Source organism: Pezoporus flaviventris, unplaced genomic scaffold (assembly GCF_033815535.1).
Source record: "Pezoporus flaviventris isolate CSIRO_AGI_PZ_B2104156 unplaced genomic scaffold, CSIRO_AGI_Pfla_v1 ptg000002l, whole genome shotgun sequence".
NCBI classification, from domain to species: Eukaryota; Metazoa; Chordata; class Aves; order Psittaciformes; family Psittacidae; genus Pezoporus; species Pezoporus flaviventris.
This window is the reverse complement of record NW_026892550.1, coordinates 24250592-24827307: the sequence shown is the minus strand read 5'-3', so window position 1 is coordinate 24827307 and position 576716 is coordinate 24250592. Positions and strand designations below refer to the sequence as shown.

General features: G+C 40.0%; 10 protein-coding genes and 2 long non-coding RNA genes across 20 annotated transcripts; 7 read left to right on the top strand and 5 right to left on the bottom strand.

Moving 5' to 3' along the window:
* Window positions 1-5519: 5519 nt before the first annotated feature.
* On the bottom strand, window positions 5520-41198 carry SLAIN2 (SLAIN motif family member 2). 3 transcript variants are annotated; one of them, XM_061472083.1, is made up of 9 exons: window positions 40758-41198; window positions 31134-31282; window positions 26101-26265; window positions 24295-24456; window positions 22883-23242; window positions 20281-20418; window positions 15426-15503; window positions 10014-10332; window positions 5520-8185 (listed from the first exon to the last, which is right to left on the bottom strand). In XM_061472083.1, exons 1-9 carry the CDS (start codon window positions 41114-41116, stop codon window positions 8119-8121), a joined length of 1797 nt encoding a protein of 598 aa, XP_061328067.1. In that variant the 5' UTR covers window positions 41117-41198; the 3' UTR covers window positions 5520-8118. The 3 variants fall into 3 exon arrangements, with proteins under 3 accessions (XP_061328067.1, XP_061328078.1, XP_061328085.1); XM_061472094.1 differs by lacking the exon at window positions 15426-15503 and having other exon boundaries at window positions 40758-41189; XM_061472101.1 differs by lacking the exons at window positions 5520-8185; window positions 10014-10332; window positions 15426-15503 and adding an exon at window positions 18710-19752 and having other exon boundaries at window positions 40758-41189.
* Window positions 41199-76714: 35516 nt separating this feature from the next.
* Window positions 76715-108683, top strand: TEC (tec protein tyrosine kinase). Its single transcript, XM_061472071.1, has 17 exons — window positions 76715-76971; window positions 91240-91341; window positions 92310-92391; window positions 93962-94090; window positions 95562-95602; window positions 95991-96169; window positions 97044-97109; window positions 98868-98922; window positions 99083-99162; window positions 99699-99832; window positions 101083-101157; window positions 101922-102093; window positions 102252-102468; window positions 102982-103046; window positions 104087-104205; window positions 104557-104714; window positions 107595-108683. The coding sequence occupies exons 1-17, from the start codon at window positions 76834-76836 to the stop codon at window positions 107670-107672; spliced, it is 1890 nt and encodes a 629-aa protein (XP_061328055.1). The 5' UTR covers window positions 76715-76833; the 3' UTR covers window positions 107673-108683.
* A 6061-nt stretch (window positions 108684-114744) lies between these two features.
* LOC133278868 (tyrosine-protein kinase TXK-like) lies at window positions 114745-131674 on the top strand. Of its 2 annotated transcripts, XM_061472058.1 has the most exons (14): window positions 114745-114809; window positions 115032-115134; window positions 116519-116724; window positions 117489-117554; window positions 118243-118297; window positions 119127-119206; window positions 120123-120250; window positions 121453-121527; window positions 122343-122514; window positions 123788-124004; window positions 125499-125563; window positions 127799-127917; window positions 128367-128524; window positions 130546-131674. In XM_061472058.1, the coding sequence occupies exons 1-14, from the start codon at window positions 114745-114747 to the stop codon at window positions 130612-130614; spliced, it is 1578 nt and encodes a 525-aa protein (XP_061328042.1). In that variant the 3' UTR covers window positions 130615-131674. The 2 variants fall into 2 exon arrangements, with proteins under 2 accessions (XP_061328042.1, XP_061328034.1); XM_061472050.1 differs by lacking the exon at window positions 114745-114809 and having other exon boundaries at window positions 114883-115134.
* Window positions 131675-141694: 10020 nt separating this feature from the next.
* On the bottom strand, window positions 141695-150673 carry NIPAL1 (NIPA like domain containing 1). 2 transcript variants are annotated; one of them, XM_061472027.1, is made up of 6 exons: window positions 150554-150673; window positions 146570-146836; window positions 145490-145546; window positions 144945-145035; window positions 142995-143155; window positions 141695-142860 (listed from the first exon to the last, which is right to left on the bottom strand). In XM_061472027.1, the coding sequence occupies exons 1-6, from the start codon at window positions 150618-150620 to the stop codon at window positions 142256-142258; spliced, it is 1248 nt and encodes a 415-aa protein (XP_061328011.1). In that variant the 5' UTR covers window positions 150621-150673; the 3' UTR covers window positions 141695-142255. The 2 variants fall into 2 exon arrangements, with proteins under 2 accessions (XP_061328011.1, XP_061328019.1); XM_061472035.1 differs by lacking the exon at window positions 150554-150673 and adding an exon at window positions 150112-150440.
* Window positions 150674-150752: 79 nt separating this feature from the next.
* Window positions 150753-165812, top strand: CNGA1 (cyclic nucleotide gated channel subunit alpha 1). Its single transcript, XM_061445190.1, has 7 exons — window positions 150753-150996; window positions 161008-161131; window positions 161437-161499; window positions 162007-162108; window positions 163014-163121; window positions 163269-163375; window positions 164176-165812. The coding sequence occupies exons 1-7, from the start codon at window positions 150753-150755 to the stop codon at window positions 165597-165599; spliced, it is 2172 nt and encodes a 723-aa protein (XP_061301174.1). The 3' UTR covers window positions 165600-165812.
* Window positions 165813-168619: 2807 nt separating this feature from the next.
* Window positions 168620-215994, top strand: NFXL1 (nuclear transcription factor, X-box binding like 1). Its single transcript, XM_061472019.1, has 22 exons — window positions 168620-168911; window positions 170271-170441; window positions 170797-170906; window positions 173153-173283; window positions 174860-175038; window positions 175207-175368; window positions 175474-175574; window positions 176760-176874; window positions 177301-177425; window positions 178406-178528; window positions 180456-180546; window positions 183272-183392; window positions 184018-184174; window positions 184884-184975; window positions 186092-186113; window positions 192211-192351; window positions 194761-194927; window positions 195673-195742; window positions 203482-203586; window positions 204864-204950; window positions 207453-207506; window positions 212974-215994. Exons 1-22 carry the CDS (start codon window positions 168752-168754, stop codon window positions 213145-213147), a joined length of 2658 nt encoding a protein of 885 aa, XP_061328003.1. The 5' UTR covers window positions 168620-168751; the 3' UTR covers window positions 213148-215994.
* Window positions 215995-218666: 2672 nt separating this feature from the next.
* Window positions 218667-362964, top strand: CORIN (corin, serine peptidase). Of its 2 annotated transcripts, none has more exons than XM_061472008.1 (22): window positions 218667-219094; window positions 237279-237423; window positions 247044-247496; window positions 266141-266351; window positions 283940-284121; window positions 293957-294070; window positions 303224-303331; window positions 305517-305627; window positions 306446-306562; window positions 308672-308770; window positions 314534-314765; window positions 321723-321868; window positions 324987-325094; window positions 330412-330525; window positions 332686-332796; window positions 334649-334697; window positions 351580-351702; window positions 355160-355209; window positions 356978-357152; window positions 360109-360380; window positions 361533-361666; window positions 362229-362964. In XM_061472008.1, exons 1-22 carry the CDS (start codon window positions 218735-218737, stop codon window positions 362409-362411), a joined length of 3597 nt encoding a protein of 1198 aa, XP_061327992.1. In that variant the 5' UTR covers window positions 218667-218734; the 3' UTR covers window positions 362412-362964. The 2 variants fall into 2 exon arrangements, with proteins under 2 accessions (XP_061327992.1, XP_061327983.1); XM_061471999.1 differs by having other exon boundaries at window positions 334649-334778.
* A 3414-nt stretch (window positions 362965-366378) lies between these two features.
* LOC133278828 (uncharacterized) lies at window positions 366379-439441 on the bottom strand. The gene is made up of 2 exons (XR_009746703.1): window positions 439393-439441; window positions 366379-366962 (listed from the first exon to the last, which is right to left on the bottom strand). It is a non-coding gene; the product is annotated as an uncharacterized LOC133278828 (long non-coding RNA).
* ATP10D (ATPase phospholipid transporting 10D (putative)) lies at window positions 369197-422476 on the bottom strand. 2 transcript variants are annotated; one of them, XM_061471950.1, is made up of 23 exons: window positions 422384-422476; window positions 408453-408761; window positions 407496-407690; window positions 402884-403088; window positions 396928-397013; window positions 395760-395866; window positions 395341-395472; window positions 394372-394499; window positions 393978-394230; window positions 390154-390383; window positions 389400-389585; window positions 386746-387361; window positions 384183-384289; window positions 383222-383348; window positions 380856-381040; window positions 378616-378922; window positions 377897-377972; window positions 377205-377337; window positions 376535-376735; window positions 373658-373738; window positions 373177-373281; window positions 371624-371811; window positions 369197-370080 (listed from the first exon to the last, which is right to left on the bottom strand). In XM_061471950.1, exons 2-23 carry the CDS (start codon window positions 408719-408721, stop codon window positions 369840-369842), a joined length of 4158 nt encoding a protein of 1385 aa, XP_061327934.1. In that variant the 5' UTR covers window positions 408722-408761; window positions 422384-422476; the 3' UTR covers window positions 369197-369839. The 2 variants fall into 2 exon arrangements, with proteins under 2 accessions (XP_061327934.1, XP_061327942.1); XM_061471958.1 differs by lacking the exon at window positions 422384-422476 and having other exon boundaries at window positions 377205-377330; window positions 377896-377972.
* On the top strand, window positions 432730-438664 carry COMMD8 (COMM domain containing 8). Its single transcript, XM_061471982.1, has 5 exons — window positions 432730-432813; window positions 433642-433797; window positions 434726-434878; window positions 436548-436703; window positions 438583-438664. Exons 1-5 carry the CDS (start codon window positions 432769-432771, stop codon window positions 438601-438603), a joined length of 531 nt encoding a protein of 176 aa, XP_061327966.1. The 5' UTR covers window positions 432730-432768; the 3' UTR covers window positions 438604-438664.
* Window positions 439442-446320: 6879 nt separating the features above from the next.
* Window positions 446321-571684, bottom strand: GABRB1 (gamma-aminobutyric acid type A receptor subunit beta1). 3 transcript variants are annotated; one of them, XM_061471930.1, is made up of 10 exons: window positions 571438-571684; window positions 571264-571355; window positions 571111-571178; window positions 505255-505475; window positions 475170-475252; window positions 455900-456037; window positions 455643-455795; window positions 454103-454353; window positions 451367-451371; window positions 446321-447035 (listed from the first exon to the last, which is right to left on the bottom strand). In XM_061471930.1, exons 1-10 carry the CDS (start codon window positions 571521-571523, stop codon window positions 446654-446656), a joined length of 1479 nt encoding a protein of 492 aa, XP_061327914.1. In that variant the 5' UTR covers window positions 571524-571684; the 3' UTR covers window positions 446321-446653. The 3 variants fall into 3 exon arrangements, with proteins under 3 accessions (XP_061327914.1, XP_061327899.1, XP_061327907.1); XM_061471915.1 differs by lacking the exon at window positions 451367-451371 and having other exon boundaries at window positions 446321-447001; XM_061471923.1 differs by lacking the exons at window positions 446321-447035; window positions 451367-451371 and adding an exon at window positions 452247-453080.
* LOC133278797 (uncharacterized) lies at window positions 558587-570460 on the top strand. The gene is made up of 3 exons (XR_009746695.1): window positions 558587-559822; window positions 563788-563907; window positions 569847-570460. It is a non-coding gene; the product is annotated as an uncharacterized LOC133278797 (long non-coding RNA).
* Window positions 571685-576716: the final 5032 nt, after the last annotated feature.

Here is a 576716-nt window from a genome sequence, read left to right as displayed (position 1 = left end):
TTAACGTTAGTTAATTCTTTTCATAATGAGGAGGATGCAGGAAGTGGGAACACACTGACAGAAAGGATCCTCTATTGAAGAGACTTTGGAGAGGAGGGCAGCACAGAAGCATGGCCTGGGCAAGGAGCAGGGGAGATGGGCTGAGCCAAGGCCCTGCAGAGGGTATGTGGTTTGAGCCCTGTAATGCGAACCACTTCTTTTTCATCCTTCAGTTCTACCAATGAGTCCTCAGCCCAGGGAAGGAACCCTAGCTGGTGTGCCACATCAGTCAGGGTGGGAAGATAAGGGTTAGAAACCAGTAGAGCCTACTGCACAGTAGCAAGCCTCGGAGTGGTTTTGGAAAAGGACTTTTCCATTTCTTCAATGACAGACAGGTCAGGAAGGCTGCGCTGGTGGCTGGAGGGGTGCATGTGCCCACAGGGTGCTGTATTTCACTGCTCTGGGCTTATTTCCCTGTGGAGATAAAGGTGAGAAGCTCACCAGCTATTGATTAAATCCCTGTGTTGTGCTCAGGAGGAAGGCTTGGCAGAGCCTGGTGTTAGCGAAAGCTGCTTTGCTGCTGAAGGCGAGGGCTGCACTGGTCTCCCCCATGCTTTACCGGAGCCATGCCTTTAAGAAGTCCCTTTCAGTATTCCCAGACACAGTGTGTCTGTGTACCTAGGCAATACCATTTGCACTCAGTGGAGCTGAGCCCCTGTGAATGGCTGCATAACCACAGTCACTAAATCCCTCGGTTTTTCCTTTTTTTTTTTTTTTAAAGGAAAAGAAAAATCCCTGTGACATTTACAATAGACATTATGTGCTCTCTGACATTTGGGCTGATAAACCAAGGTCGACCCAATTCCTGTTCTTAACTTACCCCACTGTATCAGACAAAATATGAACTGACTGGCCAACCCTTTAAGTAGTCATACATCTGCCCCTGGCTCCCAGCACATGAGTTATGAAGACTGGTGGTTATTTCAGTGATGATGAAGAGAGCCTCAATAAAATAAATGAGTCCTCCTTGGAATGTGTGTGGCAGAGCAGAACTGACTGTGTGGGTCTCCTGTAGTCCAGTCTGGTGCCATGATGACATTTTTTTTGTTTCCACAGGTATTCAGGAGGGCCCCATGCACCAAATCAACAGCATGAGCTCTGCACCAGCGACCTGGGAGGAGAGGTACATGCTGTGATAGGACAAGGGGCAATGGGTTCAAAGTTAAATAGGGAAGACTCAGGTCAGATGTAAGGAAGAAGTTCTTTACTGCGAGGGTGGTGAGGCACTGGAATGGGTTGCCCAAGGAGGTCGTGAATGCTCCATTCCTGGCAGTGTTCAAGGCCAGGTTGGACAGAGCCTTGGGTGGCATGGTTTAGCGTGAGGTGTCCCTGCCTATGGCAGGGGGGTTGGAACTAGATGATCTTAAGGTCCTTTCCAACCCTAACTATTCTATGATTCATTCTATGATTCAGTTCTCTGATTCAGTTAGCAATGGCTGCTGTTGGCTATGCATCTGCACCCTCAGCTTCAGGGCAGTGGCCATGCCCATGCTGCCTGTGCAGTGTGTGCAGGCAGGGGTGTTGTGTAGCTCAGGACCTGCCAGTACCTACCAGTAAGGCTGGGCATAGATGGAGGGGCCTGCTCGGGGCTGTGCTCCAGGGGCTGAGTGACAGCTTGGGGCTGACATCAGACAGGGCTGGCTTTAAAAGGACAAGAATTAGGCCAAGGCTTTCATAAGTCCTTTGAAGTCAGGTCAGTTGAAGCAGCATTAACGTGGTTTTATGTGTTCCATTAGGCCAGTGGGGAATGGATGAACAGAAACAATGTAACACTGCTCTGGGCTCAGGATTGGGTGAGTAACTATGGGAATAAATGGACGACCTTAGAGCTGAGAGATGCAAGTTTTAGACAAGGTCTGAGGCAGAGCATGAAAAGCAGAGGTTTTGCCTGATCTCCTTCCCCTCACTCCTCTTTTCTTTGAGAGGGGACTCCAAATGGCAGCATGTGCTTCAATAAAATATCATTTCTAAAGGAGGAGAGAGGTGAAGATATATTTAAGGTGGCATAAGATACTCTTGTCCTGCTGACCTTCATTAAGACAAATAGGTCTGCTTGGAGAAGAAGGATTATGTAGTGGTCCTTTAACTCAGTATGTACCAGGGTCACTCAGCAAGCAGTGCAGCTGGCCTTTCCCTCAGCCCCAGACAGGATGCAAACCACATTCCTTGTAATCCAGAACTTGGTTCAGCATCATTTTCTCACATCGGCATTTCGGATGTGAGAGAGCAGGAGCACTGTGAAATGATTGATACAGCAATATGCACCTGCTGAGTGAAAGGGAGGTAAAGATCAGTCAGGTAACGAAGCCTTTGTAATGGGTTGCACAGATTTGTTTGCTGATAATGGCTCTAGGAAAACAAAAATCATAGGCAGCTGGCTTGAGACAAAGATAGGGGAGTGCTAGGAGTTAGAGTGCAGTGGTGAGCAGGAGGCTGAGGAAAGTCCTATGTGTCCATCCATGCTTCCACCACTAGCTTCCAACACCATCCAGGTGTTTTTGTTCACCTACTTGGCTTTAAGCAGTAAGGCCATGCAGAGTCCCAAGCCGTGTCATTGATACCTACTTCCATGTTAGTAAGCATCTTTTTCTCTTGGACAGGATGCAGGCGGGGAACAATGTAGAACACAAGTGTCTCTATTCACCTTCCTGTTACTATATAGAGCCCTAACATGGACCATTTTGGAAGACATTAACTGCCCTTCTTACAGACAGAAACTAGTTTAATTGCTGTATGTATGCTTTCTTTGAATGCAAAATCTCCCAAGCTTATGTAGAATACAACAGAGAAATATACTACTTGACTAATTTCACCAAATACCAGACCAAGAAATGCCGGTGTTCTCAGAAATGAGTTACTATTCACATGTGAATGGATTCCATTCATTTCAGTTTTATGGGCAGACATAAGCTGTAAGAAAGCATGAAAAATGTATTAGGCCAAGTGTCTCCTAAACTGCAGCTGCGCAGGCCTTGTTGCTGCAGGAACGTGGAGGAAGCTGTTGTCAGGCTTGAGCCCGGGTGCTGGGTGCAGAGAGTAAGTTCCTCTGACATCAGGTCAGGTTGTTGGTACTAGCAGGGTTGTTAAATAGCCTCTCATGGCAGGGCTGTGAAAAGTTGCCATTTTGGCTACAGTCCCAAGAAAACCATGGAAAAGAGAATGGAAAAGGACAGAATAGAACAATTCATAGTTTATGTTGTGCATGATAATCAAAAGCTGCGTGATGCTGGGGATGGACAACAGCATCACCTGCTCAGTATGGCACACACCACTCATCCCGATGCGCTCATTTTTTGAATCACACTTGCTGGAGCTGCCAACAGCTTCTAGGGGTAATTTAAAAGCAGCAGGGAGGGCTGAGCACTCTGGAAAAGAGGGCAGCACATGCCAGTGTCTTTTAAACTTTATCTCATTTTCCAACAGAGAATGCATTTACAGGATTACCCGTGTTTATGCTGATAGGAGCTCAGCTTACAACAGAAGTATCTTCTTTTGTTTGAGACAGGTAGAGTCCACTTTTCTCTCGTGTGAGTGCCACACAGCATAGAGACCCTCAGGCTTTCCAGGTTTTAAAGCTAAGAGTTTAAATTGTTTTTTTTTTATTGTGGTTTCTTTTGGTTGTTTTTAATTTACTGTTTGCAACAGGCATGGGTGATGCACCGAGCTGAAACATCACTTTGCTGGTAAGGAATCGTTTTAGCTACCTGTTCCTTTAAATCCTGCTGAAGATCTGCAGGTTAGTTTCAGTTATTTTATTACAGTTATGCCTACGGCAGATGGGTTGGAACTAGATGATCTTAAGGTCCTTTCCAACCCTAAGTAGTCTATGATTCTATGTTTTGTGTGCTGCAAGATGTTTATGTAGTCACCACAGAGTATATCATTTGGTGTAAAGAGGGCAGTGATGCACAGTACAACTGTGTGAGACACGGTATCTGCTCCCTTCAGGTCTCCAGTTCTTGGAGCAGAGAGCAGCTTCTTTATTGGGACGTTCTGGGTACACCATGGATGGATAGATGCTTCAGAGTGCGCCCAAATCCCAGCCACATCTTCCTGAGCCAAGAGACACAGAGGGACTGCCTGCAGGTGTCAGCCCTGCACTACAGAAAGCACACGAACCAAGTCAAGAGCAGGTGGGCGTTTGGCTTTGTTTTTTGAATCAAAGCAACCTCACATCACAAATGTTTTACTGAGAAAGTAAAGATTGGAAAATCTCATTTACTGCTGTTCTCAAAGATTAGAAGAGGGAGAACTAAAGACGCATCCCAGTCATATTCTTGTCCCACAGGTGTTTTTCTTTCTCAGAAAGAAAACTTACTACAAGTAAGTTTTAAACAACCAAATCTGTGTACAGTAAAAGCAGTTTCAACCTTCTGCTTCCTTACACGCTCATCACTTATTTTTCTTTGCTATTGCCATCAGACTCTTAGAGGGTAACGCCCTATGGCATAAAACATGACCTAGTGCTTCTACAACAAACCCGGAGGAGCTGTCAGACCTTCACTCAGAGTAAGAGACTGCAAAACCAGTATTTTCTATCTTGAGTCTTGCAATACCATGATGCTAATTACAAGGAATAGTTGAATATGGAAGAGTTTGTTACAGCAACCTACTGCAAGGGAAGCGCAGAAGGCTGTTGATTGCCTGAGATTTTGACACTGCCGTTTTCCTGAAGGGATGTGAGGCAATCAGTACTTGACTGCAGAACTAAAAAGCAATGAGGGGAAGGGTAGTGGATCACAGGTTAGAAGCAGCAGGTGCTGCTGTAAACTGCAGCTCTACGTAAGTAGGTCAGCTAATTAGGGGGAAGCATTTTTATCTACTGACTGAACTACAACACAGGGACAGTGCTGAGATAATTAATAGCAAGCCTCCCACCTTAAATTTTGTTAAATAGATTTAATATTAAGTGGCCACCAAACAGAAATCAGCCCATTTTATTAGTACCAAGATAAGAAAAAGATGGCATTCGCATTACTACTGGATACGTTGCTTTGCAGCAAAACGAAGATTCTAGGAAGTTACCAAGTTCAAGACAAACTTCCTGCTTCTATACAAGCCAAAAGGTATGAACTAGATGAAACATGTACTTGAAAGTATTTGTTTCTTGGGGTGGTTCAAAGTGAGCTTGAATCCTGTAAAACTGAAGGCAAATTGTACACTTAGAATTGCACAAAGCACTCTAGGTGAACACTCAGAATTCAGTTCTTCACGTAACTCTGAATTACACTTCATCCTTCCAGAGCAGAGGCACAGCACAGGCCCACCTCAGGCTGTCAGTGGACACACATCACCCCTGTACAGCACTGGACTCGGATCATGAATTACAGGGGGCAGGAGCTGATGTTGGTACTCCTAGAAAAGTAAAGATGGTTTTTGAAAACCAACCCAGCCAACCCAAAATGCCCTAAACCATTAACCTCTAAAGCTCTAAAAGCTTTTAAAACCACTTTGTTATAAAAATAATGATCCAGGAAATATTTTGTGGTAAGAATATTTTATATTTATATTTTTTTACACTTTTAACACTTACAAAAACATTCAAACACAAAAAATTAAATAACTTTGGAAGCAGAACAAGTCCTTCTGCCTACACACATACAATAATTCCAAGCTGTTGGCACAAAAAGTAATCCACATTCATAAACCCCTTACTACTATATCAAACATAAGTTAAGTAAATCATAGGCACTAGTTTATCAAATCCGTATTTCCACACGTCTGCAGTAAATCTCTAAACACAGAGCCCCGTGATTTCCTGATACAAATAAACTGGTAATGCACAAAGGCTTTCTAGTAAACAAGCAGTCTGTCTTTTCAGGAAGTCATTTGCTGTATTTCAGGGGAGAACAGCAGAGAAAAGAACCCTTAGAAAACTTAAGCTGAACTTACCCAAGTGATGAATTACTTAACTTAAGGAAACGTACACAACAGTTTGATGCAGCCATGGTAACCCCCCCAATATCATCATCTAAACTAACCTTCCAAATTTAAGTCAATCAAATGTTTGATAAAATCCTCCCATTAAAATTCACCTTTTTCAATGAAGACTGCAGCATTGCTTTCTAAAAATGCTGAAATATTAAAATTCAGGCTCAAGTGAGAACATGTGCATTTGATCTAGTCCTCTCCTCTGCTTAACAGTGACATGAGATACTGACATCCATCACCTGTGCCAGCGGATGCCACAAGGCTAGATCAGTGGTATGTACTGATCTACTGGTGCAAGGTAGTTTCTGTACCCCTGCTGAAAGCTTACTGAATTACAGTATATTTGATACCCCGACTTCAGTCTCAGCACAGATCTTGGTCTGAAGTGTGAAGTCATTCATCAACCCAAAGTTTGCTTGAGTAATCAGAGCTGCAAATTAGTCTCCACTCCTTCCTATTTGGCTTCTTCCAAATCAAGTAGAATCTCATGGCTTTTTATCCAGGAATATGTTAATGCTGGCCTAAAATTCAAGTGCTAGAACTTCAGGGTTAGTTTTCCTCTGAGTGGCTGCAGTCAAAACGCACCAGCAGTTCCAAACTCAGATACTAATGGGGCTGAAGGCTACCTACCATCCAATCCAACTTGTAGTGTTCATCAGTCATTGCACAAAGGATATACCATTCACATTCTCTTACTTCATTGACTGTACATCCAAAATACTGAAAAAGCTTCAAACAAAATCCCTTGCATTTAACTAGTCCCACCCAATACAACTTTAGTTACAAATGTTTGTATGATGTCTTCCAAAACAGAAAACAATGGTTCAAACGCTAAATATATGAATGAGTTGTCCAGAGCAAAATGTGTTAGAATAAGTCAGAGCCACCAGAGGAATTTAATAGCTTGTAAACAGACACAGCAGTTTTCATACTCTTTTACCGGTAATGTAAGATACACGTAAGGCAAAGTACATATTTAAACACACTTACATGGGCAATATCTTCTGTAAAAATATTTACAATTTCAAATAAACCAATTTAAGAAATGGATGAAAGTAAAAAAATAGGATACAGAAAACTCCCTCATACCATGGAACATCACCTAAATGAATATCATTTGGCATCAAAAGTCAACTCATTACCTTAAAATTTGTATGTTACAAGTGCATAGTTGTGTTTCCTTCTCCTTAACTATCAGCATTTACAGTTGCTCCAGGCTGCAAGCATAGTGGTATGGTATTAGAACAAATTAACATTGTGACTTGCTCTTTCCTTTGTATGGAAACCTGTCATAAAAAAAAGTTTTCCCCAAATAGTGAGCCATATGTTAAAAATGTGTCTACAATAGCAAAGGCCATCTTTCCTGAGCCAGGAACTTTAAGGTTAGAAAGATTGTACAACTGGTACTAAGCCCTTTTGGCAATCGAATGTATAAGAGCATTTAAAGCTGATAAATCAACATAGGAAAGATGCAATCTATACTATTGCATTTGTATGCGTCTGCTACATTCAAATGTTTAATGTTAATAAAAGCCATGGCTACTGCTTAACTGTTCTGCTTAATCCTCCAGACTAACTTCCAATTCTTTCTAGAGGACGTACGTACCACTTTCCCCAAAGAGAATCTCATACAATTGTTAAAAGCAATGTTTCACTAGCACTGTAGCAGTCTGCAATCAGAATACTAGCTCTGATTAACATAGTCTTGTTTCAACAGTACATATTCACGAATCTTTCTGCTGAATTCAAACAGGCTGAAAATGAAGCTTTAGACAATGTAAGTTGACTGTTATCATTGCTGTTTTTCAAGATGGGCATTTCTTTGGCATTCATTAGGTTTTTGCCCAGACATTGGCCACTGTCATAAATGCTCATATTGATACATTTTTAGCAAGCAAGAAAAAAAACCCCAAGAACTGATAGCAATGTAATGTAGACGTGATTGTATGACCACCAAACATCTGATGTTAGATGTCATTAAAGTGCTGCTTTATAATCTCTGCCAGATTGTGCTAATTAGAGACAGAGAGGTCTGGAATTTTTACAAATCCCAAAAGTCACATCTGAACAGTTTGTATAATCAAGCTGTCTTTTAGCCTGGTGAGGAGGCATATATGAGCACTGGAACTTTGCATTAAGCTTTGCAGTTCAGTAGCAGCCATCTTTCCAACTCTCGTCTTTCACGTTGCCGTAAGTTTTCGGAGCGGGCAACGACCTAAAATAAAATGAGATATTTTTCAGTTTCATACATAACTGCCAAAGTCACAATACATAAGAATTTAAATATTTCCTAAGTAATTGAAATAGTCACACTTCATTTGTTTGCTTTTCTACAATACAGATTAAGATAAACCCCAAAGTATTTTCAGTTTCAGGTTCTGTGTGTTGTATTTTGGCAACTGCCATGTCAGCTAAACATCTGCATATATAGTCAGAAAACATTTTGCTATTACAAGTTTGTATTCTCACAGAGCAATCTCCCACCACTTAAAAATAGGCTTTTTCCTCTCTCTCCCCCAACCCCTGCCATGATGTATAAACAGGGAAATCCTTGTTTAGTTTTATATTTTGCTTATATCAAAACCTTGACATGCACAGATAATTCATTATTGCAGTGTGTACAGATATTGCATTACACATTCATAGAAACATTTAGGTTGGAAAAGATCACCTTTAAGATCACCAAGTTCAACTGTTAACCCAGCACTGCCAAGTCCACCACTAAACCATGTCCCTGAGTGCCACATCTACCTGTCCTTTAAATACCTCCAGGGATGGTGACTCAACCACTCCCCTGGGCAGCCTGTTCCAATGTTTGATGCCCCCCCCCCCCCCCCCTTTTGGTGAAGAAATTTTTCTCAATAACCACTCTAAACCTCCCCTGGTGCAGCTTGAGGCCATTTCCTCTTGTCCTACGTATGTAAACCTTAAAGAAAAAAACAGCTGTGTAAGTGAAGCACTTGTCTATGGACAAGTTGTGATTTGGCCAACCACACTTCGCTACTATTAAGAATTTCCTGTCAGAAACAACTGCTTTTTGTTGCACAAAGTTTCACACTGCTGACAGTGCAGACGCAGGCTGCAAAACAGTCATTACTGTGACAGTCACTTGTCATTCCCCTGCCCAGCATTCACTGCAGAACAGAACTCTTTCACTTTGCTACTGGCAGCTGTTCTATCCTTTTTACAATACTGGAGACAAACAGTTAATCCTTTCTGTTTATGGAGATTCTTAATATTTCTCAGGGGTGACTGCTTCTTTCTGTCAGCTGGCTTCCACTTGACACCTCCAGTGAAAATCCACATTAGTATGGCATTAAGAGCACATACTCTAAATGATGCATCACTTCTTCTGATTCTTGTGAAGACGTATCCTGGGAAAGGGGACATATCCATGTAGCATTTTCAGTTAATACTTGGTCTGTTTTGTGGTTGTTCTCCAAAACACTCTGACATTAAGCAACTTTACAGCTGGGTGCTAGCACAGAGATTATGTTTAAGCTGAAAATTCTGCTTTGTCCTGTGGGTTAATTGCACTGATTTTTAAGCTTAGCAAATGCTAAGGATGCCACCTCTGTCCTCATGTGTCTTCCTTCATAATGTTTCTACCTATACAAGAACTCACTATGGTCCACTTCCTGACTTACGGATTACAATAGGAAAATAGTTCTGACTTTAGAATGTGTCACTCAGTGGTACAAATGAATTTTCACTTGCCAGCTAGATTTTGTAACGTTTTACCACATGCAAATTCTTACTGCCTTCTCAGACGACATTAAACCACTTTATTTACTTAGTTCAGTATCTTTTATTATTCATTTTACTTTCACACTCTAATTCAAGAATCTCTGTCTCTCAGTTTTGAGAACTAATTTTTCAAAAATAGTTTTGAAGCTCAGGAAAATACTTCATGCAGAGGTATCCATTTCCATTCTGAAGACCATGAGATCAAAGTAAGAACTGCAGGAAGGAGTAGCACAAATACACAACGTACAAAATTTATTATGAAAATGTCAAGCTAAGACTGCCTGTCACATACTCACCTGCGAATAGGCTGTGCAAGTTTGCTGCGAGGCACTGGGATGCCCCCTGCAGAAGGGGCACTGGGTCTGGGCAAGCCACTCCTCATCCCTGCTGTCCCTGCCGGTCTGGTAAGAGTAGTACTGTTAATACTGCTGGCAGGGCTTGGCAAGCCTGAACTCTGCGCTGCAAGAGGCCCTGGTGAAGAACTACTGTGTGTCAGCTGCGTGGCTTCTGGAGAAGCACCTGAACCAGGTCCATGGTTACTAAATGCTTTCACTGGTTGTCGGAGAGCTAGGGGAGATGGTGCTGCAGGTGAGCGGAATTTACTTGAAGGTGGTACTGGAAAATAAAATACATTGGTTACTTTCACGCTTCAGTTACACTGTAACTGAAATTAAACCTAGGAAATTACTTTGTGAATATTCAAACAATATGGAATGTATAATGGAATACAGCCAATCAAGCAGCAATGAGAAACAGGAATTCAGATGTCCTCTTTGTCATGTGTTTTTGATATCATAACTCTAATGCCTCACATGCTTACTACAAATATTTATCTGGATTTATAAGTAATACTAGTAAGCCTCTTAACGTTCCATCAGTCAAGTCAAAACAAACAGAGGAGAAAGTATTTGTTAACTACTTCTGAAACATGGGAACCTAATTCCCATTCCTGAAAGAACATGTTGAAGAATACAGTATTCTAGTGTGATACAGTCTTTAAATAGATTCAAAGCGCGTATTAGTCTTCAATGACAAAATTCTGAGTGCAGAGCACCTTGTTTTTTCTTTTACGCTGTTCTTTTAACCTAATCCATTGAATTGGCATTCACCTAAAGATATGGTCAAGGTCCAGATTTATTGGCTGATGGGAAAAAAGAAAAAAGATAGGGTCAGCCAAACCCCAGCACCAGGAAGATTAAGATGCTGCTACGAAACTTAAATCAGACAACTAAAACAGTTTATAGCCTTCCTCTTCTTACAGACATTATCCAAATTATCTGTATAACTAACATCTGTATGCAAATATTTTCTATCTGAGTTAGTATTTAAGGTCTTCATCAAGTCCTTTCTGGGAAAGGTTAGCAAGCTGGAATATTCAACAGTTCTTTGATAATGCCAAACCTTAAGCAAAATTCTTCACAAGTATGAGAAATCTGTTCAAATTATGCATAAAGTAACACTAAACAGAATGCTTAAACTAATCCCTCATCTTAATACAAATGGAATTTCATCAGCTTTTCCAACTGACTAGCATCAGTCAGTAACAGTCAACATAGGACAATCACGAAAGTAAAACAAAATCATATTTACATTTAGTGAATTTGCATGAATTACTGTTTCCTCCACTAAATAAACTTTTTCTATACAGAGACCAAAGTTGTGTCCTCTTTGACAGATGCCGTACATAAGGTGGTCCTTCACATAGCTTTTATTATCATTTTACAAGGTAGATCTAAGAACATAAGGAGAGGAGTAATGACAGGAACATGGCATCCTAAATGGTGTACAAAGGAAGTGGTAGTTTTTAGGTTGTATTTTGAAGCCATTTCTCTCCCTATATGTGCCTCATTACAGATGTGAACTGGATTTGATTCCTTTCTTGATTATCCAAGAGAGCCTTTCCACTGACAGCAATATCAAACAGAGCATGAAGCTGCTCATGGGAAAAGCTGACAAAAAAGGTGGCAGACATGTCAACAACACATGGCAGTTGGTAAGCAATGAGGAGAATAAATAAAAACCTTGGTGTCAAGCCAAAGGATGGATTAAGGAAAGCATTAACAACAGAATGACTGGACAAGAGCAGCAGCAAAGACCTCCTAGGACTAAAATAGATTACATACTAGAAGTTTTTAAAACGTGATCTTGCCTGTAAAATTTGTGCAATTGAATCTGCACAGTTTCCAAGTGATTTTACAGTGTAAACATAGGGAGCTTTTATCACTAAACTTCTCATTAGAACACTTGCCTGGAACATAAACACAGCATCATGTTAGCAACTGTCTAACAGAGCAATTCCAGTGTATAAAAAGTGAATACAGCTTTGGGCCTCTTACAGGCACAAGAAGGAAAAGAGTTTTAGGTACAGAAAATAAGCAATGGAAAGTTGTAGCTGAAGAAAGCATGTCACATTTCCAGTGAAAATAAGCAGTCACTAAATAAATCCTCTCCATTCTCTCCAGTCTTCTGTTGACCATATTTTACCATACTTCCAGCTTGCACTGTCAATTCATAAAATGCTTCCTGTCAGCACAGCACTGCAGACATTGCCAAGAGCTGTATTCATTCTTGTACATAAATGAATGAATTGTCTTCCAATGCACTGTGATCGCCAAAGCAGTCCACATGATGCAATCTCTGGCAAACTGCCTAATAATTAAGCTGTACATATAAAGGATTTTGTCTTAGAGCAGTTTTGGATATTTAATAAAACTGGTCTATTTGTAAGACAGGATCACAAAGAGTGAGGTACTACGACAGTCAAAGGCTATCTGATAACTATACCATGTGAAGTATTGAGCTGATCCACATTTAATAAAAAACCACAAACATGCAAGGGTTAACAACTTTACACAACTCCCATCTCCTTAGAAACTAAACAACTGAACCAAATACAATTAAGACATCTCACAACAGTTAAAATAAATGGCATTGTGTAGTCATGACATTTAGATCTCCCACCCTGCCTGGATTCTGCACTGGAATGTGTGCAGGGAGCAAGAGGTCCCTCTCTGGCAAAGTAGGATGCTGTGAAGCTACAGTCTTATCTGGCTTGCACCCCAAGGCCAGCTGGTGCATACCAACTTGAAACCAAAATCTATTCTAATGCAGTTGTTAAATCATAACCAGTGTGATGATTCAGACCGACACAAAAGAACAGATGAGGTAAAATGATGGGAATCAATAAACTGTTCTGTCATCACAGTACAGGAAAGACATGGACCTGTTGGAACAGGGCCACAGAAACTATCAGATGGATGGAATACCTCTCCTGTGAAAGCAAACTGAGAGGGTGAGGCTGTTCAGTCTGGAGAAGAGAAGGCTCCAGTGAAAGCTTACTGATGTCTTTCAGCACCTAAAGTTGCTTGGAAGAAAGACAGGGACAGACTTTTTGGTAGGGCATATAGTGTTAGGACAAGGGGCAATGGTTTTAAACTAAAAGAGTGCAGATTCAGACTAAATACAAGGAAGAAATTCTTTACAATGAGGGTGGTGAAACACCGAAACAGGTTGACCTGAGAGGTGGTGGATGCCCCATCCTTGGAAATATTCAAGGCTAGGTCAGATGGGGCTTTGAGCAACCTCATCTAGCTGGAGATGTCCTTGCCCATTGCAGGGGGGGTGGATTAGCTGACCCAAAGCATTCCATGATTTTGTGATCTGACTGATACTGGATTGCTGTATAAGCCTTAACAAATCTGTTACAGTGAGGTAAATAGTTATCTAAATGTATTCTGAACTGTTTTACACAAAATGATAACAAAATAAAAGCCACAGTGTGTGTGAAAGGGGTCAGGCTCTGTATTTTAAAAAGCTAACACCAACTGCTGCTCATAGTTGTTTATTATTCTGAAACAAAAGTCTTGTTTCATTACTGCATAATGCTCCTATACTCATGAGACCCAGATCAGAAGCAAGAAAATGAACACAGTCAAGGACTATAAAATAGCAACTGAAAAGAACATGCTGAACCTTCATTTACAGTGACGAATGATAGCAACTGGATGTAAACTGGAATATGTAACTGGAAGTGCAACATGATCTGTTCCTCATTCTCTAAGGTTAAATAAAATTTTAGAAGTAACAGAGACTTCCTATTAAGCTGTGTGAATATGTGTCAAAGTCATTATAATTTGCTCAGACTTTCTGCATGGAATGAACTTGACTCAAAAAGGTAAGTGTTATTAAACTATGGAGAAACATAGGCATTGCGTTGGCTGTCCTCAGTATCTGCACAAAGGACTTAACAATCCTTAAAAGATTATAGCATATAGAGGGCTTATGAAGTGGTCTCAGGCGAAACATTATCTTTAAAATGAGACCTTCTAGATTATAATAAACAGGACCAATTATCCTTGAAACCAAAATAATGAGCTATTTCATCTTAGTAGTGAAATCAAGGCAGTGTTGCATACAAGACTGCCAGAACTTCTTAAAAATCAGTTAAAATTTGTCTAACAGGATTAGAGGCTCAATATTTATAGTCTTCTTCTCAAAAAAAGCCAACTTCAGCTGTTTGCAAACTGAAATATTCCCTGCATTAGTTCCTAATTGCTTGAGACAAAACCCAAACATCTAAATCACCGTATCCTGGGGTTAATCTTCCTGTTTTGAGAGGCAAAGAGAAAGCACATGTGTGTGCAAACCAAGTTGACATTCCATGCTCATCTTCTCAAGGATAAACACATTAGCTTTTGTTTCCAGCACAAAGGATGGATGATATTCTCACTTGCCTGCATGTTTTTGCACAATCAAAAAATTAACAATTTTTACAACTTGTTTTAAAAAATGTATTTTAGCATAAAAAAAAAAATCCAAACACCACCAACTATCAAAACTATCAAAAGGAGTGTGACCCAGCAGGTTGAAGGAGGTGATCCTGCCCCTCTACTCTGCTCCTCTCATGAGGCCTCACTTGGGAGTATTGTGTACAGTTCTGGTGTCCTCAACATAAAAAGGACATGGAACTGTTGGAACAAGTCCAGAGGAGGGCCATGAGGATGATCAGGGGAATGGAGCAGCTGTCGTATGAAGACAGGCTGAGAAAGTTGGGGCTGTTCAGCCTGGAGAAGAGAAGGCTGCGTGGAGACCTCAAGGCAGCCTTCCAGTATCTGAAGGGGGACTATAGGGATGCTGGGGAGAGACAACTCATTAGGGACTGTAGTGGTAGGACAAGGGGTAATGGGTTAAAACTTAAACAGGGGAAGTTTAGATTGGATATAAGGAAGAAATTCTTTCCTGTGAGGGTGGTGAGGCACTGGAATGGGTTATCCAAGGAAGTTGTGAATGCTCCATCCCTGGCGGTGTTCAAGGCCAGGTTGCACAGAGCCTTGGGTGGCATGTTTTAAGTGTGAGGTGTCCCTGCCCATAGCATGAGGGGGGTGGAACTAGATGATCTTAAGGTCCTTTCCAACCATAACTATTCTATGATTCTAACTATCCAAACGTCCAATGTTCACATCCAAATGGATATGGATTTGGGAGTCCAATTTTCTAATCCAGATTTCCTGATTCGCACTTGAAGTCACCAGTGCAGGGTTGCATTTTTAATGTTTAGACCAATAAAATTAACTTTCATACAGCAAGGATCACTTCGTTAATCCCAACATACAATAGCAATTTTATTAATCTAGATTATGTGAAGTTTAATGCAGGTGAATCATTATCTGAGATTGCTGGAGCTTGATAAGAGGTTGTAAGTTAATTACCTCCTTTTGTAGATGGCGTTTGAAGAAACTGTTTGGTTTTGAAGGCAGCACGAGGCAAACTTTTCTGCCTTTGCAGAGCTGTTGAAAGACAAGAAGTGTTATATTTGTCTAAGGAGAAGAAAACTAAATTTACTGGGAATTTCAGAATTGCATCCACTCGTGAGGCATCAAGGAACAGAGTGAGTGAAACACTCAAAAAGCTGCTGGGGTTTAAGTGGTGCTTGCTCTTAATGGCAAAGAGTTATAGAGGAGCATATCAGAAACTTTGCAGTGCAAAATGAGCAGATTCCATAAGAGTAAAGCTTCTTGCAGGGCAAAAAGCCCAGAAAGGCAAAAAAATTAATACACTGAAGGGAGAACAAGCCACCTAGCAAACATGCTACAGCAATGAGTGCAAGATTAGATACTAACTTGAAAATTAAACTGTCATATCTGACCTAGCAAAACTAGTGTTTTTTTTTAAAGATTAAAAAAATATGCAAAACCACAAATCTTTGTCTAGATGTGATCATCATAGAAAGAAATGGTTATTTTTTCAGTTATGAAAATGTAAGACATTTTGAGGTCTGTTCTTTTCCTCTTCAAAAGCATATGCAAAAGGACTCTGACATAATGCTAAAATTTGTCATCTGCCGGCATGCAGACAGCATGACAGAAATTGTTTTTATTGCTTCTTTGCTCTTTTATCCTGCCTTTTTTCTAGTAATGTTCAACGACTGATACTGCCTTGAAATGATCTCATTATCAAATCAGTTATCAAGAGAGAAGCCAATGATCCAAGAGCTGTAGAATCTTGGTAAAGAGAGAACTGCCTATTGCCAGAAGGAACGCATCAACACAGCGTATTTTCACCGCAGCGTATTTAAGCGGTGGGAAGGAGGAAAGTAGTCAATGAAAATACAGCTTTGCCTACACAAAAGCTTTTTACAATGATAATGTATGAATAAACATCTTTGTTCACCCCAGTGAATAGTTTTATACCAGCATAAAGCTTTTTACACTAGCAAGTCTTATTTCCACAGTGAGAAGGAAGAAAGATGGGGAAACAGCTGTGCATAAAGATCCTGAGTAAGGAAGATCAATAATCCTATCACCAACTGCTGAATATCACTATAAAGAAGGTAGGGGAAGAACAACTGGTGTCCTATGAATATTAGTTAATCCTTTTCTAAACTTGACAGCATGTAATAATTGCCATCACCTTTCCTGTCCTTCAGGCAGTGCAAAATTCACAATATTTTCTGGAATATAAAAGAAGTTCATCATATGTTTTACCTTCATTCTGAAAACATGACTAGTGGTCATATTTTTAGTCTTAACCAACATGATAAAATGCTGCCTGTGGCTATTAAGAAAAAAAACCTATAAATTTCTTCTAAGGCATACCCATGAACAGCCAATTAAGCACAGTAAGATGTTTAAAAGTGAGCACAATTCCTAGGAATTTAGTGAGGCAGACCAGTGGCCAGAGTGTTTCTGTTCACAAGTATTCCATTATACCTTTTTTTACTGAATCAGTGTTTTGTTATACCACACAAAATGAAGAACAGCTTCTTTCTTCATATTTATGATCTTGAATTTAGTTTGCCCTAATTCATCCGGTTATGTTTAAATACTCTGCTGTACATGACACTAAGTTTTTTTCCCCCATCATTATTTACACTACTTGGAAGTCAGAGATGTGGAATGATATAGAAAGGATTTTAAATATCAAATTCCTTCCTTCTAAATGGAGACTCCAGGAAATAGAGACTTGATAGCTAAACAATTCTGTGCACTGAATCACTGAGAACTCCAGGCTGCATAACTTGAGCAATGCTGAGGAAACATGCAGTTTGAGACAAGCGTGGAGTGCATGCTTATCCACGCTACTGCTGCTCTTTAAGTGCTCTGTATGCTAGTACATTACCTGTCACAAATGCTCAATACATGTAGTTACATTTACTTCTGATCAACTGAAACAGAATCCTCAGTTTCCTCAAAACATACATTTTCTTCTTTTACACGCGAAGCAGCTGGATCTTGGCAAGCAGACTAGTTACTGAGCAGTCTGAACAGTCTACAGCTTAGCTCTTTGAAAAAGTATTATATTTAGCTCTGCTTAAAGATTTAACATCCATGCGCTAACAGTGCCAAGTAAGCACAAAAGCATCACACGCACTATTTGCTGTAAAGCACGTAGATCCTATGTGGAAGGCACCCTAGAAGTTTTACAGTTTTCCACAATCTATGTGGTATAGGACCCAAATACAGAGACTTCCTGTCACTCTAACACTTTTAAAAGATAATAGTTGTTTTCCAAGGAATAAGTATTTTATCTTCCAGTGTTTTAAGGTGAAATATTTACTAGCTTTTGTGTTAAAAAAGTACCTTCTACATAATGGCATGGAGAACTGGATGTAAGGGAAGGTTCTAATAGTTACAACTGCTATTTAATTCACTCTCTTAAAAAAGAATTTTAATTTTTCACCATATTACAGCTAAAACTTAAAATAACAAATGTTTTCATGTTTTACAGTTGTACCTCTGAATGTATTTATAAGTCTTCCCTCTACTCTTTAAGCGTGTACGATTTGCCCATGTAACCATAACAGGAATTGGCTTTTCAGAAACTTACTGGATTCCTAACTCATTTTTGAATGCCAGCAACCATAGCAAGTTCAGTATTGCAGCCACAGCAAATGTGCAAATAAATTATGAACAGCAGATCTTTGGCAAGGAGAAAGTAGTGACGTCGAATGGCAAGCCAGCATCCTTGCAAATGTAAGCTCATGCAAAACTAGCAGGTGTATGAGGAAGCTTCAAATCCCAAGACCCAGAAGTCATTGCCAAGGGAAAACAAAGATTTGCTGCAATTTAACAACGCTTTGTGCAAGATGACAAAATATAAAACCAATGAAACAAAAAATAACCAACAAGGAGGACACAATTCTGGATATTTTTATACAATGTACAGTTGTGCAGAATTCTTTTTAATCCAGACTAAGCAAAGATACTTACTCATTGACTTCATACACAAACCGTTTTACGATTGTCAATAGCAAGACTCTGACAAACATCTGTAAGAGCAGGGAAACTGTAAAAGCTAGAAATCTGGGCTTTATTAGTGATACTTAACTTACACTTAAATGTAAGTTGGTCTACAATGGTTCACATCTGGTGAAAGATTTCATGAAAGGCAAGCAAATTTACCTAATAATTTCTGAGATTCTCAGTGCATCCACAAATTGAAAAGAATTATATATGTATAAACATAAATCACACTACTTTGGCTCCTGCAATTAACTCACTAAATAACAAATACTGAGATTTCTGTCTGACCTGCCATAAAGTTTCACTGTGAATATACGTTTTAATACCAGAAATAGCCTTCCAGCAAGCTAAGCTGCCCTCTGTTCTCTTCTTCCATTCCCAGTTCACTCGATTTTACAATTCGCAAAGATTTTAACTAAAAATATTTTTTCCTTCATTTTCTTTCAAGCGATTTTGACTAATCTTCCTATCACAAAAATTACACAGTTGGAAGAGCTGCTGTTCAACTGGTCTGAGTGCTTTATAGTTTGATAAGCCTGCCTAACAGATAACAGTCCTGCATTGGAACTATACATGTGCTCTTTCTGTTGTAAATCCCACATAATGAGTGTTTGTGAATAGTGGCAGAAGAGGGCAAGAGGAAAGGATAACCTATATGAGCAGTCACTAGGTCACACTAACTTCTTTGGCTACACACTTGTGACTGATACCTCATCTAAGCCACTAGAAAGGTAGAAATTTTGTATTCTTTGGCATGGTCTGTATTCCTTATTCTGTATTTAACTGTATGTGGTTGCATTAACATGCTGTTATGAAAGGACCAGTTAATAAAGCCAACTAGGTATGCCAGTATGCCCTTACTACTGAATGGGTAAAAACCCTATTTCGTTTCATTCACAAATATTATCTTACATTTCCAGTCAAATATTTATATTACTGATGAGCTTTTATCACAGATCTTTCATAGTTCAAAGCTCTACGCATAATAATATTCATAATGTTTTCTTCCTTTGAAAATGTCACATAAGGTTATTAAATTCTGAAACTTGTTTTAAAATAAAAGTCAGGAAACATTTAAACAACAGGAACTGGCAATATTGACATATAAAGAAGCACTGAAGATGTTTCTTTGCTTTGGCTTCTTTAAGGTCACCATTTTCAAGAGACTTGTGAGATCAGCAGCATTCTCCTGTCAACAGTTCCCTTTCGGGCAAGCAGCCAGTAGCCCAGGAATGGGCTGATTTGTTTCATGGGACACACATTCATCCAAGCATTTTCTAAGGAGCAATCGTCTCTTTAAAAAAAAATAAAAAAACCTGCAACTGAATATAATTTCCAGGTGACAAAAGAAAAGAAGAAACTGAAGAACAAAGGTTAAACTGGCATCTTTTTTTTCAGATCAGGTTTCACTAGTTAAAAAAAAAAGCAATAAATATCATCTAGGTACTATTTTAATGGCCTAGTAAGTTTCTGTAGTCTGAAAACAAAATTCAACACAACAGAGCATTATACCTTCAGTAAATCACATAAAACAAATGGTTTCTGACATGTCTAACTACTGTATTTATACTCTATAGTACTTCTACATATATTTTTAGGAAACGATGAATGATATCATAGTAAGAGATCAGACATTCTTTGAATATAATCAGTACCAGATTTTGTGTACCAAAAAAAGCACATTCACACAGCTACAATTCAAAATCAGTATTAACAACTCCAGTGTGGCATGAAATGTTTCTCTTTGCCATGAAACTAGGAGACAACTGAGGACCACGATTCGATTCTAAAATATACTCGAAGTGTCACTAAAGGTACTTACTGGCTGAGGCTTGAGGCTGAATGCGAGGTATTCCTCCATTTGGCACTTGGAAATTTGAGTCGCTTCTGCTGTTTTTCACAGACTCAGCTTGGATACTAGGTGTCCTGGACAGGTTTGGAAGACTACGCCTTAGTTTTTCTGTATAAAATAATACAGAAAGATACCACAACATGTAATCTGATGCTGGACAAAGTTCATGTTACAAACCCATAGTCAAACACCAAATCTAAGCAACACAATGTTAGTCATATAAAACTACACTGCAAATAAAAACCTTGTTTTGTTACATTGCAGTTCTTCCATTACCTTGAATTCAACTTCTGTGTCATTCTCAGATCTACCACATACAAAATACTTCCAAAAACCCCCAAGAATACATATTTCACTGTGGTGAAAAAACAAGTCAGACAGTGTATTTTGAAATTGAAACTCATCTGGATGAGTCTCTGGGTTTTGTTTTGTTCTACTCTTATGGAAACTGAATGGCAAACCCGATTTGCAGTTCTGCACAGTTTTCAGAGTCTTTACCTAGAAAGTTATTTATAATGCTAACCCGAAGATTAGAAACACATCTGTTACTATCCAAAGTCAACTTTTGGGACTACCCAGTCACATATCGGCACATTATACAACAAGTAACAGCCACCCACTTGGAACGAAACTTCATACACAGCATTCAAAATTATTGAAGTGTCTAGTTATGCCTTATCTTTCACATAAGACTTGACCATCTATTCAACTAAAACTGGTTCTCCAAGGGTCTTCAAAATTTGAACTATCACTCACAGCACACAAAAAGATGCCATCAAGTATTTCTCAAATCTAACAACGTTCTGTGTATCACCAACCCATGCAAGGCTGGACTGATGACTATGCTGGATAGAAGACTGCAGATACTGTGTCAGGATGAGAAGTCAGCCTGATTGCATAGAGGGATGCAGGAAAGAAGTACGCTAGGGCATAAGCACTAAAGATGAAAACGAAAGTCTACACAGGCTGAATATTCCAACAAGCTTACATTCTGCACTTACTAGCTTGCATTGCATTGCTTTGCCCTGAAGTTTTATCACTGTTGAACCCTGTCAACCAAATATCCCTCTAATCATTCTAAAAATAAAATAAAATATTAAGAAAAACAAAAAAATAAATCCCAAACAACTTTTTTGTTGCTGCTGCTGCATCGACTCTGCATATCCAAGTGACGCTCAACTACACAAAAAACACCACAAGAGAATTCCTTGGAAGTGTTTCAGAAACACATGATCCCATGCTCTATTTTGATCCCTCTGGTATGTGGGATACCAGCTTTTGGTACATTACCTCCACAGGATATTTTGTATAGCTCATCTAGCACACATTAAGACTTTCATGAAACCCCAGAAAAGAATGGAAAGGAGATACTCAAGTCACATATAATTGATTAGCTTTTGCATTGTATGTTTTCCTATATATCTAAAATTTCCTCAAACCACTATTGCTAGATAAGACTTGAGCTAACCCTTCCAAAGATATTCTTGAGCAGCTAATTAAGTGTGCAGGATCATCTTCCCAAGCAGCTCTGGTTTAGCACACTTATTTTCCTGATTAAAAACCTAACATTTCTTGGTTGATAATATTCTGTAAGTGACAACAGACCTCTCTGCTGTATTAGTGGGGAAAAAAAAGCCAACAGAATAAACACCACCCACGCTCCTTCCCCACCCTCTGCCCCCAAAAATAAACTGTTTAAAACTATATTTCTAGATTAACACCACTACAGACATTTTGCATCCAACTTACCAGAAAGTGAAAAAAATACAGTGAATTAATAATATCTAAATGTATATCCTTCCGAAATTTAAGATTTTATTTTCTATTTTTATTTAACAACTACATTTGTTAAAAAGGGAATATGCTTGGGAGATTTCAGCCCAGTTAAAGGAGCTTCTGCCAGATTGCTACCAAGAAAAAGTACATTCAAGAAGCAAAGCCGTATCAATATCACATTATTTTGTTCTATGCCCATATAGTGTAATTGTGTCAACTTTACCGAAACCTTTATTTTCTGTTATGCCACAGTTTGTCCAGCTTTGAGATATATAAAATATCCAATAAATCCATGACTTAAGTACTAATATTTTTTAGGCTATGTTCATGCTCAAAGAGTTCAGAGTCCTGCACTGCTAAAATAAAGCATTGAGCTATCTCACAGGCTACAAGCATGCATAAATTGCCATATTACTCTCATCTGACCACAGCCACTTTTCCCTGCATTTTATTCCACCATCTGGAAGGCCTAACCCTACTGGTGAGTGATAGTTTCCTTGGCGCTGCTTTGTTTTAGTGCATATGCCTGCCAAAGATAGAACTCTGTCACCATGAAACTCAATTACACCAACAGACTGGATAATGTCAAAAAACAAAAAACAAAAAACAAGCCTATCAACTCCATCTGACTGTAAGGGTTCCCCAGCAGAATTTAAGCTTTCCTTGCTCTGCTTTTTCTTCAACAACTTCAAGATTAAAGCATGATGTTTACACTGGCATATAGTTTTAAGCACCAAAAGTCTTTACAGGAACTACACAACTACTTGTGCAATTATTTTGAAACAGAACTTTTTACCTTCATTTTTTACATTACTAGTCTGCAAATCTGTAGGGTGGCCTTGAAGTGAAAGACGAGGTTGCTGTAAACGGCTAATCATAGGCTGGGGTGAAACTCTGCTGTATTCTATGCTTCGAGCAGGTGATCGGGAGCGAGGTGAATTCCTTGGAGACTGTTTTGGTGAAGGCCAGGGAGAACTGCGAGGTGATGGCGAGAACCTATTAACAGCAGGGTGCACTGCATGATGTGTGCCATCTTCTTCATCTTCTAAACTCTGTGCATCAAGCTCCTGATCGCTGAATGTGCCTCGCCTTGTAGAATTGCAAGAAGAGCCAGAACTACGCCGAGAAGCACTTGCTGCATACTCTTGCCGGAGGCCTGGCAACCATGAGAACATTGTTTTACCTGCTTTCAGCCCACAAATGGTTCAAAGTAGAGACAAAAACATACAAATTATCTACCCAGTGCTGAAACTCAAATGTGGCTCACCTTAACTCCTTTTATTTAAGGCATTAAATTAATTCCAGATTGCTACCAACAAAAGTTACCTACCAGCTGATAATATCTTGAAGTAAGTAGGTGAGCTCATTCCTTTTCTTACTACAGCAATCATCAGTACAGGTGTGTTGTGTACTTGCTCATCTCCTCTCCCAGGCTGGATAGGAGCAGCACAAACTATATCTTAATTTTGATATCATGTAACATAATAATAGCAGCCATGATGACATGTCTCTTCCAGTGTATTAGTAAATGTAACAAAACAGCTGTATGATAAACTACCCCTAGAGAAACTAGAGTTTTTAAACCAGTGGTCTCCAAAGCGGAATGCATGCACCTCAGGGGTATGTAAAACAAGTCACTCATAGGGGTAAACAATAAAAAAAATTCTGGAGACCACCTACTTAGACAAGTGAAATTACTGCCACTTTTTGCAGTCTCAATTTACAAAAAGGACTAAGTCTCAGCTAAACCTGTAACGAGATAAATCTACATAGGTGTTTTTCTTAACTATTCTTTGCCCTATTGACTTTACATTTTGGTGATTTAAATCATGGTTTAAGCACTGATGTCAACAACACAGGATTAGATCAAGAAGGCACATATCTTCTGAGAAGACCGGTGGCAAGCAGTAGCCCAGTCCAACGACCATCCTTTTAGCATGTATTAAGTACATGCTAAAAGTTCACACTCTCTCTAGCGTTTCTTTTGTCCACTGTTCCTAAAGAACACTTCTGCAGAGCAACTTCCTTTCCTTATCCTGAAGGCAGAAGTCTTTCACCAACCTCCTCAGGAGAACTGTATTTGTACATCCATAATAGACTCTACACCCTTTTCCATTCCTGCTAAGCAAGTGCTAATGAAATTATTCAATTTAAAAAGAAAAAAAAAATCAACTGCTCCACTTTGTTTTCAAAATGGAAAATACCTACTTTCTTCCTGCATTCGCGCTAGAATTTGCACATCTGTAACATCATTTAGCTTGTAATTAGACCCAATAGAGTCTTCATCCATCTCTGATGCACTTAATTCACTGTCCAGAGAGGACTGTGGACTTAGCGGAGGATTTCTATCTGCTGCACTTTTAAGATGACCTACAGAAAGAAAATAAATAGGAAATGTTTAAAAATAATAAAAAGGCAAGCTGTATCATTTCCTAGTGAAAGAACCACCAATCTAAGAACAGATTAAGAAAAGATTCTGACTGAGCCTGATAGACAATTCTGTTTAACAAACAGCTCCACATGACCTGGTAGTAGATGCCTGCATCCCACAAAGCTGACTGTACGCTGGGCTGCATCAAAAGGAATGCAGCCAGCAGGTTGAAAAAAGGCGATTCTCCGCTTATACTCCGCTCTCATGAGTACCAATTTGGAGTACATTCAGCTCTGGGGTCCCCCAATATAAGAAGGACATGGAGCTTTTAGAGTAAGACCAGGGGAGGGCCATGAAGATTATCAGAGGCTGGAGCACCTCTCCTATAAGGACAGGCTGAGAGAGTTGGGCTTGTTCAACCTGGAGAAGATTCCAGGGGCACTTTAGAGCAGCCTTCAAGTACCTAAAGGGTGCTTATGAGAAAGCTGGAAAGAGACTTTGTACAAGGGCATGTAGTGATAGCACAAAGGGGAATGGCTTTAAATTGTTCATACTGATCATAGAACCATAGAATAGTTAGGGTTGGAAAGGACCTCAAGATCATCAAGTTCCAACCCCCCTGCCATGGGCAGGGACACCTCACACTAAACCATGTCACCCAAGGCCTCGTCCAACCTGGTCCTGAACACTGCCAGGGATGGAGCATTCACAAGCTCCCTGGGCAACCTATTCCAGTGCCTCACTACCATAACAGGAAAAAATTTCCTCCTTATATCCAATCTAAACTTCCCCTGTTTAAGTTTTAACCCGTTACCCAGGATACGGTTGGCTTTCTCAGCTGCAAGCGCACACTGCCGGCTAGTGTTCATTTTCTCATCAACCAACACCCCCAAGTCCTTCTCCACAGGGCTGCTCTGAATCTCTTCTCTGCCCAACCTGTAGCTGTGCCTGGGATTGCTCCGAACCAGGTGTAGGACCTTGCACTTGGCATGGTTAAACTTCATAAAGTTGGCATCAGCCCACCTCACAAGCATGTCCAGGTCCCTCTGGAGGGCATTCCTTCCCTCCAGCGTATCAACCGAACCACACAGCTTGGTGTCATCGGCAAACTTGCTGATGACTGTAAACCCTAATGGAATGCCTTTAATTAAAATACATGATTCTTCCTTAGATTATATTGTTCACATATCCGAGGTACAGATGGATACACGCTGCATACCACATGTTGCAGTCAATAAGTAATAGGGTTCTTGACAAGACTTCACAACTACCAGCACCGAACCTTTAAAACCCTACTATCCCGGTCAATTACAGGGCCAATTCTAGAAGCCATTTATGTATGTGGAGTTGGGACTTCATGGAACTAAAGCTACATGTTTTGGTCTAACTGCTAAAATGCATCAGTGATTTCAGGGACATGGACATCCAGAGAAAATACTTTAAATTTATCTTATGCCAGAAAGTCTGTAAAAAAAAGCCTTTCCTAAAAAGCTTACCTACTGCATGATGCAAACAAAATACAAAAGACTGACAAGGTTTCGGTATCTTTCTTACTTTAATTCAATGCAGATATCCATTTGAGCGCATGTTTTTGAAAGGAAGAGGAGGAAGAAGTAAGGGAGAGACAAAACACACATACTTACCTGAGGTACCAGGAGGTATGAGCTGTTTCACTAAAGCAGATTTCATTGGTGTTGAAGAGGGAGAATTGAAACCACTGCTGTAGGGGCTACTGGTATTTGGACTATAGGAACTCGCATAAGTGACCGCACTGAAAGGGCTGCTGTACAAACTCTGTCTCTTGAGAGCTGTATGAAAGAGGAGGAAAGCAACAATTTATACTGAAGGAACCAATGAGAAATGAATACAACCCTATATGATATCTTCAGTGTGATTTAGTTACTAATAGAATCATAGAATAGTTAGGGTTGGAAAGGACCTTAAGATCATCTAGTTCCAATCCCCCTGCCATGGGCAAGGATACCTCACACTAAACCATGTCTCCCAAGGCTCTTGTCCAACCTGGCCTTGAACACCACCAGGGATGGAGCATTCACAACTTCCCTGGGCAACCCATTCCAGTGCCTCACCACCCTAACAGAAAAGAACTCCCTCCTTATACCCAATCTAAACTTCCCCTGTTTAAGCTTTAACTTGTTACCCCCTATCCTATCACTACAGTCCCTAATGAAGAATCCCTCCCCAGCATCCTTATAGCCCCGCTTCAGATACTAGAAAGCTGCTATGAGGTCTCCACGCAGCCTTCTCTTCTCCAGGCTGAACAGCCCCAACTTCCTCAGCCTATCTTCATACGACAGCTGCTCCATTCCCCGATCACCCTCCTCATGGCCCTTCTCTGGACTTGTTCCAAGAGTTCTATATCTTTTTTATGTTGAGGACACCAGAACTGCACACAATACTCCAGGTGAGGTCTCAGGAGAGGAGCAGAGTAGAGGGGCAGGATCACCTCCTTCGACCTGCTGGTCGACCTCCTTTTAATGCAGCCCAGGATACGGTTGGCTTTCTGGGCTGCGAGCTCACACTGAAGCCGGCTCACATTCATTTTCTCATCGACCAATACCCCCAAGTCCTTCTCTGCCCAACCTGTAGCTGTGCCTGGGATTGCTCCGACCCAGGTGTAGGACCTTGCACTTGTCATGGTTGAACTTCATGAGGTTGGCATCAGCCCACCTTACAAGTGTGTCAAGGTCTCTCTGGATGGCATCGTATCAACAGAACCACACAGCTTGGTGTCATCAGCAAACTTGCTGAGGGCGCACTCAATCCCACTGTCCATGTCAGCAATGAAGATGCCAAACAAGACCGGTCCCAACACCAATCCCTGAGGGACACCACTCGTTACTGGTCTCCAGTTGGACATTGAACCATTTACTACAACTCTTTGTGTGCTGCCATCCAGCCAGCTCTTTATCCACCGAGTGGTCCATCCGTCAAATTGATGTCTCTCCAATTTAGAGACAAGGACGTCATGTAGGACAGAGTCGAACGCTTTGCACAAGTCCAGGTAGATGACATCAGCTGCTCTACCCCTGTCCATCAGTTCTGTAGCTCCATCACAGAAGGCCACCAAATTGGTCAGGCAGGATTTCCCCTTAGTGAAGCCATGCTGGCTGTCACCAAGCACCTTGTTGATTTTCATGTGCCTTAACATGCCTTCCAGGAGAATCTGCTCCAAGATTTTGCCAGGCACAAAGGTGAGACTGACTGGTCTGTAGTTCCCTCGGTCATCCATTTTCCCCTTCTTGAAAACATACAACTCAAGCAGAACATTTCAGTTACCAGGAAGTTTTTCAACTGATTTCATCTCCTACATACAACCATACTGTGGAAGGAGTGGCAAGACAAGACAGCAGCAAATATTTTCTTTATAAAAAATAAGATTTAAGATCACTACAACTTCCCTCTTCAAAATGTTCCACGTAGGAGTTGGGAAGAAGGAAGGAAGCAACTCAGAAGACAGCAGTAGCTAAGCTATGCTAACATACATTGTATGCACAATTACATACAGACTAGAGCACACCATGAAGTTTAATTCTCCAGAATTCACAGACCTGTCTAGATCACACAGTATTTCCAGAGTAATGCCAAGACTGGCACCACAGAACTAAGCAATACCACCTATAAAATTCCACAAAGCATATGCTAGAATGAAAAAACATTAAACAGGGCGAATGCTTCTGTTTCTATTTCTGGGTACCACAAACATACTGAGCACAAAAAAGTGAAATGACTGTAGGATATTTCCCTTCTCTGTATCTCCTGTTCTAATGCTTTGGGATTTTTATGTCCATGGGCTTCAATCCCATATCATCAAATCACAGAATGAGTTGGAAGGGACATTAAAGATCACCTAGTTCCACCCCTCCTGCCACGGGCACGGACACCTTTCACTAGACCAGGTTGCTCAAAACCCCATCCAGCCTGGCCTTGACCACTGCCAGGCACAGGACATCCACAACTTCTCTGGGCAACCTGTTCCAGTGTCTCGCCACCCTCATAGTAAAGAATTTCTTCCTAGTATCTAATCTAAATCTGCTCTCTTTCAGTTTAAAGCCAAACAGAATTGTATTCTAACAAAGAACAAATTAAATTGCTAAACATAAAATTGAAAGCTAGAGAGGTGAACTTTTATATACAAATCTAGATTAGATTAAACTGCAGCTCACCTAGCTGCTAGAAACCAAACTCTCTAAGGCATGACAGTATTGAAACTACACACACATATTAACAAACTGACTAGAATATTCCTAGCAAACATATGGCAATACATTAAAGCAGTTCTAAAAAAAGGCAGAAATTAAGCTATTCAAAGAATATTGTGTGACATTTCTGTTACTGAAAAGGAGCTTCAATTAGTACACTAATAATTAGGCTACTGATAGTAGTGGCCTGTCCTGATTTCAGCACAGAAAAGTAATTTAACTGTAATTTGTTTACTAAAAATCCCTTTATTCAGTATTAAGATTTTTTTGTTGGTTCTGACATTCAGAAAATATTTCAGAATTTGCAGGGTAGGAAACACACAAGATTACAAGCAGCACTGTAGAGCTTTCTGCTAACCTGTACCTGTAAGTAGGCTGGTTGCTGTAAATGACAACTTTTTTTTGCTACACATGAATGTTTCCATACAACCTGCTCCAACCAGCAGCACTGGTACCCATCTCTTCTACTGCCAATATTTTCGTCTATTAACACTATAGATTAATTGTGATATTCTTGCAAGTACCACTGTCAGAAACACATTCTCAGGTCTAGGAAAAAACAAACAAAAGAAAGTCAAGTTGCCTAGCCACATCATATAAACGATCAAACTTTCAAGTTTGTTTATTTCATGGTGAAGCTTCCTGTCACTCTGCTTCAACGAAGGCTAAATTGTTGGCGTTACCCTAAAGGTAAAGAATTTGTGGTACTTACAGAAAACTTCTAATTGGTTCTGAAAAGAAGCTAAACCATGAACAGGATAGTTCATACTTAGCCTAACTGCTATCCACTCCTAAATACTCAGTAGTATTCAAATTCCCAAACTTTTATCATAATTCATACATCCCTGTGATTTGAGTACTTTTCTTTGTTTAGAACTTCAGCCTTTGCCTGTAGCAAGCTATCTATCATTAACAGACATTCTTCAGGGAAGCATACATAAACCCCAAGAAGTAGGAAAAGATCAAAAGGAAAAGGTGACTCACACTGAAGGAACTTTCGCCATTATATCCACGATTTTCAGAATAAGAAATGGACTCTTCATGTGCTCTACCAGTAATGTTTTCAAATTTTATTAAGAACCATTTTAGTACAAACCCGAATAAAGACTGAATTGTTCCAGAGAAGAATCCAAGCAGGGGGGGAAAAAGTTACAATCAAATAAACTCAGCATAAAGTTTACGTATAATCACACAAAGGAGCTGGCAGTTGGGAACACTCCTGGAACTGTGTGTTCACGTATTCTTAGCTGAAGTCCAGCCATTCTAATACCTTAAGATAACAGTTAAAAAAAGACAGATTACACGCACTGCAAGACTGCAAAAGGACAGAAATATAGGGGGAGAACAGATATTAATAGCAAGAAAGTCATATCTCAGCACAACTCTTTTTTTTTTTCCAAAATAAGCTCTAACAAAGAAATTAAAGCAAGAAACAGGTGGACAGAGAACTCTAATCAGACCTTCAGTGTTCTGCTGCTGGTTTGACATCAAAAAGGCTCAGAATAAAAGGGCAAGGATTCTAAGTTTTCAGCCTCACAGGGTGAAACTCACAAACCTTCTCCAGTTTTGAATATAACCAACTAATTCATATCAAGGGAGACTCACAGACCCTGGATTTTTTTAATCTGACTGTGACAAGATCTTAAGTTATTTGGGATAGGAGGAAAAGAAATCAGTATTGCCTCCCAAAGTATTGAAGAATTTCAGCCTCCATTTCCTTAGATGAAATAAAATAGTTCATCTAGCAGAACAACAAGTTTTGGGTTAAAATATTAGCAAGCACTTAATTATGATAGTTTAATACAGGTTTTTATTTCAAAATAAGAAAACCTCCAAGATCATGCGCCTACTGAAAACCTCTGACCTCATAGCAGCATTCCAGGATCTGAAGAGGGCCCATAGGGATGCTGGGGAGGGACTCTTCATTAGGGACTGTAGTGATAGGACAAGGGGTAACAGGTTAAAACTTAAACAGGGGAAGTTTAGATTGGATATAAGGAGGAAATTCTTTCCCGTTAGGGTGGTGAGGCACTGGAATAGGTTGCCCAGGGAGGTTGTGAACTGCTTGAACACTGCTCCATCCCTGGCAGTGTTCAAGACCAGGTTGGACAAAGCCTTGGGTGATATGGTTTAGTGGGAGGTGTCCTTGCCCATGGCAGGGGGGTTGGAACTTGATGATCTTAAGGTCCTTTCCAACCCTAACTGTTCTATGATTCTATGACCAAACTGTCACTATGCAGCTAGGAAAGAACTCTGATATCATGACTCATGGTCTAATGCTTCCTTTCATTTTATTCCTAGAGTCCAGAAAATCAACAGAATTACTGTTTGCAAGGCATAATGAAAACTCTAGACAGAAATCAACAGCTGGATCTCACAACTACATATTAGCTAATTCTGACTCTGTTTCAGAATAAACAAGTACAACCCAGTGTCAGTATGCAGGAACTCACCCGACATTGTCTGTTCCAGCCTGTGGATCAGTGACTTTTTAGCACATTCAACGTCAGGACTTGGGTAATCCAGTACCTGCCTGCACCAAACTAAGGGACTGACACATTTTTGCACTGGAGTCAGTTTCTTCTTTGGGGACGTATATAACCTGAAAAGGAGAAGAAGAACAATAATTATGAAGATAGGCAAAGCGAGCACAAGATCAGGCATGTAACAAAATACCACATACTATGCTATTTCTATTTTTATACTGTATGTACAGTACAATCCAAAATTATAGAGAAAGCACAACTTTTACCTTTAAATTAACTGTTCTGGATACAGTATAATACTGATAACATATGGCTACCCATGGACTTCTGGCAAGAAGTGATGCCTGTATTGCTACACTGGAATACACTGACTGATACATCAGGAAAAAAAAAGCTCCAACCATTTTCAGTTTTCAGACACCTTGGGTATATGGACGATTACCCTACGTCACCTAAATGTACAAACCGGGATTAATCTCTTCAGATTTAAGCAACATTCACCTGAAAGAAGGAAATAAAGCACTATGCAATAAGCAATGCTTGTTTTCCTAAACACAAAGATGTAGTAAATGATAAGCATCTTACTAGCCAAGGAACAGTGCAAAACTCCACAGAACACTTCTACTATTTCAGTAACCCTGAACAATAAATATTTTACTTTTACTTATAATTTGCATCCGAGCACCTGATCCTTTAGTTTTCCTTTGAACACAGAACAAAGGGACTATCTCTGTCCTAAGGGGTACACAGTCAAGCATTAAAAACAAAGAACAAGAGATAAGGCACACAGAGTGAAGAGAAACAACGAGATCATATTGTTCTGCAAGACATGCTGAGGCCTTTGCCCATCAGCATCTCCATTCATTTATTTCTAACATCAGCATTTTGTGACTGAAAAAAGTATTCTACTCTAAAGGCTCTAGAAATATAGTTGAAAATTTCTCCCCCCTCAAAAAACAGATTTAAGGGAAAGTCATAAGCAATCACACTCTCAAAGTATGGGTATTTAAGCCTTATATTTTGACTAGAACCAAACCTGGAAATGTACTTCAGCAACAGACAAGAGTGAACTGCAAGATCTACAGCTCTAACTAGAGCTCATACAGAAATGGTTAAATGAGTTTTTCTTGTAGGAGTAATAACAGACTTCATAGTCAAAGTGGTTGTATGCTACACACTAACTTAGGAATATCTGACAGCTTAATCAGCCAGGAAAAATTCTTGTTTCCTTTATGCCAATGACACCAGCAACACAGAAGTTACTTTCCATAGAAACTGTCTTGTCTTGATTATTAGCTGATCCTTCCTCTGTAATTCTAGAGCTTGAACTCAGTTTATTTTATAAACAGCTTTAAAAGATTTTTTTAATTACTACCCTTAAGGTCTCTTCTTAGAAAAGCTTCCCAAGAAGCATGCTTATAAAACCACAACATCTCGCCCAAAACACTGACCACTATTTAGAGCACGCTCTGAAACACTCTTCCTTTATAAGCACTGAAATCAGAAAGCTATGTCTATAAATGCAGAAGAGAGTATTTTTACTAGCTGCCATGTTTCCAAACAAAAATGAAGCTGTTTGTAACAATGCAAATAGCTACTGCTGCACTCTATAGTCCATGTGGCCTTCGCTCTGGCCAGCATCATGCTGGTCATTAAAATTGATTTTTTAGAAATCCTAACAGCTTTCACAGGCATCCTGTCCACAAGAAAAGCTGAGTCTATCATGTATTTATAGCCCTCAAGATCCTTGGAAAGCACAAGAATCACTCAGTTTTCACAGTTCTATGCAAACAATTGCACAAATTGCTATACTTGCTCCAATTATCTCCACAGAGTTAAAACTAACATTTAACATTTACTAGCTCTTTAATACTTCAAATTTACTGTCTTTTTAGCATTTATTTGCCTGTACTCTTTTCTGTCCTGAGGTATGTTTATGCAATACTAAGAAGTGTTAAAAGCAACAAAGCCAACTTTTGTGCTGTACAAAGTGTGCTTGTAGCTCTCTTGTACAGCTGATGTGCCTTGCTGCATTTGAGAAGTTCCATGCACATTTGAAGTGTTTACAGTAATACCCAGTATAACAGGCAAGAAAATAAAGTGTGTGTCCTCTCTGAAAGACACACAAAAGGGGCATCTTCAACAAACCTACCTGACTAATCAAAATGGCACCTGGTATTTTAAGCACTTAAAACATTATTTTCTGCAATTTCCAATTGTTGCATTTGTTTCACACATAGTTTATTTACTGAAGCAACCCAGGCTCACGCAGCTCCCATTTTCCACCTCCCTTTCTAACCATATATTGCAAATTCTCCCACCTCTTTCCAGTCAACTGTTTTTTCTTTAACAGCTTTGTTTCACACCTTACATAAAAAAACAAAACAAAACAGAACTTTAGAATATACATACTTCATGCAACTCCACTACCTCATGACAAACATGTGCATTGATGCAATAACACAATGGCTTTTTCGGGACAGTTTCTTGTTCATTTTGCAACTGCAATGTCTCATTATTATAAAGCAGCGTTCTTAATTTCCCACCTGACAAAGAACAGCCAATCTCAAGTTTTGAAGCTGACATAACCCCACCTGCATTGCTTCATTTGGATTTATAAAACAGAAGACCAAGGGAAAGGCTAAAAATCAGAGCGATGCTTTACTACTTCTTCCTCTCTTCCGAACAGCAGGAAGAGAAAAAGAGCAGAAAGTAGACCATGAAACATGCATAGATAACTAAGTGATCTCTGTCAGACTACAGTTTGAACCAAAAATACAGGTTCTCCTTAGCTGAAGAGCTTTCCAGAAGAGATTAATTCCCATTTGTATCTGTTAATACATTCTTACAGCAATGCAATGGCAGTGACTGGCAACTTTAAGAGTGAGGATTACCAGTATGACTTCATATATCTTAAAACACTACTAAATTGCTTTCTCAAAACAGGAAGTTGAAAATCATTGAGGAAGCTGACACCTTACAGTTGCCACCCCCACTACAAATGGTAACACATCAGAAACCTACACTTCAACTTCTCCACAAGGGAGTAGTAAAGAGTCTACAGTTCAGTGACACACAGTCAAAGAAAAAAAAACTGTATAAAAAGAAGCCCAGGAGCTTCCTTCTATTTTGAAACAGCTTTAAGAAGCCCAGACACCATGATTCTGCACCCACAGTAATATTCCCTTCCTTCAGCTGTCACTAGTCAACTATGCCAATCTAAAGTTTAAAGCAGCCAGGGGCTCTCCTGAGTAGTTCCAGAAGACTCAGCACAAAAACAGCAGAGCTTTTGGAGAAGGATTACTGTCACTACACGCTCATATGATAATGTCAGCCAAATAGGGCAAGCTGTGGCATGTTGCACCAGGACACAGCCGAGTCTGAAAAAGCTTTGAAGAAAGAGGACACAACACTGAGGCAGGAACTGAATATCTTCCTAGGGATTACCTCACCTGAGGAACATCTCCCAGTGCATTAAAATACAAGAGGTTAGGTGCCACAGGCATGAAACCAGAAGGCAAGCTTCTAATCAGGTGGAAAGGAGGTGTCTTTTTTGTATCAAAATCCTTCTATTGCTCAGTGCAAAAGTGAAAAACATGCAGATGAGTATGAAGTCACAGATCTGAATTAGAAAGAAGATGGCAAGTGGAAGGAACTTGTATTAGAGCTTGTTTATTTTATCTACATTAACCTTAAGCAAAAAGTGACAGTTACAATACAGGCAATGAAACAAGAGTGGACAAAACATATTGCAGGCAAAAGCAGGATCAAGAAAGCTACCTGAAGAGAAGATATGAGGAAAACAATTGAAATCTAAGGACAGATTGGCAACAAATTCCCCTGAAATACAGGAGGGAAATTCCACAATGAAGTGCTACTTAAGTCAGGAGACAATAATATTGGACAGCCTTGGAAATAGACAGCCTAGAATGCAACAGTGCCAATCTAAATTTTAGATCAATCTAAAACTGTTAGGCAATCCTAGCTGAAGTAATTTAAATGAGTTAAAATTTAAGATGGATTTTTTAACGAACAGCTACAGGTAAAGAGCTGAAGAGAATCTCTGTCTGTAAAGAAAAAAAATCAAACTAAGCAACATCGCAGCACGTATCTGGCCCACACATTTCCTCTTTCCTCCTCCCCCACTCCTGCAAAGTTCCTATCCTGCAGTTGTTAACTGACTGATTTGGTCAGCCTGTAATTACTAATTTGTAGGTGTACTTAACTGAATGCTTCTAGTTCTGAGAAGCACCAGCTACAGCAAAATTCGGTTATATCAATACTACAAAAAAGCTTTGACCATCTTATTAAACCTTCATATTAAAGCAGCTTGTTTCAATTACATGCGACTTTGAAGCAGAACTGAGAGTATTCAGAGAGGGTGCAAAGAGCAATTGGGAACACAATTACCTTCCTGTCACCAACAATTAAAGATAGTTAGCTTTGCCCTGACTAGTTACTGGAAATTACAGCCATTATTCATTTCCTGGTCTCCAAAGAACATGTAGCTGTCTGAAAGGGATGCTGCAGAATGGGAAATACGGCCTTCAAAAGCTTGGAAGACTCCTCTACACTACCACTCAGCTTCCCTCGAACTGCCAGGCTAAGTCTGTATGTACAAGTTTCCACTGTTTGAGAAACTTTTCAGAAGAAATTTGTGAAAGCATATATGCTCTAATATGGTATTGCTGATACTTACATGGAATAGAAAAAAGCTGAGAATTTCTGTGTCCTATGAAAAGTGTTCCAAAATAAAATTCTGCTTAATGACTAGGCCTGAGAGCTCTACCAACACTTACAAGAAGTAGAACGGGGAATCATGCCTAAACAAGACATGGTTATGAAATAAACTTCAGGAATACCATTAAGACAATAAACAAAATCGGCATCAAGCTTTCATGATATACAAACATGAAGCATGTTTAGAAGTCAAGAATATCACAGAATAAAATAGAAACAGAAGAAAGTTCTCAGGATTCTTCCTCCAGTCCTAAAACACCTGTTTCACAACAAACATGGACATCCCAAAGACATTAGTCAAACTGAATATTATTTGATGTTACTAGTTGCTTCACTTGATAACCAGATAAATTCTGCAACCTTCCGTTCTCTTACATGCTTGTTTTCACATTATCTTCCTAGTCTGAGAAGACATTACCCAAATTTTGTTTAAAATCAACTTTAAATCAGACTGACATTTAATCTGCCACAAAATGAAAAGCATCAATTTCCCTTTTACTTAGGTCACAAGGCAGGAATTGATCAGAACCTGTCCAATTTCCAAGAAGCCTACCACATTAATACAATGAAATTTTAGCAGTTGAATAAGAAATGCTGCAATGTAATTTCGGCAATGGGTTTTCATTCAGATGCAATTTTATCCCAAAAGACTCACCCTGTATTTTACTAGCTCGCTATGGCAAACTGTGGGGCTCCAAACTAACCTTAGTGTTCAAGGAACATCAGGTAATACAACATGAAAGACAATCATCCTTTTATCCTGTACCTCAAAATAGCCACTTGGCCAACTAATTAGAATGGATGGCTCAAATGGAAATGTAAACAACTACACATAAGCACCAACTTAATAGAAGTAGCTGCTGAATGACAGCGTGCACAATAGTAAAAGTACGCGCCTTCCATTTTAACTAAAAAGGATACACAATCAATCTGAGTTCTTTAAAACCACTGAAAATATTACTTTGAACTATTAATATAAACAACCCACCAATAATTTCACTTCAAACACAGTAACTGCCTTTTGTTTGTAAATGAAATCAGTCACCTGAAAGCTATTTCAGCCCTACCAAGCAGACTTCAGATTGCACCGACATGAAAACATTGAAAGTGCGAGGCTAGGTTTTGTAGCACCATCATTTAAAGAGGACACAACTGTTCTAAGTTTGCTAAGCAATTAGACATACAAAATAGATACACAGCAAGCCCTATTCTCTCTTATACACACACTGCATATAAATTTTAAAGAAAAAAAGCACTGTATGTTTTGCTCATATTTAAAAGAAAGCGTCCCAGAGAGCATACATAACAGCATGACAAGTTACAGTGGACTCACAGCACATTAACTAATCTACAATAATTGCCCACATGTGCATATTTATCCTGCAATAAACTTAAGACAGGTCACTTTTAAGAAGCATAGCAAGCCACCCTGCACATTGTTACCAAGTTGTCTCCCATGTGCTTGCTGTACATCCACACCCAACCTTACCCAGCAAGTCAGGCAAGGAGTTGTACACCACGTCCTACCTCTCTGAAGATTTCTCCACTCTAGTCCCCCTTCCTGCCCTTTTGTCTTTTTAATTAACTAATAAAAACCTGTTGAGATTCAAATTTTAAAAACTTTAGATTTGATGCAACCTGGTTCACGAACAGCTAAACTGGAACACGCACAGAACAGATTACCAAAGTCACTGTAACTGCATGAAGAAGTAATTAGCAGGCCTAAAGCAAAGTCTCCGTGGCACTAGGTACAGCACAGTACTGCGCGCATGTGCATATGTGCCTATTTGCAACCTTCAGTACCCTACTAGGAAGAAAGTTTCAGCACACTAAACGGGATTCAAAAACATACAGCCAAGAAACTCAATCTCAGTTAACTGACTTTTTATTAACATATGATTTGAAGATCGTCTCGTGTGCAGAGCTATTTAAAACTTAAAACGGAATTGGATTTAAATAACCGCAGTGAAAAAAAAACACTCCAAAACCAAAAAAATATCCCAAACAACACAAAAATAAACCATCAAAAAACAAAGCAAGCAAAAATATAAATGGTGCCAAAGTTCACTAATATTGTATTAGCTATTTAATAGCCAATACTGCTACTAAAGCAGCAATATCAAAGTTCTTTTCATTTGTTATTCACTTGTTATTAATTCCAGCTAGTGCTACCTTCCCCTTTCATTTTTCATTTTACAATTCTGTCTTGTATAGACTTCTCTAAAAGTATTTAAAGAATCACAAGCTAAAAATGAGCTGATCAACTCCAAAACGTAGACTAAAACACCAACACATCACATTCCAGTACTGATTTTGGTCAGACCATCAACTATTCCACTTTAAACTCATAGTCAAAATTCACAGGCACTAATCTCATGTAAGCATTAAATGTAAAACAATGTAATTTTATCAGTGTCATTACAAGGCTGCAGACAATTCCATAATTGAGTATATGAACACATGGACTGAAGAATGCCAGCACTACAGAAAGCAGAAATAAGAATAGAGGTGATCAGCACCCTTCATCACCCATTTTCTCCCACAGCAAAACCCTTGTGAAATCAAAAGACAAACCTAAGCTCCTCTCTATAGACAAACAAAACAGACAAGATTAATCCATTTTTGTGTACAAGACATGATTTACATTTAGTTTGTTTCCATGTGAGGTTTCCTCAGCTGGTAAGTGGTCTTTCACTTCTACACTGGTATAAAAGAAATCCACTTAGTCATATCATCCTTCCTACTTTCACAGGCTTGCTTCTTTTTGATTGCTTCACTCTGCAAGTTTTCACCTTCATTTAGAGCAATAACCTCCATCCATCAAGTGCACAAAGTCATCCAACCCTCATAAGAACAAAAACAAACATCCCCCACCCCCCACCCCACAAAAAAAAGTATTTACTCCCTTAACAGTAAAATTAAATGGTGATCAGAAATTCCAGGAGTTTGATTTCCATTTTTATAGAGCAATTTGGAAAAATAAATCAATCATCAGTCAATCTAGCCAAACCACACTTATCATTAAGTGCATAGTAAACTATAGCATGAAAAGACAGGTTTTTTTAATTACATAGCCATAGTTATTCATATGTACAACAGTGAGTAAATTTTGACAAGTGCTCTTTTCAAGGGGTCGTTTCTTAGTCATTATCCCACATCTGAGATTCAAAATTAGCATTATAATCACTAAAATATTAGGGAAGGAATGAAGGCATGTAATATTCTGCATTGAATTTTTATTGTCTTTTGACAACTAGAACTTGTATAGAAACATGACTGAAGCCACAGTAACAGGCAGCGTAAGTAACGTGACAAACACCTGACACCAGCAAGAGCTCAGTGAACTATACTGCCTGCCCCATGTGTGTCCAGAATGGCACACAAAACCATACAGCATTTATGCCACCACTGTCACCATATGCTCTGTTGTGACATTAGCTTCCACTGAAGAGCTGCATTATGTTGCCCATGACTTAGGATTAATATATAAAATAACATTTCTTGTCACTGGAATTCATGCCATTCACAAATGCCTCCATCCTGCTCCAAACTCACTGTGAAAATTTAGCATATTCTGTTTCCCTCAACTGCTATAGGCCAGTCGTTTATAAGCCATGAGCTGAGAAGCAAGAGTAGCTGCCTTGCAGATTCACCACCTGAAGATGATGCCTTCTGTTAATTTAGTAAACTCATATTGGATGACAATAAACTTATGCTCTCATACTTCTCCAGTGGATCAGGCTGGACATCAGGAAAATGACTTCTCTGAGGAAGCACACACACCGTCTCCTCCCTAAGCAACTACAACATTGCTCATGCATGGGAACCATTCCAGCATTTTTAAATGTGTTTCTAACTCTGAAAGGCATTTTTGCTTGGTTGGTTTTTAAAATGCATGTTCACTCACAAAGACTTTTGCAGATGAACCTACAACCAGTTCTGACCCAAGTCAGACTGCTTTTGTTACACTTTTCCTGCCACCGCACACTCCCCTTGTGTTTCTCTGTTGACACCATACTCCTCCCCACCATTTAACACTGCTCCTCAACTGGTGTCATAGGAAGCTTTAAAAAGACAGCTGGAGAACAGCATGCTGTTTAAAAAGAGCAAACCTTGATTCTCCGTAGAAGTTCTTCCAAGTGTAATAAAGAGAAGGTGAACGGCCACCTGCAGATACTTCTGCTAGAGCAGCAGGGTTGGCAGTCCAATTAGAAGAGAGAAGCCACCTAAGGTAAACCGTGGTCCTACACCGTTAACAATAAACGAAAACACCTAAGGACTACACATCTATGAGATGAAAGAGTATGTTACGTTTGCTGCCTTCAGAGCTGAAAGAAATCAAAACTCAAAACAGGCTTGCTGCACATCTGAAGAAGTGCAACAGTACCTGTGGGCTAATCTTCCACTATCTTAGGAATTTTCCACAAGTTTCTCAACGCCTCCACACCTTCTGAACTTGCAAAAACACTGGCAACTGATTTTGCGCCAGAACTGAAGCCTGCTCCGGTCTCCAAGTGACCCGATATAGTACTCTCGCTGCGCCCAAACAAAAGCACAGAGCTGCAGGCCGCCAGGGAGGTACAGTGTTATAAGCAGAAACTAAAATACCCTTCCCCTGAAGGCTTCGGTACCTCTTGGAGAGCCAATTCCTCCATCTAGCCCCAGAGGGCGAGGCTGCCTCCCTACACAAAGCCCCAAGACCACCTCCGACAGCAAGCACACGCCTGAAAACGGCCTCTTCCTCCCGGGGACGCGGAGGTAAAGGGAGGACAGTACCCCTAAACCTCCTGGAGACGGGGGGCGCAGAAAAGGTAGTCCCCCACCCCATCCCCACCCCGGCCGCCTCCTCACCAGCCGGTCTCGTCCTCCTCGCAGCCGGCCAACCTCTCCAGCTCCTCCGGCCTGAGCAGAGCCGCGTCGTCCAGGAGGCCGTTGCCGTCCTCGCCGGCCGCTCCGCCGCCGAGCTCTTCGAGGGGCGGCCGCCGGGCGGCGGCCCTGGGGCTAAGGCAGCGGCCGTCGGGCGGGGAGGCGGCGGCGGGGGGCGACGGGGAGGGCCCGCTGCTCAGGAGTCGCTTGGGGCTGGCGGGGCCCGCCGGTAGGGCGCCGTGGCGGCTGCGGAGCTGCTCGTTCTGCTTCTCTAGCTTCTTCACCAGCTCCTGCAGCTTCCGCACCTCCGCGTCCGCATTCACGCCCGAGCCGACGTCCTCCATGGCGCCCGCCGGCAGAGGGGCGGCTGCGCGGGGAAAGGCAGCCGCGCCGCCCCGTCTACATGGCCAGGCGTCCCGCGGGGGGGGCGGGCCGCGGGCACTACCGCTACTGCCACTGCCTCCTTCTCCTCCTCAGCGGGGCGGGGCAAGGGACATGCATCCGGCCGCCGCCATCTTACCATCTCCGCCCTCCGCCTTGACGTCATGTGGGTAACCCGGAACCGTCGCTGCTCACGGCTGTTCCTGGTGGGTGGGAGCCGCCGTGGCGGTTGCTGTCCCGTGCGCGGATTCCTTGCCTCAGTGCAGCCGGGCGAGGGGCCGCGCTCCTCACGGAGCGACGCAGCCCTGCGCCGCCCCGCCCGCAGTCTCCTCCCTTAGGGGCCGCAGATCCCAATCAGCGGTTACACGGCGGGGGCCGGGATTCTCTCCCAAAGTGCTCTAATCCTCTAAAGGATACGAGGTGTGCCCTTGGTCCGGGGCCCTGGTGGTGGTCATGGGCCCTCGTGTGAGACGGGCATGTGAGCTGTTTCCTTTTTGTGCTGTATAAATATATATATTCATATAAAGTGTGCCACTGAGAGTCTTGGGCCTTTATGTGTGAGGAATTAGTGGATCGTGGAGTTTTGAAGATGAAGTCTCCAAACTTCATCTGCTGGCATAATGGGGATGCTCAGCCTTCCCCCATGCCACTGTGGGGCATTGTCCTTAGAGGCAGTCCTCCACACCCTTTTCCTCCTTTTCGAGCTCCGTCTGCTCAACAGGTTCATTGTGGAGCCTGTATTTGCTGGGGAGAGGAAGGTAACCAGCAAGCAGGCTGGAGGAGAGCTGGAGCCTGCAGGAGATGACCCTGCAGATGACTCTCATTCTCCAGGCTCAGGGAGCGAAGAGGGGAAATGAGACTGTGATGCTCAGACCTGTGAGCTATGCTGAGAAGGTGCAAGGCTTGGGGGCAGCATGTGCCACATGATTCTGTTTGGGTTGTGCAAGGTATGGGGCATGGACTGTTGGGGCGTTGGGGCTGCCAGACATGAGTATACAGCATTATTATATATGGGGACAAGGCTAGGGTCACTTCCTCACCTTATGCAATACTCTCCCCTTCTCCTTATGCAATGTTCTCCCCTTATACATTGAAAATTACATTATATCTTTATGTACAGCATTGTTGAAGAGTTTATGCTGCAGTCATTATCCACTGGTACTTAGGTCCTCACCAGAATCCGGGCCTTTGATTCATAAATACAATTTATGTCATTTTTTCCTCCAAGTCAATATCACCTTAAGTATGTAACTGTATTAAAATACTTCCAGGCTGGTATCTTTCAATAAAGCACTCAATAAATTACTCTTATGGTAACGCCTTCATTGTCTGCTGGCAAAACAAACTGTTTATCAACAGCAAACTTTACCACAAATTTAGTATAATTGTCTCAACTATAAAACTATTAAATAGTTTTGGCTCATGAGCTGAGACCTTTGGAACTCTGCTTATTGATACCACATTAATCTTTCAACCCTTGGAGACTGGTCAGTAAACCAATTTGCAAATTCAGCTCATTCTCTCTTAAGTCTGTATCATTTGGTATAAAGTGCCTTAAGGGAATCCAGATATATTCTGTTAGCACAGTTACTTTATTAACAGAACTTAGAGTCCTCCAAAAGGCAAGCAAAACAAAATGTTTTTTACAATAAGGATCTTGTGTGGCACTTGCAGTTCAGTGACACCGCAGGCAACTCAGTGGTTAGCAGTCCTAACCTATGTAGGGAACTTTATTCCAACTATGAATATTTATTAGTAGGACTACACAATACAGATTCTTTGTTCTTCTTTAGCTATCTTCAGTCCACACGTTGGTGGCATGATAAACCTTCAGTTACTTGCATTAATTGTGATTTTATAATAGCAACGAAAGATCAGCCCTTTCTACCCTGCAGCTACTGGGATCAGGATGGGGCTTGTGAGGGGGAAGCACCAGAGTGTGAAGTGGGGCTGTGAGGAGGGGCTCTGCCAGGAGACACAGAGTGGGGAGAACGACCAAGACCAGAAAGAACCTCTGGTTCCTGGGAGCTGCTGAGTCAAACCACAGCTGTTTGTGGCAGTTATGTCTTATTTAGGGTCTTCCTCTGTGATGACCTGTGAGAGCCCTGATGTGCACAGCCTGTATCCTGCCTTGCCTGCCTGCCCTCCCATTCCATTCCCTTCCCTCCACTCTCCTTCCTTCCCCTCTTTTCTCCTCTTTCCCCAGCCCCTTTTATGGTCTGCCTGTCCCCTGGATTCTCTACCCCAACTTTCTGTCCCCTGCTGACACCATTACTTTGCTGCCAGCAGCTCTAGTAATCATTTCTCATTACAAGCTACTCTCCCAGCAGGTGTGTGGATCCGGGGGGGTGAGAGATGAGGGGTGGGGGGGGTGTGTGTGAGAAAAAAGATTGAGAACTGCTGAATCATCTGCTGGTTTTTGCAAAGAGTAAAGGTGACTGGGATGAACAAAGGGAGTCATTGATTAATAGGCACCATAACCTATGGTTGAATATCAAGGGCCATAATCCTGCCTTCTCATTCATGCTTGTGCTGCAAGTGCGCTTCTCATATTTTGGGAACTGTGGAGCAGCAAGGCTTGGGCCAGAAGCTTCCCATTAAATATCAGGTCAATAATGGGCTTTCATGAGCTCCTCAGTCATCAGATTCCGAGCTTGCACTGGCCAGATGTTAGAGTCCACACCCGAGCATAGGCCCCTGGGTGATTATACACAAATAGCCTTAATTGATTGTAATGCCACAAAAATGAGACCTTTCCACTGTGTCATAAGAGCAAGTCCTCTGAATGTGAAATTAGATCAGTTGCAGATTTTTTCCTGAGCGGCTGCAGTTGGTTCCTGTGCTGTCTTTTCCACACACACAGAGAAGGAAGGGAAAAGCACCATTTCCACAGCAGTATTTTCAAGATCTCAGTACCTGCATGGATGCTTTGCTTCTCTGACATGGGGCAGGTTCTTACCTCACGTGATGAGAGGAAATGAGCAATCCCTCCTGTCGTGGTTTAAACCCAGTCAGGTAACTCGTTCACTCACCTCCCCCCCCTTTCTTGCCCTCCCCCTGCTCCCGGAGGGACGGAGAGGAGAATTGAAAAGAATGCAACTCCCACGGGTTGAGATAAGAACTGTTTAGTAACTAAGGTATAACACAAATCACTACTGCTACCACCAATTATAATAATGATAAAGGAAATAACAAGGGAACAGAATACAACACCTCACCACCAGCCGACCGATAACTCGCCCCCCCCCAGCCCGACCAAGCTCCGACCGATACCTCCTCCAACCCTGCAGTCTCCCAGCCCTTCCGGCTAACTCCCAGTTACATCCTGGGCATGACGTGCTGTGGTATGGAATACCTCTTTGGTCAGTTTGGGTCAGGTGTCCTGTCTCTGCTTCCTCCCAGCTTCCCCTCCTCCCTGGCAGAGCATGAGGCTCACAAAGTCCTTGGCCAAACCAAAACATCTCTATCAGCTCTGTTCCCGAGCCGAAAGTCAAAACACTGCACTACACCAGCTACCAAGGAGGAGAAACATGACTGCTACTGCTGAACCCAGGACACCTCCAAAGGAAAAGAAGCCTTAGCAAGGCTCCCATGTCACCCAGGTGATTTTGCACACCCCTCTAACAAGGGGGTCCTGAGAAAAAGGCCACCAGGACCCTTGTTTTGATGCCTCTTTGAGCTCTTTAGCAAGAACAACCCTGTAGTTCGTTTCTCATGGCTGTAATTGCTTCATTGTTGGTTTTACATCTGGCAGAACTGCTGGAATCTTGACTTTGAAACCTTTCAGTTGTTTCAAACTGAAACAACTGGGAGAACAAAAGATCCTTCAGGGGAAAGAATACATGAAGATGGGCAGATGCATCTGGTGGGAAGTTAACATTTGTAGTAAATATTTAACTTCACGCCTGGAAAACTAGACTGTTTTATAAGCAGCTTTGTTTAGTTCTTGCAGAAAGTTGTTGCCTGTCAGACTTCTCAAAGGAGGTGTTCAACAGGACCACACATGTTCGTGTTAGGCAGTGTTTATCTAAACCTTTGACAAAATAGAAAGTATAATTTGTCATTACAATGCATTGTATGTGCACACATTGCATGCACAGTGGAATAAGTGTGCCTCTTTCATAATATGTCCCTTTCAGAATTAATTTCAAAACTGTTCAGCTGGTTCTACTGAAAGAACCAATGTTGCAACTTCAGTTATTTAGAAAAGATGTCTCTGAGTATATCTGGCCTTGTCAGTGGTGAGACAACAAATTTAGCCCTTTAGATTAGACTTATGTTATTTGCAAACTCAAAAATACAGCCAGTGTCTCTGCACACACCTTCAGTAACTGTCCTCTGGAAACTGTGAGCAGCAGTGATTGGCAGTAAATCCAATCACTACAGTAAAGACAGTACAGATTGGCAGTAAAGCCAATCACTACAGTAAAGCAGTAAAGGCATTGATGCATAAATACATTAAAAGTCTTTATAAATATTTTTTAAGGGTGTTCACAACTGACACTATCATGGGCGAGAGACCGACATCCGGTACACTGGTCTTGCCAAGTTACAAGCCTGCCTGAAGGGCAGGCAAGATTCCAGCTAAGTTTTGCCACTGAAAGGACATCTTTGGTGTCATGAAGTATAAAATGTAGTTCTTTGGCATGAATTTATATGCTGCTTCTTTTCTGCACAGAAAAAATGTTAACATTTTGACCACAGCCATTTTAAACATGTATTTTATGCTTCAAAGCTGGAGCAAGAACAATTCTAGGATATTATGTGCAGTATCTCCTGATGAGGCTGGTATTCATGGCATACCATGTGGCTAGAAAATGTATGAATAAATATGTACTTCAATCTTTAATGTTTGTATAATTAATTTATTGATTACTTTTTTCAAAGATTATCATCACAATTGAGCATTGTAGTAAGTCTTCTTATCACAGAATCCCAGAATATCTGAGGTTGGAAGGGCCTCTTCAACTGGTCTAACCCCTCTGCTCAAGCAGGGCCACATAGAGACAATTGCCCAGGACTGCACAGGGCTTTTGAGTATCTCTAAGGATGGAGACTCCTCCACCTTTCTGAGCAACCTGTGCCAGTGCATCATTACCCTCATAGTAAAAAAAAACAAACCTGTCTCCTGATGTTTAGGCAGAGCCTCCTGTGTTTCAATTTGTGTCCATTGCCTCTGGTTCTGTCACCAGGCACCACTGAAGAGAGCCTGGCTCCGTCCTCTTTGCATCCTCACTTCAGGCTTTTATACACATTAATAAGACCCTCCCTGAGCTTTCTCTCCTGTACGCTGAATAGTTCCAGCTCTCTCAGCCTCTCCTCACAGGAGAGATGCTCCTGTCCATTTATCCCCTTTGTGGCCCTTCGCTGAACTCTCTCCGGTTTCTCCATGGATGCCTTGTTCTGAGGAGCCCAAACCTGGACACAAGACTCCAGGTGTGACCTCACCAGTACTGAGTAGAGGGGAATGATCACCTTCATTGACCTGCTGGCAATACTTTGTCTAATGCAGACCAGGATACCATTTACCTTCGCTAGGACATGTAGCTGACTCATGTTCAACTTGTGTCCACCAGGAGCCCCAGTTCCTTTTCTGCCAAGCTGCTTTCCAGCGGGGTGACTCCCAGCATACACTGGTGCATGGGGTTGATCCTCCCCAAGTGCAGAACTTTGCATTTGTCTTTGCTGAAGTTAATGAGGTTCCTGTCAGTCCCTTTCTCCAGCCTGTTGAGGTCTCTCTGGATGGCAGCACGACCCTCTGGTGTATCAACCACTCCTCCCAGTTTGGTGCCATCATCAAATGTGCTGAGGATACCCTCTGCCCCATCATCCAGCTCATCAATGAAGTTGAACAGGAGTGGACCCACCATCGACCCCTGGAATACAGTGTTAGTTACTGGCCTTCAGCTAGGCTTTGTGCTACTGACCATCACTCTCTGGGTCCAGATCACTGCAAGGCACCCCACATAATGTTTGAATATTCACACTGGGTTCATCATCATGGTATCTGAATACTTTCAACAGCTTTAGGATCTTTTGCTTCTTCATTGTTTTTATATCTGCATGTGCAGTTCATTAGCAAATGCAAATTCAGTTCTGTCATGGAGTTAGCTACCAGTATTTCATGTTTATCAATCACTTGGAAAGAGCTTAATTGCTCTTTAGAAAAGAGCTGAGCTCAACATACTTAAAATGCTGTGGTGAGACCAAAGTGACTCAGAACACTGGGAAAGGATTTTCTGTTGCCAAAAAGATTCATGATTTATTTTCATTTCCAGACTGCAGTGATTTCATTCACTTGGGTAACACTAAGTGAAACCTTGTATGTATGTCTCCACCCTTATGAAGCAATCTTCTGCTCTAACATTCAAAAAAAAGTTTCTGAATTTACTGAGATCTCTCCTGGCAATGCTGGAAGGAAAAAGATTTCATTGTGCTGAAGAAATGTTTTAAAAAAGATTTCCCTGTGCACTTTTTTAACAGGAAAAAGCACCAAATATATGTTTCAGAGTGCAAAATAATTGAAAAGTGAGCACCTTCCAAACATGTTGGAAATTTGGAATTCTGTATTTACATGCAGACTGGAAAAGCTAGTATGTTTAAAGCATCTTTTTGGTGAGATTTTCATGAAAATTTGTAACTGAAGGGGGGAGACAATGTATACAGAGAGCATAGACCAAATGTGGCTATTTTGCACTATACAGAAGGTATCCGTCGCCATCTAGTGACACCACGTTGTGGCTGAGGCGAAATCAGGCCCTTCATGCGAGCGTTCCTAGGGAGAAGGCTATGTACCAGGGCTCTGGCCAGGCTTTTCCAGAGGTCTTGAGGTTGACAGGCCCCGGTTACGGCTCTGGGGACTGAGGGCTCACTCCTGAGGAGGTGGCCCAGACATGGTACAAAGGTGTGTGCAGAGTTTGTGGTGGCACAGCTCTTGCCAGACCTGTGCTGTGGGGAGGTAGCACAGGTATGTGCATGCTCTAGCCTCTGTGCTGACAATTCCCTGACCAGATTTTGAGAGCACTTGGAGAGGAGCCCCTGCTTATTCCACGGCAGAAAAAATTCTTTGTATCTGGAGGGTGCCATGCAGTAAATCTTACAGTGTAACAGGTCCCAGCACTTACTGATCTTCTCTTCAACAACAGTACTGCGATTTATCACGCTGTCATGATTTTTTGCATTCTGATTTTTGTATTGTAATTTAAAAAAATATCTCAAGTGGGGCCTGATTTTACTCAGCGGTGGTAAAACAACAAAGAATGTATAGTATTGACCAAAACATTCCTGATTATATTTTTGCTTTTTCTAGTGCCATTCACTCTGTGGTCTCCGGCTGCTTAACTAAACTAGCTAACTCCACAGGGGAGCTGAGTTAGCCCCTGTGGCCTGTCAGCAAGGATGAGCAAAAGGAAAGGCCCTGCAGGGAAATAAAGGAAAATTCAAATTCATTTGTTTCCCAGAGCATGTTTCTCAGTGCCTAATTAAGTGCATACCTTCTTACTGAAGTCCACAAGAAGAGCCATCATGCAATTTCCCACTTTGAGAATATTATAGGGTTTGTGAATGAGAGGCAAATTGGGAAAATATTGTTTAGAAACCACAGTGGATTACAAGAGCAGGCTGTGCAGGGAGGGTGGGCAAGAGGTCCCCTGGAAGGGGTTGCAGGAAAATGGCCCTCTCAAGGTGGCTCTCAGTGAAGTCAGAGAAAAATATCCTGATCTCGAAATGGCAGGTCGTGTACTGTAAGTCAGTGTGAGCACATATTGAGCCAAAATAGTTCAGTCAGATAACTGTGGAAGGCAACTAGACTTCTTTAAGGCAGTCCTCCAGAACTTAAGTATGTATCCTAAAGGGGAAAAATTACAGCAAATAACTCCATTCACAATTAACTAAGAAACCCTTGATACTATGTGTAAAGAGAGACCCTACAAGGAACACATAGAATTCTATACAGGCATATTTTTACATGCCAAAAGGCATATAGAAAGGTGAAAATGTCAAAAGTCAAACTTTGGTAGAGAGTCAAACTTTGATTTGAGCAAATAGTAAAAGCTACCTTAGCCATATAAACAATGGAAGTGGATACCTTATAGAACATAGATGTGGTTGCACTTAAACATAATGTAGGTCCTGCCCCAAACTCCCTGCGTATTTGGCTCAGCATCAGTAATGGTAATGCCACAGTACACAGGGGCAAAACCAAGGATGTTCATGAGAATGGGTGTGGAAAATAAAATTGTCATCTGCAAGGTGAAGCCAAAGGGCAAAGAGCTCAGCTGTCAAGGAGGCACAGTAACTGAGGTAATAAAGCCAGTGGTAAAAGTTTTAAGGCATTTACTGAAACGGATGGCAATACCATATAATTTAAAAAATGAAAAATTAAGTAGTGATCTTTAATGAGAAAATTGATCCACTTCTGTGGATCAATTTTCAATATGATTCCAAGTGTATTGGCATGATCTCAACTGCCTACAAGGACTCAACAGTTTGTAAAAGAAATACCTGAAAATGGGAGAAATAGTTACCAAAGATAGATTGTGCCAAATTAACTTGGTATTTTTCTTTGCCAAGATACACAATGATTTTAGAGAATGGAATTACAGTAAAGCAAATCCACATAGATTTCAGTAAAGTCACTGACATGGTTTTACGTGGAAGTCAGTGTGATGATGTGGGGAAATCAGAGGGAAGAAACCAGCTGAAGAGCAACAGCAATGGCTGTACTTACAGGAAACTGCTCAGGGAATAGGGAGATGAGTTGCGTAACTGTGGATTATGGATTGACTGCATTTATCATTTGCTAATGCTTACATCCAAAGAATAAAAACAATTAATGAAATACACCGGTGACAGAAAGAAGATATCTGGTCTGCACAGTAGGACTGAACTGCCATAAAGCAAGGGCTCATTTAACAGAAGTCTGGTGCAACAAAGGCAAGAGACTAGGAAGAATTTCTTCAGGTCCATCAATTGCTGACGAAAGATGAAGAGAAAGGCCTGGCTGGTTTAGTCAATTGTCCATCACAGGATGTCTAAAGACCACTACTGTGACACCATCATGAAAACTCAAAACATATCTAAAGATCTGTATAGAGGTGCTGCATTTCGAGTAGGTTAACCCTTTAACCCTATGTATGCAACCATAGAAGCTGATACCTTATGCAGAGTCTTTAGAACAACTCTGTCACAGTGAAACAAGATTAATACATGCTGGGTGAACTTCAGGAAAGCAGACCTTAAAATGGCCAATAACAATACTTTCAGTATAGGCCATAAAGTGTTTTGTTTAGCTCAACCAGATGTGGTTTCAGAGAGTAACAAGGGGGAGGGAGTAACTGGGGAGGGAGAGCTATGCAAGTCGAAGGATACTACCTTGAGAACAAATGAATATAAACTAGCTTCCACTGAATCTAAACTGATAATAGACTCCTCACCATAAGTTCATTATTAATAATTACTATATAATTAATAAAATTATTATTAATAATTGTTAATTATTGAGGAGGGTGGAGACAAGCAGCTGTCTTCCATCTAGAGTTTGCTACCCTTGCTTGTGCCCCATGCTTGTGAAGTTGCTGTGGTAACAGAGGTGGGAAGGATTTGAGTTCTGAGTCCCATGTTTTCCAGCTTCCTCCACATTCAAGTTGCAGTTCTGCACAGTCTGAACATTCCCGATGAAAGCCATACATTAACATGCAGTACGTTGGTGCACATGCTTAACTTTAAGCACAGATTGGTCCCACCTGATCTTCAGATTTCAGGGGAAAACCTGAACCATGTGTAAAGAGTGATGTGTAATGCAACCTCTCATTTAAATTCAGGCAAGGCAACCCAGACAAGCTTAACAAAAGGAAAGATACTGCTGTATTGTATTAACCAAATTTAACTCACTATAGTGTAAATACTTCAGTGCATAAAGATAAAATATACATATACTATAACCAAAACCTGACCTCAGTGTACTTCCTACTAAACCAGTGGGAATTAAAAGCTTGTAAGCATCAGGATCCCTCAGGACTGTTTGTAATTCAGGTAAATTGCAAACTTACAGATTCAGTGTTGGCTTTTGTTAATCCATGTTATAAATTATGAGTGTGCCAGTATATGTAACATGTTGCAGGTGTCCACTGACATATATATTTAATATACATATTTTTGTATATATATACTTGACTTCACTAAAAATGCTAAACTGAGGTATTACAACATGGTAAGTAATGTAGCGATAGAAATATTCTACCTCATTGCCATGTAGACTCTCAAATTTATAATCCTTTCAAACAGTGATATTTCTCTACCAAAATTGTAATAAAGAAATAGTATCTGAAGATGTAGACACCATCATGGAAAATCCCTTTATTGAGAGCTTGACAATAACAAACTCAACACAACATGTACATTTTATTAGAAGCTACCTTCTGTGTGAATCTTTTTCTGTAAATATTGTTGCCCCCTTGTAGTATCGTACTTTGTACACAAATGATTTAACTGATTTTATCATTTGCAACTTGAAACAAACTTTGGAGTGTGCTAGTGAGCTGTGACCTTCTAAATGTCTTTGTTGCTTGGTGGGAAGGCTGAGTCATTCATTGTGAGGGATTGTGGAGGATGGAAACTCAAAAGAATAGATGGGACAGATTCAGCCCAGGTGTGGCTGCAGTCAGTGGTACTCTAGAGCTAAATCTGAGCCAAGATTAGGCTTCCTCCAGGAGTAGGAAGCTGCCTTGGACTAAGGCACCTGCGGTAACACTGGCCCCCATCACATCCAAGCTCCCATGTTAGGGTGCGGTAGGATGCTGGCATCTAGTGCAGCTAAGATAGATTTTGCACTGCCTTTATTAACAGGTCTGAGCCTGTTCCAGTGCTGCACAATTCTTTAAGTACAGAAAGCCCTACATAAAAGCTAAACTATATTCAGACTTCAAAAGATGTGCCAAAATGACAAAAGTCAACCCTTAGTGGAAAGTTCAGAGTAGAGAGAAAATTCAAAGGCCTCTTATTTTTAACCAGTTTGTCTTGATTCCCCAACTCAAACAATGTGGCAGGCTGGCGAGAGTGAGATATTTTCTATGGGCTCAGTTCCTACTATTGTTTACAAGCCAAATGTGTAGCTAGATAGTAATGGGTCAGCCCACTCATAGTCATGGCATAGGCATCTCTTACTAGTGACATGCCTGCGTATTAGAACAAAGAAACACGTGAAGGCAAGGGACTTACAGTCTTCTTCCTTTCTCATAAGCATTTTGGCAAGAATATTTTGAGAAAAACAAAGGGTTTCTCCAGAGAATTTTATAATAATTTTTAAAAAATGCTTTTAGTGCTCATCATGATTTTTTTTTTTTGCCAAGAGTTAAGCATCTAAGCAGTGACAGCTAAATAATTCTCTGAAAATACTGGATTTATGACAGAAGCCAATGAAGCATAAGGGCGGTACTAGTTTGGCAAGAATAGGACTATTGTCTGGATTTTATATTGTCTTTTTTCTGCAGTTCAAAGTGACAAACCAAACTGTTTTAACTTGTCTTTCAATATTCAGTTGTGTGTGTGTACATGCACAGATGTGCCTACATCTCTGTGGCTATACATGTGCATACATGCACACATAAATCTGTTAAGCACCATATTTGCAGACCCATGTTGGATCTGAAAAACTATTAAAAAGCTGGTCTGCAAACAGAACAAGATCAAGCTTACTCTTGAATTAAAGGAGATTGCAAGAAAGCGGGAATAAAGGATAAAATAGAAATGCTCTCTTTATATCACTTGAGGCTCCCTAACTACTGCTATGCCTCAATTTTAAGAGTGTTTAGGAACAGTGAAGACATAGAATTGTTTTCAGGAAGACCACAGCTGTGGACATGACATTGCAAAGGATGCAACATTCATTTCCACTCAGCTTTACTCACAGCAATGGAACTCATGGGGGTTGAATTAGAAAAGAAAGTTGTATTTTATATCCCTACTTTTTTTTTACTGGTAAATATTACTTGAATAGTGAACATCAGTTAAATAAAACCTTCTAACATGAAGTTACTAGTTCTTTAAATAACAACACAAATACTATTTGCTGCAACCCTTTTGAAAGTATATAACATTAATGGCTGCCAATGAAGATGGGAAAAGTTGTTTTTAGGGTGGGTGCAGGATGTCAAGTTCATTGTAGAATTGTCAAGTTCATTGTAGGTAATTATCACAGTGGATTTACCCTGAATTGTCATTAATGAGGTGCCAGCTTGATAAATTAAGGTCATGAAGCAAAATGCTTGAACTAACAACTGCTGTCATACTACCGATTGCATTGGTTGAAGTAGTTTTAGGAAGTCAACCAGATGCATGATGTATTTTATTCTCTGGTTTGCAATTGCGTTAGGTAAATCCCAAATATACTAAAGCTCCGTATACAAAGCCACAGTCTTTCCTATGTGTAAATTCAGAACAATTTTACTGGGCATGTATACACAGTAGTGTCGAATTACGTTTTTGGCGTGATAGCCTTCGAATGAAAGTTGTTCAGCATCTTCTTCTAATGAAATCAGCGTAACATGGTTAAGTAACAGAGTCATACAAACCTCTTATAAATGGACAGGTAGTCTTGTCTCCCGAGAAAGGAAAGTGTCGTGGTTTAAACTCAGTGAGCCACGCAGTCTCACTTGCTCACTCCTCTCCTTCCTCCCCCTCCAGCTCCTGGAGGGATGGGGAGGAGAATCAAAAGAATGTAACTCCCATGGGTTGAGGTAAGAACAGCCCAGTAACTAAGGTATAACACAAACCACTGCTGCTACCACCAATAATAATAATGATAAGGGAAATAACAAGGGAAGAGAATACAACCGCTCACCACCCACCGATGGATACCCAGCCTGACTAAGCAGTGCTCTAGCCCTTCTGGGTAACTGCCCCCAGTTCTACATCCTGGGCATGACGTGCTGTGGTATGGAATACCTCTGGTCAGTTTGGGTCAGGTGTCTTGTCTCTGCTTCCTCCCGGTTTCCCCTCCTCCCTGGCAGATCATGAGACTCAGAAAGTCCTTGGTCAGAGTAAACATGACTTAGCAACAACTAAAACCATTGATGTTATCAGCGTTGTTCCCAGGCCGAAAGTCAAAACCACAGCACTGCACCAGCTACTAAGAAGGAGAAAAATGACTGCTACTGCTGAATCCAGGACAGAAAAGTATGTTTACATTTTTGCTTTGTGTTGCATAAGACTTTTTGTACAAGCTAAAATTATCCATTGACCACCTACTTTTCAGTAGCCTATTCTAGCTAAACAGACCACATCCTGACACAAAATCTCCTTTCAGCGCTTTTTCTTTCAATTTGGTGTAACTTCATGCTGAAGTCAGCTGTGAAATTCCAGTTTTGCTGAACTCAGAATCTGTTCACTGTAGCACCCATGCCCATTGATTAAATTTTGCCCTGACACCTGTATCTGAAGGCTAAACTTGCTTTTGGATCCCAAGAATTGCCTGTTGAAGCAGGATTACTCTCTTTCCTCAGCATCTGCGCATGTGGCTTCTAAACCAGACATGGTGCTACCACTGTGTTGGAGGCTGCCCTGTAGTGTCACCTAGCCACCATTTTTGTTTGGAGCTACTGTGGGCTGCTGCAGGGTGCAGACAACCCACACTGCCTTCACACCACTCTTAAGCTGGCAGGGCAGTAGTTTTCAGGTCTAAGGCTCCTTAGAGATAAGATATTACTGAATGAAATGTGGCCCTTCTTGGTAACCTCCTGTGGGTCCTCTGAGAAGTATCTAGAGGCCCAGGGATCACGAGCTGAAAAGAGATCAGAGCTAAGCAACCCAGCACCCTAGTCCAGCCTTTTTAGATATCTATTGTTTGTATCAGTACTAGCAAGTAGCTTCAGTGTGCTCCCCAGTGCTACTGTGCTGACACTGTATGTGAGGTACAATCTGTGAATAAATCTTTATGTAATGTATAAATGTATGTATGAATGTATGTAATAAGTCTTTATATTCTCTTCAAGTTTATATACACATGTTACTTCCTGCCATCTCATTACAGGAGCACATCAAGCCATGACTCAAACCAGGCTGCACTGTGCTGAAGATAGGGACCTGTTTTTAATAACTAATTCCCTGGGTTATAGCAGGTTACACTGCAGTGTTATACAGTAACAGAGAGAGAACAGAAAGAATGAGTTGGCAAATGTTTGTGGTCATACGATCTTACCAAACATTGTAGTCAAGAAGGCCCATCACTTATTAGTGAAGTATTTTATTTAGCCTGATATACATCTTTTACCTTTTAATTCTTAAATCAATAACTGTATTAATGTTCCTTCCAGTGTCTTGTGAACTTTATTTGTAATATATAAATCATCTGAGTGTTTGATAATGTATCTTCCCAGTTTCCTTTTCCTACATGGAATTAGCATTCATTGGCTTTACAGTCTTGCCTAGACTGTGGATATGAAGATCCCAAATCTTGGGTGGCATAACTGTGCATTCCAAAGGAAAATCTGGCGTCAACTGACAATAGTTAGCACTGAAAGGATAAAAAGTCATCATGATGAAAATCATCTAGAATCCATAGGAAGGTTAATCCCAGCTGGATCAGTGGGGATTATCATCATGGTAGGTCATGGCCCTTCCCCTTCCCTGAGTCCCAGCAGAGGCAACTGAGACCTCCCACTTAGAGAAACTGGCTGCCTAGTCCAGAAGACCTGCCCACAGCAAGTGTGGGAAGAGAAATGAAGAGAGGAAATGCTCAGTGACTGAACTCCCACAAGCCTCCAAGCAATGAAAAGGGCTGAATACGGGAAGAGTGTTTGACAGGCACAAAAAGGAAACAGCGGAAGAGCCTCTCTGTGACCAGAAAGATTGCAGAGAAGGGGCTTTTTGGACTTAGAAAAAACAACAGTGTCTCCAAAGACAGAACCGACATGGACCATGACATGATGACGCAGAAATAGGTGAATAACTGCTGGAAAAGATGGTCTATCAAAGTTGCTGTCCAACTTGTGTATGTTTCTTTCTCTCATTGGTACTTTAGACCACATGTGGGCTTGAAATTTCATAAGCTCCAGTCTTTCCTGAAATGGAGACTTCCTCCTAGAGGGAGGCAGTTTGCCACAAGAACTCTTCACCACTGTTCCTTCCTTTGCAGTAGAGCAAAAATCAACCACTCTGGGATCTGGGTGCCTTTAGTCCAAATGGAACAAGCCCACATTTCAGTTCACTGAGTCCCCGGGGCTTACCAAAGAAAAGGTTCAGTCAACAAGCACTCCGATCCCTGCAGCCTAGGAGTGGGATTGATGCTACCCCACCCCACTCAACAGAGGTCCTGAGCATCTAAGAGGAAGCAGAGAAAAGTTGGAAACAGCAAGTAACACTAAGCGCTGCTAAGAATAGAACCAAAGCCCTGAAACATCGCCTCCTTTTTGCATTCTCCACGTTTGCATTATGTGAAATTTTAGGGCAATGAAATAATTTCTGGTTCCAACTGCTGCTTTTTCTGCAAAGTGTTTGTTTGGTTTTTTTTTAATCCTGAAGCCAAAACTTTCCCCCGAATGGAAAGCTCAGTCCCCTCCTGGCTGTAAAATTTATACTGACGTATGAAAGAAGTGTAGTATTTAAAAAGCAGTTTTGCTCTTTAAATACATTAGATTAGGACATACTAGTAGCCCTGGTGATGGGCACTTTTAGATATTTATGAAGTACAGAAGGAAAACAAACCTGTCCTTACAAAATGAATACTCCTTCCCCCACTAATTCTGCAAACCCTGGCACTGTGCAGTGATTGCCATGTCTCTCAGATTGAAATCACACAACTTGCTCTGTTTTAACAAGAGTGAAAGCATACAGGCCATGAGAAGCCAAAACTGTGCAGCAGAAATCCAAATGTACGGTGCCGACCTTCTCACCAAGCCATGAGAAGCTCCGTGGAGTGATGGGTAATGCTTTTTTCCTGGCCTTTTGGAAAACTTCCCCAACGTTTTTCCCAAAGCTTTTGAGAGCATTTGAGCCTTTCCTCAATGCATATGCCCAGTGTCTATATTTAAGTGAGAGTTTTTCAAAGACTGCTAAGCACATCCTTGTCTTTCACCACCAGCCTTTGCAGAGCTCTTTTCCTTGCTGTCACTGCTGCCATCCATCCTAGTGCAGGTACAATTCTAAGCAAGCAGAGCTAGTCAGAGCCCAGCCTTCAGGCAGTGACCAACCCTCTTCAGTCCCTCAGAGGCATATGATATGTCCATATGGCATATGGTGTCCTCAGAAACAGTGCCATCTTGCAATTGCTTTGATACCACTGTCTTGCTGATGTCTTTATCTGCTATTGAGGCAGAAGAAGGTGGGAAGGGAAGAGAGAGCATTCACAGGACTGAGAACTGGTAAGCTTAATAAAGTTTACAAAAAATCTTGTGATCCACGCCTCCACCAAAAATGCTTTGTTGGTTGACCAATAAGCATCAAGTGGTGAACTCCTGGTCAGTAGTTGTAGGAGTGGGACACCTTCAGCGCAGCAATAGCCACATGCTTTGGACCGTGGAGGTGTACTCTGCTGTCCCTTTGCTGCTGCTGCTGCTGCAGTAATGTAGCTGCAATAGCCACATGCTTTGGACCATGAAGGTGTGCTCTGCTGCCCCTTTGCTGCTGCAGCTGCAGCTCTGAGATAGTCTCAGGAGTAATATAGCTGCTGATGGTCAAGTCACATTGCAGCATAACTGCTCTCTGTGAGATGGCATTTCTTTCTGGAGCTCAGAAATGGCACCGTATGGGGTAAAGCTATTCCAAGTCCCTCCTCAAGCAACTGGTCAGTTTTATTGTCTTTTCCTCCTGCCACAGCAGCAGCAGACAGGGTGAAGAAAGCTGTAGCTGCTGTTGCTTGAAAAATGAAGCAGAAGTCGCCTGCTTTGCAAAACTGATCTAATCATGGGTAAGGACGGCTCTGTGGACACCTAAGTGTGTGCTACTACAAAGGTGGGGATGAAGTGGAGGGAGGGCTGTGAGGTCATCATGAAGTGACAGCCAGTGTGTTCATAGTGGAGATGCCCTATGTAGTAGGGATGCAGCCCTGTGGCTCCCTGGGCTCAGCAGCAGTGTGGCAGGCATGGGAGACATGGCCACAGTGCCAAAAGTGTAAGCTGGAGGAAATCCCCCAAGTGAAAACAAAGACTTTGTAACTCATTTCCTCCAAGCTGAACAGAAAGACATCTGTGTTGATCCAGCTATTACGCACTAGTCACAACAAAACCATTGGCTTGCAAGCAGCACAGACCCTGCTTGCTTTCTCTAGACTGACATTTAGAAACATGAGAGATGCATTTCCACTGAAATTTACAAGCAATTTTTCTATCAATGAGGTTTTGCAGGTTGACAGTTTCTATAGGTAAGGTTTTGCTAAGAGAAGGAGATAAAGAACAGAGCCAGCATGACATCTTGCTACAGACCCTGAAGTTCAACACGGACTCCTGATGGGTGCAAAAAGACACCTTCATTTATTCTGGATATAGATGAGTGAGCTCTGGAGTGACTGGATGTGACCATTACATACAGTTAAGTATGAGGAAGACACTGCAGCCCTGGAGGCCATCTGGGCATGACCAGATCTGAATGGACGTTACACAAGAGCAGCCTCAGGTCGCCCAGCCTGCTCAGGACAAAGAGCTCTGTACCCACCCATTCCCCATAGCCCTGTGAGTGCTCAATCTTCACCGCGGTGTGGAACGAGAAACACCTGAGCCAAAGCACTGGTTACACCCAGTTTAAAGCCAGCTGGTGCCAAGCCCTGGGGTGCAGCTAGATTTTGGAAAAGAGTTGACATCCTGTTCCGACTTATATAATATGCCTTTTCTTTTGCTTTACCGAAGCGCTTTCAGGCAGCTCTTGTCAGGTCTGTTGGATGCGGGCCACCGTCTTCCTTCAGCTCCTCACCTGCCCCGAGCACAGAGGGCGCTCAGGGCCCCGCCACCGCCCCGCGGCAGGACGGGGCGGGGACGGGACGGGGAGGGAAGCGGAGAGGGTTGTGCGCTGCGGCCGGCCCACTGCTTTTTCCATCGCTGTCCCGCGGGGAGCCGTGCGCGGCGGCCGGTGGGCGGAGGAAGTGGAGGTGCCGCTGTCCGCCGCCTCCCCGGGCGGGAGAGGGGCAGTGCGCCGCTTCCCTGCGCGGCGGTGGCGGCGGCCGGGACGCTCAGGTAAGGCAGAGCCGGGGCTGGCGAGCAGCGGGGATGTCCCCGCTAACGGAGCGGGACGAGTTCATGTGCCCGCGCGGGCAGCCGGGGCTACCCTGAGCTCCCGGTGTGTGGCTCCCGGGCCGAGAGGGCTGGCGGAGCGCACCCTGTAGCAGCCGCTTTCTGCAACTTCAGAGGTGCGCTGCCCCCCAAGAGTCGAGGCATTCCTCTCCCGGCGTGTGGCAGGCGGGTCTGTAAGCGGGAGCTATGACAAAAGGTGCATTTTAAACCTTTGCTTAAAACTGCCGTAACTTGTGTAATACAAGGGGTTGTAGCCGGGGCTGACAAACACATTTTAAAGCAAACAGTTGCTGAATATTTCCATGTTGATGTGACTTTCTTCTTGAGTCCTTCCCTATATCCCTGTAACTACTGTGGTTTACTAAGACTGTTCCACCTTGTCTCAAGGCACAATTTGCCTTGTGTATGAGTTTAGTCCTGGTAATAATACCTCTGCTATCTGTTCCACAGCGTGTTTATCCTTTCTTGTCGGTGATTGCTTTTGTGTAGCTTGGTGCTGGGATGTAGTGTACCTGAAGCTCATGTAGTGGGTGAGTTGCATGGATTTTTCCACAGGCTTCTCTTCTGCGTCCCTATAAGTTGGAGCTGATAATTATTTGAACTGTAAATTGAGCTTTTAGTGTAGGCATGGCCATGAGCTCTCTGCTTGGGATGACAGATGAGTGCCTTACTGTGACACATGCTAATCTGAAATACCTAGTGTTGTTTTATGAGTCAAGTAAGTGAGTTTGTAGTTTTCATAGATGGAAAAGCTGACCATAGTAGAAATGCAGATAAAAAGATGTCTTGCAAGTACTTGCTTCTGGAGCGTTTGTTTTCATTTTAGAGTAAATGTTGCTGGTACTTCAGCTGACTATCATCTTTAATATAGCATGGCTGCAGTGTGAAGCCTTGCTGGTTAATTTGTTGGAACTCTCCAGTGGCTGAAAGATGAGTTGTTACTTACACCTGCTATATAAATGTTGGGCGTATTTTGGGCCATCGGAAAGCAGCTCTCAGTTACACTGAGGGAGTACTCAGAGGGATTTTGCACATGCTCCTCTTTCCTTTCAGTGCACCAGCTGTGCTGCTTGGCTCACATCACCTGCAGAAGAGCCCCTTCAGGCATCCTCGTCTTGTTTCTTGGGTACTGCTCTTGTAGGGGATGAGGGAGCTCCCAGGCAGGGTGCTCCTGGTGGTCTTTTGATGGTTATGGTTTGTGAAGCAGGAGAGAGCCTATTTGCTCTTGGAAGCTCCTCTTGATGTGTCTCTAGCTTTTATTTTAAGTTTTATTTATTAAGAAATAATAAATTTTTATTCTGCATTTAGTCATCAGTGAAAGGGTTCAGCTGAACTTCTAAATGAATAGTACAAGTATTTTGAGCCAAACGATTTCTGCATGAGCTTGTCTGCTGAAACCACTGAAAACGGAGTGGTGGGATTATATTTGGCATCACCAAATAAGGTTACTCTGCCATGTTTATTTAATAAGCATATCTCATAGGTGTGAAAACCAAACCTGAAGATTTGGAGTTCACATAGTTAAAACATACTGCCAGTTAGACCTCCATCCTGAAGTAACTCTAGTTCTTAGCTGACTTTGTTAACACTTCAAAACTCATGGAAGTACCACTGAGAGGTTTGGGGATGTTAATGTAGAGTTTTTACAACCTTAAATCTCTTTAAAACCACTGAGAGGCAGCTAGAATTACATCCTAAGTAAAGTTGCATTTCAGTTCTTAGCTGTGGGCTCAGTATTGTGGATGTGGCATTGCAATGTATCCAGTAACCTGGCTGCCTGCCTACAATGGCTAAAAAGAGAGAAAAATAAAATCAAGCTGATAACAATATCAGCTCTGTATTATTTCATCTTGCCCTGAAACAACATTGTATTCAGAAATGCTGTGATAGTATGGTATCCTGTAATTAAAGTTAAAATAACTGGGAAGTGGTTACTTTCACAGAATTGCTTGGCAGCGTTAAGAAAAGTTTTCCCCTCCACCAAGTGTAAGTGCAACCTGTTGTAGGTTTAATTGCCTCTGTGTTGTGTCAGCTTATAAACTGGATACACAAGATAAGGTGCATAATGGTGTAAGTTTCATACAATTATTTGTATCTCAAATATGCAAAATATTTTCTGTTTCTTAGACAATGGAAGTCTGTGCTTCCTGCTGTTGATGCAAAGATCATGGAAAAACTGTCTTTAGCCCCTCTTAACCATTGACCTCTAAGATGTTTTTCTACTTGTTTTGACTTTTTTTCAGTAACCTATTAGCTTTTTGCTGCTGAACTTGGAACTGTGCCTTATAAAAGGGCAAGTTAGTGTACACCAGAGAATCAGTTGTAGCAGTCTGCAGCACTCTTCTGCAGAAATACGGTAAGAAAAATATCACTATAAAAATCAAAAGGTAGGGAAAGCAGTACTCGGATAGAGTGGGGTAAAGGTTGGCATGGAGAAGGAGGCTTGAGGTGGTGGGTCTTATAGTTCAAAGAACACATGTACTTCTGAAGGACATCTATCATATTTTTGGATTTGTGGTACAGATATTTTTATCATTATGTAAATGCATCTATTTGTACAGAATTACCAATACCTTGGCTAAAAAGTGATAGCAATGGTCAGTCAGTGGTTGTACTGTGGAAGTTAGAGTGATGATGTTCATTACATGACCTGCTGGTACCCATAGCTTCCTCTTTTACACAAAATGCGAGGGAAGGACTCACACTGTCTACAGCCCAACAGATCTCCTCACTGCTGTGAGATCAGCCCAATATACCCATCTTCCTGGCCAGGGCCTCATGCTAGCACTAGGCATTAGAGATATCACTGGTACAATGGGGCACAACTCTCTAGAAACCAGTGAAATTGCACTTGTATTTTAACAAATGATCAGGTCTCAAGAAACATATTTTTGTTAAGGGAGGGTGTTCCTTCTAAAGGCAACTCCCTGGTTTCCTCTGCTGGCATAGGAGCGTTCTGCTGTCCTGCTTCTGATCTGGTTTTCTCAGTGTATGTTCTGAAGGAAAAATCATTAGGAAAGAAAGCAGTGTGTAGTTGAGGGAGGCCAGTGTTCCCTCATAGGACTCACAATGCCCTTTGTCTGGTGTGGCAGAAGGGGAAATGGGGAGCAGAGGCTTGTGATTGACCAGTGCCCCATGACCATTACAGCTCTGGCAGTTCTCAGTCACCTCCTGACCCAGCTCAGACACACAGGCAATGATTCAGAGTTAGGGAAAATACCATGTGAGATAAACCCCTTAAAACAGAGTGACTTCTTTTTACATGGGGTGAGACGAGTCTCACTTTAGGAGGTGCTTTGCAAGGCAGGGAGCATGTTTTTGCATTTCTCCTGGGAACAGGTCTGTCTATCAGAGGCAGTGTTTACCTTTCTTAGGTAAAGACCTAGGAGAAGTCTTTGGTTTTGACAATACCCAAACCTTTAGGAGGAAAATGACATTGCTGAAAAGATGCATCTTGGTTGGGTGACGCTGTCCTGTATTCTGTGTGGTTCAATGAAGCTTGTACGTAGTTTGGTGTTGTCCAGTCTTGCTACTGTGGGCAGGAGAGATGGTTTTGGGGGAGCTTGCCAGAGAGAGAAGAATTGCTGTGGGAGAGCCTGAGCCTAGCCAATGGCTGAGGTATGAGAGCTGTTACCCATCTGCCAAGGGTGGCATTTGTAGTTACAGCCCCTTTTCTGAGGCAAAATAACAGGCTACTGGGCTGCACTGTTTCAGTTGTTAAGGTAAAAATCCTATATGATGTTGAACAAATGCAGGAAAAAGGAAAAAAACCTAAATTGCACCATGCTGAGGTATGTGGTACCTGGGCAAACTTTCTTGGCACTCCTTTTTCTTATTCATGTTTCTCTTATCAGCAGATGTATGAATAGGTACCACTTTGTCACATGTAGGGTATAACTTCATGTATGCTCAAGTAGGTCACAGCTGGGCTTCCTGTTAGGAGGGTTTTGTTCAGCCCTGTACTTATTACCAGCTGGCATCTGATTAAATCATAGGAACACTTGTTCTTTTTTCCACTTGAACGTGGGCCAGAAAAACCTGGCTTTGAGTGGTACAGGGGTGGGGTTCTTCCTTCTGAGCCAGAGTCTGGGCAAGACACTGGGCCGTGCCCTGCAGGAGAAAGCACTGTCCCCTTTATGTTAGACTGGGACCAGTTCCTGACCATTTATGCTTATTAAATAAAAATAAGCCTTCTCCTCTTTTCTGTATCCATTTTCAGGATGTCATTACTTTTCTGCATCTCTTGAACTGAAGGTTAACTCAAAGTCGGTATGAAGCAGGCACTCTACATGGAAACCTGACACCTAGCCGTAAAGGACTATCTTACCTTTGCAGTCTCTTAACTTTAATCCTTGTATTTTTGACCTCAATGGGACTGATTGGTGTCAGCCCAGCTTCTGGTGATGGTCTTTCTGTAATATACATCACCATAAATACTCAGAGTGGAGCACGATAGTATAAAGCATTAATGACTATCGCATGATGTCTCAAAGGAAGTTTAAGCTGAATGCTGTTTCTTAAGATGATAAATGCCTTGTGGCACCTGGCAGGTGCTGTCGTTCCCTGTGTAGCTTACAGCAGTTGAAGCACCTCAGCATTTGAGAGCTGACATCAAGGAGAGCAGAGATAACAAGCTGCTTCTCTAGAGATTCTCACTACCTTGCAGGTGTGATAGGAAAGGAAAAGCACAGGACCACAGCACTGCCTCAGTTGTGTTTATTTTCAGATTCAGTGAGAAATTTTTTCCCTGAATTAATACTCCTATTTTGACATTTGACAAAGCCCCTTGTTGCTTAGGCAGCACTGTAAGTGAAGAAGAAATTCTTCAAGGTCACAGCTTGGAGTTTTAGTCCTCTATGTGGAGACTCTATCAGTAAGTGGCTGAAATGCAAGTAAAAGCTTACCAATTTGACAGCTCTACAAATAATTTTAGGAAAGAACTCTGTGTGCTCTGCTTCAGTAACTTCAGGAAGATAGGTATTACTCTTCCAAGTATCTCTCCAGACAGTATTCAGCGGTGTAGATACTACTCGAGTCTTTGTTTTTTAATTTTTAATCCCTATCATACCATACATGTGGTTGAAGCACAGGGCAAAACAGAAACTGAAGGCCTTTGTTAGCTGATTATTTACAGCAGCTTTTGCTTTCTTTACAGTCCTTCAAGTGGTATGTCAGCTAAACCTACACAAAGTGTGAGAACATGAAATTGGGTCCGGCAGCATTACTTCTACAATTTTGAGTGCAGCCAAGTGGCAATTCTCTCACCAAGAGTCATGTTGTGCCACCTCGGTGAGGCAAGGGTGTAGTACGATGAGGGGGGAATTTTGATTTTCTTTTGTGAAGTTTTCCTTGTAACCTATCCAGCATAACGGGGTAAGAGAGTCTGGGATCAGAAGATAAGAGCGCTGACCTTGCTAATGCCATCGCTTTGGTATGCGTTGCTCTGAATTGCCAGATGTAGGAACCAGTAGTATGGTATCTCGGATGAAATGTAAATGGTCATTCATTTTGAGTTCAGTCTCTTGTGCTTGCTTTGTAGCAGAGGGGATGTATCCTGGTGAAAATGATGCGGGGGAAACTTGACAAACAGGAACTTGCAGTATTTCCTGTCCCCCACTTGCTGCCTTGGGTTTTTCCTCATGCACAGAAGGCAGTTCTGACTTGGAACATTAAATGTATTGCACTCTCTGTATGAGAGAGATCTGGGGCTAGTCAGTCACTCAGTAGGAGGAAAAAGGAACAAAATGGCATTCTAATACACCTTGAAAATAAAGACTTTGAGAGGCAATATATTAGTCAATACATGAATTGCGATCAGTAGTTAATCATCTGAGTCAGCTTCACAGCTTTGTCTCAAGCTGAAACTTTTCTGTTTTACTAAAGTATTTCCTTGTGCAGCTTCCAGGCAGTCTACCAGGTGTTTGTTTCTGTCACTATTTAAAACAAGTTATTAATATAAGTGTATATTTTTCTTATTAATGTACCTATTAATGAATGTGTTTAAACATGGTGTAGTTTCTGGGATATTTGGTTTGAATTAACCAGTTATTATAATGGGGGTAGAAGGCATGTTTTGTAAATTTTTTGTATATATTGCTAGCATCTTACCACGTAGCATATGGTTACCTGGGCAATGTCTTTTGCATACCCGATTTTGCTAAAAGCTTAATACTGGTGTACAGATGTCAGAATTGCTCCTGGTGGAGAGTACAGGGCATGCAGGAGCCATGCTTAATCTCTTTGCTCAAACCTGTTTAAAAGTTGCCTCAGATAACCTAACTAGTCGGTGAAACTTCAGTATTACAGCTTGTTGCTAAGGTCTTCTTCATAGGCCATCTGAAGAGTAACTGAAAGGCTAACTAAAGAGAGATTATGATTTTATTAAGCTTACTCCCTTTGAAAGGGAGAACAGTGGGGCTGTTAGCTGTTTCTATGGAGCAGACGTGAACTTGGTTCATGCCTGCTCTACGTGAATGACCTAGAAGGATGGATGCTTGATAAAAGATATAAAGAAGGTAATGATTTTAGCAGTACGGTGAGTAGACTGTGGTCTTCAACAACCCAGGAAAATAGTAGCAGCACATCCCTGGAGCTGGCTCAGGGCCATCTCGTCTAGCTCTGTTAAATTGGTATTAATATCAAGGCAGAACAATTCAGCGCCCATCACTTCTCTCTAACCTGCTTATCCAGGTGTAGGTTTCTCTCCTGCAAGCCACATGCCTGAGAGTCTCCCAAATTCCCTGAAAGCCAACTACTTTTTTTCAAGTTTTCCTTGACTTCAGGATTCCTTACAGCTTCTCCCAGCCATATGCTTGTCTTATGACCATGTGATCTTTAGCTGGCATGTAGCCAGTTTATTACAAATGGGTCTGGACTGGTTTTTCCACAAGCCATCCCTTTGCAGTGAGGCTTAAGCATGCGTGTATAGCTGTCATTCTGTGGATACTAAATCATTCAGCTGGCTTTTATGCTGCAGGTGCTACAAGTTTTATCCATTTTTTTGGGAAGCAGTATAGTTTCTGTATGGCTGCAAAAGGGAAGAAAGAATATCTTGAGGAGCACTGCAGAAGTGATAAAAGGATACCTGGGTTCTGATGAGACTGTTTCATCCAACTAAAAGCTACTTGATTGAAATGATAGAAATAATCTTAGAAGACAGATAAAGAGCTACAACCTGCTATCAATTTGGGAGATGGCTGTTTCTTCGAAAAAGTAAGAAGTTCCTTTACATTATTTGTGAATAAAATACAAGCGCAAAAAGCAGGTGACAGGCTGCTCAGTAAATAGGTTGCTTCCCTAGCAATAAACAGCAGATACATAGCTGGTATTTGCAGGGTGTCTTAAAATCAAAACCTCTTTTGATTCAGGTCAATTTTGAGACACTTCTCTGAATCGCAGAATTGTTTGGGTTGGAAGGGACCAAGATCATCCACTTCCAACCCCCACTAGCCATGGGCAGGGACACCTTATATTAGACGAGGCTGCTCAAATAAACTCATCTGACTAATAGTACTATAAGCTGCACATTGCAAGGGTGAATTGCTACATTTTTAAGTAGCTGTGAGATTGTTACGTGTGCTCTAGCAGGGTTTCTAGGGACAGCATAGGCTGAGCTTTTGTACCTAAAGGCTAGTTTTTGAAGATATATTTCAAACCCTGTGTATCTGTATCGCTGGATTTCCTTCAGGCACTGAAGAAATTTACAGGTTCTTTGTGACCAACTGTATTTCTACATATGCAAGGCATATCAGGTCATTTAAGGGTAGCCTGAGACAGAGTGGTTGAAGTGAAGTCATAGTTGATGCCTGCTTCTCCTTCATGTAAGATGTACCTACATACCACTTCTACATAACTCTCAAGAGACATGGAAAATACATTTTTAATTCATAAAGCCGTTATGAAATTTAAAGCCAATCCAGTTCATGGCATTCTTTGAAAATTGTGTTTAAAACCCAGGAGTGAGTGACTCAAGATGCTCATCCTTGGGCTCGTCTGTTGGTTTTTTTTCCTGTGGAGTTTGGGTGAGAGAAGCTACCAACAAGCTGGCTAGGATCATAAGCAGATGCAGCAGAATCTGCACCAGAATGAGCAATTCCAGAATAGTGTTTAGTAGTGCAAGTGCCAGGTAGTGCTGGTACTGCTTTTCTGCCATCAGGAGCCAAGCTAGGGTTTCTGTGGCTTCAGCTGTGCTGTAGAGATGTACATGGCAGTTCTTCGGTGTGGAGAACAGGCAGGCTCCTTAGGGGTTATTTCAGGTTTGCTCATTGCTGGCAAAATACGTTTAAGCCAGAAAAACTTTCCTTTGGCTTTTAAGATGATCGCAGGTAATGATCTAGGAGGCTGGGTGTTGCTTTTAGGTGTTGAAATATTATTGTTGGTTCTAGCTCCAGAATGAATGGGCTTGGGACCAGAGGAGAGGTGCTCCCAGGTGGTCAATAGGTGACTTATTTCTACCATTCTCCACTTTAAAAGTTATGTCAGCCCAGTGGTACAAACAAAACCATGATTGTGTTCAAGTTGGTGCAAAGTTAGGTTCATTGTATTGGTATCGGTTACTTGGCGTGTATGCTGGTAGAACAGAAAGAGTTTTAGTTAACTTTTAGAGGTCAGAGAAGAAGTAGTTGTTTAGGGGAAAATGTTTATCTAAGTGTTTGGAAAGAGAAGTATCTGAGGAAGTATTAGTCATTCCCTGTGCATAAAGCAAGTCATAATTTGTATGTATTACAGTATTTTAGTTGCAGTTTGTCAAAAGTGTGTATCAAATACTGAAATAGATTGATTTTATTTTTGTGTAATATGTCATGTACTCACCTGAGATTGTATAACATTTAGAAAACTTCAGATCATGAAGAAAGGGAATTAAACTGTCTCCTTTACTGGAATTAAGAAGAAAGATTGCTTCAGGCACTGTTGACCTCTCTTCCTTTTTTCAGACTTTCTTCCCCATAGATTTGATTTGCTTTTCTGAGGTTTGTGTACAACAGCAGTTGACAGCCTACTTAATGGTGAGCTTTAGATTTCATAAACAGAATTAGGTTCAACCAATCTCATCTTTGTCTCTCTCTTTAGGAAGTGGTTGTTACTGGTTTTGTCTGTTCTTATCGCAGGGGACTTTTAGGAACAAGTCTGAGGCAGCAGCTCTGCTTTACCAAATGTCCACCCAGCACTGCAGGGCCAGGAAGGGACTGGTGGAGTAGCCTCGGTCTATGTAGAAGTGAAATAGATAGACTCTGCTCTCTCTGTGCTTCTGCTCCTCCAAACCAATGCCATGCTGGTTTGGAGGTTGTTCTTACATGTTCTTCTCTTAACATTACTTTGAAAATACTTGCCAGAACTAAGAGGACCGTGTTTTTTCAAAAGTACATACACAGGTAAAAAGGACCAGCATACCACCTCCCTTCTCCCAGTTCCAACCCTAATCTTTCCTTTTTTGTTTGTGCTGATTGTTTTTCCTCTTTTCTGTCATCTGAGGACCAGTTATATCTGTGCAATTAAACCAAACTAATATTCTTCACCAGACCTTTATACTGCATAAATGAAGAAACAAATCTCTTTATGCCCTGCCTTATTTGGCCTGCTGCAGTCAGCGCTCCTTGCAGCATCTTGAAGTCCTGGTGATGGCACCACAGCAGGTAAGAGATGGTGTATGTCAGCAGGAAAAAATAACTTACCATTTTCACCCCACTTTGTGTGGTATTTACAATGAAAATAAACCTGAGCAACAAAGTTCAGAGCTAGGAAAACTTGCTATCTCCCTTCTATGGGTTAATATCAAGTATCAGTACATAAAAATGTTAGTCAGGCTTGGATTTGGTCCTTGCATGAGCAATGTGGGTTAGGCATCATGGAAATGGCAGTAAGGCAATGTATATGGATAGCAACAGCATCCTCAGTCAGCTGTTTAAATTGATACGATAGTGCTGCTTCCCTTGTTCAGAAATTGGAAATCTGCCCTCAGAAAGAAGTCTCTAAAAAGAAGGGGGGTGTGGGGCGTGTGTGTGTGTGTTTGTTTGTTTTTTTTTGTTGTTTTTTTTAATTCTCTAATTTTAATTTTCCTTTATTTGACTCAAATGTGTGATAATGAAAATATACCTGATTCTCTTGCATGTGATTTTGGTGGCTGTTGCAGGAGGTTTTGTCAGAAGGCCCAGCTGCGGATAAGTTTATCTTGTAAAAGTTTGGTCTGCCTGTGTGCTAAGGTCATCAAATATGTTAAGGTCTCACCTGGAAGCTGTGTGAATGGACTAAACCTTGCTGCTAAGCAGGATTTTTTTAGTTTGTGTCAGAAGGCATATGGCTTCTGGTGAGCCCAGACCCACAGATTCTCAGTGGAAGAGGTCAGTTCTGTCTGCAGAATACTTGAAATTGGCTTCCTGCTGTGGGAAGCGCTGTTCAGTTGTGTCAGGCCACCTTGAAAGCTTTTCCAAAAATAAGGAGGTAACTTTGGGTGATGGAGTGGAATTTAACAATAGTAGCTAATGCTAATAGAATTCTTATGGAAATAATAGCAACAATTAACTGCTGTATGTGGGTTGAAGAGAGGGTAATGCCACATTATGTATGTGGTTACACAAGTATCTAAAATCCTCAAGCCTAAAAAGACTAGACTGGCAGAGTATTTGAAATTCTCTTGCTGTTGAAGGGTTTCTGCATGTGGTTTTGCATACACTTTTGATTACCTTTCCCAATAGGATGAATTACAGCTACTCTCTATATGTGCATACACATATAAAGACCTTTCCCCCCCCTCCCCAACAACATAAACCATCATTTTTTCACGTTATTTTCTTAATCTGTGTGAGAAAAACGGGGTGCATGAAGGTAGGGCTTAAACTTTGTATCGATGATGGTGAAGAACAGCAAAGACTTTTCACAAGTGTTGAAAGAGTGGCAGAAACACAGTCTTGGAGGTGATAAAGCCATACCAACATCGCTTTGCAGACACTAAATACAGGAGGGGGGAGCAAGTTCATGTTCAGGAAGATTTGCAACTCTTTAGCAGTGGGTTTTGCTTATCTTTAATAGCGAAATGAAGATGACTTTCTAGTCCTTGATGAAATCGCAAGATAAACTCATAACACTTTGTGACTAACAAAACAAATACAAGAAGTTGGGGACAGCATACAATGGAAGAGCTGACCATCTGCTCTATCACCAATACTATTTCTTGAGGCAGTGACACATTCAAAAGCTTTTTTTATCTGTAGAAAGTTCAGGTGGCTGAGTGTGCAGGAGGTCAGTAAGCTGAGAAAATGTTTGGATTGTGTTCCTTTAACTGATGTTTCAAAGTCTTTTTTTTTGCACCTTGCTTTCCTGTGTCCCAAACTAAGTTTCAGCTGTATTCTCTTCCAGCAGAGAACATTACAAATGCTAGAGGCTTTTGATCTGAATAAACTGAAGGCAAGATAGTCGGTGCAAGTTTATAGGTATTGCACAGCTTTTATGTGGAATAAATAAGAAACACTACAAATAGTCAGCTGTAGAGGAATGAATAAAACCACAAGAAGTTGTTAAGGGCAGTGCAAGTCGATCAGTCTGTCCTTTGTGTGGTATCCCGTAGTGTTGCTAACTCAAAGTTAGCAGTAAATCATTGAAATTAAAAAATGCCCGTGTCAACATATATTCTACATCATGGATGGTAATAGTGTAATTCTTGTTTCATAAAGCAGAGGTTCCTCTCCTAAAAAAAATAAAATGTATTAATGAGGAAGAAGGGGCACTATAAAGCTGTGAAAGGGATAACTTAGTCATTGAGTTGTATTGCTTCCAGGGTGTCACAATAGCAGGCAATAGGTGAGTTTACAAATGATTTGCAGACATGTACATATCATTCTCCTAAATCTCAACTCATCATGTAAGGAGAAAGAAACCCTTCTGCTGCTTTTGCCATTTTTTACCAGCTATTTTGTGCACTTTGTCTCTATTTCTGTTTTGTGATGGTTGATGGTCCAGTTTGGTGTGATGAACCACCTTGATGCCAGCTGATGTTATCAAAGAGGGACCATCATTTTTTCAGCATTATTTACTTCAGTTACCCCCCCCTACTGAAGTTGTTGCACCACAAGGAAACAGATGCTTGTGTGTTGTCAAATGCAGGGAGCCTGTTTCTGAGGAATTTTGGAAAACCTGTGCTGCTTGTGATGAAATTCTCCTCCTGTGCGTGTACGTGAGTAGCCTTCAGTTGAACAAAGGATATTTTGCAACAGCACATGCTTATCTCGGAATCTTCAGTCAAAGCTGTCACCAAGTCACTCCTTAGTCTGTTTACTTTTTAACCTAAACTTCATACAGGCAAATATGAATTTTATTTTCAAAGGGCCTGATTATATATAAAATTAGCCAGTTATTCTTTGGCTTACTTTCAGACAGAGACTAAGGTGTTGCAAGCCTTTGGGTATAATTTTGAAATCTATTCAAAAGTTGCATTTTCAGTTAAAAACAATGCAATTTGCATATGATAGGAGTGGTTTCTGAGACTGCTGGGGGAAAAAAAAAGGCAGGAAAAAAAGCAAATCCAAGTATTTCTCACTTTCCCTTTTTTCTGACATGATACTTTTCAGATGTCATTATAGTATTTTCCCCCTCAGTTTCAATTTTAAAATGATGATGAGTTATGTGAAAGCATATTAATTTGTATTTCTGTGGAATTTACCATTTGAACAGGGATTAATAACAGTTGTCTTTTATTCAGTTGAATTTTATTTTTTTGAGTTTGGATCTGCAGCCTTAGAAGTGGAGCAAAAAGACTTTTCTAATATATGAAGCATGAGCAGATTTTGCAATCCTTGCTTGCACTGGGTAGTAATTATTCAAATAAGCTTGTGCTGGATACTCATGTAAGTAACTATTCACATGTAACTCAGTTTGTTGTTCCATGGTAAAGCAACAGCAGCTTCAGCAGAAAAAACAGGGTAAGGAGTTCTCCTTTTCTTCTTCCTCCTGCACTGTTTCTGCATTCTGCCCAGAGCGGCAGTGTGCTGCCCGTTCACTTACCCCACTGCAGCTGTTTTCAGGGATACATTATAAACTTGATCAGCAAATTGAGATGAATTAATCCAAAAAAGGAGGAAAAAATATTCTGGAAGAGTTACAGGTTTGAGTCAAAATTCAAGGTACCATCTGTGTACTTAAAATTGACATTTTGGTTTCCTTTTTAAATTGAGTTAGTGAATATTACATAATTTTAATGTACTGCAGTAGGTGATATATTTTCAATATTAAATATGAAGACTTGGACTTGCTACAAATTTGGATTGATGGGCCCAAACTCTGAAACAGAGCGGCTGTGCAGGGTTCATGGTGAAACCCAAGTCAGAAACCTGAGGATGCCGATTTCTTAGAGGGACTCTGGCCTACATGGCAGCCCATCACCTTAGCTTTAAAATTTTGCACTGAAAAACCCAAATTCTTAGGTAAATGTTACCATCACTAAGGAGGTGTCAGGACTCGGAAAAGAGTTCGAGCTTGAGTTGTTCTTTTCAGGCACAGACAAATGTTTTCTGTTGGTGTTCGTTGTATGACTGTTGCATGTAAGTGTGTTTTTCAGAATGCCTTTTTTCTTCTGAAACGCTTCATGACTATGTGTGATACAAAGCTATGTGTTGTGCGTGAAAATGCATTTGGATCAGAGAAACCCTGGTCAGAGTGGGATGCACTTTCTCTTCTCTGCTTGCTAGAACTCCCGTTGGGACTTTCGTACATTTAATGTTTGAATGTTACATGTGCTTAATGACCAGTTTCTGGTGACTAATTATTTCAATAAACAAATACAGTCCAGGAGCCGGGAGTGAGAACCAGGAGATAAGTGGGTAGTGTTGCAACTGCTGAGCTTACCTCCTCCCTTAGTGTCACAGTTTTACCCAGTGAAAACTGGGAAAGGTGGCTTGCATAAGAAGCTCTGTTTACAAGTGCAAACTTACTTTGTACATCTTGACCAATATTGATGTAGTAGATTTATCATAACGGTTGTTTTCTTTTGTTTTGTGGAAGGTGTGTGGTGACTTCATGCCGTACAGGGGGATTATTTGTATGATGTGAAGATGGATAGTGCGAGCTCGTGCAGACTTTTTGATACTTAAAGTTGAGGATGTTTTCCCACTCAAAAAAAAGGTGAGATTGTGTAACTCTTACTTTGGGATACATCATAATTCTGTCATCACTCTGAGTCCTCAGCATCTCTGCAAATTAGATCGTATTTGTTACTGTGTAACAGGTTGGCAGGGAACAGGGCAAGCCCTTGGCTGGAGTGATGATCTGAAAGGTTTGGATGGGTGGCAGCACGAACCTCCCAGTGCTGTTTATAACAAGATAACAATGTGTCATGCAAACAGCTTCATGTTCTGAGGGATGGTCTGGGAACGGTGAAATGTTTGGGGGGAAGGGCAGGGAAAAGTGCAGAAAATCTCTAAAACTGCACTGAAGAAAAAGTAGTGATGTACGGGTTTGGTAAGAGGTGAGGGTGGCCGTTACAGGTGCTTCTCAGTGAAGTATTGCAATTTAGGAAAGGAACTTTAAGAATACTAGGTGAAGGTTCAGTTATCTTGGACCTTATTTATGGAAATAGGAATGTGGTTAGAGCCACTGGCTTGGAAAAAAGAAACAAATATAACAGGTTTCTGTGACCCGATGCAAATTCAAAAGCTGATCTTCTAACCTGGGAAACTGGTTCTCATCTGCAGAGATCTCCGTAACAGAGATAATTCAGTGTAGCAACAAGGTGAAGACATGGACCAATTACATTATTGATGGCTTTATTTTTTAATGCTAATTTTTGTCAAAAGGATTTTTGTTTTGTTTCTTGTATAATGTTAATGTGACAAAAGAGGGCTGGTAGGGAAATGAAATATTTTAGCATTGAGATTTGAAATCACAGTTAATTTTGAATCCTTCCCCAGTGTAGCACCCTGGGGATTTCTGAGATTGCCATTTTTAAGATGGGTAATAATTATGCTTTTCTGAAGTGTCATAAGAGACTTCATAGTATAGAGAACAGAAAGATTGTTTTGCGAGGGAGAGCCTGTGATGGCAAGTTAATACTGACTTTTAATTCAATTAAATACTGACTCAAAATTCACTTTAATACAATGTTCGTGTTTTCAGTTCATGGTAGTACCCTTTTCTCTGGAATTACCTTTAAGAGTGCCAAATTGTTTTTAGAAGGGCAATAAAACAGAAGCAGACAGCTTTAGTAATTAAAAAATGTGCTCAAGACATTTACCAGTTAAAAATATCTGTCCTCTTCCCAGAAAGAGTGTGACAGGTAAAGAACAAAATGTATAGGAAGACAAAAACCAAAAAGAGATTATTCACAATAATCGCCATTTTCAATCCTATTAGAGTCTTTTAATTATGCATCCTAACCTGGTCTTATTTTGTAGTTCTTTGTAGACCAGAGACTAATTATTTAGCATATTCAGAGATATACCTTGAGAAGAAAGTAATATTTTAAAGTGGTGAAGAACCACATCCAGCTGTGCGAAGTGGCAGGAGTGTGGGATATGAAAGCTCATTTAGCCAAAACAGGGAGGTAAACGCGTATCAGGACTAGACTGGAAGGCTGAGAGTGTCACTTCATGTTCTGCCACAGCCAATAATGACATGTTTAGGCACAAAGCAGGAGAGGCACTAAAGTGAATTTACTTACGTGTAATTTTCTTTAAACTTTACTTTTGTAAGGTAGTATTGCAAGGAGGCTTGTGGTTTTTCAAACTTCTCTGCACAGTACTGTGTCATGCAGTTGTTTTGTCCATGCTGAAGCTGTGTTGCCTCAGAAAAAAAATGTATGTACGTTTCCCCAGTAAATTTTGAAATAATTTAAGTACTAATTAGGTGCCTAAATTGATCCCTGTGAGAAATGGAAAAAGTGTTTGGATTTTTGTTCTGGTTGTGGTGGCTTTTGTTTTGCTTTGTTTTTTCTTAATAGGTTGGAGGGAAATTTCCTGCTGGTACAGAGATCACAGAGTAGTTTGAGTTGGAAGGGACCCTCAAAGGTCATCTAGTCCAACCCCCCTGCAATGAGCAGGGACATCTTTAAGTGTAATAGGTTGCCTAGAACCACATCCAACCTGGCCTGGAATGTCTTCGGGAGGGTGCATCCACCACCTTTCTCAGCAACCTGTTCCAGGTCTGCAGTGATTATCTAGGGTTCTGGCTGGGATTATGCCCCCATCCCCTTCACAAATACACACAAGTGAGATCATCGTTGTAGTCACTGGTGCTTCAGCAGATGATGTTGTTCCTTCTTTGGCCTATGGCTTCAGTCTGCAGCCATGCTGCTCTAGCCTGAGCTGCGGTACAGGTCTGTGCCAGCAACATGTCCCAGCTTTGGAGCACTGCTTGAGGTGGGGGCTGGCAGGTCTGCCAGAAAGATAGCAAAGGGGAAGGTGATGGGGGGAAAGGTTTCTAGAAGAGATTCCACATCACTTCTCCCACATCTTTGATTCCTGTCTCTGTGCCACCTCATGTGTTAAGTCTCTGCAGGCAGCCATCTGTGCTGCATGATGAAATGCCTGGTTGGATCCCTTCCCTATGTCCCGCTTTCCAGCCCAGCAGGAGGAACGCTTGCACCCACATAAGGCAGAGTAGCAGAGAGGCAGTGAACATATGAGTAGGAGGTCAGCTGTGTTTAAGCTGGCAGCATTGCAAAGAACAGCGATCGCCTGACAATGTGTTTGGCAGAACGCTGAAGCCAGATTTGCAAACAAAGTAACTGTGGGTGCATTTGTTTTATGTACTCCTAAGTCTGTCCTACAGGTATGAATCATGGTGTAAAACTTTAAAGCAGCTTGATGTTACTCAGCAATCAGCTGTCAGAAGTAAATTACTTCTTGTTGATGGTCAGCATGAAGCCTTTCTAAATAGAAGGTGGACGGCATATACTAGCACTTTCTGAAAAATAAGCTTTAATTTTCTGTTCGCAAATTGCCATCTTCTTAACAACTATGTCTGAACATTTTTGTTAATATATTTGGGGTGAATTTTCAAAATTACTTTTACTGATTTGTGTTCCATTTTGTATAATGAACTGTGTTGCAAATGGCATTTGTATATGCACAGACCTTAGCAGTTAGAACTTTGAGACACGTTAGGACTTAGTGGTGAGGATTTGTACGCTGCTGTTTGCCTAGAGCACATGTCGGACTTCTCACCCCTGTTTTCTGTGATGTAGGCTGCAGTGTCCCTTACTTCACGCTGGTCATGTGCAGCTTTTGGCTTCCTGGGAATGTGCCAGTGCAGCCCTCAGCTGAGCAAAGCCTGAATTTTCTTGTCTAATAATTAATTTCTGTAAACTTCCAGCTGCTTAGGGTCAGCTCCAGCTTTCTGTACATTCAGGTAGCAAAAAGAAGCTCTTTTTGCTACAGAAATCTCCAGTTCTGTGATGCTTCAAAGATATTGTAATGATGTATTCCTCTTGTCTTCACAGGAACTGATATTCAATGGCTAGAAACAGTTGACAAGTGGCTGAAATGAATACGACTACTATCCTACAAGAGATTTTGATTAAAAGATCGCAGCAGAAGAAGAGGACTTCTCCCTTAAACTACAAAGAGAGGCTTTTTGTACTTACAAAGTCTATGCTAACATACTATGAAGGTCGAGCTGAGGTAGGACACACAGGTTTATACTGTAGAGTGACTTTTGTTCCTTTTTGGTTTTGTATGCTATTGGCTTTTTTCCTATTGTTTATCATGCTGTCAGGAGCAGATGGGGGCAATGGCCATGGGTTGCAATGAACGTGAGCTGCAGTTTCTTCCCTCTTATTTATAATGCAGATTGACAGATGTGTATATAACTTATCTGATAGTCAACTGGCTCTTAATCAGAGTAGTAGTATATGGCCAGATGCGAGAAATAAGATTAAACAGCTTTTATAGCTGGTCATCAAAACTGATTTCTTACTCTCTCTAGAGACATAAAAGATCACAAAGTGGGGAAAATGGAAGAAAAACTTAAAATTGTAGTTGCTTGTAGCCATGTTTACTGTGAAAGCCATTACTTTCACATATAGGAATTGACTGAATTCAAAGAGGACAGCATTTGACAGGAGCTGTGCATTGCAGAACAAGTCATTAGAGATGAGATCCATTAGAGTGGATCATGCAACCTAGTGACTGAAATGAAGCTGGAAGCAGTTTATCTTTGATGGCACAAACAACCTGTCCCTGTTACCACTTCCTGTGTAAGTTCAGTTACACCAGAAGTCAGTAGTGTAAACTGGGCAAATCCTCAGACCAGCATGTTTTTCAAATGAGCTCCAGACTCAGTTTCATCAAAATCGCCTGTCCCCAGACTGCCCTGTCAGGTCTTTAGTGATGGGGGTGGTAGTTACAGGCCTATGGCTAGACTGTGTGCCACTGACTGTCAGCCTCTGAGTCCAGCTGTTATGCCAGTTTCCAGTCTGCCTTAGAATAGGTGTTTGTGTATTTTTGCTGACTGTGGAGTTAAAATATGGATTTGTTTTAGAATTCTGGTGGGGATTTATTCTTTGTGGGTTTTTGGTGGTTTGTTTTTTTGTTTTTTATTTTTTTTTCCCCTTCCTTTAATGCTTTCACCCCCAGAAAATAAATGGGGAGAGGGGGGTGGAGGGGGAGGGACACACATGACACTAAGAAGGCATCTGAAACATGTCTGGCATGCTTATTCTGTGTCACCTGACATTCAGGTCAAATAGAACTGTCACTAACAGGTTTTGCAGGTCTAGTTGTTGGCATTTAAGAAGTTACGGCTTCCAGCTTTCCCTTTCCCCTGCAGGTAATGTTCTCTGGCTAAAATACTCTTCAAGGAGGTTTATCTGAGAGGGGGCTAAAATTCAGTTTTATTGGCACTGAGATGGAGCAGGGCTGCCCGTAGTACATTTACTTCATAAAATGCTCCAGCCTAAGGTAAGGACAGTTGGGTTGAAAATACACATTACACCTATGCTACCCCACCAGTTTGCTGCTGAAACTGACACATCTGTCTCTTCCATGTCCTAGCCTTGCAGGCCTTCCACATCCACTTACATTGGTTCTGATACTTGGAGTCCGTACTGCTCTGAGAAAAACTTGCTAATCAGCGGAAAGATTGGGTTTATTTTGGCTGGATTAGTGTTCTGCTGGGATAGCAAGCTGTGTAGCTTGGTGCAGGATCTGACAAGCACTGGGGCCGGTGCCAGGTAGTGGAGGACAGGATGCTCTGACTGCTGACAGCAGAAGGTTGTTAAACTGGCTCCAACCTCAAACTCTTCTCATGTTCACTGTTCCTCCCACTTCAGATTGTTATAAACATTAATCAGCATTCTAATATTCTGTGATTCTAGTTTATTAGCAGTATTGTCTGAAAATAATGAGCTTTGATCTTAGAGGGGCACACTGGGGATTTTTGTCAGCAGTACTTGGTCTCTATTTGGGGAAAAAAAATACTGTGTGACTAAGATCTCTGTGACACAGAAATACTTATTCCTTTGTGTCACTGGGCAACTGAAATGGAAAAAGTTTGCGGGTTTTATCAGTTGTTTGGTTATTATTTGGTTGGATGGGTTCTTTTTTAAGCCAGTGATGGTGGTTGTAAATTTGTATTTGCAGTAAGACAGTTGTCGATTGTAGATTTATATAAAAATAAAAATGATTAGGGATAGAAATGATTCTGGCCCCTCTGGATAGTTGGAGGCTTATTGCTGAAATAACTATAACTACTGTGTATGTTGATAGAATTTAAAGATGTGACAGATGAAAGGGTAGGCATGGACTGATCTTATTTCAGGTTTGGCAATACTCAAAGTCTAGATTGGTAAGATAAACATGGAAATCCCAAGCCAAGAGGATCCCACACCCTCACATTAATCATATAACTGCCATGGTAGCAGTCTGCCAAGGATGGCTGAGTTCTGCTCCTCTAGGCAAGTGTATAATTCCCAGTGTGGTTGTTGGCCAAACTGAAGTCTTGTAGGTTTTTTTTTTCCATTTTAACTTCTATGGGAATGCCATAGAGTGGGTTCACGAAGAGCCTTGTTTGTGGTCACGTGAACAATCCTACCTCTTCTTTTTAAAAACAAGGTTAAAATAGATCTCGTAAACCAGATTAGTCAATTCTCAAAGCGTGGGCAAGTTGGGATTGTAAATAAGGTGACAGAATTAGGTACTTGGTGTGTCTGGTGACAGAAGTGGAACATTTATAACAACAGAAAGCAGTCAACCATAGAAAACGTTGTTCTTGTAAATTCTACTGAGAGATGTAATTGACCCTGCACTGTGCAGTCAGTGGTGGTGGTGGGGGGGATTGCTTGCTCTTTGACCAGAAACTGCACATTATAGAAGTGCTTTTCTCTATTTTTTTTCTTATGTCCTGTCTTGACAAAGTGCCATATACCTACCTGCAGCATTACACAATCATCTAATAAACATGACTGCCAGCAACAGAGTAAAATCTTGTTTAAACTTGCTTATAACCTATTTAAATCTTTTTATATGTGTTTCCAAGCAGCTCAGGCACCCTGTCATGGTACAGAGTGCCTACAGTGAAGCTGGAGCTGCACTGCTGCCATGAGAAGTGTAGCTTCTGCACGTAGAAATATTGCTGAACTGTAGGTCATGGAGGAAGTGTGTGATCTACAGAATCAGTGATGAGGCTCAATTTTAAGACTGGTTTCAAAGCATAGAAACCTCAGGAAGGAAAGTCCTGGTTTAAGTCACCTGCGCAAAGTTCTACAATTATAAGTAATGTCATGAAAAACTTATTTTTTGTAGGAAGCCAATAGAACCTTGGATTTTATGGCTTAGCTTCTTCTGGGCATCATGCTGTTTGGTAAAAAAATCCAGAAGGTGTATTGATGCTGGTTAAGAAGATGGGCATTAAAAAGTTTGCAAATAAAGATACATCAGGAACTGACTTGGTTTAAGCAGCCTGGAGATGAATTTTTAATGTTGTCAGAAAAGACAAATATCCGGTTTAAAGTGAGTTGGCTTCTGGATTTGGCTTTTTGAAGCATAAATTCTGTTACTTAGTAAGTGTTAGGGAAATGCCATTATTGTATTATTGTGCAATATTGGGCTAACAATAATTATAACAATAGAAAAGGCTGAGTTAATGCTTTATGTTTCATGAAGCCTTTAACAGTTTATCAGCTTAATTGTTGGGAAGAATATGTTCTGTGTTTTTTCCTTGATGTTGCAGTAGTGGCTAACAAGATCTTAATGTATTGTTTGTAGTGAAGACAAAAATTCATTGTAGTAAGACATAACTGAATCACTATCCAAGCAGAGAGTACTGATCAGGAGTGTATAAAAATCAGGAAGAAGTAAAATATCTTCCTGTTCTGAATATGGAGATGTACTATAAAACTGAATATGCTACAGTCAGATTCGAGCTATGTACAGGGTTCTCAAATAGGTACTGTAGGCTTACTGAGCTAGCTTTACACAGATTTACATGGACAGTAGTAACTACGGCAACTTGGAAGTGGGAGGTAGTAGGCCTGTTTGCTGAAATTGGCCCTTTCTCTTGAGGACTCCTGCACTATGCTTACTGGTGTCATCTGGAGTCATTGATTGCAGTGTAACTTCTCCAGGTAGTCTGGTTGTATAGCAAAAGCATGTAGAGGTCTAGTGAGGAAACTCTAGGGTGAAATATTTTATTAGGAAGCCTCTTTCCAATTTTGTGTGGTTTGAAAGCTCAGCATACCCAGGTACGTGTCTGTTTGTTTTTCTGAATTAATTTATTCTAGGAAATCGGAAAATGTTAATCTGTAGGAAATTAATAAGCAAAGTTAAGCAATTTTGAAGTAAATCTGCTTGTCTGAAAATTAAATGTTTAATGCAGTAACAACACTAAAAATATCAAACTCATTTAGAATGGTTTTTTGTACTTTTTACCTGCAAAAATTTAGCATGACTTTTTCCAAATTACTGTTTTTTTTCTTTCTTTTTTTTTTTTTTAATCCTGAAAGGAGCACAGTTTGAAATCCAAGGAGGCATTTGTGGAAATACTTAGGGCCATGCATATGTTAAGTTACAATTGGCCGTTTTCTGTCAAAAATGGGCTTGTATCTTGCATATTCAACTTAAAATGCTCTGGAGTTTGTTTCCAAACATGTGGTGCATTCAGGCTTTTAGCTGACTTGTTTGGAAAATCAAACCTTAGAGTTTATCTGCGAGTCCACCTTATCACTGAAATTGGAAATCTCAGGTGAGCAGTTGTAATGGAAAGGAGTATTCACTTTACAGCTCTAACAGTATGCCTGGTGTCCTACACACTCCTTGTGCAGAGTGGCTTAGCACTTTTATTCAGTATCTCTTGAGTTAGCCAACATGACAAACCACGCAGAAATAGCATTCAAGCTACTGCGACCACCAGAGTGGTCCACCAAGTACTCTTGGTTTATCTTCTTTCTCCTTGTGTGCCTCTAACCTTTGCGCTCATGAATTCTTTCTCAATGCATAGTCAGATGTCTCTGAACTGGGAGGAGATATTAGGGCAGACTGGCACTGACTGGAGCAGGCTTACTGCTGTGTTAGAGAATGACTGATAGCAGGTAAGGTACTTCAGGCAGGTTTCAGTCAGCTCATGCTGACAGAGTATTTCACCTGAACTGAAGATGTCATCAGACTAGAGTTTTTTTTCCTCTGGATGGCATTTTAGGCAAGGGAAATTCGTTGAGATGAAGGCAAGATAATGAATGTAGGTGTTAAAGTGCTTCTCGTCACTGGAGTAGTTGAAAGGACCTAGTTTGTGCAAGTGAGATGTCCTGTTAGTTTGTTGGTTTGAAAATTTCCACATCGATGTTTCTCCTGAGTACACAGCTCCCACAAAGCTGGCACAGATTTGGTCATAATGGTATGAATTGTTATCAGTGTGCGGACTGTTAGCATCCTCATATCTGCTGGAGCTGTGGAATGTTCCCTTTCACATTTCTCTCTTTTTGTCTGTTTTAGCAGCGACACTCTTTAGTTTGAAAGTTTGCTGGTGTCTGTGGTTTGGTTAGTGTCCTCCCACGTGTGGCACAGCATGCTCACATTAAACTTTCCAGCCCACAGCAGCTTGAAGTGACCTAAAGTATGAAGCCGACTGTCAGCTTATGAATGTGAAATCTTTTTAAGCTTTAGCGTCTTTATTGCTTGCTCATGTTCACTGTATTGATCATCGTTTACAGCAATAAATAGTTTATATTGGGTGTTGCATTTTCAAAATGTATAGGCTAAGTCCCGATCCTTGTGGTTACCTCTGTGTGTGCGTGGGTGAATGGGGGTCTGTGGTGTTAGAGGAAGGATAAAATGGGAGGGAGAGTCTGTGCTGCAATACCCATTAGCTCTGGAGGGGCCTCACAGAGGATACTGGGGGTAGGCACAGCACTTGCCTGTTTATTAATATGCCATTTGCTTCTACAAAGACGGCAAGAAATAGATGCAGAGGGAAAACGTTTAAGAGTTTTATTTATAAGTATGCTTTTGTGGAGTCAAATAGAAGGCACTTTCCCATGAGCTGATCTTGGGAGGTGCAGAGTGCTCTTGTCTTCACTGGCAGTAGTGGTATTTGCCATCAGGATCAGACTTGTGTAAAAACTGTCTTGCATAAACAGGAGAACTCTTAGAACTAACAAAACTCAACCAGGATATAGATGAGAAAAACAGAATAAAAACTTGAGTTTTCTTGGGGTCACAAATTTTGAAAGTCTCTTCCTAAGAAAAAAAGAGTTCTTCTGCAAGAGTTGCGTTTGATTCTTATAATTTGAATAGAGGGGAGACAGAAGCTACTGAAATTACCGTGGTGATATTTTAAGGAAGGGAAAATAACTCTAAAAGCTCTGGGGCCCACTCTGAAGCTGCAAGTTTCAGGGTAAGATTGTGTAGCTTTATTGCAACACTAATGTTGTGCAAATGCTTCCTTTGGAGCATAGTGACATTATAGAGTTCCAAAAAGCTATGCTACTTACTTGTCTGAAGATTAATGTGTATCGATTCTACTGTTGTTCATTCATATGGCTTATTCTTTATTATTTTTAAGTTGGTTTCTTCCTTAGTCGTTCCATAGGTGATTTAATTCTTTATATAAATGAATGAACAATTTAGTATTATAATGCTTCTGATCACTGATTAGTCTTTTTTTTAATGCAAGATAAATAGCTTCTGAAATGAGTAGATCAGCAGAGCCTTCTTTGTTCCAGGTCATAGGGAACAATGCTGGGGCTTTAATATAATACTTGCACATTTGCATAATAACTTTATTCTGGCTAGACCTGGAAGAGGACAGTGAGCTGGCTGCTGTTTCTCCTCTAGGAAATCAAAGTGGATATATGGAACTGTTGGAACAAGTCCAGAGAAGGGCCATGAGGTCGGTCAGGGAACTGGAGCACCTCCTGTATTAAGACAGGCTGAGAAAGTTGGGGCTGTTCAGCCTGGAGAAGAGAAGGCTGTGTGGAGACCTCACAGCAGCCTTCCAGTATCTGAAGGGGGCCTATAAGGATGCTGGAGAGGGACTTTTCATTAGGGACTGTAGTGACAGGACAAGGGGTAACAGGTTAAAACTTAAACAGGTGATGTTTAGATTAGATAGAAGGAAGAAGTTCTTTACTGTAAGGGTGGTGAGGCACTGGAATGGGTTGCCCAAGGAAGCTGTGAATGCTCCATCCCTGGCAGTGTTCAAGGCCAGTTTGGACAGAGACTTTAGGAGACATGGTTTTAGTGTGAGGTGTCCTTGCCTATGGCAGGGGGGTTGGAACTAGATGATTTTAAGGTCCTTTCCAACCCTAACTATTCTATGATTCAATGATTCTATATACTTTCACATGAACCATGCAGAAGTCCCTAGCTGTAGTGACTGGGGATGTACCATCACAGCTCTGTCTATAAGAGAGGTGGTGGCTTTAGGTAGATAGATACTTTTTTCTTTTTTTTTTTAACTTCTTTTTTCCAGCTCTTACTGTTTAAGAATTTTTAATGGAATTAAACACACTTTCCCTCTCCCCCAGCTCTGTCATAAAAAGAATGAATAAATTTTTTGAAGTGCAGTCAGGTTAGATGGGTTATTTAAAACACAGATACTCTTGTGTTTATTTTCATATATATGAAATTAAAGATGTAGTAATTAACTTGAAACAGTGATTTTTGGTATAAGTTATATCGCTGAGCAAGTACAATGATATATTTACAAGTTACCCCACCTAGACTGATGCCTGTCACATTAATCTGGATAGAAAATACTGTTTGTACCTCTTCTGAGAAACTAAAGAGTAAAAATACATGATGGACTAAGAGGGGTTTCCAAGCTCCAAGAGCTATATTTAAATGCTAACTCAGAATATGAATATTGACCTTTTTGAATTGTATAATACTTCTGTAATGGCCACAACCATTGCTTCTATAGGTTAGCTCCATTAATAGTTAATTTTAACTTCTTTGCATTTGATTACATAGAATGCAAGAAAGAATTAGCAAGTGACTTGGTAATCTGTAGATGATTGACCAATGGATTCTCTTCAGGTTATAGTTTGTCGAACAAACTTCAACATCTTTGTTGATATAACACCAGCGTTGTTATTCCTATATACAGATCTCTCAGCTCAACTAGAGTAATGGAACTGTGAGAAAACCCTGCTGAATTCAGGACACCATCTCTGATGAGAAAGAGCACTGTAGGAAGCTGAGTCTTGCTTGAAGTAAATAAAAGATGTAAAAATTATATAAGCTGTGTTTATATTTATATTGATTTAATTACTTTGTGATAGCTGCTAGCCCCCCACAATGGCAGAGAATGCTTGCAGCAAAACCCCAACCTTTCTGAGGAGCTGCTTATGAAAGCACAAGATGTGCCAACAAGTGAGTAGAGGCATGGTGCAAAGTATTGATGAGACATTACAATAACCAGAAAAAGTTTTACAGTGGATTAGTTGCTTACACCTCTTCTGTATGGTAGTCTGGGAAGAGGAGGGTTGACTTAAGTCTGTAGGTAGCCACTGCTCAGAGCTGGTACAGTAAGGAATCAGTTTTGGTTTAGGTAGTTCAAACAGTAGGAATTAATTGTCCAAAATACAACTGCACTTAAAGCTCATTGAAGTGGTTGAGCGAGCCTGTTCTGCAGCAAAGCCCCAGAAAAACTGTGGGAGAAGTAAAAATCAGTCAAGAGTCAAGCAGCTGGGAGACTTAATGAGGAAAACCCTCATGGAGAGGGTCTGGTTAGAAAATCTACTAAAAAGCAGTAGATGTTGTCACTGGGGACCACTAAGCTCCATTCTTCCTGCTTAGTTTGTTCCTGTTCCACACCTCCTCCCAGCTTCAGGAAAATTATTTTTTAAAATACTTTTTTTTTTAGATGGCAGGAACCACCGCTGGGGAAATTTTGAGCAGGTGCAAGTGAGAGCTGTTCAAATTACAGAAATAACTTAAAGTTGCGCATGTGAATGGAGGCAGCTTAATAGATGCTCACTTGAAAAGAGCAGTCATAAATAAACTTGAATTATAAATGAAGTTGGTTATGTTGCAGTAAGAATAGTTAGGGTTGGAAAGGGCCTTAAGACCATCCAGTTCCAACTCCCCTGCCATGGGAAGGGACACCTCACACTAAACCATGTCTCCCAAGGATCTGTCCAAACTGGCCTTGAACACTGCCAGGGATGGAGCATTCACAACTTCCCTGGGCAGCCCATTCCAGTGCCTCACCACCCTTACAGTAAAGAACAACTTCCTTCTATCTAACCTGAACTTCCCCTGTTTAAGTTTTAACCCGTTACCCCTTGTCCTGTCACTACAATCTCTAATGAAGAGTCCCTCTCCAGCATCCCTATAGGCCCCCTTCAGATACTGGAAGGCTGCTATGAGGTCTCCATGCAACCTTCTCTTCCCCAGGCTGAGCAACCCCAGCTTTCTCAGCCTGTCTTCATATGGTGCTCCAGTCCCCTGATCACCCTCGTGGCCCTCTGCTGGACTTGCTCCAACAGCTCCATGTCTTTTGCTGCCATATGTGTTTGCATCAATGTATCATAACTGTAAGTGTGTACGTATGACTGACTGCCTCTCAATTGCAGACAAAAAGTAAATTATAGATAATGTAATGTAGTCATGGTTAGGAAGTTGCATGAGTGGTGCTATGTAAAGTTTCTTTTTATGCTCTTTGGTCTCTCCAGTGCTGGTGGTTGACATCTGTGGAGCAGCCAGACCATGCTAAAATATCCTTGGTTTCCTATTTTGCAGGATGGAGTTGAATACAAACAAGGGAGAAGGAGAGCCAGATCTTGGATCAGATCAGACTAGATCAGAATAGTGATCACCCCTTGCTTTTTATCTTGATTCTAGCCATTTTGGAAAGATGAAAGGAATGCTTGATACTTGCTTTCCTTATAATAATAATTGAAAAACATAACTGAAAGGAGGCAGGGCATTTTCCAATACTGGAAAATAAGGGTATGGAAAATGTGGTTATCTAATGCCTAGCTACAGTAATTATATTTGCATAATCAGTAATTGCTTGGTTGAAAATGCTTCAAGAGGGAGCTATAGCAGTATCAGTGCTTCTTATTTCTAAATGGCAATGCTATTTAGAAACCAAAACAAAACCAAAAGTAAAAACACCCTTACATTTGGCTCTGGAGCATATTCTACCAAAGTTCTCTATGAGGGGTATTGCATCAGCCAGGCCTTTCTGAGGCTTTAAGTTGCAGAGCAGCTCCATAAAAGGAGACATCAGTAATTCTGAGACCTTCTATACTTTTGAGAATGCAAGTTCCATTGGTCACGTGCTGATGACTTCAGGATTTCATATGTGGGGATAAGCATAGGAGAAAGAAACAGCATGAACAGTAAAGAGAGACAGCATGGAAAGACAAGCTCTAGCTATTTCTTGATGGCCAGGCTGTCTTCTGCATGCTTTTATTGAGGCAGTTTTTCTGAATGGAAAAAGAAAGTGTTGTTTAATCCCCCAACCCATGCTTTTCTGAGGGTAAGCAGAACAGTATTTTCATCAGCAAAGAGGAAAAACACTGAAGAAACAATTTATCTGATACTTAGAATACGGCTTTCTTAAGCTGTAAAGCAACTGTATTTAGTAGAAGAGTAATTCCAAGTGGTGAGAGGATGAGCTGTTAGATTGTATACTTATCTAAACTTGCGTATTTCTTGTCTTCCTGTATTCCAAGATATTTTTTTAAAGAAATTTTGTAATTGTATATTTGTTCTGCATCTGACAACGTAGGTCTAGTACTATAACTTCTTCATGTTGCTGCCTTATATGTGAAGTAAGAGGCATAGCTTGTTATTTTTGCATTGGGTGGAAACAACTTGCTGCCTGGACTGGCCATCCTCATTGTGAACAAGGAGCAAGGTTTCATAAAGCAGTAAATCAAGTTTTTGAAGCATAGGGAAGTATGAAATACAGGTGGCATTTTGCATTATGAGAAGCTTTGTATAGTAGTTTCTGTGTAGTCATTTTCAGAATGACTTTACTATGACTTTGTTATTTTCAGCAAGCAGATACATTAAAAAAAGAAAAACAGCAACAACGAAACCCAACCTTTAGCATGACTTTGAAGCACATGTTTTTATCTATTTGTTGTCCTTATTGGCATATAGTATTTTTATACATTTATTGTTGCTTGAACCATGTTTCCTTCTCCAGGCCTCCCTCTACAGACATTATATCTTCAGAAAAAGGTGGACCAGTTTTAACAGGTGCCCTGGGTTCACTGGCCTGTAGTTTTTTCCAAATCGTCTGTGAATACTTGTGCTCAGTTCAGAAAGCATCAGTGAATGTGCTGATGAAATACTACCAGTTCTGCAGTAAATCTAACCTTTTTCTATTACATTAGGAACCTTCCATCTCCAAAAACAACTGTGAAAAATGTTGCTCTGCGTCCTATGGTTTGACCGCATAATTAGTCATTGTACTGATTTTGTCTCTTTGTAGCAAAGGTCGCTTGTTGGAAAGAGTGGTTATGGGTGGTTATTCCCATGGCTGGCTCATGCCTGCACCTCTTTTTCCCAACTACTTCAGGGCTTGAGCTCTTTCTTGATTCTGTATTTCATATATGTTGTATGCCTGGGTCTAGAGCAAGCCATTTGGCTTGTAGAATAAATGCAACACAGCGATGGTGTGCAAGAGGTCCTATTATAAAGGAAAATAATCTAAGTAGGCAGGAGAGAGGAATTGCAGTGGTCCTTTTAGTATTTTTCTTGAGTTGCTCCTGCACCGCATGGTTTAGTAGTGAGAAATGCTGAGCTAAACCCCAGCTGCACACATGACAGTTTGAAGGCTGCTGGGTGTCAATAACTGTTGCTTCTGATTAAATCTGAAATATGTCTGGAGCAGTACATCCATAATTAATTTCTTAATCTGTAAAATGTGCAAAAATAGAAGAATCTTCTCTGACATCAGTGTGAATTTGCTGGATTGAGTTGTAAAGAGGGTCAAATTTGAGTTGACTTAATTTAGCATCTCATGGTGAAGCAAACTAAGCCACTTTTAACCACAGAAGTGTACAAAGGGATGACTAAGAAAATGTGATTGCTAGGATGATATGCTGTATATCAGAAGTTTGCTTTATTTTCTCCCCCCCCCCCCCCCCCCCCCATGTTAGTTGTTTATCCTGCTGGACTGCTGTCCTTTGCCCTCTTGGCTGATATATCCTTCTTCTCAGTAAGCACTGACTGGATGCCAGAATTCCAGAATTAGCTTGAAACTCCTTGAAAATGAGTTTTAGAGAAGAGATTCAGAGGAAGTAATAAAGCATATTCCTCTAAGGAATTTCTGTCATTCTGGATAAAAACCCCAATGTATATAATCTGTCTGTTCCACAACATCAGTTAACCAGCAGATGGGATCCAAGCAATATATGAGTACCCCACTGGACCCAGAAATCTGGGTATATAAGTTACAGCAGTGGCAAGTGTTTCTTCTTCTGTGTATGTTGTGCAGGGAAAAAAAAAGATCTGGAGAGGTTTCTTCAACACAGTTATATAGAGGGTTGAATTCTGTGCTTCATAAAAAAGCCCATCTTGTTTGTAGCCTCCTCTTCTGCCTTGGCTCATCGGGCAGTCCTGAAGCTGCCAGGCCTGCCATGCAGTGGCAGGGGGAGAGAGAAGCAAACTCTGCTACTGCACCAAGTGTTGCGGGCTTCAGTAACTCAGTTTTAGGCATTTGCTTGAAGGTATATTTTACTTTAGGCAGTCAGTGTTCAAGTAAGTGGATGCCATAACATAAACTGAAGACTTAAAATTATCATTTTTTAAAATCAAAAAATCCAAGGTTGCCTACTTGGTGCAGATTATTTTTAAGCATGATACAGCTTTGTAGTGCAGTCCATTAAAATGCCTAACTTTTTTCTTGCCACTCTTCCTCCCCCCCCTTTAAAAAAGAAAAAACCCTTTTTTGTGCTTGTTTTTTTTTTTTTGTGGAAGATTGTCTTTTTCTGTTGTTAAATGACAGTTATAGCTTTATCTGAACTTGGTTCCTGACACTCTTCCGCATGCTGACCACGACATGCATGAATTCTTTGTTTTCTCTGCCTGTTTTCGTAACAATATACGTAAGAAACAGAGTGCTAAATGTACTTTAAATGCTGATGAAACTTCCATATTTTCCATGAGTAGTATAGTAACTATTGTGTTTCTGGGTTGGTGGAAGCGTGACAGCTATATTTGTTCTTTGCTTCTGTTTGTAAGACTGCTTTCAGTTGCTTGTGATTGTGCCAGACTTCTGCTACTTGGGCTGAAATTTCCATCCTCAGAGAGAAGAGCCAAGTAAGGATTGGAGTATCTTGAATTATTCACTAATTACTACTTATTTCCACACTGTATGAAAAGTGACCATCTTTCATGACCTCTAGTCTGGACTAGATTTGTTCTATGTGCTTGGCAAGTTTGAATTTTGGATGTGGGTTAGTTCAGGTTTAGCCATGAGCTGCTGCCTATTTTGTTTTGTTCTGGATTCCAGTAGGAACTCCCTCTCCTATTAGGGAGTTGACTCTCCCAAAAGTGAGAGGGTTGCCCTACAGAGTCTCTATAGGTGCATCATAATTTTGCTTTGAGAATTGTATCTTTCAGGTGTTTCAATTTGCCATGTAGTACAGAACGTTATACATTTCTGTGCTGGGCTCTTGTTTTTAGCCTCTTTGGCTTCAGGTAAAGGAAAATGGTTTTGATCAATTCCTTCAGAACAGAAATTTCCTTAAAAAGGTCTTCTTGTGTGTAGGCTTCACTATCGTTACCTCTTGCTTTTACATCTAGAGTAAAGCCCAGTACGCTCTACCTCCAGTTACTGGCTGTTCTTCCAAGGAGCTTCCTCTCTAGAGTGTTGATCTACACAGTGTTTCCATGCAATGTTTGTTTTGTTGGGCAGCACCTGCTGATCATCATGGGGACTCCTTGACTTCTTTAAAATCTGCATTGTTATTAATTTAGGCGAGCCAAATCTTCTCTGTGCTTTTGACCTTGCTTCATCTGGGTTTCTGTTAGCCTTGGTCAAAGAAGTTCCCTCAGCGCAGATGCCAGTTTGGCCCAAGGATGGGTTTCACCCCACCTTCTGCTTCCTGCCTCTGCAGGAACTTGTGTTGCCTGTGCAGCATCCCAGTTTCTCTGGAAAATTGGTTAAACACTGCAGTAGCTGCAAAATGGTGGAAGCACTTCGGCAACAGAGTGAAGGGAGCATGTGAGGTGATGCAGTAGCACCTATTTTCTTCACTAGTTTTAATTATAATTTAAAATTGGCAAAAGGGAAGCCTTCCTTCATCTGTACTCAAGTTACTTTTTGTAAAGAGAAGAGGAAACCTGTGATCACAACTGATTGGGAACTTTCTATAGAAAGATCTGGTATTTCTTACTAAGCAATTTTACTGTCCTCTGTGCACTTTCACCAGTGTAGATCTTTAGATAAATGCATTATATTTTACATAATATTTTGCTTTTCTTTCACAGAAAAAGTACAGGAAAGGATCTGTGGATATTTCAAGGATTAAATGTGTAGAAGTTGTAAAAAGTGATGGTATTATTCCCTGTCAAAATAAATATCCATTTCAGGTATGTTCCTTTAATATAGAATATATAAATTACAGTGCTCTTGTCAACAGCACAAAGCCATTTGGATGTAACCTGCTTGAAATTATTGTCACCTTGGAATACTGAGCCCATTCTCTGGTGTGGTGGTTCAGGCTCGGTGATTAAAACTCATTCCCAGCAAGCTCTGCTCCCTCTGCAGTACTTCTCCTTGGGAGGTGTGCCTCCTACGCTAGGTCCTTTTCTTTTCCACACCCTCTCTGCTTGAGTTTTGACTGGAAAGTGCCTTTTTCTGGTCTTGCTCCAAAACGGGTTAGCTGGCATCCCATTTTCCCTGTCACCATTCTTCCACATTAAATTACCATTAACTTCTATAGGAATAAGAAAATAAAGATAAAACCTGTGACATTTTCTTCCATTGTGAACTAAATAGATATAAACACAGAAAACAAAGTACTTAAAGGGGAGAAAAACTATATTGGGAGTCTGCTGTGCCTACTTACAGTAGACTGAACAGTCAGAGTGAGGGTGAATTCTGCTGCCAGAGAGGGGACTCTGGCTCCTTTCTACCAGGGCAATACTTGCTTCCCACCAACACAAGAAATGAAGAAGCAGAAGGCAAAAATCACCTTACAGTATAACAAGGAGTTACAAAATGGCCAGACAAAGGATGTCTGATTATGAAATACCTGTAGCAATAAAATTGAACTTTTTCTAGAAAACACTTGGTGAAGAATGAACAAAGGAAAGTGTGAAGCAAACATTTTGAGGAGTTCTCTCAAAATAATATACCATTAGAAAATACTTCCTTATTCTACTAAAGCATCATATAAGAATAATAAACCCTAATAACCTTTTTCCAGTTTCTTCATTTTGTGAGCAAGGACACTAACTTTGCCAAATGTAAGGGTCGTTTGTCTTGTTCTGTTTCCTGCAGAATAAATAAATAAATAGTACTGGGTGAATGTATTTTGATTATTGTTTTCCTACAGGTTGTATATGATGCTAACACGCTTTATATTTTTGCACCAAGTGCACAAAGCCGGGATCAGTGGGTGAAGAATCTGAAAGAAGGTAATGAAAATTGCTCACACTTAACATCTGACATATATAGATACCTTACTTGAGCAGTCTGGCTGGGTTGGAGTTAACTTGGTGCTGTGTTTTGGATTTGTAGCCAAAACAGTGCTGAAAACACACCAGTGTTTTAGCTGCTGCTGAGCAGTGCTTGCACAGTGTGGAGGCTTTGCTCTTTTGCTCCTCTGCCCAAGCAATGAGTAGGCTGGGAGGGGACACAGCCGGGGCAGAGGACCTGGACTGACCAAAGGGATGTTCCAGATGATGTAACTTTGTGCTTGCCAATAAAAACTGGGGTAGAGGAAGATGGGGGGGTTGGGATTTTTGGTATCTGTGTGGGCTATGATTGTTCAGGGACTGATTGGGCGTTGGCCTGCTTGTGGGAGATGCTCAGTGCTTGCCTTTATATCACTTTGGGGTTGTTTTTTTCCCTTTCTTTTGGTTATTAAACTGTCTTTATCTCAAGCCACAAGTTTTTTCTTCTTGGTCTTAATATTGTTCCCCCTTTCCTGCGGGATGGAGGAAGTGGGTGAGAGGCTGTGTGGGTGCTTAGGTGCTGCCCAGTGTGAACACACAAAAAGCTGGAAAAATAAAATGGTAGGGTTTCTGTTGCATACATCTACTGGCTTTTATTTATTTATTGGGCCAGCTAATTGTCTGTATACACAGTGTATGATAACAGGTACCTGGAGTATCACACACTGACTGATTTGATTAGTTTTTGACGTCCAGAATTTGACATTCTGCCTTTGCACAGTGTGTAAATCATCAAAAAGCCTATACAAGCTAGTTAATGGCATCACTCAGAAGTTTTATTTAAATGTAGATAGACAACATTGAGGGCCTTAAACTGGTGTAAAATGTCAGGTGGCATCTCCACTGAGATGTAGTTTGATTAGTGCTATCACAGTGAGTAAAGATCTGTATTTTTTTTTCCAAGAGCCTCTTAAGGCTTTCTGCAACCATCAAATGCTCACATTAATTGAAGGTGCTCTGTAAAGTAATAAAAATAATTTCTGGGCTAGGGACCACAGGGCAAGAAATAACCTCTGAAACTCATCAAGGGTGGGGGAAATGAGCCTTGTGGACCAAGCTTGGACATCGTGTCATGAAACAGCGATAAATGTCAGCTATCTTTCCCCTCAGAATGCTATTTGTAAAGGAACTTGAGCCATTTGAAGCAGTAATAAAAAGAAAAGGAGTGGGCAGAGCCCTTAGGACCTTCACAGCTGCCGGGCTGGTTTGCACAGTGCAAGTGACTGCTTGGGTCTCCTTTTGTGGCTGTATCAAACCCCTGCTGGGTTGGCTGGTTTAAGCAGGGAGTATAGCACGCTCTTCTGTGTTATCCTAAAAATGTGTTATCCTAAAAATGTCATCCGCTGTCATTGTATCACCTCCACGTAAACTTGCAAGAAGGTCCTGGAAAGAAGCAATGCTAAAGTAAGGACAAGTGAAGATTATGCCTCATGCCAAAGATATTGTAATATTTATTAAAAATGGCTCTCTTGCCAATTGATTATGTTTTTTTTTTTTAGTCTTTCAATATATGCTCTTTTTATTCTTGCAGAAATAAAGAACAATAGCAATATAATGATAAAATATCATCCCAAATTCTGGACAGAGGGAATTTATCAGTGCTGCAGGCAGACAGAAAAATTAGCACCTGGCTGTGAAAAATACAATCTTTTTGAAAACAGTAAGTACATACGTTTTCATAGGAAGTTGTTTTGGCATATTTTTCTGCTTTTTTTTTATATGATTCCATCACCACACCTGAATGCCCTAGATAATTAGGCAAATTTACAGAGCAGAGTGAATCACTAATACTGTGCCTAAAGTAAATCAAAATGTTTGTTTCATTCCCAAGCATTTTGTAAAAACAAAAATACAAAATTCAGTAAGTTATCCTTGTGAAAACGTTCATACAAAGCTGAAAGGATTAACTGAGGTTGCTGAATTTCACTTGGTTTGTTTTTCTAATGTGACACTTATTTGACCAAGTGTTTACCATGGACCGAGGATAAAACCTAATGGTGAAAAAGAGTCAGCTAGAAATCCTTGCCAGCTCCTCAGCTGTAATAAATAATTTATACATACTCATGAAAAAGAGTAACAATTGTGTTACCACAGGCTGTTACTATTCAGTGTTCTTACATTAGTGTAAAAATGGTACAAGAATGCTAGATATATTTACAGACACAGGACTGAATTTTCTTAGAGGTTTGTAAACGTCCATATGCTGAAACTTGATGTTCCTAAGGAAGTCATGGTTCATGTATCTTTCAGCATTCAGATCACAAGCTCTGCTTGTTCAGCAGCAGATGCTGTAGCATGCAGCGTGACCCTCACTTGCAGTATTGTCCTACATAAGGATAAAGTAATTATTCAGTCCTAATTTAAGGAAAATTCCATAATAGGAAAAGAAATTGAGCCATTGCTTACCTTCCAGTGAAAATGGCGATGCCCAGATGATTTCCTGTCCCTGCAGTTTAAACGGCAATGGTGGGGACCTGTGGATTTAGTTGCATTAAAAGACTTGAAAAATAAGCAGTGGCTCATTGCTGGCCTTATTTAGCAGACACAAAACATGACATACAGCTTGACCTTTTAAGTGTGGGGTAAAAAAGCAGTGCAGGACTAAAAAATACTTCTGAGTCTGAGAGAGGTAATAAAAAATATGCATACAACTTTTATGGCTTATTTAGCAAAGCAAGGATCAGGAGAGTATTAGTTTTTTAGAAGAGCAGATGTTAATGGGAACAGAACTTTAGATTGTCATGGTGACAAGAGTGCTGCTTCCTTTTTATATGCCTTTTTTTTTTTGTCTCTCTTCCTTTTTTATTTCTCATGTATTTCTGTGTCTGATGGTTGGTTCAGGGATCTCTGTGGAACATTCTCATGTGTCACAGACTTTGCAAAATCCATGGTAAATGTAGCCTGCTGGCTGATTTAAGATGTTTTCTCAAGAATATTTAATCAGTGTTTTCCCAGTGCTTAATCGGAGGTTTCTTTGCTTTCTGACTTACTAAGTTATTGTGAAGGCTAGTTAAAGACCCTGAAGGCTAGTTAAGTTATTAAAACCTTATCTGAAATGTACACCTTTTACTTATTTTTAAATTTCTAGCTGAATAGATAGGCACAAATCCTTTACTGTGCTTTGTTTCTAGGTGTGATGAGATTGCCCTCTCCAAAGCCAGAAAAAAATGTGGTAAGTAGAATCTTTAAAATGTTGAATATATAATTGCTGCTTTTTCAGATTGAGTTTAAATTTCCTGAGATTCTCTCGGTACTCTGGAGCAGAAGTCTACTTCTGTATATGTCAATTGACATCATGTTCCATCTCAGGAGTGAAAAGATCCCATTAAAACTTAGCTGTGCACCTATCAGCTGTATCTGTACTGCTGGTGGAAGAAGTGGTCAGAAAGCAAATGCCAGTTGGTGTTGCCCTTTACTGGCAGCTGTGGGGCTGCAGTGTGAGCCAGCCCCAGGGATGGCACCCGAGTAATTGTCTGCTGGTTTGCACTGGTGTGATGGTAGGGGTGGTGGGGGTGGAATAATGGAGACAAGTGGAATCATAACTGTTGGATTGTTTCCAGCGACGGCCTCCACCACCTGCTCCTCCAGAAGAAAATGAGAATGAAGAGGAGGAGATAGTGGTAGCAATGTATGACTTTGAGCCTACAGAACACCATGATTTAAGGTTAGAGAAAGGTGAAGAATACACAGTGATTGAGAAGAATGACCTTCACTGGTGGAAGGCAAGAGACAAATACGGGTAAACATAAAGTTTATAAGGCTGTCTCCACTTTGTAGTTTTTGTTGGCATATAGTCAATATAGAACAGTATTAGACCCTGTTTTAGATCCTAGCCCTGAAATCTCATCCGTATCTTTTTTCCCACATAGAAACCAATTTAAAAGTGTGGTTCTTGATAGATTATGGGGCCTGTGTGCAAAGACTGTTGCAGACCTGAAAGCTTTTTTCATTATATTTCCTGTCAGGCTTTATGGTTTCCCAATTAAAGCATTAGCCAGCCTGCAAAACCTTGCTAGACTAGTACAGTACTCCCACTTCCCTGGGGAACGGCTCATTAGGGAGCAGTATGGTTAACATTCAGCTTAGCAGGCTCCAATTTCCAGACTTGAATAATCATCATTTAATAGCTGGATCATTAGGGACAATCTTTAAATGAGTTGAGAGGGAGTTGTAGTGAGATGCCTTAATGACTACAACTTTACATTCCCTAGATTAAGATGATTTTTTTTTTTTTCTGTGGTTCTAAAGTTGGAAGCTTCAATATTTCTCAGGTCCCTGTTGTAAAATGTTGGGGGTAATTGCAGGTTACCAGGCTGTGGCAGGCTCCAGACATACTCCTAGTGACTGACTGGGACCTGTAAGAGCAGAAGTGGCAGAGCAGCAGAGGGTTATTCTTTTTCACCCTTCTGTTTGGTTTTCTTGGGCACTTCTGCTGCCTCTAAGCCCACTGAAAGTTAATGTGGACATGCTAATGCGGAGAATTAGTTTCTGTATATTCAGTAGTAGAGTGGGTGGGTCAGTAATGAATTACAGCAGGAGACCTCTGCATGCCGTGCAATTTTATATGTTTTCAATCATTACATATATATAAATAAATATTTATTTATTTTTAGGAAACAAGGATATATTCCAAGCAACTATGTAACAGGAAAGAAGTCCAACAATCTTGATCAATATGAGTAAGTGAATACTTGAATTAAAATCTGGAAGGCCATAAAATGGAACCTGTGCTTTAAGAATTGACTGTATTTTTGAAGTTTTGAAAGCAATTGCTTACATATGACAGCAATTGCTTACATATGACAGCAATTTTCTCAGATACAAAACTCTTTGAAATGGGCATACGGTTGTTCTAATTCTCCTCACTGATTTTGCTGTGATTTATAATGTAAAGACAAGTCAATGAGATGGCCATCAGGCATGTATTTTTTGGGCTATTGTTATTAAAGTGAAAAACCTCTCCTAATGCTCTGAGAGACAAAGGGAAACTTTAAAGGAAATGAAACCATTAAGTGTGTTGAACGTTGGGTTTCTTTGTATTAAAGTGACATGTTAACCCAAAGTGTATGGCAGTAAGATAGCAGAATAGAAAACAATGGAAATCATTCAAAATAAACATAACAGATCAGAGACTTTGGAAGGCAGTTCCAGTTTTCAAGGAAGGGTATCCTTCGGTGCAGTTTAAGTCTCAGTGTATGTATGCATATAACTTATCGGTTATTAAAAATGAGCTTTTTTTTTTAAAAAAAAAAAGTAGTTATTTTAAAGCATCAGGCTAAAATTTAACAATGTAGACTCCAAGTCAGTAGTTCTTAATATTCAGATTTCAGTACAGCATAGATTGTTGTGCCTCAGAGCTTAAAACATATTTCATGACTTAGATAAAAGGAAAATGGAGCTGTAAGGAAATAATAATTAAAACCAGTTTACAAACCCACATTAATAACTTCAAAACTCTACTCTCATCCATGTATGGCTCCTACTGTTGTGTTTTGATAGAAGGTAGAATTTCATGTGGGATTTTGCTCTCAGCTTTACTAGAGGGAATTCCTTGTTCTTCGTTATTTTCTCATCTTAAAGGCTCTGTCTAAGAGTCCTGCCCTGCTCTGGGCTGGGCTGCAGGGCTGGCAGAAAGGGAAGGAAGGAAGGAACTGAGCTGCCTTATCTGGTCCAGCCACTTTGTGCTTACCACCTTGAGGCTGTAATTCTGAGTCACTGCACAGCCCAGTGAGCATTACTGCAGGTTATCTACTAACTGCAAGAAACCACTAGCTCTGGAACAGCAGAACTTGATTAGAGGTAGCTGTGCCAGTTCCCTGCTTGGTTACCACCGTGACAGCATAGCCCCAAACCATTGCATCACTGCATTTGCAAGCAGTGTTGTTTTTCCTTTTTATATTATTTGCTGCAGCTGGCTGAAATGTCAGTGCTTCTGTGGCTGCTTTAACCTGCCCATGCAGCCCAGAGCTCAGGGATGTCCAGCTGTGGCATTTTATTCACTTTTCACCTCCTCTTCGGTGGGTGGGTACTCTCTGGAGAACCAGAACCATAAAGTTATTGAATGAAGTAAGAGTCTAGCAGGCAGCTCTGCAAGTGGCTCAACTGGTGCGCAGGCAGCTGCTTACCTGCCCTTGGGCTGCTGTTCAGAGCAAATACTGCCATCAGCCTGCATGGGTTTGAGAGGTTTTTGCCAGTTACCTGAGCTTTATTGCCTTCTGTGGGCTCTCACTGGATTTGTTTCAGGGCATTTTTATGGGATAACTGCATAATGTAAGAGAGACTGATCCTTTTTGCACAGGAACAAAGGAACAAAGTTCAGTTCTAGACCTTCAGTTGTCACAAAACTATTGACTCTTTTGCTTTGTAATATTTTGCTTCAAGCATTTTAGGTGAATCATGCACCTTAAGAAGTTTTGTTTACTGATGCTGTGTTTCAGGTGGTACAGCAGAAACTTGAACAGAAGCAAAGCAGAGCAGCTCCTCAGAAACGAGGTGAGCTCAGCAGCCTTGCAGTATGAACCATGAAATTCACGTGAAGTGGCTTCTTTTGTTAAAGTAGAAGCTTATTTTGGCATGCGCAAATCACAAAACGAGTAGAAGAGACATGCAACTGAAAACCACTTGTACAAAACTGCCTGTGCTTGCATTTTAGGATAAAGAAGGTGGTTTTGTGGTGAGAGACTCAAGTCAGCCTGGCCTGTATACGGTTTCCCTTTATACAAAATTTGGAGGGTGAGTTTCTGTGGCTGCTCCGTGCACCTTACTTTGTCCGAATCCATTTGCATCTGTATCCAAATCCATGAGCTGGGGGTGAAGCCCTGGAGAGAGCTCAATAAGGAAACAGAGGCTGCTGTCATAGAAGTGATGGGTAACTACACTGAGCTTCTTGATTCCATGGTTAGATCACGTTGGGTTTAACCCAGGGTAGACTGGAACCTTCACCCCAAGAAGGTCCTGCTCTCCTACCCTGTGTGGTTTCTTCCCTTCTGCCAGCCCATGTATTTGCATTGGTATGTGGTGAGCTGGATCAGGGAATGTGCCAGGCTGAAAATGAACCTTTTATGGGTTAATTTTCAACTTTGAGCACTGAGATGAAGGTGAATCACCAGTGCTTGAGATCTCTGATATTCAAGCTGAAGTATGAGGCATTGGGCACCCACGCTGGCCATTGTCATTTTGTGTTCCTAGTCAGTGCACCTCTCTTAAATTCTCAACAAATAGCATTGTGCTATTTCTGATTGTTGTTCTTGTTGTTACTGTTTTTCCAGAGAAGGTTCATCAGGAATAAGACACTACCACATAAAAGAAACAGTGACGTCACCAAAGCAATACTACCTCGCAGAAAAACATCTCTTCAATTCCATTCCAGAAATAATTGATTATCACAGACATAACGCAGCAGGTAGGCGACTTGGATTTTTTCTGTTACTTACTGTCAATTTGGAAAGGAGTGTGACGTGTTTTAGGGTTTTCTCAGGAAAGTCACGAGACGCTGCATTTTCACACTTTTTTCAATATAGGCAGGTTTGTTGTTTTTTTTAAACAGAAAGGCTTTTTGTGTGTGTGTATATATGTATATATGTAAAAATAAATGTATGTTACAGTTATTAATCTGATACTCTGGGGACAGTATAAAGTGAGGGAAAAAGCGTTCATTTAGCTCCACAGTGTCCCTATCAGCTGCCAGTAACCCACAGCAGATGTAGAGGGATGGTACTTCCCCAGAATAGTCTGCAGGCACTAGCTTTTTACCTACTGGTCACCACTGCTTAAAATGATCTAACCTTCCCAGTGAGCAAACAGATGAGGAGAACGGTAATGTAGTGTTCAGTAAATCCCTAGAGATGGGTCTTTGTAAAGGTTAGACACTTTGGATCTGTGGCTGATAGCTGATGCTGGTGTCTGCCCACTGTACAATGGGGAGAATTTAGGAATTGGGTTCAAGGCACAGATACTAATATAGTTTGTTGTTTTGTTTGTTTTTTTTTTTCAAGTCCGGTCTGTACATAAATTTTCTTTATGAGCTGTAGTTTCCAGATCTTTATATCAAATTCTTATGACCTAGCATTTCCTGTTGATATTATGGCAAACGCCTTTATAGAAAATATGCTCCAAAACCGTAACCTGCTTTTCATTTATTTTAGCTGATTTGACTACTTCTTTTTAACTGCTTCATTCCTTTTGTCATATCAAGTTCTGACAAGTACTTAGGAGAATATTCAGCTAGCATGCAGCGTTTATTTATATATATAAAATCCCTGTGTGAAGCTGGTGGGATTTATATGTGTGAAACAGAAATGACCAAAAGTAACATTGTGACTTCTAGATAATCTTTCTGATCTGATTTATGAAGAGGGTCCTTAGCCTTTATTGGGCTGAGCATAACTAAGTGTAACTGTAAAGCACAAATATGTATGCGTATATCTGTATTCCTCTCACCAGTAAGGAAGATGTAACAAGTTAGATGCAGTGAGTGTTCCTATGTACCTCTCATAGCAACTTTGAATAGTCAAAATAATAGCAGAAAATATGGCCAAAGCTATATATAATAAGCTTATTGTTAATCAGTGTTGAACTTTGCAGTGAGAAGTGGCTGACTTGCTGCCTGGTGCTATTTCAGAAGTTAATTCTTGAATTATCATTGAATCTCAGGTCTTGTTACCAGGCTGCGTTACCCAGTGACCCCAAAGAAGATGACAGCACCAACAACAGCAGGATTCAGCTACGGTAATGGCATGTTATATTCATGTATACGTATATTTTCTAATGATTTTCTGTATGTTAAGATGCTACAATATTTTCTAAAAACTTTTGAAGACTTACTTTTGTACTGTGATTTGCTATGCTAACTCACATGGGTCCAAGTTGTACCTTTGAGACCCTTGAAAAAAGGATCGGCATGCCAAGGCATCATGGCTGGTGGTATGCATGTGGTGCCAAGGGCAGAAGTGAGGAGAGGCATAACATGTCATTGGTGCTTCAGGGGAATTTGGCATCTTCTTCCATGCTTTTGTGGGCACCTTGAACTCTGCCTTTGGCTCCTTCACAGGCCTCCAGACTTCTGACTCAGTCTTGGCCCTTTGATCTTAGTGGAGAGGTTACTTTTTTCTATACATAAATTTGGAATAACCTGTTTTAAGCATTGCGCATCAGGTGATGTGAGCAGCTTCTACGCATTGGCACAACTTTCTATGATGGCAGCTTGTTGAAGTCAAGTCTGATAATACCGGTATGTAGTTACTGGCCTCAGGAAAGCTTGAGTTTTGCCTTCTGTGTTGTTCAGAAGCTGCTTGAAGATCATGTCTGCTTAAAGGTTTTTTGATTCTTGAGGTATAGCAGGGTTTAGTTTTGAAGTTAATTCTAAGACATTTTCTCCCTAAATTCCTTAGGTCGCTAGTAATCCAGTTTCCCTTCCCTCTTTCTGATTACCTACCAGTTCAGTTGGTTCCTTAATACAGGAGTCATGGACTCCCATTTGGTTTGTTTTACAGAAAAATGGGAAATTAACCCCTCGGAACTGACATTCATGAGAGAACTGGGGAGTGGTCTGTTTGGTGTAGTGCGCCTGGGGAAATGGAGGGCGCAGTATAAAGTGGCCATCAAGGCAATTCGGGAAGGTGCGATGTATGAAGAGGATTTCATTGAAGAAGCCAAAGTAATGATGTGAGTTGTGTGCTTGGCACTTCGATTTCCAGTTCTAGGCCTCTGATGCCATATACCGATTATAAATTAAACACTTAGGGCAGGTGGTGTTCTTGCAGTTTTGTGGTGTGGAGAACTGGGTGGAGGAAACAATGTCAACATGATCTCAATCTTTTCAGGAAGCTAACGCATCCTAAATTAGTTCAGCTGTATGGTGTGTGCACGCAACAGAGACCTATTTACATCGTGACAGAGTTTATGGAGCATGGCTGCCTCCTCAATTACTTGAGGAAAAAACGGGGAGTTTTGAGTAAAGATGTCCTGCTCACTATGTGCCAAGATGTATGCGAGGGAATGGAGTACCTGGAGAGAAACAGCTTTATCCACAGAGATCTGGTAACATCCCATTAAGCAATACAATCCTTTGAAATTCTGATTTTTGAACTTAGCCATTCCTTCTTTGAACAGCCTATTTGTAAATAACTGCTTTTGTTCTTGCAGGAAACTATATGTAACTGAAGTGGGCTCTTCGGGGTCTAATCAAGTCTCTAAAACTGCTGTGTACAGAAAATGAGAAGAGGTTTCTCTCTCCCAAGAAAATGGAATAAAACCTCTCTGAAATTTTTATAAAGAGATAATGGCTATTTGCACTGATACAATAGCATATCTCTGTTATGTATTGGTGCCATTTTCACCACTCATGAATCCCTTGATAAGTTTTTTGGGTGATATTTTAAAAATGGTTTAATTCTCAAAACAGTATCACTTTTTATAATGAGAATACAGAATTGAACTTTGTAAAATAATGAACTTGCTAAGCAATGAGGACAAAGCACTTATTGGACTGTTGTAATTTGTCTGCAAGCGACTGCACATTTTTCATCCAACTCTAAAACATTCTGCTTGCAGGCTGCCAGGAACTGCTTGGTGAGCGACTCAGGAGTGGTCAAAGTATCAGATTTTGGAATGACAAGGTATGGCTGGATGTGCAAACACACTTGTGGGGATTTAGGAAATGTACTTAACCATAAGGCAATATGTGCCTAGCAAAATTACATGGAAAAATTACCTTTTTTGAGCTCTCTAGGGAACATCCTTTGGTCACATTTTCCAGTGCCTTTAAAGCCTGTTTGTTCTGTTGTTATGTGTCAATTTTCTTAATAATTTTAATTCTTGAAAATCAAGACTGTGTCAGTTTGTTCTCTAGAGAATAAGTGTGTCTAGTGGTTACTGTGAAGAGGCCTGTCTTTGAACTTACTCTATGGTCTGATTGATCTTCTATTACGAACTTTCTATTCGCATCTGTGGAAATCTTACAAATATTAATCTTGCAGTGATGCAGAAAGCATGTTAGAGTTTGTTTCTTGGACAGCAGAGCTCATGCTGTAGTGATAACAGTTAATCTGTATTTTGGTAAATAAATGATAAAAAGAGGCTGTTTGGAAAGCCACTTGGGGTAGATGGTTCAGAGTTGCATCTTGCTAGCCAAAGTGCTGGGAGATGCCAAGACCTGGTGAGGGGTTAATTTACTGCCCTTAGTAGCACCAAAGGGTGCTGCATCAGGTGGGTGATGTGTGGATGAGGCAGGGAGTGAGAAGCAGGGATTACGAAGATGTTAGGCACCATGGTCTCAGCATGTTCTTCTGGGCTTTTGCCACCTTTCTGTGCTGCTGAGTTTGTATGACCCCTGACATCTGAATTCAGACTGGCCAGTGAAAAGCAGAGCAAGAAATTAATGCTTTTGTGTTATTTTCTCGTGTAATAGAGACATGTAACTTGCAGGCAGTCTGTGTTGTATAGCTAATAATCACAAGAGAAGACTCTGAGGTCTGAGAAAAATGAACTGGGTCTTGACTGAAACCTTAGTACTGCCCCAGAGAAGTTATTTTTGTTGTGGGATGGAAACAGTCATGGCCAGTAGGTGGCAATAGGAGCTTCTAATATCCAAATCTAAACTACATTTTGCAGGCTTGGAGACCGACTGAAGGTTTGTTTTTGGTTTTTTTTTTTCCAGGTATGTCCTTGATGATCAATACACAAGTTCCTCGGGGGCTAAATTTCCTGTGAAATGGTGCCCCCCAGAAGTTTTTAATTACAGCAGATTCAGCAGCAAATCAGATGTCTGGTCATTCGGTACGACATTCATCATTGAAAGAAAGCACTATTTTTATGTTTTATCAGTAGCAGCTAAGCTCCAGTTATTGGGAAGGATTCATTCAGCTGAAAAGCAGCTCAGAGAAACCATTTGCCATGGTTTCATGCTTGCATAAAGTTCTGCAGGGACCTTTTCTAACTGTCATTTACTAAAATCCATGCTACTAGAATAAAGTTGTTTTTTTCAGCAGTGATATATGTGAACACTTTATAAAATAATGATCTCAAGCTGTTTACCTATTAGAAACCCTGAGCCCAGAGCTCAAAATAAACATATTTTTAAGAAGGTATTTACTTGTTGCTTTAATTTTTTTATCTTCCTGTTTTTAGGTGTTTTAATGTGGGAAGTATTTACAGAAGGAAAAATGCCCTTTGAAAAAAGCTCCAACTATGAAGTAGTAACAATGGTTAGCCAAGGACATCGTTTGTATCGTCCTAAACTAGCCTGTAAGCAGGTGTATGAAATGATGATGATGTGCTGGCAGGAGGTATGTACTTTCTTATTTATTTGTCTTTGAATTGAAAAAAGGCTAATCTAACGAGAGAAACTAGTCTCTATTGCAGCATTCTGACTGTATCCATGCTCTCTTAGCTGTTCATGTGTTTATTGCTAAAACAGAAATCTCCTCCTGGTTTGCAACTGAACTAGAGGTGCAATAACAAAAACAACCAAGGAAATCTATATGAAATAAATGGACTGTCAGATTAAGTGTGCAAAAGCATTTAGTAACAAAATGAAGTAATTGCTAAATCCGTGCTAGTCATGTTTATATTTGCATATGAATTGTGCTAGTAAAAAATTCAGTCAACAGTCCAGAGGTGAAGAATCTGATTTTTGCATTGCTTTAGTTTGTTGATCATTATAGAAACGTGCCAGAATGACTGAAAATATTTCCAAAGGAATACTTCATTACCTGATCATAAATTGTATAGGAAATAAAGACTGACTTGCAGTTGACTCTAAATACAAATCCCAAAATCTATAAAGAAAGATAAAAATATACTGTACTTTTAATCCTGTTAATGGTCCTAACTTGGAATGATACTCACTGTACAGTTCTCAGAGGTCAGACCTCTCAGACTTTTTGCTTTTAATACTATAAAAATTTTATGCTGATTTAGTTGATCAAGTATTAAATTCGGGTTTGCAAGTCTAAGAGCATAGGTGCGTTTAATGAGGTGCCTCTGCTTTTGAGAGAGCAGTCGAGGAAACCAAGAATAGAAAGAGCTACATGACTTATTTCTAGTTAGTCTTTGTCAGAGGGGTGCTGGGGAAAAACTGCTCTTTTCCCGTCATAAAGCTGATGTACCGTCTGACCTTTGTCTTCTCCTCAAAGGTGCTGAAACAGAGAACAATTAGTCATCAAGCCACCTGGTGGAGATCTCAAAGTTACAAACCAGTTGGTTTATGCAGACAAAAATGTGATAAAAAACCAACAGTGCCCTGAAGGGCCATGGAATGACAGTATCTGTAGTTCAAAAAAGCTGTTCACAGGAGACAGGAAACTACAGATACTTAATTTTTTTTTTTTGTACTTGGTAACCAGCTTGAAATACTCATTAAAATGGAATAATGAATTACCTGAAAGAACATGATATTTATTAATGTTTTTGAATATTAATATGTATTTACAGGAATTATATAACACCAATGACTTGATTAAACAATACTGATTTCATCAAGGGTTATTAACAATAAAATCATAGAATCATAGAATGGTTTGGGTTATAAGGGACCTTAAAGCTTGCCTAGTTCCAAGCCTGCTCCCATGGGCAGGAGCACCTCACACTAGACCATGTTGGCCAAGGCTCTGTGCAACCCAGCCTTGAACACTGCCAGGGATGGAGTATTTACTGCTTCTTTGGGCAACCAATTGCAGTGCCTCACCACCCTCACAGTAACAATCTTCTTCCTTATATCTATCATGAACTTCCCCTGTTTAATTTTTAACCCATCACCTCTTGTCCTATCACTACAGTCCCTAATGAAGAGTCCCTCCCTAGCATCCCTATAGCCCCCCTTCAGATACTGGAAGGCTGCCATGAGGTCTCCATGCAGCCTTCTCTTCTCCAGGCTGAACAGCCCCAACTTTCTCAGCCTATCTTCATACGGGAGATGCTCCAGTCCCCTGATCATCCTCCTGGCCCTCCTCTGGATTTGTTCCAACAGTTCCATGTCCTTTTTATGTTGAGGACACCAGAACTGCACACAATACTCCAGGTGAGGTCTCACAAGAGTAGAGTAGAGGGGCAGGATCACCTCCTTCAACCTGCTGGTCACGCTCCTTTTGATGCAGCCCAGGATACGGTTGGCTTTCTGGGCTGCAAGCGCACACTGAAGCCAGCTCATGTTCATTTTCTCATCGACCAACACCCCCAAGTCCTTCTCTGCAGGGCTGCTCTGAATCTCTTCTCTGCCCAACCTGTAGCTGTGCCTGGGATTGCTCCGACTCAGGTGCACTTGTCATGGTTAAACTCCGTAAGGTTGGCATCAGCCCACCTCACAAGCGTGTCGAGGTCCCTCTGGATGGCATTCCTTCCCTGCAGCGTATCAACCGAACCACACAGCTTGGTGTCATCGGCAGTCTAAATCTAAATCTAAAGCAGTCATCACATGGGAGAGGAAGAATCTTTGTGAATCACAAACAGGATACAAGTAATGACAACATAATATCAATCTTTGTCATAAAATATTATTAACTGTAGATACATCAGTCCTCATTTAACAAATTTATTAATGTAGAGGGAAGTGAATACTGAAGTTTCAAAATTCAGCAGGTGATACAAACGTAAAGAGGTTGGTAAATGGAGGAAAAGTGCAAGTTACCTGGATATTCAGAGAATAACTGTTTCAGCAAGGTCAATGAAGAGACTAAGTTGAGAGACAAAACAAACAGGATGTTATAACAAATAAGGAACTCTGTGGAAAATGAAGTAGATGAAGGATGCTGTTGCACAAGTTTATTACACAGTTTCAGAGCCAAAAAAATAATGTTGAAGAGGCCTCAGAGAGTGACACTCAGAATCCTTAGGAGCATGAACCACTTGCATAATGAAAGATTGGAGCAGTTCACTGGGGGAAGGTGAGGATAGAGAAGAAAAATGCAAAAGCATTTCCCTGTGCAAAATGATGAATTATGTGAAGGGTGCAGTCCAGCAATGCTTATTTATGCTTTTTCAGAGCATAAAAAAAGTGGCGCTTACTGAGATAGAGACACATCCATAATCCACACGAGATATTTTTGCTTGTCACATTTAATGAACAGTAAATTAATTGCCACAGGAATGATATCAAGACCAATAATTTAGCAAAATCCACACAACTTTACTGCTTTGTGATCACAGCTGTGCATGCTTTTTATTTTTAGAAACCAGAGGGACGTCCAACGTTTGAAGAGTTGCTTCACACAATCATTGACATTGCAGAGGGCGAAGATGCTTTCTGAAAAAACACAGCAGCAGCACAAGTACAGGAAAGAAGCCACTTTCCAGAGATGTGGCTTCACCATTTCTTTTTGAAGGCTTGATCCTGTGAGCTGCTGAACGCTGCTAAATAGTGCGGAGAATCTCCAGCATCTGATCCACTCCAGTACAATGAGAGTTTTACATGATGTTGGGAAATGAGCAAAGTCTCTTCAGCAATAGTAGCAGTTTCCATTTTCTCTGGGAAACCACACAGCTGGAAAGTTGAGCTCTTCATGGAGGAAGAGAGAATGTGGCCAAAGCCCAGGAGCCTAATTTACATTTAGTTGGGTTTGTGTACATACAGTCCACATTTCTGAGTTTCTCTTTACGCAGGCAGTAGTATTAATAGTGATTTGCATGCTTAAAAACTGAAGGTATCTATAAATGGCTATTCACTGACATTGAAATATTTCCAGAGATTCTCCAGAAGCATTATTTTTCTTGGCCGATAGGTGGTTTGTGTCACGTCAAGAACACAAAATGTGCCTCTTTCATTTGCACAGTAGGTTGTTAAAAGCATAGTATTCAGTTTAGTCTAGCACTCAAAAAAACTTTGCTTCAGGATGGAGCTGTGTGTGCCCCATGCCATTCTAGGCTGTTTGGTCAACCAGAGGCCTCCTGTGGTTAGTCTTGATGTTACTTATGAGAAGTAAGTCCAAGATTCAGCAAAAACTGACTGTCAGTGTACCAAAGTACCTTCTTTTACATTAATTATGAAGTAATTTATATGCTGTATGTATGTAAATATATAAACTCCATGCCTTTATTTATGTAAAGTGTGTTTTTTCTCTTGAAATTTTCAAGCACAAGTTTGTCTTACATTCACTAACATGCCCAACTAAATATGTGAGGTTGCAAATGAAAGTAAACTTTCAGCTGTATTTAAGAAGGTCTCTTCTTTCTGTCCGTCATGTACATACAGTGATCTAGCATTTTTGTTCTTAACAGAAAATGTCATACTATGTGTGTGTATATAAATAAAATGAATGTCTGGAACCAACTAATGAGCTGCCAATCATTTGCTGTTAGTGCATCGTAAGTCACACTCATTGTTTATGTGAATATGGTGTTTTGATAGTCCATTTACATATGTGTGTATGTACACTCTATATTAAATATATATGTAGAAGTATGAATGTATATTTAAGTTGGCCATGATGAAGTGTTCAGTGGAGAAATGCCTGAACTCTCTCTAGAAGTTACGTATCCTGTATGTACATAACCCTGTATGTAACATACCCTGTTCGCTCTGCTACAGGCTTATGCCTCCACAGTCTTGCTGAAGCCTGCTTCAATTAATCTAACTTTGTACCAGGGGATATGAGGAGTATTAGCACTTCAGTTTTGCTGCAGCCACCTCCTAAGTAAGTCTATTACATATTTTCTTTTTCTTTTGTTACTTATGCTGTTGTGCCATGTATAATAGAAAATACACTGTGCAAAACTGAGGCTTTGGGGTGTTTTTTTTTTGTTTTCCTTTGCAACTAGGCAAAGAGAAGTATGGTGAAGTATGCTTCTAATCAAACTGTTAAAGGCAACTACAGTTAGCTTAATACCTTCCAACAAAATTGCATTTGAGCGTTTCTGTGGTCAGTTTTGGAAATTTGGAGAACCAAATGCTGTGATTTACATCTGCTATATTTCCCCCCCCTTTTTTTAGTGTAATACTTAGCCCTACTGATTGCAGTTTAAGAACTTGGCTGTGTAAAATGTGCTGAACACCAGGAAGCAGGCACCTTTTCACATCCTAGTCTGCAGCTTTTTTTTTTTTTTAAATTTAATAAAAGTAAGTAGGCGGGGTCAAGCAGTATTTGTGGTTCACCATGTTTTATATCAGAGCGAGGAGCTCAGGGCTGTTTTACTGGCACAGCTGATGAAGAGAGGTTTGCATTTTGATTTGAATATAAGTGGACAACCAAACATGATTCTTTCTACCTGTAAGTAAACTGGGCTGTGTATTTTGATTTTTTTGCAGTTTTGTTTTGTGCAACAGCGATGTACTTATCAAGTGAGCTATTTAAATATTGCCATAAAAGTACCAACCAGCTTTCTCTTTGCTGCTCAGGTGATCTCTGTTCAGAGTTCTCATCTCGTCTTTCAAAACTGTTGCAGAAATATGAATCCATTGTATGATGGATTTGGCAATGCATTTACTTTTACATACAGATAAGGAGAGAGTCCTATGTACTGTCTTAAAAACCTATATGTCATAGACATAAAATAAAAAGTTAAGCAGAGCTAGAGCTGTCTTTTCTCCAGAGCAGAGTAAGCTCACAGGAAAGACAATAAGCCTTAGCTCTAGACAAAAAGCTGAAAGCTTGTTTTTTCAAGTGTTTTTAGAAGCAAATTATGTATGGCTTTCTACTATATTATCATTTTTCTTAGTGCTGTTGAAAACTGACAGACATACCAGATTAGGAAGCGTACCATGTATTACAGTAAAGATCTGTGTTTCATTGGTGAGGCTGAGTTTGCAGTGTTGAACACACTAAACCTGCCCCACTGCAAGAGCAAGAGCTGCTTGCAAAATGTGCTAGAAGACTGAATCTCAGACATGGACTACAGTGCTTTCAAAATTAGTAGTGCTTTGAGAAAAGGTGCATTCGAAAACAAAACCAAGCCAAGAAATATATGAAATAATAAAATGAGAAAATGCAAATTATAAAAATTAATTTTGAACTTGTTGCTTTTAACTTTGGTATTACTTCTCCAAGGCTGCAAATTAGAGTGTTATAACTGAAGATAGGAGGAAGATTGCACATGTAAAGGTGGGTTAATTGGCCACCTATACAGACATTTATCAAACCAAAGCTTGTTGCTGGGTGTTGTGGAACTTTATCAGGCCACTTATTGTCAGTAGTAGACCATCTCAAAGGACGCGAGTGTTTTCACTATGTTGTCTTTGTTTTTGTGGGACTATCTTTCAGCTTCTCAAGCAAATGGCTGTTCTTGATAGCTGAACAATCTTATTCTTCTTCCTCTAACATTCCATCTGCTCTATTGTGCACAGATAAATTTGTTTTCAGGCTTCAAGTTGGTTATCAAAATGTCAGTTGCAAATTTTAGGCTGAGTATTCATCAGGCTAGCTTCAACACCAGTTTCCTAGTACTTCCACTTCATCCACACGTTTCTCTTCCCCTGATCTCTTGTTTCAAATCTGTGCATGATAAAAGGTCTGATTTTTGGACATCATACTTAACAAGGGCCTTGTGGTAGTGTTGGGATTCATATTTGTTAACCTCTCACCAGGGAGATAACATGACACAGTTTTAAAAACAAGTGTCTTCCTCCTAATATAATCACTTCCAGAAAGACAGACATGAGCAGTGACGTGGGCTCTGTTTTTCATTTGTGTAAATTATTTGTAGAATTGGCTGAACTTTGCCTGAAGTTGTGAGCTTTCATCCAAAATGGGAGAAATTGCATTCTCCATGCAGCTGAAGAAGGTATCTGTCAAATTCTAGATTCAGCAGCTCAAATACTCATCTTGTTTGATTGAAACCAGGGTTATAAGCTACTAATTTTAATTGCACCACCATTACCTACCCTGAGGATCAAAGTAAAATGTGTAGCTTATGTTTTGATAGAACTCAAAGAAATGTGGCCTGAAAGGTTTAGTGGGGCTGTGGATGCTGGAGAAACCTTCCTTCTTGTGAATTTAAAAGAATCAAGATGTGAATTTTTGGTAAAATCTTTTGTTAGGTAGGAAACAGAAAAGTGGGACTTGGAAATAATCACAGGTCCACAAGTACTTTATTTTAACAGACTTCAAAATGATTTTACTGTTAAAAATTATGGAACAGATCTTTCTGTTGGCTTATATTTCTTTTCTGTGTCCTGTCAAAATGGTCTGTTATTCATAACATGGTAAATCTTATTGGTGTCTCTGTTCTCTTCAAAATACAGAATCCAAAATGTGATTTCCTTGCTGAAGCACAACTCTCACTGATAAATCTTTAATTTATGAACTCTTTAATGTGGTTACTTGAGATAGGGTCAAGGCTTTATAATACTATGTGTGATTATAACACCTTTTGACAAATCCAGTGTTTTGCTTAAGAAAAAATATTCTTGGTCCAAAATTGAAGGAAATCAGATAGAATAGTTCCATTGATATCAGTCACTTGAGGTAGAGTGAAGTAGAAAGGAAAACCAAGAAGAAATATTTAAAACAACAAGTAAATTCTAAGAGTCTATTTTCATTTTTTTAACTTTAAAATATAGTGCTTCTTTGTATTAAAATACAAGTTATTATTATTATTTCTTAGCTCATCTGATGGCTGTTGAATAGAAGAAAAAGGAAGGAAAAGCCCAGGTCACAGGAAGGGTGTGTGTAGCTGTGAGAAGCTTCAGGCAGGAAATGCAGGTTTCCTGTAGCTCTGCAGTGAGCATTACTGTGGCACCTGGAGGCAGCCCTCAGTGTAGGCATCTTCCTTGGCTGCTAGGAGAAGGTCAAGATATGAACCAGTCTAATCAAGTTATTCATCTAGTGTATCGAAGCTTTCACCATTTGTAGTGTTGGCCAAGTCCTTCTGAAACAGCATCACAGAGCAGCTTTGGGTCTTTCTGTAATGACTAAATATTTAATATTTGGGATATTTTAAAAACCATCTCACATTCATTTATTTTTAGCCCAGTAAAGTGGGTGTCAAACACTAGAAGTGTCCATTAATGGAGCAAGTCTCAAATTCACTGAAGGCAGAAAGGATCCCTGAGTTTATGCTATACATTGATTCAAATTGCTGGGCTCATAAAGAAAACCAAGACAATCACATGTCCGTAACACCAGTCTGAACCTCTGACTTTCATGGTAACAGTCACACCTTTAAAATCTTATTGAAGATCATTCTAGCATTACATTGAATCTCTGCAGTGCTGCTTTGAAATATTTCTGCTAAGTGCTCTACAAGGACTGCAAGTTATCTAATGAGTTAATTAATGAATCTAATGAGTTAGTTAATGAATTAAATAGACTAGATGGTTTAATCAGAAGAAAAAGATGAGCTTTCAAATGTCATGTTCTTTCCACTGTTAGTCATATTCCAAATCACTATAAACACCAGTTGAACTTCCTGGCACTGGCTCAAGTAAAAGAAACTCAAGAATTTTTTTCACCATGGTGCTCACTGTTTATGAAACAGTTTTAGACAGGTGAGGAACAGTTCAGTGTACCCTGAGAAATTATGCAGCAAATAAATTGCATTGCCCATACCTTTTTACCTTGCTTCTTAAAAAAAAAGTCAGTGTCAGCTGGCTTAGGTGTTTGTAATTGCTATACTTTGCATAGCCATCAGTGGAAACTTTTATCAGTTGATAGTGTCTTCTGATTACTATAGGTTCACCCGCTTCCCACACAACAGATTCTTCACAGGATGTAACAGTCTAAGGGAGATTGCCCCACGACTTTCAAGATAAATAGTCTAACCAAAGCCCTTATGAGACAGGTCTCTTCGTCTTCCAGCTAAGAACTAGTTTTGGTCTTATCATTCTGGTATCTGACATTCTCCTTTCTTTTATTAGCACAAGATTTGCTAAATTATGTACTTTGATAGAGAAAATAATTACATTTTCATCGTGTAGTAAGGTTGCTTAATGCTTTGAGGATATTGAGTACTTTCAGCACTCTTGGCTGAAAGGTCAGTAACATGCATTGGCAAAAATGCTCACTGGACACCACAAAGGGCATCCTGTTTGTTCTAGGCTGGTCTAAGTCATTGGGATCAAAACAGCAAAAACACCAAGAGGGAAAAACAAATAAAGCGGAAGGGACTGGTGGGATCCTACGAAGAAACATCATGTGAAATATAAAGCAGCAAAATCCTGAGATGTTGGGATATTTCATATAAATTCTGAGGGCTCTTTGCATACTCTGATCTCTGTGCCAGAGAACAATAGGACATACTGGAGTGGGTTATAAAGTTGATTTTCTGTTGTGCAGCTGCATATGAGGGGAGCTTTGCCTATACATAGCTGGTTCTCATGCTTCCTACGAGACTGTACATAGCACATGAGAACCCAAGCCCACCCCTTCCTGCTGCTGCCCTCCTACCCACCCACCACAGATGCAGGACAGGGACGATGGTTCAGGGAGCTGACCCAACAGGGAGGGATTCTCTGCCATTTTAGCATCCAGTCTTGCCCAGCTGGAGGTAGGATGAACAGCAGTGCAGTGGGAAAGGGCACAGGACCATCGCTGCCACAGCTGGGCTCAAACTGCTGAGGGAACACAAACTGGGGAAAGTAGGTTCCAGCCTGAGTAGAAGTGTACTAGAGTGGATGTCAGCCATTTAATTGCCTCCTTTGAATCTTCTTAATGCCTTCTGACCTATTTAATGCCATACCCACTCTGCTCCTCATATAAGATACATTGGATTGATTTCTCTCTAAATGTATGATGTGATGATGTGTCCAATGGATTTTTCTCAGGATTATCAACCACTTGGCCCATAAATGCACAGCACATCTTTTGCTAGTACTTTAAGCCTGGGCTAAAGCATATATTATACCAATGGCTGAAACAGAAATGGGAAAAAACATTAATTCAAAGAATTGAATGTAATGTGTCTCCTGTAATAAACCTCACTGTAAGCAAAAGCTTGTCAGGCACATTTGGTTTTGGATTTAGCTACTATGATCTAAGAATTATTCCAGTACAGAAAGGGGTATTTATCCATCTCCTGCCCCTGATGATGTTCTCATGTCCTTCACTGCACTGGTTAGAGCTTATATGGGCTAGTATATCAGTCAGATCAGTACTGATCTGGCTAACTAGGTCTCCTGCCTTTTCTGATTTAGTGAGCTGATATAACTCATCACATGGCCTTGTAATTGTGAAGGCATTGTAAGGGAGACAATGGGAACAGATAAGTAGGGTGGGTAGGAAGGCTTTGCTGTCTTTGGTGGATGCAAATTCTGCCTGAATGATTTGCTAGATATTTCACAGAAAGACAGAGCTAACAGTGGGGCTAACCACATACCACAGTCCTTAAGTCTCTAAGTTTTGTGGAAAAAAACCCAAAACCAAAATCCCAGGAAAACTTCAAATGTGGAAAATGTTCTTATTCACAGATCACACCATCCAGTCTGTTTTCTGCTGCTGCTGCACGGTACAAAAAAGGTATGTGAAATACTTTAGCTTTTCAGCAACTAGGATAAAAATATCTACACATAAAGGACTTCTTAAAATCCCTCTATTTTCAGTAGAACTGCTAATTATACTGAAGTTTAAAGACATGCTACCCTGCCTATCCCTAATGAAGGCATCTATATCCATGAATATTTTAATGTTAATATTTATAGATACATGTTCACACAAATACTTCATGTTTTTCAAAATCAGAGCAATGAGAACAGAAATGAACCTGGACCCTGATCCTGGGCTGGTGACCCAGTATTCAGCCTCACAACCAGATGTTTCCTATGCACACACTTGGAAGTGCAGGGTAAGTATCGTTTTCATAGGTGAGAACAGAGAATTGAGGTGATGTGCCATATGGTGGCTTAGTACCTGAACAAGCGGAACAGTAGCTAACTCTTGAGCATGTAAGGTTCTTTGTTGCCTAGAAAATTATAGAGTAAAGGTGTCTGATGATTCATGCTGATGTAAACACACGGTCACAGTGATGTTTCCTATGCAAGCTGTCACAGACAAGGTGGTTCCTTCTCCCGCTTTTGGGTTTGGGTGATGGAGATGGGAAGAGTGGGATGTCCCTGTTGGGCAGATATAAGATCACCTTGCTCAGCTGGCATGTGAAACATTCACATCAGTTTTGCTAAATCTAGGTTGAATCAATCGGAATTTTCTAAGGAAAACTAAGTGCAAAGCTAGAACCTAACCTGATGCAAAAGCAAATTATGATGTTCGTGCTGATTTGATAAGAAAGTCTACAGTGCTGTCTGTATTAATTCTCCAGATAAATGGCCCGATTTCCAGACATTGTAACTCCACTAATTTCAATGCTGTTCTGCTTTTACACCAGCTGAGGAGCTGTCCCAGCATTCAGACTATGTAGAAGTCACCCAATTAGGTAGATGGTTTGTTTAGTTTATTACTAATTGTAGTTTTCATTGTCATTTTGTCTTCTACACTGAACTACTCAAGTGTAAGTCTTGCTGTTTTATGACTGACAATGTAATAGGGGAAGTAATGACCATGTGTTGTGGTTTAAACCCAGTCAGGTAACTCTTTCACTCACTCCCCCCCCTTCTTTCCCTCCCCCTACTCCCGGAGGGACAGAGAGGAGAATCGAAAAGAATGCAACTCCCACGGGTTGAGATAAGAACAGTTTAGTAACTAAGGTATAACACAGATCACTACTGCTACCACCAATAATAACAATGATAAAGGAAATAACAAGGAAGAGAATACATCACCTCACCACCAGCCAACCGATAACTCGCCCCCCCCAGCCCGACCAAGCACCAACCCATACCTCCTCCAACCTCGCAGTGAGCCAGCCCTTCTGGCTAACTCCCAGTTACATCCTGGGCATGATGTGCTGTGGTATGGAATACCTCTTTGGTCAGTTTGGGTCAGGTGTCCTGTCTCTGCTTCCTCCCAGCTTCCCCTCCTCCCTGGCAGAGCGTGAGGCTCACAAAGTCTTTGGCCAAACCAAAACATCATTGTTATCAGCTCTGTTCCCGAGCTGAAAGTCAAAACACAGCACTGCACCAGCTACAAAGAAGGAGAAAAATGACTGCTTCTGCTGAACCCAGGACACCATGATGAGTTCCTTTTAGTTACTGAAACAGTATAGTAGCAGGGAAATTAAGCAAGCAATAGTTGGGAGAAAAGAATAATTAAGAAAGACACTTCTCTTTTACTAGTGTAAGAGGCAGTTGAAGTTAAAGAACAAGCCCTTACCTCCTCTACCTGCTGAGGCCTTGGAAGACTACACAGAAAAACCCAGGGTTACTGCACTCTATGACTTTTTTGCTAGAGGACCCTCAGATTTGCCGCTCAAGAAGTCAGAAGAATACATTATCCTCCAACAGGATGACCCCCACTGGTGGAAAGCAAGGGACAAACATGGGTAAGAGAGTGAGCATCTGTTTCAATCTCCCTATCTCCCAGTCTGTGGAAGCAGACAGATAGAGTGAGACGTGACAATTTAGAGGCAGGTTTGAACATGTTTGGCTATGTCTGAGGCACATGGATTGACCAGACAGACTTTCAGCTATGTCTGGTGCCCCAGAAATGGCCAGGGAATCTAGAATCTGTTGGGAATTCAGAGTTAAGTCCTAGGCTCAGTAATTTCCTGAGCAACATAGGGGCATTTGAAGACCATGTGAATCACTGGGCTCTGGGCCACATGCAAATCCAGCTTTTCGTACTTCAAGTGCTTTACAGTGCAATGTATGTAAACACTTCTTAAAGACCACAGAGATTACTAAAATATGTGCCTGAAACAAAATCCCTGATCTGAAATTCCTGGATGCTTTAGAGAGCTAGATAAACATGGAAAGGATCTTAACTGAAGTTATGTTTGTTTTGTCATTCCCCTTTCTCTTTTGCGTTTTCTTCAGTGTATCCTGAACTATGATGTTGGGAATACTACTCTCAGAACCCATCCCAGGTGATCTTTTTCCTTTCAGTAGCCTTCCACAGTTGCAGGGCAGAAAGTTTGTGCCTAGGATGAAAAGACTCTGACTTCAATTTCCATGTTGGGATTCTGTATCTGGCAGCATAGCCAGTATCATAAGGAACTTTTGTAATTTAACAAAAGGAAAATGCATATCTTAATCCTATTAATGTTTTACACCATACTGTAACATTATGCCCAATATCTTGTTTCAGGAATGAAGGTCTAGTTCCCAGCAACTATGTTACTGAGAACAAGAAAAGTAATTTAGAAACATATGAGTGAGTATCCTTGAAAGTTATGTTTGTGCTTTCTTTTCTAAAAATGGATTGCATCAATACATTTTAGTGCTTGATCCTGCAATCTTTATTAGACATGATCGGGTGTGTATCAACAGCTTTTTTTGTTACAAAACATTACTTTTGGAATGAAGTAACAATTTTGATTTGGAACTATTTCCTCGGAGAATGAAATCTGAAGTTACAAACACGGAGCACTTCAGCAGCATTCCTTTTCATAAATCATGTCAGAATACAGATGTTTCCTATTCCTGTAGGCTTGCTATGTAATGTTTCTATATTCTGATCTCTTTCTGTTGTGAACATGTAATCAATTGACTAGAAGATAATTCCAGTTACTTCTACCTAATTTACTAGAGAGAAAAATAAAATTCTGCAAAATTCTAAAGAAGAGAGGCTTGATGCAGCGTCCAGGACTGCAAATTTCATCACAGATTGGCGTAACTCTTTCCTGGGCTTTCTTTTGTTTGAGCTCATATTTAACCACAGTGAATGGAGGAAAAAAGTTGTCACACTTACAGTGGTCTAATAAAGTCATTCCCAATTAAGAGATGTTTATATACAAGAGTGGTTCTGTTCAGGTTTCTGGACTGGGCTATTAAGATGGATTACTTTTGTGAAACAGAGCAAACATTAATTTCTACTGGCTGAGATTATCTTCTTGTTGCAGGTGGTACTGCAAAAACATAAATAGAAGCCAGGCAGAACTTCTTTTGCGCCAGAAGGTAACTCAGCTTAACCATAGGACTAATGATATCTAGAAAGATCTATCAGTGGAAGCATCAAGAGTGTTACCACAGTCAGATCCAAATCTGCTTGGGGTGCAGTAAGACAGAAAGTACTTTAAAATAAAAAGGCTTTCTGGGTTAAGCATATGGTGCAGATTACCCAGACTTCACAGAGCTTTAAGTTGTAGCCCCAGCAAATTCTGTGTAGATTGTCCATACTACATAAATTGAATTACATACAGTTTACTGTGCTTGTCTTTTGTATGAAAGATTGAAGACTGAAATCCATGTAGGAAGTAAATTACTGAGGTTAGCAGAGCTTAAAAAAAAAACCCTTGTGTTTTTCTTACGTATAGAGCAAACAATCCATATTGCCTTCTACCACCTATCAGTTACCAAAGTGCCTAACTAGTTAAACTTTGCTCAAGGACTAACACAGGGCTTGGACAAGGCAGACAAGAGAAGAACATCTCAGATAGAATTGTTTTTTACAATATTTTTTATAGTGATTTGTACAATTTGATTTATTTAATAAATCAAAATATTTTCACTGCTTCACACTGAAAAGTATAATTCACCTAAATTATTTAATCATTCACCTAAATTCAATAAGTATTTAATTGCCTGGCACTCACTATTTTCCTTTGGATAATTTTGTTCTGCTATGTACCTGCTGTGTACAATTCCCATTGTCCACTGCTTTATTCCCCTCCCAAACAGTCATAGGTATTCCACAGAATTTGGTAATGAACTGCAAGTCCTATCTGAAGGGAGGATTGTTCAAGCTCAAAAGTAGAAAAATAACTCTACTTGGATTTCTTTTCAGTCCAAAGAAGGTGCGTTTGTTGTCAGAGATTCAAGCCAACAGGGGCTTCTTACACTGTCCATGTATTCACGGCCTAAAGGGTGAGTTTCTCTGAACAGTTAGAATTTGAATCAAGAGGTGATGGAAGAGCTTCCCCCAAACTTGTCAGGATAAGTGAACAGGTTAGACATGCAGTGCACAGCAGCAGGGAACCACTGGGGTGCTGTTCAAGCAGAGCTAATTACCTTGTGTGCAGAAGAGATGACAGTGGGCAGTGGGTCTGGGAGTCAGGGTGCAAACGTCTTGCTAAGACAAGATTAACTGCACTCATGAAATCTTCAAATAATCTGCTATGAAAGTTGTGCACCCCAACCACATAATACAGGCAGTAAGACCTTACGTTTGCATCTTCCTGCCTTTCTTTCTACACGAAGCACCATGAATGCCACACCTCACTGCCACAGCCTTCAGCCACTGCACTGAAATGCTTCTGTTCTCTGCAGGCTCTGTGCGCTGTAAATTCATCTCGGATTCTGGTGTCCCCAAACTTTGGTGTTTTTTTTCCTAAAATCATCTCACCTCCTCACTGTGCAGTCTTGCTTCTTTTGCCAGAGGACTGCCAAAAGACTGGAGAAAAAATAGTAATTTAGATGTATATATGAATATGTTTTTAACTTCTGGGGGAAAACTTGGGTAGTGAGCCTATTAATTTGAAAAACTTAGATTCAAATAAGTGCTGAATCAGGAGGAACACTATGGCTATTTCTTGTGGATGCAACGATACAAGGATAAATCATTGTGCAATATCTCACAAGGGTGGGAGAGAGATCATTCAAGGACGCTTTGGTTTGTTTTTTTTTTCCTGAAGCAGTGTCCCAGCAGCCCACAGCCATTTTTAAGTCAGGAATTCTGCTCCAAGTTTTCAGATTTTTCTGTGCTTTCTTTCAAAGTGAAATTTAATCAGATTTATAGTATAAACTGTTTTTACTGAAAAATACGATCCTTTGTTGATTTCAGAAGTCATAGCGAAGATATTCGACATTATCAAATTAAGAAAAACCACTTGGGACAATATTATGTAGCTGAAAAATATCTCTTTTCATCTGTTCCTGAACTCATCGAGTATCATCAACACAATGCTGCAGGTAATGCATGCGAGATGATAAGGTTTTACAACTGACTATTTGAAGCTCCTCGGGACTTTGGGAGATTGGCAATCACTCTTCTATGACACTTTCCTTATAAAAAGATACACAAGTTTTTCTGTTGCTAACAAATTTTAATATGCCATGATCCTTTCTGCCAAAGTCATAGCTGTGGTGTGCATATACCATGGGGAAAGTGACGTTAACAAACTCATCTATGTGTATTAAATGAATGTTACAAAGCTAGAAGCCTAATCCATTTACCTGCTCTGTATTCTCTTGGTTCATATTTGACTGAGTGGGGCTTGTCTGAAATTCCATCATAATTCTTTCTTTGTCACAAGAACTTGCATGTATGCAAGCAGGAGTTACGCTGTGCATTAGCAGTCAGCATTCTACTGATTTAGGCAAAAAAGCCGACCCCACCCCACATAATCCAAAGCAGAATTAGGGAACACAAGGACTCTAATACTGCTTTGCAGCCTACCACAGTTACCATCTCTGATTTTTGACTGATGGCAGCCTTTGAACATTTTTAGCATTAAAAAATATGCTTCATCTTGGTTCTGCCCATTTTTTTAATACAATATAAAATGTTTTTACCCTAAATGAGTGGAGATGGCAAAATACACAGAGATTCCTTGCACTAGCACAGAAGGAAGATATTTGAATAGACACTGTTTTGCTGGATGGAGGAGGATTGTAGGAAACACATGAAGCAGAAAAGGACCTGAAAGTAGCACTGGAAAGAATGAATGAATGAATGAATGTAGGGAGTCCCTGGTGAGGGATGCAGTAACTGGTACTGTTGGTTCATTAATTCAAAGAAAATGAATGACAGACATGAAAATATGTCTGGCAATGGGAAACAATCCTGAGAAATTTTGCTAGAAGAGACCACTTAGGCGGCTGATATAGTATTTCCGTACTTATTTATCTAAGATCACTAGTATCGTGCAAAGAAGCAAGAGTATTGGTTTTTGTTGTATGAAGGGATAGATACTTTTGTAGTCAGGATCCTATTGATTAGTCTTCCTTTATTTCTTCTCGCTGTGGTTTTTATCCAAACAAGCTGTAAGCAAAAGTAACCTCAAGAAATGTACCTCAGATTCCAAATATTTTTGTTTGGGAAGAGATACAATATAGTGTACCTTAAAATGGAGTAGTTGTTCAACAGAATATTGTTGCTTTGTCCCCTACAGGTCTTATCACTCGTCTCCGACATCCAGTAGGATCAGCTGGATACTCTTCACCAGCAGCAGCAGGGTGGAATTATGGTAAATATTTTATCTTCTTTTGGTGGAGATTTAGGTATTTGCCTAGGCAAGAATTTAGATTGCTTTAGAGTCACCTAGCTAATAATTAAGTCATATCTGTGAAATTTCCTGGTAACAAGAAACACACAAAGAGCTGCGTATTCACCAGAAACAGACACTCATTTCCTCTTAAAGTGTCAGTACCAAATGAGACGCCTGAAATGAGTAGTCCTGTTTGGCAGCTGTTGTGCTTCTGTTACAACCACCAGTGAATTTCAGAGCCATCTGGACTTTTCTAAGCAGACATAAAACTCAAATATACATTTAGTAGCTTTTCAAAGGCTATTTGATTTATTTAAATGCTTAGGAAATTTAAATCCATATTACTTATGGGAAGATTTTTCTGTGTAAGCTCTGCAAGTTTTAGAAATAAGAATGAATTCTTATATAAAGTTATAAAAACCAAGCAATGAATGCCAGTTTTGTGTATATAGATCAGGAATTTCATACCATCTGACTGATAATAGGAACCTCCAAAACTGAGTACCTTTCATGTTCCCATAAATCTCAAGGCTTAATATTTCTGAAGGGTGAAACTATTGTGGTTATTACAATACAGGCAGTCAATAACCGCTTCTGTGGCTGTAAAGTAATGTTCATATATAAACATATATGAGCATGTGGAAGTTTTCAGATATTTAAAACTCACGCTATAGCTGAGGAACAATTGTGATTTTTATTTTTTTTTTTTGTGTGTGTGCACTAACTGTAAATAGCAAGGGCATGGTTCAGGAAAGATGGCCTGATTATTGTAACATATTGCGTTGCTTTTATAGATGAGTGGGAATTAAACCCATCTGAACTGAAGTTCATGAAAGAACTTGGGCGTGGGCAGTTTGGAGTTGTTCAGCTTGGTAAATGGAAAGCAACCATCAAGGTTGCCATCAAGACAATCAATGAAGGAGCAATGTCTGAAGACGATTTTATCGAGGAGGCCAAAGTGATGATGTGAGTAGAAAAGCTATTATATCTGGTAGTTGGCATCAAGATGACCAATAATGGTGGATGTGCAGGTGTTGTGATTTATGCCCACCTGGCAACCAAGCCCCATACAGCTGTTTGCTCACTTCCCCACCCTAGTGGGATGGGGGGGAGAACCAGAAGAGTAAAAGAGAAAACCCATGTGTTGAGGTAAAGACAGTTAAGTAGGGAAAGCAAAAGCCACACATACAAGCAAAGCAGAACAAGGAATTAATTCACCACTTCCCATTAGCAGGCAGGTGCTCAGCCATGTCAAGGACAGCAGAGCTCCATCAAATGTAGTGGTTACTTGGGAAGACAAACACCATCACTCTGAATGTGTCCCCCTACTTCCTTCTTATTCCCCCAGCTTTATATGCTGAGCATGATGCCATATGATATGGAATATCCCTTTGATCAGTTGGGGTCAACTGTCCTGGCTGTGTCCCCTTCCAACTCCTCGTGCACCCCCATCCAACTCTCTGTATGGTGGTATGAGGAGCATAAAAGGCCTTGACTCTGTGTAAGCACTGCTTAGCAGTAACTGAAACATCCCTGTGTTATCAACAGTTTCCAGCACAAATTAAAAACATAGCCCCATACCAGCTACTATGAAGAAAATTAACTCCATCTCAGCCAAAACCAGCACAGCAGGACAGAAAGGCTGATATAAAGGTCTGAATCATACTGATGCAGATGTTTACTGTGCCCATTGCCAAACTCTTTCATTAGAGCGTGCACTGCGTTGTGCTGTGGAGCTCAATGGGGAGCGAACGTAATGGCAAATAAATGTGATTCTAAAACTATTCTTTCATCCATAATTCAGTGCTTCTAGGACCACTGGCAGAGCTCAAACCTAACTAGAGCTTTTGAGAAACTACATTACCATTTCTCCTAATTTTGCGAATTAGGGAAGTATTCAGATCAGGTCTTGGCCCAGCCTGGAAGGGAGCCACCATTGCAGTGTCATGTCCCCTGCCTGGAAGCCAGGCGTAACTAGACCTTTCTATTTCATACAGTGCAAATCGAGCTTTGCATTCACTGCATTTATGAGCTAATGAACCATTATGAACTAAAAGAATTAACTTTTTGTAGGAAATTGTAGGCAGGCTTGTTAGATAGTGGGACAACTCTGAGGGCAGTTGAACTGAATACTGTTTATCAAGCACTGCAAGTAGTTTTCAGAACCATCATGAAAATCAAAGGTCTAGTTACCTGCCAAGGACAAATGCTAGCCTGTCTAAAATTCAATCTTAAACAGGAAACTCTCCCACCCAAAGCTGGTCCCGCTTTACGGAGTGTGCACACATCGCAAGCCTCTCTATGTTGTGACTGAATTCCTGGAAAACGGCTGCCTGCTCAATTACCTTCGGCAAAGACAAGGGAAACTCGGCAGAGACATGCTGCTGAACATGTGCTGGGATGTGTGCGAAGGGATGGAATACCTGGAAAGAAACAGTTTTATTCACCGTGATTTAGTAAGCACAAAAGGCTTTCTGAGGTTCTTGACAAATACTGGCAGTACAGAATGTGGCACTGCATTTTATGGGACTGTCCTGGGTTCAGCAGTAGCAGTCATGTTTCTCCTCCTTGGTAGCTGGTGCAGTGCAGTGTTTTGACTTTCAGCTCGGGAAGAGAGCTGATAGAGATGTTTTGGTTTGGCCAAGGACTTTGTGAGCCTCATGCTCTGACAGGGAGGAGGGGAAGCCAGGAGGAAGCAGAGACAGGACACCTGACCCAAACTGACCAAAGAGCTATTCCATACCACAGCACGTCATGCCCAGGATGTAACTGGGAGTTAGCCGGAAGGGCTGGGAGACTGCGGGGTTGGAGGAGGTATCGGTCGGAGCTTGGTCGGGCTTGGGGGGGCGAGTTATCGGTCAGCTGGTGCTGAGGTGTTGTATTCTCTTCCCTTGTTATTTCCTTTATCATTATTATCATTGGTGGTAGCAGTAGTGATTTGTGTTATACCTTAGTTACTAAACTGTTCTTATCTCAACCCGTGGGAGTTGCATTCTTTTGATTCTCCTCTCCGTCCCTCCGAGAGCGGGGGGAGGGCAAGAAAGGGGGGGAAGTGAGCGAACGAATTACCTGACTGGGTTTAAACCACGACAGGGACACTGATGTGTCCTCTAAGACTTCAGCCCTGCAAGATCTAACAATCTAGTGGTGTTTTCCTGGCTAACCAAAGCCTTTCAGCTGTTCTTTTGATCATGGACAGCTGGAAGAAAAACTACTTGAGAGGTCAGAGAAAGTTGGGATAATAGCATGGAGCAGGCTGGTGTTAAGACATCCCAGTACAAGGGTATTATGCAGTGATCACAACACAACCAAAATCTCAGCAGTACAAAGGGTCAGCAACAAGGAGGATTTTTCTCTTTTAACAAAATCTTTTTCTATCTACGTTTTTTTTTTTTTTTCCCTGCTCCCTCACTGGAATATATAGGTGGCTTTTCTATCTTACCACTCATAGAGAGGGAATCATAAGATAGGAGCCTGTTTCTTTACTCTGCTTTCTTTTCAATGCTCTCATTTGGATGCAGAGTGGAAATCTTCCTGTGCTCCTCTCTAGCTGCTTAAAGAAATACAAAATCTTGAATATTTCCAAGGAGTTCCTAATTTCTGTATTGAAAAAGTCACAAAGCAGGTTTTTAAACGTTCACATTGAGTGTCCTAATGCTTAGGAAAATACCACCTTGGATAACTAGGCTCTGCACTCTAAAATTTCTTTTATTTTGCAGAAACATTGCAACTCGTACTGCAAGTGCTTAAGCAGATTATATGCTATTGTACGTGTAACTACATGGTAGTGAAATATGTTCATTGGCTCAGATAGACATTCACTTGTATTTTGGAGCAAGACACTCTTCAGAATATAAACAGCATAATCTGAAACAAAATTAGTCAGCTGATGCGTTTCTCTTAAAATGCTTTAGCACAGATTTCAGATATATTTCTCTCATTTTCCCTAGGCTGCAAGAAACTGTTTAGTCAGCGCGGAGCACATCGTTAAAGTATCTGACTTCGGCATGGCGAGGTATGAGGTCATTAATGCAGGTTTCGTGCGTACCTATTCTCAGTCAGCTGCTTGCTTTGCTGATTTGGGGAATCCCACTGTGGTCAATTTTTGAATTCTGATGAAAATTATAATGCTGTTAAGCTGTTGTACTGTGAACCCAATGTAGTGTCTTCCTCTTGCTACTGCTGAGTTTAAGACTAGTAAACAAAGTGCCAGGTAAACTTCAGAAGCATTTATGGACAGAGAAATGCCCATGGTGCACAGGGCTGTCAGAAACAGGTTTTCCAACTCTTCTTAGCACTGGGGAAGACAAAAGGTCCCTAGGGACAGATCTGAGCGCTGGTGCTGACCTTTAGATGCTGCCATGTTGAGTAGGTCAGGCAGGAGCAGCAGGGCAGGCAGGAAGTGTGATATGTGCTGCTCTAGCAGGGAAGTGGTTTTTCTGCTTCATGAGAGGACCAGCCAAAATGGGGAAAGAAAGCACGATGAACTCTTACAAGCACAGGATAGAGTAACTCAGCTCTGCCCTCACAGGCTTCCCTTACAGCATGTGCTATATTTTATAGCTGAGCTGATGAGTGAATGACTGCTACCCAAAGAGGTTGTCCCATTCCTTCCTTCTTTCCCTTTGCAAGCCCGGCACAAAGCTCTCCACTTCTGTGTTTTACTGGTTGTTTTTTTTGTTCCGGATTAGTAGACTGAACTGGCTCACTTTGGAGGCAGATGAGCTTGAAAGGCAGTGGGTGGGTCTGAGCAGGATGGGACATTCACTTTGTGCTGCTTACCTGCCTCTTTGCTTGGTTTTGCCTCCTATTTCTAACCTCAGGTTACAACACCCTAGCAGTTCATAACTAAATACCTGTTTTTCAAAAGGCTGTTCTATGTATGAAGACAGGCTGAGGAAGTTGGGGCAGTTCAGCCTGGAGAAGAGAAGGCTGCGTGAAGACCTCATAGCAGCCTTCCAGTATCTGAAGGGGGCCTATAGGGATGCTGGAAAGGGACTATTCATTAGAGACTGTAGTGATAGTACAAGGGGTAACAGGTTAAAACTTAAACAGGGGAAGTTTAGGTTGGATATAAGAAGGAAATTCTTTCCTGTTAGGGTGGTGAGGCACTGGAATAGGTTGCCCAGGGAGGTTGTGAATGCTCCATCCCTGGCAGTGTTCAAGACCAGGCTGGACGAAGCCTTGGGTGATATGATTTAGCGTAAGATGTCCCTGCCCACGGCAGGGGGGTTGGAACTAGATGATCTTAAGTTCCTTTCCAACCCTAACTATTCTATGATTCTATACTGTGGCAGTGCCCACTGGTTGCACTGCCCCTCAAAAGAGTAAGGTCAGAATCAAGGGTCTGGGCTCATCCAAATGCATCAGAAAATGCAGCAAGAGACCAAGGGGTCTGTCAAGGTCCAGTCTGAGAATAATGGACTGCAATGGCTCACTGCTGCCAAAAAGTGGAAACCAGTGGTGTGTGTGGCTCTAGGACAGGCACTCACTCTCCTTGGAAGACCATTGAGAGGTGACAGGAATACAAATTATTCAGAGCTCACACAGCTGCCACTATTGGTTATTTTGTAGCGTTATTTCATATGTTTATTATCCAATAACCTCTCATCTTTCTCCGCCTGCACCAAAATAAAAACAGGGAAATAAAGATATGATTTCTGTCAGTGTGACCTCCTTTAAAAAGGGCTTTAAAAGACAGCATGCATTCTGTCTTCCATGAGAACAAATATGTAGTGCACATCTGCTCTCTGCTCAGGAACATTAATAGTGGAAAGCTATGCATAATAGCCTTTTAAAATGCTGCCCTATAAATGCGTGCATTAGGCACATCTGATCTGGGAGGTCAGTTCCTATAAGCCTGTGCGAACAGTCTTAGAACCCTAAAAGTATCCAATGTTGGGGAGTCCACTACTTCCTTGGGGAGGTTATTCCAATGGCTGATTGTTCTCATTTTGGGCACCAGGAACAAAAGGGGTCCAGGGCAAAGGAAAATACTTTTACAATGCACCAGAGCTGTTGGCTTGTGTGTCATGAGTGTTTCTTTCTGTGATGCTTCTGTAACAATATGCCAGGTATTGTATCTGTGAAGTTTGTCAGTCATGAAGCGTGGTCCTCTATCAGTGCTGTTTGGGTGCAACAAGTAGTGTTACAGTGATACCATTTACTTGATTCTAAATTGACACTGTCACTGGAACTGCTTGCACTTTAACTATCATTCAACTATATGCTGTCTCCTGTTATTCTTTAGGTATGTCATCGATGATGAATACATCAGCTCTTCGGGGGCCAAGTTTCCAGTCAAATGGTCATCTCCTGAAGTTTTTCATTTCAAAAAATATAGCAGCAAATCAGATGTCTGGTCATTTGGTAAGTTGATTAGGTGAACATACCATGCTTCCCTAAAACTACTGATGTGATTTATGAAAGTGTAACTTCTTACTCATGCTTCCTACCTTAAGCTTTAGTTATTCCTATTTTTCAAGTCTTGTCTATATTGTACAAGTATCTTTCTCAATAGAAAAATTCTATGTCTAAAAGTTAGATTTTGACTGAAATGTGCATTCTTGGTAAGTCTCCATTAGGGAAATATGTATTCATCTGTTTCATGGGCCACCCTCATCTGACTTAAAAGAGAGCAGAATTATATTAGTTGAAAATGGTTTTGATTGCTCTTGCAATTTAGTTCAGGTTGGTGATATTTTCATGCATTTTCAATACACAAAAAATCACGAGTGGTTTTTGTTCTTCTAGTGGTGTTAAATAGCTTGTGGGTTTGGGGTTTCTGTTTTGTCTTAAATACTTTGGTTCACTTACAGGTGTACTGATGTGGGAAGTTTTCACAGAAGGCAAAATGCCTTTTGAAAGTAAGTCAAATTCTGAAGTTGTTCGTGAGATTTCTCAGGGTCACCGACTTTATCGACCACATTTGGCATCACTTGCTGTGTACAGAGTCATGTACAGCTGCTGGCATGAGGTTTGTTGCCCTTTTTTCCTGTGGTATTACTTTATTATTAATTTGTGATGTGGATCTAAAAGCAATCTTAAAAAAAATGGGGCATTAAATCCTTATTTCACATCTGTGGCATCCTCAGTATCTCTTACTATGTTTTCACAAATCACACCTAGGCTTACAAGCCTCTGTTTCTTTGACTGTTGCACCTAAGAGACATAAAGCATGTCATCAGTACAATTGGTCTAGACCATCCCTCGTTTTGAATATGCCACTATCGTCTTGCTTCTCTGCTGCATCAAAGTTAATACCTTTTCCACATCTCTATCATACTTTGCTTTTTCTAGCTCTGCTATGAACGATAACTTTAATACATTAATATACAAAGTAAGCATGCCCACTAAATGTGGATTTTAAACCCCATTTTTCACGTGTACGTAAGTACCTCTGTACATCACTACAGCTCCCAGGCTGTGTCTCCTTCACCCTCTCCACTCTGAGTTAGTATTTGATGCTCTTTCCCCATTTCAGAGCATTTCAGAGATTCAGAGCAGCCCTGCAGAGAAGGACTTGGGAGTGTTGGTTGATGAGAAAATGAACATGAGCTGGCTTCTGTGGGCGCTTGCAGCCCAGAAAGCCAACCGTATCCTGGGCTGCATTAAAAGGACTGTGACCAGCAGGTTGAAGGAGGTGATCCTGCCCCTCTACTCTGCTCTTGTGAGACCTCACCTGAAGTATTGTGTGCAGTTCTGGTGTCCTCAACATAAAAAGGTCATGAAACTGTTGGAACAAGTCCAGAGGAGGGCCACGAGGATGATCAGGGGACTGGAGCACCTCCCGTATGAAGATAGGCTGAGAAAGTTTGGGTTGTTCAGCCTGGAGAAGAGAAGGCTGCGTGGAGACCTCATAGCAGCCTTCCAGTATCTGAAGGGGGGCTATAGGGATGCTGGAGAGGGACTCTTCATTAGGGACTGTAGTGATAGGACAAGGGGTGATGGGTTAAAACTTAAACAGGGGAAGTTTAGATTGGATATAAGGAAGAAGTTCTTTACTGTAAGGGTGATGAGGCACTGGAATGGGTTGCCCAGGGAGGTTGTGAATGCTCCATCCCTGGTGGTGTTCAAGGCCAGGTTGGACAAAGCCTTGGGTGGCATGGTTTAGTGTGAGGTGTCCTTGCCCATGGCAGGGGGGTTGGAACTAGATGATCTTAAGGTCCTTTCCAACCCTAACTATTCTGTGATTCTATGATTCTTCAGCACCTATTTCTTTCTATATTGGTATCAAAACACTGATCTCATCAACTCCACCACCAGAGTAATCCCCTAAGGTCCCTCCTTCTGTAGTGTCTACAGGAAATATATCTTCAATTTTAAATTGCTTTGTGTGCAATGCTTTCATGTAAACAGGCAGGCATACACTTAGAGTAGCCAAGGAACCTTGTTGCTGCCGTTGTCTCCTTTGTCCTATCTCTCCTTACTTGCCCATCTTTTAACTCTATATAAAATCTGTGGATCCTGACTAAAAAAAGCTTAAGAGGCTGAAATCTAAACTGCATCTAGCTTGCTTGCATACTGTAAACATCTGCCAGGATGCCAGCCAGCAGAGGATTGGGAAGAAGTTCTCTCTTCTCTCTGTCATTAGCCAGTTCTTTGTTCCATATCGAGCTTCAGTACATCAAATGAGAAAGCAGGGAAGTTCCTTTTGCAACAACCCAGAGAACATTCCTGAGTATCATGGTTTCCTGAGAGGTAGGGCTTTCCAGTGATCTGTTGCAGGAGAGAAATCCTATAGGAATTCTGGTCCAGAATTGGAATAAATAAATTTTAGGAATACTTGGAAAATTGACGGCGCTCATGGCACTGGTGTCATGAAGGACAGATGATTTTTTTTTTTTCCCCTCAAATCATAAACTTGATCTTCTTTATTAATAAATTTAATGTAATTTTAAAGTGGTAGCTCATATGCACTTGTAACCATTTTCTAAAGTCTGATACTTTAATTAACTAATCTCCTAATACAAGTTTATCCTCTGCTTTTCTTTTCAGAAACCTGAAGGACGTCCTCCTTTTGCAGAGTTAAAAGAGACCCTCACAGATATAAGACAGATGAGATAATCAGATTTTCACCCATATATTTCTGAAAGGTTAGCATCAAGCATGTCAGTAATGTATCTGGTACAGAAAACATCAGCCTTTTACAGCAATCTCTACTTAAGTCATCAGCATCCTATATACTGAAGTAGCTGTTTGGGCTTGGCCTTAATTTTTACTCATTTGAGAGATACCTCAGGAGACTGGTTCAGGACTCTCAAGGCTTTGTTTTCATGATCAGGGAGAAAAACTTCATGTCTGAAAGAAGTAACCAAGCTTACTCACCTTATAGGCCTTTTTATTTATTCCTTTGGTCAGAGCTACACTAATTCCTATAACAACATTATTAAATTGATACTTAATATGACTCCTGTACTAGGGAATACTGATTGGCAGCAGAAAAAGGGATGGAAGAAACTTTGATAAAGCTCTAGCTAGGTCATGGTTAAAGGCAAGCCCTTTTATGCTGCCAAGCATCCAGCACTGAAGAAATGGAGCAGTGTTTCAGAAGGGGCAGCAAGCTAACTGACCAAATGCCAGAGCAGCATCCATTTGTGTGCCCACAACCACTGCTGCACATAAAGGCAGACAAAGGGAAAAAAGGAAGCAGTCATCATTTAGCAGCTCCCACATCACATCTGAGCAGCTGGAAAGACAGAGCATCAAGGAAGCATTTCAAGGTGTCTTCTCTACCAATCTGTGTAAAAGGAGGAGAGTAAGGATTATTTTATCCAAATCTTTCCCACAGTTTTCCAGTATTGTCTCCCATTCCTTTCCTGCTGCTGCCTACTCGCATGCCCGTACTTGCCTTAGTCCTTCCCTTGTAAGTGCCCAGAATGGTTAATGGGCAATTTAAAGCTGGAATCTGATCGTAAAATGCTTTGAATTAGCCTAGACCAGATGGGTTCTGTGATACTGGACATGGACAGTGTCTGTAACCCTATTTCTTATGTTATTAAGAAATTCACTTTTAATTTTAAATCTTAATTGTGGTCAATAGAAATATAGAGAAGAAAAGGCAGATGAAGTCCATAATTGTTTACAATAAAATAGATCATTACAAATAAATAGGTTCTTCAAAATATGTGCTTGAATTTTGAATTATTTATAGATAAATACATCATATTTAGTTTTATAGAACTCTGTAGGCAAAATATGTAAAACACTAGCTAAAAAATGACTGAGTTCTGCACCTTTCATTTTTCATGTTCAAATTTTTAAAAATAACTGTAGCAAAATTAAATATATCAAACATCCAATGTTTTGAATTTCCAGAAGATGATGGAAGCATTTCTTGGTCAAACTCACTCCTGCCATTAATCATTCATCTTTACTGCAATAATATTTTGACAGTTATCATCCCTTGGGAAAGGAAGTTGTTAATCCTATTGTTTGAACAGTTGGGAGAACCTTCAAACACACTTCCAAAGCATTTCTAGTTTGAGTGAAGCATGATATCCCTATTGTTTCATATAAACTGATACAAGAATTGCCACCAACTGATGTCACTGTTTACTCTTATAATAGACTTATTTATGACCATTCAATTCCTTATCAGACCTATGACTAAATACAGATCTATACAACACAGTACAAACAACAGGCTCACCACAATTTATGCCCAGGCCGCAGAAGTACAAGGCTTTTCAGCAGGTGATACACTACAACTGCGAAATTCAAACTGTCTCTGCAATATAAAAGTACATGGGGAATTTGAATAACGTATGAGGCATCTTTTTTAATAGCTCTTGTATAACTGGTTTTGCCACATTTTTTGCTACAAGTTAATATGTAATACACTACAATACTTTGCAGTAAAAAGCAGCTCCATTAGGTTTATGTACTCAAAGCACCCCTCTCATGCTCATTTTGTTGAGTTGCCCCATGGTGAATATGCATCCATCCTTGAAATGTTTTGGTCTAATACACAGAGCCAATGATGCTTGCCTGTCAGACTTCAGCTTCTCAATATAACCTTTCTATAGGCTGCTTTGGGAAAATTATAAGTAGTCTGTTATTAACACTGTGACGCAGATAAATTTAACAGATGCTATCATCAGGCTGATCATAAATAAGTGAAAAAATCACTGGAAAACGCTTGAGTCAGTGAAACCAGTGCTTAACCTGCTTAATCAGCAACAAGAAAGGTCTACAGAGCAAAGGTCAGGTATCTACACAGTATTTACTTACCAGAACAGCTACACCCATAGCTAAAGACTAAGTAGGCCACCTTAGCCCTCACAGTGTCTCTGCTCTTAACTCAAACACTAACCGTACTCAAACAGACAAAACCGCAAGTGCTTATAGAAGTGAAGAGTGAATGCCACCCCTGTTGCTGACCATAAAGAAGTACCGTATGGGCAAACGGATGTTCATTACCTGTTTAAAAAAACCCTTTTGTATAATAAAAGAGTGACCTGGAAGAGCAGTAAAGGGTTGAAGGAGACACTGTGCAACACCTCCACATGGGGAATGTCTGGCCAAAGGTTGCATGCATGCTCAACATTTGTAAAACACAGGTGATGGTTCCTGATCAAACATCACAACACTTGCAGCAAGTCCGTATTGTGGATGGGTGGAAAAAAGGCTGAATTCCCTGTTTCTGTGTGCCAGCCACTTAGGATGTATCTTTTTTCTATGAAAAAAAAAACAACAAAAAACCCAAAACCACACTGTTGGCAACCTGGAATATATTTTCAGAAAGTGACAGGACTTTTCTGGTCAAAAGCACACAGGATGGGCAATTCAAGTCAGTTACTTGTGTGGACAGGTCTGGTGACATTTGTCTCCAGTGCCATTTGGTTTTCAGACCAACTTTCACTCTCCCCAGATTTCACAACTAGGGAGGCCCTGCAGACACACTAACACACATCATCACCCCTCCCTCATGTGCCACCAGCCTGACTCTCACTGCCAGAAAGGACTCAGCTACCAAAAACCTGCTCTACTGAAACAGTATAATCTAACATGCTTGCCAGTTTTATTTTGTTGGAATTTAACAGCAAGAGAATGGTGTTTGCTGGAAGTATATAATTCCCCATATGGCTCCAGGATGCAACCATGATTAGTAAAGAAGGTTGAATGAGTAAAGAAGTTGAAGTTTTGAATCAGTACTCTTTGGGATGAAGATTTTTTACAGCATGGATGTTTTAGGTGTGGCTGGGAAGGCAGGTTTCTACAGAAAAGAATAACACATGTACTTCCTTCCAAGCTCCCTGCAGATTATTTAACCTATCCAAGTCTTTTTGACCTGCCTACATTTAGTCAGTGCAGCTATGTAACGAATTTAGTTGCCCATTAATTTGTCCTGCGGTAGGTTGAAATGAATAGCTGCCAAGATTTGCTTTCTATCAGCATTTAAAGCCATAATTTGGTTAGCAATATATTGCCTCCAAGGTTTTCTTTTGTTCTAGTTCTTAACTATTTGCCCTACTTCCCAAACCACTTCAGATTACTTTAGATAATATCCTTCATTTAACTGCCTGGAAAACCTGACAGAAAGTGGAAGCAAGGACAAGTAGTTTGGAAGGATTACAGAGAAATTGTCTGAACAACCAGGGATCAGGTTAGGAAAGCTAAAGTCCTTGGATGGATGTTCACACTCAAAGAATTGTGGTCAAGGGCTTGATGTCCAAGTGGAGACCAGTCACAAATAGTGTTCCTCAGGGGGCTGTATTGTGACCAGTGCTGTTTAACATCTCTATCAATGACATGGACAGTGGGATTGAGTGCGCCCTCAGCAAGTTTGCCAAGGACACCAACCTGTGCGGTGCAGTTGACACGCTGGAGGGAAGGGATGCCATCCGGAGGGACCTTGACACGCTTGTGAGGTGAGCTTGTGCCTAACCTTCTGAAGTTCAACAAGGCCAATTACAAGGTCCTACACCTGGATTGGAGCAATCCCAGGCACAGCTACAGGTTGGGCAGAGAACAGATTGAGAGCAGCCCTGAGGAGAAACACCTGGAGATGCTGGTGGACAAAGAAGCTCAATATGACCTGGCAATGTGCGCTTGCAGTCCAAAAAGCCAACTGTATCGTGGGCTGCATCAAAAGATCGATTTTGAGATCGACTGGTGGAGTAACTCCCTGGTGTGCCAGTCGGAACGGTTCCAGGGAGATACCCCCCAAAAGGGGAAGGACCCCCTGCCTTCTCACGCAGAGGGGGATGGCCGGAGACACCCCCTGCCCTGTAGATGTTACGCAGAGGTAGGGGACCAAAAAGACGACGAGGGTTGGAAGCGAGTTCCAGTTTGGCATCGTGGGAAACCCTCCCCCCTTCCTGCCCTGCTTCCCCAGGTGTCCCTCCGTAATAGGTTCGAGGCCCTGGATCTTGAAGGAGAGGTAGGTGAGAATGTGGGGCAAGGCCAGCCCACAAGGCCACACAGGAAAAGGGGGTCGACTTCGCACCTCAAGACTGCCTCTGATAAGAAAGAAAGAAGGGTCATTGTAGTAGGGGATTCCCTTCTGAGAGGAACAGAGGGCCCGATATGCAGAGTTGATCCTCATCATAGGGAAGTGTGTAGTCTGCCTGGAGCCCGGATCAGGGATATCACCAGGGTGCTCCCCAGCCTGGTGTACCCGACAGACTACTGCCCGCTGCTGGTCTTCCAGACAGGTGGGGGGAAGCTGCTTCCTGCAGTAGGAGGGGGATGAAGAAAGACTACAGGGCCTTGGGGCAGATGGTGAAAGAGTCTGGGGCTCAAGTGATCTTCTCCTCACTCCTTCCATCTTCCACTGATGATGTGGGAAGGAATGGGAAGATTCAGTCCATAAACGATTGGCTTCGAGACTGGTGCTACAGGCAGGGCTTTGGATTCTTTGATAAGAGCTGGTTTTATAGGGCACCGGTCTGGACAATGACAAGTGGGAAAGGTTTGTCTCACAGAGGCAAAAGGATGCTGGGGCACGAATTAGCAGGGCTCATTTGGAGAGCTTTAAACTAGATTCGAAGGGGGATGGGGTTGTAGCTGGGCTTGCCCCAGTGGGGCAGCACTCCAGAATTAATGAAGACTGGGAGGCCTCCTATAATCCTCGGGTGAAATCGGTGTGCTCAGCTCGCTCCCTGGAATGTCTGTACACCAATGCGCGCAGCATGGGAAATAAGCAGGAGGAGTTGGAAACCTGTGTTAAGTCAGGAGATTATGATCTGGTGGCAATTACAGAGACGTGGTGGGACAGCTCACATGACTGGAATATAGTCATGTCCTCTTCAGGAAAGACAGGCCAGCCAGGAAGGGTGGTGGGGTTGCTCTTTATGTGCGAGAGCAACTACAATGCACTGAGTCCTGTCCAGGGACAGATGACGAGCAAGTTGAGAGTCTGTGGGTGAGAATTAAGGGGCAGGCTGGCAGGGGCGATACTGTTGTGGGTGTCTGTTACAGACCCAGACCACCAGATCAGGGTGAGGAAGTTGACGAGGCCTTCTACAAGCAGCTGAGAGCGGCCTCACAGTCACAGGCCGTGGTCGTCGTGGGGGATTTTAACTTCCCTGATGTTTGCTGGAAGGACCACTCAGCAACCCAGCCGCAGTCCAGGAGGTTCCTCCAGTGTATGGATGATAACTTCCTCCTGCAAATGGTGGATGAGCCAACCAGGAGAGGAGTGCTGCTGGATGTCATCCTCACTAACAAGGAGGATCTGGTTGAAGCAGTAAGGGTTGAGGGCTACCTTGGTTGCAGCGACCACGAGATGGTGGAATTCAGGATCTTGTGTGGTAGGACCAGTAGAATAGCAAGTAGAATTGCAACCCTGGACTTTAGCAGGGCAAACTTTGGCCTTTTCAAGCAATTGCTAGGGGTAATCCCATGGGCAAGGCTGCTTGAAGGTAAAGGGGCCCAAGATAGTTGGTTGCCATTCAAGGACTGCTTTTTCCGAGCTCAAGATCGGAGCATCCCGACACGTAGGAAGTCAAGGAAGAGGGCCAGGAGACCTGCGTGGCTAAATAGGGAATTGCTGGGTATGCTCAAGTGGAAGAGGAGAGTTTACAGGTCATGGAAGGAGGGGCTGGCCACCTGGGAGGAATATAAGGCTGCTGCTAGAGGATGTAGGAAGGCAGCTAGGAGGACTAAGGCCTCCTTAGAATTAAACCTGGCGAGAAGGGTCAAGGACAGCAAAAAGAGCTTTTTCAAATACATGGCAGATAAAACTAACACCAGAGGCAATGTAGGCCCACTGATGAACGGGATGGGTGCCCTGGTGACAGAAGATACAGAGATGGCAGAGTTGCTGAATGCCTTCTTTGTCTCTGTCTACTCTGCTGCAGGCAGTCCTGAAGAGCCCTGTACCCCTGAGACCTTAGATGAAGTCAGGTCGACGGAGCGGTTTGCCTTAGTCGATGAGGAATGGGTTAGAGACCAGTTGAGCAATCTGGACATCCATAAATCCCTGGGTCCAGATGGGATGCACCCGCGGGTGCTGAGGGAACTGGCGGAAGTCATTGCTAGACCACTCTCCATTATCTTTACCAAGTCTTGGGAAACGGGAGAGGTGCCTGAGGACTGGAGGAAAGCAAATGTCACTCCAGTCTTCAAAAAGGGCAGGAAGGAGGGCCTGGGTAACTATAGACCGGTCAGCCTCACCTCCATCCCTGGGAAAGTGATGGAACACCTTATCCTTGGTGCCATCTTAAGGCGTATCAAGGATAAGAGGATTATGAGGGGCAGTCAACATGGCTTCACCAAGGGGAAATCATGTTTGACCAATCTCTTAGCCTTTTATGAGGAAATAACACGGTGGATGGATGATGGCAGAGCAGTGGATGTGGTCTACCTTGACTTCAGCAAAGCATTTGACACAGTCTCCCACAGCATCCTCACAGCTAAATTGAGGAAGTGTGGTCTGGATGATCAGGTAGTGAGGTGGACTGCGAACTGGCTGAAGGAGAGAAGCCAGAGAGTTGTAGTCTATGGGGCTGAGTCTAGTTGGAGGCCTGTAACTAGTGGAGTGCCTCAAGGGTCAGTACTGGGACCGGTATTATTTAATATATTCATCAACGATTTAGATGAGGGAATTGAGTGTACTATCAGCAAGTTTGCTGATGACACTAAGCTGGGAGGAGTGGCTGACACGCCAGAAGGCTGTGCTGCCATCCAGCGAGACCTGGACAGGCTGGAGAGTTGGGCAGGGAATAACTTGATGAAATATAACAAGGGAAAGTGTAGAGTCCTGCATCTGGGCAGGAACAACCCCAGGTTCCAGTATAGGTTGGGGAACGACCTGTTAAAGAGCAGTGTAGGGGAGAGGGACCTGGGGGTCCTAGTGGACGACAGGATGACCATGAGCCAACACTGTGCCCTTGTGGCTAAGAAGGCCAATGGCATCCTGGGGTGTATTAGAAGGGCGGTGGTTAGTAGGTCTAGAGAGGTCCTCCTTCCCCTCTACTCTGCCCTGGTGAGACCCCATCTGGAATATTGTGTCCAGTTCTGGGCCCCTCAGTTCAAGAAGGACAGGGACCTGCTGGAGAGAGTCCAGCACAGGGCAATGAAGATGATTAAGGGAGTGGAGCATCTCCCTTATGAGGAAAGACTGAGGGAGCTGGGTCTCTATAGTTTAGAGAAGAGGAGACTGAGGGGTGACCTTATTAGTGTATATAAATATATAAAGGGGGAGTGTCACGAGGATGGAGCCAGGCTCTACTCAGTGGCAAACAATGATAGGACAAGGGGTAATGGGTACAAATTGGAACACAAGAGGTTCCACTTAAACTTGAGAAGAAACTTCTTCTCAGTGAGGGTGACGAACACTGGAACAGGCTGTCCAGGGAGGTTGTGGAGTCTCCTTCCCTGGAGGCATTCAAAACTCGCCTGGACACATTCCTGTGTAACATTATCTAGGTGTTCCTGCTCCGGCAGGGGGATTGGACTAGATGATCTTTCGAGGTCCCTTCCAATCTCTAGCATACTGTGATAGTGTGATACTGTAAAAGGAGCATGACCAGCAGGTTGAAGGAGGAGATCCTGCCCCTCTACTCTGCCCTTGTGAGACTCCATCTGGAGCGCTGCATTCAGCTCTGGGGCCCCCAACTTAAGAGGGATGAAGATTTGTTGGAGAGAGTTCAGAGGAGGCCATGAAGATGATTAGAGGCTTGAGCTTGGTTTCTTCAGCCTGGAGAAGAGAAGGCTCTGGGGAGGCCTTAGAGCAGCTTCCAATACCTAAAGGGGACCTCTGGTACTGGAAATCGAACAAGAAATCTGAAGAGGGACTTTTTATAAGGGCAGGTAAGGACAGGACAAGGGGGAAGGGCTTTAAACTGAAAGGGGTAGGTTCAAGTTAGATATAAGGAAGAACTTTACTGTGAGGGTGGTGAGACACTGGCACAGGCTACCCAGAGAAGCTGCGGTTGCCCCATGCCTGGCAGTGCCCAAGGCCAGGTTGGACAGGCCTTTGAGCAAACTGGTTTAGTGTGAGGTGTTCCTGCCGATGGCAGGGGGTTGGAACTAGATGATCTTAAAGTCCTTTCCAACCGTAACCATGCAGTGATTCTATGACATTAGCCAGACCTTCCTCTAGAATCCACTTACATGTGCATAGGACCAGTTGCTAAAATCAAGACTATTCTCTCTGGATCTGTCAGATACATAGTGTTTAAATGTTTACCAGAAATATAAACTACATCCCTTTTTATTGCTTGTTTTAAAAACACAAGTCATTTTAGTACATAATCCATGAGTAATTTATTACAGTAGCATAATTTCACTAAAAATTAAAGTTATTCCAAATTAATAACTAAATGTAAACATTTTCAAAAGTAACATCTCTTCTAGGAAATGGCTTTTTATACAAAACAATAATTTACTTTTTAACATGATAGACTTCCTGTACACCATGGACAATAAGCTTTAGCTTGGTTTTCTGACATTGCAAGAAAAGAACTATTTTTCTAGTAAATTTTATTTACGTATAAAAGCAGATACACAGGACCAGTAGAAAATACAGAAATTCTGCTTGGTACAAGTTAATTGACAAGGAACTGTTATAAAAGGAGCCCAGACCTGGCATAAAAAAGGACAGACTCTTCTCAAAGATTTACTACATACCTTAAAAAAATGCCAACACACAGCTATTCAAGAATTGGACTGGTTGCTTTTTCATACAAATAACCCATTCAGCTACACCACAGTGATGACTGTATAAGCAAATAAAGGCACCATGAGCTATGCCAAACGATTTCTTTTTCACTTTTCAGGGTCAATCAGTATTTTCTTCAGTTATTCTTTAAATGATATGAGAACTTCACAGTGAAAAGTAATGCAAGTTTTTGTTAAAAGGCAAATTGAAAGGAAAACTTTGTCTTTACTCTTTTTATTATTTGTATTACCTGTTTTTAAATATAATGATTCTGTAGCTTGAATCTGGCCAATAAAGCCAAAGTATCCTCTACATTAACGAAGAAGTAACAAAACCCCATTTATAAATATTTTTCTTTGAAGCATTTTTTAACACATGCATTTTATCAGCAAAGAATTGTTGCAAATCTTGTCACGTGGGAAGCTGAAATGAAGCTGTATACATTGCCATTATGTTTGCAAGGTAAGTACATTTGTTGGGAAAACGTCTCTATTGCTGGGGTAACACTGTTGCTACCTCCTGCACCGCTGAATGCACTTCTCAAATTAGGTAATCACAGCTGATAACCTGAATACCCATTGCCTAATGACATATTCTGGTCTCCTCTCTACATCAGCAAGATTACCTCCAATATTTTATAAGGTTCTGTGAGCAGAAGAACCAGACACACTTTTCAGTCTCTCATTTTTTAGATATGCTCTTCATTGTAAAAATGAGGGTTCAGAAATAGGTGCAGGTGATTGATACAGTTTCTACCTCTTCCTATAGGTACATCAACTACAAACCATGACAAGCGAGAAAACAAAAAAGCAACTTGGAGTTTAACTTTAAGCTAGTATCCATAGTGTTATTTTCCAATTTTTTGTAGCTTGTAAAGTAGCATTTAAAATAGTTAACAAATGAGATGTTTCATGAATGTCTTTCAGAAAGGAAGGACTGAAACTCTGCACGACACATGGATGAGATTATCAGCAGCAACCCTTTTGTACTTACAGCTAGGTATGAGGTGTTTTTTTTGCAGAACAATTTGCTATTAATCCAAAGTGTTCTGGATTAATTTGGGTTCTAAATCTGTTTTTACTATACTCTTCGACCATTAGAGAATACACAGGCTGCTTCATGAGGAGGTTCTGGTTGGCAAAGAGATGTCAGCTGATTAAAATCAGTTTTTAACTGCTGAAATGCTAGCATCCTCTGGCAAACATTCTGGACTCACACTTAAAAACCCAGGAATTAGAAATACTACCTTTCTGATGAGCTCGGCATGACCCCACATCTGATTGGTGAAGCTACTTTCTTGCTCAAAAAGTGGCAACAAAGGGTACTGTAATGAGTAAACCATGGACTGTGTAAATTGGTTTTCGTGAGGTAAAGATCAGAGACCACAACTGAGGATCATGCTGTGGTAAAGATAAGAATCTTCAAGGCCTACAGTGAATTAATAGCTAAAATATCTAACAGAAGTGAATACTCATTTTTAAAAAAGATGAAAAGGCCAAACTAAAACAAAAGATGTTTTGATGTTTCTCAACCCTTGTTTACAGCCCTTCCTTTACCCAGTATTTTTAGAAATAGGGCATGGATTGGAAAATGGATTTTGCTTTTACAACAGAATATAGAAGAACAGGACTGTTTTGCTATTAAGAATGAGAAAAAACTTTGAAAAGCTTAAATGGGTTTTGATGAATAGATGGCTGTATTACGAAGAAGTATGTAAATAAGGGAAGTCCCTTCTTAAGCCTCAATAGTGTAAAACAAAGTGGAAATATTTAATTGCACATTATGGTTTTCTTCTGCTTATTCTTTAATCTAATGTTTGGTTTTTTTTTTAAGCCAACAGAAACTGTTTTCAGGTCTCTTAATGAATTTGCTTTTTCTTAAAATGAAACTTGGTTACAGTTTTGAAACAGAAAGGTATTGAGGGATTTGCAAACCATTCAGGATTCCTGAGGTAGAAGAGCTAAAACTTTGCCAGTAAAAAAAGGAGTTAAGGAGACTGGTTACCAAGAGCTGTATTACATAAATTTTTTTAGTGCCATCTATTCAAGGTTCATTGGTAAGTGATCAAAAGTGAAAAAATATTGCATAATTGTATAATCAAAGCTGAAATGGTTAAACACTGTTTTCTTCGTATTGTATCTCCAATGAATATTCTTCGTGTAGAACATTTACAAATTTGCTTGCCAATAACGCACAAAAATATGAATAAAGCCTGAAATATTAAGGCTATAACAAACTGCTTGTCACTTCAGCACAGATTTATCTCTTATCATGATGGGAAAATTGCACTTTGTAAACATAGCTTACAAGGACCATCCTTTTCTGCTAAAATTCTCCAATAGGAGATGCTGCACAAAAAAATAAGGACAAGGTTTTTTGTTGCCTAATATACAATCACCATCAGGTCTCTGTCACGTTAATTACTGAACATTTGCATTCATCTCTACCAACAGTGGGCACAGAGAGGAGCAGCCCACACTTAACTGGCTTTACAGATGGTCTTCCAGAGGACTGCAGAAAAGAGCAGTATTCTGGTAGACACAGTTGAGCTGAGTCTGCAATTCATGATACTTCAATGATGAACACCGCTTCAGAGTTTCATTGACTGAATAAAACATTGTCCTCCTCATATGCCAAAGCAGGGTCTTCCATGCTCTCCAGTAAGGTGTGACAGGTTTCATATTCTTGGTGTGCTAATGATGGTTCTTTGGCAACAGTGGACATCAACTGACTCCAGGTGATATTAGTATTTTTGAAAGCATGCAGTAAAAAAATGCCAATGAGGATAGTGCAGAAACCACTCAGGGTTCCAATGATATCACCCAGGTCCATACTACTCCACTCCTTGAACAGGATGATGGAACATGTCACAACCGTTGTGGTGAAACACACATAATAAATAGGTGTCACTACAGATGTATTGAACACATCTAATGCTTTGTTGAGATAGTTGATCTGGGTGCTGACTGAGAGCACTAAGATGCCCACCAAAATATAAACCAATGGATGTCGATACACTGGCTTCTGCTCCAGCATTTGCTTAATGGCAATGCCCAGGCCTTTCACAGATGAGACAGAGAAGGCACCAATGAATGAACAAATTAAAATGTAGATCAGAATATTTGTCTGGCCTCTCTTTGGAGCCACGATAAAAATCAGCACAAGGGCAACAACTGTTAGTAGAACAGCAAATGTAACAAATGCTGTAAGAAAGAGGAAAGAGTAATGCGCATGAGATAAAATACCAGACTACGTCCCAGTACACACTAAATTTTTTTAGTGTCCTGATCACTTCTCTATGAACTGCAGCACGCGTTCATTGCAATTGCGTACAGACCTGGATCCTGCAGCTTTCTTTCCATCTCATCTAGTGAGGTGACCTCCTCCTCCTCAGGGGCATGGATAACCATGACCGTTGACCCCAAAATGCTCAGTACACAGCCCAGCTTTCCATGAATATTCAGCTTCTCATTTAAAAGATAGGATGACAATATAGCACTGTTCAGTAAAATACAAAGAAAAGGTTCAGATCCAGCAGCCGCGTGAGACATTCAAGATCTGTCTGTGTAATGTAAGAGTATAGTTCAAAACCTCTTTTGAATTTGGATATATGGGAAACCAGCCTGAAGAAAATTTTAAGGAGTTTTGCAAGAAGGTTGATCAGGACCCAGAAGGTCAGGTTTTAGGAGGGTTAGCCAGCCTCCCTTCCAGGTTGTAAAGGGTCCTAATTGCTTAAGGAACTTCTCATTACTGATTGCCTGAGTGAGGGGTATGTACTCTTACCCACCTGTTAATAACAGGAACTGCTATTTTCTTCCAAACATGGTTTAAAGCACTTGACTTGCCATTAGAACCAGTGCACTCACGTTTTGGAAACTGTTCCTTATCCGTCCCCAGGCTCCCCCACCCAGGCACCATTTCTGCCTGGCTTTCCAGGACTCCCCTAAAACCACAGAGAAGGCACATCTTCCCCTTTGAAGAGGACTGACCTCAGGCTCTCCAAAAGCCCCCTGCTTAAGATTTAACCTAAGGACAGTAATATGGCCCAGATGAGGCCACCTCACAGGGCACACAATTAGCCAGCTAGAGCACCACCTTAGGCACAGACACAGGCTTAATGGTGTCTGGCTGTGCTCACAAACTGTTTCTCAACCCACTGACCAAATTAAAGCCATTTTTTCACACAAGGGTAGCAAGCTCACTGACACGAAGTTCTCATGACCTCTGTTTAGTGGAAACTGGAAAGATTGCTATCCACATGAAAGAAAACGGGTGCCAAACTCAGGCTGTTTCACAGAGCAGAAGCCAGGCAGCCAGTTAGTCTGCATCTACCTACACACTCATCTCAGCACATCTATAGGTGACTGAGTTACACAGGTTTTGCTACGACAGAATGGCTGCATTTTTAGCAGTTAAATTGCTGCAAGCATCTTTAAAAAACAAACCCAAACCAAATCAAAACAATAAAACCTGGCCCAGGTTGGTTTTAAACGCAATGTTTCATATAGTATAGTCATGTCCTAAAAAATAGAGTTTTACATTTAAAATTCAATAATTCTATTTTGCTAATAACTTATTTCCCAGAAAATCTGTTGTGAGCATAATCCATGTCTTTTCTGCTTCTATGCTAGCCATATTAATGTATGTGCTTAAGTACTTGGGACTCATTTGTTTCTTCATACACACAAACTAATGATTGTTTGAACAGCACTCATTTCAAAAGAACCACAAATTTTAACAATTGATATTAAAAGAGCTAAAATTTTCTTTGCCTTCTTTCCAGAAGGGCTTGGAAAAGACCAAACAAACCCAAAATGCTTAGTAAGTGTACCTTAATATGAAATTATGCTCCTATAAAAGAGAAATGGTTTTGAAAATATTTTAGTGGGGAAATACTGTATTTTCTTTTAAAATTCCATTGCAACATGATATGACTTTTTGAGAAAGCTTTCAGTTCTCTAGGAAGAGATAAATTGCAGCTTTCTACCACTGCACATCAGCAGTATAACTGGTACATGCTGATAAGAAATAGTTTATAATATAGGTGGAAGGCTACTGGGAAAGCATACAGTGGTCTTTGGAACAAGACTTCTCACTCCCTCTACCCAGAAAATTCAGTTCTAAATAAGGAAGGGATCTTTCCACCAAAGAACAAAAAGCATTTTTTTGTCCATATATTACTTTTCAGTTTTCCTATTAAAATTCTCTACTTTCAGCCAAAGACAGTATTTTCCCCTGATGCAGTGAATGTTTCATTTGTCAAGGTTTGCTTCCAGTTCGTACTAACCTTATGAGAACACTCAGTGCACCCAAGGGAGTAACTAAAGTTGCAGGTGCAAAGGCATAGGCAGCAAAGTTTGCAGCTTCTCCTAATCCCACTGCAGAAGAAAGAACATTTGGATTAGGTTGAAGAGTGGGGATAAAAAGCATAATATTATAAATATTTTGTATGATAGCAAAAACAAACCAAAATCTTTTTTCTACACTATATATGCAAGTTTTCCTTTCCAAATTATTTGCACAACCTCCTCTGGACATAATACAGGCTGAAGAAAGTTAAATACTTCTCCCTTGAGTACTCTTAGGAGCTGGACAGATTCAATCCCATCTCTTTCAATGTGGTATTAAAGAGAAGGTTGTTATTCTGCAAATTGCTCCAAAGAGCAAACACAGATTTGAGAGATGGGATATCAGAACAGCTTCTGTCACAAAGACCATTTCAACGACATTTCTTTTAAGTGAAGGGAGTGAAAAATCAGGAAACAAATTAATTTAAAGCAGTCTGCTTAATGTAGCATTTACATATAGATTGAGAGGAAGAAGGTGACTTACTTGATAGCAGTCCTGCCCACCAAAGCCATTCCTTCAAATAAGAATATCCACCTTGGCCTGAAAGTGAAAAAAATAATCTCATTTTCGAAGAAAGAGAACACCTTGTTATAATAAACAAAACTACAGCTTCACGTTTCCGTCTAGTCCTAGAAAGCACTGAAAGAGCATGTTATCTGGATGTGACACGAAGAATATTTTGATTTTAACTGATTTTTTCATTAATTGCTTTACTGCTTTGTGAATCGGACTTCTGAAAAATTATATTTAACTAAATATACATGGATGGAAAATTCCAAGTAAAAGTAAAATGTCCATGAAGATTGTTGGTGAGCTTAAGAAATGCTTCAAAGTGCTTTCCCATACACAGTCAGCTGCAGTTTGACTCTGTTTATACTTTAAATTGAGAGAAATTAGAAAGAAAAAATTACACTGCACACATTGACTTCTTTGATATAAAATATAAGTATGTTGAATATTCAGTAACAATGTTTTCAAATAACCAAATCCTCTGGAACTACATTTCAATAAACACAATAAACAAAAGAAAAACTGCTAATGCTATACATTTAAATCCATACAAAGGGAATTTTGAGATTAGTTCAATAGGTCTTTTTCTATCTCTTCATCTGTTGACTTTTATAAAAGAATAGTTGTACTAACTGCAGAAACTTTTCTAATGAGTATCCTCCCCACAGCTTTCCACAAAACCTAAACCTAGTTACCATCTTAAGTCTTTCAAATGTCTCAAATGAGGAGTAAAAATAAGATGGGAAAAAGACAAAGGCTTTTTGAAACATAAGATGAGTGGAGACTCCTATTTGGTATCTAACTCCAGTCAGGGAGGAAATAACACTGGATTTAATACCACCACTGCTCTCATAGCTATAGGAATTCTGAAATCCCAGTCCCTGTAATCATACACAGAAAAATAATACTGCATCTTCATCAGGACTTCTGATCACTCTATGTACGACAGCTTTCAACTATGACAGATTTAAACATGTGACCTGTGACTCAAACCTTGCTTTTGCCAGGAGACATTTGTGTCCCCAGCAGGAGCAAGGCAACACCATTGTTTACCAGCTCGGGGGACTCCTCTGTCTGCCAGTTTCAAAAGTCCTTTCTTCTTCAGTATGAAACTAGAACCATTAAAAGCACTGGAGCCTAGAGCCAGAGCCAAGCCAACGTAGAGATGATATCTGCTTCCAGCAAGCATGGAAATGCTCCGGTTTGTTTCATTGACAGTCCCGTCCATAGAGGCGAGGAGAGAAGAACACGATTCAGACACATTTATGATCTGGCACCATGCTAGGCAGGAGTTACGGCAAGCAAGAGAGAGCACAGCACCTGGAAGGAGAAAAAAGAAGGACAAGTGAACCATGAGACAGGTACAGCTCTGGAGGAGTCCCATCCTTGCTTTGCCTCACTCCTTTCCATGTCTTCCCTGAGCGTTGTCATTTCTGACCATTCAAATAACTCAGAAAACATAGATAACATAAACAGTGCTGCCCCAGGCCATTACCCACTTCTGTAATTCACAGGTGCCTACATTACTTTTTATATATATTTCCACTAAATTGGCTCAGTCAACCAATTAGAGCAATACGAAGGAATGCAACAATAAAACATCTCTGATGTAAAATTCAACTTAAAATCTTAAAAGCTAACCTGAAACCTCAAGATGAAAGGGTTCTTTTGTGTTGTGCAGAGACCACATCCCCAAAATATAAACCTACAGCCAACCCATTATTTCAGAGTTTGCCTGCTGTTATTCCAGGCTTCTGCAGCTTTTACATTTGTAGCTGAGATTTGGAAAAGAGAAGGAAAAATTATATAGGGAGAAAACTCTTGCTGCACATGGACACTAATGTGCTTCATTATAATTCATTGTCTACAGGTGAGCCAGATCTTCTTTAACAACTCATAAAATTTTGAGGTGGAGGCTTCATTACACCTCACAATCATTTTCATCTAACCTCAAGAGCTCCTAGATGGGGGAAGACCAAAGCCTGCAAGGGACAGTCCTCCTGGCTATCCCTGCTGCACAGCTGCAGATCTGGTTGATCTTTAACTAAGGTTGAAGCTACTCTCAAACAGCAAAGCCTGACCAGCATCAATACAATGACAGCCTGTGGGAATGACATCACTGCCATCAGCCTAGACATGTTTTTTAAAGGAAGAAGAGGTATTGCATTTCTAAGAACAAAAGGAGTCGTTGTCTTGCATGAGGAAGCAGGGGACAGGCAGCAGTGCTGCAACAGGGCTTACTATCCTAGGCTTGTGCTTCACAGTTCCTCACAGTAAACTGCATCAAGAAAACAGCATGGATCAGACAACCTAGTGTAGAACAACATTTTTGGACTGAAAGGTTTTATTGTGAAGACCTGTTAACATATGAAACAGCTGATGCAGAAGTACAAAAGCTCAGTTCATTGTGATTAATATAAGGCGTTGGATGCAACAATTAATTTTGCTTTCCACGTTTCCCCTGTAATTAAAATGACACACAAAAGAATCGTCCTGCTGAGTGACACCATCAGTAATACACTCACTTCTTTCTTCCAACTGAAAAAAAACACGGAGACTTGGTAGAAAAGAATGTGCCTCTGTGTCTGTTCATACCTAAACTCTGGAAATTTTAATATTTTGACTTCATTGAACTGACTTCACTGAATTATAAGCAGCCTTGGATAATTCACCAAATGCAGTTTAGGAAGGAATGCTAAAAATATCAAGAGTATTAAAACAAGTATGAAATTTGACAGCATATCGTTATCTGCAGCTGACAATGCTGATATTAGCAATGGGAGATAACACCCTTTACAAGTAAAGAATTAGAACAAGTATCTGCTCCCAGTCTTCCTGTGCCATACTGTACAACAAACATACTGAAGGAAGTTACCATTTGATTTTCAGGCTGTGCAGTCACATTTCCTCATTTGCTAAGAGGGTTTCTATATAAAATGAGTTGTTTTGTGTTGCCAGACTTTGCAAAAATGGTATCACAAGATGGGTACATCCATACCCTGCAGCTGAAGATCTTAAAGAACTTAATAGTTACATGAAATTACTTTTGCATTGTATGTAGGATAGAAGTATTCTGCCATCTTGTTATTACTAGAAGCTGCAGTTGGCTAATATAAAAGAAATGGAATTTGCATCTGTATCTGAAAGTATTTTCAAATCCTAAAGTATCAGCAATGTCTTAGAAGAAGATAATTTTGAATATACTTAAGTTTTGACATAATTATTAAAGATAGAAAATTACAGAGAAGTACTTTAAGCATAGATGTTTCTCTTAGCTAATACATATCAGGGCAAGGCAAAAAAGCAGAGAGGTTACCAGTGAATTAAATCCCTTAGCTCTCAATACCTTATAATGATGCTAAACTGGACTGGTGACAGTTGTACCATCACTACTCAGCTACTACAGGCTTTATGTGAGAAGCAGCGCAATTATTTCTTTTAATTAAAAGAAAGCATGAAGACAAAAAACTCCTAATAAGTATGTTTTTTTAGCTACCTGTAGTGGTAGGTGGTTAGGCAGCTTTCAATCAGCACGTTGGGTTTTTACATTGAAGAAAATAACATTCTTCTCCCTTTTCTTGTGAATGGTGTACTTCCATTGAGCTGGAGGTGAATGGCAGGCTTATTCCCTTCCATATGACACTACTACTACTTATTTTGCTGACTGTTAAGTTTTTCATTCCCCAGCAGACATTATGCCACCAAATAATGAAAATTTAATCATGCCATCTGCAGTATGTCACTCAGTGACTGCCACTGGATATTTCTGTCCTTCCTGAAATAGTCTTTGCTCACGTTTACGAGGAGCCATTGGCTCGGCCGTCTGTTCCATCTGCCCGCTGAGAAGAGTCATACTGAATGGTTGTGATCTCTGTTTATTGTGCTGAGCAGCATTCTCTAGTTCTAAAAAGCGTGTCTTTTGTTCCACTCTCATGGTAAGTGGTATGTCACCTCACTGGTCAAAGAAACAACTGAGAGCTGGTAAGAGAAGGCTGATCCAGGAATTACTATTACCTTATTGCTCACGGTGAACAATGCGAAGACACCTGGCAACACTGAGGAAGGTGACAAATCTCTGAGACTGCCTGGCTTGCTCAGCACCCAGTTTCTGTAGCTACACTAGTTTCACTTCCCACTTCCAACGTCAACAAACATGAACCTGTCAGCAAAACTCCTCCTTGCAGAAATAAACTCTCTCAGCTCTGACTCAAGGCTGAGAGCAACAGGAAATCAGACTGAGTTCAGTTGGCCACTGTTGTAACTTCCGAAATGTTTTCATGGTTCTGAAAATGATTCCTCATTTTCAGAATCAAACACCTTATTTTCTCAAACACCTAAATATTCTCTGAGTCAGACAGCTTGGCCAGCCTGATACCACATGTTTTTTGTAGCAAGTTTAACCTGCTGTTGTTCTGCAGTCCTGCAAAAGCCTAGGACTAATGTACCCTGTGGTTTGCTAGTGGGAGCCAGCTTGGCTTTTATCTTGCTACTAAAGATATTGGTCCTAAGTCATCTGTAAAACTATTTGCTTTGATTACGCATGTAATTTGACCATTTTTATTGCACTCAGGAGTCAGCTCACACCTGGTAGAAACACGAAAAGCCTTTCTCGGTCACTCAGGAAATACCATGGTCAGTTTCACCAAGGCCTGGGGCTGAAAGTGGGTGCATGGAGAAGCAGCAAGGATTTGTTCCCTGGCAAGCCCCCATTCACAAAAATGCACAAAAGCTGCTGAGAAGAGGGTCTAGACACGAGCCAGCCTTGAGAGAAGCAGTGCAGGAGCATCCCCAGCACCAGCAGTGCCACGCTCATAGAATCATAGAATCCTAGGATGGTTTGGGTTGGAAAGGACCTGAAGATAACCCAGTTCCAGCCCCCTGCCATGGGCAGGGGCACCTCCCATAGACCCAGTCCCATCACAGCCTAGCCTTTAACACTGCTAGGGATGAGGCAGCCACAGCTTCTCTGGGCAACCTGTGCCTCACCACCCTTACAGTAAAGACAACAACAGTGACGTCATGACGGAGCTGTCTTACGTATGCATGACGTATGAAGCCGCTCCCGTGGTGCATCGAGGAGCTCCGCCGGGTGCCGCGTCCCCATCTCCACCCGCAGCACTCAGCGTCCCCAGCGCGCCCCCCGCAGCTCCGCGCACCCCCCGCACCCTTAGCGCGCCCCATCAGACACTGACCCGTGCGGCAGGCCGGCCGGGCGGGCAGCACCTCTCCCTGCCCCATGGCTGCGGGGTGCCCCGTCTGCGGGTTCCGCAGCGGCGCAGGCGGTAGCGGCAGCGGCTCCGCCCGCCCGCCCGAGCGCGGGCCGCACCTGGGCGCGCCCCGCTCCCCGCCCCGCGGCCCCCGGCGCGGCGGCCGAAGGTGGGGGTGGCATCCCCAGCACGTCTGCGGGCGCGTCCAGACGGAACACGGGCACGCAGGTCTCCGGAGTGACTCCGAACAGGCTTTGCTTTGTATAAAGCCTTGTAAGGTCCCAGCTCTCACCTGGGGAGTTATGTAATGCCAATCCCACCTGAATGCTGAATCCAAAGGAACGCGCTGTCTGCTGCGGTATTGAGTCAGTATTTGAGACTGTTGTAAGTTTCTATGGATTTAATTTTCCTCCCCTTCACACCTGGGAGAAGAGGTGAGCACGATGGGCTGCCTGCACTAGCCTTGACAGCTGCCTCTGCAGGCAGGCAAGGGGACCCTTGGCCAGGGTGGCCCAGCTTCGTAGAACCTGGGTTAACTCCCTGATGTTGAACAGGCTCTAGGGTGTCGAAAGAAACAATTATCTTTATTACCCAATCCATACTTTCGAGGTAGAAGTCTAAGCCCTTGTTTTAGCATGGTTAAGTGAAATACATATACAAAATATATGGCTTAATAAACCATTACATGCTAACCTGGGGTTGCCCAGCAAACTTCCTGGGATAGTAGACTTTCGGCATGCACAAGAGCTTCCCAAACTGAAGCCAAACCAAGCTGCAGATTTGAAACATCTCCACAGTGCACCGCAAGGCCAAGCCATCTTGAGACCAGCAGGGCTGTAACCATGCTTTGCAGTGCAGCACCTAAATTAATCACCTTTGCTTCAGAAAAGTGTTAGCTCTGGTGCAGACTGGTGAAATACGCTGACAGTGTCAGCAAAATAACTTGGGTTTCCCTGCCTTAGGCATCCTTGACTTTGCAGTCCTGGGGTTAAACCAAGAGCTCTTGCTGACCTTCTGGTCAGGGCTTCACTGCCGTGTGGTACCCAGAACAACAGTACAGAGAGACACCACAGCTAACGCTTCTTCAGGTCTGCCTCTGTAAGGCTAACTCCTTTAGCAGACCATGGACATCAAAGTATTTTTTTATTAATGAATAAAATATTTAACGAAAGATACAGGTTGATAGACATACTTCATATGTATACTTTATTGATGATTAGTACTTTTCATACTCAACTTGTTTTAAAGAACTTTGAGACAATGTCAGGAAGGATAGAACTACATAAAAGTAATTTATCAACATTGGTATATTTTCTTTAATTTGGATGATATGTAAAGGACAAATGGGAAAGAAAATAAAGTCTTGATATACAATCTTATCATCTGACATAAAAAAGATGATAGTTTACCATTCAAAGTAGCAGCTCTGACTGATTTCGTATAATGCCTGAATCATCAGTTAATGCAAATCAGCACAGCTCCATTTATTTCAGGAGAGCCATGCCAGCTACGGCTCTTGTGTATGAAGCCTTTTGTGTATGAAGTAACAATATGCAAGTACTAACAGTCAGAGTTATTTTTTTGTGGCACTTCCCATTTCTCCAAAAGAGAAATAAGGATGTTATGAAACCCTGCTATGCCTTTTTTGTTATTACAGTATTTTTGTTTTCCATCACATGTATGGAAAATGCAGGAGACGTTATCATTCTGTTACTTATGCAATGAATGAAAGATTTGCTGAAACTGTTAAGCAAGCCCTGAATTTAATCATTGGTTTTCAACAACAACAGAAGCACTGCTTATCTAGTCAACTTTATACTTTTACATTGATACATAGAATAGTAATTGGAAACCACATTTTTATACCTTAATAAAACCCATCTTCTCTCTGCATTAGCCGTGAATGACTTACTTAAAGTTTGTGTGACTTCCTGGCTTTGTGATAAATTCTTTAATTTGGGGGAGGGGGATTTTTTTTCTCATACATGTATACATTGAGTTCCTTATATCTTATTATGCAGTATTTAATAATATAATTTTAAACACTGAAGATGATAACAGGTTTCACCACAGTGAGAAAAACTGTTCACCATGCAGCTAGTCCACGTGTAGACATGAAAAAAGATCTATTTATTAGTTACAAAAGCTGCTTACAACATTCTGAAGTCCTGCGACCATTGTTCAGCTTCCCTGTTCTGCATTACTCTTCTCTGCCTGCAGTCGCTGCTACCCGACAGGGTCCAAACATGAGCTCCGTTCAATAGCACAGCTACAGATGGGTTTATTACCTGTGCTGGCACACGGCCACATGAAAATTACTGAGCTAGATTTGAGAGTGCAGCTCTGTCCATGGGAACACCACCTGCCCCCAACGCTGGTGATTTAGTGTAGACATGCAGGAGCAACTGAGGCAAAAAGGGGTGCCTCTGCATTGCAGTTCGTTACGATTAGATTGCTGTGCTCTCTGTGAAGAGATTAATCCTATACTTTTTGCCTTAAAAATGCCCAGATAGTGCCACCTTAACTCCTAATTTACTTCAATGAATGAAAGACAATCAAGGCTAGATATATCAAACCTATTTTAACTACAGAGCATTTTCTACCACTGTTATCAGTGACAATATCATATATTGACGATTTTCTTTTTAGTAGAACTAATCTCAGTTGAATCACCTTTTGTAAGTGTAAACATTTCAGCACCATTGTTGTGTGCAACCAAGTCACATTTCTTATGTTATTAGCTTGAAATAAAATTCTGCTAAACAGAAATCCTAACTAGCTCAGAACTACTGGCACTCCAGCAGGAACACCACAATTATTCTTTATCCCAATCATATTATTGAATGAAGTTCTATTTTTTTTTCCATGGAGTTTTCTGATGGGCCAGTCCCCCTGTTTCTTGCAGATTCCAGATTAGGAGGAGAAGAGACATCTGAAGCTACCCCAGTCTGGGTAGCACAAGGCCAGCCTCATTGCATGTTCAGCTCAGGGCACACAAGTAACTGTTGGGCATGGCCAGACATAGCACTTGTCCTGTCCACAGACATTTCAGGAGTGCTAATCATAGAATCATAGAATTGTTAGGGTTGGAAAGGACCTTAAGATCATCTAGTTCCAATCCCCCTGCCGTGGGCAGGGGCACCTTACACTAAATCATATCACCCAAGGCCTCGTCCAACCTGGCCTTGAACACTGCCAGGGATGGAGCATTCACAACCTCCCTGGGCAACCTATTCCAGTGCCTCACCACCCTAACAGGAAAGAATTTCCTCCTTATATCCAACCTAAACTTCCCCTGTTTAAATTTTAACCTGTTACCCCTTGTCCTGTCACTACAGTCTCTAATGAAGAGTCCCTCTCCAGCATCCCTATAGGCCCCCTTCAGATACTGGAAGGCTGCTATGAGGTCTCCACGCAGCCTTCTCTTCTCCAGGCTGAACAGCCCCAACTTCCTCATCCCTTTTCAGAGTAGTCATGCAAAAACTGGAAGATGCTGTTAAAAGGCTTTGACATAGTCTTTTAGCATGTTGTGTGGTGCTGTACTGCGTGCCAGATAGCACTCACGACCAGAGAAGGCTTGAAGTCTATCCAGTACTTTCCAATTCCAGTCTTGTCTGCATATGGAATCTAACACACCAGCACACATCTTGAGTTGCTTCTACTTCTTCCCTTTCCATCAAGAACCCATTTTGAGATAAAGACATGGTGTTCTCCCTAGTTGAGTACTTATTTGAATCTAAGCTTTTAAAATTAATATGCTCATTACCTAAGTTTGTCCCCAAAAGTTAAATACATATTCATGTATAGTGTGATATTATTTTTTTTTGACAGCTTCATACTTCCATCTAGTCCTAGAAAGTACTGAAAGAGCATGTTATCCAGATGTGACATGAAGAATATTTTGATTTTGACTGACATTTTCAGCAATCTCTTTACTACTTTCTGAATTGGACTTTTGAAAAATTATGTTTGACTAAATATACATGGAGTGAAAGTTCCAGATTAAAGTAAAATGTCCATGAGGATTGTTGGTGAGCTAAGAAATGCTTCAATGTGCTTTCCCAGGGCAGATCCATTTTACAATAAAGTGAAAATACAGTACCACCTACTGGCGGAGATACTGTTCGCACTGAAGGGTTTCCAGCCACCAGGCAATTGTGCTTCCATGACACTAAATTCCTATAAACACCAGTCTACCCAGAAGAGTATTAAATAAGCCAGAAGCCCTGGAGCCTTCTCAACTACAGCACTTCCGACATGACATTCACTTCAGAAATCACATCAGCACTAGAAAAGATAGAATACTATTTGCAGAAAATAAGCATGCCAAAACTGTGGTCCCAATTTAAACACTCATCTGTGTACGCAGCTACAACACAGTAAGCTGAAAGGCAATGTTGTACATTAAAACCTGATTATTTATAAATAAATACATATGTATAATGTATCCAGTGGTTTTGTTATTGGTGTCTGAAACTAAAGGTAGCTTTGATAGGATTGAGAAGAATTACAGATGATGACAAAGCAAGAGACAGAAATAAGATTAAAGCTGGCCTAGTAAACAATAATCCACTAGGGCGGTCATTCTCCCATCAGTCAAGGTTACTTCACTGGAATATGGAATGACAGGAAAAATATCTGTGAAAAAGACATTGATGCTAAACTAATGTAATTATAAGGGAAGTCAATGACAACTATGTAATTGCCTTTTAAAGGGAGGCAGAATTAAGACCACTGCGTTGAGCTCACCCAGAATTTGTCCTGCAAACTTCTTGCAAGTAAGTGATATCCTGGCCCCTGTCAGACAAGGAACTGGTTCTGGCCCAGTAGGAGTCATCCTCCTCCGTTTGAGAACTTCTTTGAAAAATTCCCCAGTAAATCAAATAATAAAAAATAAGTTAGAGTTGCTTTACAGGTTGGCTTATTTCAAAAGAAAACTAACTGTTCTCCACCAGAGTCAAGAGGTGTATCACCTCTCTTGTAGTTTGCACCAGGTTGAGAGACACAACATAGACTTGCCTGGCTTGGCTGGTTATCTAAAGCTTTCAGACAAAGGTATCCACCAAATTCAGGAGTTTAAGACTGCAAACCAGGCAAAAATCTGTGAGAGTGACAGAAGTAAAACTGATTCTGATTCAATACAAGTTGGATGCAGTGGTCTTCCAAGCTTCCTTCTGTATCTATGATTCTAGGATGGAAGCTGTATTTCAGCCCTTCAAAGACAACTGTGAAACCATATGCCAGGATTTAGGTTGTTCACTTCGTTGTCTATTTGTTATGTTGGATACCTTTTTGGTACATTTGTATACCTGGCTTCCACTGGGCACAATGTAATGCATTTCCTCATTGCCCATTACTGGCATTTTTTAAATATTTTTTATTCTTTATGTTTCAAATGTGTATTCAAATGTGTAGAAAACGAACTATCTTCATGATTGGAAAGTCATAGCAGCAGATATGTCTACTTTGTTTCTATGGTTAGAAGGCTGACCTGTGATACTGAACATCACTTTGGGTTTGTGATTAAATCCATGTGTCAATCCACTTATGAATAACCACCAGGCACCTGGACTGCAAGACTGAAGTTGGTTCATATGAATGCTAATGGCATTGCTTTTGGTTACTGAAACAAACATGTCTTGATCCTTGGATTCCAAGGACTGGACTGCTTTCCTGGATTCTGCCTGTTGTGAAGCAAAGTTAAAAAAACACTTCAGTAATTTTAGCTGTGCCTCAGTTGTGACAAAAATACAATTTCAAATTTGAACATTCACTCCTTTTGATGCTTAAAATTCTTGGTTACTGGATTTCACCCTCAGCAATTTTTTGTTGTTTGTTTGGGTTTTTTTCCCCAATTTCCCCAAATGGGCCATGTAAAACATGCCAGATTAAAAAATCAGTCACTCAAGCTCCTGAGAGATCAATTTTCTTTATTCTTACGTATCCAGAAGTGAATGCTGAGGTATGCAAATTCCTTTCTCAATACGCTGGGATCCTCTTGGTGGCTTTTTTGACAGTGTGGCCAGACAGATGAACCCTTGCACATTTCTAATGCAGGAGGACTGCAGCTACTTTGCAAACCATTTTGCAAAGTCGTAATCCATACCAAGATTAGTTCAGTGTCTTAAAACTTCATCATCATGGCATTTTCCACTAAATACATATTCACAATTCATGGGCTTTTTAAAACAGCAAAAATGGTAATGTAAAAGTTATGTTAAATTACTTAAGAACTTCCAGTAGTTTAAAATGGTATTTCCTATTATTCATCAATATGATAAATAAATTAAAATAAACAGAAAATTCCCATTTATGTTGTTTTATCAATTCTAGTAAAGACCTGTTACTACTGTAAAAAAGCATCTGCAATATTAAGAAAATGGTCCAGCAGACAATACTTAATATACAGTAATTTACAACAATATTTATTTTTTTATTATTTTTTAATACTGTTAATACAGTATAGCAGTATTTTTTAATACCGTTTAAGATAGTCTAGCACAGAGTATGTTTCATTATTTGTCACTTTTTGTGCCTGCTGATAGGGCTAGTAAGCTTCTGCTCCAGTGAGGGATAATACTGTCTGCCACTGTCACTTTCATCTCTCTCTAAATCTCAAAATCCATCACTAGGTTGAGGAAATCTTCCTCTAACAGCCATGTCCTTCCTTGGAATAATTGAGAGAACTGCACATGGGACTGGCTGCTTGAGAAATCCATCAATAAGGGATTTATTTATGAAATGTTGATTATATTTAGCTTTTCGTGGTGGCTCTGCTTATGTAGTAAGGAAACCTGGCTGATTTAAAGGACTGAAATTGCTGTTAGAAGCAACAGATTACATTCCCAAGGTAAGCATGCACACTGATGGAACTGCTTATTGTAGAACTGCTAAGGACTCTTTGCATGTTAGGAAGAGAGATTTTGCTGTAGCACACTGCAGATTTTAATGTTAATTAAGATTTTTTGCTGCTTTTTGTGAAGAAAACCATAGTTCTTTATATGGTACAAAATTCTGTTCTTGGATATCCTTATTTAAAGCATTTTCTCTCCAGATATAATGACCAGAGAAGTAAATATGATGGGACAGTAAGAATGTGAGAAATAGCTAAAATAAAAGAGAGGAAGAGATGGAAACCAATCTTCCATTCACTACAATACTGTAAAAGATTAATACTGCTTACCTTTTCTTGCACCCCTAATGATTTTGATATGTAGTAATGAATATAGTTAGGGTTTAGGTCATAATGTTGGAAAACTCAGTTGTTTATCATAGCAGTCACATTTAAAAATCCAAGATGGTAAAAGGAAGTTTTTACTGCGATGATACAGTAAAAACAATATGGTAAAAATCTAAAATACCTCTAAAGCAGGCATTTATTTTTACTACCTTTCAAACTTACTACCTAAATTCGATAATGTGAAAATAAACATTGGACTACTACAATAAAAGCTGTATAACAATTTGTTGCAATGTATCAGTTTAAGAAAAATATGTGTGACTGCAGAATAGGAAATATGGTAGTGACCCAATTTAGTAAAAAGCATCTGAATACTGTTTGAAAACCCCCTATAATACAATTTAAAAATGCATTAAGGTGAGTTCTGGACCCACTGAGTTTAACAGGACATTTTGTATTGTTCTCAGTGTCAGGATTTTGTCACACAGAGGCTGTAACAAGGTAACCGCAGTCCCCAAACCATCAGCAAATACTGTGTATGTTGCATCAGGCACATGCCACATTAACATTTTTGTGTCTTAGACTCAAGAATTTCTAAACCCTCCACAGTTTGCTTTGAGACTCATGGAATTCGAAGATATTCTTGTGCTACATATCCTGACTCACTGACGAGGGAAACAGCCCAGTGCAGCAGTCACCTGAGCCTGACATTAAAATTTAGTATTTTGAGACCCACAGGGTAGTAAATACTTCCAGTTTCATTTGATGCTTCAAGTGCCTCAGTAAGATGAATTTTCCAGTCTTGCCCCAGATGGCATCTCATCTTTCCCAGCAAGTTCTACAAGGACAGCTGCAAAGATGGCTTCCACAGCTCCATCAGCAGAACACAAAGCACCTCACTGCGCTTTCACTTACAACAGACACTAATGGAGGTGGGGGGAATCTGTTTATTTGCAAAAAGGTACAGAAAAATCCTCTTTGCCTGAAGAACAGGAAAATGTAGAGGATAAAGATTTTTCCTCAGCCTCCCGGCTACACACTCTGGATGTGTGTGGATTTGTGGACATGTCCTGTTTTACCATACTTTTCATCATCTTTAATCTCTGGTACATCTGCAGATCACTGTGTCTGGATAGCACAAAGTCAAAGACTTTTTTTTTTTTCTTTTTCCTCTTGAAACTAAAGAAGATTCAAAGAGCAAAGATAAGCATGAAAAATGAGTGCCTATATAGAAATAATGGCACTGGGAGTCCTAATGTGAGCTGACTGGTTTAGAGCCTACTCTGTTGGAGGAATGATTTCCCTTGAGGCGAATATGTTTACATTTGTCTGGTGCTGATTGACTGGAAGTGGCTGGACACAGCTTTATTTTGCACCATTATTTGTGAGCTCTGCAGACTTCAGCGTGGCTCTGTGGAGGATATAGCTTAAAGCAAGATGGAATTTTGTGTGCCAGCATTAGCGAAGCTTTCAGAACACCTGTAAGCAGATTTAAAGCTGCTTAATTCAACCTGGCATACTTTAAGTCTCCACACTTTCAAACACAATTTATCCTTGGTGTAAGTCTGTGGGAACCCTGTTAACAGCTTTTAGGCTCATGGTGAATCTAGCCTAATGTTCACTATGTCTTAGAATCTTTTTATTCAACATCTTAAACCTGCTCCTTGCTCTTAAGCATTTAAAGACTGAGCAGCAATTCTGGAGTGCATTTAGAGCTATTTGTGGAAAAACACATCTTAATCTTCAATCTTTATCTTTCTGTTTTGTAGAATGTTGTATATTATCATAGAATCATAGAACGGTTTGGGTTGAAAGGGACCTTAAATATCATCTAGTTCCAACTCCCTGCCATGGGGAGAGACACCTTCCACTTAAAGTCCCATCCAATGTGGCCTTGAACACTTCCAGGGTGGGGGCATCCACCATTCATAACCGATGGCTGCTGCATGACTGCTGGGAACATGGGTTTTCCTCTCCTATTCCTGTAGAGGAATATTTTTTATTTCATTGACTAATAAGGAAAAGTCAGGTAACTCTGGCAGTAATATGGCAGCTGTAACATCCTGCTTCTCTTTTGCAGTATGCTTGACCACAGAATGTAAGTGCCTCCTTTAAGGTTGATTCATTCTATGGCATTTGACTTCACTTATCAGTGGTACAGCCACTCATTTGACAGTTTGTAGCTTACATACATCCCTATACTCTGATTTCACATGCACAGGGATATTGTTACTACCATGGATAGCATCTGTTTCATAATTCCATCAAAATTGCCCTGTCAAAAGCAGATCACACTTGTTGACACGATTCATACCTGCAGAGTTGACAGTCTCATTGACGAGAAGGTATAACTGACAAAATTGTAAGAATAGTACCAAAAGGGAGAGCAGAAGTTAATTACTCTAGTAATAGAAAGACTGTGCATTAGAATGTACTACATTAGTTATGTACTCCATATATTTTCAGTTTTGAATACTGAGATGAACAAAACAGACATGAACAGCCACTAGCATTTCTATTTATGTATTTATATACTATATGGTTTATGAGTAAGGAGACTCTACTACACAAGTCAACTTTCTACTTACAGAAAGTACTCTTTGCTCTCAACAGAGTACAGATGTCAGGTATCAGATATCCTGACATTTCTTTGGACATAAAATCAGTGGATGTTTCCTAGTCTGGTTTTCAGGATATCATCTCTGCATTAATCTGTTTATCCATCTTGATACGGTGTTCAACTTTTGGTTCAAAACCAAATGAAATGGCAGTAGATGTTTCAAACACAGTTGTCTAAATATTTTCAAACTATATGTTCAGACTAAAGAGAAAGACTTAAATGAATGGTTCCTCTAAGAGAAAGATGTGTTTTACATTCTCTTTAGCAGTAGCTGCCTGTGCTTCAACACACTGAAGCACACAGTGCCCTTTCTTGTCTTTTGGGAATGTTATGGGAGAAAGGAAACTGAAAATACTGTCGCTGGGTTTAGGGGAAGAAAGGATATAAAGGATTCATCTATAGGAAAAACATTGCTTGTTACTTGTGATAGTTCTGAAATTACTTGATTCTTTTTTTTTTAATCAGTCTTCTTCAATTACCCAAGGTAAGACAAACTTCACCATGAGGGTAGGAGTGATTGAGACCCATTACTCCCATTCAATTGTTCCCAGTGTGGTAGTGCAAGACACCAGTGAGGATCCTAAACCGACAGACAAAAGGGAAAACAGGTATGTTAAATGTACTGTTTTGTGTCTGGGTTTTATTCTGTGATAATTTGAATAGGATTAACTAAGCACAGGCACTTGCCATCATCTAATTTTTTTTACCCTCTAATAAAGTTGTTAAGATTATGATATGTTATTTACTGTAAATATTTAGGAGATTAAAATCTGGGCTCTTGCAATTTCCTTAGATACCTTAGCCCATGATTAAAATGGTGAGAAACAGTCTGTGACAATATTGATTAAATATTTTTGGTTTTCTTTGTATTTCAGCAGATATCATGTAACTCTGTTGTTTTGCTATTCCCCAGGCAATGGTATCTACCCAGTGCATTTGCACAGTACAATATTAACAACAATAGTAATAAAGGCGAGTAAGTATCTTTGCCATTTCATAAAATGAGAGTACTGCAATATTGTTTGTTTAAGCAGCAATGAAGGGGATTGACATATGTTTAATAAGGTCTTTGTAAAGTTATGACGTTTAACTAATCCCAAAAGAGATTGCACGTACATTTTAACTTCATACACATCAATTATGATGATCATTCTCAATACTAAAGTTATTGGTATTACATCTACTAATTTAAAATAAAAGTAATGCTACATGAGTACAGTAAGCAAAACAGTTCTGAAGGCCAAACACTGAGTATAATGTTATCCTTACTGAATTCAGATGACTCAAATCTGGAAGCAAGAGGTATGTGCATCCCATGACCCTATCATATTTTTCTTTTCCTTAGGGAGGAGAAGAAAAAAAAAAAAGAAAAGAAGAGGTAAGACAAAGACTAATACTGCTACTATTTCTAAGATATTTAATCTCTTTCCAAATACATTTTAACTTAGTCTGTAACAACTGAAAATGTAAATCTATTTCTTAGCAAGTCAGAAAGAAAAAAGGATGGAGAAACAAAAAAGAACAAGGACAAAAAGGAGAAAAACAAAAATAAAGATAAGTCCAAGAACAAAGAAAATAAAGAAGAGTAAGTATTTTTCATTCAAGTCCTGCTGTTAGTCTAACAAAATCGCTTTTTATGTAAAATCAAATCCATTCATGGACATCCTGTGCTTGTGAATGAGCGTTCAGACTCCTGCTCTCCCTAGAGTAGATCTGTTTTGATTTAACTTCATTTGGACAACAGAAATATGCACGTGTGGAATTGGTCTGAAAAAAAAAGTCAAGAAAATTCTTGTATTGTGATTATCAAATATTCTTTGGATAACACCCTGAAGCAAAAGGTGTGCCAGTGTAAAGCAATCTCTTCCACACATAAGGGTACCTACATCAAGTAAATTCTTGCCTTATCTTCTGTTTGGTGAATTCAAAATTTTCTCGCCAAGGAAGAGAAACTTAAAATAATGCAGTAGGAACTTTAGTTGTATGATTTCATGTTCTTTGGTTTCTTTATGTAAACTATGCCAATGTTTCATCTCTCTCAGAGCTAGACTTTTCCCAAAGAGAAAGTCATGATTTTTCTCACTTCTTTAAACATGAGTAGTAGCCACATAATCCTTTTATTTTTTTGAAATATGATTAAGTCAATTATCAGATAAGATAGTTAACTGGGTAGGAAACCATTACAAGTAACTTTAAAAGATTGAAATTACATGTGCCACTGTAAACTGAAGTGGGATTGCCAAGATGATTTTGCTCAGCAAAATCTAGATTCTAAAACTTGTATCCTAAGTCACACCTAACAAGCAGCTTCATGTTCTCCATGTATTCAAGCAAGGAAGCTTAACTTTAATAAAGACTGTTTATTTTAAAATAACAATTTCTGGAATACTTCATTCCTCAGAAATTGTTATGTGTATTTTACATCCCTCATTACATCTCCTTTTCTTTGTTTTTTGTTTTGTTTTTTTTTTTTTCCTGACTATCACTTAGGGAGAAGAAAGAGATTTTCATTATTGATCCAGCAGGAAATATGTATTACAATTGGTTGTTTTGCATCACAATGCCTGTCATGTACAACTGGACCATGATTATTGCTAGGTGATGTACTGTTTTAATGACTGCATAAAACTTCTGGCAAATTGTATTGTCCCTAAATAGAATAAGAAATATTTTACTTATTAATGACTTCATGCAAATATTTAATTTTCATTTCATGGTAATTTAATTTTGTCTTTTCCTCTTCAGAGCCTGTTTTGATGAGCTTCAGCATGACTACTTAGTGGTATGGTTTATTATTGACTATGTTTCTGATGTCATCTATATTGCTGACATGTTTGTACGGACAAGAACAGGTAAGTATACTCAATGATTAATTATTCCTCTTCACATATTTATGCCAAGTGGATTCAAATATTTAGAATACTACTACCCTTATTACCTGGGTATCCTTGAGGAGGTGTGATAGTAAAAAAGATACTGAGAGAGATCTCTGAAAGACTGTAATCTGTGACCTGTAAAAATAGGAGAAACTGACATATACATAAAGCCTGAGGTAAGCTAGGCATGAGGTAAGCTAGATACAAGCTGTTCTACCTGCAGCTGCCTCAGCAAGACAAAATTAACATGTGATGTGGCCAAGTGAAAATCAAGGGTTCTGAAGAACTAGCACCTATATCTGGATTCTGTATTTAAGGAGATTCAAATGTTTTCTTGATTTTCAAGACCACTGTGCAAACAAGACATCCAGGTTGCTTCAGATGCAACTGCTTCTTTTAAAATCTTATTCTACCTCCAGAGCTACTAAGCAGATAAACTAAATATGGAACTGGAATTCCCATGTTCAAATTCTTTCCCTGTGGAGTTTTTTTGAGGGTTGTTTTTTTTCTTTTTCAGATGTTCACCATAATAGAAAAGTGGAGGGAAAAAAATCAGTGCTAGAAATGTTTAATTTTCAAAACAATAATTTAGCTGAAGTCAAACCATACTGAACAAAGTCGGATTTTTTGAAATAAGAAATTGTTTATTAAGTCAGAGAAGTTATGTACCATCTGGAATTTGCACTTAAAATATTTTTTGAAGTATATTTGGATTGACATTAAACACAATACAGTTGAAGTTGTAACATTTTTCATTATTTACAATTTGATTTTAGGTTACCTGGAGCAAGGTCTTCTGGTGAAAGAAGAACAAAAGCTTCGAGAGAAATATAAGGCATCTTTTCAATTCAAATTAGATTTTCTGTCAATCATACCAACTGATCTCTTATACTTTAAGTTAGGACTGAATTACCCAGAATTGAGAATAAACAGGCTACTCAGAGTAGCTCGGATGTTTGAATTCTTCCAGCGAACAGAAACAAGGACAAACTACCCAAATATCTTCAGGATCTCTAACCTTGTCATGTACATTGTGATTATTATTCACTGGAATGCCTGTGTGTACTACTCAATCTCAAAAGCCATTGGATTTGGGGCTGACACATGGGTCTACCCCAACACCTCTGACCCTGAATTTGCCCGTCTCATTAGAAAGTATGTCTACAGTCTCTACTGGTCAACACTGACCCTGACTACTATCGGTGAAACACCCCCTCCTGTAAGAGATTCTGAGTATTTCTTTGTGGTCGTCGACTTCTTGGTTGGAGTATTGATTTTTGCTACAATTGTTGGTAACGTGGGCTCCATGATCTCCAACATGAATGCTGCTAGAGCAGAGTTTCAAGCAAGGATTGATGCTATCAAGCAGTATATGCACTTTCGGAATGTGAGTAAAGACATGGAAAAAAGAGTTATAAAGTGGTTTGACTACCTGTGGACAAACAAGAAGGCTGTGGATGAAAGGGAAGTCTTGAAGTATCTGCCAGATAAATTAAGAGCAGAGATTGCAATCAATGTTCACCTGGAAACACTGAAAAAAGTTCGTATTTTTGCAGACTGTGAAGCTGGTCTGTTGGTTGAACTGGTTTTGAAACTCCAGCCACAGGTATACAGTCCTGGAGATTACATTTGCAGAAAAGGAGATATTGGACGAGAGATGTACATTATCAAAGAAGGCAAGCTGGCAGTAGTTGCTGATGATGGAATTACACAATTTGTGGTCCTAAGTGATGGCAGCTATTTTGGAGAAATCAGCATTCTTAATATCAAAGGTAGCAAAGCTGGCAATCGAAGAACAGCCAATATTAAAAGTATCGGATACTCTGACTTGTTTTGTCTGTCTAAAGACGACCTCATGGAGGCTTTAACAGAGTACCCAGATGCGAAGGCTATGCTGGAAGAAAAAGGAAAGCAAATCCTAATGAAAGATGGGTTGCTGGACATTGAAGTTGCAAACTTAGGAAGTGATCCTAAAGATCTGGAAGAGAAAGTCACCTACATGGAAGGAGCAATGGACAGGTTACAAACAAAGTTTGCCAGGTTGTTGGCTGAGTATGACGCTGCACAACAGAAACTGAAAAAAAGACTTACACAAATCGAGAAAATATTGAAGCCAGTTATAGAGCAAGAATTTGCAGACTTGGATCTGCAAGAAGCAGATGCATCCACAGAGAAGCCTGGATTGTCAAAAGCAGAATAAACCACTGAAAGTTGCCAATAAGACTTAGGGTCAAGTCCTGCATGGGGCTGAATACGTTCATTTCTAATCTTTATAGGATCTGACTGTTAATTAGGAAAAATATTTTTTGAGGTAATGTCACTAATTTCCTACAAACAGCACTTATTTGGCAGGTTTTGAGAAGAAAATGAAGAATTGAGAACAAGAATGTAAGGTAACACTTTGGTCTTGCAGAAACAGGTGGTATTATTTGCTAATGTGTTACTTACTCTTTATGTAACTGTCCTATAGCAAATGCATTCAATCTATGTACAGTAATATCCTGTAAATATTAAAAGTTTTGCTGACTATTTTAAAATAATTTCTTTATGTCTACTTATCAAAAGAAGGAAGTTTGCTTACAATTATATTGTTTGAAGTCAATATAGGCATGAACCATGATATTAAATTTGTGTATAAACAAATACATTTTAATATGTATAGATTAACATAAGATGAATTAAGTATGGGATATATGAGTACTGAAGGCTGTAAGATTTGGAAAATATTATTATTTCATTGGGTCCACCTTGGCTGATTTCTTGAAATGTAAGTGGGAAGTTTTAAATTAAATTTAAATTGTTCCAGCAATTTGTTCCAGCAATTTGTTCCAGCAAAGGCTGAAACAGAGAATGGAGAAAACACAACTTCTTGTGAGCATCGTTCTGAAAAATATGGATGACTCAAAATCTAGCTGTTCTTTCCACAATAATAACAAATCCATAGTCTTGAAGACTGTTCTGCTCCATGTAATCATATGACTGCTGAACATGGACTATCAAGTTTTTAAGATCTGTGCTTAAAAATGTTTATGTCCCTAGTGTAGCAGTTGTGGACACTGACAGAGTGCAAGGAGCAGACATAACAGACAGAGGCCAAACTCTCCCTATGGCATCTTCTGTAGATGGGGGGGGGGAGGAAGAACATGACTAAATAGATTATTTTTTTCATTGCTTGATAGGGTATTTCTTTCTTCATAACTACTACTAACATAGTAAAATATATTGTTTCATTTGTCAGATAGATTTTCAACTGCTTTAAAAGCATTATCTCCTTGGATTTTTTTCCCCTAATTTATGTGTTTTTTCATTGGCAAAAATTGGCTTTATTAGTTGTGGTCTCAGCTGGGCATTTTCAGTAGACTATGATCATAGCCACTTAATGTTGGAGAAGTTTGATGACAGGGAGTGAAGAAAGGGATTTCAAGGGATAATTCTGTATTTAGGGCAATTTGGTTATCCTGGGCAATTGTATTTCCACTCTTTATAAATATATATGTAAATGTTACTATTATATATAAGTACACTATTCTTGATAATATTGTTATACTTTCATTCTTCTCCTTAATAAGATGGAGATATTATAAATTGGATCTTTGTACAATGAATTCTTTGCCATCGTTTCATTAAAGACTCTACCTTTGCACACAAGAACAATTGTTATGCTGGCATTTAACTATATTGTGAATGTTGGAGTTTGCAATAAGCATTCTTCTAATTCAGGTCTTGAATATAATTTGCAATTTCTATGGCAGCAGCATCCTGTAGGGCTGTGTCATATTTCACTAAGCACTTAGGAAGCACTTTTCTCCTTTGTTGAAGTTTAAGACTTTGTATTAGAGAAATGTGTGATAAGTTTTAACTAATAAAGGCAGAGATCTATTGTTCATATTTTTTTCTTTTATTGATACTTCAGTCTAACATGAGTTGCAGTCACTAGCTGCCCCTTTCCTGGGAATAAAAACAAGTCTAAACACTACAAAATAAAAGCAAAAACCAGAAGTGAGCTCCAGTAGTTTACTTACTATTTTCAGACACTTTATGATTGGAAATCTGTTATTATTTCACTTGTATAAACACATATTTGCTGAAAAAAAAACCCGCACACCACCAACTCTCTCCTCTCCCCCCAAACCCTGCTAAATGAAGTTCCTTCTGGCACAAGGCATAACAGAAGTGCTGTAAGTACTATATAAGTGTTATAAATATTTATGTTTTATAAAATTTAAAATATTTCAGCTGGCCCCTACTTGTCATATCTCTTCAGGAAGAACACAGGTACCTCAGTATGTATTTTTGTGTAGTAAAACCTAGATATGGTTCAGTGAGGTTTCTAAACAGTCTTTGTGGCTGATATTTAACTCACATGCTCAGAAGAAGGGCTATGAAGAAAACATGTGCAAGAGCTGCACCCTACAGACATAGCTGCCAGAAATTTACTCTGGATACAAGGAGGCTCACGGGACTGGTTTCTGCTCTCTACAACTACCTGGAAGGAGGTTGTAGTGAGCTGTGTGCCAGAGACTTCTCCCAGGCAACAAGCGATGGGACAAGAGGAAATGCTCCATCCCTGGCGGTGTTCAAGGCCACGTTGGATAGAGCCTTGGGCGACACGATTTAGTGTGATGTGTCCCTGGCCATGGCACGGGGGTTGGAACTTGATGGTCTTAAGGTCCTTTCCAACCCTAACTATTCTATGATTCTATGAAATGGGCTGAAGTCGTGCCAGGGGCAGCTTATACAGGGTATTGGGATAAATTCTTCACCAGAAGGGTTCTCAGGCATTGGAACATGCTGTCCACGGAGGTGGTGGAGTCACCACCCCTGGAGATGTTTAAAAGATTATACAGATGTGCTTAGGGACATGGCTTAGTGGTGGACTTAGCAATGCTGGGTTACTGGTTGGACTCGATGATCTTCAAGGTCTTTTCCAACCTAACAATTCAGTGACAGACGTCTGGACCCATTACTTCTGTGGCCAAAGAAGCAGGCAAAAAGAAACCCAAGCATCAGGTAATAGAGGCCCGCAGCCCGTGCACTGTCTCAAACCTACCGGCTACCGGTCACGCCGGTACAGCCATCCCCTCAGGTGACTTCGAGCTCCGTCTCAGTAAAGACTGGGGTCGCCTGTGCCCCGCTGCACACTGGGTGTTGGAGTCCTTTCGCCCCCGCCGCGCGGTGCACGCTGGGAGCTGTAGTCGCGGTGCCGCGGAGCTCACCGAGGCTGTGCCGTCTTCGTTGCCCCACCCTGACGGAGGGGCTGGCGTGCAGAGCTCGCCCTGGGTCGGCTTCAGCCGTGGGCGTGAGGAGGGCTCGGCCTCCCTCCGCCGTTCCTCGGTCGCTGGCGGGGGAAAGATGGAGGCGCCCTGGCGCCAGGGCGGCCGGGGCCGCGGCCGTGGCAGGCCCGGAGAAGGGCTCGCTGCCCGTGGAGGGGCAGCTGCCCGGTCCCCGGCTGCCAGGGCCCGCGGCGGTGCCTGCGCTACGGCCGCGGGGTGTAGCGGTGAGGCGGCCAGCGGTGAGTGTCATGTTCTCCCCCTTAGCCGTGTCCGTTCGGGGGCTGCAGGGCGCCGGACTGGGGAGCCGGCTGTGGTCCGTAGCGCAGCCGGGCCTCGGGGAGCCCCCGCGAATGCCCAGGTCGGGGCTCTCCCCGACGTCGAGTGGAGGGAAGGCGGGCGGTGGACGCTTGTGTGGCCGGCGGGCCCGGCGCGTCTCCTTGCCGCTGGGCGGTAGCGAGCCATGGTGCTCGCTATGTGCCGCCACTGCCTGTGGGCACCACTGGGGGAAACGCGGGGCCCGGGCAGCGGCGCGGGGCTGTGTCCTCCTTGGGTGCAGGGTTAGAACCCTCCAAGCTGAAGAAGCCTAAAGTAATGGACCAGCTGTTCTTCAGTGCCGTTGAAAAGACTCGAGAGAGTGCTGCCCACTAGGGACAAGCTTGAGGTACTCTGGTCAGAGTGACACGGTGCGGGCTGCCCTGTGCATGGGCGTGCTGCGGGTGCAACCTAATATTTTGCAGGTGGAGAAGTGCCAAAGAGTGAGCTCTTTTAAGTGGCATCACAAGTTCTTAAGGAAAGCCCTAAAACTAGGTTTGACGCAACCCCAGTAAATATATTGGGCGCAGTAGTCTAATATGGAAAACTAGGAGTCCTGTGATGTGCTGAAGACCTTTATGTCTCTGTGATATGTTATCTTAAAGGCACTTTGTTTTATTATGAGCTCTGCTAAATTACTTTTTTTTTTTTTCATCTGAGAATCTTTCTCTATTTCACATGCAATACCTTCAACAAAAGCTGGTAATACCCCGTCTTGTTCAGTGTTTCCATCTGTGAAGTACTGTGAACCCAGTATTACATTAGAGTTGTTGGGTGGAGGGAGATCAATAAAAGTATTAATTTAAAAAATCCCAAATGCTGGGAGAGGCACCTGTAGGCAAATTATAACAATTGCACTTGTCAAGAATTGCCTGGGGCCTTTTTTTTATGTGTGTTTGTTTGTGGGGGTTTGTTTGTTTTTATCAGTTTTTTTTTTTCTTCCTCATGCTATGAAAGTTGTGTCTGTGTGAGGTGTGTGTTGTGGGTTTTTTAAAATATCCCTTTCATAAAGCAGCATTATAGATGAGTATGTTCTAGTCTGCCTGGTTGGATTTGTCAGCAGTAATTGACAGATAATAGTTCCTCCTGTGAATTTTATGGATAATGCACATTAAAGAAGAAAATACAGTTTATCTCTTCTTATGTGGTATTGCAAATGTAGCAACACAGTGCCCTTAAAAGCATAAAATTATCAAACTCCTTAAAGAAAAGGACAGTTGAAAGTATGTAGACCTGAATGTGGTGTTATGAGTAACTGTAATGATATTAATCTGTTCTCTTAATAGAACTATCTTCACAGAAGAAATTTGATGAAATTAAGAAGGCTAATCAGGCTGCAGCAAAAAAGCTGGTTGAAGACCAGTTTAGCTCCTCATCTGAAGAGGATGATGAAGATGCTGAAGTAAAACAAGGAAAGATTTTGGCCAAAACTTTTACCATTTACACCAGTCAAACTGGTAATTTTTTTTCATTTATTGACTTTTCTTTCAGAATGAAAGCTTAAACAATAGTGTATTGTTGGCTGTGTATTAAAATTTTTCAGTAACTGGAGGTTAAGCACTTTATTCTTACGTCTTGTATTAAAAATACTTGTTCCCAGCGATGCATGCTGGCAGTATTTCTTGCCTTCTTATGTAGAATCAATGGTATAGTTTTGAAACTGTCTTAAGTACTTCTAATAATGTAGTTTTGTAATAATATATGACTGGCTTCTGTTCAGAGGAAAAACATACATTTTTACAGCAGTCTCAACATGTCTAGAATAGCAGATCAAACATTACTGATTGCTTTAAAAATCTTTATACATTAAAGATGGAGATGCAAGTGAACTGGAACGTACAAGACAGTACATGAATGAAGCTTTTCAGTCAGGGGCTATGACATGTCTGATCTGCATTGCCTCAGTTAAAAGGAACCAAGCTGTAAGTATTTTTCAGTAGTCTTTTAGAATAAAGCAGATATAACTGAGTAACTTGTGTTTAATTGTATTACTAAGGTGATTCTTGGTATTGATGTTTTTAAATTGGTAGAGTACTGATGCAACATTCGGCACCTTTAGATTTTTCAAATGTGTGAATAAGTGCTTAAATATGTATAGCTTGTAATCAGAATGGGGAATTTTTGACATATGTTTGCTATCCTAATGTAAAATAGTTATTTCTGAATTACAGAGAGTAGCGAATGAAAAAGTGAAGTACTTGAAGGCCAGTGCTTGCAATGGTATATTCAGTAAGGCTACGTCGTAACAAATACCAAGGCAAGAAATAGGAAGCTAGGAAATATTATTGCTGGATTTATAACAGGGGACCCAAGATAAACTTTGCTGCTCCAAATGCTAATCAGGTGAAAGAGAAAGGTGGCAGATCTGAGAAGGCTGACTTACTTAATATAGCTACATTTTTCATGGGAGAGATTTCAGGACAAATCTTTTTCACTTTCATTGTTATGTATCAATGTCCCTTTGATGTTCAAAGGCCCAACCCTGTTCCTGCTGGTTACTTGCATCAGTTATGTTTGCAGCTGTATGTTTGATATTAAAAGAGAAAAAAGTGCAGAAAATCTTGAATTTGTTATGCTAGATGTACATGGACTACAAGTATCCGATGAAAATGTAGTAATTAACTTTTTTTTTTAGAAAGAAATACAATGTTTTGTATGAATTTTAGAATACTTAATCCGTATTTCTTCAGACCTTAATGTATATGTTTGTTTTTAAGTTCTGTGTCTCTTGAGAGTTCATCTTATCTCAGCAGAAGGGAGCTGATTTTATAATTAGGTGGTTTGTTAGTTATCTGGAATCTATAACATTTCAGTCAAGTGTATTTATTTTCTTAATGTCTCCCATTTAGCTTTAGTTTTTTTTTACTTTTACAAACTTACATCATCACCTTTGTCCTCTAAAGCTGTGGGGAAATTCTCCTTGTTTTCACAGTATATAATTTATACTGTGAAATATACATAGCAATGTCACAAGTTATTAAAAAATAAGGAAATGAGAACTGATCTTTTTCTGCTGCTTTTCTTTTACCAAATATCAATATGTGTAAAGTTTCCAAGTCATAAAACTACATTTTTGTTATTTAAATAGCTTTTCAGCAGCAGGCTCTTAGGGAAGTACGGTGATTTCACCCCAGAACTGACAGAGAGGTACACTGGGAACAGCAACATAAATGCTTAGTGATGGATGCAGGATACTGGCAAAATCAACTCTCTTGAGCAGATTCGCTTTTAATTCTGTTCGATTTTATACCTCTCTTGCTCTTTGAACTAGACACTAGGCTGAAAGCACACTTCCAATCAGAACTTATTCTTACCAGCATTGTATGCAAATCCTGAAGTTTGAAACGGGGATAAAATCTTATTAGTACTTCTGCTGCCAAGATGTTTAGAGACATAGTGTATGGAATGGGGAGAGCTGAGCCTGTTTAGTCTGGCAGAGAGGAGGCAAAAGGATGTTGTCCAAGGATGTTGTGATTGCTCCATCCCTGGCAGCGTTCAAGGCCAGGTTGGATGGAGTCTTGGGTGACATGGTTTAGTGCGAGGTGTCCTTGTCTATGGCAGGGGGTTGGAACTAGATGATCTTAATGTCCTTTCCAACCCTAACTATTCTATGATACAGTTGCAGCCTCTGTTCAGTTGGAGTTGTGAAGGTGGCTAAAGCCAAAGTCATCTTTATCGTGACAGGAGTGTAATAAAAGACAGTGGCACAAACTGGGGTTTGGGAGGTGTAGACTGGGGGCTAGGAAAGGAGTGTGACACTTGGAATAAGTTGCCCAGGATGGTTGGTTGTGGAATCCCCATCCTTAAGGATTTACCAACTTTGTTAGGCAAAGCTGTGAGTGAGCTAAGTTGGCAACAGCCTTATTTTGAGCATGAGGTTGTGCTACATGATCACCAACAGTGTGTTTAAATCAGTATTTCTATGATTGTATTTTGGGTTCTATATGCTGTGGCAAAAATTTCCCAGAGGAACAAGAAAACAGGTATGAATCAGGAACAGTAAAACTGCCTATATTAATCTAACAATAGGTATAATCTATTTTTGGAAACCCATTTTTTAAATTGAAAAATAGCAATCTTGTATTTCTTTAGATACTGCAGATGTTCATCAACATAAACAAAAAATAAATACAATATGAAGCAGTAGACACTTATATCTGCTCTTTAGGTCTGGAGCTGTTGTGGATGCTTTTGCATATTTCACTTGGTGTGTATCCAGAAGTGGGCCAAGGACAGCCTTTTTCTTGTGTCTTCTGTGACAGATGATGATTTTGGGAAGAAGGATTATCCCTGGCCATGGTGAGCTTTTCGTGGTACACTTAAAAAGATACTTCACTTAGACTGACTTTGCTTTTTTTTTAATTATTTTTACGTTTTCAATAAGATGATTCAGGAGTATTTCAAGAGGTATTAAAAACCTGCTACATCAAAGTTGTTTCTGAGAAGGTAGCTTATTTTGCATGTATCTCGGCTTCTAATACTTGTTTCTGAATTGCTTTCCATATTTGTCTGTTACTTTTAAAGTTGCCACTGTGAAAGAAATAAATAAACTAAACAAAACAAAAAAAAAACCAATGGTTCTAAAATAGCAAGATTTAGAGATTTATTATTTTTTAGTCTCTGTATAACTCGGGCACTAAAGCCAGTCTTGCACTTTTGTGTGGGATTGTATAAAGAAGAAGGTAGTATTGTTGCTGTATGAATAATGAAGTTTGCTTTCTCAGTAGTTTTGTGTCTGAAAGTTCATTCAAAGTTTCTTTGTGATGTTTGTTCTATGCTTTATTTGCCCATTTACTTTCATGTGGAAACTTATAGTAATATCTGTGAGACAGAGTCCTCTGTCAAATTTGGCTGCAAGGGCCTGGTGGATTCAAAAGCTCTGTTCATGTGGGATCTCCGAGAACAGGAAATAAGATACAAGCTTTTCGGCTGGCAGTGTCCAGGTTGATAATGCCTATTTTACTACAGTTCTACTCCTAGCTTTGTGTTTAAGCAAAATGTTTATAATGAAAACAGTTTCAAGGAAATGGTATTTTATTTAACTTTTAAGCACATGATAAAACTGCGCAGTCACTATGGATGAGTGGTGTATGGCCTGTAATGTATTATATAGGGGCAAATTGACATTCTGTTTGATAAAAATGAGTACATAGGTCTTTCAAAGCTTCTATTCTCTGAGGAGGAGCTCCTTGTCTTCTCCTGTTGTAGCCAGAAATGGGAGGTGCTTTGTTTCTTCTTCCTTGTATTGTGTTCCTTATCCATGGCTTGCACCAACGATCCTTTAAAACCTGTGGCACTAACAAGTTGGAATCTGTCTACGCTTAGGAATAATGTATTTTTTACTATGTGACACCTTCAAGGATAACAAATAAAGATGTGCATCTTATGATTGCTAACATGCTGACCTGATACAATCTAAAATCTTTCAGATAAAATTTTAAATATTATGCATAGTTTGGTTAGCATCACTAACTCTTGTTTTACATAGCTTATAAATTGCCACTGGTAAACCCCTGGTTTTTATCTCTTTTGATTAGTTCTGTTTAAGTAGGTTAACTCTATGTTGCATACATTCCTTTGGTATTACTTGGCATAAAAATTGTTCTGTATGCTTCCTACACTGAGAAAGAGGATTGCAGTGATAGGACAATTCCTGAGACATTCTAATGAATGTATTGTAAAATCTGACCTATAGCAAGACTATTGTTGTATATTATAAATTTAGTTATGTTGTTATTGGTTACATTTGTTGTAAAAATGTTAATTGGTAGCCTGGTGACAGTCTTGGGAAACTGAAAAAATAAAAATTGCATTTCTTTTTAAAAAAATCTGAATAAAATTGCTTTTCTATTCACTCCTTTTCCCTTTGTTGTAGTCCAAAATGCAGGTTTGAATACAAACGGTCTGAAACTCCCAGTAGGTATTACTGTTACTGTGGAAAAGTGGAGAACCCAACACTGGACCCATGGCTGGTACCTCACTCCTGTGGTCAGATATGTGAGAGGGAATTCAAACCTCCTTGTGGTCATAAATGTTTGCTGCTTTGTCATCCAGGTAAATCCTTTGAGTCTCTTGGCTGTAGGACCTGCATTTATGCAGCTATTACATAGTTTAATGTAAAATCTGCCAACTACATTTAAAATTCTCAGAGTAAACCAGGTGTGTTCCAGGTTACATTCACTTAAATAGCCATTAGTGAGATGTTCTTTTTCCTGTACTTAGGACCCTGTCCACCTTGCCCAAAGATGGTCACAACAACCTGTCACTGTAAGAAAGCTAAACCAGTGCCCCGAAGGTGCAGTGCCAAGGAATGGTCATGTCACCTGCTGTGTGGACGAACACTACTGTGTGGACAGCACACCTGTGAGAATCCCTGTCATGCAGGTAGACCTGCCCTCTTAAATTTCAGAAGAGTAGCTGTTTGAATTTTAAGATACGTCATTCTTTTGCAATTCCTGCAATTCCATGTCACTTTGCAATTACACACAGGAGATTGTCAGCCTTGTCCGCGAGTCAGTAAACAACGGTGCATCTGCGGAAGACAGACAGGAGAGAGACTTTGTGCAAGTCCTCAGTGGCAGTGTGACCAGGTGTGTTGAAGCTGTCCTTTAAAGCTTATTTCTCATCTTATGTAACATTTTATTACTCAGTGTATTGAGGATTGGAAAAACTCATTCAGTAAGAAAACTAATTTTTTTAGGTTTTGAAAGTGCAGTCAGAAATGTAGCAACATTGTTTGAGAATGGATTTATTTGGTGGCCAGGTTAATTTCTGACAGTAGTCAAAATGCCACTGTTTTAGAGTTGTACTGCTGTTAGCATTGAATTTGATCTTGAATATTCTGTTCTCTCATACTTGAGGGTGAAATTTCAGTTGCTGTCTTGAAAAATCAGCATGAAACCATGGCCTTGTAGAGTTTCATGCTTCCTTCTAGTTACTGTAACAGAATGAAAGCTTTGATTCATTCTTTGAAGTGTATTTACAGCTCATTCTTAGGACCAAGTCAACAGATTGACAGACTAAAAAATAATGTAAAACCAAAATTCAGTGGCAGGGGTGAGATAGCAGCAGGAGATACTTGGTCATTACGATCCCAGTAAGAAAGGCACTCAGCCTCGGTAAAGTATCAGTTAAAATGTAGTTTATCTCAGCTAACACTATAGAAAAAGGGAGCATAATATAAATAATAGCATAGCGCTTTAGGTCTAGGAGTCCCAAGCTGTTTAGCATTGAATGGGCACCTGATCCAGGTGCAGGGTGCAATGCAGACCACATCTGTAGTTAACCCAGTTTGGTCATTGAGGCTGTTGAAGGATTTTGTTATAAGAAGGCAACTCTGTTTATCATTTCTGCTGTCAGACAGGCTGTTCAGATGAGAACTTCTTGCTGCGCTTTTTAGATAAGTTTAAGGATGTGCAGATGATATAATCACCGCTACCAAGCGGGAGCTGCCTCCAGTCTCCCTTTGCTACAGTAAGTTTATCCTGTGGCTAAGGAAAATGTGCTGCACAACATGGGCCTGAAGGACAAGCTGTATGTGCAGCACAGGACAGGCCTGGCACTACTCAGGTTAACTCTTACGTGAATTACTAACTCCTCAATATGCAGGGGGCTTCCAGTCAGTATCAGTTATTTGATGAACTCAGCAAATACAAGATTTGTTTACAAAATTAAGAAAAAGGCATCTCTCACCCGTAGTTTATCCCTTTGGGTTGCATTGTCTTGGTATGTAATTCTGTTACATTCCATTCACTTGATTTCTCTGAGTTTTCCAGGTGTGTGGGAAACGTTTGCCTTGTGGTAATCACACATGTGAACAAGTTTGTCATGCTGGTCCCTGTGGAGACTGTCCTCGTTCTGGGAAAAGGTCCTGTCCTTGTGGAAAATCAAGTAAGTGGCTCTTGGTTTTGTGATGCTTTTTTGGTTTTTTTGTTAGTTTTTTGGTTTGGTTTGGTTTTTTTTTAATATATGTTTGTTTTCCTTCTTTAAAAGCTAAAATAAGAAAACAAAAGTTATCCAGTCTTTGACAGTGAGTAGTTCAGCTTAATTGTACAGGGCATGAGCCATAAAAAGTTTTTACAAACAGTGAACTTTGACAGCTTTTATCAACTGTTTTGCTTAATTCTTTCAAAGCTTTATTTAGTACCAGGGGTTTAATTGATGATGTGAATAATTGAGTAATTCTAGAGAAGCTTTCAAAAAAAGTGAGAGAATTGGCATTTGAATTCCTACTACACAGCGCATTTTTCTTTTTCTAAATATTTTTGCCTTCTTTTTTCACTAAATATTTGCTCATACTTCTCTCTCTTCATCTAGAGTTTACATTGCCTTGTACAGAAGATGTGCCCACCTGTGGTGATAGTTGTGACAAAGTTCTGGAATGTGGCATCCATAAGTGTTCACAACGCTGTCATCGAGGTCCCTGTGAAATATGCAGACAGGTTAGTCTTACCCTAGCAGGTTCACATTGTGTTAGGGCTTTTAAACACTGTATACCTGGAACAGTGCAAGTCTCCTGCGAAAAATGAAATCATATCTATCACAAAGTCTATGACTTTCTGTTCATTGAAAGCAACATGTTTTTTTTCCATATTCCTCTCCTGCTCCAACACAATTGTGAATTAATAGTTGAGTTTTATGTATCTGAAATAATACGTAGATAAGTTTTTTATTGTTTTGGCTTGTTTTTTTTGATGTTTGGGTGGGTTTTTTTTTTATTAATCATGGTCTAAAAGACACTTTTTTTTCTCAGCTCTTTTAGCTTCCTTAATGCTTTGTCTTTTGCTATTTCTTCATTAGTGAAATGGAAGATGCTGTAAGCATTAGTTCATTACTAGTAAGATTTTTTTACTCTGGTCTGGATCTATGGAGCTTCTGTGGTCTGGCCTATAAAGCTGTTGCTCTCTCTGCTCTTCCTCTCTGCTGTCTTTTCCTGAACCAGGTTTGCTACAGAGTCTACGGTGAATGTAGTTAACACATGATAGCTGGGGTAATGGTCAGATAAATCTGGTCACCTAATTCTTAAATTATCTATATACACAATGGATGAATCTCTTTTACTGTGCAGGAAGGGTACTTTTTTGTATGTTTTTTTTCTGCATTTACGCTTGTCATCTTGCACTACACACTTGAGTAGTTCTCTTGAAATGGCTTTCCCCTCAGTGAGACCAAAGTCACAGTGAGGTGCTGTCTGGAGCACAGTGTTTGCAGTACCAACGCAAGGTTCCCAAGTAGTTATTTCACAGAGAGGTTATCTGCTCAGAGCATTTGATATGCTTCCTGTTGTGATAAAGCACTGTAATGTTTTGTTCCCATGAAATCTTTACAGCTGGTAGAAAAATATTTTATTTTCCACTCTTTTTTTTTTTTTTTGTGTGTGTGTTAAAAATACCTTGCTTTTTCCCCCTGTCTTGCTGCCCAGGAAGTTGAAAAACAGTGCCGCTGTGGGAAGCACACTAAACGCATGCCATGTCATAAGCCATATCTGTGTGAAACAAAGTGTACTAAAATTCGTGATTGCCAAAAGCACCAATGTAGGAGAAAGGTAAGCGTCCAGAGATGATCTTTCTCAAACATATTATTTAGGTAACTTTGTTTTTCTTTAGATACAGTGTTTTATATTATGTATAAATCACATCAATCTGTTGTTCCGCCTCATGTTATTGTAAAGAGAGAAGAGTTTTCTTCAACATTATTCAAATTAGTTTGCAGTGTACCAGAATTCTCTGAACAGCATGTCACCAAGGAAAACTCTGTGGCCTCAAAAACTGGAAGGGGGTTTTGACAACTTCTCTATTTCAGAAGGCAATTCTACTTTCAGATACCATAAAAGTCAGAGAAACTCTCTAAGACTCGATTCGGAGTTTTAGAAAGCAAGCATTCTTTATTGCAGCACTGGGCACACACGCAAATAGTTTCGCAAAGGTGAGCATGCCCAATACTTGCTGACAGTGGGTATATGTATTTATCATACTCATGCATATTCATTGTGTTTCAAGGAATTAATTATAATATTTGCATTCTAATTACACCTGGGCTTTCTTGCTGAGTGGGGGGTGTCTCTGGCTCTTCCTCACTGTGTTTACTGCATGACCTTGGTGCTTGCACATGCTTGCAAGGTCCTAGCGCTGAGTTAGCAGTTGGCATATCCTTGCTTTTGTTCAGTTCCAGTCTCACTGATGTTGGGTGCCACTGCTATCTTAAAGGCTGGTCTTATTTACTGTCTCCTTAGTTGTTATCAGTCTCATGATATTCCTTCCCCCGTCAGCCAAACATTCCTTTCTCTCTACATGTTAGAAAGCTAGAACAGTTTGTTGTATTCTACTATGTTTATAGACACACACACACTATTGTTAGTTTAAACCTACAATTTAAGTCTATAATGCTTAAGTAGTTACTGATGCTTTATGCATTCTGGAGTAGTTAAATCAATTTATTTCATTTGTGGGAATAGTTGGGAATCTCTCATAACTTTGTAAGGGGCATCCTCTAATTTTTGACAACCCAGTATTCCACAGCTGCTTGTAATATGCATTGCTGCAAGCAGCAGTGGTCTGACAATTTGGAATTTGAGTTTTGTTTCCCTTCTTATTTGAAATCATAGGAATGATTGATAGCTCAGACCTATCTTTTCAGTTTAGTGATTCAAGAAGACCTGAAAGTTGCCTGCTAGGTGTTAATTAAGATATTACAGAAGTTGACTTCTTACCACAAAGAGGCATGAAAAAGTACAGGTTTATTCTTCATTTTTTTGAGTATTATTATTACTACAGTGAATTTCCTTTATGTGAATATGTAACAGAAGAAGTAAATGCAATCTTGACATCTTTAATTTATACTAAAAAATGCAGGTTTCTCTTCCTAGTTGCCATTCTTCTGATAGAGTTTGGAAGATGGGTACTTTTCAAGTTAATACAAAAGATGGGGCTCTCTGCTGACATCCACCAAATGTGATGGTGTTGTGATATGTTCTTCCATGTCACTATTTTGTATAAGAACAGAAAGTAGATAACTGATCCTGATGTTATTTGACCTTTGTTACAAAGTTAAAAGATGTTTAGCAATACTTTTGTGCTAGGGATGATACAGTATAAAGTGAAAGAAATCGAAGAGTAATGGGGCGAGCTGTCGAATATCCTACATGTAATTTCCTGAAATTATTTTGGATTAAAGTATTATAAGAATTTCAACTTTTAAAATGTTTTTATGCTTTTCAGAAGCCTTTTGCCTTGTTAGTGTGTTGAAATGATGCTTTCAAATGTCTGTTTCCTTGTATTTTATAATTTGAATTATTTAAAACAACTTTGCAGATGACCTCTTTTCTATACCTGCCAAGAATTTGAGGAGACTTGATTAAATTGCATGAAATTTTTTTAAGTATTGAAAAAATGAGATAGTAAAAGGCAACAAATTTATACCCGAAATAATACAAATTTTCAAGTTACATAAAGTATACTCATTTTCTTGAATAGTGCTGTTCTGGAAACTGTCCACCTTGTGATCAAGTTTGTGGGCGGACTCTAGGCTGCAGAAATCACAAATGTCCTTCAGGCTGCCACAGAGGTAAGAATAAGTGAAGGATCCCTGTAGTGATGGAATATTGTTTATTTTTGCCAAACTTCATCCTTGCATGACTCCATGTGGTGCGTAATGAATTCTTTCCCTTGTTTCATGTGGGCTTTTTGTGGGGGCAGTGTGTTTGAAAGGTTTTTAGTGCTGGTTAGAGCTTAAGAACTTACATAATGCAACCTAAGATTTTACCTGGTAATTTTGCTTAGCATTGTTCCTCTGAAATTGTGCTGTCCCCTTTCCAGCTGCTTAATTCAAAATCCATAGCATGACTTTTTCCCAAATAAATCCATTCACTGAATATGCATAACAAAGTCCAGCTATGTGTAGAAATGGTCAAGTCTGCATGGTTTTTAAAAAATCCTAGAACATGTGATACAAGTGGGCTTAAAATAAAATAATAATAATAAAAAAGTTGATGGAATTTGAATGTCTATCAGTGTCCTACTGGTAAAAGAGAAAAGAACTTGTTAGTGACTATATGAAGGATAACAAAAAAGTTTACTTCTGCGTCCAGTGACCTCAGTTAAAAAGATGCTGAAAATGGTCAAAATTACCTGGCAGTTTTTATCCTGGCCAATTGCTTTGACATTTACTTGGTAGGGGATTAAATTGGACCGAGTGAAAAAGTGGCTGCCCTCTCAGCAATTTTCTCCACAGAGGCTGCTGCCCTGCTGAAACAGCAGCTGAGTAGCCTGTGCAATTTCCCTTGGTATTCTGGACTATATAAATTGCAACAACTGAGGAAATAATTCAGAACTTGTTCAGCCAATCTTACTTTTGAGGCAGTGATTCTTAAGAGGACAGGGCAGGTAAATGTGGTAGTTGTCCCACTGCTAGTAAATTTATCACCACAAACTAGTGTTTTGTTTTTTCCTCTCTTAACTGGGCCTCTTCTCTTCTTCCCCTTCCTTTCTTCTGCCTTCCCCATACCCCCCAAAATCCTGGAAATACATGTTGGGGTTTCTTGTACTGTTAGAAGAAAACTGGTAACATTGTTTTTCTGCATTAGTTCAGTTGATAACAAAATCATAGAATATACTTTAAAGTGTATGTAATATATCAAAACAGTAAAATTGTCAAGATTTAGGTGCCAGAAGTTGAATCTAATGAGTCTAGTAAGTATGGTATCAGATGATAAATTTAGAAAATAACCTCTGTGTTTTAACAAATTACAATCCAGTACAATCTGTAATATCTTGTCAGAATGTTTGAAAATATTCCTAATGAAAGCAATGATTTTCATTTCAAAAGATTTCTATTCCTGCATTTTTCCTTATACTCCAGTATTCTAAGAGCTGTGGTTTGATTGATTGATGATTTTATCTTTAGTATGTTATACTAGGTCAGGTTAATTTTGTAATGAGCTGCCAGGTCTCTGTGACCACTGATTTTAAAGGAAATAGTATTCCGCCTAGAGAAAAACTAGCCTGATCAGGTCCTTTAAAAGTTAGCTGATCTCATTATTATGAGAGGTTCCTGATAATAAGCACTTGGCCTTTAGCAGGGGTCCCTGTAAAAAGGTGTAGCTGAACCCAGGACAAAAGGTAATTCTGTTCATGATATGATACTTACCTGTCTTTTTGATTGAGTAATCATTCTTGCTGAAATTTACAATGTGTTGCCGGGGAATAGAAACATTTTGTTTCCTACTGTAATACATTGTAACAAACACCTGATTTGAGAATGTTCTCTGGCTTTAACTTCAGGCTTACCTGTGATCTCCGCCCTTCCATCTTTTTGAGAATATAGGCAGTTGTCTTCATTAATAAAATATTTAAATAAATTGTACACATATTGGCTCCTCTGGCAGTACGGCTTTAGTTTACTTTTTAAAGGTAGCTGTGCTGATAATGTATTCTAATTTAATTTACTTTGCAATATAGACTGTATCCTTCCATCCTTTTTCCTTCAGCAGCTTTTTGTGATCAAGAGATCTGCTTCCCAGATCCTTCTGACAAGTCAAAATTGCTTAAAAAGTTGTGTTAATGCTTTCAAAGCATTGCTTTCTTTAATGTTTCAGAATGCAACGTGATTTATAAGCCCAAATCCCATGTCTGAATTTGCTTTTTTAGAAAATATATATTCTTACTGTCAATTACACAATAATAAAACTTACCAGATAGCACTTTATGAAGGGATAGTGTGGGAGAGCTATAAATAAAAACATTTCACAGATTTTACAGATCTCTTTAAAAAAGTGTCAGGTTAGTAGCATGAGTGACTTTATATAGGAGGGCAGGATCTTTTCAAAAAGCATTAATTATACACAGGCTAAATATTTCTTTAATATCGTACAAAATCTGCAAAACCTTGCTGTACCAGTTTTTCAATGTCTCTCTTCTATCTTTTGAATATAGATGAAGGATGACATGTCTTCATATGTTTGTAAAGCTGAAATATAATTAACAAATCTTAAATGTTGTGTAATCCAAATGACTGGGTGTTCTTTTTAAAATGTGAGAGGTGGATTATTTATAACTTGATACCAGTCAACATCTGTAGAATAACCTAGATTATTATTATTATTACCGTTCTCTAAGAATGGTGAAATTCTCTTTCCCAGGAAGGAGTTGAAACCAAGCAGAAATAAAAAAAATAACATTCATCTATTATAGGACAATTATACAATGTGCATATTCAGAGTTAATTTAGTTACCATTTTTTTATAGCCAGTAGCTTATTCAGGTCATCATATTGTTAATGTATTTATTTTTAGGTAGCTGTAATCCATGTCCAGAGACTGTAGATGTGAAATGCAATTGTGGAAAAACTGTCATTAAAGTGCCCTGTGGTAGAGAGCGCACCATCAAACCTCCCAGATGCAAACAGCTGTGCAGGTCAGTATAGAAAGTGTGTGTTTTTCTAGTTCTTCAGTGTCCTTACAGAGAACAGTAAAATATAACATTAAATGGCAAAAAGTATTTCTGTAATTGGTTACAGATAGTACTTCTCAGTGTTCTGTATTTTTGACTGCGCAGATGGAGGTTAGCAATAATCCTTGCTGTCGGATACCTCTTTGATGCTGTGGTTTCATGAGCAGCTGTCAAGGGGGAGGTTCTGCCCCACCTAGCACTTCCTATTCTGTAGTCCCACTCACTTCTTCAAGTCATCTCTGGTACGTTCTGAAGTACCTCCATCGGGCAGTTTGCCTAGAAAACTTGGCTAGCAAAAGGAAAAAGAATATTTTCTATTGGGGTGAAGCCAAATTACTTAGCACAGAGTAGGACTGAAATAGCTGCTTGAATAGGCAAACCCAACATTGATTTTAATTTAATTTAGAACTGCTGTATAATTTTACTCTACTGTTAACCACCCCTGAAGGTGATAAGTAAACTAATTTTAAAAACAGTAACTTTTTCATCTCAATTCTTTTTATTTTGAGCATAATTGTCCAGTGACTGTAGCTTGCTTGCTGTAATATTTCTTGCTGTCATGTTGATTCATTCTTTGATTTTACTACAGTCGACCACCTACCTGTCACCACCCTACCCAGGAGAAACACTACTGTCACTTTGGTCGGTGTCCTCCATGTCGTCAGTCCTGCCAGAAAACATTAACGTGTGGCCACTTGTGCCCTGTTTCTTGTCATGATGAAGCACTTGTGAAGCAAAGGGGTTCAGTAAGTAAACAATGAAAAATGGTGTGTTATTTGTGCTCAAAAGCATGAGCAACAGTTGTTTGACCTTAACCTTATGTTGGAGGCTTTTGGAGTGCAGAGTAAATAAATAATTAAGCACAGAGGTACGCATACTGCTTAAGTGAGAAACTAAGTGATTCTAGCTCCTTTGTTGTTATCTAATTAATTTTGTAATATATATAGTTGAATGTGCAGTTTGCAGTAGTTGTAGTTACTCAGGAACTGATTTTTGTCGGAGTTGTGTTGCAAATGTTTAATTTCAAATGTAAGCAATTACTTTTAACATAAGAACAAAAAATCAGTTTTAACTTTTATTTACTAAATGATCAAAATTTGCACGAGTTACAAATGAGACGTTGTTTGGCATCAATAAACATGACGTATGCACTGCATGACGATAACTGAACTTGTTTAGTAATTGAATATTTATTTTTTTTTTTTACCTCTATTAAATGCTTAGAATTGTTTTGCTGTGTTTTTTTTTTTTGTTGTGTGGCTTTGTGTTTGGTTTTTAGCAGCAGGACCACAGGCCTCTGTTTTTCTATCCTTAACTGTGCTAAGGATGAAATTATAATGTTGTGTATGTGGATTCATTAGAACTGGGATTTCTTCAGATGACAGGTTTCTTTATGGTCAAGCAGATACTTCGATTTGTGTTTTGTATTCAATTACTGTTGTCTTTTGCTCTCAGCATCAGTCTGCAGGTCCTTGGGAACAGCCATCTGAGCCAGCTTTTATTCAAACTGCATTACCATGCCCTCCCTGTGAGGTTCCTATACCAGTGTAAGTATCAAAAAGAAGACAAATAAAAGAAAGTTTTGGTATGGAAAGATATTTTTCTCATTTTATCTTCTTGTAGAGGTGGACATGAAAATAACTGTATTTTCCTCTTCAGATGCAGAAAGCCTATGTGAATGCCATTCTCATAAAACTGGGAGCACTGGTGGTTGTCTAATAGGCGATTTTGTAGTGTGTGCTCACTGTATGAAAGGACTGATAGTGTCCAGCCAGTTTTTCATGCCTCTAGTAGTTCAACTGACACCATTGCTTCTCAACTTGAATGCAAAGTTGCTATGGGAAATCTGGCATCCATAGATTTAGTAGTTACATGGCAGAAGGCAATCAGGCTAAGTGAGCAGTTTTCCATTGTAGTGGAGCAGAAACATTCTACAGTGGAATGCAGAGGTCCTAAAAGCCAAATTAGCTTGGGTATGGGAAGATTATATTGGAAAGCTAATTGGGCTGTGTAGAGTGAAGAACAGGGTCCTGTGCTGCATCTGCTTCTCATACTAGGTGGAAGACTGATAGCTTTTGTTAATAACCTGCTGTCCTAAAGGCCATCTGTAGCTTTATGTTAAAGAAGTTGTCAGGAATAATACTTGGGAAAGAGATGACAGATATGAAATCTGAGGTAGGAAGAAAATGTTGATTTTTTTCAAAATGAATTGAGCAAAGGATTGATTTAAGTTTTAGGAGATCAGTGTTTGAATGAGTCAGCATTTAATACCTTCGCAATTCTGATCAATGTGGAGTTCTTTCAAGGAATGGTAGACCATTCTAAAAGGATAAACATAAGAATACTAGATTATTCTAGTTCTGACACAAAGGAGAAGATATTTGGAAGCAATTCTGGTAATTTTCTAAAATAAAAATTATTAATTTTATATACAACTGTAATTAATCGGCATGTGAGACATTGTTTAGGGATTGCCATCATACAGTAATCCAAACACCTGTTGAAAATGATAAGGCATTGATTTGCACAGATAGATGCTTTTCTCTTAGTTTGCACTTTTTGAATATAGATTGCATTATTTTTGTGTGAAAAGCACTGTCACCGTTTTAAGTCCCTTATCAAAGATATGTGCTTTCTAAATCTGATTTTTCTCTCTTCAACAGGGAGTGTCTTGGACAGCATGAGGTGAGTCATGGAAACTGCCTTTTAAAATGGAATATGAAGGACATCTCACTTTGTCAGTTTGCAAAAAAAGAAAAAAAGTCTTAAGAGAAATATATGCTTTTTCGTATTTTAAAACCAATGAAGTACCTTATCACAAGGGCTTACATATGGGAAGATATTTTAGTTCCTTTTTGGAGAATATATAACTATTTGACTTTTTTGAACTCTTGGACAGAAATTTAAACTCAAGATTTATGAAGCTATTTGTGTATTCTTGCAGTTTTAAAATAGTTTAAATAGTGTTTAAATTTTTTTGAGAGCTCTTTTCAGTGTATACTTCTGTTTGTTTTTTTTTTCCCTTCATTCTATAGTTATTATTCTGTTCCTGTAACACACTTTCCTCAGTCTTAGAAACTGCTATGTTTATTATAAAAGGATAAGGAGCATAGTGTGGGAAATTAAAATTCTCATGTGACTTGGATCTAAGCATGCATGAATGAAATCAGACAATGTCGTGGAAACTTTTTTAGTGTTACTTGTTAGCTGGTCTTGCTGGTGTGCAGCCTTCTCCAGTTTTGGATTAAGTCATTGTCTGTTTTGGCTTACATGAGAAGAAAATCTAAGTGACCCTTGAAGCTAAATAACCATCATCATTATTCACAGTAATTTCTAAAAGTTAGGAAATCTAATGTCAGCTCATTTTTTCTCTGTTTTGGTAAACTAATCTTTAAAAAATCCCTATTGCTATTATGGCTTTGTCTACTATTAAGTCTGGCATAAAATCTACTATCAAATTGAATAAAATACACTGTCAAAGCATAGCTAATAATACTGTAACAAACCTAATTGCATTTTAAGCTAGTAAAAATTCTGAAGAACAAATATTAGATATTTAAAGACACCCTTCCCTTTTTTATTTAATAATCTTTTTGTATGTGTTGCAATGGTGGCTCAATTATGCGGTGGCAACATCTACAAATGCTGTTAACAAAGTTTACATGTCCACAGTCTGTTTGTACAGGGCATTTATTAATTCAGCAAAGCCATGAGTACAGCTTCCATAGAGCTATTTTGACACCTTGTTGGTTGCTAAAGAAGAATGTGTACTCAGAATGGATGAAGAGAACAAGTGTGCCTATTTGTTCTTGAAACAACTGGGTTTTGGTTTTGTTTTCTACAGTAAAACTTGAAGGTGTATCAGCCAGTGTTTTATTGAGTCAGTGACATGTTTTGTGACAGGACATAGTCAAATCTCATCCTAACTCTCATGAATTTATGTATAAACAAAATATAGCCTGTGGTCAATTGACCCAATATATAAATTACTCTAGACAATGTTACTGATTTGGTGCTATTCAGATGTACATTGTTGTGACGATTATGTCCTTCTCCGTAACAGAGGACTATATGGTGGTTCTTATTAGTGAAAATGGTTCCAATTACTACATATTTATAAGTACTTATTTCAGAATTAATAAAAAAAAATCCCTTCTCTGTTGCATGTTAGTCTTGGCAGAATCAATCAATGGCTTTGGGTCATGTCTTCTTTATGGCTCAGTATAGAAAATAAGGAAAAATCCCTTAGTCTATGCCTGATTGTAATTATTTATTGATGCTATTCTAGATTAAATGTTCCTTCTCTTGGCCACAAGAGCGCAGTGCTTCCTTCCTGCTGAAGTTTAGCAGTTTCTGGCATAGAATTACATGTGCTAATATTTGAGATTTTGACATCAGTCAACAAAAAGAATGATTTGTTAATGTATGTGTGAGGGAGTGTTTACAGTGTATTTTATGTGTCTTGTATCTTTTTATGTTTTATTGAGATCTCTGGAAAGGAAAAAATTCTTAAAGTCTGTTCAGTGTTTTACAGCTACATTGGCTTTTACAAGTGATCTTGCCTCAAACTAATGATAGAATAGTTAGAGTTGGAAAGGACCTTAAGATCATGTAGTTCCAACCCCCCTGCTATGGGCAGGGACACCATGTCACCCAAGGCTCTGTCCAGCCTGGCCTTGAACACTGCCAGGGATGGAACATTCACAACTTCCCTGGGCAACCCATTCCAGTGCCTCACCACCCTTACAGTAAAGAACTTCTTCCTTATATCCAATCTAAACTTCCCCTGTTTAAGTTAATTTACTTTTGTTAACAAGAGAAAACAGTTGTGTGTATTTCTGAACACTTCCCTCCTATAGTAGGTTTCAGCCCCTGAGGGGGTTTTCACTGGGAAATGTGGACTTTTCACAAGTGATGAAAGTAGCAATTTTCTCAAGCAAGGTTTTGCTGTGAAGAGGGGCCAATAGTTGTGCTATGTTGCTGCTTATTTTGGACTGTTGTTGTATATTCTATGATGGAGGAGGTATAAAAGTTAAGACCTAGGAATGAAACTAGTTATAGTCATCTTGTATTTTACCAGGTTGTCTGCAGGTGATGAGTAGGAAGGGAGAATAAAAGCAAATACTTCAGGACTTGTATAATAAGCAAATTTACTGTGTTTGTATTTTTACTTGAGCAATAATTTTGATTTGTGTAGGCATTGGAGTTGGCTGTTTTGTTGGGGATCTGTGTGGTGGTGTGTTTTTTTTCTTTTTTTTTTTTCTTTTAATTTCAGTTTGGCATTTATTTTTAGGAGATTGATTTCATTTGAGCTCTTACATTTCTTTGGGTATTTAGAACAAGCAATTTATCACTTGAAACAGAAGACTTAAAACTACTTTTCAGATGATGTAATTGTATAAAATGTGTGTTCAGTAGAGGTATAAGGTTTAGCTAAAAATAGAATTTCTTTTAGCTACAGTGTACAGCCTTGTTTTAAATATTTCTTTCCATGTAAGTTTTGGATGTTTTTATAGATATTTAGAAAAATTTAAAACTCTTTGTTCTTGGATTTGTAGGTGCTTAAAAGTAGTTCTCAATTTTGTTTCAGGTTGTCTGTCAGAAAAATCACATATCATCAACAGTTGCTGCCATCCCAAAATGAAAACTTCATGGTTTACTTTGAACTGCTCTAAGCATTGGCATTTTATAGCAGTAGCATGCATGTAGTCTTTTAGATTATGAGAGCTAATGTTTATGTTCCAAATCCATTTTTGGGGGGGGAAATATTAATTAAATCCCACGCAGGGTAAACTAGGACAAACAGGGAAATCTTAACTGGAGATAGTATTAGTTCATCTACTGTATTTAATTATCTTGAAGTTGCTTCATTTCATTAACATTGTAGGGGAAGGAAAATGTTCTGGTTTTGTTTCCTTGATGACTGTTTTGAATATCCTGTAATATCAGTCTTGCTGTACCCTAGCAGATAGAACTCTTTCTTCTTGCTTTTTCTTTTTCTGTTTTTTTTTGTAGGCTGAATAGGGTTTGTTTGGGGGGTTTTCGGTAGGAGCATTAAATGCTGTTTTATTATTTTATTATTCTAGCTTTTTGAAAAGCTTTTTTTTTTTTTTTTAGTGTTTCATTTATAGAAGGAAGATCATTACTCTGTCTTTAGGTAAAATATTATGTAAAACTTGATAAGATTCGTCTTTATGGCTAAGTATCTTACAGATGTTTCCAAAATTACCCTGCCCGATTGTACTTGATTTTTATTTTCATACGCTGGTTGATGTATCTGTTAGTTGCTTTTAAGCATCTGGGAGATGTGCTGGAAAGCTTCTGAACATTTTCTTGTCCTTCTTTCTTGTCTTCCTTTCCTTATCCTGTGCAAGACCTGTGTTCTTATGATGATGCCTCCTTATTTTCTTTCTTTTTTCAGTCAGATTTTATAAAATACTTCTAGTTGTCATCTGCATTTTTGTTATGCTTCAGCTCATCAGCCTCCTGGAGTTTGTGGCTTCTGTGATATTTGTCTTTGTAGGAAGAGTAGCAACCTCCATTTAGCCATTTCAGAAATGCATTCCAAAACCTTTTTTCTTTTTTTGTCCTTTGGATTAGTTACTGATATCCACAACAGATTGACTTGTTAAGGAGTTAAAACAAAATTTGAAAACATAATGTAGGTTTAAATTAATTGAAATTCCTTTATTTGTTGCTACCATGTCAGTTGGTTCCAGAAGACTTACCATTTATTAGTATCAAGACTTAGGAAAGTCAGTAAGAGGGGCAAGCTGAAGCTATGCTGCATAGCCAGAGGGGTGGGATGCTCTCCATAGTTGGCTGTCTGAAAGCTGCCACTGTTGCCTTGCTGGCTTGCATGCTCCACTGACCCTGGCTTTGCTCAACATTGCATTGCATCCAGTGTACTTGAGGGATGCCACTAGAAGGCATTATCTGCTTCTGCTAATTCACTTTAACTGGCACTGGTGGTTGTGTCCATATCTGATAGAAGACTAACTTCTGGTAAAAGGTCTCATCACTGTGGCTGAACTGTGCAACCATAGATCTAATCTACTATTATTCCCCTTATCTGCTGTCACTGCCTGAGCCACACCAAAAGCAGTAGTCATAAAAAAATGGAATGGTAGTGAGGAAGCAGGGAAAGCTAAGTAAGTGGTCAGTGGCAGATCTTCATGTTTAGTACAACTTTTCTTTCATTCCCTTAATTCCCATCGTCCTTTGGCTACTTCTGTTGCTACTGAAAGAAAGCTGTGACTCTGAGGAAGGCAGAGGAAGGAGATGGAGGAGGAGGAGAAAGGGTAGGATATTAGGAACAATAAAAGCTTTGGTAATTAGTGTGTGTTCACTGGGTATGGTATATTCTCTTCTTCAGTCCCTTTTTATTAGGCCTGTTACTGGCTTTTGCTCCTTGGTCACCGGGATGGTATAAGCCATCAGAGACCGAGTTGTAGGATGTTTGCAGGGGGTTGTATGAACTGAACACTCAGATTACTTGCTATGGCTGTACTGGTGCTTTAGCCGGCATAATGAGCTTCAGCTCTGACATAGGCATGTGAGAGTATTTGGACCTGATAGCTTCAGGGTTTTCTCCTGTGTGTTCCATGCTTGGTCTTCAGCATGGCATGCAGACTCCTGTTCATGGAGTCTCGGTGACTCAGGATGAGGAGTTCGGAAGTCTTGTGAAATTAATTGGATTTTGCAGTGATTTGATGTGGAATACAAGTCTTTTTTCTGGGTGAAGGCTAGAAAGCATTTTTATAGGCAAGTGGATTAAAATCCAACTTTGTATATTTTTGCTTTAGGATTGAGGGAAATCAACACGGACACTGCTGAAAGGAGAATGTCCCTCACTCTGTCCTGTGGGGGACCATTCTCTCTTCTCTCATTTCAGTTCCAGTGCTCACCTGATTGTACGACCAATCCACTTGCAAACCTCGCAAAACACAAGGAAGCTTTTCCTATTAATTTCTTCCATTTTGATTGTCTTGCTCTAAAGACAGATGTGTGGTAGGACTTGTTCAAAGTAAGTGGTAGGAGTGTGCAATTAAGACTGTAGATTTGGAAGAGAGAAAAGAGAGGGGTACAGTGCAAATCTGTTCTGTCATCTTAAACTGTAACACAAAATCACACCCTTAATCTAGTCACAGTGAGTTATGTCACATTAGCCTATTGTGTAATAACATCACAAATAATTTCTGGTTTTGTCTGTGAAATTATCATGATAGAATTTTTTTTTTTTTTTGACAGCATCACAGAAACTAATTCTTTTCATGTGAATATTATGTAATGGCTGGAAAATGGAAACAGCCAGTTTCCTCTCATACTTGTGATATGGAGGGACTTGTTCAACTTTAGGGAAGTAACTTAATTAACCAAGTTAGGAGTTTTCACTCTGTTTGAGTAGCAATGAAGATTAAAGGCTTCTAAATAGTTACTCTAAATAGTACTGCAAAGCTCCATTAACTGGAGCATTAACATCAAATTAAAAAGTACAAATATATCATAAGACATAAATCCTAGTCCTGTCATAGAACCATTTCTTCTTCCCTTTCCCCCTCCTGGGGGTCATATTTGATAGAGTTGGTAACAAGCCTCCAGGTTGTTTTCTGTTTGTAGAATTGTAAAATGATTTGGATTTATGATGACCATAACACAATTAGCCCTGTGAAAGCCCTGTGTGTATATGTATATATCACACACAGTGCACGTGTAGCATGTGTGTATATGTGCACTATCTATATAAATGTATTTTTTAAATATATTTATTTTTAACTTTTAGGTTAGTCCATTTCCATGTCACTCTGCAAATCCCTACTCATGTAAAAGATTTTGTGGGCGGCTTCTGGCTTGTCAGAATCATACCTGTATGAAAGAATGTCATCATGTTACTAAATTGAACAGTAATGCAGATGGAAAGAAGGTAGGTTGATTTCCTTTTTGCTTTTGTTTTTATGTATTTTATAAATTGTTTTCAGTTTTAACTGGAAAATAAATAAGCTGGAAAGCACAGGATCTATTCTACATTCCAATGGGAGACTTGCCTGTGTTCTGTTCCTATTGATGCTGTGATATATAGATAATCTGTACTACTTTAGACTATAAAACTGAGACAGTATTATATATTTTGCAAATACTGCACCCTTTTTTGGTTTATATTGACGTGCATTACTTTGTTTTCACCAAAACCTGATTAACACCCTTGACAAGTCTTTCTGAAGTCGTTTTTTTAACTGTCAAGATTAACTGAACTACCGATAATGCCTATCGACAAACGCACTTGCAGTCTACTGGGGAAACTGTTTACTGAGGAGAGCTTTAAATGGATTGAGGAGGCCAGAAAATCTTTAGAGGAGCAGTTTGAAAACGTTGCAGAATAGGTGAAGACTTCTTAAAGATACTCGTGTTTATCAGTGTCTATTAGAAAGTGTCATTTATGCAATTAAGGTGATGTAGGGGTAAGTTGCTGAAGATAATATGAAACAAAAAAAAAGTAACTACAAAGCTGAAAATTGTTTTAGTTTTGAGTAGGCAAAAAGCACATAACTTGTGGTTTGAGAGAGTCGTGGTTTGGAGGAGAAGAATTTTTTAAGTTTTTAAAGCATTACTTGAAGAAAATGTTACAAGTCTCTGGGTGCTTAGAAAACTGAGCAAGCATTCAGTTGGGTACAAAACAAATATATTTTAACTTACTGTTACATTCTTAACTTAAATAGGATGGTATCCCTGTGGAATCCAATTATAGAAGTAGTATTGTCATCTAATAATTGTGTATATTGTAGCTGTATGATTGTGGAACTTTTGTCTGAGGAGTATGAGCTGTTAGTGCAATTGTGGAATAACTTACGGCAATAGGGTGACATCAGTAAAGTCTAAGAGTGACAGTTGTTTAAGCATCTCCAGTTATGAAAGGCTGTCTGCCTACTGCTTCAGTTAAACCAATTAAAATGTGAATGGGCCAGGATTATTCCTAGCTCCATTTGAATGAGGCAATAGGCTCTCAAAAACCTGGAATCTGTGTACATTTGAAGTATGGGTAAATCTAATGCCTCAATGTTCTTTGACTTTTTTATAAACTCAAGTTGGTTTTGACCTTTAGAGCTTTTGTTCTGTTGTTTTGGTAGACTAAATTGCAGTTGTAGTCAGAAAAGGGCTGATTAAATTCCTTGCTTGTACATCCGAGTAGTGATTTTCTGTCTGGAATTTTGGTTTCCTCTGCATGTTGTTAGAAAATGTTGCAGAAAGGCCAGCTGTTTGCTTTTATGTACTGTTAAATTTTGTATCACGCTTTTGTAGTTGCTTTCAGTTGCTATTGTCTTAGATGTGAATTTTCAGGGGTTAGGTTTTGTAAATGCTCATTGTATAAAAGTTCATTTTTAAACTTCAGCAAAAATTGTTCAACTGTGGAAGCAGAAGAAAAGGCAACTGGAAGAAAATGAGGGGAAACTATTAAAGGCTTATATACTTACGCCCTTATTTTGAGCAGCATAAAGTGAATTGTTGGCGTGGAATTAGCCCTTTTGGGGAAGCCTGCTGTAGCTTCAGTCTTGGATAAATTGTCTTTAACTTATGTAAAACTGAGCTTTTAAATGTGGTGGCAGGCCTTAAATGCTGTGCTATGTAGTAGGTTCAGTTGGTAAATCGTAATGATCAATCTGTGTGTATTTGCAGACTGGGGTTCTGGAAAAGTTATTAAGATAAGAATACAAATAGAAATTGAGCTTGATCTACTGTGCTGATGTTGATTGCACCCACCTAGAATGTGGATGACACCTCAGCTTTTGTAGACTTAGTGTAGTGTATGGAGCAGAAGCAACACCTCAGCAGCTCCATATAGCTAATGCTATATGGAAGATTATATAAAATATTGTACCCGTACGGAAATAGAATGACTGAAAGCTTGCCTCTTAAAAGCAAACAAACAAATCTCCCCACCCCTGTATTACAGAGCAGTGTGTCATGACTAAAGTATTACAATGACATGGTAGGTGGGAAAAGTTAGTTCTGAACATGAAATTACTTCTAACAATTTGCCATAGAGAATGAACAGGCTTAATGGCAATTTTCCAAAGCACTAATATTAGAAGATCCTTTTATGCCCAGGAAGCAAAATGGAACTGTTTCTCTGACTGACAAACACTGGCATTTCTGCTTTTCTTTTAAAAGCATATTTTAATAATTATTTTTGCTTGAGGAATATCTTACTGAATATCTGTGTTCCCTTAGCAAAACCACCCCAACTCTTTCTTCTTTGTAAAAGGTTATTGATGGCAGCTAACAAACAAATGTTTGGCACTTACTTTAGGGTTTTTTTTTCCTTTAATTTTGTTAGGCAGGTCCAGAATGTTTGCAGTGTGAAGAGGAGTGTACCAAGCCCCGGCCGCACGGCTGCCCTCACCGATGTGTTTTGCCTTGTCACCCTGGGGATTGCCCGTCGTGTCTCCAGATGCTTAAAATAAAGTGCCACTGCAAACTGTCAATACTATATATTGAATGCTTGTAAGTGTCAGAACTGCATCTAACTTTTCATTTGAATGGTACTAACTGGAAACCATATGAAATGTTAGGAGATGGAGATACTCTTATAGCAAGTTATAAAATTTCTCCTGAAAGTTTTAATTCATAATTTGGTGGGTCTTTTTCTATTTAAAATTTGTCAGTGTTTTATTTGGTGTTACTGCTAAAATTACAAACGTATAGAGTCTCATGAGCAGAACAATTTTTACAATATTTTGAATTATGCAAATATATAGTAATCTACATAATGTCTGAGCTATGTGTGGTTCTTTTATAGTAAATAAAGAATTTTATATCAAGAATTAGAATGAATGTAGTCAGTGTACAGAGTCTTTACAACTGGTGCACTTCAAACTGTAGTTAATTGGAAAATGTGTTAGTAATCATTTATATTCCTTTTTAATCATGTATGTGGCTAGAAGGTAAGCTAGGCTTTACTAAGTACAAGGCTTGTGGATTTAAGCATTATCCTTTGTGTATTGCTCTGAAAACATTCATTCCATGCATGTATGTTCTTCTTTGTGCATTTTCTTTAAGGTACCTCAAATCCTCTAAATTCATGTGGTTTTGTCTGTAAAATGGTGTAGTTTATATTAGTCCCACAGACTGTGGACAGATGAAAGTACTTTCCTTTACAGTGAGATATACTTTAAAAATGCCCCTAATCATACTGACTTTTGTTGGTTTTAATTTGGAATTTATCCCAAATACGTCTTTCCTTTTACAGAAAACTAACAAGTGCTGATTTAATAGAAAAGGAACTTCTTATTTCCTGCAAAAATCAGTGTCCAAAAGAGGTAAGCCATATTAGCAAAGAAATACTTGATTTGATGGGTGTGTGGAATTTTGTAAGGCTTTTGAAACAGTTTCATAGGCCAAACAAGCTAGAGAAGCTTAGCCTAAGTGAATATGCCTTATGATAGATGCGAAGGTGGTTGGTGAACTGTACTCAAGAGGACAGTTCTTAATGTCTTGCTGTCAAATTAGAAGGCTATGTTGAATGATCAGAGATTTGTCTCCAAGGCATTAATGGCTTGAATGTTTTAAGCATGCAGATGAGGTTGAATGTAGAAGAGTGTGTCCTGTAATGTGGTTAAAAACTGGTCTTGAATTTATATCTTCAAAATAATGGGATGCTGTTTGATTATAAAAAAATACTGAGGATTTTGCTTGCAGTTTTTCATGTCTCAGTGCAGGTCTGGTAATCCCTGTCTGTGCAACAGTTTGGGGAGGGTAAATTTTATAATTAATGAGTGAGATGAGTTAATAATGCCCTGCTGCCTTAATGAAATCTATGTTAAGTAGCATGAAATAGACAAGCCAGTTAATTTTTCTATTATATCTGGGTATATCTAAAGGGTTGCTATAAACGAGAAGAATTATCCTTACTGCATGATGCTTAGACTATGAACCAGTGTATATAGGCATCATTAAGGAAGATTCATGTTAAATATAGCTTCTGAGTAATAAAGCTTTTTGAACTGGAGAGGAGCTGGTTGGAAAAGCTACCAAATGTTCATTAGTAAGAGCTTAGACATGTTTCAGGATTTGCCTTACAGCAGTATTATCCATGACTGGATATGAAGGATGGGTGAAATGACTGCTTCCTTGTCCCTCCCAGTACTATTATCATATGCTGCTTGCATGCTTTCAGAAATCTAGGTGTCAGTCATTATTGTATGTTTGTTCTCTAGTCATGGCCAGAGTGGTATCTGTTTCTTCACTCCATTTCACACTGCAGGGTTAGAAAATTTATGAAGTAGAAAACAAGAAATAGTCAGGAATATTTTTGGAAAATGTTTCCACTGCTAAACTTCTCAGGATTTCTGACAAAGATGTTTGCACTGAAGAAAAATATCCCATAATCACTTACTGTTTTGTTGTTCTGGTTTGGCCTTTTACTGTGTAGTTGAGTCTCTTTGTCTCATGTAATATTTAGCTGGCACTCATAATTTGATTCAACCCGTTCTCCTTCCCTGATTCCACTCAGTTCCCTTATACAGGTTTACCTATGATGTCCTCTAGTCTGAGATTTCTGTCTTCTTACATCATTCATAACTTGTAGTTCTGAATTCTGCCTTAACCTAATAAATGTAGTCTCAAAGCTTTTCTTTTGGATCATTATTTTCCAGTGTCAGAAGCATTGAATTTGAATCCTTGCCTTTACAAGAAAACTTGGTTTTGGGTAAATGCAAAAGTTCACAGGATTCCTGCTTGTTTGTGTCTCTGTTCCTTTGTTTTTCAGACAAGATTGTGTTAACCCCAACAGGAAGGCTGTGCCTACTTGTATCCTCTGCTATTTGCCCTTGTAGTTGCCTTTCTGATGACTTTTTTCTGTAAATAAATATGCCTGTCAACATTTTCTCATCTGGATGTCTGAAAGCTGTCTTCTGGCAGGGGAATACTTTTACATAAATTTCATTGTCCATTTACCTCTTAATTTTGTCCTTCCATTTCTCTCTTTGTTACTTTGAGTTTATTTGCTCTGAAACTCCTCCCTCTTTATTTTCAAGAGCTGTTATAATCTCTTAACTTGAACTCTGTGTTCCTGTCCTAAGCTTCTCTTCAAAGATTTCCCTCTCCCTCCCATATCTCATCTTTGTCTTTGATTAATGTAACTGTTGTGATTTTTCTGGACATATTCACAAGACTCAGTCTGGGATTTAAAATCCATCTAGTAGTGCTCTTGAATTCCAGCTTGCAGTTCAGAATTGCCCTGTTCCACAGATGTCTTGTTTTACTTAATTCAGTGGGATGTGAAAAAAGCTTAGGACAACAGAGGCTGCTTCAGTTTTATAAAGCTTTTATTTAACTCTAAAATTCTCATTCTTAGAGATGCCTTGAAAACCTTGAGGTTTTATGCAGCCTCTGCTATTCAGAGAATCTTTGTAGTGTAATTAATGATGTAAAAATATATGCTCTTCCCTTCCTGTGATTCTAGCTCTGACTGGTTTTTATGAAGCATAAAAGTATTAGTACAGTCCTGCTTCAGGTTTTTTTGGTTGTTTTGTTTTTGTTTTGTTTTGTTCAGAAGAATTTAGTTCCCTTTTTTGTGAATACTGACCAGTGCTGGGAATATTTTATCTCTTTTAAAAATACACTGCAACTTTGGGAAAATCCACTAGCTGTGTCATCACAGAAATTGTGCTGATAGTTCTCTTTTAAAGGAATCATTGATAAACACAATTTGAAGGAGCAGCCTTGTCAGACATCACCCTGCCACTGTCACCACCGTCTCTTCTCAGCAAATATAACTCAAGTCCATTGAGGGGATTTATGACAAGAACTTGCAGACAACTTGGCCAAAAGATGGATAAGTTTACAAATATGTGTCCCCAAAACTAAATTTGAAATGTTTTGTGTGTAGTCCTGACTGCCTCAAGTAAGTTTCAAATCAGTGTTCTGTGGGAGTTTTAGAAGCTGACCTTGGGTGGTCATTAGCAGAGTTTAGTGAAGTTGTTGTTCACTGAAAATGAGTATGCAGTGTCACTCCACCAAACTTAGCATAGTGTGACTTAGGTTCAGTGCAATACAGTATTTTACTGAAGTCTTAGTTTCGAGATGTTTTTTCCTTTTGGTTAATGGATTGTGGTAGACACTATATTGCTGTGTTTGAATTTCAGGTAGCATGGTACATTTGGGGATTATGAAGATCAATTACATTGTCTAATGCCTTGAAAAAATACAACAGGAACTTGAAAGTCTTGAAAAGATTCATGCTTTTGTTTTGGCTACAGTATAAAACACCAAAAATTACTTCTAGTATTATACAGTACAGCTCACATTTTCTTTCTGCTTCAGGGTAAGCAAAGTCTTTATATTGTCACAGCTATTGGATGAGATGCTTTCATTAAAAAGCTCTTTCTCTTGCTTGGTAGCAAACCCAAAATATCCTGTTGAAGGAAATTTAACTTTTTTTTAATCAGGGGTGATTAAATTCTTGTCGTCTTTGCAGATGTTATGGGGCAGTTCTTACATAGAAGCTTTTACAGTGTGTCAGTTTTCATCTTTTATGTATTCATATCAGTATTTGTGGTTATGTTTAAAACTTTATTCTGTGTAACTAGTATTTTTTTTGGACAAAATAACCATACAGTGTACTTTTACTGTGCACTCTTTTACTGTCTTGATGTGAAATATGGGACATGATTGGGATAAATTCATTTTAACATGATAATGTGGTGGAGACAGTATCATACATGTTAAGAGCAGCATATCTTTTTAAGAAGTGAAATTAATTACGCATTCTGGAAATATAATGGAATTCTGTAAACATACCTTAAAAATGAATGTGGGTTGCAAAAATTTAATTTTGAAAGGCAAATGCACAGCTTTGGTCCATAAGGAGAGGGTTTTCCTCAGTGTCTGGATTAAGTAGCGATGATTTTCATAAGACCTCTGGAAGCAGGGCCACCCTTTAAACTGAAGCCTCTGCCCCTTTGTTTAGAAGTGATAAATTTATCTTTGTACATAGTTTTTGGGACTTCTGGGTTCAGCAGTAGCAGCCATTTTTCTCCGTCTTAGTAGCTGGTGCAGTGCTGTAGTTTTGACTTTCGGCCTGGGAACAACGCTGATAACATCAGTGTTTTTTAGTTGCTGCTCAGTAATGTTTACTCTGACCAAGGACTTTCTGAGTCTCATGCTCTGCCAGGGAGGAGGTGAAGCAGGGAGGAAGCAGAGACAGGACACCTGACCAAAACTGACCAAAGAGGTATTCCATACCACAGCACGTCATGCCCAGGATGTAAACTGGGGGCAGTTACCCGGAAGGGCTAGATCACTGCTTGGGTCGGGCTGGGTATCGGTTGGTGGGTGGTGAACAGTTGTATTCTCTTCCCTTATTATTTCCCTTATCATTATTATTATTGGTGGTAGCAGCAGTGATTTGTGTTATACCTTAGTTACTGAACTGTTCTTATCTCAACCCATGGGAGTCACATTCTTTCGATTCTCCTCCCCATCCCTCTGGGAGTGGTAGGGGAGGAAGGAGAGGGAGTGAGAGAGAGACCGTGTGGTACTGAATTACCAGCTGGGCTTGAGCCACAATAGGACTGTTGCTCAAAAGTGCTCAAAAGTTTTTTTTTATTAACAGGTTATTTTCTTTATTATCAGATGTATATTGACAGGTTGTCTATTACCTTTTGGTGGAGATCAGTTAAACCTCCATAAATGTTGATGACTTTTATCATCATCACACATAATGTCAAGATGTAGATGCATTGCCTATGGGAAAAATACTTGTAGGATTTTTTGTTTGTTTGTTTTCAGAGCTGTAGAATAAATCCCTTTCTTTTAAAGTCCTTCCCATGCTAAACATAAAGCCTACATATTTTGGTCTTTAATCCAAAGACAAGAGATCTTATATGGTGAAAAAGATCTAAAGGGGGTTCTGGTTTAGTGCCAAGGAGCTCATCATGGACACTTAAGCAAAAGAATCCTTTCCCACTGCCTCATGAATTGAGCAGAAGCAGCAGCAGCGTTGGTTTTGTTTTCTGAGATCAGAAAACTCATTTCACTGCTCCTCTTGATTTTTCTTTTTTTTTTTTTTTTTAATGCTGGTTTTGCATCAGAGGGAGTAAAAAGAAAGTCACACTGCCTGCTTCATTCTTGTCCTGCATGCCTGCGGATGTGAACCTGTATAGCTCTGTGCAGAGAACTAATGTGTAAATTTGGGGTTCAATATTGGATTAAGCATATCTCTGGCTGTGCAAATTCTGCTGCACTGGTAAGAATTTCACTGCAGCTGCATGTGAAGGTTGAGGTGAGGGTTACAGTCTTGAATTTGCAGCTCTGACATGTCAGTTATAAGACTGTTTAGTCTCTGACGCTATAAATGGAAATGTGTTTAATTATTATGGAAGAATAAACTGGAAGTAACAGTTCTAGCCGTGGATTGTTCTGGCCAGCATGTGGTAACTTGGAGGTGAGACTGGACTGTGTTATTGTGTATGATGCTTTGCACAGGGAGCCAGGAGAAGGGCTGTCTTACTGTGCAGAGGTCACGCAGTAATAAATTGGTTTTGCAAAGGTCGTGGTCACTAGCCATTATGACTGGTAGCCTGACCTCAGTAGCATACAAGGTTTAAAGACAAGTTTCTCCCCTCATCTTCTCAAAATACAGAATAGATTTGCTGGTGCTTATTTGTGCCTGAACAAACCTAAACTGTTTCTTTGACCAATTTATTTTTTTCCCCTCTAGATAAAGCCAGGAGATCAGATCTACCATATAAGGCTTCAGCAGAGCAATTGAATCAGTCCTACTTACTGAATATCTAGTTCTGATACAAAAGAGGGTTAATACAAGGATGAAAGTGGGCTAAAGGAAACAACTGCTTGTATTTATTATTATTAAAAAAAACAACAAAACCCACCACCCAAAAGAACCCAAAACAACAGCAACAAAACTAAATGAAAAGTTGGAACAAGAGATGTTAGCAGTGATGAAATTTTCCCAAACACTGGATTGATGCCTGACCTTACATTGTTTTCAGTAATGACCATGGCTCCAAAAAACATTGGAATTTTCTAATAAAAATCTGTAGACTGTTGGCAAGCCGTGACAACTGCATGTAAGGTACTGAGAAATGCATCTCCATAACACATATATTTGGGGCCTGTTGTTAGATACAGAAAAGAACATTAAGACCATGCATGTGAATAAGCTCCTGGGAAACAATAGAAATGCTTATTGTTACAACATGATTAGCTGCAGAGAAATGCAAATGAAAGCTGAAGATGTATTGGGGAAGGTATTCTATTAAGAATGAGGTGCAGTTAAGGCATTGTACAAAGTCCTTCCTGCTGAGGTGTCATTTAGAATATTACATGCAGTTGTGGCTACCATATTCAAGAAACATTGTGTTAAGCTGGCTGAAATTAAGTGAAAGGAATATTATGGGAATAAAGAGCCTTTTATGGAGGACAATAGAGGAATATTTCAATGTGAGGATAAGAGCTAAGGGGTTTAGAACTTTAGCTGGAAGTTCAAAAAAAGCTCTTGCATCTTGTAGTATGCTCCTGGAACAGTCTCCTTAGTTAAACAATAGAAAGGAGAAAGAATGGGGGATTATCTTCCTGGTAAGACTTTATCCAGTCCTAGGGGGATCATAGGAAGTGAAGTCCTCCTGCCTTTAGGAGAACTGGACTTCAGGACTAAATGTGGTGACTTAAAGGTTCATTCTAGTCCAGTGTGAAATGTTCTGAAACGGTGACTAAAAAAACCCAAGCCTAAACTGCAAAGTATCTGTCCATGTAATAATGGCTTGTGACTGGCATGGGCATGCAAATCTGTATGTCTGTTATGTAATTTTTTGTTAGAAAACTCTGTGTTCTGTTTGGGTATGTGTTTCATACTTGCTTAGATGCTGAGCCAGCTTCAGTGAGTGAACTTCTGCGAATCCCAATTTATTAATCAACAAGAAGAGTATACACCTGGGGTTTATAATTATCTTAAGTATTCTCATTCTTGTGGATGAAGTCATGTAGTATGTATGCATTTTCAATTCTTAGTAACTATAAAAAGATATTTCTTGCAGCGTTTTCCAAGTTGTGTTAATCTCTTGATGACAGTGAAGAGGTGAGATTTCACTTTTAATAAAGATCACCATCCAGTGCCATTTTAAATAGGTTGGAGATTTAAAGCTGCTGCTAAATTGATTAGATGTCTTATGTGAGATGCCACCTTCAGTTATTAACAGTATTGGGTTATGTAATTGAAAATGAGAAATCATTATTGCTAAGATTTCTTACAGGCATGTGTATGAGCAAGGGATGTTTTCAGTCAAGTTCTAACAGTAACTGAAAAAATCTGTTTGCTTTCTTGTATCTTCATAATTCTGGGAGCACTGCTACATTCCTAACGGCATATTTAAATTTGTATCTCAATTGTTAACACAGTAATAGAATTATAATATTTCATTATAAATGTTAAAATGTTAAAGATTGCACTTGCAGTAAAAAAGTATCTCTCAGATGGCAGAATTCTGACAAATGCAGAAATTTGGGGTTTTGTGAAATTGTTTTGGACATAAGAATATTGGTGACCTGTGTTTGACTTTTGTATAGTTCAGAAGATTCTTACATGCAAAATTTGGTTTTGTGGTGTTTTTTGCTTCTGATTCTTCCCTCTCGTTGACTCTGTCTGATCTGCAAGTTGCTACAGTACACTTAATTTCAGTTTTCAGTTTCTTTTTACCTTATCTACTCACATTTTGCCAGTGTATAGATAACTAGGGTAATTGCTGTATGAATTACTGTGGAGATGACTGTGCCTGAAACATTCCAAAGGACAAATTGATTTTTAATCAAGCTGTGCCAATAAAAGATGAATCATTCTGCAGGAACTGAAATAAAGCAAGTAACAACCAAACATTTGCCAAAAGCTACAACAGCAACAAAAGTAATTCACAAGTGGAAAACCTGATGAACTGAATGAGTTTTCTGTTAAGCTTCTATGTTCATAGATTCATAGATTCTTTGTAATTTTATGATCTTTTACTGGTGTGGGGTTTCTGTTTCTGTGTTTTGTTCTTTATAGTTGCCCTGTGGTCACCGGTGTAAAGAGGTTTGCCATTCAGGTAGCTGTCCTCTGAACTGCAGCCAGAAGGTTAAACTCCGATGTCCCTGCAAGAGACTGAAAAAGGTACATTTCTAAGTTACAGTTTTAAGAATGATGCATTTTTTTGCATCATTCTTCGCATGTTCCTGGACTTGTGTGGATGAATTTGCTCTGGTGCAGGTTAGAGTAGGTCCAGTTATTCTAGTAGAGCAGTTTACATCAGCTACAGATCTGGGTTGCAATATCAAAAGATTCACTGAAGAATATAAAATCCTGTTGGTTTTAAACCATGTTCGCTGCATGACTTAAAATAGCTTTATCTTCAAGCACACTTACATTTCTATAGCTTCAATGGGAGAACAGTCAGACGACCTGGAGTGATTTGAGAAGAAAAAATACATTTTTCTGACTATATTGGGGAAGTTTATAATTATGTGAATTGGAAAAAGCACAGATGATATGAATCCCTAACTAATGTAATTAGTTAAGGTTCTTTGCAAACCTAGAAGCAAGTACAGACATCAGCAATCCCTAGCTTCTAACAAAGATAAAGGACAAAGTAATGTAACAAGTGTATTATAGCTACATAGTATTGTGAGGGGAAGAACAGAAATTGCTGTGAAGTCTTGGCAAATAATAATGACTTAGTGAAAAATAATTATCTGGCTTCACTAAAAGGTGCTTAAATTATTTATTGGGACCCTGTTAACTTCTGAGCCTCCAAAACAGGTTTTGGTTCCCCAGAGTTCTCAGCTTCTCTGAGAAGTGTCTTGTGCAACCAGGAGTCTTGCAGGTGGGGTGTTCAGCAGGAGAAAGGATGATACATACAGAACAAGTGCTTCAGATTGTACAGATTTTACAGTCTCTGCTTACAGATAACCACTTGTTTTCCCTTCACTGTTCGGGGGAGGAAGTGTGAGTGAGAATTATTTCCCTCTTCCTCCCACGCCTTCCTTCCTTCCTTCCTTCCTTCCACACCTTGCCCTGTAATCTCAACCAGTTAAGAGCACGTAAGTGAAATTACTGAGGCTCTGAATGCTCACCCTTTCTGCCAGAGTTCAGAAGGTTATCTTACTTTGTCTTGGGCAAACAAGTGAGAAAAGAGAAGAGAGGATAAATGAAACTGAATATTTGATTTATTCTTACTTTTCAGCTTGTTTTACCAGAAGGAAGGAAAAAAGGACAATTTAATACAGAATTAGAGGTTCAGATAACATTTTCATCATTAGCTTTATTTTCTGTGTAACCAATGTTTTATTAAATTAGAATGTTTTATAATTATTTTCATAAAGAAGTGAACATTATAACTAAACATTTTATATAGGGAAATGATTATAAAGTACTCAAATTATACATTACAGGAAATACAGTGCAGCAAGATACAAGAAGGCAGAGTTCCACTGGAATGCGATGCATTATGCAAGGAAATGAAACAGAAAGCATCTGAGGTAATGTATCCATTGTAGCTGTCATTTCCTCTCAGTGCTTCAAGAAAAGTAGGGGAAAAAGAATACAGAATTATTTTTCAAGGCAATACCAGCAGAAAATACAACATAAGTAGATGTGCAGTTCAATAGCAGCTACTTTTTCAGAATTGTGTTCAACTTAGTGGGGAGAGTTACAGTGTTTGTAGACAGTGTTAACTTGGTGAAATATTACCTTAAAACAGTATTGTTATTTAATTTGTTAGAACTGGTTTTTTCCTCTTCCATTGAGAGCAAGTGATGATCATTAAATTATATGATAAAATCATTACTGTTGATGATGATTGCTATAGGATTTGGGCCAGGCCACTTCACATGTCATTGTTAGATCTGCCTTTCCAGGGCAGATTTTTACAGCCTGTGAGTGCTCAACTTGTCTAGCATGAAGAGTGTAATCCTGTCACACTGTATTAGTTACCCTGGGCCAGAAGAATGGGGAGTTTGCTCATGCTGTCACCCAGAGACACAGAATGTCAAGACTGGAAGAAGTCTGTTAAAAACTGCAGACACTTACAAAGATAGTTTAGTTTTGATAGTTGCAAACTAACTGTCAGTTTCTAAAACCTTTGTGTGTTAACTCTTAATAAAACTCTGCATGTATAGCACCTAGAGTATGCACTTCTGAAGAACTAAGTGCATCTTTTACTGTACTTTTTATTAAAGAAATAGTTCTAGAAATGTTTTTCCAAAATGTGGTATAATAGTTAAACGTCCCTCTACCTATATATATTATACCTATGTATCTTATACAAATATGATCACACCGATGTAAAAAGGAGCAATTTTGTTCCTTTTTTTCCCACATTTGTGTGTCACTTTTTCATTTGGAGCTGAAGTTCTGCCATTAGATGGCAGTGAAATGCTGGGAAGCTGGTTGTGCAGTCTTTTCTACACCAGACTTTCCCGTTTCAGATGTGCACAACTGAAAAGCTCTTTTCTAAAGAGAGACTGTCATTGTCTCTAGATTCAGGAAATTCTCAATAATGGTTTTATTTGATACATTGTTTAGCAATTAAAAACCATGTTTGAAAACCTATGAATAGGATCGTTCTATTGACCCTGTCCTCAGTGCACACTGTTTGAGGTACAGTGTGCTAAAGCTTGGGCTAGTGTGCTTTCTCCTTAGTCATCAAAAGTTCTTGAATTGTGGATTGTTTGGAACAAATTTCACCTGTACAAACTGTATTTATTAAGTTACTGTCATTGTTAGTATGCAAATTGTGCAGTTATGAGGATCAAGACTGTGTTTCTTTCGAAGTTATTAATCTTATTTTTACATTTAACTTTTATAAGTTAGATATACTTCCCCAGTATACTCTTCCTGTTTCTACTGTTACTGTGACTATGGCAATTTTAGAGATTGAGCTGATGTCTTTCTTTTTAATGGCTTCTGGATTTATATCCTGTTAGCACACCTAATTGTTTCTTCAGTTGACATAAACTTTTGGCATCTACAAATGTCCTGTAGCATTGCACTTCTACATTTAGCCAAATACTCCGTGGGAAGTAGAATACTTCCCTCTGTTTTGAACCAGCCTTCTGGTAATGTCATTTTATGCCTTTGCTTTTGTCTTATGAAAAATAATTACTGATGGTTTATCCCTATTTGGTATCTTCCCACTCTTCAGGAATGTGTGCCTTGTTAGTCACCTGATGAACCCTAGCTATGCATCAATTTAGATGGAAGCTACTCCATGCTATTGTCTTTTGCATGTGTTCAGGCTTTACATTCTTTTGTTGTTGCAGGACCACAACTGAATGGAGGAGCTAAGTGCATCATGTATTTACATATTGACTTTTTTTTTTCCTGTACTGTTCTTCATGATTTCTAGCATTTAACCTGCTTTCTTGAACACTGCAAAACATTTCTATAGAATTATAAATTGGTGATGGTGGAATATTTTTAATCACATTTGGCTTGAATTACACCAAAAGCTTTAAAGCAGTTTGGTTATGCATTTTCCAATATATGTTATATTAGGTACAAATATTGAGGTTTCATTTTGCTCTAGTAGTCAGGGAACATTTAAAGTACTTGGAATGAAATATGTGTGTGTAAATTATATATATTTATACATATATAGGAATTACCTGTATGGGTAAAGTAGTGAATTGGGATAAAGTTGTTGAAAACTTAGAATAACTGTCTTTGGGAATTTTTCTGCTTGTTAGTGAACGAATTACTCTTTTTAGGTTTTATATTTGTCAGTTCAGCTTGTCAAGTTGAAGTCAGAAGTTCAATTTATAACCATGTAGCATCTATTGTATGTTCCATGTTTTCCAAATGTGAGACCCAGCAGCTTTGTCTAAGAATTTTTTGTAATCTCAGTAAGTTAAGAGCTCACTTGGTGGAGGTGTTGTTCATTTTTGCTGAGAACAATTCCATAGGAGTAATTATGACTATGTAAGAAAATAGTTTTAGCTGCTGTTTACAACAGATGCTTACCATTTTATATGCCTGGACAGATAAAAGAGGCAGAAGCCAAAGCTGCTATTGAAGAAGAGAAACGAAGACAACAGGTATCAACCTTTCTTCTTCTTCACCCACTTCCTTCCCACTTTGTTCTTGTTAGTAAATCATTTCATTGACATGCAGCTAAAGATGTGTAGTTTTTAATGTGACAGTTATTCCTGTCAGCTGTTACCTTGCTCCAAGATGTGTGCTGTGAATTGCAGTGGTTAAGAGCCCATGTGTTTTCCCAAACAATTTTCATAATTTTATATGAATCAGTTTAATCTTGCTTTACTGTAACTGTGTATAGTTTATTTTTTAAATACTAAGTACTGCTAATTTTAATTAAACACTTTAGAATGCATAAAGCCCACAAAATTGCTGAATAGCGTCCATAGAGATGTAAATGTCAGGTGAAGCTTCCCCCCTTTCTTTCATCATGAAAGAATGAGGAAGCCTAAATGAGTCTTCATCCTTCATGGTCTCTGAGGGGGTGTGAATGGGAGGAGAAGGTGTATTTACTGTAGTTGCTGTTGTTTATGAGCATATTGTCAGCCTTGTAATCCAGGAAACTTCTGTGAACTAGAAATGCAAAGTTGCTGGTGTTTGTATTGCTCTGATTGTGTTCTCATGCATTCACTTAATTTACAGCCCCTCTAGTAAAGTCTCAGTAACGGGACTTCTCTGTAACTGTTGCAGGTTCACTCCACCAGTACAGTGTGCAACATTATTTTTGTCTTGATTCTTCAGCAGTGATTATTTCTCTCTGTGGTTGCTTTCTGCTTGTATGTTCACTGAAGTCCCACAGTTATAGTCCAGCTGTACCCTTATGCAGTATATGGAACTACTTTTGCTTATATGTCTTGTGATGGGTGAAGCTTCAGGGATAGGAGACTCTTAAAAGGTTGATAGAGTGATATAGCACAATAGCAAATAGTAGGACCACAACAGTAAAAAATAGGACAAACCTGCTAAAAAAAAAAAAGTAAAATAAAGTAGGACAACAGTAACTAATAAATAGGCTCCAAAATTGCACACAAGTACTAACCTCGGCTACTGCAGCCTTTTATCTAAAATTGATTCCCTTCCAGTTTGATCTCTTAATCTGCCATCTGGTGATGTGAATTGGAGGACATCACTGTCATAGGGTGTTGGGTCACATTAAGAGTATAGAGTTATTGAGTATAATCCCTTCTCACAAACGTTTGCATCTTGTACCACCTTCCTGATCTCATTAGCACACGACATATACACAGTTTATCTGTTAGTTACAGGTTCTTGAGACCTGTATCGATTAATACTTTATTAACTCTTCTATATACAAATTGTAATTGTAATTGCTATACAAACTAATTGTATAGCACATTTAAATATCTAGCACATTTATATATTGGTATTTACTGTATTTGATAGCTGCTTCTGCTAATAGGATTTACAGATGGAATAATTTGTTTCTTAGTGGAAAGGAGATGGCTTAGTTAGGCTTTTCATAATGGCCCTAGCAGCCAAACTTTCTGTTTCTAATTCAGAGGCACCCAGTGAGGCCAGGGTTTTCACAATTGGTAGAGGTGGAAAAAAGATCAGTGCTTTGCTATTTAACAATTCAGACTAATCTGTCTCTGCATCCCACTCTAGTGCAAAAGATTTGGTTAAATTTGTGAGCTAGCTGGTAATAGTCAAGGGTTTCAGTACTGAAAGTCAAGGTCTCAAACCTGAAATCTGGTTTAATGAGTTGTAAGAAAGATTTTGTTTCCTTTTTTTCTTAGAAAGAAAAAAAATAAAATTAACAGCTCCTTAGAGGTTACAGAAGTCAAGCATGTCCCCTGCCTAGAGCTTGTTTAGCTTGAAAAATTAAAGTAGCTTGAAGACTGGGCACAACCATTACTTTATTGCTCAGAGATCATTGAAGAGGCACTTTGGGGATGATGACAGTTACATAAAACCTGTAGGTAGCTTTTCAAGGATAGTGATGTCTTTTTTTTTTTTCTTATTCTGTGCCCACAAACCTTTTCTCATTCTGTGTTTTGTTTTTTATGATGTATCTATTTTTAGCTGGGGTTTTATAAAGATGACTAGGAAGGCAATTCAGTACTTGTTATATAATTGTTCGAGGCCTATATTTTAATTCAGATTACTGCAATTCATGAAGCACTCTGCTTTAAAACTTAGAGAGCACAAGTATATGGTAACTATAGAAGCCCACAGTTTTATTTAGCATCTATGTAAGATGAAATACTGCCATATTATCTATAAAACCTCAAGAACTCTGCACTTCCTCCACATTTTCAATTTTGAAAAACTGTTCCATTAAAATACTTTGCTTTTCTAAAGGAGGATTAGCCAGTTGGAATCAATTTTGGTTCAGATATCAGGGTGTGGAACTTTGAACTTTTCCCCCATATTGTCACAAAACTGCCAACAATTTCTGCCTTTATTATGTACAAAGGAATGGACATCAAAATGGGTCCCTTTCTCCTGCTAACAGTGGTATCTAGCACAAGAAGGAAAGTAAGATCTGCTTTGTGAAAATCTGACAACTATTTGCTGTCAGTGGAGGAAGACCAGACATCAGGCAATCTTGAATTCCAAAGGAAAATTGTATTTACTGGACTACTTCTCTGTCCATTTCCCGAAACAGGCTTATTCTTGTTTCTTCAACGCACCCACCTTATTGTCTTAGTCCCTCTCTTCCTGTCAGCACTGCAGTAGTAGTCATGTAGATTTATCTCCTCTCGTGGCCAGACTTGGTCTCTGTTCACTGTCCACGTTTCCTCCGCTTCAGCCTAATCTTGTGTCTTTTGCCCAGCCAGTCCTGGCTTGCTGCACTCTGCTGCTCCTGTCTCCTTTCTCTCTTCCAGTTCTAGTTTTTCTGCTCCCTAGTTCTTTGGCCCATATTTTCCTTAGTAGCTGAGAACTTTACCTAAAATCCAGACAATCATCAGATGTTTTCTGGTTTTAGCCTTTCTTAGAATATATTTTCTGATTTTCATAGCAATTAGGTGTCTTTTCATTAGAGTCTCATCCCAGTCTTACAGTCTTTGTTCCAGGATGTCTAATTCCAGCATTGTACCCTAAAATAAGTCTTGTCTGTATTATCTTGATACCCTTTAAAAAGGTGTCTTGGTTTTGGCTGGGATAATTTTCTTCCTAGTAGCGCCCCCCCCCCCCCCCCCCCCCCTCCCCCGGGGCTCTGAGCAAAAAAAGCAGTCATTCATGCAGTAGTTCTTGGGTCAGTCTGGAGTGGGTGAGATGTGAAAAATGTGCTTTATACCCCTTTATACTCCAACCTGGAGCCCCATGCCATTGCCCAGAACACTATCCTGGGCATTGAGAAACAGATTTTGTGGCGACACAGCACCCCAGAGAGAATTGAGTCAGACAATGGGACTCATTTCCGAAGCAACCTTATAGACACTTGGGCCAAAGAGCATGGCATTGAGTGGGTATATCACATCCCCTACCACGCACCAGCCTCTGGGAAAATCGAACGGTACAATGGGCTGTTAAAAACTACACTGAGAGCGATGGGTGGGGGAACTTTCAAGCATTGGGATACACACTCACCAAAGGCCACCTGGTTGGTCAACACCAGAGGATCTGCCAACAGGGCTGGCCCAGCCCAGTCAGAACTTTTACATATTGTAGAGGGGGACAAAGTTCCCGTGGTGCACATGAAGAATTTGCTGGGGAAGACAGTCTGGGTTATTCCTGCTTCAGGTAAAGGCAAACCCACTCGTGGGATTGCTTTTGCTCAGGGACCTGGGTGCACTTGATGTGGAGGATGGGGTTGTCTGATGTGTACCTCAAGAGGATTTGATTGTGGGTAAGAATAACCAATGACTTGGATTGTATGATGTTAATTGCTATATAGCACTGTTATCCCTTCTGTGGTGTCTGTATGCCATATCAAGGGTATTACAGTAAAAATCACCCACTTTAATGAAAAATGAACTTTGGTGAAACCAGACAAGTGCAGTGGTGGTGGAACCAAAATTGGCTTCAGCATGCAACAGTCCAGCACCACATCTTTTCTGCTCTGAAAGACTGTTGTGACAGATGGAGCCCAAAGTCAAGGACTAAATGAACTCGGTGGACTTTTATAGGGATGGTACATAGACTGAGGGAATGCTACCTGTGTGTATATGTATCAAAGGACAGGAAAGGTGATGGTGGTTAACTGGTATGTTTTGGGAAGTGTAAGACCTGGCATGATGTAAATGGTATGGAATAAAGGGTGGATACAATCTTTGTTTCTTCCTAGTAGCTGGTGCAGTGCTGTGTTTCAGCTTCAGTCTGAGAACAATGCTGATGATAACACACTGATGTTTTAGTTGTTGCTAAGTAATGCTTACCCTGATCAATGAGTTTTCAGTCTCTCATGCTCTGTCAATGAGGAAGGGCACAAGAAGCAGGGAGGAAGCAGAGACAGGACACCTGACCCAGACTAACCAAAGGTGTATTCCATACTGCAGCACGTCATGCCCAGTATATAAACCCAGAAGGGCAGATTGCTGCTTGGGTCAGACTGGCTATCAGTTGGTTGTTGGTGAACAATTGTATTGTGCATCACTTGGTTTTCTTGGGTTTTATTCTTCTCTCTCTATCTCCCTTTTCATTACTCTTGTTATTTGTAGCAGTAGTATATTTGACTATATTTCAATTGTTAAACTGTTCTTATCTTAACCCACAGGTTTTTCCTTTTCCTGATTCTGTTCCCCATCCCACCAAGCCCAGTACTTGGTTGCCAGCTGGGCTTAAGTCACAATAAAGAGTGTGCAAGGGGATGAGGAACAGGGATCAGAGGATCTTACTGTTCATTCCAGGCATCGCCCTGAAACTGCTGTTCTGGGTGGAAGCTTGGCATTCTTCTGATTTTTTTCCAGTGACTTTGCTTCATTTTTGGGCCTAAGGGAATGGGCTTTCTTTTGAAGGACACTATATACCTACTACTGTCATATATGAGTGACTAGGTGTTGTTATAACACTTAACAAATGGCATATTTTTGTGCATGTCTAAGATTGTAGCTATTAATCTAAAATTCAGCTGAGCCTACAAAATATAAGTGGAAGAAAGAGGAGAGATTTTTATTTAATTTATATTTGCAGTGTATCTTTATTATGCAGGGGAGATCTTTGAAGATTTCAGCCTATGCTTTCAGATACGTAATTGTAATAGCTTAAATATGAGTGCTTTTTAATGTAAAATAATGTATTGCTAACACATTTAATGGAAATAATCTCTTTTTGTCTTAACATTCAGTTTGAGTTAAGGATCTAATGTAAAACTTCAGTTGGCTGTATTTTGGCAGTGTTTTTTATGGGAAAATAAACAGCAGCTTAATACTTGGAAGCGAAATGCTTTGCAACCATGGGATTAGTGCTAGCATCTCGTCTGTAAGAGATGTGTAAGTTGTGTAACTTCCATTGGCAGTTATTATTATAAAGTGGCTTTGGGGAATGGTATTTAAAATCTGCATATTCTTCACTTTTTAATTATGACACAAATGTTAACTGCTTCTGGTTTTCTTCATCTAGGCTGAACTGGAAGCTTTTGAAAACAGATTAAAAGGGCGAAGAAAGAATAAGAGAAGAAAGGATGAAGTAGAAGTTGAACAGTCATCATGGCAGAAATACAAGAACCTTGTTATGCTGCCGATGTTCGGAGTTGCTGTTGTGATGGTTGCATGGCTCATGGTCTACAATGACTGAAACAACCAACTCAATATTTAATATATCTCAGTTGGGCTTTAAGGTAGCTATTAATCCTAGAACATTAGTCTATGTGTAACAGAACTTAATATGCATAGATTATGTATGTACACTATTTGCCAAGTGCAGAGGAGGGAGGAAATGTCACCTTTTGTGTTATATTCACAGCACAAAACTGAAATTAGACACTGAAAGTAATAGTAGATTTTAGTCTACACTGAAGTGCTGATGTAGTTTGTCTGACTGATATCCGTTAACATCTCTTCTATTTATATATTGGGTTACTTTTCCTTGTCTCCATAATATTAAAAATAGGTTAGTATAAAATGCTTTATTGAACATCTGTTTTCTGTAAAAATCTATGTAATGGTTTATTGAATATTAGTATTCTTATGCTAGTCTTTATGTTGTATCACACAATAATTTTTGTGCTTTAGGTCAGTTTTAATTATAACAACTAATGGGGAACTTTATATCACTTAGGCTTGAATGTTCTGGGGCCTCATGACAGAACTTTGTTCAGAGAAAGGAATGGGAACTGTCTTTGAAGTCAACTGTATCACAACAATAAAATGGTCTCCCTTATGGACCGTGGGGTTTGTTTTATGGTTGTGTCATGTCTACCCCCCACCACTGTCCTTATTTCCTTAAAATCAAACAACAAAAAAAAAATTGAAAACTTCATTTAGTGGAGAGATGCATATGCTGAACATGGATGTGATGTAGTTTCAGATACAGGGATGCATTCTCATCGCTACCCCCATCACCAACAGCAAAGAAACAATCTGAAATTGAATTTAAGAGTATCACTTGACTAGTTGTATAGATAAATATCACATTTGGATGTTTGCATAGTGTGCAAAACTGTAATTGACTAGTGTAACAGTGTGATTGTGTCATTCTGAAGCCATCTGGGTGGTGCTTGCTAATGTGTAAACTATCTGGCTAATCTTTTAAGTGTTCAAGTATTTTCTTACTGACAGTTTAGAATACCTCGCTTTGGGCTATTAGTGTTGGTTGGTAGAACTGAAAGGTTTACACAGCTTCAAGACTGTTAGAGAAGCTATATTGCCTCAGCTGAGGGACTGCAAGTTAAATTCAGGGGGAGGAAAGAGGGGAGAGATCAGAAAATGGAATTTTTAAACCTCTAATGGAAATTGTATGCTGAGACTTGAGCATTGTGGTTAAGTGGAAACTGCTTACCAGATCCTGTGAAAGCCAAAGGGGGTTAGGCTGCCCTTGTAATTCAGACATACAATTTCATTGTAAATCCTGCAAAAGCAGTGGGACTGTTTGTTGGAATGAGTAGAGAAGATTGCAGCTTGTTCGAAACCTTGCTTGGTTGGTTTGGGCCCACTTGAAAAGGGACCTGCTATTAATTTGACCTGATATCCAATTGTAATTGTGGTTCCGCAGCAGTAGGAAGAAAAAAAAAGAACAGGAAAGCTGCAGAAGGCAGTAGCTTTTCGATTGACAAAATGGGGGGAAAATCAGTTTCTTTTCAATTTTTCACCTAAGTTTGGTGAAAGAGGAAAGAGGTGAGGAAAAGCTGACAATATGTAGCATGGATTAGTGCTATCTGATGGCTTCATAGAGTTTTTTTAGTTGACTTTAGAAATGGATATTATTTCTGTCATGATGTGTCAGGCTATTCATATGTAAAGTTGTAGAATTAATTGAGATTACAATCACAGTTGCATCTCTGAATTCTCTTATGTTACAGGATAAAGAATAAACTGTTTTCCTTACTATTACTTTAATTCTTTTCTGTAATATTAATGCCTGGAAGATAATTCCATATGTAACTCCTTTTTCTATTTACTGCTAGCTTTTTCTTTAAAAGCAGTACAATGGAAAGTTTATCTTTGCCTCTACAGCAAAGAGAAGAAATCCCTCTCTACAGAGCTATAAAACTGAACTGCACTTGAATTATACATTTGAAGTAGCTCTTAGTGTTCTTTTCTGCATATTTTGCAGTATTTCTGTGAAATATTGGAGAGAGGACTTGCTTCTTATTGATAATCTTTATTGTAGTAAGAAAGCACACCAGTCTTTACGAATTCATCCCATTCACACAAATGTGTGTATGAGTAGGCATGTTCCCTTAAAGGATTTGTATTGTCTGAACCTCGCACATGTGAGACATACCTATTTTTGAAATGTTATTCAGAACAGTCCTGTATATCTTCTCCAGCCATCTGAGTCATCTGCGCTCTGTTGGTCTGCCTGCTGAACCAGTTATTTTTTTCTTGGCATAAAAAAAGTGTGGGGGTTCAAGCAATCTGCAGCTTAATAAATCACTGATTCCTATTTGGTTTTCTAAATTACTTTTACAGTTAATATTTTGCCTTTTTTGGTTGGAGCTGCATGTTGCAAGCATGACAACCTTTGGAAGTAAAAGGTACAGACAAAATCACCTGTTATTCAGTATTGAGCAAATATTTTGAATGTTAACATTTTATACTAACAATGCATCTTGATAAGCAAAGCAAATGATATAATCTGACCTGCTGTGGTAGGGGAACTATTGAGAGAGAAACCTGATAGATTAATGGTTGGACTCGATCTTAAAGGTAGTTTCCAACCTAAATGATTCTATGATGAGGATACTTAATGTGAATAATATTCAGCTATGTGTAAAATGAAAAAAACTGGGGATGCTTTTCCTGATCCTAAATGCATTCTGGTGAGCATTCGTCTTTCTGCTGGACTGAGGTGCTTACCAGTCAATAAGTTTTGGAATGGAACCTCCTTAGACAATTTTGTTCCCTGTAACAATGACAAAGCCATTGCATGTGTTAATTTAATGTAAAAACCAAGTCAGACAATAAAGACGTCAAAAACTAAGTTGGAAATCTGTTTGTTCTTGAATGCTGGTGTAGTAAAGCAGCAGACTTCTGGGTAATAGTAACTGACATAACTGCAGCGTAAGTTTCGGGCATGTTTCTTTGGCAGTGACAGTTGTTAATGCTCAGGTTAATGCTGGAATTAGGTGATCATGTACCTTTATGTTGTTGCTCATAAAAAATTGCAAGAATTGGTTTGGGAAGTAGATTAAGATGAAACAAATTGGAATGGATTTAGTAGATTTTTTTTTTTTTTTTTTTTTTGCCTCAAATGGGGAAATATAGCTGATTTATTAGGCAGTGGAAGCTTGGTGTGTGGTAGCTGCTCTCTGGTGTGTGCTTTAAGGTGGAGGGTGGACAGCCCATGGGGGGCCTTGTCCTCATTTTCATTCAGTTCAGATATCCCTCTTCTGCTTTGTTTGCAGTTGTTACCTATGGGCACTTAAGTCACTCCTTTTTGTTGCTTCATGAATGTAAATTTGTATTTGTGTCTGCCCTTACCATTCAATTAAATCAATCACTCTAGAAAATCACAAAACAAAGATACTGTAGCAGTCTGCATTAACTAGGAAGGGAAATGCAAGGTAAAAGAAAAATCAAATGAAATCAAATTAATTGTAAGATAGTGAGACATGCTTGCTTCTTTCCACTAATGGTTACATGTTAATGAATTTTTGGACTCTGCACTAAAATGTTTGTATGCCATGCTACCAGAGAACAAGTTTCTGGTATGGACAGTGCAGCAGTATGAGCTCTGGGATGTATTAAAGTCAGTCACAAGGTAGGCTAAATGGCAGCTGTGTGGAAATCAGTCATACTCTGAGGGCTTAATTCAAGCAAGTATTATTTAATCTAAATAATTGTTTCTTATGCAGAGATTTCCATTAAATTACCAACAGTACCAGAGCTCAACTGAGGCTTTGTGTGCTGTATGCTGAGGCTGACTCTTGTAGTTGGGGAAACTGCAATTTGAATGGCTCCTGCAATGAGGAAATTTGCTTGAGTTTAGAAGTCAATGCTGGCTTGGCGGTTGGAATTGATGGTTCCACTGCTGAAGAGAAGACATCCTCCATGCAAGGCCAAGCTGGCTTTGCCATTTGAGCCATGCACTGCCCCTTTTGCCTTTCAGTTTTCAGTTGTTCTTGCTGTAATTTTTGACAGGATTAACTAATCTCTGTAAAATACCTTAATAACTAAGGCATTATAGTTTGATTCCTCTTTTTAGCAGCATTGTAGCGCAGTATGTGTTGGTTTACATTAAGCAATTTGAAGATTTGCATAAATGCTCTCGCTTCTGCCTCTTCCCATGCTTTTCCTATTGTTTGTGCAGTTCTTTTTAGAACAAAACCACTGATTTCCTCCAGAGGGGACTTTGCTGGGTTGGGTAAAAAAGGCAGGGTTGAATTTCCAGGAGCATGAGTTACTTACGTACAGTGGCACTACAGGAGCACAGAGGACCCAGCCTCTGCCTCTTCAAAGTCTGCACACAAGCAGAACCTAACGACCTAAATCTGAAGGTATGGAAATAAAGATAGCTGGAAAAATAACTATCGTTAAGTGTTTTTCATAGACATACATAAACAAACTGTAGACAAGGGCTATCGTCCCCACTGATAGCTGGGAGTGGTGACCAGGAGCCATATTCTTGTCAAGGTGCTGGTTCACATTTTTGGGGTATTTTCTGACTCACATTTTATCCTTTCAGAAGCATTAAACCATGCACAGCAAAAACCACAAGCCTGTTTTACAAACGTCATTGCAGAACCCAGTTGAGGTGCCAGTGGTAGCGCTCTGTGGCTCCTGGAAGGGCCCTAAACTGCGTGTGTTCCACCCACTAACCATGCTTACTGTGCTGACTGGATCGTGCTTAGTGATGTACACACACCTGGGTCCAGTCAGACCGGACATCTTTGGGTGCAGATGCAAGGAAGAGGGAGCAAATGCAGCTAAATGGGCTTTTAAAAGCCGGTGGCTCGTGGGGTGGGGGATTTGCTCTGTCATTCTTGGCTCCAAGCGGTATTTGTTGATTGGCGTACGAGCTTTGCTTTGCAACACCTTTCCCTCTCCGGTGTTGGCTCGGTCGCGGTCAGGACCGACGATGTGGGGAGGGGCAGGTGTTTCCTCGCAAGGGAGGGATGGGGCGCGACGGGCTTGGCCCGGGGGGGAGGCCGAACCGGAGCCTTTTCCCCTTCGCTCCTGCCGTGCCGGAGGCAGCCCTTGAAGCCGCTTTCGGCCCTCTTTGTGCAGGGGGGGAGGATCGGCTGGGGCAAGGCAAGCGCTGCGCTACGCAGGAAAGCGTTGGATCCCTGTACCCGTGAAACTTTCCATCGCTGGGGTGCAACGAAAGCCTTTGCGTGACCGTAACGCTTTAGAGCGTCCAGAGGGAGAAACCCTGCTCCCGGGAGCCGCGGACGGCTGGACTCGCCGTCCCCGCCCTAACTCTCGCTCCGGCTCGGCTGGCCAGAACGCGCCAGGTCCGTAAGCTGGGCTGGCCTCGGGTAGCCGCAGCCGAAAGCGTGCATTCGGGGGCTGTTCTCCGGCAGCGCGGCGGGGACAGCCCCGGCCCAGCTCCGGCGGGCCAAAGGAAGAGTGCGAGAGGCGAGCCCAGCGGGTCTCTGCCCCGCCCGTCATCCCTGGCTGAGGCTGGTCTTGGTACCTGAAGCCCTTCATAGGGTGATTGGACGCCCTTTATCGGGGAGGAGGGTGAAAGGCTGTGCCCCTTCATCCGCCCTCCCTGGGGGATGGCTAAAAGGGCGAAATTAGCAAGTGGGCTGTCTCTCAGCTTGTCCCCAAGGGGCAGAGCCTTGTGTGCAAAAGGGGTGGGGATGTGGCGGCTTTCTCGCGGAGGTTTATTATTATTGGGTGGAGGAGGGGGGAGGGGGAGTCTGCCGAGCACACAAAATGCGGAGCCCCTCCGCCCCGCAAGTGTGCCTGTGCGGGAAGCGAGCGGCCGCGGCTCCTCAAAGGCAGAGGTAGAGACTGGTTGGGGGGCGGCCACAGTGGAGAGGGCTCAGCGGCAGCAGGGCATGCTCTCCATGCAACAGTTCCCTGCCCTGCCTGCGCAGGAGGAGCGCTACCGGCAGGTCCTCGCCGCCAACCGGGTAAGGCGAGCCCGAGGGCGCTCCCTCCGCGAGTGGGGCCGCCGCGGGGCTGTGGGTCCGGCGGCTGGCGAGGGCGACCCCGCGGGGTGTGTGTGGGGCAGCGTGCTCAGGGGCCAGCCCCGCTGGGTGCCGGGGTGGCGGACGGGAGGCGGGGAGCGCGGACGGCGGGCGGGCAACCCCGCGCGCTGCCCAGAGGCTGCGCTGCCTCCGCGGGGCTGAGCGGCAGGTTGATCGGGCAGGCGGAGAAGCGGCGAGCCCTGCACTCCGCTGTGGCGAGAGCGGGCCCGCGGCTCGCAGGTGCGGACGGTGCCGGGATCCCGGGCGGCACGGCCTGGCGGGCAAGTTACTGCCCGCACCCAACCAGCCGCGGTGGAGGCGTACCGATGCGCTCCCTTGTGGAAACCTGCGCGGCTGTGCGGGCAGAACGCCGCGGACGGTGGAGCTCAGGGGCACAGGATGTAGGTAAGTCGCAGTTAACAACCGGTCGCTGTCAGCGTTTCGTGAAGAGCTTATCAGCACCCTCGCTTCGGTTCTTTCACGAAGTCAGCAACGATCAGCGGGTCTGGTGTGCCTGTTAATGCTCGGGCGCTGAAAGGAGCGGAGGGGAGTTGCGCCGAGCCCGCCGGCAACAGGTCCGGCCACGATTTGCAAGAGCAAAGTTTGAGCTCGACCTCAGCAGGACGGCTGTGGCAGCCTCACCGGGGGCCGAAGCGCCGTGACCTCGTCCCCGGCGAGGTGGCTGCCCCCGGCGGCAGCGAGGCCTTGGCTTTATCTTCTCCTAGGATGCACGCTGCGGGCGGGTGGAGGGACGCCTTCCCACGGCTCTCCGGCGGGTGCTACCGCTGGCCGCCACTCACGGGAGGTCACAGAGCGGGTGGTTAACCCTCGCAGGAGATAGCGCGCGTCTTCCCAGTGTGCCAGCGCACACCCTGTCTGCCTAACTTCGTCTGCCCGGGGAGCAGGTGCCTGCCCGGTGTCCCCGCTGCCAGAGGGGAAGCACGGCGGGGCCGCAGGTGCTCCCTGCGGCGGTGCCGGCGCGGAGCCCCTCAGCCCCGGGCTGCCTGTCCCCCCTCCGCCTGCGGGCAGAGCCGGAGCGGCGGTGGGCGCGCAGGGATGCTGCTGAGCTCAGTGCGTGGCTCCGGGGGAGAGGGCGGCGAAACTTCCCGCGCCGTCACACCGGTCCGGAATGTCACAGCAGCGGGGTTCGCAAGTTTGTAAATACGGCAGCACACTCCAGCAGTACCGTTGCTCCATTAGATTTCAAATGCGGCCTCCTTGGACGCGTTTCATGGCAGACGATTAATTAATTAACCATTATTTTAAATTGTTAGCAGTCTGGCTGAAATGGTGAAACTCTTAAGCGGGATCAAGAGCTTTTAATGCATTCCCGGCATCTCTTGGGAAGGCTTAGCTTTCAGCAGTAAAAATGCGGGAATGGATTTTTCCATATGGCTGCTTACACCCTTCCTGTGCTCCTAAAAGATGGACCCGTCAGCAGAACTAAAATGTAATTCTTCAGTCTTGTTTCTATAATGGATGCCTTAGCTGAAGATCTCTGTTCTAAGGTCCTCGGACACTGTGACACAGTGCTGGATTGGTGCATTACTGAGGTGATCCAAACAACAATACAGGAATAACACAAGGAATTCTAGAACCACTCTAGAATTAGTGCCTCTATAAAACCTGGTGGCATTTCCCCAGTGTCTTGGACGTTGAGGTTCCATAGGAAGCCGGGGGCTCCTTGGGGGGTGGGGCAGGACAATCCCCAGCAATGTCCAAACCTCCTTTAGAAAGGAAATGCTCCCGACTTCCTTTCCATTCCCCATCAGCTGTTTTTAGAGTGCCTGACAGCCAGGTTTTTCGGCCAGTGGGCCAGCTGGACCCTTCAGCCTCACGTGAAATTGTCTCTCAGCATGTGTTTTAAAGGAAGACACCAGCACTTGTTATACTTAAGGGGGCTTTCAGGGTGGTGAGCCATGCAGCACAGCTCACTTGGCCGCATCACAGCTTGTGATCTGATGGTGTCCCATTGGTGTCTGATGGGACTTTCAGGGCAAAACAAGGATTTTCCTCCATCTTTTGGAGTTGGGACTATAAAACACTGAAGAAAGTGCTTCCTCTCCAGATATTTTTGCTGGCACTTGACTGTGTGCCTGTGGTAGATAACTTGAGTGTACAATGAATCAAGAGTATAAAATGTTTTGAAATGTGTCACTATTGGAGGTGTTCTGTAAAATGTGCAATGCACACAAGGCAATTTAATGTACCTTTATTATCGTTTAGATCTTAATTATGTATTAGATGATGCCTGCAGATCCAGATGAAAGCCAGCACTGTTAGCAGTGCCAGTAATTATTTTAAAAGGCTTACTTGAATGTAGGAGCTGCTTTTTTTTGTTGGTTTTCTTTTCCTTTTTTTTTTTTTTTTTTTTTTTTTTTGCTAAGCCAATATACATGTTTAGGTCTTAGCACTCTGTTCCCTTGAGGAACATCACTGTCCTGCCATTACACAAAGCTCATGTATTGCCAGAGACATAATTTCTTGTCATTATTTGCATGGCCAGACGAGCGTGGGCAGAGGGTGAGGTGGGTAAGCACCCAGACAGAAATCTCATTTACTAGCAGTGGAACAGGGGAACCATCCAAGAGAAGGTGGAAAAGGCAAGGGAATGTTGGGATGGTTGCACCTGGTGAGGAAACTCGGTGTCTCCTGACCTTATTGCTACTCAACTGTTCTAACCAACAGATGCTGAACTCCAAGTAAGCTCCTATACAGGAATGAGAAGATGATGATTCCATCACTGTGGCCTAGTGGGTGTTTGGGCTCTGTGAATCTGCCACACTGAGGCCACCCCAATACAGCAGGCACAATAGGAGTACTACAGGCACTTCCTTAAGAAATGAGAGCCCCACCTGCACCAGAAGGCCATGGATACCAAGTCACCTGCTTCCAGGCTGAACAGCGTGCCATGAGGCAGTTAAACACAATGGCACAATCTCCTGCTGCGATAAGGTTTTTAAAGATGTCGGCTACTGCTACATTGCGTGGGAAGAGTCGAATCCTGTAAGCGTGTCGGGTATCCTTGGCCAGAGCTGATAAGGCCAGATGAATGTCCTGTTTCTGAGTGCCAGCAAGGGTTTGGCAGGGGCAGATGTTAGGCTGCTTGCAGCAGGGCAGTTCTAGACTTGCAGAAGCAGCCTAGGCCTGTCAAAATGTGGTAGCCTGACCCTCCTGAGTTTAAAACACCTTCAGGATGAAGCAGCTAAGCACCAGCACTTGAGGGGGCAGTCTGATTACAGTTTAAAAGGCTGATGTTTCTATTATCTCAGTTTCTTCCCTACAAAAAGAAATGGACCTCATAAATGGCAGGCTGCGTATGTAGAGTTCTTCAGCGCTAGGGGAGAAAGGTGGATGGTAACTCCTCATGAAGTGGCAGATGTCGCAGTAGGACAAGGAAAGGTTAAATCCTCCACAGAAAGGACTTCACACACAGAACAACCTCTGAAGACATGGCCAGATAGGCTTCAGCTTGACTGCCCTCCCTGCCTCTGTACTTTTATTTCTAGTTAACCCTCCAGGGTCAATTTTTGTCATCTGAGGGTGTGCATTTTCATCTGGAACTGTCATGAGCTTCAGCCAGGGTGAGAGAGCATGAAAGTCCCCATCCACTTGCAGGGATCTGTATTGGGGTAGTTAGTATGTGTGTGAGGTGAATCCTCGCTCCCCAACAGGCTGCATGAGGAAAAATGGGGGGAAAAGAGGGAACGAAGAGCTCCTGGGCTTTGCCTGGTGGCTTCCTCCTTGGCTCGCCGCCGCTGTGTCCTCCGGCCGGCCCGGAATGTCCCCTCTCCCCAGCCCGTCAGCGGCCGGGGCGCGGCGCTTGCGGCTCTCCCGTCGCAGCCGCCTTGCTCGGCTGTGCTGAGGGACAGGCGCGGTGGGGCTTGTCCGTGGGTGCCTCTGCCGGTGCGCAGCCCCGCGACAGACGAATATGATGCCGCTCGCATCCCTTTCCTCTGCCCCCCGCCCCTCTATAAATAACTGCTGTTGGGCTGACCCGTCAGATTCCCCCGGCAAAGCGGATCCCCTGACCCGGGCCGCCTGCAGTGGAAAGTCTGAATGCAGAAAATACCGGAGTAAAAATAGAGCCTCCGGGGAGCCCCTCCGGCGGGTCCTAGCGCCGGGCCCGGTGTCCCTCGGTGCTGCACCGGCCCCGGCGCCTACCGCTTCCCTCACTCTAACGGCTCCCGCCGTGCCTGAGGCCCGGCCGCATCCAGATCGATGTGTGCTTTAAAACACTAATAGTGAACTCTTTCCTCCTTTCTTAACTGTTGGATGGAAGCATAATTCATTTCTGCTGTTCCGCTAAGGAACAGATAGTTCCCTTCCAAGCAGGGATTTTAATTTCCGCTTGTCTTTCTAATCAGCAAACACGAAAGAGTTAGGGATAATGGTTTATTATCCTAAATGTAAAAACAGTAACGAGACAACAATCAAGCAAGAGCTTGCTGTTTCAAATAGAGATGAGAATCTTGCTGCCCCTGAAATTTGAATTAGATTCCATCCTGTGCCTACCTTGTGTGGAAGATGGCTCCCCTGAAGGGATAGATTATCCTCAGCTGTGGTTTCAAGCCTCTATAGTTTAAAACAATGCTCATAATTGTTTAATTATGCATATGCTGCTACTTTTGGTTGTTTTACCTGTAAAATTTGAATAGCTGGAGGTTAAAGGCAACATAGGTAGCAGAAAGTGTTGTCTGGCTGCTACTATGCCTTCTGCTGCTGAAGTATGTGGTTCCTGGCCCTCAGGGCCTGCTCTGGTGTGGTGGTGAGGTGGCCTCAGCTCGTGGCCAAGCACCTGCACAGCTGCTCATTCGCCCCACTCCGTCCTGTGGGACCTAGGAGAAAGTAAGTAGAGCCATGAAAAGAAAGCTCCTGGGTCAAGGTAAAGGCTGGGAGGCTGCTGACCAGTTAATGCTGTGGAGGAAATGAGGTTATTGATGGTTAATATAAATACTTAATTACTGATTTAAAGATTCTGAAACAAAAACAAAAGAAGCAAGCATTAAAACACTTGGGGAAAACACGTCTCCTCTGCTATTCCTAGGTTTAGCTTCACTCTTCTTCCATCTTGTTATTGCTGCAGAAAACACTGTGGCCTTTCAGTGAGGCAATGAGTTGCGCAGGGGAGGACTGTGGTTCTCTGCTGCTCCTTCCTTCTCAGTCTTCCTCTACTCTGGTGTGGATCCTCCATGTGCTTGTCTTTTTGGGAATATCTGCTTCACCATGGAGCACCTGTTTCTCCTCTGACACTGGTGTTTTCACTGCTGTTTCTCACTATTTTCCCACTTCTCTGCCTGTGTGCTGTTTTTTGCCCTTTCTTAAATACATTTTTATAGAGGCACCGCCAGCTTTGCTGATGGGCTCAGCTGTGTCTTGTGCTGCAGAGCCAGCTGGAACTGGCCATGGACAGCCCCTGGTCTCTTCTCATGGGGGCCATGCCTGCAGTCCCCCCATCGCCAACAATTTGTCACCTACGCCCAGTATAGATGTCCATGTAATCAGGGAAATGGTGGCTACCTCATTATAGCATCAGCTTGGGAAAGTATGCTTGCTCATGGCTGACTTCTGTGGTTGCCTGCTTTCATGTCCATCTTTCCTGATCCCCACATCCTGAAGGGATGAAATGAGTCCAGCCATCCTTCAGTTCCTTTTCATCATCTCTGTCATTAGAGTGGAACCCCTACAGCATCTACTTCTTTGAGTGGCACACAGTTTATCTGTTTTTTGGTGTTGTTGCCAGGATAAGATAGTTCTTGGTGCATTGCCCAATAGAAAGTGAAAAGAGGCTGAAAATCAGATACTGTCAGTGCTGCTTTGAAATAGTGAAGTTTATGCTTTGATTATTCAAGCCCTGCCCCTTGTTGCAAAGCATGTTTTCCACAAGAATATGCATTCTCTGGGACCCCATCCTTTTCATATGTGCTAAATCAATACACATTGCTTTTCTTATTTTATTTATTTATTTATTTTCCTTTTTTTTTTTTTTCAGGGAGGACACTGAAATTGAGGCAATTTTAGAATCTTTTCCTTGTAGAATAGCTCATGGGGGACAGCTCTTCTAAATCTGTGGGAAAGAAGACTGCCAGGTGACTTATCGCACATACTCCTGTGGGCTACTGCTCTTGCTGTAGTCCAGGGCTCACTTTTTCTTGCAAAAGAAGCACTTTCTGTATTGAACGTTGAAGTCATCTGCACCCAGTCCTTACGGGAAAGAAAGTGAAAGTAGACATGAGTTTTCTTCTTGGGACTGCATCAGACTGCATCTATTCCAAGTCATGTGTCGTAGTTCAGAGAGAGTTCAAGATCAATGCTCAGTGGATGGTACTTGTGATTTGGGTCCAGCTGGTCAGTGATTGTCAAAGTCTGTCTTTCCCTTCTTCTCTTCCTCAAACTTGTAACAGTCAGTTTTGCCATATAGCGAACCTAGTGTTTTAAATACAAGTTTGCAAGAGTTTTCCATGTCTGCTGTGCTTGATACCAGAGAGATTTAACTTAACAGTGATTTATCAGTAACAGTAATTGCCCGGAGCAATTGCAATTGCTTGTCACCTCAAGAGCTCCTAGTTTCCAAATAGCCTGTACTGTCACATCCATATTTCTGAAAGTTACTTGAGAATGTCTCAAACTCAGGGAGCATTTCCTGGGAAAAGAGAGCAATTTTTACCCTTGCTGCTTCTGAATGAAGCAGTAAGAAATTACTTACATGCTCCTTGCATTGTTCATGTCATTAGATTTCAGAAAGTAGTCAGTGCATTCCCTTGGAAATAAAAACCCTGGTAGCATTGAGGACCTTTCCATCCCAGGTCTGTCAGACCTGCAGCTTTGCATTCAATAATACAGCATATATCTGTAATACACAGTTATGTCTGCTCTGGATTTCCATGGGCCAGTGATATGACATGGAGATTTCTTCCATTGCTCCTGCTTCCCGTGTCAGATGTGCTGGGAGGATTATTTTGTTTATGTTAAGAGTTTTACCAGAATGAATGGGATCTGCAGATTATAGAAGCAGAACATGCTATAGTTGTCAGGCTCATCTCCTGCATTTTTGCATTTTCAGGAAGAAACACAGATGGCTGAGCCCACCTTGCTTTAACAGGCTGTGCATTTTTGCCTTCACAGTGTTCAGGGACAGACATTGCTGAGAGACAGCTTTATGTTTGAAAATGCTAGCTCTGTGCATGTACAAATATTTTCCAAGTGGATAATATATCTGAAAGAGGATCAGGAACTGTAGAGTCAGTAGCTATTTAAATAATTTGTTGTGCATGTGGACAAGGCTGGATAAGAAGTCTGAAATTATTCAATCTGCTTAGAAGTTATTAACAATTCTCCTTCTCCCTATGAAGTCAGAGTACATGCAATAGTGTTATTAGTGCTCTGGAAGGGCTAAGAACCCAGATGGTTTCCATTTGCTTTTTCCTCATGATAGATAGGATAATTATGTGACTTTTGGATATTTCCAAAGAAAATGTGAATGGGAGGAAAACTGGCATCTGTTCTAGGGAGGACAACTGTATCAAGTAATCCTAGCTATAAATACAGTTGTTTTTTTCTTCTTTTACAAAATAATTTGCCAAATTCTTATTGTTTCAGTGACTTAGTTGCAAGTTTTTATCCTACAAATCCTTATGTGATCCATAAACCTTTCATCATAGTCAAACATGTACACCAATATCAGTGCCATGTTAACTCATTTAATATTGAGTTTTCTGTATCAGCTTGTTTTGTAACTTCGACAATAATGAATAGGTTTAATCTCCAGTCACCTCTTCAGTTATTTCTGTCAAGATAGCCTGGTAGTTTCAAAAAATAGCCTTCTCTTTCTTTATTTCCTCCTACTGAATCAAATGTTCAAAGATGACATATTTCTGAACAAAGAGATACCCTATTGAAAAATGAATGAGTCACCTCTACATTTTATAGGTAGTAGGTTATAGATCTGTGAGACATTGTGTAAGTCTATTTTCATCTTTGGGAAGAGGACAAATAAATATCCAGCTGTGCTGGACAAATAAATATCCAGCTGAAGCTTTGCTTTGACTCTAAATCATGTCCTTTCCTTTGATAAATATTGCTGCTGCTCTTATCTTGGGTCCAAGGGTTAGTATCATTTTGTTCACAATTCATAAAAATGTTAGTAAAGTTAACAGTACACATTCAAATTCAAAGTTTTGATTTCTTCTAGGAAGACATGGGTAGTGTAAGAATAATCTATACATTAAGAAAAAAGGAAAGAAGAAATGCATGAAACGTAAGGAGACAAATGGTTCCGAGAAGATTCTTGCGATTTGTTTAGGTTGCATTCCAGTTATCATTCAGTTCATGTCGCTGAAAGTCTCTGGTTTTAAACAGGTTAAGTCATCGTATAATCAGTAATGTGCATGGCACATGTGATGTACTGGTCACCTTCAAATTCAGAAGGCTAAACCTACTGATCTGGCATGAATAGAGAAAAAAAATGTTTGCCAAATTATGAGGTCTGGTTGCCCTCTTCAGGATGTGCCTTCTAATGGGGTTTCTCCACAGGCAATAATTAATACACTGAATGGGAGCCACAGGGCAGACAGGATTTATTTTTCTTCGTTTTCCAGGGTTGAGGCTGTTTCTACAAGGAGGTTTTCCTCCGACTGTCTCCCTTCATGCCCTGAAAATGTTTTTTGTTTTTTTTTTTTTTCAAAATCTTTGTATTGTCACAAATTATGTCAATAAGAATTTTTCCCCCCTAAACTATGTCTTTTTAGGGTTTTTGATTTTGCTTTCTGGTGCTAATAGGTCTTGTGCAAGCACCTGCTTATTGAATTCCCAGCTAAGCAGGAACCTGAAGCAAGTATTGTGTTACTCCACTGCCTGTTGGGTTGTGAATCTCAGCAGTGTATAGACAGAGACTTGCCATTGCTGTTCTACTTGCTTAGCTCAATGCAGTGAACATCTGAGTAGTCAGAATGGTGTCAGAGTGGTAGATGGGTGTTTTCAGAAAAGCAGCATGGCACTATTGAAACTTTCATTAGTAGTTTTTACAAGCCCTAGAAACTTAAAACTAGTTAACCCCAAAGATTTCAAACATTGTGAGACACTCATTCCGCAAAACACCTGGTTGGTCAGCACCAGAGGATCTGCCAAACGGGCTGGCCCACCCCAATCAGAACTCTTACATACTGTAGAGGGAGAGAAAGTTCTTGTGGTGCACAGAAAGAATCTGCTGGGGAAGACAGTCTAGGTTATTCCTGCTTCAGGTAAAGGCAAGTCCACTTGTGGGATTGCGTTCACTTGGGGACCTTGGTGTATTTCGTGGGTAATGAGGGAAGATGGGGAAGGCCGATGTGTACCTCAAGGGGGGTTAATTTTGGGTGAAAACAGCCAATGAACTCGATTAGATGCTGTTGCTGCTATATAGCACTTCTGTAGCCCATAAGCTAGACGCCCATCTGTTGTGGGCAACTATTTAAGTGCAGTCAGTAACTCAGACCCATGCAGCCCGCTCGCTCACTCCCCACCTTCCTCCCCCCACCCAGCTCCTGGAGGGATGGGGAGGAGAACTGAAAGAATGTAACTCCCACGGGTTGAGATAAGAACAGTCCAGTAACTAACACAAACTACCGCTGCTACCACCAATAATAATAGTGATAAAGGGAACAGCAAAGGAAGAGAATACAACCGCTCACCACCCGCTGACCAATACCCAGCCTGACCCGAGCAGCAATCCAGCCCTTCGAGGTAACTGCCCCCAGTTCTACATCCTGGGCATGACGTGCTGTGGTATGGAATACCTCTTTGGTCAGTTTGGGTCAGGTGTCCTGTCTCTGCTTCCTCCCGGCTTCCCCTTCTCCCTGGCAGAGCCTGAGACTGAAAAGTCCTTGGTCAGAGTAAACATTACTGAGCAGCAACTAAAACCATCGATGTTATCAGCGCTGTTCCCAGGCCGAAAGTCAAAACCACAGTGCTGCACCAGCTACTGAGAGGGAGAAAAATGACTGTTACCGCTTAACCCAGGACACCATCTCTGCCCCTCTGGGCTTTGAAAAGAGGATACATGCTGTCATGATCATCAGCAGAGAATAAAGTTATGGGAAAAGCGGGCAGCAGCAGCAGGAGTCTCCCAGTACTGTCCTCAAGTCACCAGGAGGGACCCTGACTTCCCTCCGACCATCATTCCAACAAAGAATGATGAAACCAGATGATCTCAGCAGTGACCAGGCAAATTCAGCAGTGGTGTCAGCAGGCAATGATCCAACACTGCACACTGTCTCTCCTGCTCTGAAACGCTGATGGAGCCTGACAATGGACTGAATGAACTCAGTGAACTTTATAGGGATGGTCAATGGACTAAGAAATGATAGCTGTCTCTTTGTGTTTGTGTGTGTGTATGTGTATGTATGTATATGAGACGAAAAGCAAAGGTATATTGAAAAATGTGAGATCTGAGCATGACGTGAATGCGATGGAATAAGGGGTGGATACTGTCCTGGGCTCAGCTGTAACAGTTGTTTTTCTCCTTCCTAATAGCTGGTGCAGTGCTGTGTTTTAGGCTTTAGTCTGAGAACAATGCTGATAACACGCCAGTGGTTTTAGTTGCTGCTCAGTTGTGCTTACTATGATCAAAGACTTTTCAGTCTCATGCTCTGCCAGGGAGGAGGGGAAGCCAGCAGGAAGCAGAGACAGGACACCTGACCCAAACTGACCAAAGAGGTATTCCATACCACAGCACGTCATGCCCAGTATATAAACTGGGGGCACTTACCCGGAAGGGCTAGATCACTGCTCGGGTTGGGCTGGGTATCGGTTGGTGGGTGGTCAGAGGTTGTATTCTCTTCCCTTGTTATTTCCCTTATCATTATTATTACTGGTGGTAGCAGCAGTAGTTTGTGTTTTATACCTTAGTTACTGAACTGTTCTTATCTCAGCCCGTGGGAGTTACATTCTTTTGATTCTTCTCCCCATCTGGCTGGGAGCAGGGCAGAAGGGGAGAATGAGAGAGGGACTGCGTGGTGCTGAGTTACCAGCTGGGCTTAAACCATGGCAGTTTATGAGGAAAGGCAACATCATACATCCTTGCTACCAGCTGCTAATAATAAAGAAGAGAGAGGTCAGAATTGCAGTAAGATTGCCATCAGCTGAACTATTTCTTAGGGGTAACACCAGTGGCAACATGACATTCATCCTGTAACTCAGTGTGTCAGTGGCTCGGGTAGTTGTTCATAGCTCAGCTAGAAAGTGCAAAGCAAGAGTGGGTTATGTCTGAGAGGTCTGCAGTCATGCTGTTTGGACAGCACTGTAGGCATACTGCAAAGGAGATCTAGCTTGGCAGGCAGCAGTGCAGCGTCTCAAACACACAGATAACTGGAACACCATGGTTGTGTTTGGATTTTGTCTCAGCAAACTTAGTGCTGTCTCTGTCTCAGACTGAAGCTGGAGCAGCATCAGAACTGCATTGTCATATCTGAGTGAGACATACCTGACTCTCACCTTGTCCCTTCTGAGCTTCTCAAGTGCATCTCCACAATTTCCCAGTTCCAAAGTTGTCTCAGTGGCTCACAAAACTGCTGAAATTAATTGTCAGGAGTTAAGATCCCCAAATTTGTGTGAAATAATTGAAGAATACCACATCAACATTCATTAGTCTGAACTGGTGACTTCTGGTGAGACCCGGTTTGGATTTTTACCACACTGCATCTCATGCTGGATTAATGCTTGAAAGGTCACCTCAACAGAATGTGGCCAGTGGGTCTCTGCGGTAGTCTGAATGACAACAAAATCACCTTACTTCACACATCGTGTCTTCTGTACACAGAAGAAACATCATCAACACAGTTACAGCTTGCTTACTTTAAGTGAAAATGTTATGTCAGAAATGTGTTTCAGGTTTCTGCTTCAGCCAAAAGAATCTGGCTGGAAATGCCATCTAGCACCAAGTATTTCTTTTGGAGAGGTGTGCCTGTCTTTATATGACATCTCCCTTACTGGATCACTGTGTATTTCAGATTGGTATGATGGCTCAGTATATTTATATTTCAGAGGTTAAAATAGGGCTAAATCGAAGTATTTTATTTCATGAATGGGAAATGAGGTCTGGTCATCAAAATGAACTTTGAATGAATTGTGTCAACAATTTGTAATTTGTCTGAGGAAATGGAATTTCCTGGGGGAAGTTACAGGATTACAGTGAGCTTGAACTATCAGAAAAACTAGTGCATTTCATTGTGCAGCTAACAATTCATGTGATGCTTCTCATGTTTGCTGCCTTGCTGTATGAAAGGGTTGTGGTTTGGGCTTTGTTTGTTTTCTTGTTTTTTTTTAATCCCTAAATTGAAATATTTTCTTTCAGAATAACTGCAGCACTTTTGTTCTTCAATTCATGTACACTGGAATTTGAGTATTACTTGTATTTGCAGACAAAAGCTGTTTAGCATCCAATTTCTTATACTGCTTTAACATTCATTCATCAGTTGTTCCATTTCAGTTTGGCTCTCTGATTCCTGTAACACTGAAAAAGAAAGACTGTGGAAAACCTTGTTGCCAGTGACTTTTTGCCTGTTCCTGTTTTTAGCCTGTGATTTTGCCTGTACCTTTGGAGGATTCATCTTACACTTTCTACTTGTTATAGTGACTGTTAAAGCATGGTGTTATATTTTTTGGATGATAAAGTAGTCAAATCGAAGCGCATTGCTGACTTCCAAATTTTCATCTGAATGGGACAGAACTGATAAAAAATGTAGAGTATCTGTAGCTTCTATTACTCTCAGGCATTTGAATATTGGGTAACTGGAAACCATCTTCCCTTACAGGGAAAGGAAAGCTGTAATGCCTGGCATGGTCATTGTGAATCCAGTATCTAGACTTTTAAGACCAGCATTATGAAAGCTGATAAAATTACAGGAGCTGACAACAGAGCGCTGCTTCAGCATGAGAGGAGGAACATCAAGGATATGGAAACTGCAGATAGTTTTCCTAATTTAACATACTTTCTATACACAAGCTATTGCTTGGCTTGGTGGCAGATTCTTTAATGGCAGTGTGAGAACTTCTACAAAGCCACCTGTTTACTGCCCTCTAATGCCATTCTTCCTGCCATTTCATGGTAATAGTTTCTTGTTTTTTTTCCACTTTCCAGCATACGCACTACATAATACTTTGGTGTATGGCTTGTTCAAGATGTTTTGATGCTTCTGATCCAGCAGTTGTCTTCTGCGTTTCTTTGTAGAAACCCATCATGCATAAAAGATACTGACAGCAGGCTGCTAGCCCTAAGGTATTTCTTTACTGGGAGAAAATCTGTTAGCCTTGTGGTGACTACAGCAGGAGATACATTTGTCAGGTGCTTATACCGTGATTCAGGCTGTTTTATCGACTAGTAACTTAGATACTTTTTGTGTCTAAAAGGAAAATTGTATGCTACCATAGGTTTTTCACCCATAAATCTTAACTTAATCTGTCATTTCTGTGCTTTAATATGACAGACATGTTATTAAAATTACACCCATGAGATCATATTCTCCCCACATCTTGCACAAGATAAGCTATGAATTTTGGTCTAATGAATTTTTAGTCTTTCTGTAGTCAGATGGGACTGTATTACACACACACACACACCACCCCATCTTTTTTCTGCCTCTGTGGTTTCAGATAAACAGCTATGAGCAGTTGAATCCAGCAGTCCTGGATAAGGCTAGGATTTTTATAAAATCTGCACTGAAATTAGCTCAGAGTTACTTCATGGCGTATTTCCTTTACTGCAATCGTTGCTGAAAGAACGACGCTCAGGTAAGCAGTGAGTTTAGGCATTTTATTAGGGACAGAATTTTTTAGCTGTTATGAGAAATTAGCAGATGTTTTTTAGCATCCTGCACTCTGGCTATATTCTTGTTCAATACAAAATGTGATTGTAAATGACTTAAAAACTGAACACTGAGATTTTCTAACTATGGTGCACACAGTATTCAATTAAAAAAAGTCCTTTTTGAATTGACTTTTCTAACAACAGTTGTAGGAAGGGAACTTGCCCCAGTATTCTTTGAGTACTGAGAATATGGTTTGGTCCAGTGCTGTACTAAATCTGTTTTATGCCAAAATCTCCAGCAGTTAAGCTTGGTTTCTTTCAGTCTGCCCTCAAGGATTCTGCTTCTGTCTTCTTGCCCTTCTCTTGGAAAGGGAGATAAGCATGTATCTACAAGGCACCTCAGTCTTACAGACTTGGAGAATGATTCTGAGGAACTCTCGACTACAGAGAGGGTTGAGGGAAGTTGTTTCTTATCTTGGCCACTAACCTGTGGAAATGAGCCAATTAATAAATGTGTAGCACCCCTATCTCCTTCTACAGGTCCATTTTTTCCCTGAAGATTCCATTATTTGTGCCTCAATTCCATTATTTATTATAATTGAGAGGACAGAATATGTATGAAGTTTATGCAGATGTCATTGGCATACTTTAGCATTTAAAACTGGAGCATTTATTCTTTGTGTATTACCATATTTGGTGGCAAGAGAAGTATCATTATCAGGGAATACATAGGTGTATATAATGCATTTATTTTTATCTGTAGGAGATTTTATTAAATTCCCGTTAATGATATAGGAACCATTAGCACTACCTCTAGTTTTATTTCATATTCACCCCAGAAACTGATGGAAAAAAGTCATGTAGGTGTTCTACTGATGGAAAACTGGCAAAACTGGCAAAAATTATGTTTGCTGAGTAGGTGGTGGTAATTTTAAAAAGGTTTAGTGTGTTTCATGTGGTCCTTTCCTGTAGAAGGGAAAAATAAAACGTGCCGTTTAGTTGCGTATAAATATTTACTTTGTTATTATACGAAACTAGCAATTCGTGGTGTTTAGAGAAGCATGTCTTCCGCAATCCAACATTCTTTTCCTGAGCAGTCACTGTAAGCAAATTTGGATACAACAGTCCCTTTTAAAATCTGTGGTGGTAAGTTGTCCGTGCAAAAATTTAGTGTTATTGTTGCTTTTAGGAGTTGACAAGAAGGAAAATGTTTGTAATTCTCCTTTAGTATGAGCAAAAAGTAGTATCTACAGTGCCAATAGGCTTAAGAAAGAAATTCTTACAGAAACAGGAACATGAGAAGCTTGCTGTTTGCACTGGCACACATGTAATGTTTCTCCTAGGTTAACTGAGGCATCTGTACAGCAGTGGCGGTAACTCTGCTCTCAGTTACACACTTGTGCTTGGGATAAATAAATCTCGCATGCCTCCAAAACATCCAATATCACCTCCTCACAAGAGTCAAAACCATTGATAATGAATACTGTTTCTGTGTGTTTTCTCAGTTCTATGAGAATATAATTTGTTGTTTATTGATAAGTTTTCTTTTCTGGATTGAACACTCTAGATGGAGTCATGGGTCAGCATTTACCTTGTATTGCACTGGGTAGAGTTGGGCACTTTTGCCTGGGGTTTGCAAGAAGTGTATCTTGATTTGGAATGGTTCCTTTAGGAAAAGGAGCTGGATCTTATTTTTGTTTGTTGTGAAGAAACTAAGAGTCAGCTCCTGAGTGCCCTCATCAGTTGGCTGTGTAGAGATGCTCCTGCTCACTATTACCAGGCCCAGCAGAACTGTATTTTTTACAGAATATCATGACTTCAAGGGATAGCGTGCACTGATTCAGGAGTTTATGTTCAGGTGGTTGTGGTACTCTGCTGAGTTGTAGATCTGATTTTTAATTGCTTTAGGCTGAAGAGGGAATTGAGCTCAACAGCCCCGTTTCCTGTGGGAGCACTGTAACCACTGCACTGTTCGAAAGAGCAATTTTATGCCTTTTTTGTTTTACTTTTTGACTCTGCTTTCAAAAGCAGCTATGGCAGCTGTGTTTGAGAGATCTGTATTCATGACAGATCTGTGCTATTCCTCTGTTACCTGCACTCAGCCCTCCCAAAGGGACCTAATACAGGCTGTTCAAACCAAGGTCATGGAATTCAGGAAGCCTGACATGAATAGCTGCTAAGCTGCTGTGTTCCAGTGTGGCCACAAGCAAAACTTCAGGCAGACTTTGAGGAATTTAACATGAGAATGTAGGCAAATACAGACTGGAGGAAGTTGCATACTCAAGTCAGGATTGTCTAAATGTTTCTTTAGGTGACTGTTAGGTCCTAAATCCTTATTATCTGTGCCTGGATATTTGAGCTGTTAATTGCTGGTAAAGACAGTAATTTAGGTGAAATATCCCTAAATCTTGGGATTTTTGCAACTTCTGAATAAGCCATTAATTAAGATAAACACTTCTGACAACCAAATAACACTCTCCAACATTCTTTATTTTTCTCTTGTGGTGGAAAATGGTGATGATCATGTTACAGACGTTTTCAAGTCACCCAAGCTGTACTTTTCAAGCTGTACAGAGCTGCCACTCTTACTGCTCTAACCCGGAGCTGGCTGTTTCAGATGTTCAGATAACTCCATCATCTTGAAGGTGACCATCAACCTACATTCTGCTTGCTAGATAAACCCAGTAGCAGGATGGTGTTGGGACTGAATCATTGGAATGGGAAGAAGTTTATCAAGTGAGATACTGTTAGCACCTCACACCATGCTGGTACCATATGCATTTGCAATGTTATCTGGTCTTTGAACAATAAAAGTAGCAAAAAAAGTCATATGGGACACTGCAGTGGATGTGTCCCAAGGAGGTCAGATAACATGTGATGCTTAGCAGTATTAGAAAAGGTACATAAAACTGCCCAAATGCAATTTCTGTAACTTCTGTCTGTACAGTCTCTGCAATGTCTAGTAACCAGGGTTTTCAGAAATAGATGATAATTCTGATACTATGAGCAAGGAAGTTTTCCTTTCAAATAGTCTTTGTGCCATGTTGGAACAAGAGACATTGTGGAATGATGGAAAATAATGCTATAAATCCCATTATGCCAGCAGGCTTCTCAGTGAAGTCAGTGAGGGTATGTGTGGGGTGTAGATCTAGTCTTTGTGCAGCAATTCCTGAAGAAAGAATTCAACTTCCATTTGTGCCTGTTGGTCTAGTAACCTATTCTTCACAGAAAGGCACTTCCAGCAGAGCTAGTCAAAGGGGTAACCCACAGAGACTGGCATTTACAAACTAATAATATATATATCAGTCTCTTGAGGTTCCTTGGAGAAAGGCTGTCAGGGTAACCGATGCATTTATACTCTTGTGTCCTGTCACAACCACCTTCAGTGTGATTGACCTTCCGGTCGACGAGGATAAACTGTTAGTCATCCTTTGGGAAGACACTGTCTGCGGTTAATAATCCTAGCATCCAATTTTACCTTATCATAGCGAAAATCATAATTATTTTTAGTCAATTTTGAATAAAGGTGTTTTAACTTCATAATACAAGTTTCAATCTTGCTATTAAATATTCATTTGGAATGTTGTTTTTATTTCTGTTTAATAAGTATGGCATTTTTCCAGTACAGGAGATCATAGCCACCACTCCTAAAATGACGTTCCATTTTACATATACATAGCGTCTGTGTGTGTTAAATACATGTTTAGGCTTTTGCAAAGGTTTGAATTTTTGTACTTTGTGCAGCTCAATTGAATTCAAAAAGAATTCAATTCTCCATTATTCTAAATTGCATTTATAGAACAGAAACTATTAGTTGTAAATTCTACAGAATACTGTGGTAAGTTATAATTTTGTAAAGTACTTAAAAAATGAGATAGCATTATTGTGCGTAAGTGGGACAGTCCTTATCACTTCTATTGTGAACAAAGATTATAATAGTTCCTTGGTTCCTTAAAAGATACCCTGTAAGAATATGGAGCTCTGAATAATTATCAGTGGTTTATTTTTAAGTATGAAATAAGCTGTGTTTAGCCTTGTTGTTTGAATTTATTATGTTGTTTTTTTTTTTCCCAATGAAACGCCTATCCAACTTCTAGTTCATCAGAAATGTTCCCAAATTTCAATGAAGCTGTAAGTCTGTGGGTATTGGGTGAACTAAACTAAATTCTATGGATTACACTGGGTTGTCTACCAAAAAGAGAGTTTACATGCAACTTTTAATGAAGAATCTAAAAGCCATTTATAGCATATATTTAAATCATATAGCTGTTTTGTGTAATGGGGAAGATTGTTATTGAGTTACTGACTGACACCAGAATGATAGAATTGTGCTCTTTTGTTTTTCAGGTCTTAGGAGCAGATGAAGATAATATGGGGGATGGTTGCTCTCAGAAACTGGCTTCTGCCAAGTTCCTTCGACTTTTGCTCCTAATACTGATTCCGTGCATTTGTGCCCTTATCCTTTTGTTGGTGATCCTGCTTACCTTTGTAGGTGAGTGCTAATTGAGTAAATTGACACATTTGTAATCAGGAAGACTAAAACTGAGACTCCATTCTCAAGTGCTAATGTAATTGTGGGCATTAAAGATAATATTTTAGCACATCTACCTACCTAACTAATCTACTTAGTGACCTAATAATGTTTCTGTAGAGAAATAAATGTGCTATTCAGATTTATATATTTAAAATGTATTCAAGATGCTGAAGAAGAAACCTTTTCTGAATTTCCTAAAGTAGATTTTTGAAGAGTATGCTACCTTGAGCATGTAGTATGTAGGTGGTTTTCAGCAGTCATTTTACAAGTAGAAAAAGATATTTATGTTAGAACTTTAGATCACTGTCAGTGGAACTGAATATTTATCACTTTATGTTACACACTGATGTGCAAATCTAATTTTTATTTTCAGGTGAAAGTTAATTTATAAATAGCCTTTCTGAACATCTTAACGATAAAAATCTTTCTGAACAGCCTACAGAATGTTACTGCTTAAGGGAAAAACGTTAGTCTGTTAACTAGCTTTGTGTCTGTTACGGAAGTGACAGGTAATCATTTATTAGAATTTTTTTTAAAAAGCCTTCCCTTTGTTGCCTGTAAAGAAGCTGACATATCTTGTTATTACATTGCTTCGACTACAACATGAGCAACACAGTAATGCTAGGTTAAAGCGTTAATTCTTCAGACAAAAAAAAAAGTAAAAAAATCATCTACTTTCAATGCTGAGGGCTGCTGGGATTTTTACTTGTTTTATTTTTTTTGTTAATGAGAATATTTTCTAATTAAGCTTCTTTAAGTAAGTCAGAAGCACATCTGTAAAAAGTGATGTAATATATGAGCTATATAGATATAAATCTGTTTTCCAATTTTAAACCCCCAACAGTGCACATCATACAGTCAAACAGTTACCAAGCACAGGAAGAAATGAAACATGTCTCAGTATCACCTTCAGCACTGTCAAAATCAAGACAACTTAAATCTGTTTTCTTGATTCAGTCTGTAAAGGATTTGCAGCAAAACATTGTAGGCCTGTTCTTCTCATTTAGCTTCAATTAGGGAAGTAAGAAAAAACCTGAAAGCTAGTCAATGTCATGATTGACAAGTAAATCTTGGGATGTATCAACTAAGAACAGCCTGAAGTGGATTAAGATTAAATAAGTGTGGCAATTAGGAAATATGATGCCATTAAATTTACTTTCCTTATGTTCAGCATTCCATTTGTATCCTTCATATCTTCTGCCCTAGATTTTCATTCTTTGGTGAGAAAGCAGATAAAAAAGCAGGTGTATTTACGTCAGCTCTACTCAGTCTCCTCTTGAGGCATGTATTCACATAGCACTCATTAAAATGTATGAAATCCTCTGGGGAAATGGGACCTGTTCTGATCCTACTTACACAGCAAAAGTCAGGACTGTATCCTCTTAAGTCACGGTTATTCCTGTAGGGTGAAGAATAAGACATGATGGTATTACCCAAGTCTAAAACTGGCAAAGCTCCCTTCAGCATTTCGAATTAGCACAATTATAGTTTAGCAGTCTTCTCAGCAGCTTTCATTTTATGTGCATTGATAGCCTAGAAACAAATGTATTGATGATGGGAATGAAATGAACAAATTCTGTGGGCAATATAATATAGTCTTTTCTATTTATTGAGAATATAGTAGTTGATACGCATTTCATTTCAGATCAATAACTGAATTCTGTTACAGTCTATTTTCATGAATTACAATGTAAGAAATGAGTTGACAGTCCTGGGGGCTGGACTAGATTATCTGGTGACTACATGATCTCTAGAGGTCCCTTCCAACACTAACAATTCTGTGACTGGCTAATGCAACTTATTCTATATATAGGAAATTCTGTTCTTATTTATCATGAAATAGAGGAGTTAAATTCTGTGGTTGTCATTCCAGTATCTTTCAGTGGTGCTTAGAATATAAACAGATAGCTTCAGTATATCATTTAGAACCTTATGAACTTTTTGTTTTGCTACTTTGGTAACAAACTCATCAAAAAATTAGGCCTTTTGTATTTTACATGAAAGTATTTTGTTTCCCATGGTAAATATGTAGGTAATTATTCTTTTCCTTCTGTGATGTTTTTTAATTAAATGAAGCATATACACACAAAAAAGCGTACTTGCAGCTTAGAACTTTCCTGTTCACTTTCCTTACATCTGTCTTGTTGCCTGCACATCATCGCAAGTTCTGATGTTGAAGAAACTGAGAAGTTGGTATGAGTTGAAGGAGACAGATAGAATAGCAGAGTTACATTGTAGTAACAGAGAATGTCCTACTCGAGATGTGTCATGGGGGCCTGCTTTCAGAATGTGTCATTAATCAACCTTTCAAAAATTACTTACCATCAAAGTATTCAAGATGCCATTGAAAAAAGTTATTTTGTTAGAATTGTTTGAAGTTAGAAAGGACAAAGCAAATTATCAGTAGAGATACACATTATTTTGACTAAAGATACAAGATACTTATGGTTCATAGAAGAAAATATCAAGGTGAGTTGTTTAGCTTTGATTTAAGTACTTACACTCTGGCTCTGCATACTCTTCTGTCTCTCACCAGGAGTATAGTATGTTTGTCAACCTGCAGAAGAAAACTGTAATGAATGAGTGTTGCTTCACCCATTGAAGTAGAGGCAGTACCAGTTGCTATGAAGGAAGTCTAGCCTTTAGAGCATGACCATGACCATACTAATTTGTTGATTGCCTGGGTTATATCAGAGAACAGGAAGGCTTATGAATGGTGCTTGCTCTGGACTGCTAAAGACCTAACATGCGAGACCTTGGCCACAAAAATCTAACTTAGCCCTATGAATTTGAAGGAAGGGGGAAGACTAGATTATGCATGACTGAAATTACTGATGCCTTACAATTTCATCTGGCCCCTATGGACATCAAGAACCTTCAAATAATACTGATAATATTCCCCCCCCCCCGGGGATTATTGTTAGTATGGTAAGTTTTCTTTGCTTTCCAGATAAACAAACAATAACTGAATCCATGGTTTGAATACCGAATGTCAAGTGATTTCCCTTTTGAGAAGTGTTAATAATCAAGTGTGCATGACACAATTCGAAATGATTTTTCAAGTCCTTGGCAGAGGTGTTGGAACGAGATGATCTCTAAGGTCCCTTCCAATCTAAACCATTCTGTGATTCTGTGAATAGCTAAATCTTTCTTTAAAATGGAAACATCTAAGATCACCTTCAACTTATCTTAGAGTCTGTACTCTATGTCCCAGTTTGCTTACACTGAAAAAAAAACCTGAAGTAATGAACAGTGTGTAGACATTGCAGCAGTGAAAACCAGCATGTTTGTAAGAATGAAAAACCCTGGGCATGTTCATTCTTTTCCTTGCAGAAAGGGATTGTTATAAACCACTTGAAACATTGTTCTTAAAAAGTCCTTCATGGCTGGTAAGCATTATATCAAATTCATTTTTTTTCTAATGCACCCTAATTGCTCACCATTGCAGTTATTTATCTGGGAAGACAAAATGTTTTATACTTAGAGTTCCATGAAAGAAAATCAATTCTATTAATTTAATAGTGATAAATGCACTCCATGGTAGATGTCCCATTCCTCCCATTCCTTCACATCATTATCCTCAACTCGTGGTTTTCCACCACCTCCTGTTAACAGCCATACCCAGCTAGTGCTTTGTCTATTGTTTTCTGTAGAATTCAGAACAAGCCTTGTGACTTACATAAGGAATGGTTTAATGTGTGTCAGACTTTTGCAATCCAGATGTAATTTTTGGGCATATGATCACTCTGCAGGACCACATCAATACTTTTGCTTTTCAGGCAAGCAGCATATCCTCTTATAGACGTTCATGCATTTTGCCAAATAAATTTAAAAAATCTGTTAGTCTGTCAACAGTGGTGGGAATGAGGGTTACAACTAAAGTCTTCAAGATGCACTGTTGACGATGGATATGCAAATAATTGAGGGTTTGGTTCTCTCACCATCCTTGCATTATCAGCATGCAGTGTTTGTATTTTGACTCTGATGTGTATCTTGAGATTAATTTTGGTTCTCAGAGAGAATTATTACAAGTGTTACATGTGATATGGTGTGTTTAGCATTTTCATGTTACTCTCCTTACAAACAAAGCTCACTCCAATAGCTGAATGTCTGTTATTCTCGTATACGTATGAACCAACCTGGGCAGTTCTGAAGACATTCTGTTGTTTGGGAAATCTGTAGCAAGATTCTGTCCACCTGAATGATGCTGTCAAGTGTTTTTGCGTGTCTCTGGTTGAACAACAATCATTACTGTTAAATTATATGAGACCTGTGTTCTCCTTTCCTTTCTCTTCCCAAGAACACAGAAGGAGCTGTGTCTTCTTCACAGAATAAACATCAAGAAAAGTACATTATAGTAAAATTGTTAGGCTTAGCTTTATGACTATTGGACATTCATGAAGTAATATGCATGTATCAACATTCCTGCATCAATTTGGGAACCCAACTGTACTCTCCCTTAAGGAATTTTTCACCACAAAAAAGAAAGGTAAAGTTGCAGGGAGTTATAGTTACACTCTAGAGTAAAAGGATCTTGATCCCTGAATCATTTGGAGTTGCTGGTAGTTCTCCAAGTCACACCAACCTTGAGGCATGTGACACATCCTCAAAATCTAAAGTGACTAATGGCATGGAGATCCAAAAGTTGTAATTGTGAAAGCAACATGAAATATAAACAATTCCATTGTCAATCAATGGCAATATTTGCAGTAAGACAGGTGTCTAAGTTTAGGAGTTTAACACTAACATATTTATAAGCCACTTGGTCCTGAGCGTTTTTCTGATGGAAGATGGTAATCATCAGCTATATGATCTGCCAATTCTTTAATTTAACCTTGCCAACACGGGTGTATTATGGAGACTCTCCAAAGGACTGTATCCCAGGGCAGCCTGTATGTCAGTCACCATGACTGAAGCATGGATTTTGGCAGGGCATAGCTGATTACCAAGGAGCACATGGATCTTCCTTCATTAGCCAGTTCAACATGATTAACACAGGCATGGAGTTCAGGATAAGTTTCTGAATTGCAATAGACCCATTATGTGTATGTTACATTTCATTTCTTAGGTTAAGAAAAACTCTATAAATAAAAATTTCTAGTTACATTGTGCTCAAGAGACAGGAGTAAAGAAAGACCCCGGATAAGATTTTGTGTTACACTGCAGTGGTATGACTGTAACTTGGAACTTTTAGGCAGCAACGGCTGTTAAAAAGAAAGGTAGCTGCTGTCTTCCCCTCCAGCACTTTAGTATGATCCAGATATTTTTGCTGCTGCAGCTTTGTTACCTTGAAGCCAGAAGCTGATGAAAGGCAAAATCTCTCCTTTCTGTGCATCACCTTAGGAGCCTGGGTTTGCTCTGCAGCTTCTTTAAAAAAGACGCCTTCCACCAAGTCCACTTTGAGATGTTTGATCTGGAAACTTGATTCGTTCTTTGTGTAAGTCACCTGTAAAGTTGGAAAAAAATAATTACAACTGACCTCACTTTGGCCCTTCGGGCAGCTGGTAAGCGGTTTAGGGTAATGCCTTTACTTGACAGGAGGAGCAGGATATAGTTTATGACTGCAGCTGTACTGATGTGCAGTGGTTTGGTGTGCTACGGGACCTTCATATTATCAGTCATATTCCCATTTTTCAGAGTGCATGGTCATAGGGACAGACTCTGTGGAAGAAATCACAGTGGGTGTGTGCTGAATAGTAGTGAAACAGTGTTTTATTACCTGTGTAACCACCTCATTTGTTACACATACTTGGTAGGCTGGTTTGCTGTTTCATTAGCTTCTTAAATAAACTTGGTCTTTGGGAGATTTCCTGCTGTGAACTGCTGGAAATCACCCACAGCATACACTGCCAAAATCTCAATTTAATAGCTTGAACAGTGTGATTTCTTAGATCTCATAAATGTCCATTTCAGATCTTTAAGTAAAGCATTAATTACCCAGTAGTGAACAGCAACTGGAAAATGATCATTAAAACTGTTGGCAAAGCATCACTTCTCACCGAACGGGCCTGGTGCCAATCCCTTGTTTTTGTACCAAACACAGTGAAGGCCAGCATGCTCTATGTTTCTGACATTTGGACATGTCCAGCTGTAGCTGGAGACAAATCCAAAATAGTTACAACTATTAAAATTAGCTACCTGGCCTGTGGTCTACTGTCTACAGCTCTGTATGAACTCAAATCTGAAGAATAGTTGGATATAGTGTGCATGTATACATGAATAAAATGCATGTTCTGTGTGTGTTGTATGGCTGTTAGCAGACATTGGTAGAGAGTAATTCAGTCCTCATTACTCAAGAGATTAAAAAAGAATTGACTGTTTTAAAGCATCATTGTGTTTTCTTAGGTATTTTATAATTTAAATAGTTCCTTTAGGGCTCTTGGATGATGAAAAATCTCCAGGAAGATTAATTTAAGATTGAAAATTTACAGTAATATTTTTAGGAGGGAAAAGGATAAGAATCGAATATATGGGAGCCTAACTCAGAGAGTGGACTCCATAGCTGGAATTAAGTGCTTGAATTCCTTACCATGCCTTGGGAAGGTGAGAGGAAGAGGAGATGAGAGGAAGGTGAGAGGTGGGGGGAAACAAGGTGACTCAGGAAGGTTGTCCAAAACCATCACATACTAAAGGGAGACAGAGTTGTCATCTAGAACTAGCCAGAGGTCTATGCCTGCCTTGCTCAAGGGCATATGCACCAGAGCCAGGCTTATGATATTTTGTGGGAAAAAAAAAACTGTTAAAAAGAATTTTAGTACTATTCATTGTCAGCTGAGATGATACTATTGGGAAGCCTTTTGTGTAGAAGAGGTTTGTTGTGTGGTACACCTGTCCAGAAGAGAAGGGGAGTTGTTAGCACTAGGAAACTGGGAAAATAGAACAAAAAATGATATTGTTGGAAAGATGCGTTGAAGAAGCAAACAAGCATTTAGGGATCACAGAATCACACAGAATCCTAAGGGTTGGAAGGGACCTCAACAGATCATCTAGTCCAGCCCTCCTGCAAGAGCAGGGTAACCTAAAGTACATCACACAGGAACTTGTCCAGGCAGGTCTTGAATATCTCCAATGTAGGAGACTCCACAACCCCCCCTGGGATGTCAGTGAAAGAAGTCAATGACCTTATGCATAGTGACAGCCATAGCTATTATTTGTAGTTCCAGAAAAAGCATGAAATAAGGCTGAGGGGGCAGGGGTTAGAATCTAGTGGGTAACTTCAATATTTTCCAAAACAGTTTTTATTGGTCCACCCTATTGAACCAAAAGGTTTTTTTAAAACTCATTTCAAGAGTTTACCTGTCTTGTAATATACTGCTTGATATTCTGCTGAGTGATACATAAATAGCTAATCATTTCTACTTTAATTTAAAATCATTATTCATGGCTCTTTGGGACCAATATTTTCCAGGCTTTTTCTATTTCTGTGTTGAGTGGAGGAGAAGAGTTGAGCCTAGGGAGTAGGAGAGAGAACGTGGAAACAATCCCTCAGTTATTCTTGAGTTATGGAAGAAAATTATTCACTTTTCCAAGGGATGGGAAAAAAGAAAAAAATGTTCATTTTAACTTTTTGAAAACTACAGAAAAAAATCTACCGAAGTTTGAAACTTGAAACAAAGTAGTCTTCTGAATCATTAAAAATTATTCAGATTCAAAGCTATATTTGGAATAAAAACATCCAAGTAAAGCTATAAGTGAGCACAATATCTGAGCATGATCAGTCACAGTCATATTACTACTGGTCCTCATTTGTGAAAAAAAAGCATATTCATTCTTCCCATGTGGCCTAACCAGAGGACTCAAAGAAAAAGAAATTGCTGCTGAAATAGTTTGCAGGTGGGAGATTTTTAATTGCTTCAGTAAAACACATGCAGTAAATTCCTCAAAATCCCAATGAATTATGAACATTTGCTGGTGGAAAACCAGAAACCTTAACATGTATATATATAAAGTTCCTCTGGGTTCTTCCAGTAGAAGTTAGACATAAAGATTTATTTTACTTACAGTTAGTGACACTGGAGCCAAAACAACCCAGGCTGCATAAACGAGGATATAGTAAATCTCAAATGGTAACTCTTTCATTGAACCCCATTATGTTTTAGGAATCTTCTGAGTTGTTTTGTTTTTTTTTTTTTTGTTTGTTTGTTTTTGTTTTGGTGTTTTTTTTTCCTGTTTCCAGTTACTGTAATAAAAGTTAATGAAAAAGAAAATGCTAAGAATTGCCCATTCTAATTCTCTTATTCTTACTTATAAGGCTTTGCAACACAAAGTCACGTCAGATTGTAAATGGAGGTTGGATTCTTCTGGCATTTTTAGTTATTTGTAGCTGTGACTAATAAAGATTTCCTCCTGCCCAGTCCTTGAATTTCAGGCCAGTTAGCTGCAGAGCACATGAGGGAGTGAGAAGTGGAACTCAGTAACAGCAGTAGAAAGGGACTCAGAATATCTGAGTGGGTATGGATTGCTAATGGTGCCTGGAGCTGGCAGAGCAGTGGGTTTGGCTACAGAGAGTCTAGAATGGTGGTGGGTGAATGATATCTGACTGAGAGGTGATCATGCCATTTTGGTAAACTCAATAAGGAGTTCTCCTAATGAAATTCAGGAGAGAGGGTTGTGGGTGTTGTGTGGACTCAAGAGTCATCTGTACCAAGCAGCTAATGAAGGATTTTACACGTAAGAGTGGAAAGAAAAATCTGTGCCATTTGTCTTAAGTTCAGATGGTTTGTAGAGAGAGCAACAGGAGGTAAATTCTTGCTAATGGGCTTCAGGTGTGACTGCCTTTTTTGGCTTGAGGGGCTGTAGCTAGTAGTAGGGGTGAGAGAGAAGAAAAGGAGTTGAAAGGATAAGCAGAAAATTTTCCACACGGAGCTCAGCTGGAGGAGGTAGTTTTTTAGGCCTTTTCTTTGGAATTTGGGTAAGGAGAAGCTGCTCTATGGTCTCCCATTGTTGAAAGGACAAATTTTCAGCCCCTTGTTTTTACTGTATTGTCTTAAAATAATGTGAGATGAATGCTTAAATATCAGTAAAAGAAAAGCTGTTAAAATAATCAATTGTTGCCAGGTTATGTAGAAAAAAATTGGGAGATTTTGTGTTTTTGAGGATTTCCTTTCAGTTTTCTGTGATCATGTCTAACTGAACTCTTTATTATGGTTGCTAAACTCTTTCACGCGTCTAGCTATTGACAAAAATAATTTCTGGTATTTAACAAAAATTTCTCATTATGATACAAAGTGGTGCTTCTTTTCCAACATTAAATATGACTTTAATATATTTGGTTAAAAATTGAGTTAATATATTTAGTTTTTGTTATAGGTAACTAAGTTATATGTCATATACTTTTGAGATGCCTTCTTTTTATTTGGACTAATTAAATGTTCCAGTAATAGAGGTTAAAAGTACATTCTCTTTCTATTTAGTTTGAATGCCCTGATGCAATCTCCTTAGTGTTACACAGCTGTTTTGATTTGTGAACCATGGTAGAATGTGAACACATTGGTAACACGTGTGATTTGTGAACACATTGGTAACACATGTCCTTCCAGGTGATGGTAATTCTGGTGCTTTTCTTTCCTTTCTTCCAGGTGTGTTAGAAAAAACATGCTTTTATTCAAATGGAAGTGAGGTCCTCACAGTTAGTGGTGACATTGAAATATCTGGTGATCTTTTGACGAACATGGCTGAAAACAGTTCCAAGACTGATCCCACAATAGATCTCAGCACACAGCCTTCTTCCTGGACCACCATGCCTTTATCCCATGTTGACCAAATGAAAAAGAACTCAAATATATTTAGAGAGACTTTCCAGGAAAATACTTTTGCTCTTGCAACTCAAGCCACAGTGCTCAATCCTCCACCTACATATGATGCTGCTTTGGCAGGGGGTTCTGAAGACAACACCCAGCTCTTTGCCACTGTGGAGGAGGCAAGTTTGTGGTCTACAGATGCACCCTTTAACAACACTGAGGGGATGACCAGTCTCCCAGTATTAAATCCTACCCATCCATCTATGTCACAAAAAATGGATCAGAAAAAAAGTAAGTTTATGTTTTATTTGGCTCTGTAATTCTGACTCAAAAAATACAGAACATAGCATTGGCATGCTTCCTAATGTGTTCCCATGAGTTCTAAGGAATGTGTCCATTCTGATAATTTATTTTGTTGTGAGCATTCTATGTTGCAAGCAACTGGTTTCTTATCAGAACATTTGATTGACCCTGTTGAGGAAGATGCAGTAAATTCTTTCAGGTATGAATATTTACAATATGTTCTTCAATTGGTGTAGTTGCAGACATGTACCAAGGCTGAAATGAGTTATGGTAGATAGCTTTCAGTTTGTGAACTGAATTTGCTATGTTTTTTTAAAATTAGGTATGTGACAAGTACCTTCCTGAACTTGAGATGTAATTGCAGTTATAACTTTTTCAGTGTTAATGGCTAAATTCTTCTTGATTTTGAAGCAGTTTCTTTACGTAGCAAAGAAGTTCCAGAGATGTTTCTGAGAATTATAATCAAAATGTGTAGAGAGAATAAGAGAATAATGCGATCAGTTTGGTGGTTTTATTTTGCTTGGGGATTTTTTTTTTTTTTTTTGGGGGTTGTTTTTCATTTGTTTGGGTATTAAAGTAGGTGCATTTCATTAGTGCTGTGGTAATTCTATTGATTCATCAGATAGTGAAAGATTCCCTGATATTGTTTTGCAAACAACTGAAATGTTGGGGTTCCATACTAAAATGAATTTGTTTCTCTCAAACTGTGTATCATTTTGCAGTTTCAACATACTGTGTATCAACTGCATATCAAGAGCATCCTTTTTGCTCTTGATCCCAGCAGAGCACAAAGGAAAACTTATTCCAGGTCATAGAGAGATCAGAAATAGATGAGGTAGCCACTGATCTAGAAGTGGCACGCTCTAGTAAATGTATTTTTTTCAGTTTCTATAAAATGACAATGAAGAGATGGTATCTGACAGTGGTGATCACTTCTGTAAGGCCACTGAATTACATGTTACTTTTAGGAGCAGGTCTGTGTGTCTTTCCTCTGGATTCTGTGTTCCACCCATCCCACCATTAAACAGGCAGATAAAAGTTGGTAAACAGCTGTTACATCTTTTTCTTGTTCTTCCTGGACTGAAGTAAAAGTAGGGAAAACTTTTGGATAAGACCTTATTGAAAAAAAAAACCAAAACCCTGGTATACAGAAGAGATTTCCCTTTGACAGCATTTCAGTGATTTGTTATATTTTTACTCAAATATTAGCTTTCAGAAATAATAACTTACTATTAATCAGTGACTTGTCAGTGTTTTCTCTGTCCTGTAGGCCATAGTGGCTCCACAGGCTTTCTGTAGGTTCTGTTTGCTAAATAATTTTTCATATACAGATTTCTCTTATTCCCCCCCCCCCCCGCACTCTAGACTCAGAATGTGTATATAAATGCACACATATATCCTATTAGTGATTCATTTTTTAACCTCTTTTAGTAACTTGGTTTATTATCACCATGCCAAGGAACAGAGTACAACTGTAGTGTGCTGCTACACTACAGATACTTCCAATCGATAAGGTTTTCCATAATTACTGTAGCAAAGGACACCTCAGAGTTGGTGGCATGATGATTAATGTTGAGCAAAATTGTAGGGCAATATTCTGCCTGTTTTTCTTAACTACGTCATATTTGATGTGTTGTGGTGTCTGGCTGCTTCTATTCTAGAAGACTGTGCCTTTGCATTGCAGTCTTAGTAACTGGGTAGATAAAGTATAGATACTGTGTAAGATTCAAGTGTTTTGCTTCTCTATATTCATGTAGACCTTGCTTTAATTCTGTGTGTGGATAAAATAAATAAATAAATAAATTTTGGGGATTCAGAAGAATTTGATCTCAGAATAGCTATGTGTTCCCATGGCTGTGCGAGGCATGGAGGACTAGAAAGCAGGGGAATTTGACTAGTACATAGGGCTCCTCACTATGTTGTTTGTCCTGGCCTTTGCAAATCAATGCTCATCGTCAGTCTCTTTGATCTTTCCCACTAAGCTTTGCTACTTGGAGAGACCTCTGAAGAAACAGAGAACATGGTCTGGGGTCCACATAAACTTCTTAGGTGTTCTGATGTGGAGGGAGATGGGGAATAACTGGGAAATGAAATCAAAATAAACTTTGGAATAGTGAGATTGGAATAGCTTTTTAGAGTAAGAGGGATTTTTTTGGGACAAGTAAAGCCTAATGACCATGTGGGAATGGTGGTAGTAGATCAAATTAAGTCTCTTGCTTAGTGTCTGGATCCAACTTCAATGATTAGTGTATACTTAAAGTAAACAAGGGCTAGCATACAGAGACACTTCAGCATTATATAGTAGCAGATTCCAGTTATCTCTAGTGAGTCTTGATGAGCATTTTCCCATGAACTTACGTAATCATTTTTGAACCCATGTAAAATCGTTTGAGCTTTTAAGGTGTATCTTAGAAGGAAATTAATCTCTGAATGAAGTGTGAGGCTGATGTTCCATCATCAATGCATACTAGCAGATCATCCATCAGTACAAGTTTCATCTGGTTCAAGTATGGGGAGGTGAATGCATTTCTGTTGATTTAGTGAGCATGCATAACTTGGACTTTATGCTGTTTTTGTGCAGGATGTTAAAAGACAAATGATATGTCATACAACATAGAGACTGCCAGTGCAAAACAAACCAGACAAAATTCTCTCAACATATTTCAAATGGCATTCATGTAGGTATAATGTTTTTGGTCTGGTGTTAGCATCCCTAGAACTTTACAGGTGAACCACAGCTTCAATAAAAGACATCAGAACACATTAACAAGAGAAATTATAAACATTCTGACTATATGGTAGTCACTCTAGACTTTAAAATAATACAAGTAAGAGATTGCTGAGTTACTAACTGGAGAGGAATGAAATTTGGCGCATATGACATCAATTATTTAAAAAGTCCTTGAAGCAGAAGGAAGTTCTTTGGCAGAAATTCTAGTACAGAATAGAATAATAGGTAAATGGAAATGCACAGTAAGGAAGAGATGAAGAAGTTTATTTTCATTTTACAAGGGAAGTGATGTCTTACAACTCTGTTAAGAGAGTTCTTTGAAGGAGTCACTGAAAATGCTGGTTAATACAACATACTTGGCTTTTCAAAACGCTGTTAACGAGGGTCTTCACTGAGAAGGCTGAAAGCCATTCTTCTCACAGGCCAATTGCTTATTAAAAGACAAAAGGAAAAATAAGAATGAATGGTTAAGCTTCCCAGTCAAGAAGATTACTGATGGAGTCTTACAGGGTTTTCTGATCTGGAAAAATGGTGAATACTCAACAACCTATCTGCTAATACAAAATTAGCTGTCTTACAATAAATAGCTGGGAATCACATTAAAGTCTCATAGTGGAGAGAGGGACTGATAAAATATTTAGATGATGGTGCCAATAGGCACAAAAGAATGCTGGAGGGTGGGGAGCAACCCTAACTCTATGCAGCACAATGCTGGACTCTCAGCTAGCTTTGCCACCAAATAAACAAAGACCTGATGCTTTGCTGTGACAGCAGTCTGGCCCTGTGGCTGTCAAGAAGGCAAAGAGGGTGTTGGGTATTGTCCTGAACTCCGTGAAGAGTAATCCAGAAAATTTCATTACATCAGTGTCTAAGGTCAGAAAGATAATAGAATTGTGAAAGGCACATAGTGAGCAACCAGACCTGTGAAGGCATGGAATTTCTTAGTGAGAAGACACTAATAGGAGGAAGACAATGTTTTCCTCCTGGAAAACAGCTGGATAAAGACTGAGCGTTGTGGCAATTACCCATACCATTTTGAGTGTCCTAGTGAAATGGAACAGGGAACAGTTAGTCACTGGGTTTAATTGTATTAGTAGGTGCTTTTCATTTGGTTGGTTTTTAGTGTTTTTGTGGGTATTTTTTTGTTATTGGACAGTATGTTAACACAAAAAAAAAGAGACAATGTGGAACTCATTGCCATGGGATGATGAGAAAACCAGAAAGTATGAAAATGCTTGGAGAACTTGATGAGGGGTTGGTCTATTGGGGCCTTTTAAACACAATAGTCCAGTGACTTGTGAAAACTCAAGATTTTAGGTTGCCAGAAGTTGTTATATTCCTAGGTGGTTGTTCCTTATACTTGCCCTAAATTCTAATGCTGGCCCCTACCAGAAGTCAGCTTCCAAGATAAATGTATCCTTCTTGTTAGAAAGCAAGTGAAGGAATATGTTTTTCTTGTTGAGGGATTTGAGTTTGCATGACTTCATGTTGAAATGTTTTCTGAAGGCATAGGCCATGGTCCTAAGTCACTAGGATCATTCATGGGAGAGTTTTCTGATAGCAAAAACATCAGGAAAGGGAGTCTTAGGTGAACCAGTAGGTTCAGTAGTATATATTCATGGAATTAAGAAATGCACAGTAATATTCTGTTCATCTGTCAGTCAGTGCTTAACAGGAAAGGGACATACACTAAATAATAATTACGTTAAAGAACAGAGGATATTTTGTCAAGATAAATATCAGTACAGTTTTATTGGTACTCTTCTGATCTTTGAAACCAAAATAGTCTGCAGTTAAGCAGTAAAGTGGGAAACTGACCAGGGGAGTGTATGAGACTGAGTGGGATGTTTTCATTTCAAATGAAGCAGATTCCCTGTTTTGTAATACTACTGATTTGGGGAGACAGGAAGAAGGAGACAGAGTGAGGGCTGACATTCTTCCTAGAAAAACATCCTGTAAACTAATGGAATATGCACTGGGACAAGAGGTATTGGCATCTGATTTTGTTTCTTTCACTTATTGCTGTGTATGCATATGTATATTTAATATCCCTTTTCTTTTGTGCCAAGTCTCTCGTACTTTTCTCCAAGCCCCTTGAATTTCACAAAGAAAGTTTCAGTGGAGATCTGTGACAGTGCTCCAAACTTAATATGAAAAGGAACATGAGCAAGCTTGATCATTTTCTGCAGTACCTTTCTGCATTTGACATCATCTGAGGGAGCGCAGGAACAGCACTGGGCCTATAGACCTTTCATTGGGAAAGAGCTGAGTAAGGAGCAAGGTAGATAGAGGTAAGGCACATGTTTTTTCCAGTTGCAGGTTATTCTGAATGTACTTGACAGAGTGCTAGAAAAGGCACGCATCCTGAATGAACATGGGTTTGGTTCCTGTTCAGTTCCTGCCTGCATCAGAGGACTTGTTGGATGTTTCAAAAAGCATAGGATTTATGTTTGCTTGTTTTGTCTTTTACTTTTTTCATAAATGGCAAATATTATGCGGAAGACCCTTGGGTCTGTTCACATTTCATACGCACCTTTGAAACAGAGCAGTTGAATTTATTTGCAATCCCTTGCTCTGCCTAGAGGTTATCGCTGTCCTCTCTGTCATTTAGCTGTGTTTAATTCAAACATGACATAACCTCTTTGTCTCTACCCAGCATTTCTTACTTTGTGTTTGGTGTTCTGCCACTACTATAATCTGCAAAGAAATAGTCTGGCCCAGTTTTCTGTTTAGTAGAAAAGAGCAGTATGAGGACCACTGGGGGGATAGCTGGATGGGATATGTCCATGTGGCATGGAAGCAAGAAATTCCCTGGCTAGTGCTGCTCCTAGTAAAGACTTTTTTGTTTTTTCTGCAGAAGCTAAGGTATCCAGTAACTGTATCCCAAGTCAAACCATAGGCTTGCATCTCCCTAGTCCCCAGTATTTCAAGCAGTGACCTAATAAATCACTTTGTCTTCTAGCTCAGTTTATGTTTAATTACTCATACAAGTTGGAATAGACCCAAGTATATGTGAAGTAATAGTAGTGGTAGACCCATGGTAGATCTTTATGGGTATTCTTGTTCTAAAAAAAAAAAAATTAAAAAAATTCACAATGTTAAAACATGATTTTCTTCTGAAGGGGAAAATGGTTTTGGTTTTTCATATTACCACAGAAGAACACAAACAGTGGTCTCCTAAGTCCCAGGCTAGGAATTTAGCTACTCAGCTGTGGTTTTCCATGCAAATGCAAGCATGAGTACATCAATACGGTAACTATTAAATTTGTTGGTGCTTGAGTTCATGCTTGAGAGTGCTTTCTAGCAATAGCTTTGGTTTCTTTACCTCGCCTATGCCTACATTTTCTCTCAAAATTAAATAAACAAAGGGAAAGAGTGTCTCCTAAAATTCTGGCAACGCAGTCCTCATTAAAAAAATAATCACTAGAGCCATTCAGGCTTTCTTGTCTAGCAGAAATTTAAAATTGAATTTGCAGTTAGCATGGCAAAATTAGTGACTTAGAAGAGAAACACGTGGTGAATTTTCACTAAATCCAATAAAGAGACTAGCTTTCATCAGTTTGCTTGTTCTACCATTGCTGTTTCATATGGATGGATGGGCATAACTTGGTAAGTAAATCATTACGTTTCTGACATATAAGATGGATTATCTGAAATACAAAAGATTCTTAAAAGTCATTACTCTCTATTTAGAATTGTCATGGTTTATAGAGTGTAATGATGGCCCTATACCCAGGACAAGAATATAGAGAGATTTTCCACTATAACTGAAGTTTATAAGGAAGGAAAAGCTTGCTAGCTTTTATCACCTTGTGCATTGCTGTTCTTAGGTAACTAAGTTTGCAAAAAACTTCAAATGCTTGTGTCAGAATTGTAATGGGGTTGCTAGCACTTGCATAGATTTACCTCTTGCTAAACTTACGATTTCAATTCCCTTTAATAAATTCATGAAGGAGTCATGAAGGAATATTGCAGCTATTCTGTGTGTAGATTATCATCTTCCCAAATGCCATCTGTATAGGGTATTTAACAGACCTCAGGTATCTGTTGGGATTAATACCGTAATGAGTACTGTGAGTAACTATCACACTGCCCTTGTACATCTGTCTGTCTTTACCCTTTGGCCTCTCAGCAGTGTGGTTTACTTTAGAGTGGGAGATCCCACTCTTCATTAGAGACTGTAGTGATAGGACGAGGGGTAATGGGTTAAAACTTAAACAGGGGAAGTTTAGGTTGGATATAAGGAAGAAGTTCTTTACTGCAAGGGTGGTGAGGCACTGGAATAGGTTGCCCAGGGAAGTTGTGAATGCTCCATCCCTGGTGGTGTTCAAGGCCAGGTTGGACAAAGCCTTGGGTGACATGGTTTAGTGTGAGGTGTCCCTGCCAATGGCAGAGGGGGTTGGAACTTCATGATCTTAAGGTCCTTTCCAACCCTAACTGTTCTATGATTCTATGATTCCCTCCTTGGAAATAACTACAGATTCAGCTTTGTTTTAGTCTTTAAATAATGTGTGTGTACTTCTGGGGTTATGCATCTGTGTACCTTCAAAACTTCAAAGAGCAGAAGGATTTTCAGCTTTACGCCTTTTATGCATCCATTATGGTTTTTTACATCTTGTTGCTTGTAGTTTAAACAGATGTTTATTGTCAAAATTGAACTGTGAACTGACCAACAAGCTAAGCAAGATGTCATATGTTTAGCCTCATATGAAGCTTTCAAGGACAGGAACAATGAAGCAAGGAATGTCTTAAGATAATTAGCTGAGAATTGCAGCCACTGACTTCCTTTCCAGACCCATCAGCTTGTCCAAAACTATTAAATTATTCATGTGATTATGTCAATAAAAAGATGATGTTAATACATGTTTTAATCTATGTTGTGATGGATCATTTTGTTTCCAAAGGTACATCTTGCATCTGGTAGCAACGTGATTTTTATGTTTTATTAAAGTTGATCTGCCTTATGCTTCTGCATCATCTGTAATGGATTATAATAGAGTGCAGCCAGGTGTGGGTATAGAGCCATCATTAATATAAAATGGTAAGATAGAAACTTTTGTCCAAAAACTGGAAGGTCAAAGAACTGGTACAACAGAAAGGGATTTACAGTCACTGTCACTTTTTGTATTCATATGAAATTCAAGAACAACATAATGAGTACCATCATTTAAAATCATTACAGGGATGGGAATTTGAGAAAGTAATAAATAGCCCCAAACAGTTAAAGGTTAATTTAGCTACTAATCCATGCATAAAATCTGTCTTTCTCACCTTTATTATTAGTGGTAATTAAAAAAAATCCTAATGATACTCTATAATAAAATAGCAGAAATTCAGAATAGAAATGAGGAGAAGCTTTTTCACTGGATGGGTGGTGTTGCCCATAGTGGCTCTGGGATCCCTATCCTTGGGTGTTTCTAAGGCTTGGCTGAAGTCATGAATGACACTGTGCTGGTGACAGCTCACTTGGAACAGCAAGTTGGCTAGAGACCTCCAGAGGTTACTGGAGGCTACTCCTTCATCCAGTATTTCTATGATTATAAGGTATAAAAAAAATATTTGAGCTTAGGGAGTAAACAATGAGCATTTTGCATGGTTGAAAAAAATTTTCCCCAAATGGAAAGCCCATTTATTTCTTTCACATAATTCCATTAATGAATACAGAAAGGTTCCTTTAATGCTCTCCTATAGTTTATTGTTTAATTGCCAATGTTAGAGAAAAACAACAAGTTTCCCCATGAAACTTAGGACAAAATTATCTCCAATCCTGTTAGAAAAGGTAAAGCACTGTGTTTGTTTGATTTTTTTTTTTTTTTTTTTTGTTTTGTTTTGAACATAACAGTATTGGTGCATATTTAACTGTTATCAATCAAGCTAGCAGTCGTTTTCATGTATTGAAAACACATTTGTTAACCCCCCCAACACAATAACAACCAACCAAAACCATCTGGATGCCTGCCTAGGTCCTGTGGAAGCTACCATTTTTCTATTGCATTGTGGATTTTTGGTTGTCTGTTTTACAAAGCCTATCAAGAGGACGAAAGTCATGCACATGTTTTAAAACAATATCAAAATCCTGTCCAACCTCATATGCTATGGAAAGTAGTCTCCAAGGATAACGGTAATCCTAAAATTTATTTAATTTTGTACCTTTTGTTTTTTTAATGGTAGGTTCTTAGAAATATGTCTCCAATTTCACTAAAGAATCCTGTAATTAGGAAACGACTAATCAAAATACCAGATGTGGAATACAGGCCAGCTCACACCTCATGGGGAGTAGGTGTTCAGACTCGGCTTCAGCTAGTGAGCTTACCTGCTCTCAGCTGTGACTGCCTAAGGATTAAAAAAGCACCTTGGTGAAGGAAGTGGGGCTCCAAAAAATGAGGTGGCTTAATGAAGAGTCTTGCCTTTGGTCAGGAGAATAACTGAGATAGAATTTATGACTGCATTAAGCTCTGAGCAAGAAATGTCTGGTGCAGACTGGATGTGGTGCTCCACTGTACAACAGCTGGTACAGATTGCATTAAAAAAAAATTATGATAACACTTCAACTCCTGTTCTAAAATAAGAGTTACATTTCCCTCATGGCTAATCCCCAGTCTGTGACCTGAGGGATAATGAATTGTTTTTCTCTCTACTGCAGGTGGTCAGTAGCCTTATCACCCCTCCTTTTGGTGCCTGTGGAGCACAGGGGGAGCTGAGAGTCATTCATTCCCTTCAAATTGTACAATTCATTAGCTGAACAAAGTTAAATGCAGAACAATTGTTCTCAGCTAGTCTTGGAGCCTGACTTCTATTTCAGATCTGTAGATGGGGTTTGCTGTACAAAAGCTTGTTTTCCTCCTTCCTCTCCTGCTAAGAAGGTGTCCACATTCTCTTTGCTCAGAGCCCAACAGTTTTGCATGCTTCTTTTTATGCACTGGTATTTGCTGTCTCCTGGATGAACAAACTCAGCTCTAACACTGCCTAAGGCACCAAAGTTGTTTTAAAGGAAATGGCAAGCATAGATGGTTGAGAGGAAGCAGTATTTTGCCATTGCATCAGTTCAGTTGTCTTGTGAAATGTTTTTCTGAATCTGTTGGTTGACCCAAGAAAAGTTATGACCTTCTGTTAGAAGCTTATTCTGACAATAACTTGTTTGTATCTTGAGGCTACCATGGCTGTTACTGAAGCATGAGAGCCCACAGTAGACATGAGTGTGTCAAATGTCTACCCAAGTGTAAATGTAACAAACTTAGTACTATTCCTCTTGAGGTTATGTCTTTGTGCTGTATTGAAGCTGTATAAAGATGCTCCTATTAAGCCTTTCTTTAGGGATTAATACATTACATTTCATGGGTAAAGTGCTTCTGATAAATTGGATTTCTGAAAATCAGCAGGATCATTTATGCCCATAATTACCTAAAATAAAAGCAATTAGTGCTTTTACTCAAATGCATCTTAATTCTTGTCTCAATTTTGCAGTGTAACGTAGCTCTAGCAAAGGAAAAGATTTAGTTTTCATAAATTGAAGGGAAGGGGAAGCTTCTTTTCACGTTGTTTTTCCATCCTATCATATTTTTTGCATTTTGGTACTGGAGGTATTGCTGTTTGCAAACACTTTCTTTTACACTGGCTACCAACGCAGTGTTTACCAAAAAATTTATTGGCTGTGGTAGCAGTCTTGAGAGAAACATTTGTCAGCTCCTCAAGGACATTTTGGTGTTGTCAAGAGAGATGGTGTTAGAAATGGGGCGCTGATGTCAACAGTTTGTAATATTGCACTTTCCCAACAGTGAGGAATTGAGTATTACCGTTGTCTTTTCCTTCACCTCCTGACTGCTTAATAGATGCTTGTAGGTGTGAGCTTTCTATTTCCATGGTGTAACTAAGTAGTTTGTCAGCTGCAAAGGAAATGAGAAGTGTCATGGAAGTGATGATTCTATCACTGATGGACTTGTTCCTATGCTAGTTGGGAATTAATCTGTTTTGGTTTTGGCAGTTCTAGAAAGGCAAAAGCTTCTTTTTATATCGAATCACTGTTGTTGCTACAAAATTTGTGGAATTTTTCTTTTATGTGAAATTTGGTTTTCAAAATGCTTTAGATGACTCAAAGCTTTGAATGCCAAACTGGCATTAACCATAGGTTAGTTATTCTAAAAGCAAGTTCTTATAAAACAAAAGACATGCTGAACAAGCTTATTTAGCTTGACTTTGATTTTGATTTTCAGAGTCATCAGGAATTTAAAGTGTATGTTACCAATCTTGATTGTGGCATATTTAGCATTTTTTAATGGAGTCCAGTCCAACACAATTATTTAACAGCACAGACTTAAATGCAAGTAGGTCTTCTTTCATCTGTTTAAAAAGGAGTCTTCTCATTTTGAGCAAAATATTGTATAAACCTAGTAGTTTTAAAGATACCTTGCAGTGTCCCAGCCCTTGACTGATATACATGCTTTCTAAATATAAATAGGATAAGCCATCTTGTTCTGTATTTTTCTGTGCTGTTATATCATACACATTAAAGCTTAGGTACATTTCAGCACAGATATTGAGAATTTACTTACCCACCAATGGCAAAAAAATCTTTAAGTTATCTAGCACTTTGTACTATATAATTTCTGGGTAATTACTGGTTTTACATATTCATTCGACTTAACATAGAAAACCCAAACCCTTTTATTCTCAAAGTAGATACATAAGCTAAGTGGGCAATATTGCTGTGGATTGACCTTGGCTGGCTGTAGATGCCCACCCAGACACTTTCTCACTGCCCTTCCTCGACAGGACAGAGGGAGAAAATGGGATGGAAAAGTTCATGGGCTGAGATAAAGACAGGGAGATCAGTTACCAATTGCCATCACAAACAAAACGGACTCGACTTGGGGAAAATTAATTGCTTGTTGTATCGACAATTAAAAATAGAGTTGGATGGTGAACAACAAAGACAAAAACTAAAACCCCTTCCCTCCACCCTGTCCTCCTTCCCAGACTCAACTTCACTCCATTCCCCATTCCTCTACCTCCTCCCTGCTGTGAACAGCACAGGGGCGATAGGATTGTGGTCAGTCCATAAAAGCTCCTCTTTACTGCTTCTTCCTCCTCCTGTTCAATGCTTTTCAGAACTGCATGTCTCATTTTGGATATCCAGTGAGAAAAGTTAAAGTTTGATGTGGCAGTCTCAAATATTCAGTTTAGTGCTTGCAATATATAGGCAAATAAATTTAGGAACACTCTTTTTATTTGTAACGTTTTCATTAATGTACATGATTTTGAACTGCTTATAAAGCAAATGCTATCCTCTCATTTAGATAAGTGTAGTTTTGGAAGGATGACTATGTACCCTGGTTACATCAACTGTTTAGCATGTTATTTAGATAAAAATGCCTATGCAGTGTTTATATTCTAAGTGTTTCAGCATTCCAAGTGTGAAAATTTGGAACTGAGAAGTGACATAAAAGTGTAATGGTTCTTTAGGCCTAAGCTAATAGTTTAACATGCACAAACACCAGTTACAATAAATTTTAAAATAGGCACAAATGATTTCTTTCCGAATAGCTTACACCTTCATAAGTACTTCTAAAATTATTGTGTAAACAATTTCTTACAAATCTTATCTAAACCATAAGCCTTTAAGTGCAGAAAAGTTGGTTGAAATCCAAGTGGAAGAAAATAACAAAGGAACACCAGCAAGGTGGGATGCGTTGAAAGGAAAATTGCACTTATTGTAATTGGACTCATTATTGAAATGCAATATGTGCTCATAAGTAATGATTGTTATGTCTTGGATGGGGAGAAAAGTATATGAAGAGGGACATACAAGCTTTATCTGAAAACACAAGATTGTAGAAATTACAGATGAAGCTGACATTGTAATGCAGAAAGTGAAGGGGAGGTAAAGATGGAAAATGAAAGGAAATGTAATTACATGGGAGGTTAAGTCATATAAAAAGTACTTTCCATTGCATCCAGAATAAGAGAGATTCTGGGGAGAGGACAGCAGGGGTCTCCAACAGATGGCAAGAATCATTCAAATGCTGAAGAGCTTGAAATAGTTGGAGAAATTAAATGCATTGTCTTGCTATTTACAATGGCAAATTTAGGACAGATGTCTAAAAAGACAAGCATTTTTAGGAGTCTTGAAGGGGGAAGCAGAAAAATTAAAAAAAAAAAAAACCAAACTTTAACTGGCTGATTTAAAACCAAAGCCAAGTGAAGTGGATCCAACCTGAGAGTATGAAGAAAACCGAGTTAATTTGACTAGTGTATTTTGAGCACTATGGCCAAACTGTGGAGTTTCTTTATTAATTCCAAGTTATGATTCAAAATCTGTCCTGACACAAACACCTGCAGAGTGGCCAACAGAGTACTATTTGGAAGAACTGAAAATTTTATACTGAAGGAAATCATACAAATGATCCAGAGATGTTAATCAGACTTGAAAAGAATTGAAAATTTCAAGGTTTCTTAAAGCTTTTTCTTTCCACAGCTTGATTTTAGTTTTCTGTGTTACGTCTTCCTCCAGTTTATACTCTTATATTCAATGTAGCCTGACGCAGACACTCATAATGATTTTATCCTGTAGGAGGAACTATCCAAAGGACTCGATTTTGTTACTGCATCTTTGATGTGTCCCAGTCTCTTCCTTGTTTCTATGTAGCCTTCCATGCAGAAAGATGATCTACAGTTTCCTCTTCCCTTGGGCTTCCTCTCACAACTCCACTAAACTTTTTCCATATGACTCTGAGTCCAGTGTCTCTATTTAAGTTCTGGTTGGTTGGCATGGGGTTTATCTTCACTGTCACAGGCACCTTTATGCAGTGTGAAGCACATAAAAATTATCCAAATATGATGTGGCTAAGGGGAACCTGGGCTGGATAAAGGTGTGATTTAAAAAGACAGAGCAACAAAGCATGAGGCAAAACTAAATTTCCTTTGTAGAATTGTTTCAGTGCTTTCGATTATTCTTTCATGTTACTTGAGTTTGCAACTAAAGAATATTTTTTATCAGACTATGGTGTGTTGCCCTTAGCAGGCTGCCAGCTACCCACCCAGCTACTTCCTAATGTCAACAGGACAGTGGGGGAAGAAAACAAGATTGGAAATCTCTTGGGTTGAGTGAAAGATGGGGAGATCACTTACCAATTGCCATCAGGTATGAGACAGACTTGACTTGGGGAAAATTAATTGTATGTATTGCCAATTAAAAGTAGAGTTGGATGGCAACAAAACAAATGCAACAAGTAAAATATCTTCCCCTCACCCCAGCCTTCTCAAGCTCAACTTCAGTCCTTCATTCCCCACTTCTCTACCTCTTCCCTGCTGTGAGTAGGCAGGAGGATGGGGAATGGGGTTGTGGTCAGTGTGTAAGTTCCTCTCTGCCGCTTCTTCCTCTTCACACTTTCCCCAGCCTCAGTGTTGAGTCGCCGCTAGGGTGACTTTTCTAGCAGTAAAGTGTGCAAATAATGAATGGAAGGGGCTGAGAATGTGCTTAGAAGGGAACAGTCACACAGCGTACACGCTCGGCAGCCAAGCTGTCCCTTGCGGGACGTTTCCACGGAGTTGTGGAAATCATATTTTCAAGCTACCATTAATGTGAAAAAATTGCAGACTACACTTTTGTTATGAAATAGGTAATTTTAACTCCTCATACTTGAACTGAGGAAAGAGTTTGTAGAGTTGCCTGCTGGGTGGATTCTGAAGGATAGAGCCTAGTTCCTGGCGTTTATTGGAAGTGTGTCAGAAGAAAATTGCTTAGAGGGGCACTTTCCCAAAGTTATGGAGAAAACATCTGAAATGCAATATCAAATGTTCAGTCCCAAGTGGACTGTACATGAGAACTTCATTGCTGGAGGGAGGCCAAGGAAATCTGTCCATCTTTTGTTTTAATTAAAATAAAAAATGTACAAAGATGTCATAGCAAATTAAAAGAGGTATCAACATTTTTGAAGACAGTAATGAGTTTTAGAAAGATGTTTTGCTGAAAAGACTAGATGCTAAGTAGAATGCAGTGCTTCTTTGATCTGGAGCTGAAGTCCATGATAATCCAGATATTCAATGGCAACAGGACAGAGGAGATAAAAAAGGCGTTCTGTACAGTCATATGACTCACATACGAGATTGTGAAATCAAGCAGAATCACAAGATTCTTTTAAGGTCAAGAGAACATGGCAACTTGGGATTGGGACAAAATTCATATGCTGAAGGTTATTTCCACATTAAGAAGTCTGCAAACTGCTGCTTTAGGCAGCAGTTAGACGACTTTCTAAGTTAGAATGGGTGAGTTTGGTTTTGCTCTTTTTAATGGGATTCTTAGAAATTTTTAAGACATTTTAGGATTAAAGATGTTGGTAGAGTGTGATAAACACAAATCTCTCAATTTACATGAATGTCAGAAAAAAACCCGTATAATTAGGAGCCATGCTGTTCTGAGTAACAGCTTTGTTCACATTATTCCCATTTGTTGTTCCCACCCTCCAGGTATTGCCAAGACTAGTTTATATTTAATGAACTGTTACTAGAGAAAAGAAGTAAGTTGAGGCTTTTCTATGTGTACTTGCATTTACCATCTTCACTGGGCTGTTTCCTGCTTGGTTTGAAAAATGTTTAGTACTAGTACGTTATGCCACCAGTCAGATTAGTATTCTGGCACTGAAGGGCCACATAGTTCCTAAAATGCATTCAACCTGTACATATAGAGCAGAATTTAGTAATTTGGTAGAATAGTTATGCATTTTGAGGTTTACTGCATTCTTTTATTATATCTGTGGCAGGTTTTGAGTGTAATTACTCAGTTTTTCTGTTTATTTTGGGGGAAAAAATACCCTTCTTCATACTGAAATATATTTTTCCATAATTTCTCTTTCTTTTTTTTTTTTAAATGAGCAGTAGGCTCATTAAATAAACAGTTCCTTTTCCTTATTTTTCTCCTACTTGCCTTACTATGAGTGCTGTGTCTGTATCCCTGTTTGCCTCTATAAAGAGCCATTTGGCACTGAGCAGACTTGCTTGTCTGAAAGGTATGTTCTGTCTGTCCCTTGCTATTTGGCTTGATGCAAGAATTAATGGAGGGACTTATTTTGTGCAAATGATTGGAATAGAGAATCTTTGAGTTTTCTCCTTATCTTGGTTTAAGTAAAACAACCTTGCTCTGAAATAATGTGTCACTCAAAGTATGACCGACTTTCATGGTTGTATGAAACTTAAGAGGTTCTGGGCAAAGTGTAACAATATGTGTGCCTGCTGCTGGGTTAGAGGTCTGTGGGCATCTTAGGAGAGGTCTGGTACTCCTAAAAGATCAGTTAGCTCTGGAGAACTGTAGCTCTTCTTTGTCAGGATTGTGTGGATTTTGAAAGGTCTAAAGGAGCCCACACATGTGCTATGGCAGGGACTATTTCGCAATTGTGCCTCAGGAGATATGCGATGTTTTTGTGAATCGTTTTGTTGAAATTTTGCTTGTGTAAGCCCTGTGTGTCCCCCTTTCCTCCCCATCCCCCAATTTAGGATAATTTGATTTATTTAAATAATTTTAGTGTGGAGGTTATTTGTTTTGTTTTTACATGTGGGAGACCCAGAATTTTGTTTGAGTATCATATTCCCTTATCTCAATGGTTTATGAATGTAGTCCCTGCATCAGCAAAATAATGTAGGCAAGAGATAACTATGGAGACGTTAGCAGTTTAAAGAATTTCTGCTTTAAAAGCCTCAACATTTGTAATCTAAATCAGGACTTTTGTATTTTCTTGTTAAGCTTTCCCCAGCAGTAAAGGTGTTGCTTAAAAAAAAAAGAGATAAAATCTTTGCAGTACAAATAAATGGCAACGAATTTGTTCAAGTACAAAATGTAATGCAAAAAATGGAGGGAGACTTCACTTTGTAATAGCACGACAAGGTACTGTGCAAAAGTCAAAGTTAAAGAGATGGCATCTTTTAAAAGAAAGCTTTGTGATTCTGAAGTGAATTTCCTTTCTTCCTTTCCTTCCACCTTTTTTTTTTTGACTTTCCCCTGAAAATCTGTTCTAGTCTTACAGCCTAACAGGTAGATCTGGTGCTATCCTGGTGATATTTCTCAAAAACAGCTGTAAAACTTCACAGCCGAATTTGCACTGAAAATCGTTGGCATGAGGTACTAGCTTATAAACACTTCTGAAAACTGCACCCTGTGGGCTTGAAAATCTCTTGATTTCTCACCACTCTTATGCTGATCTACTGGCATTTACTTTTAATTCTAAATGAAGAATTTGTCCCTGAATTGTATGGAAGAATGTGATTCCTGGATGAGCAGATCCGTTAATCACTGTGGTGTAGGAGTGAGAAGAGATTGTAGCAGAAAATAGGCACTACTGTTGTTAGGGTTTCTTGTTGGCAGTGGTGGCAAATGGGAATCTTAACATGGAGACTTGTGGACATAGTCTGAGCTTGACTAGAATGAGAGATTTGCTATTATTTTAGCAGTGCAAGATCAAATTCCCTAGATTCTGTTGAGATTTTGGGAAAGGGAGAAGACAGGGGAGGAACTTTGAATATACTTGTCAGGCACTGAAAAAAATAGGGATTATTTTTTACCATGTCTAGACAAAATTTGAAACCTACTTTTTATTATCTATCCCTTCAAGGATATTGCATCTTGGAAAAGCTCTAATGAAATTTTTCTTAATTATGCTTTACTTTCCCTACCCTTATGTCAGGTTGTATTAGTCCACAGATATCAGCATTTGCCACTAGAGCATTTAGGCAGTGACGACTCTGTCTAGACTGAAAGTGAGGAAAAGGCAGACCTGCTGAATCCTTGTAAACAACCCACACAATTCTTGGAAGAAGCCAGTCCCAAAATGTCTGATGATGGAAAGAATCTACCCCATTTGGTGCTACCTGTGTCTGGTTTGCTCAGATAGTAATAGGAATGCTAAAGCTTGAATGTGCTTAAGAGTTTTCAGCCTTCAGAAGGCTAGAGTTGGGATGGTCATTTAGCGTGAGTTTTACAGTATGACTAGTGGCAGTCTGGTCTTGCAAATGAGCTGACATCCCTGCTTATTGTAGATTGTGGATATGCTCAGAGTGCAAAAAAAATTCTGCTGGAGCCTGACTAGAGAGCTTGGAAAGGCCTTCATGAAGTAGGGAGCTGTCATAAATATTAGATTTTAATAGTTTATTCTTGATGACAATCCTGAATTTGATTTATGGCTTGTGAAACTCACTCAAGAACTTTGTGCAGTAAGTTAACCTGCTGATCACACAGAGCTGAGAGACCTACTGCTCATGGTCATTAGCAGAGAAAGGCTTCTGTGGTAGGTCAAGAATGGGACAACAGTTTAGGACAGATGTTGGTGTTCAACCTGTAAAATCAGATAATTTTATGTTGGAAGGATAGACAAGAAAGACTGTGGAGGTACAGCCATCACCTTGGTGAAAAAACAGGTAAGCAAGCTGATGATTTTGGTAGGAAAGCCAGCTGTAAAGTAGAACGGTAGCAAAAAGAGAAACTTTATGAGAGCACTGAAATCAGAGCAGCTGATTAGCCTTAATTTTTTTGTATGACTTCCATTCTTAGTTTCAGACAAAGTTGGCTGCATCCAGGCTATTCTTATGGTGTGTTTGTCCAATTTGCGTCAAAGAAATTAGTTTTGTGTTATTTCTAGTGTGTTTTTGTAGATAGTCAGAGGATTGTGAAAATATCTAAGTTTATTTGGTTTTCCAAAGTAAGCTACCAGATTTCTCCAGATTGCTTTTTCTTTTTTTTTTTTTCTTAGATACTTATTTTTGGACAGTATTATATCATCATTATGGAACGTAATCTTATCTGTGAGGTACAGGCATTGCTTATATAGTATATGTAATGACTAATCAATTCAATATGTGCTTTGAACCACCTTTTAATTGGCAATACTTTTGTTCTAAATATATTGTTTTGATTTCACAGGTGCCTGCATAAGTATCACCAACAGTCAGTGCCAAATGCTGCCATATAACTACACCACTGTAACTTCAGTTCTTTCCATTGTCAAAAGTATTGAAATGGAAAAGTTCCTGAAGTTCTTCAGTTATCTCGGTCGTCTCAGCTGCTATCAACACATCATGCTGTTTGGCTGTAGTCTTGCTCTTCCTGAATGCATCAGTGACGGTGATGACAGGTATTTGGGAATGAAAATCAGTCAGTGACTAGAGCCAAGTGTGGTAAAAAACTCTGTCTAATCAGACAAGGGGAGATCCAAACTAAGCCTATGACCTTCTCATTGCAAAACTCCTGTCTGTCAGACATGTCACAATATTTCTGCCATGGTAAGCCAACTGCAATAGAGTTCTCTTAGAAAAAATAATGCCACTGTATGGAATAAAACAGCAGTATTAGGGCAGTCAGGCCTATTTTCTTAAAAAAGGCTATCCAGAATCCTTGTACCTCATTGCTCCAATCTGTATGATTCAAAATGGAATGCTTTGTAACAACATTAGATATTTATAACATTGGCATAAAGTGTGGCAGCAGTTAATTAACTTCAAATTTTTTTTTAGTCTTTTCCTCAGAGAAGTTAATACTAAAAATATGTTCTATGACACTAGATTAGCAGAATATATTCAGAGTGACAAACTGTTTTGGAAGCTTAAGCATGTTTCTGTTTCTCCATTTATGTAATTACACAGCATTACTATCATATGCATGCACTTTTTTCATTAAGCTTGATTTGGGAAAAGGATCAGACAGTTTAACAGTGCTAAAGTCAAAAAATGGCACAAAAAGGAAAAAAGGGAAAATAGAGATGGTAGATTTCTTTCTCCTTATTTCCAATTTCTTCACTGTGAAATTCAGTGGAAGGGAATAAGGCAATTGAATAAGTGATTCAATTAATATAGCAAGAATCAAGATGCTGGAAGCTGTGCAGTTTAGAAGGGACATGATGCTTATGAAAAATGTTCTATGAGGTCTAAAATATAGTTGCCAATGAGAATGACGATCCCACTCCAGGCAATATATGCCTGCCATTCCACTAGAGGGTAACGATGGAATGAGGCTGACCATTAGATGGGCTGAGCTGTTTAATCCAAATGCACCTGTGTGCCTATCTTTGTTAGACTACTGAAAACTATTTTCAATTAACTCTGTTTAATTCATTGCATGAGTAATTATAGCCCCTCTGCTCTAATTCAGTATTAAAATTGTTCCAGTTAAAGAATCTGGTAACATACAGCCTTAAGCTACCTGCTGTTTCTCAAAATTATAGAACAAAACAAGAAAAGTGGGTTCAGGTAATAAATTGATGCATTTTAATGTTCAGCAACAGAAGAGACCATTTCTTGTTTGCTTCACTTACTTGGTCTTGTTTGGAATTTGACTTCCACAAACTTTTTGAGAGCGAGTGGTGTGTGTCAAATGTGCAAAGCTCATAAATCAATCAAAGTTGTGAAAGGATAACTTTTTTACCTTTCCTTTTGCATTTCTTTCCTGAAGAAATTTTCTTGCAGGGCTTACATTATGACAACTACTTTGCTAACTTAAAAAGGATAGAAGTTAAACTAATGTTTGGAACATACAGGTTTTGGTCTGGTTTTGAGTGGCAACCAAAATAATTTGAGATTCAGGAGTCAGAGGTTTATTTTTGTTGCCACCATCTCACCAACAGTAACCTTGTCCCATTAGTTTCTAATGCCAAAGCTGGAACTGAATTCCCATCCTGGTTTAATGTTCTGGAGGTCACAGTGATTCCCTTAGTTCTTACTTTACAATGTCGGTTTGTTTTGTTTTTTTTTTTTTTTGTGGAAACTGTTCCTGCCTCTTCAGGCCAATTGGGAAGAAAGTCGAAAGTGAGACTGTGAATGATGCAGGATTATGTTAGAATCTGATTTCACTTTGAGTAACCCTCTGTCTCTAGAGTGTGTCAAGGGGGATGCTGAAAATGTAGACTGAGTAGCAATCACTGGAAGGACCATAAGGGTGGATTGATGAAGTGCTGGTTTTTTAAATCGAGTTTGCTAAACCTGAGTTGTCCTGGTTTAACTTCTGCTTCTTTCTTTAAAGAGAACACATTTTCCTGTAGGAAACTGAGTGATTTTCATGATTACTGTGTTTCTTGTAGCATCCAATTATTGCAAGCAAAGAGATGCATTTCAAAGCTGAGAATAATGATTTTTCAGAAGTATCATATCTGCAAAAAGTAGTTGTTTAACACCTTCCTCCTCTTCCCTCCTTCACCCTTCCCCAGATGAGTGAGATCTGGAGAAAACTGTTGGTATGAAAGGCTCTTGGTTACCTTGTACAAGTTGAGTGCAGGTGTGAAAGTGGAAGAGACAGGCCTGTTTTAGAGAGTAGGGGAATCTGAATCTGGGAGGTAGAAACATACTGAAGGAGAAGAAAAGCCACTGTGGAAACACCATGATGTTAATGCATGGGGGTATGACCATATGCTGTAGGCCTTTTTTGGGAACTATGTTTGTTTTTAACATACAGTATTACAAAACGTACACCAGCATGGAGAACAGCTGTTACTGACATTGTCTGGTTCCTCCAGACAGTTACAGATGTTTCATTCTAATTGCCACTGCATCTTTGATCATAATTTTTCATCTATTGATACTACCTTCTTTTAAGTATTGTCAAGGGCAACTGTGTTGACAGCTGCAGCCATAGGAGCAGTAATTACACATTACAAGAAGGAAAGTTACCAACGCAAATCCTTGGCGTCCAGTGTGTTGTTATTAAATAGCTTTGCTCTGATGTTTAAACTTGTGTCTGTTTCACATTTATCTTTTATGTGTTTATAAACATTGTATTCATTAACACTTGAAAGAGATTACGTTTCCAAGCAGAGCATCTTCAGTGTTTGTGTAACACAAAGTGTAGTTAGGTACTGGGATTTCTGAAGGCTGCCACAATACTGTTGCTCTTAAAAATTGTTATTCTGTATCTTACTGCAGTGGAAATCCTGTGTGACAGTAAAAATACATTAATATTAAAACATATATTTCATTCCGGCAACTGGTCGTACACTCAGGCAGCCCTGCTCTTTTAAGAAATTATGCAACAGTACCTTTAAAATACAATTTTCAATAAATGTGAAGTTTGAAAATACAGCTAAAACCTCTGTGAGAATGGAACGTGGAAAGTTAAAGTACAGTGAGACCTTTTGCTTGCTTATTACTTGCTCATAATTTGGATAGTAAGAGACCTTTTTTTAAGGCATTATTAAGCTTCTTCCTTCTTCGGTGAATGGGTGAGATCTTTCCAGCATGACTTCAAAATCAGATTTTAAAAACTTGTCTTAACACTTAATACTGTCACATTAATAGCTAGGGAAGCCAAGACCAAGTAAGATCATAGAATCATCTAATAGAATCATAGAATAGTCAGGGTTGGAAAGGACCTTAAGATCATGAAGTTCCAACCCCTCTGCCATGGGCAGGGACACCTCACACTAAACCATGTCACCCAAGGCTCTGTCCATCCTGGCCTCGAACACTGCCAGGGATGGAGCATTCACAACTTCCCTGGGCAAACCATTCCAGTGCCTCACCACCCTTACAGTAAAGAACTTCTTCCTTATATTCAGTCTAAACTTCCCCTGTTTAAGTTTTAACCCGTTACCCCTTGTCCTGTCACTACAGTCGCTAACAGAAAGTCCCCCCCACCAGCTTCCTCATAGCCCTTGTTCAGATACTGCAAGGCTGCTATGAGGTCTCCACGCAGCCTTCTCTTTTCCAAGCTGAACAGCCCCAACTTTCTCAGACTACTTTCATACAGGAGGTGCTCCAGTCCCCTGATCATCCTCGTGACCCTTCTGGACTTGTTCCAACAGTTCCATGTCCTTTTGATGTTGAGGACACCAGAACTGCACACAATACTCCAGGTGAGGTCTCACAAGAGCAGAGTAGAGGGGCAGGATCACCTCCTTCAACCTGCAGGTCACGCTCCTCTTGACGCAGCCTAGGATATGGTTGGCTTTCTGGGCTGCAAGCGTACACTGAAGCTGGCTCATGTTCATTTTCTCATCGACCAACACCCTCAAGTCCTTCTCCACAGGGCTGCTCTGAATCTTTTCTCTGCCCAACCTGTAGCTGTGCCTGGGATTGCTCCGACCCAGGTGTAGGACCTTGCACTTGGCATGGTTAAACTTCATGAGGTTGGCATCAGCCCACCTCACAAGTGTGTCAAGGTCCCTCTGGATGGCATTCCTTCCCTCCAGCATATCAACCGAGCCACACAGTTTGGTGTCATCGGCAAACTTGCTGAGGGCGCACTCAATCCCACTGTCCATGTCAGTGACAAAGATGTTAAACAAGAGTGGTCCCAACACCAGCCCCTGAGGGACGCCACTCATTAATGGTCTCCAGCCGGACATTGAGCCATTGACCACAACTCTTTGTGTGCGGCCATCCAGCCAGTTCTTTATCCACCGAGTGGTCCATCCATCAAATTGATGTCTCTCCAATTTAGAGACAAGGATGTTGTGTGGGACAGTGTCGAACGCTTTGCACAAGTCCAGGTAGATGACATCAGCTGCTCTACCCCTGTCCATCAGTTCTGTAGCCCCGTCATAGAAGGCCACCAAATTGGTCAGGCAGGATTTCCCCTTAGTGAAGCCATGCTGGCTGTCACCAAGCACCTTGTTGATTTTCCTGTGCCTTAGCATGCCTTCCAGGAGAACCTGCTCCAAGATTTTGCCAGGCACAAAGGTGAGACTGACTGGTCTGTAATTCCCCAGGTCATCCATTTTCCCCTTCTTGAAAATGGGGGTTATATTTCCCTTTTTCCAGTCATCAGGAACTTCACCTGACTGCCATGATTTCTCAAATATGATGGCCAGCGGCTTAGCAACTTCATTCACCAGCTCCTTCAGGACCCGTGGATGGATTTCATCAGGTCCCATGGACTTGTGTACATTCAGGTTCTTAAGATGGTCTCTAATCAGATCCTCTCCTACAGTGGGCCCAGGGTCTTCATTTTCACAGTCCCTGTATCTGCCTTCCAAGTCTTGGGTGGTGTGGTCAGAGCCTTTGCCAGCAAAGACTGAGGCAAAGAAGTCATTGAGAACCTCAGCCTTCTACAAATCCAGGGCAGCCGCTTCTCCTGATAGCTTCTGGAGGGGGCCTACATTGTCCCGAGAATGTACCTATAGAATTCCTTCCTGTTATCTTTCACATCCCTAGCCAAGTTTAATTCTAACTGGGCCTTAGCTTTCCTAACTTGGTCCCTAGCTTCCCAGATGACATCCCTGTATTCTTCCCAGGCCACCTGTCCTTGCTTCCACCTTTTATAAGCCTCTTTTTTCCTTTGAATTTTCCTCAGGGGCTCCTTATCCATCCAAGGAGGTCTCCTGGCCCTCCTGCTGCATTTCCTTCTAGTTGGGGTGCAACACTCCTGAGCTTGTAGCAGGTGATCCTTGAATATCAACCAAGAGTCTTGGGTCCCCCTGCCCTCTAGGGCTGTATCCCATGGAACCTTCCTAAGCAGGCTCCTGAGGAGGCTAAAGTCTGCTTTTTGAAGTCCAGGGCAGTGAGCTTGCTGCACGCTCGCTGTCCTGAGGATCTCAAGTTCGACCATCTCATGATCGCTGCATCCAAGGCTGCCCCTGGAGTGTCACATTTCCAACAAGCCCTTCCCTGTTGGTGAGCACGAGGTCAAGCATGGCACCTCTCATTGCTGGCTCCTCTATTACTTGCAGAAGGAAGTCATCTTCCACACAATTGAGGAACCTCCTGGATTGCTTGTGCCGGGCTGTACTGTCCCTCCAACAGATGTCAGGGTGGTTGAAGTCATCCATGAAAACAAGGGCCTGTGAGCGTGAGGCTGTTCCTATCTGTCTATAGAGCGCTTCATCCACAGAGTCCTCTTGATCAGGCACTCTGTAACAGATCCCCACAGTAATATTTGCAGCAGAGCAGAGAACTGAGCCTGTAACTTTTATATCCTGTATCTTTACATACAATATTATTTTTCCTCTTGATTAAAGTCTGCGAATTCATTTAGCTCATTAACATTCATTCATTTTACTTGTGATCTCACACTTACTCAGTGTAAGGGGAAAAAATTCTCTGCTATAATTAGACGTTTTGCTTTTTTGTCCTTTTTTTTTTCTTTTTCCCCTCTCAGATTTATTCTAAAGGATGAAATATTATAATGGAGGGGAAATGCTTTCTTTGATTTTCAGGCTCTTTCTTACAAAGGAGTTTGTCGTGTTAATGTCTATATGTAGCAAATATTTTTATTGTGTTGTAATACCTATGCCACACATGCCAGTAGCCAGTAGAAAGCCAAAAGGCTCAGAATTAGGGCTACATGGTATGTTGGAGGTATGGGAAATTAACTACTGGAAATTAGGTTAATAGAAAAAAGATTCTAAGCAGTTGTGAATAGTTTGTATGCAGTCAGATATCCTTTGATATTTGTTAGCAGCCTTCCAAGTATCTGAAGGGGGCCTATAGAGATGCTGGAGAGGAACTCTTCATTAGAGACTGTAGTGATAGGACAAGGGGTAACGGGTTAAAACTTAAACAGGGGAAGTTTAGATTGGATATAAGAAGGAAATTCTTTCCTGTTAGGGTGGTGAGGCACTGGAATGGGTTGCCCAGGGAGGTTGTGAATGCTCCATCCCTGGCAGTGCTCAAGACCAGGTTGGACAAGTCCTTGGGTGATATGGTTTAGCATGAGGTGTCCCTGCCCACGGCAGGGGGGTTTGGAACTTCATGATCTTAAGGTCCTTTCCAACCCTAACTATTCTATGATTCTATGGTTCTAAATAGCTGTCTTATGACTCATAATGGCAAATTCAATTTTGTGTTCTGTTTTGGTTTTGGTTTTTTCCTTTCTTTTAATTTATTTTCTGTAATTTTATAAAAAGGAAGAAAAGAAAATGCTTCATTTTCATTATGGGTAGAAATTCGAATGAAATATTAGGTCCAAAAATAAATCCAGAAATACATATGTATCTTTTATTGTAAACTAACAACAGTTTTAGACAAATTTGGGGTGAGGTGGAAGGAAGAAAATTTCTTTCAGGTCCTCTGAGAATGTGGAAAAGAATCACTCTTTATAGACTAAGGGCTATCTGTTTGTCATGTTTTGTATGACCCATGAATGAGATCAGTGATGTGGCTATTGCTATTTCCCTTTTCCTGCTTTTGTGACCTGCACTCTAAGCTTATCCATGTTCTTTATTTCTCCTGCTTAGAGTGTTTTTTACAGTAAAGTAGACATGAATTTTTATTTATTTTTCTTTTGCCACAGTGCACATTTAGATTTTTTTAAAACAATAAGACGTTATATAAAAACTTTTTTTTAGGGTTAATTGAAGGTTTTGAAACATTTAGGAGAAAAGTTGATTGAGTCACATAGATTTCTTTACACAGCTAACAAGAATTTTCATTTTAAAATTTTGAACAGGAAGCTGTTAGCATATATTTAAATCAGTATTCATTATGCAATCTCCATAATGGCTTTAATTGTACGTGAATGATTTACGACTGTGTATGAGTTTGGATAGGCAGTCCTCCAGTGGCATGTTTTAGTCTTGTTTTAATCCACCTGATTTTGGTGTCAAAAGCAGGTAAATATGCCAGGACAACATAGCAGCTGCTAAGAACTCTGGGTGAACAGTCAGTGACACGGCTGCTACACTATCCTTTTATAATGCACCTGCGTGGAGATGTCAAATTATAGTTTTACAGAGAACTTTGCCATTCTCCAGCTCTTAAGAAATGTTTAAGTTTTACACACATGTGAAGTTACAGTTTCAGAGTAATTTTTAAAGTAATTGTATTGAGAAGCCTGCCTGGAAGGACATTTAGAATCCCCTGTCATAGTATCCTATCTGTGGTGGCTTCATTAAGAATTGTCACTACCGGATTAAAAACTTAAGCTACCACATTGGTGATGATCACTCAGTATCTTCTGAGGTAAGGTGGGATGATTTTCTCTCACACATCCAACACCAACACCCCCCCCCCCCCTTGTCCTTCTAGGTTGTTCTTATGATTCCACCCAGTGTCTTTCTTGCCATGACCCAAGCACATGGCATGTAGGCTGTTTTCAGATGCTTGCATAGTGGCTTTCACTTGTTTCCTGACTTTGCAATCTGCCTTTTCACATCCTGTGGGAGTTGCTTCATCCTTTAATATGCTTTCTTTTTGGTGGTGCCTCTTTTACCAATCAAGTTAACATGATTCAAACAGGCTATTCCAGCTGGAATTTTGGCAATGGTTGTCTGTCAAGAATATCTATTTATTTTATTCATCAGCCTTGAAACAGAAAGTCATGAACTTCAGCTTTTTCATCATGAATAAAGCATAGGTGATGTTCAGTGGATGAAGTGCTTTATATCTAGAATGTTTGGAATCACATATGTTTAGGTTTAAATGTTGCCATATCTTGGCTTTAGGCCCTTAGGAATCCATTAGACTGATTATGTACAGAAAATACACTTTTGTAAAAGCTATCTGTGAATATGTAATAGAGTCATAATACAGCCTTCAGCTTTTAAGTCTAGTTGTAGTTCCTGTGAGCATGGCTGTGACTTGAACCACACAATGTCAGACATCCAGCTAAGGAAAAACATGTAGAGTCAAATGCTGTCAAAAGTGAACGCAAATTTGAGAGGAATATAGTGTGATGAAGTTGTGAATACTTGCTGACACAAATAGTGTGCTCTGTCACTGCTCCTCATTTTTGTGTCTTTTGTTGTTGACTTAAAGCATTCGAGAAAGGAAATTTATATCATTGTTATTGTTTAGCAGACAATGAGGGACACACAGGGTGTGTGTAACTGGAGAAAGCCCAGATCAGCAGAGCAAATGAACATTTTTTTTCATTCATTGTGCCCTTTGTCACAGTCAGTGTGCCTTCCCACACCTGTAATTTCACCGCTAGTTGTACTAGTAGTGGTTGCATAGTCTAATTTTTTCAGAAATAAAACATTGAGGATAGAATTGCTAATGGCAGTCAGCACACCATGAGAAACATTTAGTAAAGTGTTTTCTGCACAATGTAAATGATAATTTTCAGCTCCAGTCTACCCTCAAATTGCTAATGCACTAATTCAAGATGAAATAGAACTGATTTGCAGCAACGAGAAAGTGAATTGGTTGTAATGCGCAGGGTAGAGATTCAAAGTAGCAAAAAAATACCTGTCAGCTTACGATATCTGTGAAACAACACTGAAAAGTTCCCTCCTTTGGAAATATTTATGTATAATAACAGGTGTCATAGGGAAGGTCATGATTGAAACCATGTTTCAGTGAATGTGCTGAACATACCTGAGTTCGTTTTCCAATTACAGGGACAGGGAATCAAATTGGAGATAGTTCAGTCAGAGAACTGAATAAATAATGAATAGGTATTTATCAAACAAAGAAAATCTACAATAGCAGATTCAGAAAGTGATGGAATATTTGCACGGAGAATGGAATTAGAGGAAAACAAATCCTCTAATGCCAGCTCTGGATCTGAGGAAAAATAATTATTCAAGAAACAAATCTTTATTTCTGCTGTTCTAAGACTAGAATGTGTTCTTTATGAGATACAAGTGAAATGTTAAGAAACAGCTGCTTTACATCTGACTTCAAAGAAAGGAATGCTCACATTGAAACATTGGCACTGAGCATCTTGCCAAGAAACAAAGGAAGAAACAGCATTTGAGAAGTAGCATTTCTGAAGATCTCTCTTTTTCCTCAGTTCAAGCTGTATTATAAATAATTTCATACTTCAGGAGTTATTCTATTAGCATGGTGTAACTATTACTTAGAAGGCAGAAAAAATTCCAAATGAGATGATTATACTTTGCACTGTCCCTCAGAACTCAGACCTTGAGGTCAGCATGTTTTTACCTTAGGAGCCGTTACCCAACTTAGTCAGAAGTTATTGTGCCTAAAGGGCAGCCTCCCATTTACAGAGATCACTGTTACCAGTACCCTTAATTTCACATAGCTTTCCAGAACTCATGCTTCCCTGTGCACTTCAGAGCACCATTAAAAGGAAGTTATCACCTTAGGATAGAAGTTATCACCTTAGGAGCCATTACTACTTGGTTCCAAACTGAGACAGTATAAAGGTAACAAATACAAAGTTTGTTTTTTCCAAGGAATGCTAAGGAAAGTATAGGCAATGTTACGGCATTAGCCAAACTGCCTGTGTTTAAAGTTGATTAGCATGTTTTCTTATAGGACCCTTTCTTCAGATGTATATAATTTATTTTTTTTTAGGGGGTGGGGAAAGAAGCACAATTTAAATTTTTTTATGCCTAGTCAAATGCAGAAATAAAAAAATGGGTTACTTGTGAAAAGGTGTTCCTGTAATCACCAATAGTTCCTCATATCTCCATGTATTTGAGCAATGGAACTTGAAGTTTGTCAGGGAGGCTGCTCTAGTAAGTGGTAAGCTCTTTATCATGGCTTCTGGAAGCTAGGAAGGTAAGTGAAGTAGATGAGAAAATGTGTTTACTTTAGGGGAACTTCTGTTTATAAAATATAGTTACCTATGGACATACCTACAGAAATTAACCCCCAGACTTTGGCTTACATATCTCTAAGAAATCATGGTTTGTGAAAGCTTCTCTGTCGATGTTATGGCTCTGCTGGTGCAAGTTGGCCTAAGAAAGACTCTCCCAACAGCTGGGGCTGGCACTGGAGCTAACGGCAAGCCCTTACATAAAAAGGCCTGAAATTAAGTGTCTGACGCCAAACTCTTTTACAGTTATGTACCAGTAGATGGCAGATGCAGTGTAGGGGAAGGGCAGACCAGGGACAAAATACAGAGAAAACAGGGCAAAGAGGTTAGATGCTGGAGAGAATGTGTTTTCCCCATCAGAGAACTATCTATTCCCCACCGACAAATAGAGACTGTTTACAACTACTGGTATTTATAGTATGTAAAGAAGTCAGTGTACAGAAGGAAGGGATTGCTTAAGAAATTAATAATAATTAAAAAAAAAGCTAGAAAAGTAGTATAGAGATATAGGCAATGGCATCCTACATTGGCCAGAATAATGTCTGTGGTCCAGTGGGTGTGAAATCTCTGCTTACCGTAGCAGGCAACATCAAACTTGCATGCCTTGTTTCACCCTCTCCAGTGATCTAATGTATTAACCACAAAAAATTTTCCAAGCCACAAAAGAATCTTCTTTTAAAGTGTGCTTGTTGGGAGGAATTATGGATAGACCAGAGTTAAAAGGTTATCAAGCAGAGAAATATGTTTGAGAACAATCTGGGTATAGGAATGTCCCTTTGAAAACATATTTCACAATGCTGCTCGGAGGAGTTAAGGGAAGGAGGCATAAAAGAAAATCAGGAGGACTGGTTACTTTATAAATGTGTATTTTACTGGTTGATCGCCTCCAGCTCTGTTGTTGTAGTGGTTTGTTGTGTGTGTTATCTATTATAAGCTATGGTTTCTGGTTTCTAGGTTGCTATGTTACCTAGGGATCACAGGTCATCCTCCTACACATGCAGTGTACTACTTATAAACAAATACTGATCACTTGAGTAATTGAAATAATTGTTTGCAACAAATCATAAGCCAGACATGGCTTTTTGTTAATGCTTGGAGCCTTAATATTTCTGCTAGAAAACACACACTTTGTTTTCACAAAATGGGATTTATTTAATTTAATAAATTCCAATAATGATAGGACAGGAGCTGCCAGTAAATGTTTGCATTTTCACAAACAGGGAGCATTAACGGATAGAAAACTATCAGACTTGTGCACCTGGACTCAAAACCTGAAAAATATAGATGAGGGAACGTTTTATCTTACTAGAGCAAAACTCCTCTAGTAGATATGAATACACTGTCTTGTGCAGAGTTTAATAAACAAAGGTTTTTGAATAGTGGTTAAAGGATTCTCCACTAATTCATATGCTTTTCAGCTCATTTTTAGCCACTTTTAATGCTCAGCTTCTTAAAAAATAAGTTTCAAACCCCTGCAGTTAAAAACGAGTCAGAGTTCAGTTAGTGAGACATACTAATGTTTTATACGTTTGTCTCTCCAGTGAGAAGTTTCTGTCGCCCCAATGGAGACTGTAGCAGTAAATACCATCCTGGGCAAGATAGGCAAGTTGGTATCACTGGGTTATGCAGGTGGGAAGGGATCTCTGGAGCTCTTCTAGTTCACCCCCTTGGTCAGGTCAGGGTCAGCTTTAAAGATGGGTGAGATTGCTCACAGCCATTTCCAATTGAATTTTGAGTATCTCTAAGGGTGGACATTCCATAGCCTCTCTGGAGAACGTGTTCCAGATAACTGTTTCATGGTAAATTTTAAGTTTGTGTAATTTTGTAGTGCTGCTGAAAGAATCAGTCTTATCCTGTTTCCCTGCTTGCTATTCCCCAGCTCATCAGTGCCCTTTCCATGTCCTGGCAGGAGTATTTGTTTAGCTCCATGACATATTGGATCAGGAAACTGATCTGAATTAAACTGGGAGTGACTGATCTGATTCATTGTGTAACAGCGTGATGCATCATGCTGGCACAAAGAGAGGTGGGGAGAAGTTTGGAAGCCAGGCTGAGTAGGGGGTAGGACAGCTTCTTTCTTTTGATAACATCTGTTCCTGCCAGCATGAAGTGTTTATAAAACAACTTAGTGAGGAAGCAGCATGATAATGGATTGCAATGAATTTCCACTTGACAAGGAGGACCCTAGAGTGTAAATGAGTTATAGGAGTCTGATTCCTTAGGATTCCTGATGTGGTACAGAAAGTTTTAATTTAGGCTGATTCTTGAGGCCTTCCTTTTAATGGTGCTCTGAAGTGCGCAGGGAGGCATGAGTTCTGGAAAGCTATGTGAAATTGAGGGTACCGGTCACCGTGATCTCTGGAAATTGGAGGCTGTCCTTTAGGCGCAATGTTGTTTTGGGTGCCTTTATTATGCTGATCATGCAAATGGTTATATGCTGTGTATGATTTACTGTTATTCCAGAATTTCTGTAGCAAAAATGTTCTGTTGGAATAACTTTGTGTGATTCAGAGGACTTCCATTTCACTGTGACAGCTTGTCTTTGCCAAGTGCAAATTTTGTTTGCCAACATCTAAAGACCTTGTAGCCTGGATTCTCAGACATATTAGAAGTTTCTTTTTTGCAAGAGATATTTCTATAGAGTAAATTAAATCAACATTGTTTTCAGCACTTGCATGATGAATATCAGGTGAAAATTTTCAGAAACTTCATTTAGGAGAAGTTTTGGCAGATGGTGCAAGATTGTTAAAATGGCTCATAATCATAGCAGTGTTTTAAATAACATTTATTTAAATGGTTTCCTGTCTGAACTGTAGCTCTCATTAATTCATTTACTATATCTTTCACATTTTCACTGGCATGTTTGAATCAAGTGATGGGATCAGTAAGAGAGATCTGGAAGATCCTCTTTGCTGGCTATGGCTGTCATACAAAGCACATTAAATCATTTTGCTAGCATTTTTTTTGTGGTAATAATTTCAGTGCTATAAGGCAAAATTTATGGAGCACTTTTCTCAGTGTGGTAGGACAGATAAAGTGCTTCTGCTATACATTATAACCTATACATCAGGTGGTTTTGATTGTTACGGTATTTGATCAGCTGTCACTTATGGTGCTGTCATGTCCAGAAAGTGACAGCAGAATCAGAGTGGATTTCCGAACTTCTAGTGGTTGTTGATTCCAGATAGAAATGAATCCTTATTTTGGTTAATTTATCTAGGTTTTCCCTGCAAAATAATTGATTGAACTGATTACAAATTCTAACCTGCATTGTAGAGACTGTATGTGTCCATCCTTACAGATACCAGCTGAGTTTGGCCACATTGTACCAGGGGCATTGCTAGTCCTGAAAGAGATGTTAAATTCAACAGCAGCTGATATAGAAAATGCTTAATTCAATAGCAGGAGGTGTAGAAGATGCGAAATTCAGCAGCAGCTGCTGCCCCCTTAACTCATTTCTGGATGGGTAAGAGTAATCGTTTTAATAGTACCTTTTGGATTTGTTCCGAGTTCCACTGTCACTGGAATCAGGAATTTATATTTCCTTACTCTGTCTGAAAAGCCTTCAGAGTTCTGTGTGAGCTCTTTGTTAAGTATGGTTCTCTTGGATATCAGTGATTTGTTCTAAGGCTTTTGCAAGTGCCCAGCAATTCAGCCAATTAATTAATAGTAGTCCTTACTTCTGGGGAACTGAGCTGCTGCTGCCTTCTGCCAGGATCACCTCTCAGGCCTTTTTTCTCCTTTAAGATATAAAATGTTTTTCAGCTTTTGGGTCCTGTATTGTCCTTTTAGGTGTAATTATGCATCTTTATGGGATCAGTAAGAGAGATCTGGAAGATCCTCTTTGCTGGCTATGGCTGTCATACAAAGCACATTAAATCATTTTGCTAGCTTTAAGATGTAAAATGTTTTTCCTTTAAGATGTAAAATGTTTTTCAGCTTTTGGGTCCTATATTGTCCTTTTAGGTGTTAATTATGCATCTTTATACTTACACACAGGAACCTGCTTCAAGAAAACAATACATACATATGAGCTAAAAACAAGATGGGAAGTCAAAACATGTGTGCAGCTAGCTCTGCATCCAGTACTACAAAGCATTGCATGGAGTTGAGACTTCTTCCTTGGATGTTGCTATATGAATTCAATATAATTTTGTCAAGTGAAATAACCACAAGAATCTAAAATAATCTGCTTTCTTTTCAGATTTTATTACTATGTAAAGCAGCAAATTTCAGGTTTAAACTTATATCTGGAGACAAAATAGGAAAAAAATCGCATTCTTTACAAATAACTTACAAGATAAGGCTCAAAACTAAACGATGGAAGATGGAAGTACATTGTTTTCTTGATTATGTGAAAATGAAACCTTAAACGGCCCATTTATTTACAAATCCACGAATCAAAAAGTAATGTTGAGATTTTTATGAGCTTGCCTCATACAGCTCTCCTTTAAGTGTCTCTGAATATGCTGCTCTACATCTTTAATGCTATGGTAGGGTACAGAGGAATTTTTCACAAGAACAATCACTCTAAAAAGCTGTAATCTTGGGTGTGGGTGTTTGCTCTATTGTAGAAAATTCTGTGGCATTTATATTCTGTGGAAATCCTTGTTAGAAAATCCTGAAAAATATTAATGACAATTAGAACTACCTGGTTGCTGTGTCAGCTTGTCACTTCAACTTGGTTTATTTCAGGATTGTAGAAATGTAAAGGGTAAACTCAGTTTTCTTCTTCACATAATTTTTTCATGTTTCCCGGGTTTTCAGTTTGTCATGTGTGTTCTGTCCCTGAGTTGTCTGTGTAATTCCTCCTCTCCCCAGCACTCTCTCACAACTGTTTTACTGATCCTTTATTCTGCCTCAGACCTTGGATCTATCATCATTCTTAGCCTGTGTGCCTATAAATGATAAGTGAATTACCCCACAATGCTTTATAGCATGGCTGTAGTATGATTCATATTTCCTCTCGTAGCCAGGCCAGTTTAAACTTTTCCTTAAACAGATCTGGCTGAAAAAATAATCCAGCCAAATACCCTAGGGTTAACTTGGCTCAATATGTGAATGCAGCTTACTGTGTGGCCACAGGAACAGTTATCCTGGAACAACTGAAGGGATGTATCTGGGGAAAGAACAGTAATGAGGACCAGCAGTAGCTGAAAATGTTCATCAGTCTGCCTTCAGTCAGGTTGTCTACTGAACTGCAACTGTGACCCTTAGCCAGAACAGTGCAGTCAACAGTTGTGTGTTCTAAGAGTGATCTTCATGCTGTATTTTCGGCTCTGGCATGCCAGCTTTGTTTATAACCTTCTGCAAGTCATTTACACTCTGTCGTTTTAATCTGTAAAACTGCAGTACTTAATTTCTCAATAGAACATGGCTATGGCAGTGCTTTTACTAGTGGAGAATGCTACTGTCAGGACACAATGAAATGACACAATAAATAATGAGCACTAGATATATTATAGAATTATATAATAGAATAGGTAGCATGGGGAGGTCTCTGCAGAATGGTTAGTTGTATATATTATTTAATGCTTTTGTCAGCTTCAGTGATTTCTGCCTTTCCGTCTCCTGACATCTTATTCCTGCTTTGCCTGTATCCATTTGGAGGGGACAATTCAGTTGTCAGATGAGAAAAAAGAATACCTTTTTTTGGTCACATTACTTTTCAGCTGAATCAGCTACTTGACCTGCCTTACTATACAGCCTACTAACAACTATTGCAAAACTGAGAGCGGCACAAAAACAGATCTAGACATTTGGAAGCAAGAGCTGCATATGCTGCTGATATCAAGAGCTGTGCCCAAGCTGAAATAACTGAAGTATGAACTTTTAAATGTGGGAAAGTAACCGCAGAGTTAAAAATATGTCACATATCTGTTCTTTCATCAAACATCATATCCTGAAGACCAGAATTGCACCCTAATATGTAGTAACCTGTTTCTGTGCCTGCTACTGGTGCCAAATAAAGGTTGCCATAGACCTGCCAGTTTATTTTTAAAATGGTTGGTCTCTAAGTAGCTGTAAATAAGACTAATCAAGATGGAGATTTTTAATCACCTTTCATCCTTCAGTAGATTAAGCAATATGTCCATACTAAACTTGATCATTATCCAGAAATAATTTATGGAGCACACATGACTGAACATTGAAACTGGGCCAAATATTGTAGTAATTGCTGGATAATCCTATGTTTTCTGGTTTGTCAGAGCTTCTTTAGAGACTGCAAGGTCTGCTTGGTTTATTTGATCACTATGCAGTTGCTTTTTAGAAGTCTAGTAATTTCTAAATTACTACTGTTGTGTGTATATATCTGTGGTGGGTTGGCTCTGGCTGGAGGCCAGGTGCCCAACAAAGCCGCTCTGTCACTCCTGTCCTCAGCTGGATAGGGGACAGAAAATATAACAAAAAGCTTGGAAGCTGAGATAGGGGCAGGGAGAGATCTCACACCAATTACCATCATGGACAAAACAAACTCAATTTGAGGAAAATTGATTTATTATCAATGAAATCAGAGCAGGATAATGAGAAAATAAAAGCCAAGTCTTAAAACACCTTCCCCCACCGCTCCCTTCTTCCAGGGCTTAACTTTACTCCCAATGTGTTCTGTCTCCTACCCTGTGAGCAGCGCAGGGTGATGGGGAATGGGGTTGTGGTCGTATCTGCTGCTCCGTCTTCCTCAGGGGAAGGATTCCTCACACTCTTCCCCTGCTTCAGCGTGGGATCCCTTCCATGTGAGACAATTATCCATGAACTTCTCCAGAGTGAGTCCTTACCACAGGCTGCAGTTCTTCACAATCTGCTCTAGCGTGGGTCCTCCCGCAGGTTCACAAGTCCTGCCACCAAACCCACTCCAGGTCAGAAGGCTTACCCAGGCAAAAACACAAAAAGTTTTTTTCCAAGTTAATGATTTTTTAATAAGCTCATGAAAGTGTTTGCCAGTCAGAGAGAGAAGGTCTGCACAAGTGTGGGGAAGAAGGAAAGGGTGAAGAAGCAAGTTTTCTCCTGTGTGGTGTCACTACACCATTGTATTTGTTCAACTGTTGATGAAATCTCGGCTTCAGCTTGTGCACAGTTGAACTCAGAAACTGTTCTGAGCTTTATTTGGGCTTAAATTTAACCTGAAAGCCAGAGGTTTCAATGAATAATGAAGATTTGGCACTGTTTTCTGTAACTTTGTAGAACATAAAATTACTCAGGAATGATTATTATTACTTTTTACTTTTAAAAAAGTTTTCGCAATCTACAAGAGTAGTAATCTTTATATTTTTGTTCTCTGTCTCTTTTCTCCAGTCAAGGTCTCTTGCCCTGCAGGACATTTTGTGAGGAAGCAAAAGAAGGCTGTGAACCAGTCCTTGGTATGGTAAATGCTTCTTGGCCAGAGTTCCTGAAGTGCTCTCAATTCCAAAACAAAACTGAAAATGACACGACTACAAGGGTATGCTTCTCACCACACCAAGAAAAAGGAAAGCAGTGTAAGTTTCCCTTCTTAATGATTATGTCATGTTCATGACTTTCTATTTAATAATGTATTTTTATTGTGTAGGAAAATCTCCGGGGTGAAATTATTATTTCTAGTTCTGCTCCTTCACATTACTGTGATAATGTCAGGTTGTCAGCTGGTTATAGTTTTGTGTGCTGTAATTTTTTGAGGCTTGTTTTTTTGTTTTGTTTTTTTTTTTGACAGGCTGAGAAAGTTGGGGCTGTTCAGCCTGGAGAAGAGAAGGCTGCGTGGAGACCTCATAGCAGCCTTCCAGTATCTGAAGGGGGCCTATAGGGATGCTGGGGAGGGATTCTTCATTAGGGACTGTAGTGATGGGACAAGGGGTAATGGGTTTAAACTTAAACAGGGGAAGTTTAGATTGGATATAAGAAGGAAATTCTTTCCTGTTAGGGTGGTGAGGCACTGGAATGGGTTGCCCAAGGAAGTTGTGAATGCTCCATCCCTGGCAGTGTTCAAGGTCAGGTTGGACAAAGTCTTGGGTGATATGGCTTAATGTGAGGTGTCCCTGCCCATGGCAGGGGGGTTGGAACTTCATGATCTTAAGGTCCTTTCCAACCCTAACTATTCTATGCTTTTTTTCAGACTTGTATTGATTTGAGGCTTTTTTTTCTTTGCATCAAAAATTCTGAGCTGTTTCAAGTAAAAAAGGTAGGAGAAGAGTAACATGCCCTTTAAAAACATTCTGCTAACTTTTTCTTTGCTAAGCTCTAGTAAATACAGGATTGTTATTTGGAGCAGAAACCTTATACACAGCCCAAATTTCAAGTGTATTCCTTTTCTCTTGTTATGAAAATGAGCCCAGAGCTGTTTGAGATGTAAACTTTTTAAAAATTGTAGTTTGTCTGCATCCACTCATGGAATCATTTAGGTTGGAAAATGTCCTCAAGAACGAGTCCAGCCATTAACCCAGCACTGCCAAGTCCACCATTAAACCATGTCCCTAATCACATCTACATGTTTTTTAAATACCTCCAGGAATGGAGACTTAACCATGTCCTTGGGCAGCCTATTCCAATTCTTGACAACCCTTTTGGTGAAGAAGTCTTTCCTAATATCCAATCTAAACCTCTCCTGGCACAACTTGAGGCTGTTTCCTCTTATACTATTGCTTGTTACTTGGGAGAAGAGACTGACCCCCAGCTCCTTACAACCTCCTGTCAGGTAGCTGTAGAGAGCAGTGAGTTCTCTGCTAAGCCTCCTTTTCTCCAGGCTAAACAACCCCAGTTCACTCAGCCATTCCTCATCAGACTTGTGCTCCAGAGCCTTCACCAGCTTCATTGTCCTTCTCTGGACCTGCTTCAGCACCTCGGTGTCTTTTTTTGTAGTGAGGGGCTCAGCACTGAACACAGTACTTGAGGTGCAACCTCACCAGTGCTGAGTACAGGGGGATGATCACTGCCCTGGCCCTGCTGGCTGCGCTATTGCTGATACAGGCCAGGATGCTGTTTGCCTTCTTGGCTCCCTAGGCACAGGGTGAACATTACAGGAATTAGGACTACAGTAATTTTGTCTTCATGACAGGTTCAAATGACAGATAAAGAGGCTGTAGCATAAATATGTAAGTGTGGTAAGGGGTTGTACATTGGACAATGAGAGTGACTAGTACTGAGTGTGCTGGTACTGGGCACAGAGTTATTCTGAAAGAGCAACAGCACATTAGAAACCTGAGCTTCATGAATGTGTGATACACTGACTGAATTCAAGGTATGATATAAATGTGCATGTTAAATTCTGACAAACTGCAGCTGGCCAAAGTGTTCAAAAGCCCCACCAGATCTAGAGAGCTGAACTCTAAGGTTAAGCCAGAAGAGACTGCTGACTTCTGAAACTTTCAAGATTCAGAATATCTTCTAGCTAAAATCATATATTTAATATTCCTAGAGAAGAAGTTTGTTAGATTAGTGCATGGTTCTTCCATAATCTGTATGGTAGGATTTGTTTCTGTCTGGTAGTGAACTGCATCAATTACAGAAAAGTACACAGTGGAAGCTTGCTATTTCTCACTAGAGGAAAATAATCTAATGCCAGTTGTGACATTCACTGCTCCTACTTGGCAGACTGTGGAGACCCAGACCCTTTATTGGCAGTTTTGACATCGTGTTGTATAAAGCAAAAGACATTTTAAATTCATTTCTTCATGAACTATTGTGCATGATGCTTGGATGTGAATAGTTTTCATGTGGAATCATAAGCTGTAGATAATATGTCTACTTTTTATTTAAAAGAATGGTTTAAAAGAATGGCTTCTTTATGACAGAAAAATGTGAGAGTCCAGATTTGAGAGGCTGTTTCTCTTACAGAAATAAATTATGTTGTGGTTGAATATTTTGCTGCAGCTTGTATATTTGAAAAAAATTACTTCTCTGAACACAGTAGAACCAAACAGCAGGGATCGGTTCACTGTTCCAATCCCTTTTTACCTAGTGCTCAGCCCAAAGAGCTCTTCACACTCTTCTCAGGGCTTAGTTCTTGGAAATTTCAAGAGCATGTCCTTGGCATATGGCTGCTTATGTCTCAACTTTGTGATTTCTTTTGGGGATAATGCTTCCAGATTACATGCAGTGAAGTCCTCCCTGACCACATATGCCTGGCATATAATTTGTTTTGTTTGATGATGTGATTATCTTTTTAGGGCTGTCCTGGGTTCAGCTGTAACAGTTATTTTTCTCCTTAGTAGCTGGTGCAGTGCTGTATTTTTGACTTTAGTCTGAGAACAATGCTGATAACACACTGATGGTTTTAGTTGTGCTTTAGTTGGATAAGGGCTGTAGTTATTTCTTGTGTTTATTGAAAATAAGGTCTCGCTGCTGTACCTTCTTGTTTTAGCACAGTGTCACTGAATCAAAAAGAATTTTTTTCTCTTGATTATTTTTGTCCAGTTGTAACTAAATACTCTCTATCTTCCACATTTTCTGAAAAGAAAATTATCACTTCTCAAAAAAATCCTTGAACTTCACATGCCTTTCCAAGCTCTGTTGGAGAATCATAGAATAACAGGTTGGAAGGGACCTCACAGATCATCCGGTCCAACCTTTCTAGGCAAGGCATGACCTAGACTAGATGTCCCAGCGCCCTGTCCAGATGAATCTTAAAAGTCTCCAGTGTTTAGGAATCCACCATCTGAAGAGATTATTCTAATGGTTGATAGTTCTCATTTTGAAAAATTTTCCTCTTGTGTCCAGTTGGAATGTCCGCAGGGGTAACTAATCTTTTCCATGTGACTCCTTGTAATGTGTGTTTGAGTGATGATTCCAGAGCATTTACCCTGGAGACAATTACCAGCTCTCCTGAAAAATGTTAGAATTAGTTAGAATTGGGATTATCTAGTGGATACATGCTTGTTCATGTGTCACTGCTGGTATTTATCTCTTTGTCTAAATTTTTCCTCCAAAGGCACTGCAAATCAAGTGCGCATTACCACTACAGAGAAACTATAATGGCGTGCATTCCTGATGTGACCACAGATGTACTGAATGTACTGGAAAATCTAAGCCATGTGCATTATAGTAAAACCATCTGAGTGTACAAAACGAGTCACAGAGAAAAAGGTACAGTTTTGTAAACAGGGCTGCATCGGTCAGGTTGATATACTTTCACACGTGACAAGTGAATACCCAGGAGGTGAGAAAATCAGCTACTCTGAACATAGTTTTAGGAATCCATCTGTTGAGATTTGGTAGATGGTTGAACTGGTTTCACAGTTCCAATTAGCTGTGAACATATAAGGGAGTGAGGAAAAAGCATCATCAGTCATTCATTCTACATGTATCTAATAATGCATTTTAGGGGGATAAATCTCAGAAACCTTCCTGGGGCTGCTGTCCATATCCATGTGCTGTACTCCCCAGCTAGATTACTGGAATGCCATCTACAGAAGATTATGCAGCCAGGTCCCTGGAAAGCCTCAGATAGCACAGGCTGAAATAAACATATTGTTCTACCATCCTCAAGATTGACTTCCCGTTGTATTTCAAGATATAGCAACAGATAAAACACTGTATATCTCTGAAAATGACGATGAAAAGTGCTACTAATTTTTTTTAAGTGAAGACAGTCTCTGTCTCACGCTATGAAAGAACTAGGAGGTATCAAATAAAATTGCCTTTAGAGCAACCAAAACATGGTACTCTTCATACAGTGCATAAGTAAGGTGTAACACTTCATAACATGCTAAAATGTACATAGATCCATGAAACAAAAGGGCACATTAACAGATGAAAGATCTATGGTTGGTCACAAACTACAGCAAGTCTTTGACTCTCAGATGGAAAAAGCAGGAGTATTTTGGAAAAGTATTGTGACATAGCCTTGCCCTGTTCTATTCTTCACTTGGCATCTGATTTTAGCAGTTTCTGGAGGCAGCATTAGGAAATAAATAGGACTTTTCATGTGATTCAACGCAGCCACAATAGCACAGTGGGACATGGAGGAATTCCTGTATTCTTTTGCCTGCAAATTTTCATCACCTGCTCCCTATACCCTATGTACTCTGTGGCACAGTATATGCATCTTGTAGCTGTCAATTCTAAAATGTTCTTATACTAGGATCACAATCGGAGAATTAGGAAAGTTGGCAACTCCTTCACCCCAGGAAACTTTCCATTTCTCTGTTTCCTTATGATGCAATGCCCTGTGGGAAAAACAACACAAAAGACCTTTCACTTCCATTGAAGTTAAGGGTCCTAAAAAGGACACATGGGAAACTCCAAGCTAGAAAAGAAATAGGCAAAGAATCAGAAAGCAGGCAGAGGTAATGGATGGGGGAAGCAGAATGGGAGGAAACATAAAATTAAGGGACATTATAAAATATAATGTGGAATTATTAGTTAAGAATGAGTGCTTGAGGAAAATAGTTTTTTCAGCTCTTGACTGTTTTCTCATATGGACCACAACCACAATCCTGAAAAAGATTTTGTCTCCTGCAAAAAGTTACTCCACAATTTCTGGTTTTGAAGCTGATTGGTATCAATGTTCACATACACAGGTAAGCTCTCTCTTCTTTCCACTGCATTAAGTGAAATGCAGGGCATATTGACCACAATTTTTCAAGTGTGACCATCCAGCAAATTCTTTATCCACCGAGTGGTCCACCTGTCAAATCCATGCCCCTCCAGTCTAGGATGCTGTGGAGGACACTGTCAAATGCCTTACACAAATCTATGCAGATACATAGGTGGCTCTTCCCTTATCCATCAATGCTGTAACCCTGCCATAGAAGGCCACCAAATTTGTCAGGCAGAATTTGCCCTTAGTGAAGCCATGTTGGCTGTCACCAGTAAGCTCCTTATTTTCCATGTATCTTAGCGTAGTTTCCAGAAGGAAACTGCTCCATCATCTTGCTGGGCTCTGAGGTGAGACTCACTGGCCTGTAGCTCCCCACATCTTCATTTTTCCCCTATCTAAAAATGGGCTTATTTTTCCCCTTTTCCAGTCAGTGGGAACTTCACCAGACTGCCACAGCTTCTCAAATATGATGGCTTGGCACATTCATCTGCCAGTTCCTACAGGACCTGCGGTTGCATCTCATTGGGTCCCATGGACTTGTATACCTTCAGATTCCTGAGATGATCTCAAAACTGATTTCCTACAGCGGGTGGTTGCTCATTCTCCAAAGTGCCTGCCTTGGGCAGTGTGGCTAGAGCTCCTGACAGTGAAGACCAAACACAGAAAAGCCACCTAATGCCTCATTCTTCTCCATGTCCTGGGTGACCAGGTCTTCTGTTTCTTTACGGAATGGGCCCCCGTTTTCCCTAGTCTTCCTTTTATCCCCAATGTACCTGCAGAAGTTTTTCTTGTTGCCCTTGACATCCCCAGCCAGATTTGATACTGTCGGGGCTTTGGCTTCCCTAACCTGATCCCCGGCTGCTCAATATCAATTTTTAATTTTTCTTAAAATTCCTTCTGATTTCTGCTGGGTATGAAAACTGAGGGAAGGAAAAACTGATTTAATTCTTCCTTTTGTTTGCATATAACACACAAGATAAGTAGAAAGATGCTCACTTTAAGTAAGAAGAAATGGAGAAGTAGATTGTGATGGAGTAAGAATGGATAGGAGCAGAATAGGATAGAGATGTATTAGGAGAGGAGAGTCAGAATGGTTTATAAGTGCTAGAACATACTTTTCTTCACAGCCCAGAAATGAATATAGGACTCTGGAATCTTTGCTTTTCTGATCTATAGGAAAAATGGACAGATAAAATACCTTTCCTGTTTTTTACCTTTGTTCTCCCAGGCCAAGTTGGCATATTTAGGTCTAGAAGGTAGAAGCCTGTAACGGCTGCTCTCTTAGTACCAGTGAAGATCTGTTCTGATGGAGATCTGTAAACAAATCAAGATGGTTCCTTTAATGTTTCTTTTTGATCTATCTATGCTGTTTTCTTTTCCAAACATGCAGGAAATTTTATAGAAGCCCGAGTTAGAAGAATGTAAGATTTCCAAGTCAGTTAAAAGTTGCCTTTCCAATCTCAGAGAGCTTTTCTTGTATGATGAATTACAATCTTCTGATTGTGTTATCATATTCTATTTTTACATGACATCATTGTCTGTGGGATAAATGCTGGTCTACAGGGAACTAGAGCCCATACTGAGGAAGGCTATTTTTGTTAGGGCCTCCTATAGGGCTTACTGATTGTAGCAATTGGAAAATGCAATGCCTAAGACTGAGCTGAAGAAACAAAAATAACAGCTCATAATAAAGAAAACATGATGTTATATTATAGAATGAGACTCTTTCCCTGTCACTGTTGCAGGGAACTATAATGTTGAGCAAGGCACTGGAATAAAAATTTTCTTAACTGTTGCTTGTATGCTTTCAGTTAACTGGACTCTTCATTTGTATTGCCTGGATTTATTTGTCATTGAAATGTGCTCTTGCAGCTACAAGCAAAGGTAATGGGAGCTATTCTTTGAACGTGTAAAATGCCACTAGAGTCTTTACTCTCCAGGAACAAAGACTATTACACCTGTTAAATCTGCCTGCCCTTGGGACTAAAGAAGCAGCCCTTATTGGACCTACAAAAAGTATAATAATTTCTCATCACAATCTTTCTTTGAGTATAGCGATGTGATATTCTTCATAAATTACAGAATCTCTTGGTGAACTGATGCTGTGATGTACCACTGAGCACTGGATATGCTTAAACATGCAGAGTGTGTTTTTCAAAAGTGACAAATAGCTCCAGTCTGCACTGACCCCATGTGCAATTAGTTATTCAGATTACCATTTTTAGCTGTGGTCCTAGCATAGCAGTCCTTTCTATTGCACTATGGCAGTGGACACACACACACTCTCTCAGCACATTAAGTTTTGGCAGCAGGGGATTATTGCTTTTCAACACATATATGTGCTTTTCTAAGCCTAAAATATTATTTTATCAATTTTTCATCCAAAGAAACAGAAATCTTAGACTTAGTCAACTGACACACACATCCTTGTATGAAAAATGTGTTTGTAGCAGAGCTGGCCCCAGACACAGCAAAGTGATGATCTGGGTCTTTGATCTAATCAGAGAACCTAGTCAGGAGACAGGGCCAGAGACAGGACTGGTGACAAGGTTCCAACGTGACTCCAAGCCTACTTAGGAACCAGGGCCAAAGTTAGGGCTGCAGGCCAGCTAGAGTGTATATATGAGATATCTATCAGGAGCTGGAGCTGGATGTAAGGCTGTGTCTACAGTAGTGGTCAGGCAGGGCTTGAGTGAGACTGTTGGTGGAGGCCCCAGGTGAGGGGGTCATTCAAAGCCATTCAAGACTTATTGGTGCACGTATTGTTCTGGCTTTCACCATCTTTATAATTCTATTCTTCTGAAGACATATAAAATGACATTACTTGTATGTTCTGGGTTACTTCACAACAGACTGTTCTGTTGGAAGAGATTAAAAAGAACTTTCCCTCCTTTTGTAAGTGAAAGTGCCTCCAGAAAAGGGAGTTTAAATGGAATGTCAGCAGTGTGTTAGTTTAGGACTGAACTTTAACTTAAGCTCTGTTTTTGTTTGCCCAAAAATGTGCTTAATCAATACATTATTGTGAATAATACTTCATTGTAAAGAGTAAGTCCTTATACTATGAATTCTACTGAGTACAGAACCAAGTAAAATGTTGACACAAATATCATCATAGTCATTGATTTATTAATGGCTTAATCTGAAATTTATGGAGTGCGTTGCCTTTGTGCTATCATTTACTGCAGTGCCAAATTGAGGTCATAAAAGCTAATGCTACTAAAAATTCTGTAATCGCATATTTGGTGATTTTTCCTTAATTTTAAACTGTATTCTGCATGAATATGCATGTTGATAGATATTTTATGAGGAATACACAATTATGATGAGAATACTCAATATCCATTTTTTAGTTTTGACATGCAAATTATAATTATACTTTCCAGACTTTGTTAAGGCTCAGGTTCAGAGAATAAAGGGAGGAAAAATATGAACCAAATTCTCCTATAGGAATAGGAAAATGCAAATTTAGGCATTTTAAAATGGGAAAATTAGAGTTATGTTGTGGTCAGGGAGGAAGTGATTCTATAGCGGCTGCTGAAAATGATGGTTTTTCATACCTGTGATTTGCATTGTGGTCAAGTTTGAAAGCTACAATTAGAAATTTTTATTGTCCTTGGAATACTTAGATACAAAGTTTGAATTACAATGAAATTTCTATGAGTAGAATTTTGAACTTCCATGAGATTTTGTTGTTTGAACTTGCTGTTCTCACACATGGATATATTTACTAACTTTACATTGTCAGAGTGACAGGATTTTTTTCCTCCATCTCTAAAAGCCATTTCTCATTTCCGGTGTGTATGCTTGGAGTAAAATTATTGGGTTTGGGGTTTTTTCACTGATCTTTTACAAGAGGTGAAACTCTGGTTTGTTCAGCTTTGTCGAGTCGCCTGACAGTTAACTCTGGCTTTTGGAAAAAAACAAACCCAAACAAAACCCACAACCAAGTTTTGTACTGAATATTTGCTTTTGTACTTGCCATCTTTACTTTGCATCCCCATGTATGTCTGTATGCTTTACAGGGACTTTTCTCAGCCAGGGTTTTGTTTTGTTTTTCAGGCAAAGGCTTAGAAGTTTGGTCTGTATTGCATAGACTAAGGTGTAAACAAATTAATGGTGGTCTGCATCCCTGTATTTTAAGTGCCTTGAAGGACTTGAATGGGAAGGCACTTACGAGTTCCCTCCCTCTGAACATAATGGCCCTGCAAGGCATTTCCAGTGGGATACCTAAAGCTGTAAGGGGAAGTTGTCTCTTTGGATATCTTAATTCCTCATATATCTAATAGCAATAATGACTGTCTTCTGGTGTTCAGAGAATTATAAGAATGAGGAATCCTTTACCTCTAGAAAGATGTCTGCGACACTGTTAGGTCTTGACCTGGTAATCTTTTGCCAAAACATTTAGGCTGGGAGGATCCATCTGTTGTAACTGTAGTTGGATATTTAATCTGGTGCATCTCTTTAATTAAAAAAAAACCAAACACACCAACAACCAAAACCAAACCCCAGAGCTTCTTTAATCTCATCCTATGGTCATTTTTTGACAGTTACTCTGTACAGCAGCCTTTTAGAGGTAACGGTAGATTGAACCTCACTGATTAACTCAGCCTAGATAGCTATTTTTGAAATATCAAGAATTAGATGAAAATGCCAGTTTGCACTTGCTTGAATTTTATTAATTTGGGGTTTGTTTCTTAAGAGCCTTGATTAAGACTCACTGTTCTAGCCATCTTTCTTTTCTGCTTATTTCTTCTTACCCTGAGAAATTTAACACACATTCTTTATTTTCTTCTCTTTTGCAGCACTGTGTGGAGGAGAAGAGAGTTTCCTGTGTGCCAGTGGAATCTGCATCCCAGGGAAACTGCAGTGTAATGGCTACAATGACTGTGATGATTGGAGTGACGAGGTCCATTGCAGTAAGTTTGTTAAACCTTGCACTATTCCACTGAAGCAGTGAATTCCTTCAGGGAAACCTAAAAGCTGTTTCTCTTGGTACAGAATGGGAGCTTTGCATAGTATTTGAGCACAATTGGTATTTAGACTCTCAGTTGCCATTGAATGCATTTACCTTTGCTCACTCTGTTTGTGTATTTTTACACATGTAAATACTCAAAAAACACAAAAAATACTCAGCATGTATTTTTTATCTAACAAATTTTATGCCTGGTAGGAGATTCTAAGATTTCTGCAAAAAGCCATGAGAAAATTATGGAGTATTTGGGGCTTTTTATTTTGTTTTATTTTATTTTTTTTTAATGGATCAAAAATATGTATCAGAAGAGCACTTCTGACAATAAACTGAAGACTGTCAATTGTATCTTTTTCCCAGTCCTTGGCATTGATTTTGGGGCAGATGCAAAATCATCTGTTTAGAAAGTTATCTTGGTCTCAACCCTGGATGTGGTTTATTTAAATAAATCCTAGTATATGGTGCAGTAGAAAAGAAAATACATGCTTAGTACCTCAATTTCTTATTTATTTCTCTGTGGTACTGTGTATCTTTAGAGCTCCCATGTGTTTTTCTGTGTTGACAAAAACATCCTTTGGACAAAAACAAGCCTTTGGAAAAGCTCAGGAAATGTACAGTAGGAAAACAATGAAAAGGGAAAAAAAGAAAAGGAAACAAAAAAAAGGAAAATGTGGCATAATGACTGAATAGGGACTATAGTAGGACATGATTGCACAAAACAGCACTGTGCATTCAGACTTTGGAAAATGTCAGACCTGGGGTTGAGTTCCAGGCTCTGCAGTTTGGACTGTCCCCAAAAGATTTGTTCATATTGGTGATTTAAGAACCTGGGCATTCCAAGACTCACAAATCTGCTTTTGAGGAAGTTGCTGATAGATTTTATCTGGAATACTCCAAGGAATAAATGATGGCTGCAATTTCCTCCTGGTCTCAATATGAGTAAGTCTAGAGCTTGCTTTATCTTTAATAGCCTATAATTCATTTAATGGAGGTTGATATAATTTTGATGACATAAAAAATACGGTATGTTTTTATCTGAATTTTTCCTGTCAAGTTTTTAATGTAAGCTAAAGGAGTAAAAAATGCCTATGAGACTGTGTCTCTTGAGTTCCATTAGAAATGGGAAAAGAAGAAATTGGTAATATAACAATAAAATTATTACAAGCATTATAAATTTCATAAGTTAAGATTACCTCTAAAAGAAAGCCTGTGTGTTAAATGATACAGGGTTTATAGGCAGAGGATGTCTTTTATTAGCAGTTGGTGAGAGGGGGTGGAGGTCAAATAAGAAGACCTTCTTGAATTACACAATAGAAATAGCAAAACTGAAGGGTGACTTATTTGCCTGAAATCTTGTCTGATAAAACATGCTGTGTTTCCAGCAGCCCTTGCCCCTCTTAAATTCTTGAGTTACTCCACAGAATAGTTTGGGTTGGAAGGAACCTTTAGAGGTCCTCTAATCCATCCTCTGCAATAAGCAGGGGTGTCTTCATCTAGATCAGGTTGCCCAGAACAACATCCAGCCTGGCCTTGAATGTCTTCAGGGGTGGCATATCTACCACCTCTCTGGGCAACCTGTTCCAGTATTTTACAATCCTCACTGTAGAAAACTAGGGGGTTGGACTAGGTGACCTTTGAAGATCTCTTCCAGCCCTAGCTATTGTATGATTCTATGCTCTGGTTGCAGCACTCTTCGTCACTTGTGCTCCATGGGCTGCTTTTTATTGGGGGTTGGCTGTGCTTTCGCTGTGATTTCGCTGGCAATGCTCAGGCATCAGTCAGCATCTCCTGCGAGAGCTACTGGCTCCTGGCAGGTCTCTGCTCCCCTGGTGTTTCTCTGCCTCAGGAAACCTCCCTATGTGCCAAGGTCTACCACTCTACTGTGGATGAGGCCAGCTCTGGAGCAGCTCATCTCAGTGATTGACCACAGTTAGAGGAACATTTGTACCAAAACTTATTAAGACATGGAAATACACCATTAAGATGCTCAGAACAACATCTTTGCTGTTATGGTGTACTGTTTGTTTTTGTTGCCAAGTAATAATCCTAAAATGTTTTTGGCACAGCAGTGTTTTATTCCTGGTTTAAATTAAACAAACTTTTAAAGTTGTGTTATTTGGAATATTTGGTTTGTTTTTTATTTTCCCTCTTCAGAGTGCTATGAAGAAGAGATTTTTGAGCATCCTGGCAGTTCATATCCCCTTTTATGACAAAGGGCACAGCCACATGGGAAGGCAGCTATGTTCTTGGTCTCATTGGAATTAAGAGGTTTCTTCTTCCACTGAGTTAAAAAAAAGCACAATTACTAAACTTCCATTAATGAAAAATACATGGCAAAAATTACTATTAACCATAAAAATACATTTTCTTCAGGTCCAGGCAGTGTATGCAAGTTATAAGTGTATGAGTAGTTAGAGGAGTCTGTCATCTTTGGCAGTGTTCAAGGCCAGATTGGACAGGTCGTTAAACACCTGGTCTAGTGGAAGGTATCCCCGCCTGTGAATGGGGGCTGGAACTAGATGATCCTTTCCAACCCTAATCATCCTATAATTCCTATAGGAATCATTATAAATAACTGAAGGTTATAATGAATTCATAATTAATTTTATTAAATTATTAATTTTTTCATTCTTAAAACACTTGTCCTTCAATCAAAGTATAGGCCGTCAAATTTAATTCTTGTCCTAGGTTTATTCATAAGTTATTTCAGTTCAGTTTGAAGATAGTTCAATAACTTTAGCAGTGACTGGCATTTCCATAATAATGAGAACATTCAGTACTCCACAGAATGTAGTTGCTGTTCACCATTATACAGTTGGCAATATCTGAGAAAGAAAACAGAATTCTGAATTTTTAGGCTTTGTTCTATTTTGTATAAACTGAACTGTGACTGTTAGTGCTTACACACAGCTTGCCAGTGTTTAGTGGGATTCAGAACAACACACAGAAAAGTTGTTCCCTTCTTATGAAGTCCAAACTGTATTTGCTTATAGGAAAGTTTTGCTCAGCATGGAATGAATTTTTTTTTCAGATTTTGTTGTTAGCCGTGAGGATGGGGGTAATATAGAACATATGAAACAAAAGCAGCAAATTTAGTGTAGAGTAAGCAACATGAATACACTGAAGAGGATAACTAGGTGTAAACATACGGCTCACTTCTAGACTGATTTCTGCTCCATTGGTTGCTGGGAGCTGTTTTGTCTGCACGAAACAAAGACTGTGGGTAATATAGATGGAGAAAAATATTTGGACTCTGTGTTCTAGCAAACAAACTTACGTAGCAATAGGCAGTCTAAGACCAAAAATTACACAGAAAGGCAAGTATTTCTGCTGCTTGAGTCTTGTGAAGAGACCACACGAGACTCCTCATGTTGGCCAGTACAGTGAGGAGAAACTTCTTGTCACAGTTACTTCCCAATGAGATTAAAAGGCTCTTAAACTTAAAAGGCCAAGCTTTATTAGAACATAAAAGAAAAAAAATAACCCTCTAAGAGGAAAAAAAGAAAACCCTTTACAAAAGAAAACCCTTTACAAAAGAAAACTGAAAGAATCAGAATAGAAATGGAGTTGCAGACAAAACTACCTTTGCTGACTGTGGCCTTGAAGGTTGGGTCTTTGGGCTTGGTTTCAGTTAACTCAAGAACTTTCTTTTTTCTCAGCGTATTTGGTTTTGTTTGTTTTTTTTCCCTTGGTAAATTTCTTTATCACAGTGGAGCCCTGTCCATGTGTTTATTTCCTGTTCTTTCCAGCTCTGTTTCAGTCTCTGATGTGCTTTAGTTTTACTTGTTGAACTCTCACTCTGCCTCCTCTGCTCTGTAAATGCTGTAACATAATATAGAGTTGCATGCAAACAGGTAAGTTTCTCAGGGATGACAATAATGGTGCTGATAATTTGGGGGCAGAAATAGATTTCTCTCAGCTGCACACTGTATTTGAGTTACAATAATTCACTCTGATATATGTTAATAAGAGGGGTTGAAAATTGAGGCAGATTGAAAACTGGATGAATGGTTAGGCCCAGAAGGTAGCAATCAGAGGCATGAACTTTACGAATTGCAATATAATATGTACAACAATCTGATATAAATTATTTAGCTTCATGCTTTGCTTGAAATCAAACAATTCAAATTAATCATTGTTTCTGTAGGAAATAAATGTAACAAAACTGAATGGGTAACCTCAGCAAGAAGAAAGGCCATATGTATCCTTAAAAACCTATTTTGCTCATTTGCACTCAATCTCATTGATTTAATTGTCTCACCTCTAGTGTATAAACAAGTGGTCTGGCCAGAATCAGTTGTCTGACAACAAAACCCACTAGGCTTTTGTGTCCTCATAATGTTTTGTTTGGCAGCAACAGTTTACTCTTACGACAAACATTTTACAGTCTTAACAACCCCGTATCACCTGGGTTGTTGTTGATCTTTGGGTTGACTGGGGTCTCAGTCAATTTGAAGATGATACTAAATTGGGTGTTAGTGTTAATCTGCTTGAGTGTAGGAAGGCTTCTTGGAGGGATCTGGACTGATGGGCTGGATTGATGGGCTGAGGCCAATTGTGTAAAATTCCCCAAGGTTACATGCTGGGTCCTGCACTTGGGTTACAACAACCCCATGCAGTGTTACAGGCTGGGGAAAACTGCCCCGCAGAAAAGGACCTGGGGGTATTGCTCAGCAGCTGCTGAACATGAGCCAGCTTGTGCCCAGGCAGCCAAAAAGGGAAACAGCATCCTGGCCTGTATCAGCTATAGCATAGCCAGCAGGGCCAGGGCAGTGATCATCCCCCTGTACTTGGCACAGGTGAGGTTGCACCTCAAATCCTGTGTTCAGTTCTGGGCTCCTCACTACAAGAGAGACATTGAGATGCTGGAGTGGATCCAGAAAAGGGCAACAAAGCTGGTGAAGGGTCTGGAACACAAGTCTGATGTGGAATGGCCGAGGGAACTGGGAGTGTTTAGTCTGGAGAAGGGAAAGCTCAGGGGGACCTCACTGCTCTCTGCAGCTACCTGACAGGAGGTTGTACTGAGGTGGGGTTGGTCTTTTCTCCCAAGTAGCAATCCAAGACGAGGAAACAGCCTCAAGTTGTGCCAGGGGACGTTTAGATTGGATATTAGGAAAGATTTCTTCACCAAAAGGGTTTTCAAGAATTGGAACAGGCTGCCCAGGGAAGTGGTTGTGTCACCATACCTGGGAGTATTTATAAGACATATGAATGTGGTGCTTAGGGATGTGATTTAGTGGTGCACTTAGCAGTGCTGGGTTGACGGTTGTACTCGATGATTTTAAGGGTCTTTTCCAACCTAAATGATTCTATTTGGATTCTTGTTGCTTTATCTTGTGTCAGGTTGTTATTCATCTTCTTGCTGCATGATTATTTAAATGAAATTGCACTTCCAGTGTTCTGTAGCAAGTAACATATAGCACACCTTTAAATCCTGTTCTGCTTCTGCTTCTGACACCTTCGTGCACACATATATTTCCTTTCCTATTTATTTAATACTAAGGTTAATATTTTTTTATCCATCTCCAAGTTTCTTCCCCTGTTTTTGTTACAAAAAGACATCTGAAGTAATAGCAGAGGAGCTTGCTTTGTCTGCTGCTTCAGTGTCAATTCCATAACCTGGTGGGTGCAATGCTGTGCTTATCTCCTAAGACAACAGGATGAGGTGACAAGAGATGAAGCCCATTCACCTCAGTATCATTGGTCTTGAAGGCACTACTCAATCAGGTTTGGTTCATAATTCGAGATCAAAAAAAAGTAAATGTATCCAGAGGCATCCTGCTGGGATGTCCAGGTTCCTGTCAAAGCTTCCCGCATCTGCAGTCCCAAAATACAGGACTTCTTATATTTGTTTTAGATATTGCTATATTGGAGAGATGTCCTTGGGTTTTAGTTATGGCATACATTAGGGTCAGAGTCGTCTGTCCCTTTACAGGTGACTTTATCTGAGCTAAATGTCTAAACTAGCTGTATGGAAAGTCAGTCAAGGGAAGCAGACACTTCTGATGCATGATTTGTCTGATTTGAAGCAGATAATTTAGATGGCCTGTGTGCTTTATAAACCAAATGATGTAGATGTCTAAAGTTACATAAGTGAATCTTACAGCTGCGCCTCCTTAGTTTTAATGTTGAAAATTATATGCGTTATGAAGTGTAGAAGTCTCTGTTTTTAATGTTTTTCATATCTATTAATAATTCTTGCTAGAATCTCCTTTCAGGATTCTGCATCAAGAAACCAATCACCAGTCTTTTTTTTTTCCTGGCTCTTGACTTGCATTTTTCTCTTCTTCCCTTTGATGGGCCATAATAAGTATGCAGGCAATAGTTAGGCTTTAGAAAAATCCATGCCTCTTTTTGAACATATAGTTTAATTTACTTAGCTGTGTCACTACTTTCACAGCTGCAGCCTAAAACCGGTATTTAGGATTTCACCATGTTTCCTTTATCATTTAGTCTGTGACTTCGTGCAATGTAGGTTGCCAGCTGAAGAATTGGAATTCAGCTCAGCCAGCTATCACATAGGAATCTGAACAGGAAAGAAGCTGTAACAAAGATCTACAAATGCATAACTTATCAGTGCCAAAACTTGGGTCTGTCAGAAGGATCCTGATGAACAAGTTTTTATATGTAATGTACCAAATGCAACAGGCTCTCTTACAGCCTTCTGGCTGCACTTAGACGCATACTTTCTTAATACATACACTTGCTTCCTTTTCCTTCCTTTATGACTTTCTCAATCATACTTCTCTTTCACTGAGGGTAAACAAGATGAAGACCATTTTGGTAATAAAATACAAATGAAACTGTTTACACACATGGGCCACTGCATGCCATACCCTGGGGTAGAACATCTTGTTGAATTAAGGTCTTATTTACTCCTTGAAGTGGCACAAAATGTACATTGAGTCTGCACATATGTCTTTAAATATACAGCTTTAAAATTTAAAATCCCTATATCTTTTAATGTAAAATCTTGAGTGTTCAGCTGAGGTGATTCATGGTCAGAAGGACAATATGATGCAATAGTGAAGTGGTGAAAACAGGGTATGCGTGAGTAGAGACAGAAGGATTGCAGAATGCAAAGGTTTGACCAGGGTTTATTTGTGTTTTGTGGAGTATACAATAGGAATTAGTATTTAATTGCATGAAAACTGAACTTCTACCGTCATTGTCTTTTGCAAATGGCAGCTGCAATGTGCCCATCTTATTCTGATAGAAGTAACTAGCTACCCCATCCAATATATTATTGCCAATATCTTGAAGGATAATGTATGTCAAGACTGTTAGATTTTCATCAAGTGAATCTTATTTCCTTGCAAGAAAATTCATATTCTTTTTGTTTACCCTGTCAATGTGGGCAGGACAGCTGCTATACCCTAAAGGACACTGTGCAGCTACATAGGAATGAATGTAAACAGGAATGAGGGTATGGATAGAAATAAAACAATAAACTTACCCAGAGGAAACAACATAGAAAAAGACAGCTTTTTTTTTCATTTGCATGAGCAGCAATACAAACACAGAAATTGTCAGTTACAAACTGATTGGTAAGGATAAATATTGCCAGAGTACTTCATGCCATTGCAAACTCAAAACAAGTAATACTTAGAATTTTGCTTTCAGCAGGCTGTTTTTCTGCTGAAAGTGTTCTGTTCTGAAACTAGAACTTAAACATTTTCATTTAGTTTGGGGTATTTGGTATTTACTGTTCTATGCCTTTTGTTCTTGTAAAGTTAAATTAACTATTGACTACAAAGCTCATGGTTTAGCCATATTATTTTACGTTATGCCCTGAAACATTGTCCTTTGCATTGTGCTGTAAATTTTGTTTGTACTTTCTAAGATGATGTGAAACTTGTAGAAAGTACAAATGCTTCTGTGGGGGAGTGGATGAAGTGATTCGTGTTCAAGTTCTAGAACTGAGGGTGGTAAAACCTTGCAAAACTTAGAGCACTCACCTAGGAGGTGGAACACTTAGCTGACATTGATCTGGAGGGATAGAAACCCCACTGCACCTTCTGAGAGAATGCTGCCCCTTACAATGTGTAATATACTTAGAAGGACATCCATCTTTCAAAGTGGGACCACTGTGCAATCTTGAGCACAGGAGTCACATGCCAACAGGAGAAAAGCAAACAGTAACATGATTCTGTTGTTTAGTGGTAGAGCATCTCAGCTGAGGGGAAAGACTTGTGCCTTGTTCCACTGCCTGCTCTTGGATCTCTCTCTGTATATTTTCCAGGAAAGAGCTCATTTAAAATGCTCAATTATCCCAGTAAGAAAGGGCACAAAGAACTTCCTTGGTTCCACTGGCATAGCTTCAAAAGGAAGAAGGGGTGGTCCAGATACCTGTTCTGTATCCTGGTATTCTCCCTGGAAAAGCCATATGTGAAGAAAAAGCCTAGAGTTAAAAAGTTATTACTAATGGGACCAGACACTGCCAACCTTGTTTTCTCTTCTCCCCCATTTCTTAACTACTGCAAGTTAGATTCCATGTTTCTATCAAACATTCTGGATATTCTCAGAGAATATTATCTGGGCTTTACTGAAGGACTCAGCCATGGAAAGAAAGGCTAAACCCACCTAGGGCTGACAGTCCAAAGAATTCTTTGATCAGACAGCATTAGGCCAAATTCTGCATAAGGCATAAAACTCATTCAAAACCATTGCAAGATCAAAGGTAGGCTAAAAAGCATGGTCTGGGGATCTTGATTTTGCTGATAGAAGCTTCAGCTGTACCTAATATCTACATCAGGTTCTCAAGTCTGTCCTAGTAATCTAACTGATGAAACCCACAACCTTACTCAAGAGCTGTATGTGTATAAGTATAATTAAACATTTTGGTCCATATGTGTAAACGGAGAGCTTTCTCCTTATGGCATTGATCAAAAAAGCAATTGGTAATAAAAATGTCTAAAAACTGCTTTTCATCTTTCTTGTTCTTCCATATTAGATTCTAATAAACTGAAACACATTGGGTATTAATGCATACCTGTAAATTGGGGTGGACCTTTAGCTAATTTAGATTTAATCAATACATTCATAGCTCATATGAATGTTCCAAAGTCATGTTAACATTTTACAAAAATTTGTTTTGTAGACTGCAGTGATGATGTATTTCGCTGTGACACAGGAAAATGCCTAAATTATACGTTTGTTTGTGATGGATATGATGACTGTGGAGACCTTAGTGATGAACAGAACTGTGGTAAGTGAAAGTTTTATGCTTTTCTGAAGTCTTTAACATACCAGTACTACCTAAATCAGGAATCTTTTTCCTTAAACTATTGAAAGAGTAATATAACCTGCTGTTATTCTCTTCAGGCAAAGTAAAAACAGCTCACAGATTTTATGTGCCATTTGTAAAGATTTAAAGGAGAGCTCTGAGTCAGTCAAAATTTTGAAGGTAGTGGTACTTTGAAGAAATACTGTGATTCATAATTTGTTTTAAACTAATTCAAGATGTTATGTTTGCTTTCTTGCTAACATGGTGTCGTGGTTTAAACCCAGTCATGTAACTTGTTCACTCACTTCCCCCCCCTTCTTGCCCTTCCCCTACTCCCAGAGGGATGGAGAGGAGAGTCAAAAAGAATGCAACTCCCACGGGTTGAGATAAGAACAGTTTAGTAACTAAGGTATAACACAAATCACTACTGCTACTACCAATAATAACAATGATAAAGGAAATAACAAGGGAAGAGAATACAACACCTCAGCACCAGCTGACCGATAACTTGCCCCCCCAGCCCGACCAAGCACTGACCCATACCTCCTCCAACCCTGCAGTCTCCCAGCCCTTCCAGCTAACTCCCCGTTACATCCTGGGCATGACGTGCTGTGGTATGGAATAGCTCTTTGGTCAGTTTGGGTCAGGTGTCCTGTCTCTGCTTCCTCCCGGCTTCCCCTCCTCCCTGGCAGAGCATGAGGCTCACAAAGTCTTTGGCCAAACCAAAACATCATTGTTATCAGCTCTGTTCCCGAGCTGAAAGTCAAAACACAGCACTGCACCAGCTACCAAGAAGGAGAAAAATGACTGCTACTGCTGAACCCAGGACGCATGGCTGAATTTAACTGAGATTAAAGGAAACCATAAGAGCTTACACACTGGTTATATGGCAATTGCTTTGTAGCTGAACTGTTTTTATATAAGCTTCAGAGTGAACTGGCATATTTTGATGATCAAATTATGTTTCTTTCAAATTCTGCTTTCAATCAGCTTAGTATGTTCTGCCTTCTTATATGTCTTTCTACCTACACTTGAATTTCATAGGGAAAAGATGGAGTTTTGCCATAAAAAAAAAGAATAATTAGCACATGTAAATATTACAAAACTTTGAAAGCCTTAGTTTTTTTAACTTTTTCTCCTGGTGCTACACCTAAGACAAATGAAGTGCTCTAAAATGGGTGTTAAAATTTTAAAATATTGTATCTCACTTTTTTTTCTTTTGCTTTTCTAAGGAAAATCCCAGGAAATTTCAAAACTGAAAATCAGTGCACATTTTTTCTGATAGTTTTTTTTAATGTTTCTTCTCCAAATTAAACATACTCTAAGACTCCAAAATCTTTCACTACTTTTTGTCAGTTCTGGTTGTTCCTTTTTGGTTGGTTGGTTGGTTTTTGTTTGTTTGTTTTTCAGAAACCATCTTTGATTCAAGATTTTTCTGAATGTTTATCTAACTCCTACCATCATTATCTTGAGATAGTTTGGTTTTTTTTTTATATAGAAAATTTAAGATCTAACTTTTTGTACAGGTTATAAGTGGGTCTCATATCAGACTGTCTACACTCTGTATTTATTTTGGTGTAAAATCAGACTGGTCAAAAGAATGCATTTATTTATTTGTGGAAGCACTTGGGTAGGCAAAGTAAGATGAAGATTGGAATAGTTTCCTTGTAGATCATTCTAATGAAAAATTCTGAGTGTATGCAAAATAGGTTTATGATTAAGCACCAAAAATGGCAAATGAAACATTATTTTTTACTTCATAGTAAAAACATAAATGTAGGAAATGGTTTTCCCTGATGGCAACTGGAAATGTTGGCTAACTGAAAGGCATTTCATTATGGGAATAAAGAAGATCTTTTAATCTGCTCAACAAATGTTAGAAATGTGTTTATTTGCAAATTGAAACAACTGTGCACCTGAGAGAAGGAGTAAGTGCATCAATATCTATATATGCAATAGAATTCAGAACATATTTAACTAAAATCTGCCAAAAAAATCTCCAGGAACAGAAAAATCTCTTATTGTATATTACAACTTCAAAACGGCTCATTGGTAAGAATGATTAGCTTATAGGCATAGGACAGTTGATCAAAATCACAAAATACACAAATTGTAATTTATCATCCTTTTTTTTTTTTTTTTGTCCTCACATTTGAATTTTAATTAGATTGTAATCCAGTGACACATCATCAGTGTGGAGATGGGAGATGTATAACTGCTGATTGGGTATGTGATGGTGACCATGATTGTATAGACAAATCAGATGAAATCAATTGCTGTAAGTTCCTTTAATTTCTAAATCAGTTTTTTATTTCTTTAAAAATGAAAATAATGTAAGATAAGTAGTATATTTACTTACTACTTGTAAGGCAAAACTACAAGTTTACTTGATTTGTAAAATTTGCACTTTATAAACGTCCCTACTGGAAGACGACTGCAGCAGATTAAACACTTGTTGCCATTGTTGAGATCTCCCAGCACTGCCTTGTGTTTCAGCTTAATTACAGAATTACCTTTTTGTTAATTGTGATGTTCCCCTTAAACAATAATGAATGAACGTATATAATCTCTAAACTGTATGCATTCTGAGTTTGTGACAGCTTTCTCATGTGTCTGTATGCAACCTATCAAAGCTTGTCAGAGTCTGGACTTCTCTCTTCTCTGATGATAATGGTATATATCTGCAAAACAACTACCCTAGTATATTACCAAGGTTTCAAAATCAAGCCTTGGGGAACTAGCATATGTTTTAATGTGATTAAAGTTGTCATAAGAGATACACTTATATGGCTTTGATTCTTGCTGCCATTCAGTGCTTGACCTCACAACCACTATCCTAGAATTTTCCCTGAAACCTAAGAATGCATTCTGAATTAAAGAATGTAAGTAAGGGGGCAAAGAAAACATGACAATTTTTAGTTGAGTAAAAATGATGCTTTTTTTTTTTTTAAAATGATGAAAAATGTCTTCTAGTGACTTTCAGTGCTAAGCAGTGGTATTAGCTCCTCCTGAAATAACTTCAGGATAGCGTTCAAAAATAACTAAGACCTTCATTAATCTAAGTTAACCAGTGTATCATCGTTTTTTTCTCTCTAGCGTGTCACAGTCAGGGTCTGGTGGAGTGCAGAAATGGGCAGTGCATTCCTAGTGCATTCCAGTGTGATGGAGATAATGACTGTAAAGATGGAAGTGATGAAGAAAACTGCAGTGAAAGTAAGGGTATCCCCCATTTTACTGTTCTTACTGAGCCTGCCATTGACTGCTTTGTTCTAAAGCGTCTTTAGCTAAAGCTGTCTGGCATTTACTTTCATTCCCTTTCAAATAACACTTGCTAATGTTCTCTGGTGTCTGCTTTCACAGAGAAATTTGTAAGCAGAGCTTTATTAGTCCTTAAAAATATAAAAAGTTAAGGAAATGGAGGTGATATTTAGTATAGGTTTTGGTTATCTGACATGATGTGCTGTTACTTAAAATAAATTGATATATATTCACACTGTCTGCAGCAATTAGAAGCTACTATCAGAGGGACTGGTGCCATTTGAGAAGGAATTTTCTCATGAAAATTATTTTTTCTTCAGTACTTGGGAATCAGAGAAAGGATGTTTTCCTAAATAAATTAATGAGTTAGTGTTACTAAGGAAAAATGTATGAAAATGTAAGTTTTCACAGCTACTTAATAGCTGGCTCATGATGGTTTATATGAAAGAAAAGGAAACCAGGCAGTTTTTTGAGTCCCAGAACATGTTTCCCCAAAGACTTGTGTCCTGTGGTACATTTTGACATTCGGAAAGAAATGTGATGTTGTGAAGGTTTCACAATATTTGAGGATATTTTTCACATGTAATTCTCTTGTTTATGGTAAGGTTGGTTCAGATAGCAGCCTTTCCTTCAAAGTGAGAATTATTAATGACATACTTTTTTGAATTTAATTTGTAAAGAAATTAGTTAACTTTATGTAGAAAACCCTACTGTTGTCAGATGTAGTGGTAGTAAGGCAACCTATTCAAAAGTTATTAGAGTAGAACACACCTGTTCTACTCTAAGATAAATACACAGCTGGTTCTGTGATCCCTTCAAAAGAGAGACTAGAGTGCGTTTATAGAAATTCAGCATTGTCTGTGCTTGGATCAAAAGAATCTGCATTGCACCAAAAGGAATTTTAAAGAGTTGAGAAACTCTTCCCCTGTGGGATAAGAAGGGGTTGGAGCAAACTTAAAAAATTAATTTTAATGTAATTATTTGTAATAGGTTTAGAATTTAAGAAGTTTTCCCTATTTTTAAAGTTCAATTTTGCAATCAGCTGCACCTTTAAAATAAGACAGTCGGTTGTTACAGCTAAAGAAAGTACCTCTATTGCTTCAATATATAACACGTATGAAAGGAAGTAAATCCACATTACTACACTGTCAGTTCTTTGGGATGAGGCTGTTGTCAAGATCATTGAAACAAGATGTTTCTTAAGAATCTTCTGTACTCCAATATAAGGACGCCATGACTGATTAATGTTCAATAATAATCAATTGCATAGTGCAATACAAACACCAAGTAGTAGTTGCAATAACCCATTTTAAAGAGGAAGAGATGATGTAATCCAAACTGTTCAGTCTCTGTGTACATAATAGTAAATTAAATGAATGCTTTTGCAAAAGTCACATTGAAGAGATAATTTAATGGTTTGGAAAGGAGCTATCACCACTGTGACACAGAGAGAAGTCCAGGGATTTGTCAGCGAAACTAACTACCCAGGTGATACATTCAGAAGTGTTTCGATGAAATGCTGGTTTTAGTTGCTCTGAATTCCATTTTTAGGACCTTAGCCTTTTGGGGTTTCTTATTGTTGTTTGTGTTTTAACCAGCCAGAAAAGGACAATGGCACTTCAGTTTTGATGACCTTTCTCCAGGATGATTTTTATTGTCCACCAAAACAATCATAAAATGAGAAGCAGATCAACTGAATGGCACTGAGGAATGATTCCCAGAAAATATTCTCTTTCAACTAGAACCTATTGTTCCCTCCAAAATCTGATTTATATGACTTTTCATACTTTTGCTGCAGAATGGTAAATGGCTTTCAGAGATCCATACCTCTCAATCGGAAACTGGGATATAAATTCTTATTTTAAGTATACAGTGACATCTGGACACTCCTGCACACTTTTCTTTCTTACATTTTCTTGCTACACTTGAAATGCTGTAGGGTGCTTAATTATGTAAAGTAAATACTTAATTGTAATGTAAACTCTGCATTTTCTCATTGCTACACTCCAGTAATTTTTATTAGTCTGGTAAATAATTAGAATAGTAAATTTCTGTTTTCCTCAGGTCAAACCCTCTGTCAGGAGGGAGACCAGAGATGTACTTCCTGTCCTGATCCCTGTGGAACTTCTCTCTGTGAGATGAGAAACAGCCAGACAAACTGCAGTAAGTAGGTCACATGCTTTACACTGTCACTGTTTTAGAGTGGTTTAGCGTATAATGAGGATGCAGGGTAGGACGCGGTAAATAATACTTTAATTTACTATCTAATGCACATGTGTAATGATTAAATATTGAAAAGGGCAAAGTTGAAACAGAAGTTCCATCATAACTTTTTATTATTGATGTACTTAGAGATCCTAACATTTGACATTGAGGTATTTTCCCTTCTGTGAATTTTTGATACATTCTTAAAGGCTATTTACAGTTGTGCTTCTTAACATCTACTGACTTTCAGTGTTTACACGAAGTAACAACACAGTGTAAGTGTAAAGCAGAAGCTACTGGTTTAATTTCAATATACAAGAAAACATGATGCGGTGTTTAGTAGTGTGGAGAACTTTTAGCCCTTTTATGAAGGAATAATTTTGATATTCAGACTGGCAAAACTACTTATTCTTCTGACCAATACATCTTGTATGATATATGATATAAAGCAGCCTTTCAGTGATATTCCTCACTGGAAACTGAGGCTAAAAAGACATAGAGTACCTTCGCCTTTTCTGTGTATCTTGTAACTAGCTCCACTGCCACAATGGGCAGCAGACCCACATCTTTTTTTGTTTCCTTTTGCTGCCAGTATACTTACAACAGCATTCCTTCTTGCCGTTTACATTGTCCAGTAGTTTCAACTCTAGCTGAGCTTTGGCTTTTCTAACTCCATTCTTGCTTGGGAAATTTCTGTGTTCCACTTCAGTGCTGCATCCCCTCTTATGCCTTCTGTGTATTTTTTTGTGTTTGAGCTTGGTCAGGAGAATCACATTCAGACAAGGTGGTCTTATGGCGCAGTTTCTCATAGAATCATCTTGACTTGCTTTGCATTGGAATGGACTCCTGTGCTCTAAGGAGGCTCTGTATTAAGACCAGCTTGCTGTTCTCCAAGCAGATGTCAACATGAATAAAATTCTCATAAGTACCAGGCCTGCAATCAGGAGGCATCCTCAGCTCTCAAGAAAAGGTTCATCTACATCCTCTTTTTGTTAAAGGTGGTCTGCAGCAGATGCCTATCATGTACATCACCTGTGTAAATCTGGCCTTTAATCCATAATCAAACTATTCAGGTGAGAAGGAGCCTTCTAAGGTGATTGGAGTAGTAGGTGTTGGGGTTTTTTACTTGCCTGTTGTGAACCAAACCAAGAAATATCAAACCCCAAGAAATATTTAGAAAGGGTTATGAAATGGGAAGGAAAGCATCCAAATAACACAAAGCTAACAAAAATACACTTTATTTTTTAAAAACTTGTATTAAAAACTTAATATTTAAAATAGTATCTTTTTTCCTTTTTGAAATCTCAGGTATCTTCATTGAATTATCTCAGTCATTTTCTCATCTGTGTCTTGCAATATTATCTCCTGTGAGAGGTTATCCCTCTCCTGGTGAAAAGGAAGCAATATACATGGGATATGTACACTAAAAAAATGAGAAATAAAACATGAGGTATCACAACAGATCAAATTACTTCGGTTGTTGACCATATCTGCAGTTCCTGCTGAAACCCCTTCAAACTGTAGGCGTCTGGCATCTCCACAGAAAACAGTTCTTCAAGTAATCTTTCCTTATCTTTGGTGAGACTTGAAAGTCATATTTTCCTGATCTTTTAAGGTCAGAATACACAAGTATTGATTAAGATATAATTGCTGATGTGAATAATTCCACTTTAGCTAGTCACAAATTTAAATGGGTGTGATAAGATTGATCCTCTGTGGGCTGAATGCTCATGGGAGTGAAGGATATTTAGTCTCAGATCTCCCTGTCTGCAGGAGAAGCATCAGCTTTAGCATCCTGAGCCTTTAAGAACAGGTGTTGCTTTTCAGTTTCTCCATGTGAAGATCAGCTTTTTTATTTGAGCATTACTGACATTGCCACAAAGTTGTGGTTTGCCCAGGAATGGGGCTTCCATACTTCTATTTATTGTTTCAAAGTTTTACTCATAATGCTTCCAAAAGTTAACCGGCATTACACTAAACCCTGGTTTATGTTTAAAATGGTAGTAACTTTACATTTACTCAGGTCAAGAAAAGACAGTATTTTGTAATTGTATTTATTTTTAAATACTTAGAGCTTAAACTGCTAAACTGCTTAGTAAGGACCATGTAAAATGTATCTGATATATTGTGACAGAAACAGCATTGGAGTCACAGCTGGTGGCTGTGTAATCACCATAGGACAGGTCTTCTGGGTGGCAAAAGACACCAGCAGCAGCCTTACCCAACAAATAACAAAAATATATAAGTACCCACAGCAGCCTCTTGTTCTTACCTACTCAGAGAGCAGTTCTCTCTTAAGCAAATTACCTTTCATAATGAGCAGCTACAATCTAAAAGGCAACAATCTTTCGAGCAGTGTGACTCAATTCAGTTGCTCTCACAAAAAGAGAGCTGAAAGTGTACTTTCTTTCTTGGACTCATCTTTCTTGTGGATAAATCAGTATGAGAATGACTGTGGTACAGAACAGTTTGTCCAAAATCTTCTCTGAAAAATGCAAATTTTTGTATCCCATTGTATGTATTGGGAAGTAATTTTGGAAGACGTTTGAGTGCCTGGCACTATGTTACAAGACAGTGAAAAACTTTTTTTGATGTGTGATATTTGAGTTCTAAAACAATGTTCCTATTCCATGTCATAAGAAGCCCAAGAGCTTTTTAGTGAAGATACTTCCTTGGCATATTATGGGCAACAGTCCATAGTTCTCAACAGGAGTAACACATAATCTGAATTAGATTTGCAGATCATCTCTCTCCCATTCTGGTCCAGTGAATATTTAATTGTTTATACACAATGGAACAGCAAGAGAATTTGGGAGAGGTTTTTCTTGCATAACATCTGGAAGTAATGTTGTCTTTTTTCATGTTATTTTTGCTGTTCATATTTTGACCAGAGATATTTCATCTTTGGGGAGACATGAGAATTCCCATGAAAAACATCAGTGTTGACAAAGAAGTATTTTCTCACCCAAATAACACTTTAGTTGGAGAATTACAAAGCATAGGCCACATTTCTCAGTATTGGTTAAATTGATATTCTGCATGAGTGATAATGTCTGATCAATTTAGGCTGGCATTATAAAGCAGTAATAATATATTTAGTATAACAGAACAAATATCTGCATGGAGAGTGTAAAGACAACAGAGGGAGGCTATTTTGGTTTTTTGGTGCTCTGTGGCAGAACTGCAGGCAATGGGCACAAACTGAAACATGGGAGTATAAGGATAACTGAATATAATGAAACACTTGTTTTACTGGCAGGGTGATTGAACACAGGTTGTCTGGAAGAGGTTGTAGAGACTCCCTAGACAGTCAGAAGCTGTCTGGGCATGGTTCTGCACAACCTGCTCTAGGTGGTCGTGCCTAAGCAAGGGGGATTGGACCAGATGATCTCCAGAGGTCTCTTCCAACTTCAACCCTTCTACAATTCTGTGAAATACCCCATTCACTTATGTTACTATGTTTGGAACTAACTTCTGCATAGTAAGTAGAGCAAGTTAATACATGAAGATATTAAACCCAGGCATAATCTGATGGTTTATGAGTTTGGTTTCTTGGTTGTGGGGTTTTGTTTTGTTTTTTTTTTTTGTGTGTGTTTGTTTAGGGTTTTTTGGGTTTTGTTTTGGGATTGGTTTCTTTTTCTTCGTTTTTTTTTAGTGTGATGTTTGTTTTTTGGTTTTTGCCTTTTTTCCTTTTTCTTTAGGATAAGATGGAACAAATTTTATTCCTTGTTTCCTACTCACTAGCTTGTACTTATATGTACTATAAATAAGGGAGCAGCAAGAAAAACTGTAGGACAGATATCAGAAGGAAAGACTAACATTTGGGTTACTTGAACTCAGTCAGGTGTTCCCCTGGAATGTATATTCTGTTTGTTACTCTGCTTGTGGATTGTACGGAATTGGGTTTAAGAGTAAAAAGTTACTATTTTCAAACCTACAATGACATCTTTGCATATAATGCAATAGAAGCATTCTAAAAGCAGTGAAAAAAGGAATTGTAATAATATTGAAAACATGTAAAGTGAAAACTTATATCCTGCAAAGACATTTCAGTGGACTAGATCTCCTGGAATTCACCTAAATGCCTATAAATATGAGTCATAACAAATGAGAGACTGAAACATAAGCATTCCTGCCATTTAGTTTCAAATGTTATGTTATACAACACTTAAATGCTGCATGTGTTTTTGGGTCCATTTACTGGGGTTACATCATGAAATACTGATGAGCATGTAATATTCTGTACACATCAAGAAAAGATGCTTACTGGGGAAAAATCAAAAGACAAAACCAAACTGATCTGGGCAACTGAAGTGTGGGAGGACAAGAAAGAGTTCAAAAGGAACAGGAAATCACAGTAGTGTGATGAGGATTTTTGTAGTCTTTGAACCTCATATACCCCAAAGCTGGGACTAAATGGTTTGAGATGACACAAGTATGTGCAGTATGCAAGGATTTAGCAGAGAGGTAAAGTTGTATATAAAATGAACTTCATAATCTTCAGATTATAGGTAAATACTAAAAGAGGTTATAACAGGGAACACCAGTCCAAGAATGACAGTTCGGCTGATCAGCTGATTAACTGGCTCTTGGGTCTTCTTCCTGTCAAAGGTGCAGCTATAGAATCACACAGTTGCCACAACTGGCTGGTAGACAATATTAATCATGCTAAGATACGTTTGCTTTCAGAACAGGCAAATATATTTGCAGTTTTTTGGTAACAAATTACTTTCTTGTCTTACTTTTTTAGTACACTTTTTCATCAGAACTTTTCTGTTGTGGTGGAAAATTAAAAAGTAACTATTTCTGACTGCCAGCTTGAGAAGAAATACAAGAGCTATACAATATTTTAAATCTAAAATACTTGGTCAGTTTAATGTGTGTTGTGATGAGCTCCCTAAAAGCTGAATGACTATATAGCTATAGTCAGTGTGATCATATGGGCTTGTAGCTGTTGCATTTAGTTGTTCTTGCTTATCATTCACTTTAGTATCAATTATGTCTTATCTGAGTTTAATTATTAGCATGTAGACTGTCTCATACTCAGTGTTTGTGCAATACATAACACAAGTGTCCTCATTCTTCCTCCAGATCTTGGGATGCAAAAAAAAATTAATAAAAAAACCTGCCTTCTGCTTTCTATACAGAGAAATTGTGGAGTTTCTGTCATTAGAGATTTTTCAAGACCCAACTAAACAAAGCTTTGAGAAACCTGATCAGTCCTCAGAGCTGACAAAGCTTTGAGCAGGACATTGGACTAGAGATCTCCTGAGATCTTTTCCAACCCAAAGTATCATATAATCCCAGTCTTCTTAATTTTGACAGTTGCCCTGCCAGTATGAGTTGTATTATGGGTGCATTGCTTTACGATACAGGAACTTGAAAATTATCAGAAACTTAATTTGGAAAGAATAAATCTGTTTTTAAAGAATGGTTTATTGTACCATGTTAAAGTTAAGATGTTACTCAGGAAGTTAATGCATGTCGGTAAGGGAATGTAAGTCTCTGAACTGGTTATTAGGTAGTCAGAGGTCAAACCCACCTTTCTTTACTTATATGGGGTCTTGAGCTTTGAAACTTTGTAGTTTCTCAAGCCTTTGAGGAAATCCCCTGACTGATAAATTTGTTAAATTATTTCTTCTGTATTTCATTTCATCTCACACCATTTGTGTTTCTGTTTTTTGTTTTGTTTTGTTTTGTTTTGTTTTCTTTCTGTGAAAGGTCAATGTGAATCAATTACTCTGGAGCTCTGTATGAACTTGCCTTACAACTATACTTATTACCCAAACTACCTGGGACACAGGACACAGAAGGAAGCTTCTATCAGCTGGGAATCTTCTCTTTTCCCAGCCTTGGTTCAGACCAACTGCTACAAGTACCTTATGTTTTTTGCCTGTACAATCTTAGTACCAAAATGTGACCCCCATACAAATCAGCGGATCCCACCTTGCAGGTACTATGCTATACTTCTTTTAATTCTTGACTGACATTGTCCATCATGTTAGTCTTTCCCAATTTTCTGTTACCATTCAGAATGCAGAAATTTTGGTTTGCAATTCCATAGCAAAAAGTAGAAAATGATATTTTAAAAGGTCATTAAATTCAGTTCATTATACGTGTGTGTTAGTGATTTGATTAGTTTCTAAAGTACTCAAAACAAGGAGAGGAATAGCAGTTCAATAATTTTCAAAATATATATATATTGAATAAAACATGCTTTCATTTGGAAGGGACCTACAGTAATCATCTAGTCCAATTCCCTGACCAATTCAGGGCTCACCAAGTTAAAGCATATTATTAAGGGCATTTTCCAAAAGCCTCTTAAATACTGACAGGCCTTGGGCATCAACTGCCTCTCTAGGAAGCCTGTTCCAGTGTTTGACAACCCTCTCTGTCAAGAAATGCTTCCTAATCTCCAGTGAAAACCTCCCCTGGTTCAGCTTTGAACCATTGCCATGTGTTCTGTCTGTGGATACCAGGGAGAAGAGGTAAGCACCTCCCTCTCTGCTTCCTCTCCTCAGGAAACTGTAGACAGCGATGAGGTTGCTCTTCAGCCTTCTTTTCTCCAAACTAGACAAGCCCAGAGTCCTTAGCTGTTCCTCATAGGACATTCCTTCCAGCCCTTTCACCAGCTTTGCTGCCCTCCTTTGGACTCATTCAAAGACCTCACATCCTTCTTAAATTGTGGGTTCCAGAACTTCAGACATCACTCAAGTTGAGGCCCTACAATGCTGAATACAGTGAGATAATGACCTCTTTTGACCGGCTGGTTATACTGTGCTTGATGCACCCCAGGGTGCAGTTTGCTCTCTTGGCTGCCAGGGAACACCTCTGAATTGTATCAAGCCTGCTGTTGACCAGCACCACCAGATCTTTTCCCCAGGGCTGCTCTCCACCCACTACTTGCACAATTTATACTTGTGCTGATGTTACTCTGTCCTAAGTGCAGAATATGGCATTTTAGCTTGTTAAATTTCATCTCATTAATCACTGCCCGCTAGTGCAATCTATCCAGAGCCCTCTGCAAGACCTCTTGTCCCTCAAGAGTGTCAACATCACCTCTCAGATACCGTCAGCAGACTTGCTGCATTCAACTCCTGTGTCCAGACAATTGGTAAATACAGTGAACTGAACTGGCCCTGAAACAGAACGATGAGGAACACTGCTGGTGACCAGTTACCAGCCAGATGTAGCCCCATTCACTACAACCCTTTAAGTTCTGCCCTTCAACCAGTTGTTCAACCCACCCACCTCACAGTTGGACAACATGTCCAGAAGGTTGCTGTGAGCTTTGTACAAAGTACTGTCCATTTCTGAGTTTGATTAGAATTGTACCGCTATAAAGGGTATTTAAACATAGAATCAACTAATTTAATTTGGAACATCAGCATTTGTAATAGTTCCTTGCATTTGTATATCACTTCAACTATGCAAAGCCCTATCCGAATACCATTAACAAAACTTGAAATTTTAATGCATACTTACCTTTCTAAATTAGAGGAGTACTGCATCTTTCTGAATTACAGACTAATTTAGACTTTCTGCTTGTCAGATTAGCTTTTCCACCATCCTTATCAATTAACACGAGTGTACTTTTCAGGGTTATGTTCAAAAGAAACTATGTTCTGTAAATCTTGTCATTTTGGTAGCAGCAGTTGTTGCAGATTAGGAGAGCTAATAAACCTGATCAGCAGGTGGAGCTCTTTGAGCAACTGGCTGCTAAAGCCTTCTTGTACTGTATTTCTGTATCTTTTAATGGGCCTACCTTGATGATATTGATCAATTAACATCTACTGTCTTGAAAGAAAAGTGCATTGCAATTTGCAATACATGTCCTAAGGTTTCCTACCATGTGACATTGTTGACAAATAGATAACATTACTGTTGTGGTTTAAGCTCAGCTGGTGACTCAGAACCACACAGCCGCTCACTCACTCCCCAGCTTCTTCCTTCCCCTGCTCCTGGATGGATGGGAAGGAGAATCAAAAGAATGTAACTCCCATGGGTTGAGATAAGAACAGTCCAGTAACTAAGGTATAACACAAACCACTACTGCTACCACCAATAATAATAATGATAAGGGAAATAACAAGGTAAGAGAATACAGCCGCTCACCACCCACTGACCGATACCCAACCTGACCCAAGCAGCAATCTAGCCCTTCCAGGTAACTGCCCCCAGTTCTACATCCTGGGCATGACATGCTGTGGTATGGAATACCTCTTTGGCTAGTTTGGGTCAGGTGTCTTTTCTCTGCTTCCTCCCAGCTTCCCCTCCTTCCTGGCAGAGCATGAGACTCAGAAAGTCCTTGGTCGGAGTAAACATTACTGAGCAGCAACTAAAAATATCGGTGTTATCAGCATTGTTCCCAGGCTGAAAGTCAAAACCACAGCACTGCACCAGCTTCTAAAAAGGAGAAAAATGACTGCCACTGCTGAACCCAGGACAATTACTTTAGCTATATGGTTCTTAATGTAAGTTAAGAATAAGTGACAGGGAAATTTACCCAGATATTGTTTAATTCTTGCATAGGGACCTAACAGGAAGGTTAGAATATTTTATATATGCAAAGTTACAGAGTGGTTTGTGTAAATTCTTTCAGGCTTGCTTGTTTGAATTTTTTTCTTTCTTTTTCTTTAAGAAAGCAGTATAATAAATAGAACTAAATCTGGCTAGGGGCATTAAGGGCAACAAGAAAAACTTCTGTAGGTACATTGGGGATAAAAGGAAGACTAGGGAAAATGTGGACCCCCTCTGTAAGGAAACAAGAGACCATGGACGTGGAAAAGACCAAGGTAGTCAGTGGCTTTTCTGTGTTTGATTTTCACTGACAAGTGCTCCAACCACACTGCCAAAGTCACAGAAGGCAAAGGCAGGCACTTGGAGAATAAACAAGCACCCACTGTAGGAGATCAGGTTTGAGATCATCTCAGGAGCTTGAAGGTGCACAAGTCCATGGGAGCTGATGAGATGCATCTGCAGGTCCTGTAGGAACCGGGAGATAAATTTGCCAAGACATTATCCATCATATTTGAGGAGCTGTGGCAGTCTGGTGAAGTGTTTGACACTACCTTCTACCTTCTGGAAAAGGGTAGAAATAACCCCCATTTTTAAATACGGGAAAAGTGAAGATGTGGGGATCTACAGGCCAGTGAATCTCACCTCAGAGCCCAGCAAGATGACAGAGCAGTTTCCTCCTGGAAAATATGTGAAGATACATTAGTGATTATTGGTGACTGCCAACATGGCTTCACTAAGGGCAAATTGTGCCTGACAAATTTGGTGGACTCCTGCAATGGGGTATGGCATTGGTGGGTAAGGGAAGAGCCACTGATATCATCTACCTAAACTTCTTCAAGGCACTGTCCTGCACAGCATCTTTATCTCTAGACTGGAGAGGCATGGATTTGACCGGTGGACTACCCAGTGGATAAGGAATTGTCTGGATTGTCATACTCAAAGACTTATGGTCAATGACTCAATGTCCACGTGGAGACCAAGGATGAATGGCGATCCTCAGGGATAGGTATTAGGACTGGCACTATTCTGCATCTTTGTAGTCAACATGGATAGTGGGATTGAGTGCGCCCTCAGCACGTTTGCTGATAACATCAAGCTGTGTGGTGTGGTCAACAAACTGGAAGGAAGGGATGCCATCCAGAGGAACCTTTACAGGTGCAAACCTCTTGAAGTTCAACAAGGCCAACTGCGAGGACCTGGTCGACTTGCCTGGGTCAGGACAATCCCAAGCACAACTACAGGCTGAGTGGAGAATGGATTCAGAGCAGTCCTGAGAAGAAAGACTTGGGGCTGTTGGTTGATGAGAAACTGGACATGAGCTGGCTTCAGCGTGCGCTCTCAGCCCAGAAAGCCAACCGTATCCTGGGCTGCATCAAGAGGAGCGTGACCAGCAGGTCGAAGGAGGTGATCCTGCCCCTCTATTTTACTCTCATGAGACCCCACTTGGAGTACTGTGCTTAGCTCTGGGCCCCTCAGCGTGAGAAGGACATGGATCTGTTAGAGTGAACACAGAGAAGGGCCACAAAATGATCAGAGGCTGGAGCACTTCTGCTATGAAGATAGGCTGAGAGGGTTGGGCTTCTTCAACCTGGAGAAGGCTCCAGGGAGCCTTTATAGCAGCCTTGTAGTGCCTGAAGTGTACCTACAAGAAAGCTGGTGAGAGACTTTTTTATAAGAACAAGTAGATGAGCTGTAAGGTCCCTTCCAATCCAAATCATCCTATGATTCTATGAAAATTTGGCTAGCTTATTTTAATGTACAGGGATAAAAGATAAAGTATAGGTTCTTTGCTTCATCAACTGCATACCTAGCTAAGAGATTTTAAGAAGTATCAGAATATAGTTGCATAGTTTTCAAATTTAAAGTACTAAACAGACAAAGAGAAACTTGTAGAAACCATAGAATTATTTACTTTGAAGGGAACCTCTGAAAGTCATCTGATCAACTTCCTCCCCAAAACAGGGTAACATCATATTTAGATCATATTGAATATGCAACATAAAATTTTGCATCCCAGGATTCAAAGCTCTACTTCTGTAATTGTTTTCAGGTTTTGCTTTTATGTTCGATTCCAAGTAGAGAGTGTTTTTATCAATAAGGGATACCTTGGAGGGTTCCATTGGGATCTATAGTGTTTGCTTTAAAATAATTTGGGGAGGATTTCAGACACAGATATAATGTAAAAATGTTCTAGGAATGAAAACGCATATAGCCTTATACCAATAAACTTGATTTTATTGATAAATGTAAAGCATATCTGTAGAAAAAATTAAATACATTTAATATATCAATATAAAGAAAAGTTTATCAATGTCCCTTATTTTGGGAGCAGTAAATGCCTTCTTAGTCATGTTCACCTACAATGTCATGGAGATGATGATATCTGCATATTCAAAGAGTCTCCAGCTGACTTTGATGTTGTTTCAAAACTGACAGATGCGTATGAAGAATAATCTTGGTCAAATCTCATGTCCCTTATATGTTGGCATCAATTTAGGCATCCCATTATTGAACTGGGAGACTCAAAAGATGTTTTAGTTATCTGCTAAGTATGCTTAATGTTCTTTAGAAAAGTGCTAGATTGAGTTCTATTGCAGAAAATTACACATTTCTATGTTAGATTTTTTTTGCTAACCTTGATTTCTTTCTCATACCAGGAAGGGAGAGATTTCTTTGCCTAGTGATGTGTTCTCTTGTTAACTGTTGACTTGTTAGGTTAATTTGTAGACAGTACCACAGGTGAGATTTGACTGAGAAGTAAATAAAGAAGTCTGTTACCAAGGTATTCTGAAAGCCCAGCTGAGTCTCACTATGGGAATGGGGAAAAGACTTGGGGGGGGGGGGGGGGGGGGAGTGCCAATTGCTCTTCCAATTTCCTAGCTGTCTTACAATAGAATCATAGAACAATATTGTTGTTGGTTTTTTGCCATAGGTAAATAAAAGTTTCTATCATTCAGAATGCTGAGGTTACAAACTAGTGAGAGTAAAACTTTTTGATATTCAGGAAGTTCTAAAAGGAAAGAATCTGTAACTACAGTATGGTTAACCAATGTCAATCCAGTCATCCATTCCTTCTAGTGCTCAACTCAATGGCGAATTGTTTGGTGCAAAAAAAACATTGACTGTTTTTCATGAAGTCCCCCAAAGCAAAATTAAATTTGAGAAGATTAATAATGTATTGTTTTCTCAAAAGAGCATAAAATAATTAATACTAAATGGATCTTTTTGCCTGGTTTTGGTCACTGTATTTCTCCAAGCTTATTGCAGGAAAAAGAAAAATGTCCATTGGTCAAAAGATCAAAAGAAAATGGGTGGAATAAAATGCCTTGCATGAAAGGAGTTTCTGTTTCCAAAAGAAAGATCTGGAAAAATTAATCAAACTAAAGAAAAGGCAAATTTAAAATGACATGAAGGAAACTGAAAAAAACCCCCTACATATATATAGAAATGGTTGGGATCCTATTCTTGAGTAGTTTTTAGTGCATAAGAAGAAAAGAGAATTTTCTTTGAAATGGTAGGAGAAAGTCCAAATTATTATTGATTTAGAAAATATGATCTAAAATGTGCAACTAAATGAGTTGCTGAGTCTAGATACAGGAGATGGCTTGAGGAGACATCTTAGCCTTCAGATAGGTGAAGGTGAGTTTCCTTGAGGAAAGAAATTGTTCACCAGGTGATCCTGCCCCTCTACTCTGCTCTCGTGAGACCTCACCTGGAGTATTGTGTGCAGTTCTGGTGTCCTCAACATAAAAAGGACATGGAACTGTTGGAACAAGTCCAGAGAAGGGCCATGAGGATGATCAGGGGACTGGAGCACCTCCCATATGAAGATAGGCTGAGGAAGTTGGGGCTGTTCAGCCTGGAGAAGAGAAGGCTGCGTGGAGACAGTATCTGCGTGGAGACAGCAGCCTTCCAGTATCTGAAGGGGGCCTATAGGGATGCTGGGAAGGGACTCTTCATTAGGGACTGTAGTGATAGGACAAGGGCTAATGGGTTAAAACTTAAACAGGGGAAGTTTAGATTGGATATAAGGAGGAAATTCTTTAAGGGTGGTGAGGCACTGGAATGGGTTGCCCAAAGAAGTGGCAATGCTCCATCCCTGGCAGTGTTCAGGGCCAGGTTGGACAGAGCCTTGGGTGAGATGGTTTAGTGTGAGGAATCCCTGCCCATGGCGGGGTGGTTGAACTAGATGATCTTAAGGTCCTTCCAACCCTAACTATTCTATGATTCTAACATATCTTTTGATTTATTTTTTTTTTAAGAAATGTGATATACTGATTTTTCCTTGTTCTTCATCTTTAATTTTGGTTAGGATTATTAACTTCCAATAGCTGGAAATTTCTAAGACTTTCACTCAGTTACTTAGTGCTATTCCACTTTGTCTCCTCAGGGCATTATGTGTACAGTCTAAGGAACGCTGTGAGTCTGTGCTTGGGATTGTAGGTCTGCAGTGGCCGGAAGATACTGACTGCACTCAGTTTCCGGATGAGAACTCAGGCAACGAAACGTGTCTAACACCAGATGAAGGTGTAGAAGGTAACTCCTATAAATACGTAGAGCAGGAAATTAAACATATAATTAGGTTCCCCAAGCCACTGATATTTTTTACATACCTCTTCTTTAAATTATAGTATTTAAAATGTGGGAATTATTCCAAACCGGGTTTCAGGGAATCTGGATACTTGCAGTTTGCAGACAGGAGGAAGTTCTCATAAGAAGTTTGTTTGAAGGAGGGATCAATTACCCTCAATCTGTGACAGTCAGTGTTTGAGATTTGTCACCAGCACCACACCTAGTGCTTGCTTGTGTTTATACTTCACTTTTTTACCTATTTAGATGTTACAATAATGCTTTTCTAACAGGAGGGAGACTCTTGGCAATCTTAAAAAGCTGAGCCTGTGAGAAAGATACTGTAATGATAGTATCTTTGCCAGCTATTCTTTGCCCTTGGTTTTTCTCTGGGGGAAGTTCTGTAGAATCATTCTAACCCAGCTTCAGTAGCAACTGACAAATTATGGGGTTTGCGTTCAACCGTAATATCATTGTGGGTGGATGCAAACATGGAACAAAAGAATGAAATTGCCTTAAGTGCTTCTAGATATTGTTTGTATGTATGAAGAGAGAAGCTGTGCAGCTTTTCCTTCTGCAGTTTTCATCAGATATGGGATCTGTGGTGGTTCTGACATGCCTTTTCTATTTATTTCCAAAATGACAGTAAAATAGCTGGGTAAGTAGTGAGATGGGGTGTGCTACAGTGCCTGCAATATGCTGATACTGTTCAGTTCTCACTCTTTTCCTCAGCCACATGGTGATGATGGTCTTTCAACAGCCTTGATCTTGGTCAGAGAAAGCAATGGGTAAAAGCTGCTTGGTCTACAGTTCTTTTAGTTAAGGGGTAGTGCTGTGGATATAGTGAAGGAATTGTGGAAAAACAGTGAAGCATATATAGCAGTCACTACTATTTCTTCAAGCAAAGTCCATTTGCACAGATATCACTGTGAGGACTTCCCTCCACAGCAGAGAGCTGACTGAAAGGAGTTATCCGTTATTACACAGTACTGTGTAGGAAAGGAAAAGTAAGATTGTGGCACAACAAGGTGAATTAAAGAAAAATTATGTGATTTAATTTTCTCAGGTATTGAATGTCTTTTAACCTTCCTCTCTGTGTTATTAGATCATTTGGCTTTGAAATACAACACAGAATGGTTATATTTTAAATATACTACTGCATATGGGACAAGTGTGTTCCATTTCTTGAGACAATTTCTGGCCACTTACAGAAATCTCACTTTAATTAGATGGACTCTGCCTGGTGGGCTGATCCACTGCTCAGTCATTATTTTAGTATTGAAATAGATATTTCTGGAAAACAAATAAATAAAAATAAAAGGAGTTGGTTGGTATTCTCTTAGAAACAGTGTAACTCATTAAGTGGTCGTACACAAGGTTTTTTGAGTTTACTTACTGCTAGAACTTAATTTTGATTCATTCAGATTCCCACTGACTACCAGTGTTGCCTAGAAATTCTTCTCTGGAAAGTTTAGAATCTTAATTAAATATTGCTGGGAAAAAAACAAACAAAAAAAACAAACAAACAAACAAAACAAACAAAAAACCCCAAACCAAACCAAAACAGAGGTAATAAAAGAAATTAACTCATGAGAACAAAAAACGCTTATGATTACAAAATATAAGTGATTTTGCAACTTTAATCACCAGAGTTTTTACAATGTGCTGAATTACTTCCAATCCATGCTGAATCTAAGAACACTGCTGGCCAAGACAGTATGAATTGTCAACTTAGTTATTTTCATAATGAATTAGTCTTAAATGTTAGCAGAATAATTCACATGTTTTTATTATTAGATTGGGTTTTTTTTTTCCTAAGGCTTCTCAGTTCATTGATATTTTTGGTACAGTTCTTTATTGAATGATAAAATTTACCCAAGGAACCACATGGTATGAAATACCTGAGAAATTTTGAGTAAGGAAAAATAAAAGAACATATGATGGAGGTTGTACATCAAAGTCAGTGACATGTTGTCATAGTATAAGCCCAGTTGGCAACTCAGCCACGCAGCCGCTCACTTACTTCCCCCACACTCCCAGAGGGATGGGGAGGAGAATTCAAAGAATGTAACTCCCATGGGTTGAGATAAGAACAGTCCAGTAACTGAGGTATAACACAAACCACTGCTGCTACCACCAGTAATGATAAGGGAAATAACAAGGGAAGAGAATACAACCGCTCACCACCCGCCAACCGATACCCAACCTGACCCCCTGACCCGAGCAGTGGTCTAGCCCTTCCAGGTAACTGCCCCCAGTTCTACATCCTGGGCATGACATGCTGTGGTATGGAATACCTCTTTGGCTAGTTTGGGTCAGGTGTCCTGTCTCTGCTTCCTCCCTGCTTCACCTCCTTCCTGGCAGAGCATGAGGCTCAGAAAGCCCTTGATCGGAGTAAACATTACTGAGCAGCAACTAAAAACATCGGTGTTATCAGAGCTGTTCCCAGGCCGAAAGTCAGAAACACAGCACTGCACCAGCTACTAAGAAGGAAAAAAAATGACTGCTACTGCTGAACCCAGGACACATGTATATTGTGGGAAAAAAAAGAGCGGGTTTTTCAAAACCATCTAAATAAAGCTTTCTCACCTGTAAGGTGAGGCAGAAGCAATGGTTAATTAATTTAGTGGACATTTACAGGTGGTTTTATTAATTCAAATAGCCACATAATTGCCAGTATATATATATATATATATTTTTTTTTTCCTGAGGATCTCTTATACACATTTCAACGCATCACATGATCTGCTTCTATTTCTGCTTCAAACAAGACCACGATTGTGCGAAAAGCAGCTACAAGGTCCCTGCCCACAATTGAAACATTGTATTCCAGTTATTTGGCAAAGCTTTGAAATTCAACAGAGGGTAACATGTGAGGGAGAGCTCTGCAAAATATTGATTCACCCAGTACAGAGTGCAAGTGTTGAGTGTTGCCTGCTACATGGTTCTAGTTCAGTGTTGCACAAACTTTCTATTCCTGTCTTTTACCCGTCTGAAACAGACACGGTGATAAGTAAGTACCCACGTGATGATTTAGCTTGGAGTTTATGAACTCTTGTTTCTCCCTGTTCTTTGTCATTGACAGAATGCTCACCCAGTCACTTTAAGTGCCGTTCTGGGAGGTGTGTCCTGGCATCCAGAAGATGTGATGGTCAAGCTGACTGTGAGGATGGTAGTGATGAGGATAGCTGTGGTAAATAAATTTGATGAGTTGGATCTTTTAAATGAAGAGTACTTGCAGCATTGGAAGTTTTCTTTTCCCTTCAGTTATTTGACAGTTCAGAGGATAAGCCCGTTTTTCTGTAAGAAAAAATGGTTTTGAAAGTGCAGGGTGGTTGGGTTTTTTGGTTGTTTTTTTTTTGTTTGTTTGTTTGCTTGTTTCGTGGTGGTTTTGGTTTTGCTTTTTTTTTTTTCAGATTGGTGGCAGTACAAATACTTCAGCAAGCATCCTTCTTGCTTAAAGCCAACACAATTTATGATATTTGATCACTTAGATTCTGCCAACTGTATTCCAGGATGAGTATTCCTTTAGTAAGCAAGATAAAAAGTGCTGCAGATTTAATTCTTTTGATATTGTTGAAGGTTCTACTGAACTAAAGGGTAGCTTTCTGGCAGTTGAAATTTTGAAGTCACAAATATAATTTTAATTATAATTTTAATATGATTTTAAATTTCTACACACTAATGCTCTCATTATTATGTGTTAACAAAATATCTGTGTGGCTGAAGTGGATTCTGTACTGCAGAAGTCAAGAATTATGTGGGGGTTTTCAGATTGGTCAAGCTCAAGCTGTAGGTACAAGGATAAAGTGGCAACCACAAAGTTTATTTTCCAGGATATTTCTGAATTTACTTATGGTGGAGATGCTTTTGACTTTTAACTCAAGGAGATGTATTGCACTTGAGAATAACAAACAAATCTCCTGGTCACTATTTATCCTTGTATATGCTGGCAGGATTGTTTTGAGAAGGAAGTTTATACTGTCTTTTAGGTGACTAAGGTGTAGCCTCTTTACAGTTCTGCATGATGGCCTGGTATTCCTAGGGACCCAGAGAATACTTATAAATCACTAAGGCTTTAGACAAGAGGTGTGAATGTGAGTAAAGGACTGGAAAACATTCCAGCAGAGTGCACAACCTATTGTTTATTTTTAAACAGAGAGCAGGCTAAGATGAAAGCAGTTTGTGAGCAGCAAAACCATGGCAATAGAAGACTTTTGACTCAGCTGCACAAAAATAAAATAAGATGCAACACCTGAAAGCTGAAGTGAGGCTAAAATTCAAGCTTGACAGCTCTATGAAATGCTTAGTTTTTAAAAAAGCATCTTGTTTCTGTGATTGGTTCCTTATCACTAAGGTACAATGTATTCTCAATATCTGGGAGTTTTCAAATCACGCTTGTATTCTGTGTCCTCTTTCTGCCCCATTCCTGTCCCCCTGCAAAAGGAAAGCAAAAAGAAAAAACAAAAAGTATGCTCACTGAAGGAAGATCTGATATTAGGTTGTTCCCTTGCTTGGGTTGTAAAGGAAAGACAGAGCTGATGATCACAGTGATCATTCTGTCATCTCTTTACCTTTGAATCAATTGTCTCAATTGTCCTCCGTGCCAAATATTCTTCATTGCTACCTGTTCTTAACTCCTTAGAACAGTAATTGCTATGTGTCTTTCAGGATAATTTTATTCTCCTAGACATTAACATATGAAATATTCTTCTAATATATAACATTAATTTCTCGAGTGGATCTCTCTATGTCTCTACAGTCTAGACAGAATGTCACTAGCAATCAGCAGAATTCTTATCAGCTCTATAAATATAGAGGACTGTATCTGCTAGGCAATTACCTCTGTCAGAGTGACATTGCATTGACCAGGGGTAAAACTCTTACTGAAGATCAGAACGTCCTTGGAGAGATCCAGAAGTAACTGTCTCAGGCTCATTCATATTCCATGTGTGCAGGACAAAATGAAAACTTGATGATCTTTCCATGTGTAAATGGCTAGCTTACATTTTATTAGATTTATCCTTTGAAACTGGTTTTATACCGTTAAATGTCAGCCCGTATTTAAACTGAAACCCATGTATTTGAAGTGCCTTAAATCACAGACATGGAAAAAACTTCACAGTGCTGGCCTGAACAGGTTGGAAAAGACTAACTACAGCTCTTGGAGGCTCAAGCTACTCTGGCCAAAAATGTAAGGTAGAACAGCCCAAAAAAATCTAAGGTGTACTCTACCCATGCAGCATAAAGCTGTGTTCAGCACCCACTGTCTCTTCCTGTTAAGAATCCCTTTCATACCTTCATTTGATCTTTGTGAGGGAAATCTCACCCATGCAATTTTAGCAAACTCCTAAGACCTTAGTGCCATTTAAACTAGCATCTGGGGAGAAAATCTGACCCACATTTCTGAATGTGAGACTTCTAAGTGCATTTCAGTAAAGTCTGAGGAAGATAATTTCTGAAAACTGATAGATGTCAAAAGAGTTTGTGGTATTAAATATGCTTGATTGTAGTTAGAATCATAGAATAGTTAGGGTTGGAAAGGACCTGAAGATCATCTAGTTCCAACTCCCCTGCCATTGGCAGGGACACCTCACACTAAACCATCTCACCCAAGGCTTCGTCCAACCTGGTCTTGAACACTGCCAGGGATGGAGCATTCACAACCTCCCTGGGCAACCTATTCCAGTGCATCACCACCCTAACAGGAAAGAATTTCCTCCTTATATCCAATCTAAACTTCCCCTGTTTATGTTTTAACCCGTTACCTCTTGTCCTGTCACTACAGTCCCTAATGCAGAATCCCTCCCCAGCACCCCTATAGGCCCCCTTCAGATACTGAAAGGCTGCTATGAGGTCTCCATGCAGCCTTCTCTTCTCCAGGCTGAACAGCCCCAACTTTCTCAGCCTGTCTTCATACAGGAGGTGCTCCAGTCCCCTGATCCTCCTCGTGGCCCTCCTCTGGACTTGTTCCAACAGTTCCATGTCCTTTTGATGTTGAGGACACCAGAACTGCACACAATACTCCAGGTGAGGTGTCATAAGAGCAGAATAGAGGGGCAGGATCATCTCCTTTGACCTGCTGGTCACGTTCCTTTTGATGCAGCCCAGGATACGGTTGGCTTTCTGGGCTGCGAGCTCACACTGAAGCTGGCTCATGTTCATTTTCTCATCGACCAGCCCCCCCAAGTCCTTCTCTGCAGGGCTGCTCTGAATCTCTTCTCTGCCCAACCTGTAGCTGTGCCTGGGATTGCTCCGACCCAGGTGTAGGACCTTGAACTTGTCATGGTTAAACTTCATGAGGTTGGCATCAGCCCACCTCACAAGTGTGTCAGGGTCCCTCTGGATGGCATTCCTTCCCTCCAGCGTATCAACGGAACCACACAGCTTGGCGTCATCAGCAAACTTGCTGAGGGTGCACTCAATCCCACTGTCCATGTCAGCGACGAAGATGTTGAACAAGACCGGTCCCAACACCGATCCCTGAGTGACACCACTCATTACTGGTCTCCAGCTGGACATTGAGCCATTGACCACAACTCTTTGTGTGTGGCCGTCCGGCCAGTTCTTTATCCACCGAGTGGTCCACCTATCAAATTGATGTCTCTCCAATTTAGAGACAAGGATGTAGTTGATCTTATTAATTTTCTGGCGGCTGAACAATGCCTCTGGTGGAGAGCAGAATAGGGTTCTGGAGGAGTACTGAAGAAATTAAGGACATAACATTCAAAACCAATATTGTCCTTTACTATTTTCTGCACTCTGACTTCCGACTATGGTGTTTTAGTTAAGAGAAAAATCTGGTGGTCTTAATAGAAGTTATAATTGCATGGGGAATATGTATATGAATAACAAGTGATAAATTGCTTCGTATTTTGAAGAAGAATGAAGGTAAGATCATATGTGAATCTCTATCTCTTGCCATAACATATGTTTCAGATGGGGGTAATGTAAATACGGACATAAGTTTTCCTACCTCAATTTTCACTTCAATTTAATTGTTGTTAGATTAAAAATAAGGAATTGTCTCTATATTTGCTTATATTGTACTCAAAGATAAATTCTGGAGAGTCATGATACACTTCAGAGTGTAACACTGTAATGTGTGATGAAGAGGAAAAGTAAACAGGTATTAAATTAATTGTAAACACTGCTAAAAATTGCAAAGTTCATAAATTATATATTTTTGAGCTTTTTTATTATATTTTCATATGAAGTTCCTAACATGACTGACATGCTTTATTCTTTATTGGGGTAAAGGTTTTGTTTGGTTTCAGTTAATTTTCCATTAATAGTTATCATAAATTTTGTCAGTAAGGAGACCTGGAAATGGTGATACCCAAGAAAGTTCTTGATCATATGGGTTTAATTTATTAAAAAATTTAAACTTGTTAAATATCAAGGCTATTTATTTCTCTGGGCTGTAGCATTTATTTACATGGCCTTTTGAATCTTAGCAAAATCAACCACTCCACACATCCAGGCCCAGCTAAAACATGAGTAGATTTTCCCAGTAATCGTATGAGGTAGTAGTGATTCTCTGGTTCATGTATTTAAAGTACTCACTTCTAAAATAACATTTCTTGGAAACAACATAATCTGCTTAGTAATTGAACTGCTTATGTGCTGCTGCAATTCTAAGTCCAGGCAAACTGAGGTGCTGCTTCAAATGCAGTCTTGTGAGTTTATACCTTAACTATCTGCATGTGGAGACATCAGGGTTGTCACCTGAGTTAGAGCTTGGATTACAAAGAAAACTGGTATAATCATCTGTAGAACAAACCAAAGAAGGAAGTCAAGCCATCTGTTTTAGTCAGGAGAGCACCTTGATTTTATGGCTTCCTATAAAACCAGAATGTCAGATGTGCAGGACATTAGTATATTAGTATTAGGACATCGAAGTATTTAAACTGATATCACAATGAAGTGCTTTATTAGTTGATGGCAATAAATAGTGAAATAAAACATGAGAAGCCACTTGAAATCAGGCTGGTTAGCAGGATTTTGTAGAGACAATAAGGTAGTGTGTTCCCTGTGTAATAATGAACCCTTTTGAAGATTCATACAGCCATTAAGTCTCTAATCTTTTCAAACTGGTTTGGTCTCAGATAATGGAACCAGGAAATCTTTTATGGTCAATAGCTTAAAGAAAACTATAGATGAGGATTACAAAAGTTTATATATTACTAGTAAATCTATTTCAAGAGTAGTGGTGTACGGGTTTTGAGCTAATTGAGCTAATGCCTAAACTGTTACTTATAGACATGTGTAGCATAATATTTTAAAATCAGTGAAGGATTATGAAGAGATATACAATTTATACCCATTTATCAAATGCACACTGTGACAATATTATATCAGTTTCTTTATTAATAACTATTCTTGGTACCTTTTAAAGTTTATACGGGAAGTGAAAATATTTTTGGTGTTTCAGGATTATTAAGAAAGAAGAAAGCAGTGGATTTGATATTCCGTGCAAGTGTTTCAAAGCTGTGCTTCTCTGCCTCTAGGCTGTATAGAAAGGGGTCTTTGGGAGTGTCCTTTGAAGAAGCTGTGCATCAAGCGCTCCATGATCTGTGATGGTTTCCCAGACTGCCCTGACATGACGGATGAAAAGAACTGCTGTAAGAGTTTATACAGTTTGTTAGTCCCATAAAGCACTGATCACATTCTGGGAATCTTTGGGTGCAAAATAAATGAAAGTAAACAGGTTTTCTACCAACAGAAAGGCTTAGTCATTCCCTCAGTTTCCTTTTCAGTTTTTCTGTGGAACCAATGTACCTCTTTCCTCATCTTGCATCATCTGTTGTTCACATCCTTGGATCCTTTCTGTCTCCTTAATCACTTTAGTCCTCTCGATTTCTCCCTCTCCTTTCTCTTTCTCGTGTCTTTGTGATTCTTTTCTTTATTCCTTGTAACTTGACTCCTTTTCCCCTTTTTTTTTTCAGCTTTGTTTCATGTAGGTATGACTGCTCACTGCTTTTTTTCCTTGATTTCCACTTGATTTTTGCTCTAATCTGCTCTTCAGTAAATTTTATGTTTCCCTGTTTTATTTGATTTCTCTTCTGCTTGACGTTTCTTAGATTCTGTCTCCCCACTTGGCTGCACAGGACAGAATCTTGGCTTCTGCAACCCAAACCATGATAAATATCAGAGATACAAAATTTAGTGTGGTACACCAATGGTGTGAACATGCTGTCCATGTGCACAGTGTGAGTTGGCTGACAGTGTGTGGTAGGCCCGCTGGTCCACTGTGGAAGCTGCCCTGTGTTCTGTTTCTGACCAGTGTTTCTGCAGCTGACCAGTGGGCTGGGAGGATGTGGAAGGAGCTGCAAATGGCAGCTGCTTTGCAGGCTCCTACCCTGCCTGTGAAGCTGGGAGCTGATGCTGTGAGATGTTACCTTCACTTTCATTAATATATTAGTGGTATACTGAATTCTTCTCTTTTGAGGAAACCTGGTGTGTGGGCATATTCCCAGGACAAGGAACTAGCAGAGACATACAGGGTAATACTCAGCCTGCACAAGAGAGAAGAGATGCTTGGTAAATGTGTTTGAAAGCTGAAATTTCAGTTCTCTGGTCAATCCCCGTATTTCTGCAGTTTTTTTAATTTTACAATTAAAAAAAAAATAAAAAAATAAATTATTCCAAGCCTCTGGAGTTCTGTTGGCAGGGACAAGATGGTAGGCACATTTTATGTGCTATGTGGAGCATATGAATATATTTGTCAAAACAGAACATTTCTTAATCTGCTTTATTGTGAATGTTACGCCATTTGATTTCCTAGCAGTCTGTGTCCTGTAATCTAAACAAGGGCAGGTGGTATTAAAGTTATTTGCTCATTATCATACACTAAGATCATGTCAGAGAAAAGATTCAATGAGGGCTTACGTGAAGCTAGTGTATAATTACCAGCCTGGATTTCCTCTCTGATTTTGTGTCAGGCTTGGAATATTCCAGAATGTCAGAAGTTTTCCCAGCTAAAGGCTTCCAGCTTTTGAAATATGCTTTCTCTGGGAGGCAAAGTTAGAGAGCTTTTTCTAGTTTTGCGCACTTTGTTCCAGAGCCAGGTGGGTCACTGATGTCAGAGTAGGCAGTGCTGCCTGCTCTCTGTCTATGGTTTTCACTGTGGAGTACCTTTTTTGCGCTAGTGTTGCAAATAAATCCTTGGTATGTATGGCAGTATAGATGCTGTAGACACTCTTGTGGTTCCTGCATTGGAAAGAGACTCAGGAAATCCCTGTCTAATGCTGCCAACTGGCAACCAGCTGTGAACTGGAACATGTCTATCTGTACAGCAGTTTCCCATCTCTAAGGTGGCGATAAAAATTATTCTGTTATTTTATATAGCAAAGGGGGATCCAAAAGCGAATATGGATTTGCTGTGGATGAGAGGAAATACGTATGCATTGCAGTAAAACACTTTTTCAGGAGCATGAAGAAGTCTCCTCAAAAGCATTTAACGCAGTATTTCCACTTAAAGCTTCTGGGAGGCTTAGGCAGGTTTCATGTAAGGAGACCACAAGTGATACAAAGTAATCACAGATCTTGCAATTTCCAGGCACTCTTCCTTCCCTTTGCGTGGTGGTGTCCACTGCCACTCTGTGGCAGCAACCACCTTCTGTCTCAGTGATGTCTGTCCTGAATTTTGTTGCAAATCTGTCTTACTGTCTTGCTCCATAAATCCAATCTGTGCCTACCTTCACCCTCCTCCTCACTCTTCCAGTCTCAGTGTAAACTTCACCTCGATGATTTCTTTCTCAGTATGAAACATGTCCTTGCAGCATTTTGTGAAGACAGCGAACTTGAATGTGCCAACCATGAATGTGTGCCACGTGAGCTCTGGTGTGATGGGCAAGCAGACTGCAGTGACAGCTCAGATGAATGGGACTGTGGTAAGTTTCCACTATGGTGCTCTCTGCCTGGAAGCAGTGTTTGGGTGATGGCAGTGCTCACTGGTGATTTTGTTTAGAATACAGTTGCAATAGTGGAGAGAGGGTCCCTTCATTACCAAAAGGAGTCTGGGTTGAGGTTGGGAAAGCGTGCAAGGAAGTGGGCAAAAGAGAAAGAAAAGCCTCGGTGTAAAGTGTCACAATGCAAAGATACAAGAAAAATGACTTGGCAGGGAACTTGTAGAATCTGTAGATGGTGTGTAAAATCTGTAGTGTTGTGGTTAGAACAGAGAGTAGGAGGATGTTCAGACACAGAATTCATTTGGGCAAAACTTCTAAGCCCTGATTCTGTACTTGTGAAAACTGAAATTCCCACTGACTCGAATGGTGAAGGTTCAGAGCTTATGAGAAGAAGATAGTCCTACCAGGTCCCCTTTGCACTGGCTGAAGACCTGCAGAGTGACGTAACCTGCTATTGCTATATAGAGTCAGATCAGGCCTCATGATTTTATCTGTTGTTAAAATAATACTCTTGAAGTATTAATTAAATCTTTAAATAAAAATAAAGGTGGACTTCAAGAAAGTGGTAGTATGTCCTCTTGAGATTTCACTGATCTAATGTGTATTTCTGTACATGACAATGGTTTATATTACTAAGTTTTGAGATACCTTGTGTGTAATTTTAAATAAAGGGAAATGGTGTACTGTGGCTTGCAGAAGCAACTATTTTGTATTCATATTGAAGTAGATTTTATAAATATTTTAAAACACTTAACATTGTATGAGCAGGGGAAGTTTAGACTGAATATAAGGAAGAAGTTCTTTACTGTGAGGGTGGTGGGGCACTGGAATGGGTTTCCCAAGGAAGTTGTGAATGCTCCATCCATGGCAGTGTTCAAGGCCAGGTTGGACAGAGCCTTGGGTGACATGGTTTAGTGTGAGGTGTCCCTGCCCATGGCAGGGGGGTTGGAACTTGATGATCTTAAGGTCCTTTCCAACCCTAACTAGTCTATGTTTCTATGAATGTTAAACAACAACAGAATTAATAAAACCTATGCAACAGAGAAGAACTATTCTAGAGATGTATATTTGAAAATCAGTAATCTAAGATTAATATGTACCAGTTTCATGTGGAGAGCAGCAGATTACTTTCAACATATAAAAAAAAATGTGTAATGACAGTGTTAAGATTGTTAATACCAAAGCAAAAGTCAGGAACAGTTTAACTAAAACCGGTATATATGAGGGGAAGAAATGCACAACCCAACCTCTTGTAAGGGATCCTAGAAAGGGAGGGTTGTAAACTTCAATTTTGGACCATTTTAAGAAGCTTTATGTGTGTAATAAATGCAGTTCACACACTTTTATAAACAGATTAACAGGGAAGCAATGGTCATGATCTTTCTTGTAAACAGTAGTTGTTTTTTCTTTCTCTCATTACACCCACGTATTGTTACTGCGGGAATAGTACATATTACTGAGAGTCTAATGATGGTTATCACCCATATGTCAACCAGCATTCACCTCACAAATGACTTTAGTGATTTTAGTTGGACTATTTGTGGGGTAAAACATCATTTAACAAGGTTAAGGCTGTCAGAAACCCATGTAAACCTGTGCTGGTGAGTCAAGAGTGTTCTGGTTTATTCTAATCCTCAAGATGCTTTTGTTGCCTAGTGCCTCATGCAAGGTTCTAATAGCCATGGTTGCCTTGGTTTTAAATTACATAGCTGTTGAACATAAAAAATCAGCAAAAGTGCCAGTATCTTGGAAAACTCTTTTAACTGTATGTTTTCAGGATGCCTTTTATAAAACTATGTGAAATAATAGTGAAGCTGTTCTTCTTTCTTTGCAGTTACCCTGTCTAAAAACATGAATTCCTTGATGTTCCTGACCATTCACAGGTCAGCTGCTGCTAACCATGTTTGTGCTGATGAGTGGCAAGAAAATTTAAGCCAACTGGCCTGCAATCAGATGGGCTTAGGGTAAGGTCAGTAGTTTGTAGCATTGATGAATTTCTTAGGACAATCAGAGTGCTGGAGTTGAATATAAATGATTGTTGATCCCTGCAATGCTATACCTAGTGTGGAAATTTTCATAGAGAAAAGAGGTAATGAAATTTTGTGAACTATGTCAGGAACAAAAGCTCACTAAAATCTAGGGACTTTCATCAGTTTATAATCATTACATGATTGATATTAAAAGAGTGTGTTGTAAAGATACTGAGGTCTTGCCAGACCTTGATATCTGAACTTGCTGTTATTGCTGAGGCTCAGAATTGTTTGGCAATGTGATAGTCTGTGTCTTCCTAAAGAATGAAAGTAGACTTGTCTTAGGAAGCACAGGAAAATTCCTCTGCGTCCTTTTTAAATCTGCAATAAGTACTGTGAGCTAGGCCAGCAGATACGTTTAACTTGGGCATCTTTGCAAAATGAATTGTTAAAGCTCTCTGTGTGGAACTGTTTAAAAAAAAGAAAAGCGCCTCTATGCATCTTTCTTGTTGCATGCTCACTAAACTAATAGCTGTTTTATGGAATAGTTGATGCAAAATGTAACTGTGGGATAAACCCCAAGTGCTCTGGTATCCAAAGCTATCTTCTACTAGGGAAGACAGCCAGATAGCATAGAAGGTATCTTTTATCTGTGTCTGATCCCCAAACTGTCTGCCTTTTACCACTACATATACTGACATGCAGTCTTGTTCTTTGTACCTGTGTCAAAACCACAGAAGGATAATGACCCTGGGTTACAGTGTCTGCACTTAACCTCCCCTGTATTGCCTTGCACTGCATAGATGCTTGACATCAGTGCTAACACATCCCCTGAATCCAAGACCAGCTGTGCTGAATGGACTACCTGCCATTCTAACACCCAAAAATTCTGCACTCCTTTAGCTGGTTTAGTATATCTAAGTAATGTTGACATTATCTTTATGCTTTAACTTCTGTAAATCCCAATAAGCTTAAACTCCTTTGATACCTTCAAAAATAGCTATTGCTTTAAGAGCTACTTTGTTGCCTAAGAACAAACTGATGGTCTTAACATTAAAAATATTTTCTTCTTAATATTTCAGTCTCATAGTCCTAACATAAAATTTGCTTAACTTTCCTATAGTGCTTGCTGCTAGGAAAGTGAAAAAAAGTATTAAATTATAACAAGAACTCCGATTGCTTCCTTTTTTCAGAGGTATGCCTAGGCTGAAATTAGCATGAGCAGGAGCATGATATATCAAAATTGAGACTTCTTAGTACCTTAGACCAGGAATTACAGGGAATGGTAGCATACGGTATTTTTATTTTCTTAAAAGACTATTTTTCATAACCATGTCTGGTGTTTTCCCAAATGACAACACCCAATAATGTGGAAATATTTAAAATATGAAAGCAGTGTGTTTCTAACAGCTTGTAGATATTTTTTTAATTCTTCAGCCTAAATTAATCTGGAAAAAAAATGAAGATAATTAAATAACAGTGGTTAAAGCTAGGTTAGTTCTGCTGACAGTGGTAACATATTTTACAGAGTATCAGTCTGTTTACTTGGGAGCTATAAGCATTGTGCCTGAAGCAACATCAGAGGTAATTCTGCTCTGCCTATTTCATGAAATTTGAACTATTTTCCTGGCTGTTGTTCAACTCTTATTCCACAGATGATGTATTTCTCCAGTGTTTCGCAGCATAACGTATGCAATATTTTGTGTGATGCACTCTCACACAAAAACATGTGAGTTCTAAGTATTGTCTGAAAGGCTTTGGCCTCATGGTAGCTGCTGGTCAAGTTATTCAGTGTGTGTTCTTAGCAGTTCTTATGTTTTCCTCTAGTGCAAAAAGAAATGAACTTTTGTTGATAATGATGAGAGCCTAATGGCAGCTCTTTGTTCAAGTCTTAGCTTTCTTAGTTTATGGCCAGAGGAGGCAATCGGATCACTTGATATGAGTGCCTGTTCATTGCAGGACAGAAAATTTTGTTCAGAGACCTCTAATTGAGTCCCAAATTTAAATACAATAAAGTATCTGGCTATTAGGCTTTCTACTAACACAGGCAGAGAACTGAATAGCAATCACCATCAGTGTCTCAGATCAAGGATAGATATATCCTGGTGTGTGCTGCAGAGGTTATGCTGTTGAGGATGGGCATACTATGCGGGTTCAAAACATTATGTTAGAAGACAGTAGATTTGTTTTGATGTTTAGTTGAGGAAAACCACTTTCATATACTCTGAAGTCCTCATTTTTTATTGATTGAATGGTCATATAAAACCAGGGTCTACTAAGATCCGAAATTCGACAAAACCAGCAGAGTTGTTCTGTTAGCGTAATAGTTTCTTTCCTACGTACAATGAGGTAACAAATGTAACCTGCTGTTACTGCTCCCTTTCTTGGAGGCTGCGCCACTGGTGATCCACTGAAACAGATAGCTCCTTTTCCTTGTATCCTGTGCCAGAGCACCTATTGTGTGTGTATTTGCGCAGGGGAAAGGCTAATCTCTTTTTGCTGCTTGGCCTTTTGTCTTTCCTGATGTATTCTGCACTCTTTCTTTGGCACAGATTTCTTCAATAATTTTTACCAACTAAGCAGTCAAGCTGCTAGACCAATAACCTTTTGTTCTCACGTGAATTATTATGCTAATTACTTACTAATTCTACAACAGAAATAATGGAAATTCAGTTTAATGTCTTATTTGTTTAAAAACATCACAGAAATGAAAAATTGAATGCTTCTGTCCTACCCACAACAGAAATTTGAACTTCTGAATTTAGCCTACTTTATTTCCTCCAAGAATAAAAATGGCATTTAGTAAATCAAATTCCGTGCCAAGATGAAGTATTTGAACTCATCGATGCAATCTGGATTTTACATTCAGTTGAGACCTACTCAACTGAATGTAAAATGTGCTTGACTTACCTTGCACACATACACATTGTCCATGGCTGCAGTGTGTTCTATTAAATCTTTAGAGGATTTAGTAAAACAACAAATACTTCAGATTACTTTTTTTTTTTTTTTGAGAGCAACAGCAAATTATCAGATGAAATTTACTGAAAATGACATTACAAGTTATGGAAGACTGTTTTAGTAATTCTGAGCAACCGTAAACCAGTATTAAATTACATATACTTTAATCAGTGTATGAGAGTTGTATTAGTTTAACTCTGATAGAGTATGTCTCATCTTTCATGTACATATATAATTTAAAATCTAATTATTTGGATAAGGCTTTTTTCAAAGAATTTTCAACCTAGTAATTCCTTACAAATCGTAGCAATTGCCTCAAATAGTCAGTAAGTGTATGGTTACTCAGCTCGTGTAACACTTTCTAGCTCCATGACTGGATAGTTTTTATTTCTTTAAGTAAAAAGATAATTATTATTAGTGATTTAATATCTCCAGCAACCTTGGACCTGTCTGAATGTGCTCCTAGGCAACCGGGTGTAGGTTGCCCTGCTTGACCAAGAAGGGTTAGACCAGATGACCTCCAGAGGTCCCTTTCAACCTCAATCATTCTGTTATTGACTAAAAGAAATAGAAAGATACATGAATACTACCAGCCAAAGAAATGTTCTTATTGTAGTGATTGATCACAAGTCCTTTTTCAAACTGTTTTACATCACAGCTTGTACAAATGGCATTATGAACCCCCTTGTTTTTTATTTTCCCAAAAAGGGCTTCCAAGTCAAATTTACTCAGTGTAACTCTAAACAGATATTACATCTGTCGGTCCTTAAAGCTCATTCTGGAATTTGCAAGCTGAATTGTTTTTTTCAGACTAATGTGTTATGACCAGAACAACTATGGGAACATTTCTTAGTGAATAATAACTCTCTAAAGGAAAATGTTGAACAAAAATAGAAGCAGATTTTATGCAAATTCAGTAAATAGTTTTAGCAGGGGAAAAAGTCTGAGAAATCAAGTTATTTTGTTCTGAACATTTTAAAACGAAACACTTCACTTTTTAGTTGAAAACAAAATGTGCCCATGTTTTTAAAATTAACAATTAACTTTTTTAACTTTGCATTTCATTTGAAGTTGAATTAAGACATCCTACTAATAAAATCTATATTTATTTGAAGTTTTCAATTTAGGTGGCCCAAAATGTTCTTTTTATAAGTTTAGCTACTTGAATCTTATAACTTACAGAGACTCAAATGACAGTGTTGTGGTTTAACCCCAGTCAGCAACTAATCCCAAGTAAGTGAGCAGCCACTCACTCACTACCCTCACAGTGCGATGGGGGACAAAATCAGAAGAGTAAAAGTGAGAAAACTCCTGGGTTGAGATAAGACAGTTTAATAAGGAGAGCAAAATCTGTGTGTGCAAGCAGAGCAAAAGAAGAAATTCTTTACTTCCCATTGCAGACAGGTGTTCAGCCATCTCCAAGACAGCAGGGCTCCATCATGTGTAATGGTCACTTGGGAAGACAAACACCATTACTCTAAACATCCTCCCACCTCCTCCTTCTTCTCCCAGCTTTATGCAATGAGCATGATGCCGTATAGTATTGAGTATCCCTTTGGTCAGTTGGGATCAACTGTCCCAGCAACTTGTGCACCCCTAGCCTGTGCGCTGTGGGGTGGGTTGAGGAGCTGAAATAGCCTTCAGGCTGTGTAAGTACTGCTCAGCAGTAACTGAAACATCCCTGTGTTATCAACAGTTTCCAGCACAAATTCCAAACATAGCCCCATTACAGCTACTACTAAGGAAATCAACTCCATCCCAGCCAAAACCAGCACACAGTGAAAAAGCAAGCAAATATTTTTTTTCAGCATAATAACATATTAATTCATTCTTGATAGCATCAAGTAGTCTATCAGGACATAAGACAGTAGACATTTTGAAACCTGGAAATATCATACAGATTACCTGCTTTCCACCAAATAATTAAAAAACTATTTAATCATACACATTTTAATTTTGTGTATACACATTTTAATTTTGTGTCTGCTCTGAATTTTTTTAATCTCCATTTTCATATGTCTTCATATTAAGATTTCAAACTCCTCTGATTTCAATCAATTTGATGTTTTGCTCCATATTCTATGGCACAGCCATGGCTTCGTAGAATTCTGCTCAAGACCAAGAAACATCTCAAACAGTAAGTAAGTACAGGCAGGAAACAGATGCTGTTCCAGCTCTGAAATAGGCCTGATTGTTTTTATATTAGTGCCCATACACACATTATTCATTACTTTCTGGCAGAACACAAGGCTTCCTTTTTCAAGCCTGCTGTCAGATGAGGCTTAAAACAATCAAATTACAGAAGCTGCACAGAGGATTACTGTTACCATGAAGGGAGAAGGAATCCAGTTTATGAATTATACTTTATTCTGAACTTGCAATTTAATACATGTAAGAGTTTTCCACAATGAACAGGCAGAATGAGGTATTAAAAAAAAAACATTGCTGTAGATAAGTATCCCAAATTATGTTAGTTTTAGTGATAAACAGAATATTAACTTCATAACCTAAAATTAGTCCCTCCCTTCTATTTTGGTCTTTTTGGTTTTGGTGGGTTATTTTTTTCATTATGGTTGAATATGCAAGTCATAATGCTGCTTGTGTTTCACTATAAACTATACTATAAACTTTGAAAGTTGTGCACAGCTATCAGCACGTAGCAGGCTAGAATGCTTTGAAAACTATTTTTTTATATTTCATAGAATCATTAGGGTTGGAAGGACCTTAAGATCATCTAGTTCCAACCCCCCTGCCATGGGCAGGGACACCTTACACTAAATCATATCACCCAAGGCCTCATCCAACCTGGCCTTGAACACTGCCAGGGATGGAGCATTCACAGCCTCCCTGGGCAACCCATTCCAGTGCCTCAACACGCTTACAGGAAAGAATTTCCTTCTTATATCCAACCTAAACTTCCCCTGTTTTTGACCCATTACCCCTTGTCCTGTCACTACAGTCCCTAATGAAGAGTCCCTCTCCAGCATCCCTATAGGCCCCCTTCAGATGCTGGAAGGCTGCTATGAGGTCTCCACACAGCCTTCTCTTCTCCAGGCTGAACAGCCCCAACTTTCTCAGCCTGTCTTCATACGGGAGGTGCTCCAGTCCCCTGATCATCCTCATGGCCCTCTGGACTTGTTCCAACAGTTCCATGTCCTTTTGATGTTGAGGACACCAGAACTGCACACAATACTCCAGGTGAGGTCTCACGAGAGCTGAGTAGATGTAGGCAGCGAGGAGAAGCAGACAGGCCAACCCAATATGGGTGATAAGCAACTTCTACCTTATTTGTGACGCAGTTCACACATATATAGGAGTGGTATTCAGCCACTCCTTCTTGGCACAACAGTATTGGTTAGCCCCCCACAGCTTCCTCCACATTCTCCTCCCAGGTCCGGTCTCCGGCTACCTGTGGGGGCCACCCCCTGCCTTGCTTGCACAGTCCTCCAGAGCTCTATGGTCCTGCTCTTAGAGTCATTCTGCAACAATTCCCCCCTTTTTCTTTGTGCAAGCAAGGCATTATGGGTTATTCTGTTCACCTGTTTTATCACACAACTATAAACAAGTCTAATAGCTACGATGATTAACCTAATCAATGATACATAAGTGCAATACTTTTAAACAGTGTTTGACTCAACCTGTAATGCCCCGTGAAAACACCCATCTAATTATTCTTAGAATACTGCTCATTTACTATGGCTGGGTAAGCTGAGCCAGGGTTCTCAGCTGTGCGTACATCGAATTAGCATAATCAGAGAGACTCATACAACACATTCCAACAAACTCCTCAGATCCATGTCCCTGTTCCAACAACAAAAGGTTCTGCAGTGTTGCATGTCTTACAGAGTCAACATTAAAACAAATCAGAAGTTGCCTTCGATGTAGAATTGTCTGCTTAGCAACTCAGCAACCCAGTCTGCTTAGTTGAGCCAAGGCCCCAGCTGAAGCACTTACAGTGATTTGCATATTATGATTGGATTTGGTTTTGAAGACCCTTAGTGACTTACATATAATTGGTTAAACACAGGTGTGAGAACTCAACCTTGAAAGCTTGCCAACAGTCCACAGTTCTCATTAACTTGGTGAATTCCAGCCTCTTATCTTGCTTGCTTAAGCTTCTTCGGGCCTCCCATGGCCTTCCTGTATCTTTCAGGACTATTCAGAATTTATGTACCACTTATGCATTCTCCCGTGAGAACACTGTCTCCACATCTCCCCCTTTATGTTTTATATATGGTTTGGGTGGCCCTACTTGAGCAGGGGATCTGGGCTAGATTATATTTCCAACATATGCCAACTAGAGGCTGCCTGGGCCTGCCCCTTTTTTCTGCTGTATGGCTCTCTGATAACAGGCTGTATAGCTCTCTGATACTTCACATCAAGGTCTGGCTTGGCATGTGTCCCCACCGCTCCATGCCTGCTGGGTTGCAGCCAGCAGCGGAGCTAAAGGTTCTTCTTGGTGGCAAACACAGAGGCCAACCCAGTCTTGCCCTTGATTGTGGTAGCAGGCATTTGGTCAGCCTCAGTCCTTGCACCTTGCTGTCAATGCACAGTTTCACCTGCTTCATCCAGTACCAAGTCGCTACTACAGCAAGGCACACACAAATTTACATTAGCAGAGTAACTATTACAGGGTGCAGCAGCATGTTGAAGATGCTGAAGGCAGCGAGGGACTAGCCAAAGAAATTTCTTACCAGTGGAATTCTCCCCCCCTCTTAATTTGTTCCATCACCTGCTTTATAACACTACCATTGTATTAGAATCTTTCCAGCTTTTGCCTTAGCATTTTCTAGCAGCTACTGCAAATTTCCATACTCTAACATCTCTTTTACAAGTGACAAATCTATACAATACAAGGTGTAGTTCCTCATTAGCTACTAGCTAGTAAATACAGGTGGTTTTATACACAAAATCACAACCTCTAATAATAGCTACTTTACAATCACACATATTCAGGATGTTACTTTTCATTTGCCCCCAAGTGATGTTTTGCAGTCATTCGTTTTTCTCTTCCTCTATCTCAGTCTGCTTGGGGTAATCACGGTCAGCTCCTGTAGCTGAGGCATCAGGTTTTTCCATTCGTCTGTCCAGCTCATGGCAAGGCAGTCACCATGGACCTGTAGGCAGGAGGACACAAATATACCCCCTCCCCCAGGTTATCAGTTCTTCAGTTCTTGAGAAGTAGACAGGTTAGACAGGTTAAGTGCAGCATCATTACTCTCTCTCTGCCCCCCTTTTTTTTTTTTTTTTTAGTCCCTGCAAAAGCCATCATTACTCCCACTACAGTCCCACGTACAGAACGTGGCACAAGGACCCTGTGGAGACTAACAGCAAACCAGCTCCAAGAAGCATCATTGCAGTGCGAGGTGGCAGGCTCATCCTTAGCGGGCGTCCCTGCAGAGGCTCTGCCTCCCCCACAGCGCATGAGGCTTGGGCTTTTATACTGACCAAAATGCACACTCATTCCAACACAGGTGGCCAGCCTGTGCTGGAAGAAGTGGCCAGCAGTATCTACAGAGGTCTCCAAGGGTTGATAGAAACCTGGACATACTTATTTTTACCAACTTCTAGTACATGAGTATCACAGAGAAACTGTATGGGCTCCCCTTGTCAATTGCAAGAAAAAATCATAACATACACAGCTTGAGTGTAAGAGGATTTTAACGCATACGTGGTCACTGTTTGTCAGGCCTCCTTAACTATTTTGAGATCAAGAGCTTCCCACTCTTTAGCCCCCTGCTGTGTAGCAAACACAGGATATGCAAAGATGCCCATTGCAGAAAATTCCCCAGTAATGTTCGCATCCTCGGTTACCCATTGTTACAACTGAGCGTCTCCAGGGCCAGTGAGTCTGAGCAGACAGACCCGGGAGACGAAGAGTCAGGGTCTGGAAGCAGAGGATATAAATCTGGCTCGGATTCAGGGGATTCGGGGGCTGATCCTGGGCCGAACTCGGGGTCTCCGTCGCTCGCAGCTGTGTCTTTCTTATCAGATGTCTCTCGTTCGGTATGTGGCCATCTGCAGACCTGGCTCCTCCGTAACTGAGTTAAAATTTTTTCACTCTAGGGCATAGTGGGCTGGAGAGGCTCGCAGTTCCTTTAAATCTCCCGCTAGCGCATGATCCCTATTTTCTACTGCCTGCTTCAAAATGGCGCCGCAATCGATCCGGCGCCGAGGCACCGCCCTCTTTCTTCCGGATTCCTCGACATTTATCATACGTATCCCTTCTAATATACTTTCTCTGTCCTTTTCAAAGTCCCTACTTTCGGAACTGGGGTGGTGGGGGAGCAGGGGGTTACACCTCCTCCGCGGCACCTTGTGATGGAGGGGGAGAAAAGGAAGGGGGGGTGGGAAACCCTGTGCTCCCGCGAGTTGGGGGAAACGAGTTGTAATCTTCCCCCAGTTTCAAGCGACCGGGGACGTCTGTTCCTAGTTTCTCCGTTGCTACCGCGGCAGTTTTCTTTTCTGCCTTGTATCTTTTTATACAGTTCATTACTTCCCTCTGTGGTTTACCGAGTTTCTTTGCCTTTTTATAAACATTAAGCACTGAGTCAAATAGTTCATCACCAAACTTTTGCCACTCACTCTCCTCAAAAACTGTATTAGGATCTACAAAACATCCCTTAGCCTTCCGTACAGCCACTAGACCTGCTAGCTGCTTTAGAGTCTCAGGCTCAATTCCCCGCTTTTATAAAAAGCACTGTAATAAGTCCAGGGCTACCTCTCGGTCCATTTTCATGGCCAGCCTTTTCCGGATGGTCTTCTTCTGGGTCGTCCTGTAACCTCGGTCTCCGGATCGGCCTCCCAACGCAGCAGTGTCTGGTTCACCCCAGCGGCGGACTCCTTTCGGTCAGTCCAAGCACCCGGGTCCGTCACGCCACCGCAGCAGCATTGCCCGCGCTCCCTGGCCGCTGCCGCCGGCGCCGCTCACTCGCCGTTCCGCGTCCCCGTTAACCAGGGCCCTGTATCTGGGTCCCCGTTAAACCGGGGCCCTGTATCCGGATCCCCGTTAGCCGGGGCCCTGTATCTGGGTCCCCGTCGACCAGGGCCCTGTATCCGGGTCCCCGTTAAACCGGGGCCCTGTATCCAGGTCCCCGCTAGTCGGGGCCCTGTATCCGGGTCCCCAGTGACCAGGGCCCTGTATCTGGGTCCCCGTCGCCCGGGGCCCTGTATCCAGGTCCCCGCTAGTTGGGGCCCTGTATCCGGGTCCCCGTCGACCAGGGCCCTGTATCCGGGCTCTGTTAAACCGGGGCCCTGTATCCGGGTCCCCACTAGTCGGGGCCCTGTATCTGGGTCCCTGTCGACCGGGGCCCTGTATCTGGGTCCCCGTTGACTGGGGCCCTGTATCCCGGGTCCCCGCTAGTCGGGGCCCTGTATTCCAGGTCCCCGCTAGTCGGAGCCCTGTAATCCGGGTCCCCAGTGACCGGGGCCCTGTATCCGGGTCCCCGCTAGCCGGGGCCCTGTATCCGGGTCCCCGCTAGTCGGGGCCCTGTAATCCGGGTCCCCAGCGACCAGGGCCCTGTAGTCCGCGTCCTTGTTCGGGCACCATTTGTAAGCGGCGAGGAGAAGCAGACAGGCCAACCCAATATGGGTGATAAGCAACTTCCAGTTTATTTGTGACGCAGTTCACACATATATAGGAGTGGTATTCAGCCACTCCTTCTTGGCACAACAGTATTGGTTAGCCCCCACAGCTTCCTCCACATTCTCCTCCCAGGTCCGGTCTCCGGCTACCTGTGGGGGCCACCCCCTGCCTTGCTTGCACAGTCCTCCAGAGCTCTATGGTCCTGCTCTTAGAGTCATTCTGCAACAAGTAGAGGGGCAGGATCACCTCCTTCGACCTGCTGGTCATGCTCCTTTTGATGCAGCCCAGGATACGGTTGGCTTTCTGGGCTGCAAGCACACACTGAAGCTGGCTCATGTTCATTTTCTCATCAACCAACACCCCCAAGTCCTTCTCCGCAGGGCTGCTCTGAATCTCTTCTCTGCCCAACCTGTAGCTGTGCCTGGGATTGCTCGGACCCAGATGTAGGACCTTGTACTTGTCATGGTTAAACCTCATGAGGTTGGCATCAGCCCACCTCACAAGTGTGTCAAGGTCCCTCTGGATGGCATAACTTGTGTAATGAAATTGCCCTAAATGTTACTTTGCCCTATTGTGAGCACATTTGTAATGTAGAAGACAAACTGGGTTTTGTTTTGTTTTTTAATTCTAAAAAACCCCTCCTTAAACACACAGAAGGGAATCCATAGCTTGAAATTCAGTGTCTTAAGGGAATATTCTAATTTTAAAGTTGAAATCTGCAAAGTTAGCAAAAATCTAAGTTAGACTTTCCCATTCTGGTAGACATAAGTGCTGCAGCAAATTAAAATGTCCTGCCTTTCTGATTTTATATGACTGAATTTGTAGAATCATTGAGTAACTTCTTTTGAAATTGCCTTAGACTAAAGGGAACTTCTTAGATTAAAGAAATTAGAAATGTTAGAATTATACATGCTCTTTGATTTTCATGCTTTTCAACATGCTAGATTTAGCAGCAAAACTAACTTGGCTGAGGCAGAAGCTATACAGTGACCTGAAACTGGAAGCGGTGCTCCAGAGAGAGGGGTGATGTAGTTCAAAGTTATAGCTTCTTAGATGGCAAAGATTTAAGAATTAGGGCTAAAGTAAGAAAATAATAGGTTATAAACTGCTCTTCAAAGTAGTTATTTTTTCTGAAATTTGTCCAAGAGCTCTTAAGATCTGTGGCTATGGCAGATCTCCAGTATGGCTGCTAGTAATGATAGCCAATAGTTTTGAGAAGTTGTGGTGACTGGCTACCTAAGGCTGAGAACTGTTAGGTAAGCCTAACTCATTAGGCCTAACTCATTAAGCCTAATTCATTAAAAAGGGAAAAAGAAGATGTAGAGATTTACAAGCTAGTTACCTAATTTCAATTATTAACTAATAATTGCAGAAGTATAGGATCTTAATGACAGGCAGAATATATTTATCAATAACAAGTCATGTCAGATTCCCTTAATTTATTCCTTGAAAAGGCAGAGACATTGTGGATAGGGAAGTGTCATGGTTTAAACCCAGACAGACAGCTTGTTCACTCACTCCCCCCCTTCTTGCCCTCCCCCTACTCCCGGAGGGATGGAGAGGAGAATCAAAAAGAATGCAACTTCCCCCGGGTTGAGATAAGAACAGGTTAGTAAGTAAGGTATAACACAAATCACTACTGCTACCACCAGTAATAACAATGATAAAGGAAATAGCAGGGAAGAGAATACAACACCTCACCACCAGCCGACTGATAACTCGCCCCCCCCCCCCCCCCCCCCAGCTCGACCAAGCACTGACCCATACCTCCTCCAACCCTGCAGTCTCCCAGCCCTTCCAGCTAACTCCCAGTTACATCCTGGGCATGACGTGCTGTGGTATGGAATACCTCTTTGGTCAGTTTGGGTCAGGTGTCTTGACTCTGCTTCCTCCCTGCCTCCTCTCCTCCCTGGCAGAGCATGAGGCTCACAAAGTCTTTGGCCAAACCAAAACATCCTTGTTATCAGCTCTGTTCCCAGGCCGAAAGTCAAAGCACAGCACTGCACCAGCTACCAAGAAGGAGAAACATGACTGCTACTGCTGAACCCAGGACAGAAAGAAAGAGTAAATGTGATATATTTTTCACTTTCTCACCATGTGAAATGACTTCTATCATAAGTAACAAGATATGAACAGAGATTAAATGATACAAGACTGCTGATTCATTTTCAAACCATAAAGATGTATTGGTGGAGGGCTCGACACATCCCAGTGGATTTAGTATGATATTCAGTGTTGTCATGAGTCATTCAGATGGTAGAGTGGTGAGCACACTTAATAATTTCCCATTCAGCATCAAGCTGGGAGGACCTGAAAACATTTTGGAGGACAGGATTAGAAATTAACGATTTTTTTGACAGATGGGAGAAATGGCCTGAATTAACCAGGAGTGTTTATGTGTTATCCCTCTGGCATATTCAGCTTCTGTTAGATTTTGATTAGATGGGGAGAGTTCAGAGTAAGACAGCAGGAATGACCAGAGGCCTAGAAAGCATGGTCCACGAAGAAAAGTTGAAAAGTCTGGGTGGTCAGTCAGGGGTCAGGAGGTATAGGAACCTTCAAACATGTAAAATATTGATGCAGAGATGTAAGGAATAAATTGTTCTCCATTTCTGAAGGAAACAAGAACAAAATAATGAGCTTAAAATGATAGGAAGATTTAGAACAAACAGCAGAAAAAAAATTGCTAACTCTAAATCCTGGAATATATTGCCTGGAAATGCTAAGAATTCTCTCCTGCACTAGAGAGTTTTACAAATAGGGCAGACAGATATTTGTCAGGAAGAATTTAGATATAGTTTATCTCATTTTGGATTAGGGGAATGGATCAGATGGCCTCGTAAGAGCTCTTTCATCTGAATTTTCTGATAGTTAACTGTTTTGGTTAACTGCTGAGTGTGGAAGGATTTTTTTCATAGGTCCTAGTTAAATTTATGTGGTCTATTCAATAATAGAGTCTTATAATCCCATTGGTTTTAAAATAATATTTCAGTACTCAAATGGTTCCGTCCAAATAGCACCATGAGATGTTACAAGGTCATGTGGATTCAGGTAGGATTTGTAATTTATCTTAAAAGCATGGTGGAAGACCTCATCTAAAGATGATCATTCGTAAGGCATGCATTATTATTATCGTGGCATGGATGTCTTATGTTTGCAGATATAACTAACAAACGTACTGAAGTGATACAGATATTTCAGTGACTGTATTGTAGTGTTAAAAGATGCTCTTATGTACAAAAAACCTCTTCAAGTAACTGTTAGGGTTTTTTTAAGATTAAGCTCTTCAGCATAGGTAATGATCAGTATAGTGTATTTGTACTGAGGAACAGAATCATGAAGTCCCCATTGTAGCAGACATCTGGAGAACACCTAGGCCATCTCCCTTTTGAAGCAGGACTATTGGCAAAACGAGGTAGGCTCAACCACTGCTGTGTTTAGCCAAGTCTTGAAAATGTTGATGGATTGAGATTCTACAGTCTCTCTGTCCAGGGCTACTCCACCTTCCTAGTGAAAAAGTGTTTATTTTTCATCTGCTAAGAATCTCCAGAGCTGCAGCTCTAGACCATTTCCCCTTGTTTTACCATGCAGCACTACTGAGAGAAGCTTGATTCCACCACCTTTTAACTTCTCTTCAAGTAGCTGCAGAGCTTTCTGAAGGTGTTTAATAAAAAAGGTTCTTTGTTTTGCTTGCCTGAAATTGTGAAAGATATTACATATGGCCACACACAAGACTTTTATGCAGAATGGCTTCATTCAGGTCAACCTTGTCAGGCCACTAAAAAAGAAAAAAATTGGCAAGAGAGCTAAATTTGAACTCAAATAATAGATTGATATCTCAATTGGCAGCTATAGCCTTGTCATTGCAGTCTGTAAGAAACTCAGTAAAGCAAAGTACTCTTATGAAGAAATTATACACTGGGGTTTGATGTGGCTCTGCCCATTGAAAAATCCTTCTTCCCTTTCTTTAGAGTGTGTGCACAGAAAAAATTGTGTGCTACAGCTCCAGGAGGGGCTGAGTAGAACCTGCTGCATTTCTGGAGCACAGGGTCTAGCTGAAATGAGTCCCAAGTACTCTATATACCTCCTTTTCTCTGAGTGCTTTACAGTCCCTGGTGTAACATATGCACTTGGCATAGCATCCCCTTGCTGGATTGCTGTAAGTCTTAGACTCAGAAGTTCATACCAGCCCAAGTCCTTCTCCTCTAACGTACTTAGCTTGTGTTCTCTCACTCTCTGGCAACTGCCAGAATGCTCTGGTCTCTACAGATGTTAGCTATTGACTCCATCTTTCTTCAGCTAGAAATGAGATTCTTAGGTCCCTTTTATTCTGCCTGTTGCTAATTAGAAGTGGTAGCCCTTGCCTATTTGAAAGAAAACCATAAATAAAAATCATCAAGGGGGGAATGCTGTATAAATGTTTACAGAGAGCTTTCTTAAGACATAAATTAGCTACAGATTTTAAGTGTATTACATCAAGCTGTGACCACCAAGGCAAAAAGGCATAGCTATAATTTTACTAAGTACAATAGCTTGTATTAATAATAATAAAATCTCATACAGGGTTAAGTGTCTTGTAGATTGTTGCCCTGGTTTGGAAGTGCATGTCTGCTTAACGATGATTATAGCATCACACACTGTAATTCAGAACTGCAGGTTTCAGCAAAATAATTGGGTATGTGGGATAATGTAGAATTTGGATCCATCAGATGGCATAACATTTGCAACTTTTAGCACATTTTTGAGTTACACATTTTGTAGATCAGGCACTGTTTACAGCTACATGAAATACGACTGCACACAATTATGAAATGGTGACTATAATCGTTCCCAGATGATCATAAGGCAGGATGTCATCTTAAGAAGAAAAGGTTTGTGTATGTTTTTTGGGGAGAGAGTGGGAAATAAGCAAATGATGGGAAAGAAGAAAGGAGAATTTTATGTGTCTGCTATAAGCAGGCACTGAGGAAGAAAGTGCTGCTCTTTTTTGCAGCAAACAGCTTTCTCTAAATGAGGAAAAAACGCAGTCTTTAAAAGTGCTTGTTATATCTGCCTGCACATTCTTGGTAGTAGATCATGGAATAAGTTTTGTTTAATATGCCCAGAGAAGGTTCTGAAAAATAAGTCATGTTACAGGCAGGATCGTGGGCTGTGATCTCGGAGCCTAGTCAGTTCTGCCAGCCCTGCTGAAAACATTTCCATGTGGTTGCACTGACAGCTTTAGCACAGAAGAGAACTCCTTGCTCTTTATTAATTTATGCAGTCAAGCAAGTAAAGGTTGCTGCACTTTTGTAAATATTTAAAAAGAAATATAGTTAAGACTGAAATTGGAGTTAAAAACAAGCTCATAACCTGGCTGGCATTTCTAGCTACTGCCATGAGAGATAGGCTTCAGAGGCAAGTGTTGGGACACATCTCAGTTTTTCCGAACCTTTCTCATTCTCTTTTTGATGACCTAGGATTTAGAATTTGGCCTTTGACCAGGGTTAAGAAAAGCACTCCTTGAAAGTCCTTATCATCGACAGAGATTGACGGCTAATCATGGATGGTTCTGTGCTGGAAAGCTGCATGACTTGTAAAGCCATTTTAAAAAAATACTCCTTTTCCCGTTCAGCATTTGAGATTTACTAAAACAGCAATTTCTTCTTCAGTGGCTTGAGTCTATCAGGCGATAACTAAACTGGGGAAGTGGATATATGAAAACATTTCCTGGTGAAGCATTCTAACTTACTTTCATATTCCTGTTAATTTGTTGCAGAAGGATAGGTTTGACATTGTCATCCATGATTTGTTCTATTTCGCAAAGCAGACATCTTGGACTTAGAGATACTGTCAAGTATTATTAACAAGACCCAGACTGCTCTGAACTGTTAAATTTTAATGGATTTGCAAAGATAGGAATATAAGAAAATATGAATATGCATATAAAAAATGTTTGGATTTTTTTTGTCTGTTTGCAGGCAGCTGTAGAAACAGTATGACAATGTGTGCGTTACAGTAAAAGCTCTTAGTGTTTCTGATTCCAGTTCCGGTTCTCGTCAAAAAATACAGCATAACTGACAGTAATATGTTAGCTGGCCTGGCTTCTTGGAGTGATTTCATTCCTCTAATTATGACTCTGCCACAAGTGGCTTTGACATAATATTCAGCTGTATGTCTTTAGAGTAAACAGGAGGCATTAAGGCCTCTTCACCTTCATTAGTGTAACATAGAAACCTACTGAAAGATTTATGAGTGTCTTTGTTTCAGGGGACCATCCAAAACAGAAATTGTAATAGAGAATGAGGAAATGCAGCATCAAAAATGGCTGAATCTGCACTCAGACTGGAAGAATAAAAATGCATCGACTTTACATGCTCTTCTAGTGAATAGGTAAGTAATAGGTAAATGAGATCGGTTTCACTGATGTGGGCAATAAATTATCAGTGGAGGATGATAAACTCCCTTTGACAAGCTCTTTTTTTCCGAAGGTATCCATGTACAAATCCCAGCACATAGAATCATAGAATCATAGAAACAAGGTGGTTGGTGACAGCCAGCATAGCTTCACTAAGGGGAAATCCTGCCTGACCAATTTGGTGGCCTTCTATAATGGGGCTACAGAACTGATGGACAGAGGTAGAGCAGTTGATGTCATCTACCTGGACTTGTGCAAAGCATTCGACACTGTCCCACACAACATCCTTGTCTCTAAATTAGAGAGGCATCAATTTGGTGGATGGACCACTCAGTGGATAAAGAACTGGCTGGATGGCCGCACACAAAGAGTTGTGTTCAATGGCTCAATGTCCGACTGGAGACCAGTAACGAGTGGTGTCACTCAGGGATCGGTGTTGGGACCACTCTTGTTTAACATCTTCGTCGCTGACATGGACAGTGAGATTGAGTGCACCCTCAGCAAGTTTGCTGATGACACCAAGCTGTGTGGTTTGGTTGATATGCTGGAGGGAAGGAATGCCATCCAGAGGGACCTTGACACACTTGTGAGGTGGGCTGATGCCAACCTCATGAAGTTTAACCATGCCAAGTGCAAGGTCCTACACCTGGGTCGGAGCAATCCCAGGCACAGCTACAGGTTGGGCAGAGAAGAGATTCAGAGCAGCCCTGTGGAGAAGGACTTGGGGGTGTTGGTTGATGAGAAAATGTACATGAGCCAGCTTCAGTGTGCGCTCGCAGCCCAGAAAGCCAACCATACCCTGGGCTGCATCAAAAGGAGTGTGACCAGCATGTCGAAGGAGGTGATCCTGCCCCTCTACTCTGCTCTTGTGAGACCTCACCTGGAGTATTGTGTGCAGTTCTGGTGTCCTCAACATGAAAAGGACATGGAACTGTTGGAACAAGTCCAGAGGAGGGCCACGAGGATGATCAGGCGACTGGAGCACCTCCCGTATGAAGACAGGATGAGGAAGTTGGGGCTGTTCAGCCTGGAGAAGAGAAGGCTGCATGGAGACCTCATAGCAGCCTTCCAGTATCTGAAGGGGGCCTATAGGGATACTGGAGAGGGACTCTTCTTTAGAGACTGTAGTGATAGGACAAGGGGTAATGGGTTAAAACTTAAACAGGGGAAGTTTAGATTGGATACAAGGAAGAAGTTCTTTACTGTGAGGGTGGTGAGGCACTGGAATGGTTTGCCCAGGGAGGTTGTGAATGCTCCATCCCTGGTGGTGTTCAAGGCCAGGTTGGACAGAGCCTTGGGTGACATGGTTTAGCGTGAGGAATCCCTGCCCATGGCAGGGGGGTTGGAACTAGATGATCTTAAGGTCCTTTCCAACCCTAAGTATTCTGTGATTCTATGATTCATTTAAATTCCTTTTTATTTCTTCATCTAGAAGAAGGTAATTACAGGATGGTGCCTGATCCCTGAAAATCTTTTTAACTTCTTTCCTTTCTCACTGTCTCTTTCCACTAGCCTAATGGTATCTAAATGCTTTTCTCCAGGGTAATACAAGAATAAACACATTGGCAAATGGAAAGGCAGCTCCACAGTCATTGTCTGTTCAGTCACCAAAGTACAAAGCAGAAATTTCAAGGTGCTTTGCTGTATTTGAGAGTGGTCTGCTAGGAAGTATGTGTGAAGGGATGGATTTGGAGCCTCTGAGTTACGATATCTAGTAGCAGAAGATCTAGTTTCACCCAAAGTACAAGTTAAAGGAATAAAAAATATCAGTAATGAGTAGTATTGATAAAGCTATTAAGACAGATTAAAGTAGTATGTAGGAATGTAGTATCTTCCAGTCTCCTTGAATCCAGAAAATGGGTAACACAAAGTGAGAAGCTAAGTGAAGAGTGAAGCTGGTTTTGGTTTGACTGCATCAGGCATCCTGCCTAAATGTCTCTCACTGGTTGTGCATGTACTACTGGTCAGGTACACCCCATACTTATCTCCCCATCATTCCACTGGAGGACCTGCAGGCCTGCTTCATTTATCATGTCCCTGGGTTGCTTTCTGGTATAAAGCAAGTTGCACAGGGGACAATATGTGTTTAGCCTCTTCCCAACATGAAGCCAAGACAGGACCAGGACCTGCAGTTCAGGTGTATTCATCTGGGTCAACTTCAGCATGTAAAACATCTGTGCTGTGGAGTATGTTGTATGTTTACAGCAGCTGTCAGGCTCCTGGACTCCTGGGAACTTGGGCAAGAACTAAGAAATGCACCAATAGTTTCATAACATTTTGATAAGAGGGAATGGCACAGTGAAAGCTATGCATACATATCAGATCGAAGTATTGAAGGTTTCTCTTTTAGAGCTGGCTACTTGATAAGTCAAAAAAATGAGTATGAAACATGAGTCTATATTATATTCTGTAAATTTTTTTATGGGGTGCAAATGCTCCTCAAAACTGTGCACAGAATTTTCTTCCGTGAAATTGGTTTTCTACCTCTAGAGACAGAATTTTATGTTCCGTGTTTTCAGGAACAGGAAGTAGACTGCTTTGCACAGTATATGACTGGGGCATGTGCAATGCAAGGGACAGAGGTCTGGTAAAATCACAGATTCAAGCTCATCTGGTGAGCTTCTGGCACTCTTCTTGCGCCCACATTAGTATCTATGACTTAAATGAAGCCCTTTATAGGTGTTGAAATTTTAAAGATGCTGCCTAGCTACTGAGATTACAGCCTTCAGTGAATTACCTGGGGAGCAGATAATGTGGGTATCCAGTCTAATTAGCTCTGCATCTGCCTCAGAAAAGCACATATACAAGTAGGAAAGAAAGTGGTGGAAATCAAAAGGCAGTCAGCTGTTTGAGCAGCAATGCTCACTGTTTTACAAGGATGTCCCTTTGACAAAGAATCCCTTCTTTCCTCTCTCATATGAAAAAAAGTCTAACAGCAATGAACATATTTGTTGTTGCAATACTTTTGCAAACTTCCTGTTTTTTCAAACTGCCCAAATGTTTAGGGTATGAAAGATCATCTGTTATCAAAGGTATTTCAAAGACAATTCTATCCTTGAGCTGTAAGGAAGAGGAGAAGGGCAATTCCTGTGCTTTCAGATGCCATTAAGTTAAGACTTGGCAGACTGTACAACCCAGCTAACCTCAGAGCTGGGTCAGTGCCCAGAGAGTGAGGCAGTCTGCAGAACATGTAGCACCCACTCACAGAATGCATTGTAAAGCTGAACTAATACTTTGCTTTACCTCCAGGAAGACACTGGAAATCACAGATGATCTGGCGTAAGAAGCTCTTTGTGTTTCTTTTTACAGTTTGTGTGGTTTTTCACAGCTGGTTCACAACAACGAGTACTGAGTACCTGTGCTGATGTCCAAATTAACAAAAATTACACCCATTAATTGAAATTTCCACCATGTTTTTGTTTTAATATTTAGACAGATGTGTCGGAGCAGAAGCAAAGTGGCTCTCTTCTGCACTAAAGCAGGTAAGAGAGAAGTGCGTATAATACAAAGATGTTTTCTGAGATGTGCTAAATTACATTAACAAATACAAATGTTTAGTGTGGATTCATTCTGAAATTTGACTAGACTTCTGCAACATCCAGTTTTGCAGTGTTTTTTCCCCCTCTATGCTATTCTGTTTCATCAGCTTTTCTTCTTCTTTGACTAGAAGGCTATGTACTGCAGTCCTGCTCCCACAGAACAAATTTTGTCAGCAGTCAGGCTTCAAAAATTACTTTGATAAAACTTCATGCTGAGTGGTTAGCAGGCTATCTGCCTGGGAGCTGAAGCCATTTAGTGTGAAGCTCAAGGGGACAGGAGACTCTGAAGCAGAAAGCTGCAGACAAGTCTGTAGACGCAGCAGATTGTGCAAGTTTAAGTGGTTTGAAAATGCAGAAATTCTTCATCGTCAGTGAAATCCTGTCCTACAGACAGGGAGAGCTTTGTTGAAGAACACTTAAATTATGAATTAGCTTGACACAGGGAAAATTAATCACAAAGCATGACCTAAATATGGGAAACTAATCAAAACATTTACTACTTTGATCAGAAAAAGCCCCAACCCTTATATGAGCCTGTCAAAGGTGTCTGCTTCTGACATATGTTGCTTTAAGTACATTTAAAACCCATTTCCCTCTGAAGTTGAGTGAACACAGTAAGAATTACAGGTTACAAATAACCATTGCTCCTCCTTTGGGAGGCTGATTACAGAAACAGGTAGTGTTCTTTTGATCTCTAAATCAGACCTAGTATAAACAGGATAAATAATGTCTGCTATCTTACAAATCCAGAATGTAAAGTGAAACAGAAGTGGAGGGCTATTTCAGAAAAGTAACTGTCTGGCAGATGGCAATTTGGTGTAATTTCCACTGGAAGTGGCTTATAGAGTACTGGAATGTCTTCAAATTTTCATATCTCTTCCCTTAGTAATTTCCATAGGCCAAGCAAGATTGCTGCCATGTAGCTGAGTAAACAGTGTGACATTCACCTGACACCTGGCTTAAGAAAAGCCTTATTATTGCTGAGCAGATTTTCCAGAATCAGTTCTTCTGGATAGTACAGAGTAGCCCAGGCATGTTGCTAGCTGACAGAATGACAAGGACCTAAACCCAGGACACCTTCCTAAGGGCAGCCTGGTAATCCCTGACAGAAAGGAAGTCAGGATCCCAAGCTTAGCTTGGTTAATATTTCAGGCTGAGCTGGTTAAATTGGTATCAGGAGAGAAAATCCTTTGATATAGGAAGGATAAAAATAGCTCCGTGTATTTGGTAGAAAGTGGGAGAAGGACTTCACACAAGGGCATGTAGGGATAGGACAAGGAGGAATGGATTTAAACTGAAAGAGGGTTAGGTTTAAATTAGATATTACAGAGAAACTCTTCCCTGTGAGGGTGGTGAGGCACTGGCACGGGTTGCCAAAGAAGCTGTGGCTGCCCCATCCCTGGCAGTGTTCAAGGCCAGGCTGGATGGATGGGGCTTTGAGAAACCTCGTCTAGTGGAAGGTGTCCCTGGTCATGGCAGGGGGTTGGAACTGGATGATCTTGAAAGTCTCTTCCAACCCAAACCGTATTATGATTCTGTGATATTATTGTGTGGTTGTTCAGTATTTAATGTTCTCTGTTATTCAGTGTAATTTCATGACTGTTAATATAATTGTGTCCACATTTTCCTTGTAGAAGGTCTTGTACATGCTGCCTTCATGGTAGCAATAGTAACTTTGTGGTAATTCCCTTCTGTGTCTGTTCCTCACTAGACTGTGGCCGTCGCCCAGCTGCTCGCATGAACAAGAGGATCCTTGGTGGTAGGACCAGTCGCCCAGGCCGATGGCCATGGCAATGCTCCCTGCAGAGTGAGCCAAGCGGACACATATGTGGCTGTGTTTTGATTGCGAAGAGATGGGTCTTGACAGTAGCACACTGCTTTGAAGGGTGAGAGGGCTCAGAGAGTTTTACTGTTCATATAAATTTGCACAAATGAATTAACCAAGTCCTCCCCCCTCTACCAAACACACTGGAGTAGGTAGTGACCTTTGTAGAATGGCAGTCAGGCAAATTGCGGAGGCCTGGTTTTAGGAGACTAAAACAAAGTGAATGCTATGGTGAGGCACTGGAATGGGTTGCCCAGGGAGGTTGTGAATGCTCCATCCCTGGCAGTGTTCAAGACCAGGTTGGACGAGGCCTTGGGTGATATGATTTAGCGTAAGGTGTCCCTGCCCATGGCAGGGGGGTTGGAACTAGATGATCTTAAGGTCCTTTCCAACCCTAACTATTCTATGATTCTATGATTCTTAAGCATTACCTTAAGTTTTGACATGCTTTATTATTCATTGCTGGCACCTCTACTAATGAAAGCTAAATGAAGATGCCCTGACTTTCATCAGGAAACAGGAAAACGAAGAATAAAACATTAATCCTATAGCTCTCATACAACTGCTATAGATTAAGAAAGTAATTCTGTACACCAGCATAGAAATAACCCTGGAAAAAATGCTGTGGCCACTAGTTAGAAACTGGGTATTTACTTACAATGCAACTGACATATTGAAGTCACTGCCTTTTCTAGTTATAAAGACTCCACTCCTTTATTAGGGGTGCTGTCATTAAAAAGTCAGTATTAACTATTCAGTACCTCCTGGTATCTGAGTTCCTCTGGTGGATGGACAGTCTGGAGTGCAGAGGAAGTTTCCATGTCTTAGGAATTGTCTTGGTAATTGACACCTTTTCAGTGCTAACAAGCATTTAATTTTAATGAACTACAGATTTTGGAGTTAAGTTTATTACCTCCTTTCTTTTGTCTTATACTCAGTTGGGTTTCTAAAGATAGCCGAAATGTGTGTTTTCTGATGTAGTTAGCAAGTAGTTCTCTGCTAGGTGGTTGTCATCAGTGCTTAATCCTGCGTTAAGCTGGTACTTGCTCATTGGAAATTATGTTAGACTACACTAAACACCCTTCTTCCTGTTCAAGCCAGCAGAAATTCTGTGGTAAGCATCTCATGACTGGTATTTCTTTAAAACATTAATCATCCCCCTTTTCAGAAATAATTTCAGTTTTGTCTTTATTTCTGAAACACTGAGCTCTTTGCTATTTGTTGCCCCTCATTTAGGGCTATACAATACCTGTGTGAGCTCAGAGTGCGGCATGTTAAAGGTCTCTTTCACATTTGTGTTCCAATTGCCTTAAAGTACCAGGAGCCCAGGACAATGTTTTACTTTAATAATTCATTGAGGAGTTCTATGAACTTTTTTCTCTTCTGCCTCTCCAAATAAATTTGAGGCTACAGTCCTAGTGGCCTGAAATCTTTAAGTAAGTCCTGCATTTGTATAGCTTGATACGGCAAGGGCAATATCATTCTTGATGTCATGAAGCTTTCTTGATACACAGTATTTAAATAGTCACCAAACCAACCAGGTAAGCCAACAGTTAAAGCAGATTTTAAAGTGCTCCAGTACTTCAGACAAAATGTTTCATTTTGTGAAGCATTTTATGAAGTTCGTGTGAGGTTTGGGATACAAAGTATGAGAAGCATATAACTATAATGCAGCAGAAAGTATTAATGCAAATACTCATGAATACTTGTAGAGGGCATAAATGGAAAGAGCTACATGAAACATCATGTCCTTTGCTAGTTTATTAGTACAGTCCCCAGAGTTTTGTCAAGATTGACTTGAAATGCATTACACTAAAGCATCCAAGGCATTAAGGTCTTTTACTTGACTGTAAGGTCTTTTACTTGTACCTTCTAGCTGTGACTGCTCATTGCTCTGAGCAGTGATTTTTTTACAGTGTTCATAACCACAGTAGTAAGTGAATATTCTTAGCACTTGATCTTGGAACTTTAGGGAAAAACTCACTAACTGATCATGATGGTGAAATGATCATTTTAGTCTGAAATATCAGAATTTTCATGCAGCTCTTAAGATAATGCAAAAATACCCTTTTTAGCAGCCAAATCTCTTTACAAATTATAGAAATTACAGTCCTGCTGAGCATTGTGAAAAGCTGAAATTTTGCATGCTTTGATTTACACTGCTTTGAGGAAGCGTCAATCTTGTCAAAGGAGCTTAGTTACATGGAACTTTATTTCATCAGGTATGAAAAATGCTGACTTTGGAGGGGTTTTAGAATCACAGACTAATTAGAAACCTGTGACTTATCCTGTGACCAGTTATGATCAAGAGATTACACCCCCAAAGCCTTTTGTAAAGTCTATGTGTTTCTTGTGTATATCAACAGACACTCGCTCAGACTTCCCACTTGTATCATGTGCATCATTTTTTTGTGATCTTGTATGTTTAGCAAAAAAATCCTAAGAGTTGTAGGAGTCAAAGCAACCTTTGATGCAAGGCATAGGAAGTATGCTTGGCACAGATTGAATGCCCAATAAATAAGGGACTTGTCCCATGGCTATTGTAAAAGAGGTAATTCTTGTAATAGCATTGCTTCTTTGAGACTCTTTGGGATTCCAGCGAGACTCATGGCTGTCAGCAGCTCACTACTGAACAGTGCTGTCACCCCAGTGAAACTTGTACATGCCCACCAGTGAGTATGGGAGCACCAAAGACCTGGGCAGGCTCCAAGAAATGATTTTGAGAGCCTTTGGCATAATACACCAACTAATTGGTGGTCACATGTCTTCTGAAGGTATGAGCTTTAATTTATTTGGTAACAGACAGGAAGGAAATGGAAAGCATTGCATTTTGTTGCTCAGATTTTAGCTGTAAGTAATGATGCCTAAGGATTTGTTTTTTCTTGTAGTATTTTATGTATAATTGTTTACAAAGTGTAATCTGCAAAATGTCAGGAAGAAAAAATTATTGGGTATTTTAGTTTAAAAGAATGCTCTTTTTTGATTACAATTCCCCAAGTTTTCTTTTCTTTTCAAAGGAGAGAAAATGCAGCTGTTTGGAAAGTAGTGTTTGGGATTAGCAATCTTGATCACCCATCAATCTTCATGCAGACCCGACTAGTGAAGACCATTATCCTCCATCCACGCTACAACCGAGCAGTGGTAGACTATGATATCAGCGTTGTGGAACTAGATGAGGACGTCAATGAGACAAGCTATGTAAGACCTGTCTGTTTACCTAGCAAGGACCAGCTGGTTCGGCCAGATACCTACTGCTACATCACAGGCTGGGGACACATGGGCAACAAAAGTAAGTTGAATATTTCTGGGACCCTTGGAGAAATATGTGAACCTTCTACTGAATTAATCAAATAAGCGATCCTATTACAAAGCTTTATCCACGTATATTATTACTGGGCCTTATTAAATACTAGGGAACTGTAACTACTCACGGAGGGATCTAGCTGTGACTAGAGCCTAGCTTTTTCAAATCAGCAGCTTGAATTTATGCTCTTTAATCCTTACTTAGACAAGTGGATTGATTTAAAAAAACACTGAGGCTCTAGAAACTCTTATCAAGAAAGTCACCTGAATTGGTTGTTTTACTGGTTTAGGTTGTATTAGGAACTGTACTGAGAAGGGGGGGGACATTCTTAGTTCAGTGAAAGTGGAATGCACTGGAAACACTGGCAAGCAGGCTGAGTGAAAATCTTCCTGAATCAAAAGGCATAATCACAAGTGCTGGTTTTGTCTCTCCAAACAGAACATTAGTGTGTTTTCTTGTTCTGTGCCCACTGCAATCCTTGGGTCCCATGGCAAGAGCAGATGTTGCTATCACAGAATCACTGTCTGGTTTGGGCTGGAAGGGACTTTAAAGCTCATCCAGTTCCAACCCCCTTGCCATGGGCAGGGACACCTTTCACTAGACCAGGTTGCTCGTTTAGACAAAATGTTTCTGAATGAATCATGTAAATCATCCTGGCCGCAGCCCTATTAACGCTTTAGCCATTGTTTCTTCCTTCACCAGTAACTACAAGGGAAGGTTGTTGTTCTGTACACTGGAGAGGGAAATTTTCCTTTCAGAATTGCTTCAGGTGGGACTTCACCTCAAGTGGCCAGGCCAGACATATGGCAAAAATTAAATTGCACGTGTGAGGGATAGGCCATTTACTAGCAGTTCCACCCATCTAAAAGTAGATGGTTACACAGCATTTAGTATTTCATGCAGTAAGTAGAACAACTTTCCTTAGAATTTGAGCTCTGTCAGCTGTTTACACCATGAAGAAGTCAATTTACTGTGTCCTGAATGCACTAAAATCACATCAATGACCTTTGAATTCCGATTCCCTGATGTACTAAGTCAAATTTACACAAACATAACTCAGCTATCTCAAAGAGCCATTGTAACTAAGTATCTGTGTGTTTATGTGGGTATAGTTTAATGCTTAATTCTGTTTTCCAGTGCCTTTCAAGCTTCAAGAAGGAGAGGTTCGCATCATTTCCTTAGAACAATGCCAGTCATACTTCGACATGAAAACCATCACCAGCAGGATGCTGTGTGCTGGCTACGAGTCTGGCACCGTGGACTCTTGCATGGTAGGAGAAACTAACAGCCAAAAAATTGCTTTTAGAAATCAAAGTACTGTGATGTTTACTAGGTATAGCATACTTTAGCTACTACAGGAATCACAACTGCCTATTTACAGATTTTAACCCAACTTTCATTATCATTGATGCAGTAGTCAGCTTCAGTTTATGATAATGAAATGCTGCTTGATGACTCTTGAAGGTTTATCTGTATTCCTTAACTATTATATTAATTTTTAATTTTAATTTCTTTTGTTATTTTAATGAGCCCTCTGCAGGTAATTTTTTGTATAAATAGAACAGGGAATAAATACTGGTATCACATAAAATCATAGAATCATAGAACAGTTAGGATTGGAAAGGACCTTAAGATCACCTAGTTCCAACTCCCCTGCCATGGGCAGGGATGCCTCACTAGACAGTATTGCCCAAGACCGTCCAGCAGAGCAGCCAGTTTTTTTCAGCTGAGGTACTTACTAAAGGCAAATTGCTGTGGGAACCAAGAGAGCTTTAACCATGACTGCTGGCCACGTATAGCCTCTGTAGACTTTATTTTTCTTTCACGTTGCAGGGTGACAGTGGAGGACCACTTGTGTGTGAGCAACCTGCAGGGCGCTGGACTTTGTTTGGTTTAACATCCTGGGGCTCTGTCTGCTTTTCCAAAGTTTTGGGACCTGGAGTTTACAGTAATGTGTCACATTTTATTGAGTGGATTGAAAGACAAATATACATCCACACCTTTCTGCTAAACTAACTTCAGATGGTAAGAATTGTGCTGACAGACAAAAGAAAAACAGGAATCAGCACTTCAACAGTGAAGATTTTGCAGTCCAGAAACTCATGAAATAGAGTTTCAAGCTCTATCTATTCTTGTTGTGGAGGTATGGAATACACAGTGTATGTTAATGGTAAACCCTCTGCTGGTGAATATACTCTGGGGTAAAATTAATAATCCTTTTGACTTCTCTTTTAACTGTGTTGTGGTGCTATTCCAAACACAGCAAAAGGCTTAAAAGAATCAGCCACTTTCTGCCTTTCAGCTATTCAAACTAAGCAGTAGCACAGACTAGAAAAACCTTTTTAAATAACCTATTTTAATACTATTCAAGTAGCATATGCATTTTCACTCACTTGTCATGACAAATGAACTCTGTGCATTCAGATGGGACACTTATTCACAAGGGCCACACTGGGCATGGCCATGCCACATGCTGGAGGGTGTGGAAGAGGTCGACAAGTTTGTGCATCCATGTGGCACAGACACATCAAGGTACACTTACCAGTCTCCACAGATGTGCAGCCATGTGTTCCTGGTGTGTCTGAGTTAAAGCATTCTGTCCCTGCACCATCTTCTGTTCACAGAGCCAGCCTGGGCGTCTGCAGGGAGACAGACGGACGAGTACAACAGACCTGTAACTACCACTTGAGGCACCTGAGACCACAGCTCAGCTCTTGAGACTCTTTGGACAGTTTCTATCACTTCATTTTCTGACGCTTCCCAATGTCTTGATATGTCCAAGAACCACTCATGTCTTGACAGCATGACACCTTTGTCAGATCTGTGCCCCACTTGTTTTTCCTTCATTTTGTAGCATGTGTTCAGCATATAAAGTATGCATTGACCATCTCCAGCCTTCTAAAAACATAACAGAGTTGTCAATGCCACTGCAATGGTTTTCCCTCCCACAGTAAGCTAGTTTGAACACCTGGTGCAATATTGGAAATGCAGCTTTCAGTACAGCAAAAGATGCAGTGTGACCAGTACCCCAAGTACTGGGAAACTGGGTATTTTTTGATAGGTCTCTTATAGTATCTTGCATTGAAAGTTTCATTTTGCTTAGCAAGACTAAATAACTGGAAGGGCAGAAAAATCTGAATGACAGAAGACTTGGATTGCAGCTTCTAGTCAAATGAGTATTAGACACTAAGCAAAGTACAGCAGCTCACATGCTTGGCAGCCAGATAGTGGAGCACTCTGTGGTAGTTAAGAGGCTGGGCCTTGACTCCGAGAGAGTCTGGTTCAAAAATGTTTAAACGGAGCTTGGCGCCTCTTCATGGTGCCTAGTGGGGAAGTGTGTCTTACCATCTGCTGCAGGTGCTGTCCTGCACAGCGCTCAGCTTTTGAGAAACCAGAGCAGGAGGAGTCAGGACCCAGAATTACAGGGTAAATTCCACCAGGACTAACATGTTTAAAATCTGTGTGTTTAGTGCTGTGCCCAGCCTGCTGTGAATCCTGATTAAGGCATGTAACCACTCTCTCTGCCACCTCTGGTACACCCCCACGAAAACATGATGGGAACTTATCAATACCATGACTGCCGTATGTGGAAACACACATTAAAAAAGCTCAGTAACAGACATTTCAGGTACTATTAATCATGTTACAACTAATATATAGAACTATCTTCTCCTTTAACATGTTTAACATTAGACAGACTAGACAACATTAATATTCAATAACTATGCTATGGATTCTGAACCTCTTTTTAAGTGACTATTGTATCACTGGTTCATGCGCAGAAAGAAAACCCTTCCAGGCTTTGCTAGGTCTGGGTCTTTTTTATGATACATTAAGGATTTTGTTTTACTATAAATGATCTTTTTCCCCAGCTGTAAATGAGAGAAGGAAGGTATGACCATGTTTTTCCAATGCAAGTAGATTACAGATGAAACAGGTTATTGACACCCTTTCCTCAAGGACATGGAAGCTGGAGCTCTCCCTCCCCACTTTAGCTTTTCTCTGGGGCAGGACCTCTGCAGCTGTAGGGCAGCACAGATCAACGTCCCAGAGCCAGTTACTGAGAGATACCAGGAGAGGTTGCCCAGAGGCTGTCAGAGCCAGCCTGTCTATCTGTCCGTCTGCTGTGTCTGGTGACAGGTTTCAGCAAGGTCTGTTTTGCAGAAAACAAAGACATGCTTCTGTGAAATGGACAGCCCAGCCCTCAGCTCTCCGCCAGCTGACATAGTTAGCAGCTTTGAATTCTGTGAAGCAAATCGCTGAATCCATCTCATCGTTTCACGTAGACATAAGTGCTACCAAACGATAATATGTAATTACACATTTTTATTGACTGGGTTTGGCCTGCCACCACTTTCCAAGCAGTCCCTCCCAGGAAATGAGATTGCTTCCACCTATGGTCTAGCCCCCTCCTGGTAAGGGATCAGTCTGAAGACTCATCGCAAATGGCTTCAGGATGGAGCAGTTGGGTCTTGTCCTTCCCCACAACCATCTCTGACATAACATTCCATGTAAAGAAGAAATTTGTAATTTTATAAATGTATTTTTATACTGCTTTTTTTATGTGTGCACACGAAATAGGCAAACATAGCCCTCCTTCCCCTGTACCTGTGTGCTGACTTGACGGCTATCATCACAACTATGCTGTTCCTCTTTTAAGTGTAGCCTCAGCGTAAGGTAACAGTTGTTGGCTTTACTTCTAACATGCAATGTCACAGTCAAGCAAATGTGTTTTTTTTTCTAGCTGTACTAATAAAAATTTACAGTAATTTTCCAAAAACCTTCTCTGTTGAAAGTGTGTTTCAATCTCAAGAGAGAGACTCAACACTCATATGGAGGTGTGAAGTTACAACTTTAGCAAGAGTGCCTAAAAATAGTCTTTAAAAGTTATTTGCATGCCCTTATCTAGCTTTTTTAAGCAGCTCTGACAGCCCCATTGGCACTACAAGACTTGTGGAGATTCTGGCACTACCACCACTATACAACTTCTAGTTTCATCTGCATGTGTGCTTCTAATACAGAGCATTATCAATAATACTGCTGCCAACAACTACTCTGGATTGAGAAATCTAAAATAAAACTGAAAATGCAGTCAAATTTCTCTGAACACATTTTGTTCTATGGCTTTCCTCAGGAATACAATTAGTTTGAAATAACCATCTCATTTTAACTGGGATCCAGCATTTTAAGGGCATGTGCTGAAATCAAAATACTAACCATGCAGAAACTTAAAATAATAGTTAAAATTTGCCTTTTCACTGCAGTCAACAGTAAGGCATCCAGGACCAGGAGGGTAAGAGTAACATAACCAGAATCAGCCAGGAACAAACAATACAAAACCCATACTGAAATTCAGCTATGAGAACATTCTTAACACCATCACATTCAGAACTTGGCCGCCGGCCTCTACAGAAAGGAGGGCTGGGCTGGCCAGTGTCAGCGCCAGGTCCAGCAGGAGGAGTAGCTGGTCCACACTGGCTGGTCCTCAGCCCCATGCTTGGCCCTTGGGGCTGAGGGGAAAGACACAGCTTGGGTCAAACATTCAGCTCTGTCTATGCCCCAGGTACAGACCAAAGCTCACTGTGCTGCAAAGACACTTGCTCTATAAAGGTGGTGGCTTCCTGCCACCTGCAAATGGCGTGGCTGCTGTGAAAAAAAGAAAAAAAATCATTCTGTAAATCAAATACTGCACATCAAAAAATTAGTTAAAGCTGCTCCAGGTGTAGCTACAAGGTTTGGCAGAGCTGAACATGATTGGTTTATTTTAAGCTGACAAAAGTGTAAATGCTGTACTTTCTTTCACATCTGGAAGGCACCTGTGAGATGATCTTAAAAAGCCTGTTTTCAAAATGGAAAAGTCAGGTCATGCTGTGCCAAAGTGCAGAAGCCAGCAGGGGAGCCTCATGTCTCCAGTGCTAAAAAGAAATAAAGGAAACAACATTCAGCTGCTGAGAAGCAAAGGGAGAGTGATCTGCCTTCACTCTTCACTTGGCCCTCTGGATATGGTCAGTTAACATTGTGAAGCTTTCACTGAAGACTCGCAACCCTCATCTCCCTTTCAGTGAAAAACAGCAAGAGATCACGGCAGAGACTCTGTGTTAGAGATTTCTGCTGTTTGTCCACACAGAAACAAAAAAGGAAAAAAAGACTGGGTTTTACACAACAGATAATGTCAGTACTTAGACTGTTTGTCAAAGTCCTCTAAAGAAACACAGCCTATAGTAGACAAGTTTAAGCAACACACACCATCAGTGAAACAACATAACCAGGAAAAATAGAATGTGTGCATGTTATCTTGGACCACTTCAAGTGGTACCACAGTACTCACTTATAACCTCAGCACAGGTTGGATTTGAAGTTTCAAGGTAACCTGCAGGGTCTGGCATGCTCAACATACAGATGGAATGATCTTTCATCCAATTCCAGAACCCATTGCAGAAGCTCCACAACACCAAGCAGTGAGCAGGGGGTGATTAGGCTTGTAGAAGCCACAGAATAGCAATTCAAGTGTCCCAGAGGCATCATGCAGTCAGTCAGCCCCATATCCAACAGGTGACTGTCACATTTCTTGGGCAGGTATTTCAATGCCATGGCTTACACTCACAGAAGATTCTGGAAGATGGTACTTGCAATGCTTACAGCTTTTGTGTGACACACATGCAACCTCCTGAGGCTAAACGATCAGATACCTGCCAAATCCACTGGCAGGTTCTGCTCCTGCAGCAGAGGCAGTCACAGGCCAGTGTTGTCCCCACACTCCTTTTTACAGTGGCAGATGGAGAAGTGGAGCCCTGTGGTCCCTCAGCTCACTGCAAGTCCTTGAGCTACTCCTTGAGAGCTCAGCATGCCTCAGTCATAGACTTGTAAAACCACAGAATAGAATAACCTGTTCTCTGTGGCCACAGGTGAAGAAAGCCCATAGATTTAAGGCACAAAAAAACACGCAGGTGAGGCAACAGAAACAAAACCAGTATTTGACTTTGAGGGCAGGAGAGCACTGGCCTGGCCTGCTTCTCTGGAGCTCTTTACAACAGGAGAACATCTGCTGGGAACAATAAGGGCAAAGCTGAGCCTGTGTGGGGCTGTGGAGCAGAGCAGATGACTTCACTGAGTCTGTTTGTGTGTGATTCTGCCCTTGTACCGTCTCCCTGCGCAACCTGCTGACCATTTTGCATCTTCCTCTTGGACACCTCACAAGTCCCCATAGCTTGCAGAGCAAGCCAAGATGTTTTACTTGGTACACCTGGAGCCCACTCCTGGCACAGTGCCCCCACAGCAAGAAGGAGGCTACAGACAAACATCTGAAAATCGTAACGGCAAACCAACAAGCTCCACATGATCTTAGAATTTGAATGCCTGCCATCACTTCAAAGGTCCCCACTAACCTTCTGCTACATGTTACAGAAAATATTTTGTCGTATGTTGAACCAAATTAAAAAAAAAATATATCTATGTATTTGTAGAAATGGCTGTCATCACTGGCTCCTTTCACTGTTTTCCTTCTATAGGCTAAACAAAAGGGTATTTTTCTGTTCACTAACACTAGGGATACAGTCAGCCCTAATTACACTCTACCTTTTGAAAACAGAATCATTTTCAACTTTTGGTAACATGTGGTGACCTTCATTTGAATGAACTTAGCATGCCTCCAGTATCTGCCCTGCATAGCAGCAGATGTCTCAGACCTCACAGCGTTTGTTTAAATTCTTTCCAAGATCTTAAAAGATGTGGAATATGTAATGTTGATCATTGACATGGAAAGCTCATGGTTCAATTAAAAAGCAGTGCCCTTGCCCCAAACACGGTGCCTGAACACACAAATCTTGGCAGTTTGAAAGCAGAAAGCTTTAGAATGAAACAGAACCAAAAAATGGGCTCAATACTAAGAATTCATTAGCAGCTATAGTTAGAAGAAACTGTTTATTTCAACAGGTGCTAGTAGATCCAAACAGTTTCCTAAGTTCCTCCATAAACTGGCCATGTAACTTTTTGGGGAAGGAGTAATAAGGAGGCAATATGTTGGTCTGGAACCCAGACCCCACATGCACTTCAGCCAGCTCTTGTGCAGTGTGCAGAGCAGTGGGAATTGGTAGGGGCAGGACATCTGCAAGAGAGATGAACAACAGAGCTCAAATCTGGGACATGTAATGGGTTATACCTTCTTCCTAACAGCCTGTAAAGATACTTCAGCTGTGCATTATAAAAGCACCTAAATGTAAAATCACCTGAGAGTGAAGAGGGTAATGTCATCAGGTAGAAGCTGCTATTTCTAAAGACGTGAAGGCAGACTGGAGCTACCCACTGCTGCTGGCAGACAATTTTACAGTGTACGCATGAGGTAGAGTTTAGAGAAAACTCAGGCAACCAGCATCTGAGCTGGATGAGGCAGAAAAGAAGTCCAGTGAGTGGCAGACTGCATGAAAACAGCACAATGGAGATAAAAGGAGGCATACAGCAGGAGCATGAACTGTCAGAGAGAACAAAAGGCCTCACTAGGATTTGGTTTTTTTTGTGGAAGAGGAAAGTGAGGGAGGTGCATGACACATATGCCTCATCTGGGCTGCCCTTTTGATGGTTAAAATCATGTCTGGCCAGCACTGAGATGGCCTGTGCAATAGCCTGGGGGACAAACTGGACCCCAGTGGTTAAAACAATTACTGTATTTCAGTAATTGCTATAAAATTACTATATTGCAGGAGTCTTTCAACAAGCCAACCAGTAACTCTACATCATAGAATAATAGAGTAGTTAGAGTTGGAAAGCACCTTAAGATCATCTAGTTCCAACCCCCCTGGCATGGCAGCCCTTCTGCTTACATCATACATCCATAAAGCGGTGAGTCCCAGGGAATGCTAGGATTATAGGCTAGCAATGCAAGGCAGCAGATTGGCCTACCTGCAAATCCGTATTTATTCAACATCCTGTCCAGAACACCATGAGGTATTGTGCAATCTTGCATACAAGAAATAAGCAGTATGCAAAGTCTATTGACTGAAAAATATAAAAAGCAACCCAGCCACTTAGATCTTGAACATCAAAATAAATTACAGAAAATCTTTATAAACAAAAAAGCTTTTAAGGAAGTGTGTGCATCATCTCCTTTGGCTGAAGAAAAAACCACAATGTAGCATAAATCAGCAGTTATTACTCTTGGGTTTTAAAATAGTTAACATTCCAACTTTGTAACATACACTGAAGCATCTTCTTCACACAAAAGAATTCAAACCTGATTTATGCTGCAGCAACAGCACTGCTGCCCCCTTCAGAATCACACACAGAGACTTTGGCACATGAGTTATTACCACCGAATAAGTCTAAATTAGTTTTCTTTGATGAATTCAGGAATTCCATCTTCTCAGAGTTCAAGCCATTTGTGTTCCCAGACTCATCCTGAATGTCTGGTGAGAAGGAGGTGTCCTCTACTAACCCATCTCTTGAACAGGCCTATAACAGTGTTTTAGACGTTGGCAAAACATTGGCAATGCTTTCTTCTTCTGACACAGCACTTGTGACTGAGCTAGAAGACCCAGAAGTAGCATGGAGCTCCACTCTACAGTTTACAACAGAGTCATCTCTCCATCTCTTAATTGCTTCCCTTTGCTCCTCTGGGGTTAGACTGTCAAGGTGCCTGGCTCTCAAGACCGGAGATGGAAACAATGTTCCTTGGAGAACTCTTAGCAAATATCTACAAAATAAACACAGTTTCAAATAAACTGTTCAGAAGCACACTCAAAACAGTTTCCAGCAACACTAAAGAAAACCAAACACCATTCAAGCAACCATGAGGCTGCAGCAGCCTCTAAAAGTTTTAGCAGGTGCTGTTTTGTGAACATCAAGTATCAGGCCAGCAACAGCACCAGAACACGTTTGAAAAGTGGCATTTTTATAGACACATACTGATCTCAGGGGCTTCCACTTTTCTGTCCTGAATGCTGTTCTCCTACAGATGTTACTGCAGCACTGTGCACTTGCAGCTTCAGTGAATGGCTGGGGTCCCAACTACACTGGAAGTGGAACTTTCTGCATATTAGTGTCAGGCCCAGGAGTAAAGGCACCAAATTCATGCTTCCAACATAGCACCAATAGCCCTGGGAAGAGTAAGTAAAGCATCATTCCAAAATTTTTAATTTTTGCAGGAGCCAGAGAATTCACCAGAAGCAAGAATGAACAAGGCGGTGAAAGCCTAAGAAACAAAGCATCACATGCAGTAAGAGAAATATGGAGTACCAATGATGTTACAGAATTAAACTCTAGGAATATTTCATATTAGAACTGACTTAATTGGCAACTTAGGTTGGGCAAAGGTTTTAATAACCATAGATTTTTGCACTGTATTTTCAGTCAACAGGGCGTCTAACATCTGTCCCTTTGTAGGAGAAATGATGTTTAAACTCCAGTGAAAGCCGCAATCTCCCTTCCCCAGTCCAGAAAGTGTAGAGCACCCAGTAGTGTCACAGTTCTCACCAAGGGGGGAGAGATACCCTTACAAAGGAAAAAGATGTATGTGTGAGAGCAGTGGTTCCATACTTCTACTTTAAATCACTCAAGTAGAAAAGCTTAAGTTAGTTAGACACAACACAGTACTTCTATGTATAGTACATGGTCAACTTTGATCACTAATTTAACTGATTTGAATAGAAATTATAAACCATATAAATGATACATTTACGGACTGTAGTGACAGGACAAGGGGTAATGGGTTTAAACTTAAATAGGGGAGTTCAGGTTGGATATAAGGAAGAAGTTCTTTACTGTGAGGGTGGTGAGGCACTGGAATGGGTTGCCCAAAGAAGTTGTGAACGCTCCATCCCTGGCAGTGTTCAAGGCCAGGTTGGACAGAGCCTTGGCAACATGGTCTGGGGTGAGGTGTCCCTGCCCAGGGCAGATGTGCTGGAACTTGGTGATCTTAAGGTCCTTTCCAACCTGAACCATTCTATGATTCTATAAGTCTGTGGTTAGAGACTACTGGGTTTGTTATCTCGAAACACAATCTGCAATATAATATAAATAATCTAATATAAATGACAAAATGATGTATTTACTGAAATTTAATTTCAGAACATGGCACTAAAGAGCTATCCTCATATGGCTTGGTCAAGTTGTGAAATTTTCTTTATATTGAGGGTGGAGAGGAAGACCTCTAGCCAGAGGGATTTATAGCATCACTGACTCAAGGAAAACTAATTTTGCTAACAATAGCAATCTAGCATTATAAAACAGAAACGCACCTTGGTAGCAGAGCAACACAAGTAGTCAGGAGGCAAACTAAGTAAAATACTGGGTCTGTCATGTGCTGTTCCATAATCCAATAAGGATTTGATGATGGATTGTGAGTTTTGTAGGTTGCCCCAAAGGCCAGAGTGAAGACAAAGTAAAACAGTATGCTGCCAACTACAACTACTGTATGTATCCAAGTCTGCAATTCAGAAAAGGAAAGAAATCAGATTTAAGCTGCAAATGGAAAGACCTGTAACATGTGTTAGTGTGTACACATGCATACATGAACAAGCATACATTCTTCCTCCAAGGATAGCTGCTTAATGTAGCAGAGGATAGATCAATTCACGTAATATTCCCATTTTATTCATAACATTCCAGGAAGAATGGAGCCTTCTTCCTACAGCATATCGGTGACCCAGCCATTTAGGTTTTTTTTTTATTCTACTACACACATAGCTTTTGATACTTTTGGGAAAGACATTTTTTTGTGCCATTTGCCTGAGATGACCACCTCATCCACTGGCAGCAAAGAAAGCCTTCTCCAGCAAATGGAGGTGAGATCTTTACATGACATCATTCTTCTGTATCTTGCTTGAGACACTGATTAGTTATACATTTGAGTTTTCTGTAATTTTATACCTAAACTGCTATAATAGTTCCTATGGAACCAACACTGTCATCGGTCTGACAGCTTGCCAACATTCTGAAATATCAAATAAAACTCATTTAAGTACCGGTTTTCTATTCTGAGTGTGGATACACTCATGCTACCCATATAGTCTCAATAAAGGCATTTTATCACTGCTTCCATGCTCCCAAACAGAACAAAGGAAAGACTGAATCCCAACTTGAAATGTTATCCATTGTGAAACAATCCTAAAATATATATATATTAAAAAAGACAAAGAAAAAATAAACCCCATTACTCTATATCCTAAATATTAATGGACTGTAAATATTATTGTATTTATTTTCTTTAAAATTATGCAAGAAAGCCAAGTATTACCCTTTTCAGGGCTGTAAATTTAGCCAAGCTAAAGCACATGATTTAGCTTGCACAGACTTTACTAAAAACTGGAATAGCATTTCTGTAGTGTACTGGTTCTCTAGTTCTGGTACCAAAACACACCTTTGACTTGTTTATCCTGGCCACAAAGCAGATCATCAGTTCCAAGCGTTCAGTATCAACAGTTCACACTGAGCTGCAAGCTTTGGGAACTAATGAAGGCTCAGCAGACCGATCGCTGGCTGGTTTTACTATCTGCAAAACTGACACTTTCAAAACCAATGTATCCTAACAAGGCAGAATCCTTTCACTATTTACAAATAATTCTGAGGCCAAATTTTGTTAACTTTAGTAATATCTGTAATTCTATTGGCTCCAATGGCAGATGCATTAGGAACACTTGCATGGTCACATATATGAAATGTTTGGTTTAGGTTTTGGCACTTTTATAGTTACTCTGTTTTGTATATGAAGCTTTTTCTTCTGTTAGTTTTAATGAAAGCTGTATGCACATTCTCTGTTAGGAATATACTCTCCTGGAAACAAAGTACTCACCACAGATCTGCATTCAATGAGAAGGTGAAACAGTATTATGAAGAGTGCTGCTGTGTTTATAGGGTTTCCAAAAGAGAAAATATCTATGTCTGAGCCATAGTACGTCTGTAAAGGAAGCCAATGGTCAGCATAATACATTCTTTACATATAGTCCTAATACTTAAAAGTGGCAAGAATACTTTCAATACCACACAATCATAGAATGGTTTGGGTTGGAAGAGGCCTTAAGGATCATCTAGTTCCAACTCCCTTGCCATAGGCAGGGCACCTTCCAGTAGACCAGGTTGCCAAAGACCAGGCTGTCCAACCTGGCCTTGAACGCTTCCAGGGATCTCCCCTCCATCAGCAGTTCAGCTCAGTTCCAATTATGTCCCGTTAGTGCACATTTATATATTAAGAAGTAAAATTAAAAAATTTTGTTCTCTAATTTGGGGTTTTAGTATATCAAAATGTATAAATGTGTCTCATATCCAACACTTACAAAATAAGGCACAAAAAAGCAAACAATACTTTGGTAAAAAGCATCCAGCAAGGTTATCCAGAATGTTGAAGGCAAGTAAGCCTGTAAGAAAAACAGATAAATGCAGATAAACAAATTGAACAAATTGCTGCATCATTAATTAGCATTAATTTGGATCTGAGGAAAGATTATCTTCAGAAGCAATTCCAGATAGTTTCTCAATGAAGAGGAATCTTCTGTGTTATGGTAATAAGAATAAAGATCTCACTCCACACAAGCAGCTAACTGTTCTTACAGCTGTTTCTGCCAGAAAAGACCTACCAGAGCCTTCACCTGAGTACTAAGGCAGGGAGGACAGGGTGCAGTGAATTACCCTAGCAGCTTACCATCACTGAACACCAAATCCCACTTACTTCTATCTCCACCCCTTTCTTTTTGAGTACATATGCTGGCTGACTTCAGTAATTTGTGCTGGCTGACTTCCCTGGGCAGACTGGACTCCTCTGAGATAACGTAACTCACTGGAATATGAGAAACCAATTTGCTTTTCTGCTGTAATAACACACTGCTGTTTTAGTGAGCTAAATTAGCTCCTGGAAGATCTCATGGGACAATCAAGCTGGCAAAAAGGAATGTAGTTTAACTATGTGGGTGAAAACAGGGAATGGAAAGAAAAGAAGGGAGGAGAAGGAACAAGCCTTCCTCACGTAGTGACAGCAAACTGCTATGACAGCTCAACCGCTTATGAAATCATATAGTTGCATCTGCCCTGACTAAAATATATATTCAGGTCCTAGACTGAGACACATAGGTGAGCAACCTAGCCACCCAGCTTCGTCTACAATTAGTGGACAGGGATGTGTTTCTCCAAAAAGCAATCCAGCTCTTTCAAGAACTGAACTGCTCTCTGGAGGTGGTGTGGGAACCTTATCTTATTTGCCTGTCAGCTAAGTGCTTTAAAATATCGAACATGATTCCAAGTTACTGGCCATTTTTACAGCTTGTACAGAATCTGTGCACTTGTGATATCATGGTGCAATACTGTGATAGTACATCTTTTAAAGCATTTATTTCTTCTATACTGCACTTGATTTTTTATACTGCATTTAATAAAAACAATTATTTCACTGTGCTTCCATGCAAGAAGTGATATGATTTACTACTTAACAACTCCAACCACAGAGCAAGGCAATGATGAACAAAAGAGAAAAACTCTGATAAAAGTTAAGGGAAAAAAGGGGGGAAGAACTTCTGTAATGCAGTAATTGTGATTATGTTACCGCAAAACCTTCAGCTCAGCTCACTGTACATATCCTGAAGACAAAAAAGGGCCAAATCTGAGGCCTTGTAACCTTTACTTAGTCAAAACTCTCTTTGATTGACAAAGCACAGGTATGCCTCAGCCACTCTGCAGGGACTCAGACTTGTACCAAAAGACAACTTTGTTTAGCAAAAATATCATAAACCAAGCAACATAAAGTACTTAAGGATATGTAAAAAGAAATGTAAAGGTCACAAACAAACAGAATAAATTGTTTCCTCACTGTTTATCTTTTTCTCCCTTCTAAACCAGACCTAGACTTCTGCTATATTAGGCAGATGACACTGCATGTCACAGCTCATTTTTTTAGTAGCATTTGTTAGAACAGAATAGAACAGCACAGCACAGCACAGTGTATTTCATTTGGAAGAGACCTACAACTGCCTGACCACTTCAGGACTGACAAATTCAGAGCATGTTATTACGGGCATTGTTCATATGCCTCACTGACAGGCCTGGGACATGGACCACCTCTCTAGAAAGCATGTTTCTGTGTTTGACCACTCTGTAAAGAAATGCTTCTTAATCAAGTCTGTCACTGAAAAGCTATGATCATAAAGAAAATGGTGAGTTTTAGATGACTCATACACTCAAGTGTTTCCTCTCTCTGGGTTACCATTATCTATTCTGTCTCAGGCTCAGTATGCCACTGCTTTCAATTTTTATAATAAAAATACGATTTTAATTAAGCATTTGTTGCAGTTTAACTGCAGCTGGCAACTAAGCCCCACACAGCCACTTCCTCATTCCCCCCACAGTGGGATGAGGAGGGAATCAGAAGAATAAAAGTGAGAAAACTTCTGGGTTGAGAGAAAGACAGTTTTAACAGGGAAAGCAAAGGCCACATGTGAGTGAGCAAAGCAACACAAGGAATTCATTCACCACTTCCCATGGGTAGGCAGGTGTTCAGCCATCGCCAGGAAATCAGGGCTGCATCATGAGTAACAGTTACTTGGGAAGACAAAGACCATCACTTCAAATGCGTGTGTGTGTGTGTGTGTGTGTGTGTGTCCTTTCCTTCTTCCCCCAGCTTTATACACTGAGCATGATGCTCAGCATATGATACGATATGGGATATCCATGTGGTCAAGTGGGGGTCAGCTGCCTCGGCTATGTCCCCCTGCCCAACTTCTTGTGCACCTTCAGCCTCAACAGTGTGGCAGTTGAGACCTGTAAACAACAGTGAAAAGAACTGTATCTAGGGACCTTATCTTGGAAAGTAAGCCCAGATGCTCAGAAGAAATGCATTTTGAGGAAGAATGTTGACAGCTGAGACAGTGATCGAATTGAACAAGCTGGTAACAATGTTTATCTAGTACAATGCTTCCCCTGAAGTCCTTAATTTCTCTTATCATCAAATATTTGATAAGATTAGGCGCATATGGCTGAAAAGAGCCTACAAAAACTTTTGAAATCACAGTTTTTGTTTTTTTCTATCACAAGCCTAGATGTTTTTTCTAATAAAGTGGTTTTAAACTTCATGTTTTCCTGATGTGAACCATGAAGGAAAGACCGACAGAAATGGCTCAAATGCTGACTACTCCAATCTGCTTCAGACCAAGCACTCTTTAACCTACCAAAGATTTCTGGCTCGTCATGTACAGCTGTGGGAGTTGGAGAAGTACCTCTGCAGACACATCTTTGTCCAAGACACCATAAATGATAGGTGGCACCGACGTAAAAAGGAGATTGAAAAGAATCAAGATCCAGTAGTCAGTCATTGATGTGCCTGAAAACCCACAGAAGAACTGGTACCAGAACAGGAGGTTCACATAGGCCTGGAAAGTCAAAGATGGCATGACAAAATGTTACCCATAGACAAGGGTTTTAAAAGCCAGGAGGAAAACATGCAGATCTTTTCCACAGTAATCTGTGGAAAAATAATTATAAATGCTGTAGAGCTCATGCCAATCCTACACTTCAAGATTATATTTGACTAGTACACATTTCAAACTTGTCACAGCTTTACATTTCACACTTGGACATGACTTATTTAAATAGTCATGCTACCACTACACTGGTTAACACCCATTACCCGCTGTTTAATCAGATAACTTGAGTAAGAAATTCAGTCCAAGGAATAAGGGTCTCTGGTCTCTGCAGACATAAACCGGAAAATGAATTGTTTGGTGCTTTTTGAAACTGTTCACAGTAAAAAAAAAAAAAAAAATATATAAAGCCCCACTAAACCTTCAGTGGTCTCAAATACGCAAAATGTGATTGCCCTGGGATGTGACTGCTACATACCACATTCTTGTAGAAGAAGTAAAGCACCATGTTGGTAAGCCTGGTATAACACCAATGACCATGGACAAGCAGCAGCTTCTTGAGGTGTCTGAACTGACAGACTGCAAAGTCACTTGCCATCACAGCCTGCAACGCACATGAAGGAAAGGATATGTCATGTCCACGGTGTTAAAGATAAGCTTCAGATACTGCCAAATGAGCAGCTTAGCAGCTGATGGAAAGTTGTATTTTACGTTTGGGTTTTTTGTTGTTTGCTTTTTTTTTTTATTTTACACATAGTGCTTACAGTCTTACCCTCGCTCAGATCTGAGCCCCTCCATACAACAGTTTACACTAATACAAACTGCTCAGCCCAACAACATAGGCAGGAATGTGGCTGTCTTTATTATTACCACACAACTGCACAGAAATCACTGATGCTTAGGCTGCTTGTTTCCTGGCAGGACATAAGTAATAGGGATTTTGGTGATACTCAGCAAGCTCTGTTGTTTGGAGTCTGAACCCTGAAGCATTCAGCTTCTTAGCACTGCTGGAAGAGTGCTAAGGCTTGGGTGTGAGCTCAGGCTGCAAAATCTTGCTCGTGTTCAGTAATGGGCTGTGGAGCCACTGGGCCTCCAGGGTAAACAATTTAAAACTGAAACAATTTAAAATGGAATCTGATGACATTTGCAGCTGTCTTTGTATATACTACCTGCATGCCTTCTTGGCCCAATATTCCCACACCAGTGTCAGCCACCTGGATCATACTGACATCGTTGGCACCATCACCTACAGAGAAAAGAAGAAAAAACTATAAACTCTCTTACTTGGAATGCAACCTGAAGGTAGCTTTGCTGGCTACTGCATAACCATGGGGGTGGCAGGAAAAGACAAATATACAAGACCAGAATGTTCGGAGAAAAGCATTGTTATGGCCAAAAGTGCAGCCTAGGGAAAACCCTACAGAAAGCAGGATAAGTAAGTGGAAGACTTGACTGAAATGAGCTATATTTTCCAAATGGATATTAGCTGTTGATTTTGTTAGAATGCAGTTGGTATGCTGGAACAGAAAATACAGGTGTTTAAAAACTCAGCCAGTCATCTTCCCTCTCTCCCTTCCTGTTCAGGAGGGTTGTGATGAAGAATGCCAAGAAAGACCCCTTTATTCACTCCTCTGCACATGTTACATAACACTGTGCAGGATTGCTGCTGTTCTTGTTGCTTTAGGTTACCACGAGAATGTTTATGGACTAAATTTGCTACTTCAGAATACTAACATAATCTTACACCAGAGACAACTACGATTCAAAGGATTATCCTCTCTAAAGTAAATTTTGTGACAGACATAAACAAAAACAAAAGAAAAAGGGAGAGAAGAAACTGGTTTCTACTTTTCAGAGAAAAGAAGATAACCAATAACCACAGGACTCACCTACAGCTAATGTCATTGCCTTTAGCTTACTTCGCACCAGTCTGACCAGGACACTCTTCTGCAGTGGCGTGGCTCTGCAGCAGACTACAGCCCGACATTTTTCTGTGAGTTCCAAGAAAATATTCTGTAGGCTGTCATGAAGGACATGCTCCAAAGTCCTTCCATCAATAACAAGGCCTGCACTGAACCCTGGAGATTGGGTGGAGAGAGTTGCAGAGACATTCCCAAGTTTCTGACCGGGGTGTTTTTTAGAAGTATTCTTCTGGATGCCTTCTAAAATTTTGCTCATCGTCAAGGCACAGGCATCCTAATTAAAGACAAGAGTAAGGCAACTTATTAAATTACTGTTTGGATTCTGGCTCCCTTTCCAATTTATGAAATACATAGGGACAAAAAGTCAGATGCTGCCCTTGTGTAGCATTTCACTTGAATACAGAAAGGCTTAGACATGAGTTGAAGAACTCTTTAAAATCACAAAGGATGCAGTCTGTGGTTAATAAAAGGGCCTGTGATTTAACTTTGCTAAGTAGGTTGCATTGGGTATTGTACTAGAAGGGAAAAAACTGAAGCAAATCAGAAAATGTTTGTAAGACTAGCAGAAAAAAGAAAGATATTAAGGATTCTGCAAAATAAATACAGCTTTGATAGAAGACTTTTGCTCTCTACACTTCTTTTGTCTGGCATGCAAAGCCAAAAGTGCATTTCAAATCAGATTACAGGTGAGCTGCAATGAATTACTGAAGAACTGGCCTTGTGGAATTTTTTACTTCATCACAATCAATATAAGATGGCCAAAAGATTCTTGGCATCAATATATGCAATTTGCATGCTATATGCTACAGAAGAAATTACATGTTCTTAAATCTTCTTATTTTCCTTTGAAATGTAACAGTATCAAATACTGCGTATTTTTTATTTCAAAGCTTAGTTAGAGGGAGGATGAGCACTTCCGCAAAAGGGACTCAGTTCTTACTGTTAAGACACTCTGTCTCTGTAGTAAAAAAGGAAGAAAAAAGTGTTAGCAAAAATCAAACCCCAAGCTTTTCTCAAACATAACTGGACTAAAAATCCTTTCTTTTTCACTTTATTTTCCCCACAGTTACCACCTGCCATGCTACCTTTTATGGCAGATACAAACTGAATTTCTAAAGTAACATATAAGCAGAGAAGAAAAGAAATACAAAAGGTCTTGGAAGAAGCTGCCAGTCCTTTAGAGAAGTCTCAGTTTTCATGTTTCTGCTCTGAGATGGGACATTTCATTCCTTGGATTACCAGTTACAGTTAGTAATTTCTTTCTTAAGAACCCTCAAATTGATAAAAAACAAGATTTGAAAAACTGCTGGTTATACGCATCCACAAGAGAACGCAACAATCAAACAGGATGAATCTTGCCTCCCAAAACAGCAGCAGTTTTAAGCACTCTATCAATGACTTGAATTACTGGGTGGTGGGGAGAAGGCAGCTTTTCTCTGATAAAATTGTTGGCAGATTAGTTTTCTTAAATGATTTACAATGTAGTTTCATGGGACAATTCTTTGTACATTCATGCAAGACAAGCAGGGCTGAGGGAATATTCTACACAAAGAAATATGAAACTTAATACAACAGAATTTATATGACCATAACTCTTACATTGCTAATATGCTGTAAGTCACAGTCACCTGAAATCTGTAGTTAGAGAGAACAGCAGAATCATTTAGGTTGGAAGAAAACCTTTAAGATCATGGAGTCCAACTATTAAGCCAGCACTGCCAAGTCCACCACTAAACCATATCCCTAAGCACCGTATCTACATGTTTTTTAAATACCTCCAGGGATGGTGTCTCAGTCACATCCCTGGGCAGCCTGTTCCAATGCTTGACCAACCTTCTAGTGAAGCAATTTCTCCTAATATCCAAACTAAACCTCCCTTGATGCAACTTGAGGTCATGTCAACTCTCTAACCACCCACAAAAACAAATGAAGCAGTTTATTCAATTAAAATAGTTAAGCATAATTTATGGACTGTATACAAAGAAACCAATGATACATATATATAAAGGATGCAATATTTTACCCGCAAGGCAGCAAACTGCCAGTTTTCCAGTATTTTCATCTTCCAGGAAATCATGCTGTGTTCAGTTGGTTGGGAAATTATTTTTCTGTACTGCCCTGTGATACAGCCTGGCTGAATTTTTCAGTGGAGAAAAAACAAAACAAACCAACACATAACATGAAGAAAAGTGTAATTTTCTACTCACCTTATTCTGTGCTTTGAGAGTGAAGATTCTGTCATCTGGTTCCAGCAGTTTACAAGCATAGGCAATGCTGACAGCTGTCTCTCTCTTGTCACCTGTCAGCATCCATATTTTTATTCCTGCTTTCCGTAAGGCTTGTATTGTGCCCGGAACACCCTCCTGCAGGCGATCTTCAATGCCGGTGGCACCTTAATTTCGACAAAGATTAGTGCTACTGTATTTTCAAAACCAAAGTACTGCAAGAGTGACAGGACAAGATGGTCCTCTGCATGTATTCACATCCCAAAACAAGACACCCTACTGGGATATGCTTGGGAATGTCTCCCTTTCACATCTTTCTGTCCCAGAGCTCATCACATGTGAGGCTGTTGACACACACACTGGCTACAGCCTTGGGGACCTCCAACTCTTCAGAAGACCCTTTTACGCCAACTTTTCTTGTTCTCACAATTGTTACATTCCCCAATGGCTGTGAGACACAGACCCCCACGATTCTCATGACAAATATACTCCATTATTCTCAGTCCCTCCCATCTCAGACTGCCCCAAAACTTCTTTCATGTATCACCTCAATCCTTCCTATCCCAAGACCCACTTCCTTATCCTCAACTCTGCTCCCCAAGCTGAATTCTGTGTACCTCTTGTCCCAAGACCTCACCTTTTTCCACACCAAAATCCCTTCTTCCTATGTCATGGTTTTGCACACTGCTGCAAAGATCTTACATTCATCATCAGGTTTCCCTGCTCATTGCTGCAGTACCCGCTGTCATAGGTCCTTCCAATTCATAGTACTAAGCTCTATGTTTGCCTTTCCTCCTGCCTGCACTGCCAACGTTGACATGTTCTTCCACAGGGAGGAAACACCTGCTCTAATACACAACCATTAGAGGTTAAAGAAAGACTTTCAACAAAAAAAATACAGACACTTTAAGAAAGATGTCCTTTTTTTCTGCTGTGCACAGCAGGCAAAACTGTGTCCCTGAAACCAGCTTAACAAAGTCTTCTGTTCTGGTAAAAATGGGTAACACAACATGAGCACAAACCAGAACCAACTCTGAAAAGCTGCAGTGCCAGTGATTTACTATTGTACAGGACATTTTCATCGCTTTTTCACAACACAAATGGTACTAAATCATAACCAGAAGACATGCTTTGTCTTGTGAGATTCTCAGGCTAAGAGAGTTTCTCAGAAAGAAACTTCAGACAGTTGCAGCTAGGTTCATTCTGAAAGACAAACAATAAAAAAATTCAAAGCAAAATTTTCCCTCCTGGCATGTTTCTAGTGCGGGCCTGTAGCCAGCAATCTGAATACAAAGCACTGCCATATGAGGATGGGTAAGAACCAAAAGGTCAACCAAATTTCTGATGCTTTAGCAATTTCTTCTTTAAGTAGCTGCCAACACTGCACAGAACTCATGGCCTGAGGTCACTGGGAAGAAAAAAAAAAAACCACCAGGTCCTTGCTCTGCACTCTACTTGCATTTTGATGCAAGTAAACAAAAGTGACAGAAAAGAAACTGGGATCTATTTGATGCAAACTGCTTCGAGAGGCACTGTCAGGCACTGGGGGAAGAAAGAAAACTGTTATTTCAACTTGGGCAGTCTATACGCTTAACTCTCCCTTCCTTTTCATACTAAAAACATTTATGGCATCTGCACTGAGCAGATGTAGCACAGAATGGAGTTACACCTTTCCACACAACAGAATCTGTCTCTCTTCAGCTTCTAGCATGAGCTGCCTTTACCATCCCAATAAGTCAGTCAGATCTTTGCATTTTGTTTCCCAAATGTTATTTGCTGGGCACTCCTGTGGAGCTATTATCTCATACTGCCTGCAGTTTACCTTTTACACATCTGAACTGAATGTTTTTCATTTTGTCTTGGCCTCTGCATTTCTGCACAGCTGAATGACCACCAGAGGAATGGCTCCTGAAGAAGCATTCCTGACTTCTTATCTCCATGTTATTACAAGAGGACACAGCACAAGCATACTTGCTAAGCCAGAAATGCAACAGTGATGGAAAACATGCCCAGAAGTGGGATCCCTGCGTATGTTTGCCCAGGCAGGCCTTTGGTTTATTACTATCATTTCTCGTGCTTATTATGATGACACTTAAAAAAATCTGATAAGCACAAAAAAAGAAACCAAATAAAAAAAAAATTAATAAAACTTCACCCTTTACAAACAACAGAACACTTGCTGTCTTCAGTGTGTTTTACAGCTAGTACAAAGTTACCAGGAAGATTCATGGAAATTCAGGAATGACAATAAATTCTAGGCCCACAGAAAGCTAACTGAGGTTAGCAAGTAAATGCCAGTTATGAATACCATAAGCAGTCTCCTGGGAGTTATAGCAATCTCTACCTACCGAGCAAAGTTAGTTTGGTCTCAAGCCTGATGGCAGATTCAAGCAGCAGCTCCTCCCTATTGTCAATACTGGTTTCTGCTAAAAAATGGTGATTTAACCACTCTGCATATTCTGCGTCACTCATCGCCTGCAGAGGGAGAGAAAACATCCAGCATGTATCTATACTGTGTTTTCAAAGGCACCTTGGTGTCCTCACAGTTACTTTGCTGTCTTAAATGCACCAATATGTTCATGGATTTAGTATGATGTCCATAGCGTAAGATTACTTTGCCAGGCTTTACAAACCAGGTTACTCACTGGCACCCTGCAGGTTCCTGGAGCTGCCCAACAGACTTCCATTTAGATGAAAAGTAGGCAGGCCAACGAGCATAGTATACTCCTCCCTACTGCTCTCTAATTGCGCATTTCACAGAGCCACAGAATCACTGTATAGCTGTGTACAAATTGATGACTCTACAGCTATACAGCAAGTACTTTCACTTCCCATAAGGCTTTGTAAAGAAGTTTCTTACCTGTTTCAATCCCTATCAAATTTTGCATCTGAGCAGCTTTGAATTTAAAATGGAACCTCAAAACAAGACCTAAGTTTTGCATCCTGAGCTTATAACACCGCAAACTGTTTGTGAAACCAAATAAACTAGGTCTGGCTTAATTTGTCTGGGTCTAGAATTCCAACCAGTGGCAACTTTCACTCAGGACTCCGGAATTAAAACCAGGGGTTTGACAACCCCTGTCTTAGAATTAAGATATTAAGCTGCTTGGCATCCTATGCTGACAACAACTATGACAAGCTAACAGAAGTCAGGAACTGATTCAGGTCAGCTTACAAATTTCTCCTATATAGAACATGAGGATAAACAAAGAGTGGCAATGGAACCATCTGCTTAGAAACAGTGTCTGCTCCACTGGACCACTCGGATTGGTCACAGACATTCCTAAAAATATGTATTAAAAGGATTACCTTCTTAGCGATACACAGAGTGCGTAGTCCTCTTCTGGCATAGTCATCCAAATGCTTCTGAGTTCTCTCTTTAATCTTCTTTTGTTCCATTTCTGAATTATTACTATCTATTACCACACAAAAAGCAGAGAAAGCAACTTAAATATGCATTCTTAGGCTAAATCAATTTGATGATTGGACCACTCGGGGGATAAAGAACTGGCTGGGTGGCCGCACACAGAGTTGTGGTCAATGGCTCAATGTCCGGCTGGAGACCAGTAACGAGTGGTGTCCCTCAGGGATCGGTGTTGGGACCACTCTTGTTTAACATCTTCGTCGCTGACATGGACAGTGGGATTGAGTGCACCCTCAGCAAGTTTGCTGATGACACCAAGCTGTGTGGTTTGGTTGATACGCTGGAGGGAAGGAATGCCATCCAGAGGGACCTTGACACACTTGTGAGGTGGGCTGATGCCAACCTCATGAAGTTTAACCATGCCAAGTGCAAGGTCCTACACCTGGGTTGGAGCAATCCCAGGCACAGCTACAGGTTGGGCAGAGAAGAGATTCAGAGCAGCCCTGTGGAGAAGGACTTGGGGGTGCTGGCTGATGAGAAAATGAACATGGGCCGGCAGTGTGCGCTTGCAGCCCAGAAAGCCAACCATATCCTGGGCTGCATCAAAAGGAGTGTGACCAGCAGGTTGAAGGAGGTGATCCTGCCCCTCTACTCTGCTCTTATGACACCTCACCTGGAGTATTGTGTGCAGTTCTGGTGTCCTCAACATAAAAAGGACATGGAACTGTTGGAACAAGTCCAGAGGAGGGCCATGAGGATGATCAGGGGGCTGGAGCACCTCCCATATGAAGACAGGCTGAGGAAGTTGGGACTGTTCAGCCTGGAGAAGAGAAGGCTGCATGGAGACCTCATAGCAGCCTTCCAGTATCTGAAGGGGGCCTATAGGGATGCTGGAGAGGGACTCTTCATTAGAGACTGTAGTGATAGTACAAGGGGTAACGGGTTAAAACTTAAACAGGGGAAGTTTAGGTTGGATATAAGGAGGAAATTCTTTCCTGTTAGGGTGGTGAGGCACTGGAATGGGTTGCCCAGGGAGGTTGTGAATGCTCCATCCCTGGCAGTGTTCAAGACCAGGTTGGACGAGGCCTTGGGTGATATGATTTAGCGTGAGGTGTTCCTGCCCATGGCAGGGGGGTTGGAACTAGATGATCTTAAGGTCCTTTCCAACCCTAACTATTCTATGATTCTATGATTCTATAAATTAAGCAGAAAATGTTGAAGGTCTACATAAGTTTTTAAAATACCAAAATATTACCAGAATTTATTTTACCTGTGAAAGTATCTTCATGTTTGTACAATGTACTGTGGGTTTATCTATAGAGAGCAGCTGGCACCAGCAGTGATGGAGAACCTATCTGGTACTGATACATCTTTGGATGCTAGTAGTATATGTCAAAACATATAGTGGGAGGGAGCTAAAAGGGCAGTCATAGAAAAGCTTTTTTTAAAATAACTGTTAAGGGGTGGGCTATTCAGACATGTAGAAGTTAGGTTCCAAGTCTACCTTGAGAATCTAAGTAAGGAAAGGCACCTCAAGACATAAAATTACCCCCCTAGTAAGATGATGGATTTTGAAGGTACCATTTCTGCCCCCCGGCCTACAGCAGCTTTTTGTCTAGACTTCAGAAGGCTAATGTTGGCTGAGTTAAAATCCACCCTTGGAACTGGAAATACCCGTCTTCCTTACCGAGATCAGCCAGCCACGGAACATACAAACCAAACTCCCTTTCGCAAAAAGCAAGCCTTTAAAAATTAATTCCTTTATACTAATTTCCAAACCATAAAAAGATCCCCAAACACCTGGAACATCTTATGAACTTAAGTATATTTAGGTATTTACTTCTAACATACACAGATAATGTTTTCTTTTTACTGCCTTCAGTTAAAAATCAATGACTGTTCACTAGTGTATGAGCAAATCAGTTAATGCTTAAACATGGTGCATCCCTGCAGTAGCCCATTCAAAAAATGTTTACCCCTAAAAATAGGGCCCGTGAGGAGGCACCACACACTTTGCAGGTATTATTATTACACCTAGAAACATAGAAATAGTAATCAAAGGAAAAAAAAACCCACCTCAAAAAGCACTGATTGATGACATCTGCTACTGATACCTCTCTCAAACAGCTCAGAAACACTAACACTGGCAAAGACTACAAAGTATTCCACTCTAATAAACACCTCTTGCTGCACAGCAGATGCCACCTATTCAAGCAGGTGGCCTTACTTTGTAACTGGAAATACTTCAGACCCCCTCGAAAGGGTCTGCTTAGACACAGCTAAATTATCTGAATAACAGCTGCTTCTCTCTTCTTAGTTTCCACACCAGCACACAGCACAAACATATTTAGGGGACAAGCAATAAGACCTTTCTGGGTTCCCTATAAGGAACTATTCACAGAAAATAGCTCTGCTTGGTTACTTGTCTCTTCTCATGAACCTGGCCACCTGTTCAACTGTACTGAAGAACGATAAAGGTGAGAGAATAATTAAAAGTTCTGTACATACCTTCAGATGCAGTTCTCAATAAATCCATCATGACTGAGTCTGCACCTTTTGTATACACCATCACTTTTTTGGAGACTGGATGCCGAACCACCACTGACATCCTTTTCCGCACTGAATCAAAAGGCAGGATATGCAAAAGCTGAAACGTTAAAGATCCCAGACCTGCAAAGTCCACAGTTACTTGACCTGGAGTCCTAGACTGTAAAATACATCTATAAGCCCTAGCAGCATGAACTAAGGCAGCTTCATCTGGACTTTCAGCTTCATAACAAAGTTTAAGTAAGGGAGACAATTCAATAGATGACGTAGCACTGTTGTATTCACAGCCAGCAGCTACATTCACCATATCTAATTCTTGAGGCACTTGTGAATTTTCTGGGCTATCCATATTATGAAGCTCATCAGCCCTTTGAGCAGCTTCCTCCAAAGCAGGTGAAGCCATTTTCATTCTGAAAACAGACAGTTTGCTCACAAAACTAGTGGGGCTTTCAGATGATGACTCCTTCACACTTGGAAGCGGGGAAGAACTTAGTCTCCGGACTGACAACCTCTGGAACATCTGCCGGATTTCCTCAAGTGATTTAATAGGCATCCTACCCAGACAAGACAGTCTCATCTGGAACAAACAGTTAGAGAAAGCATTTATGTTAAATTCTTTGTATTTTACTAAATTGAAGAAGGATAGCTTACAAACTATGTATGTTTCTTAATGAATGTACTATTTTAAAATTTACCATGAGTTTGACTGTTTGTATTGAAGATGGCCAGCTCAATTAAACATATAACCATGTGAGTACACTAAACAGTTCTGGAAGAGCTTCATTATTCCAACCAAAAGAATTATAAAATACTTCAGATCTGAAAATTGTATGCATTCAAAGTTTGATTCGTGACTCCTCTTTAGAACTATTTCAGTAATGAAAGCAGTAGTATAACATAACTTTTAAAACTTGTGGCAAATGGAAATAAACACTTTCATTCTTGCTCTGAATTAGCAAGATATTTGTGAAGAATAAAGCAATTCCATACCTCCCACAGTAACTAGCTAAAAAAAAATACAATACCTTGTATCAATATTTTTTTAATATCTGAATTTAAAACAACAGACAGTTCCTTTCTCATCGATGTTACAAAACAATTGGTTTACTGTTTCTCAGAACAGGCAGTTAACAGCTCAGAAACAAGGCATACAAGCTTGTTATTACAATTTCATTACTGGGTAAGAGTTAAGACTGAATTATCATCAGGAAGCATGTTCTCCTTTGCCCCTGAAAAGCATAAAGCAAGGACAGACTCTGGCTTCAGTTCTACCACAGCTGCACACAATTTGTAACGTGTCTGCACCCAGCATCATGGAAACAGAGACTATGAACATCCTTTCATTCCCTCTTCCTAAGGAAATACTGAAAACTTCTGCTGCCTTGATCTCTTTAATGTCATTTCCCAAGAACTCAGAAACTTCATGCCACATTGCCCCTCCCAACCTACCTACTAGTACCTGGAGATTATCTCCCCTGCTAGCAAGTCATCCAGAAATATGATTCTCAAAAAAACAAGAACTTCACCTGTATTTTTTCTGTACCATCTTTAAGGAATGACTGATTAGTAACTATGAAACACAGCTGCCCATTCCACACATGGGCCTGTAGGCTGCCTGTTACGCTGCCTGTTTCTGGGAATGCCTGGAAGCACACTAAAATACCAATCTCCCTTATACATAGGAGGTATTTTATACTCCACAGGATACCTTTTGGGAACATCTCCAGCCACGGTTGTATGTTCACTGCCTAGATGGACACCAAAATCAAAGTCAATGAATGGAAATAACCAGGGGATGGGGGGAAGAAAATCAAAGCTAAACTTGGGAATTATCCTGCAGCAACAAAACCAAAATTGCTAAAAAATAGGCTTATGAAAATCCCATCCTGAAAAAAAAAAAATAAATAAATTGAAAAAGATATTCATGCCTTTAAAAAACTGTTAGGTTGCGTGCTCTGAAAACAAAAGGTCTCAGAATACTTAAACACACCCCAGACCATTAAACCAGGACAGTCTAGCAAATGCACTGTACACTCAAAATGAGACCACTTTATGCCATACTGCAGAGCATTTTTATTTCAGATTATTACATACATGAAACTTGACCTTCCATACTTTTGCTGAAACTCTATTTGAATAGTGAGGGAACAAGTAAGACCGTTCTCAATTTCAATATTCTGGGAGTCTTCTGATTATTCTCATCTTTCAGCCAATAATAACCTATTTCTAAAGGTAACCTGAGTGTTAGGGTACTCTAAAAGGAAGCTGTGCACATCTCTAGAAAAACATAACTAGAACATAGAAAAAAAACACAACTTCAATTTAATCTCAAAATTTGTCTTGTAAAAGTTACGAACTGTCTATACGCAGAAGCAGAAATACTGAAGCCAAGTTTTATTGCTTCTGAAAAATGCTACCAGCATTATATTACATATTAACTGATAGCACTTTGTGGGTTTACAGTAATGCCCGTCTTTCTAAGAGGACAAACCAATAGAAGAGAAAAGGGTCATTTTTTAAATGTCAGATAATTGTTTTTTCCTTTTGTAATCAACCCAGAAGGAGCTAATTTCTTTATGAATATAGCCAGATAGCCAAAAATAAGACCTTGTTACCTTCTGACGTGGCTGACTGGGAACTGAAACTACCACAGTATTACAGATTGCCAGAGCAAGAAAGAAGTCAGTGATGTACATTGTCTCCAGAGATAACTTGCTGTTAGCTTCTGACTGATCACAGGAATGAGAAGAAATTTGACTGAACTTCTTCAACAATTGTGTGTCTGGTATAACATCTGTTTCCTATTGATGAAATGAACAAAACTGTCCATTAGGTTATAAATTTAATCTTAGTCTCTAGAGGTTAAATCAGTTACAGATGAAATAGAGTAACACTCTGGTGTCTTCACTGCCTTCTATTAGCCCACTGAAAATTGTAAACTTCATGCCCAGACAGGTAAACAGTAAAGCCATAGTTCACAGACACTTCAACTGAGATTAAGTATGATGAATTAGACATCTTCAGGTAGAGAAGCTGAGTTTTTACCTCTACAACTTCCAATAAATATTGTTCATCCAGGTATTTCCCATTAAAACCAGAAAATGTTAGAAATCTCTTAAAAAAAATTAAAAACTGTTTTTTAAGATGAAGTTGGTCATTTTAGCCAGAGTGATCATGCACTCACAGCCGCAAGAACTAAAGCATACACCTTCATGACCCAACAAATATCTGTGCAAATAAGATGCTGCCAAGCAATCATGGGAGGCTCTGGTTTCGATCAAGAGGGAAAGGATTTCTTAAATGGTAAAAAGATATTCCTTCATAAGTTACTTCAGAAATTCAGTATCAAAACCTACAGGTTTTACTTACAATGGGACTGCTGAAAGCAATGTGTCCTGAAGGGGGAGCATCACCTGCTCCATCTTCCCTTCCTAATGCAGAATGACTACCAGACAACAAAGACTTTCTGTTCAAAGGTTCATTCACAGCTCTGCAGTCGTGCCCCTGCCATTTTGACATATGCATCGAAGAGCCATACTGATGATCAGCTGAATCTTCATCCTCTGAATCCATCTCTTGATAGGATTCCAGCCTTTTTGCTATGGAAAGGGAAACAAAATTGTTGTTCCATGAGCAAGAAGAAACTTGTCTAAAACACTGCTTGGAGGTTCAGGAAACAAATTTTTAAAGTAAGAGTTTAGTAAACAGTTATTTATAAAAAACAAAATCCATAATAAACCCCCAGGCTGACTTTCTGTTTGAGACACTGCACTTCAAGAACCATCCTTCTGGATTCTAGAGTGAACCCAGAAGATGGAGCAAGAATGATCAGGGTTCTAGACAACACAATCTGCACGGAAACAGTAAAATAAGCTGGAGTTACACAGCCTCCAGAAGGGCACATTGATGGGAGCCAAATAATAGTCTTCAAGTACATGAAGGGCAATTGCAAGAGAAATTTTTTTTATACAGGCTGTGGATAATAATAGCCCTAGATTGTGACAGACTCAGGCCAGTTCAGTTCAAACTCTGTCAGAGAACATGTGACATACTAGAACAGAATGCCTGAAAAAACACTGAACAGGACTTCACCGGAGGTTCTGAAGGAACAAACAAACAAAAGAATTCGTAAAGAATGACAGCAACAACTCTGCCTTAGCCCAGAGAAAAGGGGCCAGATTACCTACTGATAAATTTTACAATTTATTTGATGATTGATCAGGATTGTATGCCAGTGGCTTGGTACGTACAGCTGCTAGAAGGAACTCACTGAAACAATCGTTTCTATATTGGGCACCCCCTCACACACACACACACACACACACACACACACACACACATTTCCTGAGTACTTAATTGAAAAGAAGGTTTAAATAATAAAACTTCATATTGATATGTCTAACACCTTTGCATCAAAGATATAAATGCAGTTCTCTGCCTCACAAATCTAGCTAGGAAGATCAGTGGTATAAAGAACCTCTGTACCAAATGGAAACATCGCCTACACTATCATGCACTTGTTAACAACATACTGAAGTGCTTGCACTGGAGTTCTGGGATAGCGCTGGACCACATGAAAGAGGTTGCAATCTCAAACCAGACAGCACTGGATCAGTGTACACTCTTCAGCTTTCAAGTTTTTACCTGTCATTGTGAAAATAGGATGCAATGAACATAAACTAGCAGTTCAAGGTCTGCATCCACAGACAGCACGGAAGAACTGTTCTGAGAGGTGTGCATTGCCTATATATTTCATTAAAGTGTGATTATAAACAATGGCATTTTAGGAAAAAAAACAGTATTAACATACAGACATCTGCAACAACACTAATTCCCTATTTTTTTCTTATTTAAAGTGGCAGCTACTTTACATGAAAGAAGTGATCAGTGGGATATTATTCTCTTTTATATGAATAGGAAACCTATTCACAGTTGTGTCTCCAGCTCTGGTGCTCAAAATGAGATGGAAATAGGTTTATTATATCGCTCATGAGTCCTTTGCCTCCCAGCCAAAGCCCACAAGCTCAGCTATGTTCAGGAAATGAGCTATCAGGTTTTCTAGCCTGTTAAGTTCTCTTTATTTCCTGCTTTATTCTGTTTCTAGAACATAAATGAAAGTCTCTTGCCCCTCTTCCTGCTTGTTCTGGGTTCGGCTTAAACAACAACACTGCTATTCTGATGAGTCCAGGAAAGCAGGGAGACCAGAGCTTCCTTGGCAGGCCATGTCCTTCAGGGGACATGTCAACATGGATTTAATAACCCATTTATTAAAAAGATAGGTGGGAATGTAAAAAACTGGCTCTCGACAACTACCAAATACAATATCCCACATGTGCTATTGATATCTTTTACAAGAAAGCAGCAACAGTGACTTAGTACGTGTTTGTAGAGGCAGGTTTGGACAACACATGCCCATTCTGCTTTCTTTCCAGGCTGTTGAGAAGCCTGCATGCTCTCTCTGAAGTAACATTTGTGGACCTCTTAATAACAGCACACTGCTCTGCTGCCATGGTCCAAGAGGTACATGTTACATTACACAGAACTGCCCGGGGGGACCTATATGGAGGATTATACTGAATCACAGTCATTGCTGTTGTGTACTTCCCCGCTGCACACTGCTTTACTTTGGGCAATACAGATATCAATACAGAAATATATATATAGATTAAGTGGCTTGTATGCAAAAGACTGTACTGTCTTGCAATGCAACTCTTACCATACGTAGCAGGAGCCTTGCAAATAGCAGCTTTATGCAACTGAACAAATGTTAAACAGAACTGAAACACAGGACCTCCAACATTTTTCAAACTGATTTCCAGGGCTCACATAATTTCTGTGTTTGAAAAAAGCACATGCTTACCCTCCAGGTAAAAGACAGGGCTCTGAAAATATATTCTACTTTTTATTTAAGTTGTTCATTCACTAAGTTCAAAACTCGAAAATACTTCTTCTCACTGTGCTGTTGTCATCCTTCCCAGTACAACTATGCAAAGCCAAAGAACCACCTGGACATGCAGACCTTAAGATTTTCAAAGTATGTGCAGAAATTACTGCAAAATGGTCTGGAACCGCTTGCTCCTGCGACACAACAGAAGGGCTGAACTGATTCATGCTGTGACCAGCAGGGTGTGCCTTTTGCTCGCAGCTGTGGGGAGCTCTACCTAGCAGCAAAACCACCAAAACCCCAAGGGGGAGCTTCATACACAGCTGTGCTGCGTGCGGCTGCCTGTCAGCACCTCACCTTTGATCTCCTATGGAATATTTACATTGCCCACCAGCAAAATAGTAAATGTCCGTAGCCACAATACTTATATAAAGTAAGAGAAATAAAAACTTTGTGGTTCTATCTAATTAATAAAATAGATAATGCAATCAAAGACTTCATGTCACTCTGCTCAATTTTCTCTTTTGCCTTTTTGGATCTTCTCTGGGCTAGTAGAAAGGTTTAAGTGGGCTCTCACGAAATGTATATTGAAAGATGCTACACTATTAGACAATGAGGAAGCAACTATCCCGAAACACTGCTTGTTGGCTTTTTGGCTATCAATAAACAGCTGTTTGAGATGTAAGTAAGAATACAACAGTCATTATTTTTGATGGAGGTATTTAACACGTACACTTACTTGCTTGACTTGTACTTAAACATTACTGTTAAAGCTCTAACTTTTCACTTATTTTATTTGCGTTACTCTATCCTAAAGGGCAACAGCATGTTAAATTGGAGCCTTAAGATACACTACATAAAGGTAGTGTATCTGTCGCAGCCAACAGATATCTGAACCTTAAAATGTTAGGTAAGCATTGGCATTGTAGTTAACAAAAAAAAAAAATTTGGAAGGAAAGACTAGATAGGTATTTTCCAATGTTCTGGGTTCTGAATAATGCAAGGAGAGAAGCAAAACACAGTAGGCATGACTTCTACAGTGAGTAAAGAATGTTGTTTGTGGTATCAAACACATTGGCTGTAAAGCAACACCTTACATCAAGCCTTCAAGTCTTGTAACACACTATATATGAAGGGATCTAAATAATGGGAAAAGCTGCATGGCTATTAGTAGGATCAGTCTAAATTCTTATTTTCTGTGAGTGTGTAGTGCGATGTAAACCTCATAAAGTCCACTGGACCCTATCAACACTTTCAGCTTCTCAGAAGAGAGAAATGACTCATTGTGAACACAGGCTTAATGTCTTACCATTTTCCTCATGGCAATACTCCTGTCCTGCAATGCTGCATCTCCGAAAAACCATCTTATTTTCAGTGAGTGTTCCAGTCTTGTCAGAGAAGATATACTGAATCTGGCCAAGGTCTTCAGCAATATTCAGTGCTCGACACTGAATTGTTGAGTCTGTTTTCTCATGGTAAAAATCAATGTCATTCTGTATTAAATAAATTTGTCCCAATTTGACAATTTCAATTGAAACATAGAGAGAAATTGGGATCAAGACCTACCAAAACAAAACATGGGGATTAAACAAAACCAAACTCTTTGGTGAGTTACAAACATGAAGTAGCTCTGCTGAAGCTGAAGAGTTACATCAAGGATATGAATGAGATCAGAATATGACCAACAAGCAGACCAAAGTTACCTGTAATAAGATGATCATCGTCCAGAACACATTGAATGCTGCTAATGTTGGAGGAATCAATTTCCCATCTGGCTCAGGGATGGTAAAAAAAGGTATTTCCGAATACCTACTTAACCAAATTCCATGGCCTTGAAAATAGGAACAAGATAAAGTGAGTCAGTTGTATGTAAACTGTATAACAATTCAGGGTCATAGTGTTAGCTGTTATATTCTGCAGCTCTTACTTCGCTTTTAAAGTACCATTTTATCTCCTGATTTTTTCCTCAGCAGGAACCCCATTAAAATTAAGTAAGTATCAATGCACATCTGAATAAATACTTTACATGCATTTCTATCAACAGGACATCTATACAGCATATCTCAGAACTAAAGGAATACTAACTACACTTGATAAACACTGTTTTTTTTTCTGCAGAAAAACCTCTGACAATTAATTGTATTATCCTTGCCTGTCCAGGTTTTAGTTAACATGTGAACACATCATCATTAAGTGTAGTCTGAAGAAGTTTTTTTAGACATGCTTAAACACCTTTTTGATTTGTCATAAAAGTTAGTCTGTTTAGATTTACTCAAGCTCGCTATTTAATCGATCCATAGAATACCAAGTCCTTACAACTCAAGTCACACTAGGCCTCTCTCCGCAATGCTGTACATACGTCTCATGTTACCTGAAAAATCCTAAAAGCAAGTAGGAGTTTTGCTGAGCTATTAGTGACAGAAAAGACAAATCAACCAGAGGAAAAAAGACATCAATTGGAGGAACAGGTTCCAGACTCCTAAATTCACACCACACTCCAGATTAAACATGACAACATGAACTAAAACCTGGCAGCATCCCCAGCTGCTAGAGAATAATGCTTGGATAAAGGCAGCTTCTAAAATGTGTGGTTAAAATGAATCAGCCCCAAAATAAATACCAAGCGCTAAAGGCTGTGAGAGGAAAACAGGAGTTTGCTGATTCTTACTTACCTATTGCACCAGTTAAACACATCAAAATTAGAAGCAGAACACACCAAAGGATATCAGTGTTCACTTTTCTTTCCAATTTACTGCGCTTATAATGAGGCCCACTGTTATTCAGCATGGCTTTGGTTTCATGACCTGTAACCACAAAACAGGTTGAAATTTTCTAATAGCAGCTATCAGAACCACAAGTTCTTTGCATTTCTAAACGTCTGAGAAATGAGAGCACAAATCGGAACTGAGAGTGTTAAAGCCTGAGTCCAGCCAAAGGCAGCTGTAGCTAGAAATGTTAAGAATGCATATCTGGATTAAGTTTGTTTCTATTTTAACAATGTAAAGAACTGATACATCTGATTATTCATGGAGAGCACGTAATTCTATCTTTTCTGCAAAGCAGCCTGTGAAAGCCAGTGTGGTTCACTAACCTGCATATACCACTATGCCTACAACAGCTTCTGTGTTTCTTACTGTGCATCCTCGAAGCAGTAAGTTTTCCTTGCTGAGGCCCACTCGATCCTTGTTTGAATGCTCACTGAAGAAAAAAAAAAGTACATTATTTCAGCTCTATCAATTACCAGTCAAGCTTTGCAAAGCCATTAGGGAGCAGATTTCCCAGAGAAGCTTCTATTCTCTGACAGCCATTCTGACATTTCCAATTGGACTTTTCAAAAGAATGGGATAACATGCATGTAGATCACCTTTGAAAATCCAGGCATGCAGGCACTGTATTAGAATTTTCTTGTGTTCACAAGCATAAGTAGGCAATACTATTGAAAAGAGCTCAAAACAAACACTAGAAGTCTGAAAACCTAAGACTTCTACTTGTACTGTCAATATCAGAAAAAAAAATTGAACAACATATAAAATCCCATTTTAAATATACTGTGAGTGTCATTACTCCTGTGGCATACTTTCAGTAAAGGTAGGCCCACTCTTTGTCAGAGTGTTTCCTCAGAGACTAAGATTTATATGTAAGACTTATATGTATTTTTTTTCTTTTAATTTTTCTAATTTATCAATGCCCACATGGAAGGATATTGACAGCTCTTAAAACCTGAAAATAAGTCACCCCATGAAACAGTATTTTGTATTCCTACTGTCTACCAAAAATCATAAACTTAGAGGAAGAAAAGACACATATAGGTACACGGGTCAAAAGGACCTTGATCAAGTCACTGATGGTTACACAAAACAAATCAGATTGAGAGGAAGCCATTCCTTCCAATTTCCATTTCTGAGCAATGCAGCCAGGCCATGGTCCAGATCAAATACTGTATGTAACACATGTTATTAAGAGTAGACTTGAAACAGCTATTTCAAATATGGACTATACAATTCCAAAATAGCCTGAACTAAGATGTTGAAAGTATTCAATTCAAAATAAAAAGCACTAGTGGTCTTGCCCAGTTCACAATCTACTGCTCAGAAAGCCCTGGAGCTCTGTCTGTTGGGCCATACTCGGAAATGTAGTGGTGTAAGCTGACTTCTATGCATATTGTCACTAATATTTTAAGCAAACATTATAAGCTCTCTGAAAATTAGTAAAAGCACCAAAGCAAATGACAACAGTTCAAGAGCCACAAGTCTACTTACACAAAGCCTCGGAAGCGACCAAGGTCATTGTTAGGACTTTCACACTCTATTCTACTGGAGAATTTTTCTGGATCAATTTCAGAGACCTAAAGCCAGAAACCCAAACAGAGAACTCAAACAAAATGTGATGGAACTTAAAAAACATTATAAATTCATATAAATTTCACTATTTAACAATTTAGCTTTGAAACTGTAAATTGCTGGTGTTGTGGATGCTCCGCTTGCTACTCACCATAAATGAGACTTACACAGCATGGAAGGACTTACTACTAAATATCTAACCCTGGAAAGCATCAGTTGAATTGCTGATATTTTGAGAACACTGGAGAGGAGAGAATGGGTGGAAGAATGAGGAAAAATAAAAAATAAACATAAAAATGCAAGAACATCTGAAATGCAGACATTTCCCATAGGGTTTTTTTCATTATAAGGAAAAAGAAGAAACACTGTTTTCTCTGCAACCTGAAATTCTTCCAAACAGCCATTGCCATTGTTCCTGATACCATGACCAGGATGCTATCTGAGGTAATGCCTCTTACATAGCACTGACAGCCTTACTCAGCCTCAGTTTATAAGGACATAGCCTCTAGCTGAAACTCAGTTGGCAGGACACTAGAGGTCTGTGAAGCTGACCATGGTTCTACATTCAGAAACCATGCAGTCCTGACAAGAAGACTCTACAGTGACTTTTTTTGTTTGTTTTTATTTGAGGACAAAAATTAACAGTCTTGAACGGTAAAGGAATTATCACTTTTTTTGGACAGTATGACTCTTCCTAGCATTTTGATGCACCTTTTTCTGGAAACAGAGAAAACAATCTCTTTCTTGAGTGAGACTGAAATCATACCTCAGAGCAGGAGCTGGCGTGATATCAGGACCATCTCACAATGATGTAAGCCTGCAGAACCATTTGAATTTTGCCTTACATAATGATATGTATATACAGAAAAATCAAGAAGTCTTTTCTGCCTTACTGTTATTAAATCAAGAAAGAAAAAAATGACACGTCGCTGCCCACCAGGCACAGGGAGGAACAAGCAGGTCGTGTTGCTGACCCTGTTGCTGGTGTCCGACTGCAGACCAATATGGTCACCTCCAGAAAGAGAGCTTGCAGTAAGAAAACTGCAGCAACTCAGACAGAGACCCTGTCCCAGACTGTGGCTGTTCAGGTCTCTGGATGCAGGGAGTGCCAGAGCCTGCTGCTGCTGGGGGGGGGAGGACAGCATTCCACCTGCGTGAGGTGTGAGCAGGTAGAAGATCTGCTTAGCCTGGTGGCAAGACTTAAGGAGGAGGCTGAGACACTGAGGACCATCAAGGAGTGTGAAAGGGAGATCGACTGGTGGAGTAGCTCCCTGGCGGGCCAGTCGGAACGGTTCCAGGGAGATACCCCCCAAAAGGGGAAGGACCCCCTGCCTTCTCACACAGAGGGGGATGGCCGGAGACACCCCCTGCCCTGTAGAAGTTCGCAGAGGTAGGGGACCAAAAAGACGACGAGGGTTGGAAGCGAGTTCCAGTTCGGCATCGTGGGAAACCCTCCCCCCTTCCTGCCCTGCTTCCCCAGGTGTCCCTCCGTAATAGGTTTGAGGCCCTGGATCTTGAAGGAGAGGTAGGTGAGAATGTGGGGCAAGGCCAGCCCACAAGGCCACACAGGAAAAGGCGGTCGACTTCGCACCTCAAGACTGCCTCTGATAAGAAAGAAAGAAGGGTCATTGTAGTAGGGGATTCCCTTCTGAGAGGAACAGAGGGCCCGATATGCAGAGTTGACCCTCATCATAGGGAAGTGTGTAGTCTGCCTGGAGCCCGGATCAGGGATATCACCAGGGCGCTCCCCAACCTGGTGTACCCGACAGACTACTGCCCGCTGCTGGTCTTCCAGATAGGTGGGGGGGAAGCTGCTTCCCACAGTCTGAGGGGGATGAAGAAAGACTACAGGGCCTTGGGGAGGATGGTGAAAGAGTCTGGGGCTCAAGTGATCTTCTCCTCACTCCTTCCATCTTCCACTGATGATGTGGGACGGAATGGGAAGATTCAGTCCATAAACGATTGGCTTCGAGACTGGTGCTGCAGGCAGGGCTTTGGATTCTTTGATAAGAGCTGGTTTTATAGGGCACCAGTCTGGACAATGACAAGTGGGAAAGGTTTGTCTCACAGAGGCAAAAGGATGCTGGGGCACGAATTAGCAGGGCTCATTTGGAAAGCTTTAAACTAGATTCGAAGGGGGATGGGGTTGTAGCTGGGCTTGCCCCAGTGGGGCAGCGCTCCAGAATTAATGAAGACTGGGAGGCCTCCTATAATCCTCGGGTGAAATCGGTGTGCTCAGCTCGCTCCCTGGAATGTCTGTACACCAATGCGCACAGCATGGGAAATAAGCAGGAGGAGTTGGAAACCTGTGTTAAGTCAGGAGATTATGATCTGGTGGCAATGACAGAGACGTGGTGGGACAGCTCACATGACTGGAATATAGTCATGGAGGGCTATGTCCTCTTCAGGAAAGACAGGCCAGCCAGGAAGGGTGGTGGGGTTGCTCTTTATGTACGGGAGCAACTACAATGCACTGAGTCCTGTCCAGGGACAGATGACGAGCGAGTTGAGAGTCTGTGGGTGAGAATTAAGGGGCAGGCTGGCAGGGGCGATACTGTTGTGGGTGTCTGTTACAGGCCACCAGATCAGGGTGAGGAAGTTGACGAGGCCTTCTACAGGCAGCTGAGAGCGGCCTCACAGTCACAGGCCGTGGTCGTCGTGGGGGATTTTAACTTCCCTGATGTTTGCTGGAAGGACCACTCAGCAACCCAGCCACAGTCCAGGAGGTTCCTCCAGTGTATGGATGATAACTTCCTCCTGCAAATGGTGGATGAGCCAACCAGGAGAGGAGCGCTGCTGGATGTCATCCTCACTAACAAGGAGGATCTGGTCGAAGCAGTAAGGGTTGAGGGCTGCCTTGGTTGCAGCGACCACGAGATGGTGGAATTCAGGATCTTGTGTGGTAGGACCAGTAGAATAGCAAGTAGAATTGCAACCCTGGACTTTAGCAGGGCAAACTTTGGCCTTTTCAAGCAATTGCTAGGGGTAATGCCATGGGCAAGGCTGTTTGAAGGTAAAGGGGCCCAAGATAGTTGGTTGGCATTCAAGGATTGCTTTTTCCAAGCTCAAGATCGGAGCATCCCGACATGTAGGAAGCCAAGGAAGAGGGCCAGGAGACCTGTGTGGCTAAATAGGGAATTGCTGGGTATGCTCAAGTGGAAGAGGAGAGTTTACAGGTCATGGAAGGAGGGGCTGGCCACCTGGGAGGAATATAAGGCTCCTGCTAGAGGATGTAGGAAGGCAGCTAGGAGGACTAAGGCCTCCTTAGAATTAAACCTGGCGAGAAGGGTCAAGGACAGCAAAAAGAGCTTTTTCAAATACATGGCAGATAAAACTAACACCAGAGGCAATGTAGGCCCACTGATGAACGGGATGGGTGCCCTGGTGACAGAAGATACAGAGATGGCAGAGTTACTGAATGCCTTCTTTGTCTCTGTCTACTCTGCTGCAGGCAGTCCTGAAGAGCCCTGTACCCCTGAGACCTTAGATGAAGTCAGGTCAATGGAGCGGTTTGCCTTAGTCGATGAGGAATGGGTTAGAGACCAGTTGAGCAATCTGGACATCCATAAATCCATGGGTCCAGATGGGATGCACCCGCAGGTGCTGAGGGAACTGGCGGAAGTCATTGCTAGACCACTCTCCATCATCTTTACCAAGTCTTGGGAAACGGGAGAGGTGCCTGAGGACTGGAGGAAAGCAAATGTCACTCCAGTCTTCAAAAAGGGCAAGAAGGAGGGCCTGGGTAACTACAGACCGGTCAGCCTCACCTCCATCCCTGGGAAAGTGATGGAACACCTTATCCTTGGTGCCATCTTAAGGCATATCAAGGATAAGAGGGTTATGAGGGGCAGTCAACATGGCTTCACCAAGGGGAAATCATGTTTGACCAATCTCTTAGCCTTTTATGAGGAAATAACACGGTGGATGGATGATGGCAGAGCGGTGGATGTGGTCTACCTTGACTTCAGCAAAGCATTTGACACAGTCTCCCACAGCATCCTCACAGCTAAATTGAGGAAGTGTGGTCTGGATGATCAGGTAGTGAGGTGGACTGTGAACTGGCTGAAGGAGAGAAGCCAGAGAGTTGTAGTCTATGGGGCTGAGTCTAGTTGGAGGCCTGTAACTAGTGGAGTGCCTCAAGGGTCAGTACTGGGACCGGTATTATTTAATATATTCATCAACGATTTAGATGAGGGAATTGAGTGTACTATCAGCAAGTTTGCTGATGACACTAAGCTGGGAGGAGTGGCTGACACGCCAGAAGGCTGTGCTGCCATCCAGCGAGACCTGGACAGGCTGGAGAGTTGGGCAGGGAATAACTTGATGAAATATAACAAGGGAAAGTGTAGAGTCCTGCATCTGGGCAGGAACAACCCCAGGTTCCAGTATAGGTTGGGGAACAACCTGTTAGAGAGCAGTGTAGGGGAGAGGGACCTGGGGGTCCTAGTGGATGACAGGATGACCATGAGCCAACACTGTGCCCTTGTGGCCAAGAAGGCCAATGGCATCCTGGGGTGTATTAGAAGGGCGGTGGTTAGTAGGTCGAGAGAGGTCCTCCTTCCCCTCTACTCTGCCCTGGTGAGACCCCATCTGGAATATTGTGTCCAGTTCTGGGCCTCTCAGTTCAAGAAGGACAGGGACCTGCCGGAGAGAGTCCAGCGCAGGGCAACGAAGATGATTAAGGGAGTGGAGCATCTCCCTTATGAGGAAAGACTGAGGGAGCTGTGTCTCTATAGTTTAGAGAAGAGGAGACTGAGGGGTGACCTTATTAGTGTATATAAATATATAAAGGGGGAGTGTCACGAGGATGGAGCCAGGCTCTACTCAGTGGCAAACAATGATAGGACAAGGGGTAATGGGTACAAACTGGAACACAAGAGGTTCCACTTAAACTTGAGAAGAAACTTCTTCTCAGTGAGGGTGACAGAACACTGGAACAGGCTGCCCAGGGAGGTTGTGGAGTCTCCTTCCCTGGAGACATTCAAAACCCTCCTGGACACATTCCTGTGTAACATTATCTAGGTGTTCCTGCTCCGGCAGGGGGATTGGACTAGATGATCTTTTGAGGTCCCTTCCAATCTCTAGCATACTGTGATACTGTGATGTCACTGTAAGGGGATAAGAAAGAGCTTTGCTTATGAATATCACATCATGCCTTTGGCATTACCATAGTTGCTAAGTAGCAGGGGAGTCTTAATGCTCACAAGGTAGTACTTCTCACTTCCTCGCCACTGCTGACAATTCAGAGGCAGTTCAGGTAATTTTATCTCCAGAGGACTAAACAGTATGTTATTATGAACAGCACAAAGGCTCCCTGCTGTTGTTTTGCATGATGTTTCAGCAGCAGGACTCAGCACCAGGTGTGCTGAGGGTTGCACTAATGCCGGGATTCTTTGTTCATTTTATATCACCTTCTTTCTGCTAGCCTTCAGCATTTTATCTGCTAGGTATAATACTAAGTGTTTTATGGAGGTAAAAATATGTTTGGAACATGAAAAAACAGTGAAAAAGAGAAGATAGCATGTGCTTCTCTCTCTAGGTCTTTATATAGCACAGAACATCCTTCTGAGAAATTCCACCCATGACGTGACATGCACCCATAAATTATTTGTTGACTCTACCTGAATAGTTATTTTTACTGGCTAGCATTACTTGAAATCTTTCTTACTCTGGGTTAAGTGAACACAAAGATTTCCCCCAGAATAACTCAAGCAACAAATTAGAACTGCTTTACTTAGTTATTTTGTTTTCAGATGGGAGTTGCTGAGCTATCAAGAATTCGGCAATCTAGAGAGGTGTGCGGTTTGGGTTTTTTTTGGGTTGACTATCTGTTATGTCAGCTTTATTACACCACTACAAATGCACAACTAATCACCTGCTCTGAATATCCTCTCACCACCTGCCTCTGCTTTAGATTGGTTTCTCCATCAAGGCTTGCTGTTTCAATGTAGCAGATCCCATCCAGGTCACTAGAATATAACAGCACCATGTCAGCAGGAATGATTTCATTACGTGAAAGCCGGATGAAGTCCCCAACATTGACATTCTTCCAGCACTCATCTATGTATTTCTTCTCTTTCCTGAAATACATACAGAAACAGCAATTTATTTTACAAATGCATAAAGTGAAAGCTCAAATGCACTGTAACTGGAAAATTAGTCTAACAGTTTATGCTTCAAAGTCATTGAAAAAATCCCCTGTTGAGGTAGTCTACTAGCTCAACATGAACAGAAATTACAAAGAATCAGCTCTGTGATCCAAGCCCTGTTTTTCTGGAAATTACCCTCCAGATGCCCTCCCAGAATTATTCTAGGTCTATTTAAAATTCAGCCCACTTGTTTCCTGTGTTTTCATTATTCCAAGAGAGTAAACAGTTTTCAGGACTTCTCTCTGGATCACCACTTTTTCTTGCAATTATGCAACTAAAAACAGCAAATCTTTTTCACTTCTGATAATGCCTTTCAAAAATGTCTGTCTCCCAAGATGATGAATGTCTACCAGTAAGCCAAGAATATCCAGCAATCACTTCACTGATGCTCTGAATATAAATACTTGTATTTATATGCTTTTAAAATATCTTTACCATTAATTCTGAATGTAAGGTACAAAGACTCTATAATACTCAAGAAGTCAGTGAAAGCTCAGGCCTATCAAGTGAGTTGAAATTTTTTATTAATTAGAAATATCCAGGCATGACATACATAAATTTGAACTGTTTTCAATTTTCCATTTATAGCTGCTGTACTGTCCTCAGCTGAGATGAAGAATCTTCCTTTTATATAATCACACCAGTTTATGGCAAACACAGTCAGGTTTAGAGTGGTGAATAGGATGCAAGGCAACAAGCAACAAGGAATGTTCGATGAGCTAGCTGGAGGCATACAGTAGTAGGCGACTGCAACATGGCTGATGAAACACACCTACAATTGCTGTTACAAACGTTACTCAGGTCTGAATGCAGTACATGTTTGTACAAGCTATTACTGTCCACAGTGACTGCGAGCTTTTCTGCCTTGCACAGTCTAACCCTAGAGCTACGTTTAAAGAGAGGAGCATGTATTCTCCACAATCCTTATGTCGCAGTTACTCAGACTGGGATACAGTCTGGGCTGTGCAAGGGCCGTTTCGCATGTTGTTTCCTCCCCTGGACCTCATTCTAAGCTGTCTAAGAAGCACACTCCCACTGGGTAGCTGGGAAGTGCACCTAACTTCTACAGTGTAGACATAAGCTAAGATGCTTTGCGACATGGCTGTTGTGTATTGACTGACACATATCTACTAGCTTTAATCAAAGTGCTTCTGATAAATACTGAAACAGATACTTCTAATGACAAAAAAAAAAAAAAAAAAAAATATTTCCTGTATGAAGCTTTGCAGCCATATCTTTCAGACCTGCATTATCTGACAGTACCCTTTTGGAAATGCTTGCCTACAAAGAGAAGGCACAAAGCCTGCACAATTAATCAGTGTACTGATGACAGTTTCTCCAGTAAAGATAAGGTGGAAGTGGTTATGTTATTTAACAGTTAAGTGCAAACAAATCAAAACCAGGAAGCAACAAAAGCTGACATAAAATGAAAGTGATACAAGGCACATCTGTTTTCTCCTTAAGATGCACATTCACTAGTTATTGAAAAATTATGAAAACCTATTTGTCTGTCCTGCCAGTGTTGAGATAAGACCTCAGGAGATAGCAAATACTTCTCTTTTAAATCACTACCTATTTAATAAATGTAGTACTGAAAGCATATGATAGTTCTTGTTAATTGATGCACCTGCACCTACATGCAAGGCTTGAAATGAAACAGAAATATATTTGAGAGGTCTGCAGGAGAGGGAATAAGAAAACAAAAATGTATCAGACAGCAAAGTTATCTGCTCTACTGCTGATGCAGCAGATGGATTATGCACATATTCTTTATTCAGTTCAGCACAAAGTCAGGCAAAAAAATTAACTGTCTTTAGTAGTAGGTCAGTGGAGGAATAAATGGATTTTTCCATCATAATCACCATACCACAGTTCCACTGAAATGACAAACTACTGATTTTAACAGATGCTCAAACAGAAGTGCCTTCATACTTTGTGACTCATGGCTATTTTAATAAGATCCAACTACTCTAACTTGCTCAAAATGTACAAGGACTGATAACTTTAACATCCTAACAACAATTAAAACCTAAATTAAATTGCACATTAGCACATCTTATTGTTTATTGATATGTTCTATTACTCCACAAGAGAGAGATTAGCAGGAAAAAAAAACCAAAAATTTTAAGCAACCCTTACTTTATCACATTTTCAAAACAGAAATAAGCTTTCCTGGAAAAATCAGCGCACAGAAACTAGCATCAAGTTGCTTAGATAGATTTATCAAGGCACTGAAACTGGCACATTTTGACAGGGATAAGAGACCACAGCGCAACAAGTTTCTATTATGAACACTACTTTGTACAAAAGCAAGCCTCACAAGAGTTCAAGTTCAGGATGACTGGTCTAATAATAATGCATATTATCTTCAGATACCAACAGGAAGCCTTCCAGCTTTCAAGCATGACAACTACTGCTTAGTTAAATTTTGAGATAGCAAGAAAAGCTATTATATTAGGCACTTCTCAGTAGCCATGTAGGTTATCAGTATCTAATGTATAAGTAAAATTACACAGACAGCATGTACAATGCATACAACCTCTCCAGATGAACAAATGCACATTAAAAAAAAACTGGAAATTGTATTCAACATTAGCTAGTTCATCATGTTTACAATTTTTATGACTATGCTTGATTTAATACATGCACTGGAAGAGTCATTACAATTTCTAACAGATTCTTGTTAAACAAGTTAAGAAATTCTGACTCCTAATGTGAGATTAATGGAAGTCCAAGATGACTGATCATTTTTATACCAGTAAGATTTAATCATCCTGAATCATGCCTCCAAACTTATTTTTAAAACCAGATTATACTATATAAAATAAATCATGATAAAGAAAGAATTTTTTAAAAAAGTTACAAAACCCAAATACTTATAGGCATAAGGAGGAATTTTTACAGATGACTAATATGGCCACTGATTATTACACATTTTTGGTAATGGGGAACGAATCCAGCCGGAAGAGAAGATCAGAAGTTAATTCTGCTCATTGACATTGTTGTGTGATTGCAAGTAACACAAAGGTTTCAGGAATATGGATACTGAATGCTTCAGCATTCTGGCAATGAATTCTTTCAGGGTACACTGCTATTTATAGCAGAAATAATCCAGTTTCTCCCTTAAGTCTTCTCTGCAGACATGAAAAAGAAAGAAAATGTTTATCTTCCCTAACAGTCCAATTACTTGTTTCAAAAGATTGAACAGAACAATTCTGGGAAAATATTTATTCATGGCTGCAGAACAAAAAGCTGTTTGTTCTTCCTTTGATGATATACAATGATATTCCAGACTTTTTCCATGGTTATAAGCCAGCACTTAAAATACTAGTAGAGTATGGCAAATGCCAGAAAGATGGAAATTCCATCTTCTGAGTAATACCACAATACATTTAACGGTGATTATGTAGTACCAGATTGCAAACCTGCTGCATGGGCCATTTAAGGCCATGTCTATACTACAGGGTTTAGGGTTTGGCATAACCAGCCAGCACATTAAGATTTTAGAAAAGTTTCTTTTCAGTGTAGTGCTTTCACTAGGAAAAGGTGTGTCTTTAATGAAAAGAGGAAGCTTTAAATGTGGTTTGGCACTACATCAACTACTGTCTGCTATTGCTTGGCCCTTACTGAACTTGTTAGTGTCTAACTACTAATCAATCCTCTCCTACAAGTGATACTACAAGAACACAAGATAAGTGATGTTTTTCAAAACAGCTGTTTCCCTACATGACCACAGAGCATGTGAGAAAGAAAAAGGGTCCACTATACTTCCTTCATTTTTGTATTTTACAGGCTTTGAACGAGTCTCAGAATATCCTCTTATGAAAGATATAAAAGAAAATGATGTGGGCAGCACTGATATGCACTAAAATAAGATTTTGCCAGTTAATTTCAAATATGATCAATTTGCGTTCCTGTCTTTTTATTTCCATGATGCTTACAGTGATTACAGAGGAATTAAAAATACACCTTTCAAAACAAATGCTATACACAATGCTTAACTAGTCAAACTACCACGGTTAATAGAGTATGAACTCATGCATGAACACCTGCCTCAGCCAAAGAATTTTTTTCAGCAAATTTTATACTAATTTGATAACCATTTGGCAAAACTGGTGATAAAGACTCATCTAGACTAGCCCCTGAGCAACCTGATCTAATTAGACCTACTCTGAGCAGGGGGTTGGACTAGATGACCTTCAGAGACCCTTTCCTACTAAAATTATTTTATGACTCTATGAATATCCAGAAATTAAAATGAAAGATTTATCAACAACTTTTCCACATATACTTATAATCAAATAATAGCAATGAACCAGAAAGACTGTTGCCTCTTACCTGCTATATACTTTGGTTAGTAAGTTGTTTATCTGTTTATCCATTTTGTACTTGGAGTAATCTTCCATACCATCTTTCACTGCAATAATTGTCAGAACCGCTACCAGTGGTAGCATTGTAATTTCTTTTTGGAAGGCTTCCACCAGAGGAACCCAATTTAGGACAACTAGAAATAGGAAATACAAATTGGCAACTCTGAAACAAGAAGAAAATACAGGAGTTAGCTGTGCTAGCAGACAGTTGTCCTTATTTTCCAACTCCATGCTATACAGACACTTAAGTTAGCAGGGCTTTATCTTTTCTTCAGCCCAAGTGTAATTTAAGAACTAAGTATCCAGAACTTCGTTTTAACTCTCTGGTCAATACTTAGCTGCACAGTTGCTTAATATGCATGATCAAAAGATGCAGAAAACAAGAATTTTTACGTATTTTCAAACCTGTGCTCCAGGTATGTGTCTTCTAGCGATACTCTGGTGAACTTGCACTCTCTCAAATTTTCAGGTCTTTTAACTTTATCATCTCCAGGGGGAGATAACAAGTTTTTAAAAGGAAGCCATCCTACAACCTCCCTGTATGACTTTACAGATCAGCAGTCCTCCAAGCAGAAGGAGGGTGAAAAAAACTGGCAACAGAGAAAGACATGTGGAAGGCGAGAAATACATTTGCAGGAAATGAGCTGGAAATTTTACTGCAGATTTCTGAGTGGCAGTGCTCCAAGAGTAAGGAACACTTCAATAACCTGAAGGACAAAATTAGCAGACATTACATAAGCTACGGAGAAAAGGATTAGCCCAACACTTATACTCAAGAGACTTGGCCAAATAACACAGATCTCTTCAGGAGTGGCAGGCAGATCAGGAGGGAGAATAATTTTTAATACCTGTCTATAAAGCAACACATTTAAATAAAAGGATTCCACTTCAGAAGAATGACCACAATGAAAAAGGAGTTCATTACCTGTGAAATTGTTCAAACAAATTCCGTGGTAAAAAATTCAATAACGTATACTTGGTAGTCCGTATTTTGTTGCTCATGTACAGTTTTGATACTTTTTCATACTCTTCCTTAAAATGTCCCAAACAGGGTATTACTATCCTATGTTTGCCAATGGCTTTCGATGATTGATGGCACTTGTTACTTGAATTGCTGGGTCTGCTACCTTCTCTGCCCTCTGTAGATATCAGTCGTTGCCAACGGTATCGGGCCCAGCGGATAGGATCTGCCATTGCGCCTGGAATGCTTTGCAATCCAAGGAGTGTCCCCTATCTAGAAACATGTTAGAAGACAGCAAGTTACATGATAATTCTGTAAAGGCTTTTCTACTAAAAAGGCACAGTTACAGTTTTGAACAAGACTAGGAAAAAAACATTTACATAAAAATCCCCAAACAGATAATTAATAGGTTATGTGAGGTCAGGAACCCCTGCTTCAAAGGTTGAATTTATCTGAATTTCATCCACCCTTTCAGGATCTTAGAGTTTGATTACTCCATTTAAAATGCACAGTATTTTTGTAATAGCACCTCCTAAAAGCAGCCCACCCACCAGCTTCTTGTGCTGCAGTATGGTGAAAGACGTAGACAAGCTTCTAATTCTGCAGAGAACAGCATTTTTTGAAGGAATCCTTATCTCGAACACTGCAATCCTTGCTGATGGTTAACAACCTTTATTAAACTCAGGAGCCAATGATACAACAATAGCCATCTGAATACAGTTTTAGGCATGAAGCAAGGAATTGCGAGTGACAGGCACTCAGCAGTATGAACAAAAATCCTCTCCTTATTGAATTAGAAACAGTTTTGAGGATTTTTACCAGCTGAGAGAAGATGAATAGACTTCATGCCAATGCTTCTCCTCCTTCACCTCACTAAGATCCAGCAATCTACCCAGGAATTTGTTTTCCTAAAAGCTAAAATTCATAGGCAGAGGTGATGCTCACTTTACCAAACCTCCCAGTGCATTCAGAAAGGGACAAGGACTTTCACACACACAAACTATGTTTTAACAGAAGGTCAAAATTTCTGGTTTTTATAATTTACAAGTTTTTACAAACAATAGTTACTGCATTTTTTATACTAATTCTTCCACAGAACTGCTCATCTTACGTTTGTTTAAAACTATAACTTGTATGAGGCCTGAATCATCAGTACAGCTACTTCTGACAGCAGATTACTTTCGCTTCATCTCAGATCTTACTATCTGCATACATCATAGCAAAACTTTTCACTATAATGTCCTTCCTAAATTCCCCCACAAAAGCTGCCTCTAACATATATCACACTATCACAGTATGCTAGAGATTGGAAGGGACCTCAAAAGATCATCTAGTCCAATCCCCCTGCCGGAGCAGGAACACCTAGATAATGTTACACAGGAATGTGTCCAGGCGAGTTTTGAATGTCTCCAGGGAAGGAGACTCCACAACCTCCCTGGGCAGCCTGTTCCAGTGTTCTGTCACCCTCACTGAGAAGAAGTTTCCTCTCAAGTTTAAGTGGAACCTCTTGTGTTCCAGTTTGTACCCATTACCCCTTGTCCTATCATTGTTTGCCACTGAGTAGAGCCTGGCTCCATCCTCGTGACACTCCCCCTTTATATATTTATATACACTAATAAGGTCACCCCTCAGTCTCCTCTTCTCTAAACTATAGAGACACAGCTCCCTCAGTCTTTCCTCATAAGGGAGATGCTCCACACCCTTAATCATCTTCGTTGCCCTGCGCTGGACTCTCTCCGGCAGGTCCCTGTCCTTCTTGAACTGAGGGGCCCAGAACTGGACACAATATTCCAGATGCGGTGTCACCAGGGCAGAGTAGAGGGGAAGGAGGACCTCTCTAGACCTACTAACCACCGCCCTTCTAATACACCCCAGGATGCCATTGGCCTTCTTGGCCACAAGGGCACAGTGTTGGCTCATGGTCATCCTGTCATCCACTAGGACCCCCAGGTCCCTCTCCCCTACACTGCTCTTTAACAGGTCGTTCCCCAACCTATACTGGAACTTGGGGTTGTTCCTGCCCAGATGCAGGACTCTACACTTTCCCTTGTTATATTTCATCAAGTTATTCCCTGCCCAACTCTCCAGCCTGTCCAGGTCTCGCTGGATGGCAGCACAGCCTTCTGGCGTGTCAGCCACTCCTCCCAGCTTAGCGTCATCAGCAAACTTGCTGATAGTACACTCAATTCCCTCATCTAAATCGTTGATGAATATATTAAATAATACCGGTCCCAGTACTGACCCTTGAGGCACTCCACTAGTTACAGGCCTCCAACTAGACTCCGCGCCATAGACTACAACTCTCTGGCTTCTCTCCTTCAGCCAGTTCACAGTCCACCTCACTACCTGATCATCCAGACCACACTTCCTCAATTTAGCTGTGAGGATGCTGTGGGAGACTGTGTCAAATGCTTTGCTGAAGTCAAGGTAGACCACATCCACCGCTCTGCCATCATCCATCCACCGTGTTATTTCCTCATAAAAGGCTAAGAGATTGGTCAAACATGATTTCCCCTTGGTGAAGCCATGTTGACTGCCCCTCATAACCCTCTTATCCTTGATATGCCTTAAGATGGCACCAAGGATAAGGTGTTCCATCACTTTCCCAGGGATGGAGGTGAGGCTGACCGGTCTATAGTTACCCAGGCCCTCCTTCTTGCCCTTTTTGAAGACTGGGGTGACATTTGCTTTTCTCCAGTCCTCAGGCACCTCTCCCGTTTCCCAAGACTTGGTAAAGATGATGGAGAGTGGTCTAGCAATGACTTCCGCCAGTTCCCTCAGCACCCGCGGGTGCATCCCATCTGGACCCATGGATTTATGGATGTCCAGACTGCTCAACTGGTCTCTAACCCATTCCTCATCGACTAAGGCAAACTGCTCCGTTGACCTGACTTCATCTAAGGTCTCAGGGGTACAGGGCTCTTCAGGACTGCCTGCAGCAGAGTAGATAGAGACAAAGAAGGCATTCAGTAACTCTGCCATCTCTGTATCTTCTGTCACCAGGGCACCCATCCCGTTCATCAGTGGGCCTACATTGCCTCTGGTGTTAGTTTTATCTGCCATGTATTTGAAAAAGCTCTTTTTGCTGTCCTTGACCCTTCTCGCCAGGTTTAATTCTAAGGAGGCCTTAGTCCTCCTAGCTGCCTTCCTACATCCTCTAGCAGGAGCCTTTTACTCCTCCCAGGTGGCCAGCCCCTCCTTCCATGACCTGTAAACTCTCCTCTTCCACTTGAGCATACCCAGCAATTCCCTATTTAGCCACACAGGTCTCCTGACCCTCTTCCTTGGCTTCCTACATGTCGGGATGCTCCGATCTTGAGCTCGGAAAAAGCAATCCTTGAATGCCAACCAACTATCTTGGGCCCCTTTACCTTCAAACAGCCTTGCCCATGGCATTACCCCTAGCAATTGCTTGAAAAGGCCAAAGTTTGCCCTGCTAAAGTCCAGGGTTGCAATTCTACTTGCTATTCTACTGGTCCTACCACACAAGATCCTGAATTCCACCATCTCGTGGTCACTGCAACCAAGGCAGCCCTCAACCTTACTGCTTCGACCAGATCCTCCTTGTTAGTGAGGATGACATCTAGCAGCGCTCCTCTCCTGGTTGGCTCATCCACCATTTGCAGGAGGAAGTTATCATCCATACACTGGAAGAACCTCCTGGACTGTGGCTGGGTTGCTGAGTGGTCCTTCCAGCAAACATCAGGGAAGTTAAAATCCCCCACGACGACCACGGCCTGTGACTGTGAGGCCGCTCTCAGCTGCCTGTAGAAGGCCTCGTCAACTTCCTCACCCTGATCTGGTGGCCTGTAACAGACACCCACAACAGTATCGCCCCTGCCAGCCTGCCCCTTAATTCTCACCCACAGACTCTCAACTCGCTCGTCATCTGTCCCTGGACAGGACTCAGTGTATTGTAGTTGCTCCCGTACATAAAGAGCAACCCCACCACCCTTCCTGGCTGGCCTGTCTTTCCTGAAGAGGACATAGCCCTCCATGACTATATTCCAGTCATGTGAGCTGTCCCACCACGTCTCTGTCATTGCCACCAGATCATAATCTCCTGACTTAACACAGGTTTCCAACTCCTCCTGCTTATTTCCCATGCTGTGCGCATTGGTGTACAGACATTCCAGGGAGCGAGCTGAGCACACCGATTTCACCCGAGGATTATAGGAGGCCTCCCAGTCTTCATCAATTTTGGAGTGCTGCCCCGCTGTGTTGGGTCTTTCTAAACAACATCTCTTTTCTACAGATTACCTTAGTAAAGACTATCTGTTTAGTCATCAAACTACTCCTGATTTTGGCTTCAATCACGTCAGGCTTCTATCCACATGTATCTTGGAAGTGACAACTGCCACTCTGTTGCTCAAATTCTACCAAAATGGTGCCTTAAAAAGTAATTTTTCAAACTATCAAATTCACATTAGCATATCTTCTCTTACATACATCTTCCTTGATTTTTCCTTTCTTCTATAACGATTGCAGAAATCTTGAAACATAGGCACAATGCCCTCAGCAAGTCCTTTAGCAGTGAGCTAGTATTAATATATCTACATCAACCCACTCTGTCCTTAAAAAGAAGATTTTGCAAACTTCCTAAAAAGCCTGGTCTACTGTGTCACTACCCTTTTGCTTAGAAAGCTTTCCCTTAATGTCCAACTGGTCTCTTCCTCTGACCAAATTAAGGTGGTACATTTTTGTCCTATCATCATTAGATATGGATAGTTACTGCCTGCTACAATCTTAATGCCTTCAAAGACTGTCACCACATACAACAAACTCATGTTCTTTTTTAGAAACCAAGATCTGCATGTGAAGGGAGAAGAGGAACAAGGAAAGAAAAACAAACCTCTATATAGCACCTCCTCGAAGCATCCCCCAGTGGTTCCCACATGAATTACTATTTTCCCAAGGCTCTTCTGTAGTGCTTCCCCACGTGATATAAGAGACCAGTTTGAGAAAGAGACTTCCCTTTATTTGAAGTGCTAAACCTTGTGGTCCCAGTAACCATCAGACTACCAAAGGCAAGCAACTGCTGCACAGAAAGGCAGCTAAGTCTGGGACTTCTCAGAGAAACACGGAGGAGGTTGTGAAGATTTTCCAAAATATAAGGCATTCTCTTTATTTTCACAGAATGTGGCATCTTCATGTCTTTGTCCCCTCTAATCATACTGCCTGGAGTACAGAACAGAAAGGGACTGCCCTCTGGATAGAGGCTACTATCCCATTTTAATCAGGGTCAGTCTTTCCTCCAGAGATGCAAACTCTGACCTTGGCAAGCAGCTATTTCACATCAGTGAGCTACTTTTAAGGTATTGCTACCATATAGTAGCAATCTGACATGTGAATATTGATCTGTATACATGTGAATGAGATGCTTCCATTCTTTTGTACTGAGTCTGAGAACAAGTCTAAAGCTTGGAAGGTAGCCAGGTCTTAAAAAACATTTAGGAACTGCAGAATGTGCTGCTAGTGGAGTTCATACTTGGCTATGCAGAGCTCTTCAATACACCTAGAGCGCCTAAAAATCAAACCAACCCACCTACACGAGTCAGGACTGAAACAAAGAACAAAGACCTTAATATTAAGATATTAAATATTAGTATTAAATATTAAACAGCATTTGAAAAGCTGACTGGCTGAAAAGAAGAACTTTCCTCTTTGCAATAACAAATTCTAGCAGTTGAGCTGTGAAAAAAAAACACCCCACCAACCTAAATGTCCAGATTTTCGATGACATCCTTAAGATTTAATAATTTTAAGGAAACAACACTTCTCCTTACCTGTCCCTATACTGTGACAAATCAGTAACTTCACAAACAGATCTTATGCAATAAGAAGCCTTTTTAAAGAATGGTTTGCTTTAATTAACAGTATGCTGGATTATCAGGGAGATTTTTAACAAGATTTCTTCTTTGTTCCCTTTTTATTTATTTATCCCTTTCCAGCTTCCATCTTTAGCATGAATCATACAGGGTGTAATGATTACCTACACTTTTGCTTGAAACAGTAATTCTTTGCCCAAGTGCAGTAAATCAACATATCCCTACATGCTGTTACGATGTGCAATATCCTGTAGAAAAATAAGTAAATACCCCAAAATATTTCTAGATGCCATGAACTATGTACTTGAGAGGTTTGACTTGTAGAGAAAATCATGTCGGTTTTCACAAGACCATCAAACAAACATCTGATACTGGTAACTTCTGTGACCAGAAGCAGCAGCAGAAGTAAGGATACACTTTCTCAAAGCAAACTCCCAGGGCTAATGGGAATGTAAACGCTTTAAACGGCAGATCCTGTTCACTCAGTGAAAATTATGTAGGCAAAATAACCTACTAAAGCTAAACCAACTTTAAAAGCTTAAGAATTACATTATCAGTAAGATGCAAACAAAGATGGGAAAAGAGAGTTGAGAATCAAGAAAAACAAAAATGAAAAGCTGACAAATTTCAAGACCTTCTAAATTCTAACTCTTTTTGGTTTCATTATCTATTACCTCCTGTAGCATTTGATACCTGGTGACCGCTTTAATGGAATATGGGGAGAATACTGGACATTTAACATGACAGCATGCTAAGACAAAATTCCTCACCACTGGAGCTGAAGACTGAAACTGCATAAGCAGTGCTGCTGAAGAGCAGTCATCTCTCACTGCATACACATCCATGACTCCTGACACAGCTCCAAAACCTCTGCCCCACCCTTCCTCACCCTCCTTCAGAGAATCACAGCTTAAAAAGGAACAGGAAACATCGGGTTCAGATGTGCGCACCGTGTATTTCTGCCATTAGCCCCAGCATTTTATTTTAACAACTCTTAAGAAAACTCTGAAGAAGACTGTATGGACAAGAGATAACCAACATAAAATCACTGTAACTGCACTGTACCGAAAACGCTTTATGAGAAGCAACAAATGATCTGCTACGGTCGAAACAGTGAATCAGGCAATTATCATCTTGGGAAGAAAATATCTGGATCTCATACTCTGCCACAACGCCCTCTGACTCACCTGGGATTTGACTGAACTACCATTTAAAAAAGGGTTTTGTCGGTTTTAATCATTTGCACTTCCATTTTAAAATAGAATTTTATGAGTCTGCAAACTTCAGAAACCTTTTTATTTGTTTGTTTTTTTTTTTATCTTTTGAGAATTTTTCTTCTTCCTCTTAAACTTGGATCATAAAGTAATGAGCACCTTTTCTTTGGTTAGCTAGAAGGAGGCCAAAAGGCGATTCATCAACTTCATGCTAGATACTGTAAAGCATGAAGCTGCCAAAGATCAAATAAAAGCTGGTTTAAGCATTTTTTCTATGAAATCCCTTCTCCTAAAACATTATTTGACCCTCTTCGATGTCATTTTTCATAGTAAATCCTTGAGTTCTCCAGCTTACATGAATTCAAAGTAATAAAAAATGGCAGATGTTTCTTTAAACACTGGAAAACATCCATGAGATGAATTACTTTGAAGCAGTACTTTAAAGGTTTATCTGAAAAAAAAAACAACCAACCAAACACCAAACAAATACAATAAAAAACTTTAACAAAACCCCAAGAATAATGTTCAAGTATGTGAATACAGGAACCCTAAATGATTATACACTGTCTTGAGGATAGAATGACACAAGCTAGACTGTTCTCATTTTCCATTACACACTCAAGCGAATACTAGTTCATCTTATTAGATGGCAATAACTGATACAGAGATAATCCAGACGTTTTACATGCAAAAACGCAAGGTCTTGTAGCAACCTTACTAATGTCACATGAGCATGATGAAATGTGGAAGGGAATTATCTGACACTGGACATATTTGCTTTCTCTTCACCTCAGTTCCCTCATGTACTCCAATTCTTTCAACTTCTTATAAAGCACTTTAAGATATAGAAAACTGCAAGGACTGGATATGGTTAATGTGCAATAGTTGGTTGTCAAATCTTTGCAAAAGCAAGGCACAGCAGTGTCATTTTTACCACAGGACAGCTCAACACTTTACACTATCCATGTTTGAAAACCTGTATCACAATAAAAAAACCCTTTAATAACTCTCTGCTAGTGGCAATGCCAAGAAAACTCTCAGGTTAAATAGTCCATATACTGAATGAAGGGTGTTTCACCATAAAGACCAGTATAAGCATTCTCTTCTATGTACATTTCATGTTGAAAAGTCTTTTTCTTTTCCCATCACTTGCCTTTCATTGGCTCTTGTAAACTTTGTCAGCTCCCAGTTCCATGAAGTGCCACCTTCACATCTGCATGCAAGCCTTTGCTCCTAGCTTTCCTGCAAGGAGATGTAGCCGACTTAAAATCCCTTAGTTCCAATTATATTATTCAGTAGCTTTTGGTACTAGTCAGTAGCCTTCAGTAGTCTTTCTTGAGACTGACTGTAAAACAGATGGGTAGATAATTTAGCCAATGTTTATACTGCTCTGGAACTCCACCTTATTATTATGTTGTGGTCATTTGCTCACATGTCATGTGAAATGCCCAACCATTTACCCCAGCTTCTCTTGACCACTTCCTCCCTCCTGACAGCATCTTTCTCTTTTCCTGTGACCTCAAAATAGTTAGTCCTCATACTTCTTTCAGAAATTTCTCTTTTAAATACCCTTGGTAAATTATATATTCCACAAGAATGTTCCTCAGACCATTGGCACATGCACATGTATGGTGCATGTTTCTACCATGTTCTTGCTCAGGAACAGTCTTTGGACACAATGTGCAGGAGGCCTTCTGTGTCATCTGGGCTGTTACCAGTAGAAAGTTATAACTCAATTCTTGGCAAACAGAAATGCAACCAATAAAACTGCATTATCTTACCTGAAAAAATGTCTAGAGCACCTAAAAGGGAAGCAATTCAAACAATGCATCTCTCCAGCAATACCCCTTTTCTTAGCTCTCTTCCTAAATATTTCAGGATATTCTGCAGGTCTGAGGTTCTGGGGCGACCAGGGAAGACAAAAAATGCTAACCCAGATGGAGGTATCGCTACACCACGCTGTTAAAGAGCAGACAATCCTTGATCCAGACAAAGTCACATTTAAACCTCTTGGTAAGCGTTACTGCACAGGCTTACTAACACTTGCATTGCTACATTACAACTGGAGTACACTGTCAGAACCATCCAGACTAAATGTTAAATACAACTCTTCGTCATTTTTGAAAACTCAGAAGCTATTAGACAATGAAGTAGCTTAAGGGAGCCATGGCCTAAAGATTAATTAACACTGAAGAACAAATACTTCTTGTCTCCTAAGGTTTGCTACTTTCTCTGTAACATGCAATTTCACAAGTTTGGAACACGTCTTTGCAAGTCAATATGAAATCTGCAGACACCTTAATATGCTAAACAGATCTGGATAAGAGGCTTGTGCTGCCAATTTATGGGACAAACAGCCAAAAACCTGCAGGAATCAAAATTTTGATTCTAAAAAAAAAAAAAAAGTGGTTATTTGCAACCATATATTATGAGTTATATTCACAAAGGGAATGTTAAGGACTCTTGGATTTAAAGTGGAAGGCAGATGTTACTATGAAAAGTGAAATACTATGGCAGTGTATTTATGCATACCATGCACTCCCACCTACAAAGTCTGACTTGGCATGGGCAAGGCTGGAAACCTGAAAGCCTTGAAATGCTTTATTCTTGGAAACGTCTTTTGTTGTTTTGTTGGTTGTTGAGTACATTAAGCCAGCCACTGGCAGCTCTTTCACAAGTAAAAAAAAATCAGCAGGCTGCATTTAAACCCAGGAACTGTCAAGGTCCTGACACAAGGTCAATCCGAAGTTAATTTAATAATAAACCATACATGCAGTAGTATTGGTTAATGTGCTACAGCATGAGAGCAGTATATAAAACCACTAAATCTTCTCCACCTTGGGTAAAGCTACTTTGGATGTCAATCAAGTCTTGTACCTACAGGAACAACTGAATCATACACTACCAAATTTCAGGTTTAAAATTCACATGAATCATGTATTTCTGCTATAGGTAACCAGTTTCAAAATAAAAGTGAAGACTGCTGGGTTAGGGCCACATTCTCATGGGCCACAGTGGTCTTTCAAAACTGTAAACTAAAACCTTGCAGGCTGTCTTACACTTTTATGACCATTTTTTTCCTCACAAGTTTATCTTTAGCTTATCGTCATGCAGCATTTAATCACTGTAAAGGCTTCGATATGTGTGGAATTCACATTAATTTCACAGTAAGACTAAGGTCTGGGCCATGTTAAAAAATTTATACTGGTGTTCATATGATGCAACAGGATGTGATTGTTTTTGTAGTCAAGTTTATGCTCCCTAAGTTACAGTAAGCAGTTTTAAAGGAAATGGATCCATATTGGCAGTATCAATGGGGTTTAACTATGGTGATTTCTTTAAAGGGACAGAACTTTGTTGTGTAGACAAGATCTAGGTTAGTCATTGAAATTTACACTGAAAGTTCCTATACAGCAAGAAACTGTACTTGAGTTCCTAGAATACTAGGTCCTATTCTTCTGGTTTTCTAAGGCACCTACATTATCAGCTAGCTCTTCAAGAGTTCTAGAAACTCCCAAGGCATCCAGAGAGGCTTCCAGGCTTAATGCTCTACGGCTCTTCAAAGGCTCTGGGAAATGAGGTTATACATATGGTGACAGAAAAAACACAACTCCAATCTTAAAAAAAAACAACCCTCCACAGATTATTTTAAATGAATATACTACATTTGATTTTATCGTAAAGACTTTCTGGTTGTACCAGACTTCTCTGACAACACTGGAAGCCAGAAATGTGGATGCTACATATGTGGGCATGAGCTACTTAGTATCTAGATAACTAACAGCAGTTAAGCCACAAAAATACAAATTCCCATGAAGGTCTTCAAGTACTCTGCAGAATTAGATGGCTCATGTCAAGGCCTGTAACTGTGCAGCTTCACTGTTTTCTAGCAAAACAGATTAAACCTTCCTTAAGCACACTGCAATCATACCTACCGAAAGTGTATCTTAAATATGAACCATTTACATACAGTCTTCTGATTTTTAAGAAGCTGAAACAACATCTACAACAGATGTGAGATACCTGTGTATTGCAAAGGGATGGTGATACTGCAGCACCTTGATTGTCAATGCTGCTGTGCTGATTCAGTGTATTTCTATTCTAGCTTCAGCAACAACTGCTGTCCATAAGCACAGTTTCTATTTTCTACCAGTAAAGCAACCAGTAAAGCAACTTCCTCACACACAATCCGGCTGCAAATGACAGTGCTGTTTTAGAACATAAAACTTGTGTACTGCTTGGGGATATTTGACAGGAATAACCCGTGAATCCACTTTAAGCACTACAGAGTTTCTGCACTACTATAGAACGGGCCTCTGAGAGGATATTTCAGGCCTGAGAGAGGTATCCTGCAGCAAATCATGGCTCAATTACAAATTCAACCTTTAAAATTGCAATTATTATAAATGAAGTCAAAATACAGAGGAGCCTAGGGAGGAGAAAAAGAAGGGGGGAAAAAAAAGCAGGGGTTAAGAATGCTCAAATTCTGACCCTAGTAACCTCAAAACTGTTTGAGACACTGAAGAAGCAGTGCTGATAGCATCTGAACTGAATTAAAAGCTAACACTGAAAGGAGCTGCTCTTGCATCTCCTACCTCCTGCTTCTGGCTTTGCTCCATCCTTTGCAATTTATCTGGTACTTACTGAACATGGTTCAACTCAATGATCTGTAAGACCTTTTACTAACTCAAAAAGACAATAACATTGTTTGATTTCCTGATTCAGTTTGCAGCTGTGAAAGTACTCATGTTGGCACAGGATAGTGGGACAGGAATATCAGACTGGAATGAGTGTCTCCCAGTACTTATGTAGAACACTCAATCCTGATTTTGGTCTAGTTTTAGTTAGAAATATGTATCAGCTGTGGCTATCGCTTTTGAAATCCACATCACCCACAGTAGTGGTGGTTAACAAATAAATGTGATCCTTGTCTGTCAGTCCTAGCTTTTGCTCCTCTGAATAGTCACTGCCCACAGTAAATATTCAATCTAAAACAATATCTTTAGACCAGCTTTTGGGCCATGCAAAGGAGTTAAGAGAATTAAATTCTGCTCTGACCTTGGGGAAAGCATTTAATACCTCTCTGCTTGTCTTAGTTTCAGCAGGGATAGAGTTAATTTTCTTCCTAGTGCTGTGTTTTGGATTTAGGATGAGAATAATGTTGATAACACTGTTTTAGTTGTAGCTAAAATGCTTACCCTGATCAAGGGCTTTTCAGTCTGTCATGCTCTGTCAAGTGAGGAGGGAAACAAGAAGCCAGGAAGAAGCAGAGACAGGACACCTGACCCAAACTAGCCAAAGGGGTATTCCATACCACAGCGTGTCATGCCCAGTGTATAAACTGGGGAGAATCACCTGGAAGGCCAGATCATTACTTATGTCAGGCTGGGTATCGGTCAGTGGGTGGTGAGCAATAGTATTGTGCATCACTTGTTTCTCTTGGCCTTTACTCGTCTCTCTCAATTTTCATTACAATTATTATTTTTATATTTTACTTTATTTTAATTAACTTTTTGTATCTCAGTCCACATGTATTACCTTTTTCCAATTCTCCTCCCCATCACAGTGGGGGAAGTGAACAAATAGCTGCCTGGTACTTCATTGCTGGCTGGGGTTAAACCATGCCACTGCTGCAATCCATCATTTTGAAAACAGGAATAATGACAATTTTGTTCTCTCTTAATGATGATATGAAGATAAGTATGTTTTATAAATAAGAGGTTTCTCAATACTATGGTCATTGGCAAGACATGAATACCCTATTACTTTAGTATGAAAATATTAGGAATTTTGATATTAAAAGTACATTTTACTTCAGCAGCTGTACTTCTGAAAGAAAAATAATTTCCTTTTAGGAACTTTGATTTTTTGTTCCCATCCTTGCAAACATTTTTTCATCACTAAGCCCAGTAATTGTTATTGTGGCCTAATCATGTAACTGACCGTGTGCACCATGCGCTCCTCCAAACTTTTCTGAAGCTTCAGGCATTTCTGTGACTTAGATGGACATAAGTCTACTTCCTTGACATAAATCTGTAAATATGTAAAATCTTACACTCTTTCCCTCAATCACTGCCAACCACAAACAATGAACTATTAAAACAAAGGCTTTTGTTGCCGGACTCAAGATCTTACTTACCTTTTCTTTCTGATCTACTTCCAGAGCAGCTTAGTCGATGAGATTAACATACACGGGGGAGGCGGAAGGAGGGGCAGGGGCATTTAAAAGCCTAACAGCATAAACCACCTTCTTCCACTGCCCACGACGGCCGCAGTACCACCGAGCTTCAGCCGCCGAGGGGACGGACGCGAAGCCGCCGCCGGGTTTTGCTGGGGGCGTTTCGGCCTTCGCAACCCTTGCCCGGCTCAGCCCCCTGATACCTTCAAAACGCCACCCGCGGTGAGCAAGAGAGGACTTCCCTCCACGTCCGCAGGTGAGAACGGGCAGGTCGCCGGGGACGACCTTGCCTTTCCGCGCCTCGGACAAGGCGCTACGCACCCTCCTCAGGCCGAGGGGCGGCACCTGCCCGGCAGCACTAACTCGGCCGTCGCGCCTCGGCTCCGTCCTGGGGGCTCCGGGCTGCCCGTGGAGTCAAGGCCGGCGGCGACGACCTTCCCATCAGCCGCAGGCAGCCCTATTTTCCTGCGGGCTCGTCTGTCCCCACGGCCGTACGGCAACGCGGGTGGCTCCGCCAAAGCCTCCTCGCGAGTGCGCTCCTCCACGCCCTGTGCTTCCACGTTTCCCGCCAGTAAGGTCACGGCCCTGGAGCCTGGTACTGCTGTCCTCCCACCTCACCAGCCGCGAACCCGGCCCCGCAGGCAACCTGCATACCTGACCCCGACCCGGGCTTACCGGTGGTACTATGCACACCCCAGGGTAATGGCCGCGACCCCCGCCGCTCCCGTCCGGTTTGCGCTGCCGCCCCGCCCCGCCGGTGCTGCCCGGCCCCCCGCGCTGCGCCGCGCCTCTCTACCGCCCCGGCCCGCCTCCACCTTCCTTCTCCCTTCCCCGGCACCGCTCCGAGTCTTACGCACCGAGACTAGCGCTAGCCGGCGTTTTGCCGCTCTCGTCGGTGCTCCCGCTAGGATCTTTCTCTCCTGGGGAATGGCTGAGGCGGGGCCCGCCGCGCCGGACTGCGCGGAGGACCCTTCCAGCAGCCCGCAGCTCCGGATAAAGGAGAGGAAGCTTTCCTCGCTGCTGTAGGGGCCAGGCCTTTGTTTGGCAGTTCGGGAGGCGAGGTCAGGTACTGCCACGGAAGTCCCTTCCCCGAGCCGGGGACAAGCACGGCTGGCTGCGGGCAGGCAGGGTGCCCTGATGGCCAGGCACCAGCAGTTTTACTCCTGCCAGGCTCAGGAACTGAGTTTTCAGCGCGAAAAATGAGCAGAGCTGCTTTTACAGTCTCTCTCGACCGCAGCACTTGCCTATCGAAAGGACAGTTATTGTTTAAAGGCTTTTTGTGTGTTTTCTTTTCCTTGAGGCCTCAGCAGATGGAGGCTGTGGCAGGAGTGCGGCTATGACAGAACCTGACACTCTTGACAGCTTGTCAGGGAAATTGATGGTCTTGATATTTTGCCAGGACAGTCTGGCACTGAAGGCAGCTTGGCCTGTCTAAACATCAAGTTTTCTAGCCACTGGGCTAATCAAGGTTAGCAAACAGTCTCTCTTGTTTTCTAGGAACTAAGCCTCAGTCTATTGAGAAACTGCCCAAATTATCTTAAAACAAATCACTGCCATCGTGTGAGTTACTTCATCAATAGCTCTTTTAAAGCCTCACGCTGTCATTTTTACTGCTTTCCGGAGTACTCTTGAAGGCTGCTCCTTACGATTAAATAGGGTGGAGTTTTACACAAAAGTGAGAGGATTCCTACTCCAAGACCATCTTCTGTTGAAAAAGAATGAAAAATAAAGCCTCCAAACAAAGCATAAACAAACAGAAAAAGTTACTTGTTCCCTGTTGAGGTGGACTGGAGTTACCGGCACTTGTCTAGTATCAACAATGAGCTCCTAACAGATTACCGGGAGGGCTGTGCTGAGCTGCCGTAATTGCTTGCACTCTCCTTGCCATGTGTATGATGTTGTTTTCCTCTGTTGTCCTGTATTTTAGCATGCCCTGCACCCATGACCACACACTGAAAACACTTTGGTTATGTTTCAGTGAACAGCAGCTGATGGTCTGTTCTTTTAAGTGCCTGTATGCCAAGCAGGAGTTTTGAAACATATTGGTGGAATAAAAATACATCTACATGAAAAAAGCCTGTAACAGCTGCCTTGAAATTACGTACGTTTATTCTTCTGGGCAGGAAAAGATACAGAGTTCTTTCTCTTTGCAGCATCTACCACCTTTGCTGGCTCAGGTGCTGTAGGAAAGAAGATGCAAGCCTGGGTAGGGCAGAGGAAGCTGCTGCAAGACACAAGGTGGTAATAGGCCTGCCAGAAAAGTTACTTTAATATTTCATAGGTTAACATGTTGATTTATTGGAACATCCAGGTTAGCAGAGGTGTTTAGGAAAAAGATCATGCAGCTTTTAACAAAATAGCCACCTGTTCTGTTACCACATCAGAGGCATAAATAATTTGTATGCAGAGTCACACATTTCCTATTTTTTATGCGTGTCGGTCCATTCTATAAGCTTGCAGCTACAGAAGGCCTAGTTTTGTTTCCCTTGTTTGCCAGTTGTAGCAGTAACAGTTGCCTTGATTAGGCCTGCACATCAGTGTGCTGCAAAAATACCCAGCCAAACCATAAATGAGGTGGCTTGGCTACCAGAAACAGCATAGCTGCCTTAGTGCAGCACTGTGCAATTTAATTAGATGTGTTGAAGCAGGGTATGTGAGCTGTTTGAAGAGGTAGGTCTGATTGGGTGGGTGAGAGGCTTTACTGGTGCTTGCTTAGCTATCACACACACGTTTTCACTTTTATTCTTTTGTACTATTTTTATTCTTTTGTACTGTCCAGTAGTACAAATGGACTTGATCCCAAGCATGCAAATCATCCAGCATGTCTAAAGTGTAATTAAACTGTCACCTACTGAGTATCCTATGGAAGAGTAACTACAGAGAAGATAGTCACCAGAGATAATGCTTGATAGAGAAATCCCACTGATAGCTTTTCTCTGTGGAGGTAATAACACTGAGTGTTATCCACAAGTATATACCCCTTTTTAGACAGAGAGGCCTGCAGGTGTCTCTCATATTATCTCCTGAACTAGCACATGAAAAGGGAGAACTATGGGTATGTGATAGACATTGATGGGAACAGTTGGAGAGCTCTTTAGTCTTCTGTGTTCTTCAAACTCTCAATCTGTTCATGGCTGCAATAACCTTGCAAGTACAAGCATGAGCAGGTCTTCCAGCTGTGCTCACATTGGCACTGGTTGGGACAGATGAAAGAGAGGAACTATATCATGGGAACTGTCAACTAAACATGCTTGCAGACTGAAAACTTTCCCACAAACACCTTGAAGGAAGAGGGAAATTTGTCACAGCATGCCATGAAACACTTCCCAGAGTACCTCAAAGTAATGAAATGCTAAGGACCTGAGTATGATTCCCCAGACATTCCAGTGTCAAATCCACATAAATAGCAGTGCCAGAGGGGATTTGGGTTTGTAAGATGTAGATGGTTATCATTATTGCAGCCTGAATGCTCCTGAATCAGCTTAGTGAGTAAAGGTGCATTTATATCAGGTCAGTGAAGTACCTGCGTACAGGTAAATAGTGATATACTATGATATGCACTCTGCTTTAAATATCTTTGAAGATGTGGTAGCTTATTAGTCATAATTTGTAGCCAGAAAGGGACTTGATTATCAACCAGTAATTTGATTGTCTTTTTTCCTCTTAGCTCTGCAGTAAACCCAGATAATTTAACTGTAGCAGACATTTCACCAAAACCCTTAAATTTTAGATTACATTGTGTTATTGTTTAAAAGATCATTGGCTAAATGATGCTTTTAGAGTCCTAACCAATGTTATATGTGAAACCCCAATATTTTGCCAGTGAAAATTAAAGCTGTCTGTTGTGCTTTTGCACTAAGGTAGTCTCTTACTACAGGATCCTCAGATATGTTTCCTGACAGGACTCCAGTCTGACTCAATTTACAGGATGATGGATGCACAGTGAATGAGGCAGCTGTTTATTTGTTCTACTCTGTGTGTGGCTATAACCTTTATTTACTGTACACCATCTACATCTGTTTCGCTTTCCTCATAGAGAAGATTCTGTTCATCACTTGACTGAGCATTTTATAAATATTCATTAATATTCCTTCACAGCTTCCTGTGAGACCAGAAGGTATTACTACTTTTACAAATGAAAAAAAATAAAACAAGGGAGAAGAAACACCACAATGTGAAAGTGTTTGCTAGTGATTCTGAGACTACCTGCTCAGTTTGAAAGAGCTAACTTTTCTTTTTCTATTTTTACAGGGCAAGATATGTTCTGTGTAAATTATGTACTTCTGGCAGATCTTGAGAGAAGTAGAGTAGGTATGTGAATATTATCATGGGAACTTTCCTGAAAGGCACCTTCTGGGTTATTGAATCTATTCTCTTGTTATTGTAAGCATGCCATGTAATCTGGTTCATAAATTGATTAAGCTTTATCTTTAAAGTAATAATTAGGTCTTTTGCTCATATTACTGTATTAGAAAACTGTTCCAGAGTATGGTTGCTATGAGGGTTAAAAATTAGCTTCTAAACCCAATCTCATACCATTTGCTCTTATACTAGCAGTGACCACTTTTTTAACAGTTTAAAGAGGTCTTTTTTGTTCCTGGTGTTTATCCATCCACCTTTGTTTTGCTAAAGTAAACCAGATAAGAATGACTTATATCAAACCAAATGAAGGCTAACTAAATTCTGAATAAAAGTAAAGGTGCAGTGTAGTTTAACAAATCCATTCAGTTAATGCTGGATAAGTTGCCATGACATAGTTTATGTAGACAAATTTTAAGGGAGTAACTGTAGTATTCACTCATGCAGTCCTCATGTTTTGCCTGTGGTTTATACCATTATGTTTATCCAATTGCAGAATGCCAGGAATCAGGAAGCTTGTTTTATATCTCTACTCTTGAGGGCAATTAGTAGCAGTCAGTAGCCATAATTATTATTGATGTAGCATTTACTGATACACCACTCACTGAGTTTTAGCCATCATGTGTATTAGGAACTTCCATCATGATAGTCACTCAGATGATGGAACCTTCTGTTGAAGGGATTTTCATTCAGTGACCGTTCTGCAGAAAGTAACTATCAACTCGAATTAAAGAATCTGAAAGAGGGCTTTTAAGGGGCTCTAATTACCAGGAAAAGCAGAAAATTATCTTAAATGAGACATCATCATCTTACTGCAGCTCCTAATGGAGCAGGAATTTACTACTTGGCATTAGAACTTTCTACACTAAGGAAGCTGACTTGGTAATCTATAGCGAGATTCCAGCCTCTATCAACCGAGGTTTGCTGTTCTGCTGAACTAACATGGGCCTATTGAATAAGAAGTAACAAACTATAAAGAAGAGGAACATCATCTGCTACTTCTGTATGTGTGTATGGTTGGAAAGTAGTAGTAGCCAAGTGGAATTTCACATAGGCAGCTTTGATGCACTTGGATAAATTGCTTTATCCCTTCTTTTTCTGTTTACTGTGGTGTGGCAATTTCCCATGGCTAATCTTCAGCCTTATCTTACCTACAGCTGTAAACTTGTTATTAGCTTGTTTACACTGTTACAGTTTTATTGTGCATCAGAACACTTTTGATACACACGATATGTACTTCTGTGTCTTCCTTTCCACTGTATATATAAACAAGTTGACTTGTTGATTTTATCTGGTCCATAAAACAACTTTAATTCTGCATCTTTTTTAACCAAACCACTCTACTGGCTCATAAAATGGGCTGAGTCAGTGTTACAAAATGAGCTATTTTGTAAATGTTGCTTTTTCCTCTTTGCTTGTAGAAACTTATTGTCTGGGTTATAATTTTCCTCAAGGATTTTTTTTTTTCCACTTTTCTTTTACAGTTTTTCTAACTCATAATTTCTGCTGAACAGATTACTCCAGCTTGCCAGACAAAATTTGTCAGTATTTTAACATAGTTGCTTGTATCTACTACATCCCTTTCTTTAATAAATAAAAATAATTCAGTAGATGGATATGAGGATGCCACTTGGACTTTCAATTCGCTCAGGTGTTTTCCACATGGGAAAATCCATGGCTGTTTTTTCAGAAGATAGGTAATCTAATTTTAGGAAACCTAGTATCCTATCAAAAGCATACTAACTGACTCCATCTTACTTAGTTGGATACAGGCATGGAGAGATGGGATTTATTCTTTAATGGGAGTCTAGGAACATCTTCAGTGAAGTCTGTTTGATTGCTATTTTCCATGGAAAAGAGAAGGGCAGAAGTAGGAGCTAGATGTGAAAAGCTGCTGCTTATGTTATTTAGAGACCCCAAAGAATTACAGGCTTTTTGGGCAGCATGATATGCTGCCAAACTGGACACAGACTGAGAAAGACTTGTAAATCCCAAAGCCATTTGCCTTGAAAGCAAGTTGGCTGTATTTATCCTGGAAGAGATTCAGTGGTAAAAAAGCACTGCTGTGCCATACTGTCAAAGGTACTCTTAACATGGACATAGCTGTATAAATAAACAATGTTTTCTCTTAGTCTGTTAAAATTACCTTCCCTTTATATGCCCTTGTTTGAAAAAACCTCTGTCAGAAAAAAAAAGTTTTGCAAGAGTAACTATTTGACCAACAGCTGTTTTCATTAAAGTACTATGTGATAAAAATAAAATCTGTAGTAGCTACCATAGTAGCTCTCAACTCAAAGTAGTCTAATAAATAAAGTCTATGAATTCCTTGTGTGAATGATGGGAGATGTACCTGGTAGTGTGTTTACTATTTTAGGAATACTTTCTCCCCACTGCTATTATGACGTGTGGTGCAACTTGCTATGCAACATATTCCAGTCTCTGCTAATTGTTGTTTACTAGCAAGGCTAAGAGTCACCATAATCTACCCAGAGGGCATTTTCTTTTATCTTTATGATGTCCAAAAAATTTTGCAAACACCAACATACTCTTATCATTCATTATTAATATTAAAATATTAAAGTTAGGCTTAGAGAAGGGGAGAAATATTTGGGTTTTGGTTTTACTGCATCTGCCCTATAAGGGATTATTAATTTTCTGTTGTTGCCTTTTTGCATTCCAGCCATTACAATCGTTAGACCTGCATATGGTGAGTAAATTCTGGCCCTGATGTGTATCTGATACTTAGTTTACCTAAAACTCTTAAGCATGAACAAAGGAATAGAAATGTAGAGAAATAGAAATGGTAACAATAGATTTTTCATTATAAAATGGTAGCAATGTATTGGATGAAAATGAACTCTCTGCATGTTCCCTGAGCGTGGGATAAAATAATGAACCAGAATTGTGGGAGAGTTGGGAGAATATTCATAGACAGTCTGGAGGACAGGAGATGGTGGCTCCTCCCAGTCCTGTCGAAGAAGCTCATGCAAAGGAGTGTGTCTTCTGGACAGGAGAGGAAAGACAGACTAAGTCTGTGCCTGCCCAGCTGTGGACAGGAGACAGTGACCAGTGATCCTCATGAGCATAGAGTCCCAGTTACTGACACCAGTTTGTCTTGAGTTATGAGCTGTTATTTTTGTGGGTATATGGCTCAAACCAACTACAGACTCTTCTAGTCCAAGCTATTCCCCTGCCTCTGTCCTGCAGACTACTAGGTATGATGCCAGCTCCTGGCCCTTCCACTATCTCAGCTAGGCCAAGATGTATACAGTAGAGATATTTAAAAATCCCTTTAATATTAACTTGTTTTATTTAGAATATAAACAAGATTTTTCCCCTCTGATGCTTCAAAATATGCTTGGAGAGTCTCTGCCAATAGCAGTTTCTCACTGAAATTCTTGCAGTGTGGCAGAACTCTTTTGAATGATCTTTAGTATGTTCTTGTCTGTAAAAGGCAGTACAGAGTTCAGTCTATAAATTGTGTGTCTCTAAGGTGATGTTGAACCCTGAGCATGTGCCTCGCAACTATTGCTAGGTCTTCAGTGAAGTCTGTTGGAAGGGTAGAACTACTACAGAAAGCAACAAGATGATTTTGAAATTTCAGAGTGAGAAACCAAGAACATTTAAGGTAATCCTTCTTGTTACATCTCTTTACTAGAAAAAGGTAGAGAAGATAAAGACAAGTATAAAGCTATGGACATAGACTGTATCCACTGTGTATGACGTGGTATTTTTCATGTCTCATAGAGTGAATACATGAGTATTATATTTACAAAATGGGGGAGGGAAGAACCAAAACTTGTCATGCTTTTATATGCTTAAATTTTACAAGTAAAATTATTTTAAAAACTGATTTCTTGTTCAGGATCTAGCTGATAAAGTGTGTTCTGCACATCAGTTTCATGTTGTTCATCCAGCCTTACTATGAACTTCTCTGGCTGCTCAGATTGTAAAAATTAAGTAGACATACATTATTTTCAATCTCCTTCAGCTGTAGCATATCACTATGAACATGTTTATGTGTAAGCTTCTACAAAAGCTTTCAAGATTCCTGGTTTAATAATGAATGTGTTTCACTGATTGCTACTCATGTCAAGCTGTAGTTTCAGCACCAGTTTAACCTTTCATCTCACCTAAGTGTGGGTTGCCAGAAGGGGTAGTTTTGTCCTCCCTCTCGGTCTCAGCAACAAAGGTCTCTTCTGTCAGAAGTGGTGCTCTGTTCCAACTTGGCTGAAATCTAACCCATGAAAAAATAAATCTGTGCAAAAATAACAGTTTTCAGCCGTATCAGTTGCAGTTTCATCCTGCAGCCCAGGCACCCTAGTGCTGGTGTGAGGGATGGCGAGAGGAAGCAGAGCTGGCAACAGGGGTTAGAAGACCAGTGGGATCTCCCTTTTCCATGGCAACCTGCATTTAGCTCACCATAATCTGAACTGCAACCTTGTGTTTCATCTGCATTTAAAAAGCCCACTTACTTGCTCCCTCCATGTTGGTAAAATACACAGCTATCTATTATTTATATTGACATACCAATTTTATAGTTCCTTGGGAGAACAGTTATACTAGTACTCAGCTGCTCTCCCCAACTGCAGATATTTAGAGCAAAGTAAAACACCTTTATACTGCTAGAATATTAAGAACCTCTGATTATTAAATTACTTCCCAGTTGTTAATTATTGCCATTCTTCCAAAACCAAGTATAACAAAAGGATTCCTTTTAAAATTGGTTTAATTAGTGCAATTTAGTTTGTGGGTTATCTGTAAAAGCAAGCAAAACCCTCTCTAAGTCAGCAGCAATGTGAAGAATATAACACAACGTTCGCTCCACTTTTCTTTCTTATAAAGCTGCTTCTTTTCTTGCTGCTCTGGAGTCTCTTGCCTACCTATTTAACTGTTGTCAAAGCTTCCCTCCTTGTCTCTGTGGTTATTTCACAGCTTAGCTTCAGAGGGGTGGAGCGGCTTATTGCTTCTGTGGTACAGAAGCATGAAGAGCAGGTATTTTTAAGACCTAAGTCTTGATGGTGGATCCAAACAATGCAAGTCCAAACAAACCCTGAAATGCTAAAGGCTGGCTTTGTATGTCCTACTTTGTAGTTGTACATGGGCTCTAAAACATGGATTTAGCTTACTCAGACATGGTTTCCTTTCACAGTCTGGTTTTGCTTTTCATATGTCAGTAGGCTGAATCCAAAGTATTATTCTAAACTACACATCTATGAAAAATGAAAGTCTTTTGTTCTTCAGACCTGCAAAGATTAAGGTGCTTTGAAAGTGTTCACTGAGATTGTGTCAGAGAATGTGTTCCTCTTTTATGTGTTACATGTTTGCTCTCTCGCATTTGTCACTTGTTTGATCCCTTTGAACAAGCGAGTAGAAGACTTGTTACCTTTCTCCTTATTCCCTGTAATTTATTTATTTTCAAGTCTGGATTGTTTTACATTTCTCCTGTTGTCTTTGGGTTTCTTTTGTTTGGAGCAGAAGCTCCCCCTGGTGCTGTATTTTGCGGTGTGCAACATAGTACGATGAGAAGAAACTGCATAGGTTTCCAGTTATCTGACAAAGCTAATTCTAGGGAAATAGAGTGAATTATTATTGAAAATAATACAAATAATATAATTTTTATTTGCATTTTCAGCTATTAATGAATTTAACAGTAGCTTCATGTAATTTCGCCATAGTAAAATTTAATACATTTTCCAAAGCCTTTATTTAAAAATCTAATCTACTCACCGTAGCAAACCGTGAGAGAAATCAGGCAGATCTGAAAGTTTACAGTCAGCAAACCACGAAGTCAGTTCTTCCCTACCTATTTCTTCTCCAAAACTCCCCCACACCACACTGTTCCTACAAGGCCACATACCGTCTTTGGAGAACAAGTGTTGCAAACTCGCTTAACCACACTGGGGTTTCCTTCAGATCTTATTTCCACAAGTAAAGACTTGTAGCTGCCTTCATATTCTTATGTCAGAGTCTTCTATTTACATACACATAACTGTGAATTAGCCTATGGATTTCAGTGAAAGAAGATCTGCCTACAGGTATATCAGTTTCTTGTTGGGACTTGAATTCATACAGGTTTTCTTGTACAAGTGGTCAAGGCATCTTTCCTTCTTCACATTTGCATTCAGTTCAAGTTAAGGTATGGCAAGGTCATTGCTAATGCTAAAACCTTTTCCATAAGCCTCCTCCACAGGCTGGTTAGCACTGACCCCCCCATTTGGCAAAGGAAAAAAATGAGTTGTTTGCGGTAGACACTGTACCAGCAGCATGGACTCTGTAGCCAGTATTTCCCCTAATGTCCTCGATTCCATTTCATGTCAGAGAATGTGTCACCTGCTGTATGTAAGCCTTGAACTTCCTCCCCTGACACCAGCAGGAAAGTTACCTTGTTGAGACCGAAAGGCAAAGCTGCAAAGCAGGAAGAGTATAAAAACCAGGTTATTGTTAATATAAAAGATGGTAAAATTTTGGGAGTACGACTTCATTCGCCATGTAAGTGAAGGTTGCACAGAACGGCCACTTTCCTCACTAAACCCTCAAGCGACCCTCTCGGCGCCGGGACTGAGGCTCGAACCTAGGAAGTAGGCGGAGGAAGACGACGTTTGCTCGTGCGCAAGCGCGCCGCCGCGGAGGGGAAGAGGGAGCGCGTGCTCGCGGCCCGGTCACGTGCCCCGCGTGGGGCGGTGCGGGGAAGCCGGGAGATGCTGCGGCTGCTGGAGAAGCTGCCGCCGGGACGGGCCCCCGAGGTGAGGTCCTTGCGACCCTGGGCGGGCAGCAGGCGGCCCCGGCGCCTCGGAGGCAGGAGGAGCCGCGGCCGCCGTACCAGTCACCAGCCCGCCTGTCTCCCCGCGCGGCGGGGCGGCTGCGGACCGTTAAGCAGGGGCACTCGGGCGGTTCCTGTCGTGAAGCGAACTTGGGAAGAGGGTGGGGCTCGGCGGCGGCAGGCGCCTGCATCCTGGTCACTGCCGCCGAGGCTGGGGAGGGCGGTGGTCGCCGCGGGGGGGCGGAGGAGTCTCTCTCCGGCGCCAAAGAGGAAGGCTGGGCCCGCAGACCGGGACCTCGCCTTTTAGCGCGCCTCGGGGCCGCCGCCGTACTGCCCGCCCTCGGTGCCCTCTGCAAAGCGAAGGCGAAAGTGTAGGCTCAGAACGCGCCGGACGTGCACCCAGCGGGTGTTTCTGCGCTCGCTTTGCTATTAGCTGATTAGAAATATCCTTGAGCTCTTAACAGGCAGAGCTTCCGCCGTCCGAACACAGGCGCTGAGGGGGGAAATGACTGAGGTGCCCTTTGATGTGGCAGCACTGCTGCTCAGCAGTACGTTATAGTTGTACACAAAACCATTAAATCCAGGGTGAATCTGAATCACGTTGTGATTTATATTACCAAACCTTGTGGGGGAGGATAGTTAATATTCTGGGACAACCTCTTTATGACTATAGAATGTGCATTGGCTGCACTCAGGCATTGAGACAATACCCAGCCAAGGGAGGGGTTGCAAGTGAATTTCTTGATCAAGTCTTGTATCTGGTTATCAGTGATAAAATTATGCTTTTAAGTTATATATCACATTGTTTCAGTTTCTTCATAAAATAGTTGATGGCATATGTGGCCGTGCGTATCCTCGATACAAAGATTATGGCAGTATCTGGAGCTTGTTGGAGTGGATGGAGGTTTTAGAAGAAACAGGGAAGTATTTCAAAACTGCAGTTGGCAAAAACATATCTGATGAAGAGGTAAGGGCTCATAACTGATTGGGCTTGACTTTGGGAGGCAGAATACTGGAGTGATTAGTCTTGTAGTTTATTTAGTCCTAAGGTATTTTTATTATGTAGCATTTGACTAGTAGCAGACTAAGTTAAATAGGTAGGTGAGCTGCCTTTAGAGATACACTGCAAAGACTTAAAAGAAAAAACTGAATTGATACTGATTTCTTAAGTATCACCAAATCTGTTTTCCTTAAAATCTGTAACCTGTCGTTACTGTTCATCAGTAATAAAACCCATTCCCACTCTTTTTGGCTTTATTGGTTCATTACTACTGCATTGAAGTGTTTTAAAGTGTTGACTCTATGCAAATAATAGTAAAAACATCTAGACTGTGAATGGAGCACCATGTAGGACAGGGAATATATTCAGGGCATTCCAGTGTGTAAAAGCTTTGGAAAAATTTGTTCCATTGTCAAAAATCTTAATTCCCATCTTTTGGGTGTTGTTCTTGTTTTGGCTACCTGATAGTAGCTAGGTCAAAGAAAAATACTTTGTAGCCATTGGTAAGTCTGTACATAATTATGTTTTTTCCAGCTAAGCTAATGTATTTTGTCTCCACTATGATTTTTCAGAAACCTTCAGAGCTAAACAAGCATTGTTTGTGTGATTTTTGTTTTGGTTTGGTTTTAGGGTAGCATCTAAGAAGGCCACTCAAGCCTCCATTCTTTGGTCTTTCATAATATAAATGACAAGAAAATAACTTTTTATTTATACCTTGCTGTGGAAAATACCAATTCTTAACTATCAAACACAGAGCGCTCACTGAGGAGATTATAAAATGAGATTATGGAGTCCAGTATAACGGCTATTTGGGTAGAAGCTTGGGTATCTACGGAGCACAGCTGTTACAGGTGATACATGTTATTTCTGTGGTTCACAATTTTTATTTTTGTAGGCTGCTCAGCAGATAAATGAATTAAATTCAAGCTATCAAGAAGCAATCACAAAATGTCTAAAAGGCAGAAAGGAAGAAATCAGGAATGCACTAGTGGAAAGAGTAAATGCAATCTCTTCTGCTCAGCTGCAGGATTTTGACTGGCAGTTAAAGGTGAGAGTGTTGCCTTGATGTTGTTTGAAAGAAGTGTTCTACAAGAAAATAAATGTTGATATAGATCCCTTAGGCCAGCTCATTCTGGAGAATGGTTAAATTTTCATAGGTATCAGAAAAACCTGTTCATGGTAACACATCAAATACTTGCCTGAAATTTGTATAAACTGTAAAAGTAAAATTCTGCCCCCCTTCTTTCAAAGCTGTAATACCAATCTCTTTCCTAAAAGGAAATTGAACATTATTCAGGAACACCTGAAAGTTTTGGTTTTGAGGCCTGAAAAGACAATATATTTAGTCAAAGGAAGAAGAAATATTTAATTTCAGGAGTAGAACACTGATTCAGGATGTGCTTCCCTGACTTTTTCAGATCTTTAGATTCCTGCAATAAAAAATTAATTAGTTTGAAATTATTTATCATTAGACTTACTTTGATAATAAACCAATGATGACTGTGTTGCCTACAGTTTGGGTTTATGAAGACAGCTGCCTTAAATTGAGCTGTATCAAAGACTTAACAATGTGACATACTGTTTATATTTTTAGTTAGTCCATGAGAGCTGTGAAACAGATTTGTAGAGCTGTTAAATGCTTTCCCATTTCAACAAGAGTGTTAAACAGTTTGTGCAGGAAACAGCTTTGGAAATCAAGGAGCAATGCCTACAAGTAGACAAGATTCTGCAAGAGCAAGTATGGCATTGTAGTGTGTTTCAGATGAACTGTTATTAGGGGATTGTTCTCGTACTAACTGCATTTTGTGCTGACAGAAATAGAGACTAGACTTATGTGAACCCTTGGGAGGGTTTGTGTTTCACTTAGCATTGTCTTCTGAAAGATTTTTTTTTTTTTTTTTAATTCTCTATTTTGTAATGGAGATTTCTGGTGCATGTTTGAACTATTCATTTTGCATTAAATCACTGGGGATTTTTTTAGTTTACAATAGTTGAATCCTACCAAGGACATTGTCTCATTGTCTCCTCTGCTGTATCACATTCTGATCTCAAATAAGATGGGTCTGTAGAATATCTATTGTATTACCAACTAATCTTTGATTTTAATATTTGTAATAAGCCTTAGTTATAGAGTGAGTATCATAGTAAACAAAAAAGAAAGCACTGTTGGTATGTAATCCTTTTCATCAGTGCTTGTCCGATAGAATATTTGACAAAGTGTTTTATCAGCTGTAGGGAGAGTTGAAAAATGGACAAAGGTGTCCCCTTTCTCCCAACTTCTGTAAGACTCTTCTTACTTGTTGATTACCAGAACTATTTGAATACAATGACTTCAGAATTCATATACTTCATTTTTAAAGAGCCATGATCAAATGTATCCTCTCTTTTCACCTGGAATGCAAAAATATAGCAGACCAGTACTTTTAACAAATTGTTTTGACAAATGTATTGCTATGAGCAGGGGGTTTAGTATTTCAGTATGTTCTTAGTATAAACAATTAAAATTCCCAGCAGGGGAGTGGGGTGAAGACACATAACAAAACCACACGACCAAAACCTGCAGAGATGATTTATGACAAGTTAATTTTGTCATGCTGATGTTTGTTCCTTCTGGTAGTACACGTTCAAAATAAAGTGCAGATGTGATGCTGTGAAAGACTGAAAAATGAATGGTTCTGCTGTACATGTTGTTATTGTTGTTTCATCAATCTGCGTAGCTTGCTCTTTCCAGTGATAAGATCTCCATGCTTCAGATGCCACTTCTCAATCTTGATTTGGATGTGAGAGAAAATGGTGAAATTAAACCAGTGTCTATAGAGATGAATAAGGAGGAGTTGCAGAACCTAATAAACTCACTGGAAGCCGCTAATAAGGTAGTTTTTACTGATACCATCTTTTTTTTCCTGACTTCTCATGTACTGAGTTTAACTGAAATTCATGGGATAATAGAATAGTTTGAGTTGGAAGGGACCTTTAATGGTCATCTAGTCCAGTCCCTCTGCAATGAGCAGGGACATCTTTAACTAAATCAGGTGGCTCAGAGCCTGGTCCAGCTGACCTTGAATGTTTCCAGGGATGGGGTGATGCCTCCTGTAGCTGGAATAAACAGGCTTTGTCAACAGGCTTCCCTTGATAAGATGGACTGTAGTAGATGCCAGCCACATTGTTTGTTCTGGCTGTCTTGATGGAAACCCAACATAAACCCAACATGAGCAAAATGATAGAGTTACAGAAAGTCATACACAAGGAAGACTATCCTGGGTGGACTTCAGGGGTAATTTACCACAGTTGATTATAGGTTATTATTATTTTTTTTAAAGATGTAATTAGAATCCTGATAAGCATTGTAGACTGTTCAGAACGCCTTAAAGTCTTGGGAGAATAGGAGGAGAAGAAAATGAAATGACAAATGTCAGATGAGAGTTGATTTTGAATGATTGGAGAGAACTCCAGAGTTCACCCAGCATCACAAAATTTCAGTGGTTGGGAATGTACATGGGAGAGTTGTTTGGTTGAAATTGTGTGCTTTAATTTCCATAGCATAGTAAATCGGGAGGAAAGCTACACAGATTCCACTACAGTAACCCAAGAAGAAAAAGAATTTGAAACTTTAATTGGAGTGTTTCAGATTTCTTAATAGAAAAGACTAAAAGAAGTGACAATTTGAAAAAAAATTTTTGGGGGAGGTGTCATCTGACTTGCACCCTGGTGATAACTGAATCTTGGAGTCCCTCCTTGTTCAGTTACCTTTTAGTATTAATACTGTCTCTGTTAAAAAGGAAAATTGTTTTGTTTTGTTTTCTTTTTAAATCTGAAAATCTCTTAAATATTTATTGTGTATTATCTGAGAGATGGAATTCTCTGACATATTGCAGGAGGGGTATGGAAATGTTGTATCAGCGTGTTCTAGAAATTAGCAGCTTCTAGTTGCTTCATGACATTTAGCAACTAAGGGATTTATTTAGATGTTTTATGTAATGTTGTGATGCTGTAGCTGGAATCTGTAGAACATTTAGGAAAAACTGTCAGTATGTGACAGCTGAAAATAATAGTTTTATAGCTCATAAAGTTAAAACTTAAGTTACAATAGCACTGTTAATATTTTGAATTGCAAAAGACACTAAAATTATGTCTTATCTGTTGCTTTAATGAGGCTGATGAGAGACCTCTGACTGACTACACAGTTCCTAGTGAGATAAATGTATTAGTGTAGATACAGGTGATGGTCTTGTGGAATGAGAGCTAACAGCTTTCTTTCCCCTGGATTTTTTTTTTCTCCAAAACTAAACGAAATCAGTAGCTTGTTGTGAACTTTGCACTATGCAAACAGAGATTCTTCTGGGACAGACTTCAGTCTCCACACGACTTTTGTTCTGCTTGAAGTTCTGTATGGAAACTGTGGGATGTTGTAATCTCCTTACTTAGTTTTATGTGCGCACAAGGAAGAATTCACTCTAGGAATGGTCCCTCAGTTCTACTTTGTGTGGAAGGAATCTCACTGGACCATTCTGCTTTTTGATTACAGGGAGCTGAGGAATGATTTGCATGCATTAAATGCTAAAGAAACTTGTTGGAAGTGAGTGTTGTGTGAGATTGTAAAAGACAGCTGAGAGAGGGATGGTGTATTTTCCAGAGGAAAGACATGTTTATATAGGTGCATGTCATACTGTAACAGAAAGCACAAAGCTGTATTTCCTAAACTGCTTAAGTTCTGGTCTCATTCAACTTTAATCTTATTTCTTCTTTTTGAAGGTTGTCTTGCAACTGAAATGATGGAATTCAGCTTGTTCACAGTATCTGATGGCGATGGTTCCCCGACTGACTTTGGGGGGGAGGAGGTAAATGTCCTCTGCAAAGCCAGAAGTTGTTGATACTGTAAAATACTGAAGTGAGAAGGCTGTTATGACTTGTGCCCAAATAAGCAACTAATCTTTTGATAAAAATAATAGAATCTTATATCTGTTTGACCAAAAATAGAAAAATCCAGTGTGCAATTGCTTTTAGTACTAAAGATGTCTAGAACTATGGGAAAGCATCACTTATGATGTGCCTGATAAAACCAAGGCTTACTTGCATAATATGTTGTCCTTATCTAAGGTGCTGCCATGATAATGAAGAACATGACAGAGTACTTGTAGCATTAATCTGTTTATACTTGTAAATAGTAAATAAACACTTGATTTTGTGTGGATAATTGCAGTTAAGTTGTTTCTTGATTTATTAATCACTAAACTGAATCTTCTTAGATGCTGGGAAAAATCAGCTTTACAAACCAAAGCTGTATAAAATTGAAGATTAGATGAGGTCAGAAGGGACCTCTGGAGGTTATCTTGTTCAACTCCCCTGCTCAGGCAGGGTCGCCTAGAGCAGGCTGCACAAGACTATGTCCAGGTGACTTTTGAATATCTCCCAAGGATGGAGACACCACAAAATCTCTAGGCAACCTCTTCAGTGCTCAAAAGTTGTGTAAAAAGCAATGGGGGCTTTGCTTAAAAGTAAAGTTTGGGGGTTAGTTTTTGCCTTTTTTTTTTTTTTTTTTAATCTTAGTTGATGGCTTTTCACTTAAATATGTGTCCTGGGTTCAGCAGTAGCAGTCATTTTTCTCCTTCTTAGTAGCTGTTGCAGTGCTGTGTTTTTGAATTTCAGCCTGGGGACAGTGCTGGTAACACTGAAGGTTTTTGGTTGTTGCTCAGTAATGTTTACTCCAACAAAGCACTTTTTGAATCTCATGCTCTACTAGGGACGAGGGGAAGCTGAGAGAAAGCAGAGACAGGACACCTGACCCAGACAGGCCAAAGGGGTATTCCATACCCAGTATATAAACTGGGTGGAGTTACCTGGAAGGGCTAGATCACTGCTTGGGACAGGCTGGTTATCGGTCGGCGGGTGGTGAGTGGTTGTATTCTCTTCCCTTGTTATTCCCTTTATCATTGTTTGTATTACTGGTGGTAGCAGTAGTGGTTTTATGTTATACCTTAGTTACTGGACTGTTCTTATCTCAACCCGTGGGAGTTGCAGTCTTTTGATTCTCCTCCCCATCCCTCCAGGAGTGGGGATCAGAAGAGGAAGGGGAAGTGAGCGAGTGGCTGCATGGCTCTGAGTTACTGGCTGGGCTTAAACCATGACAATATGGTAATGTTTTCAAAAGGGGGTGAAGTGCTGGAGAGGAGCTGACCTATGTAAGCTGTGAAAAGGATATTCCCAGCCTACTTAATACAGCAGATAACTGGTAAATCCTAGTCTAAACTTTTCTGAAATGAGATTGAGTTTTGGTTGTAGTATGTAACAAAAGTTAGAATCTGTAACACAGGAAGAATACACCAGAAATTTTATGGTTTTTACTATTTGTTGAACCATTATTGCATATGTAAAAAGCAATTTATCTGTAATGCTTACATAAATACTAATTGTGCTTCTCATCAAGTGTAAAATACACACTTCGTGTATGTATATTTTATGCATGTCTTGTATATATAAAAAATGCAAAGTATTGATGACTTACTTCTCCGTAGTTCTGAAATCAGGGTCTTGAGTTCCTTCCACTGTATTTTGTTGGGACATAGGTTTTCATGTAAGCAAAGTGTAAAATTTGCCAATGCCACCAAGCAGTTTGCCACTGACACCAAGGTGTGTGGTTCCGTTGATACGCTGGAGGGAAGGAATGCCATCCAGAGGACCTTGACATGCTTGTGAGGTGGGCTGATGCCAACCTCATGAAGTTTAACCATGCCAAGTGCAAGGTCCTACACCTGGGTCGGAGTAATCCCAGGCACAGCTACAGGTTGGGCAGAGAAGAGATTCAGAGCAGCCCTGCAGAGAAGGACCTGGGGGTGTTGGTTGATGAGAAAATGAACATGAGCCAGCTTCAGTGTGCACTTGCAGCCCAGAAAGCCAACCGTATCCTGGGCTGCATCAAAAGGAGCGTGACCAGCAGGTTGAAGGAGGTGATCCTGCCCCTCTACTCTGCTCTTATGACACCTCACTTGGAGTATTGTGTGCAGTTCTGGTGTCCTCAACATAAAAAGGACATGGAACTGTTGGAACAAGTCCAGAGGAGGGCCATGAGGATGATCAGGGGACTGGAGCACCTCCTGTATGAAGATAGGCTGAGAAAGTTGGGGCTGTTCAGCTTGAAGCAGAGAAGGCTGTATGGAGACCTCATAGCAGCCTTCCAGTATCTGAAGGGGGCCTATAGGGATGCTGGGGAGGGACTCTTCATTAGAGACTGTAGTGAAAGGACAAGGGGTAGTGGGTTAAAACTTAAACAGGGGAAGTTTAGATTGGATATAAGGAGGAAATTCTTTCCTGTTAGGGTGGTGAGGCACTGGAATGGGTTGCCCAGGGAGGTTGTGAGTGCTCCATCCCTGGCAGTGTTCAAGACCAGGTTGGACGAGGCCTTGGGTGACATGGTTTAGTGTGAGGTGTCCCTGCCCATGGCAGGGGGGTTGGAACTAGATGATCTTAAGGTCCTTTCCAACCCTAACTATTCTATGATTCTATGTCCCTACAAAAAAATTGGACTTCAGAGAAGAGGAGGAGGACAAGAAGCTGTAGAAAGGCATCTATGAACAAGATTTTAACAGGCTTCAGGGATAGGAAATGTAAATATATGTTTCTAATATTAAAACTAGGACAGAAGTTTTATGGGTCAACATTTAAAAAAAGTATGTGTGTATTAAATATATTCTGTTTCCATTTTATTTCATACTGGTACACTTAGTGAGATGTGAATCTTGTTCAGTGGCAGCAATTCAAGATCAGAAAAAGTGGAGAAGGGAGTAAAGAGTCGTAAGAATGGAAGACTGGAAAATGTGTTGCACTGAAAAGACTGCAGTCTCTTTAACAGGGATTGATCATCTTGAATATACAGAAACAACTGGAATTTGATAATGGGTCTGATAACAGCTGAAGACCTTACATAAGTGGTACCAAATTAAAGCTAAAAAATTCAGGTTGGAATTGATTTTAGCTTTATAAAAATTCTGGAAAGGGCTACTGCAACTTGTCCAGTGGTGAGTTCAGGAGCATGCTATTTTTTAATAGTGTAAGGAATGAATTGATCAGGTGTATTTATTTTATTCATAGACATATTTGTCTTGATGCTACTTTTTCCTTTCCTCTAGGTTTAGTTGCTTTATAGAAGGTGTTCAACCATTCAAATTGTCTATGGTTGGGAATTTTACTCAAAAGTACTCTTTATATGCCTTTGCTCATGTGGAAGTCTGATGTAGAGAAGGCTTTTGCAATTTTTTAGCATCAGGTTGGTTAGTTCAACTAACACAGTAATGAAAGGCACTGGAAGGTGTGTGGGTTTTTCTAACTAGGAACTACTACAGGTCCACAGGGACTGCTTTGGTGGTACTGTCTTCAGGGAAGGATTCCTAGGATTATAGGGATCAAATAAGTTTTGTTTTGTTTTGTTTTTTCCCCTGTGATCTCCCATATTTCTGTTGGTACTGATTTAAATGGGAGCCGGAACAAGCATTAACAAGAACTGCTGTTAACTGCCTTTATAAAAATCCAATCCTGAATTTTTTACTTATGCCAAAGACTTGTTCAGCTATTTCATGAAACGATGATTTGCTGCCTCTGATTTGTAAAGGTGCTGTTTGCTGCAGCACACAATATTCAAACTTAGTTGCCTCTGAAAGTCTAAAAAAATCAGGTAATATGTTGTCAGCTAGATCAAAACAGCGAATGATGATTCAGAGATGGGAACAAGGAAACTGGTATGTTCACAGCTGCAAACAAGGTTGCTGATGTTCTCACTGAAATGCACCATCTACCAAGGGAACCGTCTTTCTGAGCATTTTTGGCAGTGTGATTGGTATTTTATACTTTTGTGGGAGACTTTACAGATAGCCAGTGATGAGTTAAAAGACATTATTGGTCAGAGACCATCTCTGGAGAGGTGATGTGCTTCTGCTGTCATTTAATTAGTTTAGGTCCTTGTTGGTAATGATACACAAATGCAATTGTAGTTTGCTAAGAATAAAAATGTGTGACTACCAGGCCATTTCTTAGATTGGTACCAGCACAAGACAAGAGGTGATGTTTTTATAAAACTTGCAGACTGAAAATTGCTTACAAAGTTATAAAGAAATAATCACACCAAGGAGCAGACAATATAATTAGAGATCACTCCAAGACCATAAGTAGACCAAAGGTACCTCCTCTTCCTCTAAGAAATGCTATATTTCTCATTTGTCTCTTAATTCTTTCACCCTGTGCACATGCATTTTGGTATTATTACATTCTGAAATTCAATATTTTGTGATCTGCCTTCTTTGGGCTACAGGATGGTTGCCCATGAGGACAGGAAGAAATATACTTGTGCAGTCACAGCTGTGGGGGTTTTATGCTTTGTACTGCTGAAACAATTTAAAAATATTTTTGTACACAACAGGTAAAACACAGCCCTTTTTTTTGACTAAAGGCAGTTTTAGGAACGTATCCTCAGTACATGGGAATTCACGAGAAGGGACAGAGGTTCATCAGTGATGGGAAACAAGCATCTCGTGGAACGTGGCACCAGCCCTGGATGATTTTCCCCATTGTTTATCTCAAGGAATCCTTCACTTGCAGTACAAGGGGCTGAAACATTTTGTATAAGGGTGAACAAGGTGACTCCAAAGTAGCAATTTCTGTGCTGTTCAGTGGTAGCATAAAGCACAGGAATGTTGTGAGAAATATTTCTGTGATATTTAAAATATTATTTTTTGTGACTAATGAGGTTGGGGTTCAAGTCCCTTTCTGCCACACAGGAGAGTTGGATTAACCTGAGCTCTGTCCTTTGCTCAGCTAGCTGCTTTGTTGAAACTTGTAAGAATATAGCATCTCATAGATCCTTACTATTCTGTTACCTTTTGGTTGAAATTGCCAAGGGATTCAAGTACTGTTGGGAGACAACTGTACGCAGTCTAGAACAGTAGAAGCTCATATCCTTGGGAAACCTAACTAAGAAGGATGCCTAGTGCAAATTGCATGAGGCAGCTACGCAGATTGTAAGCAGGTTTAGCAAAAACCTAATTAGGAATAGGACTTTGTGTTGATCATGAAGTCTGGCTCCTAAGGGCAGGCAAACTAACTACTAAAGTACAACAGTGACAGAGCTTAGCATTACTATGTAGTTCACCTTTCTTGCTAAAAGCCAGCCAAATCACTCCCAATATGTTGATGGGAAGAGGTTGTGTTTCTTTAGTACTCACTAATTTCTAGCTCCGGATGGCAATCTACATAAATAGACATGTTTTTCCATTCCGTGCCACTAATAACCACTGCCTTTTCCTTGCTGCCAAGCTATTGCTCTCAAGTGAGAAACATTTTCTTCTGCTTTTTTTCTAAAAGTAGTTTAAAGAGGGATTATGTGCTAGTTATGATTATATACCCTGTTCACAAGTTTTGGTTTTAATTCCCTTTTGAGGCTTTGAAAGCAGGTTTAGTTTCAATCCAATGCACCTTGTAAGCTTGTATGCCAAATTCTATTTTCTTTATGAGAGTTAGTGGTTAAGTGTGCGACAGGAGCTCAGCAGGACACAGGAGATACTGGCTCTGGGCTAAGGTATTGCCGGCCTGCATTAAGGGGCTCTCTTACCTCATTATGTGGTCGGCTTATTAGCCCCTGGTGCAAAACTTCCTGCCAAGAGCTGGCAGCTTTTTCCTCACTCAAGATCATGGCTTCCAGCTCTTGATGCAGCCAGGGCTTGGTGTGTGCCATTCAAAACTGGTAGCATGGCCGGGGTTTGTATCGGTGGCATGTGTTGAAGAACTGTTCATGCACAGGGGTAGACCCTGCAATTTTGGAGCATGCTGTTCTTTGTGGAATTTTGCATTTGCGCTGCTCTAGGTTTGTTAATGGCCCTTTCCCTGCTCCATATCCCCTCTTTTTCTTTCTTTCTTTTTTTTTTTTTTTGCTTGAAATGGTACAAGGTAAGTGCTTTTAGCCCACCTGCCTAACATTTGTGAACAAAGTGGTTGGATGATCCATAAACTAAAAACTGTGTCTATGCAGATGCTAGGAGTCTGCTTCACTTCTCCATGGAACTTGGGATGAGACTGGGACTTTTGAGCCCACAGTAAAACTGATAGTCCCAAGGACCCCCTTAGATTAGCAGTGTCAAATGGCTGGTTTGCAGCCTTATACTGTTTGTAATCATAGAATAGTTAGGGTTGGAAGGGACCTTATAATGAGCGATTTAAACCCTTTCTTATCTGGTGATTTATCATTCCAGACTGTTTCTGCAGAAGTCTGGTGTGCAAAGGGCAGGGGTGGCAGGTCCTGATCTGTTAGGAGGTCTAGGTCTTGAAGGATGTGATGAACATTAACATGTAGGAGTGTTTAATTTATTATTACATTATGATTAAAAAGCTGTAGTGTCAGCTGAATAAGGTCATCTGTTGACCTTACCACCAGGCAATGAGGAACTGATGAAGAAGCTTTCCACATCACTTGTCGGTATTCCCTATTAACTCATAACTTTGTGTAATGCTGCCTGTTGTCCTCATCAATGTTTCTTTCTGTATTAGCTGGTATTGATAACAATCAGCTTTTACATATGTTGGCTTGTATATCTAAACTCTCCTAAAAGTATGAAACACTTTCAATGCAAAACAAAAACTGGTAATAGTTATGCTTCAATAAAATGCTATGTTAGGGAACATAGTGTAAACTCTATTAGGAAAAACCTGGCAATAGAGAAAGGGATTTGATACAGGTAGGAAGTGACTGACCTATTGATTTTCAGTTGCATGAACTTTGCTAATACTTTGCCTGTGGCTCCTTGGCTGGAGTTGTCAAGTGATAAGCAGTTGGGTTGGGAGAGGCAGCTCCACAACAGCAGTGCACCCAGCATCACCAGCATGCTATATGGCTCAGCCATATCTCTTTGTTTCTCAGCAATGTAAGGAAATCTGTAGGAAATGGTATGCAGAAATCTCAGGTCTGTTCCCAGACATCTGCCAACTTTTGGGAGAATGTGTTGCAGTTGCCAGCTGCAGGAAAAGTGGCCACTCTTGGTCTGTGGTATCCCTCAGTAGTTGCTTCTAGGAATGAACACATTTGGTTTTTACTTTTCCATACAAAATTACAGATGGCACAATTGTTCTCCTCAATTTCAACTCAGCGACTTTGTGGAAATAACAAAATTCCAGTTAGATCCAATCAGCTGATTCCTTAGTTGGAAACTCTGAGATTTGTCTCTGCTACTCTTTCTGTCTTTTGAAGATCCCCGCCTCTCTGAAAATGTTAACTTCTCTTCGAGTGATACTTCTCAGATGCTATGGAAATTCTTCCCAATGTAACTATTAACTTAGAAATGATGCATTATGTAACAGTTATAATCCTTCAAACAGTTATTTCCTCAAATTTCTGTACACTAAATGCTGAAAGACTGTGACATAACTACTTCTTTGAGTTGCTTTACTGTGTTGTTTGGAAGCATGCTGCTGTGGGCTGCCAATATGTGATAAGAAATATAGTAGGACCAATTTTTAATCCACTTAAATAGATGAAAGTGGGTACAGAAAGATCAAAGGTGATGTGCAGACACTTTGTAAATGTTGAGGTATAGTGCTTTGGCTGACGATGCTCTTTAAGAACAGATGTATACTATTCTTAATGTGATGAGGCTGGATGGCTGGATTTGGGTTGTGGGTTGTTTTCATTTTGTTTTTTAAAGCTTAAATCTAGTATTCAATAGCTGGGTCTTACCTTGAGAGTGTAACATAATGGCTGCTGCAGTTCTTCGGTTAATAAAGTTGAGAAAGAAAAGTAACAAGTCTGACAAGTCTAATTATGTAGCCTGTGGTAATGTTATTGCATAAATTAGTGTACGTAATACAGCCAGTAAACAACATTGAAAAGAATAAATGTGATGGGAAAGACCATTCTGGACCACTTGTCTATCAAGTTAACATCAGTCAAATCAGGGATTTTGACTTTGATCTGGGATGCCCTCCTTCTTAAGTGTCCTTTCTTATGAAGCCTGTGCCTATCCAGAGCACTCCTACTGTAGAGGTCTCTGATGGAAGTGGCTCTTCTGTACTGCAGGTTGGCACTGTCGTATGTGTACGTGGTGGTGCGGATGTCACGGAGGCTCGTGGACACGTCTGAGCAGCTGATGTCATTTCGTATTTCAAGTGGGTTAAGAAGCATGCTTCCATGGGGATCAACCTGTGTCAAGGAAGGAATGTGAATTAGACAAGTTCTTCAGTCAGCCTAAGGTGTTTCCCAGGCTGACAGGTACCTTCTGGTTCTACTGCTGAGGTGCTCCTGGGGCTGTAGTGACAGTTGTGTCTTGTACAGCATTGGCAAAGGTGAAAAGATACTGAACACACTTTCCTAACTAGTGTGACATTAGCTATTAAGCATCTAAGTACCTTCCATCCTGACCTGGTTCCTTGGACTGGGACCTTTTAATTCAGCTAGCTATCTCATCCCCTGTAAAGTAAGACTTTTCTAATTTTATCTTTGAGTTAGATCATGGTCTTTATGAAATACTGATTTTTCATGTCTGGTGACCTGAAGCTTTCAAATACTCAAGGTGAAAATTAAATGTTGCTGTCTCTTCCCATTTTATAGTTCTGTACAGTTTTAGTGCTGTAGGTTAGTTTCAAAACCTGCTGTGTAACAATGGGTTCATTGTATGAAGAGCATGTAGGTACATGTGCATTTTATCAGTTATTGTAAAATGCTTCTGATGATTATGAATTTCGGAAGTTTGCTATACTACAGAGATGGAAATCACTACTTGCAACAGCACACCATTAACTTGCCCATATGCAGATAGAATAATCCATTTTACCCAATAAAATCTTATATTCAGGTGCATTTTTGTATGTCGGTACCAGAAGCAGTTGTTTCAAATATTCTTATCACTCTATTTGTGCTGTTAGTCAGTCGGGGCACTATTTTACATGCCTAAGCAAAGGACTGAAAACTGCAACCAGTCTATACATGTCCAATACAAACAATGATCTGTGTATAGAAATAATATTTGAATATCATTGCATTTTTCACATATGAATGTAATTAACCATTAATAGCTACATTACTATGAAGTGTTTACTTTTCACTCATCTTTAGTTTTCTGCTTGTTTGTAGTAAAACCTCTTTTAGAGAGTGTCTTGTGTCTTTCCAGAATGACTCCTGATTTCTCCAATAGAGACTTCCTAGAAGTTTCAAATTCCCAGATATTTAAATGTCCACTGTAGCTCATATGAGGGAAATACACATTAGGACACAGACCTTTTAAATGAAATTTCAAAGACTTTGACTTGAGTATTAAAACTGTTTGTTGTAAACTGTGGTGTTGGACCTACACTAAGTATATTACAGTCTATGCCATGGCTGTCTGGCAATGCCTTTATACCAAGGAAAAAGTAATTCCTGACAATGTATAGTCTTGTGAAGCACAAGTGATATGGAATACTTTGTTCACACTGAGCTTTAAATTTATAGTAAGACATAGCAGAGCTAGGAAATTATATAATAATCTACAGCAGGTCTGAAGTATGTTCAAGAAAAAACTCCAAGCAGAGCACATGGGGAAATCCAGTCTTTGGGGATTACTGCAGAGGAAAGCTGGAAGCCAGAGAAGCCTTGGTTCCACCTGGCAGCATGGAAGTTGTTCCTTCCCATTACCAGAAGGAGAAAATGTTGCGTGATGACTGCTGGTGTATTTACACTGTGCCAAACTGAGCACTTACTAACTGAAAACAAAGAAATGAAGGGGCTATTTGTACAAAAGCCACACAGGAGAACTGTGAGACAAAAATAAAAGGTCTTCTAAATGGAGTAATATATCACCAGAGACAGAAAATGCACTAGTCTGGTTTAGCAATTGGTTCTGTTTATGTTGAGATAAGCATTCAGTGGAGGCATCCCTTTTCCCACTACTGTTTTGGTAGGAAAAGCTTGCATATTCTGGGTTAGAGAGGCCAGCTGGTCATAAATCAGCATGGTGTTTGCAATCTTTACTTGAGAAAAAAATATATTCAAATTTAAGCAGAAGGAAGATCTAAGGTAGGGTTTCCTACTCTCCAGAGGATTGCCGTAACTATGGAACTGTTCATTACTCATAAGTTCTGACATTTTCTGTGGAAAAAGCAACAGTCTCCATGTAAAAAGATATTTTTTAATCCTCAGAAGTTTTGATAGGTTTTCAGTATTTTCCCATTTTTTTCCCCAGCTCTTTGAGCTGTCTTTGATTATATAACCTAATGTTTAATCTAATTGACTTTAGTGTTATAATAGTAATAACAGCAGTGCAAGCATCATTAAACTGTTATTATGGCTTCTCTTTTGTGAAGACAACTCATAACTGCCTATAATCTAAATGGATGTTTCTTAAACTAATATGCCCTGACAGTTTATTATAAGCCAAGCAGTGTATGAATTCCCACTTTAAGTCTTACAAATGAACCTGATATATTTTAGAATGAGTTTTATTTAAATCATTTTAGGCAGGATGATTTGTATACATCATGAAGCAATCCAGTCTGTGAATTGCAGTCATTGTGATTCAGAGCAAAGAATCTTACACTGATCTTGAATAAAGTAGCCAGGAAAAATATAAAGGCTCTTCTTATGTACCTGGGTCAAATTCTCTGCTTCTGCAACATGAAACTGGACTAGTAGTTAATTACCCGCATTATTAAAAACCCTTTCAGAATTTATTGAGGTTCACTCCAAAATATTCTTAAAACTTGTGCAGCTGAGGTTTTGTTACTGAAGCATAGGAATTCTAATGGTTCCCATGTCTGGAATCTGGAAAAAGTACAAATTGTTAAGGGATACACAAAAGAGATTTGTTACTAGTTTTTTTTATGTTAACACTAGAATGAAATAACAGCAAATATGCACACAGTAAAAGCTGTAAATTTGATGTCTTAAAATCTTTCTGCCCTTACTTAATATGAGGTTACCTGGGTCTTGCTGTTGGTTCTGTGCATCAGAAACAGCCAGTAGGCTTTAACTCATTCCACTCCATGTCACAGTGATGAGGCTCTTTCCCCACATCAGAAATGTACTGCAGTTCTACACAGTCTTTGACACATTTGTGTTGGATGGCATGTCAAAAAAATGGGAATGAAAGAGACAAGACTCTGTCTACTCATTTTCTGGCCCCCTAGCTGGTTGTCTGCTTGGGAGTAGGGTGTCTCAGTCCTGCTTATAGGTAGGAAAGATGGGTCACATCAAACCCAGAATATTTTTTCCTTACTCAGGTACAATGCGTTTATTCTTTCAAATACCACCTTATTGTTCTTTAACTGGAATGCCCTAAACTTTATTACATGAACTGACCATTGCTCAGATGAAAACAGGATTTCTTGCTTAACAGATATTCTGAGAATAAATGTGGGTAGACGTGAACGTATGTATATATTTTGCCTTGTTTGTACAATGCATAAATTTTGCCTCAAATTTTAGAAAGCTGAAGAATTGGTTTTTGTTTGTTTTTTTTTTTCCTGTCTGTTGGACATACCATGAAGAATATGTGAGGAGGATGTTAAAGCATCTAAAGCTGAAATGCTAGTCATCTGCTATAATTATCATACTTTAAATATTCTTCAGATGCTTTTATGTGGTGATGCTTCTTGTAATGATGTTTGTAGCCCTATTGAGTTTGTAGATTTTTAATTCTTCATTTGCAGTGAACCTACCTAAAGCCTAAATCAGCACAGATATTAATCTTCATTAGTGATGGAAAAGCTTTGATGTGTGCTCAGGAAAAATCGTAAAAAGTAAAAATAATCTGGCTTGCATGTTTACTTAGAAAATGCAATTCCTGATTAGGAGCATCAAATTATATTGTAAGTGTAAAATAATTAAAGTAATAAAATAACCCTAACCCAATAGTCTCGTGTTGACCATATAAAAAGTAGTCAGTCCTGTGTTGACCATATAAAAAGTAGTCAGTCAGCTTTAGGGTAAAATCATGTTGGCATTCCTTGACAAGAGGATGAGCCCCAAATACTTAGTGCTGTCTAGAATGGGTTTTTACCTACCTACTTTCTACTTTTTTTATGTTTACTAGTGGGAGATAAAAGGTTAAGAACTTTTCTCTAGTCTCAATGCAAAAACATCCTTTCTCTCTTTTAATATGAAAGATTCAGGGCCATGTTACTCATACAAGCTGTCTTGTTGGAACAAATGCAGTAGTGTTATCACAATCTGATCTGCAAAGAAACAGGTTATGTTCAGCAGAGGTGTGCTTATTCAGGTGTGGATTTACTTGAAGGTTGAGCTGGCTGTGTGATTATATGCTCATTCCTTTTTCTCCTTTCAATAGGAGAAAACAGTAGTAGCCACCATACTGGAAGATCGCATATTTTCCTTGGAGCCAGTGGCTGGTCTCTGCTTTCCATTCCAGGTGTTTTGTGGTTCACAAAAGGTTGAAAGGAAGGTGTGATGCTCTGCAGAACTAGGGAAGAAGACACCATGCCTTGTGCTGCCATTTATGAGCCCCTTGATGGCTCAGTCCCTTTCCCACTCACATTATGATTGCATCCTCTCTCTTTCTCATGCTGAAAAGACATCTTCTGTGTAATGATTATTCACATTGTAATTGTCTGGGGAAACAGAATTAGTTATATACATGGACTATCAAAATGTTTTCTTGCTGGCTAAGTTTCCTCCATGGTACCTAGCTTTGAAAAATGGACAAGGAGATATAACAGTCTTTATGCTTTATTCAGAGAAACAGCTTGTTTACTACAAACTAATTTTTTTCTGCATATTAAAAATTAAAATGGCATAAATTATGAAACTGGAGAGGCTTTATTTCCACCTTCTTCGGACTGTAGAGCAAGAACAGCCACATGTGAAACAGCAGTATGGTTTCCTTTTCCACCTGGGCTTCTCTATACTGTGTTAATATCACAGTCAGTTTGCTGAGGGTTGCTCACATCTCAGGCTTTTGTTATCTGACGAAGGAATTTGAATTCTTTTAGTCATGTATGTCAGATGGCAACAAGAAATATCTTCACCTGGCACAAGGAGGAGAAGCACCGTTACATATCTTCTATTGCTTAGAGGACCCTGAAAGGATAAGTAGTATGGGTCAATAGTAAAAGGAAAAAGTTACCCTATAGCTGTATATACTTACAGCTGTACTTCCTTTGTGCTCAAAAAAATCTTTCCCGTGTTCCAGTAGCAGTATCATGCCACCAGTGGAAATTCTCAGAACATGAAGGCAAGGGGCTGGGAGCTGGCTTCATTAGAGGTCTCATAACCTTACCATGTCCCACTGCTCTGCTCATGTGCATTCTTCCTGCTGAAGATAGAAATACAGCTGTTGGACATCTGCACTTTCATGCTAAGTAAAATGAATGCTGACTGGGTCCCACATCAATGTTATCTCCAGTGGGCTAGCAAAATCCATTGATATCCATTCACATGTGTGTGTCTATGTGTATATATATATACATATGTGTGTGTATCTAAAATCACAAACTTGCACTGCACAGGCAAAAAGCAGTCAGTTCACTTAAAACATTCACAGCCTCAGAATGGAATTTCAGTCTAAAGTGTGAACCCTTACAAATCCTGTTACAAAGCGTGTATGCCTTCAGTTTTCTGTCAGAAAAATGCTGGTGCGTGAATGTGGTGCTCTGAAAAATTAAAGTGTGGTTGTAAATACTTTCTAACCTGTTCTGAGTACTGGTCTCAGCATAATCTTCGTCAGTGTAGCATTTAGAAAGAAGCTTTTAGTCACGAGTTAAGGCTTTTCTTTTAGTTAAAAGAAGTCTCCAAATGTGTAGGAAAAAGAGCTTACCTGCATCTTATCCTTTACACTTTCTCACCCTTAGTTCTGTGCACTAGGGCTTCAGGTAGCCAAGGCTGACCTCTGAAGAAGTGTTGCTTCCCTCTTCATCATGAATCCTTGCTGTGCTTCTTCTCACCTAGGCTGGGTTATCTCCAGAGCTGTTGAGGTGGCTGGTTAGAGTTTGTGTGTTTTGCTGTTTTTTCTGCTTCCTTAACTTCCACAGAAACGGATAGATAGTGTCTGCACACAACAACCCGTAACAGGGTGGCTTATCTCCTCTGCTCTGTGGAGGACAATACTCTGTGGGACCTTGGAGACTGCTTCAAGCCTGAACGGAATTCATGCACCCACTGTAATAAAGCATCTCCTACACACTGGGACAGGAGGCGAATGCAGGAAAGGGCTTTTAATGGGCTCATGAGTTCAGTGAGACTGAGGACATGATGACTCAGTTAATGATGCTTGGTTGTAATGGTGTGGTTGCTGGATCACAAAGAACACAACCCTGGAATTAATAAAATATCAGAGTTTCTGAAATGCACTTCCTGGCATGTATGTGAAATTGCAAACATCCATCAAGCTGAAGTCTTACCTTTAGTCAGGGTTTTATGTGTCAGTCTCGTTCTTCAAGCTGAACACAAGGTTCGATATAGTTTTATCCAAATGTTATTGCCTCAGGCCACAACAATAGAGGGGTTTATAGGACAGCCTGGGTAAGATCTCATTCATACTTGGATGTAATGTATTGTAAGAAAAGCAGAGAACAGAAGCAAATTTGGGGCTCATTAGGGGATGTATTTTCCTCTGAGTCAGACTGGGCAAAATACACCTGAGGGAAGTGTTTATTTCTGAAAAACTGGGAAAAAAACGGAACAATTTTATAGAAGTTTGCAAGTGCTCAGTGATGTACTGGTAAATTTTCCTAGCTAAAAAAGTGACCATAATATTACTTCCTGGAGTTTGTCTGGCTTGCTTTTTAATTGGAGGTAGTTGTGGCCTGCTTGAATTTAGCCTGAGGGAAAAATCCTGACATCTGTGAAAACTGTTAGAACCTAGCAGCATCGTCCTTCTGTTCCTGGAAGCTCAGTGGTGTGGGCTTCAATCAAGACTCACTGAAGCAACAGCATCTGTCTTTGTTTTCTATTTTTGGTGAAGTTTCTGTGTGTAAATAGGAACTATGTAATAAACATTTCTTCTATATCACCTTCTACAGCAAAGATGTATACAGTTGCAATTGTAAATATTTAACTTCTTGTATTTCTTCCATGCTGCAAAGAAATGCTTGTTCTGAATATTCATTTGCATTTCCTGTAGTTTCTTACCCTGTTTTCAGTTGAAGATGGAATAAAACATATGTTGGTGAAATCTCCTTAAAAATTTGTTTTTCCCTAGACAATCTTAAATGCTTTCACATATGTGTTTAAATTACATCTATCTCTACTATCATATACATCAACATTGTCACAGCAGAAATAATGTTTGAAAAATTAGCTTAAACATTTTACCTGGCCTCTATTTGTTTCCAGTCTGCTCTTCTTGCCTATAGCATGTCCTGCTCTCCTTCCTGCATATTTTTGACGTTGGGGTCCTTTCCCAAAGAATATGTAGTTTACAAAGGCATATTCCAGCAAGGCCAGGAACACAAACACAAAGCATCCCATCAGGTAAATATCTATTGCCTTTACGTAGGGAATCTTTGGCAAGGTCTCCCTGAGGTGGGTGCTGATGGTGGTCATGGTCAGCACAGTTGTGATTCCTGTGAAAAGAGGAAAAAGACATTGACTAACAAGAATGGGAAGTGAGCATGAAAGGTGTAATGGCAGCACTGCCCCCTGCTGTGCACTTCTCATGCTCTTCTATGGCTTATGTGATCAGATTCTAAACAGCCAAGGGAATGTATTTTGCAAGACTGGAAATGAAGATATCCTTGCACGCCTGCTAATATCACCTTCTTTGGATTTCCATGCATTAAAGAGTGAATGAAATAGCCTTCAAAAACCCAAGCTATCTTGGTACATCTTTCCTTAAGTTTTACAATAAATGTGCTAGGGAATGTCATATTAGCTGACCTGAATAGCAAAGAGTTGATCGCTGTTCTCTCTATGTGAGGAAATGCTTCTGACTTTACTTAAAGCAATAGCCCTGCTTGACCCCATAGGGTGGCTTGCATTGCTCTGGGGAACTTGAATAAGTATCTAGCCTTTGACTGAAAACAGAGGATTGAAAGGAGAAAGGGAAGCTTTATAATAAAGTGATGGTCTTTGATGACGAGAAAGTGATGTATATGCTTGTATCAAAGCAGCTCTTCCTGTTAAAGAGGTGCTTTCAAGTAAAGTAAATAATTTCCATATCACTGTGTTATCCACCATTGCATGATTCTTTCTACATCATTAATGCATCTAGATAATAGCTGTAGGCACAGGTGTAATGAGTTGAATTTACAGAGAGGTGGAAATAGAGGTGGGACAAAATAGCTTTCTGGCATTATCATTTGAAAAGCTTCTTTACAGTGCAGATAATGACAGGTCCTTTCCAACCCTAACTATTCTATGATTCTATGATTTTATGATTCTAAGATCTTGGTTATTAAGGAAACTTGTAGGAAGAAACATGGTACGGGAAAAAACCAACGGGTAAACCAGGCTTATTTGTTGTAAGCTGGTGTATCTCCACTCACTTCAGTGGGATCTTGTCTATTCATTCCAGCCACATATTTGGCCTGAAAGGATGTTTTCTAACATCAATGAAATGTTGATGCATCACGGCATAAATACCTGAATTAGACCTTTATGCTTCAGTTTGAAAGCAAGGTACTTTTGGCCTGATCTGAAGACCATCATGGCAATTGGAAATCAGTCAGGATCCCATCCTAACTACAGAGCAAGAACTTCAGATGTAGGCAAGGTGACATCTTCCTGACAATGAAGAGCCCTGTGCTGCATGTCTAAGATCACAATTAATGCTGCTGCTATCAGCTGTCTGGATTTGGTGCTACTGTATTCAAAGACAAAATGAATCTATGTAGTTCAGTGATTTTGAAATTACCTAGGGCAACTCTGGCTGCAGAGGCATCATAATTGATCCAAAAAGATACCCACGAAAGAATTGTAATGAGTGTGGAAGGCATATAGGTTTGCAAAATGAAGTATCCAATGTTCCTTTTAAGCCGGAAGCTCAGTGATAATCGAGGATATGCTCCTGAAAGAGAGAAGTCATGTAATGACTAATGCCTAAGATAGTTAGACACTGATATTTCTGGGCTGGGGAAGAGGGGGAAGCTTTTTTAACTAGCCAGTTCTCACCTGTTGTAAATTCCACTCTCTTTGATACCATCTTGTAATCAATGATAGAAAATTGTGGGAGTTCAATGTTATCAACTCCTGTTACTGCTGACTCTCCTCCATTCCAGTAAAATTCAATATCATCAGTAGTGTATCCATCTGCAACAGAGGCATGATTGGATTATTGATTCTTCTTTTTGTTTTATTACTTGGCTTAAATAGTTGTGGTTAAAGTTGGAAGGAGCTGCTGTTAATCAGGAATTCAGCCTCCTGTTGTGTGACATTTCTGTTGTACAGAAACCACATAGCCTCCTCTGTACTCAGGGGAAGCTTCTAGGTGTGGAAAAGGAGAAGACAGAAAACAAGGACAGAATATAAGATTAAAAGTCAATTTTTAGCTAGCTCTAATACTACTACTTTTCATTCAGGCTTGAGTTGCTCAGTTTACCAACAAACTGGTAGAACATCAGCAAAACTTTTAAAGTCTCTAGGAGGAGCTCTGACAGTAAAACTAGGTTCAGTTCCCAGCTTTGCATTTGATTTCCTATGAACACTGTGACAAAATACAGAGTTTGGAGCCAGTGGAGACAACGATGATTCTAGAAGAACTCAGGTGCCTGTACTAATACCTGACAATGTCTGTCAGAGCTGTAGATGTCCCTTTGATATTCATGCGACATTTTATTTTTTAATTAGACTGTGGCATCGCTGATCTTCTGCTATTACAGAACTATTTCTTACTGACTTCAAAACTAGCACCTTTCTTTTTCCTTTTATCAGTGACATTTATAATTTTATTATCATATATCATAATTATCATGTAATTAAAAATTATTTTCCCATTCTGCCACTGGCCATGTTAACATTAGTGTTACCATTTTTGAAAACTTAGATTAAACTCAAGAATGAATGAGTTTCAAAAAAGCCACCTCACAATTGATGATGCTTTTGAACTAATATTTAAACTGATTCAAATATATTGCATTTTACTACCTTCTCCAGTTATCTACCTAATGAGAGAACAGCATCTTATCTATTTTTAGACTTTTCCTTCAGGTGTTAGATTTATTCAGGTTTAAATCGTATAACACAGATCAAATAACTTGTTTGAACCCAAAGCTTTAAAAAACTTGGCGGTAGTTTTGCCAGCTGAACCAACCATCAGAAGCTTCTACAGAGTTGAGAACTTATCCTTTCATATACACCAATAATGCTCTTTCTAGGAAGGGAAATGAGTCTCGAGATGTCTTTGCCTGTGGTAATGCCTGGTAACAACTCATCTCTGGAAGGCTGACCACGTGCAGTACAGGTACATGGTTTTCCTGGTGACAATCAGAGAAGCTTTTAAAACTTGCTGCCAGGCTCAAGGGACTGCTTGGAAAGTCTACAGTTATTGAACAGCTATCCTTTGATGCAAACACACAGTGATGGGCTGCACAAGTTTAACTGTTCACATAGCTTATTTGTGAGCTGCTCAGTGCCATGGTTTGCTAACTATCAGAATTGCTCCCAAAACCACAGTAGCCTGTTTAATATGGATCACTACTGTTTGCTTAAAACTGTGCTTCCCGATACGTATGCCGGTTTGTTTGAAATGAACCATCCCAAGGCTGTCACACAGGGCTCTCTGCATGGCTGGTTTTCATTCCTTCCAGGTAGAAGCCAAAAGCTTTTCACTGCAAAAGGTCAAGGTAGCTGTTTGGTAGTGGGATTTCAGCAGCTGCTTTAAAGACATCATGGACAAACCACAGGGGCCAACATGTAGGGTGTAATGCAGAATGATCGAAGGAAGAATGAAGACTGCTAAGGCTGTTTAAAGGGACAAGAGTAAGATTGTCAGGGAAGTGTTAACTTCATTTTTTTCAAATCTGTATTATAAAACATCTCTCTTGAATCTTTTCTCTTTCTAAAAAGATAGATCAAACCATAGGAAGTGGTAAACTGTCATACGGAAATGGTATTGATTATGTGTAGGCACACAGATAATCTCTACGTGAGGTAACACTCATGGCTATTTTATCTTTAGAATAACAAAGGTGCAGCACTAACTAGATGCTGCACAGATACTTGCTGTGTTGGCTTGCAGATACTGACTTTATTTGCTGTCTCTTCAGGCAGCCCCTGCCAGCCACTCTGCAGTCCCTCTGCCTTCTTGATGAAAGAGGGAGTGGTTTGGGCACCTTATTGCAGATAAAATTCCCTTCCCCAAAGGTGAATTATTGTAGATTTAGTTGTTAAAACCACAGTGGTACCAGATAAACACCTGGGATATCACAGGGCAGACTTCAGAGGGAAAACAGGCACAACTTCCTGCAGAACGATTGTAGCATGTGATTGGTGCAGTGTGTGGTCATGCTGGGCCCTCACAAAAGCTAATTATGGGAGTTTTGTAATGTAGGCAAATGTACTTTTCACTAGTCTTGGAAAAGCTTCTATGACTTCGGCTACTAAATGAAAAACAGAACTACAAGGTTCTAAAGTCACTTGATCAAAAGCAATGGATGATTTCAGCTGATGACAAGCTATCATGGCTGGCAGGCCATGCCTTTAACCTTTACAAGTTTTAAAAAAACACTTCCAAATGCAACAGAAATAGAACTAGCGTGAGCTACCATTCTTTCTAATATGCTGATTTGTTATTTGAATTTACCCCAGTTAAAGCTGGGGGGAAATGGTGAGGAAGGGATAGTGATGTTTTTCGATCAATCAGGAGCGTTCACTTTATTAGCTCTCTTTTTAGAAGAGTAATTGAGATGGAATATCTTCCTGTGATTTTGTACAGAGAGAACTTCAGTACAATCACGAGTTCCTTGACAGTCATTGTAATAACTCTGCCAGACACTAAGAAGGTGTAAACTCTCCCCAGGCAGTCCGTTTCCTGCTGGCATATCATTTTTGTTGTGTGATGCCCTCCGTTATGTGCTTTGCACATTGCTGTAGTTGTGTGTGAGAGGTGTTGGTCTCACATCTGACGGTGACTTACAGGTGCAGGGCTTGGAGGCCCTCCTGTTCCAAAGGTGTTCACATTGCCTTTTGCTTTCCAAACTAGCACACTTGAGAGGAAGGCAGTGGCTGCAATTTAAAGACTGGGACTGATCTCAGCTCTGCACAGTTAGCAGAGGGCAGATCACTCCTATTTGAGGTGAACAGTGACTTCAAGTGAGGAGTGACAGTGATATAAATGAAGACACATTCAGGGTGGAGCGGCACTAGCTTCTGGCCAGCAGGCAATGATAAACCTGTTTCTGGCAGCACATGCCTTAACATATACAATGGAAGAAAGCTATTTCAGTGATAGAGAAAGTGAGTCTGGTCTGTGCAGTGGCCAGTGCTAATATGCTGATTCGTTGCCTGGACTTATGTGTACTGACCAGGTATTCCCTCAACAGCTTTTTTTCCATGTGATCCGTTTCCATCTACATACATATCCATGTCACTGCTTTAAGGGAATGTTTTTGCTGTTGTGACAGAGGTATCAGTACTTGAAGCTGGATGGTGATGTCTGAACACATATTTCACAGAAGTCGGATATTGGCAACCTGAAATACTCCAATAATGTTCATAACAGCTGTCAGGAATGGTTACAACTTCAGCTGCGAAGTCTAGAATGATTTCCACTAATAACATTTAACTGATTTAACAACGTGAGTTTATCTGATTCAGTTATTCCCGTTCCCTGAAAACAGCCTCTCCGAGCGGGGGCCGAGCTCCAGCGCCGCTCCCAAGGACCACACCGGCGGCTCCGAGGGAGCTCGGGGAGAGGCGCTAGACCTCCCCAGCCCCGCCTGTCACTGTCCTCACCCTCGACGGCCACCGGGGGGCCCCCGCGCTCCGCCGCCGGACCTGGTTCGAGCGCTGCTCGCCCCCCTTTTGGGGCCTCGACGCGGGGCTCTCCCGGCCCTACACGTGCCACCTCGACGGGTGGGGGATCCGCCTCCCGCAGAGCCTGGCCAGGACAGCGACTAGCACCTGTTAGCGGAGAGCCGGGGTTCGAGGCGGAGCGGCGGTGGTGGGAGCGGAGCCCCTCGGTGTAAGCGGCAGTTTAATAGCTGGGCTTCATGCAGAGGGTGCATTGGGATATTAAATGCTCAATACTTCTGGAGCAAACGTGGCCTGGTTGCTGGGCTGGCATCCCTAGCAGGCTAGCTCACTTTAATAAAAAAAAATTTCCCAGGATTTCTGCATGTGATTTTGTTGGCCTAAATAATAAGTAATTTATTATTATTATTTATTAATTATAATAATAATATATAATAATAATAATGTTCCCATGAATATTATTTGATCTATTTAAGCCATTGTTTGCTTGGTGTATTATTTTCCATCTTCAAAACCCTTGGGCTGTGGCCAGCGATATGAGGTTCAATGAGGCAAAGTGCCGCGTCCTGCATTTGGGCCCCAACAACCCCATACAGCGCTCCAGGCTTGAGAAGAATGGCTGGAAAGCTGCTCAGCAGAAAAGGACCGGGGGGTGCTGACTGATGGCTGCTGAACATGAGCCAGCTTGTGCCCAGGCAGCCAAGCAGGCCAGCAGCGTCCTGGGCCTGTATCAGCAATAGTGTAGCCAGCAGGGCCAGGGCAGTGATCATCCCTCTGTACTGGGCACTGGTGAGGCCATGTCTTGAATCCTGTGGTCAGTTCTGGGCCTCTCACTGTAAGAGGGACATTGAGGGGCTAGAGCGGGTCCAGAAAAGGGCAACGGAGCTGTTGAAGGGTATGGAGCACAAGCCCAATAAGGAACAGCTGAGGAAACTGGGGTTGTTTACTCTGGAGAAAAGAAAGCTCAGGGGGGACCTTACCGCTCTCTACAACTACCTGACAGGAGGTTGTAGTGAGGTGGAGTTGGTCTCTTCTCCCAAGTAACAAGCAATAGCACAGCAGAAAATGGCCTCAAGCTGCACCGGGGGGGTTAGATTGGACATTAGGGAAAATTTCTTCACCAGAGGGTGATCAGGTATTGGAAGAGGCTGCCCAGGGAAGTGGTGGAATCACCATCCCTGAAAGTGTTAAGAAACTGTGTAGATGAGGCCCTCAGTGATACGGTCTAGTGGTGGTCTTGGCAGTCCTGGAGTAAAAAAGCACTTGATCTTAAAGGTCTTTTCCAACCTAGTTGATTCTATGATGCTAAAAGAAGTTTAATTGCACAGCATGAGATATTAAACTTCTGAGAAAATAATGTCTAGAAATGATAATACAGCCCTTGATGTGCCAACACTTCTTTTTTTCTTTTCCTTCTAGACCAGCAGCTGGGAGTTTAAGTGAGAACACATGCAGAAATACCACAGATTTATAAAGTAACTAGATTCAAGCACGGCAAGGAATAGGTTATGTATAAATCTTGCTGTTCCCAGAAAAAAGATATTTTAGAAATGTTGCTGACATTGTGCTATAGCTGAGGTTAACAGTGCATTAGATGTTAATGTCACCACGCTGTTTTCTTTTTCACTTCAGCACTCACCGTCTCAAACACCTCTGGGATAAATAAAGATCTGTATTACATTCACTTAACAAGAAAATTCATGGTTCTACCACTGTTACCAAATTCCACAGAGAGGTCCAAATGAAGCCCCATTTTCCTTCTGATTCTCCAGGGTAGGGAGCTCTAAAACACCCAGTAACAGGGTCTCTGCCTTAGGGATCTGGGTGTAAATAGGGCATTTGAAAAGAATATTTCCACTGTGTGTGCCCCAAATCATTTGGCCTTGTGTAAGGACATGAGGCTAGAAGTTAACCTTTTCCACATGAGGCTAGAACCCAACCTTTTCCATTACTACTGGATCATCCCTTTCCTAACAACTTAGTCTTCATTGCTATGTATATTCTTGCAATATCATTTTTCTTGTTTCACACAGTTATCATTCCTACGGCTGTATTCAAACAGGAACCTAAAGCATTTCCCCTGCACACCACCTAGGGGGTCCACACAGTGGTAAATCTATAGCACTATCTCAACTTAAACCCAACATGTGAGTGGGGCACAGCAGATCTGGAGATGTTTTGGAAAGCAATGTCACTAGTTAACATTAAGGTGACAGAATTGCTTGAAAAGACTCCCTGTCTCCCGTGTTTGAGTGGGTGTTTGTTTTTCTAAATTACTTTTGTTTTCAACTGAGAAATACTTTCTATAGGCAGATGGCAAATTGTAACTGGGGATATGAGTCAGAATTAGCCTAAACAATACTGACCGAAATGACGACTTGGTTAGACTGCTGGAGTACTACAAGTTGTCAGTTACTTAAGAAGGTTTCTTAAATAAAACCAAAATTAACACATGGGGCAATCTGTTTCATCCCATTTGGAGACATCATTTCCTATCCATTAGAAGCAGAAAATAAATGTTATTACAGCATAAAGTCACTCTTGCAACATACTAATCTTGTTTAGAGAGTGAACAAGCTTTGCCTTACTGTGCAAATACCTTTAATATTGGTGCATTGTTACCTGTTATCATTGTTATCATTTTTTGCCCCTTTAACTTTTTAAATCTCATTTGCCAGTGAGACTTGATAGAAGGTTGAAAGTCTTTTGGGAAAGGAGTTGTTTTGTTTTGCTTAGTATCTCTTTAACGACTAACACAGCAGGACTTCTCAGTATCACTGTAGTCTCAATGGATGGAAATGTTGAAAGGTTTGTGGATAAGTAGTCAGACTTGTACTAAAAATGCCTTGCTGGTTTATTTCTCTTTCCACTGGATTATGCCAGCAATGTCAAAGGGCCTAATGAGCCTAAAATAGATGTAACACAGTGCACAATCAGAAATACACATTAATATATTTTATCTTGTATAGCTTTCATGTGCAAGAGTAGCTCTTACAAAGCATACTGATATTTTAATTTTTTTCTTCTTCAGTAGTCAGAGTTTCATTCTTGTTAGCTAGGGAAAAAAACCCAAACCAAGGAATTATTAAGAAAGGAAAGGAAAGCAAATGCAAAATTATTTGTTTGCATTTTCATATGCTCTACAACTAACAGCTATTTCTTGACTTTTATATGCAGTTTTCTTTCTTTCCCCAAAATAGCCATACTGAGTAGGCTACATAGAACAGCCACAGAGATAAAGGATTAAGGATAGATTTTCTTCCATTGAAGGAAGGACTGATTGAGTCAGGATTCTTCAGTCTGGAGGTAAGGTGGCTGAGGGGATGTTACGATAAAAGTCTCAAAGATCCTAAGTTACCACGGTGAGCTTGAACAGGACATGATTCATTCACAATCCCTCATGCTTCCAGACCATGGAGGTAACGAATTGTACGTCTAGTGGCTGGTTTGAAAGAAATAAAAGGGAATACAATGTACAGATAAACTGCAGAGCTCATTGCACAAGGTGATGTGTCAGAATGTTTTGCTTGCTCAGAAGCATAAATCTGTGTATGTAGAATCTTATATTCACAGAATAAAAATCTATCCAGGTTATTAAACATAGTGATACAATTTCTGACTTAAGGTAGCAAAGTGCAGAACGCTTATTGGAGGAGTATACTGGAGAAATAGCAGCATGTAAATCTTATGCTTTGTTCTGGTTCTGCTTCTGGTCACTGTGAGAGACAAGATGATGGGTGAGATAGATGTTTGTTCTGAGATAGTACAGCAGTAAAGGGTCTGACACACTCCACTGCAGCCTGATATGCCATCTCATGTCTTTCACCTTTACAACTCATATTTTTATTTCATCATTGGAGTGATGATTTTTAGCCTGATGTTGAGAGCCTCTGACTCTACTCAGCTTTATGTAATTCATGTAAATTAAATTGGGATTAGAAAACCTTGTTCATACCCACATATTTTGTGCAGTACTAAGCAACCTGGCCATAGCAACTCAGTGGTGAGCAGTGCCAGTGATTTAACTTTGGACGTGAGACATTTTCATGACCTGTTCTGTCAAAATTCTCTCTGCTTTTAAAAAGTTTTAGCAAATCAAGTGTTGAGTATGTGCTCCTGACTGGTGTCTTCTTGTGTAAACTAGATTCTTGCGTAATTGGAACATGTATACAAGATGCAAAGCTGCTATTAACAGACCAGCCCTGATGAGTACAGCCATTATACATCAATTTCTACAGACCTGCAGCTAGTTTCTCATTATCTAATTTGAGTGGCTCTGAAGTATGAAGTTTTAAAATGGTACTTTAGTTACTTCAGTTGCAACTGCTGAGAATCTGTTTGTTGAACTGCTTCTATATTTCTTGCTTCCTTGCTTGAATCCCCTTCTCTTCTGGGGTTAAAACCAGCAAAGTTCTGAAGTCACACCATCATGATTTTGTCTAAAGACTAGTCAACATCGCTCAGGGCAGAGGCTATGCATGAGAAGATTAACCCCAATAGCTCCTTGCCTTACATCCAGGTTCTCTGGTTGCTGGTACTAGACTGTCCTTGAGAATTCAGAGCTGGGAACAGGGGGTTGTTTCTTTTCAGTAGCAAGTGTGAGCAACCTCAATCTTCTCTTGCTTTCATTCTGAAATGCCCTTTTTCTGAATCTGTTTTGAGCTTTCTCCTTCTCCCTTTCTCCTCCTTCTGAATGGACACTTACACTGAATACCTGCTGTACCTCGGTCTGCACAAAGTTCAACCAAAGCTCCTGACCCCTTCTGGTGAGGTTTGGTTGCTTTCCCCCTCCACTCTTCTAACCTTCATTCCCCTCTGTTTTGATGAGGAGAGGAAAGCATCAATTTTCAGGGGCAGCAAAATGCAGACCACAGACTGTTTCTATTCCAGTCCTGGCAGCGCAGTCTGGGAGTGGCTGGCTCAGAATAAGAGACCTCTGTGTGTCAAGACCTGATCTCTACTGGAAGCCCAGTGTTGCAGTCCCTTACTTCCTTTGCTAACTTAAAGGACTTCCGCACCTTCACATGATCCAGACCAAGGTAACTTGCCTGCAGTGCTGTTGGGACCACATCTCATGTAGAGTTTATAACTCTGATGAAAATCACTCTTTTCACTCCTCAGTTTCCCCTTCCTTCTTTTTCATCTGGAGGTGCTGTACAATAGATGGCTATCCCAGTCTGAGACATAGTCCTCAATGTTTTTTCTGACTTGAGTTGCTTTACGAAGTTAAAAAGATAACAAGACTATCTATAAGCACATTATGTAAACATCAGCAACAGAGGTCCAGCTGCTTAGCATTCAGTTAATTTAGTTCAGTCAATATTGCATGGTGCATAGTTTTGTCTGCTCGTATTGTAAACACATCTTGCCCTTGAGCACTTATTTCACTTCACTAATTAAGATCTACTCGTTAAGTGCTCTCATTTTGTTGCCAGGCAGACTCCCCCAGTTTTAGATGCCGCTGTTGTACTTGGTGAAAAAGGCGTTTGAAATCCAGGTCCATCTGGTTTGTACTGCAGCCTGTCAGGCCAAAACCTGCTCTCATTTAAGGCAATAGTGTCTCTGCTTTCAACAGGACTCAGCAGATGAATCAGGACATCATGTGTTTCTTACGCTGGTATGGCTTATGCAAGTACACCTCATACTTCTATGCAATATTATATTCCCTTGTCTGAGATGTTGCCTTTTAGAAATTTAATTACTTAATTCAGGAGTGTAAATTTTTCAGAGGTAAATATGGAGACAACTACAGGGCCACTGTACTTGGGCTTTTTAGAAAAACAATGAGAGTGAGGTTTCATGGTGGTGTCACTCACTGTTCTGACTATGTAAGCAGCTGAATTTTCAATTCATGAACAACTGTAGGAAGATTCAAAGTTATATTGAGCTACACAAACATTTTAATTTAGGCCAAATTAAGAATAATTGAATAAAAAGTGTTTTTCTAAACAAAATTAATTTTGAGCAAAAATACCAATGATTTTGACTTTTGAAAGTGAAATATTGACTCTTTTTAGAAAATATATTTTACAATGCACATGTATTGTGCATGCATTATGCTTTTTTTGCATGAATATTTTGCCAAAATCATTACGTATTACTGAATCAATTTATTTCACTAGGGAAAAAACCTTGCCTGAAAAATACCATTTTGTAATTTATTACATTTTTATAAGGACATGAAAGGCTCCTTAATAATTCTACTTCATATTAATGCTGTCCCAGGTCAGACAAGTCTTTCCACATTGAGACTTGAAGCATTGTTTTGGTTATTTGTATTACTGCGGTGTCTAGGAGCTATAGGTATAGATCAAGACCTAAAGCAGATAGGCAGTGAACAGAGAATTTCTCAAGATTTATGATATCTGTAAACTCAGATGCTTTTGGTTCAAGGCTTCATTCTCAGAAATTGAAGTGAATTCGTGACTACCAAAATTTTCCAATTTGTTCTGGGCTTTGTTCATTTTATACAGTAATCTACACATTGTCAGGAGACAAGAAAATACATAAACTGCACTTATAGCTGTAATGTCCTAGGACAACTGCATTTTCTCAAAACATAATATGCCAGCTCTTTCAGAAATGTGATGTGATCAGGTGCACAGATTATTTTTCCTGCTGTTCTGTCTGCAGAAATGCATACTCATTTAAGAGCACAGCTGTTTCCAGAGACATCAGCCTCTTCTCTAAAAGAGCCCTGGTTTTTGAAGAGCAAGCCCAGCATCTCCTTTCACTGTTCCCCTCAGCTAGGGACTGTCAGAGGCTGAAGGCTGAGACCTGGTGAGGCTGTGCTGGGAAGCGACTCAGCCCCAGCTTTCCTGCCTCTTGCTGTCACCAGGGGACAGCCTGAACTCTATTGATACCTCAGAGGCTACTGAGGTGGCACTAAAATGAGAAGTTGGCAAGAATAACTCTGCATTCCTCTGTACGCAAGAGAAGAGTTCTTAAGATATACCAGATAGGTGACTTGGCTAACTTCCTCTGTTCAAGTGTCAAGTATTTGCTATTAAAATTAATGCATCCATATAGAGACAAGCTATCCATCTTTTTGAGACTAAAAAGGGAAAATGATATAGACTATACTGTCAGCATCTGAGTAATTTCTAAATGTATGTGCAGCATAAAAATACATTGTGAAAGTCAGATAACTGGTTTGTAGTCTTCTGTGGAAAGAAATCTTTCCAAAGTGTGGAAACAGAGCAGTAGCTGTGGCTTAACACTAGTGTACTGTGAAGAATGAATTATTTTAGCTTAGTGACTGACTTAAAATATGAGCCGTAAGGAATGACTTAAACTGAGCCAAAAATACATTTTAAATTTTGTTGTGGAAAAAAGAAAGAAACATACTTGGCTAATTTCTCAGTTTCAGTATCAACAAGCTATTTGTGAATGTGCCTCTCAGAGTATCTGAAATCTTGCTCAGCTTTATAGCTCTGTGGTAGTCTTTCTGTCCCTGTGATGTTTAAATCTGCTGCTGTGGATGCTCATGCTGTAACTTCAAAGCCACTCCTGTTTTGCTGCCAGCATGCTCTGTGCAGCTCAGAAGGATGGCATTTCAGCTATGTCAGAAGTTAACGTGCATCTACAGATTGCTGTGTCCCTGCTGAGTCTCCAGGGGTGATGCTTCTGAGAGTGGATCTGCAGTGCTACATGCTCAGTGCGTGTATTCTGCTTAGGCTATATGGAGTGACCTAGAATGTATTATCTGAGTGGCTTTAGAAATTATTAAAGTGTGTTTCAAACTTCAAAATATGTGGTCCAGAGAGAAGTCACTTTGCTGTCCCAGTGGGCAGTATATGGGATCACAGCAGCAGCCTATGTATGCTGATCTCCATTCCTGCACGTGCTGGGATATTTCCAGTGGTGCTGTCTTGCTTGTTCTGTGAGTGTGCTGTGATAAAGAGTTACTTCCTGTTTTTCTGGTGTTAACTGTTTTTTGCTAGGATTTGTGGGAGCTAGCTGCTTGAATATGGCATTTGATCCATGGTGGAGCCCTTGTGAAATAAGGCATTTCGTGCATGTCATAGAGCAGGCAGCAATGGGAGTACAGAAGACATGGATGGAGATCCACCTACACACTGGTGAATTGTGGATACTGTGCATTGGATGAAATGCTAAGAACCTTGTATCATACAACTGGTAAAAATGGTAGATTAAGTCAAAATGGGCTGCCAGGAACTTTACTGCCTTTTGCAGTCAGATGGTTAATGATCTCAGAAAGATCTCACTAAGTGATCTGAGTTTTGGAACAGATACCTTGCTGTCTTTCTTCATGGTCCACCAAGTTTGAAAGAATTTTAAGGCTTAGTATGTATTTTAGAGCAGTTAAAGGAATTGTCTGAAAGCAGAAGAGAGCTCTTATTCCCAGTGCTACCCTGTAATAACCAGAGACAAGACAAAGTGCAGAAAATGAGGTTCCCCCCACCCTGCATTTGCAGGGCTTGTGGGAAGTGGCACATGCTGGGACATGACTTTATGGCTGACATACCTCCTAGGGGAGCAGCAGGAGTCTGACAGGGGGTGAGTCAGAGAAGCTCTTCATTTGCAGATGTGGCAGAGCCTAAGCAACCGTGACGGGTGAGAGCTGCCTTCATTAGGTGCATCAGAAAGATGGTACCTCTTAAAAAAAGGCATAGAGTTGAGTGTTCTTCCAGCCTTTTTGGTTTTATCTGGAAGGGGCCTTACAACTGGTTTTTAGAATACTCGGAGTGATGAGCTCCTTTGGGAGGGGAGAAATTATGCTTTCTGGAAGCAATTTGATATGCCTGGTGAGAAGAAGCAGGATGAGAAAAGATGCCCTCTTAGTGGGTTTGGCTACTTAGGGAAAAGACATGAGTGAATCTAGCTTAAAGCTCCTGCTGCCTCAGATACCAGCACAGTTGTAATCATTAGTGAATTTTTATTGCCAGGCATGAATAAATTACTAGATATCTGGTGCTGCAGACAGGAAAAGAAAAAGATGTCTGGGAAAGCTTGGATTTAAGACAGGTTTTTCATCCCTAAAAAAATAGCCCTTTTTGTTTGAAGTGTAGGTTCTTACATCCTCAGTAGTTCAAATGCAATCATACCATGGATCAATGCAATCTTGTCTCAAGCAGGGAGCTGTGATAAATCTGTTCAAATCTAATTCTGTCAGACCACTCTGTGCCAACAGAGGTGATAATGAATGTTTAGGTATGAACACAGTTGTTGTTATTTCTGGCAACAAACTATGTGGAGGTTCAAGTGGAGTATTTTATTGACTCACTGTAATATCACTTTAAGCTGGTTGCACTTTCATGAAAGCATTACATACATTTATTGTTAGGTCTATTTCTATTTGAAGCAGGGACAGACATAAAACCAACGGATTCAAGGCAGAATTGCCATTTTCTGTACTGTAGCTGACTAAATCTTCCTCTTTTCCCCATCTCACCCTGTTTAGGTTTCCTTTGGCTTGTTCAGCTCACCCACACAAGTGAAGTGGTTTGTAAGAGTGCTGTTGACAAGGCTAAGGCATGGGTCAGTGTTGCAGTGTTGATCTCTGAATCATGCTGCAGTATTACGGTTGTCATAGAGATGCAGATTTTTGAGACCAAAGGGACAGTTCTGGTAATCCGCTCAGACCTGTTTTAAAACACATAGTAGCTTGACAATAAGTAAATAACTTTGCCAAACTGGAGCTCAGCCTGGCCCTCCCTGTGACTCCTGCAACAGTGAAACATATTTCACTGAAGTTTGGAGGATGCTGGAAGAGAAACCCCAAATGGGGACTTAATTTATTGTCAGAGTTGTGCTGTCAAAACATTTTTTTTTTTTTTTTCCTCTGAGTAAAAGCCAGGTGTAATCTTAGTCCACAAGATCATGCCATGATTGTGATATTGGTGATTTAAAAGAGACAAAAGAGTATTAGAGTAATAACAGTATCCCGCCTTACCTTCTAGGTAATGCGGTGAGACCAGCACTTGTATTTGTAATGAAGGATGCTAGAGTGGGGCAGCTGTGTGCAGTCAGAAGTCTCTGACAGACAAGCACTGAGTGAATTAGCTCTAGCAGTTTGATGCTACTGTCCCTGGCTGTTCGTCTCCTCCTCCTGTCTGCTCCTTTATCAGCTTAGATGTGTGTCTGCATCTCACCCATGCTGGTCCAGAGCCTACCACAGCTGCTGCCAGGGACAGTGAGCTTGTGCCAAGGCACTGGGTTGTGAATTGCCATAGCAGTTGTATCCCTTGCCAGAGGCTACCTGGTACAGCAGAACTAACAGCTGGGGGATTTAACACCTTTAATTGCCAAGATGACGTCCATCAGAGCTCATGTGAGAGTTCCAAGCAATCTGGGTAACCTCCAGCCAAGTATTAAGTCTTCTTTGTCCCAGTATATGCTAACCTGTGAGAAATGGATTGTTACAGATCCCAGCTCTGCTGATGAGGCAGTTCTGGTTATAAAATCCCTTGATTTTATACACAGAAGTTTCCAGTGGCTATCATGGTATAAGACATTGAAACAAGTGTAAAGCCTCTGATATGGTCTCCCCATTTGCCACGGCAGAATTTGAAGTAAGGTGAACTGCTTGAGCAAAGCTGTGAAAATGCATGTGAAGGAACATGTGCAGCCAAAATGCTCTCCCTCTCCTAAATGTATACATTTCTCTGGTTGACAGCAGTGCATACATAGCTGCTGCAGTCAGGTAAGATAGCTTCAGGAAAGCTGGAAATGTAATTTTTTAATGAAAACAATCTGCTGGCTCAGTATAGGCATGTATTATCTCTGCATTGGCGGCTCTGCTGAAGAAGTTTGATAACAGGGCAGTGTTTGATTCTTTGTGCTCTTTTCCCATTCCTGTGTAGCACAGTTGTTTTGCTGCTATTTGCAATACCTTAAATTACTCACTGGTAAATATTATTAGGGAACAATTCTTATCCCTTTAGATTTTCAGGGATTTTCTTTGGCTAATTTCCACAGCATCCCTCAAAGGTGTGATGACTCTCTGCCTTTCTGTTCACAAGCAGTGCTATGTTCATCTGTTCTTTGAGTAGCTTAAGAGCAATTCACCTGTGGGACTCTCTGGTTCCTTTGAAGCATGCCCCTTCTGCAGTAAGAATAAGTTTCCCTTAAAAACACTGGGGAACTTAAAGAGAGGGCCAGGTTATGTTTGCTACAGTATTGGTGAGCTCTGACATTGCCACAGGGCTGTGCAGTTGTGGATGCATGGGGGAGAACTGAGCTTTTGGAGGGGAAAATATCTCTCCAGCTTGCTTGATTTAGAGATGAGGAAGCACCCGGGAACCGGGAGAGGACTCGCTCAGATGCCACCTTCCTGCCACCCCTTAGGGATGGAGATCTTGCAGCTGTCACCTTGAGGGGGAGCTGGGGAGGGAGAGTGGGCTGTATTTGCAGCAGCTTTCTAAGCTCACATCCATGCACAGTCCAGCCACAGGCTGACCCTGGGTAAATAAGCAAGACTGCATTCAGGAAGAAGACAGGGCTTCAAAGACAAGAAGACAGGATGGCACATCATATAGTACTTGTGAATCCGTGTGTAAAATCTGTTAACCAATGTGCTTTCCAAAGCATGCTATTCAGGGAACCAGCAGCCCTAGTGTCCTTGTGCATGGGATTAGAAAAACATAAAGCTCATAAAGTTCATTTTTTTGGGGGGGGGAGTTTAACAATGGTGTAAAAATCATATGATTCATCTTTGTCATGGTCTAGTGTCTCAGTATTGCTTTAGCTGTTTGGCTTTTGCTTGCTATTTCTATTGCACAATCACACTGCTTGTGATTGCACCTGCAGGTATGCACCTCCATGCTAGCCATGTATTTACATGTGCAGGAGAGTGGAGATAATTTTAATAACTACTCCTGTTTAAATGCAGGATAGATATTTTACATGCCCATACAGACCTTTGACTTGTTTTATTATTCACCCTTTGTCTTTTGCTCACAATCCAGATTGTTGTATGCATTTTCTACAGGCATTGAACACTCCTCATGAACGTGTGTCTTGATTTCTGAATTAATTTACTGTGTTTCTGCTGATCAGATCTAATTTAAAGGGTGGGCTGAGGAAGGAGCCATGCACTTGGAACAAACATTCGAAACAACTAATAAAAAAGCAGATATAGAAGATTCTCAGTGTGAGTTCTGGTGGCTTAATTGACAAAAATGGAGCCATGCCAAATTTCACTAGCTGAAGATCTGACCTGTTATGTCTATGCTAGATTACGTGCTGTTGAGAGCTAGGTAGCAGCTTAGTCTATTAGTCCTTTTGGGAAATCATTCAGTTGTTAGTAGAACTGATCTAAATACTCATGAGTAGTACTGCACTATGCCAATTTTGACCTCTTGGCAAACTGTGAATAAATATTTTATTGATTTCTTTGGATAGACTTAATAAGTATTAATATATCAACATATATATCTTTTGAGACATGAATTATTCATAGCAAGTGTTCAAAAGATCTGAAAAGCAATTTTCTTCTGGGGATGTGCGACTGGCTACATGGGTGACATTGTGTTCTGTCATCCCTGATTGTGTTAGCATTTTAATTGCTTATTCTGTCAGATGCTAATTTTGATTCTTGATGAGGCCTAAGTGATATTACTAAGTCCATTCCCATTGAGCATTCATCCCTACAAAGCTTCATTTATGGATAAAGAGGTATGAGCCAGAGAAGTGTCAGTCTGGTTTCATTATTTGGGCTGCTAGCTGATAAATGCTCATGTACTTTGATCAGCTTTAGTCATGACTGGACTGGAGACTTCAAATCAACTATCTCCCAGCAAATAAATTCAGGTATGAATTCAATATGAAGGCAACTTCAGTATGAAGTCTTCCATTTTGATTACTGCAGTATTGCATGTACATTCATTTCTTCTGCTGATTGGATAGAAAAGTTAGTTAAGAGGTGTGTTATGCACTTTTATTTTGAAAAGATATGACTCATTCTCCAAATGCATCTATTGCACATCTTAATAAGATTAAGCCAAGCAGCAGCAGGCAACATCAAGAAAACTGTTTTGTGCCAAAACCATCAGGGAACTGCAAAGCCCTAGGGTGAGTATGACAGCCACACAGCTTAAGGAGCATCTCTGTAGATCCTGTGAGGTGGTGGACTATGAGACTCTGAGAGTTTTGCACTAGTAGAAAGTAACTGGGGAGATCAGTAGTGTGATGGGCAGCACTGGAAAGGAAAGTTACAATTGCCTAATGCCTCTGCTTCTCAGGAATGAGAAGAAAATGTATTCATACACAGGGGTGTGGGTTCAGGGCGCTTCAATCACTCAGAGCAATGTGGATATGGACAGGCTAACTGAAAGCAGGTGCACAGGGAAAGTTAATGCATGTTGCCCTAACACAAGTATTCATTACATGTATATCAACTTGGCCCAGCTTGCCATGCTACCGCATCTGTTGAGGGGGTTTAACCTGGTGCATAACCAGTATGTCCTTCCAGAGGTGTCCATGTGCGTATTGAATGTTGAACAGAGAATAAGCTATTGTGGTGACTCAGGACTGCAGCTATTGAAGTGCTTCACAGGGAACCTTGATGACACTGTCTCTCTGCTTCTCTTTCCGAGAAGTCTGCCTGCAATGCCAAAACACTAGGATTTTAAAAGCAAACTCCATTATTTTTGAATCTCTAAAGAAATAAATGGGCAGATTCTATTCAGACAATGTTCTCTAATAAATTTTCATTAAGCCTACTGTGAATGTTTGAATGTTTACTTGATTGAAATCTTTTGCTGGTGAAATAGAAGGTTTGTTGTTCTCAACCTGGCAAACAATCTCTAAAATCACTATAAAATGACATCCCAGGAAAAGGAGCAAAAGCAAATAATTTTTTTGGGAAAACTTTTCAAGTTTCTTACCAAACAGTTTAAAATCCAAGTGAAAAGCTAAAGCTCCACTGACTTATATTAAGGCTGATATTGGTTGTGCACTTACAAAAGCCCAAAATACTTCATTATGGAAAGTAATTTTGAAGGTATGCTTTAAATAAGGCATCTTTCTGCTGCCATCAAGTATAAATTATAAACAAGTATAAACATTGGGCTGAGAGCCCATCTTGTGTCTCATAAGTGCTCTAGACTGACTATAAGCTTTTTTTTCAGTGCCTGCTATTCGTCACCTCACAGATACTTTGAGATATATTACATTTATGTATAAACAAGTGATGAAAACCTCTGCACTCCAAAATAAACTGGTTTTTTTCCCAGCTACATTTTCTAAGATTCAAAGTGACTTCAGCTTTGGCTTAGACTTGTTTATTTTATATTTGTATTGCAATGCTATTAAATGTCTTATACATGAATATTCCACTGTTTTGACACTGTGAAAATGTTTTTGTCAAATCTAAGCAACTGAAGACTAATGGAATGCTTTTGAAGATTGATGCCGTGGGGTTATGAGGAATTTAACCTCTTTTCAGTCCACAGCAAAATCTAATGAGTTTCTGCAGAATGAAAACTGTACTTACTGGGCTTGTGAGAACTTTCAGTTCCTTGAATAGGATGTGCTACAAACAATGAAAACATCACTTTTATTGATGACATAGTTATTAGGAAATTATTTTGGTTAATCCTGGATCAGCTTGGTTCTCTGTTTGTTTAACACTCCAAACTATCCATCAAAGCAGAGGTTCAAATACTAAGATTTTTCTCTCTCGTCAGGAAATTGAACCAAGCTTCTGTATTTGGGGAAATCTGTTAATCCTTCCTAAAACCTCATACTCTAGAGAGAAATATTATTACAAGAAAATATTGCTTACCTCTGACAGTGCAACAGTTGTAATGTGAAAAATGGAAATCCTTAGAAAAATGATGCATCATTTTGCCTTGGACTTTATGTAGTCTTAGCCAGATTGTTCAGACAGTGCTCTGTGGTCAGTGGCAGCAGCTGGTTTGACCAATGAGACAGTCAAAATTCTTTTAAAAAACTTAGATAGGCATTTCTCTAAATGCTAGCATTATAAAAGATATAAAGACAATGACACTTTGATCCTGTGCTCATGGAAGATGCTGACAAAGCTGTCACTGACCTTGGTGCTGAAGGAGCAAGTTGTTTCCTTTTATAACCTCCAAGCATTTGGTAAAAGCATTTGATCAATCCTGCCGCCACTATGTGGAGTAATTGTTAATCTTGATGTTAGATTTAAATGCACTGAGGTGAAGCAATTAATTCAAGTTCTGTGGTGATTGTGCAGTGAAGATAGACAGTGCTCAGTTGCTGTCCTCTGATCTAATCATCAAGAAATACTCTTCTCCCTTCATTGACAAGAGATTTTGAAAGACATCTTGCAATCTTGGATCAACCAGTATTGTGAATTAAAGATATTTTGGCTTATGTATTATGGAAATATATTAGGTATGTTCAGTGTGCAAGCTCACTGGACACACAGTATTTGAACAACTTGTTCCTGTTTTGCCTAAACTGTGAATGTCTTTCAATCCACAGCTGTCATCTGGCCAACCCTCTCCCTCCAGTAACTTACAACTTTCAATTTCTAGTGTGCAATTTTGTTCATCCAGAGGATATCTGCGTAGATCCATCATGCAAGCAGCTGTTGTTGTGATCCTGAAAGAGGAGGGTGAAAAAAAAAATCAGATTTGAAACCACGTTTTACTTGTTTGAAAAGGCAAAATCTTGTATAGTGGCTTTTCTGTGTGTTTAAATACAGAATGGTTATGCACATGGATTCCTGACACATAGGCTTTACATATCTTGTAAAACATGGTTAAATAATTTACACAGCACAATATACTGGTTACAGTATAACGCATCCTGGCATATGCTAAATACCATAGAACAGAATTTTGACTGAAAACTTCATGTGCTAAAGTGTTCAGTGTTTCAGAGAACATTTAGTGAAATTTCTACTTGGACATCTTATTTTTGATGCCCTTAATTCAGACATATTCAAACTGTTTTGCAAAATATTTATAACTTGGACTGCTGACAATTTTCTTTGTTAATTTTGTTGTCACCTACTGCTGTTTTAATTTTGTTTGACAGGTACGTGCATTTTCATTCATGCTGTGGAAATATTGGTAATATATGATTATTTTTATGGTTTCATAAACAGTTTATCATTAACTGTGATAATTGTACATTATCTCTTAAAAATGGCAGGATGCTATCAAACACTTGTGAAATACAATATTATATGATGGTTACTTGATGAACATTGAGAGTAGCATTGAGATCTTCCAGATCTTTGCTCCTTCTAGAGGGCATGTGAGCTGATATTCAGTCCCTGAAGATATTCTTCATAGCCTAAGCCTTTTTACAAGTCTGTTCCTCTCCTCCTGTTGCATTGTAAATCACAGAGCATCTAAGCAAATACTTGCTGTTAAGCCCATACTCCTTGGGAGAAATGTTAAGTGACTATGTGAGGACAATGGTCAAATTATAGATTCTTTTAAAGATCCATTTAAGAAAGACACTTACAGTGGTGTTTTCAAACTCAGACCAGTAAGTTATCACCTACATTTGCCTTTTTTTTGAGATAGAAGTGTTCTTAAATTCTTATAAAACTTTTGTAGCTGTGAATGGGCAAACTTGGCTTGCAATTTTATTGTTTTCTCTCTCTCCCCCCCCATCAATTCCTACATGAGGAAGGCAAATAACCTATTTTCTTGATCTGGATTTGGTCCTGGTCCTCCAGTTCCATGTCAATTGATGCCACAGGAATGCATCTAGAAATTTTATTTTTGATGTGCTAAAAGCCAAGCACACTTGCATCTGTATTGGCGTTACAATGTTTGCTGGCACAGAACTGACATAATTCAAAGAAAAAAAAAAAGCCACATGCTTCATTACTGTGACATTCTTCAAATTATCTTAAGTCTACAAAATCCATCTCTCTAGCTGCGTATAAGGAACATCTAGCAAGTCCATAAAACTGCTCTAGAATACTGTAAAGTACCATGGAAATGGTATATTTATGCTTTTCCTTAGGCTGATTTGCATGTGTCTTAACAGGTTTTGCATTTGTTGTAGAAAAGGTCAGGGGCATTAGCAGAGGTAAGACCTCATTTAATTCAGCCATGTACCAAATATACCTTACTGAGAAGATGTGCAATAATCATTTGTCAGATGGCTACTTAGGAATGCTTAAGATCACACATAGCAGTATACTAACATTAGTCACAGTTAAATGCTTTTAAATGAACGTTTCATAGAGCAGTGTTTTGTTCCCAATTAATAAGTTGATCTTTATGGTAATTTAGTTCATCTATATCAACCAGATTTATTCATGTGTATCCAGAAGTAGAAGCTGATATAGTGTTTCCTAGACCATGGAATTACAGTGGCCAGCTATTTCGTAAAAGCCAGCATATCTGTACTGCTGACTTCTGCAGTTTTGCACATCCCACATAAGCTACATAGAAAATAGTAATTTGTTGCACTTTATAACATCAGTGCAAATTATTTGTGCAGCAGCAAATTATGCAATTGTTGCATACCTGAGATCTAAATATTCTACATTTTTTTTTTTTCCTGTAATTCTGACAACTGTATTGTCTTCTCTCAATTTGTGCAGATTTTGGTGCACTGGTTAGTTTGGTGTGACTCATCACTACTATAATCTAAGAACAAAAAATGAATGTATGTGTGACTAAGACACTGCATTGCTAATTGGGGGTGAGGTCTGGAAGTATTTGTAGTATGCAGAAGAAAGATAATAAAACCTCTAGTACTGATTTCTGGTTGCAGTAAGTGATATGACTCTAACTAGCTTGCGGATTGGTAATCTCATCTTTCATCCTTGTTAAATCACTCCTTGTCTCTATGCTACAAGGAAAGGTAAAACAGAACCACTTGATCTATGTTCTCTGCTTCCCTCAGCTCTGTTTTGCATTCCCTGTAGGGCTTGTAAGGCAGTCCCTGTACTTTGAAGCCAGTCTACATACCTTGAGGAAAGTCAAAGGTGGTGGCAGTAAGCAGCTTTCCATCTAGTGACTCTTTTAACCTCTTAGCAGCAGTGCTGAATGCTACTGTCGCTCTCTGCTGCAATAGCAAGCAGTTGCTTTCAGGGAAGAGGGGAATGACAGGGTTTTAGCTGACGTTTGCAGAGATGAAAGCTGCACAACATGAGATGGGAAGGACAGCTGGAGACTACTGTCTAGCAGGCAGTGGAGGGTGGCTGTCAAGAAGCTTGGAGTTTGTGGTTTCCAGCAGCAGGAGAAAGGATCCTGTTTCACTTGTAGACCCACAACTGTGGCACCAGTACAGTGTCCCAGGCAGCGGGGATGATGAGCAGCATTTGCCTAAGGATTTTTCCAGAGCCAGTTGTGCCTGACCTGTGTCTAGTGTGAATGTGAAAAGGCAGGCAGGAGAGGGAGTCACCAACCTACTAACACAGTGTGGTGCCTCCTAAAGCTGGAAGCACTTAAACTTTATTGGGAATCTTAGTCTTTCTGGAAAACAGCTGCTTGTAATTGCAGTAGGAGTGCTCTAGGATCTATCAACATTCATTACCTGTAGTTCATAAATCTGCATTTCAAGCATTTCTTTCTCCCTCATGATAGATCTCAGCTGTGTAAAATTTTTAATGCTCTGGATAACCACAAAACTTGTTTAAGGACATAAATTAAACTCAGATTGCTGTCTCAATTAAAAAAACAAAATCAGGTCTTTTATTATAAGTAGAATAAAATCCCAAACCTGTTACTGGCTGCACTGTCTCAGTGCAGACAATAACTGATGGCTTGCACATGCACCAGAAGCTTAAAAATGAAGACATTCAAATGCAGAATACATCAAAGGCTGTAATGGCAGGAAGGGGAATGGAATAGTCTGAAGATAGGGCAAAGCTGCAATAAATCTGTGTTCAGGAGGATTAGTCCTGAAAGTCCCTGGGCGCACGTAGCTTGTGGAAATGGTGAAATATCATGAGGCTCTGTAAAAGTTTAAGTGGAGGACTAATCTGACACTTGAAGCAGAGCTATTTATATCTCAGAGTAGGATATGCTTCTTCCAGGCTTTTCATTCTTAAAATATGTTTTAAATTCCAGTATTGCAGCTAATTTGTTTTGTCTGTACAGTGCCTTTTACCCTGTGATCCTTACATTCTTTAGATTCTTTTGAATCTAACATATAATTTACAAAAACTGAAAAATATATAAACAAATGATAAAAATGGGATTACAAAGAAGACAAGCAGTTTGGTGGAAATATATCATTATGGTACTTCATTTGCTTCATGTCAGTACTCAGACATATGGAAATGGAGTGAAGTCTGCATCACTAACTGGCAGGATAAATAACATTTGCAAAAAAGGCAAAATTAACTGATTTTGGTTTTTGGTTTTTGGTTTTATTTGGCTTGGAGTTCAAGTTATGTGATCCACTGCTTAGCTTTCATTTTGATGTCTGACTCTCTGAATACTGTATTCTTACTCTGTAGCCAAGTTATTTTTAGCCAAAAATTATATGAAAGAAAACAGTGATGTCTGGTATGTACAAAACTGCCTTCCTTAGGTAATACTGTCAGAGGTTTCTCTGCAGGGCAGCAGGTCTTGTAGGAATGAATGGTGAAGAGTATTTTGGGTTAAGTCCTCAGTGAGCAGCTAAAGTAAGTTCAGAATGAATGCAGGAAGTGGAGTTACGGTTCAGTACTGAGAGCATTTAATCAAAATGCTGTCAAAAAGCTGTGCCTCAATTCTTGAAGTAGAAATAGAAGCAGTGTTTAAGACAGCAATGACAACAAAATGTGGAGATGATCAGAGCTAAACAATGCAAATTCTGTTGTGAAATGTTTCCTTCATTTGGAGGACGGGTATCAAATTTTAATATGTTCATTCTTTTTTCTCTCAGTCAACAGAGCATAAATTATAAATGTATATGAAATTATGAAGTTATGAAGTTATTTTTTTTTTCTTTAAAGCAAAATAAAATCTTGAAATCAAATAAAGAATTACCATGCTTCTCTTAACCACTGCAGGGCTGGAACTCCAGTACACACTGGAAATAAGCTTTCATATCCTAAAACACTGATTTTATGAAACCAGTGTTAATTTAGCTTCAGTGGTGTCAGGGAACTTAATCCTATAGCAACTGTTTGACATCAGAACCCAGTCCCATATCCCTGGTGTAATTTGCATAATTTTTCTGGAACTGGGAAGAACCTTGAGGTTTAAGATTTAATGGGATGTCTTTTAGGGAGAGTTATTGAAGGAGCAGAGGAAAGCAGAAAAAATGTACATTTGATGGCATTTAATTGGCATTTTTTTCATTCTGTCCATGCCATGTACAAGGTTTACACTTGTCAGGCATCTTAACACTGTAAATTTCCAAGCAAAGCCTGAGTGCTTGACCCTGGTAGAAAATATCAGCTCTGAATCTGCAAACATGCCCAACTTGTAGTGCTTGAAAGAGACGATTTACAGGCTGTACATTTGAGCATTAGCATTATTTGAGTTGGTAGTGTGTATATTATATAATGTAGTGTGTACTTGGGAAATCTATGTTTGACAGTCTGTGTATTGCTTATCTGATCAAATCCGATTAAAAAGAAGTTACAAGTGTTAGTAAAATTGAGAAGGGCCAATAGGTGAATAAATAACATTTTCACAGATCTCATTAGAAGCTGAGAGAAAAATGGAATATTGGGTCCTGAGCTAGATACAGTAAAAAATGTAGATACTTAGTTTTAGATATGAGTACATCAGCAAGTGGAAAACAATTTTTTTTTTAGATTGGAAATTATTATAATCTGACTATTTGTAAAATTTAGCTATATTTTGACTACTTTTTAATGTGGATTTTTTTTTTATATATCTTTGACTCTAGGGAGGCAAGCTGTCAACACCTAGGTCATTGCTGTGGACTACATATTTTGAGATAACACTCAAGCTTATAAGGAAAGCTTTTGTATGGATTTAGGTTAGCAAGTACGACACACATTTCCCTTTAATGTTGCTCAGAGAAACAGCAGAGTTGCATAAACATGAAAAAATAAAAAGTGTGTTGAAGAAGATGTGTACAGAGAAATATAACATTCAAAGAGATAAAGCTGTAAGCAGCTGAGAACCAGGTCTTGCTCAAGAAGGGCCCAGCAACCTCTCTTATACTGCTTAAAGTGACCGGTTAAGTCACGCAAAGAGAGGACAGGAAAAATGTGTCAGGTTGATTTAACATGAATCATTTCATCAGTTATGCTCACTGCTGGGCCCCAAAGATGGCACCACCTCTGAAGAGAATATTGATGATGAAGGACTGATGAAGGCAGTGCTCGCACACAATTAATTTTGTCATGTTATTCCATTGCCAGTGTTATGCACCAGTGAATTGCCAAGGTCAACCCATTGCTGGTAAGCTGCTTGAGCTTTGTTTCAGACAGAAGTACTGTAAGAGTCAAAATGCTATTATTAAATAATCTTTCCTGTCAATCATGGTAGTACAGCCTAATCCTGTGGGGTATGCTCAATATGTCTTAGGCAAATGCAAGCCACTGACTTAATGCACAGTGTGACATCCGAGAGAAAGAATGATTTCCAAGTGAGTTTTTATATGTCCAGACAGTTACCAGGTCTGATGCAGAGGATGTTGGCTTACAGTAAGCATGTGCCTAGTCTTGCAATTTCAGTTTGCTTCTATTAATATTCTTTAACATAACCCAGGCACTAGTTTCTTACATTGCTTTTGTGCCTACAAAGCTATGCAGTGAACGGTGTCTTTTTCACTTAATAAAAGTCATGAGTTCTCTAAGAATACCTGGTAGTTTGGTGGTGAGGGGAAGGTAAAGCAAGAAATCAGAAATAATCTGAAGCTCTTCCCAAGACGCCTGCCCTTATTCATTGTTGAGGACAAGATAAGAGGCTAATGGGCCTTAGGTCTGGCATTTTGTCAGAATTTTTAATGTTCTGACCTGTGACCAAGTTAACTTAAGTGGAGGCCTACCCCTCAGCACTTTGTAGTCCATCTCAGGCTATTTGTCATTCCCCGAATCCTTTCTTTCCTACTCACCCAGCACATTTATATGGGTAGCCTGCATGTGCAATAAGTGAGTTTGAGGTAGTGCTTCTCAGGGAAGCAAGGTCTAACGTCCTTCACGTGATCTAATATACTCTAGAAAATGGGTGGAAATAGTCCACACTTCTACAGGAATTACAGTAGTACAAAGCAAGACTGGTTGCAAAAGAGGAACATGTATCCATGATATTTCACTCCTGTATGCCCAGGAAATGTTTTCTGTTCCAAATATTTGATCTAGTCTGTTACACCTGTGCACAAATGGTGGCACTGTTAGGTCTTTAGAGCTCTAGTTATGAGTGTTTCTGCTGAGTTACACATGACCTGAAGTTTTGAAAGGCAAGTAGAAGTGGGCACAGTGCATTGTAACATGTTTAGTGTGCATGGTAATGGATTTTTTTAAAAGCCTGAGTCACTGGATCATGTACACAGATGAGATGTGGTCATAGTTACAAAATATCTGAAAAAAAATTCAAAACTTAGCTGTCTTTTAGATATGCGCAATGGCAAGACGTGCAAAATTAAAAAGGAGAGCTCTTGGACTTGTGCATTGTAGATTCATTTATGCCTTTGTAAGCAAGCTTATGATGGTGTCAAACTGAGTCACTGGCATTTTGTGCTGAGTTGGAGCAGGTGTAAATAACTAACTCGTGCTACAAAGCGCAAGAGCTGCAGCGCTGTATCTTTATCTCTGGCAATTTCAGACTTCCAGGACGAATGAACTATTAAAGACTACAGCAGGAGATTCAGTTTTGTGCTACCATCTATTTAAGTGTAAATATTCTTTTGCTGGACTGAACTGACTTTGAGTTTGAAACCCGTTATCCATCTGCTATTCATTCCTTTTTACCCTCTTACAGGCTGTATTTATTGTATTTGTTATTTTTATTTACTTTGATTTATAATTATGAAGGTGTGTTTGCTGGAAAAGGTCACTTGTGGTCTTCCTTTAAGGATCCCAGGTTCAGAAATTTCTGGTTGGTGTGGGTGGGCCAGGCTCCGGCATGTCAGGTGTCAAGGTGAGAACCTGATGGGAAGGGCTCATTACACTCCTTCACTGTCTGCATTATGTTAATTCTGAGTTATTCAGTGATTCCCATTGAAATCTATCACTACACTATCATGCTCAGTGTATTTTAAAATTTGAGTTGGGCTAGCAGCTGGTGATATGAAGGCAAGTTGTTGAGTCAGTAAAGGAAAGCTGAGTATATTAAACACTAGCTTAATGGGTACTGGGATATTGGGAGTTGGACTAGATGACCTTTGAAGGTCCCTTCCAACCCAAACTATTTTATGATTCTATATTTATCCCTGCACATGAGGGGGTTCACAATGAATCCAATCTTTAAATGTAGAGACATGCAAAGTACCTAACACTGCAATACATAACCTAACACAGTAACATCCACTTGTAAAGATCTAGAAATAGAAAAAAGAAATCACTAAAATGTTCTAATGTAACTTCTTAAATATTAGCAAAAAAGTTCTCTTTCTTTGGTGCTTGTAAGACAAATTTCAGTGCAATGAGAATTTTTACTGCACAGCTATGAACCCATGAAAATAAATTTTAGAATATAAATCCAAAGAGAACTATAACTATGCCAGGGCAAACAAGATGCTTCAATAGAAAGTGCCTGAAAGCTGGAGCTGAAATTTACTGCAAAAAGTAATTTAGCTTGACAGTGCAAGTATGTTGCAAGCCAAAAGAAAAAGCGAGTGAGCTAGATGGGATGTGCTTAGCATAAAGGAAGGTCCAAGAGGGAAGTCAGATAACTGGGTTTTAAAATTTTAAAAATGGTGCTAAATTTGTAACTCGTTAAGTATCTCTATACAAACCTTCTAAAAGTGACTAAATATATGATGTTACTACTGAAATTCCTAGATGGAAGTAATATCTACAGACTGAAATATCCTACTCAGGAGGGAACAGAGGTTTGCTGGATGGTAGCAGTGATGTTAGTGTCATTTGGTATCTTCATCTTTTGGGTTGTTTTGTTATTGTTTATTCCAAAATAAAACCGAACCAGACACCAAGCTATGTGTTGTGTGTGTGTGTGAAAGATAGACATATACATATCCAGATGTCTCCCCCTTCTTTGGTAGAAAAAGAATCTAGGCAGTATCATCCACACCCAGCCTGGTTTGTAATTGAAAGGCTTTGGGCTGTGCTTGGTCAAAATAACTGGTGAAGAACAGCTTGTTTCTGGGACCAGACATACTTCATATTGACCCATTGATATCTTTCTTGTAACCAAGGAAGATCCTTCTGGATTTTGGAAGCAGGGGTGAGGCTGGAAGAGAGTGCTGTCATTTCCCTGTAGGTGCTGTGTGACTCTTCAGGAACTGGGGTTTCTCCTGTAGCTACTACATGTCAACATTACTTGTATCAGTGCATCTCAAACAGAAGCCTGCGGTTACAGGAGGAAAGCAAGGATCAAAACAATTTCTTGCTTCCATATTTCTTGCCTTCTTCCGATGCCTGGCCTGTTGGGTTTTCCAAGATGGGGGAGTCTGCTCCTTTTCCAATGGTTGTAGCTTTACTATGCACTGGCAAAATGGGCTAAAACAGTGGCTTCAGTATTAAACAAACTTGGCTGAGAGACATAGAGATCTAGTGGTTTTAGATGAAGAGAAATGAGGTGTTATAAGCTTTCATGGGTGACATGGAAACTCCTTCATAGTTGAGAAGCTTAATCTTGTTTTGATTTTGCAAAACACATGTAAGAAACAGAACGGTTTTGAACTGGTATGTCTTCTGACTCTCTGTTATGCTGCTGTTATTACTGACCAACACCTGTGTGGGCCAGAAGAAAGGGCAGGGCTCTGAGAGACCAACTGGGAGTACCTGGGGAAGTATTTGCCTCTTTTTGTTGGTTGTGTTTGGCTCCATGTCTATCTTCTTCTGGAACCAAGAACTTAGAGGGGAGCTGGCTTTGAAAAATATAGCAGAGAAGGTAGATAAGTGCTGAACTTCTGTGGGTTTTGTGGAAATGGGTGCCTGGCCAGTCCAAGTGTCTGTCTGGGAGGAAGGAACAAGGAAGAGGAATATAATAACTAATTAATTACAGAGAAATTTGACTTGAGATTTTTAGGACTTCATGTTTCTATGTTGTTTGAAACTATAGTCCCTGCTCCTAAGAGTATGCAACAGAGAGGGAAAGCAGCATTTTTTATAGGGGGTCCTGTGGAGAAAAAAATGATAGGTAAGAGACAGGAGGAACCGTGATGCAAAGGAAAAGAGGCTTCCACTTGAATCTGTGGTTAGTTTTATGGTCGCATTTCTTTATAATGGGCTCACCTACAAAATCTATTAATGACATATATCACCTAGGAAAGATTGCAATAGCAGGATGAAATGGCTTCTTACAATATGGCATTGTAATGCTTCATATTTGTAACTGACTCTAAGATCTAATACTCACTAAAATATGATTTTACTACTTACAGAGAAAATCTTAAATTATCAAGCCTTTACAGACCATCCAAGCAATTCTTATTCTAAAGTGTGATTGATTTCTGAAGGTTTTTCTCAGGTCTCTTGTATTTAATGTTTTCCCATGTTCTCCCATCCTGACCAGAGAGTAAGCACACCTCATTTGTTCCAAATAGGTTGTTGAATGTGAAAGCTAATAATTCCAGTCAGTGAAGCTGGCAGCATAATTATGTCTTGAAACATATGTTGTGAGGAAATGTGAGTGCATCTGAAGCTGAGCTTGGTTAATCTACCATGTACAATGACTAATTTTATTGGAGAACTGAAAGTAAAATGAAACTCTTGCACTAGGACCTTAATGAGAGGATCTTTGCCAAAATATTGACCCTGCTGGCAGAGTAAAGCATGAACGAAGAAATTTGATTGCCTTTTTGCACACCCATGACTTGGAAGGAATGCTGATGTGATTTTTGTGTAGGAAACTGGTTGATGATCGTGCCCTGTCACTGGATCTTAATTGGAAAACAAGATAAATCGGAGAAGAAATTAATGCTTTCATAGCATGAGACCCAAGACCGATTCTGTAACAGTGAATCAGTTTAAGGCATGCATTACTTCAAAGAGATTTCTAGTTACAACATCTCATTAATTCCCATAACTTTTTGAATGAGCATAATTTAATTATAACATTGACATAACAAAAACATTCTGCTGTCCCCAGTTTATTCCAATACAGCTTTTCTGTAGTACTTATGCCTTATTTTGCTTTGTGAATTGCACTGCTAATTCCATTAAACATAGCAATAAAAGTTATACCCTGTCATTCATTTTAATTGGAAAACAAGATTTGGGACACAGTGGGAAAGAAAGGATCTTTGGGTTGTTGTTTGTACTACTGCAACTACTGCCTCATAATGTTTCTTTCATAACCTGACCAACATGTTTCTTAAAATACTTGAGAGCAGTAGGGCAAAATATTTAATAGCAAGTTTTTGGGGAACCACATTTTTCTGATAGTTAGTCCTCTGATTTGCAGTCTGAATTGATTTATGGCTGGTGTGTACCCCTTTGCCTTTGAGATAGTATTGTCCTGTGGCTTAAACAGCACTTTTCCCTAATGTTTTTCCCCTTTCTGGACAAGTACATCTCTCTTCAGTACTTCTTTTGCTGGGTGAAAAAAATTTCTCTGTCCTTGTTGAGTAGACGCATGTCCTCTACCAGCTGCATTAGCACTAAATGAAGAGGTTACCATCTTCTAGTTTATCCCCATTCTCTGAAAATTAAAATCCATTATTATCTACCAACAGAGCTACTGATGTGGAAACACCTTGAATAGTCTTTGTGAATCTATTTTTGTTAGCTGGTAGTTAAATTGGGTAAGGTGGTAACTAGCTCACAGCGACCAAAATAGATTAGGAAGTGTTCACCAAAGTGACCTTAGTTAGCATCTATGAGAGAGCTGTAATCTCTAGCAGAGAAATGGTTATGGGAGTAGACTGGGAGAGATCTTAAATCAGCACAGTTTAGTTTAGGAAAGAATGTAAGTGTACATATGTGGGCTTATCTGTGTGAATTTAATTTGAGCTTGTCCTTTTCACCCAGTTCAGCTGGGCTTGCATAAGATAGAGCACGTTGACAAGCCCCAGAGAGTGAGAAGCTTAATTATACTTAGAGCATTTAGTTTCTCCTGACTGCCAGCACTGATGAGTCATATGCAGATTTCTTTGAAAAGAAAATTGGGTTTGTGCCAAAGAGATATTTTTGTCCTAAAAGATCTGATAACTAAACCCAATATTGATAATTTTGAACTGGTGTGGTATGGATATTTTGTATTTGAATGTGGTGGTGGGGAGGGAATGTTTTCACTGTTTTTGTCTTTCAGTAGCAGTAGTTGTTTTACAAGGTGGGTAGCAGTTGTGAATGCCAAAAATGTTTTATGGGAAAGAAAAAGGCATAAAAATTGTAAGCTGTTCTACAGCAGTATACATATATTCACTTGTTTAACTCTATTTGTATTTTAATAGGAGAGAGAACAACTTACTCCATTGATGCTTTGTCCCGGTTTATTTTAGACTTCATTTATATTAAAAATGAAATGTCTTCTTAATTGTAAATAATACTCGGTGCTGTCTTATACTCACTGAATGCTGGGTGCACCAGTGATCCAGCAGACTGATGTATAGTTGGAAAGCATCTCGAATGTACCTCTGTCACTGCTTCTCTGTAACCTGAACATCCCTCATAAACAGAGCACATGGCTTGTTATAAAGAGTGTTATTTCATGAACTACATATATATTTTATAATTTAAAGAAATGTATATGTCCTATAGATAATATACTTCTATAAATGCTTTCCCCATATATTGGAACACTGTATGTTGTCTATTTGATTTTTTTCTCTAATTATTTAAATTTTATTTTTTATTCCGAAGCTTGCACATTACTTTTAAAAGTTTCATAATAAGATTGTCTGGTCACCCAAGTTAGGTATTCAGATCCCTTAGTTATTCTGATTTCTCCTTGGCAGAGCACATTTTTCAAATGGATGCAATTCAAGAGACTTGGAGAGGTAGACCTGTTTATGTAGGAGAGTAAAAGTTCCAAGTACTTAAAGTTCAGGTTGCCCATTCCATGCCTTAACATGCAGTATAGACATATTGTTTGATAGTTTGCATTTTATGGTGCTGGGAGGTTGTAATGAAGACTGTGCTAATTTGTATCTGAAATTCAGGAAGAGGTATGAATGGAATCTCATGATACCTTACATACTCATTTTGACTGTAGAACTACATTTAGGATACTTGTATAGAAAGGCTGGCTAGACAACAAGTGATTTTTCACTAAAATCATGAATGTTAGGTGTGTTCTGAATGATGGTGCAAATACTTTTGTCAAGATGCATTTCACATGCACTTGTGAAATGTAAGGAAGCTGAATGTTATATGAATGTGGGGATGTATTAGCTATTGTCTCTTCCAGCAGAGATAATAAAAGCCTTGATGAAATAAACAAAATAAGTGTATTTTATGAACCAAAGCCATGAGCTGAATGAGCACATGACTTGGCTTCCTCAGCTCCTTAGACAGCAGGACAGGTAGTATTTATGCACATTTGAGAGTTTCCTTGCTGAGCCTCTGCTGTTGACCTATATCAGGCCTTCTTGTCACCTTTCTCCTCCTACCTTGATAAGCTTTAATGTTCTGCAAGCTTGGAGTCTGCAAGCTTTTGTTCTCTCCAAGAAACACATCTGCATTTATTTCTGCAAATAGTTGACACATAATCCCTCACAGTCAGTATCTGTTATTGTGCTTGTTTCTTCCATCTTTAGCTTTAAGAGCACGGCATGACTCTGTTTAATGCTTCTGTGCCTTTATTTATGCAGTGCTCATGAGGACAGAATAAGCAAAAATCCCCTCAAATGATAGAGATGTTTTTTACCATAATGTTAAAATACTGAATTGAGATTGAAGCTTATACAAGCAGATTTATTTTCTGCTCAAGTTGTCTGACTCATTAAGGAGAATTTTCTGACAAAATCAGGTTATTTAGGATGTTTAATTCTCACTTTGGGCTGTTTTGTCACAACCTTGCTGTATTGTGTGGCTTCTTGGAGCCCCAAGAAGTGGTTGGGTCATTTTACTTGGTTTTTGTTTGGTTGTTTTTTTTTATTGCGAGACAAAAGTGAAATAGAGTAAGATGATGCTGCTTGAGTCCTCTATTGTATTTTCTTCTGGATTTCATAGTTCAGAAGCTTTCCCCTGAAATGTTTTAATGATGGAAACCATCATAAATTACATGGGCATTTTTTCAAGATGCTAATGAAAATGTTGAAAGCATGGAAGAGATCATGCCAACCTGTAATGTTTTGAAACTCTCATTCTTCCACTTTCCATTCTCTATAAAATTTTTGCTAGTATTCCCATGTTTAGTAGCTAAATAACATGTTATTGCTAAGGCTTAATGTTTGGGCAAGCCTAAAGAAAAGGTGCTCTAATAATCTACAGCTTTGATGACTGCTTAGTGGATTATCATGAACTCGATTTTCAAATAGCAAGATGGCTTACTTCAGACATCAGTGGTTCCTCTCTTACCCCCAGCAGATCCAGCTGCAAAATAAATATGTAATTTCTGGGGGGGGGGGGGGGGGGGGAGGAGGAATTGCACTTTGGTTTTATTCCTTTTTTTTTGTTTGTTTCAAAGTCATTTGAGTGTGAGTTCTGCGGATGGACAGGGTTAATGCTGCTTGCCCTTTTCTTTGCCTTCTCCTGTGGGCTGTAAATGGTTCACTATAGGAGCTATCACACTGTATTCAAATTCCATACCGGTTACTCAGTGATTTCATAAAAGGATGTTTTTTCCTTGAACGAACACTTTATTTTTGTATTGAAGGAAGGAGCTGGCAACCTTTCCAGGAGAGGGATTCAAAAATGGGTTTGGAAATGTTGTATTTTAAACTTTATATATTGCAGCTTCTACTTGTTTAATACATTTTCCTGGGCCTAATTTAAGGCTGCTTGGAAGGAGGATTATTTACATATAGATTTTACTTTTTGTTACATTTACCCAAAATCAGTGCATGCCTGGCGTAGTGGGAAGAACTATGATAAGTTCTTTTTTCCTTTGATCTTTCAACTCCTTTTGCTATGGCCAGGGCTGTCTCTTTGAGTATGCTAATAGCTATTCAATTTGGCAAACAATACCTTGCTTATACTGATAGAATTTCATGCAGGTGACTGAGTATAGCAGAAAATTGACTTATTCCCCATGTGGGTGAAAATTTATGGACAGCGCTGTGCAGTATTCAGGGAGATTTACTTATAATCTTGTGGGCATGTAGACCTTTGATTTTTTTTCAAGAAAATGCTTTGATATTTTCACTGGATTCTTAAAAATAAACCTGACATTTTGCCATTAAGAAATAATAGAAAAAAGGAATTAGAAATGGAATAAAAGATCACTAGTGAATGAAAGCTCATATATATATCAAACAGCTATCAGCTCAGTGCTCATAAAAGATAGAAACTCCCATTGCCATTGAGAAAATATTTCCAGTGAAGCAGGCACTCCACCACTGACATCTCAATCTTGAGCTTATGGGAGATGTACAAAACATCCTCAAAGATGTATCTGGAAACTAAGCTTTACGGCTGTACCATTCATAATGGGAAGAGCAAAATGATACAGGTACAAAATACTTGTGAAAAAAGCTGCTGCTTATAACCTCAGGTAGTTTAATTGCACAGAGCTCTGAACTTGGTTCAAGTCTGTACTCGGTGGAACAGAAGAGGTAGCCACCACAGTATGAGTTGAATATTCTATATGGGTTTTGTCAGGAAAGAACATTCTGATGGATCTGTGAGTTCAGAGCAATTGTTCTAAAATGTACCCTACCTGAAATTTCTTGCTTTGGTTTGACCTGAACAGGAGCTTTTGTGCCTGAAAACTTCCCTGAAAGCCTATCTTATTTTTTTGCAGTTAAATTAGATGGTGCTATAAAAATGTTATTCTTCCATAAAATAGATTAATTTTGGCTTTTTTCTTTTCCTGAACTCCTGAAAGTCTTTTAGTAGGTTTTGGTTTGGATTTGTTCTGTCTTGGCTGCTGTTGCCTGTTGGGGTTGTTTTTGTTAATCAAACTTATAAATCTAATTTTGTTTAGGGCATCTTTAATGATAGCCACACAGATTACCTGCTGGTTTAGTACCTTTATATCTAGCACACAGGCTGTCTGCTTGAATCTTCATGCATTTACAAGAATTAGGAATATTTTAAAATATTTTAAGAATTTAACTAATGCCAAGCATTTGTTATGCAGAGAAAAAATCTTTTTCTCCCATGTAGTGATTTTCTTAGGAGAAATTAACCATTCAGTCACTTTAAGGATGGTAATATACCATATGTAGAGTAATTACTGAAACACCTGTGACATACCTTCAAAGCAAATCTCTTCTCTTTGCTTCTTTCCTAAAGGCAGTCCCAGCAGGGGGCTCCCAGGTAACATTGAGAAATCTTTACTACTCAATGCACACCAGTTGCCCACACTTGGATGATAGCTGTGTGCTTTAAAACTTGCTAGAATTTGAGATTAATTACTATTTAGAGTCTTTCTTTCTTTCTTTTTTTGTTTTTAAAGCATTGTGTTTAAGGAATACTTTAGTCGCTAAAAACTTTTGGCTCATATTAGTGTGTTTCAGTGGGAATTGCTATTCCTTGGATCCAAAGGTAGATGGTGAAAAGCTGAATTTTTTGCCTTGGATCTTTCACAAATCTGGCTGCTATAGGTCTTGTGCCAATTAACACCGTCTAACAACAAGAGGGAGCTTGGAATTCTAATGCATTTTAGTAGTGTTCTGCAAACAGATTAAGTGTGTATCCCGTATCAAGAAGAGGCAGCACTAATTGTATTATTAAGAGCAGAATTATCAGTCCCATTTAATAAAATAATTTAAAAATTGATATACCATCCTATAAATCTGCCCTAAAAACATACAAACCAGCTATAAAATTAGTGCTATTTTATTTCTTGCAGTGAAAATCTCAACAGTTGGAGACAAGTCAGCCATTAGCCAACTGTATTTCAAAGAAATCCAGCTGGAGTCAATGGAGTATTTCTTAGGAAAGAATCTGACAATTGTTTTATGCTTTCCCCCGTTTGTAAAATATGCAACTAGAGATTCATCAGAAGTATTTCTTCAGAAACATTTCTACATTTCTTCAGGTAACGAAATATCTCTTGTAGAATAGCTTATGAGCTAATAAAACACAAATTAAGGTTTGGGTTTTTATTTTTGCTTTTTTTTTAATTGGACTTCACAGGTGTGTTCCATGGATGTTTTCTGACAAAAGAAAATAATGGGAAATGGGTTAAGACATTATTTGAACTAAATCCTTACCAATAAAATAAACCTGTGCAATTTTTTTCTTTCTGTCCCTTGATCAGAATGTACTAAAACTAATAAATGCAACACTGTGGACATACGAGCGATTTACATGGAAAACTGTAAGACCTTTTAAAAGCTCTTTAATACCATCTCTCATTTTACTAAAAAACAGATAGCCTTAAGAGATATGGCCTTTCCTTTGTAAAAATGTTTGTCATAAAACCTGAGAGCAGGTTTAAAACATCCCACATCAGCTAATAAAATAAAAAATATTAAGAATTCTATCCCAGATTTACTTTCTGGGTTCTTCATTTACACAAATACATTAGGAACAGGACTGGAGCTAGATTTATGTTTCCAATAGAACCACTTGATCACGCTGTCTTTTTTAGTTTACAAATCCATCTATCTAAGGATTATGGAAAATGCTGCAGTTGCAGTCTCTTGTGACCATGCTCCCAGAGATGGCTAGGGTGGCTCTGCTAAAAGAGACATCAGCAGCATATATCAGACACTTAAATTTCCCAGGCTTGAGAAAAGCCAACAGGTCTAAACATCCCCAGATTTCTTCTGCCTGTGCCATGGTGCATGGGAGATGTCAGCTTACCCTTTGTATTTAACTTACCTTCTCAGATGACAAACTCTTCTGTCTGATCTATAGAAATTATGGTACTATAAGAAGATATATATGTATCTTTTTGGAAGATGTCTGGTGCCTTGTTGGATCAAGCCTGCTGTTATGCATAAGGGTTTGAAAAATGAATATGAAAAACTGGAGAGTTTTCATGTGTGGAAAATGCAGTTTTACAAAAAGTAAATTCAAATAATTTGTACCTGTTTTGATTTGTCTTTAGCAGTCTTTTCAAAGAGAAGTGCATACTCTTACTGACCTCACTCGAGGAAGGACCTGTGTGGGGGGTTTTTTTTTGGTTGTTTTGGGTTTTTTATGTATTTGTTTGGGTTTTTTGTTTGTGTACTTGTAATTCAATCGAATGTGCCATCCAAAACTACAAAATTTGTATTTGAAGTACCTACCTCCTCATGTCTGCTCAGGTTGACTTCTTAGTCTAACATGAAGTCAGACCTGCAGTTTCAGGTGGGATTATATTACCAATGCTATAGTAGTATTTGGTAATCTCACTTTATTAATAGCTTTTTAAATGAAAATGTTATAGCTGTCACACATCTTGCCTCTTAAAATAAGGTTATTTTGGCCTAGCAGTTATGAGACCATGTATGCTGATATATAGCAAAGATGCCAAATAAAGGAATGTACTATTGTATTTTATAAAGTAATTTTACATTTTATTATACTCAAGGGCTTGGCTATTTTCTAGACTGCTACTTCTAAAGTAGCAATCTGCTACTATTGCTACTTCTAAAGTAACTATTGCTACTTCTAAAGTAGGCCAATAATATTTGAGAAAAAAGGCTAATCCTCTTTTTAAGTGGAGATAATTGTAGAAGAGTGAGGGTTAAGGAGAAAATACATTGCCTGAAAACATTTTCTTTTAAATGCATGATTATTTGCATCTTAACATTGTACTCAAACCCCAGTTCTTAATCTGTCTTAAAATTACTTAAAACCACTGTGTTTGATTGCCTTAGTGAATTAATCAAGGCGGGGTTACTCTTGATGCTGATACCTTTAAATACTTGATATAGTACAAGCCAGCATTTTATGTGGTGTGGCAGAGAGCAGGTATGGCCTGATAAACTGAGCTTAGTGAGCAAAGGGGTTGTATTTGAGAAGCAGCAGCCCCCACAGTCTGGCACCTTTTATTAATTTTCCTTTTCCAGTTTGTGTGTCATTAGCTGAATGGGCTGTCCCAGCATTTGTTCAGGATTTTAGCAGCTTTAGGGTAGTGTTCATTAGAACAGTTCTTGTTTCTTAGAGAGAATACCGACATTAAGACACTCTCCTCTCTTCCACTCCTTGTGGATCTAAGTGCATTCATCAATTTGGTGCAGGTCTGGTAAAATATAGCCTCCTTTAGGACCTTAATTTAAATGCCTGATGCTTTTACTGTATAAAAGGGTACAGACTTATTCCCCACCCATAGCCCCTCTGATTTTGGTTGAACAGGTATTTCACTGGTGTCACAAGTCAGCATCAATATAAATTAAATGAGTGAGGTTGGTTTTGAGCAGCTATGAATTTAAGCTTTCTTCCTCAATAATAATTATTCTCAGCATGCTCAAAATTAATAGCGTGCAAATTGGAAATCTGCAGCAAAGTACAACTTTAATTACTGTCCCTTTGAATCCTTTATTATTAGAAAGAAATGGATTTGCTTTTTATTAAATGGCTTTTTTAATGAACTTCAAGACCTGGAAAACACACAAACTGTGGTATGTACCAAACATACGCTGATATGAAATGTACTAAAATATATTAACTTATCAGGATTCAGCATGTATCTGTACTGTTACGTACCTCTACATAGCATTATATGAAAGCATGTACTAAATAATCTGTACTGCTAACAATACATACCAGCTCTGTAAGTTAAATTGCAGTGTTTTTTAGAAAAGCTTTTACCTTTTTATTTCCAAAATGGAAGCAATGCAACTTGTATGTCCATCTGGTGCTCCTTGCCCAAATATGAACAGCAAGAAACATGTTAAAAATCTAGCATTTCAGGGAAAAAGCAAATATTATGAAGTTATTCAAACTTAAGCACTAACTTCTGGAGTATGAAGATAAAATAAGTGCTGTTGCAATGGTGAGTATGCAACTGGCCACACTGATAGAGTAGGAGTCACATAGGTCACTTGTGAAAAACTTGGATTTTCTTTCTTATTGTTCAAGTATAAGACATCTGTACACCTAACAGGTTATCAGGCATGAGCTTCTATGGCTTGTGAGAGGAGAAAACTGAGATGGTAAACATACAAAAGCTCCTTTCTCATCTGATACCGACACTGTAAAGACAAGTAAAGAAAGACATACTCTCAAAAAATTGCCCATGCTGTTATTGATTGAAGTGATTCTAAGATGGTATGTAAATTTATTTGAAATTCTTCTTGATCAAATGTACTTTAGTATTAATCTCTGCCATTATATTTATTTTTACTTAATTTCTGTCTCCCAATGTGTTTGAAGCAACTATAAGTAATAGAATTGTTTAAATGCAATAAAGATGAGCTTTGGTGTGAATGTAGTTCTTTAATTTCTTTTTACTATTTACTTATTTTTAAAAGGCAATTATATTTAGAAGTACATTTTTGGTACAGATTAGGTTGACAGTTGCAGAGTTGTAATTCTGTTGGAAGAAAGTTCTGCTTCTAATATGAAAGGGAGGACTTGCTCAGATTTTGTATGCAGAACATAGTCTGTGTAATAGTGAAGAAACTGATCCAAAACCAGCTTAAACCAAAACAGTAAGAGATGACATGCTGCATGGAAAATATGTAATCCATACTTTGCAATGTCCTTCAACTTTAAAATTAAATGTTTGATAAATGTTACCTAATTTTTTTTTTGTATCGTTCTTTGGATAGTATTCATGTGGTTAAGTAGTATTTTAACAATAAGATATTTAAATAGGTGACATAATTTCAGTAATCTAAGTTTGATCTAGAATCTGCTTAAGTGGTCTTTGAATAAAGCCTAGTAGGCTTTGCTCTATAAAATGCTTATAATTCAGTTCTTCAAAGTGCTATGTTTGATAGCCATAACCAATTGCAGCATCTAAAGCTTGTGTTTAAATTCAAGCCCATGAAGCTAGTTCTTCTGATTCTACCAGACTGCTTATGTACTTAACTACTGATTAAAGAGCCACTGCTCGCATATTTAAAGCTGAGTCCACGTTAAGTACTTGTGTGTTTGTTGGGGTATTTTTATGCATTCTCTATAGGACTCATTCAACCTGCAGTTTTTCCCCACCTTCTGTAGATTATTTTAATATAAAAAAAAATTCTGTCTGATAATGTAATAAAAAATAAGTTGTCTGCAATTGGAGTTCCAAAATACAGGGCATTATATGACAATTCAGTAGGAGTTTATGAAAAGTTGCTTCCTGCAGAGCTGGGTGTTTCTGCCACATCTGCTATTTTATGGGGGTAAGAGGTAGGGGAGATTTGCAGTGCATGCCACTGGAGGGATTTCTGTTTGCATGCTGTCAGTGGTGAGGAGAGCATCTCTTTCTGGGATGGGCAGCTGGTGGCTTCCCCCTGGCTGCTTGAGGTCGTTCATACTAAAGGAAGACAGCAAGCCTGTCTCTGAATTACACCTAGGACATCTTACCCTGCCCTGGCAGCCAGAGAGGACCCTACTAGTTTTCTTTCTTTTCCATTTGTGTCATTTATTAACTACCAGTTTACCACTTCATTTTATCAAGCCTGGGATGCTCCATTTCATGCTTGACACTGAATAAAACCTCAGTATTTCAGAAGCAGTATTTTTCTGTTTGCACATAGGAGCCTGTAAGCAGCTGCAGGTTTTCTGGTTTACCTGCAGTAATAAAGGTATACAGAAATGATGCCCCATATGTTTAAGAGCTTTACTCACTTAAATTTCCTCAGTTTTGTCTGTGTGCTTTCAGTTATAGATTACTACAGCCATCTTAGTCTGTGTATTCTTCATCAAATGATGTTAAAGAATTGATAAAACCCTGTATTGACTGGTATGCTACAATGTGTGTAACAGATGTGTGAGTAAAGTGGTAGTGAGATCGCATTTCACTGTATATACAGCATTACATGGACATAGCAAAAAGGTTACAAATCCATCCGCTCCAGAACGAGGAGGTCCCTGAACTGAGGCTGTCTCTGATTTCTACCTGTGGCATTAAGCAGTGAAGTCCACAGCAGCCTCCAGGGATGGGTATAGAGCAACTTGGTACATAGTTTCCCATTAATGCCCAACTTAAATACTAGAGAAGTAAAACAATGATGAATTGAGCTTCATGCAGCAAATGGACTAAATGTGCTGGTCTCCCACTGATTTATCATCCTTAACATCCTGTAGCACTCTGTCCTTTCCAATCTTAGTACATTAGGTGTACAGGCTGGGCATGAAGAGCCCTAGGAGGAGCTGAAGGAGGCAGGTCTAGGGAGAAATGTTCACACCTGGGGAGGAGCTGACAGAGTGTAAACATGGGCTTCAACATCTATGCTGCAGAAAAGTCTGGCTGGACCTGAAGAAGTGTTTCTGAAATGCAATAGGCCCAGTGGGGAAGTAAAGCTTTGTGCTGCTTCTGCTGTGTTGTCTGCTGTTAGCAAGTGAGATGGCTGCAGGGGACACCCAACCTGGGAAGGAGACAACCATTAAAAACAATAAATCACAGAGTACTAGAGGACTAGAGGACTGCAGTGTTGTTTTTGTGAGCTCAGGAGTGGCTGGGTTAAATTTTCTTTATTTTTGCTATTTTTGTTTGGTGCCTGAACGTAAATACACCTTTCTTTACACCAGTAAAACAAAGCAAGCAAATTTAATTTCTGCAGGGTTCTCTTCTGTTCCACACTCTCCCCCCTCAGATAGAGCATGTATCTGTTCTTCAGCTGATTTTCTCACTCATTCGGTAAAAAACACTGATGTTGAGAGTGTCTCACTCCCTGGTGCTCCTTCACTGTTCTTGCATAGAGTTATGAGACAGACTACACCTGTACTGTCTCCTTGGGCTTTCAGCATTATTTAGACAAGCCCATCCCTCACCTTCTGTGTGACAAATAAGCTGTATCTTGGTATGCCGGTGCCCGCTTGAGTGCTACTGTGCCTCATGCAATAAATTGCAGAATGTAGCTGTATTGACATTATATATTTATTTATTTTCTCAAGATGTATCACACAAACCAGATTGCAATCTCTGTCGAATTAACTGCAGTGTGTGGCAAATGACATGAGGTGGACTGTGTCAAATTAGTTGTTTTTGCACGTTACGAACAATCCTGGAAATGCATTTTTGCTTATGGCAACACCAGATATTAAGGGTGCTGCAGCAGTCAGGTAAATACAGATGTTCTCTGTTTTGACTTCATAAACATGTGGGCTGGAGGAGTCCTTGGTCAAGCATGAGAGAGCATAAGTGAACTTTGGTTCTTTTTTTCCCCTCTGGCAATTGCTAAGGGTAAGAAATAGCCCTTTCTCTACAGCTACTGAAGCCTGGTTAATAAATGCAGCTATATTTTGGCCACACATACCATCTTCCATGCATACACTATTGTTACTAACTGCCTTCTCTCCATGAATTAAGGTAGTGTTCATTGCTCACTCACCTAGGAAGGGCATAAAAGAAGGTCTGGGGAACTACAGGCCTGTCGGTCTGACCTTGGTGCTGGGGAAGCTGATGGAGCAGATCGTCTTGAGTGCCGTCACACAGCGCATGCAGGACAACCTGGTGACCAGGCCCAGTCAGCATGGGTGTTTTTAGAGGCAGGCCCTGCTTGACTAACCTGATCTCCTTCTGTGACAAGGTGACCTGCTTAGTGGATGAGGGAAAGGCCATGGATGTTGTCTACCTAGACTTTAGTAAAACCTTTGACACTGTTTCCCATAGCATTCTCCAGGACAAACTGGCTGCTCATGGTGTGCTCTTCACTGGGTAAAAACCGGCTGGATGGCAGAGCCCAAAGGGTGGTGATGAAGGGAGTGACATCCAGCTGGCAGCACAGGTGGTGCTACCCAGGGCTCAGTACTGGGACTAGTTCTGTTTAATATCTTTATCTGTTTAATATCTTTATCAATGACCTGGACCAGAGGATCAAGTGCAACCTCAGTCAGTTTGCAGATGATGCCAAACTGGGCAGGAGTTTTGATCTGCTGGAGGGTAGGAAGGCTTTACAGAGGGATCTGGACAGGCTGGATTGATGAGCTAAGGCCAGTTGTATGAGGTACAACAAGGCTCAGTGCGGGGTCCTACACTTAGCTCACAACAACCCCATTCTTCACTGAAAAGTTGTCAGGCATTGGAACAGATGCCTGGAGATGTGGCTGAGCCACCATCCCTGGAGGTATTGAAAAAGATGTGTAGATAGTGCTGAGGGTCATGGTTTAGTGGTGGACTGGCAGTGCTGGGTTAATGGTTGGACTCAATTATCTTAAAGGTCTTTTTCAACTTAAATGATTCTATGATCTCCTTGCACCAGCCATGCTACGCCCAAAGACTGGGCTATGAAGTAGGAAGAGGAGATGACAGTGGGATTGAGAGAGACCTAGAGACAATTCAAACAGTCTGCAACCAGCAGGAAGAGCTAAAAGGAAAATCCATCCTCCTCAGGATCAATTTGCTGTGTCCTCTTCATCTTTTGTTATTTTCCCTTCTGATTAAAGAAGTGGTTTTAGCAGTGCATCTCCTGTGATGAGGGACCATGCTAGCTGCCTGTCAGGTATGATTGCTTGTTTAAACATAGCCTATTGGGAAAAAGTTTGCAGCAGGTCCAGTGTGACCTGTGGCAGGCTGAACTGGCATCCACAATGTACACGTGAAATGCTTCCCCCATCTGTACCTCTTACTAGCTGTACATTGAGGAATGTATTCATTTGCCTGTGAATCCTGCAAACTGACCCTCAGAGACACAAATCTTTTGGGATATAGAAGAAATGACAAATATTTGATTGACTTGCTTTTGCAAAGTTCTTGTTTCAAAAATATAAATAAAGTCCCAAATTGCTTCTTGTAGCCTTAATACTGCAATGTGGTTCACATATACCAAGTAGGAAAAGTAGTGTCTTCTGTGTCAGTTGTGATCTAGTGTCTTGCCCCTCCTTGGATGTTTTACTCCAGCATGACACTACTACTTCTTTTTTTTAAGATGCCTGCTGCTACATCTTTTGGGATTGACACGTGGAAGAAATAGCTTTTCGTATCATTTCCAAAGCTACTCTATGCTTGATAAAAGAATGCTTTATAAGTTGTTCTGTATTTGTCTGTAGAGTGAAATAAAAAGTAGCTTTATATTCCAGTTAGATGAGATGGGGTTTTATCACTTAGAATGACTGCAGTCTCTGTTGTTTTGTTTTTTTTTCTGGCTGGATCTGTTTAGTAACACAGGTGAGGACAATCTTTTAAGTACCAGTGTAAGTAGGCTGCTTGTTGCCATGATGGGATGTCCTCAAAATACTTCAACTCTTTAATAAAATCCATTAAGGTGTTTGGAGGAAACCCAAAACTTCATAGCCCCAAATCATGGCAATACAAAACCAATCCATAAAGCAGTAAATTTTCACCGCACTAAAAGATGTAAATTGGTAGCTGTAAAATTCCTTTATTAACACTCAGATACATCACTGAAAGAGAGTCAGGAAGGGAAGTTTACACTCAAATTTACTTTTAAGATTATATTTAAAACCAAAGCATTCTGCATTTAAATATAGCTTTTCTTGTATTCCCCTTTAAGGGTATGCTAGAATGGCTCCCATGGATATCATATGAATAAGTATTTAGTAAATCAAATGTTGCATGCCTCAATTCATGTTTTTGAAATGGTTTGAGGTAGATGGATGTGTCTGACAATGTTGTCTGACAATATATGCCACAGAATACCTTCTTTATGTAAGTGGTGAAATAAGTCCTTATGTTGAAGGCAAAGATCATTCTTCCCCGTGTCCCCTTGCAGGGCCCAGCAAAGTGGCATCCTCTGCTGCAGGGGTCTAAAAATGTGTGATCTTGCTAAAACCAAATTTTCCATGCTCCAAACCAGATCTTCACTCCTTGTCATGATATTACTCCTTGCTTTTAAATAAATGAATACCTGCTCTGATGAAAGATGGGTTTGTGTGTGAACACTGGAAAGGAGGGAAATCTACGTAAAGGTATCACTGAAGGCATGTTGCACTTCTTAACAACTAATCCTTTTGAAGGATCTGCTTCTTTTACCAACACCAGATGAACTTCTGCTGATATTATCATGAGATTGCCTCAAAATAAACAGAACAGACACTTAAGAAGCAACAAGTTGTTATTGCTCTGCTAATGAAATGCTCAGAAGAATTAAGACACAGCAGAAAAATACTAGGAAAGGATGATTTAAATCAGAACTTCCATTCTCGACATCATGACATAAGAATTTTAATATGTAATTCAGTATGATAAATTATTAAATTTTCCTTAAATATCTTAAAGACAAATTACATGTCTAGCATCTTACCTGGGAAAGAGGGACAAAAGACAAGCAAAAGAAAGAGCAACATGTGTTGGTTTGATAATCTAGATCTTTGGGAGATATTTCTAGAGAATCTCACCTGAAAAAGCAATGAAAGTAATGAGGCATTAGACACACTGCTAGTGCCAAAAGGGTTATAGCTAATGGGATCTGATGACTTATTAAAAATGGGGGGAAGAATAACGAAGAATACAGTTTTCTGCCAGCTGTACTGGGACCAAGCTAGAGCTATCTCAGACACCAGCCTTACAGTGCTGCAGGTTTGCATATTGACTTGAAGGGATTTTTTTTCTCTTAGGAAGCAGGTGGCTACACCACAGAAAAATATAATAGCTCTCCTGGTTTTGGCTGGGGTAGTTAGTTTTCTCCCCTAGTAGTTGGTACAGTGCTGTGTTTTAGCTTTATTCTGAGAATAATGTTGGTAACACACTGATGTTTTATTTGTTGCTACGCAGAGCTTACTCGAAGTCAAGGACTTTGTAGTTTCTCATGCTGTGCCAGTGAGGTAGGAGGTGCACAAGAAGCTGGAAGGGAGCACAGCCAGCACAGCTGACCCCAATTACCACAGGAATATTCCATACCATAGAGCACCATGCTCAGCATATAAGACTGGGGGGAAGAAGAAAGTAGAAGAGGACATCTGGAGATGGCATTTGCCTTCCCAACTGTTACATGTGATGGAGCACTGCTCTCCTGGAAATGGCTGATGGGGAGTGGTGAATGAATTCCTTGTTTTGCTTTGCTTGCATGCACATCTTTTGCTTTCTCTATTAAACTGTCTTTATCTCAAACCAGGAGTTTTCTCACATTTACCCTACAAGTTCTCTGCCCCATCCCACTGGATGGATGTGCGAGTCAGTGGCTGAGTAGGACTCAGTTGCCAGCTGGGGTTATACCACGACAAGTCGTAAGACTTAACAGTGTCACTCAACTTTTCTGGCATATTTGAAATGGAGTTCAGTGGAAATATTAATGTGGAGTTAAACATGTTTGTGTGTTTAGTTGCTTGGGCAACAGCATGAAAGAGTTATTTAGTAATGCTATGCATTATTCACTACTGTGAATAATTAAGAGAAGTAGCATTTTCAGTAAGACATGACAGCAATGCACTATTTTAGAAGCCAGAAGGTATGGAGTATTCTGTGTCTGCACAAGTTTATGCACACGTCATTCTTTACACTGTGTGGATACAGCAGCTGAAAGTTACGGGAAAAAAATAGCTAAAGGGACTGGTTATTTCATCACAGAAATATTAGGACGGAGACATTCTGAAGTGTGATAATGCTTTGTTATATGATCTAAAACCAGTCCACCATATTCAGTGCAAGTTTCCCTTGTTTATTCATCTGTAAAGCCAGAAGATTAACCTTGGTTTGTTTTTCTTCAGTTCTGAGACTGAACATTGCATTAATGCTAAACTGCCGAGTACATGGATACAAACAAAGTAGGTTATTTAGAACTGCTATGATTGTTTCAATTTGTGTTTAAAGACGTCAGTAAAATTTCATATCTGAGCCTGAAAGGAAGCATTAAGTCTGGAATGAAAATAGAAAAATGTGTGGGGAATTAGAGGCATTGGGGAAAGCAAGCATTTAAATCATCCTTGAGAGATGGTTTAAGGCCCTGCCTATTTTGCTAGGAACTCACATACTGTTCTGCAGCATAATTGGTGTTGTCTGTCTTGTTCAAGTAGTGCCAGGTCAATGCTCTGTCTTCAGTACTAAAAGCAAAAAAGAGATGTTTGGTGATGCTGTTTCCATGCTCTCTGCTGCATAGTGGCTAAACACAAGTTGATCTGTTTCAGTTTCTTCTCTACTTTTTAGACTAAGATTGGAGCCGTTGTAAAATTTCTAACAGGCAATGCAGAATTTTACCTGAGAACATTTTCTGCACTGTTTTCTCATGTTTTATTTCTTATAAGCTGTATGTGGTATCTGGTATATGAAGAAATTGCTGTTTGTATGATCTAAAGGTAATGTGTAAGGTGACAGAAACACATTTATTACTGTGAGGAAAGTGACCACTGATAGATGCAGACTTAGTGCAATAATTGTGGTCTGCTGTATGAAACCTGCTTCGGTGCCCCTTACATTCATTCTTTCTTCTGCTTGTTTGTTAGCTTCGCCACTGCAGTACTAGACTCCAAGTGTGTGGAATATAGATTGCACTTTATTTTAGTGTGGGTTTTTTTTTGTTTGGGTTTTGGTTTTGTTTGGTTTTCCTACTGAAAGCAGCGAGGTATTGGATGGGGTATTAAGTTGAAGAGCTGCAGCTGTTGCAGTTGCATGGCTGCTGCTTATCCAATTCAAGTGTGAAAGGTTATTTAATCATATGAACTAGCAACCTCGTTATGTGAAGATGATCATCTTTTCTGTTGCATTGGAGGTTTGCCTGACCACCTCTGAGAGGAAGAGCAAAGGCATTATACTTGGGCAAGGTCACAGCTTCCCAGGCAGGCTGGTGCTTTGTTGATGAAGCACATGAGAGGACCTGCAGCAGATTCACCAGGTGTGTCCCAGCTTCTTTTGCTATTTTTTCAAAGACCATTATTAATAACAGATGTATGGCATGTGTGTGGAAGCAGTTGTGTAATGTACATTTCTAGATGTAGTTTATATTGTTTACAACTGATTGTGTTGCACTACTTGGCTCTAATGCACATTGTTGCCACTATGCAAATCCTGGAATGTAAATAAATTTTGTTCCTGGCATCAAGAAAAAATAAAAAAATAAATTTTTTTTTAAGTTCTAAAACTTTTCATGCCCCAAAATCCTCTAATGATAACTGCTCTGTGAAGTTGATTTTCAGGAGTCAGTTTGATTGAAAGGAACTGTAGGAGGTCTGAAGGCAACGGGAAAGACGTATTTTTCAAATGCTCTTTCTAGCAGATGATAATGACAACCTGTAGTCTATCAGCTATTTCCTCATGGGTTCTTAGTTTTATTTTTCACAACTGAAGTAGCCGGTTTTCTGCACCAGTACATATCTGGCTCTATCAAAATGCCTGTGTGATCACTGGTGGCAATTGATGCACTACCAGTGAATCTAACAAGTTCAAAGGAAAGCATGATGAACCAAAATAATAATTTTTATATTATTTTTTCTGTCTTGTCAAGCTTGAATTTATGGGTTGGAAGGCTTTGAGTGCATGGATAGTGTTGTGTTATAAAGGTTATATTTTTATAGGCCAAGAGGTCATTTCAAAGTTCTATTTTCAGCAAGCTCCGAGTTATCTTTCTCCAAACTTTATTTTCCTTTTGAACTGCTGCAGCAGTTTGGTTTTTTTCCAACCCTATCTTAGGTGTGATTTTGGAGTATTTCAGTTAGGTTTTCTGCTTTATTACTTTTTCTTTCTTCTGTTTAACTGAAGTTTGCATTCAGGTTTATGTTCTCTGCACATTATTTTCATTGTTGACAGTGATCAAAGGTTGTTTCAGGCAGTTGGGTTTTTATGACTTTTTTTCTTTTTTTCCCTAAGCAAAACTACCTTAACTTTTTAAAAAATAATGCAAAGCTCGGCAGCAATCTCAACATAACAAATAAATTGGTTTAGTTTTAATTTTACATTTCTGGACCTTATCATTAGATTGTGCCTGTTCAGATTTTAGAATATATTTTTATCTACACGGGTGAATATAGGTTGCACTGTATGAAGAAGCAGTTGTGGCATGAAGAGGCAGTGATAAACCAAGGCAGATTAAAGAACCTGTACCGAGGCATATAGATAAACTTTAAATAATTCATGTAAACTTACAAATGCCTTCTTTTTACTCCCTACCAAATGTTGGTCACATTTCTTCAGATGACTCCCAGTTTTACATTTTACATTGTTCTAAAGAACTGCTGTAGAAATTCAGAAGGAAGGAATGTTTCTCTAGGCTGTGATCAATTACTAGGTAAGAACCAAAACAAAGAACTCATCAGTAGTGTTAACATGCTCAAAAGAACTGAAAGAGACAGAGCATTGGGCTTTGCTAGTTGCCAAAGGTAGTTTTGATGCCCTGAGGAAAATTCTTGAGTGTGTTGTGGAAGTCTGGATAGACTATGTGCCAACTCATTAAGCTGCACTCAGAAACCAGGAAAAAGGAGAAGAGAGCAGCATTGGTACTACCTGCACTTACCAACAACAACTTGCATTCTGCCAGGACAGCCACATAGCTGGTTAAAAAACCCAACGTACCGTAGGCCATAAAGGACTGTTCCATCTGGATGGAGTCGAATCATTCGGTTTTTCACCGTCACCCCATGGACAAATGACTTCTTGTCGTTTTGGAAATACGTGTCCGGCACCCAGAGCTGGTCAGCCACTCTGTTGTCCAGAGTTAGGTTCAAAGGTATTCCAGAGTAAGAGAGTCTTTTATCCCTCCAGGACTGCTGGAAGTACATAGTCAGGGTGTAGTCCTGAGGAAGAAATAAGAGCGACTTTTTGTATTTTGCATACTGATTAGCTTAACAGAAGTTTATGTTTAGGTAACACTTGGTAACTAAGTATCAGTAGCAACAGGAAGTTTAAAGGTCATTAAGATTGTTGTCATTAACCATGACTGTAGCCTTGGCCTCTTCATGTTAATGTCAAACTTCGCACTACTGCCAATCGGAGACTGCTACAGGCTTTCAAAACCTCTTGAGCCAGAGGGAGTATATGGTGCATTTGGGTCTCCAGTCTGTGGATCACATTTGCATCATTGTGGGTGTCTGGTTTTTAATTTTATTTGAAAAAAGTAGGGTTTATTTGACATCTGCCAAATACCACTGCATGCACTGAGGACTTTCTTTTGATGTTTCCTCTCTTCATTCTGAAAGTTTCCCCACACAATCCAGAAAGGCCAGCAGCGTCCTGAGACAGAGCAAATCAGACCTCAGAATGTATAACAGACAACTTCCCATTCTGCATCTTCTGGAGTTGCCAGATGTAATGACCTTAAATAGTCAGGCACATTTCACCTGAGCCTGGGGAACATGGTGGTCTCTGTCCTTAGCAATCAGATGTTACACATAGAAAATGAACCTCTTCTCTTGATTATCACTCTGTAACTCAGGTAAAATGTAATTTGTGCAGTCCTTCAGCTTTTGCTTAGTCTGAAAAGAAATTTTTCTAAAAGGCTTCTGGCCTGATTTACTCTCTTACGTCTGTCTTTCTGGGAATTCGGTAATTTCTAAAGGTAGTCAGTTTTTTTTTAAGTGGAAAAGCCCATGTACTTGTAGCTGATGGACTTTTTAAAAGATGATTGGAATGTACGCAGACTATTAGTTTTCTCTTCCTCATGTCCTCCCATGGCCTTCTTTTCAAGTGGCAGGTCATTTTGTCACACATTTTTTAAAGTGTAAGTGCAGCAAAATTATAGATATTATTCAAAATATTAGTTAGGTTAAGAATTTCTTTTATGTGAGAGAAAGCCTTGCATCAGTCATCCTCAAAAATCCTAGCCTGGACTGTAATTTGTGAAGAAATAGAGAGCATAAAAGCTGCCTTATGTGATTTGCTCTCTTCATCTTCAGTGGCCTCTTAAGACTTAATCGTTCCCATGAAATCAAAGCAGAGTTGTTACCTTTCAAAAAGACTTTCTGTCTGAAATGTTGCATCTGGCAGAGTTATAAGCTATACAGTTATTGGTAAAAGAAGTTAACGAAAATACTGGACCTGCGGTGGTTGTTTTGTATGGAGGAAATTCCATTACTTGATCGGTGGTCATATACAGTAGGACAATTATGTCCATTGTGAGAAGTGATTTGCAAGGTTTTCATATTTTCCAGGCCTGAAAGAAGATGGTTACAAACAACAGAGCCAAGAGGTGGCATGCCAAAGGCATAAGTTTTGTTGGTGTTTTTTTCCTGACCCAAGTAACTAGGAAGAGATCAGTTCAGCTTCTTTTGCTTCTCAGACCATGTGCTGGTGAAATATGGAACTTCAAAGTGTTGCAGTGGGGTATATTCTGTGCTCTGCTGAATAGGTGATTTATAATTTAAATAGCAGTATGGAGAATCATGAACCCAAGGAGGCAAGCCTTTGAATGTACAGTTTGAATAGAGCTGGGTTAGAAGCAGGCACTTAGAAATTAAATCCCTGTCCTTTATTCCTCTTACACATATACAGAGACCAGATGGGATTTGAATGAGGAAAAAATAAAAAATAAAACCAAACCAACACTGTTCTGGTGAAGTTTTCATATGTTGTATCTATTTCCTAGCTTGATTTATTTCAAGCAACTTCAGATAGAAAAGCTTTCATACATGGCTCATACAAGTTAAATCCTCAGTGCTTTACTTGGTGTCCTCTATGTCATCCACCTGATTCAGCAGAGCCTATGCTGTCTGCTGCACAGATGGAATAGAAATTCCAATTATATATAATTATAATTATATATATATATAATTATCTTTTTTCCTTCCTGCTTTCTTTTGTATTTTCACTAGGTCTTAAAACTGCTTTTGTAGAACTGTCATGCTGTCCCAGCAAAAAGCTAACAATTGAGAGCGGTGCCTATGTGATGGTTCTTAAAGATTAGGCAAGAAAAGCTACAGGAGATCTTAGAGGATATGATCAAGTGAAAGAAAATGAAATCCTGTCTGTTGGGTATGGCTACTAGAAAAAAATGAGTTGCTATTTTTAGCATTGTAGTTTGCACAAGAAATTTTACTTCATCCAGTTGTGTTATATACAGAACACTGCTGTTGGTAATGCTACGGTACAGAGATCTCCTTCCTTGCAATTGTGCTATAGCATGTAGAAATACGTGGCAAACCAACAAGTGTGATGGGGAGAAAAAAACTGGGCTTTATTCTAAAGGAATCTTAGTGTTTCTTAACTCAGAAAATGATCTATTTTCTCCCATTCCCCAGAACATGGGGGAGTTACTCATCCAATATTTTAATGAGGCAAATGAAGAGTATGTCATAATTATGAGAGTCCCTGTTGCTGTAAATTCTTATTTTAAAAAGCATAGTTAAAGGTTATTTTAATGAAAAACAAATGTATCTAAGCTATAATAATCCAAATTATATAGTTACACATTTTTAGAATTTTTTTAAAGGAGTACAGCCTTACCTTTCTTACATTTCATCAGTGAAGAATGAGATGCCAGCAAACCATATGGCTAGTCTCATATTGGAGGGTTCTATATTGTTTATATTTTACAGGGGTGTGAGTGAAATGAAGATTTAATGACTACTTGCCTTCAATCTTGTAAAATTTGCTGGGGATTTTGTAGTTTCAAGCTCTAGAGTGTATGAATAATCTTTCATATCTATAGTAGTTATTGGCTACAGAATATTTTTAGTTTTTTATGGCAGCTTCCCAAGGTCTCAAGCATTAGTCTAGATATGAAAAAAAAAATCAGACTGTTTAACTTTTGTACTTAAGAATTTCTAATCATGAGCTTAAACGATTAGGGCGCAGTGTAAAATTAAAAAAGAGAATCTGTTTCTGCAGGTAACTGTTCTTTTAAATTCACTGTTTGAAAAATATTTCACTTTCTTTTAGAAGCACACTGAATATTTTTTGCTGATCTGTACTTCCTATGATAAAAGAAAAAGCTGTAATGCTGCTGACAAATCATGATATTTCAGTAGATTTAATTGAGCTGTCTAGGTTTTCTACAAGTGCCTCCCTGGTTTTCCAGAGTGTTGTCAGCCTTCCTAGTGTTAAATGTCTGAGCACCACTGATAAAGTTGGGTTTGTGTATATGATTTTTTTTCTGTTTCTTTTTTTTTAATGTGGTGAATTCTGATTTGTTAGCATGAGATTTTTTTTCCCCTTCTTAGTAATTGTGCAAATTTCTTATTTCTTTGTATCAAACTGGAAATGTTTAAGTGAGCATGTATTCTACAATATATAAGCCAATCTGTGTACCAGTGTTGTAATATGGTGCATTAGGTTGTGAAGACTAATACACATTAGTCCTAGGGAAGAGAGATTCTGTGAAAATGTGAGTAAGAGAAGCTAGCTTATTATTCCTCAACATGGCAAATTATTTCTTAATCTGAATTTAAGCAGTCTCATAAATATTGGTATCAAGCTTCACAGTTCACTTGAGTAACATAAATTTCTTGTAGTAAAAAAAATAAATGAATGGATCACTGATGCACATTGTATTTAGTTAGAACAATTTATAGTTCCAGTAACTAATAGACTGGAGAGTTCCCATACAATACTAAATTTCATTTTTATTTCAATTATTTTGTTCCCTAATCTTTTTTGTGCAACATGTATAGATGATGTGAGGGCACTAAAGGGTTCTCCCCACTCCGCCCCCCACCTTTCACCAAAACCTCTGTAGCTCTCTGAAGCCTGTAGAGATGCATTAGAAAAGCAAGATAATTTGGACTCACTGGTAATTTCCACTGTGTGGTTTACAAGTTCAGCACAGCAGAATATAAAGAGGAATACTTTGTCATATTATAATCTAACCTTCTACCTTCTAGGATACACAGAACTGGTAGTTCACCATGCTTATCTGTTGAACTATAGACTCTGGTGGAATAAAATATGAGTTTACATATCTACTGCACTAGTGGTTGCAATTCTAGACATATATGTTTTAAGAGGAAAACAGTCAGTATTTTAACTTGCAATGTTCAACTCTGATCTAAAAGGCCTTCTGTGTTTTCCTTCTTTCCAGGGTGGCCTCAATCTAAGTTCTGCTGCCATTGCATGTACTGAAAACAGTTTAGCACATTGTGATGTATTTAAGTAATAACCAAATGTCAAAGCACACTCCAAAAGTCTTACCACCTAAAAATTAACCCTATGTATGCAGTTCTTAGCAAATTAGTAAATGGAAGAGTATTTTGTGACTATTTAGCTGTTCTAGGTCAACTCATTGTCAAATATTAGATCTCTAGATGAGTTTGTGCATGAAGGCACTGCAGCAAAACAAACAGGTGAAGCATAGCATACTTCTAATAGACAACAGTGTATATTGACAGTTGTGGGATGCATACTGTATACCCAAAAGATCTTAAATTAAAATTCTATCCTTGGGAACCATCCAATAATCAAGTATCTGGCAGCGCTGCAGAAAATGAGATACACTGCAATTCAAATAGAGTATAACTGAATCAAGACAAACATAACTGAAATTGCAATTTAAAATTAAATATGGAGCGAATATTAATATCAACTGTAATAAGGACATAAATGTAGAACAGCAATACATATAAATCCTGCTGTGACTGCAAGCTGTTATTAATTGGCCAACATTATTTTCTGAGTTTATCTGATACTAACAAGAACAGGAAGAGCAGAGTTTTGAGAAAATGGTAAGTGCTGAATTTGGAAATTGTAACAATGAATGCCTCTTCATATGTTGTAAGCATGCTAATCCATCGGAAGAAGCTGTTAGCATTTGTTTGGCAAGTTAGCTGTCCTATCTTTGTTACTTCTTGGGAAGATCTGTACCCTCACCTGCAAAAGAGTAATTTTAGGATAAGAGAATACAATTGGTGATTTGTTGGGGGGTTTTTTTGGTTTTTTTTTTTTTTTTTTGAGTGTGAGATTGTGTTTTTTGGTGTGTATTGGGTTCTTTATTAGTTGCTTGTGGGATTTTGTTTTTCATGGGTTTTGTTGTTGGGTTTTGGTTCAGTTTTGGGTACTTTTGTTTGCTTTTTTTTTGCTTTTTTTTAATCCTTTGTAATTTCAAATACACAGTTGATGCTGAATTTGAGATACTACACAGAAATTAGGAGAAAATATTGTAACTGAAGTTAAGGAGGAAGAAAATAGTGGTTCTGTTTATGCTCTTCTATAAAAATGTCAGGGCAGCTACATCTCTTTACTAAGTCTGCGGTCCAGCCAGGCAAGGAAGCCAGGGAGTTAGCGACGTTCATACTAGTGGATGAACTGTATTTGCCTTCCTTTCTATGGATATAGCTCAGTGCTCATTTTGGTTTTGTTTTTCATGAAGACTGATGCAGCATATGCTCTCCAGTTCCCCTCTTCTGTGCGTAATAGTGGCGGGTGGAGGGACTCAAATTATTCAGTGCACTGGCCTGATTCAGAGGAGGCTGTGGTTCTCATGAACTACACTTCTGTCAGGGGGAACAAAATTTTCCCACAGCAAGCTTCAGTTTGCAGAAATCATCTTTTCTGTCAATAAATTGCAAATAATTTGTAGATGTGAGATTTCTGTAGGACAAAAAGTTATGCAAGATATTATTTTGTTTGATCCAGTTGGTGGCTGTAGTTGCTATTGAAGTGCCTTGCATTTCTGTTTTTGAAATGTGCTGACAATTCTCTAGAGAAATGTTTCATAAACTTTGCTGGCATTTACAAATTCACAATTATGTGGCATCACAGTTGTGTCTTACAGAAAGAAGCAGAGATCTGGCAGAAGCCTGCATAGCTGTATTGATGACACTCTTTATTGCTCAAAGCACAGCCAGAAACAAGATTAGACTCATTATAATGAAGGCACTCATCATTACTGTATTGGGATCTAATATTACTCTTTGCAGTCAAGGCAGAAGTCCCCTTAACTGCAATGGATTAGAATTACATCCAGTGTCTTCAATCGTTACTGAAAAAACAAACCAAAAGGCAAAATATTTCTCAGTTACAACAGCAAACTATGTATTCTGTTGCATCTTGTTCGGTGTTTTAGTAATTATGTTTAGAAGAAGTATTTATTACTGCTTCTGACACTTAAATGGGTTACAATAATTTTGTTTCATTGACTCGGTGTTCTTTAACACAGAGGTGGGCAAAATCCCAGTTTTATCTTGTGTTTTATCCTTAACCTTGCCTCTTTGGGAAAAGAAGAGTAAGGACTTCTGAGCTTTGGATCAATATTGCATTGTGTTGCCCTCTGCTTTTTTTGCCCTCTCATTTGAGCCTTGCTAACCTGTGAGGCCTCAATGTGCCACTTGTCCTTTGTATAGGAAGAGATGATACTGGTAAATACTAACATACTAAATACTAGCATGGATTGCTTTGATTAGGAGTGGTCTTACTTTACTTAGCAGGAAAGTAAGGTAGCAGGTAAGGTAGCCTTATGGATATGTTGTTGTTACTCTCACTGCATGCTAGAAGCTCCTTTAAGAAAGCTTGAAAACCACCATAGCATTTCCAGCTGCACTCAAAAATTCCAGCCACATAACCCCCAGTCTGAGGTAGCAATGGGATACACCAGTGTAACATTGCTCACAGTGCAAGTTAATACTATTGTCTGGTGTAAGCGCTATGCTAATTGCCAACGTAAGAATCAGAACATGTCCATGGTATGATTCATATTGCATGAAAGATCTATGAACTGCTTTTTGTATCTGTAGGAAACAAGAATGACAACTATTCCTTCCCATGCTATTCTGTTTTCCTTTTGAAGCTGGTTATCTTTTTGGTATAGATGGTAATACTGCCATAAAGATGCTTGAGGGGAGGAGTGGAGAACAGGAAAAATATGGCGCACGTTTAAGATGACATTGTAAGGAATGTTGGAGTAAACAAATACAAATGTACTGGTATGTAGGGTAACTGTGGTCAATGTGTGTATATTTTTTACAGGCAGTAAGTAAGCATCTTTTATATTTTGCCTCCAGTAAGAGTACGTGGGGTTGATTAAAGAGTAACTGAAGGGAAAACAAAGGAACAGAAAAGCTTCTCACTGGCAAGTAGCCCACAGACTAACATACGTTAATCCGTGTCTAGATACATATTTTAAGAGCAAATGTAGACAGCAATGAGACAAATATGTTTTCTCTTTAGACAATTCTGTGAAGCAGCTGAAAGCAAGTTTTTGACAAAAAACCCAGCCAAACCCAAGTTGTCCAGGTGGTCCATACCTGTCTGTATCTGAGGACTCCAGTTAGTGTTCATGTCCAGGTATTAGCAGCTACAGTGCAAAGGTATTCTAGGTATTATATGCTGCTTTGTGCTAAAGTCAAGGATGTTCTAGGTTTCTCCTCTTGCGAGTCGTGCAAGAAACTTGTCTGATAACATGCAGGTCTGAAAGGGAATGGTGGGATGACACTTAAGCACTGTGATATTGTGCCCAATTAGTGCTGTTCTCATGCTCTCTGTAAAGCATGTGGAGCAAGCACTCCAAGGGAAAGAAACTTCAGGCTTTAACTTATGTTTCAAAACACTTCAACCATCTTGGACTGGAAACACAGGACTGGCACTGGGCATTTGGGAGGAAACTACTTCCCAGGTTCTTGCATGGGCTACATGGAGATGGCTCCTCCCTGACTAGAGGACTCAATCCTAATGAGGTGGACGCAGATCAGATCTGAGAGTCCACCATATTGAATGCGATGTAAGAAGTAAAGCAAACTAAGAGAAAAGATACACTGGAAGGATGCAGCACTTGAAAGATCCTGTGAAGGCAAAACATTGTGGAAGAGCAGAGAATTAAATAAACCATGCTTCCCTTGCAACCTATAAGCAAGGTAATTGGAAAGCAGCCTTTTTTGCTGATAATGGTTGTTTCTGAAGCACTTGATTATTTCTTTTTTTGAACTTTGTAATTCTCAGCTAGTTCAGCAGGGGTAAACTTTGAGATCATTATGAGGTGCACTGAATGTCTAAGGAGAACAACACAGTGCTAAGATCTCAGAAGAATTCCTCATGGTGTCAGTGAACAGAGCTGCAGGTGAAGCTGAACCAATTGCTAGCTTAGGAGCAGATGGAAGAAGTTGGACCTGGGGGGGTTATTCTGGAGAAGGCTCTGGGGGAAACTTATCACTCCCTACAACTGCCTGACAGGAGGATGGATCCAGGAGGGGGCTGGTCTCTGCTCCCAAGGAACAAGGGAGAGGACAAGAGGAAACGGCCTCAAGCTGTACTAGAGGAGGTTTAGATGGAGATGAGGAACAATTCCTTCCCCAGAGGGTGCTCAGACATTGGAACAGGCTGGCCAGGGCAGTGCTGGAGTCATCATCCCTGCAAGTGTTCACACACCATGTAGACAAGGCCCTCAGTGCCATGGGTTAGTGGTGGTCTTGGCAGTACTGGGGGAATAGTTGGACTGGATGATCTTAAAGGTCTTTTCTGACCTGGTTGATTCTGTGAGTCTGTAAGTTTGCTGCATTTTGTCTTGAATGCTATTGCGTAAGTGATAACAGTACCAGGAATCTAATAAGCACTGGGCATAAAGTTGAAGAGAACACCAGCACAAGAATGTCAGCAGTATAAAAATGGATTTGCAGGACAAGCTAGCTGAGCATGTACATTAAAAGGCCCACAACCCTTAATTATGTGTTGTGCAGGCACTTATGTTAAGCAAACCTTATGAGTCAGAAATCAGATGGCAAGCTATGGCCAGTCTCTGTTCCAGAAGATGCTCAAAAATGCAGGGGGGATATCTTCATATGAGGTGGGGTTAACTGTAATTACTAATTTTTATTATTTTTTCATGCCTTAACATACATATATATGTAATATATTTTTTAACAATTTACTAAAGATTAGGTAGGAGTTAGTTCTATTTCTGTGAGTCTGATGATTGAGGTCTATTTGATTCCTTCTGCCTAGTTCTCAGTTGTCACTATACTGCATCAATTTTCTTTAGTTTCGAGAGAAGCAAATGGAGGTCAAAGTGACGTGCAGTGAGTCACTGGTTCTCCCTGGAATAGAAATAGTAATAACTTAGCTGCCAGATCTTTAGACTGGTATATACCTCACTGGGGGTTTCTTAACTTTTTGTTTGTTTGTGATTTGGTATTTTTATTTTTTGCTTTTTTCTTTGCATGTAACTACTGTTTCATGTTTGGGTTTTTTTTGTTTGGATGTTTTGGGTGGTGTTTGTGTTTTTGTGTTGGTTTTGTTTTTTTTTTTTTTTCCTGAATTGCTCAGGACTACTTTGTTTCATTGTTCATGACGCTTATGCTTGAATTGCATTGTGTAAAATGGTGATGATAATGAAGACTGCTACATGGCTGGAGATATTGTTACCATATTGGCATTTTTGTTGATTGCTTTACATAATTCTAACCCATAAATCATAAGGCCAAGCTGTCTCCCTGGTACTTTGAGGTGAAGGAGGTTAAGGTTTTGTGCTGTATCTGGAAACTGGGGATAGAGGAGAATCATGGTATTTCTGCTTTATAATAACTCACAAACTGGAATTATTTTGCACTTGGAGCTAATAACACTAAGGGCATTAGTGACATTGCATAGTGTGATAAAACTACTGACATGCGGATTGGAAGGTCTTCCGGGAATTTCCAACCCAGTTTCCTGTTTGAAGCAGGACTGTCACCAATCCTGTCTTGAGTCAGACACCACTCTCTCTGGCAAACCTTGAAAGACCCTCAAGGATGGGAATTCCACAGCCATTATGGTCAGCCTCTTCTGGTGTTGCACTGCCTTTCTGTCGAAAAAGTCTGTCTTGGCATCCACCCTGAACCTCCGAAGGTGCAATTAGTAGTTGTTAGCTTTCATTGTATCATCTGCCACTACTGAGAGTGGTCTGACTGCCATCTTCCCTTCAGGCAGCTGTAGGCTACAGTGGGGTTTTCTCTTGCCTCTTCTCTTTGCCAGGCTAAGCAAAGCAAGTTCCCTTGTCTCTCCTTATAGGTTACATGCTTTAAGCCCTGGACTTGTTGATAACTCTCCACTGGACCATTTCCAATTTCTCAGTATCTCTCTTGAAGAGGGGGAGGAAAGAAATGCAGGACACTGTTTTAAGTGCAGCCATACCATTACAGAATATGAGGTCAGTAACTTCCCTCTGTGCTGACCACACTCTTGCCAGTGTAGGTTAGCATGAAATTTAAATACGACGAGAGTGCACATGGTGGCTTGAATTCAGCTGCTGCTTAACCAATCTGCTGCAGCACCTCAGTGTCTTTCTTGCAGTGAGGGGTCCAGAACTAAACACAGTTATTTGAGATGTGGCCTCACCAGTGTCGAGTACAGGGGGATGATCACTGCCCTGGCCCTGCTGGCCGCACTATTCCTGATATAAGCCAGGATGCTGCTGGCTGCCTTAGCCACCTGGGTACACTGCTGCTTCATATTCAATCATCTGTCAATCAGCACCCCAGGTCCTTTCCACTAAATTCTACTGTCCTAAAGCCCAGAGTTCTAACTCTGCTGCTCACCTTTCTAGCTGTCCTCCAGATCCTGAACTCTGTCATCTCATGGTCATTGCAAACCAAGCATGCTGTAAATAATTGCTTTGCATCTGGATATTTCTACAAAAGGCAGCTTGAGAAAAAGCTTCCCCATGTGAATTCTCATGAGCTGCATAATTTAAGTATTAAGCTGCTTACATGTCAGTCTAACATAGTTGATGAATTTACAACACTGATGCAAATTTTCTGTGGAAAGCTTGCTTTTGGCTTTTGAGGGGAATCAGTTTGCCTTTAGATGCATGTTCATGATCATTGACTCTAAATCCTTACACCAGAATCCATGGTATTTTTAGAGTGGTGATAATAAAGGACCCTATTTTATTTTTATCCTACTATTACCATAACCAATTAGATAACTGAGTTTCCAATTTAAAATGATTAATCTGATTAGAAACCCACAAATCCAGTGCCATTGCCAGTTTCGTGGGAATTCACGTTTTAGTATGTGTAGGCATTTTATGGGAAATGAAAAAAAATCAAGCAAGAGAAAATTGTCAGTTTGAAGGCATGTGAATAATACTCGTGAGGACTGATTGGGATATGGAAGTCCAGGTTCTCTTTCCTACAAAATATGTAACTAGGGAGACTATAAAAATAGTAATTATTTGGAGAACTGAGTAGCTTAGTGTAGAAAGTTGAGATTGGCACCAATATACTGAAATTCTGGGAAAGTATGTTATTGCAAATGACATTTTAAATTAAGCAGTCCCACAAATTGGTTTTCTGTAACACTTATGGCAATAAAACCTCTGTCTGGGACTGAAGTTTCAGAAGGCTTTCACCTCACTGAAGTCCAAGGCAGCTACTACTTCCATCCCTTCCTGTGTGCCAGCACACATTTGAATAAATAAGAAGTGGCGGGAATTGATCTAGTTTAGAAATGAACCCTGCCCATTACTATTTTGGTGTGGTGGTTTTGGATGTAGATAAATTCCCTGATCCCATCCCCACCATGGCTACTGAAGCTGGGGCAGGAAAGGATAGGAAAGAAAAACTTGGGGACTTCTGGAAGCCCTTAGAGCACACTTACCACCATTCTTGTCAAATGCAAATGCCACTGCATTTTTCATTTTTGCTAGTTGTGGAAGGCCAGAATGAAACAGAATGAGTTTGCAGTGTGGTGCCATTCATGCAGTACAGCAGAGACCTGGTTTATTTGATGTGAAAAACTGTTCTACAGCTTCAGGTCAGAGTGACAAGCAGCAGTTCAGATCTTCAGTTCTGGTGTCCTCAACATAAAAAGGACACGGATCTGTAGGAACAAGTCCAGAGAAGGGCCACGAGGATGATCAGAGGACTGGAGCACCTCCTATATGAAGATAGGCTGAGAAAGTTGGGGCTGTTCAGCCTGGAGAAGAGAAGGCTGCATGGAGACCTCATAGCAGCCTTCCAGTATCTGAAGGGGGGCTACAGGGATGCTGGGGAGGGACTCTTCATTAGGGACTGTAGTGATAGGACAAGGGCTAATGGGTTAAAACTTAAACAGGGGAAGTTTAGATTGGATATAAGGAGGAAATTCTTTCCTGTTAGGGTGGTGAGGCACTGGAATGGTTTGCCCAGGGAAGTTGTGAATGCTCCATCCCTGGCAGTGTTCAAGGCCAGGTTGGACAGAGCCTTGGGTGACATGGTTTAGTATGAGGTGTCCCTGCCCATGGCAGGGGGGTTGGAACTAGATGATCTTAAGGTCCTTTCCAACCCTAACTATTCTATGATTCTATTGCTGGGAGTACACCAACACTTGTCAAATGACAGTGACACCCAAGGTCTGTGGGTTGGTATTTAGTGGCCTACCTGCTATCTTACAATTGTCTGTGTAAGTTTATTAGTGTTCTCACAGCACTGAGGTACCGCAAGAGCTCAGCAGCCAGTCAGCTGTTTCAGTATTACCTTGCCTTTCTTTACTCTTATTTATTAATTGGGGAGAAAAAAGGAAAAAAGAAATAGTATCCAAAACATTTGAGAAGGCTAGGAAAGCCAGTATGACCCTTCAGCTCTTCCTTGCTTGCTGTAGCTTACTCCTGAAATACTGAGGCACTGTTGTGAAGCTTGACCCTTGAGAAGAGCACACTGGAAGCCTTCCTGAGAGAAGTGTGATGTTGCTTCGTTGGATCTTTTGTTTTTCCCCTCCCCTCCTTCTAAAATACTTGTTTTCTTGGTCCATCCTGAGATGTCAGCAGAAGTAAATGTACCAGCGCTCTTGCACACCACTTCTGTTGGTGTTCTTCAGGGGCAGCTCTGTCACAATATGAAGGGTGAAGTTAAAATATCTCACACAGACCCGCATGTAACAATCAGTGACACATAAGGCATACAGTTTGGTGTATCTCTAATTTATAGTGGCCAGCATGATATAGGCTAGAGGGGCTACTGAGGGCTGAGGGATCTTAAATCCATGGGTTTTGTTGGCCCCGCAATGTTCTCATCTGGGGCCTTAATTTCTGGAGTCATTGCAGTGTCTTAACCATGTCAGCTAAAAGTCCTCATGATTTTTTTTTATTGATAAAAAAGCAAACAACTGCTTGTTACTGATAAGTTTTCACTGCTTTGCAAATCAGGCAATTTCCATCCCCTAGAGGAATAGAAATCCAATGTCTTTTCAGGAGTGAAACAAGCATTTCAAATTGTGCCTGTGCATTTACTCCTTCTTCTAAAAATACGGCCACTTTTCCTTAATACCTCCACTGAGTAGAATGACTCATTTTCCACTAAAATACACTTATGTTTAATCAGAAATGTTCCACATGCTGCTGGCCAAACTACGTGAAGTGTAGGTCTGTGCCACTATCGTTTAAAGCTAAAAAAAAACATTTTTCCAGCTATGTTTTTTATAGGATTTATTGGCTTATTACAGAGCCAATGCAAGACACTAGCGTCAGAGGAGAATGAAATGTAGAGGTCCAGAGATGTTTGGCTTTTCTGAAAATAACACGGATAAATTAGGTGCTTGTGGACATGAATGGAAACCAATACCAGTGAAGCAGCACTTCTTATGGGACAGATGTAGCTCTTCTGCCACCTACAAAGATGGTTTCTGGCAAGGAGGGAATGACAGTAAGAAACTGAACTGTGACAGGAGACCAGCTGTTTGGAAATTCTGGTGTATGGCAGAGGTGACTAATGCCATTGTTTATGGCATGAACACAATGATCGAGATGATGGGGAGGTTTTTCTTCTTTGTGGTGATGGTGGTCAGTCTCACTACTCTTCAGTATGATTAAATGGCTCTGCCTGGTGACCTCTACTCAGGGATAAGGCCCTTACAGGTGATGTCATGATCCAGCACAAAGTAGGATGTGGCTCCATGCCATGCAGCAACTTTGAAGCAATATGGCAAATGGCTTCAGTTGAGGTTCATGATTCTATGGTGTAGATGTAGTGAAGTATGGCTTTAGTGGAATGAACCTTTTCCATATGTTGCCTGTTATTTGCCTTATCCAGTCACATAAACCTTGATTAAATACATAGAGAATTAACAGGTTTGCATCAGTAGACACAATGTGTAGAGAGAAAAATTCTGGCTAGTCACAGGGCTTTCCAGATGTATCAGTTGTGTCTAAGTGGAAGTTTTTCATTTATTTATAGCAGGAATGGCTTTTGTATTTGTTACAGTAATAAACTGACTGAACTACCAAATAATTTATCTTTCTGCTTGCTTTCATCTGATTACAAATCTCTAGATACCTCAGGATAATATGCGCATCTGTTCCCCGGAGATTGATTCTTCACAGACAGTCATCATAAAGCAAATGAATGGAGTGGAGAATGGTGTTTAGGAAATAACTAGGGACAGCTCTACCTCTCTTTGCTAACTCTCACCCTCGTATTTCATTCCTTTCACCAGATTGGCTTTCTGACACACCCTACAGCAAACTTGCCAGATGCAGTAATCCATTTTCTTCGGAACAAGAAATCAGATAGTGACTCTGGAACTTAAACAGCTTGCTCTAGCAATTTGTGCTAGCAGATCATCAGAAATGGATAGTACTGTCTCCTTTCCCAGCTACTCTGAACCCCACAGGACCAGGAGCAGGTCTCACTCCACCACTTAAGTGTTCTGGGGAGAGAGATCTCCTGTAGTTTCTCATAGATTAAAATGAGTGAAATTGATTATTTTCCTGGTATGCTTTTCAGTTTGCTATTTTTAATGACAGAAGTGAGGCTGACACCTAATTTGCATGTGTTAAAACAGGCTTAGGAAACTGTGTTGTAAATAAATCTTGGGAGGAATATAAACTAGCAGGGGGAAAATAATTTCCCTCTTGTGGGTCAGAATGGAAAATAATGCTGTGGGGAGATTATTCCACTTCTCTGTACTGGAGGATTCTTGTACCTCTTTATGTAGTATCTGATGTTGGTTGTCACTGGAGATAAGAGTCTAAATGGACCTCAAGTCTTTGGCAGCATGACAGCTCTGTTGCTCTAAGGCAACCAGATGAATGTTAAGTCTCGGGTCTCTCCTGGATTACAGATGTGACAAAACAGGCAAACATACGTCTGTATACAGCAGTAAAATAGCTGCAGATGAGAGAGCCCTCTGGACCTGCTGCAAGAAACATGGATACAGTTAATTCAGCATATGTAATCTTACTGAGAATATGTAGGGGCAGGATGGGAGAAGAGCTTTGTTTTGGCTGTAGCAAAATGAAATTTGGTAGGCTTAGTGAAGTATTGTATGTTGTTGGCTGTAAGGGTAGCTGCCACAGTTTTGTGGCATGGATAATACTCTTTTGATTTATGTCTCATCTCAGGGGGGAGCTCAGAAAGCTTAATCCCTGCCCAGCACCTGGTTTTCTTTTACCATATACCCTCTCCTGCATCACCAGCCTGGTGCTTGGGAAAAGCTTTTCTGTGATGGGGAATCTGTTAGGCGGAAGATAAGTGCTCTGTGTGGGAAGACTGCTTTTAGTTCTTTCTTTTCTCTTTTTTTATTCACCAGAACAATTCCAGTTCTTTAATCCTCAGTCAGTTTTTTTTTTTTAAACTGTATTTGTTCTTCAAATTCTGTAGGCAAAGATTGCCTGTCATAAACATACTTATTTTCTACAACATCAATGTATGTTCAGCAGTAGGTGTCAGTTCAATACTGAGTGAAATGTTTAAATCTCTCCCCAGTGCTTTTCCTTCTCCATTTTATGGCAAGTGGAAGTCTAGCAGCTGAAGGAGAAATCACTATAGTTACAGCACCCAGTCCTAACATGAGTCCAACATTTAAGTGTTCCTGCTTGTAGCATAATACATATTTAATATATATTTACATTATAGACACTTGGGATAGACATTACAGACATTTGGGATCATGTTTGCAACTGTTAAGACAGACATTGACAGTTTTGGATCATTCCATTGCAAAGCTTTGCTTGCAAGACAGTGGTCTGCTATTATAAATTGGTTGCTTACATAAGAAGTGAAAGAATACACACTAGTTTAAAACAGAGCTCAAAGCACTGCTGCGTTTTCAAAATCAAAATCTAAGATTTAATCACCACCTGGTTAGCAGTCTGTGTCAACACTGTCAGCCAAAAGAAACGACTGAAGCTTGGTTCATTCCCAGCTGCAAATATCATTGTGGGCCATTTTTAGATTGAGAGCTATGAACATTATGAAGCACCAGAGTTTCAGAATCCTACAGCAGATAAATTTATGGCCCGGATAGTTGCACAAGTCCATGGGTCCCGATGAAATCCATCCACGGGTCCTGAAGGAGCTGGTGAATGAAGTTGCGAAGCCACTGGCCATCGTATTTGAGAAATCATGGCAGTCAGGTGAAGTTCCCGATGACTGGAAAAAGGGAAATATAACCCCCATTTTCAAGAAGGGGAAAATGGATGACCCAGGGAATTACAGACCAGTCAGTGTCACCTCTGTGCCTGGCAAAATCTTGGAGCAGATTCTCCTGGAAGACATGTTAAGGCACATGAAAATCAACAAGGTGCTTGGTGACAGCCAACATGGCTTCACTAAGGGGAAATCCTGCCTGACCAATTTGGTGGCCTTCTATGATGGGGCTACAGAACTGATGGACAGGGGTAGAGCAGTTGATGTCATCTACCTGGACTTGTGCAAAGCATTCGACACTGTCCCACACAACATCCTTGTCTCTAAATTGGAGAGACATCGATTTGATGGATGGAGCACTCGGTGGATAAAGAACTGGCTGGATGACCGCACGCAAAGAGTTGTGGTCAATGGCTCAATGTCTGGCTGGAGACCAGTAACGAGTGGTGTCCCTCAGGGATCGGTGTTGGGACCGCTCTTGTTCAACATCTTTGTTGCTGACATGGACAGCGGGATTGAGTGCGCCCTCAGCAAGTTTGCCGATGACACCAAGCTGTGTGGTTCGGTTGATACACTGGAGGGAAGGAATGCCACCCAGAGGGACCTTGACACACTTGTGAGGTGGGTTGATGCCAACCACATGAAGTTTAACCATGCCAAGTGCAAGGTCCTACACCTGGGTCAGGGCAATCCCAGGCACAGCTACAGGTTGGGCAGAGAAGAGATTCAGAGCAGCCCTGCGGAGAAGGACTTGGGGGTGTTGGTTGATGAGAAAATGAACATGAACTGGCTTCAGTGTGCGCTCGCAGACCAGAAAGCCAACCATATCCTGGGCTGCATCAAAAGGAGCGTGACCAGCAGGTCAAAGGAGGTGATCCTGCCCCTTTACTCTGCTCCTGTGAGACCTCACCTGGAGTATTGTGTGCAGTTCTGGTGTCCTCAACATAAAAAGGACATGGAACTGTTGGAACAAGTCCAGAGAAGGGCCATGAGGATGATCAGGGGACTGGAGCACCTCCCCTACGAAGATAGGCTGAGAAAGTTGAGGCTGTTCAGCCTGGAGAAGAGAAGGCTGTGTGGAGACCTCATAGCAGCCTTCCAGTATCTGAAGGGGGGCTATAGGGATGCTGGAGAGGGACTTTTCATTAGGGACTGTAGTGACAGGACAAGGGGTAACGGGTTAAAACTTAAACAGGGGAAGTTTAGATTGGATATAAGGAGGAAATTCTTTCCTGTTAGGGTGGTGAGGCACTGGAATGGGTTGCCCAGGGAGGTTGTGAATGCTCCATCCCTGGCAGTGTTCAAGGCCAGGCTGGACAGAGCCTTGGGTGATATGATTTAGCATGAGGTGTCCCTGCCCATGGCAGGGGGGTTGGAACTAGATGATCTTAAGGTCCTTTCCAACCCTAACAATTCTATGATTCTATGATTCTATAACAGAATCACGCAGGTTGGAGGCAAGCTCAAACCTCCAGCTGACAGAATGTCCAGCTGTATCAGGTTTCATGGAGCCTATTCCAGTTGAGTTTTGAATATGTCCAAGTATGGAAACTTAACAATCTCCCTGGGCAACCTATTCTGGTGCTTCATCACTCCCACAGGGAAAATCTTTATCCTTATATTCTCAGCATTTCTCACGTACCAGTGTGTGCTCCATGTCTCTCATCCTGTCTCCATGACCTGTGTAAGTTCAATACAAAAAACTCATACGCACTGAATTGAAAACTTCATTAGAGCCGATTGTTAAAGATACTACATGATGATGCTGACTTTTAATTTCTTTTTATATATTTATGCTTGATGTTTTAACATTCTTTGTTGAACAGGAAATTTCTCAGTGTTTAGATCCTGTTAAAGTAGAATTATATGTGACTGTAAGACAACCTATGGTTAAACGTTTCAAGTGTTTTGAAATTTTGACTAAAATGCTTACTTTTAAATATGTATACCAGAGGGCTTTTGCGATTTCCTAAATCTTCACCTACAGGTGAAGGGAAAGGTCTCACAGACATGGGTTGCGTCAGTGATTTTAAACCCTCAGCTGGTAGGGAACATCTGTGTCCTGTTCATGTAAAGGTAACCCAGAAAATTATTTTTATTCACACAAGGTGTTTTTCTGAGGTAATCCCCTGGATTACCTCAGAATCACAGATTACCTCAGAATCACAGAATGGTTTGGGTTAGAAGGGACTGTAAAGCTCATCCAGTTCCAACCCCTCTGACATGAACAGGGACACCTTCCACTAGACCAGGTTGCTCAAAGCCCCATCCAACCTGGCCTTGAACACTGCCAGGGATGGGCAGCTGCTCTGGGCCCACCCCACAGTAAAGAATTTCTTCTTAAGGTCTAACCCAAATCTCCCCTGTCAGTTTACCTCGTATTGTTCTAGTAATAGCATGTGTGTATTTCTATGATATTTTTCTTTTTTTTTCCTTAAGGTGTGCTGGGAAATAATATTGAGGATTAATTTCTTTCACCATGAAATGCTGTCATGTCTAGCAGACAAATGATAGGAACAGACCTCACAAAGAATTAATTTAGAACATTTTACTGTGATTAAGTTCTTAAGAAAATAATAGTGAAAGCATTGAGTCACTTTGAGTAACAGCTATTAAAAGTCAGATGTACTTTAATTTGGTTTAGATTCTTGTCACATTCCCAAGTGTGAAGAAAACTGGGGAGGAAAGGGGGGGTAGAGGGGATGGAGGGAGGGAGAGAGGGAGGGAGGACAAACATCCTTTGCCAGTATGCTTCTAGCAAAGAAATGTTTGGACTCAAGTTTTATACCTGCTGAGATCTAAGAATGTATTCAGCATTTTATTTAACTGGCATTTGCAAATAATATTTCTTTCTTGCCAGTGTGTAGGTATATACCACAGAAATAAAAGTATAGCTCAAGTAAGTCTGTAGGAATGTTTCAGTGTATATCCTGGTGTAAGAACTGCCTTCCCGCTAAGATTTTCATAATCATCTGCAAGCTTAAATAGGGGAAGATCTGACATTTGATTTTGGAATACTAGCTCATTTCCCTTTCTTTTGCCTGTATAAGGTGTATCGTATTTCTTGAATGAAGAGGACACATTTCCCTAGTAGATGACACTCTGATATTACAATAAAGGATCATTATAGAAACCACAGGGACTAAGATACTGTTTGCATTACTTTCTCATCTGTTTGCAAATATTCTTTAATATAATTTTTTACTTTGATGCGGTTGTTTAGCGTAGCTATGACTAGTAAGATACTTTCTATTCAAGCCTAGCTCTCTTCATCTCCTAAATGTATGCTGTAAAGCCACTAAAGGAATTGGAGTAAAATTGGAACCTGTACAAATTCTGAATGCAATGCATCCTGCCTCTTGAATTTGTTTACAAACACTGCTTTGGTTAGGTCAATGGGCATCTTAGCTTTTGCACAGGCTTATAGAGCTTCTACAATTAGATTGCAGACAAAGGCTACAGAAGAGTTTGTTGGTTAAGTCAATATAACATTTGTATGGGGACAAAGAGAGAAAACTCAAATTGGAAGCTAAACTGCTCATGGAGATGCTGGGAAAGAGGAAGATGGTATTGCAGAAAAAAGGGAAGATTTTATTTCAGTCCTGGGAAAATCTGGAAGAAGAAATTAAAGGAGAAACATCAGAAGAATCATTGAAATTTAGGAAGGTGTCAGTGTCTTACGAGAATTTTTTCTGAGCCTCTTGGTTTTTATACGTTGTTAGTCTAAAATAGTGAATTGCTCTGTTAGTGCTTTGCAAGCTCTAATGTGCACCCCAGGAACATTCACACGAACACATATTTTGATCTAATGAACTTGGTATGAGTTTCTTCAGGTACTGTCTGTAACTTTCTGATTTTACACTCTGCTGTCTGGAGGAATATTCAGTCTTGATTTAGAACAAAGCATTTGTCTGCTGCCATTCAATCATAAGCCACTGAGCAAGTTGTTCCTTTGTTTGCTTAACCGACTTTAGACTTGGCGTGACTATGTCCCTGCCCTTTCCTTGACACGTGTTACTATTTCTGATGAGCAAGTAACTAAGTATCATTATGAACTTTGCCATGCCCAGCAGAATTGGGCTAGAGAGCTCCGTCTTATCCACTCTGTGGAGGTCTGCAAACATCTGAAGTTCAGTGGGAAGATTTATGTAATATAGCCAGCAGTAAGACCAGAAAATTATTAGTATAAGAGATTTAACATGGGATTCACACAGATCCTTAAGCAGTGTACCAGCTTTCCACAGAAAAACTGGTAAGGACAGGCGGTGACTGCCTTTGGAAATTGATGCTGTTTTCTGACAAATACATTAATTTATAATGGCTGGTGACATCAGCTCTAGGCAACTTTCCTGATTTAATAAAGACAACTCTTACATCTCACAGATGCCGAAATCTAAATTTGGCTTTTGATGCCAGACTGGATCAATGTTTTAATTAAGGGAACCTATAATCCTTCCTTTAGCTGCCACTTTCAACTGTGCGTGGCCATATGTAGCTCTTTGTTCTATAGTAAGGAGGCAATTTTGAAAATGCCTGCTGAGAGACACAAATAAATCTACTTTTGGGGATATTACTGGAGAATCCAACACTAAATCTTGTTGATTATGCAAGTTAGCCACCTGATCATTGTTGTGAGCTTTCTGGGCTTCTGTTTGTCTAGCAAGTTAAATATATGTTTGTTTGCTAATCCTTTTTGTACATATTGAACTTTCAAAACCCTACTTTGCAATCAAAGCAGAGTTAATTAGCTCACTTTAAAGTGACAGGTCCAGGTTCACCAGTTATCAAGGACTACTGAATAATGATCTCATCAAAAAAATTTATAATTTGTATGTACAGACAATGCAAAAAGAAAGAAGCAAAATTTCCTGAATGTTTTGTTCCAGAGAAATTGTGTTAGGTAAGCACAGACTTATGCCCAATAAGGACCTTTAAAGGGAATAGGAGAATTGTATAGAATTCAGAGAAATACTCTGGATGTTTCTTTTGCTGTATTTCTGGTAAATTAAAAAGCCTGTGCATACTGCTTTGACTATTCTGATCACGTGAATTTTGAAACAATTGGCCTGAATTTCTGGAATTTACTGATGCCTTTTATGTAACGAAGTTCACTTGTGAACTGACTACTTCTGAACAGACTACAGGAATCTGCTGTTATCTTACAAAGGAAAACTTCTAATTAACTTCCATCATGGGAATGTGTTTACAAAGATAGTATTCAGAGAGGCTTTGCTTTGGAGTAAAATGGTATTTCTCCCCCACTCCACAACAGCCTATCTTATCAGTTCCACTGTAGTATAGTACAAATACTAAAAATGTCCCTCTTTAAGAGTGTATCACACATGAAGAAAAAGAGAATTCTCAGTGTTTTCTCCATACATTATATGCTTGCCACAGATATTTCTGCAATGAGGAGTAGTAGGATTACTACCAAAATAAAGGTTCTTTATCCTTTCTGACCCTAAGAATTTAAGAAAAAATAAAAAGTGAAAATAAAGGAATTCTGAAGAAATTAAATTCTTCTCTTATAGTCTTTTTCTTCCATTTTCAGCCTTTTACTATGTTAATACAAAAGGATTCCTTTATCACAGACATTATTGTCTACTGACTACAGAAATGACCAACGTGAAAATCCAGGTTGCGACAAATCCATTTTTATAATTTGTTTTGTAACAGACTTGATAGTAGTTATTTTAGAAGATGAAGGAAGAAGTAATCCTACAGAGAAGTGATGGGTCAAAGTTAATTTAAAATGAATCCATAATGAATATTACTTTGTTCTATTGAGCAGAAGGGCAAGTGTTTTGCTATTCAGCTAATCCTTCCCTGATGAAAGCTTCACTGAACCCAAAAACTTCCAGATCAGCTTGACATAGGATTTCTTTGCCATCAGTGGACACATGACTGGACTTCTAAGGTATGAGGACTGTTTTAGTTTTCTTAAACACACAACACTTAACACACAACAGCTTATGGAATTCAAGGGAATGAGGTTTCCAGTTTATGTTCCAAACTCACTTTTCCTCTCTGGATCCAACATACTTTAGCAGTGTTTGCTCTATTGGATAACTGTAATTTCTCTCGAGTAGAAAATATTTTATTTCCATCAATTTTGCCTTAAGTCAAATTGATGTCATGCTTAACCCTGCTGTTTATGTGCTTCTAATTTAATTCCAGCATCATCTTAATGGGAAACATTATTATGGATATGCATAATGCAGTCCACAGCCAGTGCCCTGGTCCCCAGTGGACTTGTAGGTGAAACTGGAGGAGCAAGTACTCATCTCCGGACCCCTAATGGGCAGGGACCTGAAATTTTGCCTTCTTGTGCCATACTGTCTCTGGTTCAATCTACACGAAGCAGGTGTTTTCTGCTGTACTCTCATTAGTCCTGGTCTACCAGTCATCCCAGCCATAGGACCTACTGAAACAGCCAGTGGCTTTCATTTACCCACGTCCATAAGCTTCCTTTGGGAGGAAGCCCAGGTGAGCTGGAGAAATGGTGGGTCATTGTGATCTTCTTGCAGCATGAGCTGGTGGCAAAGCCCATTTACGGTCTGGAAATTGGGGTGAGGAACGGGGTGCCTGTGCCCCTCAGGTGGGTCTGAGCAACTCACTGGCACATCTGTGATCTGTTGGAGAGTGTGCTATAGGAAGGGTTACTCTGGGAACAGCCCTTGGTACAGGGACATGACCCCAGCCTGTTTTGCTAGCACACCCCAAAGTCTCCTCTTTGGCACGGTGAGGGGAGCAGCTTCAGGCTTGGACTTCATTTTGTGAGTAGTCTTGAGTATTTTTGCATATTTTGATCAACAGAGGATGGGCAAACATATCTATATTTGATGAATACCGTAAATAATGGAAGCAGATTATCTGAACTGCTTTGTGGTTTCCTGGAGGGAAAATGACTCACTGTTTTTCATGGTTTTTAGGTTCTCTATGGTATTTGAAGAGTCCAAAGCACATATTTGTTTTGTAATGTTTCAGAGCTTTGGGTAAGGGTTCTAACTTTTCTTTGACAACTCACAAATTATTTTGCAGGTAACGTTTTCTTTTTTAAATACTGTTATTTAAGACAAAATCCAATCATAAGCTAAAAAAGTAGTAAATGTTGACTTTTTCTTTTATCATGCTTTTACCACTTCCACATCTCCACGTTTACTCTTTCTCTGCTGAATACAATTAATAAATATATGCCCAAGATATCTAGCTCTACCTCTGTACCATGTTTCTTCCAGTTGCTCTTATTGAGTTTATACCAAGCTATTTCTTGATGTGCTCCTTCAGGGACTTCTTGGATGGCTGTCTGGGAGCTGCAGAAGTGTTATGGGAATTGCTCCTTCACTTCAATCCCAATGGATGCTGGGGTGGTGCTGGGCAACAAATGCTTTCTGAGATTCAGGGAGAGGAGTATGCACTTTTTCTGGAACTTTAAAAAATTAAAACCATCTTGTGTTGATACTGATTGTTACAGAAGTAGTTGTTATTTAATTTTTTTATATGAAAGTCTAAGAGTATAATAAGGCTTGTTATGGCAAACTGTTTTTTCATTTGTGTTCAGTACATACTAGCTTGATTTATTGTCCTTAGTTTGCATTTAATTAACTTCAACCTCTGGCACCGGTAGGACAAATTGCCTCTTCAACTACATGGCTTGTGAATTCTGGGTTTTCCTGTCTCATGTGTATTTTCAACAACCCACCAAAGGAAAGACAAGTTTTGGTCACTTGCTTGTCTACAGCCTGATTAAAATCATATATGTAGTAGGTGGGGGAAGCAGGCCTGAAATAAGAGAGTTATGCAGCCATCTGAGATGAAGCATGACTTTAAGAAACAGCTATGCCACAGACAAATAAGTAGAAGCCCTGGCTGTTACTGAGTCCCTGTGAGAACAATCTGTAGAAGATTCAGCGTATGAACCCTACACGTTGTTTCTGGTCCAATGACTGGTACGGAAGGATCACTTTATTATCTCTCTATGGTTCTTTACAACTCCAGGAGAACTGGGAGAAATTACTGTTAATCTACAGGTGGTCTTTTCCCCATCACTCAAGAGATGTGCCCTTCCACATGCCTGTGGTCCTCTTGGGAAACTAGGACATAAGGGCATCAGAACTGTGTACACCTTGTACACTTCACATGTACACTTCATCTCGCAGTAAGCTATTCTTCATGAACATGCCTACTGGAAGGAAACTTAGACTCATCGGTGAGGTTTCAATGACTATTAACTGATTTGGGGGATGTTCCTCTTCACTAAATCTTGCGTTTATACTCGTGCTGTCCAAACTCTTGGTAGCTTCATTGAAAGAATGGATTTCAGCCCTATAACGAACAAGTATACGAATAGGAAGGAGTTTAGACAACCTATAAAACTAGATGACAAAGTCTAAAACGGCTACATGGCACTGTAAGACTTTTACAACAGCCTCATCTGAATGGTGGCAGATGTTAAAACAACTGTTTTGTAACTGAACTCTGCTCTGCACTAAAAGCTGTCTACAGAGATTTGAGTTAAATCCCTGCGATAACTGTCTTTGGAATGGGCTCATAACCATTCTGCCAAGGACATGGGGAAATAGTTTTCAGAAAAGTAGGAAATTAAAAAGATACACAAAAACTAAATTGGCACACTTTAAGTATGAACACTTAATTTGGCTGTTTTGCAGAATATGATGTTGCTAATCCTTTGATTAGCATACAACTGAGACAGGCATTTTTAGTTTAGATTCAGTCCAGTTATACTGATGTCATTATTTCTTTCTACAAAGGAGTCTTTTCAGAACAAAACTCTGGGCAATCATATCAGGAATCTGACACAATACCAACCACCTCTTCTGGGGTAAACTCTCTAAGGCTTCTGTGGTTTGGAAAGTAGAAAAATAATCCGTCAAAAATGTCCTGCTGGAGGTTTGTGTTCTTTAAGTGTCTTTTCATTGACATACTATGGAGTTTTGTGCAGACTTTTAGTACAGTATCAGCTATTTTTGCCTTAACTCCATGGACCAATAATGATTCTACAATTCCACCCAGGACTTTAAAAGCCAGACCCAGACCCAGATACCTCCCAGGTACTGAAACAGTCCTAAAAAGCAGATCTGTGGGTTCTAGAACTTTTTGAAAAATTGTGCATCTATTTCAATAGAGAACGGAACATGTGAGAATCTGAAGTTGTTTCATTGTGATTTTAAAAACTCTTTAAAATTTTTAGCAAGAAATAAGTCTCCATTTAAGCTGCCTTGCTTTGTTTTATATAATCACTGCATGTAATTTAATTTGGTACTTGGCCCAAAAAAGGGTGACTCAGCCACAGTAATTAGATAGATGTGCTGAGAGCAATCAGTGCTGCCAGGGTGTTGTCTTCTGTAAGAACAGTGGCCAAATGTATCAAGGAAGACAAACTCTCTAAACAGTCTCTTCAGGTGACCCTCTGCTGTCTGGGTGCTTCGGTTTCTATAGGCTTAGCATTGTAGCTCCCTAGCACAGAGGCTGAGCTTTGTTAAGACTGAAGAGCGTGTGCAATAGAGAACTGGGGGGAGAGGATTTAATGAGCTTGTGGAGAGCCCATAGACAGACACCCTCTGTACCTTCTTATTAAGCCATCTTATTAAGTCCTGTGAGGCCAGTGGAGTGATGATGAGAGCTCCTGACTGGGAGCTGTGGGTCTGGTAGCTGCCTCTCCATTTCTGTAGTGAGGTAGCCTTGAAACTAAATTACCTGCCCATTCCACCTTACCTGTTTGGCAGCCCTTAGAGTCTGTTTCTGAACAATCTGCTTACTATTTTTCTGGGATGTGCACAGGCCTTTAGTTTGTGCTCAAGTGTGTACACACCTGTTAATCAGCATCTCTTATACTAGAGGCTTGATTCAGTTTCCTTCTTTGAAGCTGTCAGGGAGGTTTGGTGTGATGCATGCCACCTGAACTTTCAAAACAACGGGGAGCATCTTGTGTGTGAGTCCTTTAAAGGACCACAGGCATGAGATGACAACCAAGGAGGCACTTGACAACCCAGTGACAGCATTTCAAGAATAGCAGAATTTTGGGCACTTGCTAATGAAAATATTGGTACCTATTGGATCACTTAAGGAAATGTCTGGAATTACTCAGCTAAAGGTGGATGACTAGTTATGTTTCCCTGAAATGTCATCCTATTGAAAATTTCTTATTTCTCAAAACTACATTTTCCTAGCTTTAGCTGTGTGTCTTTGCACTGGTCCTACAATACTTTGGAAGTTTTTATCGTTTACCCTTATTTTTAAGAAGTTAATATACACTGAGTCTTTCTAACAGGTTCAGATAAAAAGCCCTTAAGTATTGTATATGAGAGGAGTAGTTCAGAGAGAGGTTGAAAGAGGTGACTAATGCTTCCTGCTGTTGGTCTTTAGGGGATGTCATTTTTCTAACGGTAATCCGTTGTACCTATTGTCAATGTGACGTGTTGAAAATATTCTTTGAATATCATGTTGAATTCTTACAGTGCTTCTTTATCTCCTCCCTTACTGGTTAGTTCATGTATTTTTGTGCAACATGGTGAGCACTTCTTCTTCCCAACTCTGATATTTTTCTTCTATTTGAGGTTTTCTTATTCTCTGCCTGAGTTGCCTAGTAAAGGCAGACTGGAGGCACTGGCACAGGTGAATATATTGTTTCCAGACTATGGGCTGTCTGTTGAAAGATTTAGTGAGCTCCTTAAAATATGAGCTGTCAAGCGGTTCATCTGGAGAGAGCCTGAGATGCTGCAGCAGAGGAACACCATGTGATAACTGTGATATTTGACAAGTGAGGGCTACTTAAGTTGGTGGCCTTTGAACTTGGGGATAGAGATCCTGGACTCATGAGTTCGAGATTCACAGTGCATAAAATATATGGGATCTGTGGTCATCACCTTCATTAAAATCCACCCTTATTTTTGTGCTTCCTATATTAATGCTATTGCCAAGTAATATAACTCAATTCCTTGTGTTACGAAAATTATTCTAGCTCTAAAATGCTGTCAGAATTTTAAAAAATATGGTTTACTGGCAGCAGTATCCACCGTGCCACGCTTTACTGTTCTACTTTATATGTGCTATTTAGCCGTACCAGAATTTTCTTTGCCATGGTACTTATTTATAACGTTGTGATTCCTTTCCTGCTTTCAGTGGCTTGTATTGCAAGACATAGGGTAGCCTTAGAATAGATTTATTGCTGCTAAAATATGTCATGAGAATAATCAGATGAACTGTGCAGGTGACAGGTAAGGCTGATCCATCTGTATCCCTCTACTATAAGCAGTTTCAGAAATTAATTATTTTTAGTTTCTGAATGACCTTCATTCAGAAGCCATCTATACTGGGTGTCTTCAGACACTACAAATCCAGACCTTCAAGCTATATACTCAGCTCTGAAGGGAGGAGAAAAAGGGGAATGGGGGGGGCTTGGGTTTTTGTAACAGGCTATTCAAAACTGGTCCTATTACACATTTTGTATATCTTCTTGCAAATCAATAAGCTGTTGGAATCAAGAAGTGGAAACTTAACACTATTTGTGTTGTGATCATACTAAGTATTTCTCATGTTTCTTCTTGTTCCTACCTTTTCTATGCCTTGGTTCACTCACCTGTAAAATAATATACCTTGGCTATTTCCCATGGCTCTTCTGAGGCTTAATTAATCGCACTCTTTAAAGAACTATAGTTACTATACTGTGATATATAAGATGTCACACTATAATTGGTGTAAGAAATGAAATGTCCACATAGCTGTGGACACTGCCTGCTCATGTTCATTTTCTCATCAACCAGCACCCCCAAGTCCTTCTCCACAGGGCTGCTCTGAATCTCTTCTTTGTCCACCCTGGAGCTGTGCCTGGGATTGCTCCAACCCAGGTGTAGAACCTAACAGGTGGCATCCTGATAATCTACCACCTACTATGATAAACCAGCTGAATTCTTTGGAAATCTATAGCCCTTGGTACTAGAAATGGTGTCTTTGTATTCACTACCTTTTCTGAAATGCTTGTTTTGTTTTGTTTTTTTTTTAACAAACTCCATTTGTCATTGCCTGGGGATCTGCAAGCATGCGGCTTCTCTGAAGGCTCACATGGTTTTAGTACATTTCTGCTTGGATTTCTGGTACACTTGCAATCTCAAGCGATTTTTTGGATTGCTTTCATCCTTTAAAGTAGTTTGGATATAGCAGCTACTCTCAATTAGTACCTTTGACTTAAAAGACTCCCTGCAGCTACCCTGCAGAAGGGAATTAACATTTGGTTAAGAAATTTGCAGTTCCTTAATGTAAATCACAGAAGGAAATATATATATGCACATAAATGTGTTTTGATAACTTGCAGTGACACACTTTGGTTTGAACTGATGAATGCCTCTATAAAAGGAGGACGTGTTGTCAAAGGTCTGAAAAGCCTGGATGCTCATTATTCCAAAAGGCCAACAGGAACAAGGTGTCAGGAATCCTAAAAATGTACAGGTACCATATTGCACTGTAACAAAAGTAAAATATAGACAAGGATGTTGGAAGATTGTGATCAGGTAGACCCCCTGGGTGATGACTACATCATTATTTTTGTGGGCTTTGTTCAGCTATACTATAGCTAAGGGGGGTAGTCTATGCTTTGCTCTCAGATTGGCATAGAAGGAATTGGAAACATGGGAATAAGGACAAGAGAAGTGCAGTAGATACTGTCTACCTGGACTTCAGTAAAACTTTTGACATTCTTCCTTAAGAGCCTCCTAGAGAAAGTGATGAAGCATTGGCTGGATGAGGAGAATTGAGCGGACAGCAATTCCATGAACTTCTGTGAGAAGTGCAAAGACCTGCACCTGGGAGGATTAACCCCCTGCACCAGTATAAACTGGGGGGCACTCAACTGAATAGCAGATTGGTAGAATAGGACCTGAGTGTCCTGGTGGACACCTAGCTGAACATGAACCAGCAATGTGTCCTTGCTGCAAAGGCAGCAAACAGTATCTTGGGCTGTGTTAGACAAAGTACTGCCAGCAGGTTGAGGGAGGTGAGCCTTCCCCTCTAATCAACACTAGTGAGACCATAACTGGAGTTTTGTGTTCTCTTCTGGGCTCCTCGGTAGAAGATGTACATAGCGCTACTGGAGAGAGTTCATCTAAAGGGCCACAAAGATGATGAAAGGACAGGGCATCTCTCCTGTGGGGAAACACCATGACAGCTGAGACTGTTTAGCCTGGAGAAGAGAAGGCTCAGGTGGATCTCATCAATGGATATAAATATCTGAAGACAGGGTGCAAAGAGGATGGAGATAGGCTCTTTACAGTGGTGCCCAGTGACATGAGAAGAGTCAATGGGCACAAAATAAAGCACATGAGGCTCCTCATGAGCATCAAGAAACACTTTTTATTCATACAGATTGCCAAGAGAGGTCATGGAGACTTTTCATCCTTGAAGAGATTTACAAGCCATCTGGGCACGGTCCTGCAGAGCGTGTTTTCGGTGGCCCTGCCTGAGCAGAGAGGTTGGACTGGAAAACCTCCAGAGTTGCCTTCCAACCCCAACAATTCTGTTATTTGTATCAGTGTATAGTCTATTAGAAGTCTGCAGTTTTTAAGTGGTTTAAATCCTGTATGTTTGTTCAGCTACATTGACCACTGAGGAGAATTTGGCCTTTCAGGCTTACCTAATCACCCTTCACCAATACATGTTTATGCAGTAGATGGAACCATTTACTGAGATCACCCAAAAGGTGAATTAGGTTTGAATGGGTTCATCTGAGCTGTACTGCTTCACACATTCTGCGAGCACACTGCATGCTGCATTAGCTGCTTTCTGCCTTATTACCCTATAAAGCTCTAAATGTTTTGGGACTTGGTTATTGTAGAGAATTGGCTTTCCACATTTGATACCTCTGCTGCTGCAATTAGTGTTAATGTGTGAACTAATAACCAGTTCTAAAAGAGAAGGGATAAAGCAGACACATCTTGTGAACAGTAATAACCCATACACCTTTTTCCTTCCTATCACAGCCTGCTGGGAAGTGATAAAAGCAGGCAAATGAGCAAGAATGTGACCTGCTCTGGGGACTTCAATCTCACACATGATATTAACAGGAGTCTACTATGACCAAGGGAAATTTCAGGCATGCATTGTTTAAGACGGGAAAATCCTGAAACCTTATTTTGCAAGTGGTTTTATTTAACTTCAGTGAAATTTCTACTTGTGAGACTTGCCTTCCCCTCTGCTCCCCTCCCCACCCCAGAAACACTTTTGCACTTTATGAAGACTCTAGTTCAAAATTTCAGTGGCAGAGACATTCACTGAAGGGAACACACTGGGCATATGAGAAGCATCACTAGCCAAGGCAGCTCCTAGAGTTCCGAACTCTTTGCTTTGACCTCTGTGGTTTGGGGAAAATGATGGCAATCTGCATAGTAATGCTGTTTCTAGTTGTGCCTTGTAACACAGGCTGCTTAAAAATAAGCATTTATGTATGTGTCTAGGAAGCCTTCAGGTGATTCATTCTGAAGTGGATTTGATACAGAGACGAACAGCTCCAAACAATAGTATGATATGAATTAAACTCATACTGAAAGGGAGCTTAATTAGATTTTTCTATTTACTTAAAAATCATAGACATCACATTTATTTCAAACCAGATTAAAAATTATGAAATGAGTAGCATTTTTTTTCCATGTGGAATATGTTAATGCACGAGGCAAATGATTTATATTCTGAAGTGTTGGGTTTGTGGTGCTTTCTAGCAAGGCTAATGGGTAAAGATCTGTGGTAATAAAGAACTGCACTGAGTAGTCTGACATTGAAATGAGTACAAGGAGTAAATCTAGTACTAACCAAGCAAGTCATATCAAAGTGATGTTACTTAATCACCTTTTGTGTAATGAGAAAAGTCTAGAGATGCCAGTAGTGGTCACTGAAGAAGGCTTTAATATGTAACATGTAGTGAACCGGAGGAAATATGGGAATTTTCTTTTGGATTTGAAATGTCTACAGAATAGTTTTCAAAAGAGAAATGGGGAATTGCATAGTACAGTGTGCAGCTGTGTTAAGTGAAATTACCTGGTTACATACAGGTTATTTCAAGACTAGTGTCTCAAATAGCTCACAGCTGAACCTGAGCCAAGAGTGGCAGCTGATGACAGACCATGTAATGCAATAATGAGAAAAGAGCACTATAGCAGCAGCAAGAATCACAGGAAATACAGCTGTGATGGATATAAGAGAAGTCCCTGTTCTCATTGAACTCTTCCTTTTGCCTCCAATATCACCCCTGAAAAAGGTTCAGATAGAAAAATCTGTTAAGGGTATTTTTTCAGTCAAGACAGGAGCCTTTGTAGCTAGAAGGAACAGATTCATGCACCATCAGAGACAGGAAATTTCTAAAGCATGTAACAACAGCTTTTAAAAAATACTGTATTTCATCTAGGAGGCAAAGGTGTGGTTGGTGTGCAAATGCTTGGTGGACAGATGACCAAGGTATTGATCACTGGAATGGGGGAATGTGCTACGCAGGTTAGTGGTGCTACAATAATGCAGGGGAGGAACAGCTCAGCATGTCCTGAAAGACTTTGAGCTGCTGATTGTAAAGATCTGACATCCAAGGAAGCTGCATCTGGTAAAGTTGAAAACTCTTGTGTACTCTGAAGAATTGGAAAGATCCCATGTTAAAGAGGGTACTTATGAAAGTCTCGGTGTGTTCGGAAAGATGCTGAAATTCACTGCACTGAAAAGAGAATTTGCAGGGGGGAAAGGAGCTAGCCAGTCACTGAATCCATTTCATGCCTGAAAGAAATTGACTTCAACAAAAATTTCAAGGAAATATTATGGTTTAGTATGGTTTAGTCAGACACGCCATTGCCTTTTACTTCATTTACTATGTAGCTTTGTTATGAAGAAATTTTAATAAACCAGGCTCCCAAAGCAGCAGTAGGATGTGATGAATTACCTGAACAGGATAGTCCTGGCAGAATTGCAAGGCTCTGGCTTGAAAGGTTCAGGTAAAGTGTGTCCTGGGTGGAGGAGTGCTTCTATGAAATAGTGGCAACCAATGGCTGTGAAGCTTTTATCTTGGTGAAAATTAAGTCTCTGGTCTACTTGGAGAGTGTCTGTAAGATGAATGAAGGAGGTTTCAGATGAGATGCATTTGAATTTCAGCACTTGTTGCAAAGGGTGTAAGGTAACTCTGAAAACCCTTTGCTGGCCTTTAGAGAATCTTCAATGTGGAACCATTACAGCTAGATAGTACAACAAATGCTTAGGGCAATACACTGAAAAATACCAGCAGAAAATTAGGGTGGTTACTTTACTTCCAAAAAGCTATGTTTTTGAGAATACTTGGCTTCTGGCTGAAAGGAATTTATTAAGCTAATAACTCTTCTGTCTGGAACAGATTGAAACTGCTACTAGCAGGATGCTGCCAGTGTCAGGCAGTCCGGGATCACTCTAAGTATCAACCTGAGATGCAGTTTTGTTTCTCACTATAATGGATCTGACTGAAAATATGTGGCCTGTGAGAGTTCTCTGCATAGTAAGTTAGGGCTATTTCTTTTCCCCTGGCTCTTGCAGCCAGTTTTTCATAGCTTTTGTCTGCCCTGTTGGAGAATAACGCATTACAGTGAACAATGGGGCAGCTGAGCTGTTCCCTCAGAGAACTTGTTTCAACCCCAGACATAAGGGCTCTGGGAGCTCCTGTAGCAGCTCACTCCCCAGAGGGTGACTTCTTAGCCTTGAAATTCTAACTTGGGAAGACAATGATACATAATGTATTGCTTACTCTACTCTTAAAAAGAAGAGGAAGGACAAAATGCCACAGTGAAATGAAGCAAGCCAATGGGTAAGCCATGTTAACATGCTTAGGAAAAAATAAAGCCCAAGAAAAGCCATTGTCAATGTCAAGAGTTCCTTGGCTGTCATAGTCAATCATACAGACTCCAGTGATGTTATGTCTGCAGCAGACGATTTTTATTATTTATGATGGGCTGTGGGGAATTTGCCTTTTAGTTGGATCTGTTTTGGTGCTACCACCCTTTTTTCCCCCTGGGCTGTTTCAGGTCTTCTGAGAGCTCTGTAGCAGAGTTTTTTCTCAGATGGTCCATAAACTTTGAAGTTACTTTCCTGTATCTGCTGCTGTAATACTTATTTTGACTGGGAGCTGACACCAGACTGAATGGATACATTGAATGCAAGATTGTATGTCATGTCTTCTCTTAATGAAGTCGGGCAGAGGGGTGAGCTTTCTGCTGTAAAATTTCCTTTGTGGTCTCACACAAAGAGTGGACATTCAGAAACAGGCGGTGATTTCCCAGAAATGTGAAGAGCTGTGTTTGGGCAGACGGTTAGAAAGCTGCCAAAGGAGACATTCTGTACATTAGAGTGATCAGCTCAGATCTGTTTTGGGTTTAAGCCCTGTATACAGGGCTGAAATTTTGAGCAAGGACATTAGGCTGCAGCATTGCATCATGAGAACAGATCACCACTGCTCAGCAGTTGTGGGGACAGGACACTGTTACCTAGCAACTTCTCAGCGCTGTCTTTTATAAATCCATCCTGTCACGGATATCATGTATACATCGTGGTTGGTCTTCACAAATTTTGCACTGGGCAGTACTGCAAATATATCTTCTGAGCAGTGGTATCCTTGGCAGGTATTAAATCACGACAGCCCAGATTATTATTGCCCTACCTGCTGTACAGCAAGGCAAGGACAGTGGATTACTTCTTTGTGTTACCAACCTGCTTGGATTCTGAGATGGAGAAGTGTCTGTGGGAGCTGTTACTCAGCCTTCCTCCTTCTTTCTTGTACAGATTGAGAAAGAATGGACAATGATCCTCGTATATTCCCATGCCTATAAGATGCTTTCCATCTTTTGTTTCAAGAGATGATTATGAGCTGTAACTTCACTGTCTTAAGGTGAAGAATCTTTACTCAGGCTCAGTAGCAAAATTAGTAAGTAGAGATAATCTCAACTTTGGACAAATGCTGCCTTCCTATACCTCTACACAGTTCTCAGACATGGGATTTGATTCTGGACAGATATGTGTACACTGTAGTACTGTAAAAAGGGAGTTGGACATGAGGGTGGTGAGGCACTGGAACAGGTTGCCCAGAGAAGTGGTAAATGCTCCATCCCTGGCAGTGTTCAAGACCAGGCTGGATGGGCCTTTGAGCAACCTGGTCTAGTGTGAGATGTCCCTCCCCATGGCAGGGGGTTGGAACTGGATGATCTTAAGGTCTTTTCCAACTCAAACTGTTCTGTGATTCTATGATTATCCTAAATATTATATGGAAAAAATTCTGTGCTGATTCCTGCATTACCATTTTAATTGCTTTCCATTCATTCTATTATAAGCGGATGGAGTGTGGCATCTCTTGCTTCAAAGTAATTACTTCAATTTGATGTGCTATGACCTGGACTCTTGGGTTCTGTTATAGTTCAAGTAGTTCAACAAGCTAAGCTTTCTCTATAGAAGCTGACAGACATCACATCCCAAAAGAAGATGCCATTAAAAAAAGAATTTCGCATTTTGAAGTCACCAACTGTGGCAGTAAAATATTCTGGTCTGTGAATTGCTCATGCTTAAGTGACTTGATATTAACTGGAACTTGTAAACTGAGTATCAGAGACACTGAGAAGAGTAAGGTCCTATTCTAGCTTTTTTTTTTTTTTTTTGTGGGTTCTCAGCATTTTTTCTATGAGAGAAAATTTCACTGGAAATTGTCACCTTCTGTAAGAAGGTTGTATGGAGAGGGTGAGACACTAGCCTGTCACTATAGCAGTGAATCCTACCTTTAACAGGTTTATGTGATGAAGAATTGTAATCTTCTTCTTTTTACAGCAATGACTGTAAGGACAGGAATGATATACTATTAATGCATTTTGCAGGCTGCCCCTTGACTGAGAAGTTTAAACGAGATCAGTACTCTGTGCTGCATACAAATCAACATTTTTGACTCCGTATCATGAGAGCTAATTATTATGTTAAGTTGTCCTTCCCAAAACAGATGACCTGGACAGTTATGGTGAGTTGCCTTTCTTGGTTCCATGCAGACTTTAGCCCATGTTTTAAGCAGCTCAAGCTACAGAAGCCAGTAAAAGGGATTTCAAACTATTTTGACAAGTACATGTTGTATTCTTTTTCTCCCAATTTAATCAATGGGATTATTCTGAGTGTACTGACTCTGAGCACAACTGTTGCTGTTTCATTTGAGTAGGAAAATGGTGGATAACTACCCTGACCATACAGTGTTGAAAGTATGTCACTTCAAGGAAAGTGATTTCTGTTTGGTCTTCTTCCTTTAGCTGTCCTGTCTTTATGTTGAGATCTTGATAAACTCAAGAAACAGTCAGAAAAAGTGGGATGTGATTCAGTTAAGGATGCATTCAAATTCCTTTCTGTATGCAAAAGGAATATTAAACATGAAAATACGGGACAAGGAATAGATAATAGCTCTGAACAAAAGGGTGTGTGGTTCACAAAATGAATGGGGGCTAATGTCAGTCTGCTGCAGAAAGGAAAAAAGGTCTTATGTGTAGTGGGAATGTGTAAAGAGGAAGAGAAACTGCAACATCTTGTATCTAACATGGTATACAGAAGACATAGGTAGGGTGTGGTATCAGTCAAATCAAATATATGAAAGGCTGCTGCTGACTTCAGTGACTAAGTCAAGACATGATGCGCTTAGACTGCAGCGAGGTAGATTTCAGTAAGGGGAAAAGTTTTCTAATACTAAGGGTACATTTTTGGTTTGTTTGTTTGTTTTTGTTTTGCATCCGTTGCTTCAGGATGATACACGGAATCAGTTACTGGCAGTTTTTAAGTGAAGGTGAATACTAGGCGAATGTGTGGTACAGGCATTTTAGCACCACTAACCCTGACTTAGAGCATCCAAAGAAATTAATTATGTGACCTTCTTAGGCTCCTCTGGGATTGTGTCAATATGCATAGCAGCATTATCTTCTTGTTGAGATAGTACTTGATAAGAGGCAGGAAGAAAGTTAACATATTTTTTGGATACTTTCATTTTAAATTCCCAAATATCTATCCATGCCAATTCCTAACATCCCGGCATTAAAAGCTTACAATAACATATGAAGAAAGTGTCCTAAATACACATGGAGTGATCTCCACAATTCAAATCAGCCTCTTGTTACCAGAGCTGCAGGGCCATCCTTGGCTGATATCTTGGTTTTGGGGTCATCCCACCCCTTCCTTCCCCTTTATTCTCTCTATTACCTCTTCTAACTGTGGAAGACTTCCTACAGACAATTTCTTCAACCCCTTTATGAGGACACATAGTCTTTCAATCTGGCCATGCCAGGTGGTAAATTGTCATCAAGACCACTCATTTTAAATTGTGCACCCAGCATGATGGGGACTTGACAGAAAAAAACCTGCTCTTTCATACAAGCTGGATTCCCACACACTTTTCTTTTGGCTCACTTTTTCCTTTATCCAAATACTAAGTCTTGTGATCTAAAGTCCTTGAGTCAGAGATTCCACCTACTGTCTGATTTATGTCTTGCACGTGCTTTTTTGCTCTGTGTAAAGAAGGCTGTGGTCTCTCTTTGGTACCTTCTCCCTTGCCCTTCACTTGATCAGGGTACCTAAGACAGTGGATCAGTTTAATTAGTCAGTCAATTCAATTAATCAGGTCAAATACTTGGCAAGAAGTGAGTAGAGCACTCATTCTGGAAATGGCTCTGAATGGCAGAGTTTGATTAAGTGATTGTCTGATTTCCAGTTAAACATTTAATAAATCTTATCTTTTATGCAATGTTATGCACAATATGTGGCATATGAAAGCAGCCAGCTGCTTAAGACACACACTGTGCTATTCAGCATACTGGCCAGCCAGCCAGTGTGCAAATGAATCAAGATGCCAAGCTATCTGTGAAGGGACATCATAGTGGGGAAAAAGGGAAAAAAGAGGGCATGGTAGAAAAAGAAGGTAGAGGGGTCATAGCAATGGTGGAAGAAAAAGGAAGTATTTAAGAAGCTGGGCATGGGGCTGAAGCCACTGCTCATCAGTTGAAGTCTTTAAATGTTGAACCCACTTGTTTTGAGTTGGATACACCTGGTTTGTCATCTGATTTTCTTTAGTGCATCACGTATCAGCTGTTGTTGCTCTACATGAGGACAGAAGCTGGATCCAAGATAAAACAGTTTGGGCAGTGACCTCAGTGCTAGCTGAGGGTTACAACATATGATCATCTTGGGGAAGCTGCTCTTGTTCACAGGAGAGGGATAAACTAGTTAGAAATGCTTCTTTTGGCCCAGTGAACTATACTGAAAGAGAGCAAAAACCTTAAAAAGTGACTTAGAAACACTAATCGCTGAGCAACCAGAGGATCTGGACAGAAAAAGGAGAGAGACCTGTCAGAGGGATGGACCTAAAGAAGATTCTTGGAATAGTATTAGTTCTAGTCAAATCCATGATGAAGTCCTAGGTAGAAAACAAGCTCAGAGCAAATGGTATGTTTCTTACATGGAAATTTTATTGTTCTCTCTCTAGAAACTGCTTCATTCATTGATGAAACTATTTTAAAGAAACCCCCTGTGGCAACACATACACACACAGCCTATTCAATCCAGCCAGAGACTTGACTCAGAGAATCAGACTTTTTCAAGCAGAAATGGACATACCTCCTTGTTTTGAAGCTTATCAACAAAAACGAAGTGCTACCACTTGCATCATTAACATTTATGAAAGTATAGAGAGCACCAAGGCGCATTTTTACCTATCAAATATAATGCCATTAATACAATCCTTTCTTTGTGTGACATAAGCAATTTTATTTTTTAACATAAAGTTGTTTCTGCTTTTTTTTGTAAGCCATGCTATGATGGATCTCTTAACTGCAACCATTCCTTCAAATTTCAGCCCCATAAGCTTTGAGTGACGAAGTTTTCTTCAGCTGACAGTAACTTTAATTTGAAATGCACACAGGATTTATGTTTCTCTTTACTCAGCAGTGCAAGTCTGACAGCACCAGATGCCCTTAAGACCTAGTGCTTCTATGACTTAATTACACAAATAAAGTCTACAAATTAAGCATGACAACACCTGAAATGAGTGGGATTTGTTCAATCTTCCTTTTAGTCTGCTTTCATGCTTGAAAGGTTAAGTGCATGCAAAGCACTCCCTGCATGAAGGGTGGAGAGGAATCACGTTGTGCTCCTGTCCATCCCCTTGCTGCAGGAATGTGGTCACAGGGACTTGAGGCCCTGGGATGAAATGCCCCCTCCCACCACAAGGATGGGTCTGGCCGGGCACACTGAGGCTGGGGCTGTAAGGAGGGATGTGAGGGATGAGTATAAATAGAAGAGAGATTATAAAGAAGTTAATAATGAATGGTAACATCTAAAACAGGATGAGGGCTGGGGAGATCGGGAGCAGTGTTTATGAATTGCTTTGTCCCCTGTTCCCCTATCTCTTTTAGAAAACACAGTTCACTGAAATCTGAAGTAAGCTCCATGATGCTGTAATGAACTAATGTCTATTGAAAATGATCTGCTCGGTAACAATTCTTCTGTGCTCATTGTAGTAAACCTAGTAATTATTTCACTGTTTTTTATATGGATGGCTCAAGCATTTCATATAGTCAGCATTAACACATGAGGAAAAACCCCTGAAGGTTGTTCATCTTTATACCCTCTTTATATCACCTACGTTCTTACGGTAACTGTCCTAAGCTCATGCTGTCCATTTTAATTACATTCATATGAACATCTTTTAAACTCCACAAGAAAGATGGCTTTAGTGATGCTTTATTGATGTGCACAAGGAGCCATGAAATTATCTGAAATCCATAACACTATTTCTTTGCAAGAAGCTTTAACTGCTTTACACTCTTACGTAAGTGGGACCACTCTGCATGTGGGTGTATGTTTAAATGCACATCAGCGTGTTTCTGTCACGCCATTTCAAGGTGACAAGTGCGGAACTGGAGTGGATCTCCAAGTAGGCTTTAAGTTGGGAGTGGGGAAAAAGTGTCACATAACATTTGAGACTGACTGAATTACCCTGGATTGTTGAGACATTTTGCTGTAGATTCTCCATTTCATTTTCTTTCCCTTGCTCATTATCTCATGTAAATCCTCACACACACCCCCCCCCCCCCCCCTTTACTAAATCCCTTTTTATTTTATGTGAGCTGTCGTTTCACTTGCAGTAGGAGAACCTTTCATCACAACTTTTACAGCCACCTTACACATTTTAGAATGGGGATGAATTGACTGATAACCTGCTGGTCAGACATGTCTTCCTCTGATGACAGTACAAGTCATCTTAGATTACTGATTTGGACCAGATTCCTAACAGCTAGGGGGCTGTGCTTTGGCCTGAAAATTTCCACCTTGGTAGAACACAAACAAGACTCACAGTAGGTGAGTAGTTTTGCTTATACATCTTTGGACTTCATAATTTCCCTTTGATAATCTGAAAGGGTTTTGTCAGATAGCAGAAAAATGAAAAAGAGCTTATTTAAAAAATAAAGCTAATTTTACACCATCAATAGCTGCAGCAAATTCTCTTTTTGAAACCAAACCTAACTCTGCAGTGAGATGCTGCTTTCCTGGGATAGCAGACAGCAAGATCAGTTCATGCTCTTGATTGTCTTGCAACATTCTCTTTGGGAGACTGAAGTTATTCTAGATGAATTTGAGAGTATTTGTACAGGCTTCTTGTTCCTTCAGGGCTAACCCTTATACCAGCCAAAAACAGTGTGTGAGAAGACCTCTGGAGTTACAGGGTAGGCTGTAGGGAAATTTAAGCATAGGATATTTAAGCATATTTGATACATAACTGCTCCTTGGTCTTACACGTTCAATACCGTGAAGTCACGTCTTGTTAATTATGGAGGAAATGTTTGACATAGCAAACAGATTCTCCTTGTGGCAATGCATGCTGTGTCAAGATCTCTAGCCTTCTGCTGTGAATAGTACATGGAAGATGCATCATGAGCTGTTTTGCATCTGCCCACATACTGAGTTGGCTGCAGGTTTTGTATCTGTGCAAGCACAATTAAGTATTACTGCCTTGAGGAGAAGATAGAATAATTTCCTCATTTTGACAAAATTCAGTTTCACAGCCACAAGAGCGTGGCTCTGTCAGGAACCATCTACCTATGCGGGCTAGGAGCAAAGGCTGAAGGAGCTCCCTTTCCTGATGCCGTGTCTGTGTATTCAGTGTATATAAATCTGCTGCTTCCCTTGCTAATACTGAGCTCGTGTAGCTAGCCCTTGTCCTGCTGTCTGTTGGAAAGTCAGAAGGTAGCCAGCTGCCTCTGTCTCCCCCCATTCTGCCCACCAAGGCAGCTTTACATGTGCAACCTTTTCCTTCAACACGAGCAATGGGATGTGTTGCAATAGGTGCTCGCATTCAGAGGTGTGTGAGGAAGGCACCTGAATGAGCTGCCCTAAAGAGACAGCCTGAACCTAAGCTGGGGTCACTGCCATGAGACCAACAGGATTTACCTCCTGTGTTTACCCCTACAAATTGGCTGTGTCCAGCACTCACTTACTTTAGGTAATCTCTTATTTTGCTTGTGCCTTCACCATCACTGACTGTAGCCCTCAAAACTCTCTTTTAACCTGCACTGTCTTGGAACTACAAGCCAGTAGGGAGTAATGGCTATTCTCCCATTCATAGCACCAACACTTGGGAATCATTTCCTGTTGCATTTTCTAAGGAATCCTGTCGTGGTTTAAACCCAGTCAGGTAACTTGCTGACAACAATCGAGGTCCGTGTCCGTCTCCCCCCCGCACCGGGGAACGGGGAGGAGGATCGAGAGAGTGCAACTCCTACGGGTTGAGACAAGAACAGTGCAGCAACAAATCACCACCGCTACTATCAACTACAACAATGATAAGGGAAAATAACAAGAGAAGAGAATACGATACCACCGGCCAAGAAAACGAGTTCCACCCGGAAGCCCCTCTCCTTCTGGGTAACTCCCAGTTACCCCCCCCACCCCGGGCATGATGTGCTGTGGTATGGAATACCTCCCCGGCTAGCCCAGGTCAGGCACCCCGTCTCTGCTTCCTCACAGCTTCCCCTCCTCCCTGGCAGAGCATGAGCCTCACAGAGTCCTTGGTCAGGGTAAACATCACTTAGCAACAACTGAAAACATCGGCTTCACCAACACTGTTCTCAAGCTGGAAGCCAAAACACAGCACTGCACCAGTTAACACAAAGGAAAAACATGACTGCTACTGCCGAACCCAGGACAAATCCTGACTTGGAAGAAGTTACTAACTTCCTGTTTCCACTTTTTTTAGCACATGCAGTCACAAAGGAGCAGGATGCTGCAGGTGCTCCAGCCTGTAATTCCCAGTGCAGCCAGCTCATGCAGAGCTGCTGAGTGTGTATTTCAGCTGGAATTACAGATGCTGTGTATTTCAATGATGAATCTGCTACAAGACTGGAGAAAGGTAACAAGTCTGTTACTGCCAGACACGTTTCTGTTTACATTCCTGGTGGCTACTGCTGTACTGCTGTTAGATTTTAGCACTTTTGTTTGAGGACGGACTTCATATTAAGAGATTAGTTGTCTGAAAAACAAAGCCTGCCTGTGCACATTTGGTACAGAGGGATTTCAGCTACCCAAACAATCATGTAATCAGGTTTCTTTTCTCTTTCTAGCAAAAGTTTAAAAGTTCACTGTATGGATTCCTGACGAGTAATATATTATTATATATTTTTTTTTAAGAAATATTTATTATTTAGTTTCTCTGTTATTCTTGCCTCTGTTGAAAATGTGGCCATGTAAATGCTTTGACTGAAAATTAGTAATACAAGGTATGTCAAAGACCTATGTAAGATTTCTAGATAGGGAAAGAAGCGTCAGTCCTGTCCTTGTTTCTTGCTGAGGTAAAGACAGACCTTTTAAATTTTGAGTTATCATACATTGCTGTTTTCTAACTTCCCTGGATTTCTGCCTAACTCCTAAGGAAAGAGAATTCCCACCAGTGCTACACACACATATACTTTTGTCTGAAAATAGCGTATATAATATTAGGAATTTACGAGGGTAGGGCTGGACCCCAGATAGGTTTCCCCTCATGTTTTCTTACTCAAAAACATGCAACAGCTTCCACAGAAGCAACTTAGCCTCACACCACGGCAGCCTTGTTCAGACTGCTCCTCAAGAAGGTGTGAAATTGGTTACTCTGGAACAGGGAAACTGTTTTGCACGACTGCTCAAGCCCATAGGCAGTCAAGTGAAAGGCAAACAGTACTGTGCCTTTCTGTTCTGTGAAAAACATCTTCCTTGGATGCTGATACTGTGAGCATTCAGAGTTAGGATGATGACTGCTATCTGACTAGGTTAGGCTGATTCTGCTAAGTGAGCCAACCTCGTGCTTTAACTTGGTGCATGTGTGTCTTGCTGCAGGTCTTGGTGCAGGCAACTTAAACTGCTTCTGACCCATGGATGTTCTGAAATAGAAATGGTACAGCTGTATTTGTAGATGCCAAGCCCAAATTAGTCATCGCTACTGGGTCTGGACTAATTATTTTCAGCACAGCGCTGAAAGATCCAGCTTCCTTGCTTCTAGATTCAAACCAGTATCTTATGTTATGAAAAGGCAAGCCTGGAAGCGTGATGATTAGTTTATGGCTCATCCTGTGATGGAGTATCATCTCAGACAGCTCACATTCTCCACGTATGATGTAAAGCATGTAATTCAGGAGTGCAGGTGCCATTCACCTACTCAATTGCACCACTGCAAATTAGACCGAAAGAGCTGCTATTCAAACTGGTCTCACAAAATAGACTAGAAAGAGTGCAGAACAAGGCTCTAAATTTAGCCTGTTTAGAATGACACACCACTGAGTATTCCCATCTATTTTCAAAGATGCAATAAAACAGCATGGCAATACTAGTAAATGTCATTAGCTCTTTGAATTAATAGAATTACTGCTGGCAGCCAACAGTAATAGATTAGAGCAATTCTAATCTACTACATTAGAGTAATTCTTGGCGGTGTGAACATAATGAATCTGAGGCGTTTACAATACAACTGTCCAACTAAAACTTGAAATATAAATTTCAGCCTCTAATCACTTCCTTTTTTTTTGCCTGCTTTCTCTTTATTCAAGGCAGTATGAAATTATTTTTCATTCAGTCATAAAATTTCTGTTTAAAGTCTCTAATGGTTTTCAGAAATGCAGTTGAATGGTTAATGTGATTAATTAAAAAAAATCCTTCTAACACAGGACATTTTTGAGGTTTAAGAAATATACATGAAATCACTGTTTTGGGGGGTAGATAGATTAATACCTTAAATCATGCCATTGTAACTGGGCTATGAATTTTAAAGCACCGATCCTGTTCTATAGCTTCTTTAGAAGTCTTTTCAGTAAAAGAAAAGCTGTGTCCCAAGCTTATCAAGTGGTTTATTAATTTCTTCCTGGCGTTTAATAGCTGTATTGATAAAACAGCATCCTCACAATAGCATCAGCACTATGTAAACCCTCAGAATGCTACAGAAGCCAGTATTCTATCACTACAGAGTTTAAGCCTGATCCAAATTTCTCTGGTTTTGGTATAACTCTCTGGTATAAATGGAGTTATTGTTGATTTATGTGTAAGAATTAAGCCCTGCTGATGCTGTTAACACTGGAATGGGATTGGGAATGGGATTACAGTTGCTTCTGTTTGTGATCCATTCTTTGCTGTTGCTACCCTCTGTCTGGGCTATAGTCCAAACACTATGTGAGTGACAGAGACTCTGAACTGGTTGAGAAAACAGTGTCCTTCCATTTCTCACCTATTTGCGTGAAATTTGTAGTTATTTTTAAATAGCACACTGAACAGAGAAGAGAGCGGTTCCTTCTACATGCCCCCAAAGCAATGCTGGTAAGACATGAGCAAACGCTCCTTGTCACCTTTTAACATACGAGTTTAGTTACTGAAAAGGATCACTGCCACCTTTTAGTAATCCCATCTTTGATTATCAAAGGTATTAAAAGATGATGATGGCTTTAATGTAGAACAGCACTTGTGTGTTGCTTGCCAGAAGAATTGATGCAGGTGGATTACACGTTTTCAGAAGATCTGTACAGATACTGAAAAATATATTCTGTGCTCTTTCCCCAGTGGCAAATTTATGGACAATAACCTATTTCCTCAGGTATGAAAACAAAACCAAATGTTGAACCTAATGACTGCACTCTGGAATGATTACTGACAGACGACATCCTGCATGGCAAAGAACCACCAGTCACAGGTGAACATCCCCGAGACCATGATGTGTCTGGAGAACCTGATACATGGCTCCTTCAACACAGTGGTGAAAATCAGGCTTCTTTTTTAATGGAAAGTTTAATCTCTCTCTATAATCTTAAAAACATGAACCCCATAAGATTGCCACCATTTATTTTCTTGGTGAGCTATGTATGTTTGTCTGTCAAATACATCACCTCGATGTCCCTGAGAAACTGAAGTTAGAGCAATATTTATGCATTTAGCGGATATTGAAGAGCTAAACACATTCCTTGTGTTTCTTCTTTACAACTAACCTTCCAATACCACTGTAACAGAGAGGCAGAGCTTTTTGTAAGGTGAGCAAAAATAGTGGATAAAACCTCCTCTACTGTTTGACAAAGAACAACATAAAAAGTGGAGGGGGGAGAAATAGATATACACCAATGCAGAGATAGGGAGGCCCTGTGTTTCTGAAATGACCAAAATTACACTAATTATAAGCAATTCTGGATCCTTCATGCCCTTCCCTTCAGGTTTTCATCATTCTGTACTTTCTAATATTCTGAAGCAACCAAATAATAGTCTACACAGGAAGAACTTGCTAGAGGAAATGGCTTACTGAACAGTAAATGCAAGACAACAGTGTAACTAAATGCTTGCTCTCCTCTGCCTAGGTTGGACAGCCTTCCCTTGGTCTAATTGAGGAGGCATTTTTACTTTGCTATTGCTTCCAGTTGATTTCATTCCAGAGTGGATGGTGAATGGAAAAGAAAATAAAAAACAGTTGTCTCTGCAGTCTACCATAGAAGCAAATGGTATCACTGGTTTGACAAATCTGCCAGACTCAGTAAAAACAAAAAACCCTGCTTTTTTCTTACTGTTCTGTAATTGGTTTACAGATTCCATAAACTTTAGGGAAAAGACAAAACATTCAGAGACTTGGAAGGCTCCATAAAAATCAAGTAATTTTTTTGCTCATGTGTGTAAGTCCAGCAAATGCTGTTAACATAATTCTCTTGGGCTTACAGTCAACTGGACAGGAGAAAATTTGTATGGAAAAATGCATCTTTTATTAGGCGTTTTTCCTTCATAAAATAATCAGCAAATAAATCATTCTAATCCTGGTTCAAGGAAGAACAATACTGACTTATTTAAGATTCCTAACAACTTCACATATAATAGAATCTTAGAATGGTTCGATTGGAAGGGATGTTAAAGATCATCTTGTTTCAACCCCTCTGCCATGGGCAGGGACATCTTCCATTAGACCAGGTTGCTCCAAGCCCCATCCAGCCTGGTCTTGAGTACTTCCAGGGGTGGGGCACCCACAACTTCTTTGGGCAACCTGTGCCACTGCCTCACCACCCTCACAGTGAAGAATTTTTTCCTAATATCTAAAGTTTCAGCTTGATTGCTGTCCTGTGAAGTTTCTTATTCTGACCTAGTATTTCTCTGCCTGACCCATCATTCTGTCTAAACAAATGTTTAAATAATGTGGCCAGCCATTCTTAGCTCTTTTGGCAGTGATTTTTTTTCAAGACCTTTTGTTCTTGGTTTGTGTTGCTTGGGGAATTCGTGCAATACACTCTCATTTCTCCTGCTGCTGGTCAACTGTTGTATTCTTACATTTGCAAATAGCTATTGTGGGAGGCAAGGGATAGATTCACGGGTTTTGGAGTATTTTTTGCAGCAGATTTTCATACACTGACAATTTGTAAGCAGGAAATTCCAAGTGAAGAAGGCTTCAGAGGATCCTACGATAGAACTAATAATAGCCATTTCAAACCATGCTAAAGAAACAATGGCTGCCACAGGTACAGGAAGAGTGGTATATAAAACCTGCAGGACAAAACTTGCATTTCCATACTGCATTACTTCATCATTTGCTATTTAGTCCACAGTGGGAATCCCATTGGTTTTTGCCATGGAACACTGCAAAAGGAGACAAAAGCTGAGTTCACAGTATTTTGATTAGATAGAAACTGAATCACAGTACTTTGATTAGTGTCGCTCTTACATTTATTTTTGAATCTTGTATCTGTATGCAGAAATAGTAGCAAAGCCAAGAGTAGTTCTTGTAACACTCTGCTTAATATCATGTTCAGTTGTTGTCCTTCTGGTTTACAAAACAAGAAGTTGTAACTGCCCGTTTATAAAACATTTTCTAGAGCAAGAAAGCTCTAGAGTTGTGAATTTGTTTCAGTTCCAAAGCTAACATCTGTTCACAGTCATGGCGGAGCACTACAGGATTGGTTTTCATCTCTGAGACAATTTTTGTGAGTTTTGTTTTTCCCATATCTATTTAGTAATAGAGAATAAACTGATGCTTTAGATTATCCCATTCCATTCCCCAGTTCTCAGAGTAACTTAAGCCTTTTGTTGACCTTTTACGCTGCTGCTCACTACTAAACAAATAAATGAATATATGCATCATTTTTTGGTATGGTGTTTTCCTCACCATACTTCTGCCAAAATCCCCCTGGCTATGAAGCTACCTGAGCTGAATGCCTCAGTATTAGTTTTTGAAACACTAGTTCTGGCTTTTTATCATTTGCTGATACAGCAAGAGATGGGAGCTGTGCGACAGTGGAGTTTTCTCTTTTGAAAGGGAAATTTTCTTGGCCACCCTTTCCCATTCAGCTAAACATTAGACAGTAAAACATTTCACAATGTAAAAACAACTTGAAGTGAGGAAAGAAAACTAACTTAAATTAGAATTATTTTTTTAACAGAAGTTGATCCTGCATTTTGTATTCCTCTTTAGATTGTATTGTGCCTACAGATGTCCACATAATACAGATTTAATCTGTTAACAGAGATGGATGAAAAAGCCATTGTTTTGTATTTAGTTTTTAGCTTTGCATCTTCTGAGAGGTATCTATGCTCAGAAACCTAGTTCATTTTTTTAAACTTTGATTTTACTATGATAGATTGTATACAATACACTGTCACTATCTGTATTCCATTCTGGCCCGCTTTAGGTATGTTACTCCACCTGAGGCAAGTTTTCAACCAGTCATTGAGATAAGGCTTAAGATACAAGTGTTACATACATACGAAAATAAAGTAAAACCAGAAAGAAATAAAGAAAGAATACCACCACAAAAATGTACATACGCTTTCTACTGATCATTTCTGAAATACATTTTGCTGATCCTCTGATATGCTTTCATTATTTGACTCTGAATGCAACTGTCAATAAGACTGGATGTATAAAAGCTACAAAAGCCTGAGAAATTAATTGCCCATGTCTGCTATCAAGATATTGTATCACCCCTTGATAAGGTAAGAAACATATTCTTGATAGATGCTTATAATCCACTTTAGAGAAACAGCCACCCTCAGAAAACTCAGAAATATGCTGGAGAGAAGACTGTTTTGTTTCAGTTTAAGCACTGGTTTTGATCTGGGTCTAAGCTATGCCTTGCTGTTTGGACTAAAGACTCACTTATCATTTGCTTTTGTTGTTTCCAGTGCCATTTTAAAACATAATAATTTTCCCCTTGGAACTAGCTAAAAACAACTGAATGCCATCCAAAGTGACTCCCAAAGCGCAGGACCATTTCAGCAAGTCCATAACTATATTCCAGCTGGGCATCTTCCTACTGTCTGCCAGAAGTCTCCCTTCTCATCTGCCATGCAGGTGCTTGGTTTGCTCACCTCCATGATAATGAATCAGACACCCAGTGAACCCTCAGCTTGCTGCCCCATCATGCATATCTCATGTGTCAAAAGATTCTGAATCTCAAAAAAAAAAAAATTCATTTGGTGATTGCCTACTGCTGCTTATTCAATGGAAAATTCAACCCTGAAAAAATGAGCTGGATTGAAAACATTAGAAAATGTGCATTTACTCATCTTCTTGTAACATATTTTCATTCAGTCCTGCATGAAAATTAATTTGTGGCACTGATATGGAAAGCAATACAGAAGTTGCCTATCTACTAGAAGTTATACTGTGAGAAATACACCACCTCTCCAGGAGTTTGTTTCAGGTCTGTAATAATGCCCAGGCTGAGTGGTCAAAGCCTTGTATCTTAAGCCTTACCTCAATGACTGGTTGAAAACTTGCCTCAGGTGGAGTATGTAAGAACTTGATTAGAAATAATTTATGCTAACAAAGCATCTTGTGTGATAAAGCATCTTGAAGCTGTTTACTCCTAGCTCTTTCACAGAGGAATTTAATATAAATCATTTACTGTTCGTCCCTTAACTGTTGTTCAACAGCTATTTACGGCATAACTTTGCAAGGTGTCGAGTATCCTAGAAGTAATACAAAGCTCAGTTATTGATGGGATGTACCAGTGTTTCCATAAGTGACCCCCCTGACAAGGCTTATTTGAGTTTAAGGGTTTTATATGAGAGGAAACCTGGACGAAAAAAAAAGGATTGAGATGCAAAACAAAAAGACACAAAATAACTTCTCTTTATGTGAAAGGGAAGTGGAATGTAAAGTAATAAAGTGAATACAGGAGAAATAATGTACAAGTACAACGCCCTGACCAAGATATGGAAGGACTGCTCAGAAATGATCTGATTTTTGTTCCTGGAGTCTTTCAGACTAGTCTGACGTAAGCATAGAAAATACACAATACAGGGTAGGATTCTCCTCACTCAAGTGGATGAACTAGGTAAGGTAACCCAGACAGGTAACTCGTTCGCTCACTTCCCCCCCCTTTCTTTCCCTCCCCCTGCTCCCGGAGGGACGGAGAGGAGAATCGAAAAGAATGCAACTCCCACGGGTTGAGATAAGAACAGTTTAGTAACTAAGGTATAACACAAATCACTACTGCTACTACCAATGATAACAATGATAAAGGAAATAACAAGGGAAGAGAATACAACACCTCATCACCAGCCAACCGATAACTCGCCCCCCAAGCCCGACCAAGCTCCGACCGATACCTCCTCCAACCCTGAAGTCTCTCAGCCCTTCCGGCTAACTCCCAGTTACATCCTGGGCATGATGTGCTGTGGTATGGAATACCTCTTTGGTCAGTTTGGGTCAGGTGTCCTGTCTCTGCTTCCTCCCGGCTTCCCCTCCTCCCTGGCTGAGCATGAGGCTCACAAAGTCCTTGGCCAAACCAAAACATTGCTATCAGCTCTGTTCCCGAGCTGAAAGTCAAAACACAGCACTGCACCAGCTACCAAGAAGGAGAAAAATGACTGCTACTGCTGAACCCAGGACACATGCTAATTTCTATACTGTGCTCTTAACAAATGCAGCAGTTTTTCGCAGTGGATCTAAATATCTTGTCCTTGCTTAGGTCTTGTTACTCATGCAATATTTTTATACAGCTATAACACCAGTTTACCCAGTTATCCAGGGAATTACTGCCAAGTACATGGAAATTTCTAGTTGGCTCACACCAGCCATATTACTTTCTTTTGCCTTTGACGGGTCTTTACGGCAAAGGCATGGCCAAGAGAGGAGAAATTTTACCCTCCAAACCACACCATAACATTTTTAGGTGTCTCTAAATTATTTTGTGCAACTGGTCTGATAATGCTTGAAGCAAGAGGCTAAGGATTGCTGGGGGAAAAAGTGCTTCTTGTTTTGAATTTAAGGAGTAACAGCTTATAAATCAAGAACTAAAAAAAAAAAGAAAATCTTTATCAAGGTCTTCATACTGCCTGTCTTCCTAATCTTGGAGAAATATCCGCATAGACTATGTATGATAGCATTAATGGATAGAGAGAGTAGGATTCTTCAACCGAAGTATTCAGAGGATAGAGGGAAACTTCCCTCTGTGGTACCTTAAGCAACCTGCATTACCTCCCTGGTGAGCATCTGAAGATATATGCCACTAACATACTCAGCCTTCATTACAGCACATCAACACCATTGTTTTGGGATTGAAGTACTTGACCTGCTCATCTACCCAGGAACTAAAGCAGAGTATGGTCTTCTTGTGCCCTGCAGGGATGACTGACTTTAAAAGTGTTGCTCCCACCATAAAACATAACCAAGAGGCCAAAAGAGCTGAAACTCCAATGCAGAGTTGCTATGGACAATTATTTATTTTTTTTTAAAGAGCATATTGGGCTTGGCACTGACAGAGAACTCGGTGAAGTAGGTGTCCATTCCAGAAATGGGAATGGCCAGTCAGGGAAGACTTCTTCCACTTGATAAGCTGCACACTTTGCATGAAGGCTACAGGTTGTTATGGTGCACTAAAACTCTTCCACAAATACCTAAATTAAAAGGAAATTATCTTCCACAGAATTTTTTTCCACAGAAGGGAATTTCTGTTCATTTTAACTGCCTTGGTAAATACGTGAGACAAAGAATTTGTGTCAGTCTCTATCACTTCTTCCTCCCCAAGTACCATTTCTTGCAGAAGACAATACAGCCATGGAGGGATACAAGTGAAAATCTGCCCATCTCTTTAACAACTGGCAGAGCCAATCTGCTGCTGCATGTTGTTCTCATGTTCCAAAAACTGGGCAAATAATTATCTAAAATTTAATGAGATTAAATAGCCTGTTTACAGAATAGTCATGTATGTTGCTTACCTGTTCCATTACTCTCAAGAAATAGGCATTTAGTGTCACCAGAGAGTAAACAGAAAGTAAAAGTAAGTTTTGATTTTGACATGACTGATTCTTCTGACAAATGAATATCACTGTTATCTTCTGCTGTGAATTCATTCTGCAAACAATATGTTCTTAAATAGTGAAGTGAATGTGTAAGCTGAGTAAATAATGAATACATGAAATTTTCCCAAGCCAGCCCAGAACCATGCATGTTTTGAAAGCCAATGCTGACAAGAGTGTGCATGATGTTACAAGGTATTCAGAAACTTCCCTTTATTCTTAAAGTCACACTATGTTCATCTGGAAACCTACTGTACTGGGCAAAATCTACTGTGCTGACTCAAGTTAAATTCACAGTTGCCTCTTGATATATCACAGCATGTCATTCAGTAATCCCACTGAGGAAAATGTAATTACCATGCAACATCTTGTGCTGTCTTGGGATTTCTCACTAGATAAGCAAGAAATAAATTCCTGTCAGTACTGTAGGAATACTGTTGTAGAGATGTAGGAACAGACCAGCTGGGTCATAAGCCATGATGCTGTGTTGAAATTACTGGCCTCAGTGGATATATTCTTTTTTAGCTACAGGCTCTACGCCTTTTCTGTCCACCTGAGCATGCAGAAAATTGCCCACTGTCCAAATGAACAATCATTCAATGCAATTAATTCTCATAATATCCTGTCTGGTAGGAATCATAACACAGGAGGAACTGACGGCCAGAGGAATTGTCGTGTGTCTACAGTCATGCAGAAAAAGGAACAAATTTGTTTAAGGAACAGAAACTGATGCCTTGGCTCCACCTCAGATCTCTCCCCTGAGACTTGTTTTAATTTCTATAATGCAACAATACAGAACTGCCGCAGGAACTCATCTCCTGCTGAATACAGAGTGAAATCTAAGGTTTCTGTACCCATCTCCAAAACACTTTCTGAGCTTGCCCCAAGCCAGCTGAATCACTGCCTTTTCCTTTGGAATAGGGACTTCCCCTTGCAGGTTTGTTCTGCCACTACAATGAGTGTCATGATCGCTGTGAGGAAGAAGTGTTAACACCCACATATTTCCACAGTTCAGCATAAAATCCAAAGCTCCTATCATGGACCTATTCTGATTTCTTAATTTAAAGACAAATATACAAATAAAATCAAAGGCAGCTGAACACTCATACCTACAGAGCACAGAAGTGATTCATTCTCATATCCATTCTGATAATGTAGCTGTGGGTGTGAATAATCAAAAAGAAGATCCATAGGTAGCTGTTCACATTCATTTTGTTTCCACTGAGGCTGGCTCAATGTAGAATAAGGAAACTGAGATCTTAGATTACTGTCAGAAAGACTGATAACTTTTTATACTAACATTTAAATGTTAGGGTAGGATGGATGGATATAGTAGCAGGGAAATTGTAGAAAAGCTTGTAAGAAAAAACAAGTTGTCTGCAAGCCAAGACTGAAATAACAGAGAATGTATTCCTGAGAGGGTAACAGGCTTCTTGTTTTTTTTTTCACTTGCTCATTTTTATTTGTTTGCATTTTGCTACTGAAATCTCAAAAGCTTTAGCATAAAAATTCAGCATTTTGAAAAGATTTTCCTTGATGTCTCTGTTTGTTAAGAACAGTTCGGTTTGCTTTGATTTTATTAATGTTACAGGTAGCATTTTGCAAGAAAATGCAATTACTGCAGGAAAGAACAATCAGCCTGAGTAAGTCTGGTTTGATTCATTACTGATGCATTCTCAGTGATTTCAGTGGAACCTAACCAAAGGACAATGTGGGCTGAGCACTTCTATGCTCTGTGTACTCCAGAAGAGCCCTTTGAAGCCGATATTCAGTGGAAGAACAACTAATAAATGGGAACACCTTTTTCCCTATCTAGGTTTCAAATATGTTTTTCTTTTACAGAATTTCTATGATTCTGTGACTCAGGAGCACATGTATATAGCTAAGTATTAGCAGACTAAAGTATTTCAATCAAAGTGTATCGGTTCCAAATGGGGTTTGGTTTACTTTTGCCTAAAGTTTGTCTAGATTTGTATTCCAGAGTTCTTGAGTATTACAATGTATTATAGTGATCACTTCTGTAACTGAAAGGCATGCAAATATTGACTAACAAGTGCAATATTATGCATTGTAATTGGTATATTGAATTCATAATGTTTTAAGTACAGAGCTCCATACTTTTTAATCCCTTTCCCTCAATGTTGTGCTGAACTCTCCATCACTGTAATTATGTGGATGAGAAAAAAATCCACAACAAGTAAGGAATATAGATCTACCTGCTTTAGTTCAAGTTCCCTTCTAGCCCATCAAACATCTTTGGAAATACAGCAACCCTGAAACTTAGAAAAAATGTTGACTGCACTGTAAAAGGTTTTGTGTAGTCCTATAAAAACTAATCTAAACCACAGTATTCCTGCTTTAAATATGATGATAAGAATTAGCCATTTGTCATGACAGTAGCTTGACCTGATGGGCCCTGCAGAGTAGCAGTGAGATCAGCAGGGTCCCTGCTCAGCCAGCAGTCCTCTCCTGTGGAGTCAGGTGCTCACGTTGCTCCCTGGAACAACAGGTTGCTGTCAGCAGCTCCCCTTGCACCTGTTCTCTATGATCTGGAGCACCACTGTTGCCTGGATTTCTGAATACAAGCTGTGCAAAAGTCATTGAAACCATCAGGTCCTGCAATAAACTCATGTAACAAACTTGCCTGAATAATACATGTTTGAATCATCTGCAGATTAATATTTAATCTTCAAAAAAAGTGTATTTGTTTCCAATAAGATAGTAGCTTAACAGCTACCTTGACGCAGGAGAAGAGTAGGTATAAACAGGAGTGTTATTACCTCGAGAGAAAAAGTGACTTGTAAACCGATTTAAAAAACAAAAATAAGTCAATTTTCTCTTTCCTTTTGAGAAAGAAAAGCAACCTTTAAATTGGACAACTTAGTCAGCAGTGTTTCTGGATGATCCTTTGTTCTGTGTTACTCTTTGAGAGAAGCAAGCAGTTCAGGAGTTGACCTATAATTTTAATTGCTTCTGGCTTCTGCAGATGTGAAAAGTAAACACCTGACACTGAGGACACTACTGATGGCTCTGCTGCTCTTTGCCAGTGCTGCACTCACTCTTAATGATGAGATAAAGAATTAATATTAATACCCCATAATAAGTAATTTATGGTATATATTTAACGTCTCTTCTTTAACAAACTGGAGTGCTTACAAGTACTTTGAAGGCACTAAACTAAATTAAAAATCATGGTGTTTCATAGCGAGTGGTGTAATGATATTGTACCAGCGTCACACTGTAAAATGGCCAGAGACCAACAAGGATGGTATAGAATCACAGAATAGTTAGGGTTGGAAAGGACCTTAAGATCATCTAGTTTCAACCCCCGTCACAGGCAGAGGCACATCACACTAAACCATGTCACCCAAGGCTCTGTTCAACCCTACCTTGAACACCACCAGGGATGGAGCATTCACAACTTCCTTGGGCAACCCATTCCAGTGCCTCACCACCCTTACAGTAAAGAACTTCTTCGCTCTACCTAACCTGAACTTCCCCTGTTTAAGTTTGAATCCATTAACCCTTGCCCTACCACAACAGTCCCTAACAAAGAGTCCCTTCCCAGCATCCTTATAGGCCCCCTTCAGATACTGGAGGGCTGCTATGATTCAAAACATCCATGTTCAAGTGAGAGACTGAGGAGATCACATCCAGAGGATGACAGTGGATGGACTGATCATGGACCACATTTCCCTATTTTGTCACTGGCAGTGGTATTTCCCTGGTGTTATCTAAAGTGCAGAACAGTTTAAACTGCATTTAGGATTATAAGTTTCTGGGAGGGGAACAGTGAAAGCTTTGCATTATGGTATATTTTTAGTATTGGCATGATAAAATGTCCATTGGATGAGATGCTCCAGAATGAGGTCTCACTCTAGAATTTTTAGCTTCCTATTTGAAACTGGCTCACTGAATTGATCCAGGTCAAGAACTTCCTCAAAGAGCAACTTTCTCTGTTAGACCATGTCACATTGTTGAGAAGCGCCGGGATGACTTCTGTGAGTTATATGGTTACTACTTGATTATGTTTACCTTTATATTTTCTGAAATATGCTAGTCCTTCTAATTCTTTGCTCTGTGCTTACTCTGAGTTTCTATCAGGAGTAATTAAAAGAAAAGAATGGGATATCTGGAATATAAACGTTCCTCGAGATCTCAGAAATTCATATCCCCACTGTGCTTCTGGAAAACAAAATCATTTCCCTTGATAGTGGGGACTGAAAAGATCTACATTCAGGATTCATTTCCAATTGACAGCATAATGACACTGTATGTGCTCCCCATTAGTTTAGGAATCCATGGAGCACTGAACAAGCTGTGAAGTCTGCCATGGCAGATTTGATTCTCAACATGTTACTGAAGTTTTGCAGGTTATTTCCCCCCCCCAGTTGTTCCTGGCACAGTAGACTAAATAAACCCAGAATTTACAGGTGGCTGTTAATTCCACATTTTGTTTCCTTCACAAGAAACTAGTGACAAGGCTGCACTGCTTGTGAAATGCAGTATATGTATGAAGCCCCTGAACCACATCCATTTCTCTCCTTGACTAGTGTATTGTTTTGAGAAGTGAACAGTTTGCAAAAAAATTGGTTAAAAAAAGAATAAATCATCATGGAAGGTTGGGAGGGTATCGCCCCAGCCTCGGTTATTCTCTCATGCTGGAGAGTAATGGCACAGAAAATTATCAGGAAACAATGGCTTAAAACTGATGTAAACCGCAGAACTGGATGGCTTCTGCAGACTGATGAGTAAACTGTTGAACTGGTAAAGCTAATACGTAGTTAATGTTACTGGTGAGAAACTTCGTCCATGAGCATACTCATTGAAACCAACTGGACTATCAGCTTCTAGCCTGCCTGCATGGGACCAGAGCCCTCAGCACTTTGTGGGAATTAACACTGCCTAGAAGTTCCCAAAATACACAGGCCGGAACATATATACCTGCAGCTGACTGCTACTCATGTTACTTCAGATAAACTTAAGTCTTTTCAGGTTAAAAATATGCTGGGGAATAAATTTCACTCCTCTTTTAATATGATTAAGTTCCTGAATAATATTTAGACAGCATGTATCTGTTGCAACAGTTTTAACTTTGCTGTCTTTTGTTCTTTCTACAGGCAATTAAGAAAGACATGACTGAAATTCTTCCATCTCAGCCAAATGGATTGATGAATTTTAATGGAGAACATTTATTCCAACCTTTAATTAAGTTTGGCAGTCTAAAATCATTATTTTTTGCTTTGAAACTACGCACTCTATCATGAACACTTAAAGCTTTACAACTCAATCTCGCTACAGGGTGGATGTGTGTGTGATAATGCAGCTTTCTAGGAGCTGTCTTTGTGCATTTTAAATTACCTTTCCTTTGTTCATGACATAACACAAAACATTTAAGGATTTACCCCAGCAGAGGATGGAGCAAACCTCCTTGTGACACTGCTTCAGCTAAAAGCAGTGTTTTAATCTTAAGAGGTCATCATAAATGTTGATAGGCAAGTAATTTAATCTACTTTCTTCAGCCCACGTAAATCTTAATACAGAGCTACTGCTATAAGCTAAAAAATAAACAAAACTGCATTATCTGGTGTTATTAAGCTAAATTACGCAGTGAATGCTACTACAGATTTCCTTGTGAACATACTTGCAATAGTTTAGCCTTTGGGGTGGAAATTATTTCATTTTAATATGCTTTCTGGAGCACTGCCAGAGTTACAGGCAGTATTGGATATGAGGGAAGAGGAATTCTAGAAGAATGGTAGTGTGTACCTTGAGATCCTGAATTCTTTTTTTTTTTTACAAGAAGAAAAGGAATCTCAAAGAGCATTAAAGTACAAAATCTTTCTGGTAGCCACCCTGGACTCTTTCATCACCTGCTAGAAGCCCTTACAGTTGTTTTTTTCAGGCTTTACTGATGCTTTAAAATACAGCACACTTAGATGGATGGAAGATGAGACCCCAGAGAACTCTTCTAGGCAGCTGCTGTTTGGAATGCAGTGATCAGTAAAACACATCAGCTGGAAATACTTCTGAATGATGGCAATCTCTGGATTTGCTTTAACAGTTTCAGGTGTTGTCCCAGAGCACTTGGCATCCTGTCCACAGGAACAAGTCTTTCTGGTACTAGCTTTGGAGCTTGTTACTGTTCCTCCCCTGAGGCTGGGATCTTTTCCCACTACAGGGAGAACTGGTGGTGTGACTGTTGCATCTCTTTGTTGCACAGCTTCAACTCCTAGTCTGTACTGAACTGCAGTTGGTAAAGAATTTATAAACACAGCCTAGGGGAGTTAAGGAATACTTTTCAGGCTATAGAGTACAAAGTAAAGCTGATTAAAAAGCATAAAATCAAAAAGGACAGAAAAAAAAACCAAACAAAACAACCTAAGTTTTGCAGGCACTTGAAATATATCCCTTAAACCTCTTTATAAAGAAAAATGCTTAGTTCAGAAAATTCTGATATTCTCTCCTCTCCGGAATCAGAAGTAAAAAGGCAATACAATAGGAAAAAATGAAAAGAAAGCTTTTACTTAAGCCCTTCCCCTGTCACACACAAGAAAAGAAACATCTTTCATGTTCCTAGAAGAAATTAAAATTTACTTATAGATTTCAAAAGCAGTTAATTTGGGGGAAGGGGTCTTTTGTGTGAATAATTGACTTTTCCATTATTGAAGAATCATTTGAGACCCTTGAATGTTTCAAAAGGCTCGTGCCATTGAACCGTGGGGTTTGTGCACACTAGAAGACCAGAAGCTGCAAGTTTAAGGTGGCGACAGAGCAGCTGATGTTGTTCGATGCCGGTCCGCAAGAAGGCAGAGCTGGGGAAAACCTTGGATTTTCTCATCCACCTAACTGAAAAGCGTATCTCACTACAGGTATGCTCCTTATTTAAGTGAAACCCCAGACACCCCAAACTGGGTGCTAAAGCTTCCACTAAACAGGGGGAAGGTGTCACCCCTCCCATTTCATATGCACCACTGCTTACCACAGTGATACAATTAACTGTAGGTTTCAGGAACCAGAAATGGCTGGATAAGTGGTTTAGGGCATGATTAAGAGAACATGGTCTTTTCCTTTGCAGGTAGTCACTTACTCCAGTGGAACAGATTTTTGACAGTTCATCACAGTAATACCATCATATTTCAGACCTGCAGTTGTTTTGGATCCTTTTCTCGACTCCATGCTTAGGAGAAAGAAGAGGGTAAGCAGCAGCTTACAAAAAACCCCTACGTTAAAAATTAAAATGATTCTTAATTTTCTGTCCTTTGTCATCTCATGCTATTCTCAGAAAATATTTTAAACAAATTGGAAGTGTGACTACTTTATTTCTTGTCTTCAGAAATGTAAACTCTGCACAAGTTATATTATATGGCTGGACTACAGATGTGTCAGGATGGCCGGTGGTGTCAGGTGTAAAATCTGGGCTAAAAGGTAACGTACACAGGTCAAAATTGAGCTTATCAGCTCTTGAGACAAGCTGGAAATTGAGGGTAAGCCACCTCCAGTGGCTAGGAGAAATAATTGAGGGAATCAGCTTGCCCTTGTAGGAAACTGTGAGTTTAACATCAGATAAAAGAATGACACCTTTTTTATGAAGGGCACTCATATCTAGTTTGTTTAAACCTTGAAATCAGGGAAGTAGTGTGCCTGTCAGGCTAAAAGGAAGATCTTGGACTACAGCTTTTATCAACCCTGAAGCTAGTCTCAGTTTAGTTTAACTTTTGAGAAACCAAGATATATCCACTTTCTGGACCATATCAAACAACATTTAAGCTATTGCTTTATTCTTTTTGCGTACCTGTTAATTTTGTTGAAAAGCTGCTGATTTATGAAGTCAATGAGAAAAAAACCAAGAAAACATCCAGTAACAGCAATCCAATCATTTAACCTCAAGCTGCCTATTTATACATTCATTCCATGTTTCACTCTTTAATATAATTACTCCTGTTTGGAATAGACAATGATGAAATGAGCTGACCTTTATGTTTTACTGCTCGATTAATTTTTCTGTATTTGCTGGGAAAAAAAGTAAAATCAGTTGTTGAACATTCTTATTAATATTCAAGTACTTTTGCATGTCCTTCATGCTCTTCAGAAGAGTTGCCACGTAACAGAAAAGTACTCCTTTCTTCTGCACTACAGCTAAGCAAATTTTTATTAACAGTTACTGAGTTTTATGTCACTTTAAAAAATCAGTTTAATCTGCATGTATATCTTCAGGCAAATATATTTAGACAAAGGACCATTTATTGTCATTGTGACTACCCTGATCACTTCTATTGCCTCACTGGCTGAGCTGAAGCAGTTTTACTTTTTAGTTCTCCAGGAACCAGACCTAAGATTTAAAAAAATTGACTTGGCTGCTCTGATGCAAAGGGGTACAAGATGGGGTTCATAATGCTGACCTGGCTCCCTAGTGTAGATTGTTTCCTACATTGAGATTCACAACAGCCACCATGCTAAATTCTCAGCCAGGGAAAAAGAACAAAACAAATGCGAAACTCTATGTCTATAAACAGATCTTAAGCCTCCCTCAGCCTGCAGAAAGTGCCTTAAGGTAACCTGCACCCATACATGAAAGTCTATCATTCCTAAAATTGGAGTCCAATGTATGAGCACTGGCCTGCCAGGATTAACGGGCAAACTTTCAGTGCCTTGGTTCTAAGCCCTACTCAGCCTGAATGTTTAAACCCACAGATTTAACTTTTTGACTAGAAACCTACCAGTGCAGGATGCCACAGTCATCTGGGCTGGCATTAGCCCTAAAGTAAGGTGAAACCCTTCCATTCCTTTAGGCCCTGAAGGCATCTATATCCTTGCTTTGGATTTATAGGTAAATTTGAAAACATTTCTGTGTATTTATTCTGTCAAATTCACCTTGTGTGACTGTCTCAGAACTCTTGAGAGTAGGCACAGCAGACCATCAGTGAATGTTTATTAATGTTAAGGGGAGTTCTGCCTCCTGAATGTGTTAACTAATCATTGTTTTATAAAATAGAAAAATTTGGCTATGAAGTCAGACCAGGTTGCTCACAGCTTGATCCAGTCAGGTCTTGCAGACCACCAAGGATGGAGACTGTAGAGCCACCCTGGGCATTCTGCTTCTCTCCTGTACACAGAACCTAGATGTCATCTAGCAAGTCCTAAATAGAGATAACCAGTTACCTCAGCCTACTGGCTCTGCCCTGCTCATGCAGCTGTGGATGCAGATGATCTTCTTTATTACTGTTTATACAACTCAACAAAAAGTCTAATCCTCTGTCTCAACCTGCAGAGTGGTATTTGCTCAGGCAGAGGCTGCTTATACATTTGACTTGGTTCTGATGTTCAGACTGTTTGGAATATATTCTGTTGATTTCAGTCATTTTTTAAAGGAAACTGAACAGTCAGATTGGTGATAAACAGTAAATACAGTAAACCTGTGCAGATCTGAAAAGAAGTAAAATACATCAACACTGTTATATACAAAATTATTCTGTAAAAATTCAAACAGACATAGCATGAAGTATCCCAGAAAGACACACTCTGAAAAACAATAAAATTCCTTCTAGAGATCATGTGGTGCGAAAACACAGGTTTGCTCTTCATTTTTCCACATTTGCAAACTGTTCACTACCCAAACTGAACAAAGAAAGATGCTCCAAACTAACTAATATAGTCAAGCCTTCAGACATGGAACTGTTTGTAAGCCTATAAAAAACTTCTACTATACCAGAAAACACATTTCTCTTAGATTCAATTTGTAATGTAAGCCAGTGTTTCAGCAGCAGGCCTGGGAGCAGCCCTAAAGCAAGAAAAAAGGAAAAAAGAGAAATACTATATTGCTTCCAGGGAAAGATAAACAGGTGTAGTAGAAAAAGGTCTCTGATAACATAGGCAGTGGAGCTTTAAGCACTGTGGGAGAAATTTCATTTTCCAAACCAATAATAATCTGTAGTCATGACAAAGTAAAGGATCAAACGTTACATGCAGGTCTACCCTGCGCTTCAAACACGACTTCATCATTCAGCATAAGCCATGGTGTCAAAGACGCACCAGAAGATAATGGCTGTCTCTATGTTCAATTTCTTACATATAATCATATGGGCTAGAAGGATTGAGACAGAATATGAGAGGGTGGTATCATGTAAAATGGATGAAAAAAAAAAGACAATCTATGCAGCTGGTTTGTTTAATTATCTGTTTTCTCAAAAAGACACAGAAAGTAAGTGCCTTAAGCTAAACTAATTTTTTTTCTGGTGCAAAAAGATGTAATCCAACAGGTTGGGATGTTGCCAGCATAAAAGAAACTACTTAAGGGAGAGATTTTGAGAAGCAGCTAGTGAGTTTTGAACAGTAGGCAACAGATGAGATCCTGCTTCTCTGCAAGATTTGTGACTTATTTGTGAGATCAGATAAATGTAAGAGCCTTGAGTAAAAGTGAATTGGGGTGCACAGAAACAGAAGAATTATATATTCTGTGTTTTCTTTACCCTCTTTTTTGCTGGGACACAAAGCTTTCAATGTGCTATCATATAAAACAAATCTTCATCAGTGTAATCAGTATGGTAGGTTAGGAACACTGTTCCCACTCTACAATAATGAGCTTTTTTTAAAAAAAAAAATTTGGTGTCTCTTTTAACTGCATTTTAAGAAGTTTTTTATCATGTACACTAGTTTTCAAAATTTTAGAACATGTGCAGCTATCTTTTGCCTGGTATGAAGGTTTGACCACCTGCTCAGGAGGAGCATTTTAGAGAAAATTATGTCACGTACTGCATGTGTATTTTCTTTGCAGAGTCCAGCTACTTCTTCACTGTTTCCTAGTAGATGCACCAATATGCTATTTGTGTGCTTTCCCTAAAGCTTCACAGTAGTTGCCATGAATCATGCTTTTTCATGAATCATGAATATTCTTTATTCTTTATTCTTGATGTACAAGCAGCACCTTCTGTTAACCATGTAAAGGTATTGGAGTAAACCAGATAATTCATGTCACAGCAGCTTAATAGTTGTAGCAGGTTGTTAATGAACTCTCTATATTCATGTTAATGTCTGATATACTTCTAAAGAAACCTGTCATGGATGAAAGGTAGCTGAACAACCATTAACTAAGACAAAGCAAAGGGTCATCTTGTACTTTTGGAAGTGAATGCTTGCTATCAGTGTAGTAAGAATGCAATTATCTCAAGGAAACAGATTAAAACTTATGGTATTCAGAAGAAAGTACAGTAAGAAACAGGCAACGGTCATTAGGGCTTTTATATTCTAATTCTCCTGCTTGTTTGATGTCTGACAAGCTCTTCAGCTTATTACCTGCAAAAAATCAATATATGACAATATATCTGATGCCAAATGGGAGAGTTACAATAATGAGAGCTTCAAATAATCCTTCTGTAAAAGCTGCTATAGCCACTCACTACAGTATTATTGAACTACCAGGCAGCTATAAAACAATACAGTTTAAAGAGCTGGACAGATGAGGGCCAAGTACTCAGGAGAAATAACAGAAAGGCTGACTTCAAGGCTGTGCAAGTCTTGATTCATTTACCAGTAAAGTATTTCACAACATTTAACTATATTTGAAGAAGCCACTACAACTAGACAAGCTGCATGAGCAGTTATTACTGATGCTGTTCACAGAATTCACAATAGCTCTGTTGCCTATACTTCAACTGGATTTGGACATAGAGATCAGCCTGTTGACCTGGCAGACAGCCTACATTACAAATTCTCAGCTAATACACCAAAGAAGTACACCTTCATTGGCTAGGTGTATTATATATATGTGTGTGTGTGTATATAATTATTTTAATCTTTGCTCTTGTTTAAGCACTGAGATGGGAATAGAAAATTTAATCCTCCCTCTGGGTACCAGGATTTGGAATAGCTGCCTCTGTCATTCTGGAAATAAGGTTTCATGTGCCTGAGGAGAGCCAAGGGATGAGACAACTCCCTCCAATACTGCCGGGGTGAGACTGACTGAACAGAACTCTGGTGGAGTCCAACCAGACTCTCTTGCCAGGAGGAGCTCCCAGTATGAAGGTGTTGCTCTCTCTGCTCGTGTTACCAGTTCCTTCAAGCAGCAAAACTGCCCCATAGACAACAGAAGCTATAAACCAGCATCTTTTTGTAAACATTTCTGGCTCTGAAGCCACAGAATGGTAGTTCTTACTGAACAAAAAGTAATCTACAAGCCAATAGTTTAAAATGAAAGAAGAGAAGGTGAATGATTCACAGGTTGCTGTAACATTAAGCATTTCAAGGCTGTGATTCTCAGAAAAAAAAAAAAGCGAGAATAAAGCATTATTTTACTAGGTAGAAATTTTTTTCTAGATCAGATATCAGTCCCCTCATTTCTGCAAAGACAGATTGTGAATTCTGTGAACACCATCAGTAATAACTGCTCGTGCAGAAATGAGGGGACTGATATCTCATCTGCAAAGACAGATGAAATTATTGTTTGTTGTCCAAAAGACTGTGTAACAGTCTTTAGCAACACAATAAAGACCTTGCAACAAAAAACACTCTAGACATGGGTACATACAGCTAAGCATCTGCAATATGGGAAAGCTCCTTTCAGACTGATTCAGAATGGGGACTGTTTTTTCAATTGCCTGTTGAATAGGTGCTTTCTTCCACTGTGAGAGATATGACATTTTATGAAATGAAAACATTTTTTTGACCAGTCTTAGTCAAGCTGCCCCTTGCAAGTGGAGATTAGCCACATAATCCATCTAGCATGTAAATTCCCTTGATTAAAAACCATAAAGTTCAAATTACAGTTTCCAAAGGGCTGTGTAAGCACTGGAATGGAGGAGGGATTTGCATGCTGGATCCATCAAAGATTAGCAGAAATGCTGTGAGCTGGTGCAGGGGAGTTAATGCCCTGCAGTGACATTGCCATTGGAAAATGCCACACCCATTTTCCTCCAAATTAATAGTTTCAGGTGTTGAGACTTTACAAGTAAGTTCTGGACATTTCAGGGCAGGTATTTTTGCGATAGTGTTTCCTGTGTTTGGCTTTCCCAGGGTGTACCGCTTTGTAGAAGCAGCAATCCCATTACAGGGTGTCAGAAACTGGTTGGAGTTGGAAGAGGTTTGTTCTTCGACTGTTCTGACAAGGTCTAATGTTCTGTCTTCTCTGCCTCATATGCACAGTCTCTACCATGAGCCTCCCTGAAAGCACAATACAGTAACAAGAACTCCAGGAGCTGAAACTTAAAATATGTTGTTGTTGTGTGGTATTAACACTCTGCAGAGCCTGGTGTGATGCAGCAGTGTGACGAATCTCCTTGCCTCCCCATTCTGCCAAGCATATTCATAAGCAAATATACCAGTTACACACAAACAGGAACTGTGTGTATACATAACAAACAGAAAAAAAAAATAAAGATGGGAACAATCTCTGATGAGATTGTTTTAATGACAACTAATATACCATGGAAAAAATCCCCACTGCAGGGTAAATTACTTTGTATGGGCAAATATCACTTATTTTTGAGTGAAATGAAGTGATCGGGATAGAAATGTAAGGTTTCTAGCTTCTTTTAACTAACTTTTAACTAAACAGGTGTTCCCCTATGGAAAGAAAGCATCTTAGATTTTCTTGAGACCAAACATAAGAGAAGAGAGTGAGAGCAAAACACCCATGGTACATTCTAATTCAAGATGATTTTGTAAATATTCAAATTTGTACCCGATTTTTTTTTGTTTTCTTCTGGGAAAAGGCTGTCAAACGAGGAAAGCACTATACAGATGTATTTTTGCCCATTAAGTTTGCATGTCTGTCAGCACTCCTTCCAGCAGCAGAACTGGCATCAAATGCAGCTGTTTCACACCTGTAGCTAGGAGACTTTTCTGATTTTGACAGCTGGATAGGCAACGTCCTCGTGGACTTAATCTGCAGTGCTGGGGTTTTTTCCTTCTACAAGAAAGAGTATTTTCTAGAAGCTTTTTCTTCTCTTTTTTTTTTGCACCTTTTACTCAACACCACTAGTTTGCAAAATGTCTCTTTAAATCATTTAACAGGAAGAAAAGCACACCTGTCCATCAGCTCCTACAGCTCAAGAAACCAGCATTTCTGAAGACAGCTGTAGACTACACAAAGGGCAAACCACTGCTAGCAGCACCCAAACCTCAGACCTGCAGCAGGTACTTCGATCAGAAAGGCAGGGCGCACTTCTGGAGTGCCCATTCAGGCATGCAAACATTATCTCAACAATTCAACTAACTTTTCCTAGCAACCGCGATGTTCTTGGCTATGTCACGGTGCTCGCTGGCGCTCCGTGCTCGCTTCGCCTCTGCAGCCGGTCCCCTCGGGACCGCGCTGCCGGCGCGGCTGGGCGCACCCACGGGGGCGCTCACCGCAGGGCGGGGCGGCACTTCCGGCAGGCGGCGCTGTGGCTCGGCGGGCAGCACTTACCATGTTGACTTCGGAGACCACGTCGATGCTGGCGATCTCTATCCGCATGCCCACATCCACGGGCGGACCTGCGGGGGGGAGCGGGAAGCGGCGTTAGGCGGAGGGAAGCGCTCGGGGGTCTGGGTGGGGGTCCGGGCAGCGCGGGCGCCTCACCTCCGAAGTCGGGCCGGAGGCGGATGTCGTAGCCTTGAAGCAGCCTGTCCACCGTCTCCTTCACGTAGGACATGTTGCTGGGCCCGTCGGCGCTGCCGGAAGGAGCACAGGCAGGTGAGAGAGGCAGCCGGGCAAGCCCATGCCTACGCCCCTCCGCTGCCCGGCGGCACTCACCTGCGCGCCGCGCACGCCACAGCCAGTACCAGCGGCAGCAACAGGGCGCGCGAGCCTTCCCGCCGCGCCGCCATCGCGCACCCCATCCCGGCTCCGGCCGCGCCGCCGCCGCCTCACGGGGGAAGAGCCGCGGACTGCAACTTCGCGCCGAGCGGAGCAACAATTCCCTACTGCACACGCATGCGCGGAGCGGAGCGCACCTCTGCCCGCCGCGGACCGTGTGTGGTGACCCCGGCGGGATCGGGCCCGACCGCAGCGGACAGCGAAGCTGAGGGGCTGGCTGGGCTGGCCGGGAGTCACCGGGGCAGCCACTGCCGCCAGGGCGCGAACTTAAGAGAGAATAATCGTTGAGGACACTTCTCTGTGAAAGTTCACACATGGGCTCTGATGTTAACGATAATGTGAAGGGGAGTTGGCAAAGTGGAAAGCGATTGCACGTTTTGATGCTTTGTCCAGCTCTGAAGGCTTAACGGCGCATCCCTCCATCCATCAACCATCCATTCATTAACATACCGACCTGAGCGCTGCTGCTTGAGCAGGTTTGTCGCTGCAGCAGTCCCACAAATACCTGCTGTGGCACATGCAGGAGACGGCAACAGATTTTTTTAGTCGGTGTTTCATAACAAAAGTGTTGATCTTGCATTTAGAGGGGGGCATATTTATTTTAAAGACTAGGAATTGGTGCCCCAATATAGCTTGACCTCATGTTTCCCATGACTGACTCCTCTGAGCAGTATTAAACCCTGACTAGCTGGGGCCACTTGAGCAATTTATGACTTTGCTGGTGCTGCTCTGTTTTCCCAGCACAGTAGCTCAGCACAGGTAACATCTATCCTTTTCAAATTCAACGCATCTTATCTGTGTTATACACAGATGAGTGTGGTGACCTTGGTATATAAATTTGATGGTTTTGAGGCTCCTACAGTGTCATGCAGACTTCTGGGGGTGCTTTTGTGGTTTGATATTTGAAAAGTGCAGGAGAATTGCAATAGATAGTTTGTGACACAAATTCTAATGATGATTTTTATCATTTTAACAATGCATGTTTCTATGCAAATTTGTTCCTCTTGGAGAAGGAGCACACTCCTACAGGAGTCTTTCAACCTAGCAGCTACTTCCTGTAACCATGATAGTACAAGTTTATAAAAAGAATTATTTTATTGATGGTTTGTAGCAGTGTAATAAATATTTTCAGTTGGTTTGAGAACTTTTATAGTGAACAAATCTTTGATTTCTTCCTGTTTTAGTCCTTAGTTGGTGACAAATGTGATTTCCCAGCTCAACTAATGGTACTTCAGCATTGCTGTTTAGGAAGAGTTTTTAAAATTTGCTAATCATGATTAGCATATTTTAGTAGTCTTCAATTATAATGTGGTGCAGCACTTAAGAAGGCACAGCCATGATAAAGTTACCAGGCTCCTCTGAAGCACGGGGTTAGAATATTCCATGGGATAAGAGTCCCTTTTGGGTTTTAGTGGAGTGCAGCATTATATCATATAAGTAATTCTAATTTTGTCATAATCCATGTGAAATACAGATATGCCTGTGTGGAAGGGAGACTGCTGCCATGGCTTGCCAAAATCTGTCTTAAGGCATATTTGCAAGGGTTCATTCTATATGAATTCGTCATTCTCTGTACATTTCAGGGTAGCTTTAGTTTGGACTATGTATACTATGTATATTCTGGTCCCTGGTGCATTTCTGGAGCTTGTCATCTGATTGGAAGGGGCATGAGCTAAACCTGCCCTGCAGGTCTCCTCCTCTTCGGGATGCTTCAGCCCAACACATGTACTTACACAGAGGGTGAGGATGTTCTCCTCAGCAAACAGGTTCCTCTTAGAGCTCTACCAGCTGAGCTGTTCTGTCTTCTGCAGACCAGTGTCAAGCTTCCTCCACTGAGCATCCTAAAAATACGACTACTGAGCCATAACTGTTTCCCCAAAGTGGCACACTGTGGAAATCCAGCTCCATTTTGTTCAGCTTGAGCACTAGGGAGATCTGGGCTCTAACCTAGGGTCTTGAAACAGCAAGTATCCTGCTGTGTCAAGGCAATGCTGTAAAAGTCCCTCAGTAGCTGCAGCTAAGAGGTTTATATGGTACTGTAGTAATCCCACAAAGGAAGAGCTGCATGATATTACACTGCTACAGCAGGGGTGGTAAGGTTCCTTTTTGCTCCATTGGGTGGATGGTGGAAGCATGTCTGGGACCTGTCTTCTGTTGCTTCTAGGACTAAAAAAGATAACTTCCTACCAGCAGGTCTTCCACTTTCCCACGTGTTACCAACTAAAATGCTCAGTATTTTTATCTGAAGTTCAAGAACTTCAAGTTCTGCTTTCTTTGCAGAAGATCTGTTTATAGGAAAATATAGCATACTTTTCCAGGCCACCAGTGCAGAAGAATCTTGTCATAATTTTGATAAAAATACTCCTTGCGACACAATTCTTGCTTTGGCAGCTCTTTAACAACCCCTTTTACAAAGAACAAGTAATGTCCAAAATGAGTGACCATGGCAGAAGCAAACTTCCAAAGCCATGATATTACCACCATTGTGCATAAAGATTCTCTAAAAGTTTTACAGTTCGTGAAGACAACTGGTGGTGTGATTTACAAATGTGGTTCGAACTGCAGTTTCTTCAGAAGTCAATAAACTTGATTAAAAATACAGCAGTGTGTCTTTGCATCCACTCCAGTAGTGTTTGCTCACTCACTCAGGCTGAATGAAACCTGGTGGGTACCCAACATGACTTTTAGGCATGTTGGGACTTGCTGAGCACCCCAGAATTTAGGCACATAAGTAGATGAGCTGTTTTTTACTTTTGGGTGTCAGGCTGCTTTGTGCCTAAAAGCCTAGAAGGTTAATCTGGACACTTTTGCCACTAGTTTGCAGATTTTTAAAGACAACCAGACATTGTGGTGGCTTCAGTTTTTCTCTTACTCTCTTTTCTTGTAGTTATTTTCTTATATATCTTATTCAGTAGTCTCTCTTCTTGAAAACATTGCTAATGATCATGCCAAATTCTTTTCCCACTCATTTCTATGCTGGGTTTAGTATTTATAGGGTCTATGAGATAGGCATATATCTTATTAATAGGATTATAAAAATATTTTTTTGGGGCTGTCTTAGGGAAGTCATACCTTTTGCGTTGGGAATATTTTCATCCTGATTAAACATATATAAGAACTAGTAAACTAAAACAATTGAAATCCACTGGTTCTAACATAGTAGACATGACTTCTTTTTTGCTTTTTTTTTTCATATTCTGAGGCATGTCAAATGCTTACTAGAAGCAAGACATATGATACAATCTCAAAGCATGATGCATGAAACCATCCTGGACCAGTTCCATGTTAATTTTTCACCTTCATTATGCATAAACTTTCTGGAGGGAACCTTTTTTTCTTACACAAAGAAATGTTTCTAGTTTATTAAAGATCTTTTTCAGTGCTCATTTTCATTTGGAATCAGAAAGTGCACAGAGTACAAAAATAATGTCCTGCCCAGACAATACAGAATGATTAAAAAGAATGCAAGATCACTGAAAAAAAAAAAAAATAAAGGGGGGAAATTATTCCTGTTTTCCATTGGATAGGCTCTGTAGGAAGGAAGGCAACAAATTTTAATGAAGCTAAGGGGAAAAATGCAAAAGTGGTGACTGCAAACTTTCTCTAGTGATACTTTGTGCTTTCTTAAATGTAGAGTGGGGGAAGGTATGTCTTTGTGATTATGCTCAGAGAAGGAGAGCTGTGTGCCTCACACTGTGCATTTTGTATGTGGAGGGGATGACTGATGATATTTGTATTACTGGCTGCTTTGAGTAATTTGAAATAGGGACTTGCAGACCCAGGATACTCCTAAGTGTCCAACTGTAATTGCAGTTTTCCAATCACTGGGGAGAGCTACTGTGGGAGCATGTACCCCAGCCACAGCCCAGGAGCAGGACTGGTGTTAAGTGTGAAAGCAGCATCATTAATTAGTGAAATTCCATTACAATGTAACAGTGTGCACAGAAAATAGAACAGGAAACCAGGCTGGGGATCTTTGGGTTCCATCTTGTGAGGTATCTGGACCTCACTGGTTTCTTGGCTGTGTGAGCTTTTATGCTGCATACACCCCAGGAAATATAAAAACGGAGAATTAAGATGGGTATATATTTTTTCTTACTTGGCAATGAGCAAGTGACAATTTGCAATAACTGTACTGATAAGATATATTTGAAATTTTAGATCAAATTTTCAAATTTTTTAAAATTAAAATAAATGATTTGGGTTTGAAAGCTATGAAATGAAACCTAGGAACTGTGAAATGACTACCTGTGCAGGTAAAAAACAAACCCTGTTAATATTTATACTTAGAGAAAAGAGGCAGGTAAAGAAACAGGTAGCATGTTTCATCTGCTTAGTGATGATGCTATTGTCATTTTACATCTACAGTAGTCCCTTGACTCAGATACAGCTTGTGAGCAGTCTTCCTCGATAGCAGAAAATGGCAAGTTGGAGATACTTATAGTGTGCTTATGGGATTTCAGCACAGTGGGCAAGCTGCAAAAGCGATGGGGAGAGTTGTGAAGTGACAGACTGAATGTGTGCTTTATCCTGGGATCTGTAGGCAGCATGATGCTGTCCCACACTCAGATCACCTTATCCACCCAGCCCTTTTGCTTTCCATCAGGTTTCTCAATAAGCCTCAACACCCTCACCCTTCCTGCAGGAAATAAAAAAGGTACACTTCAAAACTCATGCCCTTGTGCCCCATTTTTATCCCTCTTTTTTATGCTGTCAATTAAGATCTTAGTGCAGCTTCTAATTTCTTTCAAGAGCCTGTAAAACACTTAGAATGGTGCGTTTAAAGAATTAACTGTAAATATCAAAACTGTGAGTTCAAGTTATGACCTTTAATAATCAAAGTGAGAAGAGAATATATAAGAGCTATAGGATTCTTTATATCCTATAATATCTGCAGCCAGAATAATTTAGTGAGTCTGTAATCATGTCAGATAAACATCTGTAACACACATTTGAAATCCCTTTTTGTATCTCCCAGCCTTGTGTCTACACCACAGTAGATTTTCTTTGCCCCCTCCTCATGGCCTGTGGGAAGCAACTCTGCTGATCTTCTGAATTCTTCAACCCAGGTTTGGGATACTCAGAAGCTTCTTCTCCCTCTGATGCTAGGTCAGGAGGTTAAAGATTAAGGTCTTTGTGCCAAATTGTCAAAAAGACAGTCCTGGCTTTAGGGAACAAACCATCCAGGATAAGTTAGGAAGACATGCAACAAGTGT

What these genes read in the sequence shown, in the direction of transcription:
- SLAIN2 (XM_061472083.1), bottom strand. Translation starts at nt 41,116, where the DNA reads ATGGAGGACGTCGGCTCGGGCGTGAATGCGGACGCGGAGGTGCGGAAG. An exon ending in TAGTAATGTAAAAAATGAAG is followed by an intron (nt 20,419 to 22,882) that starts GTAAAAAGTTCT and finishes TATTTTATACAG; the next exon opens with AAAAACTAAGGCGTAGTCTT. An exon ending in CTTGCACAGCCTATTCGCAG is followed by an intron (nt 8,186 to 10,013) that starts GTGAGTATGTGA and finishes ATTTTATTTTAG; the next exon opens with GTCGTTGCCCGCTCCGAAAA.
- TEC (XM_061472071.1), top strand. Translation starts at nt 76,834, where the DNA reads ATGAATACGACTACTATCCTACAAGAGATTTTGATTAAAAGATCGCAG. An exon ending in ATACAATCTTTTTGAAAACA is followed by an intron (nt 94,091 to 95,561) that starts GTAAGTACATAC and finishes CTTTGTTTCTAG; the next exon opens with GTGTGATGAGATTGCCCTCT. An exon ending in AACAATCTTGATCAATATGA is followed by an intron (nt 97,110 to 98,867) that starts GTAAGTGAATAC and finishes GCTGTGTTTCAG; the next exon opens with GTGGTACAGCAGAAACTTGA.
- LOC133278868 (XM_061472050.1), top strand. Translation starts at nt 114,925, where the DNA reads ATGCTACCCTGCCTATCCCTAATGAAGGCATCTATATCCATGAATATT. An exon ending in CACACACTTGGAAGTGCAGG is followed by an intron (nt 115,135 to 116,518) that starts GTAAGTATCGTT and finishes CTCTTTTACTAG; the next exon opens with TGTAAGAGGCAGTTGAAGTT. An exon ending in AAAGCAAGGGACAAACATGG is followed by an intron (nt 116,725 to 117,488) that starts GTAAGAGAGTGA and finishes ATCTTGTTTCAG; the next exon opens with GAATGAAGGTCTAGTTCCCA.
- NIPAL1 (XM_061472027.1), bottom strand. Translation starts at nt 150,620, where the DNA reads ATGGGGACGCGGCACCCGGCGGAGCTCCTCGATGCACCACGGGAGCGG. An exon ending in GCTTCATACGTCATGCATAC is followed by an intron (nt 146,837 to 150,553) that starts GTAAGACAGCTC and finishes TTCTCCTTCCAG; the next exon opens with GTGCTGTGCTCTCTCTTGCT. An exon ending in AAGAAAGCTGCAGGATCCAG is followed by an intron (nt 142,861 to 142,994) that starts GTCTGTACGCAA and finishes TCTTTCTTACAG; the next exon opens with CATTTGTTACATTTGCTGTT.
- CNGA1 (XM_061445190.1), top strand. Translation starts at nt 150,753, where the DNA reads ATGGCTGCGGGGTGCCCCGTCTGCGGGTTCCGCAGCGGCGCAGGCGGT. An exon ending in TGGACCATGATTATTGCTAG is followed by an intron (nt 163,122 to 163,268) that starts GTGATGTACTGT and finishes TTTCCTCTTCAG; the next exon opens with AGCCTGTTTTGATGAGCTTC. An exon ending in GTTTGTACGGACAAGAACAG is followed by an intron (nt 163,376 to 164,175) that starts GTAAGTATACTC and finishes ATTTGATTTTAG; the next exon opens with GTTACCTGGAGCAAGGTCTT.
- NFXL1 (XM_061472019.1), top strand. Translation starts at nt 168,752, where the DNA reads ATGGAGGCGCCCTGGCGCCAGGGCGGCCGGGGCCGCGGCCGTGGCAGG. An exon ending in TGAGAATCCCTGTCATGCAG is followed by an intron (nt 175,369 to 175,473) that starts GTAGACCTGCCC and finishes AATTACACACAG; the next exon opens with GAGATTGTCAGCCTTGTCCG. An exon ending in TTGTGAAGCAAAGGGGTTCA is followed by an intron (nt 184,175 to 184,883) that starts GTAAGTAAACAA and finishes TTTTGCTCTCAG; the next exon opens with CATCAGTCTGCAGGTCCTTG.
- CORIN (XM_061471999.1), top strand. Translation starts at nt 218,735, where the DNA reads ATGGCTAAAAGGGCGAAATTAGCAAGTGGGCTGTCTCTCAGCTTGTCC. An exon ending in GATCCTGCTTACCTTTGTAG is followed by an intron (nt 237,424 to 247,043) that starts GTGAGTGCTAAT and finishes CCTTTCTTCCAG; the next exon opens with GTGTGTTAGAAAAAACATGC. An exon ending in AAAAATGGATCAGAAAAAAA is followed by an intron (nt 247,497 to 266,140) that starts GTAAGTTTATGT and finishes TTGATTTCACAG; the next exon opens with GTGCCTGCATAAGTATCACC.
- ATP10D (XM_061471950.1), bottom strand. Translation starts at nt 408,721, where the DNA reads ATGGCAGATCCTATCCGCTGGGCCCGATACCGTTGGCAACGACTGATA. An exon ending in CTCTCAAAGCACAGAATAAG is followed by an intron (nt 378,923 to 380,855) that starts GTGAGTAGAAAA and finishes GTCTTTAATTAG; the next exon opens with GATGCCTGTGCCTTGACGAT. An exon ending in ACTTCTTCTACAAGAATGTG is followed by an intron (nt 376,736 to 377,204) that starts GTATGTAGCAGT and finishes TTGACTTTCCAG; the next exon opens with GCCTATGTGAACCTCCTGTT.
- COMMD8 (XM_061471982.1), top strand. Translation starts at nt 432,769, where the DNA reads ATGCTGCGGCTGCTGGAGAAGCTGCCGCCGGGACGGGCCCCCGAG. An exon ending in CGCCGGGACGGGCCCCCGAG is followed by an intron (nt 432,814 to 433,641) that starts GTGAGGTCCTTG and finishes ACATTGTTTCAG; the next exon opens with TTTCTTCATAAAATAGTTGA. An exon ending in AAAACATATCTGATGAAGAG is followed by an intron (nt 433,798 to 434,725) that starts GTAAGGGCTCAT and finishes TTATTTTTGTAG; the next exon opens with GCTGCTCAGCAGATAAATGA.
- GABRB1 (XM_061471930.1), bottom strand. Translation starts at nt 571,523, where the DNA reads ATGGGGTGCGCGATGGCGGCGCGGCGGGAAGGCTCGCGCGCCCTGTTG. An exon ending in TGGTCTCCGAAGTCAACATG is followed by an intron (nt 505,476 to 571,110) that starts GTAAGTGCTGCC and finishes TTTCTTCCTCAG; the next exon opens with GACTACACCCTGACTATGTA. An exon ending in GAGAGTGGAATTTACAACAG is followed by an intron (nt 455,796 to 455,899) that starts GTGAGAACTGGC and finishes TCTCTCTTTCAG; the next exon opens with GAGCATATCCTCGATTATCA.